The sequence below is a fragment of the Balaenoptera musculus genome, chromosome 9, assembly GCF_009873245.2.
Source record: "Balaenoptera musculus isolate JJ_BM4_2016_0621 chromosome 9, mBalMus1.pri.v3, whole genome shotgun sequence".
In the NCBI taxonomy this organism is placed as follows: Eukaryota; Metazoa; Chordata; class Mammalia; order Artiodactyla; family Balaenopteridae; genus Balaenoptera; species Balaenoptera musculus.
In genome coordinates this window covers 104,440,958-104,986,272 of record NC_045793.1, presented here as the reverse complement: position 1 = coordinate 104,986,272, position 545,315 = coordinate 104,440,958, and the positions used below count along the sequence as shown (strand labels likewise).

Sequence of the window (545,315 nt, the reverse complement as noted above, 5' to 3'; positions counted from 1 at the left end):
TCCTAGTTCTAAAATCTACCTTGTTGAATATAAATATAGTTACTTCAGCTTCCTCATGATCAGTGTATGCATGGCATATCATTTTACATCCTTTTCACTTTTAATGTATCTGTGTCTTTGTATTTAAAATTGGTTTCTTGTGAATAACATAGTTAAATATTGATTTTTTAATGCAGTCTGACATCCTTGATTTGTTGGAAACAGAAATTATTGGGGCATACCCTAGACCTACTAAACTAAAAACTTCACATAATTCTGGTTTATGCTAAAGATTGAGAACCACATCTCTAGGTTTAACAATATACATGTATATCTTATCACAGTCAACTTTTAAATAATATTATATAATGTAAGAGTCTTATAGCAGTATAATCTTTTACCCTCTTCCTGTTTTTTATGCTAAGTTATTTTATTCTACATGTATTATAAATCCCAAGAGATATTGCTATAATTTTTCCTTTAAATGGTCAATTTACTTTTAAAAAATTTTAAATAAGAAAAAAAATTGAAATGAAAAAATAAAATTTCTAACAGTTTCTTTCTTTGTATAGATCTATATTTCCATCTAGTATCATTTTCATTTTGTCTGAAGAATGTCCTTTAAACTGTCTCAGATTTTATTTACCTGCAAAAGTATTTCACTTTTAGTTTAGAAATGTATTTTCACTGAGTATGGTATTCTAGAATGATGGATTGTTTTTCTTTTAAGCATTTTAAAGATGCCATTACATCATCTTCTGACTTGAATAGATTCTGATAGGAAATTTGTAATAATTCTTATTTTTTCTACATATATTTTTTTCTGGATGTATTAAGATTTTTATGTCAATAATTTTATCAGTTTAATTATGGTGTACTTGGTGTGTGTGTGTGTGTATGTATGTATGTATGTGTGTTTAATTTGGGGTTGATTGAGCTTCTTGGATCTATGGAATATAGTTTTCATCAAAGTTTGAAAAGTTTTCAAATATTTTTTGTTCCTTTCTTTCTCTTCTTTCTTTCTGGAACTCCAGTGACACATATTTTACACCATTTGCTGTTGTTCCAAAGATCACATAAGCTTTTTTCTCTTATCCTTTTCTGTCATCTTTTTTCCTTTGTTTTAGTTTCAGTAGTTTATGTTGCTATTTCAAGTTTATTGATCTTTATTTCTTCAGTGTTTAATTTGCTTTTAATCTCAGCTAGTGATTTTTTTATTATTTTTTTTCTATAGATGTTCCATTTAATTCTTTTGTATGTCATCTATTTTTCTTAATTGTGTTCATGTTTTTCTTTACATCTTTGAGCATATTTGAAATTTTTCAATAGATATTTTAGGGTTCTTGTCTGCTAATTCCATAACTTTTTGGTCATTTCTGGTTCTGTTTCTATAGGCAGGTTATAGTTCATGGCTTTCTGCTTCTCTGTGTGTCTAGTCAGTTATTATTAGATTCTGGACATGTGAAACTTTGTTCTACTTCTATGTCATGAATCTTTCAGAGTCACTACTGAATGTTCCATGTATTCATCAAGGTCTCTGCTCTGGCTGATGGGAATCAAGCACAGTGTGGATTTTGAGAGTTGTTTGGTGTATAGCTACCCACTTCTTTCCCCAGTGGTGGTTCTTTGCCAGTCTTTTGAAGTTTATGCATACTTGAATTTGTATTATGACAAAGACTTAACTCCTTAACTCTACATTACTGGATTCTTTCTCTGTTTAACTCACCTCTTTCTTGAACTGTGCCCTGCAGATTGTAGCTGCTTTAGCCTCATTGAACTTTAATTTGTTTCATCTGCTCAGTGAGACTCCCAGGCACTGTTTAAGTTCTGCCTCTGTTTGCTACAATCTAATCATTCCCTCCACAGAGAAAAACAGGGTAATCATAGGATCTGTCTTATTTCTCCCCTTCTCTCAGGGACCATAATTCTGTGCCACTTGTTGCCCAATGTCCAAAAAATTGCTTCATATATTTTGTCCAGTTTTCTAATTGTTTATAATAAAAGGGTAGTCAGGTACTTCTTCAGGTGATGAAGTAGAAACCATACTATGTTTTTGCCAGTGTTAATAAATGGATATTATTGGTTAACATGATTCAGACCTGTTTTAAAAAAAAATCTACCATCAATGTATTCTCAACGGACAATTCAAGGGCCATATCCTTCTAGGTTAAAATTTGCTGTGTGTTGCAATGACTCTTTGACCCAAGATTTTCAGGAAATATTTCTGAGGTTCACTCGACTGTTGGCTTAGATGGTGCACTTATCTCTAAAAGAATCACTGTGGCTACAGCACTGCAATACTTTGCTTGCCTTGGGGTCGGTTCCATGCTCCACTCCTCGTGCGGACTCAGAGCTTTTTCTAGAGCACAGGGCATATGTGCTAAGGAACTGAACAAAAAATATCCACTGCCAGTGGTGAAGGCACATCAGCAGCTCTTGTGCTGGGCCTTCCTACTTCTATCAAAAGCCCTCTCCACCATTAAAAAAAAAAAAAAAAGGACCACTTTCTCCCTGGTCACTGCTTTCCAATCATCATGGCCATCTTTGGGGCTCTAAGAGGCATAACAGCCTTGCACTCCAGGTTCTTGTGCATACGCCCCTATGTCCAGACACCCTTCCATTACCTCTTTACCTGTTTCACTAAGGTCAGGTTTCAGGTGAAGTGTCGTTTGTTCAGGAACTCTCCCCTGAAAGCCGGTCCTGGTTGTGGGATTCTCTTAAGGCGCTACAGTGGGCTCCTACTGTATTTAATAATTTCTGTAGCTGTCAGGTTGAATGTTGGCACATTTGATAGACCTTAATCTCCATGACAGAAGGGATCTGTGTGTTCTGTTCACCATGGTGTAACCAGGACCTAGCAGAGTGCATTGTATATGCTGGATGTTCCATAGATATTTAACTCCTGAATGGATTCCTGAAGCAGTTACAAAGTGTATGCACAGCTGTTTCAAATTTCAGCATTGCTATTTAATAGCTGTGTGACTTGGATGAATTACTTAGCTCCCCTGTGACTTTGTTTCCTCATCTGGTATAATAAGAGAACCTACCCATAGGGTTGCTGTGGGTGTTAAATCAGTGTCTAGGGGCTGAGAACATGCCTGTCTGCTGTGAACTGTCATCAGGTGGTTCAGGCCACTAAAAAGGGTCACTGAACGTGGACAAAGACAGCTGGATAAAACCCTGATGGTCTCTAGTGTCTCATGGCTCTAGCTTTACATTTCATAAATCAGGGACTCTGCATGTTAATGATGACCCGTGACAGGTGCAGGGGTGGCCCAAGTGGATCTAGAACCTCAGACCTCTGACTTTCCTCTTACCCCAGTGCTCATCCCTGAGCTGGGCCAACAGCCTGGAATGGGATAGTCTCACCCTCCAGGGTGAGGTGGGGGCCAGATGGGTAAGTGAGCCTTTTCCTCTCCATCACTTGTACCTGAACTGAGCAGGTGAATATGTATTCTCAGGAAGGCCTGGGACATGCCCCAGGGGCCACTGCATTTTAGCCTGGGCAAAGAGCCCTCTCAAACCATTTTTTAAATATTAAAAGTATTTGAATGTATAGCCTTTCCAAATGTGTTAAATAGCACGGGTATAATTAGTTATTTCCCAGCTACGTGTGGCTTCTCTAATTTGATGGTGCGTTCATCCTTTCACACACACTCAGTAACCTGAAAGGTTCAGGCTTTCTCATCTCCTTCCTAATTATTGGGGAGGATTATCATGATTTGACAGGAATATCTGATTTTATGCATCTTGCCTGTAACAGCTGCCAAAAGTTTCTAGTTCACATTCAACCACATGCCTCAAAGATGAATTTCGATAATACAATCATTCAATTACATTCGCCTTAAGATCCACGGCATGGCTTGGGCTGTGATTTGGGAGTGACTGTTAATATGAATCCACTTTGGAGAGAGATCCAAGTACAAATTACAGAATGTCAGGGTGCGATTTGATTTTTGAAGGATTTTTTTTCAGCTGTTATAAATAATGAAGGATGCTGAAGATGCATATTTGATTGGATGTAATTAAAATTCCCAAGGTTGTGGTTTTTAAAAGCTGCATCTGCCTGTTGTCTGCTGAGATTTTGAGGTGACTGGGATACTTAGAGGATGTGCTTTATTCTGTTTTCTCTCTTTCCTATTTCTGCCCTCCTTCCCACCACCTTCATCCTGCCCACCTCGCAATCAATTCCTAAACCCTTAAACTCTGATATCAAACACAGTCCTGGGTGCTGGGGAGAAGGGACCCACGAGAGAATTGACAGAATCAAATATGATAAGAGGCTGTCACAAGGCAGAGGGCACCTAACCCTGCAGGGGGTGGAGGTCAGGAAGGCTTTCTGAGGGTTCACCTGAGCCACAGGGGAGGGTCAAGTCTGCATGTCCAGATGTTGATGCCAAAACTAGCCTCTGTACCCTGACACCGAATTAAATCTCAAGAGACAGAGTTTTGGGTGAAGTAGAAAAGAATAGCTTTATTGCTTTGCCAGGCAAAGGGAGCCACCAGGTTAATGCCCTCAAAACTGTGTGTCCCGACCTGGAGGGGGTAGTGAGGAGTTTTATAGGAATGGTTCAAAGAGGGTGTGCTCAGCTCATGGACATTCTTCTGATGGGTTGGTGGGGAGGTAAGTGGCAGTCAGCATCATCAACCTTCTGGTTCCAATCGGTCTGGGGTCTACATGCTTGTGATCAGCACACAGTTAACTTCTCCCCCCTGGTGGGAGTTTCAGTATCTGCAAAACAGCTCAGAGATATGGCTCTGTGTATCCCTTGAGGGGGAGCCAGGACCCTGCCCCAAGGCTGCACTATTGTTTCTTGACTGCCCCTCCCTTGTCTCTGCATCCCCTCCCTTCCCTGATTAGCAACTGTTTGAACCTGCCCATTGGAACTCAGGGAAGGGCATGGAGGCTGAAAGAAGTCTATTTCCTGTAATCAAGAAATGGGGGACACAGAAAGTCTTTTGTGCCAGGAGCCCACAGGGTCCTGCTTGGTTTCAATGGGACACTTTGCCCACTCATACTATCATTCCAGGACCTCAAAATATTTGCAGATTGGCAATAGACGTGCTGGGGCTCATATGATTTAGATAAAACCAAGGATAATGGAAACAAAGCATCATTCAGTGTCTCTCTCTCTCTCTCTCTCTAATTTGCAAAGAAATAAAGTTTGTCCTGTGATTCCAGCAATGCCCTCAATATTCTCTTTCCCCCTTAGGTGTCCCTCTGCTTTTTTCTCTTCACACTGCAAACATCCACTTACTCTTTTCCTGGTCCCCTATTCAGGACCAGGTATTAGGAATAGCTCAAGCCAACTAATTCTTACTCATGTGTAAATGACTGGTAAGAATCAGTCACTCGTAGGGTATTTTTACAGGTGCATAGAATCCTTAAGGCAGATAAAAGCATGTCTCCTTATGTGAGTGCTGGACCAAAGGTTCGGAGAGTCTTTCCGGACAGGGGAAAGAGGCTCCAGGAGAACATAAACGTGCCAAGGCCCCAAGTCTCCTGCACAGATATCAGAGGCCCCCAGAGGTCTGCAGGCAGTGAAGTTGATTTGATGAACTCCCGAGTCTAGAACAACTAGCATCAAAGTGATGTTTAGTGGGTTGAGGAGGGTGAGGTTTATGGCCCTAGTTTGGGGTCTATTTGAAATGCAGGGAGAGCCTGTGGTCCTGAGAGATGATGAGGGATAGTTCATCCCTGGGGAGGGAGTGCAGTTAACTCCTGTCTGAAGGAGGCCCAGACTAAGCCCTGGTTTCAGACAGTTGTTATTCTACGCTTTTATCACTTTGCTTTACATCGTTCTTTGTTTCTAACAACACATTGCAAGTGATCATTGATTACAGATAGCATCAACAATTTCGCTAACATCTTTTTGTTTTTTTCTTATTGGGGAGATAACTTGATCTTTTTTTTTTTTTTTTTTTTTTTTTGCCACGCGGCATGGCTTGCAGGATCTTAGTTCCCCAACCAGAGGCTGAACCCGGGCCCTCAGCAGTGAAAGCTCAGAGTCCTAACCACTGGACCACCAAGGAATTCCCAATAACTTGATTTAAAAACAAAACAGGGCTTCCCTGGTGGTGCAGTGGTTAAGAATCTGCCTGCCAATGCAGGGGACAGGGGTTAGAGCCCTGGTCCGGGAAGATCCCACATGCCACGGAGCAACTGAGCCTGTGAGCCACAACTACTGAGCCTGAGCTCTAGAGCCCATGAGCCACAACTACTGAGCCCGCGTGCCTAGAGCCCATGCTTCAAAACAAGAGAAGCCACCGCAATGAGAAGCCTGCACACCGCAAGGAAAGAGTGGCCCCCGCTCGCCGCAACTAGAGAAAGCCCGCACACAGCAACAAAGACCCAACGAAGCCATAAATAAATAAATAAATAAATTTAAAAACAAAAAGAAAAACATGCATCAAGGAATGAGTCTCCAGAAGTGGTTTTGTTCTAAATGTTGGAATTTAATTGAACTTCCCCTTCTAAGGCATCTTACCTTGAATTTTTCCCTCTCATTTTTAAAGAAATGATTAACCATCCCATTTCAGAAGGTATACAAGGGAAAAAGTGAGTATGAGGGACTGAGAAATGAGTTTGTCTTCCCACAGGTGGTATCTGTCGCTGGGAACCAGAAGGAGAAAGAAAGTTTACCCTCAGCTTGTATTTTGTAAAACCCAAAACTGTTGTTTTAGAGGATAAGGTAAGATTTAATTTAGAAAGAAAACACCACTCCATTGAGCCCCCACATTTATAAAAACGAGCCCGTGTATAGCAAGGGCCCCAGGATTTGAAACTCCACTCTTCCTGGGTCTGCCAGAGGCCCATGGCTTGGGAAGCGCCCCGCTGGTTTGGGGTTGGCTGGGTTCTCCCCAGGAGGCGCAGAGGTTGAATCTCATCGCTTGAAAGGCACCTTCGTTCGTGTCACAAGATCCGGTGTTTTAAGGCATCAGCGCTCATGTGCAACTATTTTCACGTTTCCGCGGCTGCCTGACCCTGAGCCCCGCCGCGCAGCTGCTTTCCGGACCGCAGACGTGAAATCTGACTCTGCGTGGAGGCGTGTCAGCCGGTCGTAGCAGCTGTGGAGCATCATGGGTACGCCTTGACCCTGGAGGTGGTGAAGGCCAAGGGGAGCCTTGCTTAGAAGCCTTGGAGGAGACGGTCTGGCCCGGGAGCTCGTGGGGCGGGGCGGGGGGGGGGTCTGTCCTGGAGGCTGGTGTCCGCAGGGACTGCTGCTGTAGATGGAGACCCCTGGAGAGCGGGGGGTCAGGCGGAGGCGGGGCGGATGCCTAGGAGAGTCCCCAGGGATACTTAAAGACGTGTCATAAATGCGCTCGTTTCATCCAAAATGTTTCCAAACAGTTGCAGGTAAATCACACTGTTACAGAGGAAAGAAGCCTAATAATTCTTGATGAAGCTGCCATTTTTAAAGAAAACGTTTCGCAAAATCACCCTGAATTCGCCCTCCGTGTATTCGAATCTGCTTCAGGATATGATCCCAGGGCACAGGGCAGCTGAGTGGGAGTGGAAGTTCAAAGTCTCCTGTCCTTCGACTCTCCTGTGTGATTTCTGTTTCTGCAGGTGCTGTTTGCACAGGGAGTGGTCACTTTTCCAGCCTCTCGGAGACCCTTTTCTCTCTTCCCACCTAGAGAGTAAATTGGGTCAGGAGCAAGGGGGGTGCACAGAGGAGCCTGAGGCAGATGGGTGGGGGGAACAGCTGGGGCACGAGGGAGCTTTGGACCTCTGGTGCTGAAGGGTCCTTTCTTAGGGGGTGAGGGAGGTGGAAGGGTGCATGGGGCTCTCTGCTTCCCAGGGCTTCCTCTGGGCTGCATGTAATGGAATCTTGTTCTCAGAAAACCTGCTGATTCTTACGACCCCCAGGCCACTTTATTTCCAGATCCTCTGGTTCCTTTCCCCTTGTTATTTTATGGCCATCACGCCTTCAGATCAGTAACGATTTCAGGGGATCCCTGCTCCCGCTCCTAACAGAGAAACGCCTTCAGGGCATTTGCAGCCTTCGAAATAGCAAAGGCACAAAATCCTCGCCTGTTATTTTGTCTTCAGAGTCGAGAATGTGGCCACGTGTTGGGCAACTGTGAACCCCGGCACAGGCTTCTGGGGAGGAGACTTGGATCAGGGCGATCCCAGCTCGCTGTCTTCAATAAGGGGCTGCAGGGGGGGTGGACACAGGCCTGAACCTTCCAGCTCTGTTGTGTGTAGTCTTGAGTTCTTACAAATATCTACTGTAGTCATGGGCCCTCCCCAGTCCTCTTCCCGGACCCAACATGGGGCCAGGATGGTCTCGGATCACAGGAAAGTGCACTGGGTACCATGGGAGGGGACCTCTCTCTCGTGGCTCTTTTCCTCCCTCTTTTCTCAGCCGCGGGGGCCCAGATTGGAGAACAAGAGGCTTCTTTACCAGTGAAGGAGAGAGATGGATGCTACGGCCTTTGCTCTGCAGTGACAGACATAGCAAAACGCAAAGGCGGTGGTGGTAGTGGGGATGCTGAGCCCCGGCTTAGCAAGACGCAGCTCCCCTGGAGACTGGCAGGATGGTATGAGGGTTAAATGAGATAGCGGGGGATGCAAACTCTTGGCAAGTGACTGGCAAGTGGAGGAGAGAGCTGGCTGTGGGCTCGTATGCACTTGTTCATCCAGCAAAGATAGAGCGCTTGTCCTGTGTCCGGCACCAGGAATGCCGCAGCAAGCAAAACAAATCCCTGACCCTCGTGGAGGAGGGCAGACAATGAACAAACAGGCCAGTGAGACATTTCAGATAGTGAGTCGTACACAAGGCAGGTGGATAGACGGAGAGCGCCGGGCTGGGGTGTGCGATCCCGGGGGGCAGGGAGAGGCCCTGGGGTGCATCCCATTTGCACCCGCATCCAACTCACAGAGGGAGCACAAGTTCTGAAGGGTCTTCTCTCGGGCAGAGTGCTGAGCCCAGCCCTGCAGAGTCCAGCGGACCTTCCAGCCCCTTCCCGGGGCCTCGGGGACCTGCCTACTCGTCTCTCCTCACCTCCTCTATCATCCCTGCTTATTCCTCTACATGTACATTCGCTCACCTTGACTGTCCACGTGGTGAAGTCTGCACCCAGCTGGGATGTGAGGGCAGCTAAGAGGAATTTCAGGAAAGCTGCCTGCTATCATTGCCTGCTGGAAGAAATTTTTGAGGACATAATCCAGGACAAAATGCCAAGATTCTAGACTGCCAGCTGGGGTGTGGTCTTTTGACCAGGGGTCTTGTACTCCTGATGGGAATTTGACCATCAAGAGAGGGATGCAAAGACCCAGAAGCAGTCAGGAAACTGGGTTTCAAAGCGGCAGGAGCCCCAGCCAGCTCTCCATCCTTCTAGATGCCACAGGAGCTGCCCCGTGGCTTTGGCTTGGATTAGCCAGAGTTGTTGTGGCTGGTTTTTTATTTTGGCAACTCACAACATGATACAAAATTATTTAGAAAGTATTCTTAAGGAAAAAGAGATATAATGCAGAAAAATGTGAACACTGAAATTGTAGAAAATTTCAACAAGACAGTGGAGCCCAGGGTGGAGGAAAAGGGAAAGCTTACTGAGGTTCTTATGTTGCTTGGAGGGTGAAGGAAGTGATCGATTATGATTGATTCTCAACGTTGAACATAAAGTATGGTCTTAAATAGGTTTGTTAAAAATGTTGGAAGTAAGCATAAAACAAGACACAAAACTCACAAATTTGGTTTGAAAACACTCTAATGATGTTCTCGTATAAAATAAATACCCAAATTAAGTTACACAGAAGGGTTGAAAATGGGGTCGGGCAAAGAGATAAGAGCAAATGTCAAACAAATAAAGCTTTAAGAGTTATATGACTATGAAAAGTAGGATTCAGCCAAAAACATTACATGGGACAATGAGAGACCTTTTCTATTGATGAAATCAACACTCCAGCACATGAATAAGACTTTAATCACTTAATACAATGGCACTGAAGTCTATATAACTCCAAAACTGTGAGTTCATAAAATAAGTGGATACAGAATATAAAATATTATATTTACATCACACATATTTCCAGAGCACAATACAACAGAGAAAGAATACGCCCTTGGACTATTTATAAAAACTTAAGTCACTAAGAAAAGCTCAATAAACTCCAGAAAGCAGAAATCAAAACAGTTACATTCTCCGTCGACATTGCAATGAAACTGGAAATTAAGGAACAAAAGGAAAACAAATAAACAAAATCTGTCCACTTAGAGTTTTTGAGAGCAGAGTTCTGAAAATTTATTGGAATAAAGAGGGAATAAAGGGGTATCAAGACCATTTAGAAGCACGGAAGTGACAATGAAGCACTACATGTAAGTGAAAGTCATACATAAAAAGATGGAGCCAAGGGGGGATGGGAGAGAGTAATAGAGCCTTATTTATCCGACAGTTGTAAAAGACTGAAGGCAAGTTAGCAAATGACTCAAGGGGCAATGAAATGAACAAAAAGATAAAACAAAGTCACAAGTACACACGTAATGAAAGAAAAGAGTAAATATACATTAGACTTGATCAAGAAAGTTGTAAGTGGATTCTTTGAAAAGATCAATAAAATAGGAAAACCCCTGGCAAGTCTGATAATAAAACTGAAGAAAGGAGGGAAAGACAAAGGGAAGGAGGGAGGGGGAGAGAGAGAGAGAGAGAGAACCACAAATGATTAAGTGTTGGGTGCAAGAAGGGAGTTTTAGCTCCAATAAACCTTTATCTATAAAAACAGACAATCTGCTGGATTTCTTGCATGGACCACACTTTGCTGATGGTTTTTTTTCTGGGGGGGGGGGGAGGGATGCAGGACATTCATTCATGCTGACCCAATAAGTACATCCCATGACCCAACCCATTATGTTCCAAACACGTAAAAATGGTCAATGAAATATAGAAAGAAGAAACTGGGAATTCCCTGGTGGTCCAGTGGTTAGGACTTGGCACTTTCACTGCTGGGACCATGGGTTCAATCCCTGGTCAGGGAACTAAGATCCCGCAAGCCACGTGGTGTGGTCAAAAATAAAAATTAATTAATTAATTAATTTAGAAAACAAAAAGAAAAAAAAGAAATGGGAAACTAAGGTACCCAAATTCAAAACCAGGATAAACATTTTCATGAACCAGAAAAGAGAACAAAAGCAGCGACGCAAAGCAGTGCAGAGTGGAGCGGGGTTGAGGGGCTGGGTACTGCTCTCTGGGTTTGCAAAGGTCTGGCCAACCTGGCTGGGGGCATCCGCTCCTGCGGGGACTGGGGGTTCCTCCACCAGACAGGAGCGACCAGATGGTGGTCTGAAGGGAGTTCCTTTCGCATTAAAGGAGCGTGAAAAATCAGCTGCACGCAGACTGCCGTCGCTTCTCAGAGACTGCCACACCCCAGTGGGCCTCCTGGAAAAATGGGGCTCTTTCAGTTGCCACTATGACTGGGGAGAATTCTGGCCTTTCAGCAGAGAGGGCAGAGATATTAGGCCTCCTGCCACTCTCAATTCTCTCCCGCACAACGCAGAACTGGCCTGCTTCGAATGTCCCGAAGGACATTAGGACTGTCTCCTAGATCAATGGTACTTTAGACTATGTTAATACCGAAAAGTCTTTACAGAGTACTGTGCAAGATGCCGGTCAGTGTTGCCGATGATGGTTATGGAAGGAGAATCTCAAGTGGATCAAAGCTATTGCGAATTCTGTTTTTGTTTTTGTTGTTTAAACCGGCTTAAAATGCATCCTCGTTGCCTCCCAGTTTCTGTGGGTCACAGAGCCAAGCCCGGCGTGGCTGGGTCTTCTGCTGAGTCTCTTCGGGTAGCCCTCCAGGTGTCGGCAAGGTTGCCTGACTTTCTGGAGCCTTTCTTTCTGGTCCTCTCCCTGGCTCACTCGGTTGTTGGCAAACTTCAAATCCAGTCTCCCACTGTCATAGGGCTGAGGTTTTCTTGCTGGTTTGTAGGCAGGGGCTGTTCTCAACCTTGTGAGGTTCCTGGTGTCTCCTCCTTGTGGCCTCGGCACTTGGCTGCTAAGCAATTCAAGACCAGCAAGAGAATCTCTCCATGGTGTACTTTACAAAATCCGTTCTCTGTTTGCTTTCACCTGTGGAAACCTGTGGTCTCTAAGACAGTCTGTGTGTGCAACTCAACACGTGGTGAGACTGGCCACGGACTCTGCAGAACTTCATTCCTGTGTTGTGGCCCCGTCATCACGTGGAGGATGGTTTTGACGCTGCTCTTATAAAAGGCCCGCCTCCTTTGTGAGGATATCGTGATATTTCCTGTCCTTTTCACTTTGGCCATCTGAGTTTGTCTTCGTATATTCTCGATACTACAATAAAGTCATTACCTCTTTTTTCTTTCTATCCAAATAAATGTGATCTGTTATTATTTATTTCGCCAATCATCTTTGTTCTGTGTTCCTCATATCCCCATGCTTTTCTAGGCAAAATGAGTGTAGAGGGAATTACAATAATAGAATAGTCTGATAAAAACGTTAAAATGAGTTGCTATTGCTTAGAGTTATAAATATAGCTATAATAGCCATAAGAATCCAAACTATACATCAAACCAGGTAGAAATAATTTTAAAAACAGCATATGCAAAAAAAGAACTCGTATGATCTCTTGTCTAAGTGCAAAATGTGGTCCTTGCTATGACGTCTGTGCTAACAAGAAACACACGTCCTGCCACATCTTCTGAGCTGTTTCTGCAGCTTCTCTGTCTTTTCCCAAGTTCCGCCTGGTGAGTGCAGACAGAGGTAAAGAGACGGAAGAAGAGCAACCTCTTCAAAGGCTCTCTTGTCTAATTTTCCAGAACTATCTACTAAAAAGAGAGCCTGTGAAATTCTCATCCCCATAATGAATGTATTCCTTGGTGCGACTATTTAGCACCTCTATGGCAGCAAATGATTTTCCCCAGTTAGGAAATCAGTTCTGAGGGCAAACAGTCCTTTTCTGGAAGAGAAAGCTCAGCCTCGTGGGCAGGTGTGACATCTGACCAGCGTCCTTACAATGAAAATACAGGCTTTGGAGCTGGGTGGGCGGGGGTCGCCGCCAGCTTTGCCTCTAACCTGGAGGGAAGTTGTGGGCAGTATTTACTTTCTCCATGTTTCCGCATCTGTGAAATGGGAACAGTATCTACCCCTGCTTATCTCGTAGAGAACAAAGGGGCGAGGAAGCCTCTCTCGCACCAAGATATTTTCAGTGCAGGTAGTAAGCCTGTCCTGCAGGGGATTGAACTGGGATGCCTTGGGCATAACTACCTGTTGGAGCCTTTGGTGTGGCAGGAATTCAGGCCAGCATTGTTGTTTGTCCCTTTGCTTCCTCCTTCACCTGTCTGCCAAGGACTCCCCATGTGCCCACAGCCAAGCCCGCCTGAGAAGTTTCCAGCTGAATAAAGTCTCACCACTCCCTTCGCTGTTCCCTATTGTTTGTACTCTGATAATCCCGAAAGCCCAGGGCAGACTTTCGCTATTAAAAAGGGCCTCTTTATGTAGTGAGCAGTCACGGGCTCTTCCATGGGGGCCTTCCTGGTGGAGGCAAGGCTGTCACCTGCTCCCAGCTGGGAAACTCTGTGCAGCTCTTCACAACACAGTCGAGGAGTCCTTGGTGAGAGGTGTCATCCTATGTTAATTACTGCCGAGCTCATTTGGCAACGCATCCTTTCCTGGCAGCATGGGAAAAAAAAACATTCTTGCAAATTGGAAGGCAGACTGGTAGTTTAATTTTTCTTGTAAAAATCATGTCTGTGATGCCAGCGGGAAGGGGGTGCTGCAGGCTTCCCGCGATGCACGGTACAGCCCAGAGGACAGGCATCTCCCCACACTGCCCAGGGCGCTGGGTGAGGACACAGGGTTTCCTCAGGCACAATTAAGAAACCTTTACAGAGAGGGAGTCATTTGGGGAGAGACCCACGAAGGAAGCCCCTGAGGACACCCTGGTTTCCACCAGTTCCCTCTGCCAGGCTCACTGGCTGGCAGAAGGGACGGTCCCCTCCTGTCCTCCGCCCGCTGCCCAGCCCAAGTGTCCAGCCTCAGCCTCCTTGCACCACCAGGACAGTACGGACCCCCAGAGTGTGTGAGGGCCTTGCCTCTTGCCTTGCACAGATGACATAAATAAAAAGTTGTCCAAAGCGGTGGGCACTTGGGCAATTCTCTGGGAACATTAAGCCCGTGATGCTCCAGTGCATTGTTGCCTCAGTGGGAAGAAGGGGGCAGGGTACCAGCAAGAACGTGATGACCACATATGCGGCCGTGACCTTGGCAGGTTAACATAGGGCAGGTGGCCTCGCTCAGACGACGATGGCGGGGGGCGTGGTGAGCCTGCATGGAGGCCCGTCGGGGGGACCCCAGTCCTGCCTGTGATGCCCCCCAGTGACAGGATGGAAGCTGGTCATGGTCACACGATGGCTGTAGGGTGGCAGAGGCCACTCCATGGGCAGGTGGCAGTGGATCCTCTAAGGTCTGGAGGAGCCAGCTGGGTACTGGGAAAGATGGTTTTGTAAACTTCGGGAGCAAACTTAAAATCCTACCCTTTGGTCCTAAGCAATGGCACAGGGGGTGGGAGGGTGTGCTTAGCAGGGGGCACTCTGAGGGTTCCTCTGAGTCCCCATGGGTCACACAGTTAGACCGAATTAACACTCAGCAAGCGAGGAGTGGCTGTTGCAGGTCAGGAAACTGGTCTCGTGGCTTCCGTGGCTTGTCCCAGGCCCTGTTTGGTGAGGGATGGAGACCAAGTTGGGCTGGACCCCAGCTCCTTGCCCTTCCACCCACAGGGCTGATGTGGCCCTGGACCTCAGGCCAGCCGCTTCACCCTCTCCTGCTTTCCTGTCCCTGCAGAGTAGACAGCGACCCCTGATGGGAAAGGAAGGTCTTCCCTGACCCTTTCCTGGTAAATGTTGTGCTGGGGTTAAAGGAGCGTATTTGAGCCATCCCTTTGAAGAAGACCTTAGTCCGTGAGTTTTATTTTGACATTAGGTAGAAAAGGATTTCTTGCTTTCTTCGTGGAAAGAAACAGGTGAATAAGGAAAGAATACTTAAACCTAAAAATCTCAGAACCCCTTTGGGTAGTCCTGGTGGTCACCACACGCCCATTAGGTGAGTGTCACAGGCAGCCTGTAGGACAACCAAGTGGCAGGGGCGTTTACATGCCAGCCTTGGGGCCATGCCTTCCACGTCTGCGTGCCAGCTCCCCTCACGCTGAGCAGACTGCGGGATGGGGCCTGATCTCTCTAAGTCTCCTCTGTAAAATGTGAGTTGTTCCGAGGTTCAGTGGCCTCAGTCCTCAGCCAGTGCCGAGCGTCGGCTCTCTTATTAGTGCTGGTAATATTGTTTGCACTGCCGAGGTATTCTACAACACTAAACCCCCAATTCTGAGAAGAAGGCCAGCCAGGAACCTTTTGTGGGGATCCATCTAATGGCGACAGGAGGACGAAGGTCTGGTCCAGGGGCAGGACAGAGATGTAACAAGAAAGGCCAAATGCCCAGTTTTGTCCACGCCAGCACCAGGGCAGCAGGAAGTTCTCTGAGTCTGCTCTCCGACTGATGCCATGTGTGCCTGTAAGACCGACCAAGACGGCCAGGATGGTGGGCAAACCCAACCAATGCGCAAACCCCAAAGGAGTCCAGGGTGAGGCAAGAGCGGGCCACTCCGGCCTGTGGCCTGTGCTCTGAACAGGAAGGCAGGGCTCACGCTGGTGCAGGGTGAGCAGAAGAGCTTTTAGTAAGGAGGAGGCGATAGGAAGATCAAGCTGGTGGTTGCACACACGTGGTGCAGGGGACCTGGGTCACCATTCACACTTACGACTGAAGGAAAGATTGAGCCCTGCACAGTCTGAAACGGCAAAAAGCAATCCACCCTGATCTCAGAGTGATGAAGGGGATTCAATTCACATGTACTAGAAGTTTGGCAGACAAAGCACACTCTTTTTCTGTGAAAAATAAATGAGAATTTAAAATTCTTTCAGCACATTGTTGAAAGTTATTCTTTCCGTATGTCCAAGTGGTTTGGATTATACACGGATTTTTAATGTTTTTTTTAATAGATCTTTATTGGAGTATAATTGCTTTACAATGGTGTGTTAGTTTCTGCTTTATAGCAAAGTGAATCAGCTATACATATACATATATCCCCATATCTCCTCCCTCTTGCGTCTCCCTCCCACCCTCCCTATCCCACCCCTCTAGGTGGTCACAAAGCACCGAGCTGATCTCCCTGTGCTATGCGGCTGCTTCCCACTAGCTATCTATGTTACATTTGGTAGTGTATATATGTCCATGTCACTCTCTCACTTCGTCCCAGCTTACCCTTCCCCCTCCCCGTGTCCTCAAGTCCATTCTCTATGTCTGTGTCGTTATTCCTGTCCTGCCCCTAGGTTCATCAGAACCTTTTTTTAAGATTCCATATATATGTGTGCGTGGCACATATATACAATGGAATATTACTCAGCCATAAAAAGAAATGAAATGGAGCTTTTAATCACATGCTCTTTCAGAATCCTAGCACAAATTCTGGGCCTTTCCATCCCCCATGAGTTTGGGAGACTCTGAAGAGGCAACAAAATTCTGACGAAAAAAATGAAGGTATGGTAAATATTAACCAGACGGGATGAGAGTAGGAAATGTTTCTGAGTAAAGAATAGTGTGAGTTCTGGGTATTGGGGTCCGGTAAGACTTTCACCAGGTACCCCCGCATGAGTGTGGATGCATCTGGGTTTTTATTCTGAGGTTCACGTCCATCCAGATTTCTTTTGCTCACATGTGTGAGTGACTGTGCCCCTCTAGGTGGAGAGCTACAAGTGAGGACCTGAATGTCTACGACAGGATGGGATTTCAGGGAAAGGTGGCTAAGGGGAGTTTGCTGCCAGCAGGGTCCCTTTGTGTTGTGGTGGTCCCTCAGCGCTGGGCACCGGGCACGAGTGTGCAGGGAGCGTGTTGTCTGTGGGAGGTGCCTTGGTTGCAAGCCAGAGTGACAAGGCAGACAGTGCCTGGCACGGGGACACCAGTGGGGGAACGAGGCTCAGAGTGTGGGTAGGAATCGAGATGGTCTTGGGGCCTGAGAGCAAGACCGCTGTCTTCTACCAAGGGCGGAAAGCAGGGGGTGGGGAAGGATGGATGGCTCCTGGCTGCAGGGGTGCTGGGTGGTGGCCGCGGGGGTGCTGGGTGGTGGCCGCGGGGGTGCTGGGTGGTGGCCGCGGGGGTGCTGGGTGGTGGCCGCGGGGGTGCTGGGTGGTGGCCGCGGGGGTGCTGGGTGGTGGCCGCGGGGGTGCTGGGTGGTGGCAGCGGGGGAGCTGGGTGGTGGCCGCGGGGGTGCTGGGTGGTGGCCGCGGGGGTGCTGGGTGGTGGCAGCGGCAGTCCAGGAAGGCACTCCCCTCCTGGCTCCAGGCTGCAAGCCCGCAGGCCTGTGTGGGTGGGGTGGGACGGGTCCTTTGGCCTGAGCTTGGGTCAGGCATCCGTCCCGAAGCAGGAGATGGAGGAGGAGGGAAGGAGAGCTCCGCCTTGGATTTCAGGGTGTGCCCAACACCACAGGAGATGGAAAATTCCCCAAAGAGGAAGATCAGAGGAGATCAGAAGCTAGAGAGAGAGGAAAGAAATCAACACAGAATCACTGATTCAGTGACTCCAGAGCAAGCGAAGAGTACAAGCCACAGGTCGCTGCTGCTGCACCAGGACCCCAGTGCAACCTGTGGATCTACCTTTCTCAGTACTTTGAAACCCTGAGCCCCCAAACTTGAGCTTTCACATCTGAGCAGTGCGAGGAGACAGAAGGGGCAGGAGGTGGGACACTTCTACTGTGTTATCATCACACCACCGGGTCTGAGGGTGGGTGGGTGGGGTGCTCTTTGTTCTGGAAGTGATGTTAGAACCATTTTGTTAGAAGTGACGTTGTAGTGAGTTTGCCCGGCCCTGTGTTCTGCGGATGAGGAGACAGACTCCAAAAGTGTACGGGATCACAGGGTGGGGACCACCCTCCCCCGTCACCACATTCCAGGCAGTTTTTTCACCTCAGATCAGTGAAAAACTTGGAACACATTTTAGCTGTATGTTTCCAATCATGCTGTATGCATCTGCAAAAACTTTACACTTGATTTGATCATTTCTGACCTCTTTCTCATGCTTCTAAGACACTTTATCTTTGGCTTTCTCTATGACTTGTCTAAACGTGGACCTCCTTGATTTTCCTGCTGGGGATTCAGTGGGCTCTGGAGTGGGTGGATTAATGCTTATACTGGGTACAATTGTATCCCCCCCCCCATCAAATTCATGTTCTCCTGGAACTTCAGAATATGACCTTACTTGAAAATAGGGGGTTTTCCCTAGTATCATTAGTTAGGAAGAGCTCATCTTATGTTGACTATATCTTCCGTGGAAAGTAGAACTTGGTGATCAACTTGGATATTTAGCTGAGGAGATTTCCAAGCCATGTGTTGTGGGCATATCTTTAGAGTAAAATGTGAGAGGAAGGAGATAAACTAAGGAAGAAATTTAGGTAAATGGAATGTCATGGACCCCCAGGAGCCACCAGGAGCTGGAAGAGGCAGGAAGGACCCTCCCTCGAGGCTCCAGAGGGAGTGAGCCCTGCCGACACCTGCATTTCAGGCTTCCAGCCTCCAGACTGTGAGAGGATACTTTTCTGTTGTTTGAAGCCACCAAGTTTGTGGTGCTTTGTGTGCAGCCCCAGGAAACAAATACAGTGTCTCTTGGTGATTCAGGAAAATGTTCAGCGGTTATCTCTTTAAAAATGAATCCAGCCTCACTGCCTCTCCCTTCCTGCGGGACCTCTAATTACACCTGGTCCTTCTCACCTACCCCAGGGGCTCTTCCTCTCTCTTGTGTTGTTCATCTTTTGTCTCCTGTGCTGCTCAGAATGATTTCCCTCTTACCAGGTTGTCAATTCTATCTTTAGCTGTGTCTAATCTGCTGTGAAAACTATCCATGGAGTTTTCCATTTTGGTTATTGTATTTTTTATTTTGAGAGTTCTGGGCTTGTTTTTGCCAAATCTGCCCTGGCACTTCCTTACTGTTTCCTTTTCCCTGCTCACATCCTTCAATCTGTCTTAAAGCTTTAGCACAGTCAGCAGAAGCTTTTATAATCTCTGTCCAATAATCCAATCCCACCCATCTTTGCACGTGTTTCTGTTACACCTGTTGTGGTTTGCTCTCCCTCATGGAGTCCAGTCTCCACATCTGCATGGTTAGCTTTGTGTGCTGCTCACTCTGTTTGCAAAAGTATTTGCTGAATTAATAGGAAGAAAGGGTAAAGCAGCTCCCTCAGAAAGGACTGGTGTTTAAGGGTGTTTGGGGAGCCTCCTAATCTAAGACCACATTGCACCAAGGTCAAATCTTTAAAGAAACCAGGTCCACAAACTGACCCAAACCTATACTCTGGTTCCCCCAGGTTCTGCCCCCCGGCTCACTGTGGCTCACAGGAGGTAGCCCTCTGGGGTCCCATCTTATTGTGGGGATCTCCTGTGAGACCCACCCACCCACCCACCCCAGGTGATGTTGGTGCTGCTGGTCTGGGTACTCGCTTTGAGAAGCGTTTGCGAGTGACAGGCAAGGTCACTGAGACAGCCCCAGAGTGGGCTGGGAAAGGACTGAGAGGCCACCAGCAGGAGGGGAAGGGCTGCTACGTGGTCACCTGGCCTGCGCCCGGCAGAGGGACAGACGCCAGCCGCAGGGCCGGCAGAGGTCGAAGACACGGAGCCAGGTGTCAGGTAGACGTGTGCGAACCCCGGCTTCATCTTCTCTTCGCTCCACAGCCTTGGGAAATTATTAAAGGACCTGAGTCTCATTTCAACACGGGAACATCACGTCCCCATCGTCCACGCGAGGCTGCGGGCAGAACGTAAAGCTGGTAAAGAGTGTCAGCATTTATTAGCAGGAGCAGAGATGATCCACTAAGGGGAGATTTAAAAACTGGCTTCGGGGCTTCCCTGGTGGCGCAGTGGTTGAGAGTCTGCCTGCCTATGCAGGGGACACGGGTTCGAGCCCTGGTCTGGGAAGATCCCACATGCCGCGGAGCAGCTGGGCCCGTGAGCCACAACTACTGAGCCTGCGCGTCTGGAGCCTGTGCTCCGCAACAAGAGAGGCCGCGACAGTGAGAGGCCCGCACACTGCAATGAAGAGTGGTCCCCGCTCGCCGCAACTAGAGAAAGCCCTCGCACAGAAACGAAGACCCAACACAGCCATAAATAAATAAATAAATAAAAATTAAAAAAAAAAAAACTGGCTTCTATGGAGGAGAGCTTTCAATCGTGTTACATGGGTCTTTCCCCGGTCCCTGCAGCCCCTCCAGTCTGCCCTCATCCCGATGCCCTGCCCCCCTCCCCCGCCCCGGCGGGGGCCAGCAGGGAGAGGTGCCCGTCCTGAGCTGTGCTGAGTCATCTCCCGGACCTACCGAGATGCCCGCCCCCGGGGCCCAGGTCCAGCTGAGTTTTAATTGCTTCTCAGCTCTGGGGTCTCGCTGTCTCTGGCCGGTGTCCACTCTTTGCCCCCGGGGATCTGCTCTCTGCAGGGAGCCCCCAGCTGCCTCTTTGTCACCACAGTCCCTCCGGGTGCCTCCTTCCCACTGCAGCTGACAGCGGGGTCGGGGTGGGCGTTGTGTCTCTGCAGACAAGGGGTGCTGAGACCCAGACTGTGGACGCTCTCCTAAAACCTCATGACTGATCTTAGAGGACAGGCCACTGAGGCAGCTCAAGGGGGCAGGGGAGTCACAGCCCCGGGCTCGGGTCCACGGTGACGCATCTCCACGCATGGAGGGGACCAGTCCTGGGCCAGGCACGTGGGAGGACCGCGGGTGATGGGTGGGAAGCCTGGAGCACACAGGCTGACCTGATCACACTCTTCTAAGCAAGTTTTGTTTGGAAATAATGTCCAAGCTAGAGAAGTTACAGAACTAAGAACACTGCAAGGGTCACCCCTTCTTTATCCAGATTCCCCCATTGTTAGCAGAAAAAGGAACCTTTTAAAATGGAGATTTGAAAATGTTTACACTATTATATTGCAGAAAACTGTGAGTCTGGGCATAGCTCCAAGCCTCTCTCTCCACCTCTGTGAGGTGGGAATAGAGTTACAGTTTCCACACTGACAGACTGAGCAGGAAAGGTGCAAAACGCCTGGTGTCAGAGTTGGACCAACACTGGCCACGGCCGTGGCTTTCCTACCCCGTGGACGTCAGCCTGAGGGAAGGTTCCAAAACCCCGAGAGCAAAGGTCAGGGGAGGAGCCCGCAGGGAAGGCCGCAAGCCTGGATTCCAGACAAACCAGCATTTCTGCTCAGAACCTGGGCTATGCACTCACACCCACCAACTGAGGAACAAAACTTAACCTCCCGTGGACTCAGCTGTGTCCCCCCGGAAGTCATAGGTTGAAGCCCAAAGCTCCGAGGTGACGGTGCTAGGAGGTGGGGCTTCTGGGGGGTGATGAGGGCGAGGTCAGGGAGGTCAGAGGGCAAGGGCCCAGCATGGGGTGAGTGACTTTATCAGACCAAGGAGGAGAGAGACCACCGTCTGTCCACCACCCAGGGACACAGCGTGAGGGCTCTGGGGAGAGGCTGTCGACATCTCTGATCTGGGGCTCCAGCCTCCAGAACCCTGGGAGGGAAATCGCTACCGTTTCAGCTGCCCGGACTGTGGTCTTTTATGGTCAGCCGCCCGCCCCGTGGCTCACAGGCCCCAGCGACGCTGGGTTTGGGTTCATTCTAGAACACATCACCTTTCTTCCCACCTCCCAGCCCTTTCCTGCCTGAACGTCACCTCCTGAAGGGGCTGGCACCCCCGAGCACCTGTGGTGATGCCCCAGCGCCGCTGTGCCTGCTCAGAGGTCCCTGCAGTCACACATGGAAATGTGTGTCGTGCGGGCCCTTAACTCACTTTCCATCTCCTCCTTTACCCTCGCCTCCCCCTTGGGGGGGGGGTCCGCCTCCCCGACGATGCCTTAGCCACCCCTGGGAAGGTGCCTCCCAGACCACGGACAGGTGAGGGAAGTTTGGGGAAGGATGGGAGAAAGGGTTTCTTTCCCCAGGAGGCTGGGGCCCCATGGTGGTCTGCTCCCTGGATAGGCTGCAGGTGGGGTGTCAGGAGGCGCTCAGAGCCTGGGGCCCTGCAGCGGACGGAATCCTAACTGGGGTTTGCCCCTGCACCACCCACGCCCACCATCTCTGAGAGTGTCTGTCCGGAGGAGTGTTTTTCTGTCCCTCCCTCCCCACAGAGCAGCTGGCACCTGCAGACCCCTCCTCTCCTCCTGCCCCTCAACCTTCTCCCTCCCAACAAAATGCAGATTCCCACACCTGCTCCTGCAAACCCCCCTGGCTCCCCATCACCTTCCTGAAAACCGGGTTCAGGCCTGTCCTTGGGAATCCAAGACCGCACTGGGCTCTTAGCCGCACACAGGCCCGGAAGGGAAAGGATAGCAGGCTTAAAGGAAAAAGCACCGGATTTATCACAGATTATATTACCGAGTCCAGGCTCGCTCTGCTTGCTGCGCGACAGGCCACTGAATCGGAGACGAGGTGTTGAGGCAGGGAACACGACTTTATTCGTGAAGCCGGCAGACCGAGGAGATGGCAGACTAGTGTCTCTGAAAAACCATCTTACGGGGTTTGGATGCCAGTTTCTTTGATAACGCAGAGGGGGAGGAGATGAGGAAGTAAAGTAAAAACGCCATAAGTTTTGCCAATATCCCGTGGAATGGCCAGCCTCGGGGAGGGGATGTGTTAATTTCTTCTCTTCTGCCGCCATCCACAGGTGGGCAGGGTCAGATTGTCTCCCTGTGAGCTGAACAGAGGCACTTTAGTTTAACATTCAGGCAGAGGGGCAGGGTTCCCAGAGGCAGGCCATTCTGTATGTTTATAATAACAAAAGCAATGAAAAGCAAAGGTTAAAGTCAAAGACACAGATCGAATATGCGATTTAGCTCTTCCTTGTTACAATTACTCCCGGATTGAGGCAGGAGATAGATGGGCCCCAGGCTGAGAAGCTGGAGTTTGTCCCCTGTGGACAAATACTCCAAGACAAAGGTAGTAGCAGGAGGATAATAGGAGAGGCTGAGCCTGCCCAGATAAGAGACAAAGAGACCACATATTCCTATTCTTGAGGTCAAGGAGACCTTCCCGACTGCTCATGCGCAGAGAGGCATGAGGGGTCAAAAGGGGGAGTGATGTCAATCTACCCACCGGCCTCTTCGCTGGAATCCATCTTGGCTAAGAGATGCACGCCCACTGGGGAAGATCCTGAGATAAACCAAATATGGACTCAGAACCAGGCAAAGCAAGATGATTGGCCAGAGGAAACCTGGAAGAAATGCCCCATGGAAGTGATTCAAACTACCACGAGGGCATGACTCTCTCTCTGAGCCCTCCTGCATGTCTATCCTCACGTACTCTTTTTCTTCCTAATAAATTATTTATTTCACAACTTTCTGTCTTTGTGGGAATTCATTTCTACAGGGCCAGGGTCTTGTCACTTGTCTCTGTCCCTGGTGGTTTAGTGGCTTGGATTCAGTGCTGTCACGGTCTCGGACTGACTTCAATCTCTGGTCAGGAACCGAAACGTTGCTTCCAACCGCTGCAGGCTGAGGTCACCTGAGATCAGGATCACAGGATGATGAGTCGTTATTTTTCCCTATACATTTTTGTATTTCCCACGTTTTCCCCAATGAGTCTGTATAATGTTTTCAATCACACTAAAAGCAAGGTTATTCTGTACAAAGGCCCTGAAGTTGGAGATGTTGTGTCTCCTAATAGCAGAATTGAGTTAAGGAACATTGTTGGCAGTAAAAACACAACTTTTGAAGAGAAGTTGCTGGAATGTTCCCGGCGGGAGCAAGCAGCCCATAAAACAAGGACAAACACAACTGAAGGGCACTTGTCACCTCCACAGTAGGATTCAAACAGCCCAGGAAGGGTCCCAGGCCCCCATGAGGCCCCAGGACTTGGAAATCCCACACTGGAGGTGACATTCTTCAGGATAAAGCATTTTTGCTTCAAGGGGTCCCGAAAGAATGGAGGATACAATGAGTTTCCTTCAGTTATTGAAGTCTTAGTGTCCATGAAACTATCAGGTTTTTTTCCTTGAATAAGATTCCACCAATGTGAATTTTGTCAGGGGTTGAAGGATCCTGAATCCAGGTCTTTTGAACAAGCTGGGAGCACAGGCCTTTCTCGTGCATGAGCAAAGGCCTCTCCACTCACCGTGACAGCCCTCTGCAGTGTATGTAACACCCGTGTACCAGAAGCCAATTCAGTAGGCGAAGCAGAAGGACTTAGGAAGAGAAATGGGGAAATCATTAATTTCAAACTTAAAGGAAAGTTGGGAAAGTAAAACAGCATGAAGAACACATGTGTGGCTTCACCCGAGGTCACCTACCGCTGGCCTGGTCCCCCTCCTTCTACTTTGTGAGCCTGTGGAGAGTTGGTCACATGCATATCACGGCCCTAAACACCACCTGTGCATGTCCCAGGACGAGGGGTGCTCCCATCCTAAACCACAGCCTAGGGTCCACCTCAATACCGGTAAATGGATACAACACATCTGTGGCTTGTGGTCCATTTCGTCATCTCACCCAGCACATCTGTTTCAGCATTTCCCCTCCAACAGCGTCTGGGGTCAGGCATCACATTTTCTTGTCTTGTCTCTTTAGCCTGGTTTCATCTGGAACATTTCCGGTCTCCCCCCGCCTCCACCCCGTCTCCTCTTTTATTAGGACACCCCTCATTTGGGCTTCACCTGATGTTTCCCTGTGATGACACTGACATCAGGCGTCTCCCAGCACTTACTGCCGGTCCTAGGCCTACTCCACCGTGGATGAGGTGATTAATCAATGTACTGATTGTTGGTATGGAATCCTCTGGGCCCCATCTTCCCCCAGGTTCGTAGTTCATTGCTGCCCCTGGTTGCTGTGGCGCTCCCATCAGGGACTCGGGCCTGGCTGGCGGGTGCCCTTCGAGCGGGCCCCATGTCCTTGTGACACTCCCCGTCCTTTGCTGGAGCCGAATAAGCTGCTCTAGGCTCATCCTACTTTGCTCCAACCTGGAATCCACCATTTCTCCAGGAGCCCCAGTTCCCTTAGAGACCGAGATTGGGCCCTAAGTGTGTCAATACTGCTGGGGCGGGGTGGGGGAAGGGCAGGTTCTTCTTGATCTCCTTGTGGACAGAGCTGGGCCCTCCAAGTCCAGTCCACCGTCTTTCTCCCCATCCCCATTTCGTAGGTGTGCGACCTGTCCTCCACAACGGGACCCTAGCTCTATCCACGCTCAGTCACCCGCTCTCTCAGTCCTATTATACATCAAATGTAATTTCAGGATGGTTCACCTGCACAACAAAAGCCAACAAGAGTCAGGATCCCTTTGCAATTCTCCCCCTGCCACTGCTACACACCCCACATAGACAGGGAGAAATTAAACAACAAAATAAATAGTTACAGTACGAAATACGGTGCATAAATTACAGATCAGGGGCAGCTGTGTGCAGAAAAGTGCATCCACATCAGCATCACATCCAGTGTCTCCTAGACCGCCAGGCACTCTCCCCTTCTCCCTCTCTGGGTTGCCTCCAATCATATTTTTAATGAGATTTTCATTGAGTTTCAAATCAATGTGACAACTTAGAGAGCAGAGGATAAAAAAATGAATAGAACGGAATTACGCAGTGGGAAGTACAATAGCCACTGGCCGCTGAAGTCAGATTTTAGTACTATGTTGATTTTTTTTCAGGATGCGGAAAATATGGTGTATGTCCTTATTTTGCAATTAATGTAAAATATTAACAAATTGCCAGGGGGTAGGGTAGAGGGGCATTTTTCTGTTAATGTCCTCATGCCCAATAAACCTTATCTTTTCCTTTGGACAATTTAAAAAAAAAGAAATATGATACAACTGAAATACGTACATTGTTCCAAAATTATTACTAGTTTGATACTAATTCGCAAAGAATTGAAGCAACCAAGTTGGAGAACCACAGGGAAGTGCAGGTGTGGTGTGACGATGGGCCTGCTCCCCTGGCGGTCATAGACCCACAGAGAGGTTCTTTGTGGAGAAGGCACTTTGTTATCCGATAGAAAACCTGGTGCTCGGAATGAACTACTGTCGCTGGCTTTGTCCTGAAATATTACAGTCATGAGGGGCACGGCCGCTGGATCTGTTTCCCGTTGAGATCGATGCTGTCACACGGGTCTGTTTCCTTGCTGGCACCACCAGTGCACAGTTCTCAGGGTTGGGAGGTGACCTTATGTTTGCTGTTCTCTCGGTGTGCCCGATATCACCTGCCTACCCCGAGTCTATCAAACATTCTAGAAGGTTGTCAGGTCCAGTCATAACAGCACGATCAGAGTTCTTCTAGAATCACTCAGATTTGTCAAATAAGCTGTCATGGCATAGAACAGAGCTTGTTTTGCCCATATTCATAAACCTTATTTGTCTCCAATGAGCCAATTTTCCAATTTGTGGCCCTGATTTCAGTTGAGAGGTGATATCTTGTCATCACATACTGACCACAAGCATGGAATTCTGCATCAAACCCACAGGAGGCTTTTGAACAGGAAATGCTCCAGCTGATTTTTCTAACAGGAAGGTGTGAAGCTCAGTCCACCACCCATCTCTCCACCTATTTATTCTGCTATCTCGTAGCAGCCACACCATATCACATTCCCACCAGCAGTGCACAAGGATTCCAAATTCTCCACATGAAAGACTTTTTAAAATACAAAATTATGTCTACATCCATAAGATAATTTTATCCTTCTCTCTTTTTCAACAATAGGCATATTAAAAGCACATATATTAATATCTGTTTTGCCTTGCCATCCTGGCATATCAGTTTCTTAGAATATTCAGTGAAGACTAAATAAAAATTTCAAATGATTCGGTTAGCCCATGTTGATAAAGTTTCAACAAAGCTGACGGTAGACACAAGTCATGAAGTGATGTGTATACAAGCCAGAGGGTCTGGCTCACTCCCATACGGGATTCTCTGAGGGACCTGAGATGTTGTACGTGACCCAACACGGTGCCTCCCTCTCGAGCCTGGAAACAAAGTTAAATAATTAATAACTCACATCCTTTATTACCCTGTCACTGATTTTCAAAACTTTTATGAATTGATGAATGTCATTTTTCACATAATATTGTAAATGGATCCTCAATGTATAAACAGAGGAAACAGGGGCTGCCCTGACTCCCTAAGAGGTGCAGTGAGGAGGGTGGGAGATACCCACCCCCCATTCTTCGTCCTCCCTGAGGAATTTTTTCAGAATGTAAGTTGAAAATGAATACTCTAAACCCAGGGTTGGCAAAGTATGGCCCATAAGCCAAACTTGGCCCACTGCCCGCTTTTGTAAATAAAGTTTTATTGGAACACAGACATGCCTAGAGGTTGACATTGTCTATGGCTTTCTTGGTACAATGGCAGCGCTGAGTCATCACAACAGAGACCACTTTGCCCACAAAGCCTAAAATATTTACCATTTGGCCCTTTAGAGAAAAAGTTTGCCAAGCTCCTTTCTAAAGTTTAGCTCAACTGACAGAGAGACTGAGGAATTCCTGTGCTCAGGCCACAGCCTGTCCTTGGACAGGGCTCTCAGACTGACCAGCTGGGGCATGTGTGGCCTTCTGTGGGAGGGGGGCACGGGATGTCACAGCCCACACCTCAGGTAGGAGACTGGTGGTTTCTTAAAGGAAAAAGGGCACTGTTAGCAGAAAGAGGAAAGGATACAGGCCAAGAAGAGCAAAATAGGGACATTGCCATGTATGTATTTAAAATAACAGTGGAAATCTAAAAAAATGAATAATCAAACAAGTCCTTTTTAAAAATTTTTTTTTACTGAAGTGTAGTTGATTTACAAAAAACGAGTCTTTCAGCATAGGGCACAAATATTTTCTTAACAGAAAGTATATTATCAACTTGACCCAGTCTTTAAATGGAATCAGGAGGAAGCAGGATGGTCCTGGCCTAGATGCTGGCAAACACACAGCTTTCGATCGCGGCTGCCTGCTCTTTCGGACATCATAGTTGAATCTGTGAGAAACCCCAGGGTCCCACAGCACTCCTGAGTCCATTGAGAGCAGCTGGAAAGTCAGAGGGTCTTTCTGCTTCTTCCTAGCAGTTCAACAAGCCATAGCAGACGAGGCCAAAGTTTAAAGATATGATATTATTAGAAATCTGAGCTCCATCTCCACCTCATCTTAAAGTCAATGACACTGACAAGTATTTGATTAATACAGTTTGACTAAGTGTTCTGCACCCTTCCGGTAAGAGAAATATCAGCTCTCCCACTCCATGACCACTCCTGGTGTTTTCTGAGGCTGACGAGGCTTTCTGAAGCTTCGGCCTCAGAAGCCTGCTGAGATCGAGATACTGTCAAAGGAACCCAGACACGCTGGTGACACTGCCATGTGTGCTCACCCTTGCTCTTTGCATGCTCTAATAATCTAGGCCCTCTATACTTTATTCCAGGGTCCCACAGAGTTATGTTTTTTGGAGAGAAAGAGAAATTTGAAAAGGAATCTGTTGGGAATGCCCTCCTCAACTGTGTTCATGTTTTCTCCAGTACTGTGTAATTAGCAGTTGCAATTTGTTAGCCAAGTAAGAATTAGGAGGAGGGACTTCAATGTCACGCAGTGACAGCATGAACCATTTGTTCTTCCCAGCATGTTCATGTTCAAATATTTATGGGATTTTACCTACAGTATTGTTAAGGTGGCCCAATGTCGTAATAAAATATGACATTCAGTTTGCTGACGCTGTCTCCAGGTTTTAAAGAAAATCCAGGCAGATGGAATTTCTTTGGAAGTGGATTGCTTCCACTGGGTTACAGGCCGTGGTCAGCACTACTGGAACTTTCCATTCACAAGGGACCCCATGGGCTGGGAGTTCCAATGTGGACCATTGGCTGCATAGACTTGACGTCAGCAATGTCCCGTGTTCAACCCACTCATTGTCAACTGAAAGCAGAGTGAAAACAAAGTAAAGAAAAAGGAAAGGTCAGAACAGACACGAGGGTGTGGGGATCTGTGTGCAGGACCACATCCTAAATCATCTCCTGGAACCCGGAGGGGCACAGCCGCCAGCACTGTCATCTCCTCATCCTTCGAATGACACTGAAGGGCCTTGTGGTGTCACTTGCGGATTCTGCAAGATTCTGAGTGTTGTCACCATCTTTGCTACCCTGTTGAAGACCTCAGTCTATAGCAGACATGAATGTCATACTTAGCTATTGCTAATTGGTTTGAATAAATTTACTGAGGGAAATATTTTGCTCAGATAGATATAACATAACATATAACGTTTTCTAATTTCCTTTTTCACTTATTATTTTTAATAGCATCCATTTAAATAACATATTTTTTTAAATTTTTTTTAATAACATATTTAAACAACACCATTTTCAGTGGCTACAGATTTTTCTTTTGTAGAGCAAAACCATAATTTATTTTACTTACTCTGTTATTGAAGATTTTCTTGTCCATTTCTTCACTTACACTGAATTCTGAGAATAAGGAATTCTGAATTAAAAGTATACCCAGGTTAAGGTTGCAATAGATTTTCATATCATCCCATGGGAGCATTGTAACAATTTCTATTCTCACCTGTAGCTATATGAGATGGTGTCCATCTCTCTACACCTGTAATTATTTTTCTTAACTTACTTTCCCATCACAGTGAAAACATTTCTTTTAAGGGGTGTAAAATTGTCTATTTAGGCTTTACCACAGCTTTAGTTAACTGATTATTGTTGCATGACTCTGAGATCATTCTGATATTTTGAGGTTATAAGTAATACTTTGAGGGATGTCTTGGAAAGGACATACAATTTATGGAGCACTTATCATGTAGTTTAGCTCACTTATGTTTCATGTCTTATTTAATTCCAAACACCCTCCGAGTCAGGTACTGTTATTGTTCTCATCTTACAGATGAAGAACTAGCGGCTTGGAGAGGTTAAATTCTGTACCCTCCACAGCCCACAAGTGGTGCAGCCAGGAAGCTACAGCAGGCCTTTACAACTCCAGATGCTGAACCCTTAGTCACAGAATTACCCAGCTGCATGACATGCTTGATTCCTAAGATAGATTCCAGAAGTAAAAACTGACTCAACAGGTATGAATGTTTTCTTAATTAAGACTATATATGTATGTCTGTATCTCCACATCATTTCTGAAAGCACTGTAATAATTTTATTTTCACCAGTAGCTGCATGAGAGAGTTCATTGTCCAACACCTTCTTTAGGATATATATTTTTGCCTTTGATAATTTTAAAGATGACAATATTTGCTCACTGTTGTCTTTTTAAATTTATTTCTATTGAAGTATAGTTGATTTAAAATGTTGTGTTAGTTTCAGGTGTACAGCAAACTGATTCAGTAATACATATACATGTATTCATTCTCTCTCAGATTCTTTTCCATTATAGGTTATTACAAGATATTGAGTAGAGTTCCCTGTGCTATACAGTAGGTCCTTGTTGATTATCCATTTTATCTATTAAAATAGTAGTGTGTATCTATTAATCCCAAACTCCTAATTTATCCCTCCCCCATCTTTCCCTTTGGCAACCACAAGTTTGTTTTCTATGTCTGTGATTCTGTTTCTATTTCATAGATAAGTTCATTTGTGTCATAGTTTAGATTCCACATATAAATGACATATGATATTTGTCTTTCTCTGTCTGACTTACTTCACTTAATATGATAATCTCTAGGTCCATCCATGTTGCTGCAAATGGCATCATTTCATTCTTTTTTATGGCTTACTGGTATTCCATGGTATATATGTACCACATCTTCTTTATCCATTCATCCATTCAATGTTGATGGACATTTAGGTTGTGTCCCTGTCCGGGCTGCTGTAGATAGTGCTGCTATGACACTTACTGTTGTTTTGCTTTGCATTTTCTTCAGGCTCCAGAGAACCAATTGTTACAACCTGCAGTCTTTGGCCACCTAGAATTCCCTCAAACAGCTCTTGAGTTCCAGCAGCTGTCACCCGCTCTTCTCAGCTGTCCTGCTTCCTGTCCGGGTGATACCGTAATGCTTGCACACCTTTGGTCATCCCAGATCCCTGACCCATCCCGGGACCTGGCTTCCCTCCTGATGGCTGTCACCACTTAGTGTTGACATCTTGGTGGAGCTCCACGTCTGGGTGAAGGACGCACGCCTGAGCTGACTCCCCAGGCCCCCCACCACGCATCTCTGCCTGCTGTCACTCCACCGAACTCCCCACCGTCACATCTGTCAACACAGCTGTCATCCCCAGAATCCACCTCATTTCCAGCACTTGCCAGAAACGGGCCTCATCTTTTGACCGTTGAGCAGTGTTCCTTTAAATTCTAACAAATAGTTCCTATCATTCTGCAGATTTTCTATGCAATTAAATTCTAATTTTGTTGAATTCTAAAGACGACATTCCAGGCATCTGAACAGGGCCTGCACCTCTGTTCTCATGAGTCTCGGATTCCCACAGGAAAGGATGAGATTTGGAGTGTAGACAATCCAAACTTGTGCTCTGTCTTTACTATTTAGTGGCTGTGTCACAGTGTCACTTAGCTTCCCTGTGCCCCAGTTTCCTCATCTGTAAAAGACAAGTACTAGTGCTTACTGCTCTGGATTTTTCTGAGCATCAAAGGTGGAAACTGCATGAAGACACCCTGTATACGGTTATAATATTATCAACAATAGTAGCAAAGAATCACGGTGACCATCTGCTGCCTTCTTTTTCTCCTGTTCTTAAAGCAAACTATCCTATGCACAGGGCTGGGTCCATTTCCTTCCCCAGGAGCGAGGAGTGTGGACTGAAGGTCTGAATGTATGGTGTCTGCTCCCCTCCCCCTCCCCCAAAGCTTTACCTGGGCCAGAACCCCTCCAGTGCTCATGGCCTCTGCAGTTTCCAGAACGGCAGGTGTGGACACATCTGCCTTACAGGGCCTGAGGAGATGGCAAGAAGGCGAGCCCCTCAGGCCCTGCTCAAAAGATGCAGACTGTGGTGAGACTGGGGGTATCCACTCATAGGCTCAAATCCCATCCACTGCAGCTCCCTCTGCCTCTGTCCCTACCCCCAAATCCACAAGCAGCAGGTGATACATAAACATAGGGAGACACGAGCAGAAGGAGCCCGCACATGATTCTGATGCCCCCAGGGTGCGATGCTGAGTAACAAAGATCCCATTTGGTGACTGTGACAGTTTACGTGTCAACTTGCCTGGGTCATGGGGCACACAGATATTTGGTTACACTTTGTTCTGGGTGTGTCTGTTTGGGTGTTTCTGGATGAAATTAACATTTGAATTGAGTAAAGCTGATGGTCCTCCCCAGTGTGAGTAGGCCTCATCCAATCCACTGAAAGCCTGAATAGAATGGAAGACCGAGTAAGAGAGAATCCCTTCTCTCTGCCTCACTGTCTTTAAAGCTGGGACATCCATCTTCTCCTGCTTTTGGACTTGGATTCAGACTGGAACTTACACCATCAGCTCTCCTGCTTCCCAGGTCTTTGGACTTGGCATGAAATTACACTCTACTCTACTCTGCTGGTTCTGGACTTCTCCATAATCACGTGAGTCAGTTTCTTTTCTTTTTTTAGTTTTTGTTCACGCCGTGTGGCATGCAAGATCTTAGTTCCCTGACCAGGGATCAAACCTGTGCACCCTGCCTTGGAAGTGCAGAGTCTTATCCACTGGACCACCAGGGAAGTCCCCAGTTTCTTAAAATAAATTAGTACACACACACACACCATGTTGATTCTGTTTCTCTGGAGAACCCTTGACTACTACAATGACTTCTCTCTGTAGTAATGGAACATCTATGTGATCCTGACAGAATTATTTATCCTCCTTAAGCCTTGGTTTCCTCTTCTGTACAGTGGGGGTCATAATATTGACCTCATATGTAAAAATGTTGGAAGGATTAGGGAACACTTAGCACTTGGCATTGGACTCATGCTAAGGATCAACAGACCAAGGCTTTGGTAGGTTTACAAAGCACTGTGTTTTCAAAGGCACCACTTCACTGGGTATTTACTACAGGGAATCTTTTACATCCCCCTTGACAGGCTTGTCTAGGCCACACTGATGGGCAGCTGTGGAGATGTCTCTACCACGAAGGTCTCTTCTGCCTTCAAATTCGGTTTCTATTAGACAAGTGTTTCTCAACATGGCCTCACAGACAAACGCACTAGATTTACCTGTAGGTTGACCTGTAGACAAACATGCAGATTCTTGAACCCCACCCAGACCCACTGATCTGGACAAGAAACAGGGAATTTGCATTTTGAACCAGCTCCCTAGGTGATTCTCTGCCCCAGGTCCTGCTGAGGCCCCTGACTCCACACAGACATAATTAAGCCTCTGAATTACACTTTGTGCAAGAATTAACAGTCTTAATCATCTGCAAACACTGATTGACAATAAAATGGCATGAGAGAGTTTGGTTTTTATAGAAAATGATGCAGTAGCCATCTCCTGGTGTAACCAACTGGGGCTTCAGTGTGAGAATGCGGTGCCTTTGAGGACCGCTCCCCCCAACTCCGTGGTTCCATCTGGTTGGTGAATGGGGTCACGCTGACGATTCTGCAGACCTCCAAGCCTCCAGTGACATCGTGAGCAGATAAACTCCTGAGTGAAAGAGGAAATTTGTCCATGAGATGGTGTCCTTGGGCATCTGCAGAGGTCACTCAGTCATATGGTTATCCTCGAACACTGCTACACCTAGTTAGCCTGCTATGTGTGTAGGAAATGCCCCAACCCATGAGTAAGGCCAGTGTTATGGAAAGTTGAACTGACAGTGGAATAGGGTCAAGCCTGAAGTCCAGCTTTTGACTGTGACTGCAGAGCCAACGAGGCTCTGTTCCTCCTTAATCTCTTTTAATCTCAAATATCTGTTCAGATTCACTTAAGTCTTTAGTCTTTGAAGCATGGTTCGTCAAGAAAGGCAGAAAAAGGGCAGACAACTGGGTTCCTTGGGTCCTGCTGTAAAAATGTACAGATACAGAGATCTGGTCTTTAAGTGAAATAACTAGTTATTTCTGCAGACTTACCAGCTCCAGCCACTCCCCATTCCACCATCCCACTGCCATCATCCCATCGTGAGCTGGGTGCTGTGGACCTTGAGAAGCCTGCTGAGTTTCCTGGGAGGCAGAACACCACAGTCTCTTCTGTCCCACTACTTGCTTTGCACATTTCAGTTCATCTTTTTGTTGAATAAATAAATCACATGTGAGCCTTTTAAAGAGTGGGACAGAGCTGGTTCATTTCGATGAGAGTTGGAAAGAGAGAGAAAGACCCTGAGCCTTCTGACGTGTGAGTGTGTGCTGTTTGTAGGCTCGTGCTGGGGTAAGTAGTACAGAAAGGGGTTGGAAAGGAAGCATAGGAAAGATGGAAACGCGGGCTCTACATCTAATGATTCTCTGACAGCTGCCTCCATTGTTGCTGATACCTTGCATTCTCCTTCCCGAAGCTGAACAACCTTGCGGTCATTATGATGGTGGGAATCACCGAGTTTGAGACCCTCTTATTCCTGGGTTATTGGATTATTGGATTAAAGGTTTCAACCTTTACAATTTCTTCCCCTCAAATCCTTGGTTACCCTGTTGTTGTTTGTTAAAATAGTATCTGGGACTTGCATTTCTTTCCAGGATAAACAAAAAGAGACTGGATTTGACCTCCTCCCTGAAACTACCAAAACAAGGCAAAATAGATGAAATATTGGTTTTCAAGACACTGGAAACCTGGCAATGAAGGGTAGTAACCCCTGAAAGTTGGAAACAAACAACGTGAGACTTACAATGTCCCCAACTTACTGCCTTGAGAGTATTTCCAAGCCCCAGTGCATGGAGGGGAGTTCAGGGAGATCTCAGAAGACACCCTGACATGAGAAAGTTGAGAAGAGAGTGAGATTGGACCCAGAAGCTAGAGTTACTAATTGCTGGGTGCCATAGGTTAGAAAGCTGAAGAGAGAGAGAGAGAGAGAGATCCAAGATCTGCAGAGGGTCCAATTCGAGTATTCAGCTGAGTACCATGTATGAGGAAATTATCTGAGGCTAGGGAAAGAACCACCCAAAAGGGTTAAAGGGAGCAGCTCCCACCACTCACACAGGTCAGGGATTATTACCTGTTCCCACCTGTAGACTAGAAACTCCAATATCCATGGGCAATTAGGTAAACAAGCAGAAGGGTCTTGCCCAGGTAGGAGAAAATCATTAATGCTAGACTGAGTACTGCTCCAGTCCCATCTAACCAATTTTAAAAGAAAGACCTGAAAGGAACCATCCAACAGTGTCCAAGTAACTAAACTTTATCTCACAAAAATGATATAAGTCAGTGGATCAAAACTAACCCAGACTGGCACAGATGCTAGAATGAGCAGACAGGCATCTTAAATAGTAACTAAAACTGTACTTTATATGTTGGAAAGTTAAGTAGAAACATGGAAAATAGAGAAAATATTCAAATAAAAATTCTAGAGATAAAAATTAGAGTGTGTAAGATGAGAACTTTATGGGTAGGGTGACAAACTGGACATTGCAGAAGGAAATTTTAGTAAACTTGAAGACAGAGTGATAGAAACTACCCACAATGAAATACAGAAAGAAATACACAGAGAAAAGTGAATGAATACAATGAACATAGTGAATTGTGAGACAACTTCAAGAAGCATAATATATGTGCAATTGGAGTCCTGAGAAAGGAGAGAGTGGAGACAGAAAAGATCTTTGAAGAAATAATGCCTGGATTTTTCCCATTATTGCAGGCTTTTTTTAATTGTGACTATGATAAGGGAGATTTTTCTGCATTCCCCACATTCCAAAGGTGACTAGGAATGGACACTAGGCAATGCAACTACCTGTGTTACCTTTTGCTACCCACCCACCTGTTAATCCACAGATTCAAAAAGCTCCGGGAACACCAACTTCACAATAGTTTCCATGAAGAAAACTATATCAAGGCAGATCAAAACCAGTGATAAAAGAAAGCCTAAAAGCAACCAGGGGAAAAAGACATTTGTATAGAGAAACAAATATACAGATAACAGCAGATTTCTCATCACAAACTATGGGAACAAGAAGATAGTGTAAGGGAGTATTGAGAGGAAAAAAAAAACAAAACTATGAACTTTTATTCCCAGTGAAAATATCTTTCAAAGACTAAAGCAAAATGAAATCTTTCTCAAACATAAGAAAACTGAAAGAATTCACCACCAGAAGACATGCATTATGAGAAATTTTAAAGGAAGTTCATTAGGCAAAAGGAAGTTAATACCAGAAGGAAAAGCAGATCTATATAACTGAATGAAAAGTTCTGGAAGTGGCAACTAAATAAACACAATTTTTTGTATATGTATATATTGTCACCTTGATGTACATTTTAAGTATTTTACAATTTTATTTGTCAATTATACCTAAAAAGTATTTTTTCCCTTATGATTCAAGTCTCTTGAAAAGATAATTAACTGTTTAAAAAATAATAACAATGCAGTGTGGGGTTGATAGCATGTGCAAGACTGAACTATATGACAAGAATAAGAAAAAGGATGGGCAGGAAAAGATGGAAGTAGCCTAAAGAACTTCCTTTTAGGAATCTAGATTTACTAATTCCTGGGTGCCATAGATTAGAAAGCTTCAGAGAGAGAAAGAGCGAATTCCAAGGAAAGAAATTGCAATTGAGTTTCTCTCTCAAAAATTGATAGAACAAATGGAAAAAATTGAGAAAGGACCTAGAATATTTAATGACCTATTTGATGTTTATAAAACATTCCACATAATGACAGTAGCATACACATTCTTTTCAAGTGCACATGGAACATTTACCAAGATAGACAATATTCTGGGTCAGAAGACAAGCCTCAATAAGTTTAAAAGGATTCAAATCATACAACTTATGTTCTCTGTCCATAATGGAATTAACTTAGAAATTTATGAAAGGAAAATTACCAAATATTTAAAAATGATGTAACACACTTCTAAATAAAACCTAGGACAAAGAAATCAAAAGGGAAATTAAAAAGTATTTTGAGCTAAACAAAAATAAAAACACAACATAAAAATTTTGGATGCTTCTAGAGGAAATTTTATAGCACTAAAGAACTATATTAAAAATTAAAATCAATGACCTCAGCTTCCACCTAAGGTGGAACTAGTAAAGTAAACCAAACATAAAAAGAAAACAAAAAATAATAAACATTTGAGTGAAAAAATGAAATAGAAAAACAATAGAGGAAATTAATGAACCCCAAAATGGCTGCTTTTAGACAGATACAGAAAGAGAGAACACAAATTACAAATCTCAGATATGAGTGTAGTGTCATCACTACAGATTCTATAGATATTAAAAGAATACTAAGGGAATGTTGTGAACAACTTTATGCTGATAAATTTGACAACGTAAGTAAAATTCACCAATCTTTGAAACATATAAAGTTATCAAAGTTTATAGAAAATATCTAATCTAAATAGCCCTATATGTATTAAAAATCAAATTTACAGATAAAACACATCCCCAAAAGAAAACTATGGAGACAGATGACTTCACTTCCAATCATTTAAGGAAGAAATAATACCAATACTACCATAACTCTTACAGAAAATTCAAAAAGAGGGAAAATTTCCGACCCACGCCATGAGTGTTTCCTTGATACCAAAACCAAAGACATTACAAGAAGACAGACCAGTATCAGTCACGAACACAGACATAACAATTCTAAAGCCAGTTTTAACACATCAAATTCAGCAATATATAAAAAGGCTAATACACCATAACCAAGCAGGCTTTATCCCAGGAATGTAAGACTGCTTTAACATTTGCAAAGTAATCAATATAATGCATCCTATTAACAAGTTAAGAAAGAAACACCATGTGGTCATTGCGATAGATATAGACATGTAACCTGATAAATTCTATCATTAATGTGGGAATAGAGGGGAATACCCTCAACTTGATGAAGGGCATCTATGACAAACCTACTGCTAACATCACACTTATTATTTTAAGACTGAATGTTTGAATGCTTGTCCCTAAGATAAGGAACAAGTATATCCATTCACAGTCCTTTGATTCAACTCTGAACTGAAGGAAGAGTCAGTAAAATAAGCAAGATATAGAAATAAAAAACATCCAGATTGGAATGAGAGAAATAAAACTGTCTTTATTCATGGATATCATGATCACCTATGTAAAAACCAGGAGAATCTACAAAAAGAGCCACCAGACCTGATAAGTGAGTTAGCAATCTTGCAGGAAACAAGAGTGATATGCAACAACCAACTGTATTTCTGTACACTAGCAATGAATAATCAGACATAGAAATTTTAAAATATTATTTATAATAGTTTCAAAAATATGAAATATTTGGGGACAAATCCAACAAAAGACTTAATGACCTATACGTTGAAACCCACAAAAAAATTGCTGAAACTCACACAAACAAAGATTACCCAAATTGAGAAATACACTGTGCTCATAGTTTGGGGCACTCGATATTGCAAAGATTGATCAATAGTTTCAAAATAATACTAATAATAATCTCAGCAGATATTTTTGTAGAAATTGACAAGCTCACTCTAAAATTTATACAGCAAATCAAAGGACTTAAAATAACCGAAACAAAAAACAGTTTTTTGAAAGAGAAAAAAGTTGGAGGAATAACACTCTCTGAACTCGATTCATCATAAACCTACTATAATCAATACAGTATGATAGACAAATAGATCAATGGAACAGAATGGAGTATCCAGAAATAGATACACACATGTTTGGAGACTAATTTTTGATGAAGGTGCAAAGGCAATGCAGTGGAGAAAGAATAGTCTTCTCAATAAGTGGTGCTGGAATAATTGGATATCACTATGTTTAAAAAAGAAAAAAGAAAAAAAGAACATCAAGCCATATCTTTATTCAAATGCAGCAATTAACATGAAATGGGTCATAGACTTAAATGTACCACCTAACGCTGTAAAACTTCTAGATGAAAAGCAGGAGAAAATTTTTGTGATTTGGATCAGTCAAAGATCTCTTAGATATAATAACACCAAAGCATAATCTAAAAAATGAAAAATTGATAAAATTGGATTTCATCAAAATTTAAAACTTCTGCTGTTCCAAAGAGACGAGAATGAAAAGACAAGACACAGATTGGGAAAAATATCTGCAAATCCTCTATGTGGTAAAGGATTTATATCCAGAATATATAAATAATTCTCAAACTCACTAATAAGAAAATTCAGTTAAAATTGGGCAAAAAACAAAACAAAACATATTTCACCGAAGAAGATGTACAGGTGGCAAATATAAAAACTATTCAATATTATTAGTTATTATGAAAATGTAAATTAAAACCACAATGAAATACCACTACATACTTATTTAATGGCTAAAATATAAAAGACTGAGATGGTTAATTTTATGTGTCAACTTGGCTGGGCCATCTTTCTCAGATATGTAGTCAAACATTATTCTGGATGTTTCTGTGAGAGTGTTTTGGGGTGAGATTAACACCCAAGTGAATGAATGAATGAAAATTTTATTTGCTCTGGGGTCTCTCTCAACAAACCATTTCTACAAATTCATTCTCTCCAGGAGCAAAGAATCCATTTGGGGAATAGATACGGACACCCAAATCAGCACACCTTTATAATGCACCTGTCGCTCACCACTTTGGGATGCTTGGGGGCACAGAGATGGCAATCCTGTCCACGAAACGTTTGTGGTCTAAGAGGGGAAGGGAAGAGACACATACTGAAATAGAGACCTCGGTCTCTGTCCTGCCATCTGCCACTGCCCCCATGGAGGCTCCCCTATATCCACCCTCCTAAGACCACCTGCCCTCTGCCACCTGACCCCTCTGCCAGCCAGCCTTCTGCAGCCCCTCCCCCCCTTCAGTGGGGCCCGTAACTGCCTTTCACATCCTTTCTCAGAGTCCAGCTTCTCTTTTTCTCAGTTGAGGACACTTTTTCCCCCAGAACCACTGGCATCCCCTTGGTTACAGCTGTTTATTCGCGTAGCCAGTATTTAACTGGGCTCTGGATGGAGCCCCATCCGGAAGATGTAAAATGATGACTTTGTCCTTCAGACTCTCTGTCAGGTGCTTCCGGGGGCAGCTTGCTCTGGGTCAGCGGAAGATCAGAACTCCGGGATCCCACGGGGGGGAACAGAGCTTCGCCTGGTGCCTGAACTCCAGGGCCCACGACTGGCCTTGGTTCTCTGCTCCAGTGAAGCAAAGCACATGCTCACTCTGTTGGTTGACTAAATAGACAATGTGAAAGATGAGCTGGGGAAAATGCCCATAATTTGGGTTTGGCAGCCCTTCAGGATTTACCACTATTTCATAGGTTTGTGATGGGGGCCTTTTGTACACTTGTTCCTTTTTAATCTGAATATTATGTGCTGTGTTGTATATTTTTATCACTACTGTTGGGCAGAGAATGAGCTTTGCTACAACCTTGCAGCACAGCAAAGATGGCACATTCATCACTAAAGCCAGAGCACTGGTCTCATGTATTTAAAAGCCTCTGCTTGGTTTTCCATAGTCAACATCCCATGGTTTTTACTTTACTTTAAAATGCTGCATGACAGAGGAAAAAAATTTGCCAAAAAGAAAAAAAAAAGAAAAAAATCTAATCCTTTCCCTCTAAGGGCAAAAATGGAATATGCTATGGCAACATTTGAAGCAGATCTTACTTAATAAACAATTATATTTCCATTTTAATCCTCTTCTTGATGTAGTTTCTCAGGTTGAAAATATATTTCATCCATGAGTGGATTCTTGGTGGCAGTCAACTGAAATGACATTTTAAATATAGGTAACATTTAGGAAATAAATATAGCCTGCTGTATGTGCTCAGAATAACAGCAACATAAAAAAACTAATCACTTTATTGATTTCCATTAAGTATCACTTCCTTAATTTTCACTTTCAGGAAAAATTGTCTGCCAGTGTTAGCCTTTCTGTTCAATTATTTTTAGCTGAGTCAGACATCCATAACTGTATTAAAAAGACAGGATTTTTTCTTATATTACTTAATTTGGAATCCACAGATGTAATTAGAGGTTTCAAATGAAATATTTCATACGACATAACAGTTGCTCACAGGAGATCCAGAGGGAAAGATTCTGGGTAAAAATGAACATTTCTGACATTTGTGAGCAAAGAGAAAGGCCTCATTTTGGTAACGAATATGATACTGAACAGTCTTCCATGAGAATTCAGACATATGCTCTCATTTTTTCTTCTTCTAATCAAATTATAGAGTTTTGTAAATGTGGTGCTGTAATTTATTGATAAAATGAGAAATACATAGTTGGTCTTCATCCACTGTTCCTGCACAGAGCTCCTAAAACCCTTGTAATTTCCTCTACAAGAGCAGAGGGGGATCTTTTGTTGTAATATTTAGTTTTGTTCCCAGTTCCTGAGATAGCTTCAGAGTGATAAGGGTGAAATGGGTGTCTTTCATCTTTGACAGAAGAAGCTCCTTTCAACCACACCTCAGTTTATGTTAATGAGATAACTTTGGGAAAGCCCCTAAGGATGGGGGACTTGTTGCCAGGCAACCAACCAAGTGATTAGAGGGTTGGAGCTTTCAACCCCACCCCCACCTCCAGGGAGGGGAGAGCAGCTGGAGATTGAGTCCTGTCACCATTGGCTAATAATTTAATCAACCATGCCTGTGTAGTGAAGCCTTATAAAAACCCCAGAAGGATGGGGATCAGACAGCTTCTGGGTTTGGTGAACATGTGGAAGTGCTGGGAGAGTGACACATCTGGAGGGCATGGAAGCTCTGTGCTCTTTCCCCATACTTTGCCTGTGCATCTCTTCCGTCTGGCTGTTCCTGAGTTATATATTTTTTTATAATAAACTGGTGATCTAGTAAATAAAATGTTTCTTTGAGTTCCGTGATCTACTCTAGCAAATTAATTGAACCTGAGCAGGGGGTCATGAGAACCTCAGATTCATGGCCATTTGGTCAGAAGCACAGGTGACAACCTGGATTTGTGACTGGCATCTGAAGTGGGGGCAGTCTTGTGGGATCTGACACTATAGTGTCAAAATTAAATTGTAGGATATCCGGTTGGTGTCACAAAATCCTGAGGAATTAAGTTGAGAATGAGGTTGAGATAATCAAGAAATCATTGAAACATCAACAAAGTCCTGGTGGCAAGCATTTATTTAACTACAGGATAAGATAAAATGATAGTGAAAAATAGGACAGAATAGTATTTAGATATATTTTGTATTCTGACTCATTGAATGTATTACAGCTACAAAGACGGGCCAAAAAGGGCAGAGAATTTATGAAAAGTAGAATGATTGCTGATTGGTGCATAGTGATAAACTGGGAAAGAAAGGTTTGCATGTTCAATTAGATGCTGAGAGGAAAAACAATAAAAAACAACAAACTATTTATACATGTTACATCATAGATGAGTATTGTTAAAAAAGAGACAACAGGCTCAAAATGGAGTCACTTGTGCTAAGCCCTACATTCAGAAACCAAGAATTACGTTTCAACCTCTCCCAGGAGTGGAGTCTTAAACCAGTCAATTTAGAATCATGTGGTCGACACTAGTGAGGTAACCTCCCTGATATAACCCTGTCGTCCCCTAAAGGAAGGCCACAAACTTCATTCTTTGCTAGTATAGCTTCCTTGTCCTGTCCCTTTCTGCCTTATAAAAGTCCTTTATTTTGTACATCTCCTTGGAGCTCCTTTCTATTTGCTAGACGGGATGTTGCTCAATTCATGAATCATTAAAGTCAATAAGATCTTTAAAATGTGCTCAGTTGAATTTTGTTGTTTAATGTATTGGTGACAGCAGCAGGATCTGAAGATTTCTGACAACTTTGGGGACAATGAGAAACACAGGTGTGGCACCTGCGACCACTTTGAGTTCTCTGTCTTTCTCGCCATTTACAAGGACTGTGGGCAAGTTCCTCTTGGTTCTGGGCTCTACTCTCTTTGCACCCAGCTCTGGACCTAATCGGCTTTCCAGTCCAGGGCAGGTCAGCTTGAGCCAGTGGACAGTTCCACCTGGAACCCCAGTCCTTAGCCCGTGGTTAATCCACAGCTCCCGTTTGTTGGTGTCTGCTGGCTCAGTCCATAGTTCCATGTCAAGACCTCTTTTTTTGGGGGGGGGGCCAGGCTGCAGTATCATCTCTTTGGTTATGTGGGTGTCCACAGCCCTGTTTCTTTGGTTACTGTTGGTTTCTGTTAATGTGCACATGAGGTAAGGCAATTGCTAATGGGACTCTTGGAAGCCCCCAAAACCACAAAGTTGGTGAGCCAAGGCTGGGCACATAAAAACTATTACCATACTCTCCACCTAACTATAAGACTCCCATGTTACCATAAGTTAGTCACAGAAAGTTATGTTGACACTAGGGCACACACCAACTTCAAGAAAATTTCAGTGCAGTGAGGTACATTGTAAATCACCACACAATCCCCAACCCAACAGCACATCTTTCTTAGATATTAATTTGATTCCAAGGGACCCAAGGCTTAGCTAAAGAAATGGAATCCTTAAGTTCTAAGGAACTGAGCATGTCACATTCCAGCTCACCTGTTAATTTTATGTCTAAGAACTCTAATCCCCAAAGCCGTAGATATCTACAAAAATGTCAAAGTTTTACTAACATCAACCAAGGATGACAATGACCATTATGGGGACTGTTCTAATAAGACAAGATCAGTCAGTGAAGAAGTGCACTTGAAAGCAAGGGTTCTGCAATCAAACACACGGAATGGGACACCAGTTTTAATTGGTATGCAGAAGCCTGCAAAAGTCTTCATGATTTCAAAATATCTTCACTGAAAAATTCATTGCAAAAGGTTAATGAAAAGTGAAAGACACAAGAGGTACCTAAAACAAAAGATGGTAAGACTGACATGACTTCTACTGCTCCCCACTACCCTCCTCTACCTGAGTACTCACGTCCTACTAATTCTCTATCCGAACTGCCTTTCCACTCTGAAGGGACTATTAAACACCTTTTAATAAAACCACCTGAGGCTGCAGGAGTTCCTCCTCAAGTATCTTTCACTCCTTGGCCAAAGACAGGCCATAGTCAAAGAATTTTCTGAGCCCAAGGAGGATCTACAGAAGTTTTCTGAAGGATTTAGAATTCTTATCAGGGCCTATGATCCCGGGCTGCCTTTATCAGCTTGTGCCAAAGCTGCTAAGCCCTGAGGAAACCCAAAAATGAATGCAAGAAGCAGAATGGCATAATCCTGAGGATGATATTGGAGAACCTCAGTCTTCAACACGATCCCTTTTATGGACCAGAAAAAGCTCACAAAATAGCAACCAATCTTTTCAAAGACATTCTTCATTTTCCCTGCCTGCCATGATTGGTCTATGACTCAAACATGCCAACAAAATAAAGACGAATCTGTGCTAGACTTAAAGGTCCACCTGGAAGGGCTCTTCCTATGGCTTTCTGGGTCCCATACAATAAATGATGTCACGTAACTTACTCCAGTGACCCTATTTGTAAATGGATTATCACCTGAGATTCATGGATTTATAAAAAGGCAGAAAATAGGATGGGAAGCCACCAGTCTGACTGAGCACTTTGAAAGGACTTCGGAATGAGACTATAAACAAAAGCCTGCCAAGTTATTAACTTCACAGCTGCAACAGCTTAGACGCCAGGAACCTAAAATGACACTTGGGAGCATTATACCCTCCAAGGGGTCCATCATCAAAGTGCTGGTCCAGAGGTTGATGTCTCATTTGTAATCCATTGGGACACTGGAAAAACGATTGTCCTCAAAGGTCTTATGTAGATCTCTCAACACCAACTCGAATACCCTATATCTGCCCCCGAAAGAGGCCCCATATGGGTCACTCTCAGAACTGTCGAGACTCTGAGGGCTTGTCCTGTAAGCAGCTACCAGAGATGCCCTTAACCAGTCAAGGGGAAACTAAAATTAAAATCAACGGAAAATCTTGCCAAATTCTGGTAGATACCAGAGCTACACTCTTTACTTTAAAACTCACTCTCTTAGAACAAATCCCTCGGAGTGAAAAAGAAGTTTCCATAGTGGGGTAATAAAATTCAGAGGGAGTTTCCATCTCAACCAGTACAAATGGCTCAGGGACCTTCCACTGAAAAGCATTCTCTTTTGCTGTGTAACACAGCACCAATCAATCTATGAAGCAGAGATGTCCTTTCTAAACTAAGAGGGTGAATATGCTTTACCTCCAAGGGAGACCTCACCTTAGAATATCCTGACCAACCTGAACTTGATCTTTTATGTGCTTTACAATCTGTTCTTGATATAGGAGAGGAGGAACTCCAGGCAAAGATCCCTAATTTAACCACAGGGCCTGAAACTTTTTGGGCTACTGACATTGAGAGAATAAAAAGTGCAGAACCTATTAAAATCCTGATAGACATAACTTAACCTTTTTCAAACTGCCTCAATATCCATTAAAACCCATGGCCTCACACCAATCGTAGAAGCCCTAGTCACCCAGGGGCTCATCTTTCCTTGTATTAGTCCCTGTAACACGCTGACCTTGCCAGTCTGGACACCTAATGGGTGGGGATTTGAGAGCAATTAACAAGATAGTTGTTCCCCATTTTCCAGTTGTTCCAAACCAAACCGCCCTTTGTCACCATTTCCACCAGCATCAGAGTGGTTCCCAGCTTTAGGCCTTTGTTCAGTCTTGCTGAGCAGCCCTGTGGTTCCCAACAGCCTAGATCTGTTTGCCTTTACTTGGAACAATCAACAATGTACATGGCCAGTCACGCCTCAAAGGTTCACCGAGGCCCCTTCTCATTTCTCCCAAGAGCTCCACCAAGATGTAAGCACCCTCCAGACCCTGGGAAATCAACCCTCCTACAGCACGTGGATGCCCTCTGCTATGCTCAGTTACCAAAGAGATGCGCCCATTTACGGATTTCACTTATTTGCTGACACAGCTGAAAAAGGACATAAAGTCCCTAAGGAAAAATTACAATGATCTCTAGACGGTGTTCATTAGCTAGGTCGTCATCTAAGTGCTGAAGGAATCCAGCCGTCTCCAAAAAGAATTAAGCTAATCCAAGAAGTCTGTATGCCCACAACTCAGTGACAGCTTCATGGCTTCTTAGGCCTGTCTGGCTCTTGGAGACTGTGGGTTCCTAATTTTCCCTATGAACTTTCCTTGGGAAGATACACACGAGCTGGTCTTTATAAGACCAAGAGGCACAACAAGAACTGCCTGCCCTAGGGCTACCCAGCTATTCACAACTGTTCACCTTTTTAGGGCATAAAAGAGATAACCAAGCCCTGGGGATGCTCACACAGGAACGTGGTGATAAACACAAACCCTTCACCTATTATAGCACACAACTGGATTCAGGTCCTCGTGCCTGTCCAGCTGCACTCTGTTGTGGTGCCAGAGCAGAGTTAATGGCAGCCTCAGTGGGTTGGACCTTAGGAAATGACATTGATTTACAAACTCCACACGCTGCCCAAAGTCTTCTTAATAATGAACTGAATCAACTTTTCTCTGCCAGCAGATCAACCTCCTCTGAGATCCTTCTGCTTTCACAACCTAAAATCTGCATCTGAAACGTTGCAGAATTCTTTTTTTTTTTTTTAAACATATTTACTGGAGTATAATTGCTTTACAATGGTGTGTTAGTTTCTGCTTTATAACAAAGTGAATCAGTTATACATATACATATGTTCCCATATCTCTTCCCTCTTGCGTCTCCCTCCCTCCCACTCTCCCTATCCCACCCCTCTAGGTGGTCACAAAGCACTGAGCTGATGTCCCTGTGGTATGCGGCTGCTTCCCACTAGCTATCTATTTTACATTTATTTGGTAGTGTATATATGTTTATGCCACTCTCTCACCCTGTCACATCTTACCCCTCCCCCTCCCCCTATCCTCAAGTCCATTCTCTAGTAGGTCTGTGTCTTTATTCCCGTCTTGCCACTAGGTTCTTCATAACCTTTATTTTCCCTTAGATTCCATATATATGTGTTAGCATACTGTATTTGTTTTTCTCTTTCTGACTTACTTCACTCTGTATGACAGACTCTAACTCCATCCACCTCACTACAAATACCTCCATTTCATTTCTTTTTATGGCTGAGTAATATTCCATTGTATATATGTGCCACATCTTCTTTATCCATTCATCTGATGATGGACACTACAACCCAGCAATCCCACTACTGGGCATATACCCTGAGAAAACCATAATTCAAAAAGAGTCATGTACCAAAATGTTCATTGCAGCTCTATTTACAATAGCCAGGACATGGAAGCAACCTAAGTGTCCATCTGCAGCATTCTTAATCCTGCTACGTTACTACATCTTCCTGACAAAGGCAAGCCCCTGGGTTGTGAAGCAATAATGTCCCATTTCGTGACACCGTGTCCTGATTTATGAGACTAACCCTGATCTAATTTTGTCTGTTGATGGGTCATACTGTAAAAATGAACAAGGGAATTTCCAAGCTGGTTAGGCTGTTATTACCCAATATGAACTGTATGAGAGGGGAAATCTCCCACAAGCTCAATTAGCCCAACAAGCAGAGCTGCACGCCCTTCACTGAGCCCACCTGTTTGCAGAAGGACACGCTGTCCATGTTTATACTGACAGCCTGTATGCCTTTGGGATCAGCCATGATTTGGGGATGTTATGGAAATAAAGGGCTTTTCTTTCATCCTCTTGGACCCCAGTCAAAAATAGGCAGCAGGCAAAAAACCTTCTTACTACTGTTCTTTTGTTTTCTGAAATTGCTGTCACCAAAATTGAGGCTCACATTAAGAAGACCTGAACTTGACTATGAGGGCATCACCCTGGCTGACCTTCATGCAAAGGCAGTAGCAACATAATCTATAAATCTATAAATTATAAATCTATAAATCTACAAAAATTGACCCCTTTTTGCTAGACTTTTGCCATCTTTATGTCTACAGTCTACTCCCAAATCGGGGCAACAGTCTACTCCCAAATCGGGGAAGCCAAGATGGGCAAACAACGGTTGTAAATTCAATGAACAGTCGGGACCACTTGATTCTTCCTGGCTCCCTGGCAAACCCCATTTTTTTGGTTTTTGTTTTTGCCTTCCTTCACCCACCATGGTACAATTGAGATGACTCAAATTATGAATAAACATTGGTGGGGAGACTTCTATAAAATTGCAAAAGTAATTTATGACCAATATCTGACCTGTCTGGTCCATAATCCTGGAAAACCTATTTTTGTCCCCAGAGGCCTCAGATCTCCTCCCTCTGGACCCTCAGAGCATCTGCAGCTGGATTCATTCGAATGTCACTCAGGACAGGTTATCAATATGTTCTTGTTATTGTGTGTAAGTCTCCTGGATGGGTTGAAGCCTTCCCCTGCTGCAAGGCTGATGCTCTCACAGTGGCAGAGAAATAGTTAGAAAACGTGCTTTCCACTTGGGGTGTCCCTTCCACAATCTCCAGTGATCAAGACACCCGCTTCACTGGGCAAATCATACAAGTCTGAGCAAATTCTTTGCACACTTCTTGGAACTACCACTGTCCCTATCACCCACAGTCATCAGGCAAGGTCACGAGAACTAATGGGATCCTCAAACAATATCTCTAAACCTGCTAAAACTCCCAGACTCCCTTGGCCTAAGTACTGCCTGTGGTCTTGCTGACTGTTCACAGTACCCTCTTTAGGAAGCATAAACTCACTCCACACGAGGTTGTCACCAGCAGACTGTGTCTGTCGGTGTACAACCTGCTGATCTCTTGCTGTCTCATGCTAGGATGACCAGCCACTGTAAGTCTTTAATGTTTTATGCTAAAGCTTATCATCAACAAGTTAAAAACACTTTTCCAGATCCCAATTCAAAGTATCTTGTTAGTCACAATCTGGAGCCCGGTGACGAGATATCCTGGAAACATCATCAGAGGAAGACAGCCCTCAAACCTCACTGGAAAGGACCTTACCAAGTGGTCCTGACCCCTGACGTTGCTGTGAAACTAGAGGGCATTGAGCCTTGGTACATATCTCACAGCTAAATAAGGCTCCACCTGACACCTGTGCAGATGCTAGAGATTTCTGAGTCATATTTACTTGAAGAGAAGCAGCCAATATCGAGGTAGACTGCTTTGAGCCAAATGCCAAATCAGGGTTTCATACCTTAACTAACCATGAAACCCTTTCTTCTTCTCTTTCTTTCCTTTACTCTGTCATTAGCCTGGAAAAATAACACCCTCATCTATATCTCCTGGCCATCGCTAAGGGGGGAAACCTTTCAGACTGCTGGATTTGTCATCAAAGAGTCTGATCTGTCCATAATGCTAAGGACTTCCTGGTCCTCCCTGTGATCAATTTCTCTTCTATTCCCAATGTTGCTGTATATCTATATATCTATAAGTCACTCACAGAGTCCGACTTTTATGGCCAGAACATCTAGTGCCTTGTTTCTACCTCTGTTTTATTTTAACAGCACTTGCCCAAATACCCACGTAAATACCTACACACATACCTACGTAATCTTAGTACATTTACACTCCCATGTCCTCATGATTCTCTAAATCAAATCTTTCCCCAATTATGGAAAGATCTCACCAGTAGCTCCCAACTTTTCAAGGAACTTAGAACAGCTCTTTAATTCAGGTTAGGAGATTTACCTTTTGGATGCACTGAAGACATAACTGATCCCTGGCTTGAACGGGCAAATGCAACAATCCCTGCAAATGAATCCAGAGCCACCTTAGTGGGAGTGATTTGTGTCCAGACAGGATTTATCCTTACCTGTGTGGTGATCACTCTCCTTGGACCTATGAATGCCTAAGTGCTGGCACACGATCAGGCCGTGACTCTTAGGTGATCTAACCATGCCCCTAACTGTCGATCATCAAAGTGAGAGCCCTCATTGGTCAACTCCCTTGGATCTACATTGTCCAGTTAGAAAGGACTTACCTGGAAGCCTTCATGATTCAGAATTTGCTTCCTCTGGCAGGTCCCCCTTCCCTGGCTGCGAGTAAGTGCGAATGAGGCTGTGATCCGGAATCTCTCCTTAACTCTTGAAGATATTTCAGAATCTGCCAACGAAGATGCTTAGACTCCCTGGGCAAGGTTGTTCTGACACTAGGACAGCCCTTGTTAGATTTTAGCTGAAGAAGGAGGTGTCTGTGCTGTGGCCATCACCACCTGCTGCACTTGGACTGACATTTCTGGGGAAGTTGAGACTCAGCTACGTAAGACCACTGAACAGGTCATTTGGCTTAAGAAAGTGACTCCTTCAATGGGTCTTTTTTGACTTATATGCTTTGATTGGTTTGGGTCCTGGGGCCATGGCTCCAAAGTGTACTCCAGACATTGGGAATTATCCTGCTTATAATAATCATAATAGTCTCCCTGGTGCGCTGTATTCTCTCAAAGGCTTCAAAACTTGTTTGCAGCCACGAGCCACTAAAGAAATAATCTCCTAGGTCTGGAACATCAGAAAATGAATGAACAGAATGACCAATTAAAAAAAAAATGTAAACCTGTAGTTGGGATTTATCAAAACAACAATGATTCAGCAAAAATATCATGACCTGTGACTACCACACAAGGATCGGCAAAAGTTGCGAGAACTTCAGAACAGTATCTGGGAGTGACACTAAGGTCTTAAATTTTGATCACATCTCTCAGTTAAGCTGAGAGTCTCATCAAAAGGGGGAATTGTTAAAGAAGAGACAACAGGCCCCAAATGGAGTCATTTGTGCTAAGCCCACATCAACAAACTGAGACTTAATACCTATATTTAATTACAGTTTCAGCCTCCCCCAGGAGTGGAATCTTAAACCAGTCCATCTGGAATCACCCGGTCAGCACCGGTGAGGTCATCCACCTGCCAGACCCCTGAGGTCCCCTAGAGGAAGGTGACCTTGTCACAAAGGATTCACTCTTTGCTAGTCACTTCCTTGTCCTGCCCCCTTCTGCCTATCAAAGTCTTTCATTCCGTACAGCTCCTTGGAGCTCCTTTCATCTGCTTGAAGGGATGCTGCCTGACTCATGAATCATTGAATAAAGCCAATAAGACCTTTAAAATTTACTCAGTTGAATTTTGTTTTTTAACAGCATCAAAGTTGTTTGCAGCATGAAAGTTTCCATCAGGATCTCACATTTAGGTTGATGATCCATTTCAAGTGAGTTTGTTTGACATTCCTAGGCTAGTGATTCCACACAGCTGAAGCGAGACCCTCTGTGTACTTGACCCAATGCCCCACGAGACAGGAGGTCCAGTCTACAGTGGGACGGGTACTGTTCCCAGCCTTGTATGAGTGTCAGCTATAGCTCCCTCCAGCCCTTTGGGATGGTGTGTGCTCCTGCCTCTGCTAATTTCCTACACACATTCACTGATCAGCGCTCAGCTGAATATTCAAGGGGGACCCTCTGCAGACTGGCACTTCCCTGTGCAGCACTTCTTCCCAAGTTCCCTTTCTGTTGACTCTCTCTGCCATGTTCTCCTTGACTCCTGGCTGCATCTGCTCTGCTCAAAGGAGACCACAGGCTCTGCCTGGGCTCCCACTCCTGCACCTCCCCCTGGAAACTCTCCCGAAGCCAGAAGCCCAGCTGTTGTAGGGCTCACGTCTTTGTTTTCTTTCTCTGATGGGTCACCTAATTGCCAGATGTTCTTTTTTTTTGGTTATTTCAGGTATGAGGGTAAATCGATTTCCTATAGCTTCATTTTGACGACATGTAAAACACTTACATATTGAAATATAGCATAAGTGATATCATGGGCCAGACATTTTGGCTAATTTAATAAAAGTACCTTGGCTTAACTCACACAATAACAGCAAAAGATTATTGGATGGACTAACAGAGCAAAATCCAACTCTCTGCTGTTTATAAGACATAAGCTGGAATAAAGAGATTCAGAAAATTCAGAATTGAGGTTATAGACAAAGATATGCCAGGTCAGTACAAATAGCAAGAAAGCAGGATTTAAGGTCTTGATGGTGGGAACAGACATGGCGGGTCCTGTTCCCATCTCTCATTCTTTCTACTTCACTGCTCACCAGCCACAGTTCCAGTGCATCATTTCTTTGCATGGTGGCTTTCTCTGGATTCAGGGTTTTTGTTACCTGTGTGGCAGGCCAGAGTGCTGGAGGATTAATACCCTTTGGGATCGGTCCTCAATGGATCAGTGATGGAGGTTGGTATACATGTATATTTACCAGCACCCTCTCCCCTTGGACAGGATAACCCTGAGGCACTGACAGCTAGGATTGCCAAGGGGAATAAAGCTCTGGAGGCAGGGCAGTAAATGGCTTTATAACCACCACTTATGGGCTGTTCACCCACCCCTGACACCCTTCCCACCCTCACCAGTGTTTTCTTCACTTCCCAAATAAACCACTTCCATCTGAACCCTCATCTCAGGATTTACATAAGGCAACCCAAATGAAGAGATGATCAGAAAAGGCAGAATCCAAGCCCTCCAAGCAAATTAAAACACAACAAATCCAAACATCAATAATATGACGATAAAAAATTTGTAAAGAAAATGGAAGAATTATGGATGCCTATGCATTCAACATCAGAGCAATAACTTTTATGAAGCAGAAACCAGAGGAGAAAGAGACCACGACACATTCATAACAGGAAAGTTCTTCTCAGTTGAAGACAGGTCAAGCAGACAAAACAGTTAATAAGAACACAAAATGTCTAGGCAGCAAAATCAGTAGGTTAAGTTTTATAGAGACACATAGGGTTGTAAAACCTGGCTATAGAGAATACACCTGCTTTTCAAGTGTGAGTGGAACTTAAAAACTGACTATATTTTAAGGTACGTGAAAACATCTTCAGTAGCTCCCCAAAATAAAATAATGTGAACAGGATTTATGACTGTAATGCAATAATATAAAAATTAACAACACATTTTAAAGAGCCCTCCAACAATTTGGAAACCAGCTTAAGGCAGTAAGCCAGGGCCACTGCAGGACTTCTGTACTTGTTTTCTTTCTGTCGGGGATCATTTCTCTAAGCAGCCATTGGCTATTAAGCAACTCTTGGCTCAAAGGGGAAATACAAAACTAAGTTTCAGAACGTCTAGAAAATCACAGTAATAGAAACACAATACATCAGAGTCTAAAATTCATAGCAGTGAATACTCTACAAGAAATGAATCTGTACAGATGATTTGACAAGTCAAAAAACTGGAGAGGGCAGCAAAGTAAGTGGAAAGAAAGAAGCAAGCGATGACAGTAAAGCAGAAATTAAAGATTTGGAAATAAAATCCACAGCAGAATTTCATAAGAAAATATAAAGCTTGCTCTTTGAAAAGAATAGCAACAAAATTGACAAGCCATTAGCCAGCTTAATAAAATAAATGAAGAATGAGAGAAAGCACAAGTACACAAAATAAAAGATGACTACAGGAAAACAGTCATCAAAAGAGGAAATAAAAAGAAATCATACATTTAGCAGAATGTTCTGCAAATAAGTTTGACAACTTAGATGGATAACTTTTTAGGAAATATAATTTACCAAAGCTGACTCCCATAGGCATAGAAAGGATAATCAGACCAATTCCCATAGAAGAAACAGAAAAAGTAGTGAAAATTCTTCCTTACAAATAAGCACCATGACTAGATGGTTTATTAGGAAAATCCTGCAAAATCATTAAAAATCAGATAATTGCAGTGTTACTTAAAAGATTCCAGAGCTTTAAAACAGAAGGACATGAAGCAAGTATGATATGGATACCAAACCTGGACAAATACAATATGAAAAAGTAATTACAGCCCAATCTCACACATGAATTTCAATGCAAAAATATTAAATAAAATAATGGTAAATAGAATCCAATAGCTCATGTAAATATGGATTCACTGTGACCAAATGGTGCATATTTCAGAAATGCAAAAGTGATTCAATACTAGGGAATCTATTAATATAACTCAGTATGTTAATAAATCTAAGCAGAAAAATTCTATTCTCTTGATAGATGCCAAAAAGGTGTTAACACAATTCAGTACCCATTTGTTAAAAAAACTTAAGATGGATTAATAACCCATATCAAAAGGCAGCTTCTTACAGAAAGATGGCCAGTAGGCACATGAAAAGATGCTCAAGATCACTAATTATTAGAGAAATGCAAATCAAAACTACAATGAGGTACCACCTCACACCAGTCAGAATGGCTATCATCAAAAAGTCTGCAAATAACAAGTGTTGGAGAGGATGTGGAGAAAAGGGAACCCTCCTACACTGTTGGTGAAATGTAAATTGGTGCAGCCACTATGGAGAACAGTATGAAGTTTCCTCAGAAAACTAAAAATAGAATTACCATTTGACCCAGCAATCCCACGCCTGGGCATATACCCAGACAAAACCATACTTCAAAAAGATACATGCACCCCTATGTTCATAGCAGCACCATTCACAATAGCCAAGACATGGAAACAACCTAAATGTCCACCAACAGATGAATGGATCAAGAAGATGTGATACATGTGGTCACCTTATCTTTGATAAAGGAGGCAAGCATATACAGTGGAGAAAAGACAGCCTCTTCAATAAGTGGTGCTGGGAAAACTGGACAGGTACATGTAAAAGTATGAAATTAGAACACTCCCTAACACCATACATAAAAATAAACTCAAAATGGATTAAAGACGTAAATGTAAGGCCAGACACTATCCAACTCTTAGAGGAAAACATAGGCAGAACACTTTATGACATAAATCACAGCAAGATCCTTTTTGACCCAGCTCCTAGAGAAATGGAAATAAAAACAAAAATAAACAAATGGGACCTAATGAAACTTAAAAGCTTTTGCACAGCAAAGGAAACCATAAACAAGATGAAAAGACAACCCTCAGAATGGGAGAAAATATTTGCAAATGAAGCAACTGACAAAGGATTAATCTCCAAGATTTACAAGCAGCTCATGCAGTGCAATAACAAAAAAACAAACAACCCAATCCAAAACTGGGCAGAAGACCTAAACAAACATTTCTCCAAAGAAGATATACAGATTGCCAACAGACACATGAAAGAATGCTCAACATCATTAATCATTAGAGAAATGCAAATCAAAACTACAATGAGATATCATCTCACACCGGTCAGAATGGCCATCATCAAAAAATCTAGAAACAATAAATGCTGGAGAGGTTGTGGAGAAAAGGGAACACTCTTGCACTGTTGGTGGGAATGTAAATTGATACAGCCACTATGGAGAACAGTATGGAGGTTCCTTAAAAAACTACAAATAGAACTACCATATGACCCAGCAATCCCACTACTGGGCATATACCCTGAGAAAACCATAGGTCAAAAAGAGTCAGGTACCAAAATGTTCATTGCAGCTCTATTTACAATAGCCAGGACATGGAAGCAACCTAAATGTCCATCATCGGATGAATGGATAAAGAAGATGTGGCACATATATACAATGGAATATTACTCAGCCATAAAAAGAAACGAAATGGAGTTATTTGTAGTGAGGTGGATGGAGTTAGAGTCTGTCATACAGAGTGAAGTAAGTCAGAAAGAGAAAAACAAATACAGTACACTAACACATATATATGGAATCTAAGGGGGAAAAAAAAATTCATGAAGAACCTAGTGGCAAGACGGGAATAAAGACACAGACCTACTAGAGAATGGACTTGAGGATATGGGGAGGGGGAAGGGTAAGATGTGACAAAGTGAGAAAGTGGCATGGACATATATACACTACCAAACGTAAAATAGATAGCTAGTGGGAAGCAACCGCATAGCACAGGGAGATCAGGTCTGTGCTTTGTGACCACCTAGAGGGGTGGGATAGGGAGGGTGGGAGGGAGGGAGATGCAAGAGGGAAGAGATATGGGAACATATGTATATGTATAACTGATTCACTTTGTTATAAAGCAGAAACTAACACACCATTGTAAAAATGCAATATATCCTGGAAAGGAACAAAGGACATTAAGTAAAAACCAAGGGAATCTGAATAAATTATGGGCTTTACTTAACAACAACAACAAAAAAGATGTGATACATATATACAATGGAAATACTACTCAGCCATAAAATAGAATGAAATGATGCCATTTGCAGCAACATGAATGTACCTAGAGATTATCATACTAAGTGAATAAGTCAGACAGAGAAAGACAAATACCATATGATATCGCTTATACGTGGAATCTAAAATATGGCACAAATGAACTTATCTACAAAACAGAAACATACTCACAGACATAGAGAACAGACTTGTGGTTGCCAAGGGTCGGCGGGGGAGGGACTGGGAGTTTGGGATTAGCAGATGCAAACTAGTATATGTAGGATGGATAAACAACAAGCTTCTACTGTAGAGCACAGGGAACTCTATTCAATATCCTATGATAAACCATAATGGAAAAGAATACAAAAAAGGATGTATATATGTGTATAACTGAGTCACTTTGCTGTACAGCAGAAATTAACACAACATTGTAAATCAACTATACTTCAGTTAAAAAAAAAAGCCACTTCTTATTTCATGGGGAAACTTTAGATGCATTTCCACCAAGGATGCCTACTATCTCCACTACTGTTTAGCATTGCATTGGAGGCATTAAAACAAAGCAGTTAGAAGCACAAAAAATTGGAAAGGGGTTTACGAGTGACATCATGTATGTCTACAAAACAAAAGCAATTGTTGGAAAATACTACTACAAACCATGGAACGATTTATATGGTAGGAATATAATAATAATCAATAATCAATAATCTTCATATATACAAACTAGTCTTTTAGCAGATATGATGAAATAGCAAATATATGTAATTACAACATCAAAATTTTAATAAAATAGCTGGGAATAAACCTATCCAAAAAGTGCAAAACCCACATGAGGAAAACCATAAAACAAAACTGGACAAATAAATATCCACGTATATATATATATATATATATACACACACACACACATATGTGTATTATGTTGACTTTCTCAGTTTTAATTTATAATTCATTTGTATCGCAATAAAAATACCATTTTTTTTCTGAGGTTAAGTTGATTTTAAATTTGATTTGGAAGAATAAACAATCTAGAATGAAGACCTAAATAAATGACGTTAAATGAAGAGCAATTTTGGAGGGCTAGCCCTTTTATACATTAAAACATAATGATCATTAGTAAGACTCCATGATGAAAACTGTGCTATTCATGCATGGGTAGACAGACAAGAAAACAGAAGAAGAAATTCAGAAACAGAGCCAATCGCATATGGATATTTAGGGAGCTGGCAGTAGAGGAGAAAAAGATGGACAGAACAAAGTTATTCTTGGTTTCAATGAAGCAAAGTGGACCACTGTCCTGATGGGTTGGCTCTAGGGATGGGGGAGAGAATGCCTCTTGGGTTTCTGGTTTGTGTGATGGGTGGGTGGCAAAAAGTAACACAGGTAATTATAGTGCATAGTGTTCATTACTAGTTACCTATGGAATACTGGGAATGCAGAAAAAGCTCTCTTATCATTATTACCATTAAAAAAACCCCTGCAATAACAGAAAGCACAATGTACCTATCATTGTGCTAATTGTGTTGATTTCATATGAATGATGGGAAACCTTGTGGGTCCTCAGTTTATCACATTTTATTCACCACACCTACGGTTACGGACATGTTTAATTTCTGAGTCAGGTATGGGGTGTCTTGGCAAGCATTTGCCTGTTTTCAGCTTCTGACACTTTCTGGAACTCTCTGCTTGATCTTGTGGGTAGTCAGGAAAAGCCCCTTAACTCCCCCTCTCTCCTCGCTGGCGTGGATTGCTAATCAAAATAGGAGACCCTATCTTTTTATCTTCACATTCAGAAAAGCTTATTAATTGCAAGGTAAACTTGGAGCAGCTTTGGACTTTTTGGCCACCTGCATTATTTAGGAAGGGAAATGAATGAATGGTTACTTTTGGTAAATGAGAGAAATGAAGACACATTTCCTCTTAATAATAACGTAAGAGGAAAAAGGAGGTGGCAGACTTCCAATTGGTATAGAGAAAAATTAAACCCTGTTTCCCTTGGAAGAAGTACAAATTCCAACTGAATTCAGATATTTATTGGTGTTGTTAGCTCAAAGCCATATTCTACATTTTCTTTAAAACATCACTGTTCTGGTGATGTACTGAGATTTTGTTTTGAATTTTCCTCACTAGGAATTGGGATGGATATTCCATTTGCCTTTCCAGAACTTCTTTCTATTCTTCCCCACCTTACTGTCTACTCCTGGAGGCTGAGTAGACATGGATTGCATCAACAAGTTCTCTTGCCTGTGAGTTTTGGTTGGATTTGGACAGTGGGATGCACTGGAAGAGGCAGGAGGGCAGAAGAGAGAGTCCGGGGTATTTATTATTTCTGCCCGGCCACAGTTTGGCAGTAGCTGTGTTTCTCTCTCTAAGGTCACATCTCCTGTCCAGCCACCTTCAGCTACACCTAGAACTCCTGCCAGCTTGCAGTAACTGCCCCTTCCCTTGCCTTTACAGACTGAGGAATGGTAAGGACCCTCCCTGTTGCTTGCCCTGGGTTTATTACTTTCCTTAAACCCTGCCCTCACTTTGGTTAATAACCTTTGCTTTAAAATTTCCTTAAATCATTCGAGTAAGACTTTGTTTCCCGAGACACTGGCTGACACGAGCAACAGAAATTTTTTGGCTGAGAAGCATAATTCCAGGACACCAGGTGCCCAGAAATCATTTACTCCAAGTCCTTTGCTTTACAAGAGTCTGCAGATCAGAGAGAAAGGGTGACTTGCTTGATGCCACACAGCCATGCATGACATAGCCTGAAACTAGAATCCATGGATCTTGTCTTTTCAGACCAACACTCTCTTCAGACCTCCTCAGCATGGATTAAACAGGGACGCTGCAAGAAAAAAAATTATAGGCCAACACCCCTGACGAACATAGATGCAAAAGCCCTGAACAAAATATTAGCAAAATTAATTCAACAATATATTAAAAGGATGATACACCATGATCAAGTGGGATTTATTCCAGGGGTGCAAGGATGGTTCAATATCTGCAAATTAGTAAATGTGATATATCACATTAACAAAGGAAGGATAAAAATATTATGATCATCTCAATAGATGCAGAAAAAGCTTTTGACAAACTTCAACATCCATTTGTACACTAATATGTATAAAATGGATAACTAATAAGAACCTGCTGTATAAAAAAATAAATAAAATAAAATTAAAAAAATCTATTTATGATAAAAACTCTCAACAAAATGGGTATAGAGGGACCATACATCATAATAATAAAGCCCATATATGACCAACCCACAGCTAACATCATACTCAGCAGTGAAAAGCTGAAAGCATTTCCTCTAAGATCAGGAACAAGACAAGGATGTCCACTCTCATCACTTTCATTCAACATATAGTTTTAAAAAAAGTCCTACCCACAGCAATCAGACAAGAAAAAGAAATAAAAGGAATCCAAATTGGAACAGAAAAGTAAAACTGTCACTGTTTGCAGATGACATGATACAATATGTAGAAAATCCTAAAGACTCCATCAAAAAATTGTTAGAACTAATAAATGAACTTGTTTATTAATAAGGAGTATCTCCACTACCTTATTAATTAGCTTTTACTGAGGGCTCCCTGTGTGCCGGGCTCTGTGCTCCGCACACACATTTATCATCGTTAGCGATCAAAATGACTTTTGCTGATGCTGTAGGTGAGGAAACTCAGAGGTTAAATCGCTTGTCCCCATCATGTGGCCTGGGCGGGTGTGTGACAGAGCTGAGATTCACGTCTGGGGCTTTCTGACTCCAGAGTCACATCCTAACCACCCTGTAACATGCCTCTTACCACTGCCTGCTTACCAGTACCTGTGTGGGTTGGATCTGAAACCAGAGCAATGTCTCAAAGGCCAGGCCAAATGCCAAGGCTGCTTAATCCAGAGAGCTGCTGTGAGGGCAGCAAGGGCGTGAATCATTCTTTCTGCAGGCCGGTGTGCAGTTCCCACCGATAGCACCATTCAGTGGTTCACCAAAGTTGAAAGAGTGTTCTGATGGGATAGATCATCCCAGAAAGGTTGCCCTTCTCTGGCAGGAGCCCACAGAAAACAGGGGCTGTGGGCTGACAGCCACAGCTGCGATGGGGAAGTCACTGGGAGATGCTCAGAGGGTGGCCCCTAGGGTTGGGAGCCAGGCTGGAGTCCAGAGTCAGAATTGGGGAAATTTCAGATCATGGGAACCAGGGACCGGGGAAACCAGGAGCACTTAGACGTGACTCAGCCAACAGCCTTATCCGTCTCCCAGGCAGCCCCAGTGTCGCATCCAGCGACTGTCCATGCCTAATTCTGAAACAATCAAATGAGTACTTGCTTAAGAAAGAAAATCTGGTAAAAGCGAGCAAGTGGAGAAGAGAAAATAAATCCTCTCAGCTCAGGACTGGGTGCCACGTTCGCCCCAGGAGCCTGTGGTCTGGGAAACCTGTGTCGGGGTAGATGTTCCACCTGGGGCCCACCCGGCGTCCACTGCTGCGTCCCCTTGGGGCCACGCTGGGTCCTGCTGACTGTGGGCCACCGGGCACCCCGAGAGCAGCAGGAGAGAGCAGAGACCTCCAGCACACACACTCAGCTCTTGCTCAGACCCTCGCCTGCTGTGTCATCTCGGCAAATGCCTTTTTTTTCCCCCTGTGCTCCAGTTTCCTCCTCTGGACGAGGGGCATAATAAATTTGCCCGACGGGTCTAAGCATTTCACAGTGCCCGGTCTCACTACAGCTGGATTTCTCCTGGGCACAAGCCAGGCACCTGAGCTCCTCTCTCTCCTCTTCTTCACCCTGCAGAGTCTCTCATCAGAGTCTCTCATCAGAGCATGGTCCGGTGACAGGTGACTCAGAGCCACAATCTCCAGGGCTGCAGAGAAAGCACCCCCCCACGTGGGAAGCCCCAGCTCAGACAGGCCCAGTGGCACCCGGGAACCCCCAAGGGTTACCTTCTGGAGCCAGGTTCCCGCCCTGACTTCCCATGAGTTTTTCTGTGGCTCGATTTCTGTGGGAGCCCTCGTGCGCTAATCCTTGGTGCCAGGAAATGTTTTGATGAGGTCATGCGATTGCTCACCAGCAAATTACATCTGTCATTCCTGGTTCTCTGAGTTCTGCTTACTGCTCACAGGCTGCCCAAAGAAGCAAGAAGGATGACATCACCCACAGGCCCCGAGCTGTCCTTGGTAGACGCTGGTGTGACACCAGGTCACAGGACAGGGGCTGGTTCCCCTGCTCAGACCTGCCGCAAAACACAGGCCGGCCGCAGGCCCGTGCAGATGTTCTTGTGTGTCCTAAAATATCATCGGTTTTTAAGTTCCACTGGCACGTGAAAATCAGGCGTGTTCTCTATAGGGCGGCCAGGGGCTCTCAGCTCACGCTGCCTTGCTTCTGAGCTGCTCGTCACGCCACGTTCTGAGTCCCTTTTCAGCGGACTCCTGATCTCCCAAATGCCACCACCTTGCTCATCTCCTGCCCTCAGGCCTGGGCTCGGCCGCCCGTGCCCTCTGGCTGCAGACCGGTCCCTGAGGATAATTCCACTCTCCCTCCCTGCCCTCCCCTTCACTGCAATTCAGAGGCTTTCCAGCTGCTCACAGCCGTCTGTCTCCTAGGAAATCTCCCTTCCACCCCACAGTTGGGCATTTGCCCATCAGGCATTGACTAGGCAGGTCCTTCTGGAATTTTCTCCCTGGGGTGACCTGTTTCACTGCATCAAGGCTGAGCAGGGCAGAGGGAGGGCCACGAGCAGCAGACCAGATCCAGAAACGCAGGCTCCACCCAGATTTGGTCACTAGGTCGAGCCCACAGTCCTCACCATCCATCATGGGGTCCCCCTGGAGGCAGTGGGGCTGCCGCATGATCACCCAGCCTGGCCTGAACCCCTTTTACGGATGGACTTCTTAGTAAGTAGGTTGCTGCTCTAAAGATACACAAGAGGCAGAGCTGCCACTTCTCTGCCCCTAGGCCTGCTGCAGGGATGAGGAAATGACGTGGCCCAGGAAGATGGGGAAAGCGGCCCTGGGCTCTGAGCACCGAAGAAATCAGCTGATTCCAGGGCCCGACCCGAGGCTGAGGCCAGAGCAGGGGCGGGAAGGCTTCCCTGAAGGCCCTTCTCTCAGCTCCTTCTGAGATCCTCTCAGCCTCCCGGAACCATGGGGGTCGTCCTCCTGGTCTCTCCGGTCCTTCCTCTGAGTTCCTTCCGACAGAAGGCAGAGCGAAAGCGGGGAAAAGCCTGGACTGGACACAGGACACCTGGGCTGCAGTCTCACTTCCCAGGATGCTCATTCTCTCATCGAGCACTCATCTGGACCTGACAACGAGGGAGACCATTGAGTGTAGTGTCTACACTGGGACCTTTGGGGAGAAAGAAGAGACACGATTAGTGATCACGCCGTGTAAACCAGGCCTTTTCCTGGCGCACAGGGCCATGTGTTGTGGGCCCGGAAAGCTCCTTCAGACCTGCTTCCTGCCCTAAGGCTGACGCACTGCGGGCAGAAAGGCAGGTGAGGGGCTGGCTTGAGGCGTGACGTGGGGGAGGGTGGCTTTGACGGCGGAAGTGAGCTCACAGGGGCAGCGAGGAGGCCTGGCCGCAGGAGCACGCGGGGCGGGGTGGGGGGGGCAGCTTCGTGGGCACAGGGCTGGGTTTCCCAGCTAGTGGGGTGGGCGGTGAGGGGAGCTGCACACTGCCGGCAGGGGAAGTGCGCGAGGGGTGAGGGGCGTGCCGTGCGCCCTCGGGGTGCATCAGTGCCGCGGTGGCGGTTCCATGTGGACGAGAGCTAAGGTTGAGGCCATGGCTTGGTGAGGGGGGCTTACGGGCTTAGGAGTTCAGATTTAATTCTGTAGGAACAGGGATCATAGAACCACTGATTTAAGAACGAGGATAACGCGATGAAGCTGCTTCATCAGTTGCGTAATCTTCCTGGACTCAGGATCCTCGTCTGGAAAACGGTGCCTCACCCCCCCCCGGACCTGAGAACCACCAAGCGCAACTGGGAAACACTCTGCAAAAAGGCGAAAGCACAATGCAGAAGGCTGTCCCATCCCTCAGGCACAGCCCAAACCCAGTGTGGGGTGCAGAACATAACATAACGCAACAAGGTATAAATTTAGTATCAGGTTGGTCTCTCCCCTTGTGAGCAATAGGAGGTGGGTGTGCACTCAAGGGACCGCCTTTCCCGTCCTCAGGGCCCGCTTCTTCTACCCTCACGTCTGCTGCTCTCCTGGTCTGCTGGGGAACAAGGCTGCTCTGGGAAATGGGGCACCAAGTCGTGCGTGAGGACCAGGGGTCAGAGGCCAGGGAAACTGTATGGACCCCACTCACTCACCCACACACACTTCTACACTATCCTCCTCTCATTCCTCCAACACTCCAGGCAAAATCCTGCCTCAGGACCTTTGTACCTGCTCTTTTCCCTGCCAGCTAGGCGTCCACCCATGCTTGGCCCTCTCCTTTCCTCCAGGTTTTTAGTAAAATGTCACTGTAGTAAGAGGCTTTTCTTCATCCCCCTATTTATGCTTCATCCCTTTTCATGCTTTTCTCTTAATCACTTACCAGCACCTAAGTATACTCAGTATATTGTTCACTTATCTCGCTTATGGTCTGTCTCCTCCACTGTGATTTAAATGCCACGAAGGCAGGGATTCCTGTCTGTTTTGGTATCTGCTGTAACGGGTGCCCAGGAGAGGGAAGCAAGCAGTCCTAACTACCGATTGAATAAACGAATGTCTCCTTTCTATTTTGGGCATAGGGTATCCAAACAAACCGTGGTATGAAGTCATGAAATCCACACGAAGGCTACACTTTCATTTTCTTTTATTTGTGGCACTAAAAGACCAACAGTAGAGACAGTGTGGTGTGAGAGCGATTGGCTGGATGCCCTGGCCGCCCTGGGGAAGGTGAGTGGCATTCATCAGACAACGCAGAGCAGTTTCCGTCCTACGTGACGCCCGGCTCTGGAATCGTGAAACATTCGAAGGATCCCGCCATATTTGTTGCTTCATTAAGACAGAAATTTTATTTCAGGAATTCCTCTTGATTTCTAGTAATCCCTTAAAGAGCTTTTTCTACAGCCGTAGTTGACCTCTAAGATAAATACCAGAGACTGGGTGCTGTGTGCTATGAAAAGGCTGCCACGTGATCCACAGAAGCCACTCACCTGCTGGGCAAAAGCACGGAGACCAAACCCACATTGTGAAATATCAGCACAATTTTGATCTGATCCGGGCAACACGCAGACACCCAGCATCCACGCTTCTGCCCCGCAGAGGATTTCTAAGGCTCCCAGGGCAGCCTCCGGGCTCCGTGCTCAGCCCTCAGTTGGGGAGGGCCGCGCTACATCACAGCCCGCTGGGGGACAGCAATCCAAGTGGGCACTGCCATCCACTCCAATGTCCTTCTGATCTCAGCCAACACCTCAGGAGAACTCAGACCTGCCATGTTCCTACATCACGTTTGATTGTTATTCTGGGTGATCATGGTTGATTTTTAATAGCTTTAGTTGGTCAGATCATGGTCTGCCACCCTCCATGAGGTTTTCACCCCAAATGTTTGAGGAATAAGGATCCAATACTTTCATGACTCCGTGAAGTCACCTTTGAAAAAGCCTCCCAACTCTTTTTTCTTACATCAAGTAGCATATGACATTCAGACTGTTTCAATTGATTTATATACTTTCCCTGGAATTCAGAAAGATTTTCAACAACTAAATGGTTTTAACCATCTACATGTGGTAGAAGTCTCCAAGGTCCAAAATCGGTCTAAGGCATGATTCTTTCCACTTTGTCTATCAATGTAATTAAGTGTGTTGGGCTCCAGCGTTTATAGTCCCATTAACCTGCCAACAAGAATATTTTATTGGCAACTTTAAATATTCAGAGGCAAATACATTTCCTTGGCACAAGCCGCGTGGCAGAGTGGCAGCCCCGTCCCTCTGAACCGTGATACAGACTGAAAGTTGACGAGGCGAGTTTTGGCCTGGAGACCAGGAAGCCGCCAGATCCCTGTGTCCCTTGCCGAGTGGTGCTCATGAGTGGTGAGCACCCTGCAGGGGGGTTTCTGCCACGATCGCATCTTGTTGCTGATTCACACGAGCAAGGGCACCTGCAGTGAAGAAAGAACCACAGTTAGTTACTCAGGGCATGCGGCGGAGCCCAGGGCGCGGGTATCCGGCTGCTGAGGACCTGTGTGCCAATCCCTCCTTGCAATATTCCTTTCCCAACACAGTGTTTACACTGTACCCATCAAACTTTTAGCCCCAAGGAGAAAACTCTCAGAAACACAAACAACATGCCTGAATGCTTTCAGTGACCGGCTACTGCCTTCAGGAAAGAACATCGGGAGCTGTTGGAGGGTCTAAGATGTGTCTGCAGGTCCCTGTGCTTCTCCCAGAGCCGTCAGCTGGCCCCAGCCCCGGCCCTCTCTGAGCTCCCTCCCAGTCTCTGAGTCGGTTAGGGGTCCCTCTTCTGGGCTGGTCTCTGCATGTGGGGGGTTTCTCCTTTGGGGATGCCCCTTTCCTGCTGGAAAACGAGGACTCCTTCTTCAAGAAGCGTTCAGACCATCTCTTGGCAAAAGGCATTCCTGCTCAGTCCTGTGTGGGCAGATCCACTCACCCCCTCGCGTTGTGGGTTACCTGGCCCGCCGTGGTCTCCCAGCAGCTCTGTCTCTCACTGCTGGTGTGGGGACTCTGGGGCTGGAACCACGGCATCAATCCCCATCCCGTCCCTGGGAGCAGGACTTGCTGGGTGCCAGTGAGTGGGGGTGGCTCCCAGGGGCGACTGCAAACCCACACGTTCCCAGCCCACTCGATGCGTGAGCTCACTCTGCCACTCTGAGTCCAGCCCTGCACGCTCCTGGGATGCCCAACTGCAGAAAGTGTGACTGCAGGTGGTTAAGAATCCGCCTGCCAATGCAGGGGACCCGGGTTCGAGCCCTGGCCCGGGAAGATGCCACATGCCGCGGAGCAACTCAGCCCGCGAGCCACACCTACTAAGCCTGTGTACCACAACTACTGGAGCCCACACACCTAGAGCCCGTGCTCCACAACAAGAGAAGCCACCGCAATGAGAAGCCCGTGCACCGCAACGAAGAGTAGCCCCCGCTCGCCGCAATGAGAAAGCTTGCACACAGCAACAAAGACCCAACTCAGCCAAAAATAAATAAATAAATTTATCTGCAATTCTTTTTAAAAAAAAAGAAGAAAAAGAAAATGTGACTGCAGAATCTTGAAGGAAACAGTTCCATGCCTCTGAAGGCCAAGGTGAACAGCATTTTTAAGAAAAGCGGCAGATTCACGTGAAACCATGTGAAAGGATCACTGGATTTCTCACCGTGGTTCCCCCGAGTTCAGCACATTCTAGATGGAACAGTACTGGGAGCTGGGCATCTAGTCCCACTTTTCACTGTGTTATCAGGGCGAACATCCAAGGACCCAAGCGGATTTCTTATAATGCCAACAACACACACCACCTGGAATATTTCCTGTGCACTTACAGTGTGTCAGGCACCATTTCAAGCCCTCCATGAGTCTCATCGCATTAAAACTTCAGCTCAACCCAATCACTGACGCATTATTGCCATTGTTATCACTGTGGGTACTGCCTCCAATATAAAGATGGGAGAACCGGGGTGTAGAGGGCTGTCTCGGCCTGGGCCAAATACTAGTAAGTAGCAATCCCCAGCGGGCTCATGTGAGAAGAGAACATGGCCCCAGGCCATGACCACGACGGCAGGGCTCCACCCGCTCGTTTCTTGTGAGCACACCGGCCCACCTCTTACGAGCACACCGGCCCATCTCTTACGAGCACACTGGCCCATCAGTGTCTCCTTGGCTGCAGGGGCGTCCACACCAGCTGAGAAATGTAACGGGACGAGATGTGGAGTTTGGGGGCGTGGAGGGAGGAGACTGGACCTGCTGATTTGGATGGAGCCCATGGGACACACACGGTGGACGTCAAGGAGGGCACGGAAGATTCGTGTCCGACGCACAGGGCAGCTTAGGATGGAGGTGGGATTGGGGGCCAGGGGTCTGGACGGTGAAGGGTCTGCCTGGGAGAGTGAGGAGATTTGGAAGACAAGAGGTCTTGTCTTGCCAAGACATGACTCTCTCCAGGGCCACATGCAGCCTTGGGCAGAGGAGGCTCAGAACGTGGCCGGAGGGGCAGGGGAAATGCGCAGCGCGCTTGCCGAGCCGCGGGGAGAGTGCGTCCACGAGGATGCACGTGGTGACAGCAAACAGTGCAACGGGAACCAGGGGGCCCCAAGGGTGGGAAACACAGATGAGCTTATTTTTAAACGTTATGTTAGTTGCGTTTTCAATGGGTTTTTCTTCAAACTCTAGACACCTTTAGAAGTGAGACACCTCTAACTTCAAAACAAAGATTTTAATTGTCAGTTTGGAAAAGCACAGTCAGTTTGCCGCAGAATGTCCAAGAAACAGGGAAAAGAGTGTGTGTTCTGGGCAGAGAAAAACAGATTGAGCCTGTTATTGGAAAATGCAGCGAGCATCCTGTTAACAGTACGTTTATCCCATTTCCTGCCCTTTGAAAAGGGTCAGGAGAGTAAAGGGCGCTATTCTTGCATCCAAGGGCAGTAGCAGCATTGTGACCTTGACCAGGGTGGTTCTGAGAGTGGCCAGGAGGAGGCCGGTGGGGAAATGGAGCTGCACGAGTAGGCAGGGCATCTAGAAGCTACAGTGAAGGGAAGCAAGGAGCTCGGCAGGGGTGGGGGCGGGTCCATGGCAGGGGGAGGGATTTTCAAAATGTATCTTTGCTGTTATTGTTTTAACAAATTAATTGATATGTGATAAACTGCACGCATTTAAAGTGTAAAACTTGATATGTTTTGACATATATTTATTTTTAGATAAATATTTATTTATTTTTTGGTCTGGCTTTATGTTTGGCCTGGCTTCTTTCACTCAGCATAATTATTTTGCGGTTCATTGATGTTGCTGCGTGGGTAGTAATTCATTGTACGGCTATACTGACTTTGCCTCTGGGCTGGGCGAGTCTCAGGGAGGGGGTGCCCCCTCCTTCCCCGGTAAACGGGGATGATGGGATTTGCACTACAGACCCGCCCGGTGAGGCTCGAGGTACACGTCATCGCGTTGTCACCAGCACCACCATCACTTCGTCTCATCCCAGCACCAGCGTCCTGGTGGCCGGGATGAGATGACAACTGAACGGAGGTTTGGGGGCGAGGCAGGAGACATCCTGCACGCCTCGGTCACCTAAAGCCTGGCCCGACTGCGAGAAGCCACTTTCAGGAGGCGGTCCCAAGTTGCTAAGGTAAACTTCCCAGGACACAGAGGGGTAGTGGGTGGGACCGTGGCCCAGCGAGGGGAGCTACAGGGCAGGCGAGTGAAGGAAGCAGGGGCTGGACATCACCTGCTCTCCTGGCAGCGAGCCTGCTTCACACCAGCCTGGCAACCTGAGTGTCGCTGGTGCAGAAGACCCGGGCTGGGGGTATTTGAATCCCTGGCTGGTTGAGACCTAGAAGGTGCTCTCATCACCACTCATAGCAACACGATGGCTGCATCCAGGTTGTAAAAGTTCTCAGTAAACCAAGAAAATATCTAGGAAGGAAAAGGAGAACTCCTAAACTTTGGTGTCAAGAAGGAAACTGAAGAAGGACAGCCTTAAAAAGCTCTGACTTGGACAATTCAACAAAGACAGCTTGGTGATGGAACTGGCCACAAGGTAGCATAAACCACACTGATGGCCATGAGTGTCAACCCAAGTTTAAAGCCACACTGGTAAGTGATCGCTACTTAGGTTGGGGCAGGGGAGCGTTCTGCTGCCCAGCGCCCACTCACATGACCAGTGGACCTGCCCCGGGATGGGTGTGACCAAATTCAGGTGGGCAAGGAGGACAGAGGGCACCCCCCAGGGGAGGAGGGCGTGCTGCAAGGCACAGCTTGGAAGAAAAACACTGGAAGGGTTCCTGGCATCCCAAAGGTTTCAAGCTTCCTGAAAGATTCTTTCTTATTTTGGTTGGACAAGAAGAAAATCAATGAAGGGACAGAGCTTGCAGTTTGAGGCCAAGTCAGAAAGCTGTAAAAATATCCAAGTTTAATTTTGCTTCCTCACCTGCCAAGGAAAATGATGTTTATACGGAAAAAGGTAAAATGAACAGTGGTGACAGAGGGCTGGTGTCCAGGGGAAGGAAAGAAGTTGTCAGGGAGCAGCAGGGTTCTCTGTTTCAGGTCCCTTCTTTCCACCCAGACAGATGAGTTCCTGGGGTGCTAAGGGACTCCCAAGGGTCCCAGCCATGCGTCTGTCAGCCAGCTTTGCAGAACGGGAGTGGGACCGTTGGCAGAAGACTGGAGATGTCCAGAACTTATTCTCCAAAGGAAAAGAAGGTGGTTTCTTCCAGTGTGAAACAGATTCTTGGCAAGTTTATCACGATTATGAAATAGACGAGTTCTGAGCCCGGGGACCCCGAGTTGCACTCGGCCACTGGTCTGGAGAGCCAGGCGATATGGTCGCAAAGAATGGGCACCCTCGCTCCCTTCCCCCAGAAGATAGTTACTGAGCACCCACTCTGTGTCTGGGGCTGTGCAAGGCGCTGGGACCTGCCGGAGCTCACCGTGTGGCAGGAGGACAAGCATCGCACAGGAGTTACACCGATCACTACTGAGATGAGGCTGCGATGTGGTTATGAGGGGAAATGAGGTGATGCTCTGGTGGGGAACCTCCTCCAGCCTGGGGGCCGGGGGAGACTTTCTGGGGGCTTGAGGTTAAACCAGGAACACGCAGGACGACTGGGAATTAGCTGGGAAGACTAGGAGGTGAAACGTTTTCCTTCCAGGCATAGGGAACCGCACCCATGCGGGCCCTGAGGGGGGTCACTGCAGCGGTGACAGGCATCCCTGGGTTCCACCTGCAGGAGAAACAGGTCACCTGGAAGGTCTGTATAGGCAGGAGGGTCACAGGGCAGCAAAGACAGAGCTAACCTGTCTGTGCCTCTGAACTCTCCCAACTTCACTGAAACACATCAGAGGTCTACACGGTGCGCTGCCGAGCCCAGCACGGCCTAGAGTCGCTGCTGCTGGCTGACGGCTCTCACGAGCTAACCCCCAGCCACAGAACTCGGGCTTCTCTCGCCCACAAGGGAAGGTGCTCAGGCGTAGGGGAACAGACACTCACTGCTGCTGCTGCTTTTCTGTCCTGGCTCAGGGGCTCGCTCCCTGGGCTTTGACGGTGACGGTGTCACACGTCTGACCACTTCTCACAGGGTCTCCTGCCAAGGCCAAGCGCCAGGACACACGTGTGATCTGAATCAGTTCATTCCTGGGGTGGGAAAACGCACACCTGGGAGGGCCCAGCCGCGGCGTGCCCACCATGGGGCTTAATGAGGCATTTCCCAGAGGCGTCCGCCCGTGCCGGGCTGACGCGGAGGCTGGCTGGGCAGGGGCACTGACCTAGTTAAGGCCGGGACGAGGCCCTCAGGACATCTGTGCCCCACTTTCCCGTCTGTGGAACGGAAGCTGCAGGCTCTCCGTCCAGGGAGGTCTGGACAGAGCAGATGCTCGCCCTCTGCCCTCCTTGGAGGAAAGCTAGGACACACGAGGAAAAGGTCTGGGGGCTTTCACCAGGTCTCTAACTTTGTGAGATGTCCCTAAGGCCAAGGACAAGCCCCCAACCCCTTCTTTCTCTCCTGGCTGAGAGTCCCCCGGGGGGCACAGACAATGCTTCATTCATCTCTCCACCTCAAGCAGCTACTACAGTCCCTGGACCCTGGTGGGTTCTCAGGAAATGCTTGCGAAATGAATGGCTGGACGTGTGAATGTGTTAAATATAAACACGGATTAGAAGGGCACTTGGTGTCCATTCCAGGCCCTCTGAAACAATGCATTTAAAACAGACCAACAATGGCTGTCCAACACACACAGTTTCACCATGAATAAGAATGCAGGATGTTTCCATATCTCTTCCCTCTTGCATCTGTATAACTGATTTACTTTGTTATAAAGCAGAAACTAACACACCATTGTAAAGCAATTATACTCCAATAAAGATGTTAAATACATTAAAAAAAAAAAGAATGCAGGATGGAGTGGAAGGCAGAAGCGGATTCTGGGGTCCATTTGAGCCCTGCCCCCAGGAAGGGAGGGCAGTGCCCACTGCGGAAGGAACAGCAGGCAGAGCAGAGCTGAGGATGCCGTTATCTGGGGCTGGAGGGAAGACACAGAGCGGGCAACGTCCCTGACAACCGCAAACACAGAGGCGGGGCGTTCAATTCACACCGTGGAGGGAGGCAAACAGACTTCCAATCGCCTTGAAAAACGGCCAACTCACTTTTAAGGTGATGATTCCTCCTACATCAAATCGACCCTTCTGTCTTTTATCATAAGCGGCATCGTCACCGACGCAAAACGCGTGTTCAGGGAAGGGTGAGTAACTGTGCCCGCCTTAGCGGTGAGAGCCCCTCACCTCTGCCAGCGCTCCCGGGACGGCCGGACGCCCTACTTCTCCGGGAGGAGGACGCCTGGAGGACTCAGGCCCTGCAGCCCCTCACACCACCCGGGAGAGCCGGGAACAGCCCTCAGTCCAGGATGCTATCCTGGCTACAAGCATCCTGGAGCGTCACTGAACACCAAGGAGGAAGGAGCCGCTGCTCGTACTGAGAACCCACAGACAGTGCGGCCCACGCTGCTTGGATCCAGGAGTCCCGCACTTCGCTCACCTTCCTTGAGGTTACACAACTTTAAAAGCCCAAAAGGTGAAAGAAAGCTAAAGAGGCAGAGCTCAAATGACTCGAGGTGTAAATGCCGCAACACACCCCAAACTGCATCAGCTGCGAAGCCACAGAGACCTCCGTGGCCAGCGCCCCGCAGACAAGTGCCACCTAACTAGACTCCTCAGAGAAGGTACAGTTAGCCCTGGTCACCTGGATCGCACGTGTGTCCCCTGGTGTCACAGGTCTGCTGTGCCACACCAACAGGGAGGGCAAGGCAGTCGAAAAGGAGGTCAGGTGCACACCTCCAGGAGGACAACCGCTGGTTCCAGGTGAGGCTGGCCCAGCGCACCTGGGTGTCCCTGATGGGGGCTGAGCTGAGGCTTCTGGGTGGACGGACTGTCCAGGTCCTGGCCTCCGAGGTCACATGTCCTTCGGCAGGTTTTACGTGGCCCTGAGATGCAGAGTGTGAGCAGGGGGAGAGGGGAGGGGGTCTGGGTCGCTGTGCAGAGCCGTGACACAGCCCTGTCACTCAGCCCTTAGGCCGCTAGGTAAGATGTGGTGCACTGGGGAGACAGAGGGACAGGGTCTCCCAGGTCACCCTCATCGTGCTCACTCAGGCCCGGCTCGCAGCCCAAGGGCACCAAAACCTCCGACGCGCCAGACTCACTGCCTCACCCTTCCCAGGATGGGCAATGCAGGCCCCAACACCTAGATTAATCCAAGAAACAGTCCAAACGTGGGCTTTTTTTTTTTTTTTTAAACTTTGGGTTTATTTATTTATTTATTTATTTATTTATTTATGGCTGTGTTGGGTCTTCGTTTCTGTGCGAGGGCTTTCTCTAGTTGCGGCGAGTGGGGGCCACTCTTCATCGCGGTGCGCGGGCCTCTCACTATCGCGGCCTCTCTTGTTGCGGAGCACAGGCTCCAGACGCGCAGGCTCAGCAATTGTGGCTCACGGGCCCAGTTGCTCCGCGGCATGTGGGATCTTCCCAGACCAGGGCTCGAACCCGTGTGCCCTGCATTAGCAGGCGGATTCTCAACCACTGCGCCACCAGGGAAGCCCAAACGTGGGCTTTTGACGGCCATGTGAAGCTGCTGCCACAAAGCTGAGATCAGGATGAGCAACGGCCTGGCCTCAGCACCCCCGGACCTTTCCTGTGGGCACTGCCAGGGCCGAGCTGCTCGCTGGGTGGATACACCCCCCACCCCCGTCTGTGTCCCCACCCACTGGCCAGCAGGACCCGCCTGGTCCCGGCCCTTCCTACCGCTGCCCTTGTGTTTCTCCCCACTTTCTTTCTCGTGGCACAGCTTCCTATGCTCTTTTGGACAGTTCCCAAACTTGTTTTGTAAAATTCTTTTCTGGAAGGCATGGGCACACGTTCTAAGAGAGAGAAAGCCTGAGGTTCAAGGTTGCAGTGGTGGCCCCTTCCCCGCTGTGCAAGCCCAGGCAGGCTTTGGTCTCTGGGCCCCTGCTCCACATGACCCCTGGGAGGTGGAGAGAGCAACAACTATTTGAAATGATCCAAAACCAGTCAATGAGATGATGTATGTGAGAAATGAGTACAGCCTTCATATAATTACAGTCAGCATTACTCAAACTGTATCAAAAGCTCAAATGACATGGATAATTATCTCAAACCTCAATGTAAAGTGACTTGATAAATACTAGAAAATTGCAGATTAGTAGGCTCAAACCCCTGAAAAATCTGACTCAGGATGTAGATGTCCTGTGGATCTCACTTCGAAACAGTGTTTTAGAGACTCAAAATCGTTCCCTCAGACCAGCCAGACCATCACGGTTGATAATCAGCTGTGTTGCTTTGGATTCTCTGAGAACGACCGGCACTTCCTTTCTTTCTCTTTTTCTTTTTTTTTAACTGAACTATAGTTGATTTACAATATTGTGTTAGTTTCAGGAGTACAGCAAAGTGATTCAGTTATATATGGATGTATGTATATCTATACTATACAGGTATTCTTTTTCAGATTCTTTTCCCCTATAGGGTATTACAAGATATTGAGTAGAGTTCCCTGGGCTATACAGTAGGTCCTTGTTGATTATCTATTTTATATATAGTAGTGTGTGTCTGTTAATCTCAAATTCCTAATTTATCCTCCCCCCGACCTTTCCCCTTTGGTAACCATAAGTTTGTTTTCTATGTCAAGAGTCTGTTTCTGTTTCATAAATAAGTTCATTTGTATCATTTTTTCAGATTCCACATATAGATGATATCATATGATATTTGTCTTTGTCTGTCTGATTTACTTCACTTAGTATGATCATCTCTAGGTCCATCCATGTTGCTGCAAATGGCATTATTTTGTTCTTTTTTATGGCTGAGTAATATTCCATTGTATATATGTACCACATCTTCTTTATCCATTCATCTGTCAGTGGACATTTAGGTTGTTTCCATGTCTTGGCTATTGTAAATAGTGTTGCAATGAACATTGGGGTGCATGTATCTTCTCGAATTAGAGTTTTCTCCAGATATATGCCCAGGAGAGGGATTGCAGGATTACATGGTAACTCTATTTTTAGTTTTTTAAGGAAACTCCATACTGTTCCCCATAGTGGCTGCACCAATTTACATTCCCACCAACAGTGTAGGAGGCTTCCCTTTTCTTCACACCTTCTCCAGCTTTTATTATTTGTAGACTTTTGGATGATGGCCATTCTGACCGGTGGACAGGCACTTACTTTCAATTGATATTGCAATGTGCTTGGAGGAGAGAGGTTGTCTCAGGGTTGAATTCCAGAGTTCTCTTCATCAGAATCCACATGGTCCATTTATCAGGACACTTATTTAGCCATTCACCCCAATTTCTTCACCTTTCCCTCATTCTATGTAATAAAAGTTCTAAGTTCATAAATATATAAATTCTATAGAAATGAAAAAAAAGTAAAGAAAACCCAAAAGCCCTCAATAATTTTTAACTGCCCTCCCCCCCCACCCCATCCAGAGGAGAGAGTGTGAAACTGGCTGCCATCCAGTGCCATGTGGTTAAGCACATTCTCTTTTTCCAGCATCCTGAGGCTGGGCTGTGCTTTCAGTGGTGAATTGCCCTCAGCATCCTCCTTACGTGATGTCTTGGGTCCCTGTCGGGGCCACAGCACACAGCACAGTTGCCTCTGCATCACACGGACACGCTCTGGGGCTGACCCGGGGGCCGTGGCTGTGGCCCCAGGAACGCTCCCAGTCAGTGGTGTTCAGACCGCTCCTGCCCAGGGTGGCACCACTGGGCGTCCCGGCTTCAGTGAGGACTACCTTCAGCCCCTAGGCTCCTGGGTGGGAAACCTTTTCAGCAAAGCCTGCCGCCCTCTGTGGAAGTGGCTCACCGGTCTCATGGGCCACCTGCTCTCTTTCAGAGCAGTGCAGAGTGGGCATTCTGTGCCCAGACTGTCCCCTGTCTGGGTCCAGCCCTATGTGAACAAGGGCAAGTTACTCAGGTTTTCTGAGCCTCATTCACTTTCTGCGTAAAATGAGGATAATCTTAGTACTGACCTCTTCAGGTACGTGTGAGAACTTAAGCTTAGGATCTGGACATAATCTCTCAGAAAATAATACCTGTCACCACCTCCCTGTTATTAGCCTAACTCCTCCACTCACTAGAAACAGGCAGGGAGAGGGGGTCAGTCCATGCACAGAATCGTTTTGGAGTTAAAGGAGATCTCAAAATCCATCTGGCCCAAAGGTCCTTTCAATTTGGGAATCCTACTTTGGACGCCACCAATTCCACTGCTTTCAGGGAGTAGGGGGGCATAAATGTACAGACCAGCGTAAGACCAGATAGAGGAGAAGCTTTAGAAAAACCAGAAACGTGTGCTCTGCCCAAGGGACGTCAAATGCAATAATTTTCAAAACGTATGCTGGCAAAAGAAAAAAAAATTACGAAAGAAAGAAGGAAAGGGAGAAAGATGAATTAGTCAACCAATTACGCTGTCGCCTGGAACCCCGCCCAAGGCCGTGAGCGTGGTGCAGGCCCTTCAGGATGCATCACAGGTGGCCGTCCCGGGTCAGAGGCAGCCGCGGGTGGTGGAAACGCGCTCAGGGGTTAGGAGTGCACTGGAGCCCTCCCTGCATCCCGGGAGCGAGCTCGGCAGCGACTTCCCACCACGCTGAGCGCGCGTCTGCCCAGGGGCAGTCTTCTCCCCTCCTCCTCTCGCCCACAGGAGCGCGCACGCGCAGTCACGCATCCTCACCTTTCTCAACTTCGCGGCCCCTGTGCCTGAGCGGATGGCGTCCATCAAGGCCTGCCTGGCGTCCACTGGGTTGCTGAGGGGGCCCGCGCTGGACCTGGACGCCGTCCGGGATGCGGTGGGAGCCTGGGTGACTGGAGGGGGCGGGGGCGGCGCCGGCGGCAGGGCAGGTGCCGACTGGATCCCAAGGTCTTCCAGCCCCGGGGGTTCTGCCCCATGTGCAGACACCACGGCACCGCGGAGGCTCTGGAGCTCCTCAGAGGCGGAGGACGTCACCTAGCAACGAGACGGTTAAATGACAGTGTCCCAAAGGCCCTTTCCAAGAGGTGGCACAGGGTATCTGACCGTGCAGCCAGCCCAGGGGGCGTGTCTGCTCCCCATCCCTGGGCTTTCCTGGGGGCTGGGGGGGGGTGGCAGGGAGCAGGGCTGTCAGTCTGGCCCTACTGAGACCCCTACCCTCCTGCCTCATCGTGGCGTGTCTGGACAGACCCCAAGGCCACACACCAACGACCAACCGATGGGGATGACCCCTCCTCCAAACACGGAAGGGAAGGTGTCCGTTCCGCTTTCCCTTGGATTCTGGCTCTGGAAGCTGGATGACCCTCTGTCCCCGAGCTCCAGTACAGGTGGTCCTGCAGCTGTGCCAGACCAGCAACTCCATCCCTGAGCTGAGACGCTGCCGCCTCCCACTGCTCGGTGATCTAAGCCCTGAAGCCAGGCTCAGGGTCCCCGGAATTTGGGGAAGTGCACAGATATGCAGGGAGGACTTACACGTTTGGGAGAGGGAGGGAGAGTTTCTGTGCAGGGGCTGCCCCTCAGTGCCTCTCCTGCGGTTGCTGTTGCAGCATCCCCGGGACCACTGGGGTGGGGGGCAGCTGTGGAGGCCCCTCTTACCTTCCTCAGGCTGCAGGTGCCACTGTGCCCACGGATGGCTGCCAGCAGGGCTGAGCGCTCACTGTCTGCCTCTGTGTAGGATGGTTTCTTCGGACCTCCCTCTGAGCCGGGTTCTGGAGTCTAGAATATTTATTAACGATGTCAACACATGTCACTCAGGAGATGGGGGAACGCTGACTATAAGGGAGTGCAAGAGAAAACCCATAGTTATCAGTTCAGACCTACAGGGTCAGTTTCACAGTCTCTGTCTGTTAGAAGGTAAAATTATCAGGTTGGGATTCTGGAGTGACCTTACACTGTACAAAACTCAAAGGTTATATATTTGGGGTAGCACAGGATGATCGCCCCTGAATGTCATATCCCTCCTGTTACTGGTCCTAGCTTTCCTGAGCAGATATGTGTCTTTAAGTCCTGCAGCCCTGGATGAGAGGCCTGGGTCCCCACTAGCTGGCAGGGTGACCCCCAGTTTTCTCAATGGCAAAATGGAGGACACAGTTGCCAATCATCAGTGTTGGTGTAGCTATTAAATAACATTTGCAAGATGATAAATGCCTATATGGGGGCAGGTGTGGTAAAACTGTCCCCTAGGTTACTGGAGAATGACAGCCCACCACTGCTGAAAATGCAGGGCGATCGGGAGCAGGGGCCCAGCCTGACCCTCCGTCTACACCTCCAGGCTCAAGGACCAGTTATGGATGATCCCCTCCTGCCCCACCCCCCCTCCTCTCCACTCCCCTGCGACCAGGTAAGGACTATGTATTGGCGACATCTTTCCCCAGGGCAGTCAAGAGCCTTAAAGGCAGTGTGGACAAGCCCAAACCCATCAGTTTTGGCCCCTTAATGGTTCTATTCAAACAACTCTGTAGGCAAGGAGACAGAAATCCAGGTAAAATTAAACCTGTGCCTTCACCCGCATCCCTAGCCCGGCTCTCCTTCCTCCGATGCCACCTTAAAGTCTGTGTCTGGGTGGGTGTGGGGAAGGGCCCATCCCTGAGGCAGGAGCCCGCTGATGACTTCACCTTGCGAAGCCTGTCCTTCCCTCCCGCCGAGTGGATGGCCTCCATCAGGGCGCTGTGCAGGGATGTGTCTTTCGGGGCTGGCCTCTGGACCACAGGTCTGAATTTCTTCTTTGGCCCAAAGATACTGGCTGGCAGGGTACCATCGGCTTCAGGTACATCTGTGCTTAACAAACCCGGCTTCTCCTCCCATTCTGGGGGCTCCCGTCCAGCGTGGCTGTTTGTTTCAGACACTCTCGGAGAGTGAGGAGGCTCTGTGTGGACGGAGACCCACCTGGAGCCATTCACCAGGGCACTGCCCGTAGTGTGACCGCCTCCTGAGCGGGGGGGAGGGGGACTCGTGCCGGCCGGCTGGCACTTGGGATCAGATGCCGAGCTGGTCCTGTGGTTCCTTGGGCTTTGCTTTCCGCTGAGACCACAGCTCTGTCCCACAGAAGCCTGACCCGTCTGGGCAGCTGTGATTAGTGGTCCATGGGAAGTTCTGTGGATGCCAGTGGGACCGTCTTGAGTACATAGCTTCCCATAAGGGCTGCTGATTTGCCCTCCGGGATGGGCTCCTGCTGCAGATTCGTCCCCATGGTGACGCACGCCTGTCTCTGGGTACAGGCTGGGGGTGGTACCATCCTTCGTCATGGGAGGTCGTCCAGTTGGCTCTGGCGCTCTGCCTTCACATGTCTTCTGGGCATTATCAGGCTTCCTCCCCACGTCAGTGTGGACTTTCGGGGTCCCTATCCGCTTGGCAATGGCAGAGGCCACGTACTGGCTGGATGTTCTTCTCTGAGGTTTGAGAAACGGGACTTCTGCGGGGTTAGCTGCTGGCACTTTCAGGGGACAAGCAGCTGCTGGGAGTGGCCAGCTTCTGCCCTCCTCCAGAGGTCTCCCATCTTCTGGGTGGGGGGACAGGGGCCGGGGCAATGTCGCTTTGGGGTCTGGGGAAGTGGGCTCTGCTCTGAGTCTGCTTTCTTGAGGTTGCGGATTCGTGGGCGTGGTGGGGGTAGAGGTCCTCTTGGCCCCCTCTGTGGGCCGGCCAGAGTGTTTTTCTATAGAGTTGGTCCTCCAGAATTCTTTGACTTTTCCAATGGGCGGGGCTTCTGCTTCCAGAGTGGGCGACGTCGGGACCATGGTCCTGCCGGCATTCGTGTGGGGACTCACCAGGTTCCCTAGCTCATCGATCTTGATGGCACCCATGGAGAGAGATGCTCCCCGGTCGTAACATTTCATCTCTGACTTTGGAGGGACGATTTTGTACGTTGTGAGGCCATATTTAAGCCCGTAACTCCCCCCTGGGTGTTGGCCTCGATACCATGGAGGTGGGGTCCAGACGTCATTTTTATCATCTCCTTCCTCTTCCTTCCCTGGCTGCGTGCTCACCCGCCTGCTGCCCAGGGTCCTCCCGCCATGAGCAGAGCCGGGCGCCTTGCCTTCCTCCTTCGCGTTCAGGTCGTGTGTGTGAAGCGTTGAAGCAGAAGTTGCCTTGGGCGCCATTTTACTGGGAGTCACATCCTTCCAGGTGTTGGTCGAGGCCACTCTGATTTCTCTCCCAGGGTCCTGGGAAGGAGCGGGTGAGCCAGGCCCCGCCGCCCTGCTCTGCCCGTGCTGCTGGCTGTGCTCGGCCTGGCACGGCGGCAGCCGGGCCTTCTTGCTGGCGGTGCTCCCAGCGTCGAAAGAGCCAGCGTTGTTGTTTCTGTTGGAAAATGCCCCCGAGTCCACGGGATCGTCGAGAACCTCCCCTATGAATGTCACCGGGATTGCCTCGGTATCGGCGTCGGGGATGACGGTGCCTTGCGGGCAGCGACCGGACATGCTGTGTACGCAGTTGGTGAGGAAGCTCGAGTCGGTTTCATAGCTTTCTTCGGTTTCTGCAAAGAAGCACAACACAGGTCACAGGTGGGCACCGCTCGGACGACTCCTACGCCCCTTATTCAGTGAAATTGCACCCCGACTTTGATTTCTCTGGGGTGCCTTTGGTGTAAGCTATTTAAAGTGTCATTTTGGGTTGTCATCTACACATGCCTGGAACCAGTCTAAGCTTGCATGACTCAACAGAGGACCTGTCTGCCTATCTGTGACGCCTTGAGGTATCATACAACATTTTGCCGGTATCTTCACTTACAAATTGATCTCTAAGTCCAAGCCCTCAATATAGACCACCTCAGGGCGGGGTGGGAAGGTGGATTTGGGATTTTTTACTTTCATCTTGCTCTTGTTCACCAGGAGCACCATAAAATCTATGGGACAACTTGCTCTTGCTTTGCTTATTGATGACTAAGCCTCGAGCCTGTCAGAATTAGCCCTAAAGGATGCAGTGAGCCCTGTGGGCAGAGCCAGAGGACACACTAAGCTTCATTAAGGTTTCTCAGCTCTATCAGCCCCATCTGAGGATGGAACACTGAAAACCAAGTCAGACAAAACTCCGGGTCAGCTCTGGAGTCTGTCTCCTTCTTCTTGTTTTGTTTTCTTTGAAGGCACAGCCAATATCTACTTTCTAGTTGATTTTCACTCTGTGCCTTCGTTTGAAAGATTTCCAGTTTTTACTGAGCTGATTTGCATCTGCGTTGGCCTTACACTTTTATTTCTCCGATATATGCACAGAATCGCAGTGCTGTGAGATGCCCCACTCTAAGAGGGGTCCCCGTCAACACACTGTGTTCTGCGTTTCCCTTTGAAAGTAAGGCCACATGTTAGCAAGTAACAGGGTTCGAGGTTTAATAAACAGCCCTGTTTGCCTGTGTGGCACCCAGTGTTTCCCGAACTCATATGAGGACTGGAGAACTTTTTTTCTGTTCACGTGTATGGAAGACTTTTTAATGCGCAAAATCAGTATTACTCAGAGGAGGTTTTAAGCAGCTGCTCAGACGTTTCCTCGGGACTGTTCAGCAGCCCAGACGCAAGGTCCCCTCCAGGGAGCCGTGCTCACCTGTGTGCTCAGCCCCCAGTCCGGGCCTTCCTCACATGGAGCTGCGTCCCCTCCGCAGACATCTTCCCCATGTGGTGACATAAAGTTCAGTCAGAGAAGATAACCCTCAGAGCGCCGGCCACATGGGCTAAGGTCCAAGCAGGAGCAGGTAGGTGGTGCTTACCTTCCAGCTCTTCGTCCAGTTCTGCAAGGGTTTTCTGGAACTGGCCAGTCATGAATAGGTCTTCATCCTCATGTGAGGCTGGAGCAACTTTTCCATTTCTAGGGAAGACCAAGGAGAAGGGGAGGGCATTCGTTCATCTCATTATTTACGTAATTCACTCTTTTCTGGAAATATCCGAAGAAGGTACAACTCATAGTCAAATTCATGCAGTTCCAAAGGCATTGGACCACTGCTGCCCTTGGACCTACTGGGGCGCAGATGGTGTGTGTGTGTGTGTGTGTGTGTGTGTGGTACACAGTGATCACCACCACCACAGCAAACCTCAGGGCAGCAGTGACACTGGTGACAGCCTCCCCAGCACATCCCCCTCCCCAGGCCCCCCGGGGTTTTAACTGGATGGGGGAAATGCCCACAGCGGGGGGCTGCACAGTGCCCTCTGTGCCTCATGCAGCCTTCCCACGCGGGGACCTACTTGGGGCTTTTTTGCCCGGATCATCCTGTGATGAACCTCACAAGCAGATGTAAGGCAGGTAAGGTGCTTATTGCTGCTTCACAGAGAGGCAACCGCGTGAGCTAAGGATGGAGCAGCCCAAGCTCACAGGGGTTCCAGAACTGGGGGGGGCTGGCCACGTCTGTATCCAGAGGTGCCGCGTGGCGCTGCCACCCGGGCATCCAGGGAGATGTCCTCCCCCCCCTCCCCCCCCCACCCCCCGCCAAGGAGAGCTGGACCTTCCTTATCTGCGTCCCTGGACAGCGGCATCCACAAGACAACGGCTGCCAAAGCAATTTGAAAGCAGCCTTTGCAAAGGCTCTTGTCTCTGTTTTCTTGCTGTGCCAAGAACAGAGACACATATGGCGTGATTGTCCCTCTTCAGTGAAAGCTGAAGGTCTTTCCCGCTGACCGTTAAAATCGAGGACCGATTTCCATCATTACTAATCAGGCCGAGATAATGATGCTTGAAATATGCTTTGTACCATCCTCACTTATGTAGCAAAGTTTGTGTTCTGATAAATGAGTCTTTCTTACTTGGTGATCGTGTCCCTTTGGAGCCAGGAAGTGGCTTCCAGACCCGTCTCAGCTAATGTCCTCTGACACGGCAAACAAAGAGCGTTGGCCGAGATCTGTGTGGCTGTGGACCAACTAACAACGACCACGGGAGGCTCAAGGCTGCCTTTCCTGTTGCTTTTGCCCCAAGACTTAATTGAATGCATTTACTAAACTAGTGTTTTTCTCTTTCATGGAATGTGGTGGTTTAAGTAAATCTCATTTAAGTATTCAATAAAGTATATGGCAGAGAAAAAAATGGAAAGGGCTCTATAAAACAGTGTTTGAAATGGAAAACAGAGCACTTTTCAAATGCTGGCTCCTACTTTAAGTTGTTTAAAGTCCAGCCAAACAAAATTATATCTATACTTTTCCTTCAAAGTATTTGCCTTTCCTTCAAAGTATGCAAAATCACACTGCTCCATGGGAACAGAATGATATTAATAAGAATTAAAAACTATAGCACAGGGAACTATACTCAGTATTTTGTAACAACCAATAAGGGAAAAGAATCTGAAAAAGAATATATATATACACACATGTATATATGTATATGCATATATATATATATTCACTTAGTTGTATACCTGAAACTAATACAACATGGTAAATCAACTATACTTCAATAAAAACTAAACTAAACTAAAATAATGCACCCTTTGAAGAAAAAGAATCAAAAAGTAATTTAGAAGTTCCACTGATGATATCATTTCATAAAGCTTAAACTGGAGAAAGAAGATCACGCCAAACTGATGACAACTCAGTGAATCTGAGACTCTCACACTTGTTGCTCCTGGTGTTAACCGGAAAGCAATGGGCATGTGTACATCAAGAAGCAAAAGCATAGCTGTAATTATGTAGCTGTAGGAACTTTGGTTCATTAGCCTCTCTTTTGATAATTTGCCTTAAGAAAATAATGCTATGGAAGGAAAAACATAAACACCACCATGTTCATCATATTCATGGGGAGGTCTCTACAGCTTCCGGCAGCAGGAAGTCCCCTCCGTCACTGCATCCATATGACGACCATGACATGCAGGTGGAAACACAGATCACTGCTGAAGCCGGCACGTCACGTGAAGAAATCAAGACATACAACTCCATACAGGATGGTCATGATGATCGAAAAGTAACCTGTGTCTGTGGACAAGGGTGAGGCAGAAATCTAGGCACCATCGCCAACCAGTGTGATTTGTTGAAATGGATGGATTACGGCAAATATTTTCTACTTTTTTTTTTTTGAAGTAGGCTCATTTTGGTACAAAGCAGCTTGACTGATAAGGCAATGTTTAAAATGGGCAACACTTAAAATGATCCTTTGGTCCTCTAATGAGTACTAATTCTTTTATGAAAAGCAGTTTACATGTTCGTGATACCATGCCCTATACACATGGCATGCTGTGTTTATAATTTTATTTTGTTACTGAGTACCTAGCAATCCCTGTCATGATCCTAAACCAGTGTGTGACAATCCTAAATCCTCAAGGAGGCACTGCAGCAAGGCCTGAGCCAGCCCTTCCCCTCGCTCCTCCCACCCAGGCTCCGGCCTGAGCTGCCTGGTCTAACCATCAGTGGCCAAGCCCCAAGCTCAGGGCTTCAGACCTGTTCTCTGCCTGCCCATCTCACCTCCCGTGCGGGCCCTCTTGTGAAGTCTGGGGTCCCTATACCGACTCCTCTGCCCTCCACCTGGCTCAGCCTTCCTGCCCGCCCCTTTCCTCCCCGTCTGCCTCTTGTACACGTCCCAGGTTTGCCCCAGATGCTCAGCTCCACACTCTGCTGACACACCCCACCCACCTCTCACCTGACCTTGCTCTTGACGCCCCAGTGTGGACCTGGTTCCCCGGGGCCTTGCTTGTCCAGGAGGAGAGAGTGGACACATGATAGAAGCCACCGGCCTTGGGAGCGCTGTGGAGGGAGGGAGCCCAGGTCCTTGGCCGGTGCTTCTCCCAAGGCTGCCGAGCACCTTCGGGGCGGGGCAAGGCCAGGCCTGTGGACCCCTTGGCGTCTGCAGCCGGTGCCGCCCCTGATGCGGGATAGGACCTGCCACACTCTGGATTCTGGGCTTCTGGGTGAGTGGGTCATCTGGCAAAAGCCCAAACCGGTGTGATGTATCTATTATGCTTTCCGATGTACAGCTTCAGGAGGAGGAGATTTAGCAGAACTTGCTTTTCCTTCCTCACCCACCCCATCCACTTCTCCTCAAAGGGTTGCCGATGGATTACAGCTTTTCCTCTCTCCCTGTAACAGCCAGTTGGAAGCACTTGGTCCCTGGGCTGGGAGGGCAGATTCTGTGGGCTCAGCAGGAGGGCCCTCGTGCGTGCCCCTGAAGCATCACAGTTGGCCAGAAGCGCCAGCAACTCTTTTTAGCTGAGAGTCAACTGCGCAGATGTTCCTTTCCCAGGCATCATTCCTCATGCCCCACACACACCCCAGTCTAAGATAGACAGTTTCTTATGGACAGTTTGTTTTGGTTTAAGACCAAGGAAATGAAGGGCAAACAAGCAGCACAGGCATTCCGATACCAGCTGCACGTGTTGGATAAACATTACCGGGAGCCTTCCCTCCCACGGAGGGTCACACTGCCAAGGACACAGCCACGGACAAGCCACTGCTGCCTAACGTCTGAGGCTCTGCCGGCCTCAAGCGGGAGTCTCCCCAGGAAGTGGAGCAGCCTCGGGGGCGGGGGCTGGCGATGGCCTCACCCACTCCCACGGGAGAACTAACAGCAGTCACGAGAAATCAGTACCCAGGCAAACAGGTGCTTTTTCATTAAAAAAAAAAAAATTTATATGAGAAAGAAAAAAGCACGGGCTGATTCTGCCCCATTCCAGCACATCAAGTCATTTTTCTTTTTGATGTGGCTAGGAAAGTTTCTTTAGGTAATTTACCCAATTGCAGAAAACAAGCAAAGTCTGAGAGGAAAAAGATGTCCTTTTCAGGCAGCAGTTCAACTGCTGACAACAACCAAACCAACCCATGCGATTTCAAAACAGTTACTTGATAAACCAAAGGTAAGAAGCCTGGGGAAATAGACGGCTGATGACAGTAATATGTGCTTAACTTCCCCATTCCGTGTACAAATGGTCCTGTATTTATAAAGCTTCGGAGTTCTAGAACAACAGGGTCCAATAGAAATGTAATATGAGCTACACATGTAATTTAAAATCTTCTTGTAGTCACATTAAAAAGGTAAAAAGTAAGCAAGATTATTTTTCATTAAATACTTTAATGTTAATTTTCCTTAACTTTAATTAGTATACTGTAACTCAACATTTAACCCAAATTATTATCATCATTTCCGTATAATTAATATAAAAAAGTTCATTTTTTCATATGTTTGGTGCAATTGCACTCTCACAGCACATCTCAATTTGGGCTACCCATCTGGCGGGCTCAGTAGCCAAAGCTAGCTGGTGGCTACGGTACCTATAGCATAATTCTCCAAGATCTTAATGTTTGTAAATACTCCTTTGTTAGCGCAGTTACAAAGTTTCAGGGTTCTGAAAGGTATGAAATGTTTCTAAATGCTCTTGTGGGCACAAAGTTCCTGTAGTTACAAAATTGCAGGGTTCTAGAAGACATAAACTATTTCTAAATGTTTCTGTGGTCACAAAGTTCTCATACTTACAAAGTTTCAGGATCTAGAATATATAAAATGTTTCCAAATGATGCTAGAGTCACAAAGTTCCTTCCTATAACTACAAAGCTGCAGAGGTCTAGAAGGTATAAAACATCTCTAAACCCTCCTAGGTCAAAGAGCTCCTCTAGTTTCAAAGTTCCAGGGCTGAAAAGCCAGGACCGGAGCCCAGCTCCCCCACCCATGACCTGCGTATTCTCAGTTCCGTAAGCGTCGTGAAATCATCAGCCCTGCAGATAACAGCGGCACAGCTTCTCACTTCCACAGCCCTCACGTCCACCATTCACGGACAGGTGGGGGCTGAGAACGAGCTTACGGATTGCCAGGCGGAAGGTGGGCAGGCAGCGGACAATACAGGGAGACGCCCTTCCCCTGGAGAAGTTACAGTTTCTGTCTTTTGAGGCTCTACACATGATTTCAGTGTGGTTCTACTGTTAAAAAAAACAGAGCCTGTAACCCACTTACCCAATCTGTCTCATTGACTCCTTACAGCGTTTCTGCGGAACTAGTGTCCCCCAAAGGGATCCCAGGACTGAGAGCTTCACAGTATTGATACACAGATAGATAAGTTGCCTGATTACAACAAGATTGCCTTCAGGATTCGAGAGTTTAGAAATAGTGCTAGTCTCTCCCCCATCTATCTATCGGTACACAAATATGAGCATATGTTCTTTTCAAACAAAGATGTTATAAATAGTTTAATGAGGCAGATGGTCAGAGGTAGACACAGGTTATAAGGATTTCCAACAAATCAAGTTTCTACCCTTCCTCAGGCAGTTTTAAATAAACAACATCAACAACAACAATAATACCAGCCATCAATTTCTGAAGGCTGGCAATATGTTAGGCACTATTCTAAGGGGTGGTATTGCAGACCTCGATTGTACTGACAAGAAAATAGAAGTGAGAGGTCAATCCCCCAAACTACAATGAGGTATCACCTCACACTAGTCAGAATGGACATCATCAAAAATTCTACAAATAACAAGTGCCGGAGAGGGTGTGGAGAAAAGGGAACCTTCCTACCCTGTTAGTGAGAATGTAAATTGGTGCAGCCATTGTGGAAAACAGTATGGAGGTTCCTTAAAAAACTAAAAATAGAATTACCATATAATCCTGCAATCCCACTCCTGGGCATGTACCCGGAGAAAAACATAATTTGAAAAGATACATGCACCCCAGTGTTCATAGCAGCACTATCTGCAATAGCTAAGACTTGGAAGCAGCCTAAATGTCTGTTGACAGATGAATGGATAAAGAAGATGTGGTACATACATACCATGGAATACTACTCAGCCACAAAAAAGAATGAAATAATGCCATTTGTAGCAACATGGATGGACCTAGAGATTATCATGCTAAGTGAAGTTAGCCAGACAAAAACATGATATAAATGAACTTATATGCAAAACAGAAATAGACCCAAAGATATAGAAAACAAACTTGTGGTTACCAAGACGGTAAAGGGGGGAGGGATAAATTAGGAGTTTGGGATTAACAGATACACTACTATATTTAAAACAGATAACCAACAAGGACCTACTATACAGAACAGGGAACTACACTCAATATTTTGTAATAACCTATAAGGGAAAAGACTATGAAAAAGAATATATATATATATATATATGTATATATGGACTTCCCTTGTGGTGCAGCAGTTAAGAATCCCCCAGCCAATGCAGGCGACATGGGTTCGATCCCTGGTCTGGGAAGATACCACATGCTGTGGAGCAGCTAAGCCTGAGTGCCACAACTACTGAGCCTGTGCTCTAGAGCCCACGAGCCACAACTACTGAGCCCACGTGCCACAGCTACTGAAGCCCGCGTGTCTAGAGCCCATGCTCCGCAACAAGAGAAGCCACAACAAGGAGAAGTGCGCGCACTGAAACGAAGAGTAGCCCCTGCTCACTGCAACTAGAGAAAGCCCACGTGCAGCAACAAAGACCCAACACAGCCAAAAATAAAATAAATTAATTAAATAAATTTAGAAAAAAAGAATATATATATATATATGAATCACTTTGCTATGCACCTGAAACTAACACAACATTGTAAATCAACTATACTTCAATTTAAAAAAAAGAAGTGAGAGGTCAAGTCATTGGCCCAGGGCACCGTCACCAGCAATAGGCAGGGCAGATATGATGCCAGGCACTCTTCACATCGTGTTGCTCTTTAAGTATTAGGAGAGCTGGCCTGGGTCATACACGAAGGAAAGATGCAGCTGGAAGGAGATCGTTCATGGGTGACACAACTCCCACCCAGGGCAGGACTGTGCGGAAGCCACTCCTAGGTGTCCCCACCATGAGGGGCAATCACCACATGGGCTGAATTCTTCCTGAAGGAGATTATTTACTGGCTGTGCTAAATTTAGAGGAAGACTCTTGGAATTTGATGTCCCACTTACAGGGTCAAGTTTGAATTGAGGGCATAGATTTATTTTTCAGTGCAAACTATAATTGGATTTAATCGAATGACTGGATAGAAAACATACCATTTTCAGATCACAGCACACAAAGCGCACTCTAATTATTCCCAAGCCTTCACCCTTGCTCTCCTTAGAAGGCTGGTATTTATCCTTGAGACTTTTCAATTCAAGATCTTGGCTGTCAGGGCATTCGATGGAGCTCAGCCAGCGCTGCCCTTGAGGAAGCTGGAGCCGTGGCAGCAAGGAGCAGAGCCTCCAAATTAAGTGCATGAGCAGAAGCCGTGCGCTTTGCCACTAGACCGAATAGTTTAAGAAAAATGCTTTCAGCTGAAGCCAACCCCACAGACGCTCTTTGGACAGGCTGCAGGAGCTCTGGAGCAAACAGTCCTTGCCTCCAATTTGTCAAAGTGGGACCCCAGGCAATCCCAGCCAAAGAAGTCTGGATGAATTTGCTATCTGCAAAATAGCAGATGGCAGAGAGAGGAGAAACAGCCCAGCAAACTAAAACTTTACAGACCTTACAAACTGGGGTCTTTGCAGGTCACAAAGGTTCTTCCACTGTTCCCTCCAATACTTAATGAATTTCCGAGTATCAGAGGGGTGGCGATAGTATAGGGCACCCTGGCAAAGTTGAAAACCACAAACACTCCTTATTTCCCCTGGGAACTGGCACCCCAGTGGAGATTCTGCAAGCTGAGGGTGTCTGAGACTGTTGGGGACAGCTTCACCATCCATCAGAACCCATGTCCCATTTGGAGAGACCTAGCCATGCCCATCATGGCAAAGGGTAACTTCTGCTCCTGAGCCTCTGGCGGAGAGGCCTCACTGTCACAGCCAGGTCCTGGATCATCACAGGAAGAACACCCTTCCTGGGAACACAAATGCCACCTTAGGATGAGCTGCAGAATCCAGGTATCAGAATCTATGCTGGGCAGAGCCAGGAGGTGGATTCAGGACCCAGCAGTAGGCACCAAGATCAGGGTACCAGCCCCTTCAAGCGGCCTCCCTTTCTAAATGTGGTCCAGGGGCATCCATCTCAGGGCACAGGAAGGGAAGAGCTGGCCGGCTGACTGAGTACACATCTGCCCTTGTCGCCAGGCCTGTCCTCTCCTGGGAGAGCAGGGGGTCAGAAACCACGTTCTTTGTGACTGTTTCTCTCAATCACTGAACACGTGTGCCCCCGGGGAAGTGTTCCGCTACAGGGCCCTTTCCAGGTGGCCGAGGTCAAGACCACACCTCCATGAACAATGGTGGGCTCTGCTCTCAGGCCATTTCAGCTTGATTCTGGGCTACCAACCCCCAAGCACGGGTTGTCATCTCATTGAACTTGACCCCGGGCCAGTCTGGACACCTGCCATCATCTGCTCCATTGTGGATCACACAAATTTTGCAGACTTGCTCCCTGGGCCAGGACCGGTCGGCCCCTGAAGTCTGACCCAACCCTCCCCTCTCCCTTCAGGCTTCAGTGCCTTTTTGCTGTCCCAACTCTCAAGGCCCTATTCTCAGACAGGACCTCAGAGCACATCACTGGAATGCACCATGTTCACCAGAAGCAGTGTATTCTCTGTCTCTCTATCCATGTATCTGAGGTGCGTATTTGTAAATGCCGTAAGTGTGACAGTGCACAAGGGGGATGCCCTAGGACGGCATCTCCCAAATGGTGCTCAGCGGAACACTCATTCTAAAGGATATTAAGAGGCAGGCAGAGGGGAAAACTTACACAGGTTGCTTTGCTGCAGAATTTGTAAGAGACTTTATCCTCTCCTCTTCCAAGAGAAGAATGTGGAACTTCCCAAATATATTGTGAAGCGATATTTTTCAAGAGATATATCCCAGGAAATACCTGAGTAATTGTAGCGTTTCCAAAGTTGGCAAATGAGCGAGCAGAGGAGGACGGACCAAGGCCTCCAGCGGTCAGCGGAGTGCGCATCTGGGACCGGCCTGCCCAGCATGCAGATGTGTTTTGTTTGGCCCTGAAAGTCTGAATTGGTTGCCAAGATTTAAAATCTGGGAGACCTAAATCTCTCAGATGGGGAGGGGACTGGATTCTAGATGGCAGGTGGGTCACAGCCCTTGAGGAACCACCCGTCCTCCCGGCTACGATACAAGGGCCGTCTCCACGTGGGGACCTTGTCCATCTTTTCGTCTTTCCAGCTCCTGTCCCATCCTAGGCCCAGTGCCCACCGCTGTGCATCAGTACCATTTGTATCCAAGGAGGGAAGTGAAATCAGCCTCCGGGGGACAATCTCCGGGTCTGCCACCTGCTTTCTAGTCCCCATCTTCATTTCTTGCATCTGAATATTTTTCAAGTTCTAACTTTAAGGCTATTCCTCCCATAACCAGAGTCTTTACAAAAGTGGAAATGTTACCTGGTTGACAAACATATGGGGAAAGCTCAGCTTCCATGGGAATCAGAGAAAAAGAAATGAAAGCAATTAACATTTATAGCCTTAAAAAAAAAAAAATTGGGGAGACCTCACATAAAAATCTAGATGTCTGTCTTCTCTTCCAACGCCGGCCACACTGGGTCTGTAATCCCTCAGGGTGACAACTGTAAGGAAGCTGTGGGGCTGCCCTCTTTAGAGAAGACTTGTGCTTTCCCCCATGCTCTGTGGCCTCTGAGTTTGTAACCCCAGCTTTCCACAGTAGGCACGGATTTTAAGTAATCCTGAAATTTATTGAAAGTTATGCATTTGGACATAAAGACGTGATACACCATGCTGAAGCCTCTGAGTATGTCTAATTTGTCAATGGAGACAACTCTTGTTTAAAAAGAAAAACCTACAGATATTCCATGAAAAATCATGGGCGGAGAGTTGATCCCAATTCTGAGGCACATAATGGAACAGCACAGACAGGACTGAGGGGCCCAGCGATCATCTTCATCTTCATTTGACTCCAAAGCCCAAAAAAGGCAAGTGGATGTGCCACGAAAATTCATGGTGCTCTGGTCCCTAAACTAACCGTGTGATTTAGTCAATGGGTCCCACCCAATGGCTATTCAAGAGGCACTGAGCATGTGCACAGGTGCCCAGTGGCTCCCACACCTGTGACACGTAGGGGGCATTATCTGCACAGATATAAGCAAAACTCGAGGCTCAGCAAAGTTAGGAGGGCCCTCGAAGGCCAAGCAACTAGTTAGTGGTGGTGGGATTCTGCATGGGTCGGTCAGGGTCCAGAGTCCCCTCCCTCCCCTCCACACTACTCTCAAATTCAGCAGCACCCCAGAGACGAGGGCAGAAAAACATGACCTGCTCCCTGTTTGGATAAAGCGTTAGATTCCAAGACCCCGTGATTATCCTGGCTGTGGCTGCAGACAACAGTACCATATTTGAACAGAAATCAGCAAGATTTTACATCTGGTCAACACCAGCAAAATCCACTGGGACTTTTGTAGGAGCATCCCTGGGGCACCGAGGTAACGTGTCTGATTAGTTTCAGATGTAGAGCTCAGGGTGTGCAATCCCAATGCAAACCGACTGAACAGATCTGAGGATTGCTGTGAAGCTCCTTTCATTTATGTTTAGGTGGCCTGTGAAGGAAATGCCGTATTTTTTCTCTGCAAACAGGCCAACCTCAACTCAATGCACCCTGTTTGGGGCAGAGGCGAAATGGGCCAATTGTCACCTTCTAATTTCCTGTCTAATAGAATATGAACTTGGTCTTGGAATTGTCCTTAAGATTGAAGAGCTATACTTGAACATTATTAGAGGGTGTATACAACCACCTGGGGAAATGCTCGTGATAAACTGTTAGCTAAAAATAAACCAAACTCAAATAGTATTGACACTACAATTACATTAACCAGACAGAGACTTGTGTGTTCATTTAGACAAAGCTGAAAAAAACATGAAAAATACAAAGGCATTCATTCATTTTGGTGATCAACTTATGCTTTTTTTTAAAAAAAAATCTACTCTATTTCTATTAACGTTTCTAAAACATTGTGTGACTGGTTCTTAAAATTACCTAAAAGGTAAAAAAAAGGAGATTATCATACTAAGTGAGGTAAGCCAGACAGAGAAAGACAAATATCACATGATATCGCTTATATGTGGAATCTAAAAGAAGAAAAAAGGTACAAATAAACTTATTTCCAAAACAGAAAGAGACTTACAGACATAGAAGACAAACTTATGTTTACCAAAGGGGAAAGGGAGGTTGGGATTAACATATACAGACTACTGTGTATAAAAGAGATAAACAAGGACTTACTGTATAGTACAGGGAACTCTACTCAATATTTTGTAATAACCTATAAGGGAAAAGAATCTGAAAAAGAATAGATATATGTATAAATGAATTATTGTGCTATACACCTGAAACTAACATGATATTGTAAGTCAACTATACTTCCACAGTAACAAAAAAAAGAAGGATGAGTTGCCAAGAATTAACCTGCCTTTCTAACTAAGGATGAAGAAAGGAATTATGACAGACTGGTTCTGGTGCAGAGACAGATTAACCAGTCTATGGAATGAGTGCAAGAAACAGACTGATGTGTATACAGAAACTTGATAGAGGACCAACATGGAACTAGGAACCAGTGGGAAAAATAGATCCCTTCTTCACACCACACCCAAAAATAAACTCCAGGTAGACAAGAAGCCCAAATGTGAGAAAGCAACGCTAAAACTTTTACAAGAAATTCAGATAACCTTTAGTCCTTTGTGGTATGAAAAGGATCTCTCAAATATTCAAATATCATATACATTCAGGAGAAAAAGGACAAATTCAACAATATTCAAATCAAAAAGCAATTTTCATACAACAAAATAAAACAGTTAAATTCAAGCCACCGTCTTAGAGATTCTCTGTGTGTAAATAACTGTCTAAAGAGAAATTAACGATTAAAAAAAAAAGTAATGTCCCAATTTAAAAAAAAGAGAAGGCTATGAAAAGACAATTCATAGAAGAGGAAACTGAATTGGTAATACACACATGACAAGATGCTCATCCTTACTAATCAGAGTATTATATCTTAAAGCCACACGAAATGCCATTTGGCACCTATATGACTACAACACTTAAGACGCCCATTAATCCCCGTATCGGTGTGGATGTGGAGTGGCAGGCCACTATAGACGGCTGGAGGACGTGGATACCAGATCATCATTTTGGAGAGCAATCTGCCAATATTCCAAAAAGTTGCAGGTGAGTTTTCTCTGAAGGTCTAATAATTTCTCTTCTAGAAAAACTCTATGTATAAATGGAGACCTATGTATGACTTGCTCATTGATTCCAGTGGTGAAAACCCAGAATAACCTTAGTGTCCATTCATTAAGAAATGGATACATAAGTGAACTAACAACACATACGTTATCAGGGATAAATCTTAAACACATGATGTTGAGTGGAAAACTACACTCAGAGTATGGTACCATCTATATCAAAGGTATAAACAAACAAGCCAATACTATGTATTATTGGTAAATACCTGCATAGCTAGAAAGAGCATGAAGACAGAACTATGGATAACAAGTCCCCAGTCAGGGTGCGGTGACCTAACAAGTACTGGTTGGGTCACCAGGACGAAAGACCTCCCTCCGTCCATGACTCACCTCGGATGCCAGTTCCCAGAGCCACTCCTCTCCCACGAGGGGCTCTTCTGGGGGCCCGGTTCTGGGGTCCCAGCCAGGTCCTGGTCGCTGCAGTCTTCCTGGTCTGTGGCCCACTTGTCTTTGGATTTCGTGCTGTCGTGTTGGGAATCCAGGGACACGATGTCCGAGGGGGAACTCATCACTCCCGAGTCCTCTGTTGTGTCCTCTGAGGCAAAGCAGCTGCCCATAGACACAGTCTCCTCGGCCTCCGATGGCAGTGGCGGGACCCCATCCACACCGCAGGGACCGCCAGGCCCCAGGGGCAGGCTCACTGGACGAGACACACAAGGGCAGGTCAGGCAATGCTCCAGTGAGTTCCCCACTGCCTGACTCATTTGAAATCTGGAATTTGGGGTGTGAGGGAGGACCCCTCAAACACACCACTTCCCTCTGGACACGCTTTAACTTGGAAGGCGTTACGTGCATATGTGATTGAGAGCAACATTTTCCCTAAAAAAATCAGCCTATTTTGAATTAACCTTTGGAATTGTTATCCTCTATGTGTCTACGAGCAAACAACATTAAAAAATTCAAACTAATGACATGATGAATGCAATTGTTTCTAGTCTAACCCTTGGTTTAACAGAAGTTGTTTGAAATTGAGTTCTCTGGAGAAACTAGGGGTTTTCAAAATAGAAACAAACTTTGAAAAAACTCATCTTGTTCGGGAACTTCTAACTTCCCAGGAACATGTATAATTTGGCTTTAAATATTAATGACAGTCATTGCCAGCCTCTGGCTTTCTCTTTATTTTTACATGTGAGAGTAAGATCTGGTTTAAGTAAGAGATGCTCGTAGAAGAGAACCCGCAAGTAAAATGTAAAAAAATGAGAATAAAAGTGTTCTTGGTTGAGGTCTCTGTCTCCTGAGCACTGAACGTGGTTTAGGGCAGCAGAGGGAATAAGGTGCACCGAGTTGTAACTTACTGCGGAGGCCCGAGTTCATTCCATCAGACTGTAATTGTGATGGTGGGGCACTGCGGCCACGCGTCACATCTGTCCAGCTATTCCGAGGGACGGTAAGTGTTAGGAGAGTGTGGGTACCAATTTTCCCCTTACTGAGCTTTGAGGTTGAAAGCTCCATGCTTGGAGAAGAATCCGCCTAATATTGAGGTGGTAGGACAGGAGTATAGAACTCTGGACCAGCCTCAGACCAGAGGTGTTTTTTTAAATTGAATGTAGATATAGATTTTAAACCTCAAGGCATATGATCTAAGCACTGCTTATGGTCATCCAGGAAATAAGGACTGTGTCGTGCTGTAGTGTCAGTGTGTTTTGTTTGAAAAGCGTTCCTTCAATAAGTAAATTGCTGGATGCCTAAAATGAATAAAGGCTACACATATGCCGAGTGCAAACTCCAGAGACTCATGCCTTGATAGACAAGTGACATCATAACACCATCAATACACACTCAACACCGTCAATATTTTAACTAGACAGCAGACTAGAGACACAGAATTAACAAAACCAAAAGAGCACCAAGGAGAAAATTCCTGGAGGTGTTGGATTCTTGGAGATCCCAAACAGTAAAATAAAAGAACAAGATTAAAAAAAAAAACAAAAAAACAAAAACCAAAAAACCAAAAAAAACAGACATTTCACAAAAGAGCTCACAAATAAAGATCAGAAACAAGGGAGGAATTGTTTAGAGAAGCAAAGGCACAAGGCAATGTGTCTGAACGCAGTGAATGCTTCTGAACAATGACCTCTTTCTTCTAGCTTTCTTCCTGGCTTTTGTTCCAAGACTCTTAATTAGAGGGCAAATCCGGAGAAGAAACACTGCCTATGGATTAATACCACCCAAGCCTTTTCTGCCGTGGGTCTGCTGAGAAGCTGTCACACCTCGGATGTTGTGTGCTGGCTACTCTGTCCACACAACCAGCGACTCTGCCGGAGATGTCACTCCTGGACCCTCCTGCCAACTCCACTCAGAGCTGCTCCCCTGCCCAGCCTTCAGGGGCAGCCCCGATGGCCCAGCAGACTCTGGTTTCCTGCCTTCTTTTTTGTCACCTTCACTGAGCAAGTAGGTTAATTAAACTAACACTTTTTCTTCTCTGTAGTGTAAACAGCATGAACATTGAAAGAGCATATAGGATTTAGGTCACAGAGACCTGAGTTCAAATCCCAGCAGAGCAGCCTGGGGCAGGTCCCTGGACCCTCTGTCTCAGTTTCCTCTGGGACGTGAGGTGATACACAGCCTGTGGGACTGCGGTGAGGACTAAATGTGATGCCAGCCCACAGTGCGATGCCCCCGGCGTGTCTCCACTGCAGGGTGTGTGCCAGGATGGGAAGGGCCCCGTGACTGGACCTGGGGACGCAGGTCTCCAATCCAAGAGTCACCCAGCTCTCTGGTGACTCACGGTTCACGAGGGGACAGACAAGTACACAAAGACCGACAATGCCACGTGGTGATGCCAATGCCAAGTGTGTTTGCACAGGCAGAGGGGGTAGGCTGGTTGGAGGGAGGTCTTAGCACAGAGCAGGCACTGAATAAGTGCTCGGTCCAGCCCTGCCCCCTCGCCACTGCAGTGGGCATCACTCCCTGAAGGAAGACTCTCAGCTGGCCCCTCAGGGAGACACTAGGACCATCATCTGTGAACAGCCTTCCCGGCACTCACGTGCCCTGGAAACTGACAAGGCATCCGTGGTAGAGGGGGCGCTCCAAGCCCACCCTTTTCGATCATGTTATAAGCTCGAGGATGCTTGTCTGGGCTTGTTCTACATCCCTCAGAAGTTTTGAGGCAAAAAAAGTTGCGAGTCACTGCTCTAAATCCAGCCAACGGCAAATACTTAGTCAGCAAGGGGTGAGAAGTCTCTCTCCATTGTGGATGTGTTAAACCGCTTAAAAATGCACAGTGAGGAGTATGAATGCCAGAGCTCCCCTCTTGCCCAGGACTTTCCCCAGGGCCCAGGGTGCTCCATCCTCAAACCCGATGGACAGATGTCCAGTGAGGGTCCACCCGCGTGCCTGCTTCAGGGCCCGGAGCCGGTGCTGGGCAGCAGGCGAGGGGGGCCCTGCTCTCAGGGAGCCTGCTGGTGTGCAGTGAGATGTTCACACAGGATGGGAAGGGCAGCCGCATAAACGTCCGAGGGAGAAGGAACAGGGGCGCAATGCCATCAGCATCCCGAGGGCGTGGTAAGTACCAGAGAGGGCAGGAGGGAGGGAGGATGGAAGGCTGCTTGGAGCACCGGGCAGGTCTGCCAGCTAGCAGGAGAGGTGAGCTTGTGCAAAGGCTCAAGCCTCCTGCAAACCACTTCCGAGAGCGCTGTGAAATCCGGCACGGATTTGAAGATGGGAATGGACATCCCCGTGAGGCTCTGTACCTGGGTCAGTGTTAGTGTGTTAGTTTTCAGGCCGTTTCTGATTCTCTCCGCAGTCTGCGCTGCCAGCCTGAGACTCTTTTGCTTGGAATCAGACATCCCCATCTGCTCCCTTATTATCTTTTCTCTTTTCCACTGGTTCCTATTATTAACCTCATGAACTATAACATGTTTTGACAATTTCTGTTTGACATGATGGAGCAGGAGATTGCTTTTTCTTTATTGATTCTAAACAGAAGCTTAAGAGACAAAAGGAAAACTTGGAGCTGCTTGGCCTCAGGTCCTGTCCTGTAGGGACCCAGCCTGAATCCCACAGCCCGGTCCAATTTCTACTCAGAACTTTGAACAACCCTTTCCCCTTTCTGTAAAATAAGTATGACATCCCTTCTAGATCTAGAATTCTATCCTTCTTTGAAATTCCAAATCCAAAGGGAGGATGTAAACATTTTTGACAGTTGACTGGCGACTAATTAGGAATCTTAAAAGAAAAAAAGCATGGCCTTTTTTCCTCTCTGCTATTTTCCGTCACCCCTAAGAGTAAGTCACTTTTTGAGTTGATTAATGCGTTGGCAAGTTTGCTCTTCTCTTAAGGCGTGAACAACCTTTTTGAACTAAAGAGTTATTATTGCAGGATTTTTGCAAATGTGGAAAAACACAATTTGTTTTTAGCAGATGCCAAATATAAATTCACGATTAAATTCTCTTCCAAATAAACAGCCACAGAGCCCGAGTCCAGAATATTAACACTTCCATTGTTCTCCACCTGAATTACATAATCCCATGGCTCAAATGCCATTACAGCCACATGAGAGCAAAAATTCTCGAGCTCAGGCGTAAAGCAGAAAGAAGAAGAAAGTGCTAACTCAAGGCTACTAATTCCTCAGGTTGCACACGATCATTTCAGTTTGGCATGAGTTCCACTGAGTTTTTCTTTTACAAAGTCACCAAAGAAAATTTCTAACACCAAATGTAAATATCTTCTGGGTATTTGGGTAATGGATTCATTTTTATTATTTTATTAAATGCAAATGAATGACCTTGTATGATATGATATTGTTTATTTGCTGGTCATTATGAAGGGAGATTTGTCAAGAGTCAGTTTCCCCAGGCTTATCCGCCCAGAGAAAATGTCTCATCGAAAGACTAACCTCTTCCTCCTCTCGTCCTGATGCCGGTTCACAAGCCAACGAGCCAAGCTCACGTCCCCCATCTCAACCCACCTTGGTTTAGTTCCCTTTGGTCTATGCACTGGGAATAAAGGGGAAAGAAAGGTAGCCACAGGTAAGGCGCTTCTGAACTGACAAGATGTATGTCAGTAAATTTTGTCGTATACACCCCTCCTACCTCTTAACTGACATCTGAACCTTTCCATCACGAGTTCAATTAGTTACCACAGATGCAATTTCATTGTAATTATTAATATTTAAAATAAATCTGTTCCATCATTTTACAAAATGTAATAAAGGAATCTGAACATGATGGTATTCAAGGTATTGATGTCCAGAACCCTGCATGAGGAAAGGAATGAGAAAGTTCTCCTTTGAACAGGCAGCATTCTAGAACATGGCTCTTCTTTCTTGAAATTATTACTCACCCCCGACGCCGTCGCAGACTCTCATCTCATCCTAACTGAATGTACTTTGTGCTTGAGAGCTTTTCTACTGATTAAATCTCTTGGTATAAAAAATACATATAAATTAAAATTTAATTTTTATTTTCTCTCACCATAACTAGATAGTGTTAATTTTTTTTCTATACAAGACGTTATCATCATGATAATGAATAGGAAAGATCCAATAACAATTGCATAAATATTTTAGAAATGTTGACATTTCTTAAACAAAAAAGTAAAATGTCATTAGACATGCATCTCATAATGACTCAGATAAGGCTTTTTTCAAAGAATTCTCAAAAATGACTGGATTACTGATCACTAGAGCAGGGCAGGGTTTGGCATTAATGCAGTTCACATTTTTCATTCTTATCACTATTAAGCAACTGGGAAGCCTTGTTTGCGTGAGTAAGTGGAGGTGAATTAAGAGTTTGTCTATAGTGACATCACTCCACTCAGTTTTTAAAACTCTTCCTCTGTTACACATCACTTGATTGATCGGTCATAAAATTTATGCTTAATGATGTATTAACTGACAACGGGATTAGATCCGTTGTCCATTTAGTTGGAAAGAAAACATGGAAACCACCTGATGTTCAAAAGGGCTTATCTGCCAGCTCAGCCCACTACCAGAAATGCTGTGTGTGTTTTTGTCAGGCATCAGGATAAGGTCTGCTCGCCTCAGGGAACCGCATCCAAGTGAAATTCCTGATGGCTGGGGACTATGTCTGTCTTCTTCGAGGAGGGGAGACAGGCATGCAGCAAAGGGGAGTCGGGGCGACCCCTGAACGGATGTTGCCTGCCTGTGAGCCCTCAGGCACCTTGGTTCTAGGAAACAATACATGTGGACACATAGCATCTGGATGTAGATCCCCTTGGAAAGTCTTGGGGTCTCCCAGGGAACACATCCCTGGGTTAAACACACCAACACACACAGTACAGGTGAGCCACTTCACAGGTGGGAGGGGAACACAGGGAGCCTGCCACAGGGAGACAGACGTGGGGCCATCCTCCTACCTAGAGGAGACAGAAAGTGGCCACTGACCTGGGTCCTGAAACAAGTGCGGTTGGATCAAAAGATGGGCAAAAGCACAGATACACAGGCTGAATGGGAAACGGCACGTACTGCCGAGTGGCTGGGCTGTACGAAGTCTCATGTGCTGTATATGACTGTGTCAGCGTGTGCACACGTGTGCACACGTCAAGAGGAAGAGGGGTGGGAGGCTGGGTTCAGAACTGCTCTTCAGGAGAACCTCTGTCACCAGCATAGTAGGCTTCTGCCCTGACTGGTGCCTCCAGTCCTGGCCACCTTCTTTTCCTGTTATTGATTCTTTAGTTACAGTTTCCTCAAAGTGAAGTTTATATATTTAGTCCTCTTCAAAATGACAGTCTCTTTAGCTGGAAGGGCACCATTTAACACTTTATATTTGGAAAAGGATATTAAAAAATAATGTATATATATATGTATGTATAACTGAATCACTTTGCTGTAGAGCAGAAATGAACACAACATTATAAATCAACTATACTTCAATGAAAAAAAAACCTATTATATAAAAAAATCCACATTTGACATTAATGTTCTTGTCCAAAAGCCCCACAGACCTGGGATCCTCAAAGATACTGCATGATGAAGATAGCAGTGTAGCCAGTTCACTACAGAGAAGTACCACATACCTGAACACATATTTTATTTTTTTCAAGAAGGCAGGATAATAAAGACCTTGAAAGCATTTATGGATCTAAAATAGACCTGAATTCTTTTAAGAGCCAAGTAATGTACTCTTGGCCTCAATCAATCTATATTTCTCCAAAGCCTGAACCATAACCCTAATTGTTAGAGACACAGAGAAAATCCCAGTTTCACCCGTGTGAGGACAAGCCTGCTCTCCGCTTGCTGTTCTTTGAAAACATATATAGAAAACAGCTGCTGCTTCTATCTGTCTGCACTGCCCCCTCCCTGTTTGTGCTACGTGAGTTCCTCCTTCCGGTAGCTAACCTCGTTCTCAACAGCTGGGCGAGTCTAACTGCCCCCTCACTACTCCCAGCCGCAGGGCATGGATGTGAGATGAACCCAAACCTGGTCAGTTGGAACCGTGGTCCAAAGGTGGGCACGTGTCCTAAGCTGGACCAATCAAGGCCTTTCTCGGGGCTTTCTGGCCAGAGATACTGGGCAGGTGGTCTCCTTGGGCCGGAATCCATGGAGTGGGAAGGGTCCTGGATAAATTGACAGTCATCTGGACCAGCACATGGAGAGGGCTTGTCCACAGACAGAGAGGAGCACAGACCTAAGACAGCACTTGGGTTTGGGGACCCCACCATGTCCGTAATAAGGGTTCATCTCTTAAAATTCCCAGGTATGTGAGCAAAAAAAAATCCCACAAAACCCATTTTTTTGTAACTAGTTCAATACATGTTTCTTGGAATTAGATAGTCTTATCTAACAGATGTCTAAATTGCCCTGATTTTTGCATGAAGTACACACACACACAGAGTTTCATATGATGGTGTTTCCATTATGGGAACTTTTATTTTAAAAAATATACTAAATGTGACAGCTGCATATCATGTTTCCCTTTCCTGGATTTATCTTCCATTATTCAGATTACACATTTGAGTAATTCTATTTTGGGAATAATCTAGTTTAGGATCTAGTTTACTCTCTAAGCCCTCTTGTGTCTTCACAAGGTTGTCTGCACTTAATCCTTCACTATCAGTATGGATAAAATGGAGCCAGATTCAGATCAAAATCCTTCTTCCTCAAGATTGAATTCTCAGCACCACTGTTGTCTGGCATCCCGCCTCACAGATGAGAACCCAAACGCTAGCATGATTCTTTCCAACTATATATAACCTTATCTCTAGAAGCTAGTAAGATTTTCCTCTTTATCCATGGATATCAAAAATTTCACCAAAATGTGTCTAATTGTGTATGTCTCTAAGGATGTGTATTCATTTCCAAGAGCTTCTGGAAGTTCTTTTTTTCATGTGTTTTTCAATACCAGCTTGCTCTTGTTTTATATATGTCATAATCTGTTAAAATTTTCTGAAGCAATAACAACAAATATTTAAAGTTCTGCTCTGTTGCCTAAATTAGCCCTACTTCCTTTGGAGTTAGTTCCTCTGATCAGTTTGTGGTCCTTCCTCCACACACTGAAAACAAATTTTGTTAAGTGATTCTTGACTGTTTTCCTGTGCTAAATGATGGTGTCAGTAATGTCAGGAACTAGATTTCTTTTGTACACGTGACCATCACTGTTGCCTTAGGAGAGAGCAGAAAGCCTTACGGCAGATTGGGCTGAGCAGATTCCCACAGGGCAGAGAGGAAAGCTGCTTTCTGGGGAAGACTACACCTGGATGGGGTGGCCAGTTTCTCTCAGCAGCCGCAATGCTGACTTCGGTTGACGGTTCTTAGACTCAGTTCCGCCGTATTGAAACTGAAGTTTCATATTATTTTCATGCGCCTATTTTATTTAGCAAATAGCTAAAAGAATTCCTCCTCCACGCTGATGTCATGGCTTTAAGAGTCGCCTAAGATGTTAGACCACTGGCTGACAACTATCAGATATACAGTGCAACATCAATGTTTGAAACCATATAATGGTAGTTAGGTTTTTGATATTCTGCAATGTCCAGATAACTCCTTATTTATCCAATGTCCTCTGCAGTATGAAAATAATTATTCCTATTTTTCAAATTATAAAAGGAGCCCCAGCCAACAAATGATTTCATCTATCCCTGAGAGTACGTGTTACAGAAACATACTTTGCCAGGCCCATAAACAGGACACGACTATTCAAAATCACACAAAAACATGTACTAAGCAAAAGTCAAATCGAGGTTCTTGCACCAAGAAAATGTGAAATGAACCTTGCTGAGAATACCTACATTTAAATTTTTCTACACCAAAAGATTTTCTTCCATGTCCTATGGAACAAATCTTGGTTCCATTTGTCCAGAGATTTCAATATATTCTAAAATATTTTTGAGAAAAAGATCCAGCCCTCTCTTACATATGTATTTCTGGGGCCTCACCTCTGGGGATCAGGATGGTAGTTTCTGTTGTAAGGAACAAAGCTGATGCTTCAGTTTGCTTCATCAAAATAGAAACCCTGGCTCCAGGTTGTCTAGTATATTAAAGCATGGGAACTGTATTTAATCAACAGCTCAGAAAAGGTGACATTCAGGGACTTGCCAAGTTACTAAATTGAATGAACTACGATTCAGGTCTGGCATGAAGTACAGGTGAGCCACCTGCCTTCTGAGACAGGCAATCCAGGAAAAATATCGTCTGTTTCTCTGCTAGATTCTCTCAAGTTCTATCCCTTTATCATTAGAACTCTAGAGAACAAAGTATGTGGCCCACTTTTGCTTGGTTTTCTGTAATGCACTGTTCAGCCATTGCTACTGACCTAAAATTGACATGAAAATGACCAAATGAAGAACATTTTTGTATCTGATGTAGAACTGCTGTTGGAGATATTATCTATCATAGTACTCAGTGTCTTTTATAAAAGCATCCACTTTAATGTGTCCTAACATTTAGATCTTCCTTTCCCCCCCTTTTGATGAAATGAATGCCTGCTATTTGGCTGAGTGTCTGCCCACCTCGCTTTTTTGCCTTGGTGCCCAGGAAGGTCAGAAACAAAGTTAGTCTTTATTAGGACTTTCGCATGGATTCTACCCACCCCACATCCTGCTCTTCCCATCACATATATCTCTAAGCTCTCTTGGTATTTATTCTTAACCACTTTAGGAAATAAGGATTTTTAAAATAGCATATATATATATATGTATATATATATATACACACAGACACACACGTACATATGTATATGTATGTTATACGCACATATAATTATATAATATAAAATAGACAATATATTTTTATTATTTTGAGTTATTTAAAATAAGAAGCATTGGGGAGGTGGCCAAGATGCCGGACTCTGAAGACCCTGAGTTCACCTCTCTCCACAGGCACCCCAAAACTGCAATTACCTATAGAGCAAGTATTTGTGAGAACAACCTGCAGACTAGCAGAAAAAACTTTCCACAACCAAAGATACAAAGGAGGCACCACAATGAGATGGGCAGAAGGGGTGGAGATGTAGTAAAGTCAGAACCCACACCCCTGGGTTGGCGACCCACAAATGGGAAGAATACCACAGCTCAAAGATGGTGGGGTCCGAGCCCCACACTGGGCTCCCCAGCCCGGGGGTCCTGCACCCAGACAACCACCAGAATGTCTGGCTCTGTTCAGATGGCTTGCCCAGTGACCCCTCTCCCCAAGGAGTTTCTGATTCAGTGGTTCGGGCTTGGGGCTGAGAAGGGCATTTCTCACATGTCCCCAGGTGATGCTGAAGCCACCGGTATAGGTCTGCACTGGGGGAAGCCCTTCCCTGAACACCTCGCCAGGGCTGCCTGGCCAGCTGAGGACCATCTGCGCTCAAGCCTGTGTATCACCCCATCCTCCTCGGACCAAAGCCCCTTCATTGCTTCGCTCCAAAGACAGCGACTTCTCCAACAAGGGCCCTGGAGTTACTGAACAGACCACTTTTCAAAACAGACATTCAGTGCCTGCATTTTGAGTGTTCTTCTCTTTCTAAACTGTTAGACTCTACTTTCTGTCTCAATGCCCTTCCTGTGTCTCCCGTTTCATGGGAAGGCACCACAGGATGCCCTCAGCAGAGTTAAACGTGACACTTTCCTCAAGACAGCAGAGCAAACATAACTACTTGTGGAAACTGTATTAGAACAGTTTCAGAAAGGCAGAGTGAGGAAGTGACACAAAACATCCCTAATGGTTGTAAAATACGCCCAAGGCGAGAAGGAAAGGGCTAACTTTGGGGGCGGGGGAGCGGGCAGGACTCCCGGTGTCCTGCTTTGAGGCAGGAGGCATCTCGCACGCAGAGCACAAGGAGACGGGGTCTGGAGATGCCGGGGAACACAGATGCAAGGCGGCAACGAGACCCACAGGTCACTGTGTCCAAAGGCTGTCACAGAGCTAGTGGGAGGCACCTCCAAAAGTCCCCTGGGGAGCAGAGGCCCTCGTAATGATGGAGCAAAAGTCTGAGTCTACAGGGCTGTGGTCCCTGCATCTGCACATCTTCCCCACACCTCAGCCCTGCCAGCTTAGCCAGACGATGCGGTTATTTTTGCCTCATTAATTATTTGTATAAGTTGCCTGATGTTTGGGACCGATTGAATAGCGTAGATGTGAAGATGGCATCTTCAAAATGTCACCTGGGTCTGGACTAATGTAGCAAACATATATTTATTTATTTATTTATTTTTAGTTTTATTTATTTATTATTGAAGTATAGTTGATTTACAATGTTGTGTTAGTTTCAGGTGTACAGCAAAGTCATTCAGTTATACATATGTGTACACATATATATGTGTATATATATATATATTCTTTTTCATATTATTTTCCATTATGGCTTAAAGTAGGGTAATGAGTATAGGTCCCTGTGCTATATAGCAGGCCCCTGTTGGTTATCTGTTTTAGACACAGTAGGGTGTATCTGTTAATCCCATATGCCTGACTTATCCCTTACCCTCACCCTTCCTTTTAGGTAACCATAAGTTTGTTTTCCATGCCTGTGAGTCTGTTTCTGTCTTGTAAATATGTTCATTTGTATCATTTTTTTCCGATTCCACCTATAAGTGATATCATATGATATTTGTTTTTATCTTTCTTCACTTAGCATGATAGTCTCTAGGTCCATCCATGTTGCTGCAAATGGTATTATTTCATTCTTTTTAATGGCTGAGTAATAGTCCGTTGTATGTAAGTACCACACCTTTTTTATCCATTTGTCTGTCGATGGACATTTAGGTTGCTTGCATGTCCTGGCTATTGTAAATAGTGCTGCAATAAACGTTGTGGTGCACGTATCTTTTTGAATTGTGGTTTTCTCCAGATATATGCCCAGGAGTGGGATTGCTGGATCATATGGTAGCTCTATTTTTAGTTTGCTAAGGAACCTCCATACTGTTCTCCATAGTGGCTGTACCAACATTTTTAAATATTGAAGAGACTCTAATAGGTGCTGGTTTCAAGATATATTCTGTATAAAAATTTTAGAAATCATAAAATGCTAATATGCCAGCAAAAGTGAGTAAGGAAAAGCTAAGTGTCTAATAACAATGCTTGTGTACTGTGCTCCTCTGGACACTTATACACACATGTAGCAAAATTGCTACCTCAAAGCCACTCAGACACAGTACAGAGCAGTGAGCATACAGGTAATGACAAGTGACACCGTGATTTCCCCCCAAGCCTCCTCGCCAGAGTCCCGCCTGCCTTGGAAATGGCATCTTCTCGTAACAAAAGTGAGATCAGTGTCAGAGCCCATCATTTTAGGAAACTTGTACAGAATTGTTTCCAGCCTTGTCCACAGCCAACAGACTATAGCCAGTAAATGAAACTTTTCACACGCAGACCACCTGTCTAACTCACAATTACAGTGGCCCCCAAAGAATTTGGCTTTATGGGCCAGAAAACATTCACCTCAGCAAAACCTGCCAGTACCCAGAATAACCTCCTAGGAGATGCTGGGCTCCAGCCTCAGTTTTACTCACCTGCTGCAGAGTCCAAGCGGGGGGCTGCCCCCTGGGAAGTAAAGCATCCCCTCATCTCCACTCCTAGAAGCACCTCCACACCCTTCTCTTCCACCCCACTTGGTCTTGGAGACGTCCCCCCAACAGCTGCACTTTACCCGAGTTTTTCTATTAGGATTCTTTTGAGTTTTATTTATTTATTTATTTATTTATTTATTTTAAAGGTTAGACTTTATTTTATTGCCTAGATTCTATTTTTTTTTTTTTTTTTTTTTTTTTGGCTGTGTTGGGTCTTCGTTTCTGTGCGAGGGCTTTCTCTAGTTGCGGCGAGCGGGGGCCACTCTTCAACGCAGTGCGCGGGCCTCTCACTATCGCAGCCTCTCTTGTTGCGGAGCACAGGCTCCAGACGCGCAGGCTCAGTAGCTGCGGCTCACGGGCCTAGTTGCTCCGCGGCATGTGGGATCCTCCCAGACCAGGGCTCGAACCCGTGTCCCCTGCACCGGCAGGCAGATTCTCAACCACTGCGCCACCAGGGAAGCCCTTGAGTTTTAAAATAAAGTTTATTTTCTTTTTCTTTAGTATAGCAAGTCCGGAAAACACAGGCAATGGTTAGGAAGTAATCACTCATCCCCAAGATTCCTCGTCTTTATTTTTCAGAAGCTTTTAGGATAAATGTATAACAAAACTTCTTAAATATGGGAAGAGAATCAGATGCACACTCCGCTATCACGTTTGTGTCCTCATCTTGCGCTTGCACAATTTTTCTCCTATATCTTTGTACCAGTTTAAACAATTAGGGGGCTGATTCACCCGTGGCCTTGAGAAAATTAGTCCAATTAGGGGGCTGATTCAACCGTGGCCTTGAGAAAATTAGTCCCTACAGGCCTTGACCTTCTCACCTGTAAATGGGGCTGAGAACCATCATCCCTTACACAGGGAGCCACCAGGAGCCTGCATGCAAGTCACGTCTGAGGACAGGCCTGGCACACACTCAAGCCTCAGCAGACGTAGCTCTTATGACGAGGTTGTGTTATTTTGACCCGTAGTCAGTCTCCAGGCAGACGTAATCATTCACGGGCGTGGTCTCGCCAAAGCTGGCAGGTCTAAGTACAGCCTCCATCGCGTGGGGGTTTCAGCAAGTGCAGCCTGAAGACTTTCCCCGAGGATGGCATGTCTCCCAGCCCCAGGCCCAGAAGTGCAGGAGGAGTGAGGGGGTCCCTGACAAGGGGGCTCCCAGAGGGGACACCCAGGAAGCAGAGGATGTGGAAATTATTTGCTGATCAAAAAAGCTGCTGGGGGTGGAGGGGTGGGAGGACTGGGGGGATGGGGGGTCACTGATCCAGCCAAATGGTCCCCAGGTGCCCCTGCATCAGGCTCAGTGGCACCAGCTGCCTGGGGTCCCCGTTTGGAACTTCTCTCTTCTCCGAGTGATGTGACCGTGGGGACAGCCCGCCCTTGGTGTCTCAGTCCCTAAGTGGAGGGCAGGACACTGGCCCTTCCAGCTGACAGGTGAAGGCGTTCCTGAGATTCTAGCAGGAAATTTTAGCATGTCTGAGCCCACAATCTAACATCCCCTTTGGCCCATTTCCCTCCTCATTGGTTCACTGGTTTCCCGACGACAGGATTCCCTAAGGTGTCAAACAGATCCCCCTCAGCGCATTTTCCGGGCTGACCCTCTCTGGCGTTGGTGAAAAGTGGAGAGCTAATTCTTTTCCCTGTAAGGCACGAGTTCTTCCAGCTTTTTAATCCCTCCAGACCGGGTGACTCTGTTCTGCTGGTGCCGGGCACATATTAGGTGATCAGTACGTGCGTTTTCATTCTGAACTGCTGTTTTCCACCAGGCTAAGACAGACACGTTTACATTATAGCTTGAAGGATCTATGTTCCATCAGGGCTAAACAGTAAAGAGGACTGAAATAGTCCTGATTTTAGAAAAAGCTTCATTACTTTTCTCATGCTTTGAAATTGTTCTGAAAAGTAAAACACACATTTAGCAACTGCCTAATCCATTACTTTAAGTCTGTACGAGTAGCTTTCCCAGTGAGCAGCTCTGCTGGACGGATACAACTGCACCAGCCAGCCAGTGTGGATGTCTGGAGCCGCTCACCCGGCTGTCTTTCTGCCTGAGTGCCCCTGTGCCCGTGAGAAGGGGTGGGCAGATGAATGCAGGGACACGGGTGTGAAGGCACCGCTGCCTCTCTGATGCCTCCTTGAGCCCTCGCTTTGGAATCCTGAGTCACAGGGAAACCGAGGGGCAAAGGCTTAAGTCAGAGTCCTGGTGTCCAGGCCCCAGGGCTGCCGGCCGAGACTCAGAGGGAGGCGTCCGGTTAGCCCAGTGGTTACTACACCACACGGTGGTTGCCACCGTCACAGCTGGTGGCACTTGGGCCGCCATTCCAAGAGCCTCCACTCAACTAGGCCGGTGTGAGACCGGCTCAAGTGAACCCAGATGACACCACAGCCTGTTTACTTCTGGGTTTCACCACCACATGGAAACATGATCTTTTGCCTGTCAGCTTCAGGCACAGCTCAGTATGTCCTGGGAGGCAGCCCTGAGCCTGGCCGGCACCGGGGCCTCTGTCCTGGGGAGGTGGGGCTTTGGTGTCCCAGCTCGGCCATCCTGAGGGGCCCAAGCCCAGCCTTACCTCCTAGGGAGCCCTGCATGCCAGTGGAGAGCTGTGGGCACACGCAGAAGTAACTCCAGTGCTGTTCTCACCCACCCCCATCTGCCCAGGCTGTGAGTCACCCAGCAGCTGTTTAAAGACAAGTGGAGAGGACGTGCCCACCTGCAGAGCCCCCTGACAGGGCAGGGCACTCCACTCATGCGCTGTGAAAGGGCACACTGTAAGAAGCCTCTTCATTAAACTTCAAAGCTTTTGCACAGCAAAGGAAACCACTGACAAAATGAAAAGACAACCTACTGAATGGGAGAAGGTATTTGCAAATGATGTGATGAATAAGGGATTAATATCCACCATATGTAAACAGCTCATATGACTCAATGTCAGAAAAACCAAACAACCCAATTAAAAAATGGGCAGAAAAACCGAATAGACATTTTTCCAAAGAGGAAATGTAGCTGGCCAATAGGCACATGAAAAGATGTTCAACATCGTTAATCATCAGAGAAATGCAAATTAAAACCACAATGAGACATCACCTCACACCTGTCAGAATGGCCATCATCAAAAAGAACACAAATAACAAACGTTGGCAAGGATGTGGGGAAAAGGAAACCCTCATACACTGTTGGTGGGAATGTAAATTGGTGCAGCCACTGTGGAAAACAGTATGGAGGTTTCTCAAAAAACTAAAAATAGAGTTACCTTATGACCCAGCAATTTCACTACTGGGTATATATCTGAAAGAAACAGAAACACTAATTTGAAAAGATACATGCACTCCAATATTCATTGCAGCACTATTCACAATAGCCAAGACACGGAAACAACCTAAGTGTCCATCAACAGATGAATGGATAAAAAGAGATGTGGTACATATATACAATGGAATACCACACAGCCATAAAAAAGAATGAAATTTTGCCATTTGCAGCAACATGGATGGATTTGGAGGGCATTATGCTTAGTGAAATAAGTCAGATAAAGACAAATACTGTATGACATCATTTATAAGTGAAATCTAAAAAATACAACAAACTAGTGAATATAACATAAGAGAAGCAGACTCACAGATATAGAGAACAAACTAGTGGTTACCAGTGGGGAGAGGGGAGGGGCAGGAGAGGGGTGGGGAGTGGGAAGTACAAACTACTGGGTGTAAGGCTACAAGGATGTGTTGTACAACATGGGGAATATAGCCAATATTTTGTAATAACTGTAAATGGAAAGTAACCTTTAAAAATTGTACAAAAATTAAAACGTAAAAAGTGAAAAAAATAAGTCTCTTCAAAGACAGTTTGTATAGTCATTTAATAGCCTAAGACAAAGGACGAAGACGGAAAGAGCCCTGCATCATTTGTGTGAGCATATGAAGAAGAAAATTAAACACTTAATTTGAGGTTTATGTGACAACAGAATCTTTACATTTTTCTAATTTTTAAAACCGAGGGCTTAAGTTACTTCATCTCTCCAGTTTGACCCAAACTGACGTGTCTACAAGGGCCAAGGGACATCTGTGAGAGATGGAGTGAGGCCAGGTGTGGGGGGCAGGGCACAGGGGACAGTCTATGTCCCTCTAAAATGGGCATCTACTGCTGAGTCTGACAGTTTCTTTCATGATGAACACTGGTGCTGCTGCCTCTAATTTTTTTGAAAAAGCGGAAATCAAGATTTTAAGGCACAATCTCCTGCATTTAAATGCTGGCCACTTCTTCCATAATAATTAAAATTTGTGGAGAGCTGGCCATTGTTCTAAGTGCTTTATAGGTACTTACATGTATAATTGTCAAAACCAACTTTGCTATCAAAATAGAGAAACTCAGGCAAAGAGAAATGGATAAGTGGTCCGAGGTCACCGGCTCTGTTCTGTGCTCCTAACCCCAGTGCTTGACTTTAGGGGACCAGGTCGGATTTCCTCTGCATCCAGGTTTCCTGGGAGATGGCCCCTGACCGTCCAGTCAAACTTGGTGACCCCATCCTCCTTGCTGGCCATTGGTCTGTGCCTTCTAGCTGCAGCCAATGGGTGCGTGGCTCTCCCTGGGCCACAGTGATTGGTTCAGAACTGTCATGTGACTGAGTGTGGGTTAAGAGCCTGCCCAACCTCTAGACTTGCAGGAACCTATACATTTCCTTGTGGATTACACCAGTTTGAGTCGCTTTGTCTGCAAGGCAAAGCATACTAAATGAGTCACCAACAATGCCCTTCTGGGATTACATCCAAAAGAAGAGAAAGCAGGACCTCAAGGTGATCTGTGCACTGCAGCAGCAGTCACAGTAGCCAAGAGGTAGAAGCAACACAAACGCCTATCGACAGATGAATGGATAAACAAAATATGGTATATACGTATAATGGAATATTATTCAGCCTTAAAAAAGGGGAAGGAGATCCTGTTGCGTGCTACAAAGTGGATGAACCTTGAGGACGTTTTGCTAAATGAAATAAGTCAGTCACAAAAAGACAAATAGTGTATGATTCTGCTTATATGCATTCCTAGAGTAGTCAAATTCACAGAGATAGAAAGTAGAATGGTGGGTGCCAGGAGCTGGGGGAGGGGGCAGGGGGAGCTGATGCGGAATGGGTATAGTTTTGGATTCGCATGACGATGAAGTTCTGGAGATCTATTTCACAGCAATACAAATGTACTTAACGTCACTGAACTGTACAGTTCAGTTAAAACCATTAAAGATGGTTACGATCATGTTAAATGTTGTTGTAGTTTTTTTTTTTTTTAATCAGCGTTAAAAAAGAAAAAGCCTACTTACTGATTCAGCAGCTGATTCAAACAGTTGAAGAAGCCCTGCATAGGCTGATCAAAACCTGTCAAAGCAAAGCACAGAGGCTGCCAGGCCTTAGAGCAGAGCCTGGTCCTTCTGCCAGGAAAGCCTGCAGCCCACGCTATAACCTCCCTGGTTAACACGTGGGCCCTACAGAAGCCATTGACAACAGGGTAAATTTTGGGATTGACAGAATTCACATTAGAACCACGTGAATTAACACTCATTTCAGGAGCAACCTTTAGAAGGCGGCACACATACGATGTCTTCACAGCAGGCTAACACACACACAGAAAACAAGAGGGATGCGTTCAGTTTATCATGAATCCTCTGCAAAGCCCTGATGTTTCCGAGGTGGCTAAGAGACAAGACGGGTGGTGTGTGTGCGTGCGCGTGCACTTGACAAATGCTCTCAAGAGCTAGGTGAGGGCTGAGAGGAGTGCAGGGCAGCAGGAAGAGGAAAGGGAACAGGGACGTTTGACACTGGGATAGCGGGGAAGACTGCAGGCCAGCCCTTATGTGGTGGAAGGTCTCACCAGGACTCTGGGCCTGGCCCTGCCTCTGTGCAGACGCTCAGAGTCAAGTGTCTGATCTGAGCTGCAGATACTCTGCCAACTGCGGGGGGATGGAATTCAAAGTCAGGGCAGTGACAGGACACACATGCAAAGGCAGCGTCAGGACAGTGTGGGCAAAATTAACCACAGCTGGACAGGGAGGCAGTGGGGTCCAGCCTGGAGTCGGAGCCTGGGTGCTCCCCGAGCTCCTGCTGCCGGCCCAGCGTGGGCTCTGACGCCCCTGTCGTCCCATCAGAAAATGGGGGTAATAAACACCAGCTGTTGCGGGCTGAGTGGTGACCCCCAAATTCATATGTTGAAGTCCTGACCCCCCATCCATACCTCAGAATGCGACTGAATCTGGATAAAGTCTCTAAAGAAGTGATTAAGTTAAAATGAGGCCGTCAGGATGGGTCTGAACCCAATGTGACGGGCGTCCCTCTAGGACGAGGAAGAGACACGAGGATGGATGCACACAGAGGAGACCACGTGAGGACTGAGCGGGCAGGCGGCCTTCTGCAAGCCGAGGAGCGAGGCCTCACAGGGAGCCAGCCCTGCCGCCACCTGGATCTCAGACATCCAGCCTCCAGGACCCTGAGAAATAAATGCCTCGCATGCATTTAGGCCCCGAGGGCTGCAGGGGTTGGTGATGCAGCCTGAGTGGAATGATAGGCCAGAGCACCTTCCTGGGGAAAAAAGCACTGAAGCAATGGCACCGCCAGGGCTGTCTCTGGGCCCAAGAGCCGTTAACACGAGCCCACCATGCACTCTGCCCTCCAGTCTCCTGGGTTTTGTGCAGCCTCACCCAGGCTCACAGCTGAGGTTTTATCAAGTGGCTCAGCTCAGAGCCGTTGGCCCTTTGGGGTGGGCTTCTAGAAACAGAGAAGCCCACCCCAGGGCAAACAGCAGGTCCTGCTGGCCTTTGTGGATGTGCAGCCCTGACCACCAGGCTTCAAGTCCTGCCTTAATGTTGACTCGCTCCTGCCTTTGGCCTCAGAAGAACATCTTCTTTCTGTGCCTTGGTTTTCTCGTCATAAAATGAGGGTGGTAGCAACAGCACTGACCTCACCGAGTGGCAGTGAAGGCAAAAGCGTTCATCCACAGACCGTGCAGGGGGTTGTTCAGGCTGCCCCTTCCTCGGTGGGGGATCAGCGAAGACTGAGCCCCCTGCGTGGGCGACCCCTCCTGCATCGGCACCCCTGGGTGGAGCCAGCCCGCTCCGCAGCCAGACGGGCACCAGTGTGAGAGCAGGACAGGCAGGGGCTGCCACTCACTCGAGCTGTGTCACCCACATGGGATGACTGCGACTTTTAACGACAGATGCAGCGGGCTCCCCTTAACTGTGTGCTCAGTTAGGCACTGAGGAGGGGGCCTGACAATCATTTCTGGGAGGGCTAGAGGTCAGGTTCACAGCCCTGCCAGAGCGTGCCAAGGGGCCAGGCACCAGGGCCAGGAACACGTTGTGTGAGTGTGGACCGACCCGCAGGGCAGTGACCGTCACTGCAAACTGTCTGACCTCAGACCTATGGACGCCAGACAGATTGACAGAGATAGAGACAGAGATACGCTGCTATGGAGATGCACTGATATATAGATAGAGTCACACACACACACACACACACACACACCCCCGTACTGCACCTGCTTTCCTTTTTAGATCTCTGGTTACACCGGCAACAGTGGATGGAGAGTCTGCCCATCTGAGCACAGGCCTCTCGAGCTGTGTGGCCTTAGACAGAAGGCACTCTACTTTTCTGGCCTCACTTTCCCTCCTTTGTAAACAGAGGGGGCTCGACCCTAGGAATGCAGTCGCTCGAGCCAGCTGTTTGTGTGACCGGCTGCAACATAATATTGGCATACACTCAAAGCCCTGATGTTTATTTTCTGTACTTTTGCACAGAAAAATTCTCCTTGAGATGGTCCACCAGTGGGATAATCAGGGCTTCCTGGTGGTTGGAAGGAGTGGGGAGTGGGAGGAGACACTGTTTATCCTGGCACCTCCAGCCCTGTTAATAAGCCGCCTCTTCAGCTGCTAGACGATCCAGCAGGGAGGGGAGGGCAGAGGGCGCTGCCCCTGCAGACGGGCCCAGTGCTGCCCTGGCGCCCCGACCCCGCCCTCCAGGTGGCAGCCAGGATCCTGCCTGGACCAGCGGGTCCGGAGTTGGTGAGAGCGGAGGAGGCGGCTGACCTCCTTTCAGTGAACTTTGTAGCAAACTCAGCTTTCTGCAGCCACTCACGCCTCTTTGGCAGGAGAAAATGATGCCATGGAGAGCAATCTTTCCTTCCCTCTTGAAAACCTGGATAGAGGAGAGGTGGCTCCGTGGCCCGCGCGTGGCTGCGTTTCACCGATACCGCGTCGAAGGTACCGCTCTGGCTGAAAATGTTGTGACTGGTTTTCCCTCCCCGCAGATCAACGTTCAACTTTATCATTACAGTCATCACGTCCAACACTTTCCTAATTAGTTGCAACAGAGCTTTACTTCTCAATTAATTTAGAATTTTGGTTATTAAAAATTGTTTTTCTAGCTTTCCCCATTCGATTTACAGTACTGTCATAAGGTAACCTATATAGCTACGTGTATAATGTTTCATGTGTTCATACATACACACACACACACACACACACAGGTTAAAAATGATTACAGAGAGATGAGGGAACCTTTGAAGGTGCTATATATGTTTACTATCTTGATGGTGTGGTGATGGTTTCATGGGTGTGTACAAGTATCAACACTTATTGAAGGATATACTTTCTTTACACACATGTAGGGCTTCTGTGTGCCAATTATACATCAGTAATACTCTTAAAAGATAAAAACTGCTAATTCCCATCAATTTGATTCCCATATTTCAATTTGCAATAGTAAAAGGAAACTTACAATCCACTACTAGATACGAAAAATCTCAATTTAAAACCATTCGCTATTATTTGATATTCACGGGACTTCATGAACACCGTCTTCACGTACACTATTTCTGTCCTCTAGCCCCAGGGCCCTAATGCAGGCCATTTGTCCAGGGAGTGGCTGTTCAGGCCTGGCCCACGCTGCCCTCAGCAGGGTCACACTCTACCTTATTTGTGTGACAGCTGTGATGGGACGGGGGTGGAAAGGCAGATGCACAAGGCAGGTCCCCCCTATCCCGGGCATCCCCTTCCTGGCTCTGTCAGTAACCCTCTGTGGGTGCAGATTTGGGGTGTGCCTGCCACTGGGGGGTGGGAAGAAAAGATTGAGAGAGAGGTCGTACATCAAAGGCTCCCAGGATTAGGCAGAAACGTCCATGAGAGAAACCAGCCAGAGGTGCGAATACTCCCTACTTCCAACCTGAGCTTTATCCCCCTTTCTTTGAAACTGCAGCCCTATAGGTTCATGCTTCATTTTCCCACTTTTGTCCACTACAGTCAGGAGCCTGATGGCAAGACTTCATCACTTTCCCCTCCATTCTCTGACTGGAAAAACCATAGCTCAAGAATAACCATAGCAAAGGAATTTCTGGCTGGGCCGTGGAGAGGGTGGGGGGCATGGTGCCCATTGAGTTCTGGGCCCCGAAGGCATGAGCGTTCTTTCTTACACATTCCAGAGAAGACAGAATTTCAAGGCCAATATGACTTAATATTGGCAACTTTACCTGGCAAAGAGGACACATCTGTGGGCCAGACATGGCCATCTGCCACCTGGCTTAGGATTTGTGCTATTAGGAAGTCTTTATATCCCTCATTACCACGTCTTATTCATACGAAAGATATGAGGATCTATTTTCTCTTTAACCCTAGTTCCTTACACACCAAAGAAAAACGTATGAGATACACTGGCTGTTGCGTTCTGATTTCGGTCACACGTTTGGTCACTTTCCCCCTCATTTTCCTCCCCGAAAACCGGAGGGTAGATTTATCACCCTGGAAACAATGTAGCCAGCCTAAATAGTCTCAATAGTTCTCACCTCTTTGGTTTTTCTTTTTTTTTTTTTAATTGCATTTTTTTTCTTTTTACTGAAGAACATTTTTTCTTTGCTGGAGGCAAATACAGCCTTCTGAGGTTTACACAACTCTGCTCACAGTAATACAAAGTTTATTATTTTCTTAAGAAGAAGGAAAAAGAAGGATTATAGAAAGCATCTAAGGGCAGAATAAACACAGAAAGTGATGATACATTTAATCTCACAGTTTCCTGTGAAGAGTTTTTTGACAGAAGTGTTCTGTGTTGCTATTGGTGACAAGTAAAGCATGGGGACTCAGCCCGCGGGCAACTCCAAGTCTCATTTCATTTCACACTTGGACTTTCATTTTCACCGGTGTTTGAAGTTTGCTTCGTGTTGCTTTACCATGGCAACTAATAAGGAGCAAAACTATTCTGAGTTTTTCTCCTGCTCTACATTCCTTGGGTTTGAAGGATGAAATTGTTAAAAACACCCACGTGTGCTCGCATGCACACACACAATTCAGAGGGGAGAGAAGAAGTAAGTACTCTGTGAGTGGATTAATTCCTAGACAATCGGTCGTGCCTTCAATACTTGTGTGGAGGGGCTCTTACTCCCTGCATAATATTTGGAAGATGTAATCCTATCTCTGTTACAGAAAAGTTTGTTTTGCCGTGGAAAATGTCAGTCTGCATATGGGCATGTTTTGGATCAGACTACATGAATTATGAGAGTTGTGAACAAACAGTATCATATGATGGACCCAAATGAACATGGAAACTGAAAATTAGCAGTCGATAAGCATTGCAAACACAGATGTAATGCGTGGTTGATTATAATGGGTGAGAAAATACAATACCAGTGAGGAAACTGGAGTAAGAGTCTCCAAATTCTTTCATCTGTAGTACTAGGAGTATTTATTCACCACAAAATAATCTCTGAATTTTCATAGGAAAAGGTCAAAAGTACCGGTGAAGTGAGATGGCAAACATTCTCAACTAATGCGGTTTAGAAATTACAGCGTGTTCCACTGCCCACTGCTGACGCTGTCTCTACGGTGAAAATGCAAGAGTTTAAGCCAATTGCTGTTGAAAATTAATATGATTTCTGTGTGCCTTGGCACTTGTTATAGGGCTGGTGCTCCCGAGGGCGTCCCTGGGAACCTGCATGGCTAGTCAAGGCTCGTCAGTCACTAGGGCTGCTTGATTTGTGTCTCTCTGGCTAGAAAATGTGAACCCTCACAAATCTGTTTTTCTTTTAGTTCGACTCTTGATAGTATGTGTAACATGATGGAGACAAGAAACAGACGGTTCTCCTATTGGCTTATAAGGAGAAGAGATGACCCACAAAGAGGGATGGATTCTGGGCTGAGCCAGAAATGGAAACCTCTCAGAAATGCAAGTGCCTCGAGAAAAAAATATTTAACCAAATTATTTTGTCTGGTTCCTAGAAGATTCTGATGCTGGGTAAGCACAGTGTCATGACACACGTGGATCTCTAAAACTTGTTCATCGAATTGCCCTGAATTTTACCCAGCTGTGTGAGAGACCACCTTGGTGATAGAGAACCCTGAGGTGTTGTCAAAAATCTGTGTCTTTGGCTAACTTCGTGATCCAGGACGTCAGGGGTGCCCTGGTCGCATTCCATTTGTCACATAATTCGATCGATCTCCATTGAGTTTGTTCCTTCCCACCCCCAACATCTGTGTCCTCTGTTTTTCATAGAGTTTGATACATTTTTTGTATTACATTTTCTGTCCCCCAACCAATAAATCAATGAACAATATCACTTTCTCCTGTTCTTCTCCTAACTTTTTGCCTTAAGACTTCCTACCGCCATCTTTCTTCAGCGTAATAGCGACTTCTTACACAAATGCTTCTTGCTGTAATTATATACAATCTTCTACAATCTTTAATGTCTGGGCCATAAATCCTGACGCTTTCCCCAACATTTAGGTAAACATTACCTTTTCTTGTTTAGACTTTCCCCACTTAATGATTTAAGGTCAAATGACTGCTACTTATCAGACAATAGTTCTTTATTTCAATGCAAAAGAAAAGCACTTTCTAACTTGTTCTATGTTTCCTCCTGAGTAATTTGTTTTTTTCACCAACACATGGCACTAGATTGGTTATACACAGCTCTAGCCATATATTTCTAGAAGTTCTAGCTTATATTTACTAGTAATACCAATATCAGCTGCGATATTTCCTACATCAGTTATTGCTACCATTCTCATTGTGATCAAGCAGACAACAGTCATACAAGTAAAAAACACTCATTTTTTTTCTCACTTTGAGCAATTAACATTTAAAAAACCTTTTGGAGAGAAACATGATAAGCCTCTCCAATTCAAATGTATCTTTGCACAATAATAAAAATTTATCAAAGCAAGCAAGTCTTTTTTCCTAAGCCCTGAATCTTCACATGAGTATTTTCACCTGCTCTGTCTTAGGACTGCTGCGGTGACCAGTTCTCAGTGACTGCGTGGGTTTTCTCAAGATGGGAGAAGGACCTTAGTCTCTAGGAAGAGCAGGCAACACCCCTACGTGGACATGGTAGCTACACCCTCGGGCATATGCTCCACTCGTACAAACCTCCGGACTAGCATTTATCAAATGGACCCATCGCTACTTCTTTTCTCAAGCGAGTCATGGTAAGTAGAAGCCATGGGCAGAGGTCATGTGCTACTCACTCTAACGGCCCCCAAAGCCCCCTAGCATCAAGCAAGTACCCCGTGTTTGGTGAATCAACGAAGTGAGACACATGCTTCTCTTCCTCTGTTTTCTTCTCATAAACCCTCTAAATGGCAGGGGACACAGTAATAGGAAAACCTGGAAAACATCTACAAAAATGTTATATCCTACCTATCCCGAATGGATACCTATAAGATCATGAGTTGTGGGTCCTTACAGGTTATATTTATAGTTCCTGGGCTTAGGCACTTAGTTTTACCAGGAAGATAGACTATTTCAGTTCTATCCACATTGCCCTTGCTGGTCAATTTATGGACACCATCTAGTTGAAAGGAAAATGGAGAAGAAATTCTGTATCCGAATATCAAACAAGAAAAATATGAATTAATAATGAATTCAAATAAAGCAAGGTTCTTAATAAAAACATATCCACGTATCAATGAAAGGGGAATTTCAGACAGGTCAATATAATCAACCTAGAATTTACATATAGAAGTCTTTACCTCCTACAAGGAAATATGAACCTCGGTCAGACAAATCTCTGTTGTTTATGCATTTATATGTAAATTCTAAAGAAAGTAAGTTGCGGGTGTACAAATGAGCTCTTTTATGCTGACAGATGGAAGATCAACAGGAGAATCAGAGTCAGGACAGCAGAGGCACAGGGAAAAGTCAGAGGTACGGAGCTCCAGGAAGGGGCCGTCCGTCAGAAGCGCTTGGCATGGGTAGGGAATGATGCACAGCAATAAACTGCGGGGGGGAAAATAAACAGTAAAATATGAACGCAAACTCTGGCAAAATAAATGTCACCCTTCTCATCATCATCAAGGCCCTGGGGATTCAGCACTGCATAGAGAGTGAGGTGTTGGCCAAATCATCATATTATTAATGCTTCCTCTACTTCCTTTCTTTTTTTAAAACTTTAATTTATTGTTTTTAACTGAAGTATAGTTGATTTACAATGCTGTGTCAGTTTCAGGTGTACAGCAAAGTGGTTTAGATATATATATATGTGTGTATGTATGTATATATACATATATATATATATGTTCTTTTTCAGATTCTTTTCTCGTATAGGTTATTACAAAATACTGAGTGGAGTTCCCTGTACTATACAGTAGGTTCCTGTTGTTTACCTATTTTATATATAGTAGTGGGTATATGTTGATCTCAAACTCCTGATTTATCCCTCCCCCCCCCCTTCCCCTTTGTTTTCTCTGTCTGCGGGTCTCTTTCTGTTTTGTATATAAGTTCACTTGTATCTCCCACTTCCTTTCAGTCTTTGACTATGTCCGTTATCCAAAGGGCCTGTTGATCCAACATACACAATTCTGTCCTTGGAAGAGTTATATCATCAGCGTCACTGCACTCACTGTTGTCTTGGAGGTTTTCTAATAAAATGATATGGATTTGATACAAAACCTTAAAGTCCTTGCAGGCAGAGACAGTGACCAGCTGGTAGGAAAGCTCCTGGAAAGAAGTCTAAGTTGCTTTCAGAGCTCTAGGGAAAAATAGATAACATTGCTTCCCAATGCCCTCAGCTGCAGATCAATCAATCCAGCCACGACAATGTGGATACTAAGCAGGGCTCAAGCATAAACTCAGAAAATACCGATTGACTTACTGAGTTGGAGACAGGCATCAACTGCATATGCATGTTGACCTGGGCCTTGCTCTTTTCCGCAGTGAGAGACTGACCATCTGATGAAAGGCCATTGATTGCATGGAGTGGCTTAAGGCCCTGAAGGCCTCAAGGGTTAGGGATTAAAACAAAGGACAGCCATGCCTAAATTCATAGAAATTTATTTATCTCATAAAAATCCTTAAGACAACAGGTTAGAAGACTATTGTCAGTAAAGAAATGATGGGTTTATAATCCCTATTCACTTTTTAACTAATAAAATAAAATAATGATATTTATTAAGAATCTCGAACCATTCTTGAAAAATCAAGCTGTCCATTCCTTACTTCCAGGAAGAACTTAAATTTATGTGAACCCAGAAAGAAGTTCTTATAACTCTTGATGTAAAAAAGTTGGTTTTTACGCCAAACCTGAACTTAGCCTGCAAATTAAAACTCTGAGAGACACAGAAACCTGTTTGATTATTTGTGTCAACTCACAGCTTGAGCAGTGAATTAGGAAAATAAAAAATAATATCGCCATCTGTTTTCTTAACTAAATAATTTTACTCCCTTTCAGCATTCCTATTTATATGTTATTCCTTTGCAGTGGGAGGCTGGTAAATGGTTAGTCACCAGCTCTCTGGAAAAAGTAAAAGGGATAAACAGACAGATAAAGTTTTACTGATACAAAGGATGGGTAGCACAAAATTTACAAGTAATAATAAAATATACAATAGTCTTTGTTGTAAATTCTATATGACCAATTGATTCTCACAGAACCCTTTTATTAATTTTTATCAAATTATTTTATCTGTAGTCAGCCTATTATTACCACTGACAAACACGTGTCTTTTTGACACAAATGTGGATTGATAGTTTTATGTTAAGGAGTAAGATGAACATGAAACCATGAAGACAGATGTTGGAATTTGGCCTCTTTGTCAATCACATGAATGACCTTGCTGAACTGAATAGTGGTTTTTGGAAAATGGAAGAACTATTCTTCAACTTTGGCGGGATGGGGTGGGGTGATGCTTTTCACAATGCACTGGCTATTGATAATATGCTTTTATAATTAATCTGCATTATTAACATTTCCCAATGTTACATCCTACACCTGGACAATTAGCACACAATAAATCCAGCCCTGATTGTATAGCCTTTGCCAATGTCCATGGTGTAAATGCTCCTTCCTTGGTTGATTTCCAGGTCTCATCGCCACTGAATGTGGTGCTGGGAAGAAGTGTGCTGTTATATAGCATTTTCACTGTTACATATTATTGAATCATATTGATTCAACGTACATAACCTCAAGAACACAGAAATAGTAAAATGTAGTAAAATAATTAGAAAGCGGTGTGTTTTTAATATCTGTTACCTTTGTTTTTAATATTATTTAATTGTAAGCTTACATACTTTACTTTTTAATAGTGGTTCCACTTAGCAACTGGCTTGCAAAGTTCCTAAAATTTCAACAACCTGCTCTCACCAGCTGGCGTGAGCCAGGTGCAGTGCATACGGTCTCCCTGAGTTGTCACTAAGTTCTTCAATTCTCTCTCAAGTCAGGGACATGGTAGCTTGTAAATAAAGGGCTAAAAGATAATTAGCAAAAGGAAATATGTTCATAGGATTTTTAAAAAATACTGTACATAACTCTAGCATGATTCTCATTGCTTTGCTTCTAAGTAGTATTCAATCTTTAGTTCATATTGGGTAGATTGAATGGTTTCAATGGTTTTCAACCATAATAACAGGCTAAAAATTCAGTCCATTTTCAAAATGTATTCTGAGCAGGGACAGACTCTGCTTCCATAGTCACCGACTTCCTTCCTTTTATGAGACGGGCCATTTGCTCACCACGCAGTTCCTGTTTTCCTGGATACCGTGCCCTTTCCCATGGCAGCAGGAGCAGCTGCGTGGCTGGTTCTCTTGCCACAGAAGGAAAGCGGCAAGTAAACCCAAGACAAGGGCAAGAGTGCTTCCCTGGGCTTGCCCTGAAGTCCACACACCTGTAGGGTTTCAAGGGTGCTTCCAGGACAAACGAGACTCCCAGAACTGTATTTGTGTCACAAGCTTCAGGATTAACTACTTTGTTTGGAAAGGGGCCAAGTGTTAGTTCCAATTGTAAAGTAAGACGTTAGGTGACTTTGAAGACTATTGGTCGTGATATAAGGAGCATCAGCGAAGCTCCTGTACTGTCCTCTGTAAGCTCTCTGCTCAGGGCAGCTCATGGCAGGGGAACTGAGATCCTGCATGCCACGTGGCACAGCCATTAGTGAGGCTCTGGTCTGGGAGCGTGGGGAGCTGATTATAGCCATTTTGCCAGTAAACCACAGAGCTGGGCCCAAAATATTTCTAGATTTTCAGATCCTCTGCTGAGTCACGCTGCCTAAAATGTGAATTATTGTTATTATTAATTTTACATTGAGCAAATTACTATCTTCTAATTGAGAATGGATAGTTTATTTCTCTCATTTTATTCCCCTAGTTTAGAATTTCCTTAAAGTTCTTTAGAATGGGACACTTGTTCACAAATTGAAAACCAATCAGCTAGAAACATCACAATGGTTGTCACAGTGGGGCTTTAACCTTACATGTCATTTAGAACAGGAGACAATGGCCCTGTTTCCCTCTCTGCCTTTAAAATCCTTTGTCAATTATCTTAGAAAAGTATACCCAAGGAAAGGCTGATTTCCTCAAGCCTGGTGTAGGAAAATGTATAAGAAAATGACAGTCATTGGACAGTTTAATTTAAAAAATATAAGACAAATTAAGGATCTGTAATTTGAGCTCTCTGTGCATTGATTTTTAAAATCCCCAGGGTCTTGTCATTAAAATAAGTAGCTAATAACTTAATAACTTAATCATAACTAGTACTGCAAATTTTGTAAACAAACAATTCAGTGCAACTAATGGGATAGACTCTACCATCATGATCCACAATGAAGGTTCAACTAAAACTGAAATTAGAGAGCGAGCTGGTTAGAAAGTTATGGGGGGAAATCCATATGCACAATTATACTGGTTTAGACATGCACCTATGTCCTTGATTAGATATCTAAAGGTTAATATGAAAGCTTATTAATAAGAAACAAAAAGATTGAAGAGCATAGGCCAAGGAACTACTATTTACTGTTGTTACAATTATGCAACAAAAGCTCAAACACATCACCAAAGCCCCATTCACGGTGACCTTTGTGCCATGAGGCTGAGACATCACCCAGCTTAACCGTTCTTCTCCCACGTGTGCACCAAGCATTCACCACCTCAGACTCCACAGGCTGGGCTGGCCGTGGCTGCCAGGGAGAGAGTGACAGCCTGGACCAGGTCAAGGGACCTCAGTCCTGCACCGGGCGATGCAGAGGCCAAGTTCACCCAGCTTCACACTTGCCCTAACCAACTCTGAAGAGGCTGCATTTTGTCTATCCTAAGCTAAGCTCACCTTGGAAGAGAGAAAATGATGCTTCTTAGAGCAGAAAGTGATTTTAAAATGAGATACAGGATTCCAAAGACTGACTGGTTGAACACCCAACTTCACTAACCCTATTCTGTTATCCTCTTGGCTACTAAGATGATCAAGAAACCAAACCCTTTAGTCTCTGGGCTCTAAGTGAGCACCTTCTAATTTCAGGAGCATTTCTAGTAGTTCCTTTGGTTTGTCAAAGCAGGAAATGGGAAATGTAGGTGGGGGCCAGGCCTGAACTGAAACTGTCCCCGAAGGAGGACGGTGCCCTGGTGATTTCTGCCTTTCAGGTGTGTGGTCACACTGCTTTGAGCCACGCGCCTGGCCTTCACTGCCGGCACACAATCCTCCCTCTGCACTTGCTCACGACACATCTTATGTTCTCCAGACACAGGACAGAAACCTCAGGCTACAACCCGTGTGTGGTGAACACTGCTGGCTATTGATGCAGTGTGCAACCTCCACATTTCCCAGCGAGCAAAATTCCTGTACTGACCAGCTACTCCCACACACGCAGGGAAAGCTGACCCCACCCCAGCTGTCAGGAGGCACCTGACTCACCTCCGGGGATTCCGTCCTCACCCAGGGACTGGGTCAGCACCAGACCCAACCCTGGTCCATGAGACACGAGAGGAACTCTGCAGCTGGGCGTTTCTGGGAAAGGTTCCCTTTTCCTATGAAACTATTAGAAAAGATAGTCTCTCTTCCTCCTCTGAGACGTCCGGTGTCTGGATGGGATGCAGGGAACAGCCACGGCGCCCTGGGTACCAGCCTGAGGAGGAAGCCAACCCCAAAGATGATCTAGGGAAAGCCTTGATGGCAACTCTAGGCCTCAGATTCAGCACTGAAGTCTGTCCCACCGGGATTCCTAATGGATAAGAGATTCCCTAACTGAGTAGGTTTGAGATGGGAGTTTTGCAATCTGTATTGATTATCTATTGCCACAGATCAAATGACCTCAAGACTTAGAGTCTTCAAAGCATAAGGATTTACCTCACAGTTTGTGTGGGTCTGGAAGCCGGGATGGCTCAGCTGTGTGCAATCAAGGTGTGGACCAGAGCTGTGGTCTCACCTGCAGGCTCTACTGGGGAAGCTTCGCTTCCAGTGTCACTCAGTGGCCACGGCAGGACTCAGCTCTCATGGTCAGTGGACTGAGGGCCGCTGGCTGGAGACTCCCTCGGTCCTTGCCCGTGGACTCTCCGTAGAGCAGATCTCAGCACGGCAGTTGGCTTTCCGCAGGGTGAGCAGGTGAGAGGCTCCAGATGGAACCCACAGACTGTTTCCACCTAGTCTCAGAGGTGACAAGTGACTTCCACTACTGCTGCCACATTCTACTCATTAGACACGAGTCCATGTTCAAGGGAGGGCTACATAAGAGGGTGAACACAGGAGGTGGGGGTCATCGGGATCCAGGGTACCACAGGGCGTCTTGACAGACGGACCTGACCAGGAGACAACTGAGGAACGGAAGCCCGGGCTGGGATGCTGAAGGTGTGACTGCCAAGGTCTCCGATGCAGTGCTGACGCTATGGAGAACATCCTATAGACAGACCTCAGTGCTGGCCCTGGATGCCCTTTAAGACCGTTACAGCCTCCGAGTAGCTTCAACTAGTGGGGTGCCCCACACAGGCCTGTGTAACAAGTACGGTGAGAAATGGATGAACACCTAGAGGACAACAGGAGGGAGGGGTGGCCGTGCCAAAGACCAAAGGGCTCCTGGGTTGGAGCAGGGCGAGCACAGAGGAGACCCCCACCCCTGACTGTGCGAGAGTACGCAGGGCTCACATCAATCTGACATCCAGGCTGGGTCCCCCCAGAGCTGGCGGAGGGGCCGGCCGTGGAAGGTGGCCTCTTGGAGCTGAACAGATGCACGAGGGGATGGTCATTCTACCTCTTCTGACTACAAACTGTACATTGGTTCAAAAAGAGCACAGGAGATGCAGAGAGATGTGGCACTGACCTGGAACACACATCTCCTCCTGTTTGCTTCTGTTCCAGGTCAACATGGTCTTAATGACCATGAGTCAAGTGCTGCTAACACTTAAGGCATAAAAATAGGAAAGAGGATTTGTCCTTGGGTCAGGGCCTGGGGCCCACCTGGTGCCCAGGTCAGCTGGCAGAAGGCTGGGGACAGAAAGGAGGGTTGGCAGCCGTAACAGGAACCCCAGCAAAGCCACCAGGATGGGAACCAAGATTCTGCAGAGGCAAGGCGCAGGGACAGGGGGATGGCTGGAACAGAAGGTTCTGGAATGGGAGAGATCAAAATAGAAGGTGTGGTATGAGGACCTGTTTCACGTCTTCCTTGCCACCTTCTCACATCTGCGTACAAATCCAGTTACTATTAATTCATTGCTACTTAAGTCTTTCTATCTTATCTTTGGCTGTGCTGACTGGTTTTCAAGAAAATGTATCTTACCTCTTTGTAATGACCTAAGTGGGATATGCCACCTGTGGTACAAATCACAAAGAAGGTGCGCAGCCAAAGGTGTCCAGTGGGAGTCTGTGGCACAGTGGGAGGAACGTTCGGGGTGGGGGCAGGCAGAGGCTGAAGGTCAAAGACGCCATAATGTCGATTCCTGCTGGACCCATTCCACAGTGAGACCAGGGGCCAGTGATGTAGCTGCTTCTGGCTCAGCTTCCTCCTTACAGAGCCTCCCCAGAGAGGGTGGAGCGAGAACTCGCCCGGCCTCCAGGTACTCAGGTCTGATTTCCACCACTAACACATCGTTTCTTAGACAGAGAACACAGGTCTAACTCCTGCTGAACTCACGAGGAGACACACAAGAGCTTACGGCTGGCATATGAAAGTGCCTACTGAGCTCCCATGGCTACAAACAGATGCAAGTTCGATGGGCATGCAGGTGAGATGCACATGCCCACAAGGGGCGGAAATCACACCTGACACTTTACATGCCAACAATCCATAGCTCCCCAGAGACGAGGGAGAGCAGTACCCAGATTTCAACGTGGTGTAAAAAAATAAAACAAATGACAACAAAGGAGTCGTTTTCCCTCACTTTTTTAAAGACCTGAATCAAAGCAGGTGAATTGCTTTCTGCCTGGCTGGGCAGGCGATCCTAGTTTTTCATGCTGTAAACAATGTTCGGGACAGTCCTGCTAAATAAAAGCTCCAAGCTGGATGCATTAACCCCTGGTGCACACGTGGTCAGGAGGACAGGGCTAGGGGACAGGAGGGGTCCTGCTATGCCTGGGCCAGGCTCTGCGTGGTCCTAACACTCACGGGGCCCCGCTCTGTTCCCCCTGTGCTTCTGTGCTCTCTTCCTGGCATTTCTGTGGGTGTGTGAGAGGGGATGAGAAGGGAAGGAGGGCAGGTTAGCTATGTCCAGGGCAGGGGAAGGTCCTTGGACATGCACGTGGGGAGAGGAGGACATGGAGAGAAGTGTCCCGGGGCAGGAGAAGGAGACGGAGCCTCCGGGCAAGAAGACAGGGGGCCTCCTCCTCTGTCTGAGGCTTGTTCATTCTCTATGCAGACCTTTGTTGGAAAGGCTCCCAAGGGCGGGGATGGGATGTATTTCCTCAGCGCTGGAGAGACTCAGGGGGAAGCTCTTCTTCTCCAGGCCGATGCGGGCCTTTAAAAGCTGAGGACCTTCCTGGTGGTCCAGTGGTTAGGACTCTGAGCGTCCACTGCAGGGGGTGCAGGTTCCATCCCTGGTTGGGGAGCTAAGATCCCGCATGGCGCGCAGCGCGGCCAAAAAAAAAAAGAAAATAGCAGCTGCTAAATCTTGTCCTTGGTCTCCCCAGCAGACACCACACGCTGACACTGTCCCCCCAAACCCAGGCAGGGGCCCGGGGGAAGCTGGGGTCTGAGGGTTTACATAAGGTCAAGTATAGGGCAGTCCGTGGGCCTGGCTGTTCCATCCTGTTAGGCCCCCCGAGCTCCTGGGCTGTGGCCACTCCTCACTGCCGAGGGCCACCCTCTCCCCTCAGCCCTTCCTCCCTCACGGGCTCCCCAGGGGGGACAATCCATGGTGAGGACCACCGGAGTGGCCACTGAAAGCTCACGGCCTTGGCCTGTGGGGCTTCAAACCCACTCTCTTCAGAGATGACACAGCCCCAGAGCTGTCTAAGCCTCGGTGTCATCTTTCCGACTAATCTGTCTAATCCTCCATTTCTGAATCCCCTACAAATTTCATTTGCATTTGGAAGCATGTCCAACGTCAGGATGATCAAACAGATTTTGAGGATGGAAAAGAAGTCTTTGTGGAAAGAGATAAAATGAATCAGGATTATTTTGCCTAGAGAAAGTTGGTAAGTAATCCAATGATTATCTTCTTTCCCCAGAAGCTGGCAGGGAGCTAGCTGTCATTTCCAAAGAAGACAGAAAAAGATCAAGTGGTTCGATGGTGGAAAAGGATGAACTTCCTAACCAGAGGGCTGCATATCTCATGTGGGCGCCAGCCGCTCCCTGGGCTGAATGCATAGAGACTTTTCACCCCTGGGAAAATGTAGCCCTGGACGGTACCTGCTTTATAAGGCAATGCCCCTGCACAGCTCAGGCATCCTGACGGAGGGATGCACCCAGGCTCGATGTCGTGTGTGTGTGTGTGTGTGTGTGTGTCTGTGTGTGTGTGTGTGTGTACAGTGAAATATATAGAGCTAATATCCAACTGGAGGTGGGAATGCTATACATGGTGCTTATTAAAGTCCAAAAGAAATCCCAGGAAACAACGAAGAAAGCCTGATCTCAGACAGGGTGTGACAAGAAACAGAAACAAAATGAGCCTTTAATTCTGGCTGTTGCTAGACTCAAATTAAGTTGTTTCCCCTTCTGGTGCCTCAGTCTCCCCTTCTGTGGGACTAATGCTTGGCCACTGGCTGTAGGGTTCAAAGATTCTAATCCGTTAAGTCCCCCCAGCTCTGGGGCACAGCCCCCTTGGCATTCACGGCTGGCCTGAGCGAGCTTAGCAATACAGCCTATACGATCGCATCATTGCTGTGCTGTGCTGTGCCGAGTGGGCCACCTGCGGGCACTGAGAGGACAGTTCTAATTTGAGGGACATTTACTTGCTCTTAGCTGGCTGTCTCCACCCACACGATGCAATTCTGGCTGAAGTCGAACCACAACATGAATGATTAATGGGTTAAATCGTTCTTCACGGGTACCTGCCTGGCATTCGGAGTGCATTCACTGTTAACTGGACACACTGCATTGAGCGTTGAGAGAGAAAAGCTGGAGGGAAGAGGCACACACATCCCCAGGCAAGAATGGAAAGTCTGGAAACCCAGCGCCGACACCAGAGACCAGAGAGGTGAGGCGTCGACACAGATGACACGAGAGGCACGTACGTGTGGGTCTCAGGTTGGAGGCCTCGGAAACAGCGCCTTCCCCAGGAAAGCCGAGAGGCTCTGCCACGTCTGTGTCAGGAGGAGGGTAGGGCGGGGGCGGGGGGAGCACTAACTGGGGGGGGCCCCGAGCAGTGCCTCTGGGAGGCTTCTGTGGCACCTGCCGTCCGACACCTACGTGGAATCAACAGGGATTACTTCAGGAGGTTAAGCCCAGAGGCCCTCTGTCTCCAGTGGAGGGTACGTCACCATCACTCAACCACACCGAGAGCTCCAGATGCAGACACACCTGGGACCAAGGGCAACCACACTCAGCACTAAGCCCAACCTCACCCGACATCAAATCCAACCTCATCCGTCACCAAATGCAGCCACACCGGGAACCAAATCCAAACACACCCAGCACCGCATCCAACCTCACTCAGCACACCAAATCCAACCTCTCTAACGTTTTAACATTTTATATACGTAGGGTCCTATCCTTGGGTTATTTTGAATATACTGCGCAGTTGCCATTTGTTTCTGAAAGGCACAGGTATTTTTAAAGGCTGAAATTATTATGAAAAGGTCCCTAAACAGCTCTGTCAAGTTAAAAGGAACCCTTTTTCTTCACATTAGTCTTTTTCAGGTTCACAGGTTTGTGTTTTAGCTTATTCTTGCTGCTTACATCTATTACCTATTACAGATCCAATAACCCCTAGTTTGATTTACCTCTTTAAGCCCATTTATACTATCAACCTCTTCCATTGTTTGCGGTAACAGTTTTTAAACTTTGTTTTGAAAAGGATCCTGGGCTGGAGAAAGGGTGGGGATCTCCCCCAGGCCAGTCTACCTCTCAGACCAGCCGAGCAGCCCTCTTTGATCTGTTCACATTGGGAATCTATTTACAATTTTCTATAGAAATGGTTATCTTCCGCTAATAAAGTTTTTGAAAGTTAATGACAATATAACAAATGATAGGAGTTACTAGTATCATAAATTGTGTTCATGATTATTTCTTTAAAAAATACTGGCTTCAACCTCTAAAGTTTAGAATCTTCTAGTAATTAATAGAGTCTACACTTCATGCCCTTCATCAGACTATTAATACAAATATTAAGACATCATTTCTTCATCAAGAAATATATCCATTATTCTTTCTCTTGCTTATAGTTCTCTAGACTTGGAAAAATATTAATTTCCTCATATATACATATCATTTCCTCCCTCAAAGTGCAAATAAGCAAGGTGTCTGAATGAGTGTGGTTTGCTTGGCCCAGGTAAGCACCTGACATGACAAGCCAACCCCAAGGGCAAGGCAGGTAGAAGAATATCCTCTCTGCTGGAAGGCTTCTTTTTGTTTACCAAGAAATTTGGGTCGAGACCCAAATCCAGCCAGCTGCAATACTACTTTAGTGCAAGTTCCAAAAAATTTTTAAATTTCTATCTCCAGCCATCTGAATACAAAAAGAAGTTCAGCATATTTTGTTGTGGTTTGAGCTACTTTTTCAAAATTATTATCTTTTAACCTAAAGCCAAGACTTTGGTTAAAAGTTCTGCTCTGGTGCCATTATTGTACTTTTAATTCATGGGGATTTCTGATGGGGATGGAAGTCTGCTTTGAAATGGCCACCAAGACCGCTGACCTCAAAAAATATTCAAAGTTATTGACAGAAGGAAGGGAGCTTCTGGCCTCCTCCTCAATCCACAAAACAGAAGTCTGTGGACCAGAGAGAGACTCATAGCAGTTACTACCATCCATACCTCCTCTTTGTACATGTTCCTTAGAGAGGGAACTGTCCCTACCATTTTCACTTTAAAATGCCCATCTCCCTTTTTCTGAGACCCCTGTGAGTACCAGCTGCCCAACCCCAGGCCAGGCTCTCCAAACTCGTTGGACACAGACCTTGGTCCTTCAAGGCTGAATCGGGAGGTCCTTCCAGGGGTTAAAATGGGCTGTCTGGCCTGGAGGTTGGCAGGATTCACCACATCTACACTACCCTAACCACGGATGCTTCTTAGAATTTCAACAAGGACTCTCAATCTGAGTTCATCATCCACTTATGAAAAGAGTGGGGAGAAAGCTTGGAAGGCAGAATGGGAGTCTCATTATGAAAAAAAAAAAAAAGAAAAACAGGTTTATTTGAAGGAGCTTCTGATCACATTTCCTTCAAATCAGATAGATAGTTTCTCCTTTGGGAAAGACGATGGACTGACATGAAATATTGGCTGTATCTCCTTAGCAAAATCGATTCCCAGGCTGTGAAATGCTAAGACATTAAAATCGAGGTATTGGCCAGGGGGAAAATGCTGACCAACAGCCAAGTAGCTCTTATGAAAGGTTTAGGGACCAACAATGTGACCACTTATCCTTGGGCGTCTTTTCCCTTTGGGGGCTGCAGCCAATGAGATCAACGGCAAAATGTGAGGCTGCCCGGGGGGAGACTGAATGGCACTCCTGTAATGACTGAAGCACTTGCGTCAGGGGCTTATCTCGGTCCCTACATAAATGAAACAACAAACACTGAATGATTTTAGAATAAAATTGGCCATCCCTGGCTGGTGGACCTAGAGACCCCCATCTCTTCTCTCCCTTGTAACATGAGGGGCTAGGATATCATGGTCGAATACGTCTCTGCTCACAGATACCAGGATTGCACCCTCTTTACCCTGGCTTCTCTTTTTCTCAGAGAATACCATACAGGAAAGCTCTGTAAGTGGAGATCAATTTCAAAAAGGGTGCTCAAAAAATGACTGAACTGTTGTCACATGATCTAGTGTATAAACGCCCTGGGGCCGAGATGTCTTTCACACCAGCATCCACGGGCGCCATCCTAGGACTCGTCCCCTTCCGTCCGGGAGAAGCCCACCAGCTCTCCATCACTCGCACTCTCCGAGCCTCCTCGACCACCCACGCCTTTCCCACCTTCTAAACGCCCGCGTCACCCCCAGGAACTATGCCTGTAGGATATCCTTGGCTCACAACCGTTTATTTCCAGACTTTCTTTCTTTCGCCTAAATATTTGCCGAGTTAATGCCATCACGGGGGAAGCCACGGCAGCGGTGAGTAGCAGCGCTAAGATGCAGGCCAAGAACCCGGAGGCGCGCGGACGCCATCACTCACCCGTCCTGCCTTTCCTGTCCTCCTCCCTGTCCTCCGTGCGGGGGGGCACCAGCGGGCTGGACGGCGGGGGCTGGGGTGGCGGGGGAGCTGGTGCACGCCTCTTCTTCTTCTGTAAGTCCATCTGTGACCCCAGAGACACCTGTGAAGCACAAGGGAGGACAGACAGTCAGTGTGAGGGTGGCTGGGCACGTGAGGGAGCTGGCCGGCGTGACGGGTACCCCGAGGAGGGCTGGCAGGTTGCCGGTCCCCTTCCTGGGGCTCCTGGGCAGGCGGTGCAGGCATGGGTGTGAGGGCTTGCTGGTTGCCCGGGAGTGGCCCTGAGGGGGTCCAGGGATGCTCAGAGATGCCCCCCAAGACCCCTAGGTGGCAGGGGGCGGGGGCTCTGCCCCGTATTTCCTAGGGGCTCCAGGCAAATCAGAAGACTTGGAAATCTCTCCTCAGCATAAATATGAGAAAGGGGATCCTGAGCTCTCACTTAAATGCAAAGACGAACTATTCCTTCTGGAAGCTTCACCAAGGGCCCCATGATGTGCCCCTGCAGAGGAAGGACAGAGGGCATCTCTGGCCTTACCCTTGGCCTTTCTCTCGCTCTCCTGCCGCTGCAGCCAGGGTAGCAACTGTCCACAGGCCGACCGCCCCGCACCCAGAACCGCAATGGATTTGTCAGCCCATGGGACACCGGCATATGGGACACCACGCTCCCAGCCAGCACGGAAACCCAGCTCCTCTGGGAGACTCAACAATGACAAATGCACAGCTTCTAAAGGCGGCTTGTTAGGATCGAGCAGATCTCATTGTTGAAGGGGAAATCCGTTTTGTCTGCAAGGCTGGATTCACTGATTCCAGGTCTCTGTTCCTGAAAGGGTGCAAATGGTTCCTCTCCTCTGCACTACAGACAAAGCTTTCCTGCATCCACCGTCACTGATGAAACCGCATGTAAAGAGCACTGCACCGCCCGCAGAGGATGTGCAAGGCACGACAGATGCCTGTGCTTGGTTCCTGCCCTGGGGGGCTCACAGCAGCCCCGGGCCTCCAAGTCCAAGGAGGCCCTGGTCCTCCAAGTGCTCGTCCTGGGAGGGGTGCTGCCAGCACCCCCTGCTGGGCCTCGAGTCCTGCTCCCGGAGCCCCTTGGTGTACCAGCTCAGGCTCCCGGTGGGTGGAGTGCGTGTCTCCTCCTCCCAGGGAGGGCGACCTCCTCTTCCGGGCCGGACCTGGTGCTCTGTGTGTGTGTGTGTGTGTGTGTGTGTATGTATGTGTGTGTGTATGTGTGTGTGTGTATGTGTGTGTATGTCTGTGTGTATGTGTATGTGTGTGTGTGTACGTGTGTGTATGTCTGTGTGTATATGTGTGTATGTGTGTGTATGTGTGTATATGTGTGTGTATGTGTGTGTATGCATATGTGTGTGTATGTGTGTGTACATGTGTGTATGTCTGTGTGTGTCTGTGTGTGTATGTCTGTGTATGTGTGTGTCTGTGTATATGTGTGTGTATGTGTGTGTGTATGTGTATGTGTGTGTATGTGTGTGTGTATGTGTGTGTATGTGTGTGTGTATGTGTGTGTATGTCTGTGTGTGTGTACGTGTGTGTATGTCTGTGTGTGTATGTCTGTGTGTATGTCTGTGTGTGTATGTGTGTGTGTATGTGTGTATGTGTATATGTGTGTGTATGTGTATTGTGTATGTATGTGTGTGTACGTGTGTATGTGTGTGTATGTGTGTATGTGTGTGTATGTGTATGTGTGTGTGTATGTGTGTGTACGTGTGTGTATGTGTGTATGTCTGTGTGTATGTGTGTATGTGTGTGTATGTGTATGTGTGTATATGTGTGTGTGTATATGCGTGTGTATGTGTGTGTATGTGTGTATATGTGTGTGTGTATATGCGTGTGTATGTGTGTGCGTGTGTATGTGTGTGCATGTGTATGTGTGTGTACGTGTGTATGTGTGTGTACGTGTGTATGTGTGTGTGTATGTGTGTGTGTATGTGTGTGTGTGTAAAAGGTCTTTTACAACTTCATCAGTAATACATATCTATTGCAATTTTTTTTAATTATAAAAGGGAGAAAAAAAATCCCTTAATTGACACTCGGATTAACTACTAACAATTGGCATACATTTTTCTGGTCTTTCTGTTTTCTTTTAAAGTCATATTTTTTCTATCCTTCTACCACAATACATTATAACCACCTCCTATACCTTTAAAATTCCATGTTTTATGAAAAACATGGACATGAAAAGGCAAACAGTTCCACAAGGCTTAGAGTCAAACCCGCAGCTCCTAGCCCACTCCAGCAGCAGCCACTTCAAACTACTTTTCGTCTAGCATTTACTCTGTTTTTCTACATAATGAGCTTATTCTGCTGTTTCTTAACTTTTTCCATGTTAGATTTTGGCTTCCTACTCCAGAAGTTCTTTGAGACACAGGCTCACACACAGACACACGACCCCACACATACTTTTCCTCCCCAGTCTTTGAAAAAAAGTTAGAGCACAATATTCAAATTAACATTCACTATTTAGTTATCCATATAGAGTTATAATAGATATTATAATTATGAAAACAGAAATTTTCTTCAAGAGCAACTTTCTGCGGCCGAGACATATAATGTGTATGTTGACTACATTTTCTTTCTAGATGAACTTTTGTTTTCTCTGAACTTGATAACTGATTTGTTTTCTTACTTTTTCTTCTCACTGAGTTGTTTCCTGGAAATTCCTTTACCCAGATTTTTTATCCTTTGCTTCCTGGATCCTATGCCTTTTTACAATTCACTTCTTCATTTTAGGGGGGCACTTTCTATCAGCTTTCTGAGACAAGATGGGTATGGGGTAAAATTCTGAGATCTTGAAAACCTAAAAATGTTTGTGTTCTCTTACACTGAGCAGTCAGCATGGTACCTGTGAGGTCTACACCGGAAAGCTCTCTCAGGATTCTCAGCTCTCACGCCACTGTCTTCCAGCCTGCAACCCTGCAGTGGGGACACCCCACCCCCATCCCAACCCCAGGCTGGCTTGCTATCTTCCTTCCTTCCACAGGCTTGAGCATCTTCTCACTACTTGAGCCCTGGACCATCCTGGCATGCCCTGGGTGAAGCTGCTTTCACCCTCTGCTGGGTCATCCACGGTCCCCAGCCATCTGTACATCCTGTGATTCTGCAGAATGTTCTAGTGCTCTTCCTCAAAGATTTTTTTCTTCCTTCTCTTTTCTCCTTTCTTTCTGGATTCCAATTAGTTGAACGCTGCAAGTTCTAAATCAATTTTCTAATTTTTCTTGAATATTCTTTTTTTTTAATTGAAATATAGTTGATTTACAATGTTGTGTTGATTTCTGCTGGACAGCAAAGTGATTCAGTTATAGATACATTCTTTTTTATATTCTTTTTCCATTATGGTTTGTCAGAGGATACTGAATATATTTCCCCGTGCTATATAGTAGGACCTTGTTGTTTATCCATCCTATATATAATAGTTTGCATCTGCTGATCCCAAACTCCCAGACCATCCCTCTCCCTGCCTATCCCCTTGGCTACCACAAGTCTGTTCTCTATGTCTCTGAGTCTGTTTCTGTTTCATAGATAGGTTCATTTGTGTCATATTTGAATATTCTTGACTAATTAACATTTTTCCCTCCTCTCTTAGAAATGCCCTTTATTTCATTATCCAACTCTTCTGGCTTTTAAATTTTCAGTTACTATATTTTAAATTTCCAAGTGCTCTTTCTTGTTATATCTTTTTGAAATAGCTTCATGTATGTTTCCTGGATACATTCTCTTCTCTTTTCTCTCTGAGGCTGTTAATTTATATCTTTAAAAATATGTCTTTCTACTCAGCCATAAAAAAGAATGAAATAATGCCATTTGCAGCAACATGGATGGACCTAGAGATTGTAATACTAAGTGAAGTAAGTTAGAGAAAGACAAATATCATATGATATTGCTTATATGTGGAATCTAAGAAAATGATACAAATGAACTTATTTACGAAACAGAAATAGACTCACAGACATAGAAAAGAAACTTACAGTTACCAAAGGGGAAAGGTGGTGGGGAGGGATAAATTAGGAATTTGGGAGTAACGTACACACACTACCATATATAAAATAGATAAACAAGGGAACTATACTCAATATTTTGTAATAACTTATATAGGAAAAGAATCTGGAAAAATATATATATAACTGAATCACTTTGCTGTACACCTGAAACTAACACAACATTGTAAATCAACTATAATTCAATAGAAAGTGTCTTTATTTTCATTTTCTTTTGTCATACGCACTTTTTCTCCAAGTTCCTTTTTGCTCTCTTTGTCTTGGCCTCTTGTCTGTCACATCCTGACCTTGCCTCAATTTCTGGTGATACTTGGCCCACTGATCCTAATTAAGCGTGCTTCTGTGGACAGGGTCTGTGGACCCTCATGGGATTCCGTGCGGGTACCTGGGAAGAAATCTGGTGAGCTCACTGGGGGATCCCCAAACATCCATATCAGTAGGATCCTCTCTTCCGACCTCCTGCCTGCAGGCGGCAGCTGGCCTTGCAGAGTAGGGTCCAGTGGGAAGGCCTGGCTTCTCATGCAATACTGGGCTTCCCCGCTCCCTGACGTCCTAGAGTCAGTCTCTCTCCTTCTTTCTCGTCTGGAGTTCATGGGCAGACCTGCGGCTGTCCATGGCAGGGTGGGGCCTGGAGGCCTTGCTGCTTCACAGCCAGACAGCCCGTCCTTGGTCAGCAGCTCCCCTGCCCACTGCTGTGCAGAGGACTCGCATCCCACTGTCCTGAGTCTCGTGGAGGCCAGGCCCCTTCTGATGGCCTCTCCACCCGGCCTGCACCTCTCAACTTCTTCTGCTTTGCCAGGAATTTAGCACCATCAACTCATTCTAGTTCCAAGTGTCTACTGACAACTGTCCTTGTTCCTTCTCCCCATCTCTTTGCTGTCGTGGACTAATAATGCTTTTTATTCATTTTAATGGGGTTTTGAGAGGAGAGAGCTAGACTAGCTCGTTCCATCAGCCACGTTTTCCCATATCTTTTAAAGGCTGCCCCGTACTGCATGGATTCCTGAAGCCACAGTTCATTCAATTCACTCCCTCTTTCTTTGGTGGAATATTAAGACTGTGGTTTTGGCTATGACACATTAAACTTTGTAGACCTCCTTTATCTTTCCCATATGTCTTTTTCTTTCTGTTCTTTTCCTTTTTTGAGTTTCCAATACATTTCTTGACTGCAGCCTCTGAGGTAAGGAACATGTAAGACTGGAGGAAAATCAGATTCAAACACTGTTTCCCAATGTTAAGAACCCTTGTCACGTGGTTACCTCGCACTGAGCTCGGGATTAAAGCCACCAGGACTTTCTGAAATAAATGGTTGTCAAAGCTTTCCACTTTTCTGTTAGTATCTGCGCACTACTCTGGTCCTTGGTTCTCACTGGGGCCTGGGTGCCCGGGGTGGGTGTGTGGCTGGGCTCTTGGGATACCCTGCTCGGGGGGGACCCTGGTCAGGGGTGGGCTGCCTGCTCTTATCTCCACCTGTCATAATTCCGTCTCCCCCTTTTGTCCAGATGCGGATGATGATGTTGAAAGGCAGAGAGCCTTGGCTCTGGTACCCGGGTTTCTTCCTTCAGGGCTGACATCCATCCATTCGTTCGTCATGACGCTCAAATGCTGTGGATCTGCCTACCTGTACCATGTTCTTGTACACATTTCTCAATCTCGTCTTAAAAGATGGCGAGAGACTTCGTCATTTGTTCACTTGCTCTTTCCATTAACCAACAAGCCACTGTTGATTCCTTATGCTGTGACAGGAATGACAGCGGATTCAAAGACAGATAAAGCTCCTGACCTCACACGGATGCCCACCATCGAATGAAGGAGAGAGAATTCTATAACATTACGTGATCTTCGTTTGGCTGGAAACACTGCCAAGAGCTGTAATTTGGGGCTGACTTGGGGACATGGTTTCCTCTGTGAGTTCACGCTGGTTGATCAGCGCCCGCTAAGCTCCCACTGACGTCTGTATAATAATGACGTGCTCCGGATTCTGCCGAGTGCCAACATCAAGTGGGAGAGAATTAAAAAAACAAATGGATCAGGGAAGCAATTCTGGCTCACCAGCTTGGAAAAGCAGTTTTACCCGTTGAAAGAAAGTTCTGGCTCACTCCTTGTTACAAGATTTGGAGAAGCATCAAGACCCTCAAGCCTTTGCCAAGATGGCCCAGCTTTGCCCCTGGCTGTCCTTTTCCCAGAGATAATCACAGCCACTCGACAAACAATGGCTGGTGACGATGTGTTTTCCCGGCACACGGCTACTCCCGATCAATTAAGGTAATGTCTTTGCAAAGTGTTTTGGCAAAGTCTGAGACTCCAATCAACAAGATCTAATGGGCAAAAGGTTTTTTCTGCAGCTTTTGTTAGTTTAAGGTGTTTAAACAAAAGTGTTCTGGTAGATGTATTTACAGACTTCTAGAAAATATGGTTAACATTGGCAGCAACGGAGATTTATTAAACATTTACTAGGGGTGCCAACAGTGTCTCATACGACTACCTCAGAGAGGTAATTTCACTACCTCTGTTTTACAAAGGAAGAAATTAAAGCTTGTAAAAGATTACTTGCCCAACGTCAGACAGCTAACAAGTGGGCGGAGTGGAGATTTGACATTGGTTTAAACCATTTTCCTCAGGTCTGGAAGAAATAACTCCTTCAGTTTTGAGTAGAAATGTCCATTCCTATGATTCCATAAGCAACTAAAACCCAAGGAGTCCTCATTGTTCCACGTGGTACAGTATCCACCTGCTGGATACATCAGAAACCAACCTATGCTTTGCTTTAGAAAACAGTGTTAAGGCCCAAGGCCTATCTTTAGCACATTCTTTGAGGAGCACTTGAAATCTAGTCCTGCTCACTTTCTAGAACTTGTACCTACCACTGTTTTCCTTCTTAGAACCAGGACATGCCGTGGCCACTTTTAGTTGGGCAGGGCTAATTTTACCCTGCATCCCCTCTGGTGACCAGTAGCCAGGAAACGTTCCCCGATGGCAGAATCAGAGCCCTGGATTTCTTGGTTTTTTTAGAAAGCATCCGTTCCACTGTGGCTGCTTTGGTCTCTGAATCTCATTGTGTCAGTCATGTGTAATGTGACTAGACTCAGAAAATTGTTTAAGAGGGAAGGGAAGTTCTGATGTAAAGAGATTGAGTAGGACTCTCACCATGAAACCCAGGGCCCCTGTCCCCACCTTGGCTTCTGCACCTTGCTCAGGGCGAAGCACTTGGTAGGAACATAATCAAAAGTGACTGAATGACTGTGTGTGTGTGTGTGTGTGTGTGTGTGTGTGTGTGTGTGTGTTTATTTTCTACACTCCTTTATAGTTCTCATCTACACCCATACACATTTTCACATTATTCTTGGAGGAAGTGGACATATTCCTCTAGGTTTCAGGTGTCTAGCTACAGGAGACACATCACTAGATTTGAGGGTCTATGTTATGGAATAAAATTAGTATGGTTTTCAGCACTTTGCATCGACCTATGTGTTCATTTGTTCTTTAGTTCATTCTTTCTTCCATGCATTCCTCCATCCATCCATTTGTCCATCCATCCATCCGTCCATCCATCCATCCATCCATCCTTCCATCCATCCATCCATCCATCCAAGCACATGGGTACTTGGTACCAAGCTCCATGCTAGGCACCAGGCACACAGAAGTGAAAGAAGGAAAACCAGGGGCATTTCTTTCAGCCCCATTGAACGGACGGCTCATGTGGGCTTGACTGTGCTTTACTGGGTCCCTGCTTCCTTGCCTTTTCTCAAGCTGTTCTTTCGGCCTGGAATGCCCTTCCTTTCCCAACGCTTCTATCAATCTTCTGCCCCTGCTGAAATCTCCCTCACTCTTTACTGCTACTTCTCAGAGAAGACCCCAGAAGTCCCCTGGGTGGCAGTTAGTCAGCCCCTCTTCCTGCCCAGATGCAGGAGGGGAACATTACTCAGAGGACAATCCTTAGCTCCCTGTGCCTTGGTTTTTGCTCACTGCTGCCATGCCCAGCTCCCCTGTTTGCCTCTGAGTTCTGCACAGTAAACGGCATGATTTATTAGTCTCTGAATTTCCACAATTCCTAGCCTAGTGCTTTTGCGCTTTAGGAATCAAATGTTTGTTGAATACAAGAAAGAATGAAGCAGGCATTTTATATAAATGGAGCATGTTATAGAAGGAATTTACAAATATGAGAGCCTGTAAGCACAACACAGCCCTGGCCCTGTATTCTCATTTCTGTGTTGTGCAAAATGAAAATACTCTATTGCTTTTACTCTGACAAATCAAAGTCATATATGTGCACTAAATACAGTTCATATAATAAAGGGGCATATAAAGTACTAAGTAAAACTCCTACCTCACCTCTAGCCCCAAAAGATAACCTCTGTTCAGCCTGATGTGTGTCCCCTCAGTCTGTTTTCTGTGTATCTATGTATGTGAATATTTACAAAAATGAGGACATGCTCTCTTGATGACAACTGCTTTTTTCTCCTGTAATGCTGTCCATTGTTGGGTGCGGATCTCTCCAAAGTCCTGAGGACGGGAAGGGCCCACCCCTGCATGGACCACCCATATTTACCTGTCCTCAAGGTTTGGCATTTCTGTTATTTCCAATTCATTGCTCTTTCAAATACATTTGCAAAGAGGATCCTTACATATTTATCTGTTTCCACTTTGTTCCCTTCTGATACGGCTCCATAAAATCACTGGCTCACAAGCAAAGCATTTTTAAACGAATTGAAATCAGGATCTCGAAGTGATATCCGTGCTCCCATGTTCACTGCAGCATTATTCACAATAGCCAGCATGTGGAAATAACCTAAATGTCCATCGACAGAAGAACAGGTAAAGAAAGTGTGGTACATTCACACAACAGAAGAGCATTCAGCCATGAAAAAAGAAGGAAATTCTTCAATATACCACGAGGCGGATGAAACTTGAAGACGTGGTGCTAAGTGAAATAAGTCAGACACAGAAAGACAAACACTGTATGATTCTATTTACATAGGGATCTAATAAAAGAGGCGAATTTATCGAAACAAAAATCTACAAACCTGTAGATTTTTTGATGATGCCCATTCTGGCTGGTGTGAGGGGATACCTCATTGTAGTTTTGATTTGCATTTATCGAAACAAAGAGTAGAATGGTGGTTGCCAGGCGCTGGAGGAGGGGGTCAGGGAGCCACTAACCAATAGGCGTTTCAGTCAAGCAAGGTGGCTGAGCTCCGGGGGTCTGCTGTACAACCTTGCACCCAGGGTCAACAGCAGTGTATCGTTCACTTAAAGATTTAAGAGGGTGGGTCTCATGCTAAGTGTTCTTACAACAATAAAGTAAAATTTAAACCAAAAACATGAGACATGTTGCCCAACAGACCTTCAGAGAGGCTGTATTAGTTTAAACCCTCATCAACACCCTCTTAACTGCATTCAACAATAGAGCAGAGACAACCGTTCCGGTTTTTTATCAGAGTCAATGAAAAGTGTCCTAATAACTTTTTATTATTTATTTATTTATTTATTTTTATTATTTTTTTAAACATCTTTATAGGAGTATAATTGCTTTACAATGGTGTGTTAGTTTCTGCTGTATAACAAAGTGAATCAGCTGTATGTATACATATATCCCCATATCTCCTCCCTCTTGCATCTCCCTCCCTCCCACCCTCCCTATCCCACCCCTTTAGGTGGTCACAAAGCACGAGGTGATCTCCCTGTGCTATGCAGCTGCTTCCCACTAGCTATCTATTTTACATTTGGTAGTGTATATATGTCCATGCCACTGTCTCACTTCATCCCAGCTTACTCTTCCCCCTCCCCGTGTCCTCAAGTCCATTCTCTAGGTCTGCATCTTTATTCCTGTCCTGCCCCTAGGTTCTTCAGAACCATTTTTGTTTTTTAGATTCCATACATATGTGTTAGCATACGGTATTTGTTTTTCTCTTTCTGACTTACTTCACTCTATATGACAGACTCTAGGTCCATCCACCTCACTACAAATAACTCAATTTCATTTCTTTTTATGGCTGAGTAATATTCCATTGTATATATGTGCCATATCTTCTTTATCCATTCATCTGTCAATGGACACTTAGGTTGCTTCCATGACCTGGCTATTGTAAATAGAGCTGCAATGAACATTGTCGTACATGACTCTTTTTGAATTATGGTTTTCTCAGGGTATATGCCCAGTAGTGGGATTGCTGGGTCATACGGTAGTTCTATTTTTAGTTCTTTAAGGAACCTCCATACTGTTCTCCCTAGTGGCTGTATCAATTTACATTCCCACCAACAGTGCAAGAGGGTTCCGTTTTCTTCACACCCTCTCCAGCATTTATTGTTTGTAGATTTTCTGATGATGCCCATTCTGACTGGTGTGAGGTGATACCTCATTGTAGTTTTGATTTGCATTTCTCTAATGCCTAGTAACTTTTTAAATTGACATTCTTTAAATGCTAGGATTAGCATTTCTTAATGATTAAAATAATTTTTTAATGTTTACTTGTGTCTGTGTGAGAGAAAGAATTTGTAGTTCTAACCATTAAGCTTTTTCTGTCTACTGTGGTGTTAGCCTTTTCTTAATAATATCAATATGTATGTGAATTACAAATATGTTGTGAATATTTTCCCTAGTTTCTTATGGCCTTTTAATTTTCTGCTTTTTTTTTTTTTTTTACTTTTTTGGAATGTGAAAGTTTATCTAATTCAATCTCTCAGGTGCCCCCTTCTTTTTTTTTGTTTCTAACCCTGTGTCATACTAAGAAAGGGCTTCTTGATTTCAAAATCTAAAAGTCCCTATTATTTTAATGTAGTTTCCTGGCTTACTTTTTCACACTTTTATTTTAAATCAACCTGGGCATAATTTTTTACATGCTCTTCATTTCCCCCAAAGTGATTAAACGAGCTTACAGCACAAATGACAGCTATTTTACAAATCTGCAGCCACCTATATTATCGTAAAACGAAATTCAATAATATCACACACAGAATGAGGTGTGAAAAACTGGTGTTGTGACTGACGTGTCCTTTCGTCCCCAAAGCATCTCATGCGGCAAGAATCTGGCCTGCTGGGAATCTCACCTCTTCAGAACCCAGACCAGAACCATGAAGAACAGGGCTGCCAGCTCACGTCTATGATTAGTTTCAGGAGGCCCCTGCCCTGCCGCCCCTGCCAGGCTTCTGCCTGAGCTCTGTCCCTGAAGCCATCTGATTTTACCTCCACGAAACAATAAACCCAGAGTTTCCTGGGGACACTCAGAGTCAGATCCGAGAATTCAGAAAAATTGGTGATGCAGTCTAGAAAGACTTCCCTCTGTACTGCTTAAATGACTTCTACAAAAAAAGAGACTTGTACTTTAAGGGATAAATCCTTAGTCATCTAAGGCAGTTATTTCTTTATCATGTTCTCATTCTCCAGGGACACCAGGATGCCAACTTTAGAGTATAATGAGGTTGCTCTGGATTAAAATGTAAACCTACATTTTCAACTATTCCTTTTACATGGTGATTATTCCATATAATTTTCCTTTAAATACACTTGTACTTTTAAGAGGAGGAGCAAAAGGATTATGAACAAGAACAGCCTAGAAAAATGCATCAGCAAGATGAGAGCGTAGCACGGTGGTCGTGCTTGGACCCTGGAGGCAGAAAGCCAGGTTAGAGTTTCGCTTCCACCATGAGCTGTGCAATATTGGATAAGTTGCTTGACCTCTCTGTGCCTCAATTTCTCCACTGGTGAAACAGGGATGAAAACAGTTACTGTCTCTTTTGGTGACTGGGAAGATCAAGTGAGTCATATCATGCAAAGTACAGAGGATGCTGTCCTCACTGGTGGGCAGCTTCTACTAACATCTTTCACCTTATCCTCCTCATCACCCTCCGAGTCAACAGCAGACAAGGCAGTGGGTCCCTGGACGGCTGAAGGTCACCCCCAGAACCAGACCTGGCTGGACCCAAGTCTTGGATTCAGCTCTTACAGGGAATGGCGGGGTCCTCGGAGAACGTAGTCAAGCTCTGCCTTCCTAGTTAGGTTTCTGGAGGTTACATGCGCTGACAATACCACCCTGCAGAAAAATGTGGCCACCCTGGGAGCTGTGAGCAGCACTAAATCTAAGCCAGTTGCACACGCTTGCTCAGATACCAACGTCTCTGTGCCTCACTTTCCGCTTTTAAATGGAACAATAGTAGTGCCCACCCCACAGGGCACCATAAGGCATCATGTAAGCATTAAATGTGTGCCCAGAAATATCCCCAGCTGCTAGAAAGTGATATAGATCTGTTTGCTAAAGAAACAGGAATCAAGTTGAATAACATCAAAGAACACAAAATCTTAGAGCTGGAATTCCAACTCTTTTATTTTACACATGAGAAAGCAGAGGACCAGAAGTTGCATGATGTTTTCAAGACCAACTCCACCTGACTCACCTTGATTAGTGAAAGAGAGAACGATGATGATTCCCAGCTTACGTGCTGAGAGGAAGATGCCGTGCCGAGGGTTTCCTACGCAGCCCCGTTGTCTTGTTTAATGATCAAAACCACCTCTCACTGTCCAGAAAAGGGAAGTGAGCTCGGAGGGGCTGAGCCACCTGCTGAAGGCCGCAGAACTGACTGCTCTCTGACACTTCTCTGTGCCACCTGCTTACACAAGGGGAGACTGGGGGACACATACTGGCCCATGGTCCCCCGCATAACACTCTGCCTTGAAGGCGGACTGTTTGCTTGATTTGCTGCTGTCTCATCAGCACTGGGAAATGTCCTCGGCATATTTTCGGTACTCACTGAATATCCATTAACTGAGTCAATGCTGTTACCAAAAGCATCCATATGATGAAACCAGCATCTGTTTTTCCCTTAGGACGGGTACACTCATTGGGTGACTTTCTAAGTGCCTATTATGTGTCAGATACTGACTTGGCACTGAGAATAAGAGGTGAGCAAGGCAGACAGGACCTCGGGGCTGGTTTTAGTGGAAGGGACGTGGGTGATGACCAGACGTCTCGTGGACAGTGTGCTGCTCCTTGCCACATGGGACACCCCTGGAGAACCAGTTTAGGGGGAAGACAAGGCTTCTGGTTTTGGCCACGCCTGTGGAGCTTTCTGGTGGGCAGGCTGGAGCTATCCCACCGAGACACTCGCACGGCAGTGGCACCGAAGCTAAGCACGAATGGGACTGCCCAGGAAGAACGTCGGGCAAGAAAGGAAAATACAACCCTAAGACGGTCTCACTTTCATGGGGCTGCTTTAGAATGGAAGATTCTGGAAGGCCGCTGGAGAGTTGGAGGCAAGCCGAGGGGCGCAGCGACGTGGCGCAGGAAGTGAGCGGGAGGGTCAGAGGCTGCCGAGCTCGGGCAGGGTAAGGGTGTAGAACGCCATCGTGCAGGGGGGCGCCGGCCCTGGGGAGAACGGGGCACCCAGAGCAGCGCAGCATGGGAGAGCCAGATGGGCTGGGCGGGCAGCCCGGGGTGGTGTGCAGCGGCAGGGGGTGTGACAAGGGTGAGATGGAGCGGCAGGGGGACAGGCGAGGGGCTGGGGGCTCACTTAGGGGGCCTTTTGCCTGCACATTCCTCCTCGGGCTCCTGGGATCTGAGCCAGCCCCAGGGGCAGTCCTTGGGCCACTTCCTTTTATCCCAGAGAATTTTCAAGGCGATTCCTTCCAGATTCAATGCCTTTAATGCCAGCTTTGTGCAGAGACTCCCAGATTCACAGCTCGGCCTGAATTTCTCCCCTGAGCTCCAGGGCCACACACCTAAATGCTTGTTGACAACAGCACCTGGACATGGGCATCTCCGCATGTCCCAAACCAGCCCCTTGCTTCCCTCCCCAGACGGGCTCCTCCCCCAGGCTCCTCCACCTCAGGGTAACGGTCACTCCCTGTTTCTAGGGTTCAGGGCCGGATGCCCCAGGCGTTCTGGAGGAGCCCATACCCCTTCAACAGGCGGGTGTTTCTCCGTGTCCCTGTCACCACTCGCTTGAAGCCACGCTCATCTCTCACCTGAACAAGTGTGACAGTCCCTCCCTGGCCTCCCTGCGCCCACCCCAGACCCTTCCCCACGGAAAGCCGGCCACGCTCTGCTCAAAGTCTGCAAATGCCTCCAGTCCCATGTCCTGCCTGCAATTAACATGCGAGGGCAAATATATTTGTAGTGAGGTGGATGGAGTTAGAGTCTGTCATACAGAGTGAAGTAAGTCAGAAAGAGAAAAACAAATACACTATGCTAACACATATATATGGAATCTAAGGAAAAAAAAAAAAAAGGTCATGAAGAACCTAGTGGTAAGACAGGAATAAAGACACAGACCTACTAGAGAATGGACTTGAGGATATGGGGAGGGGGAAGGGTAAGCTGGGACAAAGTGAGAGAGTGGCATGGACATATATACACTACCAAACGTAAAATAGATAGCTAGTGGGAAGCAACCGCATACCACACGGAGATCAGCTCAGTGCTTTGTGACCACCTAGAGGGGTGGGATAGAGAGGGTGGGAGGGAGGGAGATGCAAGAGGAGTTGATATGGGAACATATGTATATGTATAACTGATTCACTTTGTTATAAAGCAGAAACTAACACACCATTGTAAAGCAATTATACTCCAATAAAGATGTTAAAAAAAAAAAAAGATACTGATTTCATTTCCTTTGGGAATATACCCGGAAGTGGAACTGCTGGGTCATACCATAGCTCTATTTTTAATATTTTGAGTAATCTCCATATTGTTTTCCGTAGTGGCTGCACCAATTTACATTCCCACCAACAGTGCAGGAGGGTTCCCTTTTCTCCACACCCTGGCCAACATTTGTTATTTCCTGTCTTTTTGATAAAAGCCGTTCTGACAGGTGTGAGGTGATAACTCATTGTGGTTTTGATTTGCATTTCCCTGATGATGACTGACGTGGAGCATCTTTTCATGTATCTGTTGGCCGTCTGGATGCCACTTGTGACAACACGGGTGGACCTTGAGGGCATTATGCTAGGTGAGATAAATCAGACAGAGAATATAAGGAATCTAAAAAAGCCAAACTTGTGAAAACAGTAAAATGGTAGTTACCAGGGGCTGAGAAGTGAGGAGACAGGAAAGAGGTAGTTTCAGGGAACAAACTTGCAGAGCGTAGATGAATAAGCCCTGGAGACCTAGTACCCAGTGCGGCGATCATAGACAACAATATTGTACGATAATCATCAAACTTGCTAAGACACTAGATCTTGCTTATTCCCACAAGAAAAAGAGAAATGATAATTATGTGATGGGACGGAAGTGCTGACTGTGGCTACAATCAGATTACAGTGTATAAATGTATCAAATCGGCACGTGGGGCACCTTAAATGTGCACAATGTTATATGTCAAATAGATTTCGATGAAAATAAAAGTAAAATCCTCTGGCAGAAGCAGCCGAGGTAACGGGATGGGAGTGGAGAGTGAGCTCTGGGGAGAGGGAACCTCTGCCGTGAAATCTGCCATGGAGCAGACCTGCGGGTCGGTGTGGACCAGGCTGGCACCTGGGGTGGCTCCAACCTGCTGGCCAGGTGATGGGGAGCCCAGCTCTGTTCTGGGCACCGACAGAGACTGTGCAAGAACCCAGACAGATGGCAATGATGCTGGCCACGGCCAGTGCCTTTAAGGGGAGGAAGGGGAGGTAGCATCCAAGGAGGAAGCAGAGTTCCAAGTCTGGGGCTTTAGGTCAAAGAGCGTCACTCGAGGAGTGAGCAAGTCCCAGAGCTGGCCGTGGCCGGCCCCTGAGAGTGGAGAAATGTTGCTGCCATATCAGTACACAAAGGATGTTGCAGCCATCAGGCCGTCACTTTACAGCCTCCTGGACGGTGAGCCCTGAGGGCACTCAGGATGGAAACAGGGTGCCCGCCATCCAGCCGTCAGCCACTGCAGTCCACCCCACCAATGGTGCACCCTGAGGAGCCTCGGGATGAGAAAGCACAGGACACTGGTCCCAGACGGCTGAGGTGCAGATCAAAGGGATGATTTCAGGGAGCCCAGACTCCTGCATCTTCCCATACATAGAAAAGCGCTGAATTCCTTAACTTGAGATGTCTGGTTTTCTTTAATTAACAGTAATCTTTTGATGTTCCCACTACCTGGTCCTTGTTGCAAAAATTCCTATATATCCTGGCTCCCCCCTTACGTCTTTGGAACAGTCTCTCAGAGCAATCTGAGAGGCTGCGCCCTGGGTTTAAGTCCTTATTTTGTCTGCCAAATATAACATAATTCTCAAATTTTAGGCTGTGTGCTATTTTTCAGTTGACACCCCAAGGGCATGTTTCCGTTGGGATTTGCTTGTTTCTGCTTGTTTACTCATTTATTTAGCCGTGCTTTTCTCAAGGATGCTTCCCTTCCAATGCACCCGGAGACACAGCCCTCAGCTCCAGTCTGCTCAGCTGATCTGTCCTCCAGGGGTGTCTAAACACCTGCCCTCTAGACCCCTCCCCAGGTGAGAGAGCCCTTGGGGAACCAGGGCTCAGGTATTAGTACTAACGTGTGACTTTCCTTCTGGGAATTTGGGGAGGGGCTTCAAGGAGATGGTGACATCATATCCCGATTTTACAGGGGTCCCTAAATCCCACCACAAAGAGTACATCCACCCCGTCACCAATGACATAAAATGTGGGGACTCTGAATCTTAGATTTCCCTGTACAGTCTTAATTTCAAAAGTTTATCTTGCTGTCAGAGGATATGCCACCATTTAATTTTGGTCACTCTAAATAAAGTAGCATTGATTCTGTGTGAGCGAACACCATACTTGATGAAAGCAGTATCCTGGCTGGGTGTTATCTGGGCAGACGGTTGGCACAAATTCTAATTGAACTGATATGTAACCCTTTCACCCCTGAAATTAAAAAAAAAAATGAGTCCTTCTAGGAACTATACAAGCCATACATCATAGACCTATGCCCAAGGTGTGGGGAATTTTTATCAGTTATTTGCTACCATTAGATGACTAAGGTCACCATATTTTTGGCCATGGAAATTCCGGTATCCATCCAATGTTTTGGGATTCTGCTTTATTCTTAGGCTACTAAGAAAGGCTGAGATCTCAAAAGCGAACATTTGGAAACAGCCTGCCTCAGGGTCCACCACATGGAACTGGCTAAGTGATTTATGGTAGACTGGTTGGCTTTTACACAGCCCTTAAAATGGGGACTGTATTTATGAACTCCTGTGGAAAAGAGCACCAAGATACACTGTTAAGTGAGAAGGTATAAAACAGTCTGCATGGTATGTTTCCATTTGTGTACAACGAGGAAGCCATTGCTTACGCACAGACACACACACACACACACACACACACTATATCTGAAGGGTACAAAGTGACCATACATATTACTATACTACTTGCTCTTGGGGAGGAGAAGTGAGGGGGAAACGGATGAGGAATAATTGTCACTCCATATCTTTTGATATTTTTGGAATTTTGAAACATGTAAAAGTATTACCAGTTCAAAAAATAAATTTAAACAAAACCTTAAGAAAAAACAAAAAGAAAGAAAGAAAGGCTGAAAAGACTCCACCCAAACTCTGATGCCTCAGGTCAACTAAATGACTCCCTTTGGTTGTTTATATTCCATCAGCTAAAATTAAAGCCCTCTTCACAGGTGGGAGCGGGCAAGCTGCCAGGGAAAACAATTTCTATCATCACCATCTTTGGTAATTCCAGAAAGAAAAACACTGGGCATGCTTCATGGAAAGTTATGAGAAAAAACAAAAGTTGCTATTCCAGCACTTTCTTTCTACCTCAGTTAGAACAAAATGCCCTAAAACAGAATACTGATTATGTGCTTTTGGTTTTTAAATAGAGATTTTTAACATGGAATCCTCAAGTCTGATTTTCCTTCCTATTTCCCAATGTGTACCAAAGAATCTTATACCACTTCAACAGATGTTTATGAAGGGTTAATTTTTCTTCTAAAATTGCATTAGCCAGAAATCTGTGCAGAGATAGTTCTCTGTAGGTTTACATTTTTTTTGTTTTTATTTTAATTTTGTTTTTTTCTGGCTTGCTTTTCTTTTTGTAATTTTTAATTTTATTAGAGTATACTTGATTTACAATGTCATGTTAGTTTCAGTTGTACAGCACAGTGATTCAGTTATACATATGTACATATATATATTATTTTTCATTCTTTTCCCTTATACGTTATTACAAAATATTGAGTATAGTTCTCTGTGCTATACAATAGGTCCTTGTTGATTATCTATTTTATATTGGGTTGGCCAAAAAGTTCGTTCGGGTTTTCTGTAACATCTTTCGTAAAAACCGAAATGAACCTTTTGGCCGACCAGATATATAGCCATGTGTATCTGTTAGTCCCAAACTCCTAATTTATCTCTCTTCCCCTTTCCCCTTTCCCCTTTGGTAACCACAAGTTTGTTTTCTATGTCTGTGGGTCTAATTCTGTTTTGTAAAAAAGTTAATTCCTATCATTTTGTTTTAGATTCCACATGTAAGTGATATCATATGATATTTGCCTTTCTCTGTCTGGTTTACTTCACTCAGCAGGACAATCTCTAGGTCCATCCATGTTGTTGGAAATGGCATTATTTCATTCTTTTTTTCATGGCTGAGTAATAATCCATTGTAGGTATGTACCACATCTTCTTTATCCATTAATCTTTCAGTGGACACTTAGGTTGCTTTCACGTCTTGGCTGTTGTGAATAGCGCATGTATCTTTTCAAATATAATCTTTTTTATGTTTAAAGTACTGGCAGAAAAATGTCTTCCTTTACAATTTCACACTCAGGCACGCAGGGAAGTTGCCACTCACTGGCATCGGCACGCCACGGGCAACCCCTCACCCCTGCCAATGCTTCCTGTGTTCTCAGCAGAGCCCGGGACTCTGGCAGAGGAACAGAACAGGAGTCCAGCCCACTGACGACCCGCAGATAGGACAGGAGACGGGGGGTGTCAGAATTAGAAAGAGGCGCCGGTAGGTAACACAGGATGCAGGCCCAGCAGGGGCTCCTGTAACAAGCAGAGGTGACGACAGGCAGACTAAGCAGGTGACAGCCTCAACCCTCGAGCACATGACGCCCCTGTCCTCGGGATGCACCCCCGCCAACAAACATCACATCATTTCTTCTTCCTTTGCCAGCATTAGTGCCATGGTCCACCACCCCACTTTGGCCAGCTGGGCCCTCGGCCAAAACCGAGATCGTGTCTTCAGAGCAAAATTAAGAGTCTCCTTTAACCATGGCCTCTCTGAGTCTCTAAAACCTCGGCTCCCTCCCCAGCTTCCCCTGAATCCAGGCAGCACCCGCCTCCTCTCCCCACCTTCCCACAGCCCCGCGGTCCTGGAAGGAGGCTCCGCTTTCTACCCCAGCGGCTCTCCTTCCTCTGCTGATGTTCTTCCGAGTTCCTCTGTCCTTTTCCCCTTTTGCGTCTTACCCACTCCTCTCTTCCCAGCCATTCCCTACACGTGGATAATTCTCAGACTGCCCACTGTGACCACCCGCCTCTCCCCACCTCGGAGCTCCAGGGACAATCAATCACCAAGTGACTTCCCCTGTGCGTCTCCTGAAGACACAGGTCCCAAATCATCACCTGAACCTACAGCCCCCTCCGACCTGTCCCTTCCCCATATCTTTGGATGCTGGGTGCGTCCCAGGTGCTGGGACCCCTCCCGCTGGCACACTTCCTTCGCGTTGCTCCTGAAGGACTTCGGGTCTTTTCCCGAGTCTCTCAGAACCGTGTCTCCCTCTCTTCTGCTGCTGCCGAGTCTCAGGCCCAGAGCATCCCTGCCTGGATTACTTTAAAGGTCTCTCACCTCACGGTCTGGCCTCCCTTTCTCCCTTCCCTGAGTCAGTTTCCACAGCGCTCCCAGGTGCACTGGGACCACTTATTTACTCAAAACCTCCCTAAATACCCACTAAGCGCCAGGCACTGTCCCCCATGAGTGGAGAGAGCCTCAAAGAAGACAAATTCCTTCCCTCAACTCACAAGCTCACCTCCTGGTGAGGGGACAACAGGAAGAAACACCTGGGTAATTTTAGGTGGTGACCCATCTTATTTAAGACAGAAACATGCTTTTGTGGGCTGAGGATGGAGGGCTCACGTGAGCAGTTAAAAGGAGGGTCAAGAAAGACCTCTCTGAGGAGGCGGACATCTGCCTTGAATGATGAGAAGCAGCAGGAGAATATTCCAAGCAGAGGACAGGAGAGGGTGGGAGCCGCCCGGCTTTGTCGCCACTACAAGAGGACAGGGAGGCCCCTGTGGCCAGAGGCCCTGCATGGCGCTCCTGGCCTCGGAAAGCAGCTTGGCTTTATTCGGTGTCACTCCCTCCTTAAACCTGTAAGTAGGATCAAACCCAAATGGTGTCTGCAGCAGCCAACTGGCTCCTCGGGGAGCGGGGGACAATTCTTCCTGTCTCATCTCACCCCCGCTGTGGGCCTCACACACCTCAGCCTCCAACACCACCACGGGGTCCCCTCTACCTGCGTCATCCTGTCTTGCATCTAGCAGACTCCTATCCACCCTTCAAGACCCCAGTGCAATGTGCCATCCCCACCAAACATAAACATCCGCCTCTCGCACACCCCAGGACACTTGCACCTGCTGTGGCCACCCTGTCATGCATGCCTGACTTCCCCCTGGACTGCGGCCTCCTCGAAACCAGGGGTAAAGCTTGTCTACCTGTGTTGCTCAGCACCTGGGTCTGGCTCCAGGCAGGACAGGCAACAGCCCCCAACACGTTTTGGCAGGTGGGAAACTAAGCAGGTGCATTTCTGAATGGTAAAGACCCTGCCTACATAACGCCGTGTATTTATACCACTCTCTTCCCACTTATCCACAGGGACACAGAGCAAGCACGTCCCAGGAAGATGTGAGGTCATGGCCATATCCTGTTCACCTGCACTGGGACCATTCTGAACAGGCTCAGGTGGATTAGCCAGCATCCCACAGAGATTTCCAGGTGAGCATCCATTGCCATTTTCGCCAAATACTCTCTCTCTCACACACACACATATACACATGCATAGGCTTGGATACAACTTAAGTAAAGCTTGCAAAAGCATTAGAGAGAAAGACAGAAATGCTATAGGGTGGGTTTAAAAAGTATATTCTGAAATAGATTCCACAAATACAGTCAACTGATCTTTGACAGAGGAGCAAAGGACAAAGGAGCAATGGAGAAAATAGTCTTTCAGCAAATGGCTCTGGAACAACTGGACATCCACATGCAAAAAAATGAATCTAGACACAGTCCCTACACCCTTTTCAAAGAGTAACTCAAAGTGGATCACAGACCAAAAATATAAAATGTAAAGCTATACAACTCCTGGAAGATAATACTGGAGAAAATCTAAATGACCTTGGGTTTGGTGATGACTTCTGAGATACAACACCAAATACATGATCCATAAAAGAAATAGTTGATAAGCTGAACTTCATTAAAGTTAAAAACCTGCTCTGCAAAAGACGCTGTCAAAAAATGAGAAGACAAGCCATGGACTGGGAGAAAACATCTGCAAAAGATACATCTGATAAAATTCTGTCATCCAAAACATACAAAAACTCTTAAAACTCAACAATAGAAAACAACCCGATTAAAAATGGGCCACAGACTTTAACAGACCCCTCCCCAGAGAAAATATCCAGAGGGCAAATAAGCATATGGAAAGGTGCCCCATATCATATGTCATTAGGGAAATGCAAGTTAAAATAATGAGATACCACAACACCATAGTGTCTATGCTTCATCACTAGTTTTGTTGATTTTAGGGCTAGGATTCCAGCAGTATTCTGAAGCTACAAACAAATGCACCAAGTGCAAACCAATACTCAGAATATGTAACAAAAATAAAATATAAAGCACATAAATAATGAAGACTTAATCAGGCTTTATTATTCTATCGGCTATTAGAACTACGCAATGAAAAGTCAGGCTTTTATGAACTACCATTGCTATTGTGTCTAAAGTTTCCATTAAGAAACCACGGTCCTAGTTTGGTCTCTTCTCCCTCCAATAACTGTATCTCCCCTTACAAAACACTCTTTGTTAAAAGGTTTTTAGTGACTGGAAGATTTGACTGTCACCACCTCCTGGGTCTAAAATGGCTAACATGCTTCTTTAATGTTCTGTCCCTTGGCAAACATGGAAAGCTAAATAGAAAGACACAAAGAACAACACAAAAGATAGTGTGCTTGTTTTGTGGTAATTATCTACTGAAACAATAGATTTTGGAAAAAAAAAAACAACACTTGCTATGGTTGAATGAGTCCTTTATATAGCAATCAGTCCTTTTTCAATACTATTCAAAGTAATTTCTCTCCCCTATCAGAAATGTGTTATTTGCTGCTCTCAGCACTTAATCATATTAGTTTGCTGGAAATATGAAACAAACTTGAACTTGATGAAATTAAGCGTGGCTCTCTTCATATAACCTAAGATTGCTTATTTTATATTGTCTAAAAATAATCAAGGGCCGTTGACTTCCACACGACCTAAATCCCCACACACACATCACTCTTTACCCTCCTGGCCACTGTGCACATCTTCCGGGTTATTCTGTCCAATCCTCCCACCCCCGCAAATTAGATGGATTCAGAGTGTGGCCACACTCCAAACGGCTGTGAAACTCGTCCAGACCAAGACTATGGGTCCCCATGGGACACCTCCAGCTCGCCATCCACAGGGAGCTAGTTGGCAAGACGGGAATAGAGGGTCTGGGTTTACCACATGTTGCAAGGGACATGCTCAGCAAGCACTGCCGTGCTCAGGGCAGTCACAGCCGCAGGGGGTGACCTGTCACAAAACAGCAACCCCCACGGGGCCAGCTTTCCTCAGAGTGAGCTGGTTCCCATCTCCCCGTAGCTGTCCTCTTCTCACTGGTACATAGAATTAAGGCCCAACCGCTGTTCCTGTGTGTTCCAAATGTAGAAAGAAGAAGTATTTTGAATTGGGCATTCAACATAAAAAAAAAAATCATAGCATCACTACTCACAATAGCCAAGACATGGAAGCAACCTAAGTGTCCATCAACAGACGAATGGATAAAGAAGATGTGGCACATATATACAATGGAATATTACTCAGCCATAAAAAAGAATGAAATGATGCCATTTGCACCAACATGGATGGACCTAGAGATTATCATGCTAAGCGAAGTAAGTCAGAGAGAGAAGTGACATCACTTATATGTGGAATACTGCTTCTACAAAGCTGGTGAATGTGGGCAATGATGCACATGGCATTCACTGAAGTACCATGAGGATCTGTATTCTGTCTGCACCCCTGTGGTACCATCACCTGCCCAGAAGTTCTTCTGCAGGGACCCTGAGCACACACGCAGCAAGACCGTTTAGTTTTAATAAATTTTCCTACTTGAAGGAAATCAATACAGTCATGAGCGAAGTTGCCATGTGATCCAGCAATGCCACTCCTGGGCATATATCTGGACAAACCTATAATTAAAAAAGATACGTGGGATTTGGCAGGTGGATTCTTGAACCACTGCTCCAGCAGGGGACACGGGTTCAAGCCCTGGTCTGGGAAGATCCCACATGCCGCGGAGCAACTAAGCCCGCAAGCCACAACTACTGAAGCCCGCACACCTAGAGCCTGTGCTCCACAACGAAGAGAAGCCACCACGATGAGAAGCCCACACACCACAACAAAGGGCAGCCCCTGCTTGCTGCAACTAGAGAAAGCCCGTGCGCAGCAATGAAGACCCAAGGCAGCCAAAAATAAATAAATTAATTAATGAAAAAAAAAGATACGTGCACCCCAATATCCATAGCAGCACTATTTACAACAGCCAAGACGTGCAAGCAAACTAAATGTCCATCGATAGATGAATGGATAAAGAAGTGGTTCACATCTACAATGGAATATTACTCAGCCACAAAAAAGAAGGAAATAATGCCATTTGCAGCAACATGGATGGACCTAGAGATTACACTAAATGAAGCAATTCAGAAAGGGAAAGACAAATACTATATGATATCACTTACATGTGGAATCTAAAATGTGACACATTGTTGCTTATAGTAATTGCTCATGATCCTTTGTATTTCTGCAGTGTTAGTAAACTTATCTACGAAACAGAAACAGACTCACAGACATAAAGAACAGACTTGTGGTTGCCAAAAGGGAGGGAGTTGGGGGAGGGATGGATTGGGAGGTTGGGGTTAGCAGATGTAAGCTTTTGTTAATAGGATGGATAAACAGCAAGTTTCTACTGTAGAACACAGGGAACTATATTCAATATCCTATGATAAACCATAATAGAAGAGAATATTTTAAAAAGACAGAAATTAACACAACATTGTAAATCAACTATATTTCAAAAAAAAATACTACTAATGCATCTAAAAAAAAAAAAAAAAAGAGCACAATGGACCAGGGCTTAACTTGTCCCATCTCCCTAAAGAACAATTCCTGGACCCAAGTCTGTATTAGTGACATCGACAGTCACTAAAGATCACCAGAATGAGCTTTCCAGGTAGCCCTCCTCTTGCTACAGCATTAAGTGTGTGTGAAGTTCATTTTTATTAGAGATGGGGGAGAAAAAAGTGTCAGTAAAGTGTGTGCTGACTCAGAGCCTTTGCAATAGACATCCTTGTGCCTGGAATTTGGGTCTCCTAGACTGTTACACGGCTGGTTCCTTTTAAGCATTTGGTACAGACAGCAGTTCCCCAACTTCTGAATCTGATTAATCACCCTGTCACATCAATCTTTATCATGTCGCTAACGTCCTCATTGTACTCACTTATAGCTTTTTGTGTATTTGTTTACCAATTTTTTTATCTCCCAACATGAGCTCCATTGGAGTATTCTGCTGTCTCTGTAAGCACACAGCAGGCTCTCAGAATATGAGGCTGGATGAAGGTGTACCCTATAATGATCAATATTTACTGCAGTTGCCATTACTAGAATACTCTGTGCTGTTTTAGCATGTGTCAATTTTGGTAAGTTGTAGTTCTCAACAAATTTGCCTATTTCAGTTTTCAAAATTGTTGGGATAAAGTTGACACCATTTTCTTACTATCTTTTTAATGTTGGTAAGAGTGATACATCTTGCATTATTTTTTAAATTAATTTTTATTGGAATATAGTTGATTTACAATGTTGTGTCAGTTTCTGCTGTACAGCAAAGTGTCATCATCTTTCATTCTTGGTACCAGTGATTTATGTTTTCTTTTTTTCTTAGATCAATCTAGATATGAGTTGATCATTCCACTGATTATTTCAAGGAAAGCTTTGGTTTCATTGATTTTTTTTCTATTATCTTTCTGCTTTTGGTTTCTTTGACTTCTGCTTTTTCATATCTCTCTTTTTTCTTTGGATTTGTTTTGTTCTACTTTTTCTAGCAGCTTAAGAGAGAACCTTAAATCTTTGATTTTTAACCTTTCTTCTTTTCTAATATAAACATTCAACGTTATAAAGTTCCCTATAAGGATTGCTTAGCTGCATGCCACAAATTTTAATATGCTGTATTTTTGATTTTATTCAGTTCAAAATTTCCTTTGTTGCTTCTTCGTTGACTTAGATCATTATTTTTTCTATATTATTGAGATATAATTGATATATAACATTGTATAAGTTAAGCTATACAATATGATGATTGGATATGCATATATATTGTGAAATGATTGCCACAATAAGGTTCAGTAACACATCCTACACTTCACATAGTTTCCATTTTTTTTCTTTTTTGGCAAGAACATTTAAGTTCTACTCTCAGCGACTTTCAAGTATATAATACAGTATCGTTAACTGTAGTCACCTTGCTGTACTTTAGAATCCGGAACTTATTCATCTTATAACTGGAATTTTTTACCATTTGTCCAACTTCACCCATTTCCCATACCCTCACACCCTCACCCCTGGCAACCACCAATCTACTGTTTTTGTGAGTTTGGTGGGTTTTTTTTTTTTAGATTCCACATGTAAGTGAGATCCTACAGTATCTGTCTTTCTCTGTCTGGTATTTTACCTAACATAATGCCCTCCAGTTTCATCATGTTGGCCCAAATGGCAGGATTTCCTTCTTTTTTTATGGCTGAAAAATATTTCATTGTATATACATATACCACATTTTCTTCATCCATTCCATCGATGGACACTTACCTTGTTTCTATGTCTTGGTCATTGTAACTAATGTTGCGATGATCATGGGGGTGCAGATACTTTTTTGAAATCTTGATTTCATTTTTTTTTCAGATATGTACCCAGAAGTGGGATTGCTGGATCATATGGTAGTTCTCTTTTTAATTATTTGAAGAAACTGCATACTGTTTTCCATAGTAGCTGCACCAATTTACATTCCCACCAACAATGTAGAAGGGTTCCATCTTCACATGCCTGCCAGCACTTTTAATCTCTTGTCTTTTTGATAACAGCTTTTTCTAGCAGATGTGAGGTAGTATCTCATTGCTGTTTTCATTTTTACTTCACTGATAATTAGTGATGTTGAGCACTTTTAATAAACCTGTTGGCCATTCGTATATCTTCTTAGGATTAATGTCTATGCAAGTCCTTTGCCCATTTTTTAGCTGGATTATTATTATTATTATTTTGCTATTGAGTTGTATGAATTCCTTATGTATTTTAGATATTAACCCCCATTAGATATATTATTTGAAAATATTTACTCCCATTCTGTATGTTGCCTTTTCACTCTGTTGATTGTTTCCTTTGCTGTGTGGAAGCTTTTTAGTTTGATGAAATCCCACTTATTTATGTTTGCTTTTGTCACCTGTGCTTTTGGTGTCATAACAAACAAAATCTTTGCCCAGACCAATGCTAAGGAGCCTGTTTTCTTTTAGCAGTTTTATGGTTCCAGGTCTTATCAACATAAGTCTTTAATACATTTTTAGTTCATTCTTGTGTATGGTATTAGATAAAGGTCCAATTTCATTCTTCTGTATGTGGACACCCTGTTTTCCCAACACCATTTATTGAAGAGACTATCTTTTCCCCACTGTGTGTTCTTGGCACCTTTGTCGAAGGTCAGTTGACAGCAGATACAGGATTTACCTCAGGGCTCTCCATTCTGTTCCACTGGTCTACATGTCTGTTTTTATGCCATTACTATACTGTTTTGATTACTGTTGCTTTGTAATATATCTTGAAATCAGGAAGTGTGACACCTCCAGATTTTTCCTTTTTTTCTCAAGATTGCTTTGGCTCTTCAGTCTTTTGTGATTCCATATGAATTTTAGTACTTTTTTCCTATTTCTACAAAGAATGACACTGGGATTTTGATCAGGTTTGCAATACATTTACCTCTAGCTCATTTGGGTAGTATGGACATTTAACAATATTAATTTTTCCAATCCATGAACACAGGGTGTCTTTCCATATACCTGTGTCTTCTTTCTTTCATCAGTATGATAATTTTCAGTGTGCAAGTCTTTCATTTCTTTGATGAAGTTTATCCCTAAGTATGTTATTATTTTTGGTGCTATTATGAATGGGATTGTTTCCTTAATTTCCATTTTGGATAGTTCATTGTGTATAGAAACATGACTGACTTTGTATGTTGATTTTGCATCCTGCAGCTTTACTAAATTCATTTATTAGTTCTAACAGTTTTTTGTTGAGTCTTGAGTTTCATACATATATGATCACATCATTTGCAAAAAGAAAATTTTGCTTCTTCCTTTTTGATCTGGATGCCTTTCATTTCTTTTTCTTGTCTGATTTCTTTGGCTAGAACTTCCTTGTTGAATAGAAGTGGTAAAATCTAGCATCCTTGCCTTGAACTGGATCTTAGAGGGAAAGTTTTCAGATTTCCTATGCTGACTCGGATGTTAGTTGTGGGCTTTTCATACATGGCCTTTATTATGTTGACCTAAGTTCCTTCTTCACCTATTTTGCTGAGAGTTTCAATCATGAATGGCTGTTAAACCTTGTCAAATGTGTTTTCTACATCTATAGGGAGAATCATGTGCTTTTTTCCTTTCATTTTGTTAATGTAATGTATCATATTGATTGATTTGCATATGTTGAACTATCCTTGTACCCCAGGGATAAATTCCACTTAGATATGATTTATAAACTTTTTAACGTGCTTTTGAATTCTATTTGCTAGTATTTTATTGAGGAATTTTGCATCTATATTCATCAAGGATATGGGCCTGTAGTTTTCTCTTCTGTAGTGTCTTTGTCTGGCTTTGGTATCAGGATGATGCTAGCCTCAGAAAATAAGTCTGAAAGCGTTCTCTATTCTATTTTTTTGTAAGAGTTTAAGAAGTATTGGTATTCTTCTTTGAATGTTTGGTAGAATTCACCCATGGAACCATCTGGTCCTGGGTGGTTTGTTGGGAGGTTTTTTTTTTTTTTTTTTTTTTTTTTTTTTGGGAGGTTTTTTTGATTACTGGTTTAATCTCCCTATTTATTATTGGAGTGAACACATTTTAAAATTCAAAGTAAAGTAGGAACAAAAAATAGAAGGAACAACCATAAAATAAGTAATAAATTGTACAATGAAACCTGGCCATATCAATAATTATATTAAATGTTAACAGACTGAACATTACAGTTAAAGGACAATCTCTAGATTGTCAGAATAGATAAAATGCTGTCTGTTTTAAATATGTTTTTAACCAACTATAGGTTTATTAAAAGAGAATGTATAAAAAAGATATCATGTAAACAGTGAGCATAAGAAAGCTGGCATGGCTACATGAAGAGCAAATAAAATAGACTTTAAGAAAGAGAATTTCCAGAGTTAAAGGTGTATGTTTCATAATGAAAAAGGAGTCAATGGATCAGGAAAGTCTAATAATCGTATATGTCTATGTATGTGCCTAACAACAGAGCTTCAAAATGCACAAAGCAAAAATTGACAGAATTAGAGGGAGAAACAGACAAATCCACAATCTTATTGGAAAACAGCACAACTCGGTGGGGGGGGGGGAATTTATCCATTGGGTTTTTAGCTGTACTCTTTGCATTATTTGTTTTTAATGGCTGTCCTGAGGATTAAAATACATATCCCTAACTTTTTCAGTACACTTAGATTAAGTATTATAATACGTTACATAAAATGTAGATACCTTGCAATCAAACAGGTCCCTTTTATGCTTTACTTGTCATATGTGTAAGATTTACCTATGTTATAAATCTCAGAGACAATATTGTAATTGTTGCTTTAAATAATCGTATATATTTAGAAGAAATTAAGAGCAAAACCAGTCTTTTATATTTACTCAGATATTTACCATTTCCCTGCCAATATTCCAGGCTTCCATCTGGTATTACTTCCCTTCAGTCTGAAATGTTTCCTCTGTGTAAGTCTGATGACAATACATTTTTTATCTTTTATCTGAAAATACCTTTCTTTTGCCTTCATTCTTAAAGGATATAGAATTCTGAATTGACATGGTTATGTATCTCATCACTTTAAAATGTTGCTACACTCTTACCCGGCTTCCATTGCTTTTGACGATAAACTGAGCAGTTTTCAAAACACTGTTACCCTGTTCAAAACACTGTTACCCAAACACTGTTTCAAAACATATGTTATTTTTCTCTAGTTGTTTATAACATTTTTCTCATGAAGTCTGTTTTCAAGCATTTTCTTTATAATGTACTTAGGCATAGTTTTGTTTTTATTTATTTTGGTTTGGATTCACTGAACTTTTAAAACCTGAAAATGTGTGTCTTTTACAAAATTTGGGAAACATTTGGCCCTTGTTACTTAAACAATTTTTTTCTCTTTTCTTTTGGGATTCTATTGACACTGACATTTTGGTAGTATTCCACCTGTCTTTGAAGTTCTATTTTTATTCCAAAGTTTTTTCTTGAAATTGGATAGTTTCTATTGATCTGTCTTCAACTTCACTGCCTTTTTCTTTTGTTACCTTCATTATGTTGTTAAGCCCATCCAGTGAAATTTTTATTTAAGATATTATGTTTTTCTATTTTAGAATTTCCATTTGGTTCTTTTTTTATATTTCTTATTAATCTTCTGAGATTTTCTCCATTTTTTCATTCACTATAAGCACCTTTTCCACTCTGTCATTAAGCATATTGAATAGCTGCAGTAAATTTTTTGTCCACTAATTCCAACATCCAGGTCATCTCCTGGTTGGTTTCTGTTGATTGACTTTTTTTCTTGGGAACAGGTCACATTTCCCTGGTTCATCATATGTTGAATAATTTTGGCTTGTTTCTTGGACATTGTGAATGTTTTGCTTACAAGATGCTGGATTCTCTTATATTCCTACAAAGAGTGTTAATTCTTTTGTTTTAAGAGATAATAAGCTGAATGGACTCACAATGAAAATTCTGAAAACTGGCCATTCAAGTTCTTTTACCCATAGCTAGGCTGCTTGGTCCTTATCTCTTGTATTCATGATTCCGTCAGCCAGAGACTTGAGCAGAATTAGTGCACAGAATTTATGGCTCTCTGGCTTTCTCCTTTCTGGTGTTCTTCCCTCAATTTCCAGTGGCTGATGGATGCCCTGAATTTCGGTCCTGGTTTTTCAGGCCAGGAAGACTGGGGATCATGGATTACTTTCTTGAGTCTACATCTAATTTTCTATTGCTGCATAAGAAATTAACCTAGACCTAGGAGTTTAGACACACTTGTTTGTTATTCCACAGTTTCTTTTGGTCAGCAGCCTAAGCACAGCTACGCTGGGTCCTCCATTCAGGGTTTCACAAGGTGTCATCAGGCTGTATTCCCACCTGGAATATCTACTTTCAAGCTCATTGAGGTTGTTGGACAAGTTCCTTCCCTTGCAGCTGTATGCCTGAAGGACCTGGCCACTTACTATGGACTGGGGGCCATCTTTAGGTCCTAGAGGCCACCTACACTTCCCTGTCATGTGGTTCCCTTCAAAGGCAGTTCATGTCATGCGTGTTTGCTTCTTTGAGGTCAGCAGAGGAATCTCCCCGTTCTGCTAAGACAGAATCTTACATAACAAAATGTATCCAAGGGAGAGACATTCCATCATCTTTACCATATAATGTAACCTAGTCAAGGAAGTGATAGTCCATCACCTTTGCCATATACTCTATAGGTGAGAAGCAAGTTGTAGGTTCCAGTGAACCCAAGGAGAGGGGTTCATCCAAGTATGTGAATCTCTGGGAAACACGTTAGGATACGTTGGCCACCAGGGCCAAAAGTATATTTTACAGTCTTATAATCTGGGCCCTTGAACGTAACATAACTTCTCCAAAGTTGCAAAGGTCAGTGCTGGTAGAGCCTCACATTCAAATCCAGGCAAAGCCTACATCCTCCTGGCATGCTGCATACATCAAACAAGCAAAACTATGCTCTACATTGTGGGAGCAGTCTGGATTCAGCTCAGAGAGGCATCAATAAAAGAAATATGCCATCTGCAAATCAATGCTATCCAGTCTTTCTGGAGTCATGTGAAATCTCAGCTATATCTGCAACTCAGAACTCTCAAACACAAAAGTAGTTTCCTAAGTCCCAGAGTTGCTGAAAGTGTTTTATTTTCTCTTCTATAATTAAGGTCACCAGAGATTACATTACCAGAAAGTCCAACAGATGACACAATTTGATTCAGAGAAACCAAAATGTTAAAATACACCTATCAGTTATAGGAACATTATCTGGCAAAGACTGATTCTCTTAGTTTTGTTATCCATTAAGTTTCTCTGGTGATTTTACTACCTCTCTTAAATTACCATGGTATTCAGGCTCTGTAGTCTTGGATCTGTTGTAATCCTAATGATACGTATGGTAACACATTTCTAATAGTTTATATCAAGAAGTAGCTCAATACCAATGGAAATATTTGTTTCATAAATAGCAGTTGTAAAAGCATCAATCTGAGAACCATGAGAACCAAGGTCTTTTGGAGAAACTGAAACTCACCAGCTGGCTGGCATGGGCAAGTCTATTAACCGTGGGCCTTTGTTTATAAAGTAAAAGAGGGAGAGAGCTAAGCTGTGCTCTTGACCTGAAAGGTCCTCTCACCTCTAAAATTAGAAACTGCACCTTAAGCCTCTCTATGTTAATATGAAAACTGGGAATTAAGAAAAGTTTCTAAGGGAAAAATTAAGATTTTGTAGCACCAATAGAGGTCAACTGTCTGTTGAACTAAAGTCTTTGCAGTAAATGCCATGTGACCCCCACATAAACAGGGGTAATGGCAACAGTCAGGTTTTATTTAGATGTTTCCTAAAGATTGTTCACTTGAAATGAATATTCATCCACATAGGGCTTTAAATACTTGAAAATCCTTGCTGATCTTGTAAGCACTCTTACAAGTCCTATGAATATATTAGCCTTTCAAAACAGCCTTGGTTATGCAGACAGGCACAGGAGTTATTCTTATTTTATTTCTCAGGAAACATAAATCAGAAAGGTTGATTGGCAACTCCTTCTGAGATATTGGTCCAAAGCTGTACAGACAGTAAGCGGATGAGAAAGGCCACATGATCTCTAAATGTCTGGATCTCACTTAAGTACAAGCTGTTGCTGTTTCACTGCTTGCTGTCTCTGCAAAGGCATGCTACATGCTTTCAGATTTCCTGCTGGAGTCCTGTTTTGGTGGCGTTAAGATATGAGAGGAAGTAAATACTGTAAATAAGTACAGTCATATAAAAAAGAAAGAGAAAACCACAGAGCCCTTTATAACGCCAGCCTGAGCAGCTCAGAGGGACAAGATAGTGTTGTCAAAATGCTGTGACATGTAGGAGAGAGAAAGTGCATGAGGGGAAAATGAAGGACTAAAACCCAAGTTATTTCGCTGTCAAATAAATCTACCCGGGCTTCCCTGGTGGTGCAGTGGTTGAGAATCTGCCTGCCAATGCAGGGGACACGGGTTCGAGCCCTGGTCTGAGAGGATCCCACATGCCGCGGAGCAACTAGGCCCGTGAGCCACAACTACTGAGCCTGCGCATCTGGAGCCTGTGCTCCGCAACAAGAGAGACCGCGACAGTGAGAGGCCCGCGCACCGCGATGAAGAGTAGCCCCTGCTTGCCACAACTAGAGAAAGTCCTCGCACAGAAACGAAGACCCAACACAGCCATAAATAAATAAATAAATATTTAAATAAATAAATAAATAAATAAATAAATCTACCCACTAAAAATGTTTACGGCATCAGTGAACTTTCTTAGGGTCATGAAAAATATTTTACCCAAAAATATGCTACAAGTAAGGCATTTGGGGAAAGTATATTTTCCGTATTTAAGTAAAAATATTTCACTTAAGATTTTACCTTTTGAAGGAAATGGTGAATCACTTATTCATTAATAAGTGGCGAATCATTATTTTTATTTGCAATAAAATACACACAACATAAAACTTACCATCTTCACCATTTTTAACAGTCTACAGTTCAGTAGTAAGTGCATTCGAATAGTTTTACAATCTCCAGAAATCTGTTTATCTTGCAAAACTGAACCTCTACACCCCTTAAACAACTCCCCTCCCCCCCTCCCCCCAGTTGCTGACGGTTCTAGGTATTTTTTGCCCTAGGAAGCTTTGCCACAAGCAGTTTTGCTGCACAACTAATTGACCATAAGACAATTTTGCCATGAAAGATAAAATAACAAAATAAAATAAAAATCTAGATTAAAAAAATAAAATTAACAAAGACATAATGCAACATGAACAGCAAAATTTTAAAAAGATTTTATTGTGAAAATGAAAATAAAAAAAATATTGGAATACATTTAAAATATGTGTAGATTCATGGTTATAGTTGTATTCAGGCATGGCTTAGACAAAGCAATGAGACTTCCTTTCTCAAAGTTGATCATTAAGGATTCAGGATTTAATATTGGACATAAGCTATTCACAATATAAAAAAATGTGCTCTGAATCTCTTCTTATTTCCCTGGAAATAAAATGAACAAACGAGGGAGGCTTTTATTTCTTGTCAATATATGCAATGTACATACCTGGTAGCCCATATCCACGCTACATTTAAAATGTTCCATCACAAGCTCGGTCCTTATATTTCACCAAATCATCTAAGCCAGATTCTGTGCCAAATACCAAAATTCTGTCTGCATCATGTTCTCCACTAATAAATAGCAAAAAATTTTCACCATTTTCAAGAAACTTATACTCATCAGGAATCACGTAACCATTTCTTTTTGGGGGGACAGCACGAGCTTGATTCTTCTTTTGCCTCCAACTTCTAATATTGTGTGATAAATGTGATAAAGATGGCAAGAGGGAACAAGATGTTGTGCCTAAATTAGCCAAAGGGTCAATCGATCATTAATGCTCTTGAAGACTGTTGTGAATTACAGGCGTTTTAATTTTTATGGCAAAACTGCCTTACGGCCGATTTATTGTGCAAGCGAAACTGCTTGGTACAAAGATGTTTGTGGCGAAATTACCAACAGGGCTTCTGCAACCACCATTCTGCTCTCTGTCTCTGTGAATCTGACTACTCAATGTACTCACAGAGGTGGAATCAGACAGTGTTTGTCTTTTCGTTACGGGCATAATGTCCTTCCGTTACAAGCATAAGGTTCACCCATGTTATAGCATGTGTCACAATTTCCTTCCTTTTTAAGGCTGTTAATATTCCAGGGTATGTATAGACCACATTTTGTTGTCCATTTATCCACTGACAGACACTTGGTTTGCTTCAGCCTTTGTAAATAATGCTGCCACTAACATGGATATGTAAATATCTTGAGACTCTGCTGTCAGTTCTGTTGGTTATACACCCAGAAGTGGAACTGCTAGATCATGCAGTAATTCTATTTTTAACTTTTTGAAAAACTGCCATACTGTTCTCCATAGTGGCTGTACCATTTTACATTCCCACCAACAGTGCACAAAAGTTCCAATTTCTCACATCCTTGACCACATTTGTTATTTTCTGGGTTTTGTCGTTATTGTTGTTTTGAGAAGGACTCACTCTAACGGGTGTGAGGTGGTATCTCATTTTGGTTTTGACTTGCATTTCCCTAATGTTAAGTGATGTCGAACATCTTTTCGTGTGCTAACTGGCTCTTTGTGTATTTTCTTCAGAGAAATCACCATTCAAGTCCTTTGCCCTTTTTTAATCAGGTTGTTTATTTTTTGCTGTTGAGTTATAGGAGTTCTTTATATATACTGGATATTAACCCTTTATCAGATATATGGTTTGCAAGTATTTTCTCCCATTTTATATGTTGTCTTTTACTCCGTTGGTTGTCTCTTTTGAGGCACAGAAGTAAAAGCTTCATGGAGACTAAAACCGTGAACGTGGCTGGGCAGTAAATCAAATGTTTCTAAACATGAAGGTCAATTAACCCCAGTGAACCCAGATCAGGCGAGGCTGAGGTGGGGATGGAGGTTCAAGACAAGATGGGGCTTGGGTAGAAGGTCTAAACTGGTCCAGGGTTCTGAAGGCTGAATGATGCCTCAAAGAAAGGAATTAGGGTCTTTTCCATTTTAAATTTGAAATATTGATTTCTATTCTAAAACCCACTTTTCTGATTGTTGATTACCAAAGTGACTGGAAAGAATCATGAAAATGCTTGGATAGAAAGAAGCAAAATGTAAAGGTAGGAAAAATAATGAAGTCACAATTTTAGCAAACCCCCTTTATAATGAGAAACATATGAACTGTTGACATGATTGATAGGCAAAACCAAAGTGACGAAAGGACAAAGAATGAGGTAAGAACGGCATATTTAAACAGTGGATATTTAACCGTGTGACTCTGTAACACAAAGCCTAGCTTTTAATTTCCTGTGTCACTAAAATGTCAACGTGTAGAATAGCCAGCTCGCTTCTCATTTTGATTTTTATCAAAGACGCCTCCCTAAAACGTCACACTCTAACGACAGCTAAAAATACGCAAGAATCGAATCTTCTTCCAACAAACACTGGTTTCTTTAGCTGGAAGTGTCAGGGAGGAAACGATCCAGAACAAAAGGTAGGCACGAAACAGCAAAAATAGCTCCTGGTTCCTTTCTTTGCAAACTCTTGTCATGGAGGACCTGCCATATCCACCCAAGGAAGTTCCTTGGCCGCACGACTGTTTTCACAGCCTCTGCAATGCATCCCCCAGTCTCACAGGGATGTGTGTTCTGGCGAAGGAGCTGGGCGTCCTCTAAACACACTGCAGCCCTCATCTTCTTCACTGCTTCCAGGGGAAAAGGAAACATCCCGACACCAGAGGTGACATCCTCAGCCTTTCCACTTCCCCCAACACTTTTTAATGTTTTTTATTGTGGTAAAAGTCACAGAATATAAAACATACTATTTTAACCCGATATAACTATACAGTTCAGTGGCACTAAGTACGTTCATGTTGTTGTGCAACTCTCACCACCATCCCTCTCCTGAATTTGTCACCTTCCTAAACTGAAACTCTGTCCCCATACATGACGGAATATTACCCCCAACATTTTTAAAAAGATCATTCTGTACCGTAATACATTTTGTGTTTGCTTTCCCATATTTTAGGATATAAACAAAACCTATACTTGGCTGTTTATTACAAAAACAATTAGTGTAAATCCATTATTTAGTTTTGCCGTAGTTCTGTGTATGCACTAAACAGGCAGATATACTTTATATTCGGAACATTTGAAGGCTAAGCAAACATTATTTTTTAAAATATAGACTCAAAGGCAGTTTGGCTAGGTCCAAAAGAACTTTACACAGCCCCATTCGTTTTATTCTTCATTCCTGTCAAGACCTTTGAAGTCCCATAACATATTGTATGAGCAGATAAACAGACTTTTGTTAATTGTGGGGAACCAACAAATAGAGGAGGCATCTCAGAAAATCAGCAGATATCCACCTTTGAGCCGTATTGGTTGATCTATTTTCAGGGTTTGGCCATGGCTTCAGTAAAGGCTTCACACATCATCTCTTTTACTATGAGTTTAATATGGGTTTCAGACTTATATATGGGTCAGGTTTATATACTTCTGGCCCTGGTGGGTCAGGTGAAATTAACCCCATTTATCCAGAAGTTTCTACCCAGAGAACAGGATTACACAAGGACAGGAGCCCAGGCTTTCCCATCAGTCGCTTGCCAGCTTGGCTTAATTTCCTTGCCAAAGGGCACGTATGGAGGTGAACTGATTCTATCCTGATGCTGGCAGATATTTCAACTGTAGCATCACTTCCATGACAAGCAGAGTGGGCCACTGAGAAAGGGTCCTGGGAACTCCGAGCACTCGGAAACCGCTTCGCTGAAGCATCCGGAGAGTGCAGTACGCAATGGAGCATGACACATGCTCCCTTCAAGAAGATCTTTAGAATGGCTTTCATCTTTGAGGTTTGGTTCTCCAACAGCAAACACGTGACTTCCCCGCCGATGATGAGTAAATAAGTGAGCTCTTGCATTTCAAACGCTCCATCCATTTGAGAATCTCTGCATCAGAGGTGACCGCGTAGCACAGGAGGAAGATACCCCAGCACCTGCTGCCCCCCCCCGCCCCCGCTACTCCGCACTGCAGAGCCTGCAGGGTGGGATTCCAGTCTGCACATCCCACTCCGGCACAGTGCCCCCTGAGGGCCGCACGGTTCCCTCTGACCCCACTCAGCGCCCATGCAGGAGAGCTCCTGCAGGAGAGATGCCCGAGGGCCCTGGGATACACTCTGACCTCACTTCCCCTCGGTGAACCTTGGTGTCCTCACTGTCCAACGAAGATAAGAACAGCGCCGACTTCACGAGACGTTGTAAAGATGAAGTTAAATGAGATGATGTACGTAAGGTCTGAGCATTGCAGCTGAAACACAACAAGCGCCGAACCGGTGTTGGTCATTATAATTGTTTCATGCTGACCTTGGGACCAGTTGGCTGAGGACGGGATGAGGCGCCCTCTCTGCCCAGGAGCCACGGAAAGGCTTTGTGCCGGTGAGCGGACCGCTGCATGTGATCGGTACGGCACCACGGCCTTTCGCCCTCAGCTGGTTTAACATTAAACGCTCCTAGCCGGGGTGGACAATGTTTCTCCGCTAGGACTTGACCCGTGGTCCAACGTACCACCCACCAGGAAGGACGTTAGACGTGACGCCTTCACCCAGTCTAGCCGCTGGCCCCCGATAGGATCAATGCTGACCATTTTCCGGGGATGGGGATCAGGTGGAATCGTTGAAAGCCGCAGTGCACGTGGGAGCTTCCCGTGGGATTGGCTGCTGTCGCTGTATTGCACCCCATGCCACGATCTCCGCAGACAAGGGCTGTTTTCTGGTATTTCGGGGGCACAAAATTTCTGCACCAATTAAATAGTAAGAGCTTTGAAAAGACTGTGTGTTATTTGTCCTCGAGCTCCTTATGGCCAAGAAAACTGCTTTGCACATAAACAGAAACTCAGTATCCCTTTGTTATGGACTGAATTCTGTCTCCACAAAATCCGTATGTTGAAGTCCTAACCCTTAGGGCCTCGGAATGTGTCTGTATTTGGAGATGGGGCTTTAAAGAGGAGATCAAGTTAAAATGAGGCCATCAGAGTGTCTCCTAACCCAATATGACTGGTGTCCTTAGAGAAGAGGAAGAGACAGTGAGAACACACACACACACACACACACGGAGGGAAGGCCACGTGCGGACACAGCAGGAAGACGGCCATCTACAGGCCACGAGAGAGGCCTCAGGAGAACCGACCCTGCAGACACCTTGATCTCAGACTTGAGCCTCTGGGACTGTGGGAAACCAAGGTCTGGTGTTCAAGCCCCATGGTGGCGTTTTGTCAGGGCAGCCTGAGCAGACTGGTCACCTTTTAAACTTAGCTGGTCGGCAGGCACTATTCGAGGTAAAAATTCAGACTTTGGAGCCCACCAGGCTGTGCTCAGACAGTGCTTCAGCCTTACTCTTTAACTGTTCTCGCTGCCGTGACCTTGAGCAAGTCACTTACGCTTCGTGGGCCCCGAGAGCCGTAAGAGGAGACCCTGTCCCCACGAGAGCGGGTGAGACAGTGTAAGATCATGCAGCAGCAAAGTGTTACAAGACAATGTCAGCAGACACTAAATCTAACTGCCACGAGGTATTTTGCCCACATACGCACCGCTCCCTCCCCTGACTGCCCCACAGAAAATTTCTTTCCTCTGTTCCACTGAGCGAAGCGTTTCTAGAGGGTCCACTTGCTGCTTCCCAACCTGTCCTCGGGGGCCTCAGGATCGGGACTCAAATATCTGAATGGAGTTGTCATGTCCCAGTCGGCCTTTCCTTCTCTCAATATTCTAATAGTTTAAAATATTCTCACTTCTGCTATTTTTAAAAAAAGGGATGGCAATTTCCAGACTCATCAGTTCCCAGAAGGTTCTCCTCTGGGCATCTTTAGTTTTCGTCTCTTACGATGTGGCCCGGACACACGGCCGCCCAGGCGCAGGCGCAATCGGCACCAGCCCCTCCCTCCATCGCACCGGGGTCGGTGGAGCTCAGGATGCTGGAAACTCCGCACAGCCTCACCTGGCTGCCCATACCACCCAAACGCCAGCGCCCTTCCCTCGGGTGTTCTGGCCCTGGAAGCCTGGGGGCCCCGGGTCAGCCTTGGATTGGGGAAAAAGGAGGGGCTGAATGGGACCTGGGGACCCTCTTGTCCAGGATCTGCAACACAGGGATCACAGGAGTGACTCATCTTGGGGCCACTAGAGCCCCAGCTCAGCCCGAATGCCCCCACCCTGAATGCCACCCCACTGAAGACCTGCTCAGCCTACCGGTCGCTCGGGGTCCCGACAGACCCTCCTGCCCACCTGCCTTCATCCACCTGAACCTCCAGCGGAATCGCTCATTTGAGTCAATGATTAAAACAAGGCCCGCCCTCCCTGGACTTGTCGCCCGAGAGCTCCGCCCAGACAGACGACTCATCCACCCCGATGCGAGACAAGGTTATGTAGTCTCCCCCGAGTCTCCTTAGCTCACACGTCTCTCTTCAGTAACGCTCGCAGGGCGTCTGCTGCCTGCCAGGTACTGTGCGTGGAGCCTGGGACCTAATGCGGAACACGGCACTGTCCCAGGCCGGGAAGCGGTCCAGGGCACAGCAGTTCCAAGCTGTGTGCTGAGACGGTGGGACCGAGACGGTGCTATGGGCCTGTCTGGACTCTGTTACCAGTGGTCCCTCTACCTAGTGGCCCATAACCGAGCTCTGCTGAGGATTTCTCGGAGTAGAGCTGACAGAAAGGGTTGTCCTACAAAGACACTGAACCGGAAAATCAGGCACGCTGCAAAACGCATTCCGTGTCACAATGTCTTGGACCAACTCCTCCTCCAAGGGACAGGGACAGAGCCACACAGAGCGCGACGCACTGCACCCAACAAATCAGGGAGATTTTGCACTCTGCTCATGGGGTGGATGCAGTGGGGAAAAGCGCTATGACTTCTGGCAGGAAGTCACTTGCTGCATCCTGCTTGGGACCAAAAATCCAGAGCGAGGCCCTGCTGTGGGAAGAGAGTGCCAGGCACATCTTGGTTGGGGTAAGGCTTTTCAAAAGCAAGAAACGTTCCCCAAAGGCCCAGAGACAACACACAGAAAAAGCCAAAAGGTCTGCCTGCGTGAGACGCTGGGATGGAGGCCTCCCTTCCTGCCCATCCACGCAGGGAGCAAGGGTGGGCGGGGGCTGGAGCACGCGGAGGGAGGGGACTTACGGGCTGGGTCCTGGGAGGCCAGAGGAGGGACCCGGGTCCGCTCAGCTCCTCTGGGGAAGCCGTGCTGTTAGGTGCTGACCTCCAGCCGGACACAAAATGTACTACCTGCCCTGCTCTTGACCTTCCCCAGAGGGATGGGCACTGCGAAACGGAAAGGAAACAGCCCTCCCGGGGATCTGCGGATGGCCGCTCAAGGGTGCGGTCAGGTTCGCTGGGGGATGGGAGGACTTCTGCCACATCTCAGGGGAAGTCCCCGCCGCTGGCCCCGGCGTGCGGTGGGGGGTCTATTCCAGTTCCAGGACCAGCCCCTGGAGACAGAGGACCCCTCCTTCACGCTGACACCCTCTTCCTCTCCCAGCTCCGGTTCATCTCTTACAAACTCACTGGCAGAGGGGAAGCGTCTGCAGGTGAAGGAGGGCCAGGTCCTCCTCTGGTTAAGGGGCCAACCCGCAGGGGGGACGCCCAGCGATGCCGCAGGAGGCGAAGCGGGGCTGAGTCAGCTCCACCGTTCTGGGCTGCGTGGCCGCCAGGTTTCCTCCATTCACCTGAAGAAGGGCCTTCACAGTCAGCAAACCTGCCGGGACCGCTGTGAGGGTGAAATCCGACCGTTTATGGGGAAGCGTACTTTCCAAATGTTGAAAACAGTGTCTCACACACACACACATATACGTTATCATTCTGAAGAAACATGGTTGAGAGGCTTTGGAAGACCAAACGGACTGAAGGGAATTTAACAGGATATACGGATCAAAAGGGAGAAAAACCTGGGTTGCAGAAAAAGACTGACCAGAAGAAGAGGAGAGAGAAGGGGGGAAGAGATGGAGGGTGGGGGGAAGGGAGAGAAGAAACCCAGAGCTCTGCTGTGCTGGCGATCCATCCGCATCCTCTCGGTGTGTCTCTGCACCCACAGAACAGACGGGCAGGGGATGCACCGGGGGGCGGGCCCAGCGCCGGCCACACCCCTGCCGGCCCCGCCCACCGCTCCCCGTCAGCCGGCTGCTGCTCTCCAGGCTCCTTTGGGCCGTGATGTCTGCGCCACGTGCGGCGTTCTGCTCTAACTCCGATGGACCCTTCGCATCTCAGAGGGCCGCCCATTCCTCAAGGACCCCTCGCAGCAGCTGCTCTGGTCTCACCCCGCCCACCTGCCGCCCGCCCCTCACGGTCCCTGCACCTGGTCCCGTCCACAGCACGGGGTCATGTCCAGCTCCGCATCTACTCTTAGCTCCTGTCCCTCAGCGATAAGCAAATCCTGCAGGCATGGTCCAGAGGGGCTGCCCTTTCTACACTGGCTCTGGAGCAAAGCAGTTCTTTAGCTATTTCCACATAAATTCTGAAACCGGTGTTTTCACTTCGACAGGATCCATCAGTAGGTGCTTGATACATGAATGACGCACATATGAACTAATTTAATATAAACGTTTACTGATGGAACGGCTTGATGGGAGACGCTGGGGAGAGGTTAGTGAATAAAGAAACAAAACCTCCTTCCCCGGGCGGACGGGTGAGCAGCTACAAGAAAAACGGAACAGGGGAAGGACGCAGAGAGTGACAGAGGGCAGAGGGCGTCAGAAGGGGCACGGAGCAGGGTCGGGGCAGGGAGCACGGGGGGGCCTGTGGGGAGGGCTGAGAGCACAGGCTGCGACTGGCCCAGAGCGCGGCGGCCCGGGGGAGGTGAAGCCCCCGAGGCTTTAAGACAGGATGTTCCTTCTATTGTGTGGAGTACGGCATAAAGAGGAGGCCGAGGGGGAGGGACGGAAGCAGATGCAGGGACCAGTGAGGAGTTACGTCCTGGGACTGCACCAGGGCACTGGGGGGCGGGGAGGGCACGGTGGGAGGACCTGGATTCGGATCAGGATTCCCCGACAGGTGGGATGTAAAGTGTGAGAGAGAGTGCGCCCTGTGGATCCGAGACCCTGTCCCCTTCATCCCTCACGTGGGGTGGAGTCCAGGGGGGGCCTCCCCCCACCCAGCGTCGTCTGATGCACAAGGCGAATTGAAGGACCACTCCTCTCTGCTGAGCCCCGTCCACCTTGGCTCCTCCCTGCTCAGCCTAGCACTGCAGGAAGCCGACATGCCAGCCGTAGCCAGAAGTCTTGCATTATTATGAAAAATAAATTCTAAAAAGTCTCCAAGCATCAACCACCTTTCCAGAAACAAAAGAACCACCACCAAGAGGCGTGTGATAGGAAACGGAGTGGACCTCACCCCAGGAGGCCCAGGGGTGACAAGCAATGACTGCAAAGTCAGAATCACTTCGACCTCAGCATCTTCTGGATGTTCGTTCCAATAAGCAAAAAATATCAGTCCTAATGGGAGAGGAGACAGGATCTGGTCCCGCTGGCCGCGTGGCCTGATCGCCCCTGGTCCATGGTCCTGCTCCCTGCAGATTCCCTGGAACCAGGGCCACCAGGGCTGCCGCACCGCCTTCCCTCTGCTCTGGCCCGGGAAGCAGAGCGGGTCAGGAACAGGCCAGCAGGACCAGAGACACGGCCATAGAAGTCCACCCTGACCAGGGCCACGTGCAAACCCCCGTTCTTGATGAAACGTGTCTTTGGGAGTCCGGACAGCAGAGTTTTATGATTTCCTGTAATATTCTAATTACCTAACTCTCGTGATGATCCAGAAAATGGAACTTGCAAGTAGTAGTGCTTTCCGCTAAATTCCCAACATTCCCAAATTATCCTACTTATTTACACAGTAGGAGATACTGTGTTCTTATGTGTACATTGTACTGAGATATTACAGTAATGAATGTCAATTCGTGTTTTCAAGTGCAGGGCCTTGCGTATAGCAGCTGTTCAAAAATATCTGTTGACTACACAAGCATATATTTCATAGAAAGTTCCATTTTGGCTTATACTAATAACTGATCATAACACGCCTCCGTCATCTCTCATTTTAATAGCTGACATCACGAGCTATTTTCGTCTCAATGCAATAAACTGGACATAATGTACAAATGCACTGTCATGTTGGAATTATATGGAGCTGAACGTAACGAACACAATAATTCAAATAAAATAGGACAAAAGAACGCCTCAATAACTAAAATATTTTTTGAATTACTTCTACTTACAATAAAAAAAGATGCACAGCTGTAACTGCCACAAAAGCAGGTGTATAACAACTGGATATTGACTGAATAAATTAATGGCTAGCTGTTTATTCCATATTTGTGGATGATGACAGCTAAAATTAGACACAGCATTGTCTAGCAGACTTCCACAAGTTACTTTTAATCAGTGGACAGAGATAAAAAGTGAAATGAGCTGCTCAGTTAACCTGACAGGGGCCGTACAAATGCGATGTCGGCCGATGCGGTTCACGGGATTTTCTGTCTTTAATGGGTGAATTGAGTCCCCTGAGGAAGGATGACTTGACAGTATTCTAGTCTCTTCGTCTCAAACAGGGGCTCCAAAGGGATGACCAACTGCCTTCTCCTCCACAATCCTCCGAAGGTGTGGACTAGTGAGTAGGCTGTTCGAGCTTTGTGCCCAGAGGGGAAAATGCCACCAAGATGAGGAGGCATCCTTTAACAGAATAAGCCTGCCCCAGGGGCTTGGCAACTTTTCATTATACATTTGGTGTTTCTAGCAATGAAGAGTTTGATCTTTAAATACAATCTTCCACTTGGTTAATGCAGGACCCTGGCCGGGCCCCCTGCACCCTGGCTCCTCCACTCCCCAGGGCTCTGGGGCCAGCTCTCACCTCCACTCCACAGTACAGTCTGCACACCTAAGAAAACAAGTCTCAGAAGTGGAGCAACTTGCCAAGATCATATTCCCAGGAATGACAGAGCTGCTGGCATCTGAATCCAGGAAGCGGCTCCAGGGGCCTTGCTCTGATCTCTACCCTGTGTACCTGGGGAGACTGCTTTGATCGTTCCCATTTTGTAGAGGAGGAAACGGAGGACCAGCAAGTGAGTGGAGGGCTGTCCACCCGGGCACCTGTGTCCTCAGCCCCTATTCATGATCTGAATGCTGACCCGTGCTGATCCAAGAGCAGCCCCAGGAGGAGAAATGTGTGCAAATGACAGGAAGGCAAGTCTCCTTGGGGTCCGTTGTAAGACTTGTTGTATAAAGGGGGCTCTGACACAAACACAGATGCAGCAAGCCCTTGTGCAGGGCTAAGGACAAGGCAAGGGGTCATCTCAGCATGGAGCAAGACGGGGAGAGGACAGTGTGGCCCCGCCAAGATGAAAGAGGGAGAAAGATCCCGTCTGGAACAGGCAATTCCTCTGTCCTTTTTCCCAGGTCCCAGTGAGAAGAAGTGGGACCTACTCATTTATCTTAATATATAGCTTTAGGCCTCAGCTAATGGTGCACGATGGTGGTAACTTTTGTGCCGAAGAATCTCTCCAGATCTGTTAAAAGTATTTATACTGAGTAGACCTGCTTCTCTCACAACTGATTAGTCCAAATTCTGGGCGGGCAGATGGGGCAGGTAGAGGTCTGTGGGGTGGTGGTTCTCAAAGTGGGGTTTGTCTGGGAACTTGCTGAACCCCGAGTTCTCAGGCCTGGCCCCAGACCTCCTGAATCAGAAACCCTCAGTGTGGAGCCAAGGTAAATGTGTTTTCACAAGCCCTTTGGGGGGATTCTGATGCTCACTGAAGCTTGAAAAATAGTGACTTAGCACATGGTGCCCTAATGTATAGATCATTCCTGTCTGAACGTTCCACGTAATTAAAACTTCATTCAAGGCACTGGGACGAGAGGTGAAGGTCTGAGGCAGAGAGCAGTTCCACCTTTTTCTGAAAATGGCACGTGGCTTCCCTCATCTCACTGACCCCTCTGTCGAAGGGCTGGTACAAGGATGCCACCCATCTCTCTCACTGGCTCAAATGCCTCTGGAAAAATCTCCTTGAAAAGTACTTTTAGAAATAACAAATACTCAAATCATGAGTATATAAGCAGGTTGCAAATTCTGAGACAAAGATTACAGTTTTTAAAAGTTTCAGATGACCTGGAAGATGGCTGAAATTATTTTGCCTTTAAGACCTGAAAAAGTAAATAGAGTCGCCCCTCAGTCTCAGTGGGAGATGTTTCCAGGACCCCTTCAGATACCAAAATCCTCAGATGCTGAGGCCCTTCTATAAAATGGGGCAGTATTTGCACATAATCTACCCATGTTCTCCTGTGTACTTTAAATCATCTCTAGGTGACTTACAATACTTAATACAGTGTAAATGCTATGTAGATAGTTGCCAGCAAACAGCAAATTCAAGTTTTGCTTTCTGAAATTTTCTGGAATTTTTTTTTTCTGACTCTTTTTGATCCATGATTGGTTGAATCCGAGGATGGGGAAACCCATAGACAGGAAGGGGCTACTGTACTGAATTTTTAATACTAGTTGATAAGAAAAAAGTCTTTTAAAAGAAGAAAATCTAAGCATTCCCATTTTCCTATAAACTAGTCACAGCCTTGAAAATAATCCTTTCCTCCTGATTCAGGATATTCGTGTTAGTAACAGTTGCATATAAATAAGGCTTTCCAAACAAACATCTTATCTTTATATGGGAGGAAGTTCAGGAAGAAGGAATTGACGTTCTTCCCCAACGACGACAATACATTTTTGGGTTCCTTTCCCAGAAATTAGTAAATAACAAAATACCTTTCATTTAGAAAGAAAAAAAAAAAAAGCATGGCCATAGCAAATGCTTAAATCTAATCCATATGCCATTCATATTCTTAAAAAAGGAGATGGCTGCTGTGAGTCAATTTCTCCACTCATTCTGTGCCAAATAAAACGGATTTCAGTAAAGAAGCTTTTACTGCCTCAGAGGGAGCTCTATTCATTCTGCAGTGTATACAGTACTATTTATTTTTCATTCCGAATTCCCTATTCTCTACTTAATATACATTTTCCCACTCAAGCCGACTTTATCCACTCTGGATAAGCACATAAAAATCTGAAAAACATAACTTCTCTGGATAGAAGGAATTTTTAAAGTGCTGATGCAGCACAGCAAAGGACACCATAAACGACATGAAAAGACAACCTATGAACTGGGAGAAAATATTTGCAAATGGTGCGACTGACAAGGGCTTAATTTCTAAAATATACAAACAGCTCCTACAATTCAATACAAAAAAACAAACAACCCAATCGAAAAATGGGCAGAAGACCTAAATAGACATTTCTCCAAAGAAGACGTACAGATGACCAATAGGCACATGAAAAGATGCTCAATATCTCTAACTATTAGAGAAATGCAAATCAAAACTACAATGAGCTATCACCTCACACCGGTCAGAATGGCCATCATTAAAAAGTCTACAAACAATAGATGCTAGAGAGGGTGTGGAGAAAAGGGGGGAACCCTCTTGCACTGTTGGTGGGAATGTAAATTGGTGCAGCCACTATGGAGAACAGCATGGAGGGTCCTTAAAAAACTAAAAATAGACCTACCATATGATCCAGCAATCCCACTTTGGGGCATATGTCAGGAGAAAAACAAGGTTCGAAAGGATACACGCACCCCAATGTTCATTGCAGCACTGTTTACAATAGCCAAGACATGGAAGCAACCTAAATGTCCATCGACAGATGAACAGATAAGGATGTGGTATATATATACAATGGAATACTATTCAGCATAAAAAAGAATGAAATAATGCCATTTGCAGCAACATGGATGGACCTAGAGATGATCATACTAAGCAAAGTAAGTCAGAAAGAGAAAGACAAATACCATATGATATCACTTATATGTGAAATCTAAAATAGGACACAAATGAACTTATCTACAAAATAAAAACAGACTCACAGACATAGAGAACAGACTTGTGGTTGCCAAGGGGGTGGGGGGTCAGGAAGGGATGGATGGGGAGTTTGGGATCAGCAGACGCAAACTATTATACATAGAATGGACATACGACAAGGTCCTCCTGTAGAGCACAGAGAACTACAGTCAATATCCTGTGATAAACCATAATGGAAATGAATATGAAAAAGAATATATATATATATATATATATATATATATATATATATATAAAGCTGAGTCACTGCTATACAGCAGAAATTAAACACAACATTGTAAATCAACTATACTTCAATAAAATTTTTAAAAATACCGATGCAGTGTAGCATCTACATTCTATAACATTAGGCAAATGCAATTCTTATTGAAATAAAGCTTAAATTATACTGATATTGGAACTCACACTTGTCACCACTAAAGAAATACCCCTCCCCATCAAAAGCAACAAGACACCCCCCAGAGGTAGGTGGTTGAAGATTGCTAAATGCTGTAAGAATGCTCTGTGTCATGAGAAAGTTCAAAATCTAACTCCCCACAAAATAAGGGGTGAAACGCACTGCAGACCCCCACGGGAAGCAGCTCTGTGTTCATGAGTCTGAGCTGTTTAGTTGGGCATGCGTACGGCAGAACAATGCCAGTTTGGTGTGTGCCTACATTTCTTTTATCAAAAGACAGTGAAAATATGATGGAAAACTCAAAATAAATTAGTAGTATTAGAAACTGTTTAAAAAACATAAAAATCAAAAGTTTTCTTGTAAAATGTGTTGCATTACAGGCTTTTCAGAGAGACTGCAAGGACTGTGGATGGAAAGACCGTTAGATGGAAACAGGGGTGTCTCTAGACCAGGGATAAGGAACACCCCTGAAGGTATTGAGAAAGGTGACTGACGAACAGACAGACTGATACACGGACAGACAGATGACCAGGCCGGAAAGGAAAGGAAGTGAGGTGTCATGACACTGCCACGGAGCCACTAACGTGACTGCTGACCACGATACAGGGGCCAAGCCTCCCGTCTGAAAGGTACAGACGTGGTTTCTAATTTATTTTAAGGAAAGTCAGTTTATGAATAAGCACAAAAGGGCCGGGCCTCAAGACCAGCAGGGTGTGATGCTACGGACCCCGTGAAGCAGACCCGGGCCAGCCAAGCAACACCACAGCAGGAGAAAAGTGTCAGGAGAGTCAGCTCCTGCTGGAGGAGAGCTGGGCTGAAAGGGGCTCCACATAGATGTTGCTATTTGTGGGGCGGTATCTGCCCAGGAAGCTGCCAGACAAGTCGTTGGGAACCATCTCAGCTCAGTGAGGAACAGTGGGTCCTTCTCCTTACACTGCAGGCCGATCCGCATCTCAGGGTCTCTGCGGAGCACTCCTGTTGCTGCCCAGGAGAGCTTGGCTTCTAAAAGCACCCAGAGCACATCGTCCGTCCTGGCCACCCTTGGGTGTCATCCCTGTCACATCCCACTCAAATAATGTTTTTCAGTGTCACATTTTAAGCTAGAAAAACTGTCAAAGAGTGTCCTGGCCTCTGGAAAATGAGGGCCTGGTATGTCAAATAGTGTTTCAAGGCCAATCATCAGGTGGATGAAGGAAGAAGCCCAGAGTAAGAGGCCAGCCGCTAGGGACGCGGGCTCTGCCCGGTCACCACGGGACAGTCACGTGCAAAGCCATTCCTCTGCTCCGAAGGCTCCGCAGATACAAGGCCTCCCTAAATAGATGTTATGTCACATAGAAACCAACTTCACGTGCAAACACCTTCTCAGCTGTCCTGAGAACGCGGTTTATTTGGCACCTATATCATATTATGTGTCATCCCCATCTTATATTCACCCCAGATTTCTTACAGTGCCTGCAATTTTCTCATTAAGCAACGGTGCCCCACATTTCAAAGCTAAAGATAAAATAAATGTTAATCAACAAGCCTAAGCCTTTAAGGGCTGAAGGCATAAAAATAGTTTCCGATCTTCCCTAAATGAAGCGACGCGGAATCTCACTTTGACTTCTGAATAAAGCGTAACTTTTCACCCTGAACCATCTCGTTGCTAAAGCCACAAGCTTGAAGGATGACAGGGCGCACAGGCGCCTTCCAGAGAATTCATGGGTTCATTTAGCAGGCGCCCTGGTCCTGAGCGGCGCCCTCTCCCTACCTTTTCCGACGTCTTGTCTTGCACGGGTGGTCCCGCGCGGGGCAGGGACGGAGGGGGAGGCGCTCGGCGCTTCTTCAGGTCTGACTTGACCGACACCCCTGAGATGTTGCCAAGGGAGCGCGATGGACCCAGTGTAGTGGAACGGGGGTTCACGGACGGGGAGTTCGGGGTCGTCAAGTAGCCCTGTCGGGGGAAGAGGCGAACATAAAACCTGATCACTCTGAGATGCTTTTCGGCATATGAATGCTCAGACACGAAAGCCGAGTGCCCACCACCCACCTGAACTTCTCCCATCATCATTTCCATGGACAGCTTGAATGGCTGGAACAAAACTCTTATTTTCACTCTCCTAGGAATATGATCACAGACCCCACGGCAGGACACACCTCCTGGCGTGAGGTTTATTTTCCTAATCATGAAGGAAACAGCAGACTTTTTAAACCTCTAAGAGGAATTCTTACCAGCTAGAATCATGGAAGATCCTCAACCCACCTGCAGTGGTGAATTAACCTCCTTAAATTTTTAACCTGTCGTCAGAGTGAGCACTTAGATGCTGAAAAGAGGAAGGAACAGATCAAGAAGTATATTTCTGCTGGAGAAGAAGCCCGTCTTTGCCATCTTGAGAAGTACTTCACCCACTGCCAGGGAGGGGCTTAGGTTTCTTCTAACTTTGAGAAGTTTCAAACAAGTGGCCAGGTAGTATAAACAGCCTGCTGTGAAGACTTTATGTGACCACCAAATGCAGTACTTCATGACAGATCCCTAATCAACTGAAAATAAATTCAACCTAACACACTAATTAATTGTTCTCAAGGAGCAAGGTCTATATCCAGGGAGCAGACTAAAGGCACATATATATTTTTCCAGTTTTTCCTCCTAGGTCCTGCTTAATAGAATCATATGAGTGTTAGTGCAGGAAGGGCATTTAGAGAACTAGCAGTCTAATTCCAAATTAAAACTGAAATGGAGGCCACCCCCTGCCCTGCTGTGCCCTCCGCCCTGCCCCGTCCCTCCCCAGCACTGGTGTCCCAACCGGTGTAGTCCACACCGAGGCCAGTGCAGTGTAGTGGTCAGCCCACAGATGAGGGGGACACACTGCCTGAACTCAAATCCTGGCTTTGCCGCTGATAAGCTGGGTGACCTTGGACAGGTTTCTTAACTTCTCTCTGCCTCAGTTTATCTCCTGTAAAATTGAGGTCAATAACAGCACCTCCATCACAAAGAAATCGTGAGAACTGAATGGGTTACGACAGATGAAAGAGCCTTAGAGAGTGCTAGGCACAAAGTAAGCATCTGATATGTGCTATTATAGTTATCATGTAAATGTGAGCCCCATGAGGACAATGATTATTCCCTGTTTGCACCCATGGCCGTGTCCCTGGCTCCTAGCATCTCCCGGTACCCGGAGGGCCCTTGAGTTCACATTTGCAGAAATAAGTGGGTGGGCAACTCTACCCTCACATTTCACACAGTGAACTTGTGGGTGAGCTTTCATCTGAACCATTGGTTCACCATATTTGAAACAAATACAGACAGGAAACTCATCGCATTCAGCAACAGCCCCACATTACCTGCCCTCAGCCTCAAATTCTATTCTGTTCTGCCAATTATACTATCATTCAGTTTCCTGAGAAGATTTCTGAGACTCAGATTTTCTTTTTTTTTTTTTTTTTTTACGTGGTTTTTATTTTTTAACATCATTATTGGAAAATAATTGCTTTACAATGGTGTCTTAGTTTCTGCTTTATAACACAGTGAATCAGCTATACATATATATATATCTCCCCATATCTCCTCCCTCTTGTGTCTCCCTCCCACCGTCCCTATCCCACCCCTCTAGGTGGTCACAAAGCACCGAGCCGATCTCCCTGTGCTGTGCGGCTGCTTCCCACTAGCTATCTATTTTACAGTTGGTAGTGTATATAGGTCCATGCCACTCTCTCACTCCATCCCAGCTTACCCTTCCCCCTCCCCGTGTCCTCAAGTCCATTCTCTACATCTGCATCTTTATTCCTGTCCTGCCCCTAGGTTCTTCATAACCATTTTTTTTTTTTTAGATTCCATGTATATGTGTTAGCATATGGTATTTTTCTCTTTCTGACTTACTTTACTCTGTATGACAAACTCTAGGTCCAACCACCTCACTACAAATAACTCAATTTCGTTTCTTTTTATGGCTGAGTAATATTGCATTGTATATATGTGCCACATCTTCTTTATCCATGAGACTCAGATTTTCCTGTACTTAAATATTAACATCAAAGGAAAACCCAATCCCTGAAGGTTGCTTTTTATGCCAATTCATGCTTCCTTGTGAGACACTGACCATCAAATGCCCTGCTCATCAAATGCAGAATCCCCATAAGGAATAGGTGAGGGATCCACAGGAAATAGCCCAACACCCAGAAAACCCATCGACCCCTACCGAGGCTCCCATAGAAAAATGTAAAGAAAAAATGTCAATGTTTCTCCCAATCCTTGAGTTCTGCAGACATTAGACTCACTGCTAAGCAAATAAGCCAATGCAAAATGAACTCTTAAATACTTTTCTCTGCCTTACATCTACCTCCATAGCAACCATGAACACGCAAGGAGACACGAGAACTTAAATTCACTCAGAGATGCAGGGTCCAGATGATAAAATGAAGCAAATGAAGCAAACCAGAGCAAGGGCTTGACTGGTCCCAGTCTGGAGCTGGGGAGGTGTTGCACTGGGTGGCTGGACCGCTCAAATGCCCCCCCCCCCGCATTCAAGGGGGTACAAACTCATGCCATGGAGGTTTGTTAAAACTTGTGAAATACAACGGAGAGCTCCACCCACTGCCCGCATCTCTGGAGTGTGCCTGGACCCATTTGGCATCCCATAAACAAGATGTTTGTGACAATGCATATTACACCCGATACTAATTGCTTTTCCTCCCTCCACCCTGTCTAGACTGGGAACTTCCAATCCCACTTGCTTTAGTCCTCACCAAGACGGTGCGAGCCTGGAGGACCCCTCTGCACCACTCTGAACTCACCTCAGTCCTTTAAGTGCCCTGAGCATTTTCCCAGCTCTGTGCGGACACTCCCTTAAAAGCACTTCACAGCTCACCCATTTTGTACCTATTTCAGGTTCTACCTCTGTCATCCTGTAGCCCTCAGAGCACTGTGACATCTGAGATTGTCAACTCCTTCTTGAGGTGAGGGGCTGACCCAGTACCCACCATGCACACACAGGCAGGAATGTCTCCATCTTTAAAATTGGGGGCATTCCATTTACTTCAAAGTTGTGGTCAGCACTTAGCATGTTTCTGTCACATTAGGGATGTCCCCCCTATGTGGTTTCCTTCTCCTCTGATAAGTATTTTTGGTAAGAATGACCTCATCAGGGCCACAGTGAGATGGCCTTGGGCAGCAGAAAGTTGGACCCCAGAGCCACCCATCCAGGTCCCCCTGCAAGTCCTGGCACCTGTTATCCCGGGCAATGGGCTGCACTCAATCCATTATCTGTGTCTCTGGAACAGAAGTGAATTTTGACACAACAGGTTTTTTAGCCAGATCTGCTCTAGAGAACACACAAACATCTCTCCCCACCCCTAACCCCGCCCCCTACCCCCTCACAATGTCAGGGGTCCCCTAGATCTTGGTCCACCAGCCCCTCTCAATTCTGAAACACAAGAGTGTTTCTCAACCTTCAACCCATGGGAAGCCAAAACATTTCGGCTGCCCAGAGAATATTTGTGGTTTAACTCCTGTTTCCTTCTTTCCCCACTCCTGGAATTTGTACACAGAATGTAGAAAAAAAAAACCCACAGAGTAATTTGGATGAAAACACTGCTAAGTATCGGATGTCCTTTAAGATGCTCATTCACAACAACATAAAACAAAATGGTAAACCAAGAGTGCGGTCCATGTAGCCTGGGGTCTAGACAAGCTAGTCCACGCCCTCCTGTTCCAGTTTCAGGGTTCTCCCCTGCTACAGAGCGGCCAGGCTCCCTGGGGGACAGACCACGGCTTATCTGCGGGAGGGATCTCATTTCCTGCTCCTGTCCAAACTGGTCAATAACATTTTTTTAAATATCAAGCCCTTTTCTGGTAGGGGAGTGAGTCATGCCTTTCTACAAAGGTTGGCAACAAGATCCACAGATTCTGGCTCTTACAGTCGCACCAGATTTTCTCAGGAGTTTTTCTCCTGCGAGTGAAGCCCAATAAATCATTAAGAAAAAGCAATGGATAATGAAAAGGGGAAAAAGCAAACCCAACCTTTTCCACCCAGAGCTCGTGGGACTTCAGACTGCGGGGTGTACACCTCCTCTGCTGTCCCCGGAGGGCTAGTGAGATGGGAAACAGGACTAAACTCGGTGTATCTGTATCACTGCTGACAGCCCAGGAATTTATTACATTCAGTATAAAATGATAACTTGATCCCATCTCACACACACAGCTGGGAGTGGGGAGCTAGGAAACAATTTCAGGATCCGGGTGCCAGCCTGAGAGGAGACCAACATCTCCTGCGACGGTTGATTTTGCCAGAGATCTCAAATTTTAAATGAAAAAATGTATAATTGATTGTTTCCATTTGAAATGCACTCGTTATCTCAGCAAGACCTGATCTCCTTCTGTCTGGTTGTCACCGCAGCCACTTTGCAAATGTCGACTGAAAAAAAAATGCACAAGCTAAAAGTTGAGAATTATGTTATATTCAGCGGACAACACTGAGGACTTAAACCCGGGACGCAGCCTCTCGGATTGCTCTGAGGGACTGCTCGAAGAGGCAAGGGGGGAACCAGGATGTATAGGAGTTTTTGCAATAAAGACCAGGTAGTCAGAACATCAAAAGATTACTGTTAATGAAAGAAAACCAGACATCTCAAGTTAAGGAATTTAGCTGTTATCAATGTACGGGAAGATGCAAGAATCTGGGCTCACTGAAACCATCCCTTTGATGCGCACCTCACCTATCTGGGGCCAGTGTCCTGTGCTTTCTCGTCCTGAATCCCCTCAGGGTGCACCTTCAGTGCAGGGGGCAGGGGGTTGGCGGCTGCAGTGGCTGATGGTGTGATGGCAGGCACCCTGTTTCCATCCTGAGTTCCCTCAGGGCTCACCGTCAGGGCAGCTGTAATGTGATGGCTTGATGGTTGCAACACCATTTGTTACAGCAGCAACAATGTTTTCATTGACACAAACGACCTGAGCTTCTCTGTGGGGAGATGCACAGACCCCGGGGGCTTCCCAAGGAGCTGAGCTGGGAAGTGGGCTGGGTGGGTGACCGTGGGCTTGGCCTTTGGATTAGCTCTGACTCTAACCCGTTGGGAACGTCACCGCAGGCACAGTGGTCTCTGCGGGGCCAGCACTACGGGCAGAGGGCACAGCTGTTACAGCTCCTCATAACCCCAGGGAAAGCTCCGGGAGCGCTGGGTCTCCCTAGAATGATTCTGGGGTGCACAGGCGCTGCAAAGAGCAGCTGCTCTCCTTGACTCATTTGCTTGTCATCGATCAGAGATCAGTACCAGGCAGGACACCGAGTGCGCCCAAGGTGGGTATCACTCCTTCCACGTGAGCCCAGCTGCCCCGTGTGTGTCCTCTGCTGGGGCTCCTGACGCTGTCTGCACCAGGCGGCTCTACCAGCATCCACGTCACAGCCGAAGGGGAGCCATCGGTCCCTGTAAACAGCAAGGCAGCTGTGAACACTGGCTAGAATAGGCTTCCGGAGACAAATGGGTCAATGCGTACTTGCAACCTTTCTGTTTACACTGATTCCAAAAAAGAGTAAGGGTGAAGAGTTATGTTGTTCCCATTTCTCAAAACTGTTCATTCTGCCAAAAAAAAAAAAAGACTATTTATCTTGTGAGAACCAATCACGTGATCAAGTGGACCTTTTCACATGGCTGGTGAGGAATTCAGGTAGAGGTTTTGGTCTAAATACTGAGGAAAATATTTTGGTTACAGTAAGTACAGTCTAAAATAGCCATCAACCATCCTTTCAGCATCAGAGGCTTCTAAATTAGACCAGATGTTTTTAGGATGGCATGGTTTCAGAGTTTTAACAGTGAGAAAAACTGAGGCCCAAGGAAATGAGCTGAGCTCCTCAGGATGCCTGAGCCCCTGGGGATAGGATTCAACTAGTCAGTTCCCAAGCTGCCCTGCATCCCTCCTCTCCTTCCATCACACTGCCCCCTTCTCAAAGGATTTCATACAGCTTCGCTTTTTCCTTTCTGTCCTTCCTTCCTTCCTTTCTTCTTCCCTCTCTCCCTCCCTCCCTTCCCTCCTCCCTCTCTTTCTTCCTTTTCTCCCTTCCTTCCTCCCTCCCTCCCTCTCTCCTTCCTCCCTTCCTCCCTTCCTCCTTTCCTTCCTTCCTTCCTTCCTTCTTGGTCAAAGAATCAAGTGGGAGAGAAGCTGCAGTCAGACCTGTTACCCACATCGCCTTTTCTTCGGACCCAGGCTTTGGCAGGGATCTAAGGCAGGACCACACGACAGAAACCAGGCGGCATGGATGGACCCCGCTGTCCTGCCCACACTCACAGGGATCCGCTGGGCACAGCAGCCCAGATCTAGCAAAAGTCCTCTGATGTGAAAGCAGAGAACTTCGCTTCCCATCCCGCGGCTGCTGGCACCTTCCTGGACACTGGGCCAGGCAAAGTTCCCTTCCTCAAGGGTGTGCTCTGCCTGCTTTTTCTTATCCTAGGAGAACAGCCTTCCTGATGGACACACCCATGGCTGCATCCCTCGGCCAGAGGGCACCAAGTCTTCCCACGCCCTGGAAATCTGGCATCAATTCAGAGTAAAGGGCAAACCAAGAGGCTGAAGCCCACCAGCTTCATGAGAACGAACCCCCGTGATGGGCAGAGAAACGGAACTTATGAATCTAGTTTCTACTCTGCGAAGTGAGTGGGAAACGGCCATTCTCCGCGCCAAATGCCTCGAGGGGATGCCTGAGGAAAGGCATTTCTATAGAAGATAAGTTGCAGAAGCTATCTGGCCAACAAAATACTGTGTCATAGAAGCTCTCTGATGGTTACAAGCATCAGAACAATTTCAGATCATTTCTCCACTGGCAGGATTTTCCCTGAACTTACAGGAAAATGTAAGTGTGCCAGGGCATCCAACTGGTAGTATCTTTCTTGTAACAAAACTCAGGGAAGAAACTGAAGGTGAGCTGGATTAGTCCGAACCTTCTGCTGTAGGACCTTCTGAAAACCAAAACCTGTTAGCGAAGATGGGAATGCTTGGGATATACTGATTATTCGTAATTGGCCACTTTCACCAGGACCATTTTAGAAAGCCAGAAATTTCTGAAAAGCTTGTGAATGAAAAGGAAACAAGTCTTGGTGTAATTCAAAGATGTAGAACACGCGATGCCCGGCCCCAGGAAGGCCATGGTCCTGACGGGGAGGGTGCAGGGGCCCCAGGGGTCAGTGTGCAGGCTCCGCAGGGGGTGTGGAGGAGGAGAGGAGAGGAAGAGCACTGAGGGAGGTGGTGTGATGGTGAGTGGGGGGGTGGTGAGCATAACGCATGGGGAGCAGGAGAATGAGGGGGGCCAGGGCTCCACACATTTGTGTGTGTGTGTGTGTGTGTGTGTGTGTGTGTGTGTGTCTGTGATGGATTGCTGTGGTTCTATGTGAGATTTCAACGGAGGCAAACTCAATTAAGCACAATTTTGGCGGCGGGGCGGGCAGGGGGAGGAGATGGTGCTAATTCACACGAACAATAAAACCTTCATAACAAAGGTTTCCCTTTAAAATGTGCGAAATTTCCCAAAATTTGTACCGTAGCAGGTTTTGAATATTGATCTGTAAGTTGTTTACTAAAATTCATCAGGAGTAAGATTTCCTACATAGCCACAGTTGAGATCAATGGATTCCTCCAAAGGACATCAGGCCTCGCATGTCAAGCGGCTCCTGTGCATTTCATCGATACCTGGGCTGGATGAGGGAAGGAAATGGGGGCCTGGCTGCCGGTTGGTACTGCCCGGGTTTCAGGGCTGCCGGAAAAGATGCCTCATCCCCTTATAGAAACAAAACTAGAATGAGAACGAATCTCTCTGCCAGAAACCAGATGATTTCTAACTCTTGGATCAGATCAGGAAGGCTTCTCCCTAACTCTAGGTAACCGAGTCATTAGGTGGAGGAAACTAAACTGATTAGATTTCTCTTCCAGCAAATTCATCTTCAAGTAAAATAGGAGGGTTTTTTAAGAAGCAGGAAGTGTAGGTGTGATTCAATCGTCTCTCAGCTGAGGAGACCAGCTCTCACCTGTCCAAGCACCCCCCTCTCACCTGCAAAGACATCCATCATCCTTTGCTATCTACAGGCATCGTGCTGTAGAACAGCAATCACAAATTCCAGTATCCAAAATGGGACCCTTATCCAAGTGGCCCAGGAAAAAGGCCCAATTGGAAAGAACATGGGGCAACAGCATTGTTTTTCAAAGATTTTTTTGATAGGGACCAGTTTTAAAGTCTTTACTGAATTTGTTACAATATTGCTTCTGTTTTTTAAGTTTTGGTTTTTTGGCCACGAGGCGTGTGGGATATTAGCTCCCTGACCAGGGATTGAACCCGCACCCCCTGCATTGGAAGGCGAAGTTTTAACCACTGGATCACCAGGGAAGCCCAGGGCAAAAGCATTTTGAAGATTGTCCTGGACAAACAGAGAAGGGTGGTCCCCCTTCCAGAAGGGAGTCTGATTGGACACTGGCCGAGAGCAGAGAACCAGAGCTGCCAGTGAAGAAGGGGGTTTCGTCCCCAGACTCAGGGGGTCTCGCCCCCAACAGATACGTGAGGGGGCCTTGAGCTTCCACACATCAACCCATCTGATCGTGTGACAGCTCTCTGAGGTAGGTAATCGCAGGACCCCCTTTCACAGGGAAGGAAACTGAGGCAGAGAGAGCGGGTGCCTGGGGCCACATCCAGACAGTGGAAGAGCCAGGCAGGCTGGCACTGGAACAGAGGTTCTAGAACTTAGTCGCACATCAGGACTCCCCCGCACCCCGGAGCTTTTAAAGATGGGAAAGGCCAGCCACTCCCCAGACCAACTTCAGCAGAAACTCTGGGATGGGACCAGGCATCTGCTGTTTTTCTCTAAAAAGAAAAATTATTGTGTCAAAATACGTGTAACATAAGATTTACCATTTCAACCATTTTAAAGTGTACAGTTCAGAGGCATGAAGTACCCTCCCCGTGTTGTCCAGCCACCAGCATCTAGTTCCGGAACTTCTTATCCCCCTGAAAGGAAACCCTGGGTCCATTCAGTAGCCACTGCTCATCCCATCTCCCCTGGCAACCACCCACCTGCTTTCTGACTCTGGATGGACTGTCCTGGTTCCTTCGCATGCACGGAGTCAAACGACACGTGGTTTCCAGGCCTGGCTTCTTTCTCTCGGCGTGAAGATGTCAAGGTTCCTCCGTGCTTGGCCTGTGTCAGAGCATCCTTTCTCCTCATGGCTGAATAGTCCTTCCTCCCATGGAGAGTCCACATTCTGTTCGCCCATTCATCTGGGGACGGACATGTGGGTTGTTTTCGCCTTTTGGCTTTTGTGACTAGAGCTGCTGTGAACATCTGCCTACAGGTGTTGGCTTGAAACTCTGCCCTCAAGTTTTGTGGGCACCTAGGAGCAGACTTGCCGGGTCTATGCTTCACTCTCCCCGGCAGCTGCACCGTTTTACCTTTCCACTAGCAATGAAGGAAGGTTCCGATTTCTCCACGTCCTTGCCAACACTTATTTGTTATTTTCCTTTCATAAAAAATGATAGCCATCTTAGCGGGTGCGAAGCGGCACCTCACTGAGGTTTGGGTTTGCATATTTCTAGCTCATCGTGACCCGGGCGTCCTTTCATGGGCTCGCTGGTTGTTAGGCGTCTGCTTTGAAAGTCAAGGTGAAGAGCCACTGCTGCAGATTCCTCCCCGAAAGCATCACACCACTCACGCTGCCCGGGGCAGAGGTGGCTCATTTTTCCTTCTCTCTCAGGAGAGACCTTACAGCATCAGCCTCCGACATTTTTTTCTGGTCCGCAGCCCCACGGTGGCAGGGGTTCCCACGCATGACAAACCTCCACAGGGAGCATCTGTACGAGATCTCTGCCCCTCACACTTTCCCTCAGAAAAGCGTTATTAGGAAGTGAAGGACAATGTTTTTCCAGGGGACCCTTGAACAGCCAGCCTCCTTCTGTTTTAAGTAAATCGTTCATAAATTTTGCAACTTCACTATTAACTAACAAAGCACCCCACCCCTGACCCCTCTCTGGGGCTCCACTGCCCCACAAGACACACAGCTGATCCAGTGCACGCCAGCCTGGCCACAGAGAGGGGACCTCAGGGCACACACGCCCCAGGTCACCTGTGATGTTCACATGTAAAGCCTTGCAGGTTTCTTCGGGTTTTCCTGTGACCTGCTCATGGAGCCCCACGCTTGCCTGTGAGCCTGATTTTTAGGGACAAGATTCTGCAGTTCTTCTGACCTGTGCCCGCTCTGCATTCTCCCTTTAAGACGTTAACTCTTGTTGGAAATAAAACGAGGGGATAGGAAAATGGTGACTGCAGGGGTGGGGCCAGCCCAGAGGCCCGGCAAAGAGGAGGGTTAGAAGAGGGGCCCTGGGAGGGAGATGCAAGTTTTCCCACCTGAAAGCAGGTGACAGAGAGGGGACACCAAGGGATACCCGAGGGATTCCGTCCAATCTCTCCAGTCCCAGGCGAACAAGCCAGGAGGAACACCGGACCACCACAACAGTTACTGAACTTGGTTGCTACAACCCATCAGGAAACTGGGAAGCAGATCTCGCTGTTGCTATGTTTGCAACCCTGGGAGAGGTGCAACGTTCTCCTCTTTCTGGTGGCATGTGGGGAGTTAGCAGGATGCCTGTTCAATAAACCAGCAGGGCAGGCCTTCTGTCCAGGCCTGACAGCGGGAGGTACTCGGAAGGGGAGGAGATAGGCCGTCCCACTCAGAGCAGAGTCCCAACCGCAGCCCGGGGCAGCCCCGCCTCTGGGGCCACCTCACCTAGGGGCTGACAGGCCAGTGGGCACGGCTGCCTCTCTCTATCCCGGGTCGTGTGGGGCGGGGCAGGGGGGAGGGCAGCAGGAGTGATGGGGGGCCCAGAAGGGAAGGGAGAGAGCCCCCTTCCCTCCTCTTTTCTTCTCTCAGGACTCAGAGCCCGCCTTGGGCCCCTGTTAGCATCCGTCTCCCCAGCTGGATTCGAAGAGGCAACTCCACCGGCTTTAAGCAGAAGTCTGGGTGCTCTTCCCAAGCGGACGTACCCTCCTGACCTGCCTGCCGGAGCCCCACTGCCCTTCATCTTCTCTCTCAGATGCAGCTGCTCCTGAGGCCGGAGACACTGTCACCTGTGAGGCTGTGTTCAGCCTCTCTCCTCTCGGGCCCCCATCAGCACCCCGGCTCTGAAGAGCATCTACCCCGGGAGCCCTGCCCTCCTCCCCAGCTGTCCTCTTTGGTTCTGGCCCACAGCTGCCTGGGATCTGCTCCCCTAGCAGTGCCTCAGGAACAGGCCCACAGGAGGCCAAGGGGTGAGTGCGGAGAGTGGGCTTTCCAGAGCCCAGCACAGGACGCCCTGGGTGACTGGTGCTCCCGCCGGGACCACCCGCGGCGCCCCATCCTGCAGGGAACCATAGCTCCAGTGGGTCTCCACCCAACGGCACCCCATCGCCCATTCAGGGTGTGTGTGCATGTGTGTGTGAATATGTACACACACTCACACACATATATGATACATAATATATAATGTGTTATTATATTATAATACTTATATATATTGTAGCATATTGTATATCATATAATATACTATAATATATAATACACATCAACATATATAACATAATATGTACTAATATAATACACTAATATATGATAATGTATTATATAATGTACATTATATAATAATATAATTAAAAATCTATTTATTATCACGTAAATACTCAAGCCCTCATTTCTGATTTTAACACAGAAACCTCAGCCTCTGTTTCTGGATTATTTTCCAACTCCCTGAGACAAGCCTTACTTTCCCCGTGCCAGGTCCCCTGGCCGGGGCTGCGCAGGGCTGGCCATCCCGCTTTATCGAACAGGCACCTGCAAGCCCCCGCATCCCATGCCCTGTATCCGAGCCTGAGGGCCGGCCATCGTCCAGAGGGCTCCCTGCCTGGGGCGCACTGTTTCCTTCATCCTCTGTGACTCAGTGTGAAACGCCAGGGTCTGCACCTCTCTGGAAGATTGTCGGCAAGGTCGCAAGTGCCCGGGTTCTGAACGCCACCATGGGCGGGGGACAATTCCCCCCACTAATGTCAGTCACAGGCAGCTCCCCTGGCACCTTCCCCTCCTCAGGGTCACAAGCTGGTGTGTCCAGGCTGCCGGGTCCTTCGTGAATCCCACTTCCTTCAAAAGCCCCATGTTCCAGTAAGGATCTCACCTCACAGGCAATACCCTCCCACACTCTGGCTACGTTTTAGCTCTCACTTTATGAGTAAATATATATATTTTTAACATCATTATTGGAGTATAATTGCTTTACAATGGTGTGTTAGTTTCTGCTGTATAATGAACTGAATCAGCTATACAAATACATATATCCCCATATCTCCTCCCTCTTGCGTCTCCCTCCCACCCTCCCTATCCCACCCCTCTAGGTGGTCACAAAGCACCGAGCTGATCTCCCTGTGCTATACGGCTGCTTCCCACTAGCTATCTATTTTGCATTTGGTAGTGTATATATGTCCATGCCACTCTCTCACTTCGTCCCAGCTTACCCTTCCCCCTCCCCATGTCCTCAAGTCCATTCTCTACGTCTGCGTCTCTACTCCTGTCCTGCCCCTAGGTTTTTCAGAACCATTTTTTTTCTTTAGATTCTATATATATGTGTTAGCATATGGTATTTGTTTTTCTCTTTCTGACTTACTTCACTCTGTATGACAGACTCTAGGTCCATCCACCTCACTGCAAATAACTCAATTTCGTTTCTTTTTATGGCTGAGTAATATTCCATTGTATATATGTGCCACATCTTCTGTATCCATTCATCTGTCAGTGGACACTTAGGTTGCTTCCATGTCCTGGCTATTGTAAATAGAGCTGCAATAAACATTGTGGTACATGACTCTTTTTGAATTATGGTTTTCTCAAGGTATATGCCCAGTAGTGGCATTGCTGGGTCATATGGTAGTTCTATTTTTAGTTTTTTAAGGAACCTCCATACTGTTCTCCATAGTGGCTGTATCAATTTACATTCCCAGCAACAGTGCAAGACGGTTCCCTTTTCTCCACACCTTCTCCAGCATTTATTGTTTGTAGATTTTTTGATGATGGCCATTCTGACTGGTGTGAGGTGATACCTCATTGTAGTTTGATTTGCATTTCTCTAATGATTAGTGATGTTGAGCATCCTTTCATGTGTTTGTTGGCAATCTGTATAGCTTCTTTGGATAAATGTCTGTTTAGGTCTTCTGCCCATTTTTGGATTGGGTTGTTTGTGTTTTTTGATATTGAGCTGCATGAGCTGCTTGTAAATTTTGGAGATTAATCCTTTGTCAGTTGCTTCATTTGCAAATATTTTCTCCCATTCTGAGGGTTGTCTTTTGGTCTTGTTTATGGTTTCCTTTGCTGTGCAAAAGCTTTTAAGTTTCATTAGGTCCCATTTGTTTATTTTTGTTTTTATTTCCATTTCTCTAGGAGCTGGGTCAAAAAGGATCTTGCTGTGATTTATGTCATAGAGTGTTCTGCCTATGTTTTCCTCTAAGAGTTTTCTAGTGTCTAGCCTTACATTTAGGTCTTTAATCCATTTTGAATTTATTTCTGTGTATGGTGTCAGGGAGTGTTCTAATTTCATTCTTTTATGTGTAGCTGTCCAGTTTTCCCAGCACCACTTATTGAAGAGGCTGTCTTTCCTCCATTGTATATTCTTGCCTCCTTTATCAAAAATAAGGTAACCATATGTGTATAGATTTATCTCTGGGCTTTCTATCCTGTTCCATTGATCTGTATTTCTGTTTTTGTGCCAGTACCATACTGTCTTGATTACTGTAGCTCTGTAGTATAGTCTGAAGTCAGGGAGCCTGATTCCTCCAGCTCCGTTTTTTTTCCTCAAGATTGCTTTGGCTATTCGGGATCTTTTGTGTTTCCATACAAATTGTGAAATTTTTCTTATAGTTCTGTGAAAAATGCCATTGGTAGTGTGATAGGGTTTGCATTGAATCTGTAGATTACTTTGGGTAGTATAGTCATTTTCACAATGTTGATTCTTCAAATCCAAGAACATGGTGTGTCTCTCCATCTGTTTGTATCATCTTTAATTTCTTTCATCGGTGTCTTATAGTTTTTCGCATACAGGTCTTTTCTGTCCTTAGGTAGGTTGATTCCTAGGTATTTTATTCTTTTGGTTGCAATGGTAAATGGGAGTGTTTCCTTAGTTTCTCTTTCAGATATTTCATCATTAGTGTATAGGAATGCAAGAGATTTCTGTGCATTAATTTTGTATCCTGCTACTTTACCAAATTCATTGATTAGCTCTAGCAGTTTTCTGGTAGCGTCTTTAGGATTCTCTATGTATAGTATCATGTCATCTGCAAACAGTGACAGCTTTACTTTTTCTTCTCCGATTTGGATTCCTTTTATTTCTTTTTCTTCTCTGATTGCTGTGGCTATAACTTCCAAAGTTATGTTGCATAATAGTGGTGAGAGTGGGCAACCTTGTCTTGTTCCTGATCTTAGTGGAAATGGTTTCAGTTTTTCACCATTGAGAACGAAGTTGGCTGTGGGTCTGTCATACATGGCCTTTATTATGTTGAGGTAAGTTCCCTCTATGCCTACTTTCTGGAGGGTTTTTATCATAACTCGGTGTGGAATTTTGTCGAAAGGTTTTTCTGCATCTATTGAGATGATCATGTTTTTTCTCCTTCAATTTGTTAATATGGTGTATCACATTGCTTGATTTGTGTATATTGAAGAATCCTTGCATTCCTGGGATAAACGCCACTTGATCATGGTGTATGACCCTTTTAATGTGCTGCTGGATTCTGTTTGCTAGTATTTTGTTAAGGACTTTTGCATCTATGTTCATCAGTGATATTGGCCTGCAGTTTTCTTCCTTTGTGACATCTTTGTCTGGTTTTGGTCTCAGGGTGATGGTGGCCTCATAGAATGAGTTTGGGAGCATTCCTCCTTCTGCTATATTTTGGAAGAGTTTGAGAAGGATAGGTGTTAACTCTTCTCTAAATGTTTGATAGAATTCGTCTGTGAAGCCATCTAGTTCCAGGCTTTTGTTTGTTGGAAGATTTTTAATCACAGTCTCAATTTCAGTGCTTGTGATTGGTTTGTTTATATTTTCTATTTCTTCCTGGTTCTGTCTCGGAAGGTTGTGCTTTCCTAAGAATTTGTCCATTTCTTCCAGGTTGTCCATTTTATTGGCATATAGTTACTTTTAGTAATCTCTCATGATCCTTTGTATTTCTGCAGTGTCAGTTGTTACTTCTCCTTTTTCATTTCTAATTCTATTGATTTGAGTGTTTTCCCTTTTTTCTTGATGAGTCTGGCTAATGGTTTATCAATTTTGTTTATCTTCTCAAAGAAACAGCTTTTAGTTTTATTGATCTTTGCTATCATTTCCTTCATTTCTTTTTCATTTATTTCTGACCTGATCTTTATGATTTCTTTCCTTCTGCTAACTTTGGGGTTTTTTTGTTCTTCTTTCTCTAATTGCTTTAGGTGTAAGGTTACGTTGTTTCTTTGAGATGTTTCTTGTTTCTTGAGGTAGGATTGTATTGCTATAAACTTCCCTCTTAGAACTGCTTTTGCTGAATCCCATAGGTTTTGGGTTGTCGTGATTTCATTGTCATTTGTTTCTAAATATTTTTTATTTCCTCTTTGATTTCTTCAGTGATCTCTTGGTTATTTAATAGTGTATTGTTTAGCCTCCATGTGTTTGTATTTTTTACAGATTTTTCCCTGTAATTGATATCTAGTCTCATAGCATTGTGGTCGGAAAAGATACTCGATATGATTTCAATTTTCTTAAATTTACCAAGGCTTGATTTGTGACCCAAGATTTGATCTATACTGGAGAATGTTCCATGAGCACTTGAGAAGAAAGTGTAGTCTATTATTTTTGGATGGAATGTCCTATAAATATCAATTAAGTCCATCTTGCTTAATGGATCATTTAAAGCTTGTGTTTCCTTACTTATTTTCATTTTGGATGATCTGTTCATTGGTGAAAGTGGGGTGTTAAAGTCCTGTACTGTGATTGTGTTACTGTCGATTTCCTCTTTTATGGCTGTTAGCATTTGCCTTATGTATTGAGGTGCTCCTATGTTGGGTGCAGAAATATTGACAATTGTTATATCTTCTTCTTGGATTGATCCCTTGATCATTATGTAGTGTCCTTCTTTGTCTCTTGTAATAGCCTTTATTTTAAAGTCTATTTTGTCTGATATGAGAATTGCTACTCCAGCTTTCCTTTGATTTCCATTTGCATGGAATATCTTTTTCCATCCCCTCACTTTCAGTCTGTATGTGTCCCTAGGTCAGAAGTGGGTCTCTTGTAGACAGCATATATATGGGTCTTGTTTTTGTATCCATTCAGCCAGTCTATGTCTTTCGGTGGGAGCATTCAATCCATCTACATTTAACGTAATTATCGATATGTATTTTCCTATTACCATTTTCTTAATTGTTTTGGGTTTGTTATTGTAGGTCTTTTCCTTCTCTTGTTTTTCCTGCTTAGAGAAGTGCCTTTAGTATTTGTTGTAAAATGTAAAAGCATTCTCTTAGCTTTTGCTTGTCTGTAAAGGTTTTAATTTCTCCGTCAAATCTGAATGAGATCCTTGCTGGGTAGAGTAATCTTGGTTGTAGGTTTTTACCTTTCATCACTTTAAATATGTCTTGCCACTCCCTTCTGGCTTGCAGAGTTTCTGCTGAAAGATCAGCTGTTAACCTTATGGGGATTCCCTTGTGTGTTATTTGTTGTTTTTCCCTTGCTACTTTTAATATTTTTTCTTTGTATTTTATTTTTGATAGTTTGATTAATATGTATCTTGGCATATTTCTCCTTGGATTTATCCTGTATGGGACTCTCTGTGCTTCCTGTACTTGATTGACTATTTCCTTTCCCATATTAGGGAAATTTTCAACTATAATCTCTTCAAATATTTTCTCAGTCCCTTTCTTTTTCTTTTCCTCTTCTGGGACCCCTATAATTCGAATGTTGGTGTGTTTAATGGTGTCCCAGAGGTCTCTGAGACTGTCCTCAATTCTTTTCATTCTTTTTTCTTTATTTTGCTCTGTGGTAGTTATTTCCACTATTTTATCTTCCAGGTCACTTATCCATTCTTCTGCCTCAGTTATTCTGCTATTGATTCCTTCTAGAGAATTTTTAATTTCATTTATCGTGTTGTTCATCATTGTTTATTTGCTCTTTAGTTCTTCTAGGTCCTTGTTAAACGTGTCTTGTATTTTCTCCATTCTATTTCCAAGATTTTGGATCATCTTTACTATCATTACTCTGAATTCTTTTTCATGTAGCCTGCCTATTTCCTCTTCATTTGTTCGGTCTGGTGGGTTTTTGCCTTCTTCCTTCATCTGCTGTGTGTTTCTCTGTCTTCTCATTTTGCTTAACTTACTGTGTTTGGGGTCTCCTTTTCACAGGCTGCAGGTTCGTAGTTCCCGTTGTTTTTTGGTGTCTGCCCCCAGTGGCTAAGGTTGGTTCAGTGTGTTGTGTAGGCTTCCTTGTGGAGGGGACTGGTGCCTGTGTTCTGGTGGATAAGGCTGGATCTTGTCTTTCTGGTGGGCAGGACCATGTCCGGTGGTGTGTTTTGGGGTGTATATGACCTTATTATGATTTTAGGCAGCCTCTCTGCTAATGGGTGGGGTTGTGGTCCTGTCTCGCTAGTTGTTTGGCATAGGGTGTCCAGCACTGTAGCTTGCTGGTCGTTGAGTTGAGCTGCATGTTTGCATTGAGATGGAGATCTCTGGGAGAGCTTTCGCTGTCTGATGTTACATGGAGCCGGGAGGTCTCTGGTGGACCAATGTACTGAACTCGGCTCTCCCACCTCAGAGGCACAGGCCTGTTACCCGGCCGGAGCACCAAGACCCTGTCAGCCACACGGCTTTTGGGAAGTCTGAGGTCTTCTGCCAGCGTTCAGTAGGTGTTCTGTAGGAGTTGTTCCACATGTAGATGTATTTCTGATGTATTTGTTGAAGGAAGGTGATGTCCTCGTCTTAACTCCTCTGTCATCTTGAAGGTCTCCCCTATGAGTAATTTTTAAACTGGCTGGTCCATTTTCTGAAATGAGTGAATCAACCGATTTTTCTTGTTTCTAGGGTGTTGGTGGATTTGCTGGTTCACAGATGTGAGTCTCTGACAAATGTGTTTCACTGTTTTCCTTGGAACGTCTGGGATACGGATACAAAAGTCATCATTTACTTTAGACCTTCTCACATTCCTCTCTTTCCATTTAAAAAGCTGGCAGTTGGCATTTCTCTAGAGAGGCACTTCTATGCATGTGTGTGCATGCCGTGCACGGCTGTGCACACACACACACACAACCATGGAACAAAGTACTTATTGCTTCCACAGAAGCCACAAGCTTGGAAGTACAGAGAAGGAGCCAAGCCCTGCCAGAGTGCAGAAGGGTCATGCTTTGGCCCAGGCATCAGCCAAGTGGCCCATGTGCCCAGTGATGCTACAGCAGTGAAACCCAGCCTTCTGGTCAACCAGGAACAGGCAAGGCACACAGCGAGTCTCTCCTGCTCAGCCCACACGAAGCCCAGCCTCAGTGGTCAACCACAGAAACCTTGAGTCAGCATTCCAGGGAACACCCCCAATACACAGAGCTGACACCGATTATTAAAATTCTTTTTAAATGGTCACATCTTTCTTTTTGTATTTTGATTGTCCTCAGCATAAATGTTCACATTTCCTGGAGAAACTGCAGAGGACAGGTAATTCTCCAGTCCTACAGGAGAAAGCAGGCCTCCTTTCAGCCTGGATGATGAGATCAGGGTGACAGAACATGTGGCCACTTGCAGAAGATGATTCTGGTTGATGTCATTATCCAGATGAAGGCCACCTGTGGCTACTCAAGGCTGGACAGAGACAGCAAGCTCCACAACTCAAAGGGTTAAGTGTCTCCTTCTGGCTTTTTGGAGAAAGTGCTCTATTTTTTCCAATGCAAAATTACAGGGTCTTAGGGTTGGGATGGCAACCTTTCACCCAGATATGAGTCCATCTGTAAACTTAGAGATGCTCAGTCAGCTTTTGGGTGGGAAACAAAGCCCCCACCTTAGGGGTGAGAGTCACCCACCCCCAGCTCTGAACCGTGGCCACCAACAACTCCTCCCAGGATTGACCTGATTATATCACAGCAAAACCAAATGAGTCTAGGAAGGACCAGTGCTCAGAGAAGTAGACAAAAACAATGCAGATCTCTCAGAATGTTGACCTTGCAAACAACTAAAATCTTCAGCTCCTTCTCACATGAACTACAATAGAATCTGGTCTCACCTAGGTTGCGATACGCATGCAAAATTTTTCAACCTAAATTCATTCATTTATGTTTAAGTTCTGCAGCCCTGCATGACGGATAACCAAGCTCTGTACGAATTTCACTTGCCAGCCGTTATGCCACCCAGTTCTGTGTTACCTACAGTCTGAAAAGTCTTCTTCTGAGTGGCAGTTAAGTACGTAAGTTCCTGTGCCTGGGATGCCATGGATACCTCACCTACAGACACCAGAGGTCAGAAACCCAGTGCCTAATAGGGACAGCTGTCACCTACTGGGCCCTGCCTGCCCTTCTCAGAGTCTCCATAGGATGCTGACCCATGACTGATGTGGGTGAGGAAGGAGAAACAAGTGAGAAATAAATGTGCTGATTTTTTAACAGAGACTTAAGCCTTAAGAGCTCAGAGTATCTTGTTCATGCTAGGATATGCTTATGAAATGATACAGGAGAGAAAGGCCAATACCTATATTGCAGCAACGGGTAATTTCTCAGCCAAGAGGAGTCACAAGCCTGGAAACAAGCTGAAAGGCAATCAGACCAGCAAAATATGGTGGGGCGATTTCCCAGCTCACTCATCAGCACAGCACAGTGCTCTGAAATGTGGCTTCAAGAGTGGAAAGGGGTCCAAGGGCTCAGCCTAGCAGCACCCTGGGAGGCCCCCAGTGGACACCCTAGCATAACTTCACCACTTGCTCCCCAACGGCCTGTGGCCATTCCTTACCTCAGGTGTGGAAGGGCCTTAATGGTCTGACTGTTTAACAGCCACTTGTAACTCATATATTGTGTGATCTCAGGACAAAATACATTCTTATTTAAAAGATGTATACCATGGAATATTGCTCAGCCATAAAAAAGAATGAAAAAATGCCATTTGCAGCAACATGGATGGACCTAGAGATTGTCATACTAAATGAAGCAAGTCAGACAGAGAAAAACATATGGTATCACTTAGATGAGGAATCTAAAAAAAATGATAGAAATGAACTTATTTATAAAACAGAAATAGACTCACAGACATAGAAAACAATCTATGATTACCAGAGGGGAAAGGGGGGGGATGGGATAAATTAGGAGATTGGGATTAATGTATACACACTACTGTGTATAAAATAGATAACCAACAAGGACCTACTGTACAGCACTGGGAACTCTACTCAATATGATGTAATAATCCATAAGGGAAAAGAATCTGAAAAAAAAATATATATATATATAACTGAATCACTGTGCTGTACACCTGAAACATACACGATGTTGTAAATCAACGGTACTTCAAATAAAAAAAATTCAAGTCATTTTTAATGCACACACTATATGATATCATAAAGATGTGAGTAGGATTAAAGGGGATGCTGAAATATCACAGCTCTCAAAGGCTACAAGAGAAACATGAAAGGAAGGGCTGTCAGAGCCCCAGACAAACCCCAAGCAGACATAAGTGATCCCTGTTTAATGCTGATTTGAGAAAGAATTGAAGAACACAGGACCGAGTTACTTGTAAGTCAAATAAGAGCAATCACTTGGCCTTGCCGGGAAAGTCCTTGTACCTGTAGCTTGTTGCCAAGCACGGACTCCCACTCCAGTGCCCGTCCTGTGGAGCTGGGACCACACCTCACTCTTCTCCCCACCTCCAGGGCCGCAGGAAGCCCGCACACCAGCCCATCCAGCATTCACGCTTGCAGGGCTGTCTGCATGTTTATAGACACAGTCTTGGCCCAGCATCTCTTGTTAGCACATTTACCAGACCAAATGCAAGAGAAAGAACTTGGAATAAACTACTAATTAATACTGTCTAAGGTTCCCAGGTAGCCCCTCCCTTTTTGGAAATCCATCACCGTGAGTGTTTTCACAGGGCCCTACCTACACTTTCTATCGCTAAGGAGGAGTTGGCAAAGGCAGACATCATTCCAAAATCAAAAGCAGTTTGCTACACAAAGTCATCGGCAGTACAAGTCTGCTTGGAAATGGCATCTCCTCTCATCCTTGTCGGGTGATTTGCAAAGGTCTCTGCGGCGTTTCTATTTCTCAGGCCTGAGACGGGGATGCTCTGACTGCTCCAGTGTGGGCATCCTCTAACTCAGACCAGGCTCAGGGATCCACAGTGATGGACCGAATGGAACCAGAACCGTAGGCCTGCTTTCAGGTACCAAGACTCTTAGGCACACAATTGGCTGAGGACCACTACCCGCCTGCCAGGGAGCTACCGCTATTTTGTTTTATAAGATTAAACTCCAACATTGCTACAGTTGACCCTAGGTCCCAGTTCTGTCCTCTTGGGTGGGTCCTGGCTGCCACGGGGGACTGTCAAGTTCTTCTCAAATACACGCTGTCTCCGGTGAGAAGCCCACAGAAGCAGGATGCCCTTTTATGAGCACATCACTTAAGCTAAACGTAAGTGGATTAGGCTTTCAAATGTTGCCATTCTTGCTCCTTGATAATATTTCACTGTTAATTTTGCTTTATTGCTGCCAATTATTATAGCTGATATTTAAATATATACAGTCACAAGATATGTAGCAAATCATTTTCAAATAACTAGAATAACAAGAAAGAAGGAATTGGGCTTCCCTGGTAGTGCAGTGTTTGAGAATCCGCCTGCCAATACAGGGGACACGGGTTCGAGCCCTGGTCTGGGAAGATCCCACATGCTGCAGAGCAACTGGGCCCGTGAGCCACAATTACTGAGCCTGCGCGTCTGGAGCCTGTGCTCCACAATGAGAGAGGCCACGATAGTGAGAGGTCCATGCACCGCGATGAAGAGTGGCCCCCGCTTGCCTCAACTAGAGAAAGCCCTGGCACAGAAACGAAGACCCAACACAGCCAAAAATAAATAAATTAATTAATTAATTTAAAAAAAAAAAAGAAAGAAGGAATCATCCATAAACTTCTGCTAAAACAAATGTAAACATAATCCCCCCACCCAAACTTACTTGTATAGTATTATTTCACCACTGAATGAATTTTATTTAATTAATATTAAGTATTATTTCCACTTAGTAAATGAAAATCAGAAATTGAATTGAAAAATAATATAAGTAATATTAATATCTTATTACTGAAATATAATTAACTTCAGGAACTTCATTACTGAAATTGTATTAATTAAAAATGAACACACTTAACATGTGTCACCAAATTTAAATTGATAAAGGTTTTGCTGTTGCTTCTGTTTTTGGTTTACAGCATTTTCAATAACCTAAAATCTCATATAGACGCTTACATTCTCTTACAAAGTAAATGAGTAAAGTGCTGCAAACAGCAAGTTAACTTGAACTCAGACCATTTGCTGAGAGCTCCCCCCCTTCGTCTTGTCAAGGGAAAGAGCAGAGAGCGAGGCAGCCTTGGGAGGAAGGCCAAATTCTTGGTCCCACTTCAGGGGTAACATCAGGGACAACCAGCTTCCAGCAAAACCCAGTCTCCCTTCTTTGATTTCAAGCCAAGTGCTGTCACACGGTAGCCAGCCAAGACCTATTTCCCAGGCTCCTTGCCGCTGTCCGTGGCCTCGTCATTACATTTTCACCAATAAAACGTGAGTAGGGGCTTCCCTAGTGGCACAGCGGTTGAGTCTGCCTGCCAATGCAGGGGACACGGGTTCGAGCCCTGGTCTGGGAAGATCCCACATGCCGCAGAGCAACTGGGCCCGTGAGCCACAATTACTGAGCCTGCGCGTCTGGAGCCTGTGCGCCGCAATGGGAGGGGCCGCGATATGTGAAAGGCCCGCGCACTGCGATGAAGAGTGGCCCCCGCTTGCCACAACTAGAGAAAGCCCTCGCACAGAAACGAAGACCCAACACAGCCATAAATAAATAAATAAATAAATAAAAATTAAAAAACAAAAAAACAGAAACGTGAGTGGACGTGATGTCCAAGCAACCTCCAGACTGGCCAGTGGAAACCTCTTTTCACCATCATTCCTTCAAACGGATGGACAGGGAGATGATGGTGGGCATATGGACTCTTGTGTCCTTGACAGGTTAGGGTCTCCATCCCTGGACAACTCCAATCCTGGAAGGGCTATGGGCAGAATCGGGAACTTCTGATCCAAGCCTCTGAATCTGGGGAACTCACTTGTTACAGCACCTCAGCCTACCCTTATAATTTGGTGGCTGTCCTCAAAAGATTTGCGTGCCATTGATCCTAGAGAGTAAAAGCCCTGAATTTGTGCAGACAGATGGGAAAATATGCTACTGTTTTATTTATTTTTTTCAATTGATCCAACATTTGTATATATTGTAAAATGATCACAGTAAATCTAATTAACATCTGTCACCACACACAGTTACAGAATGTTTTTCTTGTGGTGAGAACGTTTAAGATCTGCTCTCTTAGCAAATTTCAAATATACATTACAGCATTATTAACTATAGTTCCCATGCTGTACGTGACATCCCCAGGACATTAATTTTATAACTTTTATAACTGTTAGTTTGTACCTTTTGACTCCCTTTACCCATTTCATTCACTCCCCACCCCATGCTCTGGTAACCATCAATCCATTCCCTGAATCTATGAGCTCATTTGTATGTTTACTTATTTACTTAGATTCCACATATAAGTGAGATCATATGGTATTTGTCTTTTTTGTCTGACTTATGTCACTTAGCATAATGCCCTCAAAGTCCGTCATCCATGTTCTTGCAAATGGCAAGATTTCATTCTTTTTCATGGCTGAATAATGTTCCATTGAATATATGTACCACATATTCTTTATCCATCTATCCACTGATGGACACTTAGGTTGTTTCCATATTTTGGCTATTATAAGCAATACTGCAATGAACATGGAAGCACATATATCTTTCCAAGTTAGTATTTTTGTTTTCTTTGGATAAATACCAAGAAGTGGTATTTCTGGGTCATATGGTAGTTCTACTTTTAATTTTTTGAGAAACCTCCATGCTGTTTTCCATAGTGGCTGCACCAATTTACATTCCCACTGACAGTACATGAGGGTTCCCTTTTCTCCATATCCTCATCAGCACTTGTTATCTCTTATTTTCTTGATAAAAGCCATCCTATCAGGTGTGACATGGTATCTCATTGTGGTTTTGATTTTCATTTCCCTGATGATTAGTGATGTAGAGCATCTTTTCATGTGTCTTTTGGTGATTTCTATGTCTTCTTTGAAGAAATGTCTATTCAGATCCTGTTCCCACTTTTTAATGGAATTGTTTGGGGTTTTTTTGCTATCAAGTTGTATGAGCTCTTTATGTATTTTGGATATTAACCCATTATTGAACATATGATTTGCAAAAATTTTCTCTCATTCAGTAGGTTGCCTTTTCATTTTGTTGATGGTTTCCTTTGCTGCGCAGAAGCTTTTTAGCTTGATGTAGTCCCACTTATTTATTTTTGCTTTTGTCACCTATGTTTTTGGTGTCAAATCCAAAAAGTCATCACCAAGACTGGTGTCAAGGAGCTTACCACCCATTTTTCTTCCAGGAGTTTCATGGTTTCAGGTCTTACATTCAAGTCTTTAATCCATTTTGAGTTCATTTTTATACATGGTGTAAGATAGTGGGTCCAGTTTCATTCTTTTGCATGTGGCTCTGCAGTTTTCCCAACACCATTTATTGAAGAGACTATTCTTTCTGTATATTTTTGACTCTTTAGTCATAAATTAATTGACCACATATGTGTGGGTTTACTTCTAGGCTCTCTGTTCTATTCCATTGCTCTGTTTGTTTTTATGCCAATGCTATAACATTTTGATTACTATAGCTTTGTGATATGGTTTGAAATCACGGAGCATGACGCTTTCAGCTTTGTTCTTCTTTCCCAGGATTGCTTTGGCTATTTGGGGTCCTTTGTGGTCACATACAAATTTTAGGATTGCTTTTTCCATTTCTATGGGAAATGCCAATTGGAATTTTGATAAGGATTGCAATAAATCCGTCTATTGCTTTGGGCAGTATGGATATTTTAACCATATTAATTCTTCTAGTCCACAAGCATGGGACATCTTTCCATTTATTTTGTCTTCTTCAATTTCTCTCTTCAATGTCTGACAGTTTTCAGTGTACAGATCCTTCACATCCTTGGTTAAATTTATTCCTAGGTATTTTATTCTTTAACACGCACTTAGTAAATGGGTTTTCTTAATTTCTCTTCCGGATAGTTTGCTATTAGTACTATATAGAAATACAACAGATTTCTGTATGTTGACTTTGTATCCTGCAAATTTACTGAATTCATTTATTCTCTCAGTTCCTTGGTGGAGTTTCTACAGTTTTCTATATATCATATCATGTCATCTGCAAATAGTGACAGTTTTACTTCTTCCTTCCTTATTTGGGTGCCTTTCATTTCTTTTTCTTGCCAAACTGCTCTGACAAGGACTTCCAATAATATGTTGAATAAGAGTAGTGAGGGGGACATCCTTGTCTTATTCCTGATCTTAGAAGAAAAGCTTTCAGTTTTACCCTTGAGTTTGATGTTAGCTGTGGGCTTGTCATATATGGCCTTTTTTTATATTGAGGTACGTTCCCTCTATACCCACTTTGTTGAGAGTTTTTAATCATAAATGGATGTTGAATTTTGTCAAATGCCTTTTCTGCATCTATTATGATGATCATATGATTTGTATCCTTCATTTTGTTAATCTGGTGTATCACATTGATTGATTTGCTGATGCTGAACCCTCCTTGCATCCCTGGAATAAATCCCACTTGATCATGGTACATGACCCTTTTAATGTATTGTTGCTAATATTTTGTCGAGGATTTTTGCATCTATGTTCATCACGGATATTGGCCTGTAATTTTCTTTTCTTGTTGGTGTCTTTGTCTGAATCAGGGTAATGCTGGTCTTGTAAAATGAGTTTGGAAGTGTTCCCTCCTCTTTTATTTTTTGGAACAATCTGAGAAGGATTGGTGTAATTCTTCTTTGAATGTTTGATAGAATTCCCCAGTGAAGCCGATTGGTCCTAGACTTTTGTTTGTTGGACTCCCTACCGTTTTAAACAGTAGTCTTAAATAGAAAATCTGAGAAGGTGACTGTTTGGATCTAACAATGTAGAACAAGCATAGACCAATGTGTTATGCCCCACATTGCAACAGACCCTTCCCCTTAATGGGAGTGGCCATAGCTAGCCTTTCAGACCTCTTAACCCTTGACCCCTGGTCATAACCTGCCTCCACATCCAGCTCAGAAATGGCTCTATAGCTTTATTCTACTCTGGAACAAGGCTCTAGACTCAGCCTCCCTCAACTCACCTGACTCATGGGTCCTGCTGACTTTGCATCATCCAGAGTATGATTTCCAAGAATTATCTGACAGCAAATAGATATGCATATGGTCTGCATCTTCTCATCTGTAACCAAAGCACCCTAAGTTCTAGTCTCAGTTTCTCAAGAGTAAAGTAAATCCCCCCAATACTATTTCTACCTCGCTCCTCAGACATCAGCCTGGGTAGAGCATGACATCCTCATGACGGCAGGGGATGCCGGTCTCAGCACAGCACCTGACAGCACAGCAAAGTTCTCCTCCCCTCTGGGGACCTGCAGGGGCCACTGCTGCTCCGTGGGTAGCATCACGGGGGCCAAGATAGGAAGGGGCTTTGAGAGCGTCAGGTGACAGGTACCACACAGCTAACGTCATTCGCAGTTCCCGTGGAGCAGGTGCTATTCCACAGGAGGAAGCAAGACCTCAGCACAACGTTGTTTAACCAAACAGCCATATTGTTGTGACCCATCAGCAACACTAAAGTGAAGCTTCTCTCTCACCTCTGCCTTAGGGACTCCCATGGGCTGCGGAGCACCGGCCCTCCTCTCCGACCGAGTGTGTCCTAGAACAGGCTGGGCCAGGCGGTAGCATTGGTGTCTGGCAGGTGTTTGGAAAGGTGGCCATGGGCATGCCTGCCAGGTCCTCCCAATGCCTGACCTACACGTGCAGGTCAAGGAGAGGAGGGGGCAGCAACAATTTTCCAAAACTGTCAAGAGAAGTGTGGGACACCATCTCCTACTCTGAAATTCTTTCTACTCTCCTCTCTCCAGGGAGGGAATCATTCAAAATCTTTGCATAAAACTTATAGCGCTGGGCAACTTGGGATATAAACTTCATCATTAATAACTTTCTTTTTTCTGTGTGTAATCTGACTCTGCTTATACTAAATGATTGTCTCTAGTAACAAAATGAACCAGAAATCAGTTTTCTTTGGCTGTGCTCTGAACATGTCATGCACACGCTCAGCGGGCACATATGAGGTCCCTCCTCTTGGTTCCAGGCACCGCCCTCGTTGCTAGGGATAGAGTCATGAAAATATAATAATAATAATAATAATGATAATAATAATAATAGTAATAATAAATGGCTCTTGCCCTCATAGAGCTTAAAGACAGCTCTCCTTGGTAATGAAAAGACTGCACGGTTCATATGTACTCTCAGCTTCATTTGTACAGATTTCAACCTCTTTCCCCATAAATTAATACTCAGAGCCAGATACCTAAGACGTAGTGTGTGCTGGACAGACTGGCAACTAAAGCCAGTAAACGCCTGACTTAAGGGAGCCTGAATGGAGGAACGTGACATCTGCTTGGTACTATTTAAGTTCTACTCCATGAGTTGTTTAGAATCTGTTCTAGGTCCCATTATGGTGACTTACATGGAGGAGGGCCTGTGTCACCTGTAATGAAGATGCTAGCATCCACTCTGCCCCCTCCACTCAACCACATGGCATTCACCTCACACCAAGACAGAGATGGCAAGGAAATTCAGATGCAGGTGAAAATCACATTTTTTTTTTCTGTAAATCATGGTATTTTCAAAGAAGCAACCTGCATAACCATCTGCATTTATGATTTGCTTGTATTTTTGTTATAAAGCTAGAAAATCATCCAGACAATATATGACAGAAATCCATCATGCTAAAGGAAACAAATAGCAAAGACAAACCACTTAGGAAATATCACTAAATATGTATTTTTATAGTTTAACCAAATACTCTGATCAAATATCTATCAATATCTATGTCATATATTTTATGCGAGCCAGAGAGGCAAAACATTCCTTTCTCACCTTTTTACTTTTCTTAGTTTTTCTCCCCTTTGTATCTCCCATATCCAATCAGTGGGTACTGTCCAAGTTTATCAAATTATCTCAGTCTGAAGCTCGGTGCTGAAATTCCTGAACGGTGCCTCCGGAAAGCTGATCTCAGCGTCTCCTCCAAAAGGAGATGCCAGGCTCACTAGGGTCACCCAGCAGGAAACGTCACGAGCAAGCCTTAGGCTTCATTGGAGGCTGTCCTTCAAGGGTTACGCTTATGATGTAATTATAGATGCACACTGAGTCATCTGGGGCAGCAAACGTTCTTCACCAGGTAAATATGGGCATCATTCCGACCGCAAGATGAGAAGAAAGCTCTGGTCCTTCTCACCCCAGACTGAGGGTCGGACACTGAGAAGCAGGAAGTCATATATTCAGTGTGTTTCCAATCTAGAGTCGTTGCAAACTGCCCTTGACATGCGCACACCTGCACACGCACACGTCCGGGAGCACCCGGCCCGTCCCCTCTGTGGGCAGCACAACCTCCCCACGTCCCCTGTGGACCAGCTCACAGACTTGGTCCCAGCGCAGACCCTACTTGCCCCTCCGCTCCGTGTGCTTCTCTCTAAGCCCGACTCCACCTCTCCACCCAGGAGCCAGGGCTCGGGGCCTCGGTTCTCAGCGCAGAGCTTCACTTGGGAGCTCATTAGAAATGCCAAATCGCAGGCCCCATCCCTGGCCCCCCTAAGTCAGAATTCTCACAAGACCCCTCGATGCCCTTGCGCTTGGAGTCTGAGCAGCGCGGGGTGGGGGGCACCCCTGTGTGTGTCTCTCCTGAACGCAGGGCGTAGCCTGGCTCCTCGCTGTAGCCCAAGTGTCCGGTGGCCCCCTGGTCTCCTACAGCAGAGCCTTGGTGAAATCTGCCCAGAGAGGGGCTCGGGCAGGGGCGGAGGGGAGAGGGATCACTTGTGAGGCACCCTGCATCTTCTTCCTTTGCTTTTCTCCCCCCAACTCCCTTCTGTCCTTCCTTGTCTGTGTTTTTCTCAACATTAACTTTTCTTATTCTATGAGTGAAGATTCAGACTTTGCTAAGGTGTCGTACATATAGACAATGGAATACTACTCAGCCATAAACAGAATGAAATAATGCCATTTGCAGCAACATGGATGGACCTAGAGATGATCATACTAAGTGAAGTCAGTCAGAAGGAGAAAGACAAATACCATATGATATCACTTATATGTGGAATCTAAAATATGACACAAATAAACTTATTTACAGAACAGAAATAGATGCACAGACATAGAGAACAGACTTGTGGCTGCCAAGGGGGAGGAGTGGGGAGGGATGGAGTGGGAGTTTGGGATTAGCAGAGACAAACTAGTATATACAGGATGGATAAAAAACAAGGTCCTACTGTAGAGCACAGGGAACTATATTCAATATCCTGTGATAAACCATAATGGAAAAGAATATGAAAAAGAATAGATAATATGTGTAACTGAGTCACTTTGCTGTACAGCAGAAATTAAACACAACATTGAGAATCAACTATACTTCAATACAATTTTAAAAAAGATTCAGACTTTGGAAAATCATTACATACGTCGCTAAAACAGACAGACATACTGTGCACCGTTTATGAACATATAACCATTTACTGTACTTTTAAAATATAAAAGCTTCGAAAGGGCTGTTATCCCTGGGGAAGGAAAAGGGAAAGGGGTCTGCTATGGTTCTAGAGGCAGTTGTGTCTCCATTTGCCGTATTTCTTAGAAATTCTCAAAAAGACATGAGACAAATTGGGCTAAATGTGAACATCTGTTAATCGTGGGTGGATGACTCATGACTATTTATTTTATTTTGCAACTTTCTATAAATTGGAACTATACCAACATTTTGCAAAGGGGAGAGGCCCTGACAGCGGGGTCTGTGTCTAAGGGGGGAGCCTTGACCGGTAGAGCAGAGGGACGTTAGGGCCTCCCCACGACCACTAGGAGTGCAGACCTGTAATCAGCCCCGCAGGAAGTAAAGGAAGGCATCGAGGTCAACCTGGGACACATTTAAGATGGAGAAATCAAGAAAATATGACAAGATGGGAAGAGGCAGCAAAGGCCACAGTGAAGGGAGAAATCCAGCCCAAACCACACCAGGAGAGGAGGAGGAGGCCGGGGTGTGGGGGGCTTCAGGAGGTCCCCAGGCTCCAGGGTGGGCGAACCAGGCCAGGGGGCATCCGATACAGGTCACCTTGGGGGCAGGGCCTCGAACACACGTGCAGTGGTTGGAGGACGCTCGGCGAACAGATGGGGAGAGGCAAGCGGCCTCCTGTGTTTGGAACAGAGGGGGCGTGGCAGGTGGCAGCCCCAGCTGCACTGCCATCCCGCCTGTAAGAACTGGGAGAAGCTGGAAGAGAAAAGCATGGAGCTCAGGGGCCAAGACATGCTCAGGAAGAAAACGAAGCACAGCGCTGGGGCGGGTGCAATGAAGCAGGTGGGCAAGGATTTGAGAGAAGCTGAATGCACACGCCCGGAGAGGCTCCAGGCTCACCACTTGTCAGTCTGGACTGAGACTCCAGAACAGCCTGTCCAGAATCCCGGGGGGATGTTCCCCGGATGAGAGGAGGTGGGGAGAGTGTCTGCGGGTGGCAGGTTGTGGAGGACGGTCTTAGGCTGAGTGAGACGAGGCCACCACCGCAGTGGTCATCAGGCGTCTGGCCAGGATCCCCCTTCACAAAGCCTCGCTCCGCCTGCTAAGTGCACAAGGCTGCACCCAAAGCAGTGAGGCCAGAAGGGGGGCCATGGACGAGGCTGGGAGAGAGGCCACGGGGAGGCCAGCAGGAGCGGTGACCACGGGGAAGAGCAAGGCAGTGGGATTCGGGATGTATTCTGAAGGCAGCAGGTGGGCTTTGAGCTGGATGGCAGATGGAGCGTGGAGAATGGAGGAAGCAAAGGGGGCCTCCAAGGTTTGGGGCTAAGCCACCGGGATGACAAGCTGCCTTTTCCCCAAGTGGAGAGGGCATGGAGGGGCCAGGGGTCTGCTTCTCTCTGCCACCTAGTTTGAGAAGCAACTTGAATGCCATTCACTCAACCAAGCCGTGTGCAGGCAACTGCAATTCTACAGATCTCTGCTTGTCCATCCAAGGGCAGGAGAAGGTCACAAAAGAAATACAGACATTAGGAAAAAATAGATACTCATGTTTTAAGGAAAATGAGGAAAATCAGTATTTTGAAATAGACATTTTTTACCGCTCATTCCCTACAAACATTGAATCCTCAGCCGAGAGGTTAAACATCTACATTTCTTGTTTTCACTTTGAGAACTAAGTATTGGCATGAGGCCCTTCAATCAACCTTTTAGGCTCTAGTTAGAAAATATTATTCCCATTCTAAGAATCCAGTGTTTTGGAAAAAAATTCCTTGAGGCTTTAAAAACAAAACCTTCCTCTGACAGTTTCCAGATTTGCATTGGAGAGCATGTGACATGAAAACTTTAAAAACTACTGTGAATGGGCAAATAGGTATGCAAATAAGTTTAGGATCATTTTTCTAAATTACATTTTTGGGTCTGCATCCTTTCCACTCTTTGATAGAAGTTTCATAACCAAGACACTGGATCTGAAATGAAAAACTGAGTGGCTATAAGTACTGTTATTTGTTGCTGGTGGCACCACCCTTTCGGGAAGCAACGTGAAAACATGTGTTGTCTTGAAAGCCATAAGACTGTCTCACCCTCTGATTCCCTAATACCTTTGCAAGTCTCTATTATAAGGAAAATTCCCCAAATGAATATGGGCTTTGGGGACGAAGATGGCCCTCTCATTATTTATAGTTCCAGAGGAAAAAAGCAACAAGTAACGGGGCAGAGTGATGCAGCTTAGCAAGCGCCAGCTACAAGCCCCTCCCAGTGCCAGGAGCCCTGGGAGTGATGACAAACCCATTGCACACACGGGGGAGGGGAGGCTGTAAAGGTCACAGAGTTGTACGTGCTAAAGTCAGAATCCAGATTCAAGCAAACAGAAACAAAAGCCACACTTTTCCCTCTTCCTGGATGATCACACAACCTTTAAAACATTAAGAGACCATTGTTGTACCAGAGCGAATTGTAAATGACATGACGCTAAAGGAAAAAAGCACAACTCTGTGTACATCACAGTTGGCCTTAGGCACCAGAAAGGCTCAAGAGAACATACAAAGTGACGAGAAAATGTGTTGGGCTGTTGGCATGCCACGTGACTCCCTCACTCCCCATTTAAAACTTTCCATATGGTACTTATTTTATAATCTTGAATATAAAACATTTTTGAAAGGTATACACTAGATTTTTAAAATATCTCTTCAAAATGGATGTATAACAAAAATTAGTTCTACATCCCAAACGTGGCTCAGCCCTCGATTTTGTGAATGCTCAAAAAACAGCAAATTTTAGCTTTTTCAGGCCAGGAGTTTCAGCAGGACTTGCTGTGTCTGGAAAAACACTGCCCCCTTGTGGCGGATCTGACTCAACACTCATTTTGGGGGGCCAGCTCTTTAATCATCCGCTTGGGACAGGATTCTTTTTTTTTTTTTTTCTTTAAACATCTTTATTGAAGTATAATTGCCTTACAATAGTGTGTTAGCTTCTGCTTTATAACAAAGTGAATCAGTTATACATATACAATAGGTTCCCATTACTCTTCCCTCTTGCATCTCCCTCCCTCCCACCCTCCCCATCCCACCCCTCTAGGTGGTCACAAAGCACCGAGCTGATCTCCCTGTGCTATGCGGCTGCTTCCCACTAGCTATCTATTTTACATTTGGTAGAGTATATATGTCCATGACACTCTCTTACCCTGGGACAGGATTCTTAACAGACCCGTGCAAGCCGGGGAGAAATACAGGCTCTCTGATGAGCATGGGACTCAGGGCACTCAATTATGGAACTTGCTTTACAACTTAGTTTTTAATAACCTTTTCTGAAAGTGTCATGTTACTGATGGGCATGCCTCTCAACTTCTTGGGCTCCTAAGGGCAGGACTTCAATACAGCAGCTGCCTCCGTCCGGGCCAGATGACTCTGCGGGGACATTTCAACCTGGACCCCAAAAGCTTATTCAGGCTTTGGATTGAGAATCACTTCAGAACATGGTGAGCAACTCCTAGGATGATGGAAACCTTCCATAATTGCCTGAACAGGGGGAAACATGGCCCCAGATGATTTTTTAAAATTGAGGCAATGCTTTTTAAAAATCATTCACCAGAAGATTTTATAACAATGGTAATAAGCAACACAATGGTATCTGGTATGGCTCACACTGATAAATTTTTAGGTTGGTCAAATTTATAGCATTTAAATGAAGGCCAGGGGCCTATAAAAGGTCAGTCACTACAGGTTCATTTTACAATTTGCCCAAAATCCCAGAGTTAATAACAGAAGCAGGATTAAGAACTCGGGTCCTTCTCCTCCTACACCAGAGCATTATTTACCACCTTACCAGATGCTGCGGTATTCTGCGCGTGTGGCATTCCTGTGCGCTGGATTACAAATGAGCTCAGGTGTCTTGTTCCATCAAGGTGCAGAGTTCATACTGCTGTCTATGTGACTTAGGAAGACAGCAGAGGATGGAGACCGAGGCCTGAGGACCGTTCCCACCTCGCCGCTAATCACATCCAGTGGACCCTGACCACATTCCCTCCATGTGTCTCAGGGTCCAGATCTGTGGGACGCCACGCATGCACAGAGAAGGGACAGTTTCCCGGAAAATGCCGAATTCTAGGAAAACTGCTTGAAATTATTCGTGAGGTGATTATATTCACTCTGATTCAAGGGTCCTTTGATTAAGAAAATGAAAATGTATCTTGGAATAGACTAAACGTTAGTTTACATAAAATTAATCTTTCCAGGAAAGATCTGACTACTTTGGCTATCTACATACCTTAGGATAATTTTTTTTAAAAAAAACCTATTTTTTTTTTTTTTAAATCTATTCTCTTCCGACTCTTCAGGTTACAAATATAAGAAACTAGCTGCATTTTCTCAAGGAAAAATAACAATACTATCTGGAAGGTTCCTAGTGAAGCTCTGATGCAGTTTACTCACCATTTCAGAATGCTTCCTAAAGTTATTAGCCGAGCTCTATACTTGTTAATCCTTACAAGGATGCTGCAGGGTGGATGGCGTTGTGCCCGTCACACAGATGAAAAAAGGGGAGACAGAGAGGTCCCCTCTGCTGCTTGGGAATAAAAGCTCAGCTCTACACCCCAAGGGCAGGTGCTTGCACTCAGCTAGGAGTCAAGGGCTTGGGGAAATGTATAAAAACAGGAGCAGCGCTCTTAAGAAATGTTACATCACCAGCTTGCTTGATAAAGGAAAGCATAATCTCAAACACAGATAAGACATCACAGACATGAAGAAATATAAACATGAACATAAAACATTGCGAAACAAAAGCAGACATCAACGGATTTGACCAGCCACTTGGCCTCCGGAAGCTGGGAATTTCTGCGTCTGCGTAAGGAAGGCTGCACCTACTTTACAGTGATGTGGGAAGGATGAAACGAGATTATGTAACTAAGCACGGGCCTGGCACAGGCAGGCAGGTGGTGGCAGCCGTGGGCGTCATCCTCTTTGGCCAGCAGTATTTTATTAAGTGCTATCCTGCCCTAGGACTTCAAACCCAGTAAACTCTTATTTCCAGGTGAAGAGTTAATCTACCACATTGCAGATTCCTTTATTGACTTTGATTTCTAGTAAAAGTCACACATGATTTTAAAAAATGAAAAAAAAAAAATCCTAGAGACCACTCCATATCTGTATTGAATGTTCTTCCTGCTTCCCTTAAACTGCTCTGTGTAATCAGTTCACTTAGCTCTACAACAAACCTGATGACATAATGATGTTGAGTCTTCATATCTAAGAATATGGCCCGTCTTTCCATTTGCACAAAATTGTAGAATTTTATGATTTTCCTCATAAATGCTTTGGATATTTCCTATGAACTTTTTGCCTAGGTTTATCTATCTATCATCTGTCTATCATGTCATGAATGTGTTCTTAGGCTACATTAGTAAGAAAAAAAATCTCACACAAATTAGCAACGCCCACTGCAAAACTTATGCTACCATCCATTGCTGTAGAAAAAGTAGTAACTCCTGGCATGCTGTAATAACCAAAGAGGTGTGAGCAGTCAAGCCCTACAGGGTAGTTTAACAGATCCTCTACTCAAACACAAAGTTTGCTGGCAGAGTGTGTGAAATATTAGAAGACATTTTCCAACAATCTGTGGCCAAAATTGAGGCTGACAAAAGATAAGCCTTACGGACTAATTGAGTGCACGGACATTTTAAACCATTCTCAGTGGATTTAAGTCTGTTTTATAGCAAAGAAGCACATTGCTGATGTGGTTATGGCAAGGAAAGACTTGCTTAAGATTATACAGCTGAAGAAGAGACCTTCTCATTATGTAATTGTACTCAGGTTAATTTGGGGTCGGATGAGAATACTGGTCACATGCGTTTCTATGGACGAGCTGCGGCCACCCCAGGCTCCAGCCCGGCCTGAGTTCCCACCACGAGTTAAATCCTTCTTATTGGAAACCAGCAAGATTTGGTTGTCAGGAAAGTTGAGAGCTGATTTTCAAAGAGCATTAAAATATGGGAATCAAAAGGGAAAACAGCATCAAGTCCAGGGCATTAAACTCCTATGTTTTTAAAGTGATGGATGAGAAACTGAGACTCTATAGTTAGCTACCTTTAGATTCAGAACTGAGATTGATAATTGTCAGGAGGATACATATTAACACACTTACTCAAATTAAAAATATGACTTGACTTTTTGTTTTTAACCAAAAGTAAATGTGATTTGGCTTTTTGATTGGACAATAAGGGCCCATTTTGCTAATTAATTTATATGGCAGACATTCTCCATAAATTGAATGGGCTAAATCTATAAACCTAAGATCCTGACAAAAATAGACTTAAAAGTTTGGGATGAGATTTTTAACATTCACTAAAAAACACTATTTTGGCAAAAGTGAGTGAAAACTGACAACATGTCAATTTCCTGAGTGAAAACTGACAATATGTCATTTTCCTCAAAACTTACTGATGATATATTAGGTTTAGAAAGTGCCTGTGACATCCATCAGCACACACAGTCACAATTTTTTTTTTGGGTGGATGGATGTTAATTAAACTTAATTGTGGTAATCCTTTTGCAATATATACATACATCAAATCATTATGTTGTATGCCTAAAACTAATACAATGTTGTATGTTGATTACATCTCAATTTTTAAAAATGGTCAGCTTTGCTATCCCTTAGCTCATATAAACATGTTAGTAAAATCAGTAGCTGGGACACATGTAATTCTAACTTGAGACTTCTGAAAAATATAACATGAATGAAAAGAAGAGTATAATGTCAAATTGCTCATTTTGATTTACTTTAATTATCTAGAAACAATTTATACAATTTCAGAAACTATATCACACTTAATGATAATACTCCTTTATATGTATATAATACTTTATGAATAAAAATTTTTTTTCACAACATATATTATTTGATTTCTACTGTATTTGTTCCTTTGGGGGAGATGTCTTCAAACATTATTTTAAAAAAAGAGAAAGTGCCTCTGAGTAATGAGTGTAATTATTATCCGAGAAATCTTGATAAAGTGTTTTTCTTATACCTCCCAGAAGTCAATAACTTTAGTGTGATTGAGTAACAACACCCCTGGCAAGTCAAATGGCTTCCAAATCTTGGCTATTGACCAATTAAACGAGAACCTAGTCAGGTACAGATAAAAGATCAATCAAAATAATATTTGATAATAGATCACTATGTGATTGACCAGAAGGACTTCAAAGAATTGAAAGGCACTTTTATAGCAGTAAACTTTTTCATCCTCTTGTACTTATTTATGTAAAATATTTCCTCAGGGTTTAAACCAATAAAAACGCAGAGTCACACGATTAATGTTGAAGCTTTTCTGGTTTTATCCATAAATTATGTTCATTAATGGGTATATGGAATAAATTTTAAAATTACCTTTCATCTTATTAAAAGATGTCTTTTCAAGAAAGATTTCCTTTTCATGCTTAACAATTATATATCAGCAGTTGTAATATATTTATATTGTTTTTATTTATTTGCAATTGTAATAACTCAATCTAGAAGAATATTTTCCTACCCACAGTTTTATGATCACATGAAATTTAAAAATCTAATTTAGATAGACATTCTTGTTTTGTATCACATTTCATTTCAACTATTTAAAACAGACTTTTGAAAACAAAATATATATTGAATAGAATACAATTTTACATGGGACCAGTATGGAAATGTGAAATGAAGAAAAAGAATAATAATGCAAAATGTTTTACTGTTATAGAAGAGTTTGTCTATGTGATTTGTCTATGTATCTATGTGATTTTGGTATAAAACTTTATTAGATACATTTAAAATGTCAATATTTAGAAGACGCTATGAAATATTTTCTTTCAAGTATTTAAAATTATGAAGAAGCTTTTTGTATGCCAACTTTGAAATGCGAGGGCACAGAAAGTTTTAAAAAAATTCTTTCAACGTATGGCTGCAGAATTTAGGAAACAGGCTGTGTGGCTCCAAAACCATCAGCTGCTCCTGAGAATTCAGGGAAGTGGCTTCGGACGCTGTAACTCAGTTACTCTAATGAAGGGCCCTCCGGAACACGCCGGCTGGGGCTGGAGAACTGGAAGCTAACACATTCGGAAAGTGACATACTTGCTCATCCTCTGAATGTACCATGGGCAACTAAAAAAGAAGCCACATGACGCTTTGTGCATCTATCTAGTTTTTAGAAACCCACAAAAACAAAAAACAAGTAAACTAATCTATAATTTCATTTCCCGGAAGGTGGTGCAAAGCCGCCATAAGCCCCACGAGGTTAGCGCGAAGCCCCTGCGGTGTTAGTACTCACGTTCGAGTCCCTTCCCAGTGCGGACTTGGTGGTGTCCTCATCGCTCTCCGCCCCCGGCTGCCTGAGTTGCTCTGCCTGGAACAGAAGCAGGACCCCCGTCACCTCCAGGTGAGAGCAGGGTCACACAGAACAGTTGTCCTTAGCAAGTATTAAAGCAAACCACGCCAGGCTGGCCGTCCCTCAGGGCAGCAGCGTCTGCATAAACAGCTGTAATCCACGGCCTCGATTCCTCAGTTTAGGAACCTGAAAGCTGCTCTATAAGAGCCCCTAAGCAGTGCTCACAGATCTGACAACCACAGTTTTGAAATTCATGACTCACGGAGTATGAGCTTTCATTTTGTCTTTTTCCCCAGAGCATTTCTTTTGCTTAGAAGAGATGCAATATGAAAACAGCAGCGGGTCTGAGCTGATCAATTAGCTCCGGAAACCAATTAATTCAGTAGGTTTTGAGGATTTCTAGGTTTTAAATTCAGTTTACCACTGCATTGCTGATTGATTGGATACACATCAAAGTAACTCACCAAATACCTCACTCCCTACCCACAAAAGGTGAACAATAATGACATCTCACTTCATTGTTTAAAAGAAGGTTTCCCTTGATGGTGTGGTGACCTCCAGACAGAGAACCACCAGGTGCCCTGGAAAATACAGCTCTGGGCCACACCCTGCCCTCCCAAATGAGGATCTTTGGGGATGTGACCCAAGAATCCAAATGTTACACTAGATCTTAAGGTGATTCTAAGGTATTTTCAGAACTACTTGGTTAGGAGAATAAGTAATGTCAAAATGAAAGTTATCACGTTGAAAGAACATTAAAATACCAAAGTTTTAAAACAAGGAAGGATATTTGCCCTCATTGACTTCAGCCAAAATGATATCTTTTTAAGCATATTCTCTATTGAGATTTTACACACACATATGCATGTTTTTTCCTTTAAGTAGATAACAAAGACTCACTTTAATTTTAAATGTCTCCATTCTTAGTATTTTGCTCTCAGACATGTGTAGACTATCTGGCATCATAGGATTTTAGAAATCATTTAAAAAATGATTTACTCAGGACTTCCCTGGTGGCCTGCCAGGGAAGGAATCCACCTGCCAATGCAGGGGACACGGGTTCGAGCCCTGGTCTGGGATGATCCCACATGCCGCGGAGCAACTAAGCCCGCGAGCCACAACTACTGAAGCCCGCGTGCCTAGAGCCCGTGCTCCGCAACAAGAGAAGCCACCACAGTGAGAAGCCCGTGCACCGCAACAAAGAGTAGCCCCCGCTCGCCACAACTAGAGAAAGCCTGCACGCAGCAACGAAGACCCAACGCAGCCAAAAACAAACAAATAAATAAATTTATAAAAATTTTAAAAATAAAAAATAATTTCCTCCAAACCCTCCTGCTATTAATGAAGAAAACCTGAGACCCAGGCTTGCCAGGCAGTGTACAGTGTGTGGACGGTGAGAGCCATGGCTCTGGAAAGACAGGCGGGTCCGAATTCCGGCAACACTAGCCCTGGGATTTGCTCAGAGTGTGCAGCCTGGGCTTCTTCACCTGTAAAATGGGCTTGATAATGCCTCTCTCACCAGGTTTATAGATGATTAAAGGAGGGTGCATTTAGCACAGCATCTCAAACAATAAAAACAGAGAGAAGCAAGGAAGGAAAAGGTTAATGCCCAAAACAACAAATAATCCAGTAAGGTTACGACTGTATAAGGGCAGTTGAGCGCAAAATAAAATAAAATAAATGAGAGGGAAAGATGAGGTGTACGAGAAAGGAAAAACAGTTCTAGCCAGTCTAAGACCGAAGAAAGATGGGGTACGGCAGAGGGAAAGCCCCTGGGACCCACAGACCAGGCTTCCTCGCCATCGGTGGCATTTTCACAGGTGTTTCAGACTCTCATGGAGAACGCTGCCAAACCACCACACGCATTAGGCTCTTATTCTGCTTAAAACAAAGGCACTTCTAGATTTTCTACTGACTTCGCTGGCAGTTTCATGTCTCAAAAGCAGGAAGATACAAGAAGAAGGGCTCTTGAGCTCTTGGTGTGAGGAATGGGTAGATTTTCTGTGAATTAGAATTGTGAGAACCAAAGAGGCCAGCGGTGCCTGCAGTCCCAGCCAACTGACCTCAAAGCGTCAGAAGCCATATTACTCAGCCATCAAAAAGAATGAAATCATGCCATTTGCAGCAACATGGATGGACCTAGAGATTATCATACTAAGTGAAGTAAGTCAGACAAAGACAAATATCATATGATATCGCTTATGTGTGGCATCTAAAGTATGATACAATCCAACCTATCTATGAAACAGGAACAGACTCACAGACATAGAGAACAGACTTGTAGTTGCCAAGGGGTGGGGGGAGGATGCAGTGGGAGTTTGGGATTAGCAGATGCAAACTATTATATATAGGATGGATAAATAACAAGGTCCTACTATACAGCACAGAGAACTCTATTCAATATCCTGTGATAAACCATAATGGAAAAGAATATGAAACAGAATATATGTATATATAACTGAGTCACTTTGCTGTACAGCAGAAATTAACACAACACTGTAAATCAACTATACTTCAATAAAATTTTTTTAAAAAGATGACAGGAACCAGAAACCCAACATTAAGAGAGTGAAGGGAAATTCAAATGTGAAACTGAATCTGTAATTTCAAGTAATTCTGGCAGGAGAGGAAAGGATGGGGGAGGAGGGAAGAGGAGGGGGACAGGATAGTGGGGTGAGGGCACAGAAGATCTTAAGTAGAGACACACACGGAGCAGAGATTTTCAAAGGACACACGGAAACGGGGGGGAAACACACACAATCAGTAATAAGACAGAGAATCAAGAATCCACAGTCAAAGCATCAGGCAGTCAAGAGCACTGTACCGGAGTGTGGCAGAAACTCCTGAGGGCAGGGACCCCTCACTAGTTCAGGTGATGGCTTCTCTCTGGGCTGCCAGCTTCCACCCAGCCTGCACACTGACCTCTCACCTCCGAACCACAAGCTGACCTGGGATCTAACCCCAGGACCCTGAGCAAGTTTATTTCTTTGGGCCCCAGCGTCCTCATCAGGAACATGGGGTGGATGGTAATTCTGACCCCATGGGCTCCGGAAGGTCAGGACACGTGCAGGCTGGTGCACAGATGCAAGGGCCATGTGATGGGCAGAGAGGGCTCTGGACCAACGTGCGTCCACCCTACTCACGCCTCCTCTAACGCTACGGGGATGGCGGACGCTTCCAAACCCAGCTGGCGGATTAAAGACTAACGTTCCCCACAACGGTTCTGTCTTTTTTAGTGCCATCTACTAGTTAAGAGAAAACACTTGACCCAGCAAAATAAACCTTTTTTAAACCAACACAATAGGGCTCACAAGCATTTTCCTTTCTTGGTAGTTAGAAGGCATGTATAGCTTGAGAATTTCAAAGATGATTTTAAATGTGTTCATTTTTACTCTCTGTACTATGACTTTATAACACTGTACCCAAATTACGGTTTTAGGATTTATTAACTAAGACCAACCAGATCGATAAAATTAACTTATTCAGCATGTTCCCATTTCGTATGGGGAGGAGCAGGGAACGTCTAAAATTTACTGGCAAATGGACCCACTCAACAACTGATGTTCTTCTCCACAAAGTGGCCCCTGGGCAGCTCCTTGAGGCTGCACCAGGTTGTACAAGTTCTGAAGATTTGGTTCATTTGGTCGGGATATTGGGTATTTATATAAACTTAACCATACCATGCATTCACTTATCCATCCATCCAGATGTTGTTTACTGAGCTTCAACCTCCTTCCAGGACTGTGCAGGTACCAGCAGAGAGGGTGCATGGCTTCGTGTTCTGCTGGTGAATTAAACACCATCACCCAAGACCACTGTTTTAGCAACCAAGTGTGGGATATGAGAGGCATTTGTGCATACTGACACAACACACACCCTACTCTCTGAAGGACTGAGGACTCCTACGTGTATTTAGATAAATTCCAAGATAGGCTGAGGACAAACATCTCAAGAAACTATTTGTATAGAATGCAGAATCAGATATCAATTTGATTGATATTTGATACTGAATCAATTACCTTACTATCGCTTCTTTTATTAACTTTGAAAAATCCCAGAATTTTTTTCTTCTCTTTATCTGTCTCACCGTAGCCAAGTGATGATTTTCTAAAGGTTTCTGGGGAAAAAAAAAAAAAAAAGTACTAAGTTATTTTTCAGCATATGAAACATGAAACACTTTAAAAATATCAACAAATGCTTTTTTTACTCTAGTCTTAAACTTTAGTTCTTAGAAGAGAGCAAAACCATCAACTATTTCTCTCAAAGCATTTGAGTCACCTCAAAGCCTCCAGCTGGGTTTATGAAACCTCTAAAGGTTCTTATAATCTTTAGTATTGTAAAAACAAAACAAAACAAAACAAAAAAACCCCGAATAAATCCAGAAGTTCCAGGGCAGTATTGTGCAACAAAAAATAATGGGACTATATACCTAATTTTGCATTTTCCAACAGCTGCACCAAAAAGAACCAGGTGAAATTAATTTGAATAATGTTTTATTTAACCCAATAGATCTAAAATATTAGTATTCCATCACATAGTCCATATGAAATGATCGATGAGGTGTTTTACATTCGTTTTGGTACTAAGCCTTCAAAATGCAGTATGCACATCACAGCACATCACAGCGTGCACTGGCCACATGCCTCGTGCCTGATGGCCATGCCTGGCTTGTGACCATCAGACCGGACAGCACAGCTCTCAGGACTGCGACCTCTGTGCTAAACATCTGCTTTAAGAATTATGAGGTTGGCGGTAAAAACATAAACTACATCAACGGCTTCCCGGCTTGAGGAGCCCACTCGTTTCCAGAACGTGGAGTAACAGCGATGGTTTACCCAGGGGACATCTGAAAGAACCACGTCGGCTGCTCCATGACCCATGTCCCCAGATTTTTCTTCCTCTACCTCAAACAGGATGTTTTCCTTTCTCATTACATTCTCTAGGGGACCTGTTTTTTCTTCTATTGTTTTTTTTTTTACTCTTGACTTCTAAATCCCCAATCTTCTCCATTTCCTGGAGTTTTTTCTTCAGCGGGATTTTCGAGCTCGAATGGAAGCTCTGGAGTTCCAGATGGGGCACCGAAGCCCAGATGGGCCAGGCTGCTGGCGACACAGCCAAGGGCCATGGTGTCCAGGGCAAGGCAGGACGGGAGGCAGCAGCATCCCTGGGACCCTGGGCCACACCAGATGCCCACATGGGAGACTCTGGGGATGGGGCCCAGCACTCCCCACTCAACACGCAACCCCCCCCAACCCCGGGATGCTTAAGCTGTGGGGACCACACTTGACAGCCAGCGGAGCAGAGCTTAAGGACGCCGTCGTGCGGGCGTACTGGGCCTCAGTTTCCCCATCTGCAGATTGAGGATGACTCAGATGCCCAAGCCTGGCACCCTCAGTGCCACCACAACCATTGTGACCATTATTCATTGATCGATGACACTCCGGAGGCCACTCGAGGCCTTTGTCATCCGCTCATCCTGTTCTTCCCTTCCAAGGCACACAGATACGGCCAGAGGAAAAGATGTTTAGGTGTTGCTGAAGGACTGAAAAATTAATTTCCCCACACCGCTGCCAATTGCTGGACCGCCAAACCACTGGTGGAAAAATGTGGACTGGATTTTACAAACTCTGCCACCAAGATACCAACCCAAACCAGGTAAATATCGGTGAACTTCTCATCTGCTAACCAAGAATTGCATATTCCAACTCGAGAAGGCAGACGTGGAAGCCGGAGCCTTTGTGACATGCATTAACATAATACTGTCCTCCCAATGAAGCAAAAACCAAGCCCCTGAATCCCTGCATTCTGTCAGTGGCAAAGGCTCCGGTTTTAGTCCCAGGAACCAGGCCTCTCAGCTTCATGCAGGTGGCTCCAGCCGGGCCAATCAGCGGTCCCCACATCACATGACATCCAAACCAGTGAGGGGACCGGCTTCAGAGGTGAGGCATGCATCCCCCTGGAAACGCACGTGCACGTAGGGTTCACAGTTAATTGCACCAAAACCCTCTGTTAGGCCCAGAGCCTGTAGCAGAATATTCTGTGCTGCAGAGTAAAGCTATATGTGGACAACAGTATGCACCAACATGTATGTTTGTACCTCTGATGTTTCTAGAATTGACTGCTATGTGACACAGATGTAGACAGTGCAGGATATGACAGTGCCGGAGAGATGAGGGACAGAGGACACGTCACTGGCACACAGGCTGTTACGCCAGCCACACAACGGTGAGACTGGATCACAAATTCAGCCTCTTGTTTCTCTTTCTGGACAGGGGGAGTGGCTGGTCTCCAGCCCCAGGACTGAGGCTTGGGCTCAGGGCACAGAGCCGCCCCATGGGGACCGAGAGGCCACAGCCCACAGCTGCCTGGCTCTGAGCTGGACCCCAACCAGACGGTCTAATCTCAAAGGTGAGGCTCGGAGATTCTGGACTGATGGGGCCTCCTGTGAGCTTTGCGACTGGCAGGCACTGCGGAAGGACAGGCTGGAGGGCAGAGCAAGAGCTCTTGGTTTTCCTGACAGTGTTCCCATCAGCCAAGACCCGCAAGGTGCCCCGCCGGGTCCGCAGCCAGGCCTGGAGAAAATACGCAAGACCTAGAAGCCATGGTTCTAAATGGATGGCAATTTGAGTGTGGAATTTATTTTGTTTCAATTTACTCTCATTTACTAAGACTTAGATATGAATAAAAACGCAGGGGAGGTTGTGTCTCATCCGTTTGGAAGTTTCAAAGTGATTTGGAAGGCGATGCGGATGAACTGAGGGGTGTGGACGGATAGAGGATGCCGCAGGGGCCCTTGAGGACTGGCTCATTGAAAACGTCCACTTTTCCAGATGCAGAAATGGACCAAGCCGTTGGGGGCCAGATCCGCGTCACCAAGCTTGTAAATGCAAGAGGGGAACTGGGTCTGCATCGCAGGGAAATGTGCACATTTGTAAGTGACCGTCCCCATCATGGGGGTCGTAAAAGAATAGTCAAAATAGCTCTGATTCACCTTCCCCACTGCCCTCAGCCTTACAGTATCCCCAAATCAGATCACTCAGAACTGATCAAGCCTTCATATGTATGAGTTTTCTGCTGAAACCAACTATCTATTCATGGTGCTTCTTTTTTTAATTGAAGTATAGCTGATTTAAAACGTTCTGTTAGTTTCAGTTAGCTAGCTAGCTAGCTAGCTAGATTGATAGATATAGATATATAGATAGAGTGATATATTCTTTTCCAGATTCTTTTCCATTATAGGTTATTACAAGATATTGAGTATAGTTCCCTGTGCTATACAGCAGGTCATCTATTTTATATATAGTAGTATGTGTATCTGTTAGTCCCAAACTCCTAATTTATCCCCTCCCCCCTTCCCCTTTGGTAACCTTGAGTTTGTTTTCTGTGTCTGTGAGTCTCTTTCTGTTTTGTAAATAAGTTCATTTGTATCATTTTTTTAAAAATTCCACATATAAGTGATATATCACATGGTATTTGTCTTTGACTTACTTCACTTAGTATGATAATCTCTAGGTCCATCCATGTTGCTACAAATGGCATTATTTCATTCCTTTTTATGGCTGAGTAATATTCCTTTGTATATATGTACCTCATCTTTACCCATTTGTCTGTCATGGACACTTAGGTTGCTTCTGTGTCTTAGCTGTTGCAAATAGTGCTGCTATGAACATAGGGGTGCATGTATCTTCTCAAATTAGAGTTTTCTCCAGATATATGCCTAGGAGTGGGATTGCTGGATCATATGGTAATTCTATTTTTAGCTTTTTAAGGGACCCCCCATACTGTTCTCTATAGTCGCTGCACCAATCCCACCGATAGTGTAAGAGGGTTCCTTTTTCTCCACATCCTCTCCAGCATTTGTTGTTATTTGCAGACTTTTTAATGATGACCATTCTGACTGGTGTGGGGTGGTACCTCATCATAGTTTTGATAGGCATTTCATAGGCATTTCTCTACTAATTAGTGATACTGAGCATCTTTTCATGTGCCTGTTGGCCATCTGTATGTCTTCTTTGGAGAAGTTTCTATGGTGCTTCTTAAAAGAGAGGCCCTCTCTTTGTAGCATCCATCTGCCCTGTATGACGGAGGAGGTAACAGGTGAGGAATATGAAGGGAGACCACTGTCAGACACGACACGTAGACTGTGGCTCCAGAACAAAGCCCAGGTTTTCTGCATTATTTTTCCTTCTAGAAACAGAGTCTAATGTTAAACACTTTACCAAACATGGACAGAAATTTCTATAAAATCCAAACACTCATTGGGATTTTAATGACCCTCTTGGAGTGTGTGTGTGTGTTATGTGTGTGTGTGTAGTCCAAAAGATTTATATAAGTCCCAATACATATGTGTGTGCATACACGCCTATGTACATATGTGCATGCATATGTATGTATGTATTATACATAATACATACATATATACAAAATTTATAAGAAATGAATGCAAAATTTGGACCAGCCATTTACATACTTGTCTATGACAGAAAAGGTCAGATTTCACAATCCACACTGCCCCAGATTCTGCAGCAGGCAGGATGGACCCTGAGGGCAGGTAAGCACAGGTGAGAAGGGCACGGGGCCTCTCCTGCATGGACCACTTCTGCTCTTCCCTGAAGTTCTGTGTTCATAAAGGTCCATTCTCTACAATCAGCTCCCTCACTGCTCACCAATCAGAACCACAGAACGAACCCTCGCCCTAGGGACGTTCTCCTCTTAGTCAACCAGGGAGTCAAGAAACCAAGCCACAACCTCAGGTCAGCCTGGCCAGACGCCCCCAGAGGTGCTGCCCTGCATCCCCTCAGGTCACCCCGTGCATCGTCCTAGCCCAGAGCCATGCAAGGTGCAGCTGGCGGGGCAACGCTGGGCTCACGGTACCTCGGCAGCTCAGGGAAGGCTCCGACTGTGTTTTGGTCAGAAGAACTGGAAAAGGCAGGCAACAGAGAGTGAAGACAGGCTTCTTGACCCACGGCAGCACCTGACAAGGCCCTGGCCCCGTGTCAGCCTGGGCTGAGGCTGCTGCGTCCCGCAGGAGAAGGCCAAGTGCAAAGCAGGCCTGCATCCCTGGCCTGGATCACCTAGAATCCCGCAGCTGTCTGACTGCTAAGCGCCATCCCGGAAGCAGGTGGCAGCAAAGCCTTCTGCTTTCTCCAGCTGCCGCCGCCAGGAATTCCAGAACAGGGAGGGCTTCTGCCTACAACACATCTCCTGCCAGTGGCCTTTACCCTTCCCCAGGCAGCTGCCAGCTGGGAGGGGGCGCAACCCAAGAGGGGCAAAGAAGAGAGCGCCTCACGGACAGAAATGTTCTCTTCTCCACTCAAATGTCTGACCGTCAGTAGGATGGGATGGAGGCGTTTGGCAAGGATGATAATCAAATATTTCGCAGCCCACATGGCACATTATGGTCCAGACGAAAAGGATGTCGGCCACAGGCAGAGCACATCCTCGCCATGCCAGGTGATGCTCCTTTATTGGTCTGGGGAGGCTGCCGGGGTCCCAGGGCGAGGGTCCCCAGGAGGGTGCCCGAGGCAGTGCAGAGGAGGACTCAGGGGCTGGGGACAGCTGTTTCTCCGCGTGCAACAGCGTGTCCTGCCCTGCGCGGGGATCAGAGGAGGGAGCTCCAGACTTAGGGCAGTTTCCACTCTCTCCGCCTCACCCGTGTCCCCAGAAGACCACACACGGGCTTGCTGGGCCCACTCCTTAATGCAGAGACTGGTTTCCTGTGCTTTTCCCAGGTATAAGATTCTACAGCTACCTGTCAAGATATTCCGAGCGATTAGCACATAACAGAAATACTTGTTTGCGGAAGCCTTTTCCTTTCACATGCTTAAATGTGGGGCAATTTTTCTTTTCTTGTCTTTCCTTCTCTTTTTCTGTCTTGCCAAATGAAAGCTCTGTTTCCAAAGATTCCCAGAAACCAAATTTAAATAGGGCTGATATAACGAGACAGACACACCGGCAACATCCAGGCCCGTGCAGCAGGTGCTGAGAATCGTCTTCTCTGTGTTTTAAAAAGATACTGGATAAAACACAAGATGCATTACTCTCAAATGCCAGAACACTTTTTTCTGAAGGAATAAATAGTCTATGATCTTATACATGATTGAGCTAAATCCCTTTCTTGAATGTCAAATGAGACCCAGGGCCCAGAACCTTCAGGAGGAGATCTGGGGGAAGGGGAGGTTCCACTATGACCATTACAGTTTGGTAATAAGAAAATATAGATTTTTTTAATTGGGAAAAATTTTTTTAAACTGTAGAAAAACATGAAAACTTGAACATGTGTGTATTTTAAAAGCCCAACCTGGTCAATATTTGTGAAATAAAAGCCAACGGATATCAAGTGAGCTCATTAAAATAGACACTTCTGTGAAGTCCATTTTAATAATTCTAAAGTCAAGGAATATTAACAATATATATATATATTTTTTTGGTCTCACAGTTGTTCAAATACAGTCAGCCCCTGTGTCAATCAGGGAAATCTGCTTACACAACAGCCTTTGTACCAACATTGGCCTCAAGCTGTCACTCAAGCCAGAGCCTCTTACTAACTGTGATCTCAGGCTGGTACCACATTCACGGGAGGAGAAGGATGGAGAGGAAGCATCATGTGTTGTCTCCAGGGACTGAACTGCATTTGGGCAGGTTTAGGGAATAGCTAACTGCATTTTGCCACTGGTTTCGATTACGAGCAACGTTTGAGACTTGGGAGTATTTAATGGCAACTGAAAAGGAAATCCAGGAGAATACGGTTCACACGTGGCTTCTGAGAAGTTCTTTTAGAGCAGAAGCTCCAGTGTTCTCACCTTTCCCCTTTTTACGTATCTCATGGAAGCTCCAGTATTCTCACCTTTCCCCTTTTTACGTATCTCAGGGAAGCTCCAGTATTCTCCCCTTTCCCCTTTTTACGTACCTCATGGAAGCTCCAGTATTCTCCCCTTTCCCCTTTTTACGTATCTCATGGAAGCTCCAGTATTCTCACCTTTCCCCTTTTTACGTATCTCAGAGAAGCTCCTGTATTCTCACCTTTCCCCTTTTTACGTATCTCAGAGAAGCTCCAGTATTCTCCCCTTTCCCCTTTTTACGTATCTCAGGGAAGCTCCAGTATTCTCCCCTTTCCCCTTTTTACGTACCTCATGGAAGCTCCAGTATTCTCCCCTTTCCCCTTTTTACGTATCTCATGGAAGCTCCAGTATTCTCACCTTTCCCCTTTTTACGTATCTCAGAGAAGCTCCAGTATTCTCACCTTTCCCCTTTTTACGTATCTCAGAGAAGCTCCAGTATTCTCACCTTTCCCCTTTTTACGTATCTCAGAGAAGCTCCAGTATTCTCACCTTTCCCCTTTTTACGTATCTCATGGAAGGTCACAGGAGACAAGGGGAAACGAGCATGCTCAGGACTGGGGGAAAGAGGTACAGCTACAGTCCATGTATTTTATTTCCCGCCCACTCCCGTTCTGGTTTGGACAGAATCGGAGAGGCCTGCAAATGCCCATCCCCACCGCTCTGCGCTACGACGCACTTGCGGAGAGCCAGCGGCGCCGCGCCGGGGACCCCGGGTGGCCTCACCTCTCTTGTTGTCCCAGGCGTAGAGCTCCTTTATCCCCAGCTCGTTGAGGGACTTGGAGAGCTCCAGCTCCTCGCCGGCCACGTTGTCCCTGAGGAGCACCACGTGCTCGGGGCTGACGTCGCACTTGGCGCAGATGACGGGGAGGACACTCTGCAGGGGCACCTCGGGGCTCACGCGCACCACCGCTTTCTGCGTGCGCAGGTAGTTCACCACCAGGCGCACCGTCTTCTGCAAGACATGGCGGGCAGAATTCCGTGAGCGCATCTTCCCACGGCTGGGTGTATACTAGAATGGAGCAGGGCACGATTTTGTGTGCACTGGGTCTTTCTTCCAAAATTCAGTGGGTCGTGGGGGAAAGGGGCACACTGAACAGGAACGGCAAATGCCTGGAAAAATAAATTTACCTTCCAATCTCTTTTGCTAATGAACAAACTGCCACCAACATGGGGAAATGGACAGCAGTGAGGGTCTCAATTTGGAATCTAATATACACACTGTCTTTCAAGGATTGTAAACAGACCTGAACACAAGGCACTAATATATTTTTTAAAGGGAAGTGGTTTGGAACTCTTGTGAACTATCCAATTTAAAGGAAAAAGAAAAACCTCACAAAACAGGACAACAAATTTTTGTTTAAGAAGCCAAAATACTCACATAAATATATTAATATCTAGTATCATAGATTTATATGAATATTGACATATATACACTACACACATGTATTTTAAGCTAGAAAAATATAACATACACTAGACATACAAATATAATAGGCATATAATAATAGATATCATAATCAGAAAAAAAAAACAATCAGTTTGACTAAAGCTGATTATACATGTCTACAGATAAAGTGACCCATCAAAAATGTAATAGACTGAAGTTTCATGCAGTCAACTTCTGTTTGATCTTTACTGATCACCCACATTGTTCTAAGATCCTGGGGAGTGGACACAGTAAATGTGTATTGAATAAAAAAAAACTGACTGAGATTTATCTCATCCCTTTCCAGTCTGAGTGCCAGGGTTTGATGAATTTTAGGAGGAAAAATGGAACCATGGATCTTTTCCATGTTTCTTAAACTGGAGTCATATATTAACTTGGGCTCACCTGCCCCTGGGATTTGCAGCTGGGGTTCAAGATGGCAAGAAAAGCCACAGAATATAAAAAGAGTTTATTTCCTTAAACAGTGATTTTAATTGAAGAATTAGGGAAAACTCAAAGTATAGACAGCACCCATGAAAAGTTATTAACCACTTAAACCTAGAGGACATGACCCGTTGGCCTAACTACCATGTTTAAAAATGGGGAAATTTAGTAGGCACTACAATAATCTAAAAGAATGAAATAGCATTGCTTTCAACTGGAGAGGAAAGATCCACCACAAAGCCTTATTAAAAAGTACAATAAGCTGCTGGAGTTACCTTTAATCAACACTCAAAAGCCTGGAATCTATGCATAAAATAGTATCCAAATTGCAGTGAGTATTTCTGACATTAGTATTTCAAAAGGGAACCCCTTTCTGTTTCCTCTCTCTAGGAAGACGTTTACATCGTCTACATACTCCAACCTCTGCCGTGGATAGGAAGGCCTCCAGAACTCAGCTAGAACCTTCAGGACTAGTCCAAGAGGGTAGACATTGGCTACCTGTGGTTATTTCAATGAAAATTAAGAAATGAAAAGTTGTTTTTCCATCACACTAGCTGCATTTCACATGCTCAGCAGCTACACGTAATCAGTGGCTGTCACCTTGCCGAGGGCAGAATTATAGACCATTTCCATCTTTGCAGAAAGTTCTGGTGGATGGCTCTGCTCTAGACTGGTTCCTCTTCTTTGGTATCTAAAGGAGCAATGCTACACAACAAACATTATTCAATGCGGTGAACTTCGGTCTCCTAAAGTAAATTCAGTTTAGGGTCTAACTTAGCCCACCACGCAAGTGGAAACCTCAACTGCAGCGTGAGTTACTTATACAGCAGGGGCTCCGCCAGCCCCTCCTCAGCACCTCCAGCACCCTGGGTCACAGGGAACTGCGTATGGCCTTCTGTGACAAAGGGTCCCTCGTGCTACTGACCTCAGGCACCTTAGTGGGGCCAGCCTTAACCTTCGCTTCAGGAACTTTTTCTTTCAGAAATACGGTATGCGCATTCAGGGTCCCAACCAAAGTATTTGGCTTAAAATTCAAAGGCTGTTGAGTTTCTGAAGACCGGATCTCCAAGGCATGGTTGGACGGATTCAGGTGGTTCTGAAGGCAAAGTTCAACCAGTAGGTCCATCATCGCGTGACTGAAAGAGAGAAACAAATCACGGTCATGGGGAATGTTTGCACTCTCCCTTCTGCTAGCTGAGTGGGTTAAGACAAATGAACCAGTGGGTGAATAAGCAAATTGGCCATCCGTAGGAAGAAAGAAAACAGCTTCTCGTTAATTCCTCAAGCATGACTGCACAGTGATATCTTAACACTTTCAATACTAATAAACGCTACTGAAAGCACCATCAAAATCAGAATAGCTGGGAAAATATTTACATTTCTAGTTAAACCCATGGATACGTTGACCTGAATCCTATAAGGTCAGCACAAATGATATTAACGTATGGGCATAAGGCATTACATTTTCAGTTATTCACAAATATAGTGTATCTTAAACACTGACATTTTAAGTTGAAGAAGACAATAGCTTTCTTTTTAGCTAAAAAGTATGCTTTTTCAAGACAAAAAATGAAGAAAATTACCTTATTTGAATTTTTATAATTTCTAAATTTTAAAATTTTTAATAATTTTTATAATGTCTCCCATCACAGATCATTATTTACTAAGGGAGCCAAATAACAATTCAGATTGTCCCAAAGCATGAAATAATCTCATTTCCATCATTTATATTCACCTGGCAGAATGTCTGTATATTTCAAGCTGGCCTCGCTTTTCCTACACATTTCCTGAGCAGTAGTGCATAAACACCTCACGAAAGCATACGTCCTTTCCTGTGATCTATTTCTTAATCAGGAACTGGCACGGCAATAATTTCAGGTCATAGTGATGCTTTCCAGGTGTCTGGCGCTCAGGGGTGTGTAGACCTGGGACTCATGGTGCACCTGTAAAGGCACAGGTGCCAGCTTCCGCCCACCATTTGGTCATCACTCATCTTGAGGGCTGTGAGCTGCGGGGGCCCTGACACTGAACTGTGAAACCACAGGCAAAGGTGCAAAGTACCCTATTTCCCATTCACTTGCTAAAAATATCAATAATGAACTAGTGGATACAAAACATTTCCCAGCCATCTCCATGACAATACTTCCTCCCACCCGATATCCAGGAAGTAATTAGGTAACAGCCTATGTCTTAACCAGGGGACCCTGGAATCACCTGGGACGTTTAGGGGGCTCATCACCCCCCTGGCTCCCGGGGACTCTGAAAGGACACGTGGGGGGGACAGGGCAGCGCTAGCCCTCACATGGGCCACGCGGGTGGGCGTGCTGGCTAATGACGCTGTCAGCTCTGATTCCCTCGGCTCCGGGATAAAGATCATCTTTCTCTCAACGACAAGCATAATGCATCAGAACAGGCAGTGACATCACTAAAGACTCCAAGACACGAAACTCCATGGAAAAGCCTCAGCACAGAAAACAGACTTCTAACGATGCTAAAATAACGACCTCTTCCTTGTTACCACGTACTATGTTTCCTCCACAGCCCAGAGCCATTCTGTGCAGGTCACACTGTTCCCACTTACCCTCACCAAGCCTGGGGGGTGGGGACTGCTATCCCCCAGTTCCCATGAGGGGGTGGAGCTGGGGTTGGGACCCTGGTCCCATATGATGTTGACTGTCACTTCCCCTCTCTTACCTCCACCCACAGTCTATTGCCACCAAGTAAACCAATAAGGATAAATTCTCAAACAAAGATTTGAATTAATCTCAGAATGTTAAACCAGGAAGAACACCAAAGCTACTGATGTAAACTTCTGTTCTTCTGATTCAATAATTGGTAACATGTTTGAAACATCAAATTTGACCTTCTGAAAGGGAGCAGGCCAGCTCTGGGGCTGGAGGGGTTTTCCTGCATCACAGAGAATAAACTCTCCTCGCCATTAACAGAAGCTGGGACTTATTCTCGCACGGACTAGCCGAGGAGTGATGTAGTATTTGGTTCCTGTCCGGATAAAGAATTGGGCGCCCAAACCTCTACCCTGTGTATCGAGTGGATCTCCTCCACAACTGGCCGATCGGTACCCACCCTGCTGCCCTCACTCTTCCGTGACCCTAACGTAGGACTCGGCTCTGCGCAGCGAAAGCTCTTTAATGATGAAGCTGCAGTGACGTTTTCAACACCTGAGGGTGGAAACGTTTCTCAACAAAATGTTTGGTGGGAGTAGGGGAGGGAAGGAATTCCCAAGCAGAAAATTCTATGATGCTGGAGGCCTATTTCCTCAAATTTGCTATTTGGTGAAGGGGGAAGCACAAACAAAACCAAACCACTGTAAGACCATGATAATAAAACTCAACGCCATACCCGTCACGGTACGTGCTTAAATTGTTCAAAGGGCACAGAGGCCATTACCACTTCAGCCAAGGGGACAGCATCTCTTCCCGGGGCTGGAACCCGAGCCACGACAGAGGGCTTCTGCAGGAAAGGAAGGAGGTTTAGGACGTGAGGAGAACTCAGGCTTTGAAAGCTGTCTGTTCTGCAGGCCTCTCCCTGTGGCTACAGAGAGCGACAGACACCATATCCTAATGCAGACTGACCCGGGCCGCGTTGAAGAAGCTGGACACACAGCGCAAGGCCAAACGTGAGGACCTGGGTCCCAAAGCATGAGCTCATTTCGCGTTTCCTGCAGGGCCTTCCACTCCAGTGATTCCTCCCCAGGCCCATTTAAAGCATGATCTGAGGACCTACTTTCCAGCACAAGCTTTTCTGGACGGTGTCCTCAGAAAATGGGGTGAGAGTTGGCTGGCCTTTCTGCCACTTCCATCGCACCATGGAAGTGGCTATTGGCTGGCATTTTAAGCCACCAAACTCCAAAAGAGCCAGCCAGTTCTGTCCTTGATGCTACTGGAAAAAGCCACCCAGAAGGAAGAGGAAACCACAGCACAGTGGCAGCACCCGATGGCAGTCATGGAGGATCCGAGCTGCTGTGTGGTCCCCGGGGGTTTGGATTCACCGGACCTCAGCCTGCAGAGGATGAGAACTTCTAGCCAGGAATCCCTGCGTGCCCTCCACAGGGCCTCAGCAGGTCCCGGGGCCCCTGGGCCACAGGAGAGGACTTTCCGGAGACGGGAGGTGGCTGCCTGGTTATTCCTGCACCCCGTCATCACCTCGGGAGCCGGACTCCCCTCCATGACTCCCACCTGCCCCCAGGACGACCAGCACCGCCTCTGATGCGCTGGCCCTTTGAAGAGGGGTCGGGCGTCTTTCCCCCTGAAGCTGGTTCGATTAAGGGACTCCAGAGGCATCCTAGGACCACCCTCACCACTGCTCAGACCTGCCTCTCTGCCCCGGTCTCCTCCTCGGTGAGGGCAAAAGGATTGTCCATCCACCAGTGAGTCTTACGTCACCCCTAAGTCACTGAGCACAGCGCCAGGCACATGGTGAGTGAGAAGTGTTTGCTGAATAAATGAGTGAATTGGATCCTGTCTTTGCTGTTTGCGGTTGTATGTGGTGAGACGTTTTCCCTGGCTCAGCGCAGAGCATCTCTGCCTGGATGTGGCTGGACCCCATCCGGCTCCCAGCAAGTACCAAGATATACTCGTTTAAAGCAGTACCCTCAGGGGATTGCCCCAGAAAGTTTCTGCAGTCTTACAAAGAAGAACACTAGGCAATCAGACACTCTCAGAGTGTCAAGGAAGACTCAGGTGAATTAAAGAAACTGACCACACCATCATTGCTAAGGACCCCAAGCACGCCCTCTGGTCTCAGTGGTCCCCCTGTATGCATGATGCTATGGACAAAATCATCTCCCCCCACATTCACACTGATCCCCCAACTCCCAGTGTGACTGTATCTGGACATGGGGCCTCTAAGGACACAATTAGGGTTAAATGAGGTCATAAGGGTGGGTGCTAATCTGATCGGATTTGTGTCCTTAGAAGAAGGGACACTGAGAGCTCGCTCTCCCTACAACCCCACCGAGAGGAGGTCGTGTGAGCACAGAGCAGGACAGTGGCCGCCTATGACCAGGAAGAGGTCTCAGCATGAAATCACCTGCCGTCACCTTGACCTTGGGCTTCCAGCCTCCAGATCGTGGGGAGTAAATGTCTGTGTTCAGGCTGCCCCGTCTGTGGCATTTGTAAGACCGCCTGAACTAAGACAAAGACAGACACCATTATCAGGGTCTCTGCCTCCCTCTCTGTAATCCCAAGTCCCAAGTTCAAGGGAAGAGTAAAAGGTAGTAACAAAGAGGACTGGTTACCCCAAAGCACAGTAACAGGGGTGGTGGGTGGGTAATGACACAGATCTTTGGGGTTTCTCTCCATTGCTCCTCAAATATCCTTTTCCTTCCAACTTTTTAATCTCTGTTTCCCGAATGAATCTTAAGTGCTCCCAATGTAAGGATGAAATTTATTTTTTGGCATTTTTTTTTTTTTAGGCACAGAAAAGTCTTTTATACAGTATATAAGCTTCTTTTGTTCATTCATTCACCCATTCACTTAGACATTAGGTCCTACTGTGTGCCCAGCTGTGGGGATTCAAAGGAAATAAAATACAGCTCTAATTCTCATTTGGTCTATCAGAAAGATTTCACATTTTTAAGGGTGATTAAAAGAACATGCAGATTGCAGCCTTCCTTGAGCGTTACACATTCAAAAATTCAATACTGAACACATCTACAGGCAATTTCTGCCCATCTTGAGCATCTTCGGTATTATTCCTGCAGTACTTGACATCAACAGCACAAAGAAAACAGGTGGGAATAATTTCAAATTTTATCCTTTACTTTGGATATTTATCAATTACGTTGTATTGATACTTCAAACTTAAAGAGAAAGATCACTTGGGTTTAAATCTAAACAAAACACTATTCTTACAGCAGAAAAAGGGATTTCCCTCCTCTATTAAGTTATTAAATTTATTTTTAAATTTAGAAAGTGAGTAGAATTTTTCTAATTTTTTTTCTTTAAAAAATATTACTTTACAAATATGTAGAGATTTCCAAAAAATGGTTTGCGTGAGTCGGTGGTTTCAATAAGAAAAACCTGGTCTTCTTTCAGGTGTGGTTCTTTTTGAAATCCTGGCAGAGAGCTGGACAGGGCAAGGAACAGCCCATGCCAATCCTGCGCTCCCTAAATGCAGAGGGCACGTGGGGACCAGGCTGTTTGGGAACCACATGGGAGTCAGAGAGGTCAAGTCCCATTTCCATCAAGCTGGGCGGATAGATGGACCTCTTCCTTCTCCGAGGTAGGGCGCTTCCATCTAAATCACAAAGCTTGCCTTGGCCAGGCTGCTGGGGTTCACTGAGATGCTTACACTAATCTACAACTCCCTCTTGCTGCCATCATGCCGGCGAGACCCTGGGCTCACTCTCGGGGATCCCGGGCTCATCCGGATACGCTGACATCTGGCAGAGCCATGGCACGCACGGCAGCAGGGGTTCTCAAAGTCTAACATGTGTTCCGAAAGTTCAAGCGTGTTAAAGCCCAGATCGCTGGTCCCACCCCGGGGTTTCTGATTCACTAGGCCTGGGCAGGAAATTTGCATTTCTCACAAGTTCCCAGGTGATGCAGCGGCTCTTGGTCTGGGGCCACACTGAAAAACTACTGCACTCTCGGTACTCATGAAATGAGCATTGAGTACCTAGCAATGACTGGATTAAAAGGTGCCACAGTGTCAAGTGTACAAATCACGTTAAGGTCGCTACTTCCAGATATAACGTTAAAACAAACAATCTGCGTGCACTGTCAAATCACAGACTGGTTGAACAAGCCTAGTTTCTTGTGTGGGATCAAGGCCAGCAGGTGGGCCGAGCCCTGGGTAAGGCAGACTCTGGTGTTACAGAGTCAGAGCAAGTCCAGTCTGGCAGCTTCACCTGGCAACACAGAAGCGGGACATGGCAAGATGCTAGCAGGGCCTGCCCAGAGTGGGTCTATCGCCCAGAGGCTGGGCTCTGGGTATGAGGCCAGGGTCAATGGCAAAAATTCAGTCTTATGGCCGCTTAGGTCCTGAGCCCATCAACGAGGCACGAGAGAACAAGCCGCAGCAAAATGACCAGGGTTGCCTGCATCTCAGGCACACGTCAGAAGCCCGGTCATCAGGACGACGGCACCAAATCAGAGAGTTGGTCACATCCTCACAAAACCTAAATGTCACCGGGGGCCAGGCAGCTGCCCCAGCCTGCAGGGGGTCTGAGTATGTGACCAGAGGGAGAGAGGGTGTTTTGCCGATTGGAGGGACGTGCCTTCTCCAAAGCCATTCAACTTGTAAAACTGTTTAAAACACACTGCTAGTTGGAACACCTTGACCTGGAGAGAGGGATTTCAGAGGCTGCAGCCTGACCGTTATCCTGGCTGCATGGGATGCCGTGAGCGGTTACCTGGACAGGTGTGGACGGGCCATCTCAAAAAGCGGTGCCTTCTGTTTAGGTTCTGACCACAGAAACTTGTGTTTTTCTTAACTCCAACCTCAGCATCTTTGACCGCTATCTTGGAGGTCATCTGACTTGAGAATCTAGAGCCTCCTGTATCCAGGTCATACAGGAGCAGGTTTTTCTATGTGCTTCTCACTTGGCAGGTAAGTCAACCAGCCCCCTGGGGGACCTGGGACACAGCCCGGATATCTTTAAAGTTCCCTGTCTGTGCTTATTTTTAAAACGCACGTGAAATTTGCATGCTACCTTTAATGTAGAACTATTGTTCACTATGTGTAAGTTAAATTAATGTTCAGATGCACCAGCTTTCTCCTGACTTGCCTAGCGCTGGGGTGGAACCTTGCATCCCCAGTGGCACGTGCAGTCTTGTTAGCGGCAAGTGGAGCTGTAGGATGGCTTCCAGGATACACGCTGGGACCCAGCCAGCCCTCGTGTCCAGGCCGCGCATCTCCCCTTCTCAATCCGGGTTCCAGCAGCACTGCACTTCCGCCTTCTTGCACAAACTGGTCCTTTTGCAAATGCTATTTATTTCCTTCTATTTGCTGGGATGTCCTCCTCCTGGTGTCTCATGAAAGCTAAGTGTTCAATATGTATTTTGCTCAATGAATAAATGATCATTTTCATTTTTTTAGTCTATCGGGATCTCACAAAATGAGACTGCCTCTCAGGACGATTGGTTTAGCACCAAATCCAAAACCATAACAGCACCTTTTCACAGGATAAGCAAGGAATTGATAATCTATGGTCTGCCCCTTAACCAGGCTATTTCCTCATAGGAAAGATTCTCATAAAGAAACTTAGTAACTGGAGGCTGTTGATGACATTCTGCATGTGACAGTAATTTTTTTAGCTTCTCTTAGATTTAGCCCAAACAAACAAAGCCTCAACAAGGCAGAAACATTTGGGAGGTAGTCACTAGAAATGGTGAATTAGGACCAGTGAATGATGTTCAACGAGATTCACCTCTAGTTAATGTCACCAATAAGGGCTTGTGTCCCAGGAATTTTCTCTCGGAGGATTTTTAAGGCAGTGAAAATACTCTGCATGATACTATACTGGTGGATACATGTCATGATACATCTGTCCAGACCCAGAGAATGTACAACACCGAGACTGAACCCTGATGTAAGCCATGGACTTTGGGTGATGATGGCTTGTCAGTGTAGGTGCATCAGTTAGAACAGAGGTACCACTCTGGCAGGGGATGTGGATAACGGGGCAGGTTGGGTGCATATAGGGGCAGGGGGTATATGGGAAATATTGCTGCTTTCCTCTCAATTTTGCTGTGAACTTAAAACTGCTCTGAAATATAAAGTCTTTTAAAAAACGGTATTCTTTAAGTGGAAATGTAAATCAAGTTAAACCAAGCCTGTTATTTGGAGAATGGTCCTCTTCTGGCAGCATCCCCAGCATCAAAACTGCCCTTTCCAGCTTCACCCCCTTCACACACTGGTGCTGGAGAAGAGCCAGCTTCCTTCAGGCCCTGGAGCCATGAGCTCACAGGAGCAGGGTTCAGGCCACGGGGCCTTGCTGAAGCTGCAAGCCAACCACACACCTGCTTTCTCTGTAGGGAGCGTGGCCAGCACCTTGATGGGCAGGTGATGGAGGAGAGACCAGGGTTGGGCTCGCTCACCCCTCCCCTCCCCTTCATCTCGGAACAGGTGAACTCTCTCCAGAAGGGATTCGGAGGACGAAACCTGTGCCATGGGAGTCCTGTGCTGTTTTACCAGGCCGGGAACCTGCAAATCCATGCGCGGTTGTAAACTTGGCTATTATAAATGGGGTCTGACAGCCCACAGAGGCAGAATCGCAGGACTGAACATTGAGAGAGATTTCCTCTATCCTGCGAAGGAGATGCTTGCCTTCTCCTGTCCTGGGTCCCTTGGGCTTGCATGCCAACTGGACATGAGTTAATTTACCACATCAGAATGACACAGACCCAAATCTCGATTGCTTGACACCATTTATGAAGCTCCCTTTTGGCAAAGGGCATTTTCTCTTCAAAGACCTTCTCTTGACTTGTCCCCGAGTTAGAGTGATGGGACCAGCAGTCTCCTTTCAGTGGCCCTGAGCAGTGCTGGTAGCACCCATCCTAAAAGGGCACCAGAGCATCTTCCTTAAGAAAGTTCCAGAACACCCATTCCCATGTCTCATCGAAGAACATACTGAGACTTTTACTTATGTTTCTAAATCCAAAGGAAACTTTAAAAAAAGAGAGAAAGAAAAATCACTGTCATATGCAGAATGGAATCATCAGACTCCAAGTACTAATGTGTTTTCCTTGTGAGAATCTTTCACGTTTGGAAAGGTGGTTAAGGTGCCGACTGTAAATTATAAACGACTTGCTTATCCTGCGAAAAGGTGGACATGTTCTCTGATAAAATGGAAGAGAGAAACCACACTGATAAACGATTAGTAGATCTGGTTTCAGCAAGGGTCAGGAATGTGACTTCGGCCCACTCTTGTATTATTGAAGAGTAAGACACATAAAACCAATTCCCAAAGCAAGAAGCTGCAGCGTCAGCAAGTTACAAGCCGCTAAGGGAGCCCACAGGCTGCTGCAGGAAACCCTTGGGGAAGGGATGAGTATTTACTACTTAGAAAAGAGAAAAGTATTTTAATACTTAATCTCTACAGCTGAACCTATTCTCACAGCCGCATTGCAAAATGGCACAGTGATAACTTCTACTTTGAAAGAAAAAGAAAATTAAAGATAAAATCGGAAGAATGTGTTCAGTTTGAAAACATTTTTCAAAATAATATTTTTAATTTACAAGTGGGCATTCTGTCTCTCCTCACGCACCTGTAAGATCGGACCTGTGTATTATTTAAGACATGACCCGTGAGTCCATTTTCTTAAAAGATATGTAACTAGACAAAGAAGTCATGGTTTCACAGGTGTACACTTAGCCACAAACTCAAGTTGTACACATGAAATATGGACAGTTTATATATGTTAATCACACTTCACTAAAGTGTTTTTTTTATAACTGTAACTAGAAATTGGGCCAAAAATATAAGAATGGTGAGTCAACTGTAATACAGTCACTAATAAAATTACACTCGTCTATTAAAGTAGTTTGTAAACCTATGATAATATGGCCTGCTTCTCAAGTTAAAGTTAAGTGGGAAAAGCGTATTTAGAACAAAGATCCCTCTGGAAAACAAGAAACACAGACACTTTAGAAACCTGAATATCTCTTGCGTGAACCCTGCCCACAGACGCTACTGCCTTCTGCGGGTCTAGGCCACAGGGATCACGGTAAGTCCTAACTTTGGCTCCAGAGTCTTCTGCTGGTGGGGTGGTGGCCACAGGGAGGAGCCCCACCAGAGCCCCACACCCCGGTGCTCCCTGCTGGTAACACTCTGGAAAGCTGCTTTGCATCCCCTTTTAGAGTTCAAGATGTTGTACCCCAGGTACATATCAATGCCTGGAGAAACATTCCTTAAATTTTTGTACACAGAGCCCACAAAATAATTTTAAAAACCTATGTACCCCTTTGCCAGTAAATTGTCACCTGGAATTTTCCTTATAAAATTTAATAGTTGCAAAGGATGTAATATCGGGTAGAATCAGAATACTAAGATTTTAACATAAAACTGTTGTATCACTATTTTCGATTTACCCACAAGAATAAAAACACCCAGAGTGATGTGATTTCCACCATTATCCATTTTTAAAATACTCGAGCAAACGGTTTTTTAAGATTTAAATATCTCATATCATTTCTTACCTTCCTTGGCTTCCTAGAAATACGACTCCGATTCACTCCTGCCTCAGAATTATACAAAACTATTTTTAAGCTTGAATGTTTTTATAATTGATCACTCTATCATATTCTGCACAATAAAATGTCTAAACATGTAAATGGAATTGTTTCCTGTGATTTTGTTAAATTTTTTTATTATGGATTGAGTTAATAACTGTAGTGCAGAATTGCTCAAACAGTATAATTACGATCTATTTTGATAAATATCAAACATCAAGTTAGAAATTCTATGGGTAATAACACCCTTCATACTCTTAGTGGAGTATTACCAATGCTTCCGTCCTGCCTCTTACGACTGGGAAGCGACGGAAAGAAGAACCAGCCTGTGAGCTCGGCCACAGGCACCTTCGCAGGGAGATCAGCTCCCAATGAGAGTGTGGGGTGGGAATCGAGGGTCAGTGTCAACTCCACGGGTCGGATTTTATTCCTTCATCTAAACCTGCACTGTTTCCATTTGGAAAATTGATAACTGACGGTACTCATACTTCCGAGAGTCAGTCCGTAAGTGGACCTGAGGATGGTCACTCGGGGGGGCTGCCCCCCCGCTGTGCAACTTCAGGGCCAAGGATGCCGGCCCCACCTGTGGTGGCGGTCACCTCCTTGGAGGTGCTTATGGGCCTGAGAGCCCCCTTCCTTCTGAGCCCACCTCTAACAGGAGTGAGCTGCAGTCCCAAGGATGAGGGTGCATGTGGTGGCCCAGCTGGCACGCAGCCGGGCCGCCTGCGACACTGCAGGCTGTCACTAGGCCCAGATTTACACCCCGAGGCCCTGGTCCAGCCCAACGCGGGGGGATGCGCCCACGCCTCAGGTCTCGGTGGATCTGCAAACTGGGCGGCAGAGCCCTCCTCGCCGCGCCCGGGCCCTTACCTGCCGTTGACCACACTCGTCTTCTCCAGCCCGCTAGGCAGCACCACGGTCATGGCCACCACCCTGCCGTCCAGCGTCTCCGTCCTGCCGAGCGGGTTCCGTGGGGGGCTGGGGGACGCATCGCGGGGAGGTCTCTGTCCTCTGTGCACGCTGGGGGTGGTGGGCCTCCCGGGAGGGGGGGGAGCACGAGCCTTCATCTTCCTCCTTGAAAGGCGAGAACAGGAGGGACTGAATGAGGTGGCAGCTTCCAGCCCAAAGTTAACAAGTCACCTGTCAATGGCCAGCAGCTCCTAAGGACCTTTCCTCTTAATTGTCCAGTCTTCTAAGTGCTTAAGGCCTTCTGAGTTGCACAAACTTTTAAAAATCAATATATTACAACAAGGACCTACTGTATAGCACTGCAAACTATATTCAGTATCTTGTAATAACCTAAAATGGAAAAGAATCTGAAAAAGAATGTATACATATATATACATATACATGTATGTGTGTGTGTATAACTGAATCACTTTGCTGTACACCTGAAACACTGTAAATCAACTCTACTTCAATTTTAAAAAATCAATATATTAGCGCTCTTCAACATAGAGAAAATGGACAACTAAGAAAAGTAGAGGATGCATCATTTTTTTAATTGAAGTAGAGTTGATTTACAATGTTGTGTTAATTTCTGCTGTACAGCAAAGTGATTCAGTGATATGTATATATACATTCTTTTTTTATACTCTTTCCATTATGGTTTATCCCAGGATATTGAATATCGTTCCCTGTGCTATGCACTAGGACCTTGTGGTTGATCCATTCTATACATAAAAGCTTACATCTGCTAATCCCAAATTCCTGCTCCATCCCTCCCCCACCCCCCTCCCCCTCGGCAACCGCCAGTCTATGGTCTATGGAGGACGCATTTTTGAAAGTAAGTGTTCCTGGAAAGAAACAGCCTAAAATGTGTTCCCCTCCTGGGAGTGGGCTGGGGTGGCAGACTTTGCTTGGACCAGTCCTTTCTGAACCATTGACTGGGTTACAAATCCCAGCTAATTAAGGGGTCTGCATTGCTCTAGCTGAAACCACTGCCCCAGCTCTGGATCCACAACCAGCTGAGGATCTGGAGTCCATGGGTCCACGCTATTGAGGATGTGATAGGACTACATGAGGAGGTACTAAATTAGCCAGAAAATCCACCAAACCAACACCCACAGACACGGGCACTGTGGACGGAGGTGGCAGTTTAGTGGCAGGGGCTATGACTGATGGTATTTTAACACGCCACCTGCTCCTCCTCTGTTTTCACCTTATTTCTGCCTGTGCTTTGAATTCTCAATTCACCTTGTAGATTCCTAAACACCTGTCAATAAATCACCCACTCTGACAAACATTTTTAGAAATTCTTGTCTCCTCCACATTACTCAGGGGAGGCAACTGACCTTACTTTGTGTAGGTGTTTTATTTTATATTTAGGTACACAGGTGTTGTATGTACAAGTACATATATGTATATGTATGTGCATGTGCATATGCATGTGTATGTTTATGTGTATGCATATACATGCACACATTTATTTATATGTTCCTTACTTATATATAAGAATCTTATTTTACAGAGGCCCTGGGCATTATATAATAAGAACTGGCATTTACTCAGCATCAGGACCTATGCTAATAATACGCCTAGGAAGCTCACTTCATTCAATATATTTTGCAGTTGAGAACACTGAGTGTCAGGAAGATCCTAGCTCCCCCGAAGCCCGGAGCGGGGATGCGGAGCACGTGTGTCTGGCTCCCAGGGCCTTGCCCCTCTCCACCTCGCTCTGCTCCCGCCTGCCCTCTTCCAGAGAGAGGAGCCACAGAGAGGCCACGTGAGCCCTCAACGTTTAACTTCTCCTGCAGAGCAATGTGCTGGGGCACTCAGGCCCAAAGCATCAGACATCAGAATTCCATTTCTAGGAATTTATCCTAAAGAAACAATCCCACAGGAATGCATTGTGGGAGGTTCAAAGATACTCAGTACAACGCAATTTATAATGGCAAACGTATGTAAGATATTCTAACCACAGGTCAAAAATAGAGAATTTCAATAAATGATGGTACTAAAACAATGTTATACCAGTACTGGTTAAATATACTTTTTAAAAGCAATTTTTATTTTATATTTGACTATAGTTGATTTACAATGCTGTATTGGTTTCAGGTATACAGCAAAGTGTTTCAGTTATACATACATACATATATATATATATTCTTTTTCAAATTTTTTTTCCCATTTAGGTTATTAAGAAGAATCAATATTGTCAAAATGATTATACTACCCAAGGCAACCTACAGATTCAATGCAATCCCTATCAAATTACCAATGGCATTTTTCACAGAACTAGAACAAATAATTTTAAAATTTGTATGGAGACACAAAAGACCCCAAATAGCCAAAGCAATCTTGAGAAAGAAAAACAGACCTGGAGGAATCAGGTTCTTTGACCTCAGACTATACTACAAAGCTCAGTAATCAAAACAATATGGTACTGGCACAAAAAACAGAAATATAGACCAATGGAACAGGATAGAAAGCCCAGAAATAAACCCACACACCTATGGTCAATTAATCTACAACAAAGGAGGCAAGACTATACAATGGAGAAAAGATGGTCTCTTCAATAAATGGTGCTGGAAAAACTGGACAGCTACATGTAAAAGAATAAATATATTTTAAATGTATATAAGTTGATGTTCCAAAATGCTCAATATAGACATTTTAAGAAAACAAGCTTTGAAATATTATTTGTTTTGAGAAATACCGTTTATAAGAGAAGTATGCATTATAGCAATAGATCACAAAACAGTCTAGAAAGACAAGGCAAAGAATTAGTAACAATGATCTCTGGGTGATGGGTACCATGACATTTGTTTTGCTATTTTCACTTCTGTGCACTTCCTAATTTTTTCTATAATATCACCTCTCTATGCATTAGTTGTAAAATGAAAGAGGTCATTTAAAGTGGGGAAAAACAGCTAATAGGGTTCAGATGAGGCCTCAAACCATCACTGTTCACTTCACTGGCCAACACAAGACTTAGGAATGACACCTGGGTTTCATCCTCTACCCTGATAAGTAGATATAAATTAATTCTCTTTTTTTCTTGTTAAAAACCTTATACCTACATCATATTTTTTATAATTTTTATGCTTTATTCTCATTCATTACATATTTTTTCCTTTAAACTTATAGAAATAAAGATGAAGTAGGAAACATATATTGCACTGGTCTAAGGACTGTGTAGTATTAATTCATTTATTCCTCACAATAACACTGTGAGGAGGTACTGCCATTCCTGTTTTATAGATAAGGAGTCTGGGCACACCTTTCTCAGATTACAGACAATTTGTTTCCAGAGCCTGAAGTTTTAACCAGTGCATCCTTCAACCTCTATTAGGAAGACCAGATATCAGCCCATTATACAGATGGAAAAGTCAAGGCAGAGAGACTGGTTATGGGGTCCTTCATTAATCAACCATAGGTCTCGGCTAGAAGCCCAGTCTCTGAGCAGTCCACCTGCCATTAGCATTACCTCCCAGAAGTACTTTCAGGAAAAAATCATTTTTATCATTTTTAAGAAATAAATATACTTTCTAAGTAAATGACATTTTTATTTCTGGGTACTAATAAAGCTGGCTTTACAATGGACTATTACTCAGCCATAAAAAAGAATGAAATAATGCCATTTGCAGCAACATGGATGAACCTAGAAATTATCATACTAAGTGAATTAAGTCAGACAGAGAAAGACAAATATCATATGATATCACTTCTATGTGGAATCTAAAATATGATGCAAACGAACTTATCTACGAAACAGAAACAGACTGACAGACAGAGAACAGACTTGTGGTTACCAAAGGGGAAAGGTGAGGGGGAGGGGTAAATTAGGAGGTTGGGATTAACATATACACACTAATATATATAAATAGATAAACAACAAGGATTTACTGTATAGCACAGGGAGCTATACTCAGTACTCTGTAATAATCTAAATGAGAAAAGAATCTGAAAAAGAATAGATATATGTATATATATAACTGAATCACTTTGCTGTACACCTGAAACTAACACAAGATTGTAAATCAACTATACCCCAATAAAAAAAGAAAAAAAGCTGGCTTAAAGACTTGAACTCCTTCAGAACACGCTGAATAGAAAAGGAGGCATTTGTTCATTCAGCCAGCACTGCGATGGGGGCAAAGGAGGCAGAAGAAATGTCTACTGCCCCAGATTTTTCCAAATAAATGCTGTCCCCACCACTCAGAGTCAGCTTTGGGATACTGTTTCCATCCCCACCTCCTCCCCACGCCTCCCGCTGCACCCCCAAGCCCTCATCCCTAACGTCTGCACAAATGCAGTCTCTTCCTACACCCCAGCCTCCTGCCACCCAATCCTACTGTGACCCCCTCATTCCACAAACGCACTCAGTGCGACCATGGATGCCCTTCATCTTCTCATGCTTTGCTCTGCACACAGCACCCCCGGCCACACAGAGACCAAGACGCTCCCTGCGGCCACACAGAAACCAAGATGCTCCCTGTGGGCTGCATGGATGCTCAGGGAGGCTTCTGTGGGTCCAGTGCTGTGTCATGTGCACATGTGTGAGCGCACATGTGGTCCAGTGCTGTGTCATGTGCACATGTGTGAGCGCACATGTGTGCATGTGTAAGTTGGCCAACATTGAAAAAACTAGAATGTTTCACAAGAACACAATGAATTTCTGGCTCTTTTTAAAAAAAGTAAAAATCAAAGATCTGATCGGGCTCTGAACACCTTCACAGCAAAACCTAGCTGCGTGTGTCCATCTGGACCCGTAGACTCCGGGCCATCACACACCTGTACCCTGTGGAGCTGTCACAACATCCAAACCACAGCGGTGTTTGAAAATCAGGGCTCTCCAAGGACCCTCAGTCCTGGCCCCTCTTGGATCTCCCCCACTTGGCTGGTAACAGGACACTGGTCCCTGATCCTGGAAGCACGAAAGTCCCCCCTTGCCTTTGCCTCACCATCTGCCTTGGAGGTTTTGATCCCTTGAAGACACAGCTCAAAACCATGTCTCCTGAGAATCCTCCAGGGGCTTCTGGCCTCCAGACACACACAGCTGAGCTCAGGGGTCTCTACCTGCATGCAGAAGCACCTGGGAAGCTTAAAAAGTGTTTACCTGCCACCACGAACCAATCAAATCTGAGTCTCTGGGAGCTGGTTTACATTAACGATCACATCTCTTTAGAACAGAGGCTCTTAACATGGAAATGGCATATGGTTTTAGCTGTGATTTTGTATCATTTGATAAAAGCAACTGATAGAAAAATATACAGTTAATATATATATTCATAACTTCATGAATCTTTTTATTTCACAGAATAACATTTGCAGATTTTCAGAAGTGCTCATGGAAAATTTCACACCAAAGTGATGCCTGGGGTGCGGATGGATTTGTGGACCTGAAACCAAGCAGGACCCTGTGGGGCTCCTGGGCAGGGAAGCCTTGTTTTTAGGGGACAGACTCCAGCCTCCATGACCTTCCCTGAGTTCCAAAGGGCAGAATCAAACAGTTGCTAATCAGGGAAGGGAGGGGATGCAGAGACAAGGGAGGGGCAGTCAAGAAACAACAGTGCAGCCTTAGGGCAAGGTCCTGGTTCCCCCTCAAGGGATACACATAACAATATCTTTAAGCTCTCTATAGAACTAAAACCCCCAACAAATGGAAGATATTAGCATTCTTCATTCCACAGAAGATCTCATCAAGAGACCACCTGAGACCAGATTAAAGTAACCAGAGAAGCACGTTAGGAGGAGCCAACCTGAAGCCAGGTTAAAGGAATGAAGGCCCCCCCCCCCACCACACACACACCCTGATCTTTATCAGAAACCCTGCCCTTGACCCATCACTATAAAACTCCTCACCAAATCCCCTCGGGTTGGGACACACAGTTTTGAGGGGTACCAGCCTGCTGTGTCCCCCTGTGCCTGGCAAAGCAATAAATCTATTCTTTTCTACTTCACCCAAAACTCTGTCTCTAAGATTTGATTCGGCACCAGTGCATAGAGGCTGAGTTTTCAGCATCAGACCCACATCAGAAGCTTTGCGTCTGTCCGCGAATGTACAGACCCCAGGCTGGGAAAGCTGCTTGTTGCCAGCCTAAGATCCCGGACACAGAGGTTCCACCTCCACTGTGATTAATCTCTTTATGAGGCAAATGAGAACCTCATTTCTTCCACTATTATTTAATATCTCCAGAAGGCAGCAGATGCTGTACTAAGGCTGTCTGTACGCTCAATATTTAGCACACTGCTCTTCATATTTGTAGGTTCTTAAAAACACTCATCGATCTTCATGTTGGCCACAGTGAAATTATATCAGCTTCAGCCTACAAGGAACTCAGCAGACTTATAAAATCTTGAGACAACAATGAAATTGAAGAACTCTGCATGGACCGCAGTGGTGGGGTGCCCACCTACAGAGGAGGCTGTGAGCAGCCCTGAGAATGTGTAGACTTTGGAGATGAGGGGGGGAAAAACGTGTATGGCGGGGGAGGAAAAAATACTGTAATGCACATCATAGAAGGAGATGTCAAACAGCACCATGGGCTGACTATACTGCCCGACAGTGTACCAGAGGGCTGTGGTTTTTCCAAATATGCTTTGTCTCTTACTCAACCATAAAAAAGAATGAAATAGCCATTTGCAGCTACATGGATGGACCTAAAGATGATCATACTAAGTGAAGTAAGTCAGACAGAGAAAGACAAACATCATATCACTTACATGTGGAATCTAAAAAGAAAAAAAGAAAAAAGATACACATGAATTTATTTCCAAAACAGAAAGAGACTCACAGACACAGAAAACAAACTTATGGTTACCAGTGAAGAAAGGGTGGGAGGGATAAATTAGGAGTTTGGGATTAACATACACACACTGCTATATATAAAATAGATAACCGAAAAGGACCTACTGTATAGCACAGAGAACTAAACTTAATATTTTGTAATAACCTATGTATAAGGGAAAAGAATCTGAAAAAGAATATATATATGTGTGTTTGTGTATATATATATATATATGACACTGAATCACTATACTGTACACCCGAAACTAACATGATATTGTATATCAACTATACTTCAACAGCAAAAAATAAATAAATAAATGCATACTTTGTCTCATCTGACCCTCATAGTCTAAAGGATAAGATCTCCAACTCTCATTTTACAGTTGGGGGAACTGTGCGCAGGTGGGTTCTAAATAAACAGGTATCCCACAGATACTTGGGGAGTGCCTAAATTACTTCTTTCAAGGTCACCAAGAAAGAGGTCGGGACCGGAGGGTGGTTTTGCGTCCGTTTTGTCTGGAGGAGGGGCCCAGCTGCTGCGGGAAGAAGTTCCCAGGTGGGACGTCGCTGAGGACCTGGAGGACCCTGTGGCCAGCGGGGTCCCTGAGGCCTCGGCAGGGGAAGTCAGGAGTTGGGTGAGGGAGGCGGTGTCCGGGGAAACAGTTGGAGAAGCAAGGCTGGAGAGGCAGCTGGTACAGCCCCAGGTCCACAGCACGAGGGCTGAAGTGGAGGACAGGTGGGGTGGAGAGAGGGTGCCCGGACACAGACGCCGCGAGGGAGGGGATGGGCTGGGGGCGTGGGGAGGACACTGCACGTCACCCAGACTCCTGCACGAGGCTCCACAAAGCCCCACAGAGGATGCATCCTGGGGGACGGCCAGCAATCGGCTTTCCATGGATGGAGTTCGAGATGATAGTGACACTCCCAGTGTAAGTGGAGTGAGTACGGGCAGAGGGAAAGGAGCGACTGAAGACATCTCTCAGGACATTCTGGGGTCCTTGCTCTCAGACCAGGCACCTCTGTGGTGCCAGCCACTGAAAACCCCTGGAAGCGGTGTTAGTACATGCAATCTGCGGGGTGACGGGTCTGTAGATTTAGGACGGGGCTCCCAGGAGGGACAAGGGCACTGAGAACGCGGTTGTGGCCTGAACCTGGGTGCCTCCTGGTCTCAGGTGGGCAGGCCAATCCCCATCCTCCGTTTCCCCTCAGTCCAGTGTGACGGGCCCTCACACCTGGACAGGGGCTGACCTGGCTCTGAGGCCACACCTGGCCGCAGCAGAAAAGAGCATCTCTTAGGTGGTCACGTGTGTCCACCTGTGTTATCTCAGGGGAGTTTCCTTCCTGGACCTCAGTTTCCAGGTCGGTGAAACTGGGAGCTTCCAGTTCTAATAGACTAAATGACAGAAAAATATAAACCCAAACTACCACCATTATATTACATTAAATTAAGCTGTAGTCAGGACTGGGGTGGCCACTATCAAAAAAATCAGAAAATAACAAATGATGGCGAAGACATGGAGAGATCAGCACCCTTGCGCACTGCTGGTGGGAATGTGAATTGGTGCAGCCGCTACGGAAAACAGTATGGAGGGGCCTCAAAAAATTAAAAATAGAACTACCATACGACCCAGCAATTCCACTCCTGGGTATATAACCCAAAGAATTGAAAGTAAAGACTCGAAAAGATATTTGTACGCGCATGTTCAGAGCAGCATTATTCACAATAGCCAAAAGGTGGAAACAACCCGAGTCTATCAACAGATGAAAGGATAAACAAAATAGGGTCCAATACACACTGTGGAATATTACTCAGCCTTAGAAAGGAAGCAAATTCTGACACCTGCTAAAAGATGGATGAACCTTGAGGACATTAAGCCAAGTGAACAAGCCAGTCACAGAAGGACCCCTATCGCCTGATTCCGCTTACAGGAGGTTCGGAGGGCAGCCAAGTTCATACGGAGGCAGGAAATAGAAGGGTGGTTACCAGCGGCTGGGGGAGGGGGGAGACGGGTAGTTTTGTTTGATGGGTTGGTTTAACAGAGTTTTTGTTTAACAGAGTTCCAGTTTGCTGAATGGTTCCAGATGAAAAAAAAGTTCTGGAGATGGTTGCACAACAATGTGAATGTGCTTAACATCACCGAACTGTAGGCTTAAACACAGTTCAAAAATGGTAAATTTTACGTCATGTGATTTTTATCACAATTTAATCATTGCCTCCTAATAAAATTAAGTTTTCATCCTAATAAAATCAGACTTCATTCTAATAAAATCGTTTCATCCTAGTAATGTGATCAGCTGGTACTGTGAGTCTTACTGCCAGGGCTCTCTCCTTCTTTGGGGCCCCTCAGCCTCTGTCCCACCACCCACGAGAAGCTTCTCTGGCTGGGGGACAAGGCGGAAGATGCAGGACCTGACAGGGGTGGAGGCTCACGGGCCCCCTCAGAGGAAAGGGAAGGAAGGGGTGAGGCTGCATCCGCCCAGGGGAGGGAGTCCTGAAGGGAGCAGGGCCCGAGGGCAGCGAGACATCTCTGCTGCCCCCCGCATCCTCCTCCACCCCAGAAGCATCACAACACCTCAGGCTGTGTGTTCAAGGGTGTGATCGTGGGCCGGTTCCCAGGTGCACGGACCCCCCAGGCCCCTCCGATTATGAGCAGCACCTCCACACAACATGGTCACAGCACCACTGGCCTCCTCTGCCCGGGAGGGACCACTTCGGACCACCTTCACTCGGTCCAGGGAAGCCGAGATGCTGACCTTGGAAGGTCTGCGCGGGTGTTGGGCATTTGGGGTCACCTGAGTCTGGGAGCGCATGGCCGTCAAAGGGCCATGTTTCTGCCCCAGTCTGAGGACCCACCGGGCAGGGACCCAGGGCCTGGCCCTTCCTGGGCACACCCTGGGAGGCTCTTCAGGGCATGAGTTGCTGAGCAAGCAACTCACCTGCCCTCTGCTCCCTCCAGGAAAGCAGCTGGGAGTGCCCCGGCAGGAAGGACTTAGCAGAGGAAAACAAGGGTAAGCTGGGACGAAGTGAGAGAGTGGCATGGACATATACACACTACCAAACCTAAAACAGATAGCTAGTGGGAAGCAGCCGCATAGCACAGGGAGATCAGCTCGGTGCTTTGTGACCACCTAGAGGGGTGGGATAGGGAGGGTGGGAGGGAGGCTCAAGAGGAAGGAGATATGGGGATGTATGTATACATACAGCTGATTCACTTTGTTATACAGCAGACACTAACACACCATTTTAAAGCAATTATACTACAATAAAGATGTTAAAAAAAATAAAAAAGAATGATTTTTAATCAACAAAAAAAATAAAAATAAAGATGCTATGATGATCCATGTAAAAAAAATTTTTTTTAAATAAACAAAAACATTCCTGGCATCTCAAAGGTAATCCATCTTAAAACCATCACGTAAAAACATTCCCGGCATCTCAAACATCATCGATCAGAGCTCCAAAGGGTTTTATCTTAAAACCATCACATCGGCATGACCTAAATGTCAGGGCCACGTCTGCTGGTTCCCACATCGGCGGGGGCACTGCCAGACGGCTTTTTCGCCCAGAGCCCTTCAGCGTGAAGCAGGAGGCGGAGGTGCTTCCCCAACGAAAGCCAGCCAATCCAAGACGGTGTGGGCTGTGCGTCTGACACCGTCTGGGCTCAGGGAGTGCAAATCCCAGGCCCGGGTCCAGGCAGCTGCATTGAAACCTCACTCCAGGCCATGGCGGGCACCCAGCCCGGGCAGGCAGGGCTGCAGCCTGAGCAGAGAAAGTCCACACAGCCCTCTGCTTCCCAGAGCAGAGTCCAAAGGGTGCTCTGCTCTCTGCGTGTCACTACCCATGGATGCTGGGGCTGATGTCAGCTCCGCCGAACGACAAGCCTGCAGGATCTCCGCCCATTTAGCACGCTGGCGGCCCGGGCAGGAAGCAGGGTGAACAGCATCTCCTGAAAGGGAATTTCAAAGTTCAAAGAAATTTGAACCCCGCCCAAATTTCAAAGAAAATCCAGACCACGCTACTCCTGGTCCCGATCCGCCCGTGAAGCAAGCTCTGGCTCAGTGGGTCTGTTTGCGCTGCAGGCAGAGGGGGTCACCATTCTCTCCTAAGAGTCTTCCCAAGCACAAGTTTGCTTCCTCTCCGAAGAGTCAGAAAACTGGACACGAGCTGCCCTGGTTCTCAGGGTCAGGTCACTTCCAGGGTCACCTGGATCCTCCTCCAGCTGTTGGACGCAAGGCCTCTGCTCATCCCCAGGGAGGGAGCAGCCCAGAGGCTGCCAGGCATTTCCAGTGAGAGTCAGTGCAGGAGGCCTGGGGTTCTGGGCAAACGGCCCCGTCCGGCCGGCCTCCCGAATCTGACTCTGAATTGAGTCACCTCCTTGTGAGTCGTGGGTGCAGCAAAGAAGTCAGTGATCTGGGAATCACTGGTTTGGAGGAAGCCTCAGAGAAAGGCGGGCAGGAATAACAGGATTTTAACCATACCATCAAACATTATCCTTCACACTTAAAGACTTAACTTCTCCTATGAGCAATGTCATGCGTGTCTGGGAAGCCAGTCATCCGCTAAACAAATATGTGGTGGCCCCATCACATCCCAGGACCATCCTAAGATCGATGACCACAGCTGTAAGTCACCCTCCACAGGACCATGGTCCCCAAGGGTGGACAACAGCTCAGGTGACGCAGGAGGAAGAATGGTACCACCACGAGGCCAAGGAAGGCAAGAGGGTTCCACAGGGATTGGTAAGGGCTCTTGATTTAGGCTGAGTTCACAAAGTTTCAGGAGATGACTTGTGAGCGGTGACATGAAAGATCAGATGGAGGTGGTAAGGACAAGCGTGGGTCTGAGGCTGTCCCCAGCAAGGACGGTCGTTCTGGCGGCACCGAGGTGGGGAGGGGCTTGGGAGGTGGGGACATTTCAGGAAGGCTGGCACGTGGCGAGGCGGGGGATGTGCACAGACTGGGTTAGGGAGGGACCCTGGGCGTGCGGAGGGGGGGACTTCGGGAATTTCCTATGAACGATGAGGAACAAAATAGGCCCTTCTCGCAAGGTACGTGATTCCCACGTGCACACACACACACACCCACACGTGCACACAGGTACACACACACATGCACAGCTCTGGAAGGCAAGCTCACAAACAGGTGCAAATTTAAGGCGGCTGACCATCAGACCCAAAGGAGAAATCCCACCATCATGAGAACACGAGACGGGCAGGGGTTCGACGGAATCAGGGGCAGAACGATCTACGAAAGCAGGACTGCGGGAAGGTCAGAGTCTTTCTGAGAATACCTCCACCTGGGTGAGGATTCCGTGTGCCTGACGTCAGCAGCCTGGCCCAGATGAGAACTAGGGTGCTGGCCTCCCTGGTGGAAACACACCTAGAGGGTGAGGTGTGCAGACAGCCCCAGAGGACATACACTCCCCTACATCCCACCCTAAAGGGAAGCCCGTCCCGTCCCCAGCAGTCCCCAGTGGGGTCTGAGGGCGGACACTTTATTTCCCTTTGTGCCCATGTGTCTGTGAGCCGGGCTGGCGGGGGTGAAGGTGAGGGCGTGCGGGCAGGTGTGGGCAGGGGCAGGATGTGCATCTGTGACTGCCAGGACCTCAGGGTCTACACCTGCAGCTAGCTACCCATGCAGCAAGGACTCTGAGTCAGCACATACTTAGCATGAAAGGGAACCAAGTCAAGGGCTTCTGCCCTGCTCTCCGGCAGAAAACACCTGATTTCATGACGCTGACGGTGCTGGTTTCAGAGCTGCCCGCTCGTGTACACAGCAGGCTAGGAAGTGTGAACGCATAAGCCAAGGCTTTTCCAACGAAGGCAATAAACACTCACAAGGTGTGGGCCTAGCAAACACTCCGGGATCTGCCCGGGAGGCTGGAACTAGTCGCAGATTTTGTGATCTCGCTGTTGCGAGGCTTGAACTAGGTAACATACATAAGATGACTGGCCCAGGACCCGGTGAGGGGCAGGTGCCCCCAAGAGGTCACGTGTCTGTATAGGCTTTCACGCCCCGAAGAGGGTATTTGACTGATGAAGAAATCTGCAACGGACTTAGTACTGTGCTAAGTTCATTTCTAGCCAGAAGGCACACAATGGCTGCACAGAAACGAGATGAGGGCAGAATGTGCTTGAGGATGCTTGTTTATTTCTTCTTAAATAGACACTTTACAGATTTTTGAGGTAATTATCGAATTTTTAAGTAAAACTTTTGTGCAAGAAAATTTGTCTCTATAACACTTTTTTTAAAAACTAAAGTTTACCAGTCCCTAAAGATCTACAAAGGGATTCATTGGCAGCCCAAAATGCAAAATATTTTTTTTTTTGATACGTGCAATCATTTCAATTTTTTTAAAATTAGTAGTAGCCTACATGAGGTCATCTGCCTTCTACTCACTGCCACACTGCTCCCCACCAGGGCCGGGTGGGGTTGGGGACATGCCAGCAACAGAGAATGAAGGACTTCTGTCCCCTGTTCCATGAGAGGTAAGGGACCAAGCCCTGCATCGTTTCAGTACAAACTAGCTTTTTCTTTGCTGTCTGAGAACGACATGAAGACCTTGGCCTTTTAATTAGCTGTGTGCACTGTTAAACAGGCAATGAAGACTATTTCATTTAACTGCTTTTTAGTTTCATGTTTGGATGCATTATGATATTTATCCATCAAATTAACGGCATCTGGTTAAGTTATTTGCATTAAAAATAAAAGCAATGAGTCAGACAGACAAAGGCAAATATCACGTGATATCACTTATACGTGGAATCTAAAAACAGGCTACAAATGAACTTATCTACAAAATAGAAACAGAGTTACAGATACAGAAAATAAACTTATGGTTACCAGGGTGCAGGAGGGGGAAGGGATAAATTGGGAGATTGGGATTGACATATACACATGACTATATATAAAGTAGATAAACAACAAGGACCTACAGTACAGCACAGGGAACTCTACTCAATACTCTGTAATGGCCTATATGGGAAAAGAATCTGAAAAAAAGACTGGATATATGTATACGTATAACTGATTCGCTTTGCTGTACAGCGGAAAGTAACACAATATTGTCAATCAACTCTACTCCAATAAAAATTTTAAATAAATGAAAGCACTCATGAAGATGGTGTCAATGTAAAGGATGGTCATCCTCTTAAAGTCAGAAGATTGATGTGCACCATAAGAAACCGAAATACGAAGGTTTAACTTTTCACATTTACATGGGATGTTGGCGATTTCAGCCGGATTTCAGCCGCAGAATGGGAGTGAGAACCGTGATTCAGAGCGAGGGCTACAGGGCGAACAGCCTTGTTCCAAGCCTGGCTCCCCAGCACCCCATGTCCCGCAGCGCCGGTCCCTGTCCCGGGGGTGTCCCTGGCGCTCTTCCTTCCTCTGTGTGACCCCTGTCAGCCTCAACCACTCAGGAACCGGATTTAAGAGAGGGGCCTGGGTCACACCCGGGAAAGAGCCTTGAAGGGGGTCAGCATGAGCCAAGCGATGGGCTGGTTCCCTTTTGTAAACGTTTTCACCCAGTGGGTAGAGTTTCCCTTCCGCAAGATATATTCTACAGTTTTCTCAGGAAATTCAGTGAAAGTTTAAACACGTCAAGTGCCTGCGTTTGCGGAGCCCAGGTGAGCTCTGGGCATCAGTAAGAAGTAGGGCCTTCCGCTGCTACTGACAACGTCCTTCTGTTTATCCTTTCATGGGTCAGGAGATGCCAGGAGAAAGTGGAACCCAGACATCAGACCCCAAAGATGACGCCAAATATAGGCTAATAGGGTTGTTAGAAATGAGGGGAAAAAATACCGTGGAGGCCACAAGGGCAGGAAAGAGTGGTCTTCACAACGGTCCTCAATACCTGAAGCAACAGGGCACAGAGCAAGGGCGTGTCCCCCCTGCCACCCTGGCCAGGGGCAAGGGACAGAGACACCACTGCTAACAAGACCCGCCTTCTGGCTGGGACACAAAGAGAGCAGTTCCAGAAAGCTTGGGGTGGTCTGGATGGAATCCCAATTGGGCAAAATCCCCCTCCACGTGATTCCCATGGGCCCCTTCCCACCCCTCACCCCTTCTCCCTCTGCTAGATTCTGCACTCAAGCCATCGTTTAAATCACAGATCGTAGTAGCTACCAAGTCCTCACCTACATCCCCCCAGCACTGCGGCGCCAGCACACCCACCTTGACTGTCCCAGTCTCCTCGGTCCCTCCACGCCTCCTCCTTTGCTACCTTGAATCAGCAAGCTCTCCCTCGTCGAGGGCTTCACACACGCTGTTCCCTGCCGGAAACGCTGTTGCCTCTCCTCCTGACTCACCCTGGAAGGCGCGCTCCTCAGAAACTTCTCTCCCCCATCCCTACTGCGACCCCGTAGAATGTTCTCCAGCGCAGCATCTGGCCAGTGTCCCTCACAGCGCTTCTCCCAGTCGCCCAGACCATGTAGGACCAGCCACGGCTCTAGACTCTGACCCCACGACTCTCCTGGTCCCAGCAGAGACGGTAACTCGGAGACTACTTGCTGTACAAGTGAGTCAGCTCCCCTCTGCTGTGAGTCAGCTGCGTGCCACTGCCCAGTTGTGCGAGCACCTAAGAGAAGGTGGACGTCCCAAAACCCAGGCCAACACCCGGACACAGCACGGCACTGCGGAGGGCGGGCAGGATGGGTGCCAGGGGGTGGCGAGCCCTCCCCACCCTCCAGGAACAGCTCCCACGGCTCTGAGCCCAGCAGTAACCGGGGTTTTTAGCTCTCAGTTTCTGGACGTACAAGCCAGCCAAGTCCCAAGCACTTGGCATACATACGTTCAGTCCTCACCACAAGGGCACATGCAGGGTTACTCTCCCAACTGACTGAGGATCCGACAGGCATGGGACTCTCTCGGGTTCACACTGCCAGGGGTCCTCCTGAGCCACTATGCGCCCCCGGCCCTCTCCCTAGTTACTTCCTGAAAACAAAGAACCCCAGGGTATCCAGCAGCCAATGTTGAACCGTCCAGGCTCTGTGCCACGTGCTAGAGGGTGGGCATCCTGCAGGGGCCACTGAGTTGAGGGGGTGGGTCGGCAGGCCCCCGCTGGGAAAGGTTTCTGGCACAGTCTGCTGTGATGTGGGGTCCGGACAAGCCTTGTCTAATAGAGCCCCCAAGGATGTCCTTCAGTGCTGAGGACACACGAATCACAGGCTGTGTTCAACATCCTCAGGGAACAGAGGAAGAGGCAGAGTCCCGGAGAGATGGGCAGACTGGACCCTGGCTGACGGCGGGAAGGTTCCGGGTCAGTCCTCAGGGCTCTCCGAGCCTTTAGGTTCAGGACTCCTCTGAGGCTCTGATGAGGGCACGATGCACCGAGACACCTTCACGTACGTGCACGCGATTCCTGCAGACCACTGTGAGTCACGGGGACCCCGGGTTCGAACCCCGGTGATGCCTTCTCTCAGGGTTCAGTAAGTACCTCGCACCATCAGGGTACTATTCCTTCCTAGACAAGAATCCCTTCTAATGAAGGAGGAATGAGGCCAGTCCCCCTGATGCTTTCCCTACCATGTTTGCCTTTAAAAACAAAACTTAGGACAAGAGAAACAGTCAACGAAAGATCCAGATACATGCACCCATGGAATTCTCAAATTAAGAGGCCATCTTCAAGCGGCAGCCTGAAGGAGAAACACTGCATCAAGAGAGGAACACCGGAGTCCCAGTAAACCAGGGGGAAAAGGGCTTCCCATAAAAACACTGCTTTTCAGGGCAACGGAGAGACACCGTCCTTTGGAATTCTGCCCCAGGACACCCTTTCATAGCTGCAGAGCGTCTGCCAGCCCCGTGATACACTCTGGTGCATTCGGATCTGGCGAAGATATTGCCAGCTGTGTGTCCTACAGCAGACGACTCTGTCTGGGCAAGTAATGCCACTTGTCAGCCTCAGTTTCCCCAAGAGCCAAACGGAGAATGATTTCAGTGTTTATTATGGGGTTCACGTGAGGATTAAACAAGATGACTCATGAAGTTTCTTGCAGGGCACTCAGGGACTATAGCTGTTAAAACGGCTTTTACTGTTATTAGCAGGTTTACTCTTTGGGACAAAGAAACAAGCCTCTTGCCTCTAACAAGGGCAGAGGAGAAGCTGACTCCTCTAGGTGCCCAATGAAAACTCATTTGTGCAGCAAACGCATTCAAAACCAACCAAGAAACCCTACTCACAAGAGACTTTCACCGTTGTGACCTCGGGTTGGAGAAGCTTTCAGTAATCCAAAATGAAATGATTAGCTTTCTTGATGGGGTTCTCAAAGACACAATAGCAAAAGCTATCCATAACACTCAGCAAACTTGAAACGCGGGCCCGTGTACCTGGGAACATGGCTATCTCGGTACACATCAAGTACATATTCAAAGCGGAGCATTTGAGAGCTGAATCCCACAGCGGTTACCCAACCCCCAGTAAGTTAAGAAAGAGCCCGTGGGTGTGGATCACTTAGCCGGCGGCCAGGACTCCACAATGAAGCGGAGCAGAGCAGCTCACGCCCCAAGAATCAGATAAAACCACGAGTTACTGCATTGCTAAACGTTATAGAAAAAGGATCTCTCCTTCCAAAAAATAGGCTGCACTAGTTCACTGAGGTTGGAACATTCTTATCAAAGGAAAGGAAACAGATCCGAGGAGAAAACTTACTGGTTCCCAAACCACCTGGCGATGTGTGCACACATCCCAAGCTGTGCTGGCCCCTCCTGGAGGCTTTGCTTTGCCCCTTTACAAGGAGCGGGGGGCACCTTATCTCACGGCCAGCGCGGTCCCAACAGCTCAAGGCAAGAGCCCATCCCTGGAGCTTCCCTGGAGGGGAGCGCAGAGGAGAAGCAGAGCTGGATGTGCAGAGGCCTCTGATCCAACCAGCCTGTGACTTATTCATAAAGGTGCCACCCAATGCAGGGCTTCCTCCCAAGCAAGCCCGCGGTGCCAACCTGTTCCACAGACGGGCTGCACATCCTCATCTTCATCATCGTTTTCTTCGTAAAAAATGGGAATGGGCCAAAAATGAGAAGGCAGGAGAGCAGTAAAAAAAAAAAAAAAAAAAGAAAGAAAGTAAAGAACCATCGTGAAGACCTAGTTTCTTCCTGGAGAGCAGAATTTGGAATTCGCCAACACCCACCTGAATGTGGTTCTGGAAGGATCGGGGAGGGGCCATACTGAGGGTCTGGACAGTTGAGCCCAGCAGCAACCCGGCACCGCCCAGCGCGTCCCCAAGGTCTGGTAGTGCGGCTATGCTTATTTCCCGAAGGATAAAACCAGCAGAGATTTTTATGACTTTCTCCTACACGTTTATTAAATTTCTTCCTGGGCTGTCTGGCCATTAGTAGTCATATCCCGTGAAACTACCAGGTAGGCTGTGTGCAAGTTCAGCGATCAAGGTGATACGTAACAGGTAATTACAGAGATGACCAGGATAAATTATACAACACGTCACTATGGAAACGGCAAATAGTCTATGACACAAGAGCTATCAGAGAATATAAATACAAACAGCAATTCCGTTACTGAATATGCAGAATAAACGATGACAAACATTAATTAAAACAAAACTCTTTATGGTTTAAGCACAGTTGGGGGGTTACAACAGACATCGAATTATCTGTAGTGACAGAAAACCCCTTGGTTTCATACCAGCCTCCAAAAGCACACGCTGGCCAAATTAGCACTGATTTTAGTTCAAAAGACCTATGGCAAAACCTACAGTTTTCCTCCCGATTCACTGACAGAGCTGGCAAGGGGCAAGAAATAGCAATACGCCACCCGTCACAAGTAGACAGTGATTGGCTTTCAACAAGCCATACGGTATGTTTTTTCCCTTCAGTGGGAAAAAAAGGAGCAGGACGGTATTAAGTTCCTGCCAGCAAAGTGTGAAAAAAAAAGAGCGAAACTGAGTAGGAATCCCGAGATAAAAAAGGCAGAGCAAGAAGCTAGCTGGGACGCCACACGCTGTGAAATGCATCCCTTGGCTTGCTGATACGTCTGCTCCGTTTCTACTTACTTTTGTAAATAACTGAAAAGCAGTGAAATCCGATGAGCCAGCTTTCAGCACAGCTACTAACTGATTGGGACGGAATAGAGCCCTGAGAATTTCTCAGGAAAACGAACCCGACCTCCCTTCACTGAAGTCCGCTAACTCACCCAACCATGGTCCCCGATGCACCTCGCCTGATGTCTGTCTCCCAGAGAACCTCTGATCTCTGGACCTGAGTCTTCACTCCTTCATTATCTTTGGGGAGGTTCCTGCAGACAAACTGCAGATGTGCTATAAAAACCCCTGAAGTGTGTACCTACTACCTCAAGTGTAATCACCTCGCGATCTTATGTCTGCCTCTGTTATAAATGGAATTTTCACTGCCCACAATACAAGGAAATGGCACTTTCTTTAGGTTGACATTATTTTATTTTCAAAGGCACCTTCAGTAAAGAGAGCAGAGAATGAAGACAGGAAAGCACAGGAAGACATAGAGGCCAGCTTCTTGATTTTTAACTGTGAGAGAGAGCGCAGTACAAAACCAAGAAGGTCCGCGGGGCGTTATCCATGTCAGTGACATAAGGGCATCATGCTCATACCAATGAAGACTGGTCTTAAATTTGGAAATTTAGGGGGTAAATGCTACCACAAAAACTGTTAACTTACAGTAAAAAAAAATAAAATACTTTTGGTAAAGTTTAAAAAGAAATAAGAGGCCAGGGGTCAGTTTGTTTCTTATAGGGACCTTTCCTGGGTTCAGAGCTAAGCGCTGGGTGCCTTTAAGTCTCCTTTGAAAGTATGACACTTGATAACCTCCTTGTGAACTGTTTCTCAAAATAGGGCCTGGGCCCCGCGGCCCGATCCCTGTGCTGGGAAACCTGAGCTGGGAGCCTCCATTCTCGGCTGGATCAACCACTCCCAGCCCGCACAACTGGCACCTTCAGACCTGCACCATCCGCTGGCGGGTGCAGAGCTGAGGGGCCAGGCCTGCTCCCTGACACCCAGGGTCCAGAGCAGGGACGGCGGGAAAACGCCATGCTTGTTAAACCCAGGGCTAATGAATGGTCCATCCACCCAGCACTGGACGGGGGCCTCTGGGGTCTCGTCCCCTTGTGGAAAGGAAGTGGGGAGGCAGTGTCCTCCTTTATGTCGCTGAACTAGCCCACCGGCCTCCTGCTCCTCCCGCCTCTGAGGGTATCTGTCTTGGTCCCGCCTTCAGCCTCCATCCACCTCAAACACCAGATCAGAAAGCTGGGGTGGACACCAGAATTTTTACTGCAAGTCTGTGATTTCCAGGGAGCAATCACATCCCCTCAAGTCAAAGCCAAGCACCTGAAAGGGAGTCTTTGATGTCTGACCTCGAAAAGCTGTCCCTCTGCCCACCACCTAGGACAGCTCCCAGCCTCCCAAACCACGAGCCTGGGGCAGAGCCTGGTTGGAGGGGCCACAGTCTGGGAGCCCCTCTTTAAGAAAGAGACCAGAGAGCACACTACAGAAGTCGGTCACGGCCAAACACGGGCAGCCCTGACGGTCTGGCCCCTGGGGCCTGCCAGGGTAGGGGGTCGGCCAGCCTTCCCGGCCCAGCTACCCCTGCTCTGGGCTCTTCCGGCCACCATCCCCACCCAGGCCCACCCCAAAGCCAGAACACGTCAGTCTGGCTGAACAAAAAGCCTTTGACTTTCTAAGCATCACAGGAGAAACTCAGCAGAAACCCGGGTGTCTCCCCAAACTAGGAACTGCCCTCTCCAGCAGGCGAGGACCTCCTTCAAGTAAGCAGGGCCTAGTCTGCTCGGTTCGTCTTCCGAGAGAAGAAAAGGGGTGCTTCCTGAAATCCAAACTTCCCACCTGCCAGGCCGTCCACAGAGACCAGTCAGGACTCACCCTCCTGCCCAGTGGGGTGCAGAGGCCCCACGGGGAGTGTGGGAAGGTGTCTACAAATGAGAAAACCCGGTTCCTGTTTGCAAAGGACTCAGAATACAACGGGGGGATTCAGACGTGGGGGGATTACAGACGGAGAAAGCAGGATCTTATGAGACGTGCAGAGGAAGAGACGATGAATTCTTCCGGCACAGAGAGCCTCAGCCGCTGGCTGCAGTCGGCAGGCAGATGGGGAGGAGCGGAGGGGCCCCCTCCAGGGAGGGGAGCTGTGGTGCTGGGTGAGGCCTGCCCTCCCGGCGGCGAGCGGGATTTGAAAGAACCTAGACACCTGTCCCCTTCCGAACAAAGCAGCTCGGGACTGACAGCTGACACCCGTGTCGCGTAGCAGATGCAAGCTCGCAGCCCCTCGGACGAGCCTCAGCTCAGACAGCGCCACACAAAGGAGTGTGGGCACTGGGGTGGGCGCCGCTTGGGTCCCGGGTCGGCTCCACACCAGCTGTCCCCCTGCAGCTCAGATGCCTCTCCTGGGAAGAGGACCAGGGGCAGCTCCCCCACCCCCGCAGTGAGGGGCACAGCACGTAAAATAAAGTGACCGAGGCATCTGGCACTCGGACGCACGCACTCGGGAGATACAAGCCCACCTCGCACCTGTCTCATCCTCCAGCCCCATGGCAACCAGCCCCGCCCCCCAACCCCAAGCCCCTCCCCAGCCTGGACGCACTTCCTTACTCAGGGTGGCAGCGGCTTCCTCTGGAAGTCTGAGCCCGCCAGGGATGTGCTGGGCTGGGGACCACCTCATTCTGTCCCGCACACTGGGTCGGCACCCGCGCTTTACCTGGCTGCCCACCTGGCCTCCGAGCTGGTCCAGGGAGGAGCCCCTCCCCCCAGTTCCTTGCCCTTTGCTCCTTTCAAATCAAAACCGAAATGAAGAAGCAAAAGGTCCAGCTGGGTGCCTGGAGCCTGAAGTCTTTTGTAACCTAAAGCTCGGCGGAGCTCTCCTTCCCTGGGGTCCAGAATCCCCCATCCAATCCCCGCGGCTTCGTCAGCGTTTACCCAGATCTCAGCGAAGCCGCTTGGCACTCGTTAATGACTCTTAAAAGTTAAAACTTAATATGCTTTTCAGCTTGATTCTAACCTGTTAATAGGAAAAACAAAGCTTTTAAACAAAGCTACACCCTTCTCTACATCCTCACAACGATTTGTCCACAGTGTTTCCCCACTATGTTCAACAGAAAGTTGCACTGAAAATTTACAAAAACCACTTAAAATGCAGCTAGCAATAACGTTGAAAAATGAACTCAGCTAAGATGTTTCAGCTGAGTTCACAGTTAAGCTTTGCTGAGGTCAATACACGTAAACTATATGGAGATCAATTAAGTCCCTTTATCATTTTTTTCACTTATAAAATAGAAAAGGCTATAGTAACAAATTATGCCGTATATCCACTCAGTTCTGTCACTAGCTTCTGAAATCTGAATGTGGTATTATCAAAACATATAGAATTATCATTGTATTTTGTCCATTCTGGGACACCCAGGGAAAAAAAATTAACTTTCAAGAGCTGCCGTTCTTTAAGAAACATTAACATGTTAGCAAAGAAAACAAAAGATGTATTAGAATAGGGCAATATTTACATGGTGCTTTAGGTAATGACCAGGTCCCCAAGGAGGATTCAAGTCCTAGAAGCTTGAGGGTCATCTCCTGTTTCAAAGCTGCGGGTAGTCTGCTGAGACCCCAACACGCAGCCCAGGGAGCAGGATGGCTGATGTCACAGGTGCCTTTGTTGACACCTCAGGCTGCCAGGACGCCTGCGGGACTCCCCTCCAGGACCACAGACACATGGGAGTGAGGCAGGAGGAAGAAACTCCACCCACCCAGGTGGTCACGAAGCTGACAGTGGACGGACTCCAGGCCCCGTTCCCTGCCCAGCTCGGGGGTCAGACTTCCCGGTGAGGGCAGAGTCCACACAGCCATGACCAGCCGGCTTTGAGTGCCTCCCTGGCTCCCCAGGTAGGTCACCTAACATTTACCCACATGAAAGCCCTGTGACTAATGTTCACGGTTGGCAAGTTTCGGGCAGTGAGGGTCCTTCCTCTGGAGCAGGGACAGCTGGACCTCTCCGTGGGCCTTTCCCTTTAGTCCCCTCCCAAGCCCGGCCCCATCAGGGCAAGACCCTGCCTTTGCTGGGTTTTCTCTAAGACGCCCTCAGCACATGCACCTTCCCGGGAAAGCCCCTCTAACAAGAGGGGGCAGATTTCTCACTTTCCACGTCAAAGCCCCTTTTCAGTCTCAAAGCAGCATCCCAGGGCAGATGAGCTGTGCCCTACACAGGGGTCATTCTTTGCCCTCCAGCTCTGAAAAAAGCACAGCATCCAACTCAGCTTTCCAGGAGCTTTCTTATCCTTGGGGGGGAAAAAAACGCTCGGTTTCTTCCAATTTTCCTAAGAGCAGGACACCAGCAAATGCTGGAGGCTGGCAGGCCGACATGGCCAGAGGATGAGAATCCATCAGCCCTGCCCCTCAGCTGCAGAGACAGAGCGAGAGGACCAGGGCACCCACTCGGGGTCACACTCACACCATATCTCTCCGCAAACGGAAATGCTCTATCTTGTTAAGTTAAAGCGAAGGAAAAGAATATGTCGGCTTTAAGTACACACCAGCCAGTCTTTTTTGTGTTTCCTACTCAAGCCTCCAGTTTGGGGAGCACCCAGCAGCCCCCAGCCCCCCAGCTGCCAGGCTCCAGTCCAGGACCCTGAATCCGTGGACCATCACCTACCACCACGCTCTCCTCTGCAGAGAACTCTCCCCTCTCATCCCCCGGCATCTCTGCCTTGTCCCTAGAGATCCACCTCGGTCCTGGAAATCCTTCTCCCACGAAGGATCTCAGGCAGTGGGAGCCACACCTCCACACGGCCTCCCTCCATCCTGGGGGCGCCCCTCCCCAAGGGTGCCCAGGGGCTGCCTCCAGCAGTTACTCATTATTAAACATTAAATTTTATCGCTCATGATTAAATGAACTATATTAGAAACAAGGGCAAGACACACGCAGCACTTATGGCCCCCTAATTGTTTTACTGTCTTCTCTGCCCTTGAGGTTGTTCACAGAACTGCAGCCACTGCGATGGTAGCTGCTGCCTGTCCTCCAGCTGTGCGTTCAGAAACAGCCCTGCTATCTTGTCTTCACCACGGAAATGGGCAACTGCTACAGATAAGCGTGCCCTTTGCTGCTCTGTTGATGGTCCAGACCCGGGATCGGCAAACATCCTCCATAAACAGCCACATAGTAAATATTTGGGTCTCTGTGGGCCGTTTGGTCTCTGCTGCAATTGCTTTACTCCACGGCTCTCACGGCTTGAGAACCACACGGAAATGAATAATTTGTGTTCCCATAAAACTTCCTTCATGGACACTGAACTTTGCATTTCATGTAGCTTTCGTGTGTCACAAAATATTACTCTCCTTCTGTTTTTTCAAAACTCATTAAAAAATTTAAAAGACATCCTTAGATTGCAGGCTGGCCCAAAATAGGATCCAGCCTCTTCATACACTCCATCCAATTCAACAAGGAAGTCTCACACCACTGAGGAAAGTGTGAAATTCCAGCATTCATTGTTTCATCTTTGTCTTTCTTGTTGGAAATGAAAATGTCCATCAACATTCACTCAGAACTACACTTGTCCATCAACGCAACCACGGAGTGCCCGTGTGGGTTCAAGGGTTCCACAAATTAACAAAACAACAAAAGCATCTGTGATCACCGAGTGACTTTATGTGCACAGCTTCTTGGCTATATTTCCATAACTTCTGATTGGCATTTTAAGTAATTGGTTCCTGCTCAAGGACGCAGAGAAATAAGCTAATTTCCTATTTAAAAAATAATAATGTTGCATAAAAATAAGTATGAAATTAGACGTCTTCTGAAATGGAAGTCTGGACACCTGACAAACTAAGATTATGACAAGGAGAGAAAGAAACAGGTTCAATAGTCTGGCAATCACACTGTCATGTATAAAATAAATATTTCCTCACTCCACGCATTTCGGAAAGATAACAATGAGGCCCAGAAGCCTCACTGCCCTCATTTGCTGGTTCTCATGAGGTTTCCCTGTCATGTCCTGTAGTCCTTCAGGGCCTGACTCCCTCTCATGGGATACCGCAGGCTGCCCTGCCTGAATTCCCCTCCACGATGAACAGTATAGAGAAGGTGCCAGAAAGTTCTAGAGTGGCCGTGAACTGGGCAGCTGCGTTCACGTGCAGGCTGGTGCAGGCTGGCCACGGCCCCTCTGCACCTCCTGTGAAATCACACAGTGATGTTTCAGAGCCACCCCCTTGCTGCTATTTAATTTTATGATCTTAGGGTTCCTGAGATCCAGAAACAAACAAAAAACATCAACTTGGGGTTTGAACATGGCTGAAACCCTGCCAGGACCTAAGCCAGTGCATTTTGTAGCTACTGGTGACTGGATTTCACGGCGCAGGTGCACAGAGGTGACACCCGCAGTTGACACCCTTGACGGCAGGGAGAGGGCTGTGCCCTGACCCTGGGTCCTGACCCTGCACCCGGGGTCTTTCCGAGGCACCTCCTCTCCAGGAGGCCTCGTCTGAGGCCAACATTCACACCTCTGCGTGGACCGATTCATCCAACAGGACGCCCAGCACAGAGGATGCCCTGGCGATGGCTACAAAGGGGAGTCCGGAGCCCAGGAAGCGGTCCAAGTTCACCAGGCACCAGGAGTGAGCGACAGGAAAGCACGGGACCAGGGCTGCCCAGGTCAAGTGTGGACGGCTGTGCCCGGGGAGACGCCGCTGCCAGGGTGCACGGACAGTTCGCTTGGTCCCACTGAGGACAGATGGGCAAAGCATGGCTGAAACTGATGTCAGCGCAAGGCCAGCAGAGTGCAGAGGAGCCAGCGGGAAGCTGTCCCCAAGGTAAATGGTTTTGACCCTTTGTGGTACAAACCCCGAGAAGCAGCAGAGTGATGGGGGCCCTGGAGCCAACGGCTCTGGCTTTGCCCCTCCCCCTCCTGCCCACTGGCTCGGTGGCCTGTGAGTCACTCCACCTCCACCACCCTGGGCCTCGGGCTCCCAGAGGCTATGTAGGGGTGACGGGGGTGGCGGGAGTCACCCCTCTCCCAGGGTCAGGAGCATTACACACGTGAACTGCAAACCACCCAAAATACGTAGGGGCTGCAATCATCGGATCTCTTGGAAGTTTAACTACGTGCTCGTCATACAAATGTAAATAGTATGAAAGAGAACACAGCACACACACACCAAAACTGTCCTATTCTCACTGTCCCCCATCCACTTCCTCAGAAAGAACCAGATGTTTGCCCTCCTTCCAGGCTCTTCCCTAGGACTCTACCTGTGTGTGTGCGTGCACGCGCGCGGGTGTGTTTCCACAGAGTGTGAGAGGACACACCCCCGGAAAGGGCTGCTGGACCAAATTCTCCCAGGGCTGGGCACAGGGCAGCCTCTGCTGGACGCCCAGCCCCACAGGCTCCCTTCTTGGGGGAGCTGACCCACTGGAAGCAGGGCCACAGCACAAGCCTAAAGACACTCCATCCTTTGTGTGAGTGATTCACGGGCTTGTTCAAAGCTCAGCGCACGTTTCACACACAGCTTTTGCTTATTTCCTGGCAGACGCACCAGTTTCTTTGGGAATCATTTTAATCCCAGCACAGCACTGACACTCCCACTGGTAAAGGAAAAGTTCTCCTCCCTCCTCCGACCGCCAGTTCACTGGCCCAGGGGACCTCGTGTTCCCCACTCCTGCACCCGGCACCCGGCGAGGCTGCTGCAGGCCTGGTCCCTTCCTGGCCGGGCACCTGCCTTGGTTCCTCTTCCCCAAGTGGACAGCTAACCGTCCCAAGAGCTGTGCCTGCCCGGCCCAGGCGGGCGAGCAGGGTGCATGCAGGCACCACCAAAGTCGCGGGAAGCTGGGCGTGCTTCAGATACCATCCACCTCCCATCAGGGTCCTCAACACCAAGCGAAACACCGCCAAAAAACACCACCATGGTTCCGGATGCTGTCTTTAACTGATGACACCAAGAATACCACCTCCGAACAGAGCAAACTGCAACCCGTGTTCTATATAAGATGGATACAGATGTTGAAGAAGCTTGCACTGTGTGAATTCACTTGCTGAGTAAATCGGGCCAAAACCAAAGGAGCTTGGGTTTTGACGTGGCCTACGGCCCAGCGTCAGGGCCGTCCAGGAAGGTGACACAGAATGCTTAACATACAATGCTGAAATGTAAGAGCTACGGAAGGTAGCCACTCACACGTGCTCGAACTTGGCAATTCCATTTCCTGCCAGCAGAGTCCTGCGTGTGCTTCTCGGGGACCAGACGCGAGGCACCCCAGCATCTTCCTTGGGCCCACGCCGGCCTGCAGCCACTTCCCGTCCTGCTGCCTTCACCCAGGTGCAGGGCAAGCCTGGGATGAGGGCTCCTCCCACACCTGGCCTCCCCCCAGGTCCCTGTCAAGTCAGGTCACCCTGGGGATCCCACCCCCAAAAGGTCTAGCTCCATCTCCTCAGGGCTTTGCGCCCTTCCCCCTCCTACCCTCATCTCACCCACCCCGCCCGGCCCTGGCTCACTGGCTGGGACTGTCCTATCCTTCTCTCCACACCTGCTGCCATTCCAAAGGGGGAACTTCCCAAAGAGCGGCCGACACTCACTGCCCCAGCGTCCTCAGGACCCACGCCTACAAAGTCAGGTTTCCAGTCCCCTTCCCTGGGGCCCCTCCCACCCTACTCCCCCTCCCCCGCCCCATGCCTCCACAATGCCCTGCTTCACACCCACACCCTCTTGTGGACCAGGTTCTTCTGTTCCCCCAACAGAAAACTTAGCTCCTCCTAGAAGCCCCCTCGAGCCCTCCTCATCCCCCCTCCCCCAATGCTTGCCAAACTGAGAATTGCTGCCACTCTGAATTATGAATCCAATTTTAGGGTGCTAACACTTCCTCCATAGCTCTGCAGCTATTCGTGCCAACTGCGTTCCCCTCTGGAACGGAAGCTTTGTCCTTACTAAGCTCTGGAACCTCCAGGAGCTTCTAGCACCTTGCTGAAAATGAGAGCTCAGTGAAACCCCTGTCGAGTGAACGAATTACATCCATAGAAGGAATATGACCTATAAAGCATATAAGATTCTAAATAAAGCATCAGGCATTCCATCAACAGGTATTAGGAGCTTGCCATATACAAGGCATTTTCTAGGCAATCTGTGACATAAATCATCCTATAATTCATGGTCCCAGATCTCAAGAAGCTTATAGTCTATTAGAGGTGATAAGATAGACGCTTAACTATGGTACGATAAAGGAAAACATGGGATTAAGTGATGTGAAATATGCAAGACTATATTTCATAAACAAGTAGACCATAAAGCACAATGTCGGTATTTTTAAACTATTATTGTTGACATTATTAAATTAGGAAAACGGAGTTAGATAAGAGACAAGTCCCGCCTGCAGATTACAAGTTTGTAAGGGAGTTATTATAGTATAAGTAGCACATTATTCAAAGACTTAATTTGCAATCTGACAAACACCTCTGCCAATGCCAAATAAGACATCTACGAATCATACCACGTGGCATGTGTGTGTCATTTATTTTTAAGCACAAAGGACTCAGACTATCATCTAGCAGCATTTGAAAAATACTTCACACTTCTCTTTATCACTCCATGAATTTAAAACTGAAAACACAAAAAACTGAGCATCTTAGTCTTAATGAAGACAAGCAAGTTAAGCATCTAAATGTTCTACTTCAAATAAAAAGAACATATTAAGAAGACAGCAGTTGACTATATGCTTGGACCAGGAAGACACATGGCCACAGCCCGTCTCTCCAGGGAGAAGCAGCACCTGCTGGGCCACCCTCCTCTGTCCCCAGCAGCTCGGGAGTCAGGCAGCCCTGCCCAGACTGAGTGTCCTGGGCAGCCATTGTAAATGTCACCCACTGGCAGCAGGACACGTGTCCCGAACAACTCGCAGCCCGCTAGCATTTCTGTCTGTCCCCGAGCTTCCTGCCAGACCCCTCCTTCCGCCCTGCTGTGTGCATCACTCCCTAAAGCTCCACGGATGAACCTTGCCCCTGGCACGCAGCTCAGCCCCAGCTGCCGGCTGTCAGCAACTGTGAGCCCCCCAGCCTGGCACGGGGGCGTGGCTTTAGATCACGGCCATAGAACACCTCAACCACCCTCATAAAATGCATTAAATGCTGACCGATGGAGCCATCAAATGTTTAAGAAGGAAAAGACCATCTCCTATGGCTGTTATTCTACGACATCCTTGATCTGAATGCCGCTGCGATCACTCAGAAACAGACCTCCTTACTTGCAGATTTCTTCCAAAGCTTGGAACAAGCCAGTGGGCTTATTTCTGCAGATGGCTCGTTTCCACTTACAATGATCCTTTTGAAATGACATGAGACATAGCTGACTACGCCGGGAAATTGTTAAAAGACAAAGTGGAGTGTACTCCCCAAATAGCGGGCAGGCGGGGAAGGTGGCTTTGGGATTGTCAAGGTTTTCGCGTCATAAAACTTGAACCAAAGGGCACAGGAGGTCACTGTGCCCATGACCAGGGAGGCTGGCAGGGCTGGGCTGTGACGCAGGCTCCCCTCCCACACTGACTCTGTGCCTAAGATACTCCAGGCTCTTCCTCTGGTGTCCTCATTAAGCCTTCCTCCAGGGCTCTGAGCATGTATTTGGAAAGCGAGAGTCAGTCAAGCTAAGGAACTCGCCCCAAATATTACGTTAACTGAGCACATCAGGGAACCCTGCTGTCTCTCCTCCGAGGCCATCAGAGCAAGGGGACCAATTCTGGACTCCAGGGCAGTTTCAGCCCCTGAACGGGTACCACGTGGCCAGTGGGTATCTGTGGTCCTAGCAGAACAGCCCAAAAACCCATTCCCTCCCATAGAAACGCTTCATCTATACCTTCAAAAGCAGCCATTTCCCGCAGACAGACTAGTTCATCCATCGTACAAGAATTTTCCTTCATTTCAATGAAAAAGGGCATCCTTTATCCCTCTGTGCTCACCATCCATTTATCCTACCTGGTGGGCTACATCCCACTGAGAAGCCCTCCTAGGGCAGCCTGGATACTGACCACTCATGCAAACGGAGGGAGAGAATCGTTCATTTCAAATGCGACACAGACAGAGGCAAGCCGAGCAGAGGTCCCAGCCACACAGAGACAAAAGAGCACATCTGGGGGTTCAGCAAGGTCCTGGAGCCTGGAGCCTGGGCTCACATCCCGGATCTAGGCGGCCAGCAGCACAGTCTCAGTGAGATGTCCGACGTCTCTCTGCATGGAGTGCTGGGTACCAACTGCACAGAGGTAATGACACATGGAAGGGACCCTGCTCCACAGCACATAACACCCCCCATAGGCACCAGCTATCACTGTTGGTTAATAAGGATAAGATAATCAAGGTTTGTTAAAGGTTGTTTTTCTAAATTGCGGTAAAATACACATAACATGAAATTTACCACGTTAACCATTTTTAAGGGTACAATCAGTAGTGTCAAGTCTATCCACGTTATTGGGCAACCGACCTTCAGAACTCTGTCATCTTTCCCAGTTGAAACTCTGTCCCCACTAAACACTAACAAACACCCCATTCCCCCCGACCCCCAGCCCCAGGCCCACTGCATTCTCCTTTCCATCTCTGTGAATCTGACTCCTCTGGAGACCTCCTATAAGTGGACTCGTACAGCATTTGTCCTTCTGTGATTGGCTACCATCATGTCCTCAAGGTTCACCCATGTCGTAGCCGAGGCCAGAATTCCCTTCCTTTTTAAGGTAGAATAACACTCCACGGCAGGCACGGGCTACATTTTATTCACCCATTCATCCCCGACGGACACTTGTGTCGTTCCACCTCTCGGCTGGTGTGAGTTAAAGGTTGGTTTTTAACACGACAGAAGTGGGGAGCTCTCTGAAGGCCCGGATATCTGGGGCAGGGACGTAACCGCAGGAACAGGCAGAGTCCAGTCCCCCAAACCAGACCCCCCGAGCCGATACAAACCCAACCCCGGGCGGTCACACTCGGGAGCCGAGAGGAAGGTGATCTGAAAGCGCCCAGGGCCACGAGCTGCAGGTGAGGATGCTGGTAGCAAAGTGCAGGGAGGCCTCAGGAACGGGAGGAGATAGGCCACTCCAGTGCAGGCTCAGGTGTCCCTGGAGCTAAGCGGGATGCTCACCTCACCTCTGCCCTGGGAAGGTGCGGCCGTCTCCCCAGGGTCAGCACAGCTGGCCTTTCAGATCCAGCGGAGCCCCCAGCGGGAGGGGGAGGAGCGCTAGGACCAGGGCCGGGCGGCACACCAACACCCCAATGGCCAGCCACCTCTACTCACTGGGCCTTGAGGAGGTGGGCAAAGGCGTCCGGGGAGGGGTGGGTGTGGGGGACACAATGGATCACACACCCCTGACTCAGAGAGATCGCACTTGCTGGCTCTCAGGGAACTGCACTCTTGAGTACATAGTTTCTTTGATAAGGTAGGTTCTTATGGGAGCTTGAGAGCCTTTTCAAGCACCGACTCCTCATACTGACCAGTGGATTACCTGGCAAAAGAAAGTAAGTACTTTTCCAGAAAGCAGGGACAAAACAGAAACAACTGGAGACTTAGCTGGCAGGACAAGCTCTTGGCCAGTTACTTGCAGGGGATAAACGTTTTTCTCTTAACCCTTGACCTGGCGCTATCAATAGGCAACGGTAGTTCATCAGTGGCAGTGGCTGCTGCTTGAGGACAAAGTGGCAACTTATTAAACTGAAATGGTGTGTAGAAGTCAGACTTTAGGATTAGCTTCAAGTCACGTGGGGAAAGCTGAGTGCTTTGATCAATGCGGTGGTCTAGTCCTCTATTCAAGCCCCAGAGGAGACACCCGCTGAGTCCCAAGCTTTAGGGCCCAGACAGTTCACCTCCCTCAAGCCTGGGCCAGCATCTCTGCCAGCACCAAGCGCTTCACGCCTCTGGACTCAGCACCTTTGTGACCAGCTGAAACTCTGAACACCTTCTGAGTTTTGTGGTAGGGGTGCCCCCCCTTCCTGAGGCTGAAGCATCCCCTCCTTCTAACCAGCCACGCTAACCCACAAACCTCACACCTGAAAGACAGAGGCCACCGATGCAGGCGAGGCTTCAGAACGCCTGGGCCTCAGCTCCTGCAGGGTGAACTTGGCTCCTGCAGGACGTCCCTGTCGTTTCAGGGCCCCTGCCTTCACCGTGGTGCACGTCTTCCTCTTATCCAGACCCGGTGGGATCAGGTTCTCCCCGCCTTCTCAACTATCAAAACCTGCCTTTGGTCTGAGACCTCCCTGGTTCTTTCTAGCAAGGTGTAAATGACAGATACGATTATACCTCCCTTGGGAGGGCTGCAAAGTGGAAAGGAAATAGGAATTCAGTTTTTAAATTCTAAACCTTGAGACAGAATGAGTTGGCTGGATGGAAGAGATGGTAGATTTTTTTTTTTTGAGGAAAGTATATGAAAGTGCACAGCTGGACAGTTAGGGGCCAGTGGTCTTGGGGAGCATCCGTGAATCTTGCCATGGACGAGGCTTGTTCTCCTCCGTCTTCTAAAGGATGAGGGCATTTCTGGGACTGTGTATGTCTTCCTCCTTGACGTGTTCAGAGTGGATCTCTAAAAGTTCTGTGTTGCTCTGGTAAATAACTGGCTAGGTTGGTTCTGGTACTGTAATGGACCCTACTGAAATTATTTCAGTACTGACTGGTCACTTGAATTACTACTGAAATAAGACCAAAAGGGTTGTTTTAAGTTTCTTTTAAGGCTTTGCACACAGAATGGTAACCCTGAATCAAACAGACAAGAGTTTAATGTAAAGAAAAATGAATACACTCCTACAATACGCCTTCTGTTTATGACATGGTTACGTTTCCCCAAACATACGTGTCGAGAAATATTGCTCTATCCCCTTGATTTGTAATAGAAACAGGGCCCCTCATTTTACGGGAAAATTCTGCTCAATTAGCATCCTTATGCATAAGGAGGTGAGAACAGCAGTGTGCCCCAGACCCAGGGATGAGTCCTCCACAAACACGCCCAGGCCCTGCGGGAGGCCTGGCCTGGCAAGGTTCTCTCAGGGGGGCTGTAGGTCAGCTGTCCACTCTTTTTACTCACCTCACATTCAGCTGATGACACAAGATGGAGAGGGGAGTCTAGAAATGCGTATTTTGAAAGCGTGTAACGCCCATGGTAAACTGTCATCTGTTTTACCAATAGGGAATATCTCCCCTTCAGTTTATACCCATTTTAAGACTCCTCAACTTAGCCAAGTCTCTACACATATCTAAGTAAGAGTTTAAATTTAGAAGAATTAGAAAAATAGTTTTAACTGCAGGAAGGTTTTTACATACAAGTACAATAAGCCTCAGACAGAATAATGGCCATAGACGCAAAAATGCTGCCTAGTGAGTAGGTTCGCTTTTAAGGAGAAAATCATTCGATTCATGCCAAAGGCTACAGAAGTATCTTAAATAAAAATTTAATTAAGAGAAATTTTACAACCTTTACCTCCTTGAACAGCTCACTTTTCCAAGCTGATTTCAGTAATACCCTCAGTGGTCTAAGATTTGCAAGATATACTGGGATAAACTGAGTTGATTCAGACTCATTCTGAATGGGTCCTTTTCTAAAATAGTATTTATTTACCCAAGTCTGCTTTTGTACCTATCTAATACATTGAAATGATGCAACTTTCCAACCATTTATCTCTTATCTCTAATGGATGTCCCGTATCAGATTCAGATACAGGACGATGTTCAGTCTACTTCTGACAGGTGACGAGGCAGGGAGGTGGTGACAGAAACACCTGTCCATCGGGAGACGTGGGACCTGCAAACCGAAAAGCAGGTTTTGCGGTGTCCCAGGAGACAGCCTTTGATAGGGAAGGGAGTGAGGTGAAAACAACAAACAAGAAAAGTACAAGGCATCCTGGAAATTCCGTCATCACCCTTCTAGCAGGACAGATGCCCAAAAAGCTGAATGTGAATTCAGTGTAAATATTATGTAAATTCCTGAAATTTAAGTTTGACAACAAAAACAGTTGATGTTCCCATGCAAACTTTGTAAAATATTGCAGACAAATTTGAAATGTTATTATCTTTATTTTAGAGATAGTCTCAACTTAGGTGTGGGCAACAATGGAAATGCATTTTTACACAAAGAATCATGCTTTAACAGAGGGTGGAGTGAGGGCTCCTGAGATGAATTTTTCTTAAATTCTTCAATGGCAGATCATCTGAATTACATCATACAGGATTCCAATGCCACTCCTTTTACACTGTTTTCCTAAAGTAATAAAGTTGGTAACTTCCTGCTGAAAGCAGAGCACATTTCTTCACCACCTTATTTGCTCTGATTCTCCCTTTCTATGCTCTGACTTTTGCCCTCAGTAAGAGCTTTAATCTATTGTCCCCTTGTCGCCGCCCTGATGAGGCTCCTTCACTCATCAGAAAGCCAATGACGGGGCTCCCAGGGATCACTGCCCGGTCACCGGACCTGCACCCTGCCCCCCACCAGCCAGGAGAGGAACATCAGGTAAAATGCAGAACTGCTGCTAAGACAGTAGATCCTAAACGTTCTCGTCACAAGAAAAAAAACGATAATGACATGCAGTGATGGAAGTTAACTAGACTCATTAATGTGATCATTTCACAATATGTATACATATACCAAATCACTATGTTGTACACCTAAAACTAATACAATGTTGCATGTCAATCATAGCTCAAATAAAATGGTATAACATAAAGTAAGTCATTACATTAAATTTTTTAATTAAAATAAAATAGTAAAGTAAATAAGTAAAGTAACATAAAGTAAAACAGGGGCTTCCCTGGTGGCGCAGTGGTTGAGAATCTGCCTGCCAATGCGGGGGACACGGGTTCGAGCCCTGGTCTGGGAAGATCCCACATGCCGCAGAGCAACTAGGCCCGTGAGCCACAACTACTGAGCCTGCGCGTCTGGAGCCTGTGCTCCGCAACAAGAGAGGCCGCGACAGTGAGAGGCCCGCGCACCGCGATGAAGAGTGGCCCCCGCTCTCCGCAACTAGAGAAAGCCCTCGCACAGAAACGAAGACCCAACACAGTCAAAAATAAAATAAAATAAATAAATAAATAAAATAAAGGAATTCCTTTAAAAAAAAAGTAAAGCAGAATAGAATAGAGTAAAACAAAACAAAATTAAATTAAAATAAAATGAAATGCAGGATCGACACTCCCTTCCTAAGCCTCCACGGACCGGCAGGCGGATGCACAAAGCTCTCCCCTCTCCAAAGAGCACCAGCCTGTATCCAGCCAGCAGGTGACAGGGGGATACACACTCAGAGAACTTCTCCCCCCGGGTAGCTTTCACGATGACCAGAGCAAAGCCGTTTGTGCCTACAAATTTATCACTGCTCCTTTTTGATTATGATGAATAATGCTGCCATGAACATTTGCGTACATTTTTTCGCGTGGACATATGGTTTCCTATGTTCCCACCTAGGACTGGAATTGCTGTGTCAGATGCTCAATCCATGCTTAACATTTTGAAGAACTGCCAAACCATCTTTCGATGTGGCTGCAACATTTTACACCCCTATCAGCAATGTCTGAAGGTTCCAATTTCTCCATGTCTTTAACACTTGTTGTTGTCTGTCTTTACTACAGCCATCCCAGGGAATGTGAAGTGGTTATCTCATTGTGGTTTTGGTTTGCATTTTCCTAATAGCTCATGACACTGAGCATATTTTCATGTGCTTATTGGCCATTTGGACATCTTTTCTGGAGAAATGTCTGCAGATATTCTCTGGCCATTTTTCAACTGGGTTATTTATCTTTTTATAGTTGAGTTGTAAGATTTCTCCATATATTTTGGATTCAAGTCCTTCTCAACTGTATGATTTGCAAATATTTTCCCCTATTCTGTGGGTTGTCATCTCACTTTCTTGATGGTAGTCTTTGAAGCACAAATTTTAAAAATTTTTATGAAACCTAATTTATCTAATTTTTTTTTTTTTGCTTGTGCTTTTGGTGTCATTTCTAAAAAGGCTTTACCTAACCCAAGACCAATAACGATTTACTCTATGTTTTCTTCTAAGAGTTTAATAGTTTTAGCTCTTTCATTTGGGTGTATGATCCACTTAGACTTAATTTTTGTGTGTCATGTAAGTAAGGGATCCCCCTTTGTTCTTTTGCATGTTATCCAGTTATTCCAATACCATGTGTTGAAAAACTATTCTTTCCTCATTGAATGGACTTGGCACCCTTTTCAAAAATCAACTGACCATAAATGTAAGGGTTTACTTCTGGACTCTCAATTCTGTTCCATTGTTCTAAGTCTATCCATATGGCTGACTACACTGGCTTGATTACTGGAGCTTTGTGGTAGGTTTTGAAATTGGAAAGTGTGAGTCCTCCAACTTTGTTCTTCTTTTTCAAGATTGTTTTGCCTATTCTGGTTCCCTTGCATTTCCACATGACTTTTAGAATTATGACATTGAATTCTGTGGAGGACTTCACTGCAGTTGTTTGAAGAATGTTCTCAGTATGTCCTATTGTTTCTTCATCATGAGATTCAGATGAAAAACTGTCCTGGCAAAAATGCTACAGAGGAGTATTGATCATTTCCCATGGCATTACACGAGGAGGCACATGACGTCAGGTTGTCCCAGTACTGGAGGAGTTGGGTTATGAGCACTAGGTTAAGGGCCTCATCCCCAGACTGCTCCATTGCAAAGTGACGCTTTTCCCTTTGTAAGTAGCAGGCGATTTGCGGGGCCATGCGGAGGATGTGTGCACGCCCAATTGTTCCACAAACTTTCACCCAGCAATTTTATCATCCCCTCGTGATCCTTACCTGCTTCAAAGTGGCAAAACGGAGATGTTTTAAATGAATTGTTTCTTCTGAATTTATTCAGCTGACATTTCTCCCTTCTCTCTTCTTCGACTAACACTATGAACTTAGGAATTTTTAAAATTGAATACACTGTAATCTATTACTATAATTATTCTTGTCAGTAGAAGGTCCGTCAAGCCAACTGTGGGGTCTTCTTTTTATAAATTTATTTATTTATTTATTTTTGGCTGTGTTGGGTCTTCGTTTCTGTGTGAGGGCTTTCTCTAGTTGCGGCAAGCGGGGGCCACTCTTCATCGCGGTGCGCGGGCCTCTCACTATCACGGCCTCTCTTGTAGTGGAGCACAGGCTCCAGACGCGCAGGCTCAGTAGTTGTGGCTCACGGGCCCAGCTGCTCCGCGGCATGTGGGATCTTCCCAGACCAGGGCTCGAACCCGTATCCCCTGCATTGGCAGGCGTATTCTTAACCACTGCGCCACCAGGGAAGCCCTCTGGGGTCTTTTTTGACATAGTTCCATATGTCTTTGACTACTTTCTTGCTTTCTGGCACAAGATTATCCTGCTTAACATCTGTAATAATTTGTTGCTCCAAGGATCTCTGCAGGAAAGTACAGTGTAACTGTTGGAAAGTATAGTTAGTGTAACTGTTACATATACCTATGCATATAAATACATATGTATTTGTATATGTAAAAACAGTGATGTATACATGTATGTATATACATATATATTCTCTCTTTCTCTCTCTCTCTCTCTCTCTCTCTCTCTATATATATATATATATATAGAGAGAGAGAGAGAGAGAATATTCATACCACATGTAGCCCTCTTCTCCTTCACCTACAACCTCAGTGCCCAATAACATCAATACATTTGATTTTTCTGCGCTGTCCTGCAATAGCTACAAAATCATTTCAGAATTACAAAAGCAACACCACTATCAACTATAATTGAACTAGCTAAAGCCCCAAGTTTTTTGCCACTTCTTTTGTTCTTAATATATATATTTCACTAAAGACATATAGTCAGAATACTCTGTTCAAAAATTATCAGAATAAAGTCTTTATTCTGGGTGGTTGTGTTACCAAATTTATGGAGTTCGGCTCATTCGTTTCTGTTTCTATTTGACTTTATGATTTCCTTCTTTCCTCTTTGATACTAGTTTGTTCTCTGAATACATAAAACACTCTGTGGTTCATAATCAAAACCACATAAAAAGGAACATTCACAAAGTCTCACTCCTGCTTTTATGTTACCCACTTCATCCCCACATACCTCCATCCTTCCTGCTATTTTAATTTTTTGCAAAGAAAGCAAATGTATGTGTACCCTCATTTCCCCTTATTTCTTACACAAAAAGTAGGACACCATGAATGGTTTCCATGGGTTTTTTTCATTTCACTATGATTACTGGGAATTGCTCCATGTCAGTTCATAATGATTTTTCCCTTTCCTTTTTTTTGGGGTGGGCGGGTGCTGATACAAAGTAATTTCAATAGATGATGTGAGACTGTGAATAACTTTTTTGTACAAAAGGGCAGGATGGGAGGCATATAATTTCTGGTGATTAAACTGTAATCCTTCCATTGTGGAATTAAGTACCATTTGTGTTAAATTGGGAACTAAACGCAAACTTGTATATAAGAGAAAATACACTGTTAATTTATGTAAATGGAGACACAAACAAAACAATAACTTCAACATCTAATGTGCAACTTGAATTAAGTCAAATCAAAACAAACTAACTGTCCAAGCTTCAAAGAGAATCCTAATAATACCACGTGTAACCCTGGGTCTCCTGCCATTTTCCCTCCATCCCCCTTTTCCCTTCTTTGAGGAATCAAGTGGAAATTATCGTCTCCATGACTCTTCCACATTAGATGTTAGAAACTCCGACTGCCTACAATTCTCCAGAAAGTGGCCTACTGAGTTCTCATGAGTCTGTCAGCCAGACGGAGTCATCTCTGTGACCCTGTTCCATTCACAAACATCAAAGCCACCATCTGACCTCATGGGGGGGGGAGGTGGTGTATGTAAGGTGAAAACACCAAGCAGCCCTTGGGAGGCTGACCTCAATTTGTTTTACACTTTCTAATGACTGTCCTCAGACCTCGGTAAAGGTGGCTGGTCTAATACTTTCTCTGTCCTTGAGTAATGTTTAAAAGCTCTAACCATATTTAAAAGGCTACTACTTGTAACTGACTTCAATCTCTCTACATACCTCTCACCCCGCCCCGAATTAAAAAGTACCTTGTGGATAGTTCTAGCTGTTAGCCAAACATATATTTCTTAAAACGAATAAGAAACTAAAGTGCTGCCTACATGTGAAGCCTGAATCAATCTGAATATTTTATTCTATTTCTGACCCTGCTATTTAGCATATGCCAGATTCTTTGGCTTTAAAATAAATGTTTAAGATGCAAGATGTAATTAAAAGAGGGATCATCCTAGCTACCTCGTACTACAGTCAGGGCTAGGGGAGAAAATGTCTGTAAGATTGCCCGGGACACCGCTGGGTGTACAGCAAACATTCAGCCAGTTCGAGTGGAGTTCCACACATCATTCTCTGGGGAAAGAGTCACACAGCCATGCTGTGGCCTTTCCTGCATCTCCTCTTCACCACGTGATTACCAACCAGACAGACGACAGAAAACAGTAATAAGTGGCACTGTCCAGGGATGCACTGATTTGAGGGTAGACCAGTTGCCTGTCATCCTTATGAGAGGTTGACCCATGGAGTAACATGCCAGAGCTTTGGTGGGGCCCGGGCTCAGCCATGGAAGAGAACAGACAAGAATTCTGAGCCTGTTCTGGCGATGGCGGGGGCTGGACCAGGGAACCCCACCCCCGCTGAGATCTCCTCCCTGCTGCAAGGACACATGGCCCGCAGGTTCCAGGGTGGGCCGGAGGGGCTCACAGCACACCTGGCAGCCGGGAGCCAGGCACTCGGCGGATGTCATCTGGTGAAATTTACCCCACGTGAAGGTGGGCACGATTGTCCCTACACCAACTGGGGAACAACGCTGGCCTGGGAGGTTTCCTCACTCAGCTGGCCAGCCCCGATCATGGCTCAGTCCCTGCTCTGTCCCCTGAGCTCCTGCAGAGCAGGACGGCCCACGCTGTGTAGACACTGCAGCATCAAGGCGGCCAGTGGCCTGGACCCCAGGGCCGGCACGTAGCCATCTCCACCCCCAGGGTCTGGCAGCTATTTTTACTCCTCGTTCTGACACACCCGCAGCGAAAAGGATCTCTGAAATGCGCTCTGGAGGGCTGCACGGCTTAGCTGAGACCCCGGGATTTCATGGCAGTGGTCCAGCGGGTCCAAGCACAAAGGCGGGAGTGTTCCCAGGCAGCGCACCCAGGACTCCAGCCATTCAAACTGACTCCCGCTCCAGATCGCCCTGGGTATGACTTTCCAGGACTCAAACAAATGAGCATTCTCGATCTGTATATACTGGAGGGAACCAAAGGGCTGACGCTGAGGCACAAAAGGTCTTGCCATGAAATTCCCTGCAGGAGCCCCCTCCAGCCATGCTTTCCTCAGGACCTCTGAAAGCCAGCTCTCTGTGCCACAAGCAAGGCTTTGTGTGTCCGAAAAGCCCACTCTTTGGGCCTTTCAGCACACACAATGTCTCGCAGGCAGCAGCCAATTTTAGAGCATGATGGAAAGGCAGTGACCACACCAACAGGGTTCTGCGTGTTTCTGGAGAAGCTAGAATCCCCCGGAAAAGGAAGCAGGGGTGCTGGCCCCCTAGTAGCAGCATCACCTGGATCAGACTCACCTTCATCTCCCCAGGGAGCCCTTCTGTGTGCACCCTCCCCAGCACACAGATGGTTTCCAGTGTCTTCCGCGCTCAGGACGACCCCAGGAGGAGTGGGGACCATCCCCACAGACTAGCAGGGAAGGGAAAGCTCAGAGGCGTTATGGGACTGGAGGAAGGTCCCCAACTGCTAAAAAGACAACAGGTGCTCTAACGAGCAGCTGTATTACTTCACTGCCTTGTTTAACTCAGAAATATTTCCTTCCTGACATCCTGTTTCCCTGCGTTATTGTGTAAAGTGAAGGATCACTGCTTTCCATCAACCTGGGACTCCACATACAGGACCTTAGCAGAGATAAGGTTTCCTTCACTGACTCTCCTGGTTCATTCACTATATTGTACATAACACACACAGGATTTTAAGAGGGGATGAGGAAGGCCAGAAGAACAGAACCTAAACAAGGATGAGGATGCCGTGTCCCTTGCAGCTCTCTACAGTAGCCAGCCAAGGCTCTGAGCTTCCCCGTGGGCACAGTAAAGATGGCAAGCACAGCCAGATTCAAAGTTCCATGTCCCAAATCAGGTGGACCTGGAAGACCACTTTTCTGCAGGACCTCATGGTGAGAATACAGTGTTGAAAGTGAATTGTGTCCCTAACGACACGCTGAAAAAAACACCCTAACAGTTTTCCAGCAACTGCTCCTCCCCTCACTAAAGCATATACCTTGACACCAAGCAAGGTCCAATTCCATTCAGAGTCCAAACAAGGCAGTCTCATATGCACCTGCCTCCTGGGTTGGCTTGATCGAGGGTAAAAGATGGCACATCTAAAGCACCACCAATGTTTTATGAAATAGGGAATTAATTTGGTAAATCCAGAATACTTCTAAGCAATATGCAAAGGTTTATTCCTTACAGGAAAGGCAGGCTTATAAACTTGATATTTTGGTTGAATATGCTTTCAACCAATTATTTATTATGGGATTACTATAGATAGATCTATAATGTACACACATGTATAAAACGTATAGATAACACATATTTCAGTTAAAATTATGTCTTCAAAAAATGTTGCTAATATTTGGCATTAATTATACAAAATATGAAAGCAAAGGAATGGAAGCCATTTTAGTGTTTAGCAAAATAACTTGATCTAAAGAAAAATATATACATTAACAAAAGTACTAAGAATCCACTCATATCTGATCAAATCTCCCCCTCTCTATTCCTATAAGAAAAGCTTTTCAGTTAGGCATCAATAATCAATGAGAAACATGTTGATTAATGAAATTAAACTTTAAAACTAATCCTTCAGGACACTGTGTATTTGATATAACAAAGGAAATGCATTATTTATTTACCTCTAATATAATGTACTTATTTGCTAATTTTGAAATTACTTTTCCTGGAAATAAGATAGCTCTCTTTGAGATGTATTTTTATAACGAGAAACAACATTTTCAGTCACTGCTTTTACTCAATAAAAATAGTTAGAATTTATTATCCTAAACAAATGAAGATAGTATGTTATATTTAAAAGAGTATAATTCTTTAACAGTTAAAAACCAATATAGTATTTTCAAACATCTAAAAGAAATGGCTCTTGTATATCTTATTTATAGAACTGTGTAATATCTAAAATTTGCATGAAATGAAAAGGGAGAGAGGTGCCTGATTTTTCTTAATTCCCTTACTCCAATGACATTCACTACTTCTCTTCCATGGGTCGGTCTCTGGGGTAGAATCTGGGTAATGCCAACCAAGGATGACGTGGTCCCTTCTTGGTGCAATTTGCCTGCTAATGGGACACAGACAGACAGACACTTACTAGAGCAACAGGCTTGTGCCATGACCAAGGGTCACACCAAGTGCCCTTGGAGCTCCAGATGTAAATTTGGTGCAGCCACTATGTAGAACAGTCTGGAGGTTCCTCAAAAAATTAACAATAGAGCTACCATATGATCCAGCAATCCCACTCCTGGGCATATATCCAGAAAAAACTATAATTCAAACAGATACATGCACCCCAATGTTCATTGCAGAACTATTCACAATAGCGAAGACATGAAAGCAACCTAAGTGTCCATAGACAGATGAATGGATAAAGAAGAGGTGGTACATATAGACAAAGGAATACCACTCAGCCATTAAAAGGAATGAAATAATGCCATTTGCAGCAACATGGATGGACCTAGAGATGATCATACTAAGTGAAGTAAGACAAAGAGAAAGACATGTACCATATGATATCACTTATATGTGGAATCTAAAAAAATCATAGAGATGAACTCATTTCCAAAACAGAAACAGACTCACAGACAGAGAAAACAAACTTATGGTTAACAATGGGGAAAGGGTGGGAGGGATAAATTAGGAGTTTGGGATTAATATATACACACCACTCTATATAAAAAGATAAACAACAAGGACCTCCTGTATAGCCCAGGGAATTATACTCAATATCTTATAATAACCTATAATGGAAAAGCGTCTGAAAAAGAATAGGTTTTTATATGTATGTATAATCGAATCACGTTGCTGTATACCTGAAACTAAAACAACATCGTAAGTCAACTCTGCTTCACTTAAAAATAAATAAAGGGGGGAAAGGTAATAAATACAACTTGACATTTTTTTAGAAAAGAGTATCAGCTCCTTCTGCCTAAGGAGGGAGGGTGGCTGCAGGGGCCGTGCAGGAGGTGCTGGCGGAGCAGGTGTTAAGAGCCGGGTAGAGAAGCACCCAGCCCACGGGAGGGACAGGCTGGGAGGAGAAGACAAGCACGGCCGGACGTGGGGAGAGCTGCGGTTGCAGGGAGATGTGGCCGGGCGCCAACACTGCGCACCCAGGCGCAGGGACCCCGTACACGACCCTGGACGTCATCCCACAGAGGACACCGCCCCACGGAGGCCTCCAGGCAGGGCGGTACCTAGGTGGCGCTCACCTCTGGCTGTGACTTCCCTGGAGGTGTGAGCAGGGTGGGCTTAGAGCACATCCCGCCTTTGCTCAGCACCCTCTGAGGGCATCCCATAAACTCTAGAAAAGATCCACAGCCAGGTCCACACCACCCAGCTCTCCCCCCTCCCCTCCTGCCCTTCTCCCCAAAGCCTGGCTCCCCCCAGCCGCACCCACTGCCTTCCTGCGCCTGCACAGGAAACCCTAGGACAGCCCCGCCCCAGGACATCTGCACGTGCTGCCCCGACCCTGGCGTGGCTCACTGCTCCCTCACTGAGCTCTGTGTGCGAGGGAACCTCCTCAAAGACGCTTGCCTGCCAGCTCATCCAAACAGCAGCCCTTGACAACTCTCTGTGACACGTCAGTTATCACTCCCGAAGGACGTAGGCTTAACGTATTTACCCTCTATCTCCCCAACTGGAACATAACACGTCGGCGTTGCCTACCACGTTCACGGCTGTATCCCAGGTATAAGACACCAGGGACTACCATGTCCACAATAAATAGCTATTAAATGCATGCATGAAGGTGAGACCAGAATTAGGAAAGTGCTACAGACGTCCATAAACACCAGGGCTGATTTTGTCTGAACTAAGGATGTGTCAATGTGACAAAATATTTAGGAAGAAAAGCTGACGTGGTAAGAAGTGATTAGAGGAATTCATGGTGACTTACACACCACCCCCCCCTTGCTTGACAGGGAGGATGGCCCCGCGGGTCACGCCGACTGCACATGAGGAGGACAGAGTAAATGGAAGAGGAGGGCGGGGGCGGGGGGTGGTGAGGAGAACCGGGGGTGGGGAGGCCAAGGAAGGATCCAGGGAATCAGGGCATCTGGGGTCCGCAGTGGGGACCAGCTCCTTCTCACCATCACACAAGGAGCAGAGTGACTGAAGCATAAACGTGCGTTCAGATGCTAACGAGTGATGGGGGGGTCCGTCCTGGGACCTGGATGAAGAGAAGCCGACCCTCGCTCGGGGAGGACCGAGAGAGCCCCTACCAGGGCCTCCGGGACACGTACAGACCTGACGCCGTGGGGCTTTTGCACTCGGGGGAACACTGATGGAAACGGGAGGCTAAAGGATGGGATAAGGGTGGTTGAAATATTATTTTTGGCCACGGCGCACATGGGAGAGTGCCCAGGAAACGCCTGAGGCTCGAGGCAAGGCCAGGACTGAGCTGTCGAGGGCCTGGGCCAGAACGGACGCCCCACGGACCACGGAGAGGCCTGGGCCACGCAGCGAGCATGCGGCGTGTCCACACGGGGTGGGTGCCGAGGGGCAGCCCGCAGGGCATCCGCGAGCTCCCTTAGACCCGTCCACTCCTGCCTCTCCCAGCACCACGTGGTACGTGGCCTCACAGCCCGTCCCCAGGAGCCGGCTGCCCTCTATGCTGGGCCACGTCCACTAAGTCACGCTTCCATCTGGGCCACAGAAGAAGGGGGCAGAGTTGATCTGCACACCCCCATCTCTAGACCCCGGCTTAGATTCCTGTCTGCTGCAGGTCTACACTGCACGGGGGACCCGTCCCCATGAGACAGGCCCACGTCACCACCCAAGAGCATCTTGAAGGAGTCATGCAGTCAAGACTTCAGCATGTTTTCCAACTACTTGGAGGTTTAAGGATTAAGGGTAACAGGGGCTGATGCTGGAAATGAGTTGGGAAAAATTGTTCATAATGGCAAGAAGAAACATTTTTTTTTTTTTAAGGTAAACTGGTCTAAGCGTCTTTCCACACAGCAGCTAGAGGTTCCCGCTCTCCCGGTAAATTGTGCGTTCAGGTGAAACCCCAGCACTGTGAGGAGGAAGGCATCCCCAGGTGTAACAGGTCTCAGCTCCTGGCCTGCCTGCAGGTTTAAGGGCCAGGAGAGGACCAGGCAGACCAGTTTGGCTGGATCGCACTGCTGCCGGTGACACAGTCCCACTGTCACTGAGCGCCTTTTTGGCAACCACCAGACATCTGTAAGGACTCCCTGCGCAGAGCCCTCGGACACAGCAAGCGCCGTCCTGTTCCAGACCAGGGGAGGGGAGGGGAGGGGAGGAGCGGTGTTTCGGGGATGCTGAGCCGTGTGACATGGGCCCCGGCACCCAGCTCCGCGTTTCACCCTCGTAGCAGCCCACAGGGAGGTGCACTACTCCCATTTCTGTAAAAGATGAGCCTGAGGTGAGCTGCTGTCCAGCGACAACGTGACTAGTCAAGGACGGAACTGGGGTCCCCATGCGGGGCTGTCTGAGCCCAACCGCCCTAAGATGCTTTGTGGGTCTAAATGACACCTTCCCCAGGTTCTCGGATTCTCAGAATCAAAGTGCGGGGCAGGAGGGGACGTGCACACAGGCAGTTCTGTGGGGACCGGCTCATGACAGTGACAGCAGGAACACTCAACGTCCATCCCTAGGAGGCAGTTTACACAGACCATGATAGGGTCTCGCAGTGGAGGAACTCTGCAGCCGGACCAAGACCGAGGGCACTCTCTGTGAAGGCAGCTGTTTCACATAATCGTGAAAGGAAATACAGTTTAAAAAAGCTGTTCCTAAAACTTGAAGCAAAATGAACCAAATGCTTTTAACTGTACATTGAGGTGGTAACATCAAAACACTGCAGATGGGGTGCATGGGGCATAGGATGAAACAAAATACGCTGTGTTGAAGGGGACGTGATGGGTCCATTACACTGTTCCCTCTGATAGACAGACGACAGAAGGATAGACAGACATAGATAGATGATACACAGAAGAAAGATATAGACAGACAGACAGACAGATAGACAGACATAGATAGATGATAAAAAAATAAAAGATCTATAGATAGATAAATAGACAGACAGACAGACGTTTTCCAACGGTGGGGCTGGAATGGCCTGAGGCCTCTCCTATCTCCTTCCAGGCCCAGGGTGCACGGAAGGGCTCTCCATCACTGGCAGGTCATCCCAGCTTTTGTGCCTAACTTGAAGTTGCCCGGAAAGGCACATGACATTGGTCAGGTGCCTGACAACCACGGCAGCACTCAGGAAACCCAGGCGCGGTCCATCTACAGCAGGGTGCCTCAGAGGAACATCTTACCCTTCCCTTTACTTTCCTGGGTCTGACAGTCACAGGCTCCTGTTCCAGCTTCCGACGCCAGCAGCGTCTGCAATCCCACCCCCACGTCAAAGACAAGGCACGAGGGGTCACAGATTAGGCAGCCCTGTGAAGGCAGAGGAGACCTACGGAATGGGCGCTCGGAGAGCAGGGCCACTCTCCCAAACCCTGCGCCGGCCCAACAGGGAAAGGGCAGGCAGGGCGGCCGAGAGGTGAAGGCAGGAGGAACCCCAGGCGGCAGCTGGACAGCGAGGTCCAGGCAGAGCCCCTGGGCTCCGTGCAGGTGGAGGGGAGACGTCCTGCTTGCCAGCCCCGGGAACAGGACTCAACTCGGTGCAAAGACCCAAGATGCACGTGCAGAACCCTGGCATCCTTGAGGTGCCCAGGAAAGGAGGAGGGTGCAGGGCTCCCTGACAGCTGGCTGCGCCGGGCGGCCTGCCTGTGACCCTCCCTCCACGGCCCAGGCTCCCTGCTTCCAACCAGGAGTTCAGAGTCACACGGGTCGACGGTCCACGCGGATTCACACGAGAGTGGATTCGCAGGTGCATGTACACCCACACATCCCAAAGCAGCAGCCATCCCCGCGATGTCCCCTCCATGTGAGGACACAGCTCTGAACTCACAACAAAACGTAGGGCCAGATGTGACCCAAAGGATGCACGTTTCCCAGCATTTTATTTGACTCACAATCCTCTTTCACAGTCATATACAATATGACAAGTTCCCTTGGGGATCATTGAAAATGATACTTAACAAATATTCATTACACATAAAGATAAATCTTGACTTGTTATGGAACTAGTGGTGCATACTGTTAGCATGTTTTCATTTTGTGGGAAACAACTTAGATGTGGGCAAATGAGTAACAAAGTGATTAATTATTTCATTCTCTGTGTATTATTTCATTCTCTGTATGGAAACAAAATGTTCGGTAAAATGCAGACTGAAACTTAACTACGTATTCTAGGCAAAACTGCTCTTGTGAACTGGATGTTTGACATTTTCCCTTTTTTTAAGATCAAATGGCTCTTATTTTAAATGACAAAGGGAGGAATGGATTTTCGGCTGCAACTTGCAAGCACTTCTGCACAAACAGTGCAGTATGTGTAAGGCCAGTCCCTACTCCCCAGGGAAGAAAAAAATGAAGAGGCTTTAGGACAGCAGCAGCATATATGTATTTTCTCACTAGCAGTTTTACGGACACTTAGACCAAGAGACGTACCATTTTTACTTGGATCCACAGCTTAGCCGTCTCGGGAGGAGTATCACAGGGCGAATTTGTATAAGGAGCCCCTTTTTTATCTTCCCCATTAACTCACATCTCAACATCAGGGCGAATTTGTATAATGAGCCCCTTTTTTATCTTCCCCATTAACTCACATCTCAACATCAGGGCCCCTTCTGCTTCTTACTTTTAACCCATGGTTTATTATAAAGCTAAACTGAATAACATGATTAAAAATTTAAAATATATATTTGTATATTAATATATATTAATTATATATTATAATTAATTATAATATATTAATATATATTTATATATTATATATAAATATTAATATATATATATATATATATACACACACACACACATAAAATGGCACAATGGTCAGGATTTCCATAGGTGCTTAGAATAAGCCCCAAAGGTGGCCAAGACACCTTCTTGCTTTTTAAAAATCTCCGTCTGCCACTATTTCTCCTTCCACAGGAAGCTGGAGGCCACACAGAGGTCAATGTTTGAAGGAAAACCTCCAACGTAAAGAGTTATTTTATTTACTTAAGTAGGATTTTTCGGAAAACAATTTTGAAACCATTGCTATTTCTACCTCTTTAACGATGCCAAGCCTGGTACGCTTTCCCAGTCCCCTGCTGTAAATCCCTGCATAAAGGACCTTCTCCCGGCCCCTGTCTGGGTGTCCACCCGGCCTGAGGCGTGGCCGGGCTCTCCTGATGCGCACATGCAAGGGGGGCGCAAGACAGCCACAAGGGTGAAGCCACTCAGGCTGGGAGCACGGGCTCCATTTTTCTGTATGTATTTATTATAAATAGAGACACATTACTAGTGTACTGTGAACATTACAGAAGTTGCACGGACATAAAACTTTGGAAAGGATAAGACAAAAATTAAATACTTCCTTCCCCAAACCCAATGGATCATGAGGCAGGCACGCTGGGACATACACGGGTCCTCTGCTCCTCTAAGAATGAGCAAGTGATATCGGCGGCAGCGACACGATGACCTGGACAGCTCGCTTCCCTCCCCAGAGGGCAGGGTGTCTACTGTGTGGCATCTGGGACATCATTCCTGCCCATCCTCAGTAAGGAAACTTTTCCTTCATCCCCCCAGGATGCAACCAGGGGTTTTATTCCAATCAAGGGGTACAGAGCCAGGAATGGAAGAAAGCAGCGCCAATGTCCCTAGCAATCTGTCCAAAAGGAGAATTCACCAAGTACAGCCTACAGCATGGTAACCATTCCCTGTAGGAAACAGCACCTCTGCCCAAGCAGTGTCCTCTGAATTTACCAATGACAGCAGAGTATGGACGGAACTTTCAGTCTTCCTCAAGAATAGCCTTTCCTATCACACTTTCACAAAATGATAAGAAATATTAATAATAATAGCTCCAAGTTAAGTATTCACTGTGTGTGAGGTGCCGTATACATTTAAATTACGGGCTCTTCTTTGTTGCAAAACTCCTATATATCCTGGCTCCCCCCTCGTCTCCTCAGAGCAGTTCTCTCAGGGTTACTTGAGATTCTGCCTCCCGGGCTTGAAGTCCTAAAAATCCCTGCTGAATAAAACATAACTCTCAAAAAAAAAAAAAAAAAAATTACGGGCTCTTCACAACTCTAGAAGCAGGTGTATCATAACCCCTTTTTCCAGATGAGGAATTAAGAACACGGGGTGTCTTAGGTTCCCCTCAAAATAGAGCTTGAGTTTAGGTGCAAATCCCAAGGAAGCAAGAGCAAGGGGGGATCGGAGTGAGGTGGGGGGAGGGGCACAGACACGAGATAGCAGGGGGTACCCGGCTGCCCGTGGCTTGGTGACAAGCTAATTGCTCAGTGTCACTTCAGGCTGGTCCTGTGTCTCCAAGCAACCCAGGGGGGCAGGAGGAAGGAAGTTTTATCCTCACAGCAAGTGGATCCTAAGTCACGTCCTACATCAGTGACCCCAGGGAAGGAGGAGAGAGATGCTCATTATGGGAGGGAGCCAGGGCTTGTCATGTGCTCGTGACATGGGGGACAAGATGCTGTCACACACAGAGTCCCTTGTCTGAGCAGTTGGGCCAGGAAGGGGAGCAGGCGTGCAGATCTGGAGGGGGTCAGGGCCTGTCCAGGCAGCTCGCCATGCAGGGCAGGATGGGAGTTCAGGGTCAGGAGACCTGGCTAGACCTTCCCCAGAGCTCCACGCGCCTCTGTTTCATGGTTTCCTCCAGGCGAACAGACAAGACTTCACTTAAACCACAGTAAATGCAATTGTGACTCTGGCTCGCCATAATAATCTTTGACTTTGTGATAGCCAGAGTCAGAAAAGGGAGAGTATTTTTATAGTTTCTTTATAGACACTGTCTATTAGTTTGTTTCGAGATGCAGTTAGAATATAGATGTTCACAGTTCTACCAGCCCTCCTCATCAAAGAATCTTGGGTCAAGAAACAAGGTATGCTCTGTCGCCCCCGAATGAAAATGTGGTAGGAAAAAGCCCCAGAGAAAACCCTAAGCTAGTGGACAGCTGTACCCACACAGGACAGAAGGAGTTCCTCAGAAGCCCCCTTGGTGTGCAGCTTCTCTTTCCCCCCATCTGGATTTAATCAAGTCAGCAAATCAGGAAAATAGACAGGAACCAAAATATCTCCAACACGCACACTTCCATCTGAAGTCTATTTATACGCCCTCCGAGATGGACTTAGGTTTGGAAGCACCTGTGTTGTCTTAGAAACACTGTTGCCAAGCATAACCTGTGGATGGTAGCTCCCCCTGGACACCCGTCTGAGCACATGCGGCTTCCTTGGAGCAAAATAAAATGCACCCTTTTAAGAAGAGAGGAAGAGAAAACATTTCCTCTAGAAAGGCTTCTTTATACAGCCCCAGTGTTGCAAAGCTCAGAGCCAGCACTGGCCCTGAGGTGGTGAATAGCAGTAGTTCCGTTCCAGAAAGACTTCAAAACAAGATCTCCTCCAAAGACGCACATTCTTGGTTAGAGTACTGAATTTCCTCAATATGCTCATTCATTCAGACATGTATGATGCGCCTACTATGTGCCAGTACTGTTCTCCAGAGTCTCGTGGGGAAAAGAGGGTCAGGGAACGCAGGGTGCATTTTTGGCAGCGTACAGAAACATCTGGCTTGCTTGCACTTGGCTTACTTCTGAAAGAGACAGTGTTTGTCGTTGGATAAATAGAGATAATAATGCAAACGCAAATATTCTGGGGAGAAATAACATACCAATGTAAAGTTAATAACCGTTGTCAGATCCTGTCGTGAGACTGGAGTTTACTGGGAGAGTATTTTTAGAGAAAATAGGGTGCTGAAAGGGGAAAAAATAAATAGAGAAAAAGAAAGATACACAAACGGAGATCTGAGCCCCAAAGGTCTTCCTCAGTATTAACTGATGGCAATTTACTCAATACTTACTATGTGCCTACCATGCATTTTATTGTTCAACTTAAGAAAAAAAACCAAAACACAGAAGACTAGCAGATTTGAGAAATCTGCGAGTGTGTATATGTGTGATCCCAAGATTTAAGTCTTATTAATTTTTGGTAAAATTTAATTATTTCAGTAGAGATACTATGGGAGCTCATTAGCTATAGACAGGCCTCCTTGGCACCAACCTAAATCCCATTTATCTTTATGGGATTCATTTATCCATGGGACGTCCTCGTCCCAGAAATCCTCATGGGATGACCCAACAGGTCTGGTTCATGGCCGTGCAGGGGGTTCAGTGCATTGGTCCACAAGCTTTGGTGTATAAATTATGAACCACCTAGAGGGCATCTGATAAATGTGGATTCCCTAGTAGAGTCTGATTCCTGAATATTTAAAAGGCATCCTGGTTGACGCTGAGCAGACTTTGAGAACCTCTTGCATGAGCCAATAATGGCGAAGAAAGTAGCAAGAAGATGGAAAGACAGCTCTGTGTTGTGATCTGATCAACTTCATGAACCTCAGCCTACCTTCTGTGAGACTTATATCCAGGTCCTTAAAAAGGATGGACCACAATGAAGACGTCCAGGAGCAGGTACACTAACAATGGGCGTCAACAGTGGACTTGGCCTGGCTTCCTCTGGTTCAACTCCGGCCGCAGACGGCAGCGACAGACCATCTCAGGGGTCGGCAAATTCCTGTCCCGTGTTTTCCTGTGGTCAGCAAGCTAAGAATATTTTCTACAATTTTTAAATGGTTGAGGGAAAAAAGCAAGATAAGAATAATATTCCACGGCATGTGAAATTACATGAAATTCAAATTTTAGTGTCCATTATTTATCGGATAATAAGTCTTTAGTGGATCCCAGCCACACCTGTTTTTTTACATACTGAACACTTATGTATGTAAGCTCAGTGCTGAGTGGGCCCCTGCAGAGATATACAGTCCAAAAACCTGAAAACATGTGCTACCTGGCCCTTTTACAGAAAAGTGTGCCAACTCCCGACCTGTGGGATACAATCCAAAAGGCTTTCAAGGGCACACAGCCCTCGGGATCTGGACGTGCCAGCCTTATAACCTCAGTCTCCCGGTGCCTCTTCATCCAGTTTCTTTAGCACTTTCTCAAAAACACACGACTGTCCTTGGAGCTGGTGGGCTGCCCTCTGGTGAGCAGCTCACTGCGGTTCTGCCAGCTCGGGAATACTCTACCCAAGAGGTGATTCTGGTATTCCGAAACTGCTCATCTCCCCAGGACCTAACTATTTTGATCATGTTGTTTAAAGAATAGCAAAAATATTTATAAATCTTATAATTTAGAATACCTTTTAGCCCTGGCTTCTCTGGAGTCGGAATCACAGAGTGGTTGAGAATGCTATTTCCCAGAGTCGGGCTGCCTGGGGCTGGACATAAACGTACCACATCTCAGCTATGAGACCCGGGCAAGTGACCGAAAGCCAAGCACAGCTCCCTTAGCTGTAGGACGGGGACAGAATTGACCCTGTTGGGAGAAGTTGTCCATGAAACAGCGGGGAGTGTAGGGAACTGCAGGCCTGTGGTAGTGGAAACCAGTGATCTGACCTGAGTGGGATTATGATTCATCGCTTAAATGAATGAGTGAGTTGAAACTATGAAATGTTCTAAAAATATGTATTTACATGTATTTTGCAATCTTTAGATAGAGGATCACACCCAGAACTCATTGCTTATGGTTTTCAGCTTCGGACTCTCCAAAATCAGCTAAGAACTTAAAAAGAATTTCGATCAAATCTGAGTGCAGTGAAATTGCGCTCAGACATCTGAACGCTCAAGCCCAGGGCCAGAGGAATCCACTCAAGTGATGGTTTTCTGATGTTTTCACCCCAAAGCCTGCACTTTGGGAGTCTCCACAGGGCAAGCAGGGGGGGAGGGTGCTAACAGGGATCTCAGTGGCCCCACTGCCTGCAGTTAGAGGAAGAAACTGTACAACTTGGTCTGGCAGTTGGGGAGCCCCCTCTCTGTACCTCTGCGTCTGAGCATGCATCTATGGGACACACAGCAAACACTGCCACAAACAACAGCATTCCCTTTTCTGGGAACAAAAGTTAAATCATACGCAACTGTAAAGCAACCTCAAAACATAAAGCTAACCTATGTTGTGAATTTTTAATGTATACTCTAGCTTGTCACAAAAGCGTTTGGGGCAATATGGCAGGCACCACTATTCAAAATCCCCTCTTTACCAAAACAATAAGCCCATGTCTGCAGAGACAGCCCTAACCAGGTACTGAGGCCGACTTACCTTCCAACACTCACTTCTGCTTTTAGAAGGGAAATTACCACCCACAGGCAGCTCTTGCATCCTGAGCAAATGGGCATATTTATAGTGAATGGATTCACCTGGCATTTAACATCAGAATGAGAAGTTTCAGCAGAGAGGCAAACTAATTTTACGTATTGGAAAATAGTTCACTCACTTAATTCAATAACCAAATACAGGGAGTTCCCTGGTGGCCTAGTGGTTAGGATTCCAGGCTTTCACTGCCATGGCCAGGGTTCAAATCCCTGGTCGGGGAACTGAGATCCTGCAAGCTGCACAATGCAGCCAAAAATAAATAAATAAATATGTGAAGTTTAAAAAAATAATCAAATCCAAATCCAAAAATACTTAAACACTTCAGTGGTTCTGGAATTCCAACACCTCACAAAAACTATTTTAGGTATTTCTATTTAAAGGGTCACTGAATCACCCCAGTTTGTGGACCCAGCCCTCTTGTCTCTAGGACACCAGCTCCACCTGTAGCAACTGGACGTCCATCACCATGAAGTGCCATCTTACCCAGACAGTGATTCTGGCTGGACCCTCTTCTCCTTCCTCACCTGTCCCCTCTGTGTGTCACATCATGTCCCGGCCTCAACACTGCCTCCTTCGCAGTTACGCCCAGCCTGTGCCCCTCCTGTTCAGGGCCCCCTCTCCCGCTGAGCACCTCCATCAGCTGTCACACTCTAAGCCCCCTCACACACCAGGGTCTCACACTGACACCACCCTCATTTCAGCATCTCACCTCCCACACACGCTCCTCCTGCCATGTCACCACCCTCCTCACCATCCTCCAGGCAAACAGCACCACTCACTCCACTCCAAAGGTCCCTCCCAGTACCCACATCCAAAAGCCAGCCCGCTGACCACACCTTTGCAAGAATCTCCAACAGTCCCCTTCTTGTCCGTGGTCACTGCTGCCTCTCCAAAGTCCGGTTTTTAAGGGACCTCTGAGATAATTTTATTGAAAAGAATTCTTCTCTGACGCAGACAACTGGACTTGATTTTCAGGTCTGCATTTTTGTATGCACTGGTTTTGTCTGATATGGGAAACACCAATACTAACAAATTAAATAAAAATCATCTGGCTGCACTTCAACTCTTTAATGCCTGAAGCTTTGATTCCCGAGCGACAGAACAGTGAGAAGTGATGTGGGCAGAGGGTCCAGGGCGGGGGGAGAGTGGAGGCTAGGTGTGTGCTCCCCTCCAGGTGCGTGACGGCATCGACCGAAAACACCTGCACAACCTAAAAGTTATCTTTTATTCAGCGGACAACACGGAGGACTTAAGCCTGGGACACAGGCTCTCAGGTAGCTCTGAGGGACTGCTCTGAAGAGGTAAGGGGGGAGCCAGGATATACAGGGGTTTTGGCAACAAAGACCAGGTAGTAGGAACATCAAGAGATTACCGTTAATTAAAGAAAACCAGACATCTCAGGTTAAGGAATTTAGCGCTTTTCTATGCATCTATGGGAAGATGCATGGGTCTGGGCTCACTGAAATCATCCCTTTGATGTGCACCTCAGCTACCTGGGGCCACAGTGTCCTGTCTCTTCCCAACCTGAGCCTCTTCAGTGATGAGGAGGAGGATGTAATGTGATAGCTTGGTGGCTGCAACACCCTTTGTTTACTGATATGGCGGCAATGTTTTCTTTTTCACTGATAACAGCAACTGGGCGATGCCAGTCCTCGGCCACGGGAGGGGCCAGAGGGCTGGCTGCCCCGGGAGGCCGGTCCACCCCAGGACCCAGGCCACTCCCAGCTGCAGGAAAGGCCTGGTGGCACATCCGGGAGATGCCAGAACAAGGCTGCATTTGTATCAACTCTGTTTATTTGCCTCTGCAGTAACACTGTGTGAAGCTAAAGGACATTCTCAACATCTAGGTACAGGACTCCCTTTGCACAATGAGAATTTTTAAGACTGTCGGGGGACCTCCCCCCACTTCCAGATCTATCTGACGGAGCCACATCCAACAGGACTGGGCTGACCCCCGGGGTCCTGGCCCGTGTGGCTCCCACGCCCATTGCCCTCCCCACTTTGCAGAGCAGATCTGTGGGGAGGGCTGGGGAGTGAGGCTCTACCAGAGAAAGGGAGTCGAGCCTCTTCTCGAGGGAAGGTCAGAGAAAAACAAACCACTACCCCACCATCCGGGAGTAGATTGGCAAGCAGAGACCTGGGAGATGCAGGGGCACAGGCAGAGGGGCCCATGGGAGTCATGTGGGAAACTTGCAAAACTCCAGGAGCCCAGGCTGCTGGGACCCAAGTCCCTTTGGGAGGGGGCCCTTGTCCAGCTGCGAGGCACCTAGTCAGCTGGGAGCTCCCTGAGTTCTGCATGCATCCCTCCCCCCCAGCCCCGCAGGCATCTCCCCCACTACCCCAACCCCAGGCCAGGACAAAGTTATTCAAAAACAGTCATCCAGCGGTTAGAAATTCCAGCTGTCACCTCACCGTGGAAAATAAAAGCAACTGTCTCCTTGTCCTCCGAGAATGTTCGTGGACCCTGATGACCCGCTGTAGCCCAACATGCCCCGCCCCCCAGTTGTACTTTCTTTTTCCTCTCATCTGTCCCCTCCCCACGGCAGAGGGATTTGTGGGTTTCTCTGTTTCAACAAAGAAGCCCTTATCATCTTCTTATGTACTCTTCAACAGCAGTAAGCGCCCTTCCTTTTCCTAGGAAATGCCCTTTGTTTCTACAAATAAGACACTGGGATAAACACAGGACAAAGTGTCCTGCGAAAAAGCAAATGCCCAGCAGCTCAGCTGGTGAAGCTCATAATGGAGGACGTGCACACAGACTCCGGACAGCGCCTCCTTTTGGTGACAAGAACGCGAGAATTCTAAGGAATCCGTTTGAATTAGAACTCAGGATCTGGGCTGGACAGCCAACAGCCGGGAGTGGCACATTCAAACCTGTGATAAGATGTCCTTTACTCACTCGGGTCACTGTGATAGGCAGGCTGGAATGTCCCCCGCAGTAGTGCCCACGTGTCCCCATGGGAAAGGGCACCTGCGGGAAGGGGGTCCCAGGTCGGGGGGGCCTGCCCTTGCCCCTCAGGCCTCACCCCCCTGCCTTCTGTGAATCTGCAGGGAAGCAGGGGCCGGACACGGTATGGACCATTCCCTGAAGTGCCTGGGGCCAGAGCAGGGGTGGAGGTCCCCAGCCCTAGAAAGAGTGTGGCCTTCAGCACACAGGGCAGAGGGGGTCATCGGAGCTCAGGAGTAAAGAGGAAGATGGGCCAGATAAGAACAGTAAAGTGGGGCAGGGGGTGCTGCGGAGGGTGAAAGGCTGGTGCGGCCCCTGGGGCAGGGACACGTCTAGAAGCGCTGACCCACCCCCCCAGATGGTGAAGGGCCCCCATCCTGGCTCCAGCAGGGCCCCATCACCAGCCTCTGCAAAGGCAGCAATGGGGCCGCACCACAGGCCCAGCAGGATGGGGATCCCCGGGTGAGGCTTCCCTGCTGCCATGACAACCATGGATGCTCTGGTCCAAGCAAACGCTGCGCTGAGTCACAAACTGCCAGGTCTGCGCTTGCGAAGGTCTGGACCAGTCATTCAGCCTGAGCAAGGCCGTGACCCCTGCTCACAGCCTGCAGGGTGCGACTGCACCTGAAGTCCGCAGCTGGGCCTCTGCACCTCACTGGCCAGGTTCACTGTCAGCAGGCAGGCAGCGTTCAGGTCCACGCACGCGTGCCTGGACTGGTTTCCCCAGACAAGGTCACTGATAAGACCCCCACAAGAAGTGCATATTGAACCTTCTCCCCCGCAAGGACGCTGAGGCAGGAAGCGAGCCAGTAACTGAGCTCACAAAGTCGTGCCTCTGCCTGAAATCGCTGGGGCTTCTTGGACGGCCAACAATTCACAGAAATAAACGGGCGAACTGTATGGTATGTAAATTATACCTCAATAAAGCTGTTGTTTTTCAAATTATGGAAACAGAATGTTTATTTCAATGTAAAGTCTCTACGCACTAAAACTCTAAAGTCCCAAAGTAAATTTCTAAAATCTCTTGAACCTTCCTTGATGTGTCCAACCTTCGTCGTTTCACTGGAAAATAAGACTTTTTAAAAGGTGCTCTTCCCTTCCTTTCCCTGCTTTTATTTTCTTGAAAAGGTATTGATTTAGATGGCCAAGGAGGCGGCTGGCGTGGGGAAGGAGTGGGTCACATGCAGGGCATTAAAGGGGTAAATACGTCCATCTACGGACGGTTCTGGAAACCAGGCTCTTGGTGTCAGAGCTGGGAGTCAGCCCTGCGGCGAGCGGGAGCCTGGGAGATACAGCGTGTGCGTGTGTGAAGATGTGCACGTGGGTAGGAGGAGGGGAAGGGGGAGAGTGTCAGAGCAAATGCAAGTATCAATAACCGGGGAATCGGGATGAGTGTTGAAGGGGATTCTTTGTAGTACGTGTGCAACTTTCCTGTAAACTTGACATCCTTCCAAAATAACCAGTTAAAAAATATAGTGGTAGAAAATGGAGAAAGGACTATCGAACCGCACAAGGATACTGGGGGTAATTTCCATCTGATTCTTCAGCCAGCACGAGAGCCAGCACCCGCCCCTCCTATCTCAGTCTCTCCAATACCCCGACCTCCCACCCCCTCCCCCCGTCTCTTGGCCCCTGGCTTTTCTGTCTCTGCTTCTCTGCGTTTCTCCTTCTTCCTGCCTTCCACAGACTGACCCTCTTTCTTTCTCCTTCCTGCCCCCTCCCCACCTACCCAATAGAGAACTCAATTCCAAAAGGAGTTAGAGTGTATCTTTTATTATTTAGGATGTATAAGATATAAACATTTACAAAGAATTTGAGAAACTTTATAATAATTTGTTATTTTCTTCTCAAATAACAGTTATGGTCACTTTCTAAATTTTAGAAGTATAATGAGTAAAGAGTATTTTTAAATTTTTCTCTCTGGATAAAAAAATGTAATTATTTTTTTTACTCTCTATATAGTCTTTTGTTCTCCCTATGGGTCAGTCATCCTTAATTTTAAAAAAAGTTTCTGTGATCCTAACTTGCCTCTGGGACCTATGTGGATATAACTAATAACTAATAACAGATGGACAGACAATGGACAGGTGAACAGAGAGAGGATGCATCATTCTTTCTCCACTGCAGTTCCTGTGCCATCAAACGCAGGTGACAACAAGGCCACCCTCCCAGGCAGCCACAAGAACTCAGTATGGTCATGTCCTGCAAACACACGCAGCACAGAGCTGCCATGTAAGAAGCCATCAGGAGAGGATCGCGGATGGGCCATCTCCCTTCTCCAACATGCTTTTTGAACTCCTGGCCACACACCAGAGCAGATCAGTTTCATGTTATTTACGGACCTCCTTCCTGCGCCTACATGCTAGGCATGTACAAAACAAGAAGCGCAGCCCCTGGGGACGCCTAAAGGACAATCTTATCTCTGGACCAGAAACACAGTGGCCGCAAACACTAGCACATAAATACCCATATCAAATGATAAATAAATTTAGAAGCTTCACATTCACAGAAACTCACACACACACACACACACACACACACGCGTGCGCACACTGAACAGGGTGAACTTGATCCGGAGCTTAGCCGACCTGAGAACCAGCCCCAGGGAGAGCACTCCCATTTATGGCCACCCGTCCCCTCCTTCAGCTCCACAGGAGACAACGGTGCTATATTTAGACGGGTCCGTGATTCCAGACACCGAAGCCAGGGAGCACGGATCAGCCTCTTCCAAGCACTCCTCTTCCAAAAGCCAAGTGACCACGAAAATAATAAAACGATAGCTGTAATCTGTAGAACCGGGGGTGGGAGGATACCTCCACAGGGCATGTGTTTTCCTTGCCGATTTCAGCGTGGGGATGATTGGCGATCTCAGCGCCATCTGGGCTGCTGACTCTTCACATGCTTCCCTGCACCAAGCCCTGCGCCCACGCAGCATGCCGCCTGCGGGAACACTCCTTTCCCAGACACTCGGGCCTGTGAGCAATGGTACAGCTGTTGTCACTCTCAGGTTACCAGCAGACCCCGCCCTGAGTACCAGCCCAGCACACGGAGACTAATAATCATAGGGCTTGGCTTTCTAAAATCCCAGTGATTTCCTGAGAGGCCGCACAACAAATTTACGGGAAAGGCATTGCACACGTTTTACATTCTTAGTGAAATCATAAAGTTTTAGTGTTTGAAAAATTACTTACTAAAACCCAGGTAATTCTAATAAGGGATAGAGCCCAGAAACCGTACGGGAGAAACGAATGAATAGCCATGCCCTAACTACAAAAAACGAAATGAAATGTGTGGCGTTACTGGGTGTACTTCCAAGGGTGCATTATACTTTCTTTGATAATTTTATTTCCTCTCTGTTTTCAAATAAACTGCCTGAAATTTCAACTATATTTACTAGGCCCTACAATTATTATTTTGATAGGAGATGCTTTGACACATGACTTTTTCGATAGACTTTATTTTTAGTTTCGCAGCAAAATTCTACAGAAGGTACAGAGATTTCCCAAGTAACCCCGTCCCCACACATGCCTAGTCTCCCCCACTATCAACGGCCCAAAACAGAGTGGTTCCTTTGTTATAACTGATGAACCTGCATTAGCATCATTATCACTGAGAAACCCTAGTCTACACTAGGGTTCACTCTTGGTGTTAAAGATTTTATGGGTTTAGACAAATGTATAATGATGTATCCACAGTTGTAGTATCATACAGAGGAGTGACACTGCACTAAAAATCCTTTGTGCTCCACCTATTCAACCCTCCTCTCCTCCCCGACTCCCTAACTAGGCAACCACTGATCTCTTCATTTTCTCCATAGTTCTGTCTTTTCCAGAATGTCCCATATTTAGCATCATACAGTGTGTAGCCTTTTCAAATTAACTTCTTTCACTTAGTAATGCATGTAAGGTTCTTCCATGTCTCTTCATGGTCTCATAGCTCATTTCCTTTTAGTGCTGAATAGGATTACACTGTCTGGATGTACCAGGCACGTAAATTTTAAAAGAAAAAGGAAATGGTTCCGAAGGAATAAACACTCTAGGCCCTGTCTCTCCCACTCAGTGCAGCTATAACACCTGGCCGGAAGGCATGGAGCAGCGATTTGAGAACTCTGGGAAGTAAACTATAACAGGCGAACTGGGGATGAAGACTGGAATTCACAATACCACCAAACTGGTGCTAAGTTTACCATTTTTTCCAGTCCTGACTCAATGCAGTATGAACTCTACAGAGGGCAAAGGCATGGACAGAGTGCTGGCTCCAAGAGCAGGGGAGGGGGACCTAGTGCTCCGAGAGAATGGGGGAGGCCCCTGTACGCTCACCCCTGCTCTCATGAGCCCAGTCCCAAGCAGTCTCGTGGTGGCAGGGCTGCTGGCACAGTGGGGGCCAAAGGACCCTGGAACTCTGAGGAGTTGTGCTTCTAAGAGGGTAGAGTAAACCCCACTGCTTTTTCCACTCTCTGTTCTTCTGCTGCTTTGCTCCAGAAGTGGGCAGTCCCAGGAAGTGCACCTCGGATCTGGGTAAATAAAGCCCCAGTTTTCTGGCTAGAGGACCAAAAGGGGAAGCCCAGAGAAGCAGACAGCCCTGGGGAGACTGCAGAAAAGGAGGAGCCCACGAAACTCCATGAAGTCGTATGAACTGCCCGTGGCATCTCCGAACCACACCAACGTGGATCTGACCCTTAAGCAGCAATCACAGCCTTTGAGAACTGGACTGTAAGACAGACCATCCCCCGGGTCCCAGACTAGCCAGTGGTGGCACAAATGTGGGGAAGATCTGAAAGCATCGTAAAGGCTTTGTAAGCAGAACTGACACTGAAACAATAATCACGGAAAGCTTGGCAGAAATTTAAACTGAACTCAACTGAGTCAACTGCCTGATAAAACAAAAACATCAACATTCTCATAAGACTTAAATAAAAGCCAGAATATCAAAACATAATATTCAACAAGTCTATCCAAACTTACTCATCTCAATTCACATGGGGAAAGACAACCATCAGACGCCACAGCAAGATGATCCGTAGAGTGGAGCTGTTTCACAGAGACTTTAAAGCAAACATTATAAAAGCACTGCAAGAAGTAAGAGCAAATACACTTGAAATCAATGGAAACATAGGACGTCTCAGCAAAGGAACAGAAGATACAAAGAAAACCAAAAGGAAATTTTAGATTTGAAAATACAATAACTGAAATTAAAAACACCTTGGATGGGCTCAATAGCAGAGTCACTGATTTCAAGTATCTGTCCATATAAATTCTCCAATCTGAATAACATAAAGAGAAATGATTGACAAAAAGTACACACAGACTCAGGAACCGCTTAGACAACACCAAAAGGTCTAATATGCGTGTCAACAGACTCCTAGGAGGAGAGAAGAAAGAATGCATTGCAGAAGAAAATATTTTAAGAAATAATGGCAGAAAACTCCCCAAATGTGGTAAAAGACATAGCCTACAGATTCAAGAAGTTCAGTAAACCCCACATAGGACAAATATAAAGAAAGCTACCCACGAGGATGTTACAACCAAACTATTCAAAACTAAGGATACGGAAAAAAATCATGAGAGCAACAAGATAGATCCTCATTTCGTATATGAGAATGATCTGAACAACTACAGAAACTATAATAGCTAGAAGGAAGTGGGGAAAAGCGCTTTAAAGTACTGAAAGAAAAGAATTATAAGCCCAGATTTCTATACCTAGCAAATATATGCTTCTCGCATGAAGGTGAAATAAAGACATTCTCAAATGAAGGCAAAGAGAATTCACTGCCAGCAGAAATGGTCTAAAAAAATGGCTAAAGTAAGTTCTTCAGATTAAATGAAAACAATGAGAAGGAAACTTGGAACATGAGGGGCAACAGAAATGATAAACATGTAGGCAAACATTAAGAGGCTGTTCTTCTCTTCTTGAGTTTTTTGGGGTTTTTTTTGTTTTTTTTGTTTTTTTTTCTTCTTGAGTTCTTTACAATACAGATGTAACACATAACTATGGAGAATACCTATATTCCACATGAAATGATACAGTACTGATTCTAGGGAGACTGTGAAACGTTTGCATATTTCAATCCATACAATTTCAATCCCCTACAATTAAATGAAAGTTATACTCAAAAACCACAGTAGAAAAATTAAAATGAGACACTAAATTTTTTCAAATAACTCAAAAGAAGTCAGGAAAGGGGATATAGGAATGCAAAACAGGCAAGAAAGAAAAAAAATAACTAAATTGTTGACCTAAATTTTAAAAAATCAATAAAAACTACAGATCAATGTTTTTCATTCATATAAATAGTTTAATGGAATTTAATGGTTTGATATTACGATTTAATGTGAATGGTCTAAACACTTCAACTGAAAGATGGATTATTCAAATATATACTGTCTTCAAGAAACTTACTTTAAATATAATGAAATAGGTAGTTAAAGTAAAATTATGGAAAAAATATACCATGCAAATGTTAACCAAAAAAAAGCTGGAAAGGTTATGTCAATATGAGATAGAGATAATATGTCAGAAAATTCAAGAAAATTACCAGGGATAAAAAGGGATATTACATAATAATAAAGGGATCAATTCATCAAGAAGACATAATAATCCTAAACTTCAGTGCACCAAACAAAGACGCTTTGAAATACATGGAACAAAAACTAACAAAACTCATCAGAGAGATAGACAAATCCACAACTAAATTTTGAGACAACCGTCCTCTCTTGGTAATCAATGTAACTAACACACAGTCAACAGGATACAGAAGAACTGAATGACACTATCAACCAACCAGATCCAATTGACATTTCTACAACTCCATTCAACTGTAGCAGAAAACAGCTGTCTAGTGCACATAGAACATTCACCAAGATAAAACATCTCCTGGGTCACAAAACAAACCTCACCAGATGCAAAAAGAATTGAAGGCATATAAAATATGTTCTCTAACCATACTGGAATCTGACTAGAAATCAATAACAGAAAGATAACCGTAACATTTCTAAGCACTTGGAAATTGCTTGTATTATAAATAATATACTTCTAAATAATCCATGGGATAAAAAGGAAGTTTCAAGGACTTGAACATAAATGAATAAATAAATTAAAATTGATGGGATGATAACAAGGAAGTGCTCAGAAGAAAACGTATTATAGTATAAAATGCTTATTTTAGAAAAGAAATGTCTCTAATCAATAATCTGAGTTCCACCTAATTAAATTTAAAAAAGAGAAAATAAACGGAATCATGCAGAAGTCAGATAACAATACAGATTAGAGCAGAGAAAACACAAAGCAATAGAGAAAATGACAACAAAAGTTGGTTCTTTGTAAATAAAATAAAATAAATTTGTAAAGCAAACAAAGTTGATAAATATATCACAAGAATGAGAGAAAAGAGAGAAGATACCACTTAGTAATATGAAGAATTAAAAAGAAGATATCACTATAGAAACCACAGACATTAAAAAGAATAGTAAGGGAATGCCCTTCACAGATGCATGCACACAATTAAAGAACTTACGTGAAATGGACCAGTTCCTCAAAACCACAAACTACCAAAATCTCACTGAAGATAAAATAGATAATCCTAATATACTTATTTAAAAATTTGAATTTGTAGTTAAGAACATGTAAAAGGAATCTTCAGGCCCGTATTGTTTCACTGGCAAATTCTACTAAACGTTTAAGGAAAAAAAAATTATACCAATTCTACCAAACATTTTCCAGAAAATGGAAAAGGAGGAAACACATCTCAAATCATTGTATGAGGCCAATATTACACTAATGCCAAAACCAGACAAATACATCACAAGAAAAGAAAACTAAGTACCAATACCCCTCATGAACACAGGTACAAAAATCCTCAAAAAATATTAGCAAACATAATCAGGGATATATAAGAAGAATAATACAGCACAATGACGTGGATTTTATCTCAGGAATACAAGGCTGGTTCACCATTTTAAAATCAATAAACGTAACTCACCATATTGACCATCTACAGAAGAAAAACCACATTAACATATCAATTAAAAAAAAGAAAAGCATTTGGCCTAACTCAACATCAACAACTCTCAGCGAACTAGGAGTAAAGGGAGCTTCCTCTACAAAAAGCCTCCAGTTGTATCATACTAAATAATACTAAAGGCTGAATGCTTGCTCCCTAAGGTCAGGAGCAAGGCAAGGATGTAGACTCTCAGTTCTCCTATTCAACCTCAAACCAGAAGTCTACACTGTGCAATAAGAAGAGAAAAAATAAATAAATAAAAGCCATAAAGATTGGAAAGAAAGGAATAAAAATATATGTATTTTCTAGGCATACATAGTCAATCCTGAAGAATCTGCAAAAAATCAAACCAAAACAGAAACCTCATACAATTAATAAATGAGTTCAGCAAGGTCACAGGAGACAAGGTCAACACACAAATCGATTCTATTTCTACACAACAATGAAAATTGGAAACTGAAATTTCAAATTCCACTTATGATGGCTCCAAAAATGGAAAATATTTAGGTATAAATTGAGCCAACATAGATAAGATCTATCAATATATGCTGAAAATGACAAGAAACTCATCAAAGAAATTTAAGAAGACCTAGATAAATGAAGAGATATCTCATGTTCATGGATTAGAAGACTCAAATTGACTTGCGGATTTAACAACATTTCAGGCATGATTTATTTTGTAGACATAGATAAACTGATTCCAGAATTTTTATGGAAAGGCAAAGAAATGAGACTAGCCCAAATAGTTCTGTAAAAGAAGAAAGTTGGAAGAATCACATTACCCTGTTTTAAGGCTAAATATAAAGCTACAATATTCAATAGTACTGGTGAAGGAATAGATATAAATCAATTAAAAAAGATAAAGAATCAAGTAATAGATCAACAATGATACAAATGAACTTATTTACAAAACAGAAACAGACTCACAGACTTAGAAAACAAACTTATGGTTACCAAAGGGGAAAGGAGGGGAGAGGGATAAATTAGGAGTTTGGGATTAACATATACACACTACTATATATAAAATAGATAACCAACAAGGACCTACTGTATAGCACAGGACACTATACTCAATATCTTATAATAAACTATAATGGAAAAGAATCTGAAAAAGAATATATATACACATATATATGTTTATATGTACATATATATATAGTATAATTGAATCACTTTGCTGTATACCTGAAACTAACACAACATTGTAAATCAACTATATTTCAATAAAAATTTTAAAAAAAGAAATGGATCCACACAAATATGGGCAACTGATTTTTGAAGAAGGAGCAAATGAGTCTTTTCAACAACTTTGTTGGAACAACTGGATGCCCTATGCCAGAGAAAGAAGAGAGCACGACAGGAGGGGAAGAAGAACTTTGATCTAAATCTAACACCTTACATAAAAATTAACTCAAAATGAATCACAGAGCTAAACGGAAAAGTAAAAACATGGGAGGAAATCTTCATGACCTGGGGTTAGGCAACAGTTCTCAGACATGGCACCCAAAGCATGCCTAAAGCATGTAAAAAAAAAAACCCAAAAAACAAAAAAATGGTTTTCCTCACAATTAAAAACATCTAATCTTCTAAAACACTGCTAAAAGAACAAAAAAACAAACCACAGACTGGGAGAAAAATACCTGCAAATCACATATTTGAGCAAGGATTTGTATCACCTTAAATGACAAGTCTTCAAAATACAGTAAAAGAAAATGAATAATCCAATTAAAAATAGTCAAAAGACTGGGACAGAGATTTCACCAAAGAAGATATATGGATGGCAAATAAACACACGAAAAGTGCTCAACATCATTAGCCATTAGGCAAATGGGAGTTAAAACCATGATGTAGTACCACTCCACACCTATGAGAATGGCTACAGGAAAAATGTCTTGAAAATACCAAGAGATGGTGAGAATACAAAGCAAGTGGACGTCTCATATCTTGCTGGTGGGAATGCAAAATGGTACAGCCACCCTGGAAAACAGTTTGGCCGTTTCTTACAAAGTTAAACATACACCATCTGACCCAGCAATCCCACTGCTGGGCATTTACCCTAGAGAAAAGAAGATTTAAGTTCACAAAAACACCAGTCCAGGAACGTTTATTGCAGCTCAATACACAATCACAAAGCAGTGGAAACAACCCTGATGTCCTTCAATGGATGGATGGGTAAACAAACTGGGTTGGAGCCACACAATGGACCACGACTCAGCGATGAAAGTTAAATGAGCTGCTGAGACATGCAAGAAGTTGAATCTCAGAGATGGTTGCTGAGCGAGAGAAGTGACTCTCAAAAGGACACTCACTGCATGAGGACATTTAGACGGCATCCTCGAAAGACAGAATGGTAGTGATGGACAACAGATCAGTGGTTGCCAGGGAGACTACGAGGGAGGCTGGGGGAGTCCTGGGGGTGACGGGACTGTCCTGTGTATCCTCGTTGCAGAGCTGGTTGAGCAGATCTACACGTGTGGTTAAAATTCAAGGACCTGCACACCAAAGAAGTCAAGCTGACTCTGCATTAATTTAAAAAATAAAATTTAGAAAACACAAAGAGAAAGTAAGAGCTGGATTCAGGCGCCGGTCTTCACAATAGATGTCCATGGAAAGTCCTTCCCCCCCCACCCCGCCCCCAGAACCTTCCAGGCCAGCGTCAGGTGTCGGTGCCCCGTCTGCCCTCACTTCACACACACACACACACACTCACTCACTCTCAGGGCTGCGGTGATAGCAGCACCACGTGACAGCAGAAAACCAATCGGTTTGGTTTTACAGACTGTAATCCTGGTTCTCTGACGCTGGGAGGATAACAGAGAAAAATGCCAGATGCCTGTTACAGGTGGGCATCAGATAAACAGTGATGATGTGGGACTTACTTACACTAAAATACATCCCTTGTTTATCTGAAAAATCACACGACGGGCATCCTGTATTTAACTTGACAACCCTAGATCGCAGAGGTTGTCGGTGCCCCCAGGCCGTGGTGTCCTCGGGACCGCCCAGACAGGTGGGTATGATGTGAAGCGGTCGGCCCGTGGGGACGCCCTCCTTGCCTGGCCTCAGCAGGATCAGGTCACAGAGGTGGGCTCTACAGGCAGCCTCCCCGCCAGGTGCAGAGCCCAGGGCTCCTCAGCCCCTTCATCTCACCCCTACCCCAAGTGAGAGCTGCTGTTTTGCGTCTTGCTCCAAAGCGATGGCTCCAGACCGTGCTTTGCCCACCACCCCAGGCTCACGGTCAGACACCCAGCCTGAGGCTGTGTGATTCTGAACAACTCTCTGCATCTCCCTGAGCCACATGTAAACGAGGCTAGTAGGACCCGTCCTGACCTCCCCACAGGCCTCCGCGGACAATGGAAACTCGGTGCCGGCCAGAGGGATTGGCAAAGGGCCCCTCAAATGTCCACTGTTCTCTTCCTCACTGTTGACAAGTCACCCCACCTGCTCACCAGTCCATCCATTCTATCTCGGACACGCGTCTCCATCCGCGCCAACAGCCTGTCCGTGGCTCCGACCACAACCTCTTCCTCTACCTGGGCCTCCACGGCAGCTCCCACCTCAGCCCCCTGCCCCAGCCGCGCCCTCCCCACGGCACCAGGGCCGTCTGCTGACGGAGCTGATGAGCTTCCACCCCTCCTCCGCAGCCTAACAGGTGGACGGGCTCTAGTGGGCAGCACGAAGGCACCTCTGGTCCAGCCCAGCATCCTTCCTCCCTGGAGAACCAGCTCTCTCGTCCTTCCAGAAACAGGCCGTGCTCTCGGACGCCTCCGTGCCTCGCTCCTGCCATCCGCTGTCCCCTGGCGCGGAAGGGCTGATCGTCCGTTTCCCACCCATGGCCTCCCGGGCGCACAGACACAGCCCCCGTCAGCACGTGCCTGGAACGTGGTACCCACGACATGGTGCCCACACGGACCCAGCTCCATGACAGGCTGCTCCGCTCTGCCAGCCACCGACCTCACACTCCACACACAGCAGGTGTGCTAACAACGTGTGTCAGGTGGAAGCGAGCATTTCCAGCCAGCCACGGAAGGTAGGTGGGCAGCAGTGACCACAGCTAACCCCTGCGAGTAATTAATGATCTCTCGGTGCCAGGAAAAATGACGCCTCCTCTGAGGAAGAGCTTGCCTTCCTTTCAGGGATGAGAACTACGGCCACCAGTGCTTCCCTTTCTGCCCAGCTCGTCAGAAACACAAAGCCAGTGCCCCCTCACTGCACGCAGACTTGCTTTCATGCATGGCATCCCCTGCCCCGCTCTGCATTCCCTGGCCTGGTTTTCTCTTCCGGTTTTCATTAACCTTCCTGCATACAGGCCCTAGGCCGAGGCCGCAGGGAAACTGATGAGACACAGAGGAAATGCACATGGCAGGGCAGGAAGACGGTCAGGGCAACCGTAGAAAGTGCGGGGGAGGGATCGTCCCACTGAGCAGCAGCCGGAACCTGGGACGGACCACGTTTTCAAGCCGAACCAGAGGGGCAGCACTTGTGCCAGGCCAACTCGTGCACCTGAGCAAACACGACGGGATCGCACACGGCATCGAGGAGCGGTGGTGGCACTGGCCAGTCCCCTGCTCCGAGTCACTCCAGGACACCCAGGGCCACCAGCACGGCTCACGGATCTTTCTCGGTTGTTAGTCGATGGGGAACGTGGGTTCTGAAGCGACAGGCAAAGCAGACGGATTGATGGCCAGAGTCCTTCCCGGCAGAGGTTCCCTGAAACCCGAGAGGGCCCAGCTCGGGCCATCAGCTAGAGAAAACCGTGCGTGCGTCAGTCACAGAGTGACCTGTGCTTGTCCTCCCAGCCTGCCTCAGCCCAGCAGCCAGCACACCCCAAATCCTGGAAGGATGGGCGTCACCTTTTCTAAAACTCCGAGGTGACGGGTCAGACGTCACAGCCCTGGGTGTCCAGCCGTCCCTACTACTTCTTTCCTGGAAACCTCGGCTTCCCCCCATCTCTCAGATTAAATGATTCAAATGATAACACCAAATGCTAAACCACACTTCCCCGAAGACGCCTGGCAGCTCCCGTTCAGCCGTTCCGCACCCCTCCGTCCACGTGAACACCTGGCCTCCCGTCCATGCGCCCTGGAGCACGTGCTCCATCACCCCTTGCTGCTCTCTGCCAGGCCGGGGTCCCTCACCTGCACAAGTGGGCACACAGCGCATACCCCCCGAGGACAGCTGTGAGGCTGGGACCCTGACACACACAGAGGGAGCTGGAGGGGCGAGAAGAGGCAGGAAGGGCAGGAAGATGCTGCCGTGAAGGAACCAGGGGAAATGAGAAGGAACACAGTTGCAGCCGAACTCTTTGTCTGACCTGTTGTCCTAACCAGTAGGTTCAGCTTAAGAATCACTTTTGTAACTGTTCCAAGTTACCTTGAAGACAATCTGGGCAGCTGAAGTAAGGACAGGAAATTCACGGCGAGTAGGGAATTACTGTTAGTTTTGTTAGACATGATAATGAGATAATGGCCCTGAGCAAGTCAGCCTGTCTATTAGTCGGTGATGCCCGCAGAAGGATTTGCAAACGAAAGGACAGCGTGAGGGCTTTACCCATAAAACAATCGAGCCAAATAATACAGAAGTTTAAAATTTTTAAAGCATGATAATGGGCACAAATGGGCACCTGAGTATAGCCCCACCCCCTGCGCCCACCCCTTATGCTGTTCTCTACTTTTATGTATGTTTGAAATCTGCCATCATATTTTTTAAAAGGAGAAATACTCCATTTTTGTCATTTCAAGTCATCCACTGAATGGAATTAGCTGAATCTTCAAATGGATTGCTGTTCATTACTGAATTTAGGGCAGTCCCCTGAAAAGTGATCTCTTCTAAAATCCTCTTTTTCTATTTTTAAGGTGGATACTATTTAAAAATGAACGATGATCATGTGAAAACATTGCTGAATCAGAAGCTAGGAAAGCATTATTCAGCTACTTCCCAGCACCCTGTGGTTTGCTCAGGGCCAACTCGTCACACTCTCTGCAAGCCACCCCACCTCCACCCCCGTAAAGAGGACCTGGACCCCACAGGGATGCCTCGTACCCCAGGCCCAGGGCACCCCTGCAGGTGAGGCTAGTGATCCTGGCTGGACGGATTCCATTTCCCGCTGAGTTAAGACAATTACTGAAGAAATAGCTGCTAACACATTTGATGCTCCCAGTAAGAAATTTACATTTAAAATTTAATGAACTTCGCACACACTAGAACAGTGAAGATTGAAGACGGACCCAGCGACTGTAATTCTCCTCCGCTGCTGGTGGAACGCAGAACAGTTCAGCAGCTTGGAAAACAGCTGGGGGCTTCTTAAATGGTAACCACACACCTACCACTCAACCCAGCCGTTCCACCCCTAGGTAGTTACTCAGGAGAAAAGGGACCGATGTCCACACCAAGACCATAAATGAATGCTCACAGCAGCTTTATCCGTAGCGGCCAAAACTTGGAAACAGCCCAAATGTCCATCAACAGGAGAACAGACCCACAAATTGTTGTCAATTAATAAGTGGAAACAACCCTCCTGTCAACAGAGGAACAAACCACAGAAATACCAAGATATAAATGAACGTCAAAACCATTATGCTGAGTGAAGAAACTAGACAAAAAAGAGTATGTACCACTCAGTGCCATGTAAAGAAGATTCCAGAAAATGCAAACTAACCTATAGTGACAGAAAGCCGACCAGGTACGGGTAGAGGGAGAGATGGGTTGCAAAGAGGCAGAAGGAAACTTTTGAAAGTGATAGAAAAACCCTGCATCTGGATTGTGGTGATGGTTTTCCAGGGTGTAAACATATACCAAAATTCATCAAACCATACATATGCTTTAATTACGTGCAGTTGATTGTACATAAATATACCTCAACCAGTAGTTATAAAACTCAGTACATCTTCTCAACCGCACAGAAGAAAAAAGAATAAACTCCCGAAAAAGAACCCATCTTCAAAATACTGAGAGGAATAGCGTGAGTGAGATAATTCATAACTGAGGTCCAGCAGGCCACTGGCTACAGCGCTAGTTACTCCCCACTGAGTTCAGGGTCTGAGGTCAGGACAGTGTTCTCTGCAAATAAAATACAGCGCCTCCACCTGGAGCAATCTGCCTACGTTTTCCATCAGTGAGGATCTACCTTAGTCCTAACTTTGTCTAAGTAAAGGCTTGCTATTTTTTCTGTATCTGATCGTACTAGCCCAGGGTATATGCATACTCTTATATCCCCTGCAGACCTAGCACTGTCCTTGCACGTGGTCTGTGCTCAATTTCTGTAGAATTAATTTTCACCTGTATCCCTTATTCAGTTAAAGTTATCAAAATTGTCCCTTTAAAAAAAATACAGCCCAAGTAAATGGGGCCAGAGAAATACTCTGATGAGCGCCCGCCCTCGCAGGCCTGCCCTGTCACCACATACATGACTGCCAGGGGTTTCTGTGCAAGGTCAGGGCCCACCCAGCAAAACAAACATGACAGCTTGGTGGCAAGGTGCCTGCACACTCCTGGGGTCCTCAGGCCCGAGTCCTCCTCAGCTACCACGTGCCCCGCGCTTCCTGCAGGGCCGCCTGGACGACGTGTCCAAGAACTGCCACCGAAGCCAGATAATTTGCAGTTCAAACTGATATCCTCGACTCTGGTGTTGACTTTTCTGAATAGTGTCCAGTCCTGACAGCCTCCCAGATGTCTGCACGTCTCCACCCCTCTTTATCCTCCTTTTTGATCATTAGAGACAGAGAACTCCCCATTGAATAAACCTCTGGGTGTCTATTTACGTGAACTAATCTTGGTGTGATATTTACAGCTCCTTCCTCCTGGCTGCTGATGCGTCTAGAGGCGTGTTCTATTTAAGAACTGCTTCAGCAGAACCATTTTCTGAGAAGGCCTTTCATAAAAATAAACCTGCCTGATCTCTGCCCCGCCCTGCAAGCGGGACTAATTGCTCCTTCTTTTCTGGGTGTTCCTGCAGCACTCTGTACACACCCCTGTCCCAGCGTGTGTCATCATGACTCCTTTAGAGACCTGTCCTTCCTTCTACTCTGTGGGCTCTGTCAGGTCAGGGACAAACTGTCCACACCCCAGAGGCCAGCCCATGGATGAATGAGTTTTCATGAATTCTTGTTCTTAGAAAATCATAGCTGATTAAATGAATAAATCTTTAAAAGGGTCCTGTATCAGTAAAACTGGACCATTTCATTTTAAACACCCATTGTAGGGAGGGAAATAGAACACAAACTTAACAGAGTAGATCATACACATATGATTTTCACCCAGCGTGTGGGCAGGGAATGTCGTCTGCCATTCCAGTTCCACGGGAATCAGCCCACTGTGGCAGCCCCCATGGTCCACCCTGAGGGGATTCAGGACGGAGAAAAACAAGATACTGGTTCCTAGACAGTAAAGATGTGAACCTAAGGAATAACTGCAATGAGCCCAAACTCTTGCATCTTCCCATACATGGAAAGACACTAAAATCATTAACTGGTGATGTCTGGTTTTTGTTGATTAGCATTAGTCTGTTGATGTTTGACTACATGTTTTTTTTCCAGCAAAAGCTCCAATACATCCTGGCTTCTCCTTGGAGCAGTTCCTCAGAGCGAACTGAGAGGCTGTCTCCTGGGTTAGAGTCCTCAGTAAAATCCCCGAATAAGACGTAACTCACGACTTTCAGGTCTTACGTTTTTCTTCAGTCAACAAGACAAACAAGAGTTTGTCCTAAGATGCTGGAAGATGTTTGATTAAAAAGATGTTCGATGAAAAAAATTTTTTAAATGAAGCTTGTCTTTACTTCGTTTTTGGTTTTGTACCAAAGAATCTTTTTACGCCATTTAAATATTTCATGTCTTTTTTGATCAACAATTTATGTTTCAGACCAGTAATTCTGCAGGAAAACCACTAGATAAATGACCCCACAAGTATTTTACAGAGCTTTCTGTTTCATGGGGGATGCTTGTGAAGGCTTTATAACCATCTCCATGTTGCGATGTTGCCCATGACTCACAGCTAGAGGCTAAGTATAGCAGGAGCGCTTGCCTGCAATCTGGGCTTGACTGGCGTTTTCCAAGGCAACTGGGTTAAACCATGTGAAGTGTATTAAAACGTACACAGAAAGGCCTCTGAAGAGGAAATTATGTAACAACAATTAGAACAATTGTGCACTAATGTATGTGGTTCTTTCAGACTAAACAAAACTTTAGCTCCTTGAGAGCTTGAAACAGTGTCTTTATTCAGGCGATTCACTTTCAGACTGGATGGGAGGATGAACAATGGGATGGAGGAAGGGATGGATAATCTTTACCCAGGATTGGACACCTCAGCCACCTGGGAGCTCCTTCAAAACCTACTGATTGAGCCAGGAGCCTGGCTGCCTGGGGCTGGGGGGCAGAGTTGGCAGTTAAGAAAGTCCTATATTCCAAAGAACTTTTGCAAATCCCTAGCCTTGACAATGCGGTGAGGCAGGAAAGAGGTAAATCAATGAGGATTACAGGAATTCAGATTTTGCTGATTTTCTCCTCTCTCTCTTTCTTCCTAAGGTCACAAGTTTCCAACTGGGTGCAGGAGGAATAACCCCCCTGCCCATGGGCCCAGGTTCCAGGGGGGACTGGCCAGCAGCATGCCTGGAACCTCTCCAACCCAGCTGGAGGGTTTCAAGGAGCACCAGCATGTGGGCCCGGGTCCTGCTGATGGTGGGGTGATGGGCTGGGGACAGCAGGAGGGTGGCAGTCCTGCTCCGAGAATGACAGAACACGTCCACAGCTAAAGGCGCCCAGGGAGCGGACATTGCATTGCTTCCTGGCCATAGGCCTGGGGTCTGTGACCCCGAGCAGGTGGGTTAACCTCTCTGGGATTCAGCGTCCTCATCCCCGAAATGATGACAATAAGGGTACCTACGTACGTGTCTATTGAGAGGGATAAATGACACAAGGCACAGAAAGCCTGCGGATACCCTCACACCACATCCACAGACCAGAGCTGCCGGTCTGTGGCCAGGTTTGGCCAGGCCACTTCTGTGATGTCCCAGCAGGTCAAACTGCTGTGAAAGCTTCTGGACACCATCTTGGCTGCATACTTATCTCGCTGCAGACAGGTCCACGGACCACGCTCTGAGTAGCACTGGTCTCAGGCCTGCTGCAAACACAGGATATGTATCTCTGGCCCTCAAACCCCGGTTCACTGGCCTTGCTTCTTTCTTACTTTGTTATTACAAGAGTTAATATTTGCCTTCGAGTCAGACTTAAAGTCGTGGATACTGAAGCACAGACAGCTGACACGCTGGCCTGGTCCTGATGCTAAGCGAGACAGAGAAACACGTGCTCGGCAGGCCTGACTCCCCGAATCCTGTTACCACCACCTGTGTGATGTGGGATGCAGGCTGGGGCCACTGCCTCAAGGATGAAATGGGTGCTCGCCTTCTCCCGGAGGCCCTGGAAATGAAGTGAAGTGACAAACCGCCAGCGCAGCACCCCCATAGGCCCTGGCTCCAGCCCACCCTCGGCCAAGGCTCCCTTTCTCCTGAAGCACCTGCATCTTCTCAGGAGCCTGACGTCCCCCAGCTGCTCACACCTCCTAGAAAACCGCCCCACATCTTCCCCTGAGACCTACAACTTTCTTCAGGGCCCACAGCGACCTTTCCACAAACATCTGAGCCGCGCACTGCGGGGTAAAGAACTGCACTAGGCCCTGTGTCCCTGGGTTCAGATCTGGGTCACCCATGCCACCCAGCTGACCCTGGGTCACCCATGCCACCCAGCTGACCCTGCGTTACCCGTGCCACCCAGCTGACCCTGCGTTACCCATGCCACCCAGCTGACCCTGCGTTACCCGTGCCACCCAGCTGACCCTGGGTTACCCGTGTCACCCAGCTGGTCACACTCCTTAACCTCTCTGTGTCTCACCTTCCTCATGAAAACTGGCGGAAAGAGCAGGCCCTCTTCCGGGCTGTTGGAAGGATGAAGTGGGGTGACACATAGCGGCACTGTAAACGGTGCCTGGTAAGCACCCCACCGCCCGTGCCCTCCCTGAACTGTTGTCACTCTCTCCATGCGGCCACTGCCCCCTCTCCTGCCCAGACAGTAGGGTCTGGAGGACAGAGGCTTGGGTCACCCTCTAGCCTCACCCACAGGCAATACTAGCATCTGAGTGAGTGAGTGAGTGAGAGACTTTCTGCCCAGCTCTGCCGCCTCTGCCCACGCCCGGCGCCCCAGGTCTCGGGGTTCAGAGCCTCCCGGGGCACCCAGAGTCGAGCCTTCCTTTCCACTCACAGGGCTGGAGGCGAGGTCCACCTGGTCCCTCTGGCTGCCCCAGCCGGTTCCCAGACGTTCCCCTTTCCTCTCTGGCTTCTCTGCCATGCTGGCTTCGGTGGAATCTTCTAAGAACAAGCTCTGTCCATGGGGATGGAGCTCTTCCTCTCACATCCCTTTGACCGATTCCCCCAGTTCTTCAAGATGAAGTCCAGACCCCCGGGCTGGCCCTGCAGACCACACGCTGTGGTCCCAACCCATGGTTCAGGCATCTCAACGCGCCACCCTCAGTGCTCCCTTCCATCCTCCGGGGTGTGTCCGCCTGTCAGTTAGCCCCACGGGGGTGGGGACGGGCCCCTCACTCACTCCTGGCAGCCCCTCCCCTGGCACACGGCCCTCATCTTCCACCACCCAGACACACTTGGTCCACCTTTCCACCCAGCTCCAAATCTGACCGGCTTTTCCTCATCTCCTGGCTTCAAACAGGGGCCCTCCTGCAGTCAGGGCTGCAAGGCCTTCCTTTATGTTGGTTTTAGCTGCTCTCCAATGTCTTGGCTTGGCCTGGTCCCCTCTGAGTCCTCATCCCTGTGCCCAGAGATGTTTATGAAATAATTGTGGGCAGTTTGCTATGTAGAAGGGCCAAGATCTGGCCTCTTCGCCAGCATAATAAACAAGGAGGGGTTATATAAATAAAGCAAGGATGCCGTGATTTCCAGCCGTCAACTGGGATGAGAAATGCTACTCTAAGATGTTCTACTGCTAATGGGAAATGAGAAGACCATTCTTTTTTTTCCTGAAGAGCCCCAATTCTGGTGATAACCGTGCTTTCAAAACTAGGAACCTAACTGAGTTCATTTTCACTCCAGTTCTCTGGTCATGAACTGCTGCTACTGTTTTTACTACTATTTTAAGTGAAGACCTGACACAGGAGCCAGAGCACGGCTGTCACAGTGGGTCACAGACAGCTGAGGCCATCACGGTGACTCATTTTCTGGCATGTGCCTAATCATTGGCTCGATGTTCCCAATGCAATGCTGAAACTATGACAACAATACACCACTCAGAGGCTGCATTCTTCGAAATAAGCTATTGTTTCCACTGCTGTGATACAACCCTGTACTTCACAAACGAGAGCGTTTGAAACTACAGTCATAAGTGGAGGTTTTCCCAAGCCTCATTACAAAGTTAACACAATGGACCATAATTTCAGGTTTAGGCTTTTACGTTCACTTGCAGGAAGCAGAGATGTAAAAACTTTTTATGCCCTTTTATAGAATCTGGAGACAGGAGATGCGGCTGAACGTGGGCTGGAAAGCCCGTCATCCAAATCCAACAGGGAGGTCAAGGTCACTGCTTTTGTGTACACAGCGAGGGCCCAGTGGGCAGTGGGAGGTGGTGGGGGGCATCCCCCCGACCCCGGGCTGGAGGAGCAGCAGACAGAGGCAGGTTAGACCTCCCAATTACCATTACTTTCCTGTAGCAAAAAAACAGAGTCAAGAGGAAGTTTGTCAAAACAACAAATATTGTTGAACACCTATTTATCTCAAGTTAATGAGCTTGGAGTGGCAGTTGACTAAGCTCTGAGATGTTTCCTGTGACAGACATAGACAGACTTATCAAAATTTAGATTGTCTACGGATCTGACTCTACCGGGGAATGTGTAAATCCTCTGGGGTTTTCCGTTTGGATCAGCAAAGTGTCTTCCTTTCCTGACACTTTCCCCAGTGGATCTACAGACTTGCTCGGTATTTTACCTCATTTCCAAACACATGTTTTTCAGGAAATCATCCTATGGTGCTATTTCGCAGAGAGGAGTCTACAGAGCAGCTGATCAAACACATGTGAGACATCGCTGACTGTGTCCACGCTGAACCTAGATTATTTACTTTATATTCTCTTTAATGGGTAAAGGATGTCGTGCAATGATGTTGGACACAGCTTAGGTTTGGAGCAAAGATCTCCTCCAAAATCCTTCACTGGACCAACAGTCAGGAGACCCCCAATCCAATCACAGGCTGTTCCACCATCTCCATATCAGTCAAGACAAGACCAAGGATGAAGGGGTGCCCAGGTCCAAGTGGCACCAAGGGTGCATTGGAAGACCTTGTTGTCCCATCTGCCATTCTTTACATCCACACCCTCATCAAGGAGGTGACCAGACAGCAGCCAACCACTCGCTCCTCCCTCAACATCCCCAGCCTGCAACATCAGGACCTCCTGCAGAGCAACAGGTGGTCACTACCACACGTTGACAAAAGAAAAGGGACATAAGTGAAACCTGGTGCAAAGCTTTTTCTCCCAATGATATACCACTTCTGCACGTAGCAAATAAATGAAAACATGTTTCAATGCCAATGCCTATTTAGCATTATAAAAACACTCCCTACCTAGTCTACATATAATAAATGCTGGAGAGGGCGTGGAAAAAAAGGGAACCCTCCTGCACTGTTGGTGGGAATGTAAATTGGTGCAGCCACTATGGAAAACAGTCTGAAGATTCCTTAAAAAATTAAAAATAGAGCTACCATATGATCCAGCAATCCCACTCCTGGACATGTATCCGGAGAAAACTCTCATTCGAAAAGATACATGCACCCCAATGTTCATTGCAGCACTATTTACAATAGCCAGGACATGGAAGCAACCTAAATGTCCATCAACAGAGGAATGGATAAAGAAGATGTGGTACATATACACAGTGGAATATTACTCAGCCATAAAAAAGAATGAAATAATGCCATTTGCAGCAACATGGATGGACCTAGAGATTATCATGCTAAGTGAAGTAAGTCAGACAAAGACAAATGTCATATCGTTTATATGTGGAACCTAAAAAAAAAAAAAACAAGATGCAAATGAACTTATTTGCAAAACAAAAAGAGACCCACAGACATAAAAAACAAACTTACGGTTACCAAAGGGGAAGTGGTGGGGAGGGATAAATTAGGAGTATGGGATTAACATACACACACTATTATATATAAAATATGGAAACAACAAGGACCCACTGGATAGCACAGGGAACTCTACTCAATATTTTATAATAACCTATAAGGGAAAAGAATCTGAAAAAAATATGTATATGTATAACTGGATCACTTTGCTGTATACCTGAAACTAACACAACATTGTAAATCAACTATACTTCAGTTAAAAAAAAAAAAAAACTCCCTACTTACATAAAAATGTTATGAGAATGAAGTGTGCACCCCTCCCGCATACGAGTGTATTATTAAAACCAGCCCAGTTTAAAAACAAGTCATCCATTACTTCCCATTAACCTCGCCAGGTAAAGTCTAAATGCTGACATACAAATACCTATCATTTTCAACTCAGAAAATGAGAAGTAAACAGCAAGAAAACATTCCAAACATATAATTTCCCCCTGGGGTTGCCATTCAGATGCCTTGTCTAAAAAGCAATGTTTTCCACAGACCAACAGTGAAAATAAAGAGAGAAAGGACATATTCTTCCAACTTCGGATGTGTCATTTATCAGTTATAACTGACAGATGGAAAGGATTCCACACAGGTTAAGTAAAGCTTCATAAAGCAGGATAAGTTATTTTTGTGAGTGTGACTAAAAACAAGCTTAAAAAGAAGAAGAAAACACACCGAGGAATGATGGGCTGGCACAGACCCTGGGGGGCTAAGAGCACCTGTACAGGGACCTTCATGACACTAAGGTGCCCCCAGGTGGGTGCTCAATCAATTCCACCTGATGATGATGGCGATCCTTTCCACCTATGAGGCCCCCTTGGCCTCAGCTGCAGGACAGAGCAGCATCAGTGCCGCCCTGAGGACCACCCGGGATATCCTGCCTCCTAGCTCCTCCGTGCTGGGAGGCCAGAGATGGGGGACATTCACCCCAGGAGCCCCCATCTCTGACGCCCACCCACCTGCAGGAGGTGGGCGGTGAAGGCTTCCCGGCTTACTGTGACACTCACAGCATGACCCACGGTCCGGCCAAGGCCGCCCACAACAAATCACACCCCCAGTCCTGTGAGTCTGGGTCTGCGTAGCTTCTACTTGGAGGGCAGCCCGTCTGTGGGGCAGAGCAGAGCCCTGCGCTTTCCCGAAACCTACAGGCACAAGACGCAGTGAACTGGGTCAACATCCTGGGCCAAGGGAGGGGCTGAAACGTCTATTAATTCCTAAGCCAGGATCGGCAGAATGTCTTGCTGGGGGAGAAGTCTGCATTCGAGGCGTCACGTCAATTCACAAGCACGTTGTCTGTGCTCCACAAGAGCTGGGATCCCACCCCACTTACCTCTCCCAAAACAACACCCCACCCGGGTGACTCAGGGTTGCACATCTGGAGACCTATCAACACCGCTACCATCAGGGTAACATCATGGGTCCCACACACAAGCAAGAAGCCACTTGGATGCCGACAAGGGGACTGTTTCTTCAGAAAAATGCCCTTGAGAAACGCAGGTGGTTCGGAAACAGCCCAGGGACATCACCTGCGGAAACCAGATGGTGGCTTTAGCCAATGGGACTTTGGAAACTATGTCCCAGGCTTCTACTCTGTGTGGTGGGTGACCTCAGGGTGAGGAGCAGGACACCAGCCTGGCGTCTTCAGCCATGTGACAATCCCACCCATAAGCTGTAGACAGAATTACATCCACCAACTTTGGAGCACCGATAGGGTTCCAACCTCCTGGGGCGGGGCTGGTGACGCCCGTCCCGTCAGCTGGAAAACATGAGTATCACAGATGACTACAAGGCAGAAATGAGGCAGGTCCTCGCGAAAAGCATTTCTGTTTCCTCCTTTGAGAAAAATGTCCAACCCCAAAGGCAGCATTCCATAAACGTGAAACATGATGGTCAGTGAAAAAAGAATTGACGAATAACAAGGAAATACTTTACACTGAAATCTTTTTCAATTTAAATTCATCTCGTTCCCAAACTAGTTTTCATTACTTTTCTGAATGTGGTAAAACTCCCCCCCAACCTCATTCGGGACACTCTTCATCTGTGGATCACTGCATGGAAACCAGGCAACGGCACCTGAGAAGTGGTGGGGGAGGGCAGAGGGAGTGATGTAGGGAGGGCAGGGGGAGTGATGTAGGGCGGGTAGGGCATGAAAGACACTCAGTTTCGTGACCCCCAGGAACACCTCTTTTTAAAAGCTTTTTTTTTTTAATTGAAGTATAGTTGATTTTCAATGTTGTGTTAATTTCTGCCGTACAGCAAAGTGACTCAGTTATACATATATATATATATATATATATATATATACATTCTTTTTCATATTCTTTTCCATTATGGTTTATCACAGGATACTGAATACAGTTCCCTGTGCTCTACAGTAGGACCCTGTTGTTTATCCAACCTATATATAATCGTTTGTATCTGCTAATCCCAAACTCCCAATCCATCCCTTCCCCCTCCCCCTCCCCCTCCCCCTCGGCAACCACCACCTTTTAAATCCGCTGACAGGTATGCAGACCACGCCTCCTGTGTGTGATGCTGTCCAGACACTCTTAACCACTGGGATGTAAGAAGGGGTTCAGACACAGCATCAGAGGGAGAAAGTTTTCAAGCCAACTCCATGTGATAATTATAGGCAGCAAGACAGACGGGCAGGCAGACGGGTGGGGAATTCTGGCAGGGAGCTACTCTCAGTGGCAAATGTCTAGATTCTGGCCACAGGGAATCAGTCTCTTTCCAACCTAATGGCTTGTTTATTGAACATTAGTGGATTTTGCTCTTTTTTTTTTTTTTTTAATTTATTTATTTATTTATTTTTGGCTGTGTTGGGTCTTCGTTTCTGTGCGAGGGCTTTCTCTAGTTGCGACAAGCGGGGGCCACTCTTCATCGCGGTGTGCAGGCCTCTCACTGTCGCGGCCTCTCTTGTTGCGGAGCACAGGCTCTAGAGCGCAGGCTCAGTAATTGTGGCTCACGGGCCTAGTTGCTCCGCGGCATGTGGGATCCTCCCAGACCAGGGCTCGAACCTGTGTCCCCTGCATTAGCAGGCAGATTCTCAACCACTGCGCCACCAGGGAAGCCCTGGATTTTGCTCTTAATTAATAGGGCTCCAGCCAACACAACTATCAATATGTTTTAAGTCTCAGGAATTAGCCATGGGAACACAAGTCTACACTTTTGCTGTATTATCACTCCCACCTGAGCTATTTTTAAATTCAACTCCCTAAACATCAGGTTTGCAAAAACTGCCAGAATCTGATTTGGGAGTCTGCTGCTTTGCCCATTGCTGGGAGTGAGCTTAAACATCACGTCACCGCCACCTGCACACACACACGCGCATGCACACGCACTCGCGTTCACAGCCCATTTTCCCAAGTCTCCTAACTCAGTTTGCTACCTAAGCATTTAATCAATCAAGCCACTTCCACGTACCTGGAAGGTCAACACATCTGGTACACTCCCTGAGCTGAAGGCCGAATGGAGCACAGATGCTGAGACAAATGCTTTGCAGGGGCTCCTCATCCTTTCTGCCATCCCTTTCCCAACCCACCCAACTTCCCAGGCGGGAACCCTGATTCTCCTGCGGCGGCCACCCCAGGGGCCCAGGCTTGGAAATCTTCCTCCCCCTCCCCGCCCCTTTTCAGGCTGGTGCCCATTCTGAACAAGACAGAGTGGGCAGGGCACCCATAACAGGAACAGAGACATCGTAAAAAGCAAACTGTTGGTGCCCTGATCTGTTCCAAATGAAGCCGTGGGGTCAGGGCCAGGCTGGTGCGTGGGGCTCTCCTGGATGGCCTGGGAGGGTGTCACTGCCATCCAGAGATGCCAGCTGCCCAGCAGGTGCTGTCACAGACCCATAGCCACACTGTGGAGGAAGCCCTGCACCACGGCTGTGAGTGATGCTGAGAGCAAACTAAGGCCATGTTTCCAGCAGAGGCCCAGGAGCTGCCAGGGGCCCCCAGTCTGAAGAAACTGGGGGTCCCCCAGGACCCTGGAGGAGGAGGAGCAGGGATACCTGCCTGGTCTGCCCACTTTCACCAGAGCTCCTCCCAGCCCCCACAGAGAGTCAGAGACTCGAGCACACTAGCGACGATGCCGGGAAGCTCCCTGGTCCCGTCCCCTCTTCCTCCAAGACTGTAAAGGACCAGGTGATGAGGACGCAGCCAGCGGAGAGCATGCTGGAAACAGGAGCTCTTGGGCACCGCTGGTGGGAATGCCACACGGCGCAGCTGTTGTGTAAAGCAGGACGGCGATTCCCAAAAAGTTAAACACAGAACTGCCTACAGTCCAGCAATCCCACTCCTGGGAGGATACGGGGGAGGGAGTCAAAGCAGAGACGGGTATCTGCAGTCTCACGTCCAGAGGAACATCATTCACAGCAGCCAGTGGTGGAGGCCAAAGTGTCCACTGACAAGTGCTGTGAGTACACTTTCAGCCTTGAAAAGGAAGGAAATTCCGACACCTGCTACCACATGGATGAACCTTGAGGACATTCTGCTAGGTTACATAAGCCGGTTACAGAAAGAGAAATACTGTATGAGTCCACCTATATGAGGTCCCTAGAGGAGTCAAATCCACGGAGACAGAAAGTAGGATGGTGGGTGCCAAGAGCTGGGGGAAGGGGATGGGGAGTGAGTGTTTAATGGATACAGAGTTTCGGTTCCGGCAGGAAAAAAGTCGTGGAGCTGGAGGTGGTGACGCCTGCACAACAACGTGAATGGACTTAATGGCATGGAGCTGTACCAATGGTAAATGCTATATCATGTAAAGTTTACAACGATAAAAGCAAAGACTGGGTCAACAGACATGAGCAAAGGGAAAGGGCAACTCAAAGTAAAGGGCATGTCCCCTTCCTCCCCCCGCCTCAGGCTGGGTTGGAGCAGATGGAGTCTGTCCACGGGCCCCGGCAGAGCCCCCAGACGGGAGAAGCAGGTCCCCTGTGACTTGGCATCCTGTCTCAGCCTGTTCGGGCAGCTATGACGAAACACCACAGACCGGGTGGCTTCCAAGCAACAGTCATGTATTGCTCACAGCTCTGGAGGACGGAAGGCCAAAGCCGGGGTGCTGGCGTGGTCCGGGGGGGCCCTATCCCGGGCCGCAGACTTCTCACTGTACCTCCACACGGTGTAAGGGCCAAGGGAGTGCTCAGGGTGTCCTTTATAAGGGCGCTAATCCTAATCCCAATGATGAGGGCCCCACCCCAGAGGCCCACCTCCTGATATCACCACCTTGGAGGTTAGGAACTCAACATGTTAATCTGGGAGGGACACAGACATTCAGACCACAGCAAGACTTCCACAGACTTCCATCTCCTCTCTCAGCCACCATCACTTTGCATCATCTAATACTGTCACTCTAGTTCGACAAAATCAGACATCCAACACATCCCAAGTCTGCAAAGGCAGGATGGCACAGCTGGCAAGGCCAGTTGGAGTGGATCAGGCTGAATGGTGTAGTAACAACTGATCTTTCTGTTGTCCTATAGTCTGGCAAAAGCAAGATGAAGCAGTCAGTTTTTACAAAAGAAGGGTCTATCATTTCTGGGAACACTTCTGATCCTATGATTTTAGATGTCATATGAGTCTTGAGCTCATCTTATCCAATACCCTCCACCAATCACGGGGAAGCAGGGCTCATCTACAGAACTGCAGCTGTGCATCGTGTCCTGTGCCACGAAGTTATGACACAATTTATCACCAGGTAGCATCCCTGCCCCCCAGGAGCCCGTAAGTCAGAGGGTCAGAGACAAGTAAATGGAAACCCACATGAGGGTTTCCAACAGGGGAATCACCACCGCCACAAGAGGCGAAGGTCAGGGCTCTCATCCGAGACCGGAGGAGGGGTCTCGAAGGCCTTCAATGGAGCCCCCAGCTGCAGCTGGGTGAGGGCGCAGGAACCACCTAGGAAAGGAGAAGAAAAGCCCACGGGCCACGGGGAGAGAGAAAGTCTGAGAAAGCAGGGCACAGACTGGTTCGGGAAGGATAAGGGGGCAGGGAAGAAAGAAGAGACTGAACTGCATGCCCTCTAGGGCGCCACCGGCCACACCTGGCTGTTGACATGTAAATGAATGAAAATTGAAGAAAGTGCAAAATTCAGCTGCACATTCCAAGTGCTCAGGGGCTCCTGGACTGGACACAGATACAGAGCACCCTTATCCTCACAGAGTTTCGTGGGGCCGCACTGGGCTAGGAAACAGGCAGGAGCCCCCCCAGGACAGGCCAGCAGGCTCAGCTCAGAAGGTCAGTTTAATCCCGCACAACTGACACCGGGACCCAAGTCTTCTTCTTCCTGAGTCCGTTTTCCTTCCACCAAGCCTGCCTGTCTGCCTTTGATAGGAGAAAGTGAAACAGGATTAATGACCAAGCACAAGGCATTCTAGATTAGGGGGACACAGGTCTGGCCCAGTTGGGTGAGAGCACGTCCACGTGTGTCCACGTGTGTCCAGGGAGAAAGACAGCCTGCTGCCCTCGCCTGGGGGGAGTGGAGAGTGTCCCCGAGACAACGGTTCCTCATCTGAGATCTTGGACAACACAGCGAGAAGGAAGGGGGAGAGCAACGAACCGGGCCTCCTGGTCTATCTGGCTCATCTTTGGGAATTTGTGTCCGTTTTTTCCAAAAAGGATAAGGACTTCAATGATCTTTCTAAAGCAATCAGTGTCTCTTAAAAAGGTAACATTTGGTTTGGCAGAGGTGGGGATTGGCTCTACAACAGGGTTTGTGAGAAAGTGTTTGTGGTCTGGGAACCCGTCTCATCAAATGTACCTCAATAAAATACATCTTAGCCGTCGCTTGAAAAGCTTTTCCTTTAATTTTTAAATAGAAATGTTTTTGGCTGTGGAATTTATTCTAATTGAACTTGACCTGTAGAAGACACGGTCCTGGCAAGCAACAGCTCAGCACCTAATCAGGGGACAAATGGAAGCCTGTGAAAACCCTCAAGGCTGCAGTGTGCCCCCAGCCGGGGAAGTGAGCGTCCTCGTTTCTGAAGCGGGGGACCATCCCTGAGACGGACGGGAGGAAACGCAGATGCTGCCGAAGACCCACCAGAGTACGTAGCCAAATCTACTTTAGAATAAACACCGTTAGGCCTTGAAAACAATGACCATCATTAGCTGTGTATAAAAAGCAAATGAAACCATATAAAGTATTGATATAAGTCAGAAAAGAAGCTGAATACTACGACTGGAAGAGACAGGTAGAAAATAAAGAACTATGGGAACATGAAGGAAAAGTGATAAAAGACACTGCCATCAACTCAGGGGCTGAAAGCCAGTAAGTGGTCCTGGACAGCGAACCCTGCAGTGACAAGGTGCAAGTGAGGAAGCAAAGGTGTAAACTGGTGGGGGGCAGGGGAGAGATTCAAAATTCGCTTAAAAGAAAATCATAAAAGAGTAAAAAGGCATATTATCCCTATGTCAGTAACATACATCAATATTAAATGGCTTAAATCAAGAAAAAAATACAAAGATGAAGATATATAAAAGCCTTCAGTGGATCATGAGATTTCAAATCTATATTCTGTTATAGTATAAAGCAACTGAAAAAATGTACAACTAAAATTACCCAAAACATACAATCCACAGACCCCACAATTATATGCAGATGGGGAGAGAATAAAGGGGTGCAGGAAACACGTACTAAATACACTACCTCTCCACTGAACGTTTTTATTTAGTTCAAGTCCAGATCACAACCAACTGTTCCTATGTTTTAAATTTGCACATCCCCAGTCTAAACATTACTTTGGTGTCAAATATCTCAGCTCACTTTTTAAAACTGATGACCAATTAAAAATGTAAATTTAATGATAAATTTAATAACAAAGCACAAAAGGCCTAGAAACCTAAACTGCTCATTGGTGTGCAGACAGCCTATAATCACTGTTTTCTTAATAATTATGGAAGCATTCTTGGGTGTTCAGAAATTACTTCACTTCCCAGGTCCCAAATTAAAGAGGCCCCTGGACCCAGACCTGCATGCACGTGGGGGTGTCACTTGCCTGCACCTACCCAATAATAATCCACTCTGCTGGCGCCAGAAAAGTCAGGCAGGGAGGGACAGAGGAGGGGCTGCAGGCTGCCGTGCCCAGAGTCAGGAGAACCCAGCACAGTACAAATGTCATTACACCAAATTTAATCGTATATTAGCTTCACCTTCATTATACAACCACTGAGAAATACTTACAGCGCTCTGAGATGATTTGCTATTGTAACAGGGAAATGTCCAACTCCTCTTACGTGTTAAGAAAATTTTAAGAAAAACTATAATTACAAAAGAATAAAATTCCTAGGCTTCCTTTCCACTTTATATCAAACAATAACTTTGACATTCTTAAATGAATTGCCAACATAACATCTAAAAAATACAGCTCAAATTAAATGGGAAAAGTTTAATGCAGCCAATAATTAGACACACTGTCATTTTTAAGAATGTAAATACATTTTCTAACACATTAGCCAAAAACCCAGAAACCTTAAAAAAAAAAAAAAAAGGCCTAGAAGCCTAAACCTGTTATTATGGGGCACACCTGTTAATATTTTATTATCTCTGTATGCTCGTGAGAGGTGAGGTAGGAAATGCTGAGTTGGCCACTCAAGTTTACTGTCGGCAGTAGCGGCCTCCTATACTGAACGCTACGTTGGGTGTTGAAAGGACTCAAGGAGCTCAAGTTACCCACTTGAATTAATATTTTAAAAATTATTTCTTGTTCTAATAACTTGATTAAATAAAGACGAATTTATGCAGAAAAAGGATTACCAGCTATGTCTCCAGGAAGCACACTTTTTGATGAGACTGACCAGCAAACTTCCACTGATTTTTACATAAGCACACTGCCTGAATGCAGTCAGTGGTCAAAGGCACCAGCTGTTTAGACATTTCATGTCACTGGAGACTATTTTATTCTACAGAAATACGTGTTTCCGCCATAGAAAAAAAAAATTAACCAGTATCCTACCAAACTCACCAATGTTCTGTCTCTTACTCATATAGGGTCCAGTGGGACAGGTAACCCTGTGTCCATCACCAACTACTGGGACAGATCTCACACATACTCAAGCTAAAAGTAAGCCAATAAACTTTGTCTTAAATGGACTTAAAGATATTTTAAAACCTCACCCAAAGGTAATTTACCTTTACTTGCATTCTAGAATATTCCATCAATTATTATACCTCAACTGAGCTCTGAAATTCCTAAAAAGTCACATCAAGTCTGACTGTTAGTTTTTGCATATGTCTTCTTTCCTAAAAGAATACTTTCCCCAGACAGTTTTAAGTTAGTCTTAAGTTATGATTTTAATGAAATTACCAGTAAAAACCTATAATTTCAATCCAACTAAAATGTATACTTGCGTTCTCAACAAAGATAACTAATAACTCTGCATTAATAATTTAGGCAGACATACGATGGGTGAGTTTACATTCACTAAGTCCTCTGGCCCTTCAGTAATCCTCAAGAAGGGCTGTCATACACCGTATTTTATAATGTGAAATCTCCTTAATTCATTGTCCCCCATCCAGCCCATTACAAGGAAAAGTGCCAGTTTCAGTGAAGGACAACAAATTCGTTACATCAGTTATCTGCTATCGTGCAGAGAAGTGATAACTTACCGAAAGTGGGATTGGATAACCAATCATGGCAGTATCAGAGAAAAAACAAATTCCCCGGAGTACGTGGCAAGTACTGCCTTATTCTCAGGCAATGTAGGAACCAGTCAGAGAGACGAGACTGTAATTTCGGTGAAGAACCAAGAGAAGCTGACTACCACCAATCATGTACCAAAGCCAAAATTTTCACATCTGTATCTTTCCTTTCTGGTAGGCAACCAATACACCTAAATCACATAAAACATTCAAAAAAACCCAAGACCATTTCTTTCCTCTCATTTTAAGCACGTTGATATTTGCTTGACTTCACTAAAATGTACTAAAACAAATGACAAATGATACAATAATTGGGAAAAATAGACTTAAAAGCACTATGTCTACATTTCTTGGACAAAGATGTTCAAACAAGCAGATCGGAGGTTCTGGATGTGAGTGTGGGGACAGAACCAAATGCATCAATAATAACAATCTCAGGGCTTCCCTGGTGGCGCAGTGGTTGAGAATCTGCCTGCCAATGCAGGGGACATGGGTTCGAGCCCTGGTCTGGGAAGATCCCACATGCCACGGAGCAACTGGGCCCGTGAGCCACAACTACTGAGCCTGCGCGTCTGGAGCTTGTGCTCTGCTGCAAGAGAGGCCACGACAGTGAGAGGCCCGCACACCGCGATGAAGAGTAGCCCCCGCTTGCTGCAACTAGAGAAAGCCCTCACACAGAAACGAAGACCCAACACAGCCAAAAATAAATAAATAAACAAATAAAATAATTTTAAAAAACAAAACGAAAAACAAATAATAACAATCTCAGTTTTGTTACCATATCCACACAAAAGTCCTTAGTCTCCCTGGGGAACTTGGACGTGAAGGCCAACCAGAGCTCTGCAAAGCACTGTGAACCAGACCCAGGGTGACTGCCCTCTTGCTTACACAGTACCAGCCTGGAAAGAGGGCCCCATTCTTAGGGCTCCTCGTTTCACTTCTACGATCAGATTCCTTTAAAGGATCTCACAGATAGTTTTTGGATACCGTTTCGCTGGCCTCTTAAACGTTCTCTCCTTCAAATATATTTATAAGGTAGTTTTGCCAAAAAACGATTCCGTCTCCTTAAACAGGCTCATTAAATAAGCTCCGAAGACGGCAGATTTAGAGGCAATTCTGTTTCACATTTCTCTAAGTCATTTTGCAATGACCACTACCATGAAAAAGGATTTCCCACGTGTATTTTCTTTGCGGGAGATTTGTTTATTCAAACGTAATTACATAACCACTAAGCGCCCTGCAAAAAAAAAAAGTTCTTTTTAACATTCCTCAGCCTCAGGATTATTTGATTTGCTAACCTGGCTCACTTTTTCCTGGCATTAAAGGGAGTGTTTTAAAAAAAAAGCCAGTTTTTGAAAACCTTTTGCGCACTTGGGCAGCACCGCGGCCTATGGGCACACGCGGGCAGGATGAGTCAGTGGGATACACTGCAAAGAAATGAGATTAGTTGTCCCCAAAGCTGCCTCGCTGGAGACCAGTTGCTAGAGGGGAACGTGGGCCCCTTCGGTAAGCAGGTGCAGGGCCCACCCCAGGCACTCATTCCATTTGCAGGACTCATCACACATTTGCTCCAGGCCCGTAAGACAGTTCGCAGGTCCTGGGTGCGCCCCGCGGAGACGCAAGGCAGCCGCAAGCAGAGCGCGCGACGTCGCAGCGCAGCGGCCGCCAGGCCCCGTGGGGTCGTGCAAGGTTCAAATTCCGCCTCAGGATCCGGTTAAAGATCAGCCTTGTTTTTCTCGTATTAGGGAAGTTACTCTTTCTGCGAGTAAAATATGAACGTGACATGCAATCCACACACGCGAGGTGTGGGCATGGAAAACAGACCCCGCGAAGGTTTGGGCAGGGGCACGACCACGCCAGCCGGGATGGGAGCCCCGACTATACTCCCTGACGCGGGCCCGGTCCGCCCCGCCTGTGCAGGGGAGCCCCGAAAAGCCAGCCGGGGCGGGGGAGCAGCGGTCAGGAGGACCTCCAGGGCAGTGCCCTCTACACAGCCCTCCCGAGACCGCCGCACCCAGGCGCCTCCGGCGGCCCGGAACCTGTTCCCCTTCCTTTTGGGGGGAAGGTAGAGCGGACGGTGGGGCGGGGTGCCGTGCCAGGTGCAGGGTGACCAGACTGGAACGCGGGCGGGCACCGGGCAAGTCAGCGATAGGGCTGGGGGCCGGGGCCGAGTCTCCACCGCCTTCCCACCCCCCCGCCCCCGGGGAGCCCTCGCGGGTGGCAGAGGAAGGCTCGGGGCTCGGTGGGGCTCTGCCCGCGGGGACCCCCCAGAGGGAGCGCGCCCACAAACGCACCCACGCGAAAAGCGCCCGGGCCTCGGCCTGACACTGTTACCCGGGCAACGACCCGGGAGCACAAAGTACACAACCCCCTTCCCTCGCGGGGCGCGGGCCCGCGGGCCGGAGAGGGGCGCCCCCGCCCCGAGTGCGCGCCGTGCGGGCGCGGGCGTCCGAGCAGAGCGGAGCCCGGAGCCGCTTACCCGGTCGGGGGCTTGGCCGCCGAGGCGCGCGGCGCGTCCATGGAGCTGGCGGGCGGGGGGCGCGGGCGGCGCTCGGGCCCCGCGAGTCAGGCGCTCGCAGCCGCCGCCGCCGCCCTCATTCACTTTTTCCGCGCTGACCCATCGTCCTCCCTCGCGGGCCGGCGGAGGACAGCGGCGGGGCCGGGACGACGGAAGGGGCTGGAACCGACCCGCGCGGGCGGGAGCGCGGGCCGCGCGGGGAGGGGCTGGCGCGGGGCGGGGGCGCCGGGAGTAAGGTGCGCCGCGCCCCCGGGAGCGCCGCCCCCGCCGCCGCCGCGCGCCTCCCGAGCGGCGGACCCGGCCCGCGGCGCGCGTCCGGGACACGGGCCCGGCGGCACCGGCGCCCGGGGGCGATTCCCGGCCCGCCGCCGCGCCGCCGCCCGCTTCCCCCGGACCTCCGGACCCCGGGAGCGCGCCGCGCCGCGGCGGGGAGGAGCTGCGGAGGGGGAAGCACCTGGCAGCGGCGGGGCCCGGCGAGGGCGAGGTGGGCGGACGGGCGGGAGGACTGAGGTTGGCGATCGAAGAGTGAGTGAGCGGTGCCAGGCTCGCTGCCCTGGAACCCAAAAGAACCTCCATCCGGGCAACGGAGCTCTGGTGCGGTGGGTCTCAAAGTGGGTGCCTGACCTACAGCATCTGGGAGCCGGCTAGAAATGCAGATTCGGGCCCCGCCCCGGCGTCCGGAGCCGGAAGCTGCGGGCGCTGGAGCCGGCCCGGAGGTGCTCCCGGAGCTCGGGTGGACGCGCGCTCGACTTTGCCTAGTTGTTCTCGAGGCGCCGCGGTCGCGCTGCCCCGCGGTGGGTCCGAGTGCTGGCCGCGGGCAGAAATGCCAGCAGAGGTAGCCCGCGGGGGGCCCAGAGCAAGCCAGCCAGAGGCCCCCGATATGGCGAGCTTCACCCCACACGCCTCCTAACCCACCCCAAAGCCACAAAAGGGATCTGGGCTAGTGCGAAAGTCTAACAGAAATGACTCTTTGCTGTGGTTCCAACGACTAGACTAAAAGGCGTGTAAGTGAGCCTGCAGGGATCGGTGTCGGAGGAGGTGCGCCTTCGGATCTTAAACTTGGATGAGGAATCCCGAGGCCAGCCTGAGCCGTCCTCCCTCTACCCTCCAGCTTTCCTATTAACGAAGCGGGGGCGTTGGGGGGGGGGGCCGGTCTAGACACAGAATGTTAAGTTCTTGCCCGGACCTGAAAGGCCTTAAGTGCTGAGGCCGGGGCGCCCACCCAGAAGCCTGTTCCTACCTCTGCGCTCGGCCTCGGAGCCCAGCGCCCTGCGGCTCAGCACCCCCGGCTCTGCCCACCTCCGGTCTCTGCCTGGGAAGCTCTGCCACGGGATTGCCCGCCTGCACCGTCCCACCCTGCGGTGCCTGCTCAGATACTATACCACCTCCCCAGGGAAGCCCTCCCGGAGCCCTCTGTGTGAAAGCACAGACTTAGTATTGCTCTGCTTGTCCTGAGTTACTTTTCTTCCAAACATTTATCCTTCTGTTTGTATATATATCAATAGTATATATATTTTAGTATATATTTGTTGTTTGCATGTATTTAAATGTTTGTTTATATTTATAAAGAACTGTTTATGTTTGCATTATAAACAAAATGTTGCTTATATATGAATGTATATATAAATTTTGTTTATATTTATATAAGTGTATAAACAATTATGGGTGCATACATTATAAATCAATGCAATATAAATATATAAGTACATCTCATATTCAGCATGTTTCTGGCCATCTGTCTCCTCCCCGAGAATTTGATCTCAGTGAGTGTTGGGCCTTTGTCTGTTTCATGCATCACTGGACCCCCAGCATCTAGGAGAGTGCCTGGCAGGTGGAGGGGGGGTTCCATAAAGTAACCAGTGCACTGAATGAATGAGTCTCCACGACTCCTTCCCCCTCTAGGTTTGGGGGTCTGGGGCTCCTCCCCAGGATCTCAGGAGTCCCTCCTTGCTCTGGACGCCACATGGGAAAGGGCAGCCTGGGAGGGGCCAGAGCCGGGAGGTGGACCAGGGATTGTGGCCTGGAGCCTGCTGAGGATACAGGAGGAAGTGCCGCTCATGGTTCACAGGGGATTGGAGGGCCTGGGACTGTGGCAGAAGGAGTGGGGGTGAGGAATAGTCCAGTGTCCCAGTGGAGAAGGGGGTCACAGCAGGTAGCTGTTTCTCAGCCAGACAGTCAACGTCCTAGAAGAATTAATAGGTGGAGGCAGTCTCCCACCTCCAGGCTGAGGTTCAAGTTGCTCTCATGGGATAGAGGCCCGGAAGGACCCAGAGGCCTGGACACCTCTGATTCCAGGAGGGCCACTAGGCATCTCAGACCCCGAAAACCAACAGGCACCTCTGTCCAGGAGTGGGGTGGAGGGCAAGGACTGGGAAGAAATGTCACAAGGAGGCGGGGGGGGGGGGGGCAGGATCAGACCTGCCACGGGAATGGTGGGCTGAGCTCCCAAGGCCCTCAGGGGAGAGTTCCAGTGGCAGGCCTGGCAGTCTCCTGGGTCAGCTGTGAAGGAGGGGCACAGAGCCTGGGAGGCAGGAAACTAGTTTCTCTGTTTGCAACCCAAACTTCCCTTACCGTGAGGATCCCTGCAGACCCACCTGTGTAGAGGTGTGGTCCAAAATTGTGCAGTTAGATGGATACTTTCTGGTATCTGCTATGTGCCAGCCATTGTGTGCAGGCTGGAAACAGCTGACCACCTCCCAGATGGAGCCACACCAGGGAAACAGAAGTACCAGGCAGGGGCTTAGCGTTTCCGGCCACAGGGTACCAGCAATAGGGAACCAGCAATAGATAGCTGAGAGCCTGAGGGGGGGGGCTCTGCCCCTTGTGGAGTCCTGAGCAGGGCGCTCTCCTGGGTTTGCTTACCGACCTTCTACAGCAAATGCACACCTGCATGCAGGGGCCTGAATTCTGGGGGACAGGGGTTCCCAGCTGCTCCTTACCGACACACTCTTTTAAGTTTCCCTGACTAACTAGCACCTTTGCAGATATTAACTATCATTAAATGTTCAGTTTTGGGTGTTGTAAATACCCAGAGACGTGCTGATACATCTTTTAAAATGGCTCAAACAAACAAACAAAAAAGCCCCAGTTTGCAGACTTTGTCAATTTTTATTGTGTGAATGCTCCCACCCTGGCCTGTCTCAAGCTACCATCACCCATCACGAGGTCACTGAAGGCAGGTCCCACACACACTGGCAGCTGCCTGTCTCACCTTCCTAAGTGTTGCAGGAAAGCTGAAGCTTTGCCCCTTTTCAGCACCCGCTCTGAGGCCTGGGCACCATGCTTGGTGTCCCTGTGCCAACTGTCACTGGCCCGTCCTGGCTACGGCTCTGGACGGCCGTCATGCAGCTCCTGGCCGAAGGAGTGGGCGCTGTCACTGCTGCTGAGAATCAGAGTGTGAGGCCACCTCAGGGGCTCCCTTCCCTTGCCCTGACCCCAACGCCCCGCTTTGCTGCTCCCTCTCTGCCCACATCTCCCCTTTCTGCTGGGCAGCAAAGGCCCTCAGCACCCCCACTCCGCCTGTGCACTCAGCCCCCGCCTCCAGGTGGGGTCCCTGCAATGCCCAGAGTCCCTCCAGCTACCTGGCACGCATCCGAGGAAAAGGAGGGGAGGAATGTACATGGCACACACCCACCCCCCGGGCAGATCAGCTGAGAGCAGGGCTTCCCAAACTTGAACACACACAAGACACTCTGGGGATCTTGTTAAAATGCAGCTCTTCGTCCAGTGGCTCCCGGGCTGTGGGACCCGAGAGTCTGCATTTCTAACAGGATCCCAGTGAGGCAGGGAAGCTAGGGTTTAGGCTCACACTAGCCTCAGGCCTGATTCTCCACTCGCTAACAGAGCTACTAAGAGTGAGTTCTTCTCCTTTCTAAGATTTAGTTTCCTCCTCTGAAGTATAAGAATCATCAGAGGCAAATCCAGGTTTTTCCGGGGCCTGATTATGCAATTTTAATTACCTAAAAAAAAAAAAAAGCATACCATCACAGGGAACTATATTCAATATCTTGTAATAACCTAACTAAACTTCAATATAAAATTAAATTATACAAACTTACAATTAAGTAAATTACATTAAAAATTAGGGTAATAAATACTAAAAAAAATAAAAAGCATACCATATGATCAATACCAATTTAGATACCAAAATGGATATTTATTTTGAATGTACTATGGACTGAATTGTGTGTGCCCCCCCACCCCCCATACCCCCCCACACCCCCCCACCCCCACCCCCACCCCCCCACCACACCAAATTCCTAAGTTGAAGCCTTAACCCCCAGTGGGACTGAATTTGGAAATAGAGCCTTTCAGAGGGTAATTTAGGTTCCATGAGGTCATAAGGGTGGGGTCCCAGCTCTACAGGACTAGGGTCCTTATAAGAAGACAAGGCACCAGAGCTCACTCTCTCCCCACAAGTTCTCAAGTTTGCTTTAGACTAGGATTTAATAACTTTTTTTAGGTTGGTAAGTTACTAAAACCAGACTGCATTTCATGTGAGATTATTAATTGATGATAGTAACTCAAAAAAAAATTAATGTAGAGTCCTTGATTTTTATTGAGATATTCACATGCCATAAGAGTCCCCTCTTCCAAGTGTCCACTCCAGTGGTCATCCAGTTGTCTGATTATACATAGAGGTGCCCAGCCATCACCACTATCTAAATTCAGAGTATGGCTATCACCTCCGAAATAAACCTTATGTCTGTAAGCATTTTCTCCCTATTCCTCCGTCTCCCCACCCCCTCAGGATCACTCACCTTTAGGTCTCCATGGATCCACCTGTTCAGGACATTTCATAGAAATGCACCCATACAATAATGTGGCTTTTTGTGTCTGGCTTCTTTGACTGACAATGTTTTCAAGGTTCACCCATGTTGTAGCATATGACAGGACTTATTTCCTTTTTATGGCCAAATAACATTCCCTTGCATGGATAGACCACATTTTGTTTATAGAGTCATCAGCTGATGAACATGTTAAGTGGTTTTCAATTTTTGCCTATTATGAATAATACTGCTATGAACATTCACATACAGTTGACCCTTGAACAACACATGATGCGGGGCTTAGGGGCACCAACCCTTCTCACGGTGGAAAGTCTGAGTATAATTTATAGTTGACCCTCCACAAGGTTGCTCTGTATATGAGTCTCTGCATATGTGGATTCAACAAACTGTGGATCATGTAGTACTGTAGTATTTACTATCGGAAAAAATCCCAAAGAGTTCAAATTCATGTTGTTCAAAGATCAGCTGTACAAGTTGTTGTGTGAACATGTTTTCATTCCTCTTTTGTATATTCCTAAGAGTAGAATTGCTGGGTCATATGGTAACTCCGTGTTTAACCCTATGAGAAACTGCCAAACAGTTTTTACAAAGTGGCTGCACCATTTTCCAGCCCCGCCAGCAGTGAATGAGGGTTCCAGTTTCTCCACACCCTCGGAAACGCTTGTTAATGTCTGTCTTTGATCATAGCCATCCTAGTGGGTATGAAGTGGTATCTCATTGTGTTTGGGTTTTTTTAATAAATTTATTTATTTATTTTTGGCTGTGTTGGGTCTTCATTGCTGTGCATGGACTTTCTCTAGTTGTGGCGAGTGGGGGCTTCTCTTGTTGCGGAGCACAGGCTCTAGGCACGCGGGCTTCAGTAGTTGTGGCACACGGGCTCAGTAGTTGTGGCCCATGGGCTCTAGAGTGCAGGCTCAGTAGTTGTGGCACACGGGCTTAGTTGCTCCGTGGCATGTGGGATTTTCCCAGACCAGGGCTTGAACCTGTGTCCCCTGCATTGGCAGGCAGATTCTTAACCACTGCACCACCAGGGAAGTCCCTCTCATTGTGGTTTTGATTTACGTTTCCCTAATGACATGATGTTAAGCAACTTTTCATGTGCTTTTTGGCTATTTGTATGTCTCCTTTGGAGAAATGTGATTCAAGTTCTTTGTGCATTTTGAAAATTAGATTGTTTATATTTTCAAGTTGTGAGAGTTCTTTTTATATTCTACATACAAATCCCTATCATATATGATTTGCAAATATTTTATCCTTTTGTGGGTTATTCTTACACACTCTTTTCTTTTTAAATTGAAGTATAGTTGATTTACAATGTTGTGTTAATTTCTGCTGTACAACAAAGTGATTCAGTTATACATATACATACATTTTTTCATATTCTTTTCCATTATGGTTTATCACAGGATATTGAATATAGTTCCCTGTGCTGGTCAGTAGGACCTTGTTGTTTATTTTATATCTAGTAGTTTGTATCTGCTAATCTCAAACTCCTAACTTATCTCTCCTCTACCCTCTTTCCCCTTTGGTAACTGTAAGTTTGTTTTCTATGTCTGTTCTTTCACACACTTGTTGGTATTTTTTGAAGCACAGAATATTTTATTTTTGATGAAGTTCAATTAATTTATTTTTTCCTCTTGTTGCTTGTGCCGTATCTAAGAAATCATTGCCTAATCTAAGGTCTGTTTGTAGAGTGTTAATCCTCCTTTAAAACAATGGCAGTATATTTTTTCCAAAGTAGTAGTTTATGGGTAAGACCAAGCACAGGAAAGATTGGGAAGCAGCTCTAGTTATGTCTTCCGAGACTTCGGTCCTCTCCTTCTGCAGCCTGTTCTTTAATTAGGAGCTCTTGAAAATAGCTCTTTGTAGGCTAGTCTGTTGCTCCTTGTCAGGGCTAATTCCATCTGAAGAGCTACCAGACATTCATCTAAGGCATGGAATCCACAAAGTGCTGTCAGGTATTAGCAATTAAGGAGTTCATGCAGGGTAGGGCTCTGATTCCCAGGAATCCTGAAACCACCCTCAAGGGGTGGAAGGGATTTGGGGGTCATACTGCCTCTGAACCGAGAGTCCCTTGGTGGAATAGGAGCCGGAATAGGAACCGAGAGAGATGGGATGGGACCACGATTGGATTAGGCATGAGGTGGTTGGTTCTGGGCTGTTCTTGGTTGAGGTCTCTGGGAGAGGTTCATATACACTGAGCCTCAAATTCACAAGTCTGGAAGCTGACTCAGCTCTGTCCTCATCCCTGGTTTGTTTCTCTTGGACCAGCCTCCGGCACCTACCAGAAGACACACATCTTTCTGTCTTCTCTCTCTTCTAATAATAATTAGACAACAAGTATGTGTTGACTGAATTATTAACCATATTCATAGTTAACATTTAACGACAGCTACTAGGGGCAAAGCACTGTGTTCAATTCATTAACAACACTAATTATATAATGTTTAAAGTGACCCAAAAGATACGTACTATTGCTGTCCCCATTTTAGGGATGAAAAAACTAAGAATTTGGGGAGTTAACTAAGTTGCTGAAGGTCGCACAGAACAAGGATTCAAGCCCAGGAAACTTTACCAAAGACCCTGTGTCCTCTGCTGTTATGCGAAGACAATTCTTCTAATCTATGCCCAACACCCAATTGCCCTGTGACCCATTCAACACAGAAGCAGTTGCCGCCCTTCATATTTGTCAGCAAATGTGTTCAGAACTCACTGCCAAGCAGCAAATGGAGAGAATGTGTAGGTCTGGCTCTCCTGCCACTTTGTCACGAAGCTTTTATTTTAGCTGCCAGCTGTCGTAATTTTTCTCCTGGTGAGATCATATTAAGAGCTGTGCTTTCCCCTCGTGCCTTGTCAAGAGGAAGCATCTCTGAGTCTCTTGGATGAGATATTCAGCCCCTGAATTTATGTAACATTACACCTACACCCGCAACCCACACAAGGATTATGCAATTGGGTTTAGGATTCCTTGCAGTATTTTCTAGAAATATGAGCCTCTTCAGGACACACATCTTTGGAGTTTTGACTAAAGAGGATTTTCTGACCTAGGCCTATGTCTGTTCTGTCATTATACATGATTTTGCCTTCAAGAACTTGCCAGGTTTTAACTCAGCTGAAGGTTCAGAACATACTAGTTTACAAGTAAGACTATCTCCTTCACATTTGTTCAGTATCATTCATTCTGATGTCATTCCAAAAACCAAAGCTGGGATGAACAGCATTCCATATTCTTTCATACTTTTCTGTGTATTAAAAACTCTGGGGCTTCCCTGGTGGCGCAGTGGTTGAGAATCTGCCTGCGAATGCAGGGGACATGGGTTCAAGCCCTGGTCTGGGAGGATCCCACATGCCGCGGAGCAACTAGGCCCGTGAGCCACAACTACTGAGCCTGCGTGTCTGGAGCCTGTGCTCCGCAACAAGAGAGGCCGCGCTAGTGAGAGGCCCGCGCACCGCGATGAAGAGTGGCCCCCGCTCGCCCCAACTAGAGAAAGACCTAGCACAGAAACGAAGACCCAACACAGCCATAAAAATAAATTAATTAATTAATTAATTTTTTTAAAAAAATTAAGAACTCTGTTATCTAACATAGTTCGAGAGTGGAGGGATCCAGCCAAAGAAATATAATGACATTTCTAAATTTCTGATTTTTGGTTTCGAATATTAGCAGTTTGTTGGGCCAACCCATAGCCTCCTTCCCAAAGGGATAGCTTCATCTTTTTCGCGCGTCTATGGGCTACATTTATCAAGGAGAAGAAAGAGAACGGAATGCGTTCTGTATTCGTGTATTCCCAAACATTTAGTACGTAGGACGGCTCCAATCCAGCACCTGCACTGGGTTTACCTCCAGCAGCGGGCCAGTCTGGATACGAGGACGGACGAGGGTAACCACCGGGGATCACAGCTGATGAGGAGCTGAGGGGCCTCCTCGCAGGGGCTCATCCTGAGGGGCCGAGGAAGCACAGGAGTGACCAAGGAGGGGCAGCTCTGTCATCGTCGGGGGGAGGGGCTCTGAGCCTCACGCAGCGTCAGGATCCAGACTGTGACTGGGTCCAGACCTCGGGTCGCCTGTGACTCTAGCAGGCCTAAGAGGCAGCAGTGTCCAAGCCATAGCGCTTTATGGTACACAGTCAAGGAAGGCCCAGCAGCAGGGTGACTGTCGCAGCAGCACTGAGGAGGGACAGAGCTGCAGGAGAGGGACCAGGGCGGGGGCACCACATGTGCAGAGGTACCGATCTGTACAGTACAAGAGCACTCTTCGGTAAGCTCCAGAGCTATAGATGGCTTGGAGTTTTTTAGGGGTAATGGGATACAGGCAGGAACATTTTCACTTGCTACTAAACTTGGGCATTGTTTCTTTCCAGCTTCATTGAGGTATAATTGATATACAATGTTGTGTAAGTTTAAGGTGTACAATGCAATGACTTGATGTATGTATATGTTGCAAAATAACTACCACAGTGAGGTTAGTTAACATTACCTTATATTGTTACAATTTTTTGTGCCTGTGATGAGAATTTTTGAGATCTACTCTCTCAGTAATTTTCAGATATACAGTTCAGTATCATTAACTATAGTCACCATGCTGTATGGTACATGCTCAGAAACTATTCGTCTAATAACTCAAAGTTTGGACCCTCTGACTGCCCTTTGACTGTTTATTTCTCCTTTTAGTTCTGATAGTATCTGCTTTACATATTTAGGTAGTTCAATGTTGGTTGCTAGTTGGACACTATTTTTGTTTTCAGGCTATTGTAGCTTAAGAAACTTCAGTTACATATACACACTACTATATTTAAAATAGATAACCAACAAGGACCTACTGTATAGCACAGGGAACTCTACTAAATATTTTATAATAACCTATCTATAAGGGAAAAGAATCTGAAAAGGAATATATCTATATATATCTATATCTATCCATATATATATATGAATCACTCAGCTGTACCCCTGAAACTAACATGACATTGTAAATCAACTATACTTCAATTTAAAAAAAAATAGAAAAGAACAAAAAAAGATTGCCTCACCCATAAATAAGCACTCAATAAAGTTTGCTATCATTATTTGTATCAAAAAAAAAAAAAGAAACCTCAATTAAATAACAAATCTTGAGATTCATAATGATGAATATGTTGGCACAGGGTTCTGGCTTTCTATAGAATGACATTTCAGGAGAGGGGCCCCTGCTTCCTGTGCCTGTCTTCACAACAGAAGTTCACTATTTAACTGGCAATTGTTCACACACAAACAGATATGAATCAAACTTTCATTACCCCCAAGAGCAGCTGCATCCTGCCTACTGAGTCAGAAACACCACAGCTGAATTGAGGTGCAGCAGCCTAGGGGCAACCTTGGCTGCCAGGGGATTCTCTTGTGTGCTTCTCACTTGCGCACAGCAGAATCACACCTCTGGGCTTTTTTAAAATGAAAAAGCAGAATGGAGTATCAGACCAGTGAATGCTGCAGGGCTACTGTGTTCCATTTTACAATCCCATTTTTTCTTTTGTTTTACTCCTGGAAAGAAAAGCAAAGATGGGGAGAGGGCTCTCAGAGAGGCCAGGTGCCAACACAAACAGGCTGAAATCGTGCAGAAATAGAAATTTGTCTGAGTTAACGAATCTCTCACCTGCAGGTCACCTCTGGAATGTTTCCTACTCTGTACACATTACTTTCATTTTTTTCCCATCCATCACTTGAGGATCACATGCCTCTGTGGCGGTAAGTCAACCTTCTCCATCTTCGGGCCGCCACCTCTGTTGAATCGTCCAGGAATCCCTTGGGGTAAACGGGGGTGGGTGATCAGTGATCTCTTAGCATCAACCTCAGAGAAAGCTGGCGCCCACCCGTGCCGTGATTGGTTGCTGCCAGCCTGTACACGTCGGGGGGCTCTGCGGCACATGGATGTGGGCCTCTGAGCCAGGCTGATTCCCGCTGGGCTGCAAGGATTCTCTGCAAGATGCTTGATCACAATGTTGGCATTTGCACTTCCCAGGTTGCAGCTCTTTCTAGTAACCTTCAGGGCCTCTTCTCAGGCACGTCCCAGACCCCAGCGCATGGGGGGGACCGCGTGGAGTCCTGGATTCTAGGGCAAAGGGGCTCCACGCATCCTCAGCTCCATTCCAACCACGGCAAGACGAGGGATCGAAGACACAGGAAGAACAGCCGTTCCACTGTGGTCATCCTTCTGGGCGCGAAGGGACCAGCTTGTCCCACATTTGCATAACGAATGAAAGCGCCGAGTGACTCTGCGTGGAGTGAGGGGACCTGGCTCTGAGGAGCTCTGTGCCACCGCCAACATTGCTACAGTCATTCTTTCTCTAAAGAGGAGAAAACAACACACCCACTCGGGGTCGAGGCAGCCCGGCGTGCTTGGCCACACCAAGCCGGGTGACCTACTGCCCTGACAGTGGTAGAGACGTGTGCAAGCAGCTTGGGGGCCGCCTGGTCTGATGAGCTTCATCCGGGGTGATGGGAGAAAGCTGGGCCACAAGGCACCAAAACCTGAGCAGAGAGGCAGTGAGAGTGAGAACACGGTGACTTCCACCAGAAAGCATCACCCCGCCCCCAGGGGCCAGCAGCATGCCGCCCAGTGGAAAATCAGAGTGCCGGGCCTTTTGTATAAAATCCAGGGGAAAATGTGCTTAAAGGTACTAAAATGGAAAACTTTTTCCTTTTCTGGAATCTCTTTCTCAACATGTCATGGTGTTTTTCACTTGTTACTTACTGTCATTCTAAGTAAAGAAAAACGATAAATTTAAAATCATTAGCACGGATCTGACCATTCATCTTTATGTTGTGCAATGCCAGTTTTAAACGGGAGTATAGGAGAACTTAGCTCATATGCAGGTCCAGTGGCACAATCTGTATTCCATAACTGTACATGCATATGTATTTCTTTCATATGAGAGCCGTGGAAATGTTGAACAAAACTAATGCTGCTGTTTTTATTTTGCTTCCTGACACACACACTTTCTACCAATAAATGAGTAAGGAAGGACCCAATGGAAAAGAAACTATGGTTGTCCTATTTTTCTATTTCCTTCTATGACATAATTTTCAGTGGAAGTGGCTGGCTGGGACATAGCTAACCAGCACGTATAAATCAGCAGATGCTTCAGAAAAGAAGAAAAACTCATGACTTCTCTACTCATCAAAGGAGTGTTGGACCTTTTGGATCAGTGCAGTTTCTGGCAGGGAGTGTGTGTGTGTGTGTGTGTATTGCACAAGAGTGTATGTAGTTAAGTTGAAAGAAGAATGAGAGATGGATTACCCCTTTCCAAAATATAACTGCTCTATAGTTTTAAGGGATTGCAAGGAAAGCTCCCTAGGCAATGTCTTCAGTCCTAGAACCAGGAGGAATGCAAGCACATTTCCCAGATGGAGAAATGGCCTCTCTGTCTGTAGTCTAGGCTCTAAGTGGCTAAGAACAAAGCCACTGGCTGTGGGGACTCTAAATGACTGGTCTGGAACCACTCCCAAAGCACACACATACACACAACATGTATGTTTAAATGTTTGTCATCTCAGAGTATGTTTAGGAAATACATTGGCATATTTCATGGTGGTTACTATATAAAGAAAAGAGAGCCAATAACTGGGAAAATCCTAACCTCCCAGCAGCGAGTGATCAATTGTGAACCTTTCTGGAGGTGGTCCACTTGTGTTTCTTGGTCCTATAAGTTGAGAGAAGAGCGTCAGTGTAGTCAGCCCCTAAATTTGGAATTTAATCTTTATTCTTTCTTCATCGCTTTGTTCACTTAGCACTCTAGTTGATAAGAATAAACAGAGGAATGATGCTTTTAGAGGCAAATAAAAAACCCAGAGGCTATTGGGAATCAGCCCAGTTTAACCTGCCAGACCTAACACCTAAGAGGCAGCTGACATGATGTGTCCCCCACTCTTTCCATGAGCCAGGCCAGAAAATGACCCAGCCGTTTCGTGATGTTCAGACCAAGGCTTTAGGGCTCAAAATTTCTCCAATAACCTCTCTACCTCCCTTCCAATGATCTGACCAGACACATGTCCTACCTCAAGTTACCGACCAGCATCACTCTCCCTTACTACTCTTCCATGCCTAAAAAATGCCAAGTCTAATCATTGTGTGTAACACGCAAGGCCCATTATATTATAAACCTGGCCTCCACTTTTCCCTTTTGCTTTTCATTGGGATTGGATATGCCAGACAGGGGATTCTGCTAACATGGTGGGTCGGGGTTGGAATCCCAGGAGCTAGAATTTTGGCAGAGAATCCACTCTAATTTTTAAATATGAAAATGATTTAGATATTTTTAAAGTGCTGTCTGGACTATACCAAACACACTGGCAGGGCAAATACAGCAGATGATAGATGGTCAGTTTTCACCCAGGAGGGGATAAAAATGTGCTACTTTACCTTTCTTCTCATCACAAGTCAAAGACAGGACTCTCCCTCAAAACAGTAGGATCGCATTCTTTCCAAGTGGACATGAGATATTTATCAAGATGAAAAATAGTCTGGATCATAAAAGAAGTCTCAAAAGACATAAAAGCTTTCAATCATACAAAGTATGTTCTCTGAGGGCATAGAAGGCAATTGGAAATCAATGACAAAGTCAGTATCTGGGAAACCCCAAATTTTGGAAACGAAATGCCACACATCTAAAGAAGCCAAAAGGGAAATGAGAAACCGTTTTGAATTGAATGAGAATAAAGATACACTGTATAGATTCTGTGGGGTGCTGTTAAATCAGTCTTCAGGACAAAAGCAGAAAAGACCTGGGTCAGATAAGAAACAAAGTCTCGAAACAGTGACCTCAGTTTCCACCTTGAGAAACTAGGAAATCAAATTAAATGTAAACTAAGCAGTTGAAATAATAAAGGTCAAAGTAGAAATTAACAAAAGAGAACACAAAACTAGAGAAAAATCAATGAGATCAGATGCTGATTCTCTGAGGTCAATAAAATTGGCAACCTCTAGACAGACCAATCAGGAAAAAAAAAAAGAAAAGATACAAATTCTTGATATCAGGAGTGAGAGAGGTCACATCACTACAGATTCGACAGATACTAAGAGATAAACACTAAGGACAACCTTACCCGAATAGAATTGACAACTTAGATAAAGTGGGCAAATTTCACGAAAGACACAAATTGCCAAAGCACATTCAGAAAGAAAGAGCCTAAAACTCCGTCTATGAAAGACATTCAATTTGTAGCTAAAAATTTTCCCACAAAGAAAATTCCAGGCCCAAATAGTTTCACTGGCGAGTTTCAGAAAACATTTAAGAAAGAAATAATATCAATTCTGCAGAAACTCCTCTGGAAAATTGAAGAGGAGAAAATATTTCCCAACTCATTCACTGAGGCCAGCATGAGCCTAATAGCAAAACTAGAGAAAGATATTACAAGGGAATTTAAAAGAAAGAAAGAAAACTACAACCATTACCCTTCATGAACACAGATGTAAAAAGTCATAGCCAAATTTTAGCAAGTTGAATTCAATAATATGTTAAAAAACTATGTAATATGATAAAACATAGCTACCAAAGAGATTTGTCCTAGGAATGAAAAGTTGGTTTAATTTTTAAAAAAATCAATCAGTATATTTCACTGTATTAATAAAATAAAAAATAAAAACCATATGATCATCTCAATTAGTACAGCATGTGGTCACATTCAAACATCCATTCATTTAGAGATTAAAAAAAAAAAAGCTACTCAGTAAATGAGGAATAGATGAGACCTTAACTGATAAAAGGTCTCTGTGAAAAACATGCAGTGACATTACACTTAATCATGAAAGAATGAATACTTTCCTCCTAGAATCATGAGCAAAGCAAGAACATTTGCTCTATCTCCCTCCACGCAATCGCGTACTGGAGACTATAACACTCTAATAAGGCAGAAAAGGATAAAAAAGCTATCCAGGTTGAAAAGGAAAAAAGAAAACTGTCTCTATTCGTAGACATGATTATCTTAAAAAAATCTGATGGACTCTATATAAGAAAAGCCACTAGTCAAGTGCTCTTAGCAAGGTTGCAGGATACAAGATTAATATAAAAATTAAATGTCTTTCTATATTCTAGCAAGAAACAATATAAAACATTGAAATTAGTAAAACAATATCATTTAAAATAGCATAAAATAAAAAATATTTAGACAGAAATCTGACAAAAGAGGTACAAGACCCGAACACTGAAATCTAAAAAAAGTTAGAGAATTTAAGGAAGAACTAAATAAATGGAGAGCTATACATCCCATGGTTAGAGGTCAGAAGGCTAGGATTTTGAGATGTCAATTTTCCCCAAACTGATCTATAAGTTCAGTGAAATCCCAATGGAAATTCCAATGGCTTTCTTGTAGAATTTGACAAGCTGATTCTAAAATTCATATGGAAATGTCCAGAACCCAGTATAGCCAAAAAACCTTTGAAAAATAAGAACAAAGTTGAAGAACTAACACTATCCGATTTCATCAAGACATTCTAGTTGACACACTGCTAAAACATTTGCATTAGTATAAAGCTAGACAAACAAACCAATAGAACAGAATAGAGAACTCAGAAGTATACCCACACGTATATGGACGACTGATTTTCAACAACTGGGCAATTCAGTACAGAAAGGATAGACTTTTCAACACATGTGCTGGAGCAAGTGGATATGCATATGCAAAAGGGTTGACTTTGATTCAAACGTGTGCAATATATAAAAGTTAACTCAAAGGAGATCATAGGCCCAAAATCATAACTTCTGAAAGAATACATAGAAAAAAATCTTTGTGACCTTGAGTTAGACAAAGATTTTGTAGATATGACACCAAAAGCACAATCCATAAAAGAAAAATATATAAATTGGACTTTTAAAAAAACTTCTGCTTATTCAAAGACGTTGGAGAATGAAATGACACACCGCAGACTGGGACAAAAGACTGGCAATGCACATATCTGATAAAAAAAAAAAGCTGGTATGCAGTATATTTTATATATATGTATATCAAAACACATTAATAGCAAAATAAACAACCCCATTAAAATATAGTCAAAAGATTCGAATAGACATTGCACAAAAGAAGATACATGGATTGACAATAAGCAGTGAAAAGATGCTCAAAATCCATGTTAGTCATTAGAACCACAATACAAATTAAAACCACCATGAAATGCCATTACACTCCTATTATTAGAACAGCAAAGCTTAGACAGACTGACCATACCAAGTATTGGGAAAGATGTGGAGAAACTAGAACTTTCATCCACTTCCTGTGGGAATGTAAAATGATACAGTTACCAGAACGGCAGTTTGGAAGTTACTTATAAGTTAAAGATCTGTACGATCCAGGCTTTCCACACCTAGGTATTTACCCAAGAGAAATAAATGCATATGCCGACACAAAGACTTACAGACCAGTGTTTAAAACTGCCTTATGGTTTTCTCAGGGTATATGCCCAGTAGTGGGATTGCTGGGTCGTATGGTAATTCTATTTTTAGATTTTAAGGAACCTCCATATTGTTCTCCATAGTGGCTGTATCAATTTACATTCCCACCGACAGTGCAAGAGGGTTCCCTTTTCTCCACACCCTCTCCAGCATTTATTTTTTGTAGACTTTTTGATGATGGCCACTCTGACTGGTGTGAGGTGATACCTCATTGTAGGTTTGATTTTCCTTTCTCTAATGATTAGTGATGTTGAGCATCCTTTCATGTGTTTGTTCGCAATTTGTATATCTTCTTTGGAGAAATGTCTGTTTAGGTCTTCTGCCCATTTTTGGATTGGGTTGTTTGTTTTTTTGATATTGAGTTGCATGAACTGCTTGTAAATTTTGGAGATTAATCCTTTGTCAGTTGCTTCATTTGCAAATATTTTTTCCCATTCTGAGGGTTGTCTTTTCATCTTGTTTATGGTTTCTTTTGCTGTGCCAAAGCTTTTAAGTTTCATTAGGTCCCATTTGTTTATTTTTGTTTTTATTTCCATTTCTCTAGGAGGTGGGTCAAAAAGGATCTTGCTGTGATTTATGTCATGGAGTGTTCTGCCTATGTTTTCCTCTAAGAGTTGGATAGTGTCTGGCCGTACATTTAGATCTTTAATCCATTTTAAGTTTATTTTTGTGTATGGTGTTAGGGAGTGTTCTAATTTCATTCTTTTACATGCAGCTGTCCAGTTTTCCCAGCACCACTTATTGAAGAGACTCTCTTTTCCCCATTGTATATTCTTGCCTCCTTTATCAAAGATAAGGTGACCATATGTGCCACAATGTTCATTGTAGCTCTATTTACAATAACCAGGATATGGAAGCAACCTAAGTGTCCAATGACAGATGAATGGATAAAGAAGATGTGGCACATATATACAATGGAATATTACTCAGCCATGAAAAGAAACGAAATTGAGTTATCTGTAGTGAGGTGGATGGACCTAGAGTCTGTCATACAGAGTGAAGTAAGTCAGAAAGAGAAAAACAAATACCGTATGCTAACACATATACATGGAATCTAAAAAGAAAAAAAAAAAAGGTTCTGGAAAACCTAGGGGCAGGACAGGAATAAAGATGCAGACGTAAAGAATGGACTTGAGGACACGGGGAGTGGGAAGGGTCAGCTGGGGCAAAGTGAGAGAGTGGCATGGACATATATACACTACCAAATGTAAAATAGATAGCTAGTGGGAAGCAGCTGCATAGCACAGGGAGATCAGCTCGGTGGTTTGTGACCACCTAGAGGGGTGGGATAGGGAGGGTGGGAGGGAGGGAGACACAAGAGGGAGGAGATATGGGGATATATGTATATGTATAGCTGATTCACTTTGTTATACAGCAGAAACTAACACACCATTGTAAAGCAATTATACTCCAATAAGGATGTTAAAAAAAAAACAAAAAACTGCCTTATGTGTAACAACCCCAACCTAGAAACAACCCAAGTGCACCATGGATAAATGGAAAAACAGATTACAGTATATTCACACAATGGAATACTACTTATCAATAAGAAGGAATTTACCATTTATATATGCAACAACATGGAAAAAACTCTCAAAAGAATTATGCTGTGTGAAGGAAGACAGAACCCCCCCCCCAAAAAAAACCCAGCACACATTGAATGAGCCCATTTACATAGAAATCTAGAAAATGCAAATTAATCTGTACTAATAGAAAGAAGAGTGGTAGCCTGGACATAGCAGGTGAGGTGGGAGAGGTAAAGGGGAAGGGGCCGGAGGAAACCTTTAGGGGTGATGGGCTCGATCCGCATCTTGATCACGGTAATGGTTTCATGGGTGTATATATACATCAAAACGTGTCAAAGTGTGCATTTGAGACACATGCGGTTTATTGTGTGTCAATTACCCTCCAGTAAAGCTGTTTAAGAAAACATTCTATGGACTAAACCAAACCCACCTGTAAGCTGAAAATATCCCAAGCTGCCGGTTTTAATCTCTGAGACAGCAGAATGCTGTAGACAAAAGTGTTCGCCCTTAGAGGTTCCTGTGACCACGCCTACGTCAAGGGCAATCACGTGGCCCCAGTGAAAGAGCACCCAGGAAGACAGGCACCGAGCAAACACTCCATCCACCCCTTACTTCAGGTTCTGGGACTCACTTGAGCAACGATCTCCTTTAAAGGGCTGATATCCAGCTAATTATAAATGTAGCTTTAAACTACTTCTAAAAGAAAATCTGCTGTTAGCAAGGAAAGAAAAAGGAGATTCTTATCAAAGTCCAGACAGCCTTCCCGGGCCCTCACAACTCCTGAGAGCTCAAAGATTTCCTGCCCTTATCTCTGAGTTGGCACCAAATCTCATACTCACTTTTGAAGTTTCATGTGTACTTTGCTTAACGTATTCTCAGGCTCTGCTTTTCTTGTTTGCTGGACTGAGAACAGACAGGCCTGGGGCTCTGTCCGGGTGGGCGTCTTAGTGGTCCCGAGCCTCAGCCTCCTGATGGATAAATGAGGATGGGGTCCACGTACTGCGCACAAAATGCGACCTGGGCGAGGGGCCCCAGGGTGGGTGTGAGATGCTTGCCGGCATTTTCGAATCCCGACATGGTCACAGTTTCCACATGAATTTAAGGAAAAATGAGAGAACCAAGTTCCTGCGCCTCGGCGCCCAGGGAAGACAGCAACTTGGTGGTCTGGCTTAGCTCACACGTGGCCCGCCTCATTCCCTGGAGGGTCTCAGCCAGCCTGCCACAGCTTCCCACCCCTCTGCTTCTGTCACCCTGTGCGGCTGGGGCTCAACCTCAACTCAGGACCACGTGTGCCCGTTCCCAGCAGCGTGGCGGCTCGCTCCATGGGCTGCCCCCTCCCAGCTGCTCTCCCTGTGATATCTGGGGATCACCTGCCTACCTGTGTCTCCAGAAGGATGGCAGCGAGCTAGGCGGCATCACCCATGCGTCCCTCGAGGAAACACTTGGCAGGTTTCTTTGCGGAGGCTTACGTGACGTGCCCGTCTCCTGGTCTCAGGAGGATGTTTTGTGGGTGATGCTCATGGCTGAAGTGTCTGTTTAGGTCTCTCCCTGGCTGTGTCCTTACTACTGACACATGGCCCTTTGGTGTGCCCTGTGCCTCAGCCCTCAGCCCTGTGGGGTGTTGGTACACTCCCTATGTCCCATCGAAGTCTAGCTGAGTGCGGCTGTGCAAGCACGCGGCCCAGAGGGAAGGCCACCCTACACATGCTTTCAGATCTCCTGCATCCCTGGTCCTCCCCGGGAGATAGGGAAGACATCTGGAGGCGGTCAGGTCTGGAGACACCAGAATGAAGGTTCTGAATTAAGAGGATGGAGGCATCACCACTGACCTCTCAGTGTTTCCATGGGAACACAGGGAAAGTGCTTTAAGGAGCAGAGACGTGAAATGCTTTGGACACAAACCGAGGGGGTATGCCTGCTTTTCTGCGGGATGCCTGTTGTTGCCTCTAAGAACTTGGGCCTTGTTCTGCAGAGGGTTTATCCCAAGTGGCTCTAGAAGTCGGAGCTCAGAAACTGTGCATGGGGTAAGCACAGCTGTGGGGAACCCCAGGCTGACAGTGACATCCACTCCAGTGGCTCTGAGTGGACCTTAGTGGCAACGTGGAGGCTGGAGAGACAGAAGTGGAAGCGTCCAACCCTAACTCTAACTCCAACCTGCCAAGGGAGGGGGCCTGTGAGCTTGAGGTCCGGGGGTGATTCTGGGGCAGGGACGTAGAAACGATGGCCACGTTCTCTGCCCTGTGATTGTCCCAGCCGTCTCTGATGGACGGAGCTAAGCAAGAGGACACTTGGGGGAAAATGTTTCCACTCCAACTCAGGAGACTCGATTGGCTTTTACCACAGCCTCCTTCTGGAATTCCTGAAATCTGTGTCCTGCTCTGGTACTCCTTCACATTTTCTTTGCAGAAGCCCCAGGCTTTATACCTGACTTAATCGTCCAGAGACATCCCATGTTCACTGCCCTTTGTAGGAACCAGCACATTTGTGCTGCCTGGCCATGGGCTCAAACAATACATTCAGGAGCTCTTTTCTGGCATCTTCTCTGCTCATTCAATAAAAATGTACCACAAATGCCATTACAAGTCAGGGACTGTGGAAAGCAAGGGGAGACAAAGGAAAGTATCCACATCCTGCTGCCCTAACGCAAAGAAAGCCGTTTTTAGGAATTCTAATGGTCACGTAGGGCTACAGGCCCCAAAACAGCCTGGGGCATCTTGACTGGATGATTTCTTGACCAAAGGTTAGTCTCACACTGAGGCACACATTCATAACGGATTTTAGATCTGGAGCTAAATGCAACCTTAGGAGTCCACGCTGCATTGTAGGACAAATCTAAAAGTTGCTTTTTAATTTTGCCACAGAGGACAGAAAGAAAGTAAGCTTCTGTCTGGCCTCCCTAAGAAATGGAAAATGCTCTGGCAGAGCTGGGCCCTGGAGGGCTGTGAAGCGGGCGGGGCTGCCCCAAGGAGGACAGTGAAAGGGGCGGGGGGCAGGAGCCAGGGCAGTGGGTGAGTCACCCAGCATATCAGACGCCCAGGACCCACCAGTGGAGCCAAGAGTAGGTTCCGGAAGCTGGTTTCTAGAGGAAAAAAGCCCAAGTTGTGTAAACCTCTGGAAAATGGAATTGTGAGGCCAAGGAATTGTCAGAGAAGTAGAATCGAGGTGACCAAGATGATGGAGCTAAAAAGCCACGTCTCCAGAGCCAGGGATGAGGTGGAAGAGGGGGAGCGCAGCCCGAGGCGGGGAGTGAGTGAAGAGATGCGAGCCAAGTGGGCTGGCCGCCCCACCTCCATCCCCCGATGACCCACCTGATGCCTCGGTGCTGCCTCGTCTCCATCTACCTGGTCTCCCTGTTCTGAGACTTGCAGGTGTAGGATGCTCGGTGTAACTCACATGGCCAGTGAGAAGTGGGGGGCGGGGGTGGGAAGGGGAAGCAAGCCCAATGTCTGCAGCTAAAAAGGAGCAGGCTCTCCGCTCCAGGCCGCGTGTCCTCTGAACCCTGGACACCCTGGCCAGCCTCCGTTTTGCGCTCAGCTAACTCCATAGGCGCCGGAGTCATTCCTGCCCTGGGCTGCATCCCTGGCCTTGCCCGCCCACCTCAGGGGCTCTGGCTCTGTGTCTCCTCCACTCAAGAAATGGAGAGTGGCTGGAGAAAACCCTCCACCAGGGAGAATGAACTCCTTTGAATTTAGGGCCACGCACCGTAGGGGAGCCCTGGGCCCCGGGTGCTGATGCTGTGTGTCCCTGGTGGATGCGTTGCCCACCCTCTGTGGACCATTTCACCCTCCGTGGACCATTTCGCATCCTTCTGAATCTCCCGAGACTCCCCCAACCCCCCCTGCTCCTCTCCTCACTGATGACCTTGCTCACCATTTCATGAGGAAACATGTGAAATCAGAAAAGCATTTTCTCATCTCCCGCAGTCTCTCAATTGGCCGCCTCTGTGTCTATGAGCCTGTTAAAGAGGACGCTTGGGCTCCCAAGGCCCACCTCTCTCCTACCCAGGGCTCTGCTCCTGCCCCTCTCCACTTTTTCCCTCTATCATCCCATTTTCTCTTTGTCCTGTATCATTCCAATCAGCAGGCCTACAGGCCAGGATGTGGTCCATTCAACACTGCACCCATCCTGCTCCGGCCCTTTCGCTCGGCTCTCCCTTGGAGCCACCCTCCTTGAACAGGTTGTCCCCGCTGGCTGCCCCAGACGCTCACCCTGCTTCCCCACGCAGCTCCCGGACCCCAAGACAGCTGCCCCCGCCCGGGCCACGGTGACCTGCTCTGGGCAAAGCGAGCTCAGCAACCCAGGCCTCCTCTCCCATGCAGCCCTCTCTCAAAATGTTTGTGCTTAAAATGATGAAGATGTAAAAGAAGGTCTCAAGAACAATAAGGGCGAATAAGTTACACTAAAAAATAAATGCAGATTACAAAAACTGATTAGAACGTTAAGATTATTTTACGTTGAAAAATAACATTTTGAAATGTTTTCAAATAATTTAAAACGTCGAGGAACAAAACAAAAACAGCACAGAGTTTCGTGTGGTGAACATGTAATATCAAAATGGCACCATTATCAAAACCGGGAAACTGACACTGGCGCAATCTAGCAACTCAACTGCAGACTTTAGTTGAAATTCACCATTCTTCCACTGATGTCCTTTTCCTACCGCAGGAGCCAATCCGCTTCCCACACTGCATCTGTCACTGTAGCCTCCTCCAATGGGGCAGCTCTTCAGTATCATTATAATTTTTTTTTGGTAGAATGTTTCTCAGTTCAGGTTTGTCTGATGTTTTCTCATAACTAGGTGAAGGCATTTTTCGCAAGAATACCACACACTTCTGGGATTTTTAAGCTGACTGATGAATACGTGACAGATGACATTCTAAGCGTTTTTGAAATCATATTAACTTTACTCAAGATCCTCAACTCCTTTCCAGGAAGTAATGATTTACTCGCTTTTTACAGATGAGAAAACCGGGGTGTTGAATCACTGTTGGAGTTCACACTGTTAGCAGGGATGCTGTTGGGACCTGAGCCCAAGCCTGGCCGACTGGGCAGCTCTGGGTGAAGGAGGTGGCACTGCTGATGGGCTTTTCCGTGGGGAGGGCTCCTGGGGAGTGTGTGAGCCTTCTCGGCACTGGACGTCTCCAAGAAAGCGTGAATCGACCACGGGCAGAGCTCATCCCACTATGTGACTCAGAGTCAATCATAGAGTAAAAGTCAAACTCTGGCTGACATTGTTTAGACGACCCTTACTCCCAGGACCTAACTCTCTCCACCGAGCCTTGTGTTCTGTTGGCATCTGGTGTTATTTTAAGGTGGAGTTAAAATGGGAAAGATGCCACTGAGCCAGGCAATTTGAATTATGAGCGGCTTGATGGTGAGCAGTACCAACTACAAAAACTGCTGTAAAGTGAAGGATCTGTGAGTGAAAGCTGTCAGTTCCGCCCTGGACTTCAAAGTCACAATGTGCGTGTCGCAAATAGCTGGTGACTAAGCCTGGGATTGTTCATAGCGCAGAGGAAAGATTGGGCTGTTTGGCACTCCACCCTTGCTGGGCAATTAATGGCCATATTTTCTCTTATGTGTAAGACACATGAATGAAAGCTTATGGTTCTTTTCTTTCACGTGGCAAATTATTGAATGTTCTGTTAAATATTGACCTATATCACACTTGTGCTTGGATCTCACTTCTGAAATCCCTTGAACAAGCAGTTCTTTCCAGATAGCCATGTCGGGTCGCAAGGGGAAAAAAATGCATTGCAAGCATTACAGTACAACTGGTCGCAGTGTACCCGGAGTGGCTATCAACGGATCAGTGATGCCTGGAGCACAGAACAGCTGTTCTTCCGAGGTTGGGTCTGGGCCCAGTATTGATTAACATCTTTATCAATGACCTGGGTGAGATGGAATGGAAAAACATGCTTTGTACCTGTGTAGCTGATACAGAGCTGGCGGGGACAAACGGGGCCCCAGAAGAGAGGGTTATAATTTAAACTGACCTTGGCAAATTGTGGCCACATTCATTGATTAGATTCCATGGGTAGAGGAGAGTCTTAGAGAAAGAGAGAACTATAAAGAAAGTAAAAAATACAACCTGTTCTTCAGCAGTTTGTCAACTGACTGGGACAAAGACCAGAGCACAGCAAAGATGGGGGCCCAGGAGAGCTGGTGCTGCGTGCCCAGCATCCCAGACGTGATGGCTCTTCACAGCTGTGCCCAGGTGCTCGGACTTTGGGACGTGATGGGGCTGAACGGAGGGGGATGGGGCAAGGTGTGGCGACTTGACAGAGGACAGCATGCCTCTCAAGATTAGTCCAGGAGGGGTACAGACTGAGCTGCCCTTCTTGTGAGTGGTTACATAACCAAGAGGTACTGAGCACGAGGGCACGATTTTGTATCAATAATACTGACACAGAGCAGGATCCCGTGAGGCCCTCCTGGGTGCAAGAGCCTTTCTGTGTCCCCTGTTTTTTGTTTGCAGGAAAAAGGCTTTGACCTCCTAGACCTTCCCTGAATTCCAAAGGGCAGATTCAAACAGTTGCTAATCAGGGAAGGGAGGGGATGTAGAAACAAAGGAAAGACAGAGGAGAAACAATTATGCAGTGATTAAAGCAGGGTCCTGGTTCCTCCTCAAGGAATATACATGACAATATCTTTGAGTTCTTTTACAGACACTAGAACCCCCAGGAAATGGAAGAAATCAACTACTTGATGACCACAAAGGTGTAGCCCTAGACCTACCAGAGACTGAGGACTGATCATGTTAACTCCCGTGACCCTGCCCTGTTACCCCACCATCAACCAGTCAGAGAATTGTGCACAAGCCGATCACTTACTTCCCTCCCTCACCTGGCCTTTAAAATGCCTCCCTGAAACTAATCAGGGAGTTCGGGCCTTTGAAGCACTAGCTGCCCTGGACTCTTTGCTGGGCGCCTGCAATGAACCCTGCACTTTCCTTCACCACAACCCGGGGTCAGTATCTTGGCTTTACTGCATGCAGGCAAGCAGACCCAAGTTTGTTTGGATAACAGTACCGTGGAAGATAAATACCAGAAGCGAACAAAATAAATCAGTGAATTCTTTAGCGTTATGGAAAGTAAATGCCAATATAAATAAAAAGTGAATTATAAATACAGAACATGCAGAACTCAGGCAGGGTAAGTAGAGAGAGCTACAGATGGGAGTTATGACATGTAAGAGAACAAAAAGTCTTGTCATGGCTATGAGGCCATCTTTATTATATTCATTATATTTCCTTTGAAAGCCAAATAAACTAGAAAACAAGGAAGTAAATAAGTAGTGTGTGTGTATAGAGGAGATTTTATATATTTACATATTTATATAAATACATATTTTCCTATGTATGAATTAGGTGTGTGTACAGGGGGGATTCCTCTTCTGTACTTTTTTATTGTGCTCTAATTCACAGAGCACAAAGTTCACCCTTTCAAAAATCCTTCTTAGCCAATGGTTAGACTAAAGCACTTCTTAGCCTATGAATGAGGTAGCAGAAAACCACCAAAATCATTAACCAACTGGATTTGGTTAGCTTAGAGACCAGAAAAGCTTTGACTCAGAACACAGTGGAGAATTTTCATTGTGGAACAACTGATTTCCCAACTGTAAAAGTTGCTAGGAAGAATCAATATTGTGAAAATGTCTATACTACACAAAGCAATCTACAGATTCAATGCAATCCCTATCAAATTACCAGTGGCATTTTTTACAGAACTAGAACAAAAAGTCTTAAAATTTATATGGAGATACAAAAGACCCTGAATAGCCAAAACAGTCTTGAGGGAAAAAAACAGAGCTGTAGGAATCAGACTCCCTGACTTCAGACTATACTACAAAGCTACAGTAATCAAGACAGTATGGTATTGGCACAAAAACAGAAATATAGATCAATGGAACAGGATAGAAAGGCCAGAGATAAACCCACGCACCTATGGTCAACTAATCTATGACAAAGGAGGCAAGGATATACAATGGAGGAAAGAGAGTGTCTTCAATAAGTGGTGCTGGGAAAATGGGACAGCTACATGTAAAAGAATGAAATTAGAACACTCCCTAGCACCATACACAAAAACAAACTCAAAATGGATTAAAAACCTAAATGTAAGACCAGAAACTATAAAACTCTTAGAGGAAAACATAGGAAGAACACACTTTGACATAAATCACAGCAAGATCGTTTTTGATCTACCTCCTAGAGTAATGGATATAATAACAAATGGGACCTAATGAGACTTAAAAGCTTTTGCAAAGCAAAGGAAACTACAAACAAGACGAAAAGACAACCCTCAGAATGGGAGAAAATATTTGCAAATGCATCAACGGACAAAGGATTAATCTCCAAAATATATAAACAGCTCATGCAGCTCAATATTAAAAAAACAAACAACGCAATGCAAAAATGGGCAGAAGACCTAAATAGACATTTCTCCAAAGAAGACCTACAGATGGCCAAGAAGCACATGAAAAGCTGCTCAACATCACTAATTATTAGAGAAATGCAAATCAAAACTACAATGAGGTATCACTTCACATCAGTTAGAATGGGCATCATCAGAAAATCTACAAACAACAAACACTGGAGAGGGTGTGGGGAAAAGGGAACCCTCTTGCACTGTTGGTGGGAATGTAAATTGATACAGCCACTATGGAGAACAGTATGGAGGTTCCTTAAAAAACGAAAAATAGAACTACCATATGACCCAGCAATCCCCCTACTGGGCATATACCCAGAGGAAACCATAATTCAAAAAGACACATGCACCCCAAAGTTCATTGCAGCACTATTTACAATAGCTAAGTCATGGAAGCAACCTAAATGCCCATCGACAGAGGAATGGATAAAGAAGTAGTGGTACATATATACAATGGAATATTACTCAGCCATAAAAAGGAACGAAATTGGGTCATTTGTAGAGACGTGGATGGATTTAGAGACTGTCATACAGAGTGAAGTAAGTCAGAAAGAGAAAATCAAATATCGTATATTAATGCATATATGTGGAACCTAGAAAAGTGGTACAGATGAACCGGTTTGCAGGGCAGAAATAGAGACACAGATGTAGAGAACAAACATATAGACACTAAGAGGGGAAAGCGGTGGGGGTGGTGCTGGGGTGAATTGGGAGATTGGGATTGACATGTATACACTGATGTGCATAAAATGGATGACTAATAAGAACCTGCTGTATAAAAAAATAAATAAAATAAAATTTTTAAAAAACGTTGCTAAAGTAGGGAATGAAGGTTCCCCCAGAAAGACTTTGGAAATGAAGATCAATTCTGACCTTGCTGGCAAGGCAGAAATGCGGTCTGACATGGCCCGAAGATTACACCCTAAGATCGTAGGCCTTTGTGCGTGTGTGATTTGGTTCTGTTGTCAGTTCTCTGAAGGTGTAATGCTGACCCATGTAAACTCGTAGAGAGGAACAATCCAGAAGCAGGAAAACAAAGCGTCATTGGCTTTTCGGGCCAGTGTAAAATGTAAATGTTTTCTCAGAGTCTGGCAGGATAGTCAGATCAGCAGCTGACTTCTGTACTTCATTGAACAGCAGCGTCTGAGGTCAGAGCTACCAGATGTCATCTGGGAACCAGTTGGTACAAACGGGCCTGATGCTAAACATCACCGCTCCCACTGACAGGGCAGAGGGCGCGGCTGTCAAGCTCCAGTCAACCAGGTGGAAGAAAGAAACCTCCCTGATGGTCTTCCTCCCCAAGCCTCTGCCCTGGGCTCGCCATCTGGTGACGTGTCCTGCCCTTGCTGGCCGTGGAGATGCTGCCCTCTCACCTTGAAAAGAAACCCTTTGCCTGGTTGTATGATCACATCTGAGCGTCCCCTTCTCTCCTGCTTTCTGTTGGGGGAAATGACAGGATGTGGATGGCAGCTGTGGGGCAGGGCCCACCTACAAAAGCTACTTGTTTCCAGGTACCCTGCCATCTGACAGGTGTTGATGGTCCAGGGGACTCCAGACCTGCAAGCCGGTTACCATCCTCGGTGCCGTTCACCGGGTGGGATGGGGAATCAGTACTGTCTCAAGGGAGAAGAGTCTCAAGTGAGGAGGCGGGGCTCCAACCCCGGGGCTAAAGCAGTGGTCCCTGTGCTGTGCACCTGAGGCGCTCAGAACCCACAGTTCTCTTGTATCTGTTTCACATGTAAAGTCCATTCCCCAAGTTTCCATCTATTTGGATGGAAATACAAAAAAGGTGCCAACTGTCATTAGGTTGACAAAGGAGCTGTCCATAATTGGCATTTCCATATTTTGCAATAATTCCATAGTTTGCAATCTCCAGCCCTCCCTATCCCTCTTCCTGACCTCCCGAGCTGGAAGAATGCAAAAAAAAATGTGCCAGATTCCCTCTCCATATAGTCTTCACTGAAAAGAGTGGAAATTAATTAAAATAAAAACAAAGTTTTCCTACTCTTAATAAAAGGAGAGAAAAACTAGAAAAGGTAGTCAGGAGGCTTCATGTAGGACATAGGCTGCCTCTACTTCTAAAAGAAAGCTTTCTTGCTATGAAATATCAGTACGGATGAAACAAGGCATACTTGGAGCCTGAGGTGGACCTTTCATGAACAGCAAAGGCTGGTATTTTAAACTCATTAACACTAGTCAGTTATGCTATTTGGATGTTTTTAGAGAATATTAGGTCATTCCTTTTAAGTTTAACATCTGCACTTTGATAAATCTTTAATATCTCATATAACTTCCAACCAACTTCAAACAGGCAGCTGCAGATTGGAATGGTTGTATTATGTTATTATGGCCTTAGCAATAGATTTCCATTAGAGAGTTTGCACATGCCATTAGAATCCAAGGTGAAATAATCTGTTAGCATTGAAATATGATCACTACCTGGCCATTTAATAAGGCTTTTTGCATACAGAATTCTTTCATTGAACTTTTTTAATGATATTATATTACAATATTATATCTATTATGCCTCTCTAGTAACTTGGAAGAGCATTGTCGCCTTAAAATAATGTACAAGGTGAGAGCTGTGAGTTAAGTTTTATTTGGGGCAAAATGAGGACTATAGCCCGGGAGATAGCATCTCAGATAGCTCTGAGAAACTGCTCCAAAGAGGCAGGGGAGAAGGTCAGTAAACATGTGATTTTGGTGAAGGGGGAGTACCTTCAATCAAGCACATATTTTTTGCCGAAGGTTTCTGCTAGTCTCGTGAAGGTCACTGCTAGTCACGAGGAGCAGAACGTCACCATGAAGGATTTGAGTGCTTTTCTAGATATGAGGAGGTGCAAGAATTGGGCTCATAAAATCAGCTCCTGAAAATATCTATCTGAAGATGTGTTCTGCCAGTTTTCCCCAGAGCACAGTGCCTCATTTCTGCTCTCCACCCTGACCTCCTTTCAGGGGGTGTTGAAAGTCAGCATCTGTACCAGCACAGGATTTAATCCTTGTAGAGGTAGATGGCAAGTGCCAGTTTATAGTTGACAGCATGATCCTATTTGTGTAACTTTATATATACATTTACCTACCTACCTACGTGTGTATACACACACACACACACACACACACACACACACACAGATTTAAAAGAGTTAATGTTGAGAGTGCTTACTTCTGACAGTGAGATTTGTGGTGATTTTAAACTTTTAAAAATTATTGTCCTGTTGGATATCTATATTATGCCTATGTATCTTTTTTTTTTTTTTTTTTTTACAAAATTAAAGTTATTTAAAAATTACTTGAACATATCAACGAAGATTCAGCCTTCTTCATTTCTCAGTGAAGGAACAAAGGTGGTGAGTGTATTTTAGAGACATTTTCCAGTGATCACACTGAAGAAACAAGCATGATTCCTTTCCCATCTCTGCTTCAATTATTTGGAAGTTCATTCATTCCATCGTTCACAGGGGTGCGTGCTTCGTGGCAGAGAAGGTGACTGTAGCTGGAGATACTTGTCAATGATGCAGAATCCCCAAATTAATAGTTTTCCTCTAAAATATTAATCTTAGAACGATTGCACAGTTGAGTGTAACTTCCAGGGTGAGGCTGTACCCAGCCGGGGGCACGTGTGTGCAGGTGGTGGGTGTGAATAAAAGGCTCCCATCACCTGAACGCCTGAGCAAGGCACTGTAAAATGGGCTAATAAAAACATCGCTTTCAGGGACTCACCCTGGGATTACATGTATTGTTCATACTGATGATTATGTTGGTAAATTAAGGTACCTGCAATAAAAGACACAAAAAATTCCTTGTTTTATGCTACATATATCAGAGACAGACATTTTGGCTTCCTTCACATAGCTGGTCAATCAGATGCAAAGACTCTTGATGGGCAGCATAATTTGAAAAATAAAGTTATAATAGAGACTTGGTTAGAACATATGTATTCTTTGTTCTCCTATACATGAATTACTATGTGAATATAATATTTTCCTAAGAAATATGAATAACTGAAAATATAAGCAGATATTCTGACTTGGAAGCAAAAGGTAAAAAGTCATACAGGTGACAGTCACTGACCTCTGTCTCGTTTCCCAGCTTCTGTCCTCAGCTCCTTACAGACGTTGGAAGATTTTCCCGCTTCAGCCCCACTAATTCCTGACGTGGGCAATCACTTCCCATTACAGAATAAGAAGTTGTGTCTTGCGGTTGTTACCAGTGGGGTCTTGTGATTGCATATTCTATTCAAAGTACAGTCTTAAGGAAATATGTGTTTCTTGCAGTTATTTCACTAAAAGGATGCTCCATCACAAATGCCTACATTTAGTTTTTATTTTAAACACGTATTTGTGAATGGGCACATTTATAAGCTGTCTCCCTCTTCCTTTTGGTGGAAGGCAATTGGAGAAGATAAGGGGACATAGGATCTCTGGCTTCTCTGGTCAAAGATATGGTCATTAAACTCCATTCCTCTTACGCATGTGCGTTTAGGCACATTTCCAAAGAAAAGAGGAATAGATTTGATTGGATGGAGGTAGTTATTAATTAACCAGTTGGTTTACATCGATGTTAAAAGGAAAAAGAGAAAAACATGTCCTCTCGTGCTTCCTGAATGATTCAGCTATAACAGCTTTGCAACACCACCCGTTCCCTGTTCCCATGACCACAAATGTGGACCCTGAAACTCCACCAGGTCGGCAGCCTCCCGTCAGAGTTTCCCACTGAGCCCACAGAACAGCGGGCATACAGCACGGAGGGTCGCTTTCTGGATCTGATGTTCCCATGACACACAATACAGCCTGCCCAGTGGCCACGTGCTCACGTTTCAGCCTGAGCTGTGATAGCGCCTCCCAAATAAGGAAAAGGATCGTGGGGTGTGGGTGGTGAGACAGGCGTTGGGTTTCAATCCACGGGGAAGAACGGATGGGATCCCCGGTGTTAGGTTTGCCCTGGTATCCTTTCCCTTCCGGAAACTTGTGATGCTTGGAGACCTGGGCAGGAATTCCTTGTCCAGGAGCAAACCTCTCCCGAGGACAGGGCAGCCCCACTTGTGTGTTACACATGCAGAATGTACACTAAGCTGCAATTCATATCTTTTGGTGTTTAAATGGTGTTGCTGTACCTACCATTAATACGATTTAAGGCAGACTGGTACCTGAATGCATTGGGCTTCATCGCCTGTAAATTGTGACCAGGCAACTAGAACTTAAGGACAGGCACTCTGATTACCAGGCAAAAGCACTGGCTGGAGGTCTGAATTCTCCTGGTTTGACACACAGCTTGTAATTATCAGAGACAGAAACTAGGGCACATCACTCCAACTTCTGAGGTTCCTTTTTCTCCCAGTGTATGAAATGGAAATCAATACTAATGAATTCCATATATAACCGTTAGGAAGCAGTAAGTTTTGTAAACTGTGAATTGCCAAACTGCTCTAAGGAACCTTTGTGGGGCAAGATATATATGTCCTCATGTGCAATGTACCTGAGCTGAGGTGCGTCTGAGCCGAACGCTCACAGGGAGTTGTCTGAAGAAGAGGATCGGCCACAATTCCAGGGGTCTCCACGCAGACCTCAGCTCCACTGTACCTGAATGCACAAGGTTTAGGCTCCTTTCTTCTTGAAATCACTGATCGCAGGTAAGCTCAGAAAACATGGTATACAAGTCTCGCCTATATGCTAAAAGTTTATAGATTCCATAGCTTTGGTCCAAAAAAGGTAAATCGACTTGTCCGAGGTCACCTAGCAAGTTAGTGGCAGCCTAGACCAGAAATAGTGGGCAGTAAAGAGGGTGCTGTTTGTGAGATGCTCGTGAAAGCATGCACATTAGATCCTGATGGTTCAGCAAGTAAAACCAACGCATAGCGTTGAACCCAAGTGTCTGCCGAAACTGCCCGCAGGACTGGACACGTCTGAATGTGCCAGACTCTGGGGCCTCTCCCACCTGTGTGGAAAGGGTTAATACAAGCAGCATGCATGCACTTCATAGGGTCTAGAAAAGGAATGTCACAGGTCAGATTTGGCCAGATTTCTCCAGCTCCACGTGGAGATGGCAAGGGTCCTGACCAGTGGGCTCAAGATTCCAGGAGAAATGGTGGCCTCAGGCCATGTGAACGCCATGGCCTTTGCTCACAGAACCATCAACTGCCTCTGACTCCATTTTTCTGGTTGTGGTTTGTTTTGTATGGAAGCTTTCTAACAGGAGCAAAATACTTCATCGTTTAAGGAATCATTTCCTGAAACAAATCAGGGCTGAGTTCACACACATACAACTTTCCACTCAGAGGGTGATCATAAGACCCTGAACTGAGATGAGTGTAGGGTGGAGAAAGAACCTGGTGAGGCCACACACCTGCCCACCCACCTCCCTCATCTGAGCCATGATGCTACCTGAGTCTAGGCCGGTCCTCTTGCACTAGCGGTGGTGTCCTTAGCCCTGCCGCTCCTGTGGAGAGCACCCGCCCACTGCGCAAAGATTTGCTCTGAGCCTGGGGGTGTCCACTTCAGGCAGCCACTAAAAGATGCTCATGCTTCTCTCCTGCTAGTCCCGTGAGACAAGACCCATCTGTAACCCTACTTCCCTGCCTTGTATGATGGTGTCCCTGTTATTCCTGAGTGGACTGGATAGGTGAGTTCCCTACGTTTTTACAATTGGAATCTGAAGCCAAAGGAGATAAAAAATGAAGATAAAATGTAGAAATGGCTTTTGCCTATGGCAGGGCAGTAGTTCAGTTCATAAAGCAACACTTCACAGCCTACTGGATTGCACTGTCATTGGATGAGATGTTTTTCCCCCAAGTAGCAGCATGTGGGAAAACTCACGTTGGAATCTGTTCCACCTCTACTGGCTTCAATAACCATTTTCTGTAACAGCCTGAAACTGGCAACTTGCAAGTGTTTGCCATCCAAGTTTCCACCCTTTACCTGTTAGGCAGGTTTCACTAAGGTGGAGACGTTTGACAAAGCAGCCTTTATCCATCAGGCACAGTAGTTTCAGTTTACCAGTGTTCATTTTGGAATTGCCAATTTTGGCAAAAGTCCAGGAATTTCCTAATTGAATTAAAACTCAGTTTGCAAGGTTTCCCAAACGTATCAGATTTATAAAAATTAAAACAAATTGTATGAGCCTCAATTCTACCACAAAGAGTAGAGTCATTAAAAAATAGGGGGCAGGGATAAATCAGGAGCTTGCTATGAACATACATATATTGCTATATATAAGATAGATAACCGGGCTTCCCTGGTGGCGCAGTGGTTGAGAATCTGCCTGCTGGTGCAGGGGACACGGGTTCGAGCCCTGGTCTGGGAGGATCCCACATGCCGTGGAGCGGCTGGGCCCGTGAGCCACAACTACTGAGCCTGCGCGTCTGGAGCATGTGCTCCACAACAAGAGAGGCCGCGATAGTGAGAGGCCCGCGCACCGCGATGAAGAGTGGACCCCGCTTGCCGCAACTAGAGAAAGCCCTCGCACAGAAACGAAGACCCAACACAGCCAAAAGTAAATATAAAAATAAATAAATAAATAAAATATTAAAAAAAAAAAAAAAAAAAAAAAGATAGATAACCAAGAAGGATCTACTGTATAGCACAGGGAACTCTACCCAATATTCTGTGATAACCTATATGAGAAAAGAATCTAAAAAAGTATGAATATGTGTATATGTATAACTGAATCACTTTGCTGTACACCTGAAACTAACACAGCATTGTAAATCAACTATACTCCAATAAAATTAAAATATTAAAAAAGTAAAGAAACATATAAAGAGAGAAGGAGAGAGTGAGAGACAGCTACCAAGGCACTATTTTGCTGCTGTTTCTACTGTTGGTTTCAGCTAACGTCTTAATCTCGAAGTGCTGGTCCTTTGAGTTTCTCCTTTCTACTATCCGCTTTGGTTTATTAATTCTGTTTATTAATTACCGACATATTTACTGAGTGCCTGCTATGTTCCAGAAACCCTTCTGGGCACTGGGAACATCAGACTAGATCAGAAATAGCTTCTCCTAAAAGGAGCTTCTGATGTAGTAGAGAGTTTTCACCTTCATCTCTTCAGGGCTCTGTTATTCTGTTTCCAAAGAGAATATCCATCTCATTCATCTAATGAGATCTTTGTTTCACTCTACAAATTCTACTTACCATATGATTAAGTGCTTTTCTTTTTTTCTTTTAATTTTTATTATGTGGCATGCGTGTTGTCAAGTGCACAATTCTTAGATATACAGCTTCGTGAGTTTTTGTAAATGTGTGTACCTATGGTAGCATACTGTAGGCCAAGATACAGAACAGATACATTTCTAGAATTGTGGAAGTCTCTCCATGTTCCTTCCCTGTCAATATTCCAGAGGAAACACTATGTATTCTTTGTGTGTGGCTTCTTCCTGCTGTGAGATTCAACCACAGAACTGTGTGTTGTCTCATCCACAGAGTTGTAAGTAACAGCCCTTTATTCTTTGTACTGCTCTGCAGTATTCAGACGTGTGAATACACCACAGTTTGCTTATCTAGTCTATGCTTGATTCACATTTGACTTGACTTTAGTTTTTGGCTACTATGAATGAAGCTCCTGTGCCCAGTCCGGGGCATGTGTTTGGGGAGACATGAGCTTGCATTTATCTCAGTGTTACATCTGGGAACAGAACTGCTGGGTCACAGAGGCGGCATATGTTCAGCTATGACGCTGACAGTTTTCCAAGAAGCTGTACCAATTTACCTTCCCACCAGCAGAATCTGAGAGATCCACATTCTCGCCCGTACATGGTACTGTTAGTCTTCTAAATTTCAACCATCCTGATGTGTTTATAGAGGAATCTCACTGTGGATTTAGTTGCTCTTTCCTGATGATTCACACTCATCATAACTGCATGAATGGATACCTTGATTTCTACATCTGGCTCTTGAGAATTTAGTGAATCTGAAATTGTCCTTGATCAAATCGGTGCTGGGCTCCCAGAAAACATTGAGCTTCTACTTGAAAAGCTGAGGATGAAACCCAGAATGAGAAGACACTCTGATAGCAAGGTAACCCAGAGAGGCTGCTCACACGTGGCCGGCCATGCACAGCCGTGCAGGTGTAACACTCTTTCTCTTCCAGGACGCTGCTTGGCTGTTGGACATCCATCCTCTGAGCGCCTTCCTGTTGTTGCTTGACATCTTTAACATGTGGTCCCCAGACACTGACTAGTTATCTCTGTGCATCCTTCCCTTCTCCAAGCCCTCCCTGCCACGTAGCCCTCTCTGTTCTACTGAAAATTCACACGTGAAACAAAAACTGGAGAGCCATGTGGCCCTGGGGCTTTTGTTTCCAATTCTCAGTGTCCTTCACCTCCCTGGCCATCAGACAGTGATGACGCTTCTTGCCCTTTGCTCTGCTCCCACCGTCTACAAAACCGGGTCCCGCATCTCCCCGCTCTCCAGCCCCCTCTTCATTAATTTCCTCACAGGCATTTGATTCACTGCTGGTTCTCTGACCATGGACCCCAGGGTTCAGTCTTTGGCCCCGTTTACTCCACACCTATACTCACAGAAGCTGAGCGCTTGTGTTTGGGTTGATAAACCCTGAGCTCTGTGCTGTAGCTTAGATCCGGGGTGATTCTGCAAACATCCCATCTGATGAGATAAAATTTAACTTCTTTGACGTGATGCATTTCATATGTCATGTATCTCTGGCTTGTGGAATGCTGGAAGTTTCTGCCCTTAGAAGGGATGCTTTGGTGTGGTTCCATGCAGGCTGGAGGGTTTTAATTGGGTCTAGACACTGAGGAAGCTGATGGAAATTTGGTACCAGGGGAAGATCTGAAGCCGAGAGACAATTAGAGAGCCACGTCCCCCGGGTCGTGGGAGCAGCTCACATTTTTCTGAGGCCTGAGAACACCCCGGTCCCTCTCAACAGATCCCTCCAGGCAGGCTCCAGCAATGCACTGCATTGTATGGACACTTTTCTGTGCTCCATCACCTTCCTTCTGGACCCGTTTGTCCCCCATAGTGGCTGAATCCTGCTTAGGTTCCTCATTTCTATTCTTAGTACCAGCCTGCCACACCAGCTCTGAGGTGCAGGCTCAGTGTTAAGCCTCTCTTCTCCCTTTCCCTCTCTGGCCTCCTTCTTTAGTTTCCATTGTCTGCCCTTGGAGCTGGTTCCCTGTGTTTTTTTGCCCTCCGTGACCTTGGCCCCTTGAGGAGACTTTCAGAGACCCATGTTCCTTCCTGCAATCCCGTATGACTGAGTAACACTTCTCTTGGTCCAGTCCAGCCTGGGGACACCCCTCCTCCTTTTCTCTGGCTTTGAAACATTGCTGACCTTCCACCTGGGCTGATGTGTCTAAATAAACAGGAGGGCCCTTCGTGAGACCTCAGAGTGGCCGGGCAATGTGATTGACAGCCTGGTCCACGGACAGAGGAGTTTGGACCCTACCCTGGAGAAGGCAGGTACTCTGAAGACGTCTGGGCAAGGGAGCATCTTGATAGGGACCATGTTTCAGGATTGATGGGGATGTGGGTAGGATGAACCCAGCGAGGGGCAGCTGAGCCCCGTTGTGAGGGGCTATAGAAGGGCAGGCAGGCTGATGCTGGCGGGAAGTGAACAGATTTGGGAAAGAAGGATGGGTTGTTCATTTATAACCTTAGCGACTGGTATGCAGAACTGAAATGAGGCATCTGAGTGGAATGCTGGGTGTGGCTTTTAGGTGCTAGCTTGCGATACGTTGGCTGAGCCACGGCTATGAAGTAGAATTCTTGACATCCCTGTCTGTTTATGGAAACAGAAAGACTTCTCATTTACTCCCAGGCTCTGATGGTTTGGACTATGAAATAATCTGTATATTTTTCAAGATTAAACTTGAATTTAAAAAAATTATGCAGGCATTAAGAAAATTTGTTTTTTAGCCAAAATATACATGCTGTGTCTAAGGAAAAAAAAGTTTGCAAGCTGGAGCCTCAGCAATAGCCAGGTGGGCTGGGGGATGGGTGACAACCAGATGAACACAAGAGACTCGGGCCCCTCCCTGGTCCTGTCCAAGCAGCGTCACCTTTTATGAATTCATACATGGGGGTTCCGGGCAAGATTTCACTTGAGAATATATTTTTCTGCTACGAAAAACGTTTTTTAAACAATTAGACTAGTTTGTTATTACACAAGCTGTAAACCCTAAAACAATGAATAATATGCTTTTCTGCTCCTTCCATTCTGCTGTATATGCCTGCACATAGATACCACCTTCACCACCTCTTAAATGTTTTACTTACAGCAATCTGTACCTTCTTCTATCTTGAGAAAAAATATTCAAGCATACAAACTTTTGTTTCTTCCAGAGCACAACAGAAGCCTTAGTGTCTTTGATTGTTTGTGAAAACCAAACAAACAAACATTGTGTTTGTCTAATAGTATTGCTGGGACCTTTCAAGGATTTGAGAAAAATGAAGAGACATATCTTCTCTCTATAAAGATGCGTATATCTTTTGCTGTTAGCATCTTCTATGAGGAATAACTAAATACCATTGTGTAAGCACAGGCATTGGGTCCCAGGCACAGAGACCCCCAGATTGGATGGAGGGCATCACTGTGTGTTTTTCCCCCTTGTTCCCCAAGAAAACTATCCCTTCCAGGTCACCGAGGGGGTGTGCTAGTGTCTGGGCTGCACAGCTGGGAGAACCAGTTCTCTTTCCCCTTCATCACAAGGGTGGTCCCAGGGCACCAGGGGGCGTGGTGATGACTGTGGTTGCTGCTTGCAGCCGGAGGTGGCAGGGCCTGCCTTTCAGGGTTTCTCTCTTCCAGGACATTGGCCCTCACCCCGGATCTTGGCCAAATCAATCTCATCCTTTAGTTCTCCCACACATGATAATCACGCTGTAATTGTAAGACTTCCTCCCCTCATTGCTTCCTTTCCTCATTCATGCTTAACTTTCTTTTTTTTGATTGAGTATAGTTGATTTACAATATAGTGATAATTTCAGGTGTACAGCATAGTGATTCAGTATTTTTGCAGATTATACTCCATTATAAGTTATTGCAAGATAGTGGCTGTAATTCCCTGTGCTGTACAATAAATCCTTGTTGCTTATCTATTTATACCTAGGAGCTTGTATCTGTTGACCCTACACCCCTAACTTGTCCTCCCCTCCCATCCCTCTCCCGTTTGGTGATGTGACCTGGTATTCGTCCCCTGCATGTGGCCTCTGAGCTGACAGCTCTCCTGGAAAAAACGTCACCTCTCCTCCGCCCTTTCTGTCCTTTCCAGAAACCTGTAACCAGGCGGGAAGAGCTCCAAAGGTGAGTTAGGGCCTCAGTAATGCCAGGACCTCGCCCCGCCCCATGTCAAGGACACAGGGACTGTGCTTGCCTTGAGCTCCTTAGCATTTACAGACACGCACATTAACTCACGAAGAAATAGGGACTATTTTGCTTACCATTTAGGCAAATACAGTGAGTAAACAGTGGGTCTAACTCAAGTAAAGAATGACCTTTCCTCTTATTTTAAACATGTCGGTTTTCAAATCTCCCTCCTTGTGGTGGCCGGACATCAATGACCCCATGATGTAGAGTGCCAGGGTCACCTGACACAGCCTCTGATGGGAAAAGCTGGTCTGCATTAGAACACCTGACTCTGTAGCCTAATATTCTTTCTTTTCTTCTAGATTTTTAAAAATTTATTTTATTTATTTATTTTTGGCTGTGTTGGGTCTCCGTTGCTGCGTGCGGGCTTTCTCTAGTTACGGCGAGCGGGGGCTACTCGTCATTGCGGTGCGTGGGCTTCTCATTGTGGTGGCTTCTCTTGTTGCGGAGCACGGGCTCTAGGAGTGGGGGCTTCAGTAGTTGTGGCACGTGGGCTTCAGTAGTTGTGGCTTGCGGGCTCTAGAGTGCAGGCTCAGTAGTTGTGGCGCACTGGCTTAGTTGCTCCGCAGCATGTGGGATCCTCCTGGACCAGGGCTCAAACCCGTGACCCCTGCATTGGCAGGCGAGTTCTTAACCACTGCGTCACCAGGGAAGCCCTGTAGCCTAATAATCTTCACCATTTTATCAGATTTGCTTCAAATAGGAAAATATTGCTTTATACTGCCCTCTAGTGATGGATGGTTGCAAACACAACCACCAAAGCATGTCCTGATCTTGATTTATATTAAAAGTCCCATTGTTTTATTCTGCATTTAAAGGCAATGCATCTTGTGATTGAAATAGAGTGTATCCGGACCTCTCTTCTAAAATTCGGGAGTATTTATCCAAACGCCCATCTCACACCTCCCGTTACCCCCAGGAAGCTGCTCTTCTCCCGAGAGGGCTCTGATACGCTCCTGCTGGCAGCTCCAGACTAAAGCCTCCAAGTCGCCCCTGGCTCCTCTTGCTCCCTATCTTGCATCTTCTGCCGGTGGCCCTGGGGTCCAAAGATGTCCCCTGGAGTCAGGCCTCTTCTCCACACCTCCCTCTCTCCACCGCTCACCCAAGGCATCCTCAGCTCTGGCCTGCGTTTGGCGGCAGCCTCCTTGCTGGTCTGGTCTGCTTCCAGCTCTGCCCACCGGAAGTCCGTTTCCCCTACGGCTGCAGAGCCATCCTTTTCAAACCAAAGCTCAGTCCTGTCCCCTTTCCCCTCATATCCTTCCAGAGACCCTTCATCTCACGCAGAATAAAAGCCCACGTCCTTGCCATGCTTTTCAGCCCTCGGCACCTCCTTCCAGCCCTTTCTCTGGCATCACCTCTCACCAGGCTCGCCTTATCCACAGTTGTGCTGTGAATGTTTTACACCTGGTTCCCCAGGTAGGGGGGTGGGGAGCCCAGCTACCAAGGCGTGTCAAGTTGCACACAAAATTCCTAACACATTTACTGATGGGCTCTCGCTTGCTGGTGCAGGCAGACTGCAGCCCGTGACTGTCACCTACTCCAGGAGCTCAGCTCAGCCAGCGGGGTCCTCCCTCTTCCCTGAAAGCCGCAGGGGTACCCTCACCTCCTGCCTTTGCATCGCTAGTCCTTCTGCAAGTCTATGGTGTGTTCCTATTCTTTTCTCCAGTCGCCTTATCGGAGAGATCTTCTCTTGCTGGCATATTAAAAATTGCACTTCAATCTCCTTCCCCAGTTTCACTTTCTGCTTGGTATATATCATCATCTGATATATTATTAATACATTTACTCATCTTTATGGGCTGTGTCCACCCTCCCCTCAAATTCATATGTTGAGGTCAGAAGGTGATTGTATATGGAGATAGGGTCTTTACAGAGACGATTAGGTTAAAAATCAGGTCTCAAGGCTGGGCCCTAATCCAATATGACCGGTGTCCTTACAGGAAGGAGACATTTGACACACACAGAGGGCACAGGGAGAGGATGGCCACGTGTACGCTGAGGAGAGAGGCCTCAGGAGAAACCAGCCCTGCCCATACGTTGATTTCTGACTTTTGGTGTCCAGAATTCTGAGACAATCAGTTTCGGTTCTTTAAGCCTCCCACTCTGTGACACTTTGTTATGCCAGCCCTAGCAAACTAATACACTTATTTATTGTTTTTCTCTCCCTCGTAAAATGTAAGGCGGAAGAGGGCAGAGACTGAGTTGCTTTAGATCAGCACTGTATCCCCAGTGCTTAGAGCTGGCTGAGATGACAGTAAATACTCCATCAAGGGGAGGGGGGATAAGTTAAAATATCTTCAGATTGTTTGATTTTCATCTCTTTGGCAGATGGAGAGAGTTCCTGTCTCTTACATGATTATTTAACTTTGCTTTCTTTAGCTGTTTATTCTACAGGAGTCATATCTCATTTGTCGAAGGGGGACCAGGACCGGGTCCTTAGGGCAAATCTACCCCGGTCCTCCCTTGGGTTAAGGATCTTCCAGGTCAAGGGCCCAGTGAGGGTGGCCACCAGCATCTGAGCATGAAAACCCTGGAGGGCAGCGTGGACGCTGGGTTCCCTCCCGGTCACAGAAGTGCGTGGTTCTGGGCCCTGGGAGAGAGGAAGCACCTAATGTTCCCAGGATCGTGAAGCCACATTAATCACCGGCGGAGTGGTGGAGAAGCAATAGCAAACAATGAACAAAGAGACCATGAGAGACTTTCAATCTATTTTGGATGACGCAATAAGCGAGTCGTAAATAATACAACTAAACCTATTTGATAACATGATCAGTCTTAACCTCAGTCCTTCCCTGACTCTGCAAACACACAGACGTCCCATGTTTGGTCAGGAGGAGGTTTCAGTAGTTTGTAGGGCTTCCCTGGTGGCACAGTGGTTTAGAGTCTGCCTGCCAATGCAGGGGACACGGGTTCGAGCCCTGGGCTGGGAGGATCCCACATGCCACAGACCGACTAGGCCCGTGGGCCACAACTGCTGAGCCAGCGCGTCTGGAGCCTGTGCTCCGCAACAAGAGAGGCCGCGATAGTGAGAGGCCCGCGCACCGCGATGAAGAGTGGTCCCCGCTTGCCGCAACTGGAGAGAGCCCTCGCACAGAAACGAAGACCCAACACAGCCATAAATAAATAAATAAATAAATAAAGTTAAAAAAAAAAAGTAGTTTGTGTATTTGAGTAGAAGTCGTTCTACCACCTTGGTATTGATGACGGGAAGATTCCTAAGCACCAGCAGTATATTTCTCACCCTCTTTCCCGGCCCAGCCTCATGAGGCTGCAGGGACATCCTCAGCTACACTCAGCGAGACTTCAGGGTGCCCCCACCCCCTTCCGTGCACTGCAGGGCAGGGCTGTGGGCTGAACACTTGATTTTCTTTTGCCTCTTTATCTCTCCTACGACCATACGTTCTCCACTTTCCCTTCTCTTTTCTGAACTTCCCATTTTCCAATCACCAAAATCTATCCCCCTCCCCAGTTATCCCCAGTTACAATGGCCATTTTGCAACCACTGTAGCCTGGAGCCTCCCGTACATCTGGGTCCCTACTCTTTTTTTTTCTTTAATTTATTTTATTGAAGTATAGTTGATTTACAATGTTGTGTTAATTACTACTGTATGGCAAAGTGATTCAGTTATACATACAGAGATATATAAATATATTCTTTTTCATATTCTTTTCCATTGTGGTTTATCACAGGATATTGACTATAGTTCCCTGTGCTGTACAGTAGGACCTTGTTGTCCATCCATTCTATATATAACAGTTTGCACCTGCTAATACCAAACTCCCACTGTCTCCCTCCACCACCTCCTCTCCCCCTTGGCAACCACAAGTCTGTTCTCTATGTCTGTGAGTCTGTTTTGTAGATAAGTTCATTTGTGTCATTTTTTTTAGATTCCACATGTAAGTGATATCGTATGCTATTTGTCTTTGTCTGACTTACTTCACTTAGTATGAGGATCTCTAGGTCCATCCCTGTTGCTGCAAATGGCATGATTTCATTCCTTTTTACGGCTCAGTAATATTCCATCGGGTATATGTGCCACCTCTTCTTTATCCACTCCTCTGTGGATGCAGGTCCCTACCCTGAACAAAACAATGAGTCCCTTTTGCAACCTCACTACAGGAGACACCCCAGCTAGACCCATGGTTTTAACTATTATAACATCATTTACTCGATAGAGACACGACTTGTGGTAGAACACCTATCCACTCATGCGTATGAAACTTCTTTCTGTTAGCTCTGTCCTAGCACTCGAGGGTGTTTTGCCGAAAGCCTGCTTTCCGTTTTAAGGTTCGTGGGATTCGCTGGCAAAATAACCACTCGTCTCACACAAATAAACAGTTTTAATCAAATCTTTAATAGAAGGTGATTTAACTTAATTTCAACCTACAATCATTAAAAGGAAAGGAATAAGAATACTAATAGGGTACATAAATTTCAATATACAATTATTAAAGGGAAAGGAATAAGAATATTAGCAGAGTATATAACAGAGCACACATCACCTAGTTGGGCCGACACCTACTTCCAGATCCAAGCAGCAGCTGGGAAGTCCCTTGAACAGCAATCTGGAGTCCCAGTTGGGAAGGTCCCAGGCGGTGCGTCCACCCCACAGGTGACACTTCAGAGTGCCGCCGAAAGGAGTCCTGCTTTTAATGCCAAGCCGCAAACTGATAATCATCAGCTTGTGTGCAAATATGCAGCTCTGGCTATTATTGTAAATGCTTTGATACTTTAGTTGTAAGTCTCAGAATGTTGACTGATCCCCAGAACTGGCCAGATTCCCAAGGCCCAGGAAGCTTCATGACTTACTCCCTTCTTTATCTTTTGATTCCCAAGACTTCCTTGCACCGTTTCTGCTGAACCGCATGGAGTCTAGCAGTTTGGCATGTAGCTCTTTCAGGGTCTTTGTTTAGTCAAAGGCCCATTGTTGCCTCTGAAGTCTGAACAAGACTATTTTACTAGCTTCCCCAACAAAGGGTTAACATGGTGAGGCCTTCTTTGACCAGTTGACCTACATTAGTTTCCTCTGGTCACTGCCCACTATTGTGCCCTGCTTCTATTCCATCTCCATCCAGCACTGAGCTGTACCCAACAGTTAATTCAACTCTGAACACCCTCTTCTTTCACTCTGTAATCAGTCTTCTATAATAAGTCTAATCCTTCGTACAAATGAGATTTCTTTAAAACTCTTAAAACAACTGTCGCAAACAACCTCTATTTTTTTTCTATGTTTTTAAATAGCTGATGTAGCTTCTAAGTCTCTTGATAATTTGCATCTTCCTCTGTGCTTCCATAGAAGTCCATGCAGACCTCTCCATGGTGTGATGGAATGGAATTTCTTGTTAGGAGCTGGTGGTCTTTCTCTGTGCTCTGCTTTTCCACAGCGTGATGGATACTCCTGTTTCTTGCCGAATATCCACATATTTCCCCGTGTCCCCCAGATCCTGGGCAGTCAGGCAGGGCCATGTGACTAGTTGTGGCCAGTGGGCTGTTACCAGAATGGTGTGTCTTTTCCAGGTCAAATCCTTTAAGAGCTGGTGTGTTTCCCCCTGGATCCATCTTCCTCTGTGCTGGTGACCTCAGAGGCTACGTGTTGAAAGTTGATGGCCAGTGGTGTGCTGGTAAATGTTGAACAACCAGCCCTCTGGCGAACACAATCAAAATGATTGGTGACATTTGCTAATTTCATGGTGTCAACACTCCCAGCAAGGCCAGTTTCCAGCTACTCATGAGTTGTCTCTGAATATGGAGTTGGGAGGAGATGCTAATAGTTGGCTTTTGTAAGCTGGAGCGAGCTGGCTCCTGTGAGGCGCTGGGGATGGTGAGGCCGCCTGTATGCTGAGTCACGACACTGAGCAACCAGGGCGATTGGATTAATGTCTAACAGCAGACGTCACATCAGTGAGAGACACGCTGCTGTATGCTGAGCCGCTGCATTTTGTTTGTTGCTGAAGAACAAACCTAGCCGATGGACTTCTATCCCGGTGCTGAGCACTACACTTGTGACCATCTGTGCCCCTCCAGCTGGTGGGCCAGACAATATATACATCACATTCTTTGTCCTTAAAGTCCCAATGTTATGGTCTAGTGTAAAGCTACAAACACTTTTTGAGCAAGTTATTTTTTCCCTTCTGTACTTATAAAGGGATCAACATTACTCTCTTGACTGAGGAAGACAAGAGACCTGAAGAGGAACAGAGAGGATTAGCAGGTCAAGAAAGGCTTTGCCTCCTACTCACAGGGCGTTCATTCCCAAAGGATGCATGGGTAGCTGGGCAGTGTGCCTGGGGAGGGGACCCAAGGGGCCTGCAATGCCCGGGGGCAGTGGGCACAGGTGGTTGATGGTGTGGCGGGCAGAGCAGGCCTGGGCTGTGCTCTGCGGCCGCAGATGAAGGTCCACTCTTCCCATATGTGAACCTCGGCGCAGAGATTCAGGGGTGCTGTCAGAGAGGCAGGGTGGGCGGTGTGCCTAGACATCCCACGGAGAAGAGGACACCCCCAGGGGATGCCATCAGGGGGAAGTGGGCACATCTGGGTCCACGTGTGATTGGATATCAGGACCAGACACATACAGGACACCCCCCCTCCCCATTGCCCCTCCATCTATGACGCTTCCTCAGTCCCTGAAAATATCAGGGTGCTCTGGGGTGAAATTGGGGGATCTAGGGTGCCCGAGTTTTCCTTTGAAAATGATGAAGAAAGTCCAGATATTCATTTCCCTTCATCGGGCAAGATGGGTGCTTGAAGGAGGGGCTGAATTGTGAACGGTGCACTGTTGCACACGTGAGTTTGTGATGTTAAAGTATTGTTCTCACTGTAATGGTATGGAGCCGCTCAGCACTCTTGCATTAGTTCTCCGTTGTTAGCTGACAAATTACCACAGGGTAGCCGCTTCAACCACACACGTTGACTAGCTGGTAGTGTCCATGGATCGGAAGTTGAGATGGCTTAGCTGCTCCTCCGCTCAGGACCTCGGAAGCTATGACCACGGTGTTGGCAGGGCTGGGGTCTCGCCTGAGGCTGGGCTTCTCCTCCAAGCCCACTGGTGGTTGACAGAATCATTTCCTTGCTGCTATGGCACTCCCGGGGGCTTGCTTCTTCAAGTCCACCAGGAGAGGTCATCCAACTGCTCAGTCTCTGACCCCCAAGGTGACCTCTTGATTAACTCAAAGCCATCTGATTAGGGACCTTAATTATACCTGCAAAATACCTTCACCTTTGCCACAAGACGTAATCCCAGGAGTGACCTCTGTGTGCTGTATTCTATGATTAGAGAGAGGTTACAAGTCCTGCCCATGATCTGAGGGAGGAAATTCCAGAGGGGTGTGGTCACTGGGGACCAGTTCAGAGCTCTGGTCACCACACCTCTTTATGTCCGGACTTTTATATCACTTGCAGGTCATCCCTGGTCACTTTGTTCACCAATGGGTGAAGTTCAGAGTCTTTATTACCTGTGTTTCTATAGCTGTAGTTACCAAAGTCCTACTTTGTGAGCGCAAAATATAAGTGAATCACGCAAAGGCAGCCACATGGGCGGAGGCTGCTGGGTGGGATGGGGTGGAAGTGGAAAGCATATGGCCCTTTGAACCATAATTTCTACTGAAAATTAGTTCTAGAGTCTTTGAGGAATCTTTGACTCCTTTATAGGGAGGAAAGATACCAGAAAAACAAAGTACAGTTTCAAAGTTTTATGTAGTTCTTCATGTGAAAAATTAAATTCCCAATTCATTCCCTTTGGAAATTACCATTTTCATTCACTGATTCATTCATTCATTCATTCATTCTATAATGTTTGTTAAACAATTACTATATGCAAGCTACTGTTTTATGCTTGGGAATCAAAGATAGCTGAGATCTCTTATCTCATGGAACTCCTAGAGGGGAGAATGAAAATCAGCAGATAAATAAGCAAAGAGGATAACTTTAAACACTGCTAGGTGCTCAGAGGAGACCAAGCAAGAGGCTGCTACAGAAGGTGGCTGGAGGGTGTCTGCTAATTTACTCTGAGATCAAAGTGAGAACTCGACTGGCGAGAAAGCCAAGGGACAGAAGAGCGGGCTGCGGTTTGCTTCTATGGGTGTCCATCTCAAAATGGGATGTGGCTGGTGCTTTTGAGATCAGGAAAAGGACCAGCTGGGCTGGTATTTAGTGAGTGAGGGTAGAGAGGTGGGAGACCTCTTGGGAGTCTCAGAGTTTGGGTCATACCAGCCTTACAGACCCAGGTAAGGCTCTCAGATGAAATCCAAACTCCCGGAAACAATATGCACAATTCCAGGCATACTAGGAAGACACGGCTGGTTTGAATCAAGGGACTGATGAGTGTAGGGGTCTCTGGGATTGCAGGGGATCAGACAGCGCTGGCAGGCTGAAAACAGAGCTTTTAATTATGCAGATGAACAAGGTGATATACGTCATAGAGGTGTATGGTACAAAATAAGGATTTGGGGAAACTTAGTCCTTCTGAGGAACGGGGGTGGGGAAATGGGGTGTTCTGGCCCGTGTAGGGGGGGTCCAATTAGACTTAGTGGAAGCGGTGATGAAGCTGTATGGTTCTTTGTGGTGGCTCAGATGTCCTTCAAGTGGGTCTGAGCCTGTTCATCCCATGTTTGCTGTAACCCCTAAAAGGCAGGGCAGTCTGTTATATGAACGTGTGCTTTTGTTTATTTGCTTGTTTTTTTTTTTATTGTTGCTACTGCTGCAAATCAAAACTACAATGATCCCACTTCACATGCACTAGGATGGCTAAAATATAAAAGACAGATAATAAGAAATGTTGACGAAGGTGTGAAAAAAATTGGAAACTTTGTGCAGCTACTTTGGAAAATACTTAGGCAGTTCATCAAAATATTAAGAGTTAGCATATGGCCCAGAAATTCCACTCCTAGATATATACTCAAGAGAAATGAAAACATATGATGTCCACACAAAAAACTTGTTCATGAATGATCATAGCAGTTTGATTCATAATAGCCAAAATGTGAAAACAACTGAAACGTCTATCAACTGATAAATGCATAAACAAAGTGGGCATATCCATGCAATGGAATATAATCTGGCAGTGAAAAAGACGGAAGTGCTGCAGCATTCATGATGATTGAAAACATTATACTGAATAATATAAAACATTGTGCTAAAGAGGCCAGTCCCAAAAGACAACATATTATGTAGTTCCATGTATACAAAATGTCCAGAATAGGTAAATCTACAGACAGAAAGATTAGGGGTTGCCAGGGGTTGGTGTGGGGATGGGGTACAGGCAGAAAGAGGATGGTATTAGTTTGCTAGGGCTGCTATAACAAAGTACCAGAAACTGAGTGTCTTAGAAGAAACAGAAATTTATTGTCTCATGGTTCTGGAGACTAGAAGTCTGACTTCAAGTTGTTGGCAGAGTTTCTACCTTCTGAGGGCTGTGAGGGAACGTCTGTCTCATGCCCTTGACCTAGTCTCTGGTGGTTTGCTGGCAATCTTTGGCATCCCTTTGCCTGTGGAAGCATCACACCCATCTCTGCCTTCATCTTCACGTGGTTCTCTGTGTGTGTGTGCCTGGGTCCAAATTTCCCCTTTGTATAAGAACACCAGTCATGTTGGATTAGGGCTCAGACATACGACAATATCTCAGTTTAATTAATTACAACTGCAAAGACCCTATTTCCAAATAAGGTCACGTTCTGAAGTACTGGGGATTAGGGCTTCCACACATGATTTTTGGGGGACACGGTTTAACCTATAACAGGGAGTGAATGCTAATGGGTCTCATTTTGGGGTGAATGAAATGTTCTAAAGTCAGATTGTGGTGATGGTTGCATAACTGTGGATATACTAAGGACCGTTGAACTGTACACTTTAAATGGGGACGTTTATGACATGTGAATTATATATCAATAAAGCTGTTAACAGTTATTTTTATTACTGCCCCAGGGTGCTTCTACATCTGTTGTGTAATAAAACTCAAAAAGGATTTTAAAGATGGACAAGTTCTTCAATGGAGAATATTGACGTTTATTGGAAATGAACACAACTTTCCTTGTGTTAATTGTGCTACTAAATAAGTTTTGAACTTTGAGAAACATGAAAGGTGAATCTTGGAATGAGTCATTTCTTCTTCCAGAATTAGCTTTTAAGAACAGTTTCGTTCGTGGTCCTGATTTCTAAGAATTTGCGATGCTGTCTTAATTCTAAGAATATACTACAAGCCAGAACAAAATATCAAGGCTATTCAGTGGTTTAAACACAAGGTTGTAACTTCTGTGTCAAAGGAAAACAACTTATAAATTCTGAATATGGTAACATTACCAACTTTATACCGTTTATACAAGAATATAATGTTCATTAAAACTGTTTTTTGTTGTTGTTTGTTTTTTGCAAGCAGGACCAACAAAATGTTCCCTCTTTAGCCCTGGCATGCACATCTGAGCTGTCTGCTATTTTTGAAAAGCTCATTTAAGCTCCCATGTCTGTGGATTCCATCGCCTGCTAACACATAGGATTGCAGACACTGTATGGGGGTATGGCAGGGTGGTGCAAAGTAAAAAGGGTTAGAGATGAGAAATCTGCAAGGAATTTGCCTGGTGAGAAACTTGGCTCCCACAGTGGTACTTTGTTCTCTCCACTTTTAGCCAAGCTACTCATCCGCCAGAAGCTGGTCATCATGCAGGACCCCTGATTCCATGTGGGTTCACACATATATACTAAATGTCACTGTGCCGGGGTCTCTGTGGGACACAGAGGTGGAGGTGGAATGGATAGGCAGGAAATTAACTTCTTATTACGCATACCTTCTGCTACACATTCTGCTTGTTTTCTCATTGAAGGCTTTATACTTGTTCCCTTATCTTTCCCAGTTTACAGGTGAAGAAACAGAGGCTCGGAGAATTTGAGTACCTTGCTGAAGGTCAAACAAATCCGGGAGGATCCAGGACTTGAGCCGTGTCTATCTGAATTCAAAGTTTCAAGTCTTAGAGGAGGGAGAAAAAAATGAGACAGAAGAAAGCTGTCACAGAGAATAGGAGATTTCAAGAGCGGGTGAGATTTGAAGAACCTCATGCGTTTCAGGGAAGGGTTGGTGGACCTTGTGCGATGTGACAGGCAGGTCAGAAAAATCAGGACTGGAGGGGACTCCTGGCCACTGAAGACCCTTGAAAGAGCAGTTATGGGGTCTCCATCAAGGGGTTGGGTGGAAGCCAGACAGCAAAGGGTTAAGGAGGCAACCAACAGAAGTAGCTGCTTGGAGGGTATTTCTCGGAACTTATTCACGGGGACAATGAAGAAAAGCGAGTCAGAAACTTGAGGGAAAATAAGGATCCAGAGGAGATAGTTTCTCCTCAGGATGCAAAGATGTTGATAAGTTTGTGTGTCCCGAGGAAGAGCCAATAGGAAGAGGAAAGAGGAGACAGAGGGAAGTGCAGTGTCCCATCCAGGAGGGGTTGATGGCTGGAACCAGCACCCCCCATCCCCCTAGAGCCATCGGGAGGTGCTTGAAGTCCTGCCCTGTGCCCACCCCAGGAGGGCAAGTTGGGGCTGGGGAGGCCGCACACGTCTTCACTGCAAATCCTATAGCACCCTGCTCCTTGCCAGCTGGGGACAGGCCCGCGACCCCTAGATGCAAAGGGGGAGAAAAATGTAGTCTAGGTGAGGCCCAGGAGGAGGAATCAGGTTTGCGGGACCAGCCTGCCAAGGCAGAGATGGGCAGAGGTTAGGGCGGGGTGGGCGAGCAGAAGGGCAGAGAGATGGCGGGTTGTTGGGTGGCATGGTGCTGAAGGGAGCTGATGGGAGCCTGGCGGGAGGAGGTGGGTGCAGTGTGCTGGCCGGCAGGGCCCGGGCTCACAAGGAGCCCCTTCCAGGGCTGAGGAAAAGGGAGAGTAGATAAAATTATCAAGAAACTTTAAGGGAGAAAGCAGGGACTTTGAGCCCTAACAAAGGAGGTAATTTTATTATAATAGTTGCAGAATACTTTGCACATGAAAAATACGATGTACAGAGGAAGAAGTGGAGCAAAGTATGTTTAAGGATGGTAATACCTCGTGGGAAAAAGACAACACGGTTGGGAGCTGAAGTAAAGAAGTGCCTGGGGCCCTTCTGCGGGCTGCGGGGTTTAGAGAGATCTGTTCCCACTCAGCCTGGGCTTTCTTACTGTCGGGGAGTTGGGGCTGCAGATGTGTCCCCAGGCATCAGGAGGCCTCAGGACCCCTGGCTGGAGGAGCCTCCTGGGGCTCCGTTTCCTCATCTGCGAGGTGGGCGCTGACCCCCCTCCTGGGCTGCAGGTACCATGAGATGCCACCCCTGTCCTGGTCCTTGCTGAGGAGAGACCAGGAAATCTGGCCAACTTCCCAGAGGAATCCACACCGTCACGAGCTGCAGTGAAAATCACAGTGAGAGAGGTTTTCCGCAAGAGCGGAAGAAAACTCTCACCTTTCCAAAGATTTCTGCCCTAAACCCGACATATTCCATTTGTCTACCCCTGAATCTGTTTGTTCCCTGTCTTCATTAATGAACTGTCGGAGTTGGAAGGGTTTGATGAGGGCCAGTGGTCCTCACCGCTCCCTGTTCGTTCAAATTATTATTTGACTTGATGTTGTATATTTAATTACGGCGATCTTTAGTATGTGCATCTTGTCAGCCCAAGGAATCAAAGTAATTTCAACATTATTGACTGTGTTAAGGTAAGCTCATCGCTTGCTGCAAGCAATTAGGGTTTTTATCCATCAGTGAAAGGGGACTTGTGCTGAGATGTGTCTCCCCCAGGGCTTTGGATGAACAAGCTAGTTTGAATGGACTTCAGTTTCAACAGACTTACTCTCTAAGAAGGCTTGGGCAAGATGATTCCAATATGTAATACATCATCACCTGATGAATTTTATAAGTAGAAGAATATAAGAACCTCGTTCCTGTGTGTTACTGTTATGTGTCAAAGCACCTCGGGAAATCGTCTCTTTTTAATACCCCAACTGTGGTGCGAGCCTCCAGTGTGACTAGTCCCACACTTTGCAAAGTTCTCACCATCGTCTGTCACACGGATTCTCCTCCTTAACATTCCCTCCCGAATGTGGTTGTGTCTGCTGTGAACATATCAGGGGAAGGGGAGGCAACAGACTGAAGGGGAAAAGATGCTACTCACACTGGTAGTGACCATTGACAGGCCTTCTACATCCGAGCCAGCACTGGCCGCTCCGTAGATTCTCTCTGCTCTAGTTCTTCAAGTTCTGTCCTCCGCAGTCATGCAGCCGGCTACTGACATGACCTTTTCTTGGTTTCCAAAACTCTGCAAACTTTATTACAAATTTAGGGAGTGTTGCATTGGCCCCTAGGACCTTCCTGCTCTAAATTATTCTTCAGGGTTTTTTGGAGGTGGCTCTCCAGTCCAGAAGCAGTTTCTCAGCCCTTCGCATCCCTTTGTCAGTTCAAACTGGAATTTGAGAGCCAGGATGAAGAGGTAGTTTGCAGGCCACCATCTGGTACCGATGCTGGCAGTTAGTTGTGATGCTTCGGCGAAGATCTTTTCTTTCATCCCTGTTAAACATCGACAGCTTTTGGCCACTGATTCTGTAGCTAGAGTTCTATAATCAGCTCTTGGATTTGTGTCACCGGCAGCTTTGATCAACACATCTACGCACCCCACCTGAAACTGACCAAAGAGACCCAGGGGTAACCAGGGGCCTGGTCTCAGGGGTACCTCATATGTTAATCAGCCTCATTTGTGGATTTCTTGGTTCCCCTTAATTTACCTGTTTAGAAATGCCGTCCCTAAATACAGGTGCTATTCATCGTTGTTGGCCCCTTGCTCCTAACAGACGTGTGCTTTGTGAGTACGGAGTGGAAGCCTGATAATCCTAAGGCTGGTGGATCACAGTGGAGGGTGTGGAGCGACATCATGGGCTGCTGCTGCCATCTTGTGGTGAGAATTTTCACTGCTGGTGCAAAATGATTCTTGGGTTGATTGTTCCAAATGTATTTTGTCATTTTATTGATGCAACGTTTCTTAGAAACCAAGATGCAAACAGTAATGAAGAATGCATAGATTTGGGGATAAAACCCTTTGACTCTTTGTTATTATATGAAAGTCACCTGGAAATGAGGTCTTTAGTTATGTGACCCAGGTTCTGGATCGCTTTGGGTCAGTTTTGGATGGGAGCAAGCCTAATGTATGGCCAAGAAAATGAGAAGAGCAGTTGCATCTTGAAGGCGGGTCAGGGATTTACTGGAATGCGTCATGAGGGAATCTTCTGGGGTGATGGTAATATTCCATATCATGACTGGGGCTTGGGCTCAGGGGGTGAGCATTTATTAGAACCCATTAAATGATATACTTAGGATTCGTGCATTTCACTGTGTGTGAACTTTACCTCCAAAGAATAAAATGGGGCCACAGACAAATATTGCACACTAATGAATGACATTTGGAAATGGACTGAAGTCTGCTTCTTTTAAATGCATCAAAAAATAATAAGATGGATTGGTGTGTGGGTAGAGGAGTGATCAATGGAGAGGTAAGTGATAAAGCAAGCACAGTGAAATGTGAATTGTAGACTCTAGATGATGATCAATATGGGTGTTCACTGTGAAACGCTTTCAGCTTTTCCATATGTTTGAAAAGTTTTGTAATAAAATGTCAGAATAAAGATAATTCTGTATTAAGTGCTGGGCATTTTAAATTTGCTTATATCATTAGGTGTAGCATCACTCTTTGAGGTAAGTATTATTATCTTAAAATATATATTAGGAAACTGGGTTTCAGAAGGTTTGAGGGAGTTGACTGAACTTACACAATTAATAGGCAGTAGAACTCACATCGACACCCCCTGCAATGCCTCGCCTTTTACAGATTAAAAAATCAGGCCATCTTTTGAAAGTTAAGAGGAGGTGTGGAGCGGTGAACAGGTCCTGGGGCTGGAGCAGAGACTCCTCGCTCCTGACTCTGAGTCAGGGGTCCATCTTCCCGAGGAAGAACAGCTTATCCTCAAATAGCAGCTGCTGTTGAGCATTCCCAGAGCCCCCCGAGCGTTTGCCCTAAATGTCAGGCCTCTACCCTCACTTTAGTGTAGGAACAAACCATTCCTTGCACTTGATTTTATCTCCAAGTTGTTGCGATTTACAGGTAGGACTGCGCTAGTTCTCGGTGTGAAGTATTTCAATATTAGTTTAAAAATCCCATAAAGATCGGCGCAAGCTCTTACGTCTTCCCACACACTCCTTCATCTTCCCTCCAATTTACTGTCATGTGTTTGATGTCATGGAGAGAAACGACTGGCCTAGGAGACCTGTGTTTCTGTGCCAGCTCCATGGAATCGTTGACTGAGTCGGTGTGTGTGTCACGTGACCTCACTTTGCCTTGGTGACGCGGCGGTTTGGTCCAGCACTGACAACCTGCCACTGTCCCATCTATACCCAGTTGGCAAGCATCATTCCTGTGGCCCCACGCTCTCCGGTTCTTGCTGGGGAAGTTGGCAATGGGATGGACCAAGCCCACGCCAGTGTCCTCAGGCCAGAGTGTCCCTACGCCCCCCCACGTTGCTACCTGTCCTGCAGTTGTCACCTTCTTTCCCATGGAGTCTTTGATCCTCACCCTTCGTGATTCCTCTCACTAATATGGGGTAAAGGAGAGATTCCTGCAGCCTACATGTGACTCTAGCCACTGGGTGTCACTGCTGGACCACAGAAATCCTGAAAAGGCTTCCCCAAACCTGGACACGGCACAATTATGTTTTCAAGAAGTGTTTCACTTGGAAATACTTAATCGCTTGTTCAACAAAAATATCTTTTCCTAAACCACAAGGATTGGAAGTCTGATTGTATGAGGGATGTTTGGTGAAATTTGTGTTCGTCCCTGGGTGAGGCTCGACGGGGCTGCAGATCTTCACACGGAGGCCGTTATTCGGACATAACCTTAAAAAGGATTAGTGTTTTCTTTTCTTTCCTTCTCTGGAGTGGGTAAACAGATTGAGCATTAAAGTGATTTCTGCTTCTCTATTTTTCAGGCTTATTCTCTTTAGTAGATGCCCTATTGGACCTACTTAACTCTGGGGGCTAAAAAGTTAATGTACATAAGAAGCAAAAAATAAAGGAAAATGATTCTAAGTGATACCTACTAATAATCTTTAATTCATTAATTCCTTCAATTATGTATTATCTGGTTTCTGGAAACCTGCCATGAGTACCATAACCCCATTCCAGGTGTGGATTGTGTATACGTATTACAATATGGGGGTTGAGTTATCCAAAGGAAGCATGAGGGAATTAGAAGAAAATAGCACTGAAGCTTTGGAGATGCATCATCCTGAAAGAATCTATTTAAATAAAGACCCAAACATGTACAGATCCACGTTTAACATGCAGGTTCTTAGAGGGCATATTTTATCTCTTGGGTTCCATTATTTCCCCTTTACAGTGTATTTTACTGAAATAATGTATGAGGAAAATGCCCACACGCATCAGAAATAAGAGAACATCTTGCTTACAAAGCGTAAATCCTGAAAGCCTCCTCATCAAAAGCCCAATGCATTCGTTGTCTAGACTGAACTTAGGCTCAACCTGAAAAGATATGTCCTGGGAAGTACATTTTGAAAAATCTACTTTTAGGTTAAAACCTGGAATTTTAGAAAAAGAGGTATATGGAATTATGCAGGGAGCAGAGAAAAGAAAAACCACTCCCTTTGTTATTGTCATTTTAATATTTTCAGATAAGAGTGTGAAAGAGCATAAATCAGTAACTGGGAGGTGAAGGCACAGGACAGGCAGGAGGGTGAACTATTTTGCACGGTGTTCTCTCACCAGAGCCACAGAGGGGATTCTCCGGGGTCTGATGTCAGCATCTGACAGGCCCTGGCAATCCTATCACTGTACCCCTCCTCACGCCGGGCATTTGCAGGACATGAGGACCAGGTACTTTGGCTGCTCACAGCCACAGATGCCACTGGGTGTGCAACTGCTTCAACTCCAGCCTACTGTCTTACTGTTCCTTCTATCCTACTCTTTGCACCTAATTTCTAACCTGTATTTTCTTGTTTATTATGGAAATCGTTGTAAGCTGTGTCAGATCCTTCCTGAACCAAGGTGAGGCGGATAAATGAAACAGGATCCCTGAGAACGAGGGGCGTGGTCCACACAAAGCAGTTCATAAGCGCTGACTGTTTTCTCATCCACAGGTCTCAGAGCCGAGTGGCAGCTTTGGGGAGAGGTTGACTTTCCTGAGTGTCGAGAGGGCTGGGGGGGGGGGGTCTAGATGGCCTCCAACAAGGCAGTACTGACTGAGCCCCGAGGGAAGACAAAGAATGTGCAGGGTGAGGCGAGGAGATTTATCAGAACTGTGGTTTGAGCCTCAAATGTCAGCATTGCGGAAAGAACTTGCTCAAATCAAGACTTCTACGCCCAGACCCCAGGCTTCTGTTTCTGTTGTTCGGAGCTGGGCCCCTGGAATTACTGTTTCTGGCAAGTTTCCAGGTGATGCCGGGGGTCTGGGGAGCGCAGGTAGGACCCAGGGATTCTGCCCGAGGGAGGAGCCCTGCGTGGCTCTGGGAAAGCAGCCCTGCTTACAAGGCACCTACGCTCCTGGCTGAAATGCAGCTGGACTTGGCTAGAGGATTCCACCCCTCAACGCTTTCCTAGGAAGGTCACCCCTAGGACGGCTGGAGATCGCAGGGCTCAGGAGATCACAGGCATGAAGCTAGCTCACTAGGAGGAAGGCAAAGGGGCTATGATGCTTGCTAATATCCCGTTTAACCGACGGGAAACAGCCTGAGAGAAGTTATGGAGCTTTCTTTCTCACAACCGTGGGACTGCTGGTAAGAGTCTTCTTGAAAATTCCCTAGCAGCCAGGGTCTTCCCGAAGAGCCCTGGGCTCTGTCCCCAGACTTCTCTACCTCTTGGCTGGGTCAGCAGATGTTTATTGAGTCTCGTGCTCACCCTTTATTTTCTGCACGGGCAATGCACAGCCCAGGGCCTGGAACGTTCCTGGTATTCAGTAATATCAGATTCTAGAAAAATGCGTATGCGCACACACACACACACACACATACCCGAGGTTGTACACACCTTCAGGGTCCCAAGCTCCCCGAGGCTCTTTGGTGGAGCACCTCCTGGGTCCACGTGCTGTAGGATCAGTGCTCCTTACTGAAATTGCTGTGCCTGCCGTGGCAGGGGCCACTTAAGGGCTTTTTAAAAAAAAATTTCTTCTCCCATTTAACTTTATCGATCTATCTATCTAATCTATCTGTCTATATCTATCTATCTATCTATCTACTTACTGACTTACACAAGAGTTGAATTGGGCTCTTCACCAACGGTGTGTCTGTCTCAACCATGGATGGCGAGAGTTAGGACAGGGCCATGTGGAGGGCTGTCCGCACACCTCGGGCTCCTGGACAGGACTCCTGAGAGATGCAAAGGAAACAGAAATAGTGCAGGCCGCTCTGGACACAGAGAACACAGCACAGGGAACTCTGGAGGAAACAAGGGTACCACCGTGAAGTCCGCACACTCACGTGGAGGTGCCCTAGGAGGAACCTGAGAAGTCCGTGGAATAAAAGTTTGCTGTGACTCACTCTGAACTGGGCTCTGAAAAGAAAAGGAACTTCAGAGACGGCTGAATCCTGCCCAGTGGCCAGGATCCCTGTGTCTCCCGCCCCTCCTATTTCACTCCCTGATGCGTCTTGCTGACCAGGGCAGGGACAGGAGAAGGACACAGTGGTGGGTGGGGGAGAGGGAGGATGGAGACCTTCTGAGCCTGAAGAGAGCAAAGCTGTAAGGGAGCTCAGGTTTAAAATGGTGTTTTAGAGAGACGTACACTTTCAAGGAGGAGGATGTAAAATTACAGTTGAATGGCGGGCACTGCCCAAAGGCTGTGTAGGTGTTTGTAAAGAGAGACCAACGTCACAAGGCAGTTTCTGCAGGTGGAACCTGGGCCCTAATTTTTGGGCCAGTGCAGAATGTAAATGTGGGTCCTGCTCAAAAGGAAGGGCTAAGTGCAGTGAAATGGTCAGACATAGAAGCCTGTTCCTTTCTCATATCTTCTCTGCTCATGAGCTTATTTAATCCCCCAGCGGACTTCACCTACAAAAAACAGGTTCGAAGGTAAAGTTATTCAGTTTCAAGATGGTGCCAACAGAACATGGGCCCTTCTGAGCGCCGGCCGTGAGGCTGGCCCAGGCTGTGTAAATGAATGAAGGAAGGAGTTAATGATCCTCAGACATGGGTGGAGCCACGCCCAGGGGGCGGTCAGCAAAACTGAACCCAAGAGGGTGGGTCTGCTCAGAGTCTACGTTTTCATCCGTGTGACAATATGAGGTGGACCATTCTTGTAGGCTGGGGCTGCAGGGGTCCCATCTGGCTTTGGATACTTTTGCCTCCCGTGGAGGTTCTGTGCCCTTTGCATTTCTATAGTGGAGCAGAGTTGTCGAGATGTTTGTAGTAAACCATCGAGCTGGAGCCAGCTTGGCCCGAGCCAGGGGGCTGAACTAAAGCACCAGGTAAAGGAAGTATATTCATCTGAGCCATTGAGGCTCCTCTTCTGCGTGGTTCTCCCACCCCAGCACTCAGGGCAGAGACCACCTGGGACGGTGATGCCCACTGAAATCCAGGTGGCAGTGTGGCAGGTGACATGGCCTCGTCATGGAGCCAGCTCTCCGGTCCCACCTCATGCCACATGAGGGGGGCCCATCGCTCCCTTTACCAGAGTCTGATTCTAGAACAAAACCACCACCTTGACAAGCCTCAGTGTCGGAGCTGGACGTTGATCTAACACAGAGTCGGCAAGCTGGGCGCCCCATGAGATTCCTCCTGCAGGCGTGTTCCATTTAGCCCGCACTGAACTTTTTAGTGAACTGAAAAGGAATTGAAATTGTTGATAGCATTTACAAACTTAGAGATTTCAGGTAGTAATTCTAAATTCCTCCCTTTTTTCTCTCTCAAAAAATGGGCGGATCTGACCACATCGGATCTGAAGGCACACGTTCAGCCAAGGTTGGTCTGAAGTCGCAGCCGGCTGTCTTGCCCGGGCCAGGCTCAAGCTGCTGATGCCTCGGGGGGGACCATCCTCTCTCCCTCGGCCCTGTCATTACCAGGGACTCTTAATGCAGACAAGAGCCCATCTCCTGGCTTCCTGCCAAATAAGATGTCAATGAGAACAGTTGCTTTTTGAATTGGGGACCTACTTCTTTCAGGCATGTCACAATCAGTGTTTCTCTATGGTGTTGGTCTATCACTTCAAGGAAATTCTGGAATGTAGAGAACTGTGATTGATAAGGAAATAAAACGACCTGATTAATATAAAATATGAATACTTATCTAGATTGGAAGAAAACAGAAATATGTATTTTAAATGGCTAGTGAAAGATTGGTTTCCAACTAAAGACCGTTTCATTTTGTTTGTTTTGGATTCAAAATCCCACTTCTGTAGACATTTACGTCCTGTGTTGCTGAGTTAGAGGCCGTTTAATGATACCAGCCCTTTCGCATTATGCATTTTCCATCTGCAAAACAGACTTGAAACTTCCCTTCCTGCCTTATTTCACTGATAAATTAGACCACGTGGGCAAGTGCTCCGAGCTCTGGGAAGAGAGGCAGGTACACGTTAGAAAGTCTGAGGTTATTGTTTCCTTGGTGATAGAATGACCGTTTTAACCAAGTGCCTCCTTTCTTGTGAGGCTGGAAAAGAATGGAATGACTTCCTTTCATCTGCTACCGATGCATATTTTTAAGTGTTTATAATGCCTTGCTAGCTTGCGTGTCACCTTGAATAGCGGTAGTCATAATGTAACAAAACGCCGGATATAGGGTCTTCTTTGCAAAACCTTCGAAAAAGATAAAGGAACGCAGAAGGAATGAGGGGCTCTTAAGACTGAAATAGGACTAGGTTGTCTTTTGATTTGCCAAATATTTGCTGTTTTTGTTTCCTTTCTATTTGCTCGGTTGGCATCTATTGGAAATGTACCTGGAGAGAGTTTATCTTCACTGTCACAAATTCGAATGTTTTGGCCTTAAGATCTTTCCTTGTTGCTTTTGTGTATTTTTTTGCATTTAGGGTAGAAATGCTCTTGAGGTCACGGAGTGACCTGTGCCTTGGTCCATCGCTTCCAAAAGGGTTGGTGGGCTCAGCACCTGCGGCCACCCCCTCCATCTTCCTGAGCGGGTTACCCACAGCCCATTCCGTCCTGAGGGGAGGGCTTCAAGCCTCTTCTGTGTCACACCTCCAGCCAGTCCTCACTCAACAAGAAAATAAAATCAGCTGGAAGAGGGCTCTTCACCTGCTCACCACGGGGTCTGTCCCTCTGCCTGTGGCCCCTTTTCCCTCGGGTCACAGTGTTACCGACCAGCGCTCTGGGCCTCCTTAAGCAATAGAAATTGACCAGAGGCCAGACAAGAAACTCAGGCAAGGTTTACTGGGGCCCCTGCTGCCGCAGGGGGGAGTGAGAACAGACAACAGGTTCCCAATTGTTCCCTATATGGGGTGAGGGTAGAGGTGTGTCCAGGGCTCTGGCCAGAGGGGTGGCTTAGGTGTGTTGCCCACCCCTTAGGTGGTGTTGTGTGCAGGGGGCATGCGCAGTGCCCTGCTTTTGCTCCCCACACCCTGGTTTTGCTCCCAGCTTTTCAGAAGCAGCAGTTGAGTTTTTTTTGGTCTTTTTGTATCTTTTGTCCATAACTGGCCCCAACTGTGCATGCATGCAGTTATTTTATTTTATTTTTTTAAAGCAAGGAACATGACTTTTTTTTTTTAATGGGAATTATTAATTAATTAATTTCTTTATTTTTGGCTGTGTTGGGTCTTCGCCTCTGTGCGAGGGCTTTCTCTAGTTGCGGCAAGTGGGGGCCACTCTTCATCGCGGTGCACGGGCCTCTCACTATCACGGCCTCTCTTGTTGCAGAGCACAGGCTCCAGACGCACAGGCTCAGTAATTGTGGCTCACGGGCTCAGCTGCTCCGCGGCATGTGGGATCCTCCCAGACCAGGACTCGAACCCGTGTCCCCCGCACTGGCAGGCAGATTCTCAACCACTGTGCCACCAGGGAAGCCCCATGCAGTTATTTTTAATCCCTTAGAGTTTCTTTGTATTTTGTTGCTCAAGGAGATGTCTGTTCAGGTGCAAGCACTGCAGCAAAGGGTCCCAGGTCCCAGGCTCCAGGCTGTCTCAACAGTGACCACATGGGTCCCCTCCCTATGGAAAGCCCACCACGGCCCCGATGCTCTGGGTACCAAATTCCTGGCCTATGAGAGCATGAGTCTGCTAATGACCCCACTCTGGCTCCCGCATGGACACATGCCCCCACCCCCCAACCCCAGAAAGGCGCACAGACAGCTGTGAACTCCCTGCCTTTCTGTTTCCCTTCAGTTTCGGCAGTTCCCAGGAAAACTTTTTCTGTATTTTCCTCCTCAACGCCCATTCTCTCTTGACTCCACTGGGCTCCTGCTTTGTCCCCGTCACTATCGACGAGGAATCGGATGACCCGCTCAGCGCTGCTCATTCCCCTCCCCTGGATCCCCCGCCCCGGGCTCTCTCCTGGCAGCTCGCCCGGTCCGTCTCAGGCGCCTGGAGTGGCTCCTTATTCTCCCATCACCTGTCAGTTGCTGAGAACGTGCACTTCTCGGGTTCACGTCTCACCTGTCAGCTCTCTCCTTCATCCTCCATCTCTCCCTGCACCACAGTGGCCAGTCCCCAGGATGCCTTTCCCATGGAACCTCCAAATTCTGTCTCTAGCCCTGACTTAATTTCTCTTCTGAACTGGGATTGTTAAAAACGAGACAGCGGGCCCCAAATGGAGTCACTTATACTAAGCCCCAAGTCACCAGACTGAGACTTACTGAAGTTCGGCTCTCCCAGAAACAGAACCTTAAACCGGCCAATCAGGAATCACCCCATCAGCACAGGTGAGGTCACCTGCTTCACAGGCCCCTGCCATCCCCTAAAGGAAGAACCATCCCCTTGCCAGAACCCACCCCCCAGCTTTTTGTCAAGTATAATTCCTTGTCCCTGCCCCCTTCTGTCTATAAAATCAACAGCAGCTCGGACCTCCCTCCTATCTGCTAGATTGGATGCTGTCTGATTCGAATCCACTTTTGCTCAAATAAACTCTTAAAATTTTGACTATGCCTCAGGTTATCTTTTAGCAGCTTGAGTGTGCCCCGCATTTTCTCCTGGACGTCTAGTCCTCTCTGAGCCCTGGATCCCCAGCCCCTCCTGGCTGGACTTTCCTGGCTTGAGGTGTGGCAGCATCACCCATCCATTCATCCTTCCCCGTCGTAAGTTCTGACTCCAGGACCCTCGCGGTTTTCCTGGATCCGAAGGCCTCTCGTCACCCGCCTTGCTCCAGCTCCCGTCCTCCTGCCTGGACTCCTGCGGCCTCTCCTCACTCAGGCCTTCTGTCCATGCCAGAAAAAGTGATCTTTCGAAAACATCACATCTTTTCACTGCTCAAAACACCGGCTCCATAAAATAGCCCATCCATCCTGGTCACTCTCTGCCCTCACCCAGCATGGTTTTCCTTTCCAGCTCATGTTGTATGTTAATTCATAAGAGCAGACACTTGGTCCTGGCCTCTGCCCCGCCTGCCCCACCCCTGCTCCAATGATCGGTGCTGAGACAGAGGAGCCACTCAGCATTTGTTAAAGGAGAGACTAGCTCTGGGTACCTTGTTCACTGAACAGATGAGTGGATTTTTTATTGGCAGGCACCAGGTTTGTTTTTGCAGTTGAGTCAGGAAATAGGGAAACAGCTTATCCTGGAGGAAGTGGAAAGAAGATTTAGTTGGGCAGGAGGACACAATAACTGGAGAGTGCAGTGATTAACTACATGGACAAGCTCTTGATCTCTGACATCCTTGAGTCCATGATGGTCGGTCCAGCTAATAGGAGAGTATGGCTGAAGAAATCTGGGGTGAGCGATTGCAGGCTGGTCACTGGTGTGAAGTCCTCGAGCTGGGTCTCAGCTCTGATGTCTGGGCAGGGTTCCTGGAAAGGGCAAGACTGAGCACCCTTTCCGTAAGAATTTGGGGTTCTGGACCAGCCGTCAGTACAGGATCCACTCCAGGCTCTGAGGCCAGAGCCCTGTCCCTGGTACCTGCGTACAAAAGCCCAGTTGTCACAACTGGGAAGCAAGTCCAAGGCCAGGCCAGCATCTCCAACTTGGTGATGAGCCCTTGTGTGACTCTAGTGTTTCCTGGTTCTCTGGTCTGTCTTAGGAGGAGGCAAGTGAGCCAGAAGTGAGCCTGTTATTTATGGGGTGGCCAAGATGCTATCCAGGGGTCCCGGTTTTGTGAGTGGAAGGATTGAGGGCCCAGGAACCAGGCCTGATCTGGTACTGCGTGGTTCTGTGGCAAATCCTCATGTCTGAAAAATTTGCAAAATTGACTCATGGGCCATGAAAATACTGTGGTAGAGAGAAGGGAGAACTTTTGGATGTAGAAACCCTGAGTTCCAACCTTGAATCCAAGCAGCATTTCTTAGGTGACATTGAGTTTGGTCAAGTGGCTTCTCTGAGCCTTAATTTTCTCATCTGTAAAATGGGCATACGGATGGCTTAATCTCCTCCATCTCAGGGTAGCATTTTTGATGTTCTGTGAAACAATGGGTCTGCTGGTTGCTAATAGATGGTATGTGAAAAATGGTTTTGAACATCAAAGAAGCCTGGGAGAGTCTGTGTCAAACAAAGTTCAAAAGGCTTATATCCTTCTCTGCTTTGGCTTCTTAGAGACTGTCATTGGCTAATGTGCTTTTTGAATTTTCATGATGGGGGTTTCATCTCTGGCGTTTCTCAAATTTTTGATTGAGAAATCCCTTTTTTACTGCCACACTTACTAACCTTTCCCAGCAAAGTACTTTCCCAGGAGGGGCAGTTTGGGAAACGTTGCCAAAGAGTACTGAACCAACTCACTAATTACATGTGTGCCTCCAAGTTTCCTTCTTTGATAATATTAACGTTGCAAAAGGTGTGCTGGTTTCTAATGGAGCTTGGAAGCAAGCCGGCAGGGGGGCGCCTTAGGTAAAATACAAAGATAAGTTCCTCATAAAATGATGTGTGCAGAAAAGCATTATCATCTTGGCCTGGGGACCTAGCACACTAGGTCAAGAGCTGACCTGGGAAGGGTTCCCGCTCCTCACAGAGCCGCCGAGCTACGTGGACAGGTCAGGGAGGAAGATGGGGGCCTCGTGGTTATAGACGAGCCCAGCTTTCCGGAGATACACTGGACACTTCGATAGGAAGGTCTTTTGGTACTTTGAAAAGCTGGGGGAAAGAACTTAAAACCAAAACTAAACAGCTATGTTTTAACAATTAGGCAAAACAAATAGTTGTATTAAGCTGTTTTGTCCTAGGTGATGTGCTTGAGGGGCAGTGGGAGAGCTCCCTCTCCTCTGGAGGGGGTTGGGAGGCTGCATGGTGTGGAAGGAGCTGTCCCTTACCTGACTTCAACTCCAGAATTCACCAGTGATGGAGTCCTGGGTGAAATAAATAATTTCATTGAGTCTTAGTTCCTTTATGTGTGAAATGGGGATGATGCCTCAGTTTACATAAGTCTTGAGCTCAGAAGGGAATCTAGGGTCCAGGGCAGGGTTCCTCAACTTCAAGCATCATTGATACCGTGGACTGAGCAAGTCTATGCTGTGGGAGATGGTGTGTACATTGTAGGATGTCTAACATCATCCCTGGATCCTAGGTCCCAGGGATACCTGCTCCCCAGTGGTGACAACTCAATGTGTCTCTAAACATTGTCAACTGTCCCCTAGGGAACTGAGGTAGCCACTGGTTGAGAACCACTGCTCTAGGTAAAGATGGGAGCCATGGCATTTATCAAAACTCATACTTCGAAAACAACTTGTTTGATGAGAAAAGACAATTTGGCGTTGGGGCTTTTAAGAATGCAAGGACAAATATTCCTACTAGAGAGATTTCTTTAATAAGGGTACTTTCAGTTGTCACATGTATAGCGATGTAAAATGGAATATCCTTGAATAAACAGCCTTTGGTCACATCTAGTTTTTTTTTTTTTTTTTTTAACATCTTTTTTGCAGTATAATTGCTTTACAATGGTGTGTTAGTTTCTGCTTTATAACATAGTGAATCAGCTATAAATTTACATATATCCCCATATCTCCTCCCTCTTGCATCTCCCTCCCATCCTCCCTCTCCCACCCCTCTAGGTGGTCACAAAGCACCAAGCTGATCTGCCTGTGCTATGCGGCTGCTTCCCACTAGCTATCTATCTTACATTTGGTAGTATATATAAGTCCATGCCACTCTCTCACTTCGTCCCAGCTTACCTTCCCCCTCCCCGTGTCCTCAAGTCCATTCTCTATGTCTTCATCTTTATTCCTGTCCTGCCCCTAGGTTCTTCATAACCATGTTTTGTTTTTTTTAGATTCCGTATATATGTGTTAGCATATGGTGTTTGTTTTTCTCTTTCTGACTTACTTCACTCTGTATGACAGATTCTAGGTCCATCCACCTCACTACAAATAACTCAGTTTCATTTCTTTTTATGACTGAGTAATATTCCACTGTATGTATGTGTCACATCTTCTTTATCCATTCATCTGTCGACGGACACTTAGGTTGCTTCCATATCCTGGCTATTGCACATAGAGCTGCAATGAACATTGTGGTACATGACTCTTTTTGAATTACGGTTTTCTCAGGGTATACAAGGCCAACATCACCCTGATACCAAAACCAGACAAACGTGTCACAAAGAAAGAAAACTACAGACCAATATCACTGATGAACATAGATGCAAAAATCCTCAATAAAATACTAGCAAACAGAATCCAACAACACATTAAAGGATCATACACCATGATCAAGTGGGGTTTATCCCAGGAATGCAAGGATTCTTCAGTATATGCAAATCAATCAACGTGATACACCATATTAACAAATTGAAGGAGAAAAACCATATGATCATCTCAATAGATGCAGAAAAAGCTTTTGACAAAATTCAACACCTATTTATGATAAAAACCCTCCAGAAAGTAGGCATAGAGGGAACTTTCCTCAACATAATGAAGGCCATATATGACAAACCCACAGCCAACATCGTTCTCAATGGTGAAAAACTGAAACCATTTCCACTAAGATCAGGAACAAGACAAGGTTGCCCATTCTTACTGCTATCATTCAACATAATTTTGGAAGTTTTAGCCACAGCAATCAGAAAAGAAAAAGAAATAAATGGAATCCAAATGGGAAAAGAAGAAGTAAAGCTGTCACTGTTTGCAGATGACATGATACTGTATAGAGAGAATCCTAAAGATGCTACCAGAAAACTACTAGAGCTAATCAATGAATTTGGTAAGGTAGCAGGATACAAAATTAATGCACAGAAATCTCTTGCATTCCTATACACTAATGATGAAAAATCTGAAAGAGAAATTAAGGAGACACTCCCATTTACCATTGCAACAAAAAGAACAAAATATCTAGGAATAAACCTACCTAAGGAGACAAAAGACCTGTATGCAGAAAACTATAAGACACTGATTAAAGAAATGAAAGATGATACAAACAGATGGAGAGATATACCATGTTCTTGGATTGGAAGAATCAACATTGTGAAAATGACTACACATCTAGTTTTGAGCAAGAGGACGCCTTCTGTTTTCCTGACACCACCAGCATCATCGTCAGCATAGGCTTCTTAACTCACGCTCATCAGGGTGAAAGAAGAACAGCGCCACTCAAAGAAAGCAGCATGGGGCTGGTGCAGAAGGCTTTTTCTTAGAGTGTCGCCTTTTGTTTCTTACAGAGTTGCTTCCTCTTGTTCGTTGACGCTGTAACCGGCAGCTATCTGTGTAACATTAATTCTCTTCTCTAATTCATTTGTCATCGTAGAGCTGACTCAAGGGATGAACACCTGTGAGCTGTACAGCATTCCTGTGGGTCCTGTGTTTCCATTTAGCTGCATCTTCCTCCTGTGACCTGGCCACCATCACCGCCCGCCAAGGTCACTCACCTGCACAGCTTCCATGCTCTCCCCTGGCGTCAGCCGCCACCCCAGGCTGTCCGTTGCCCACACTTCATCAAAAATGATCTTTCTTAGGTGTGATTCTTTGCTCTCCCCCTGATGACAAACCTTCCTCAACTGTGCATTGTTGTCTCTATAAAATTCACATTTTGGGGGAATGACATGGAAAATCTTTTATAGTTTATATTCAACCTTGATTTTTATCACTTTCCACCTCAAAATAGATGACCCAGCTACCCCGAGCTGCTTTCCATCGGGCACATCTCTCCAGACCCTCCTCCCTCATTCCTGTCCTGATGAACTCTTGTTCACCTTTAAGGTGTTATATTACTCGTCACCCTTTCAGAAACCTTCCTCTGATTTCCCAGCAATGTAGACAGGCTCAGTGCCACAGCACTGTGGTCACCAAGATCTCTGTGCTGTCACAGAGGGTGTCTGACATCTGCCAAGGGTCTCTTACTGCCCAAGTCTTGTGTGGTCTCCTCTGGCCCACTTTGTGTAGCCCCAGATGTCCACCTGTCCATTGTGCACATGAGAAAACTGTTCTTATCCAGTGTCCCAAGAGAAGGAATATCCAAGTGGCACAGTGCCCTGCCCCTCCTAACCAGCGTGGGCACCTCCCAGTGTCTGAGATGGTAAGAAAAGTGCCCATGTGTGATTTTGCCCTTTATCTTAAACCCCTGCCTTGAAGGCCTTGGCCAGAAGTCCAGGGTCTCGGCCAGAAGACAATGTCAGTGAGAGACACATTTCCCTCTGAGGCTGTCTTTTCTGTTTTTTTTTTTTTTAATTTTAATTTTTGGCGGATTTTTAATGATACCCAGCAGCAACCATTACCATTTTTGTTTCAGATATCCTCAATTTTTTTTTTTGCTAGAAAATCCCAGAGGTATCTCATCAATCTCACCAATCAATATCTTACTAGAAATCTGTAGTAGACAGAAATCTTCTTTCTTTCAGTGTATTCTCAGCACCTCCTAAAGTTCTTCATGACAATTTCTTAATATAATTTTACATCCACACCGTGTTCAGTTTTCTCTCATGTCACAACAATCTCTGTGCATTTGGTTTGCTTGGGTCAGGATCCAGCCCAGTTCCCCCCGTCTTAGGCAAAATGCCCTTTGGAGCCTTGTTTCCCATAAAGGTGCAGTGAGGGTTACAGGTGTGTGTAGATGCTGATTCTTCCAGCGACAGAGTCATCGGCAGGGCTGTGTCCTCATTGCACTGGAGGCACAGGCTCTGCTTGTCCCTTTGGTGATGTTGGGAAGGGTCAGTGGGTTCAGTTGTCACTCTGATTTGCAGTATGAGGGTCCTGACCATCCTCTCCATCAGAGTTGAGCAGCTCTGGATGACTGTGGCCCCAGATCGTTTACATCACTAGGGGTTTCACAGGGGTGACGTTTCAAATTCTAAATTTCATCCTGGATGACCATGTGGCATCCTTCCATACAGAATGACTTTTCCTCCACAATTATCTGGTTACCCTGAACTACAATTTGTCTGGGACAGACAATATACTTGCTTGACTCTCTTTACCAGTTTTGTAATGATGAACTGTTGACCTAGCAGCCTCTGGTCAGAAACAAATGAGGTGTATATATAAGCATGTGTGTGTGTGTGTGTGTGTGTGTGTGTGTGTGTGTGTTGAATATGAGTTTTACCTAATTGATGTGTTCCAATTCATTGCAGGTATTATCCCTTTTGATGGTTCACATTGTCTCTTAGTGGAGCCCCTCCAGGAAAACGTCTCTGTCTTTTGACATGACCCTACTTATCTGATAACATCTTTGTTTTCTGATGCAATGAGATCACTCAGGCTTTTTTCATACATTTCCTGCATCACCCATTTCTTTCTCCCAGGTCCCTGGGTTTCCTATGGGTGAGAATTGTATTTCTAGATGACCATCTGGGCACCCAAAGGGCTCATGAATGCTGAGTTGTCACCGCTTCCAGGCTTTTCACACAGAGCCAGGAAATACGCAAAGAAGGAGAAAAAAACTCAGGAGTTCTTCCTGATATTTCCAACTCAAACCCAACATCACAAGGATTTCATTTTACTTCTTTGATTTTATAATTGAATCTGTTTCACTTGAATTTTGGTTTTTAATGATATTGATATAATTTCTTAATTGTTTTCTCCTACTACATAATATATACAGTTATGAATATAAAATATAAAAATATCAACATTTCTACTAACAGTAAAGTTGGTGAATGTTGTTTAAGCTGTTTTTTGTAGTTCTTCTTATTCTTATGCTGTAACCCACTGAGGCTGCAAAAATAATGTGTTTTCTAGTCATTTGAAATAATTCTTCTCAGTATAGTTATGCCACCAATCACAATTACAGTTAGTTTCCATTTGTTTGGGGTGGTTTTCCAATTTTCAGAGATTGCTTTCTTTATATTTAGTTTTGTTTTCTGGTTTTGTAAAATATTTGCATGATTCCAAAGTTAAAACTCTAAGGAGGCGTGCTCAGAATCTGTCTTCTGTGCTCCTCTTCCCTTAAGGATGCTCTGCGCTGGACCTGAGTTTGGCTTCTCTTCCATTGCTTTTGAGTAAGTGCAGCATGTGCGAGGGTGTGTCCCTGTAACATACAATGCCTAGTGTGTGCACACATGTATGTGTGGGTGTTCACACCCCTCTCTCACACAAAAGGGTGTGATTCTTTGACTTGATGGCCATCTTGGGCAGACACTGCGCATCCAGAGGGACTCTTCCTTTGGTGGGTGCGCCGCATCCTTGGGCTGGACCCAGGCCATCCTCTCGGGCCCCTGATGCTGGCTGTTGTCATCCGAGCCATGTGCACTCTCCCATCACCCTCTGCTCCCATGTGACTGAGGCATCTCCCTAGCGGAGGGTGGCCAGGTCCAAGGTGGATGCCTGTGACATTGTGCTGCTGTGGGGCCTGTCACCTTTGGGTCATCCCAGCCCACGGTGTCTCCTTCCTTCTGTTGGGGAGCTCTTCCCAGGAGGCTTCTTAGGCTGTAAGTTTATCTTTCCATTGTTTTTAAGCAAGTGTATATTCCATTTTTACGATATGTGCATTCATACCCTATACGTAACATATACGTACCTGTATGCTATCTATGTGTCTATATGTATATACACACATGTATACCTATATATCTTCCTGTTGTATGTGTTTCTCTGTGTGTGTATATGTGTGTATATATATATATATATATATATATATATATATATAAATATATATATATATATATATATATATATATATATATATATATATATATAAAATCTCCCTGTAAGTAGCCTGGTGATTGTGCCCTAATTAGACAGGCACTTGGGCTCAGTTTGAACACTAGTGACACTTGTTTTCTTAATGAGGAAGGTCAAGAACGTGACAATCAAATTTTTTTTTAAATTGAAGTATAGTTCATTTACAAAGTTGTATTTGTTTCAGGTGTACAGCAAAGTGATTTTATATATATATATATATATATATATATATATATACACACACACACATATATGTATGTGTATATATACGTATATATATATATATACATTCTTTTTCAGATTCTTTTCCATTATAGGTTATTACAAGATATTGAATATATTCCCCTGTGCTATACAGTAGGACCTTGTTTATCCATCCTATATATAATAGTTTGCATCTTCTAATCCCAAACTCCCAATCCACCCCTCTTCCACACCCCTTCCCCCTTGGCAAGCACAAGCCTGTTCACTATGTCTGTGTGTCTGTTTCTGTTTCATAGAAGTATATTTGTGTTGTGTTTTAAATTCTACATATAAGTGATGTCATATGGTATTTGTCTTTCTCCTTTCTGACTTACTTCACTTAGTATGATCAGCTCTAGGTCCATCCATGTAGCTGCAAATGGCATCATTTCATTCTTTTTATGGCTGAGTAATATTCCATTGTATATATGTACTACATCTTCTTTATCCATTCATCTGTCGATGGACACTTAGGTTGTTTCCATGTCCTAGTTTTTGTAAATAGTGCTGCAGTGAACATTGGGATGACAATCAATTCTTGTAAAAACATCTTTTCCTTCTCTGATTTGTGAAGAGTGGCCGAGTGTAACACCCTGGCAACGTGGGGACCAGGCACAGAGCTGCGGCTGGTGGAGGGTCCTACCACCCCACCCTCCCACCACCCCGCTCCCACCTCCAGGCCCTCATGCCTCCCGCCCAGGCACACGAGTAGGGGTGAGGATGGAGATGGGGGAGGGGTGCTGCACTAGGGGAGCATGCACAGGACTGGGTACCTGTCTGTGCAGCCTTCAACCGCCACCTTGGATGCTGCCTCGGCCCCGACTGACGTGGAGAAAGGAGCTCTTCTGCGCCCTGGGTTCCCCGTGAGCCCACCAGGGCGCCTTCCCCGGGGTGACGTGACCATCACCTTGCTGTCCACTGGCTTTGCTCTGCCCTGGACAATGGGTCTGTCCCTCTGGCACAGCCCCTGCCCTGGTTTACCAGGAGAACCACCCGTTTCACAACCAAAGATGATACACTTAAGAGTTTCTATCTCCAACCCCCCAGACTCCGAGTTCTTCAAAACCATTCTTTTATTCTAGCTAGAAACTGACGACTGTGGAGTCTATGGGACAAGAGTGATAAAGATCTGTTTGGGGCAGTTTGGGCCACATGTCTTGTCTAGGATGCCAGCAACACTGCGTCCACCCAGATTGATCTCATCAACACCGAGCACGGGCCGTGAGCTGCACATTGTCCCCTGGATGGGGAGGGGGATGCAGCCCCTTCACGAGAGCGTTGGGGTCCACCCATCGGACAGGTGTGTGAACCAGTGACTATACACTTGGGGGTGGTACTGTAGAGTCCAGAAGACTGTGGGAACGGGTGGGCACCCAAGAAAAGAGGTCACATTACCTGGAGAGGAAAAGGCCTTCACCAAGCAACATTGGCACCAGCACAGTGCATGGAGGGCAAGGCAGGAAGCCACCAGGAGTCAGGCACGGAGTCAGGGGAAGGAAGGATGTGTTGGACGCCTCTGAATCCTGCTGAGGCTGACAGAGGCTCAACCTGAGACTCGGTGACACTTGTCATAAATAGGGACAGTCAGGAACATGGCAGGCAGGTCTGATACAAAAACAGTCCTTAGCCTAGGAAAGGAGGCCGTTGTGCTGGGGATGACCTCAGGCCTTACTGGGTAGTGACATTTGTAAGACCAGAGACAAAAAAATGGAGCAGAAGGGTGGAGATGCCATGTAGTCTTGGTTTGAACTTTTTCTCCCATTCTGATAACAGCAATAATAGGAATTAAAATATCTCTAAATTTGGGTCAGTCTTTGATTCTGAGAGAAGGCCTCATTGTCCCTTTCAGCCTCTTACCAACATCCGTCTTCTCGGGTAATCCAGAGTGACCATGCTGGGTCTCACTGGCAGGGTTATCTAAGAAGTTGTTTTCTCCCTTAGCATTGGTTCAATGTATCCCGCCCCCCTCCATGCACCCCTCCCCCACCATGTCCTAAGTAACTTTGTCACCAGTCCACAGAAAAGCACACAGAATCTAACAGGAATGCAGTGGGGTGTTCTTAGTTCTCACTGCTTTTTCATCTCTCCTTGTATGTGTCAAGATTTGTCCAAAAGACAGGTGATGAGGATGGGCTCCAGCAAGGTACCAAAGAGCCTCCCTGATCAGAGCTCGGGGGACACGGGGTGGGCACTGGTTTGGAGACCAGGGAATAGGGAGACTCTGAGCATAGACAGTCCTTCTCCCCAGCGCCAGTGCACAGGCCTGAGGCCAGAGCAGGCCGCTGAAGCTCGAGGAAACCCTGAAAAAGATGTGTGGTAAAACCTCCAGGAGAGGACAGGTAGGGTTGTGTGATGACCTGGGTGAGAAATACGTCCATCAGCTCAGCTGTACTAACAACCCCACAGATGGGGGCTTAAACCCCAGACATCCTTCTGGTTCTGGAGGCTGCAAGTCCAAGATCAAGGTGCTGGCAGATCTGGCCTGGTGAAGCCCTGCCTCCTGGTTCTCTGTGTCCTTACGGGGCAGGGAGAAAGAGCTCCAGTCTCTCCGTCTCCTTCTAAGGGCACGAATCCCATCATGGGGCCCACCCTCACGGCCTCATCTAAACCTGATCACCTCCCAAAGACCCCGCCTGCAAATGCCATCACGTTGGGATTAGGGCTTCACCATAAGAATTTGGGAAGGGTTGGGAGGCCATTCGGGGGCTGGAGGGAGCTGCCTCCAGAGCCTTCACTCTTTCCCAGCTCCTTTGTGATATGGTCCCGCGTCCTGCTGGCAGCTGTCAGCCCCTCCCAGAGGTGGTTTCTTCCCTGAGCCCCCTCCTCCCTCTTATCAGATCAGGAAGACCCACCTCCTTCACTTCCATCCTCCTTCCTGGGAGACTTGGGCTTGTCTCTTTGTCTCTGGGCCCCACTTTTTGTGTTGGTCAGAGTGTCACTGGGGCCCTAGACAGAGCTGCACTAGTGTCCTGAGGCTGCCGTAAGAAATAGCACAGACGGGGCGGCTTGAAAAACAGAGGCACACTTCTTCACAGTCCTGGGGCTGGAAGCCTGAGATCCAGGTGTGGGCAGGGCTGGTTTCTTCCTAGGCCTCTCTCCCCAACGTGTAGACAGCCATCTCCTCCCTGTGTCCCCATGTGGTTGTCCCTCTGTGTGTGTCTGTGTCCTTAGCTCCTCTTCTTATAGAATCACCAGACAGATTGGACTAGGACCCAACGTAAAGAGCTCAGTCTAACTGAATTACCTCGATAAAGGCCCTAAATCCACAGCTGCATTTTGAGATACGGGGGGTAGGACTTTAACCTATGAATTTGGGGACACATCGGGCCCATAGCAGTGATGTACTCGGTTGAGAAGTTCATGCTCACTAGACAGCAGTCCCCACTCCGGAGGGGGACGTGGAAGATATTTGTGCCTGAGGAGTTGTATGCAAACACCCCATGTTTTCCTTACCCCTGACCAGAAGGAAGGTGACTGAAGCAGAAACCGGGTGTCTTCCTGGGCTTTGCATTGTACTGCAAATATTGCAAACTAGCAGGTGTAAGAGAACGCCTCTGCGCTGTGGGCTGAGTGCTCTGGTCAAGTCCCTGGGGTCCCACAGGATTGGGGATGGTGGGCTCCCATTTCTGCTGTGCTTTCTTTGAGGAGCAAAAGTGGAGAACCACATTCAGGACAACAGATCAAAGCAGGATTTAGTAGAAGTGAAAAAATCTTCCGGCTCCAAAGCCGGGTCTCCAAAACAGAAGCAATAAATTCTGGTTGGAGCATTAGGAAATCCTCATGGGGAAAAAAGAACTGCATTTGTGATGGGTGTTGAACGATGCATAGTACAGTCAGAATAGAACAGGGGCTGCGTAGTTCTTTTAGATGCAAGGAAATAATGACTATTAGTTGAGCCTCTGTTACATGCAGTGAGCTTTGCTTGTATTAGTTTGATGACTGTCCATGTAACCCCACTAGGGATTGACTTTTGCAGCAGAGGAACCGGCTATCAGAGAGGGGAGACACCCCAAAGTCCCTGAGCAGGAAGTTGGGGGAGCCGCCATCTGGGGGAAGGCTCACAAGTTGTCTCCACCGTGAACTGCCCCTCTGGGGAGCAGCCAAATTCTGGAGGGGGAGCATTCTGGGATCGGGGTGTGGTGCTGAGACCCAGGATGGAGGGGTGAGGGCGGGTTTTCCTGGAGCAGGACTTCCCTGGGCAGATGATCTGAACCGCCTGGAGGACAGTTAGAACACCAATTTGCGTGCCAGCCCCCAGTGTTCCTGATTCCGTAGGTCTAGGATGAGGCTGGAGAATTTGCGTTTCTAACAGGTGGTGGTCTGGGGACTGCACACGGAGTACCATCCCACCAGAGAGAAGCAGGAGACCAGGGAAGACACACGGTCTCAACACCCCGAGGAGAAAAGTAGGAAGAAAGTTTCTGCTCAAGAGGTCAAAAGGTTAGAGAGATGGTGTTAACATTTAACTTAGCGATTCATTAAAATCCAGGGATATTCCTGTAAAGGTGACTGTAATTGGGTGTCTTTCTCATTTATCCTCTGTTATACTTTAAAACTCCAAAGACCGTGTGTCTTTCGGCCAGGCCAGAGGCCACGTCTTGGGTGGAATCCCGGCTTGAGGTTGGCTGAGGACGCTTGTGTCAGGCAGTGCTGGCAGCCAGAGGACACATGTCTGCTGGCCTCTCTCGGGAGCTCGAACCAGGTCGAGGTCTCCACGGGGCCTAGAATCTGTGTGTGTGTCCTTCTGGAGCCCCCAGAAGAACGGGGGCCCTCTGACTTTCCCCGTGGTTATTTTAAGCCCTGATTCATGAGGGGCCCTTTCTAAAATGCTTCCCCAGAGACCAGAATTGACATTCACACCACTGTCTGGGTCCATTAGTACTCAGGCCCCAGCGCGCCTGCCGAGGATTGAACCAGATCATGGAATTTAGTGGTGCCGCACCGAGGCTTTTAGTGAAAAGTGTTCTTAGTTAGCTAGGTTCTTCTTTAAAGGTCAGTTAATACAAATTTTCAGTTTAGTGCTTTGGCACTAAAGGAGTTTGCCCTCCTTTCTGTATATTCTCATTGGTGGCCCAGCCTCAGCTAGTTGGACCTTACTTTCTGGGATGAAACACTTGCCTTCCGATGGTTCTTACAAGCAGAGTAAACTCTCTCTGTTGGTGTCCCCAGAATCACCACTGGTTTATTTAAGTATCTTCTTGAAGAACTCTTAGCTTATCCATAGAATATTTTAAAAAGAGAACTGGCTTTTTCAAAGATTATGAGTATTTATACCAGACCAATTTGAACAAAACTCTTGAGGCAAATTATAAGAAGGAAGTCATTGCCTCAGGGAGAAAAGAAGTAAGAGTGCATTTGAAAGGAGAGCCTGGGAGAGAGACCTCTGCCTGAAATTCCACCCGAGGAAGAGCTACTTGATGCAATGGGCACTTAACTCTATGTTTCCTGCGTTTATGTAAAGATGGAGACATAAGGATGGGGCAGCTCTCATGTTTTATTAAACGAACCTCTAAAGGATGTCAGAAGTGTCAATTTTCCCTGCTTGAGCTCAGAGCAGTTTTTCTCTCTTAAAGACTTTAGACAGGTCACACTGAGCCTCAGAGTAATCAATATTTTAAGAGAATTTTGTTTTTTTAATACAAGCTTTTTTCACATAGTCTTTAACCTTAAAAAGAATTGACTTCTGTTTTATGGTCTGGCATGTAAGCGGCTTAGAAGTCACCACTCCATTTCAACAACAAATAAAAAGCTGAGCAAATGGAAAAAATAACCACTCTTCTTAGATCTGTCAGAGAAGTGAGGTCACAGGGCAAACGGCTGCCCCCAAAGCTGGAGAGACCTGACAGGTGGGTGAAACCGCAGGACATGTTTCAGGACTCAGTAGAGCATGGGTTCTTCTGTCTTGGCGCAGAAAGTATTCAGCAAGAGGCAGAGTGACAGGTAAGGGAAAAGTTTATTAGCGTAGGAGGTTTGTGAGAGATACAAGTGGGCAGACAAGATGGGTGCCGCCCTGAGAACTTAGTGGGCTACATTTTTATAATCAAAGGAAAAGTGGGGAGGGGGAGAAGACTACCTTCTTCCTCGTTCTTCAGGTCTTCCATCATTAACTCCTCATTAACTCCTCCTACACGTTGGGCGGGGGGGGGGGGTTTGACTTTATATGGTCCAACCGGGACTGTCATGGTGCTGTGGAAATTAGCAAAACGCAGTAACATATACTAGAATATGGTAAATCATCTCAGGTTTCAGTATCATGTCACCTATTCCCTATATTTTTGTTTTTAGTGTGTGCAGAAGAGCGTGTCCTAGGAATCATTAACTTACTGACCTCACGGGGCAGGATGTGGGTCTCATGCCATCATGGTTTTATTGTTTTGGGGCATGTCTCATGCTTTGGTTGCTTGGTTTTATTGCCAACCAAGCCTGCTTTTTTTTTTCTTTTTTCTTTATTTTTGGCTGTGCCACGCAGCATGTGGGACCTTAGTTCCCTGACCAGGGATCGAACCCATACCCCATGCAGTAGAAGCATGGAGTCTTAACCATTGGACTGACAGGGGAGTCCCCAAGCCTGCTTTCTTGAGTGATCATTAACTTACAGGGAGCTCCCATACTTTCCTCTCTACTTACAATCCCCTAGTGGGATTAACTATTTAATCACCTACTTTGTCCCTTTACTCTGTCCCTATCATGGGGACAGAGAATCACAACTTACCAAAGCTAAAACCTCCGTGAACACCAGGGACGGGGCAGAAACATGTGAACTGTAAGTGATGAATTGCCGGAGGACCAGTGGGGGCAACTTGAGAGTTCAAAACTCCAGGGGGCCCTAGTCACGGGGGTTCCCACGATTGTATGATTGCTACTGCCAGGAGCTCTACCACGTCCTCATAGTAAAATAAAAATTCTCTTGTGCTCCCAGCAGAGAAAGAGGGAAAGGAATCATTCTGAAATACATCAGAGCATTCTGATTTTCTGAACAAGGTCTGCCCTCAAAAGAAACTATTTTATCACAACCTAAGGTGCCGGGGTTTTATCAGAGCTTAGCTTACCTGGGAGAAGGGAAACACCCAACTCCAGTCCCCATTCTGTCCCACCTAAGGCGGGAAGCAAAAGACCTGAGAAGCCCTGGTGAATTTCACAGTCCAGGGACTAAGGGTCACCAAGAGACTTAGACTTAATCAGATTACTGAAGGCCTATTTACTGCAGTTGCTTTTATTTGGTATGTCATATCCCCTTTTCAACAGAAAATGACAAAGCATACTAAAAGGCAGGATACACACACAGTCTCTACAGTTTGAAGAGACAAAGCAAACATCAGAACCAGAGACAGATATGGCAGGACTGTTGGAATTATCAGAGTACAATTTAAAAACACTATGATTAATATGTTAAGGGATTTAATGGAAAAATAAGACAGCATACAGGAATAAATGGGTAATGTAAGCAGAGAGATAGAACTTCTAAGAAACAATAAAAAAGAAAAGCTAGAGACCAAAAACACTGGAATAGAAAAGAAAAATGCCTTTGATGGACTGGAAATTAGTAGACTCATTAGTGAACTGGAAATGGCTAAAGAGAGAATCTCTGAATTTGAGGGTAATGACAATAGAAACATGCAAAACTGAAAAGCAAAGAGAAAAAAGACTGGAAAGCAACAACAGCAACAAGAATAGAATGTCTAAGAACTGTGGGACAATTACAAAAAGTGTAACAAAATCATAATAGGAATATCTGGGAGGTAGAAGAAAGAGAGAAACAAACAGAAGCAATATTTGAAGCAATAATGATTGAGAATTTCCCCCAGTTAATATCAGACATCAAACCACAGACCCAGGAAACTCAGAAAACACCAGACAGGATACATACAACAAAACAAAACAAAACAAAACACAACCCCAAAACTGCACCTAGGCATATCACATTCAAGCTTCAGAAAATCAATGATAAAGAAAAAATCTTGAAAGAAGCCAGAGGGAAGAACACACCTTACTTATAGAAGAGAAAGATAAGAATTACATCTGATGTCTCCCCAGAAACTATGCAGCATAAAGAGAGCAGTGTGAAATATTTAATGTGTTGAGAGAAAATAACCTCAACAACGTAGAATTCTGTATCCTGTGAAATTATGCTTCAAATATTGAGGGAAATGAAGACTATCTAAGAAAAACAAAAATTGGGGGAATCTGTTTGCAGTAGAACTTCCTTACAAGAAATGTTAAAAGCAGTTCTTCAGAGAGAAGGGAAACGAATAGGTCAGAAACTTGGATCTACTTAAATAAAGGAAAAGCATCAGAGAATGAATAAGTGAAAGTAAAATAAACACTTATTTTTCTTATTTTAACAGATCAAAATTATAGCAACAATGTATAATCTATACATGTATACACACACATATAGATACATACAGTCATATATACACACATAAGCATATAGACATTTACTTATGTATGCATATATATAAGTTAAATGAATGACAGCAATTATACAAGGCATAGGAGGGAGGAACTAGGAATATTCTGTTATTATAAGGTACTTGCACTACTAATGAAGCAGTATAGTGCTATTTGAAAGTGGACTTGTATTAATTGTAAATATATATTGCAAAATCTAGGGCAACTACTACAAAAAATAAAAACAAGAAGTATAAATGATATGCTAAAAAAGGAGAGAAAATAAAAATTATAGAAAATACTCAATTAAAACCATAAAAGGCAGAGAGTGGAAGAAAAAAAATAAGAACAGAGAACAAGGGTTACAATAGAAAACAGTAACAAATAAGGTGACTATTAACCCAACAATACCAATGATCACTTTAAACATCAGTGGTCTCAATCACCAATTAAAAGACAGAGATTGTCAGAGTGGATTAAAAACAAGACCTAACTATATGCTGTCTACAAGAAATCCAATATAAATACTAAGATACTTATATTGATAGATTAAAAGTAAAGGTATGCAGAAAGATATACCATGCTAGCATTAACTAAAAGAAAGTGAGTGTAGAAATGTTAATATCAGACAGAGCAGATTTCAGAGCAAGGAAAGTTATCAAGGATAAGGAGGGGCATTACATAATATTAAAGGGATCAGTACTCGAAGAAGACATTATAATCCTTAATGTGTATGCATTTAATAGTATAGTGTCAAAACATGTGAGGCAAAAACTAATAGAATTGCAAGGAGAAAAAGATGACTCCACTACTACAGTTGGAATGTTCCACACTCTTTTATCAGAAATGGACAGATCTAGCTGACAGAAAATCAGTAAGGACATAGTTGATCTCAACAGCACCATCAATCAACTGGTTATAAATTACACCTATTGACTACTTCAACCAACTAAAGAAGATTACACATTTTTGTCAAGTCACATGGAACAATCACCAAGATAGATTGCATTCTGGGCCAAAAAACACACCTTAACAAATTAAAAAGAATAGAAATCATACAATGTCTGCTCTCAGACCACAGTGGAATTAAACTAGAAAATCAATAACAGAAAAATACCTGGAAAATTCCAAAATACTTAGAGATTAAACAGCACATTTCTAAATGGGACAAAAAAGAAATCACAAGAGAAATTTTAAAATATTTTGAACAAAACGAAAATATCAATAAAAAATGAAAATACAGCATATAATTTGTGGGATGCAGAGGAAGCACTGCTTAGAGGAAAATTTACAGAATTGACTGCCTGTATTAGAAGGAAAAAATAATCTAAAATCAATAATCTAAGCTTCCACCATAGGAAACTAGAAAAACAAGAGCAAATTAAACCAAAATAAGCAGAACAAAAGAAATAATAAAAATCAGAACAGAAAACAATGAATTTGAAAATAATAGAGAAAATCAATGAAACCAAAAGCTGATCTTTGAAAAAGTCAATGAAATAAGCCTCTAACCATACTAAAAACTACGAATAATACAGAAATGATACAAATTACTAATGCCAAAAATGAAAGAGGGAACATCACTATGGATCTCACGGACATTAAAAGGACAATAAAATTATACTGAACAACTGTATGCTCATAAATTTGATAACCTAGATGAAATGGACTGATTTTTTGAAAGACACAATCTGCAAAAAGTCACACAAGAAGAAATAAAACATCTGAATAGGCACTGTATCAATATTAATAACCTTCCAAATCAGAAAGCACCAGACAGGTGAGTTAACTGGTGAATTCTACCAAAGATTTAAGGAAAAAACAATGTTAATCCTCTATAATACCTTCCAGAAAATAGAAACAGAAAGACTACTCTTAACTCATTCTGAGGCCAGCATTACCTTAATACTAGGATCAGACAAAGACATTACAAGAAAACTACAGACCAATATTTCTCATGAACACAGATGAAAAAATCTTCAACAAAATATTAGGAAATCAAATCCAGTAAATGTAGAAATAGAGTTATACTCCAAGACCAAGTGGAAATTATCCCAAATATGCAAGGTTGTTTCAACATTTGAAAATCAGTTAATGTAATCCATGATATCAACAGTCTAAAGAGTAAAAATCACATGATTATATCAGTAGATGTATTGGGTTGGCCAAAAGTTTTGTTCATTTTTTTCCATAAGATGGCTCTAGTAGCACTCAGTTGTCTTTAACGCCATTTGAAACAATTTTGTTAGATTGTATGTGACAGCTGTCCTATCAGTGTGCATTTAAAAAAAGACATCAAAATTGGTGAGTTTTTGTGTAGCCATTTTAATATTGAAGATGGAAGAAAAACAGCAACATTTCTGGCATATTATGCTTTATTATTTCAAGAAAGATAAAAAAGCAACTGACACGCAAAAAAGATTTGTGCAGTTTATGGAGAAGGTGCTGTGACTGACTGAACATGTCGAAAGTGGTTTGTGAAGTTTCATGCTGGAGATTTGCTGGCTGATGCTCTATGGTCAGGTAGACCAGTTGAAGTTGATAGCAATCAAATCGAGACATTAATTGAGAACAATCAACATTATACCACGTGAGAGATAGCTGACATACTCAAAATATCCAAATCAAGCATTGAAAATCTTTTGCATCAGCTTGCTTATGTGAATCGCTTTGATGTTCGGGTTCCACATAAGTTAAGCGAAAAAAAAAAACCTTCTTGACCATATTTCTGCATGCGATTCTCTACTGAAATGTAAAGAAAATGTTTGTTTTTAAAACAAATTGTGACAGGCGATGAAAAGTGGATACTGTACATAACGGGGAATGGAAGAGATCGTGGGGCAAGCAAAAGGAACCACCACCAACCACACCAGAGGCCAGTCTTCATCCAAAGAAGGTGATGTTGTGTATATGGTGGGATTGGAAGGGAGTCCTCTATTATGAGCTCCTTCCAGAAAACCAAACAATTAATTCCAACAAGTACTGCTCCCAAATAGACCAACTGAAAGCAGCACTCGATGAAGTGTCCAGAGTTAGTCAACAGAAAATGCATAACTTTCCATCAGGATAATGCAAGACCACATGTTTTTGATGACCAGGCTAAAACTGTTACAGCTTTGCTGGGAAGTTCTGATTCATCTGCCATATTCACCAGACATTGCACCTTCAGGTTTCCACTTATTTAGGTCTTTATAAAATTTTCTTAATGGAAAAAATTTCAATTCCCTGGAAGACTGTAAAAGGCATGTGGAACAGTTCTTTGCTCAAAAAGATAAAAAGTCTTGGGAAGATGGAATTATGAAGTTGCCTCAAAAATGGCAGAAGGTAGTGGAACAAAAGGGTGAATTCAGTGTTCAGTATAATTCTTGGTGAAAATGAAAAATGTGTCTTTTATTTTTACTTAAAAACTGAAGGTAGGGCTTCCCTGGTGGCACAGTGGTTAAGAATCCACCTGCCAGTGCAGGGGACATGGGTTCGAGCCCTGGTCTGGGAAAATCCCACATGCTGCGGAGCAACAAAGCCCGTGCACCACAAGTACTGAGTCTGTGCTCTAGAGCCCATGAGCCACAACTACTGAAGCCCACATGCTTAGAGTCTGTGCTCCACAACAAGAGAAGCCACCGCAATGAGAAGCTCATGCACTGCAACAAAGAGTAGTCCCCGCTCATCACAACTAGAGAAAGCCCATGCAAAGCAACGAAGACCCAATGCAGCCAAAAATAAATAAATAAAATAAATAAATTAAAAAAAAAAAAACCCAAAAAAGTGAAGGCACTTTTGGCCAACACAATAGAAGAAGTATTTGGCTAAATCCAACAGCTATTCATGATAAAAATTCTCAGCAGACTAGGAATAAATAGGAACTTCCTCAATTTGTTAAAGAACATCTACAAAAAACGTATATCTAACATCTTACTTAATGGTGATAAACTCAAAGCTTTCCTATAAATATTAGGAACAAGGCAAGAATGAGTCCTCTCACCAATGATTTTGAACAACATACTAAAGTTTTAATTAATACAATAAGACAAGAAAAGTAAATAAAGGGTATATATGTTGGGAAGGAAGAAATAAAGCTGTCTTTGTTCACAGATGACAATCATCTATGTAGAAAATCTGTAAGAATAGAAAAACTCTTGGAAATAATCAGTGATTATACAAGGTTGCAGGATACAGGGTTAATATGCAAAAGTCAATTGCCTTTTTTATATGTCATGAATGAACATGTGGAATTTGTAATTGAAAAAAGCACACTACCATTTACATTAGTAAGCAAAAAAAAAAAAAAAAAAAAAAAACTGAAGAGAGAGCTGAGAAAAAGAGCCCCATAAATATAGTCAACTGATGTTTGTGTGTGTGTTTTATTTATTTTAAAAAATTTTATTTTATATTGGAGTAGAGTTGATTAACAATGTTGTGATAGTTTCAGTGAAGACAGAGAAAGAGAAATATCGTATGATATCACTTATATGTGGAATCTAAAAAGAAATGATACAAATGAACTTATTTATAGTCAACTGATCTTTGACAAAGGAACAAAGATAATCTTTTCAGCAAATGGTGCTGGAACAACCGAACATCCACATGCAAAAGAATGAATCCAGACACAGACTTTACACCCTTCACAAAAATTAACTCAAAATGGTTTATAGACCTAAATGTATAACTCAAAAATATAAAACTCCTAGAAGGTAGCACAGGAGAAAACCTAGATGAACTTGGTTATATATGGCAATGACTTTTCAGATACAGCACTGAAGGCAATATTAATGAAAGAAAGAATTGATAAGCTGGACTTCATCATAATTAAAAACTTTTGCCCTGTGAAAGATGACGTGAAGAGAATGAAAATACAAATCACAGACTGGGAGAAAATGAGAGAGTAGCATTGACATATATACACTACCAAATGTAAAATAGATAGCTAGTGGGAAGCAGCTGCATAGCACAGGGAGATCATCTTGGTGCTTTGTGACTACCTAGAGGGGTGGGATAGGGAGGGTGGGAGGGAGGGAGACACAAGAGGGAAGAGATATGGGGATATATGTATACATATAGCTAATTCATTTCATTATACAGCAGAAACTAACACAACATTGTAAAACAATTATACTCCAATAAAGATGTTAAAAAAAATTTGCAAAAGACAAATCTGATAAAGGATTGTTATCTAAAATATACAAAGAACTTTTAAAATTCAACAATAAGAAAATGAAGAACCATTTTTAAAAATAGGCAAAAGACACTTCACTGAAGAAGATATAGAAATGGCAAATAAGCTCATGAAAAGATGTGCAACAACAGATGTCATTAGGGAATTGCAAATAAATTTTAAAATGAGCTGTTTATGACTCATAAAAGTGCTAACAAAAGATCAAGATAAAAAAAATTAATTACATGGGACTGAGTGAACTGATGAGGATGATTATAATTTTTGTGACTTTCTGTTTGAATTAAAAAAAAATCCCGCAAGGACTCAGAGGCAAAGAATATAGAAATCAATTTTCACTGCAAAGTAAAGGAGCTGTTACAGTGGAGGATTACTGGATTGAATGTCAATATTATGACACAGTATGAGTGTGTTTCTTGTTTGGTAATTGCTATCATTGTTGCTTTTGTTGTGGTCATCCATTTACAATGCTTGGTGTCAGTCTATTTATCTCTTGTAAAAATAAAATACAGTGTGCATGTGTGAAAAAAAAATGAGCTGTTTATGTATGTTGGATACTATTCCCTTATCAGTCATGTCATTTGCAAATGTTTTCTCCCATTCAGTAGGTTGTCTTTTTGTTTTGTCGATGGTTTCCTTTGCTGTGCAAAGCTTTTAAGTTTAATTAGGTCCAGTTTGTTTACTTTTGCTTTTATTTCCTTTACTTTAGGAAACAGATCCAAAAACTATTGCTTTGATTTATGCCAAAGAGTGTTCTGCCTATGTTTTTCTCTAGGACTCTTATAGTATCTGGTCTTACATTTAGGTCTTCAATCCATTTTGAGTTCATTTTTGTGTTTGGGGTTAGAGAATGTTCTAATTTCATTCTCTTCCATGTAGCTATCCAGTTTTCCAGCACCACTTACTGAAGAGACTGTCTTTTCTCCATTGTATAATCTTGCCTCCTTTGTCATAGATTAATTGACCATAAGTGCGTAGGTTTATTTCTGAGCTCTCTAACCTGTTCCATTGATCTATTTGTCTGTTTTTGTGCCATTGCCATATTGTTTTGATTACTGTAGCTTTGTAGTACAGTCTGAAGTCAGGGAGCATGATTCCTCCAGCTCAGTTCTTCTTTTTCAAGATTGTTTTAGCTATTCAGGGTCTTTTGTGTTTCCATACAAATTTTTAAATTATTTGCTTTAATTCTGTGAAAAATGCCCTTGGTATTTTGTTATGGATTGCATTGAATCTGTAGATTGCCTTGGGTAGTATGGTCATTTGAACAATATTGATTCTTCCAATCCAAGAACACAGTATATCTTTCCATCCGTTTGTGTCTTCTTCAATTTCTTTCATCAGTGTCTTATAGTTTTCTGAGTACAGGTCTCTTGCCTCCTTTGGTAGGTTTATTCCTAGGTATTTTATTCTTTTTGATGTGATGGTAAATGGGATTTTTTCCTTAATTTCTCTTTCTGCTAGTTTGTTGTTAGTGTATAGAAATACAACAGATTTACAACTCAACATCAAAAAGCAAACGACTCAATTAAAAAATGGGCAGAAGAACTGAATAGACATTTTTCCAAAGAGGAGACACAGATGGCCAATAGTCACATGGAAAGATGCTCGACATTGCTAACCATCAGGGAAATGCAAATCAAAACTACAATGAGACATCACCTTACACCTGTCAGAATGTTTGTCATCAAAAATAATATAAATAAGAAATGTAGGAGAAAAGGGAACTCTCGTGCACTGTTGGTGGGAATGTAAATTGGTGCAGCCACTGTGGAAATCAGTATAGAGTTTTCTTAAAAAACTAAAAATAGAACCACCGTATGACCCAGCAATTCCACTCCTGGGTATATATCCAAAAAAACCAAAAACATTAATTCTAAAAGATACATGCACCCCAATGTTCAGAGCAGCACTATTCACAATGGCCAAGATATGGAAGCAACCTAAGTGTCCATCAACAGATGAATGCATAAAGAAGGTGTGGTATAAATATACAATGGAATATTACTCAGCCATAAAAAAAGAATGGAATTTTGCTATTTGCAGCAACATGAATGGACTTGGAGAGCATTATGTTAAGTGAAATAAGTCAGACAGAGAGAGACAAATACTGTGTGATATCACTTATGTGTGGAATCTAAAAAATACAACAAACTAGTGAATATAACAAAAAAGAAGCAGACTCACAGATATAGAGAGCAAACCAGTGGTTACCAGTGGGGAGAGGGAAGAGGGGAGGGGAAATATAGGGTAGGGAAGTAAGAGGTACAAACTATTAAGTATAAAATAAGCTACAAGGATATATTACACAACACTAGGAAAAAGGCCAATATTTTATATATAATAATTATAAATGGAGTATAAGTATAATGGAGCATAATTATTATATATAATAATTATAAATGGAGTAAAATTGTGAATCACCATATTGTACACCTGTAACCTGTAACTTATATAATATTGTACAGCAACTATACTTCAATAAAAAATGAAATACCACTAAGAGTTAGAATGGCCAAAATCTAAAACACTGACAACACCAAATGCTGATAAGCATACAGGGCAACAGGAACTCTCGTTCATTGCTGGTGGGAGTTCCAAATAGTGCAGCCACTTTGCAAGAAAATTTGACAGATTCTTACAAAACAAACCATATTCTTACCATACAATCCAGCAATCATGCACCTTTGTATTTGCCCAAATGAATCGAAAACTATGTCCACCCTAAAACCTGCACATGGATTTTTGTAACAGCTTTATGAGTGGTTGCCAAAACTTGGAAGCCACCAAGATGCCCTTCAGTAGGTGAATGGATAAATAAACTGTAGTGGATCCAGACAATAATATTATTCAGCATCCAAAAGAAATGAGCTTGTCAAGTCATGACAAGACTTAACCTTAAATGCATATTTCTAAGTGAAAGAAGCCAGTGTGAAAAGGCTACATACTCTATGCTTCCAAGTATATGATATGCTGTAAAAGGAAAATGATGGAGACAGTAAAAAAAAAATCAGTGGTTGCCAGGAGTTAGGAGGAAGGGATGGTGCAAACTATAAACTCTGGGTGACAAAGACAAGTCAGTGTAGGTTCATCCATTGTAACAAATGCACCATTCTAGTGGGGATGTTGGTAGTATAGGGAGGTCTTGACGGGACTGGGCATGTATAAGAACTTTCCGTACTTCCTGCTCAGTCTTGCTGTGAACCTGAAACTTCTCTAAAATAGAAAGGTCATTAATTTAAAAAAATGGAGTTGAGGACCCAATGCTATCTACGTCGTGATACTACCAGGATAATCCTGTGTGTGTGTGTGTGTGTGTGCACGTGTACATGTGTTTGCTCTGGAAGGAGCAGGAGCCAGTGCACATAGAATTTGCAGCTTTCTCTTGCCCTCAGTGGTTCAAACACAAAGCACAGAGGATTTTCAGAATAGAGTGGTTGGTTAGGTTAGACTTTCCCTCAGAATCTGTTGTCTCTGCTAAGCTTCCTTTTTTTTTTTTTAAGAGAGAATTTAAGATTTGATGTTTGAAATGGAGCTCCTTGGCTTGAATATGAAGGGGACAAAAGATAGATAGGGGTGTGCTTGCAATTTGCAAGTCCTTCAGGCATCATCCCAGAGCATCAGGCACCTGAGGCTGGCAGTCATCCACACGAACCTTTTGGGGCCCTCCAATTGGGTGTCAAATCTGAAAACGTTGGTGAAGAGCACATCTGAAGATGCATCACCATGACTGCTAGCTATGCATGGCTCACGTTTGCAGATACGCTGGTGTAGCTCCTGACAGGTAGATGGCAGAGCTGTCACGGCCAGGTTAGTGCTGAGGGAACCAGGTCTCCAGGTGGGGGGGAGGTGTATGTTCTTCGTGTCCAAAATCTTCACCATGGAATAGGATTCCCACATGAAAAACAGTGTGCGATGCTGCCGCCCATCACTGTGTGTTTACACTTAGCTTCATGAATATTTAGTACAAACTTATACTGGCAAAGTGTGTGTACAGAAATTAACATTTACCTGGAAAACAGTATGGAGGTTCTTTAAAAAACTAAAAATAGAGTCACCATATGGTTCAGCAATCCTACTCCAGGGCATATATCTGGAAAAGATGAAAGCTCTAATTTGAAAAGATACATGCACCCTAATGTTCATAGCAGCACTATTTATAATAGAAAAGACATGGAAATAACCCAATCACCCATCAACAGATGATTTGTTTGAAAAGGTGTGGTATATATACACAGTGGAATATTACTCAGCCATAAAAAATGAAATAATGCCATTTGCAGCAACATGGATGGACCTAGAGATGATCATACTAAGTGAAGTAAGTCAGACAAAGACAAATATTATATGATATTATTTATATGTGGAATCTAAAAAAGAGTACAAATGAATTTATATACAAAACAGAAACAGACATGCATAGAAAACAAACATGGTTACCAAGGGTAAGTGGGGGAGGGTTATATATGGGATTAACAGATGCACATTACCATATATAAAATAAACAGCAAGGATTTACTGTATAGCACAGGGAACTATATTCAATACCTTGTAACAAACTATAATGGAAAAGAACATAAAAAAGAATATAGATATATACATATAAATATTGAACTGAATCACTTTACTGTACACCTAAAACTAACACAATATTGTAAACCAACTATACTTCAATAAAAAATCAATTGAAGATAAAATAAGGGTTTATTTTAAATTCTCAAAAAAATTTTATCTGGACATCCTGTGTTTTTATTTGCTACATCTGATAATTTTACCTTGGAACCATCCTAACTCTGATTCTCTGGGAACCCTGCAGGCTGTTTCCATGATTCTTAAAGTTTAGACTTCTAGGAATAATGGATCCTGCGAATTCTCTCTACAGTTTTGTTGGGTGCTGCCCTATTTGTGGCAACTAAGTAAGGACCACCTTCTGCAGCAGCCCTGCAGTGGCCTCAGTGGACTGATCATCCAAGAGGCAGGAGTACACCTTCCCATGAATGTGTGTTTGCAGTATAAATGTACTTCTTTGTCATTCAGTGAGGCCAAGTATAAACCCACAGTGATCAACATAGCCATTCAGACACCCATACAAGAGAAAGATTTCGATTAAACAATCACATGGTCCTTTGATCTTCAGCGGACAGGCAGCATGTAAGACGTGACCCGCCCAGGACCAGGAGGGCGTGACTGTCCCGGAGGGAGAAGGTGAATGCTCAGGCAGTGCTGAGCTTCATCCCGAGGGCAGTGGTGCCCGGTGACCACAACAGATGATGCTGTCCCATCACCGTGTGACCACACTGAACATATGTTCACCTCTGGGCCCTCCAACCTCCCTTGAGTTTCAAACCCTTAGTTTCTTGCAGCTCCATCTCCCTGCTCTGCCCTCACCTGCACCCTCTCCTGAGACTTGTGTGCAGAGGCTTCACATGGCATGTTTGATGTTCATCTTTCTGGTGAGATATTTACAATTGCAGTCCTGCCGCTCTGCCTCCCTAGACTGAGGTAGTGCTAACTGCACCCGTGATGCTGGCAGAAGTTTCTAGTCTATTTCTTGACATTTCCTATCAGTGTCATGAACAAAGCTTTTGACTATAATGGAGATGTCTGTCCAAATAGCATTTTATAATCCCCAGCTAACTACTGCAGGACACCAGAATGAAAGTCTCTGTTCAACGGACTTCACTTCTCTCTTGCTGCCTACGTTGCACCCCCATCTTACCTTTATGCAGGTACGAGAAATATCCCAAAGCCTCAGAGGGAGCAGGATCCAGGATTCGTTTGCCCCAAACTCACAATCCCTCCTGATTCAAGATTTTCAAATCATCTTGATCTAAAGAAATTGAGAAAGATTACCAATTGTCTTCTCATAGTTGCAGGAGGAAGTGGATATTTTCATATAGAAAGTCTTCAAATGCCTTTTCTCTTTTACCAGCTAAAAGTTTGTGAACATTTCCAGCTATAAAATATACCAAATGACAAAGAAAGGCTGTGGTCCATACATAGATGACAAGCTATTATTTCTATTATTTGTTCCAACTGTGAGTTAATGCAGGCAAGAAGAGGCAAATGCAGGGATCCTGGCACACATTGATTTTATGTGATGATGTGACATTGTCTTCTGAACAGATGACCAGCTGTTTCAGATTATTTTGTGAATTACAGTAATTTTGGTAATTAGGGAAAAAATATTCTGGTGTTTTTTTTCTTGGCAAAACCTCTAAACGTCTGACACTCTGTGACCTCAGAGGGAAGCTCTTTTCTCCCATCTGCAGAGAACCCAGAGGGGGATTAACTAAGCCTAATTAATACAGTCATTTCTAAAACAGCTACTAGCACTGCTCAATATGGATATTGTTAAAAAGAGGGTACAATTTTCCATCCTGTTTCTCCACCAAAATGAGAGAGTGTGGTGGAGGACGTGTTATCCTAGGGGCCCAGGAGGTAGAAAAGGTGGGCTTGCTGTTGGATCCATTTCCAGTCCTAGACTTGAGATCCATCTGGGAGGTTTCCTACAAGCAGCCAATCCCATGTGTGGAGAGAGAATGCTGATGTCAGCTGTAGTTGCAAAGGGCTCTGTCAACATCTGGGCTCTTTTATTCTCATCTCATCACTGAGTCTCAAGCAGCTCTTCTTCCAAACAACAGGATTCAGCTTGCTCCAGGTCTGCATTCCTTGGTTCACTGCTTCTAGTAACCTTGGATATGCTGTTTAACTTCCTAGAGACACATTTTGCCCATCTGTGCAATAGAAGTGAAGGCTCCACCTACTTCACACACTAAGACATGTACATGCTTGGTGGGGTTTAAAACACAGGCTCCACAGCAGCTGTGGGAAGTTCTGACCTCCTGTCCAGTGCCAGCATTAGAAGTAATTGCCCTTCAACTGCAGCTCTGTCTTCTCCTTGATGATAGGCAGATAATATATACAGCTCTAGTGGTGAGAAAAAGATGAATTATTTGTATGCCAGAGGAGGCTGCAGCTATGGGTTTCTAAGCCAGGTTTCTCAAGATGAATTGAAGCTAATGGATAAGAATCTTGTCGCTATATCTCAATTTAAATTCAGTCATCAAGGGCCTAATTTCTAAAAGTTTATTTGCATCTTTCCGATAGCATGCTATTGGGAAAGGCAGGAGACTGGAGTGAATCTATTCCTATGAGGTAAAACCTCCTACTTTGGAATTTTAGGTAAACCCATGCATTATCCCAATGGCTGACCATTCCCCAAGTGCTGAGGGCTCAGCAAGTCCAAAAAAATTACCCCAGGGGCTTTGATTTATCATTTCTTTTTTTGTTTCTGACTTGTAGCAGTCATAAGCTCATGTATTCTGACCGACACTTGATTGCAATTCTAGCTTGGTCATTCAGAGTATTTACAGTGCCTTGCATCCTGGAAACTGCAGTGGCCACTCTGTTGCCAGACACATTTGTGTCCATTTGACTTTATTTTGTACCACATGCTTGCCAAAAGAAAATATGAGTCATATTGGTGGGATGATGACCACAGAGCAGTCTGCAAAAAAATATTTTACATATATTGAAATTAATTGCATTGTTTTTGAGTGCCTGATTGAGAGTTATAAAGAATAACTTAAAAAAAAATTTTTTTAAAAAGTCATTTTGTAAAACAGAAACTACCTCAATTTCAATGAATTGGTTTCTCCAGGTCGTTCAGCTAAATTCTCTGGCCTAGAATGAATACAGTAAATAATCATTCTAACTATTTTAAACGTACTTGACATGCATTATAAGTAACTTTTGTAAGACTTCTGTAGAAAATACCATTCCTATTTTATAGGTGGGTAAACTGAGACCAGCATGCCTTAAGTCAAATACCCAGAGTTAAAATTAGTTTATCTTTCAGAAAGAGTTCAAATCAAGGGCTGTCCGAACTCAAAATTGTATACCAGCCTCAGAACCATTCAGCAGCTCTGCTTAGTAGCCTGCCCTGTTCCAGGTCTCAGGCATTGTACTGCAGATGGACAGCTGGACAACTCTTGACCTTATAATGCCCAGAAGCAGCAGAGTGAAGCTATGAACATCTGAAGACCAGTCTAGAAGAGCTAAAATTGCACAGCAATTTATAGAGCTGAATCCCCCATCCCATTATTTTACATCTTGGTTCCAGTTCAGCGAGTCTCCCATTACTCTGATAGCACTCAGCCTGTCATGAGTGGCTGGCCACTTTTATGAGAAATGGGAAGTCTATGACTAAAATATGACCCTGCATTCACTGGAAATTTACACGTCCTCAGGAATCTCAGTGGGTTATCTTGTGGGTCCTTGACATCTTACAGTAGGTAAGACATAGCAGCTGCCCATTAACACTGGGACTGTCTGGAGTGTCTGGGTTTCCTATAAGTCATCCTATGAAGGCTATTGATTAGGTGAGATTTCTAATCAGTAGTACACGTTAGACTCGCTTGAGGAGATCTCTGTGGAGACACATCCACAATGTGTCTTTGTGAATATCCAACATGTTTTCAAGATGACATCAATCTTAAGCATCCACTGAGGACTCATTAGAGCCCAATCACAAGTAGAATATGGGAAGAGCATGAAACATATTCAGAAGCAAAATTACAAGAGCCAGGAGACCCAAAGGCAAGAATATAGTTCAACAAGGGATGACTGAAGACTCTCTCCTTTAAGTCAACTGCCTAGAACAGCTTCTCTAGATTGTATTTGAGTCTCTCACTTCAGAATTTCCTGGTGTTTCTCACTACCCTGCACTCTACTGGCAGGAGTCTGAGTAGATCTCAGGCTTATTGGAAGATGCCAGTCTTGAATCTGGGGTTCAGAAAAGCCTAACCCATTTCCAGATCTAAACCTCAGTGACTACTAATGGTGCCTCGCTCTAAATAAAAAGGACTATTGTTTATTGTCAAGATGAGAACCCACTCTTGAAACATTATTATCCAAGGTCAGGTTGACCTAAGCAGTAATGTAATGAGTGATTCTGCAAGGAATGACAAACAATTCATTAGGTCACTGAGGATCAAAGCAAGTTGCATAATAAAAATTTGTTTTGATTCTTAATTTTCTCATTTACCATGCTGAAGGGCATTTTTAAAAGACCAAATTTCCCCCTACGTCTGAGTCAGAAACTGACATTTTAACATACTTTTCATGTGGTGCCAGCAAAATGCAGCCAAAAGACTGAGGCTCAGGGGACTGAGGTGTCCCCTTTGTTTCTTTTATCCATCACAGGTCGCTTTCAGCCTATTCCCTCATTTGTGAAGCATCTGGGTTCTCTGGTCAATAGTGTTTTTCTGTCCCCTGGCCAATGGCAATTTTTCTGTCCCCTGCTTTATTTAATCCTCCACCAAGGTGCCAGGTACATCAGAATAAAACCCAGATCAAATCTTGATTTAAAAATCTTCACTATCTCTTTGTTTGTTTGTTTGTTATAAAGCAGAAACTAACACATCATTGTAAAGCAATTATACGCCAATAAAGATGTTTAAAAAATCTTCACTAGCCCACTTCTGCTTAAGGAGTAAATTCCTTAGGAGGGCATAGAAGCCCCTCAAAGATACAGCCCAGACTTACCTTTCCCACCTCATCTTGCTCTACCCCTCATCACATGTTTCATCCTCCACAGTGTTCTCAGAATTCATCATTTGTGGAGATCACTTGCATATGCTTTTTGTGAAATGACCTTCCCTTCCATCTTCACCAGGCAAAATCCATCATCCTTTATGACCCAGTTTGAATGTTATCTTAGTCAGCTCAAGCTGCTATAACAGAGTACCATAGACTGGGTGGCTTAAATGGCAGAAATTCATTTCTCACAGGTCTGAAGGCTGGGAAGTCCAGATCAGGGACCAGCAGATTCAGGGTCTGGTGAGGGACTACTTCCTGGCTTGTAGATGGTGGTCTTCTTGCTGTGTATTCACACTGTCTTTCCTCAGTGTACGCCCATGGGGGGAGGGGAGGGAGGGTGGGAGAGAGAGAGAGAAGAAGAAGAAGAGGAAGAAGAAGAAGAAGAAGAAGAAGAAGAAGAAGAAGAAGAAGAAGAAGAAGAAGAAGAAGAAGAAGAAGAAGAAGAAGAAGAAGAAGAAGAAGAAGAAGAAGAAGAAGAAGAAGAAGAAGAAGAAGAAGAAGAAGAAGAAGAAGAAGGAGGAGGAGGAGGAGGAGGAGGAGGAGGAGGAGGAGGAGGAGGAGGAAAAAGGAGAAAGAGAGAGAGAGAAAGAGAGAGGAGAGGAGAAGAGGGGAGGGTAGGGAAAGGAAGGGAAGGGAAGAGAGGAGAGGAGAGGAGAGGAGAAGAGAAGAGAAGAGAAAAGAGAAGAGAAGAGAAGAAGGAGGGAGGGGAGGGGAAGGGAAAGGAGGAGAGAGAGAGAATACTCCTCTTCTTATAAGGGCACCAATCCCATCATGAAGGTCTGACCCTCATGACCTCATCTAACCCTAATCTCTTCTCAAAGACCCATCTCCAAATACCATCATCTTGAGTGTTAGGACTTCACTTATGAATTTTGAGTGGACACAAACATTCAGCTCATAACACTGTCATCTCCTTTGTGAGACCTTTTCTAATGACTTCCCTCCATGAGATGGAGTTATTTACGTATCTTTCTGTCCACTTTACTACATCACAGCCTCGTAAGGCACATCCTAATGCTTACCTAAGTGCTTGGAATTCAGTGGACACTTAAAAAATTATTTTTTAACTAATGGAGACTGGAGGAAAGGGGTTAGATGAACATGACTGTGACTCATCTTAACTGCCTCGATCCTGCCCTCTAGATTCGAACAATCGCTGAAGGGCAGGTCAGCTCCAGGAAAGGGCCTTCCCATGTTTTGTATTCTTCCAAGTCTTTGATTCTGTAGGAATTGCTGGGGTAGCAGAAACTGTACAAGTTTCTTCTGACACTTGCATATTTGTCTAGGACAGGTTCCTCCATTCGAGGTAACCCCTTCTCCTAAGATGGCCAAGTAACCAGACTGAGTCTCCACTACAGGCTCCTTCCTGAAGTGACTGAGAATTGGAAGCACCTGCATTCACATAATTTAACTCTCAGGACTGAGCACCATGACCACCATGTGTGACCACAGGGCTTAACAATTTGCACCAGGAAATTCTTGGGAATGTTGGAAAGATAAGGTTGTAAGCCAATCAATAATTCAGATTGCTTTGAGAATTTCCTGTAAACCAATTCTTATGGGAAAAGAACTTGCTCATCTGGGCAAAAAGCTATTCTCTCAAGACTGTTTAGCAAGCAGTTTACTTATCACCTAATAGTTTACTTATCAAGATGGGCTGAAGATCCTGCCTCACTGTGTTCACCCATCCTAGCATATAACAATCCATGTATTTACATAAAGGGTATGTGGATATTAATTGTATTATTCTTTCAACTTTTATGTATGTTTGGAAATGTTAAAACTAAAAGTTTGGAAAAAAGTGGAAAAAAAAAATCCTAAAGCATGAACCACATCCATTTACAGCTAATTCCTCACTTTGAAAGACCTACCTTAGCCACTTGAGACCAATCCCCAAACCCTGTAAGTATCCTCTCCTGATCACTTCCTTCTCATATACCTTTAAGGCTCTGGAAAAGTGGTATCCTCCCTCACCTTAACAGAGCTAATAAACTTTCCTTTGCTTGATGAATGAATACTAATTCTGGTGGACTTTTTGGAGAGTCAGCCATGCACATGGTTTTGACAAAGCCAGCATTATAAAGAATAAAAATTGTGTTCAAAATACTGGAGTCTGAAGCTCTAACCTCGGCTGTGCTTCTGCCTCTGACCCTGGGTAAGTCATTTGCTCTTTTAACCTCAATTTCATTGTATGACTAATGAGAGAGGTTGAAATAAACTACTTTTGCCCTCCAATTGTGCATATGTACTTATGCCTGTGTTGACCTTCTCTTGTTCCCAATTTTTTTTTTTCTAGAGAGTAAAAGTAATAACAAATATAGAAGGAAAAAACTTATTTGTTAGTCCTTACTAATTTCATCTATACTGGATACTGTGCAGTAAAATGTTCCTAACGCTCCTTGACATTTTTTTTGAATGAGGCAGTTCATTTAAGTGACATTTCCAAGTAAATGAATACAGCTCACCCTACTTCAAACATCTTTAAAAGTATTACCCATTTAAAATCATAACTGTTCTAATTCTTTCATAAACTCTTTCCAAATAACCAATTCCATGCCGCCCACTGTGGAGCGTATTGACAGTGTTTTGGTGTACTGTGATGTGGAGTGTTGGGTAATCCTAGGAGATGTTGCTTCCATGAAAGGAGACATTGAAATATTTCAGCTTTATTCGTCATGATGAAATATCTGAAACATAATAAATTTCCATGTAGAGGGATTCGTTATATACGTTTTGGCATATACAGAAGATGGGATCTATATGGTCAGTAGAAGCTGTGTGGTAGGAGAAAAAACACAGGAAATGTTCATTGTATGGTAAGCACACACAGCAGGACCCCAATTTAATTAAAACATAGATAATAATTACTGGAAAGTTAGGTAATATTAACTGTGGCTATCTCTGGAGGGGATTGAAAATCTTCTTTGTGTTTCTCTATACGTGGCAGCCTTTCAAAAATGACAATATGTTACTTTTATAATAAGAAATAAGCAAAAATGTTAAAATGAAAGCATTAGCTTGAAATTTGGCCAGTCAGCTAAGAGATGTTTGAACAAGGCAGGGTTCCCCACCCAGGTGCAACAAAAGTGAAGATGCCCTGGAAACGAGATTCTGGGCAGCAGGGGGAAGCTATGCCTTGATCCAGGGCTGCTTAGCGACTGTGTCCGGTGCTCAGTGGAATTTTGGCTTAATTTTGGCTCTGGAGGTACATCCAGGAAGGCTGGAATTGAGAAACAGGAAGAGTCACAGAAAGTTTTAGTATATTAGTAGAAGAAAACTTAAAGACAATTTGGTCAACCTGGTGATGGTGCTCAGCGACAAGAATGTTGTTACTGCCTTCTGGGGGCAGGATGCTTTGGAGCAGCTCAGAGATCCTGTGCCCCTGGGAGTAGAGTTTGACAACCACTTTTTGTTTTTTTTTAAGACTTTTTTTCTTTCTTTCTTTTTTTTAATTTTATTTTATTTATTTATTTATTTATTTATTTATTTATTTATGGCTGTGTTGGGTCTTCGTTTCTGTGCAAGGGCTTTCTCTAGTTGCGGCAAGCGGGGGCCACTCTTCATCACGGTGCGTGGGCCTCTCATTATCGCAGCCTCTCTTGTTGCGGAGCACAGGCTCCAGATGCGCAGGCTCAGTAATTGTGGCTCACGGGCCTAGTCGCTCCACAGCATGTGGGATCTTCCCAGACCAGGGCTCGAACCCGTTTCCCCTGCATTAGCAGGCAGATTCTCAAGCACTGCGCCATGAGAGAAGCCCGACAACCACTTTTATAATTGGTTGTTTTCTGAACATTTAAGATGTTGTGCCATGTGTTCTCCGTCTATCCTTCCTAAATCTCTGTCTCATTTTTCTCAATTAGAAGCATGGATTCCTCTTGGTGTTTTTGAGTCCAAAGGCTTTTTGGAGTCTTCTGCACCTGCTTGTCCAACTTTATAAACTTACTCCTATGACGAAGATAAACTTAGAAACTCAGAAACTCTCAGAACTCAGCCCAGAGGAAGCTCTCAAGAGCAATCAAGCTGCAGTGTCATTTCAGTTTAATGACCATAAACAGAATTCTAAAAAGGTGTATAATTTTCACACAAAACTTGATTTTCTTAAGTTTATCTGTTCTGGAATGTTCACAGTGTGCCAAGTGAAAATCTATAGGAAATAATGTGATATTCCCAGAATGTGAAAATCATCAATGCCTAGGGTTACAAAGAACCAAAGTCTCTACCACTCCCATTTCCCTGTAGAGATTAAAGAATTCCTCTCCTGAAAAACTGATCAACCAATGAGAAAACCCTGCAGACACTGACACATGGAGGTCACCCACCAAAACAGTCAAGTCTGGTCTTCTTTGGTGAACCCACTAAGATAAATGCCATCCACAGAGAGGGCACTTTCGATGAGATTTTTACCCTCACCAATAAGTATGAACAGGCAGTCAAGAAGACACAGATATTTGCAGAAAACCTCTAACTCGAAAGACATAAAAAAAAGACAAATAGCAAACAAAAGACAATTTGGAGTAAACAAAAAATATGTAGGAAATTGAAAACCTGAAAAAAATCTAAAATATTCTCAGAGAGGAGAAAATATGACATCTCTGACATACAAACAGGAGGTTATTAAAAAATTCAGAGAACAACAAAAAAATCTCCAGGAAATGAAAAACTATATCAGTAATGAAAAATTAAGTAGAAGAGTTGGAAGATAGAGTCAAAGGTAGACTTTTGTCCGCAAAAGTAGAACTAAAACGGAAAAGGTAAGAACAACTGGAGCTTAAGTCCTGCAGGTCCAATATCCAAACAATAGACGTTCCAAAGAGAAAGCGGAGAGAAAATGAAAAGAACTCATTTTTAAGAAATGATTCAATGCACTTTCCAGACTGAAAGACATAGGTCTTCAGGTTGAATGCCCAGCAAAAGGGGTGAAGATAGACCTGCACCAAGTCACAGGGTGGTGACAGTTCAGAGCACTGGAGACAAGTGACTGTGGAAAGTCCCAGACACACACATCCACACCCTCACTAGCCCACGTACAGCTCACGTTCACAGACTCAGGTAGATGTGGGACCAGACTTCCCAACAATGTTTGGAAACTAGCAGAAGTATTTGTTGGAAACAGTGAGAAATGGCATATAAATTTTGAAGGAAATGACTTCCAAATCAGAAATTTTAGATCCAGGTGTTCAGCCAGGTGTGGGAGGAGATTAAAGATGTATCCAGGCATATAAATCTCAAAAATGTTAGCTTTCATGTCTTCTCAGGAAGCTGGTGGAGATGTGTTCTACAACATTATCGAGGACATAAGCCGTAATGAGGGCAGCAGAGGCTCCAAGAAACACATGGGGACTGCTCACAGGGGAGGTGAAGGGAATCCTCAAAGTGACTGTGAGGGATTCCCAGGGTTGATGCACATAGAAGGATGCTTGGATACTGAGAAGGGACTAGTCCTCCTGTGTGAGATTTGGGGGATACCTTAATGATGCACAAAGAAGACTAAGAAATTTCCTTTTCTCAAGTGAGAGAAAAGGAGAGAAAGAAGCAGAGGAGTAGAGTAGAAGAAAGAGAGAAAATTACTCTTGGGAGACACAAGTTGTACCAGAAAAGGCACATAATCATACTCTTACTCCATGGCTCAGCTGCGACTAATGACATATTCATTAAAAAGTAAACAGGTACTGAGCTAACCACAATTTTTGCTATAACTACATTGGGGGACTAGTGGAAGGAGAGCTCTGTGAGTGTTTCTGGGGCAGAAAAATAGGGATTTAAATCCTCTTCTTCACAGTAGAATAATATTTAAAACAGAAGCATCAAAAATAACAGTATATATTGGGTTGGCCAAAAAGTTCTTTTGGGTTTTTCTGTAACATCTTACGGACAAACATTTGGCCAACCCAATACATTTAAAGAACCCTGAATTATAATTGTAACAACACCAAAAAATGTAAGTGATCACCTTTGGACTTCAACAATAGGGGCAGGAGCCTGTTTGACATATAAATACATACACACACACCCACACACTCCTTTGTTAAAAGTAAGTGATCTGAAAAAGATGAAAACTTTAATTCGAAAAGATTCATGAATTCCAATGTTCATTGCAGCACTATTTACAATAGCCAAGATGACGAAGCAACCTAAATGTCCATCGACAGATGAATGAATAAAGATATATACACACATACAATGGAAAATTACTCAGCCATAAAAAAGAATGAAATAATGCCATTTGCAGCGACATGGATGGACCTAGAGATTACCATACTAAGTGAAGTAAGTCAGACAGAGAAAGACAAATATCATATGATATTGGTTACATGTGGAATTTAAAATATGATACAAATGAACTTATTTACAAAACAGAAACAGACTCACAGACATAAAAAAAAAAAACAAAAACTTATGGTTACCAAAGGGGAAAGAGGGAGGGAGGGATATATTGGGAGTTTGGGATTAACATATATACACTACTATGTATAAAATAGATAAACAACAAGAACCTACTGTATAGCACAGGGAATTACACTCAATATTCTGTGATAACCTATAAGGGAAAAGAATCTGAAAAAGGATAGATATAGATATATATGTATAATTGAATCACTTTGCTGTACACCTGAAATATTGTAAATCAACTATACTTCAGTTAAAGAAAAAAAAAGTAGGTGAATGAACAAAGAATTATAAAAGGAGTGGCCAGTGTCTCTCACTGCAGGCGCCATCCCTCTGCCCCCTTGTCCTTGCCCTTGAGCTTCCGATAGTGCCCTCTATGTTACCCCCACCCTGTGTGATGACGAGGAGGGGACTAGGGAGGGGAGGGGACTAGTATGAAACTTCAAACTCATTCACCCTTTAATTTATAACTATCCTCCCAAAAGAGTAACTGGTAGTTCACATTTACTGGAACAGAAATTCTTGCAGATGCCAGAAGTGTATCCAGAATCACAATGTCTACAACAGGGAAGCCTGTGATGGATACTTGTAGTGAGTCGCCTTCTCCTCAGGATCCCCACATACAACATAAAACGTACCCAGTGGATGTCATGTTGTCCACCAGGCTCAGAGCTGCCTTCAGGAGAGGGGTGTGAGTCTTTGTTTATTTGGGGCCCATGGGCGGGGCAGCCAACCTCTGATGGTTATGAGGGCATCAGCCTATTGCAAATGCACCACCCTGTCCCCTTTTTCTGAAAGGAAACTAGGGTTCCTATGGGACTGTGCTTTGCCTCCCCTGATCGTTTAATTCCTTCTGGCTCAGGATCTGTCATATGGGAAGAGAGGTTTGATAAAATTCCTTTAATTAAAAATTACCTTCCGGACTCATGCCCTGTCCTTGGATTTGGTTAATAGGAGTTTTCTATCAAACTAACATGCAAGGTCTTGCCATCCGTACTTCAAACCTGCTGGTGTGTTTGTGTTCTCAGTGAATTGTGAATACTTTAGAGACCTTCCCTCTTCTCGGTTTGTCATTCTCATTATTATTTTATGAACAAGATGAAAAGAAGAGGCTGTGCAGCAGAGCAGGCTAGGGGGCTGACTGTGAGGGGTGAGGACAAAGGAGGAGGGAGAGAGTGAGGAGATGATGCCCAAGGAGGATGAGGGAGCAGGAGGGAGAAGAGGGGGGAGGAGAAACAGGGAGGAAGCAGGAGGAGAGGCGTGGAAGCGAAAACAAAATACCCAGGAGAGAAAAAATTCCAGCCTGGGGAGGTAGGTCTAAACGAGGTGATGGTAGCTTCCAGATCCATGAAACCACTCTCCCTGTTACAGAATCTGTCATGTCTGAGATCTATCGCCACCCAAGGCAGCTGGTTTCATGCAGATCTCCATGATTTGAATACCCTGCTTAGCTCTATGCTGAGATCCACTCTGTGGCTCCTGGCTCCCAGGGTATATGGTAAAGTCGGGTAACATCTCTCTCACTGACTTATGTCCTCATTCATTCTCAGCACCTTCCAGGGACAGGTCCTCTTGGGCTCCAGTTGGTGCCCTCTGACTGGGCTAAGGTACCAAAGGGTGAGGGACATGAAGAGGTAATAGTGGCAGCAAAACAGTCTCTGCTCTGAAACTGAGCCACAGGTGAACATCATGCTCTGGGAAAACAGGTAGTGAAGCTGCATAGATCACTTCTATCCAGGTAAGAACAGTGGCAGGGGAGACCTGGGATTCTCTCCTGACAATGTCAACTCATTGTAAAAGCATTTTGTTTCTGCTGCCCTCATTTTTGTTGCCAGGAAAGTACAAATATTCTAGATGTTCTTCCTATTTCTCTTCTTGTTTTATTTTCAAAATTTTATTATAAAGAAGTTTAAACATACAGAAAAGATCAAATAATTGTACAGCACATTCACATGTCCAGTACTTGTTTTCCTCAATTAGCATTTTACCCCACTGGCTTTGTCATAATCCAGTTCTTGATTCATCCATCAATCTCCTTGTTTATTTGTTTTTCTTCCTCTCATCATATACAGGTCTGGCTGATATGTGCTTTTTTTCTCCTTAATTTACTAATAACTTATTTTGCTTCCATTAACAATCATGGTGCATTTCCCTCCTCCTGTACTGGAGATTCTCCCTTTGATCATTGTTGCTGTCTTGCATTTGTCTTTCTTGAGAAAGAGAACAGAGCTGGAAGTATCATGCTCCCTGACTTCAGACTATACTGTAAAGCTACAGTAATCAAACCAGCATGGTACTGGAACAAAAACAAACACATAGATCAATAGAAAAGAATAGAGAGCCCCCAAATAAACCCATACACCTATGGTCAGTTAATCTATGACAAAGGAGGCAAGAATGTACAATGGGGAAAAGACAGTCTCTTCAATAGCGGTCCTGGGAAAACTGGACAGCTACACATAAAACAATAAGATTAGAACATTTCCTAACACCATATACAAAAATAAACTCAAAGCAGATTAAAGATGTAAATCTAAGACCTGAAACCATAAAGCTCCTAGAAGAGACCATAGGCAGAACACTCTTTGACATAAACTATAGAAATATTTTTTGGATCTGTCTCCCAAGGAAAAAGAAACAAAGGCAAAAATAAACAAATGGGCCCTAACTAAACTTAAAAGCTTTTGCACAGGGGCTTCCCTGGTGGTGCAGTGGTTAGGAATCCACCGGCCAATGCAGGGGACATGGGTTCGAGCCCTGGTCCGGGAAGATCCCACATGCTGCGGAGCACCTAAACCCATGCGCCACAGCTACTGAGCCCACGTGCCACAACTACTGAAGCCTGTGCCTAGAGCCCGTGCTCTGCAACAAGAGAAGCCACTGCAATGAGAAGCCTGTGCACCGCAACAAAGAGTAGCCCCCGCTTGCTGCAACTAGAGAAAGCTCGTGTGCAGCAGTGAAGACCCAGTGCAGCCAACAATAAATAAATAAATAAGTTAATTAATTAATTAAAAAAAAAAGCTTTTGCACAGCAAAGGAAACCACTGACAAAATGAAAAGACAACCTATGGAATGGGAGAAAATATTTTCTTTTTTTTTTTTGAGAAAATATTTTCAAATGATATGACTGATAAGGGGTTAATATCCAAAATACACAAAGAGCTCATACAACTCAATATCAAAAGACAAACAAAAAAATCACTAACCATCAGAGAAATGCAAATCAAAATCACAAGTGAGATATCACCTTACACCAGACAGAATGTCCATCATTAAAATGTCTACAAATGACAAATGTTGGCAAGGATGTGGAGAAAGGGAACACTTGTACACTGTTGGTGGGAATGTAAATTGTTGCTGTCACTGTGGAAAACAATATAGAGGTTTCTCAGAAAACTAAAAATAGGAGTACCATATGACCCAGCAATTCCACTCCTGGGTATATATCCAAAGAAAATAAAAACACTAATTCAAAAAGATACATCCACCCCAATGTTCAATGCAGCATTATTTATAATACCCAAGATATGAAGGCAACCTAAATGTTCATTGACAGATTAACGGATAAAGAAAATGTGGTGCATATATGTACAATGAAATATTACTCAACCATAAAAAAGAGTGAAATTTTGCCATTTGCAACAACATGGATGGACTTGGAAGATATTAGGCTAAGTGAAGTAAGTCAAACAGAGAAAGACAAATACTCTTATGTTATCACTTGTATGTGGAATCTAGAAAATAAAACAAATGAATGAATAAAACAAAAAAGACTCTCAGATATAAAGAACAAACTAGTGATTACCAGTGGGGAGAGGAAAGTGGGGAGAGGCAAGATGGGAGTAGGGGGTTAAGAGATACAAACTAGTATGTATAAAATAATTAAACAACCAGGATATATTGTGCAGCACAGGGAAATATAGTCATTATATTGTAATAACTTTAAATGGAGCATACTCTATAAAAAATGAATAGTATGTTGTATACCTGAAACTAATATAAGATTGTAAATCAACTATACTTGGATTAAAAAAATAAAATAGTATTCTTCATACTGCCTTGAGCATACAGGTAAAAGTTATTTGGGAATAAATACTGGAAGTGGAATTATAAACTAAAAGTCATATGCATATTCCTTTGTTATATCACTCCAAACTGGCTCCAAAATGATACATTGATTTACTTTCCCACCAGCATCCTTTCTTCACATCCTCTCCAAGATATTACCAGGCTTTTTGAATTTTTGCCAAATTCATGGGTGTAAAATGGTACATTATTATTTTATTTGTTATTTATATTACTTGCATCTTTTCATGTTTATTGGCTATTTGGATTTCCTCCTTTGTTGATTAACTCTTAATATCATTTGTTCAATTTTTCATTGGGTTGTTTGTCTTTTGGATATAATTTGTATGCAACATGTAGTTATTTACGTATTTTGTACATTAGATCTTCTCAATATATATGATTTTTAAACTTTTTAACCTTGTTTGCAACTTATTTTTAAAACTTTGCTTACTTTGTCTTTTGCTGAACAGAGATTTTAAAATTTAATATAATATATTTACTCATCTTTTCTTTGTGGTTTGTGCCTTTTGCGTCTTTTTAAAGAAATTGTTCTCTGCTTGAAGTCACAATGGTATTGTTTTCTCCTGACAATTTGGAGGTTTTGTTTGTCAGGTGTAGGACTTTATGGAATTTTCTTTCTGTATGTTGTGAGTTATTATATATATTTTCTTATTTGAATATCAATTTCCCAGCATAATTTCTTGAATTATCCTTATCCTATTTACTTGTAAGGTCACCTTTACCATGACTCAATACTTTATATCTATGGTGTTTCTGGTGGTGTTGTTTTTCTATTGATTTATTCCACACTTTTTTTTACTGTAATAATGAGATGATAGTTTATAAGGAAAGTCCTACAGCCTTATGCTTTTTCTTCAAATCATCTTAGCTAATCCTGGCTCTTTACTTACTATAAATTTTAGTTTGTCAAATTCCATAAATTAACTTATTGGATTTTGGCCACAATGGTAATTAATTTATAGATAAATTGGGGGAAGAATTGCTATCTTCATTGTTTTTAGTGTTTCCCTTAATTATATCTATCTACACGTGTAATTACATATACATCTGTATCTATACCCACATCTGCATCTGTATCTATCTCTCTGCACATCTGTACTGCCTTTGTCCTGTGTCTGCTCTGCGTCTGTATCCACCTCTTTGTCTACCTCTATAATTATACTGACAGCTATAAAGATATAAGTATATTTTTACAAGTTTTCTTTTTTATTCAGAAAAGATTTATAATTTTTAAATTAAATTTCTAAATATCTTTAAAATATTTATTCCAAATGCCTTATACTTCCTGTTGCTCCTGTGAATGAAGTTGTATTTTAGAATTTTATAGTGTTTTAACTTTTGCTTGGTGTACTGGGCCACTACTATTGCTTGTATGTTGATCTTATATTGGCTAAAGAAAAAAATATTTGATGCCACTTGTTGATAATGCATGGCAAGGCAGACTTGATTCAAAGGGCAGTTATCACGATGGGTGTAGGGACCACCAAAATAGGGTATTGCAGTGAGATAAAGAAATTGGACTCCACTCTGAATACAGCATGGGTAAATGGGAATTTATAGCCAAGGAGCAGAGTGGGGGTCAGTGGATGGAAAATTACTAAAAGGAAACACCAGGGCAAGCGGGATTCTGGCTAAAACGACCTAATAGGATTCTTGCTGAAGACAGGCGACGGTGATCAGACGTCCCCTGGAGTAAAGTGGAGGATTGGGACTCATCAGACATGCAGGTTGGTCAGATGTGGAGGATGAGGGATGCTGGTTAAAGGGGCTTATGAGGACTCTTGCTAAAATTGGAGGACACGAAGAGGAAATTGGAAATAGACCTAGCTGAAAAGGTTCAGGAATACTACGAAGAGTTTGGTCAAGGAGAGAATCTTTGTCAAATCCAGGTATATTGCTATTTTATTTTTAACTAGTTTTAATACATTCTTTGTTGACTCTCTTGGAGATGCCATATTATTTACAAATAAGGATACGCTATTTGCAAATAAAGACAGTTTGATTTATCTCTAATTCTTACTTCTTTTATTTAAAAAAATTGTCATTGCATTGACTAGGATCTCCACTACAATGTTGAATAGAAGTGGTGAGAATTTGCATCCTTTTTTTGTTTAGTCTCTAAACAGAATACATCTAATGTTTTCCCATTAGTATTTGCTCTGGGTTTCTGTTAGCTATCATTTACCAGGCTAAGGAAATCTCTTTTATTTCCAGCTTGCTTGCAAAGTGCATTTTTAATTATAAATAAACATTAAATGTCACCAGTTTTTGCATCATTTGAAACAATCATAGATTTTTCTCCCCTGATCTGCAATTAGAGAGTATTGTTGAAATTGATTTTGGATGTTGAAGCATCTTTGTGCTCTTGAGAGAGACCCTACTTGGTCAGCATGGTTTTTTAATATAATTAATTGTATTGCAGAAACTAATTTGTGAATTTTATTTTAGGGTTTTTGCCTATTTGCTCCTAATGAGATTGACCTCTAATTATGTTCTCTTGCGCTATCTTTTTAAATTCTGTATTAAGCTCATAATAGCTGAATAATGATAATAGTTGAATAATAATTATAGCTGAGTTGGGTGTTTTTTAGCCTTTTAAAATTCTCATTTCAGTTTGTATAAGAAACGAATCAACACTTTCCTGACTCCTTGTATGTGTTTGTATGAGTGTATATGAGTGTATATATAGGCTGGTGAATATCATTTCAATTTCTTTAATAATTAACTTATTTTGTCCATCTGCTTTTTCTCAGATAAGTTGTATTGACTTACATTACTACAAAAATTGTCCATTACACTTAAGTTTTAGAATTTATTAGCAGAAGGTTTCATCGTGTATTCTAATACAAATGTAATCCCTGTGGTATCTCTGGTTCTTTGTATAATACTTTATCCATTCTCCACGTCCCGTGCAAAGCATTAATCTATTCTGCCATCACTCAGTCCTCCTTCATCTCTTAACAGGATTCTTATCTCTTTTCTTCAGACGGAGAACAGAGATAAAGAGATGCTGATCAAGGTCTCTCAGCTGGCAAAAACTGAGACGAGTATTCAAACCCACATTTGTTCTTTCTAATCTGGACCTCTGCAGCCCCTTTATGGAGTAGCGGAGGTTTCTTACTCATCCTGTGCTTTTGACAGGGATCTCTCCCTGTTTATGACTTTTTTCTCCTTCATGCTTCTTCATTTTGGCTTGAGTATCAGTTACATTTGAAAGTTAGAAATTCTGTAGGTTGCTACCCACGCCTTCTTCATCTCATCATAAGCATCATAAGCATTAGATGCTTATGGCTTGAAGGTAGTTGAATTAAGGGAGCTGGGCTCCTTCAGGCGCTTAGAGAATCTGAAAGGGATTCATTCATTTTGCACGGCACTGATGATTTCATCTCTGACAGAAGGAAACATTGTAAACAGAGAAATATCCAAGGGGATGCTGCCGTCTTCTGCATTCACATGAAGACATTCCATCTCAGCTCTCCTATGACTCTTTAGACCTTGATGAGGTTCTATTTGCATTAATGGAAGAGATGAAATTCAAATGTTTAGGCCAGTACCCAGGGTGCTGGAAGCGTAATGAGATGGATTCAGGAAAGAAACATTTAGTCTGATCTGGTAAATCTCTTAATGAGCTCTCCCAGACAGTGAAATTAGGAGAGAAAAATGAGTCTGGGCTGGACGAATAGGAGTCCACAGAGATGGGAATGAAGTATTGTGTACTTAACTCAAGGTTATGTGATCCATCACGACTTCCCGCATTAACCTGCTTTGCTCCTGAAATCGTTACAACTTGCTGTTGTTTATAAGTTCTCTCCACATACACGGGAAGCTGTTTAGTTTATTAAAAATAACAAGCATTTTCTGTGCTAGGTGCTTCGTCATGTCATGTCATTTAAGTATCATGATTTCTGACATCAAAATTAAGCTGAATTGTGATTCATACTTTGTTTTTTTAAATTTTTTTAACTTTTTATTTTATATTGGAGTATAGTTGATTAAAAATGTTGTGATAGTTTCAGGTGTACAGCAAAGTGATTCAGTTATACATATACATGTATCTATTCTTTTTTCAACTCTTTTCCCATTTAGGTTGTTACATAATATTGGGCAGAGTTCCCTGTGCTCTACAGTAGGTGCTTGTTGGTTATCCATTTTAAGTACAGCAGTGTGTACATGTCAGTCCCAAACTCCCTAACTATCCCTTCCTTCATACCTTGTTTTAATTGTTTGTTTAATTGTCTACCTTCTCGACTAGAGTCTAAGGCCCACAAGGCAGAAGCAGGGTCTTTCCTCCATTCACTGTGTCCCCGGTACAGGGCTGAGTTGGCTTGGAGGGCTCCCAGGCTCCGGCTAAAGCCTGTTGAATGAATGAAGGACCCCAGCTCTCCAACACCCAGTGTCCTCTTCAGGCCCATGCTTTGCTGTCCGTCACCTTTACCACTGCATTATAAAGCTTCCCAACATCTTTATTTTGTGCCCTCATGTATTCCAATGCCTACAACAATATTTGACTCCGTGATATTGATTACATGTATGATTGAATACTGTTTCCCTTCTTTGATCACTGATTTCCTTGAAGGCATTTTTAGTTCCTGGCACACACCTGTCACATACAAAGTGCCACGTCTGTGCTACTGGGGAGGAAGTCGGGGCCCAGGGGTGCTGGGTGAGGCTCCGGTCCCCACCTCTAGTAGGTACCAGAACTAGATGGGAACAATGGTCCTCACTTCTCCCCAAGTTTCAGTCCAGTTTTTAGAAACCCAACCAGGATAAGCTACATTTCCATTATGTCACTTTCCTTATGAGTACCTGTTTGTGATTTGGACTGAAGTTTGACTACAGTTTTATTCAAACCCTGTGCTATTTCAAGGGTCTGCAGTATTTTCTCTGAGCTTTTGTGAATTATCATATTCTTTTATAAAGAAATAGCTCTTGTACTCCTCGTGGGTGCTTGAACCTGTGTCGCTGTTCTCCACCTCCAGTCCCATCGAGAGGAAGGTTGCAGCAAAGGGACAGAGGACCTACTTTTCTTACACCATCTCCAGCTCTGCATCTTAAATCTCAAGTATTGGTGGAAATGGCCCCTGATCACCAGCAGGAAAGCACACACTTCCAAGTTGCAGGCGACCCGCAAGGCAATCTAATCATGTCAGATGTTCAAGCGCCCTCACTTCCCTTAGACATTAGGGAAAGACTGGAATCCTTTATAGCTGTTCAAAGGCAAATTGTGAATAAAAGAAAAATAAAAGATCTCCCTTCAAGTCTGATCTTTCAGCAAAGCGTGTATTTTTTTTTTTTATCATTTGAATAATTGCTATAGCCACAGACACACATTTGTTCTAAATTTTTCAGGTGGTCATCACAGGACAGCCTCTGGGTTCACAAGAAGGGCAATGGTGACAGAAGAAAGGGTATTGCAGATTTCAACCCAACCAACCACAGGAAAAGGGCTTCATACACAAAGAGCTCACTCACGGCTCTGACTCTAGGTATGAATGTCACCCCTGTATGATGGCGGCATCAGTTTCAAAAGTCAGCTTGTAAGGACAGGGATGGAGAGACTGTCGTCCCTTCCTGGGCTCTCCCCCTCACTGGGCAAGGTCACAGAGAGCAGCTCTGTCCCCGAGGGGACTTGTAGCTGGATGTTAAGACACTGGCTGGGGGTTCTCTCCCGCAATATGCTGCCTGCTCACTGGGCCGCCCGTCCCTCACCAAACAGTGAGGCAGGCACATCAGGGGCACAGAATAGGGGTCGAATTGTGTCCCCTCAAACTCCTGTGTCCAAGTCCCGCCCACCCCAAAACCTGAGGACGTGACTGTCTTTGGAGATCAAGTTAAATGAGGTCACTAGAGGTGCTTAATCTAAGATGACTTCTAGGAAGGGAAAACTTGGACACAGGTGGCACAGAGGGAAGACGACATGAGGACAAGGGACAGGAAAGCCATCTACACACCAAGGAGAGAGGCTCTTCTGTCAGTCTCCCGAGGGACCAACCCTGCTCATGCCTCAGTCTTGAATTTCTGGCCTCCAGACCATGAGACAGTGCATTGCTGTGGTCTAAGCCACCCCCTCTGTGCTGCTTTGTCACTGCAGCCCCAGGGAGCTGACCCACGAGGCGTCATCCCCTTATATGGGCCCCTCCGGCCCCATAGGGAACGCCTTTAAGATGCACTGCATCTACTTGCTTGACCCCCCTGCCAACCTCAGGGGGACATTCCCACGGGCAGAGCCGTCAGCACACCGTCCCAGGGACTGGTTGTCTATTGCCTTGCAACACATCCACCCAGACCTTAGAACTGACAGCCTAATTTACCACTGGATCTGGAATTTGGAAGCTGTGTTTGGGAACCAGGGTCACCTAACTGCTTCAGAAAGTTTATTTTGCCTATCTTGAGAAGACTGCAGGAACGTTTAGAAACAGACCCTAAGTGGCGCCAGCAGGTGGATTGTTGATTGCTTATTTTTAGAGAAGATCTGTAGAGTCCGTCATTTGCATGTCTGTAACCACCTGTCACTGCCTCTGTGTAATAACACAGCCCTGTGTCATGATTACCATTTTGACAACAAGATGGATACTTCAAAGATGCGCTTCTGCATTCAATCAAATTTGAGAAACACAGTAAACTCAGTCTTTTGCATGGGGCTGTTTTCTCCTGCTCGTGGCTAATTAGTCAAGATGAATGAACGAATGGGAGCTGCTGCCCTCCTAGCCCATCACTGGCTGCTACTTTATTCTGAAAAGGGCAATTATTGTCAGTTAAAAAATATTTGATGCCACAGAGGATTTAAATGAATGGGGGGAAGAGGAGTAATCAGTTTTTCTACATGCGGCTGTCATGGGGTGGAGGTAAGACAAGGTTTCTCAAACAGAAGTGGCCAACCTCTTCCAGAAGGGACAGACTGGGGGGCACAGGGTGACAGCATCCTGCCCTGAGTGTCGAAAATGCAACCAAGGTGTGTTTTGATTTAACATAAAGACAGCAATGGGGGCAAATTATCTTGGAACAAAGCTGAAGTTTTACTTAGTCAAAGCTTCTTTCAAGAGATCCAGGAAGTAAGGAAGAGTGGAGAAAGAAATGGACACAGAAAACTGGCTTTGGCTGGCCAGCTGAGCGCCTCTGAGCCTGATCTACTAACCCGAGTTTTCTCATAAAAGGAAGTCATTTCTACCTGTGGGAGTAACAAGTGAGCTGATGTTTAATCAAACTCTTGGAATCCTGCAAAACACCGTGTGGATTAATTCTGTCCTGAAAAACAGCTGTGCATTGACTATGTTCTTAGCCTTCCTGAATGTTTTGGAAGATTTTTTTGCCACTCTAAAAATGAATTAACATTGCATATTAGAAAAGTAAAACTATTCAAAGTCACATTTCCAATTGGATAACTTCCCATTCTTCGTCTGTTTTACCCACCAGCCCTCATTCTCCACTGCTGAGAACTCTACCATCTCAGGAGAAAGAGTGTCACTCAGGTGACTGGGAAACCTTCAGTGGCTTGACGTTGGGCTCTAGAATTCTGGTCTGTCTCATGGTCATGTGGTCCAGAACCACTTTGTTTTTGCTTTTTCTCAGCTCTCAGAGGGTTTCTCAGGACTAGGTATTTGGGGGGAATTTGGAGTGATGTCACCCCTTAGCAGTTCTGAGATACAAGTGTTAAATGACTACATGACCGAATTCTTCAACATTGTAGGATAACAAAGTCAGCAATGGTACATAAGCTGGGGCCAATAACTCAAATCTCCCAAATCCATCGAAGTTTTATTTTCTCTATATTTGGTTCTTACCTCCAGGAATACTTGTTGGAGGCAAATAAAGCAACCTGGATGAGATAGGTCCCTAATTCTTCCCAAGCGCTACCTTCTGTTTGGGAGCAGAAACAGATCAGCAATACAGTACTGAGGAGGGGTAAGGGATGCAGGGGGAAGTGAGCTCAGAGCGCAAACTAGAGCACACATGGATTTCAGCGGCCTCACCTGGACATCAGAAAAAGAAAACTGCCCTGCAAGTTAGGAGACCTCTGCTTAAGTGAACATCGTGGCTTGAGCAAAGATGTAACACTGAATATAATTTCCTCACCTAGAAAATGAGGAACTGGCATCACCTTGCAGGTGGGTGTGCCGCGTACCTCCCAGGTATCAGGCTCAGAAATGGTCCTTCCTTTCCGAGGGCTGGACTCAGAAATCTCTATGTAATTGTCACTTCCGCTTTTCTGCCTGCCTATCTCGGCTCCCGGTAATGCTGGTCCTTGCTGCACTTTATCTCCTTCATATTTGAGAAATATATCTTGTTCTCTATTTCATTGTCTAAAACCTCCCAGGCAGAATGTATTCTCCAAACATCGGTACTGTTTCTGGCAAGGACACGGGCGTTTGGATTGCTGTTGCATCTTCTATGCAGCTGTGATTCGACATCAAGCTCGGCACATTTGTGTTTTGTTGTTTTTTAATTTTAATTTAGAGGCTGCTCACATGTTGAACACTTCTTGAAGTCAGCATTGGGCACGAACACATATTTGTACATAGAATAAAACTGAGCCAAGATAGGAAACGTCTTAGCCAAGGGAAAGCAAATACAACCTCTCTCACCTGGACCAGCAAAGTCAGAGTGCACAGTACTCTTTTTTTTTTTTTAGTAACTAAGGTTGAGCTGCATGGAATCCTCCAGTTTTCCTTTATTTATGTTGTGGGGATAATTACTCAACATTTTACAGTCAACTTGCATCCACTGAATGCTCATTATTATGTGTGAGACCCTGTAATTTTTGTTCTCACGTTGCAGCTAAAGCCCCTCACCAGCCCAGGAGAGGCGTGCTATTATTTTCCCACTGTGCTCGTGGGAGCAACGGAGACTCAGAGAGAGAAAAAAATACTGTTTCATAAGAACCTGTTCCATGATGTTTGACATGTAGTCTTTCATTCCTTCCCTTTTATTTACTTACTTTTTATTAATTAATTAATTTATTTTTGGCTGCGTTGGGTCTTCGTTGCTGCACGTTGGCTTTCTCTAGTTGTGGTGAGTGGGGGCTACTCTTCTTTGCAGTGTGCGGGCTTCTCACTGCGGTGGGTTCTCTCGTTGTGGAGCGTGGGCTTCAGTAGTTGTGGTGCACAGACTTAGTTGCTCCTCGGCATGTGGGATCTTCCCGGACCAGGGCTCGAATCCGGGTCCCCTGCACTGGCAGGTGGATTCTTAACCACTGTGCCATCAGGGAAGTCCCACATTCCTTCCCTTTTAAATTATAGAACAATTTCACTTATAGACAAGTGGCAATAGTAGAATAATGAACACCTGTGTGCCTTTTATACAGATTCGCCATTGTAAGTATCTTGCATTATCTATCTATATCTATCTATCTATCTATCTATCTATCTATCTATCTATCTATCTATCTATCTATCTATCCTCTATGTATCTATCATCTATGTATCTATTATCTATGTATCTATTATCTATCTATCATCTGTCTATCTAATCTATCTATCATCTATCTACGTATTTACCTATCTATCATCTGTCTCTCTATCTAGTCTATCTAATTTTCCTAAACCATTTGAGTGTAAGTTGCATGTATTATTGCAAGTATTATCCTTTAATACTTCAGTGTGTTTCCCAAGAAGAAGGACATTTTCTAACATGACCACAATACAGTTATTAAATTTAGGGATTTTAACACTGACACAATGTTACTATCAAAAGTATAGCCCATGTTCCAGTTTTGCAATTGTTCCAAAATGTCTTTTACAGCAATTTAACTGCTAGCCCAGGATCCACCAGATGCATGCAGTGCTGTGAGTTGCCGTGTCTCTTTAGATGCCTGTAACCTGGAAGAGACCATCAGCCTTTGTGTTTTACATCACTGACATTTTTGGTTACAGGCCAGTTATTTCTAGAATACCCTCTCAGTGTGTGTTTGCCTGGTGTTTAGATAGTGTGTGTTTGGGTGGGATTATCTCACAAGTGATGTTGTATCCTTCTCGGTGTATCATATCACAGGGTTCATGAAGTCGGTTTGTCCCAACATTGGTGATGTTAATTTTGATCCTGTTTCTCCACTCAAAGGTACTATTTATTGTTTTTTGTTTAAGTAATTTGTTAAAAATATTTTGAGGCTATATAAATTCCCTATTCCTTTATTGAAATTGCACCCACTAATCTTATTTTAGTTTTCAATCACAGTATTTGCCTAAATCAATTATTACCATGATGATTAAAATATGGTGATTTTCAGGAATTCCCTGGCGGTCCAGTGGTGGGGACTCCACACTTCCACTGCAGGGGGCACAGGTTCAATCCCTGGTCAGAGAACTAAGATCCTGCATGCTGCACGGTGCAGCCAAAAAAAAAATATGGTGATTTTCTTTCCTTTTACATAACTTGAGAATCTATTGTCAGGACTTATTGACTGTTTATGGCAGCTTTGAGAATTAGGAGTTATTATTGTCCATTCTGAGACATAACATGATAGTCACAGCCATTAGTGGAGAAGCCAGCCTTTGAATTTAGGACTTTTAACCAAAATGAGCTATACCTCTCACTCTACAGAGGTTATTTGTAATTAATTTTAACTGTGACACTTTATTTTATCTTTGGCTTTAGGTTTCTTTGTTCAATAAGTTATCACCAGATGGACCACCATAGAGTTTAGCTTTGGTGGCCTAAGACGTGAACCCACTTCACACTCTTACCATTTGCCTGTGGGGCAGGTCGGAGTCATTCTCACTGCTGGGTGCCCAGAGTCTGCTGCCAGTAGGCACAGAATAAGTATTCACTGCATAAATTGAATGGGTCAACATTGGTTTGAAGTCAACTTTTCTCTTTGAACGCAGCCCAGCAGAAAGCTTTTAAGAAGCTAAGGCAGGGAATTCCCTGGCAGTTCAGTGGTTAGGACTTGGTGCTTTCACTGCCGGGGCCCCAGGTTTAATACCTTGTCAGGGAACTAAGATCCTGCAAGCTGCGTGGCATGGTCAAACAACAAAAATAATAACAAACAACAACAACAAAAACAAAACTAAAGCAGTGAAAATGCATAACATTAAATTCCAGCTCATGGGAAAGTCTTCCTACCAAATTGGACTAGGGTTTTGGTCTAATCTCACTCCAGACATGGGCTTCCTACTACTACCGTGTGCTGTAGTGTCTTTGGTCCACGCATGTGGGGTGCCCGTGGGGTCAGTTCATGGGGAACCAATGTTCCACTTTTTGAGGGAAGAAGGCGGCTTTTTGTTTGCGTGTTTGTGTGTTTCTTCTTATATGGCAGAGCCATCTAGGGGTGGAGGTGACGTGTCTTTTCTGTTGAGAGGCAGAGTCAAAGTCTGATATCCAGGGGCAAGAGAGACCAGGGTGGAGGGAGAGCAGGACATGAGGAGTATTCACTGAAGACAGGATGCTCCAGGGCTGAGGCCACAAGCATCGCACTGATCTCAGGATTCTGCAGGGCTGAGACGGAGAGGCCCCAGGGGGTAGCTTCAAGCCAGAACCCTGTGGGGAGGCTGACATGATGACAGCAGTGCCAGACTTATGATGGAAATGTGTCATCTCCAGACGCTGGACATTCCACTGGCTTTGTAATTGGCAGAGATGAGGTAATCACTGCCCTTTTTTTTTTTGCCAGAGGGGAGAAGCCAGGGGAAAAAAGAGAGAGTGTGTGAGAAGGGCAGAAGGAAGTATTGTGGGGCCACTTGTGTCCTTGTAATGACCTTGAGTTTCTAAGACTAAGTAGAGGAAAACGATCTTTATATCCTCTCCCACTTCCCTAAGGACCCTGGTGCTAACTCTAAGTGTGTAATAGGTGAGTCTGTGAGGTGTTTCCCAAAGCATTTTCCTTGGGACTCCAGTACCTTGGGATGTTACCTGACACGTAAACCAAGCACCAGCCTCCACGAGGCTCTGGGCTCTTTGTCACCTCCTCCTTCCCTCCCCAGTCACTCCTCACTGTGACGTCTTCACTTGCTCTCAGCCCTAACTGGCCCAGAGTCCACATGGCACGGCCCCCAGACCAGGGCTCCTGGGTTCTGATCTCCCCCTCTCAGAGGTTGTTCCCTTATGTGACCATCAGAAGGGGGTAAACTGCAGCAGGTCCTGCCCCACTTTACCTTCCTACTCTACACCCTTCACAGCACCATCATACGGTTTGATGTGATGGGTATATGGGTTCCCTGGAGAGAAGAGTTTGAGTAAAAGGAATGATAGTGTAAAAGAAAAAACGAACAAACAGTTGAATTGTTTCTTCATATGGGTTCCAAGTTAAACCCTTAGAAGGAAACTTGACTGAACACCTTAATTCTTGTTCCTCTATTTGAAGGTCTAGGTTCTTCCTAGAGACCATTTCCTTCTTCAGAGGCCTGTGCTGAATAATCTTCCTCCTACTTATTGGGGATATTCTAACCTAAGTATTCAGTCTTCTCACGTCCAGGCCTTGGTGGGACCAGAGATCACAGGAAGTATTTATACCACATTATTCAGTCCTGAATTGCACTGGCCAATGAAGAGTGCAGTCAGTAACTACATGTAACTATTTGAATTTCAATTAATTAAAAGTAAATAAAATTAAAAATTCAACTCCTCAGCTGATCAATAGTTAAGGTCGCTAGTGACTACCGCATTGGACAGGGCAGATAGAAAAGATTTCCATCATTACAGAAAATTTTAGTGGACCACTCTGGTCTACCACAGGTGGGGGGCAAACGATGGCCAGCAGACCAAATCTGATCCATTACCTGTTTTGTAAATAAAGTTTTATTGAAACAAAACCATGCTCTTTCATTTGTGTATGATTTTCTTTAGTGCTACACCATCACAGTCGAGTAGTTGCAACAGAAACCGCATGGCTTGCAAAGCCATATGTACTAATTGGTTCTTTGTTTAAACAGTTTGCTGAGCCCCAGTTGACAATAATGCACTACATGGGTGTTGGTACCTTGTTCAAGGTGGGCATTTTTGAGGTTCCCTGACTTTAGGAGGTGCATATATGGCTCCCCAACCTTCCAAACCACCTGATGGCTAACTTTTGAATCAAACACCACTACCCCAAACACACATACGCACACCCCTCACCCAGGGACAACTATATGTAGGGTTTGAGTGGAACCATTATATCATTTTCCTAACTGCAACACTCACAAAAGAGATGATCTCTTACATTCATCTGATTTTCGGACTGTGTCCTGGGTCTAGCGGTACAGAAGCAACAGACTCATTAGAGAATCTCTTTGGTACCCACAGAGAGCTATAAAGACCCAGCAGAAGTTTTGTTCTTTTTAGTATTTTCAGCTCAGTTTCTGCAAAATTCTGATGGTTTTCTCCTCTGTGTAAGGATAGGTGAGTGCATATTACCCTCAAATGCCAGTGAACTCTTGGTTTTAATTGGTCTGTGATTGTTCTTCTATTTGTAAGTGTTATGCAAGCAGAAAGCGGCATCTTTTCTTTTTAAATAAACAATTGTTTTATTTTTAAGCATCTTTGTTGGAGTATAATTGCTTTACAACGGTGTGTTAGTTTCTGCTGTATAGCAAAGTGTATCAGCTATACGTATACATATATCCCCATATCCCCTCCCTCTTGCGCCTCCCTCCCACCCTCCCTATCCCACCCCTCTAGGTGGTCACAAAGCACTGAGAGCTGATGATCTCCCTGTGCTATGCGGCTTGTAAACTCTTAACAGATTTCTTTAGCACAGGGTTTTTAGTGCTTCTACCTTGCAAATGTAGAAGTGTGAATCTCTAGTCTCTAAGAGACAGGGTATTTAGTTAACAGTAAAATCCCTTTTTATAAAACAGTCCTCCTCCTGTTTCCTCCCTCCCTGTCTTTCTCTTAAAGCATCTATTGACACTAATATTCCCAGGAACACAGATTCGGAACAGCTGATGTAGACATTGAAGGTAAAATTATTTAAAGACGGGGAAGTGATGTTCTTAAACTCATCCAGCATGTATGGACATCCCAACACTGCTACGCCCAATTAAAGATGTCTAGAGAACATGAGATTTGCCAAACAAATGCCTTAGAAAGCAAACGTGGACGTGGATGATTGGAGGTGGAGGTGAGGGCTGGGGACAGCTGGTGGCCAAGGCGGCGGGGCTGGTCTACGTCCAGGTCTAACTGGGCTGGCCATCCTGCATCAAGAGAGGAAGAAGGCTCATTGCCTTGTTTCTCTCCTGACGGACTCTTCCATGGAAACATACTTGAAGTCAAGGGCACCTGGGAGACTGATAATGTTGTGGTGCAAAATGGAAAGAATTAAATACTGAAATTTGAGCCCCAATTATTTCTCATCCTATATCTTTGTGCCGGAGCTTAGTGGAGCTGTGGCTGTCCAGTGCATCCTTGGACATGGCTCCTCGGTGGTCCTGGCTCTGCCCTCCCCGCCTCCCTCCCACCTCCCTTCTTGGACTCATGAGATGCAGTCTTTTCCTGGCATCCGAGACCTAGTACAGGAATGAGAACAGCTTCTCTTTTCCTTTGACTCCACTTCTAAAACAGGTGAGCTTGATTTGGTCATGCCAGGCAGGTATACTTTTCCCTCTCATGTGTTTATTGAAGATTTGTGCCTGTAAATGTTGTCTCATCAGGGACTGGCATGTGGCTTTCCTTTGAAATCAGGCTTTCATGACAAGTGGAACTTTTGCAAAAAGGAATTATCTTGCTGTGGACTCAGCTGCTTCTGCTGAGATGACCAGAGAGGGAGAGAGAGATCAGGCGAATGCCCACTGAAATGGCAGGTGTGCTAGAGGCGGCCCCAGAGCTGACTTCCTGATGCCAAGCAAACCCAGTCAGCTACGGTGGGTTCCCCAGTGTCCAGGAGGCCAAAGCCAGCTGCTGGCATCCCGGGGGTCTGTTGTGTTTGTCTGGACACTTTGCTGCAGTCTCTGAAATACCTGTGACTGTACGTGGCTTTTCCTGATAAAATACAAGTTATTGTGAAAAAGCAACAACAACAACAACAAATCGAGGGGCACTCCCTTTGTGCTTGGTTCACCAGGCAGACAACTATCTAAGGGGCGTGTCATGTCCAGTCCCATCCCAGGGTGGGCACTGAGGATTGAGGGACACCAGGCCTGGAGAACTGGCGGTGGTGAGGCTTCCACAGTGCCTAGTGAGGAAGGAGGGAGGAGGAGAGGGTGGAGGAGGGAGAGGAGGGGAAGAGGGGGAGGGGAAAGGAAGAGGAGGGGGGAGGGGGGACAGGGAGGGAGGAGGAGGAAGGAAAGGAAGGGGAGGGGGAGGAGGAGGAGACAACAGAGAAGAAATAGGGGGTGTCCCAGAGTCCCTCCATGATGCCCAAGAAGCCCTGGGGAGACACAGAGGACAGGTGGGTGACCCGGGCACGTAATGGGTGCTCTTGGGCAGAGCAGCAGTGATGCCTCAGGTTTAGTCTGGATAGCACTGACAACTGCACCCAGGCATATTATCGAGATTAGGAAACTAGGATAAAGTTTTGCGGAGTTCCCAGAACAAGGCTGATAGGAATGATATGCAAATGAGAGGAGCTGGAAGCCAGAGGCTGGGCTTTCCAATTTTCTGCTTGTGAAGCAGGCAATTCTGCATTGCAACCAAGTCCAGTGACGGGGGTACAGTGCTGCTGAAGGGCGACCAGGTCTAAGGACGTCCAGCAGTCCTGAAGACAAGCGTCATCCGTCAACTGTGTGGGTGCAGGAGTTACACAGGGTTGGGGGGAGAGAGGGAGGGTAGGAGCTCAAGCCCTGGGAAAGGTGAGTGCAATTCCACAAGGAAGGGATGCACGGTGCCGGAGGAGGGGAGGGGTTAGGAAACAATGTGGTGTCCTGGGCACATTCGATTTTTTACTTCCCTTTTTCAAATTCCTTGTGCCTGGTAGGGCTTTGAGTCTTAGTAACTCTCTCTATTCTTACACCTCAAGGATGGACATAAGTCCCAGGACTGGCCAATCACAGCATCCTTAGCAAGGGACTGGTCCATTGGCCAGGGAGCATTTGAAACACTCTCCAGAATCCTAATCTAACACATACTGTGTTTGGCCCCAAGGTCCTTCACTGGCTTTGCTTTAACTTTCTTTTTTGTCCTTCTTGGTGCAATGTTTTTAATTCTTGGAGCTGTTAAAAAGATTCAATAAAGCTAAGGATATAAAAATTAAAAACAAAACAAACAAGGCCAATGTGTCTCATCCCATGAAATTTAGTTTTATTGTTTGCCCTTTTCTTCTTTACTGACATAGTCCAAGCACCTGGAACAGAGGTTTTCAGTGACTGTTTGTTAAATAAATGGATACAGATATTGAAGGATGATTAGAAGGGGCTGCTAATCTGGAATAAAATGATGCAGAAGCTGCTAGGGACCATTTGACCACCACATGGAGAGAGTTTTTTTTTTTTTTATGGAATGGCACCACGCAGAGAAAATCAGAGAAGAGAGGTGGGGAGAGCAAGGGAGGGAGGGGAGGGGACAGACCTGGCAGCCACAATCCCATTTCCAGCTGTGGCTCCTTCAGAGCTTCCGTCAGCTCTGACTCAGCATCCTTTCCGAGTGGGCAAGCACAAGTCCCTATTGGTTGTTTAGTTCACTTTCTATTTCACAGTTGAAAGAGGTGAGACAAGGGTCCCAGGGATTTGCTGGCCACATTGAGGAGAGGATGATTCATGCTGGAAAAGTGCCACCTCCACCTGTGACTCAGGTGTGACTATCACCAGCCCATGAGATGCCCAAAGATTGCCACTTCCCAGCCCCTGGGACCTTATATTGTACTGTTTTAAATACAAATACGAGTATTGGGAAAAGGCTTTCCATTTTATCAGGATTAGTTTAATTAAGAGCCAGAGGGACCACCAGGATTTAGTCTAAAGATCGTGTTTTATGTCTCAAAAAAACACAGGTGAATGGCCGGTTCACTCCCTAGATCAGCCCACGGTCTGGCCAAGGCGACTACGACCGGTGCATTTACTGAGGGATGCACGAGTTCTCCTGAAATGAAGATCGATGGCTGAAAGCCAGGGACAGGACATTCGCCAGCGATTGGCTGGGCCTGATGACTGCTTGGTGGGGAGGAACTCTGAGCCCCGCTGAGCAGACCCGGGAGGGCAGTGGTGCAGGGGTCAGAGGTGAAGGCCAATCCTCTCCCCGGCCTGGCCTGTGCCACACAAGGTCGCATTAGAGGCAAAAATTCTCCCTTTTATTAACGGTGGACATTTTGTTCTTTTGTTCATTGTTCATCCTTAATGCATATTTATTAAGAGCCAACCAAGTGGGGAGCACATAGGAGCTCCCCCAGGGGCCGTGGAGATGGAGCCCCCAAATCAAATCATTCACAGTAGAAACAGGAGGTTGAATAGATGGTCTCAAAGTAATGCACACCCCACAGCTGCCTGCTGGCTCTTTTCCCTCGGCTTTGGCTCCCCGGTCCGTGCAGGCGTGTCAGCTAGGGGTCTGCACCTCAGTCCCTGAGGGATTTGTGCTAAGGGTGACACTAACTGAAATATTGAGTGAATTTACCAGGCCAGCGCACTTGTATATAATTATAACGTTGGAGAATTAGGACGGAATCCCAGGAAAATCAGGATGAAGGAGGATGAAATGGGCTTTACCAAATTTCACAGCTGAAACCAAGCCCCGATTGTGGTCATCCAGCCAGAGGAAAGCAGAGGAGAAAGCCCAGAGCGTTTCTTTGTAGCATTTTTTCTGCCTCAGTGATTTCCACACCGACCGCAGAAGGATAAACACAACCTTAGATATTCTAGAAATGAGCCTCTTGCTTGAGGGCTATCTGAATGTCTTTGTTTCTCTTTTCAATGAAATGTCTTTCCCAGATATATCATCTGGCTTTATTGCTTGGCTGTGAAAGAAACAGATACTGCTATCTGCAATGGTTTGAAAAGACACTTTTTGCAAATAAGCAGATCGGCAGAGAATGTGAATGTGAATGTCTTCTAATGGGAGGGGAGGAGAATAGCTTCTGTTCTCTGCAAGCATAATTCTGTGCTCACACTTGGCACAAAGAGGTGGAGGCAAGGTGCACTCAGCCTCCAGATGGTGATTCAACAGATGGAGAGTATCAATTTCTTCTTCCCTAGGGTTAATGTCTTTCATAACCCATTCAAGGGCTTAGACTATATTTCAAATGAAGAAGACTTTTTTCTTCTTATTTCAAATTACAGTTGGAAGAGTTCCTTGGCAATACATTTTAGAAATATAGAGGAAAAATAACAGAGGAGTTAGGAGACACTCATCAGCTGTATGACTGTGGAAAATAAGACAGTTTTCTTACCTGTAAAATGGGGAGACTCAGACCCACATCATGGGGTTATTGTGGGGTCACCTGAACAGTGAAGTGTTGAGACATAATTGTGAGGTTCGGTAAATGGGGGCTGTCATTGTTCTATTGATATAAAGGTACTGCCAATTTTAGCAATTCTGAAAGGCAGACTGTCTTAGGAAAAAACATAAAGGTGTTTGGATTCATAGTCTGTGTATAAGGTGGTTGTATCTATGTCTCTATGGTAAAAGGCAGGGAAAAGTTGTGATTATTATGATTTCTGTCCATACTAAGTTTGAACTCTGGAAGTTTCCTTTGTAACATGAATCTTCACTCATCAACTGCTCAACTCTGCTGTAAGATGTCGCTCAGCCATCCCTGCAGGGGGAGAAGCCCAGGGAGAAAGGAGCTGTCAGACTGAGAAGTAACATGTCCTGACTCTACCAGCCAAAATGATCTCCACCATTTAAACTTTCAGTGAACTTAAAATAGACCCTGAGTCCTTCTCCTCCATGGCAGTAGACAGGGTGCTGTGGTTACAATTCCCTGTGATGGGCACCAGCCCTACCTGTCTGGGGTGGAGCTCAGAGCCTGTGGATAACATGTTAGCCCTTCAGCCCTCGGATCTTTGGAAGATTCTGCACATGCAATTTCCTTTGCTCTTCAATCCTCTTTGTCCCCTTATTTCCATACACTTCCAGACTTCTTCCATGTGATGCATGCTGTCACAGCTGACCTTGCCACTGTGCATGACAACAATGCTCTTCTCTCTTCATCTTGGTCCCTGTGTTACTGAACCAAACTTGGGTCAGCTCACTGCTGAGCAGTAAAGCCAATCTACTGATCCCGGGTTGTGGTGAAGGAAAGTGCAACGTTTACTGCAGGCACCAAGTAAGGAGTCCGGGTGGCTGGTGCTCAAAAGACCTGAACTCCCTGCTGGATTTCTGGGAAAGGTTTTTAAAGATAGGATGGGCAAGGAGGGTTGTGGGTGCATGATCAGCTCATGGACATTCTTCTGATTGGTTGGTGGTGAGGTAATCAGAAGTCAGCATCATCAACCTTCTGGTACCAACCAGTCTGGGGTCTACGTGCTTGCGGGCAGCATGCAGTTAACATTTCCCACCCGGTAGGGGTTTCAGTAGCTGAAAAACAACTCAAAGGATATGGCTCAGGATATTATCTATAGCCTTTGAGGAGGAACTAAAGGTCCTTGACTTTGTTTAATGTCTCAAGTACTATTATTATGTCTTGCTTGACTGTTTTCCTTTGTTTCTGCATTTTCTCACTTTGATTAAATTTATTCTTTGGACCCAGGGAAGGTCTAGGAGGCTAAAGTTTTTCTACAAACAAGGTGCAGGTGGAGGAGGATGGCATGGTGGGGGTGGGGAGGTCTATCTCTGGAAGGGCCCCTTCCAGAGGGTCCTGCTGGGTTACACCTGCACGCTTCTCCCAGCGCTTGTCTTGATGGAAACTGCACTGCTTTTGAGGACCCCACTTCCTTGGTGGTCCTTTGGAGATGCCTGACCATTTCTCTACACCCCATCTACACACAGCCTGGTAGGAATCATGGTGTCCTCCTAGCTTCCCCTTGCAATCTCTAGGGTGCTTCCTGCCCCTGCAAAGACCCTTTCTTCCCATTTCAGAGACTCTGGCATCCCTTCCTCCTCCCTGCCACCGAACACCCTTAAAGTCACTTGCCTACATTTATTAAGGAGTCTGGAAAGGACCCCTATCTTCTCACCCTGCACCATTAATGTCTATGGGAATGCATGTTCTTCACCTACTTAAACTCAGTAATTTTCACCTCTATTTTACTTCTGCCTGCAGGACCATGGTTATCTTTGACCAGGTCATGGTCTAGAATTGCTCTGGGTCAACAAACTTAATGTCAAGGAGCCCTTTCAACTAGCTCTGCTCTCCAGATGGAACCCGGCTGGGTTATGAGTGCTCTTCCAAGCTCCCTCCTGCTGCCCTGTCCTCTCCACTCCTGCCCAGGTTGACCTCGGTCTCCACGCCGATTGATGTTAGCACAAATTCCCTCGGAGCACAAAGCACTACTTTTCCTCCTCCCTGAGGCACTATTCCAAGCTTCTGGCACTTTCCTAGTGTGTTGTCTCAGCCTCTTTTCCTTCTGCATTCAGCCAAAGATGTCCTGAGAAAGGTGATGAGGACACTTCTTAGTTCCTGATCCAGAATCACCTGCATATTGAACAAGCAGAACCTGGCAGGGTGACATATGAAAACCCTTTGTCTTTGCTGTCAGAGTTGCCAGCACCCTCCCCTGCTCATCCAGGCAGGTCCTCCTGCTTTCCAGCCACCTCAGTCTAATCTTACCCATTTAAAACTTGGATTGCAGATCCAACATAATCCTGAATTATTTCCTTCCCTTGCAGTACTGGGTGAGTTCTAAGGGACTTGGTGTGGGGAGAGGACGTGGTCTGGATGAGGTCATATCACACAACAGCAGTGGTCTCCTCCAGGGCATCCTGTCTCCACACCCCTCTCCAGCTCTGGTGATCGCTGGGCCTCCGGGTCCCTCCCTGGAGAGCAGCCCTTCTGCTGGGAGTGGGGGGCAGTCCGGCAAGCCTGCTGCTAAGGAGGAAAACTGTCATATGAGCCAAACCACGGGGTCACCTGCCCTCTCTCCACCTCACCTGCATGCCAACTCCATCCCTCCTGCAGGGCTATGGTGGTGGTGGGTTTCTTGCAGTGCTATTCTTCCCTTAAACCCTCCTTTTGCTTTCAGGTCTAGATATTTGTTTCCCTTCTAGGTTTTATGTTATGGATACCCCAAGATGAAAAATATGAAGTCATTAATTTCTGGGTCTACCAAAAACAATCACCATCCAAACCAATCCCGTCGCCTCTGCCCTGACTTTCCTGAGACAGAAACGCTCACTGGCAGTCACTCCACCTCCTGGGGTCCCATGGAGGGCTTAATTATCATTCACCTCGGGACCTGATCTCTCTTTTCTGCTGGATTCCTGTCGACGGCCCTCAGGCAGCCACATCCTGCCCATCTCTGGTTCTTAAACAGCATGGCCGTCGGTTGGAGGGGTTCTGCTTCCTCCTTCCCTGGAGGCATGGAGCTTGCCCTGAATTCATAGCCCTTCTCTCCATGGGGCTCCTCTTTTTCCTACAGTTTAATCAGACCCTCTCCTTTCATACGTGACTGCCTCTTTTCTGACACCAATGACAAAATCAAGTTTCAACCCAACCCAGCCTCTCATGGTTTCCTGGGGAAGCAGAATTCCTGGAGAAGATGTGTGAGTTACACTCTCTCCCCAGAGCTCCTTTAGCTTTTGGTAATTACTTCACTTTATTAAAAAACAAATCATACTCCTGTATAATCCAGCCTTTGTGTCATTATCAGCTCCATGACAACATTTATCACTCCTTGATGGCTGAGCTGTCTGAGTCCTTAAAACCCAAAGACTGGTCCAAAGAATACTATTTATTTGTTTTTTCTTTAAAAAACAATCCAATCCTACTGAGCCCTTGTAGGCCAGCATGACTTTAAGTGTCTGTGGAGAAACCCAAGGATGGGTGCGGGTAGGGGAGGCTGCATCCTCCTTAGACACGAAGACATTTTAGAAGTGATGAAGGCGTTTGGGGCTCACCTGTGGAATTGACATTGGGGATGTGGCGATTTGAAGGCCAGAGCTGGGTCTCTGCAGACCTTCTGACAATGAACCACCACCTCTGTTTAAAGCCTGAGCCTGCAGCCCTGGCTGAAAAACACATTCAAGAGAGCAAAAATAGTTCCCATGCCAATGGCTCAAAAGCCTGTTGTCTGTTTTGAGTCCAGCTTTAATCTAATTTTTGTCTTACCTCATAGGCTCAGTCTTGGTAGAAATTGTTTGTCCAGTGTTTTAAAAGTTTGCACATTTTAAAAACAGGCAGGTGCCTCTTACAGGTATACCCAGGGACCTGGGCTGCTGGTCCCATCAGGCTGCTGGAGCCCCTGCAGGAGGGCAAAGCTCCCTGAGCTCTATGTGAAGGCTGTCCTTCCAGGCCCCTGAAGAATCAGGCCTGTACCTCCCCACGTATGTCCTCATCCAGCTCGGGGTATGGACATGGATACTTACCAGTTTCCAGTCAAAAACCCCTGGGTTGAATCTTACAGGGACCACTACCCCTCTTGCCCCTGTTCCTGCCTGAGTTCAGAAACTCACGGGAGATCTGCTGACATTGGAAGAGGTGGGGACGTGAGCTCACGGTGGGAGGACTGGGCCGACAGGAGCCGAGCTGGGCTCTGGGTCAGGTGGGTTCCTCCTCGTCCCACCCAAGTTGACAGAGGTGGGGGGGACACAAACCCTCGGGATGGGTGGTACCTGCAGAGCATGGCATCACCTCCACTTGGGCCAGAGGAGAGCTGATGCCTTACACCATGGAGACCAGGAAGCAGCAGAGGGAGGCCGGCCTCAGAAGCTGGCGGATTCTAACCCACCAGCCCCACCCAGTAGAGAAAAGTGGATGTTTGGATGCCGCACTTGTTCACAGGGCAGCTCTATCCTCCTGTCTTTGGGGAGGGTGAGTAGGGAACTGAAGGAAGAGCCTAAAGTTACCCTCTTGGGTTCTTCCTCACTAGTCAGTGTGTACCAGCAGTGCCAGCATCCCTTGGGAGCTGGTCAGAAATGCAAAACTTGTGTCCCAGCCAGACCTACTGAACCAGAAATTCTAGTATGGGGTCCAGCAGCCTTGCTTTAATAGTCCTGCCAGGTGAAGCCAATGCACAGTCTAGGACAGAGGGTCTCAACCTTGGCACCGTTGATATTTGGCCCAGATAAACCCTTGGTCTGTATGCATGCACACGCATGTGTGTGTGTGCACGTGTGTGTTCTGTAGGATGTTCAGCTGCATCCCTGGCCTCTACCCAGTTCAGCTGCATCCCTGACCTCTACCCAGTGAATGCCAGCAACAACCTTGACATCCCCAAATCTCTCCAGCCATGACAAGTGTCGCCAGGGCAGGTAAAACTGCCACCAGAAATTTCCTAGCTGAAACAGCAGTCCAGCGGAAAACCTTTCCCCTCACAGAGAAGAAGAAAGAGAGGGAGGGGGAGAGGGAGGGAGGGGGAGGCGGGAGGGGATGGGGAAGGGGGTGGGGAGAGGAAGGGAGAGGAGGAAGGGAGATGAGGGGGAGGAGGAGGAGGAGGAAACACACTGAGAAGAAATGTAGAATTTAACAGTGGTTATTTCTAGGTGGTGGGTCACATTTGGTCTTTGCATTTTTAAAAACACTTTTCTGTATTTTCCAAAGGTACTAAAAAGTTGTATGTTACTTTCATACTCCTAAGAAATGCAAATTTGAAACGGTATTCGGATAGCCTCCATAGACTTCCAAACCCCCCCTTTGTGGATGTGCTGCTTTGAACCCTAAGCCCAGTTTCCTGCTCCTCCTTGTGACCCTGCACCCTGTCAGGGGGCGCCCACGACCCCAGGTTCTGAGACCCACCAGGATGCTGTGCTGTCCTACCTCCCCCGGGAATGCTCCGGGCACTGGGTCATCCTCCAGCCTAAAGCTCAGCAGAGAGAGATGTGAGCTTCAGGATGGCTGTTCTCCAAGGTCCTTCTGAAGGAGACACCACAAAAAACCTAAGATCCTAATGACAAAGCCACATCTGCTCAGAACACACAAAAGCTGAATATAGGACTTAAATCGCAAGTGTGAACGATCCTTCTAACCATCCTCCTGGAGATACCCGGCTCTCCCCTTCTGGCACCGCCAGCCTGGCCTGGATTCCCACCAGATCCTTGGAACCTACAGGGGAGCTGACAGTCACATGAGTTCCCAGGTGTGCCCTTAGGGTTTTTGACATCTTAAAAACAGGAATTTTTCATCTTTTGATTCTTTCAAGAATTAAAGAACTTAAATCATTTTGAGAGGTTCCTGAGTATAAAACTGACATCATGACAGGGGTGACCAGAGTGTTAACTTCTGTTTTGAAACAGGAACTGAGGAATATCATGTCCAGCCGAGGTATTGAGGGTCTACTACATGCCATACATGGGACTGAGTGATTTAACATCAATGTACATAATCTTTACAGGGATCCTGAAAAGGAGGTATCCTAATTCCCATTCTACAGATTAGAAAAGTTAAGGTCAGAGACTTCAAGACATTCCCACAAGACCACACAGCTAATCATGGAAAAGCTGGCTTGAGAGAAGTGCCTGTGATTTACAGTTGGGAAATGGAGCAACACAGAAGAATGTATAAAAAGCCAGGGTTTGTAGTACATTGAGAAGTAACAGTGTGGTGAGCTTGTTAAGGAAATCCAAAATGCTGCACACTGCATGATGAGAGAAGGGCATTTCGGGAGGGAGGTGAGGGGGACAGACCCCTTGGTGAGTAAGTGCGTGGGGCGGGTCACTGGACGTTCTCCAAGTCACCTGCCAGTGTCTAAGTCAGCTCGGGCTGCTGTAACAAAGTACCACAGGCTGGGCAGCTTAAACAGCAAACACTCATTTCTCACAGTTCTGGAGGCTGGAAGCCCCAAGTCTAGTCTAGATGACATATCCCATGTCTGGTGAGAGCCTGCTTCTTGGTTTGCAAATGGCTGCCTTCTTGGGGAGGAGAGAGGGGAAGCAAACACTCTTGTGTCTCTTTTGTAAGGGCACTGATCCCATTCCTGAGGGCTCCACACTCATGACCCAAGCACCTCCCGAAAGCCCCCTTCCTAACACCATCACCTTGGGCTTTAGGATTGCAACACTGGATTTGGGGAGGACACAAACATTCAGTCTATAACAACCAGGAAATGGCAGAGCTGGAAATTGGACACCAGGAATCTGAGCTCAGAGCTGGGACTGGTGAGGAAGGTGAGTGAGCAGGTGTGAGGATGGAACACGGACCCAGGCACTGAGCCAGCTACCCCACCAAGCCCAGCCCTGGGTGATGGTCAATCGGTGTCTGGACTGGACCTTGCAAAACCCTACAAATCAGTAGGGCACAGAGCTGCATCAAGTGGGCAATCATTTCCATACCTCATTTCTTACAATTCCCTTGATGATTCTCTGAAGAAAACAATCAGGAATGTTGCCTAAGCCCAGATTGGCAAAACCCTACCTAGGACACCATCAGAGACCCCCAGCCATGTTCCCAGCCACTTGGATGACTCCTGTCAAACCTAGACATCTTACAGATCCTCCATTCCTGCCCAGCTTAATAAAAGTGGAGATAGGAAAGTGCTCTTTGGCCAGTGGACAGAAGTTTGTATTGTTTCTTTTCTTTAAAAAAAATTTATTTTATTGAATTGTAGTTGATATACAATGTTGTGTTTATTTTCTCTATACAGCAAAGTGATTCAGTTATATGTCTATACACATTCTTTTTTTAATATTCTTTTCCATTATGTTTTTTTAAACTTTTATTTTATTATTTTTACATCTTTATTGGAGTATAATTGCTTTACAATGGTGTGTTAGTTTCTGCTTTATAACAAATTGAATCAGTTATACATATACATATGTTCCCATATCTCTTCCCTCTTGCGTCTGCCTCCCTCCCACCCTCCCTATCCCACCCCTCTAGGTGGTCACAAAGCACAGAGCTGATCTCCCTGTGCTATGTGGCTGCTTCCCACTAGCTATCTATTTTAAGTTTGGTAGTGTATATATGTCCGTGCCACTCTCTCACTTCGTCCCAGCTTACCCTTCCCCCTCCCCATGTCCTCAAGTCCATTCTCTAGGAGGTATGCATCTTTATTCCCGTCTTGCCTCTAGGTTCTTCATGACCATTTTTTTCCCTCAGATTCCATATATGTGTGTTAGCATACAGTATTTGTTTTTCTCTTTCTGACTAACTTCACTCTGTATGACAGACTCTAGGTCCATCCACCTCACTACAAACAACTCAATTTCGTTCCATTTTATGGCTGAGTAATATTCCATTGTATATATGTGCCACACCTTCTTTATCCATTCATCTGTTGATGGACACTTAGGTTGATTCCATGTCCTGGCTATTGTAAATAGAGCTGCAATGAACATTTTGGTACGTGACTCTTTTTGAATTATGGTTTTCTCGGGGTATATGCCCAGTAGTGGGATTGCTGGGTCGTGTGGTAGTTCTATTTTTATTTTTTAAGGAACCTCCATACTGTTCTCCATAGTGACTGTATCAATTTACATTCCCACCAACAGTGCAAGAGGGTTTCCTTTTCTCCACACCCTCTCCAGCATTTATTGTTTGTAGATTTTTGATGATGGTCATTCTGACCGGTGTGAGATGATATCTCATTTTAGTTTTGATTTGCATTTCTCTAATGATTAATGATGTTGAGCATTCTTTCATGTGTTTGTTGGCAATCTGTATATCTTCTTTGGAGAAACATTTAGGTCTTCTCCACATTTTGGGATTGGGTTGTTTGTTTTTTTGATATTGAGCTGCATGAGCTGCTTGTAAATTTTGGAGATTAATCCTTTGTCAGTTGCTTCATTTGCAAATATTTTCTCCCATTCTAAGGGTTGTCTTTTCATCTGTTTATGGTTTCCTTTGCTGTGCAAAAGCTTTTAAGTCTCATTAGGTCCCATTTGTTTATTTTTGTTTTTAATTTCCATTTCTCTAAGAGGTGGGTCCAAAAGGATCTCGCTGTGATTTATGTCATAGAGGGTTCTGCCTATGTTTTCCTCTAAGAGTTTGATAGTGTCTGGCCTTACACTTAGGTCTTTAATCCATTTTAAGTTTATTTTTGTGTATGGTGTTATGGAATGTTCTAATTTCATACTTTTACATGTACCTGTCCAGTTTTCCCACCACCACTTATTGAAGAGGCTGTCTTTTCTCCACTGTATATTCTTGCTTCCTTTATCAAAGATAAGGTGACCATATGTGCGTGGGTTTATCTCTGGGCTCTATCCTGTTCCATTGATGTAGATTTCTGTTTCTGTGCCAGTACCATACTGTCTTGATTACTGTAGCTTTGTAGTATAGTCTGAAGTCAGGGAGCCTGATTCCTCCAGCTCCATTTTTCATTATCAAGATTGCTTTGGCTATTCGGGGTCTTTTGTGTTTCCATACAAATTGTGAAATTTTTTGTTCTAGTTCTGTGAAAAATGCCAGTGGTAGTTTGATAGGGATTGCATTGAAACTGTAGATTGCTTTGGGTTGTAGAGTCATTTTCACAATGTTGATTCTTCCAATCCAAGAACGTGGTATATCTCTCCATCTATTTGTATCATCTTTAATTTCTTTCATCAGTGTCTTATAAATTTCTGCATACAGGTCTTTTGTCTCCTTAGGTAGGTTTACTCCTAGGTATTTTATTCTTTTTGTTGCAATGGTAAATGGGAGTGTTTTCTTAATTTCACTTTCAGATTTTTCATCATTAGTGTATAGGAATGCCAGAGGTTTCTGTGAATTAATTTTGTATCCTGCTACTTTACCAAATTCATTGATTAGCTCTAGTAGTTTTCTGGTAACCTCTTTAGGATTCTCTACGTATAGTATCATGTCATCTGCAAACAGTGACAGCTTTACTTCTTCTTTTCCGATTTGGATTCCTTTTATTTCTTTTTCTTCTCTGATTGCTGTGGCTAACACTTCCAAAACTATGTTGAATAATAGTGGTGACAGTGGGCAACCTTGTCTTACTCCTGATCTTAGTGGAAATGGTTTCAGTTTTTCACCATTGAGTATGATGTTGGCTGTGGGTTTGTCATATATGGCCTTTATTATGTTGAAGAAAGTTCCCTCTATGCCTACTTTCTGGAGGGTTTTTACAATAAATGGGTGTTGAATTTTGTCGAAAGCTTTCTCTGCATCTATTGAGATCATCATATGGTTTTTCTCCTTCAGTTTGTTAATATGGTGTATCACATTGATTGATTTGCATATATTGAAGAACCCTTGCATTCCTGGGATAAACCCCACTTGATCATGGTGTATGATCCTTTTAATGTGCTGCTGGATTCTGTTTGCTAGTATTTTGTTGAGGATTTTTGCATCTATGTTCATCAGTGATATTGGCCTGTAGTTTTCTTTCTTTGTGACATCTTTGTCTGGTTTTGGTATCAGGGTGATGGTGGCCTCGTAGAATGAGTTGGGGAGTGTTCCTCCCTCTGTTATATTTTGGAAGAGTTTGAGAAGGATAGGTGTTAGCTCTTCTCTAAATATTTGATAGAATTCGCCTGTGAAGCCATCTAGTCCTGGGCTTTTGTTTGTTGGAAGATTTTAATCACAGTTTCAATTTTAGTGCTTGTGATTGGTCTGTTTATATTTTCTATTTCTTCCTGGTTCAGTCTTGGCAGGTTGTGCATTTCTAAGAATTTGTACATTTCTTCTAGGTTGTCCATTTTATTGGTATAGAGTTGCTTGTAGTAATCTCTCATGATCCTTTGTATTTCTGCAGTGTCAGTTGTTACTTCTCCTTTTTCATTTCTAATTCTATTGATTTGAGTGTTCTCCCTTTTTTTCTTGATGAGACTGGTTAATGGTTTATCAATTTTGTTTATCTTCTCAAAGAACCAGATTTTAGTTTTATTGATCTTTGCTATCATTTCCTTCATTTCTTTTTCATTTATTTTTGAGCTGATCTTTATGATTTCTTTCCTTCTGCTAACTTTGGGGATTTTTTGTTCTTTTTTCTCTAATTGTTTTAGGTGTAATGTTAGGTTGTTTATTTGAGATGTTTCTTGTTTCTTAAAGTAGGATTGTATTGCTATAAACTTCCCTCTTAGAACTGCTTTTGCTGCATCCCATAGGTTCTGGGTCATCGTGTTTTCATTGTCATTTGTTTCTAGCTATTTTTTGATTTCCTCTTTGATTTCTTCAGTGATCTCTTGGTTATTAAGTAGTGTATTGTTTAGCCTCCATATGTTTGTATGTTTTACAGATTTTTTCCTGAAATTGATATCTAGTCTCATAGCGTTGTGGTTGGAAAAGATACTTGATATGATTTCAATTTTATTAAATTTACCAAGGCTTGATTTGTGACCCAAGATATGATCTATTCTGGAGAATGTTCCATGAGCACTTGAGAAGTAAGTGTATTCTATTATTTTTAGATGGAATGTCCTATAAATATCAATTATGTCCATCTTGTTTAATGTATCTTTTAAAGCTTGTGTTTTCTTATTTATTTTCATTTTGGATGATCTGTCCATTGGTGAAAGCGGGGTGTTAAAGTCCCCTACTATGACTGTGTTACTGTTGATTTCTGCATTTATGGCTGTTAGTATTTGCCTAATGTATTGAGGTGCTCCTATTTTAGGTGCATAAATATTTACAATTGTTATATTTTCTTCTTGGAGCAATCCCTTGATCATTATGTAGTGTCCTTCTTTGTCTCTTGTAATAGTCTTTATTTTAAAGTCTATTTTGTCTGATATGAGAATTGCTACTCCAGCTTTCTTTTGATTTCCATTTGCATGGAATATCTTTTTCCATCCCCTCACTTTCAGTCTGTATGTGTCCCTAGGTCTGAAGTGGGTCTCTTGTAGACAGCATATATACGGGTCTTGTTTCTGTATCCATTCAGCCAGTCTATGTCTTTTGGTTGGAGCATTTAATCCATTTACCTTTAAGGTAATTATCGGTATGTATGTTCCTATTACCATGTTCTTAATTGTTTTGGGTTTGTTATTGTAGTTCTTTCCCTTCTCTAGTGTTTCCTGCTTAGAGAAGTTCCTTTAGCATTTTTTGTAAAGCTAGTTTGGTGGTGCTGAATTCTTTTAGCTTTTGCTTGTCTGTAAAAGTTTTAATTTCTCCATCAAATCTGAATGAGATCCTTGCCAGGTAGAGTAATCTTGGTTGTAGGTTTTTCTCCTTCATCACTTTAAATATGTCCTGCCACTCTCTTCTGGCTTGCAGAGTTTCCTCTGAAATATCAGCTCTTAACCTTATGGGGATTCCCTTGTGTGTTACTTGCTGTTTTTCCCTTGCTGCTTTTAATATTTTTTCTTTGTAGTTAATTTTTGATAGTTTGTTCAATATATGTCTTGGTGTGTTTCTCCTTGGATTTATCCTGTATGGGACTCTCTGTGCTTCCTGGACTTGATTAACTATTTCCTTTTGCATATTAGGGAAGTTTTCAACTATAATCTCTTCAAATATTTTCTCAGTCCTTTCTTTTTCTCTTCTTCTTCTGGGACCCCTATAATTCGAATGTTGGTGCATTTAATGTTGTCCCAGAGTTCTCTGAGACTGTCCTCAATTCTTTTCATTCTTTTTTCTTTATTCTGTTCTGCAGTAGTAATTTCCACTATTATACTTTCCAGGTCAGTTATCTGTTCTTCTGCCTCAGTTATTCTGCTATTGATCCCTTCTAGAGAATTTTAAATTTCATTTGTTGTGTTGTTCATCATTGTTTGCTCTTTAGTTCTTCTAGGTCCTTGTTGAACGTTTCTTCCATTTTCTCCATTCTATTTCTAAGATTTTAGTTCATCTTTACTATCATTATTCTGAATTCTTTTTCAGGTAGACTGCCTATTTCCTCTTCATTTGTTAGGTCTGGTGGGTTTTTACCATGCTCCTTCATGTGCTGTGTGTTTTTCTGTCTTCTCATTTTACTTAACTTACTGTGCTTAGGGTCTCCTTTTCACAGGCTTCAGGTTCATAGTTCCCTTTGTTTTTGGTGTCTGCCCCCAGTGGCTAAGGTTGGTCCAGTGGACTGTGTAGGCTTCCTGGTGGAGGGGTCTAGTGCCTGTGCTCTGGTGGATGAGGCTGGATCTTGTGGGCAGGTCCACGTCTGGTGGTGTGTTTTGGGGTGTCTGTGGCCTTATTATGATTTTAGGCAGCCTCTCTGCTAATGGATGGGGTTGTGTTTCTGTCTTGCTAGTTGTTTGGCATAGGGTGTCCAGCACTGTAGCTTGCTGGTCATTGAGTGAAGCTGGGTCTTGGCGTTGAGGTGGAGATCTCTGGGAGATTTTTGCCATTTGATATTACGTGGAGCTGGGAGGTCTCTTGTGGACCAGTGTCCTGAACTTTGCTCTCCCACCTCAGAGGCACAGGTCTGATGCCTGGCTGGAGCACCAAGAGCCTTTCATCCACAGGGCTCAAAATAAAAGGGAGGAAAAAAAAGGAATTAAGAAAGTAAGAAGATAAAATAAAATAAAATAAAATAAAATAAAGTTATTAAAATAAAAAATAAAAATAATTATTAAGAAAAAATTTTTAAAAAGTAATAAAAAAACCAAAAACAAACAGACAAAAAAAACGGACAGAGAGAACCCTAGTACAAATGGTAAGAACAAAGTTATACAGACAAAATCACACACAGAAGCATACACATACACACTAACAAAAAGAGAAAAAGGGAAGGAAAAAATATGTCTTTGCTCCCAAGATCCACCTCCTCAATTTGGGATGATTCATTGTCTATTCAGGTATTCCACAGATGTAGGGTACATCAAGTTGATTGTGGAGACTTAATCCACTGCTCCTGAGGCTGCTGGGAGAGATTTCCCTTTCCCTTCTTTGTTCGCACAGCTCCTGGGCTTCAGCTTTGGATGTGGACCCGCCTCTGCCTGTAGGTCGCCTGAGGGCGTCTGTTCTTCGCTCAGACAGGACGGGGTTAAAGGAGCAGCTGACTCGGGGGCCCTCGCTCACTCAGGCGGGGGGGAGGGAGGGTACAGATGTGGGGTGAGCCTGCAGTGGCAGAGGCTGGCGTGACTTTGCACCAGCCTGAGGCACGCTGTGCATTCTCCCGGGGAAGTTGTCCCTGGATCATGGGACCCTGGCAGTGGTGGGCTGCACAGGCTCCCGGGAGGGGAGGTGTGGAGAGTGAACTGTGCTTGCACACAGGCTTCTCGGTGGTTGCAGCAGCAGCCTTAGTGTTTCATGACTGTCTCTGGTGTCCACGCTGATAGCCGTGGCTCGCGCCCTTCTCTGGATCTCGTTTAGGCAGTGCTCTGAATCCCCTCTCCTCATGCACCCTGAAAAAATGGTCTCTTGACTCTTAGGCAGTTCCAGACATTTTCCCAGACTCTCTCCCTGCTAGCTGTGGTGCACTAGCCCCCTTCAAGCTGTGTTCACACAGCCAACCCCAGTCCTCTCCCTGAGATCTGCCCTCTGAAGCCCGAGCCTCAGCTTCCAGCCCACACCTGCCCCAGCAGGTGAGCAGACAGCCTCTTTCAGGCTGGTGAGTGCTGGTTGGCACCGATCCTCTGTGCGGGAATCTCTCCGCTTTTCCCTCCACACCCCTGTGGCTGCGCTCTCCTCCGTGGCTCCAAAGCTTCCCTCCTCCGTCACCTGCAGTCTCCGCCCGTGAAGGGGCTTTCCAGTGTGTGGAAACCTTTCATCCTTCACAGCTCCCTCCCACTGGTGCAGGTCCCGTCCCTATTCTTTTGTCCCTGTTTTTTCTTTTTTCTTTTGCCCTACCCAGGTACGTGGGGAGATTCTTGCCTTTTGGGAAGTCTGAGGTCTTCTACCAGCGTTCAGTAGGTGTTCTGTAGGAGTTGTTCCACATGTAGATGTTATTTCTGATATATTTGTGGGGAGGAAGGTGATCTCCGCCTCTTACTCTTCTGCCATCTTGAAGCTCCTCCCAACTTTTTATTTTATATTGGAGTATAATTGATTAACAATGTTGTGATAGTTTCAGGTGTACAGCAAAGTGATTCAGTTATACCTATACACATATCTATTCTTTTTCAAATTCTTTTCCCATTTAGGTTGTTACATAATATTGAGCAGAGTTCCCTGTGCTATACAGTAGGTCCTTGTTGGTTATCCATTTTAAATATAGCAGTGTGTTCATGTCAGTCCCAACTCCCTAACTTTCATTTCCCCCACTCTTCCTCCCATAACCATGTTTGTTCTCTAAGTCTGTGAGTCTGTTTCTGTTTTGTAAATAAGTTCATTTGTATCATTTTTTTTAGATTCCACATATAAGTGATATCATACAATATTTCTATTTCTCTGTCTGACTTATTTCACTTAATATGACAATCTCTAGGTCCATCCATGTTGCTGCAAATGGCATTATTTCATTCTTTTTAATGGCTGAGTAATATTCCATTGTATATACGTACCACATCTTCTTTATCCATTCATCTGTCTATGGGCACTTAGATTGCCTCCATGTCTTGGCTATTGTAATTAGTGCTGCAATGAACACTGGAGTGCATGTATCCTTTCGGACCATGTTTTTCTCTGGATATATGCCCAGGAGTGGAATTGCAGGATCATATGGTAGCTCTATTTTTATTTTTTTAAAGAACCTCCATACTGTCCTCCACAGTGGCTGTACCAATGTACATTCCCACCAACAGTGTAGGAAGTTTCACTTTTCTCCACACCCTCTCCAGCATTTATTGTTTGTGGATTTTTTGATGATAGCCATTCTGACTGGTGTAAGGTGATATCTCATTGTAGTTTCGATTTGCATTTCTCTAATAAAAATGCAATCCCTATCAAATTACCAATGGAATTTTTTACAGAACTAGAACAAAAAGTCTTAAAATTTATATGGAGACACAAAAGATCCCAAATAGCCAAAGCAATCTTGAGAAAGAAAAACGGAGCTGGAGGAATCAGGCTCCCTGACTTCAGACTATACTACAAAGCCATAGTCATCAAAATAGTATGGTACTGGCACAAAAATAGAAATATAGATCGATGGAACAGGATAGAAAGCCCAGAGATAAACCCATGCACCTATGGTCAACTAATCTATGACAAAGGAGGTAAGACTATACAATGGAGAAAAGACAGTCTCTTCAATAAGTGGTGCTTGGAAAATGGGACAGCTACATGTAAAAGAATGAAATTAGAACACTTCCTAACACCATACACAAAAATAAACTCAAAATAAGCTAAAGACCTAAATGTGAGACTGAACACTGTAAAACTCTTAGAGGAAAACATAGGCAGAACACTCTCTGACATAAATCACAGCAATATCTTTTTCAATCCATCTCCCAGAGTAATGGAAATAAAAACAAAAATAAACAAATAGGACCTAATTAAACTCAAAACCTTTTGCACAGCAAAGGAAACCATTAACAAAACAAAGGGACAAGGGATTGACCGACAAGGGATTAGTTTCCAAAATTTACAAACATCTCATGTGGCTTAATATCATCAAAACAAACAATCAAAAAATGAGCAGAAGATCTTAACAGACATTTCTCCAAAGAAGACATACAGATTCCCAAGAGGCACATGTAAAGATGTTCAACATAGCTAGTTATTAGAGAAATGCAAATCCATTATGGTTTATCATAGAATATTGAATGTAGTTCCCTGTGCTATACAGTAGGATCTTGTTTATCCATCCTATATATAAAAGCTTACATCTGCTAACCCCAACTCCTGCTCCATGCCCTAATCCCCTCCCCCTTAGCAACCACCAGTCTGTTCTCTATGTCTGTGAGTCTGTTTCTGTTCCATAGATATGTTCATTTGTGTAATATTTTAGTTTCCACATATAAGTGATATCATATGGTATTTGTCTTTCTCTTTCTGACTTACTTCACTTAGTATGATAATCTCTAGTTGCATCCATGTTGCTGCAAAAGGCATTATTTTGTTCTTTTTTTAATGGCTGAGTAATATTCCATTGTATATGTATGTATATATGTATGTATGTATATATATATATATATACACACACACTCACACCCCCCCCACATCTTCTTTATCCATTCATTTGTCGATGGATACTTGCTTGGTTGCTTCCATGTCTTGGGTATTGTGAATAGTGCTGCTATGAACATTGGGGCACATGTGTCTTTTTGAATTATAGTTTTGTCTGGATATATGCCTAGGAGTGGGATTGCTGGATCATTTGGTAGTTCTATTTTTAGTTTTCTGAGGACCATCCATACAGTTTTCCATAGTGGCTGCACCAACTTACATTCTCACCAACTGTGCAGGAGGGCGTTCCATTTTCTCCACACCCTCTCCAGAGTTTGCTGTTTGTAGACACTTTAATGATGGCCATTCTGACTGGTGTGAGGTGGTATCTCATTGTAGTTTTGATTTGCATTTCTCTAATAATTAGCAATGTTGAGCATAAACTTGTATTGTTTCTGTGCAATGCTAGTGTAAGGATTCTTTCAGGACTATTACCTGACCACAATGCCTTTAGAATCCTGGGAGAAAAATGAGAGCCTGCACACATTCTAGAAAACTCCATCTTGCTCGTTTCTGACCAGAAAAACTCTCCAGTCCTTAAATGAGGGCCATTTTATCAGAGACAGATCCAGCACTCAGAACCTCTCTCCATGAGCCTACATGTCCAGGAACACTGGAGCTGGCTCTGGTTCCCTTGGCAAAGCCAGTGGTTTGAGGTGTGGTCATCTGGGCTGCTTGGCCTGGAGGTGTCATCCTGAGTTAGCCACATCCTGGGTGGAACACTGATTTCTGCAAATTAAAGCAATTGGGAACTCATATCACATCAAATATGTGACGTACCCTCCAATCAGAACAAGACACATTTTCCCTCCCAGCTTTGACCCCACCAAAAACTGAATCAACAGGGCCAGATCCCCAGTAATGGTGTCTTTGTTGTTGGAGGATAATTTGACAAATAGGACCAATGGTAAGTGCCCTTGTCTGTTCAGTCTGTATAACAAGATACCATAACCTGGGTGTCTTAAGGAACAGGAACTTAGTTCTCACAGCTCTGGAGGCTTCAAGTCCAAGAGCAAGGGTACAGGTCAATTCAGTTCCTGGTGAGACTCTCTTACTTGTTTGCAGACTGTGGGCTTCTGGCTGTGTCCTCACATAACTGAGAGAGAGAGAGAGAGAGCTCCAGTCTGTCTCTCATCTTCCAAGGTCACTAATCCCATCATGGGGGCTCCACCCTCATGACCTCATCTAAATCTAATCACTTCCCAAAGGCCCCACCTCCTAGTACCATCTCATTGGGGGTTGGGGCTTTAATGTATGGATTTGGGGGGACACAGACATGCAGTCCATAGCAGTAAGAATTGAAGAGGAAGTAGTTTCCAGCTCAATATAAGAATCAACTTTCAAAAGATGACATTACCTAGTCATTCATTTCATTCAACAGATATTAAGTGAACACAGGATGCAAAGCATTGTGCTCAGACCTGGGCACACAGTGGTGGTTAAGATCGACCAAAATGATCAACCAAGTTCACATGTTGTATTGGTTTTCTTCTGTGGTAAATCTGTGAAGTGGGAGCACAGAGAGCTCTGAGAGTTTGATGGAGACTCCTGACCTGCCTACAAGGTCAGGAAAGTCTTCCCTGAACAAGTCGCCTTTGAGAGGAGTCATGGGGAGAAGGATGTCTCAGGCCTAGGAGGCATCCCTGCAAAGTAGGAAGGTGTGCAGGGCATTCTAAGAGCTGAAAAAAGCCAGAGTTACTTAAAAAATAGAATAAGTTGCCCCATGGGATGGAGAGTAGCCCATCCTTGGAAATTCTCAGACAAATTGAGAGGTTTTATAAAGGAATTTATACATAGGGCCTGTACAGTACATTTCAGTTTTAAGACTCATGAATTCCTTCATCTGAATAAGTCATATTCCAAATTATAAATTTCAAGATAATGCTACTGTTCCAAGAAGATCTCATCAGTGATAAGAGGTTGGAATGATCTCTTCATTCACTTCTTCCAAAAATATTACTCTATTTCCACTACACGTCACATTTTGATGAAAAAGAAATGGCCTAGGTCCAGAGGTTCTGAGCCCATGTAACCCAAGGTGACAGAGGTGGTCCCGATTGTGGGGGACACAAGCCAAGCACGGGAGAAGGTCAGCTACAGCTTTGGAGGGGTCACTGAAGGGTTACAGGAAAGCTCAAGTTTGACCTGGGCCTTGAAAGGAGTTTTCTGGGCAGAGAAGGAGCCTGGATGCATCTGGAGGGGAGCAAGGGCGCTCAATGGCACTCGGGTCCCAGACAGCACAGGTGATGGATGGTGTGATGGCTGCCAAGGGCACAGGTGTGGCTGCAGGATGGGACAGCCCCACTCCTTCTATCTGCGTGAACCTGCCTGTCATGTGGGACAGTTTGTCTGGGAAGATGAAAGGCCTTTCGCGTGGTGCCTGGCGGGGGTCAGTGAATGACTGGCCAGCTGCAGAGCTGCAAGAGGCTTCCTCAAGACAGCGTCTCGAGGGGGCCCAACGGGGATGCCAAGAGCAAGAGCTTCACCTGTGGTGTAGACATAATCTTGTGGGTTATGGACACCATTCCTTTTAGGCAGATGTCTCTCGAGGTTGTAAGAATGTTACCGACCAGCGCTCTTGGCCTCCTTAATCAATAGAAATTGATCAGAGGCCAGACAAGAAATTCAGGCAAGGCTTTATTGGGGCCCCTGCTGCAGCAGGGGGGAGCGAGAACAAATAACAGGTTCCCTTGCTTGCTTGCTCGCTGAGGGGCTCAAGCTGGTTCCTTATATGGGGTGAGGGTAGGGCTGTGTCCAGGGGTCAGGCTGGAGGGGTGGCTTATGTGTTTTGCCCACCCCTTAGGTGGTGTTGTGTGCAGGGGGCATGCGCAGTGCCCTGCTTTTGCTCCCGACATGCTGTTTTTGCTCTTGGTTCTTCAGAAGTGGCTTTTTGGTCTCCTTGTATCTTGTTGTCCAGAATTTGCCCCAACTGCATATGCACACAGTTATTTTTAGTCCCTTATTTTGTTTCTCAAGGAGATGTTTTCCCAGGTGCAAGCACTGCAGCAAAGGGTCCCAGGTCCCAGCCTGTCTCAAGAAGACCAGCGTCAGGGTTACAAATGCAGGCGGGGGGTCAATTACCAGGTTTCCACAGTCTGGGTGAGGGCTGACGGAGGGCCGGGCTGAGGCAGTAAGTGGTCCAGGGAAGCAGGGTGGGAGGCAGAGATGTTTCTGAGTTGGGATCCAGGGCATTTGTTTTGCATATTATATTTCTATTTTTAGATCCTAGTATGATGCCGGCTTCCTTGCAGAAAGCACTGTGTTGTTTACTAACTGTCAGCTTCTGGTTCATTCTGCCTTATCTGAACTGCTGAGTAAACACACACCCTTTCAGGTAATATAATGGTCTCCTTGTCAGGCTAGAAAGAACTGCCGAGTCTAATCTGACGCAACGTAATCGGCCTGGTCTTCCTGCATATTCTTCGCAGACACACATGCCCACAGCACTAAAGCGGCTGTGGTGTTATACCTATTGGCATTCCCACGCTTAAAAAATAGACCTGCTCATTGTTTGAATGATAAATACTCAGTGACCGTGACATGACCTTCCTTAAAACTTCAAGTCAAAGCCCTCATGTAACGAGACGGCCAAGGCCAAGGCTCTGACTCCAGTCCCACGTTCAAACCCCGCTGTCCACATGCAGGTGCAGGTACAAACCTGACTGTGCTGTGACAGCTCCGCAGAGCAAACCTTGGCAGTGGCTGATGGCAGACGTGAGTTCCAAGGTAACCAGGATACAGCAAGACTCACTGATTTAACTGGAAGTCTTCCCGTTTACTTAAACCTTTAATTTTTTCAACAATGTTTGTAATTTTCAGTGTACAAGTTTTGCACTTAAAAATATTTATTTCTAATTTTATTCTTTTTGATGCTATTACAAATACAATCTTCTTAACTCTTTTCAGGTTATTCTTTTATAGTGCATAAAAATAGAATTGGCTTTTGCATATTCCTGTATTCTATTTTTGTATACTGATCTATCTGACAATCATGCTGAACACATTTATTAGTTATATAGTTTTTTAAATTTTGTAAATGTGGATTTCTTAGTGTTTTCTGAGTACAAGATTATGCCAGCTGTGAATAGAGAGAGTTTGACTTCCTTTGTAATCTGAATGCCTTTTATTTCTTTTTCTTGCCTAATTTTCCTGGCTGGTACAGTCTTGAATAGAAGTGGTGAAATCTTAGGGGAAAGCATTCAGCCTTTCACCACTAATTGTGATATTAATTTTTAATAGATAGATGAACTTATGGGGTTGAAAAAATTCCTTTATATTCCTAAATTGTTGAAACCTTTTATTGTGGAAGGGTGTTGGGATTTTTCAAAGGCTGTTTCTGTGTCTGTTGACATAATGCTTTTGTTCTTTTTTACATTAATTACTATGTTGGATTTTTGAATGTTAAATTTTCTTGGATTTCTGGGATAGATCCCAGCTAGTCATGTTGTAAAATCCTTTCTGTATATTGCTGGATGCAAGTGGATAGTATTTTGGTGAAGATATTTGCATTTATATTCATAAAGAATATTGTTCTGCAGTTTCCTTGTCTTGTGATGTCTTTGCCTAGTTTTTGTATCTGCAATAGTGACCTCATAAAATGAGTGGAGAATTGCTTCTGCCTTTTCTATTTCTTTGGGAAGAATTTGTGAAAAGATTTATGTTAATTCTTTAAACATCTAGTAGAATTCACCAGTAAAGACATTTTGTTCTGGACCTTTCTTTGTGGTTAGTTTTTCCAGTTACTAATTTAATCACTTTACTTACTGTAGATCTCTTCAAATTTCCTTTTTCTTTTAAAAAATTTTTTTAAAATTAATTTTTATTGGAGTATAGTTGATTTACAAGGTTATGTTAGTTTCAGGTGTACAGCAAAGTGAATCAGTTATACATATACATATATCCACTCTTTTTTAGATTATTTTCCCATATAGGTCATTACAGAGTATTGAGCAGAGTTCCCTGTGCTATACAGCACGTCCTTATTAGTTACCTATTTTATATATAAAATATATATACCTGTGTATATATATATATATGTATGTGTATATGTCAATCCCAATCTCCCAATTTTATCCCTCCCCCCCACTACCTGGTAACGATAAGTTTGTTTTCTACATCTGTAAATCTACTTCTCTTTTGTAGATAAGTTCATTTGTACCCTTTTTTAGATTCCACATGTAAGCGATATCATATGATATTTGTCTTTTTCCGTCTGACTTATTTCACTCAGTATGAGAATCTGTAAGTCCATCTATGTCACTGCAAATGGCATTATTATGTTCTTTTATATGGCTGAGTAATATTCCATTTTATATATGAACCACATCTTCTTTTTCAGGCTGTTTCAGTAGTTTCTGTCTTTAAGGAATTTATTTCACCTAGATTACCTAATTTGTTGGCATACAATTGCTCACAGTATTCTCTTATGATCCTTTTTATTTATGTATGGTCAGTAGTGATGGCTCGTATTTTATTTATGACATTAGAAATACATGTCTTCTCTTTAGTTCCAGTCTAGCTAAAAGTTGTTTAATTTTGTTGATCATTTCCAAAAAAATTTTTGGTTTCAATAAGTATATCTGCTTGTTTACTTCTATGTATTTTATTTATTTCCTCTCCAACCTTCATTATTTTCTTTCTTCTGCTTGCTTGGAGTTTAATTTGTTTTTCCTTTTCAGTTTTCTTAAGATAGGTGGTTAGATTATTGACTTGAGATCTTTCTTCTTTTTTAATACTAGTGTTTACAGCCATAAGTTTCCCTTTAAGGACAGCTTTAGTTAAGTCTGATAAATATTCCTATGTTTTATTTTGTTTTCACTTACTTCAAAGTATTTTCTAATTTTCCTTGTGATTTCTTCTTTGACTCATTGATTTTCACAAGTTTTTAAATTTCCCACATTTTCTTATGTTGCTAATTTCTAATTTAATTCCACTGTCATCAGAGGATATGCATTTTATGGGTTCAATCATTTTAAATTTATTGAGGCTTGTTTTATGTCCTAACATATGGTCTATCCAGGAGTATGTTGTATGTACTCTTGAGAGGAACATGTATTTTGCTGTTCTATAGATATCTGTTGGGTAGTTTGTGTTGTTCAAATATTTTATTGCCTTGTAATCTTCTACCTAGTTGTTGTATATATTATTGAAAGCAGAGTATTGGAGTCTCCAATTATTGATGAATTGTTTATTTCTCCCTTCTTTTCTGTCAGTTTTGTTGCATGTATTTTGAAGATATGTAGTTAGGTGCATATATGTGTAAAATCATTATGTCCAACTGATGGATTGACCCTGTTATCCTCTGCAGCCCAGGTCAGGCAGTCAGAGGCAAACATAATTCAGGTCCAGGGATACTTGCTTTCTGCCCTTCTCTGCTCCATATAGCTCATAATTGCTTTCAACTGCTCATCAGTAGCCATAACCACACCTTATTAGAGGAAAAGCCAGTGCAGATGTGGGGGAAGAGGAACTGAGTCTTGAAAGATGAAAAGAGCTTAACCCCTTAGGAGGAGAGCTACAATAAAGATGAGGCTACAGAGAATCTCAGGACAAGATCTTGAAGGTTCTAAGATGTCAGACAAAGGATGTCAAATTTTATTCTGAAGGCTCTGGGGCTCCAGAGGAGGATTTTAAATAAGGGTGTACTAGTAGATCTGCAAGATAGTAAATGCACCATTCTGGTAATTTGGAGAGCTCAATGCTGTAAAAGAGCAGAAATGTTAAAAGTCTGTTGGAGTTAACAAAGGAGAAATGATGAAAAGTTGAACTAGGGCAGTTTAAGTAGACCAAAGAAGTGCAGAGCTTTGAGAGATGTATAATTTACAAGATTTTGGTAATCGTGGGAGGTAGAGAAAAGGAGGAGAGAACAATGACTCCAGATTTCCACCTTTAGTAAAGTGGGTACAATTCAATAAAGTGGACCGGACAGAAACAAGGTCATGGCTTTTCAAGGGAAAGTGTTGAGACTGCAAAGCCTATGGAGCATCCAAAGAGAGATGTCCGCTAAGCTGTTGCATGTGAGGGTTGGGAGCTCAAGAGACAGCTCTGGAGTGCGTCTGTTTATTTAGGATGTACTTTCATACAAAGTATCGGTATATGAAGTCATGGAAGAAATGAGATTAGCTAGGGAGAGCATCTAAATGGAGAAGAAGGTGTGTCTGGGAGATAGCTTTGGTGGAAAAACAGTGTTTGAAACAGGGCAGAGGAAGGAAACCCAAGAAGGACCCTGCAAAATCACAATCAATAGAGGTACCTCTGCTTTCCCCTCTGGCTGTGCAGCACAGGACACGTACCATACAATGTTGTGCTGGTCATCACTGTCCAATGAGGGCCCACAGGAGCTCATTAAATCCCAGGACAGCTGCTGCAGTGTTTGGAATCAGTCTTCTTTTTTTTAAAAACAATTATTTATTTATTTATTTGTTTGTTTATTTATTATTTATTTATTTTTGGCTGTGTTGGGTCTTTGTTGCTCCACATGGGCTTCCTCTAGTTGTGGCGAGCAGGGGTTACTTCTTGTTGCAGTGCGCGGGCTTCTCGTGGTGGCTTCTCTTGTTGCAGAGCACGGGCTCTAGGCACGTGGGCTTCAGTAGTTGTGGCACACAGGCTCAGTAGTTGTGGCTCGTGGGCTCTAGAGCACAGGCTCGGTAGTTGTGGTGCATGGGCATAGTAGCTCCACGGTATGTGGGATCTTCCCGGACAAAGGCCCGAACCTGTGTCCCCTGCCTTGGCAGGCGGATTCTTAACCACTGCACCACCAGGGAAGTCCCAAACTCTTGCTTTTAACAGATGTTCTGGATTAACTGGCTTAAAAACTCTTGGAATATGCATCGTGGTTGTTATTTAAACACATATTTAGTAAGATAATATTGTTTTGAAATTAATACAACATCCCTCAGCCCTCCTAAAATTGGGACTATTGACCGCACCAGCCTAGGCTTGGAATCAGTATCTTTTCCACCTTTAGGAATCCTCCTTAGGGTCCTTTAAGATTTACCCCTACCCCCTCTCCCCAGGAATAAACTTTAGTAATTTTATGTTTAAGTAATCTTCATCTAATTCCTACTGTGTTTTATTTTCTTATTTATTTATTTTTAATAGATCTTTATTGGAGTATAATTGCTTCACAATACTGTGTTAGTTTCTGTTGTACAACAAAGTGAATCAGCCATATGCATACACATATCCCCATATCCCCTCCCTCTTGAGCCTCCCTCCCACCCTCCCTATCCCATCCCTCTAGGTCATTACAAAGCACCGAGCTGATCTCCCTGTGCTATGCGGCTGCTTCCCACTAGCTATTTTACATTTGGTAGTGTATGTATGTCGATGCCTCTCTCACTTTGCCCCAGCTTCCCCTTCCCCTGCCCCGTATCCTCAAGTCCATTCTCTATGTCTACGTCTTTATTCCTGCCCTGCCACTAGGTTCATCAGTACAATTTTTTTTTTTTTTAGATTCCATATATATGTGTTAGCATATGGTATTTGTTTTTCTCTTTCTGACTTACTTCAGTCTGTATGACAGGCTCTAGGTCCATCCACCTCGCTACAAATAACCCAATTTCGTTTCTTTTTATGGCTGAGTAATATTCCATTGTATATATGTGCTACATAATAAACACTCAAGATATAAATGAAAGTATGAAAAATATTAGGAACAGTAACTACACCAAAGTAGCAGTTAATAAACAGCAACTATTTTATCATTGTATCTGCTATTATATAGCGGAGGCTCACTAAGCCTTGAGAAGCAGAGAGTTTGGGTGGCATGAACTTATGGGGTTACTGCACACTCTGCCTCTTCTGCTAAAACACCCACGGCTTGTGTTTCCCTGTCAAGCACAAAATGGGCCAACAGACCCAACTGAGGGACCACTGCAGGGTCTGAGGAGTCATGGGGTGAGGGTCACGTTGCAGAGTTGCAGGGCTAAGACTTCCCAGGAAATGGCAAAGGTAGTGATGTGCAATCCTTCTCAAGGAGGCCTGTTTGGATGGACCAGACATTGGGTATTTTGCTTACCTGGGGTCAGCTCTGGCTCTCTAAGTGGGTGCTGGTTTCCTGGAGTATGGCACCACATCCAGGCGCGTGGGGGTCCTGCCCTCAGCAGAGTGGCATTCCTCTCTTTTGAAGCTTTTTGTCTCAAGTCAAGAACACTTGCAATGTATCCAAAACCCTCAGGTGATATGTCCTGGCCGGTGGGTGTGGTTATATACACACAGTGAACACATCTTGGCTGGAGGGCAGCCCTGTGTTTTAGCAAAGAATTCAGCAGTCATGGGTAAGGAGCTATTTTTCCAAAATTTACCCATCCTCCTCACTCCAAGCAATGTGAAAAAGGAAAAGAAAGTTCAAAGTGGGTTGGCAGATTTAAAACACACGAATTGTGCTTATTTGGGCAGAAGAACAACTGTGTGAATGGGTTTAGTACTGGCTGGAACTGAAGTGGCTTCTTAGATTTCATCCAGTTGTAGACTCTGTTTTTCTGCTCTGTGGCCCTAGGGGAGCTCCTGTTCGCCCACAGACTCAGTATTTCCTGTCTGACCACTCTCTGGGGTTCAGCCTAGGTGGTGGGGATCCCTCATCTAATTGGGGCTACAACATGAGCATTTGCCAGAATGGCCAGGACCCCCACGGCCCCAGCCTTGGGGGCTGGGAGCACTCAGGACCTAGCCTCACTCTGGCCACCAGCCCACGAGTGACAGCCAACTGATTGGGGAAACTGTCGAAGAAGATCTCCAGCCAACTTTGCCCCGTGCTCATTAAGTGAGAGATAAAACTTAACAAGGGTTGACAGATGGTTAGCTTACAGTGTGAGACAATTCCCAGGAAATAAACGGCTCTTAACGGAAATCGGTTTCCAGAGAAAACCAGAAGACAGTCCAAGCATTGATGCGTTCATAAACTTGCAGATTTCTGTAAGTCTTGGGACCTAACCTTTGTGAATGTCAAAGAATTATCATAGTCACAGAGAAGTTAACGTACCCTGAACCGCCTGGTTTTCTTATCCAATTGTGTGGGTTTAGCAATTTTCAACAAATCCTCCTGTATCGTCATAAATCCTGAGTTAAAGAGCTCCCTCAGGGCTGGTGTAAGGGCTACGGGGGTGGGCTGGCCGTGCTCACGTCTGCTGCAGGGTGGACACACAGGCGCCTCTGCTGATGGGTGCTGTCTGCACAGGTGTCTGTGTGTCTGGCTTGCAGCCTGCCCTCCAGGGTGCAAAGGAAGTGCAGTGTTGTTGAAGGCCCAGCTGGGCCCAGGGACTTGGTCCAGCCTAAAGTGCTTACCATCCTGACCATCCATTTTCATAAGTACCCAACCCTGTAGCCCAGCCTACTCTCTCAGGGCCCTACTCTAACTTTCCCAAGCCAGTTCCTGACACCTTCCCTCACCCATGCTTTTCTCTGACAATGGCCTCAGGACCTGGCCACATCCAGATGTGGCCTCTTGTGACAGGGCCTCAGCCAGGTCCTGGCTCCCTCATGTTCAGTGTTCTTACACTGGCTTCCCAGTTATGTGCGGGCTTTGTTCCCAGGACCAACAAAATCCTCCAGTTAAAGCATTTTATTCTCTGTCACTGCATTTCTCAACTTAGCAAAACTCCATTTCGAAAATAGTATAAATATTCAGTAACCTGGGTTTAGATAAGTAAATTATAGCACATTATATAGTCATTAAAATGCTAAATGTAATAACTGGGTCAGAACCTGTAAAGGGGTGAAATAAAACAAAAGTAATTGAGTATGCCTTAAGGAAAAACTACATGTACATGTGGAGACACTTACAAAGGCAAGTATAAAAATTATCTCTTGTGCTAATCAGTGGAACTACAGGTGAACTTCTAAATTTCATTTTTAAATATTATGATTAGAAAAAGTATGAGAAAGAAAATTATTGTGGGTAATAGAGTTCTGTTCATTCTTGTTCAGTGTCATTGGCACAATATTGTGACCTAGGCTGTCTGTCCACTCCTTTCCTGCTGACTTTCTTTGTCCAGCCACAGAGATGCTTTGCATCATGAGGATGGACCCAGCTCCCAAAGCACCAAGTCAGATTCCCAGAATCAGTCAGAAAACTGGGGTCAGGCCCATTATCAGCTGAATGCTTCTTAAGATTGCTTTCCTCCAAAGCAAGGTGAAGGTTGCTGGGAACCCATGTTGTGAAGAGACCTCAGTTCTCCTTCACCATCATACTCAGTTAAATCGAAGACAAGATATTAGTGTATAGAAATACAACATACTTCTGTGTATTAATTTTGTATCCTGCAACTTTACCAAATTCTTTGATGAGCTCTAGTAGTTTTCTGGTAGCATCTTTAGGATTTTCTATGCATAGTATCATGTCCTCTGCAAACAGTGACGGTTTTACTTTTCTTTTTCAATTTGGATTCCTTTTATTTCTTTTTCTTCTCTGATTGCTGTGGCTAGGACTTACAAAACTATGTGGAATAAACATGGCAAGAGTGGACATCCTTGTCTTGTTCCTGATCTTAGAGGGAATGTTTTCAGCTTTTCACTGTTGACTATGATGTTAGCTGTGGGTTGGTCATATATGGGCTTTATTATATTGAGGTAGGTTCCATCTATGCCTATTTGCTGGAGAGCTTTTTATCATAAGTGGATGTTGAATTCTATCGAAAGCTTTTTCTGCATCTATTGAGATGATAAAGCAGAGGGTGGAAGGTCATGCTGCATCAGGGAGTGAGTCTCTGAAAGAGTCAACATCAAACTCCTAAAGAGACAAGCCCTCTGATTTTCTGGGCCTGACCATGGACTTCCCTCTGTTACTGAGTGAGCCACACTGCTTCTCCTCAAGGTGCCAATTGAAAACCTATCACTTCTATGTGGAATCTAAAAAAATGGTACAAATGAACTCATCTACAAAACAGAAGTAGAGTCAGAGATGTAGAAAACAAACTTATGGTTACCAAGGGGGGAAAGGGGGGAAGGGATAAATTGGGAGATTGGGATTGACATATACACACTATTGTATATAAAATAGATAATAGATAATAGGGAACTCTACTCAGTACTCCGTAATGGCCTATATGGGAAAGGAATCTAAAAATGAGTGGATATATGTATATGCATAACTGATTCACTTTGCTGTACACTTGAAACTAACACAACATTGTAGATCAACTATACTCCAATAAAAATTAATTAAAAATAAAATAAAATAAAAACCTGACACCCCTTCCCATCTTCACCTACCCCCTTTGTTTCACCTTCTCTCTGAAATACGAAGTGTAATTTTCTTCATTTAACTATTGACTGCCTACAATAAGCCAGGTCATTATGACTTTCTGTTTAAAATTCATTATTTTTTTAAAGCTCGCTGCTTTTTCTGGTTTCTTTTGCTTTGAGTTTCTTGTTCTGAATGAATATTATTCCCTGGGCTGAGTACTTCCACAGGAAGTTTCCCTAGAAAATGAGCAGCCCCTTCTTTCTGAATCCTTGCCAGGCTGCAGCATTTCTCTTGAAGGAGGACGTTTGGATGATGAAGGTTTCTTCCCAGGTCCCCAGGTGTGTTCCACCAGCTCTGTGATGACAGTGTCAGCTTTGGTGGCCTGTCAGCATTCCACGCCAGCCTCTTGCTTTTTACTTTGTAAGCAGTCCAGTCACTCTGGACGCTGGTGGGGACACTCATTTTCCTTAATCCTTGGATTAATTGAAAATAGTCTTTTCAATTAAAAATTCAAGTCTATTTTCAGCTCGGGGACATTTCCTTCTATTACTTCTTTTACAATTCTTTGTCTCTTTTCTGTTCTGTTCTCTGAACCACTGTTATTCACAAATTATGCGTCTCTTTGTTCCCTCTGGAGCAGCACCAGGGAGCTTGTGAGAGACGACGAATCCCAGGCGCCAGCCCCACCTCCTGAATCAGAATCTGCTTTATAGCAAGACCCCAGGGCCCTGGGTGCCCATTAAAGATTGAGGTGCAGCTCTCCACAGTATCAGCTTTTCCTTCACGTTGTTTGGATGTTTGAATTAGGTTGAACTATTTAGATGTTCTTTACCCAATACCAACAGCCGTTCATTAGTCTATCAAAGGCAGATAATAGTAGGACCAACCTCCATAGGCTCATTTCGAGTGTAATCAAGTGAATATTTGTAAAGCACTCATAACAGTGCCTTACGCGTTAAGTGCTAGATAAGCGTTTACTAAATAAGTGAAAATGATTTGTGGTTCTCAATATTCTTTGTTCTGTTGTGAGGGAGTAACCCCTTTGGCCCTCCTGATTACAAATTCCTGATTCACTGCTGTTGATTCTGTTTTCCAGTTCCTTTATTACATTAAAAAAGTCAGAAATAATGTTTTGCAATATCTTCCTATATATTTGCTTCTCAACTTGGCCTAAACATCGGAGTCCTGGGGGGACGCCCAGGCTGCAGTCATACCACTGAGTCAGAACCCCTGAGGGTGTGACCTGGCATCCTGTGTTCTCAGATGCCTCACGGGACAGCGGTGGGAGTGGGTGGGGCTCTGCATCTCTGGTAGCAACGTCCTCCTTGTGTCCTGCTCCAATCTCTTGGGCGTCCGGCTCCCTTCAGTTTAATGAGCTCCATATGATGTGGGTTTTCTCCTTCTTTCTGCATCTTTGCTCAGGCTACTGGGACCTTTGGGGCAGGGGTGGGTTTAAGGGGGAAGAAAAGTTAATTTTTGTTTGTTTTCTTCCTAGGCTTGAAGGAAAATGGCAGGCTCTTATGGGCTGATTGGCTGCCTTTTTGGTTCATTTTTGCTTTCTGATTCAGAGGTTTGGGGGCACTCCAGCTGTGACTGATGGCAGGGGAGAGTCCTTTCCCAGTGGCAGGATCAGGGGCAGGATCTATTTCAGAAATACCCTGCAGTGGCCCCGTGGCAGAGGCTGTGGTTGGCGTCAAGTTTCTCCTGGTCTGTGTAGTATAAGAGAGGACATTTCCTGGGATGTTCAGGAAGCCTGGGGCTGGCCCTAGACTGGCTCTGCTGAGCCGCTTCCTCCTGGGTGCTGAGCCCTTGGTCTCTCCAGACCCTGTGACAGTGGGGAAGGCAGCGTCCTTCCCTGCCCTACAAATCTTCACAAGAACCTTAAGCTTCAAAAGTGCTGGAGATCCTTGCAGGGGAGGGCTCCAGCCACCTCTCCAGTTTATGACATTGTGAGAGTCCTCTTGGGAGGGGTTTGGGAGAGAGAGCAAGGGTCTATGTCTGGGTACATCTTCCAGAATCCACACAACATTATTGTTTTTAAAGAAAACACCCTTGGTGCATTTCAGGTACCAAGAACGGGAAATGAAACAGGTTCTTCACTGGGCACCTTAGATGAACAGGCTAGGCCTGCTTTGGTCATCAGCTCTTTGCATTTGGTCACTACCATCAGCACCGGTCCTCCCTCCTTACCTGGTAGAAGGGCCCCCGGTGACACTCGCCAGTCACGCTTGCAGGTGTTAAATGTGGGCCAGCCACCCTGTGAGTATTAATCATGTCTTTTATTTTCAAAATTCTGTTGCTTTGACATCTGGGGCCTTGCTGACCCTGGAGGGACTGCTCCATCCCCACGCCCCAGGGATATTCAAGCCCTAGAGATACAAGCCTTCCATATGCAAATCAACCAGTGCAGAACCCACACCCCCACCACCTCTTCCCCTGGGCTCTCATCCTCTGGGCCACCATCCCCTGTCTTAATCACCCCAGGGCCAAGTACCAGACAACTAGGGACAACCCCCATGCCTTAGAACCCGCTGAAATGATTTGAACTAGACAATCCTAAGCTTGCTCACCCTGCCTCGCCCCATTCTTTTCTGGAGAAACCACAGTTGCCCCCAGTTGTCCTCACTCCCTCTGTGTCCTGAATGACCCTGGTGCTTCCCTGGGTGGCCCCCCGTGGTGTGGCATGCCCCCTTCTCTTAGGATTTGTGAGTAACAAACTATCTTACCAATAGATGTCATTTCCTGCTTTGTTGGCCTCACCAACCCTAAATAATCATAAAACCTGTATTAAAACATCGAGCATGGGGGCTTCCCTGGTGGCGCAGTGGTTGAGAGTCTGCCTGCCAATGCAGGGGACACGGGTTCGAGCCCTGGTCTGGGAAGATCCCACATGCCGCGGAGCAACTAGGCCCGTGAGCCACAACTACTGAGCCTGCGCGTCTGGAGCCTGTGCTCCGCAACAAGAGAGGCCGCGATAGTGAGAGGCTTGCGCACCACGATGAAGAGTGGCCCCCGCTCGCCGCAACTAGAGAAAGCCCTCGCACAGAAACGAAGACCCAACACAGCCAAAAATAAATAAATAAATTAAAACAAACAAACAAACAAACAAACAAACAAACAAAAAAAACATCGAGCGTGCCCGGCAATGTATCAGCAGGAGGCTGGACTCAGGCATCTCAGATTTAGAGATGCTCAAGGATGCTTTTCTATCAACACTCACCCCGTAGAACCAGGTATGCAGCTTCCTTGTCCTGATTACTTTCCACTTGACAGTGATGTACAACCCCTGTGCTAGGCCCTTAAGTACAATCCTCTAAATCTATATTTCTTACTGAGCCAGATTATTTGTTTTTCTGACAATATTAGGCCCTGGAAATGTAATTTTTTAAATTAAAGAACTTTATAATGTGATTCCCCAGAAGAGCTCCATCCAGCCCAGGTGAGGACATTTATCTCTAGTTCTGTCCCCTCGGTGATATTTTAATATTGCATAATTCACTTAACAATGTGCCTATTAATTATAGCAGAATCTCACCATCATCTTCTTGTGCTGCTACAAATTGGATAGTTTGAGGAAAGTTTTCCTGTGTTAAAATGCTTGCCAGTTTTCAGAAATAACTTGCTTGGCATTATTACCAAATTAAGATTGTTTCAAAAGATTTTCACAATTTAAACTACACTCTATGAAGAAATGTATGATCCATAGGACGTAAGCTCCATTGAAATACTATACATAGTTTGGCTTCTGGATTGGAAAGGATGCTGGGGAAAAGAGGCCAGTTGCCATGCTGGCTGAATTCAGGGCTCAGAAGATGTCTTCAGCCTGCAGTTTCTCGGTTTCTATCTCCTGTCTCTCTGTCTTATGCTCCTGTTCTCCGTCAGGCTTTATTTGTCCTCACGGATACAGCATGCAGCTGCAGACCTGGCCTGAGCCCTTCTGAGGGCAAGTTGAAGGGTTAGACTGAAGTTGTCAGTGACCCCAATTGGTTCTGATCATCAGATAGGCCATCTTTGAAAGCACACCTGTGCCAGCTGAATGGGATCTTCTGATTGGCCTCCCAAAGGACAGGAGATGTGGATCCCAGGAGAAAACCAGGAAATTGGTACTGGAAGAAGGGAATAGAAGCGATGACAAAACACACACATATCCAGTATTTATTCTGAGCAAGATGACAACCAATCACAGAGTTGAAATAATTTCTGTTATAAACCAGTATTCTCCAATTCCATGTTTTGGAAAAGAAAGTGTTTGTAGAAATTTTAAGAATTCCTACATATAACCTAGGTTACTAAGATGTACCATGTTATGCTCCAAATAGAAACCTCAGCTAAAACAGCTAGGAATAAACCTACCTAAGGAGGCAAAAGACCTGTGCTTGGAAAACTATAGGACACTGTTGATAGAAATTGAAGACAACACAGATGGAAAGATGTACTGTGTTCTTGGATTGGAAGAATCAATATTGCTCAAATGACCATACTACCCAAGGCAATCTACAGATTCAGTGCAATTCCTATCAAATTACCAATGGCATTTTTCACAGAACTAGAAAAAATAATTTAAAAATTTTTATGGAAACACAAAAGACCCTCAATAGCCAAAACAATCTTGAGAAAGAGGAATGAAACTGGAGGAATCAGGGTCTCTGACTTCAGACTATACTCTAAATCTACAGTAATTAAAACAGTATGGTGCTGGCACAAAAACAGACACATAGATCAATGGAACAGGATAGAAATCCCAGAAATAAACCCATGCACCTATGGTCAATTAATCTATGACAAAGGAGGCAAGAATAGACAATGGATAAAAGACAGTCTCTTTAATAAGAGGGGCTGGGAAAACTGGACAGCTACATGTAAAAGAATGAAATGACAACATTCTCTAACATCATATATACAAATAAACTTAAAATGATTAAAGGCCTAAATATAAGGCTGAATACTGTAAAACTCCTAGAGGAAAACATAGGCAGAACACTCTTTGACATAAATCATAGCAATATCTTTTTGGATCTGTCTCTTAAAGCAAAGGAAATAAAAGCGCAAATAAACATATGGGACCTAGTTAAATTTAAAAGCTTTTGCACAGGAAAGGAAACCATCTGCAAAATGAAAAGGCAACCTACTGAATGGGAGAAAATACCTGCAAGTGATATGACTGATAAGGGTTTACTATCCAACATATATAAACAGCTCAACAACTCAATATAAAAAAAACCAAACAACCCAATTAAAAAGTGGGCAGAAGACCTGAATAGACATTTTTCCAAAGAAGACATACAGATGGCCAACAGGTGCATGAAAAAATGTGCAACATTGTTAATCATTGGAGAAATGCAAATTAAAAACACAATGAGGTATCACCTCATGCCTGTCAGAATGGCCATCATCCAAAAAAACTACAAATAACAAATGTTGGCAGGGCTTCCCTGGTGGCACAGTGGTTAAGAATCCACCTGCCAATGCAGGGGACATGGGTTCAAGCCCTGGCCCAGGAAGATCCCACATGCCACAGAGCAACTAAGCCCATGCGTCACAACTACTGAGCCTGCGTGCCGCAACTACTGAAGCCAAGGCACCTAGAGCCTGTGCTCCGCAACAAGAGAAGCCACCGCAATGAGAAACCTGCGCACCGCATTGAAGAGTAGCCCCTACTCACCTCAACTAGAGAAAACCTGCGTGCAGCAACAAAGACCCAAGGCAGCCATAAATAAATAAATAAATAAATAAATTTCTAAAAAACAAAAACAAAAACAAAAAACAAATGTCGGCGAGGATATGGAGAAAAGCGAACCCTCCTACACTGTTGGTGGGAATGTAAATTGGTGCAGCCACTGTGGAAAATGGTATGATATTTTCTCTAAAAACAAAAAAATTGAACTACCATATGACCCAGCAATTCCATTCCTGAGTATATATCTGAAAAAACCCCAAAACACCAACTTGAAAAGGTACATGCACCCCAATGTTCATAGCAGCATCATTTACAATTGTCAAGGTATGGAAGTACCCTAAATGTCTATCAACAGATGAATGGATAAAGGAGATGTGGTGTATATATATACACACACACACACACATATATACATACAGTGGAATACTACTCAGCCATAAAAAAGAATGAAATGCTGCCATTTGCAACAACATAGATGGACTTGGAGGGTATTATGCTAAGTGAAATAAGTCAGACAGAGAAAGACAAATACTGTATGATATCACTTATATGTGGAAATATATGTGGAATCTAAAAAATAAAGCAAAGTACTGAATATAACAAAGAAGAAACAGACTCACAGATATAGAGAATGTACTAGTGGTTACCAGTTAGGAGAGGGAAGGGGGTAGGGGCAATATAGGGTAGGTGACTAAGAGGTACAAACTATTACGTATGAAATAAGCTACAAGGATATATTGTACAGCAGGGAATATAGCAAATATTTTACAATAACTATAAATGGAGCACAATGTTTAAAAACTGTGAATCACTCTATTGTACACCTGTAACATGTTTTACAGCAACTATACTTCAGTGAAAAAAAATAAAAAGAAAACCTCAACTAAAGGAGTAGGAAGGGAATCTTTCAAAGGAATAAAATCAAGCAGAAATAGTACTGGTGGTCATGGAGAAATAATCATCCACTCATTCTTTTTCTTTGTGAATTAACCTTTTCTAGAAAGAGGAGTCAAAAGGAAAAAAAAAATCTCCTTAATGAGAAAGCTAAAAAGGCTTACAAAAAACAATGTTTTCAATTGAATCACATTTAAAAAAAGGGACTGTAAGAGACTGAAATAAGAAATAAAAGTGAATTCCAGGAAAATAGAGGATGAATTGTGATGGGGATTCTTCCTCCCCAGTTTACAAACCTACTTATAGAAGATGTAAATGTAAGCATGTAAATAAGCTTAATGCTTCAAGTTAGGAAATATCGATAAGGGTACAAATTCTTCACTGGATTTCTTGCTTTACCGAGTCTAAGTCTGACCTACCCTTTCCCAATTTTAGTTGATCTTAGAGCTTTTTTGGTGAGAGTGCTTGGTGTTCCTCCAAAGACAATAAGGCATTGCTCAAGTATGCCATAAGTTATAATCTTCCCAGCCCTCCATGACCTACAGTAGAATTCTGATAGTGTTGTTAACACACAAAGAATGTTTCAATGTTGGTTTTGCTCTCTAAGCTGAAACTGAAAAGGAATTTCATGGTGTCAGGAATGGTCAGTCTGGACCAGCGCTGTCCAATAGAACTTTTTATGATGATGGAAATGGTCTAGACCTCCACTGTTCCTTATTGTATCCACCGATCACACGTGGCTATTGGATGCTTGAAATGTGGCTGGTGCTACTGAGGAAATGAATTAAAAATTCCATCTAATATTAATCAATTCACATTTAAACTTAAATAGGCACACATGACTAGTGGCTAAATCGGGCACTGCCATGTGTAGAGTGTTGACAGTATGAATGTGTGAGACACTTGCCGTTTGGCTGTGTTAATTGATAACTTCTATGTCATGTCAGAAAAGAGCTGACTCCAGCAGAGAAAAATTGTACATCTCAGTGCATTTTAAACACTACAACACTTTGTATCATGTCTCTTTGCGACAATAATCCAGCACCAAGTTGGAGCTAGACAGTGAAGGTGGAAGACACAGCACGTGTCCCTGGGTTCTCACATGTTCGGCAAGCATGCCACGTGACCTGGGAATCCCTCTTCAATGTGGTTTCCAGCAAAAGGGGTTTAAGCTTGGCTACCATCTAAACCCCATAGCCCCCAGCTTTCTGTTGATCAAGCTCAAGGGTGAGATGCTCAGGGGTTAGATGCTCATGGCATGTCAGATTCTGTTGCTGGAAACAGATGGATCTGCCAAAGCAATGATTAAAAGAAAAAAAACAAAACTTCTTAGTGCTTAGCAATTTTGAAAATTATTTTATCCTCCCGAATTAAATCTCATAAATGTGCCTTAGAAGGCTGCAGAGTTGACGCTAAGTTAGTGTTAGTAAAACAGGAGAATTTTCCAACTGGAAGGGACTGCAGAGTTCATCCACCTCCTCCAGAGATTTCACTTAGTAGATAAGAGAACAGAGCTCAGAGAAATTGACTTGCCTCCAGCCACTCAGTTAATTAGCAACAGAGGTGAAACTAAAATTCAAGTCTCTGGTTCCTAGTTTTTTTTTCCTGTCAAACCAACAATAACTTATTTTTTAACTTTTTATTTTATACTGGAGTACAGTTGATTAACAATGTTGTGTTAGTTTCAGGTACAGCAAAGTGATTCAGTTATACCTATACATATATCTATTCTTTTTCAAATTCTTTTCCCATTTAGGTTGTTACATAATATTGAGCAGAGCTCCCTGTGCTCTACAGTAGGTCCTTGTTGGTTATTCATTTTAAATATAGCAGTGGGTACATGTCAATCCCAAACTCCCTAACTATCCCTCCTCCTGATCCTTCCCCCCGGTTACCATAAGTTTGTTCTTAGTTTCTTTTTTACTACAGACTGTGGCTTACCTGTGTTTTGTCTGGAATGCACATCACATTTTGACAACGTTTCAATGTTAGAGACATGCTACTTTATGAATCTTTTTCTCCTCAATCTTCATTCTCTTCAAATATCTCCTGCACAGATAAAGCCCATTTTTGAGGAAGAACTTTAACTTAAAGAATGTACTTTACTGCATTCAAATAAGTCCCTTAAACATTCTGCACTTTAAGCTTTTATTCTAGATTCCATTGTGAGGTGATAATGAGGTGCTGAAAACTAATTAGCTCATCAGACAAAACTGTCTGGTCTGCCATCTGCTGAGTCTGGAGTGATAGTCCTTGGTTGAACTGAGAAATGGGACTAAAAATATCCATATTCTCCTGTTCCTTGCCCTGCTCTTGCCTCGGTGCGTGATGCAGAAGGGATTATGTAAGATTCCGGGCTGGTTTGTTTGGCCAGCCCAACCCGTGGTCAGCACGGATCATTCCCACCCACATAGCATCGCAAAACCAAGCAATGATGTTCTCATCGACTTGGGTCCCCCTCCAAAGCGCACACCCTGTTACATTGTCTATTTGAGGGGAGTGAAAATGGTTTGCGACTCCAAGTATGGTATTCTCACTAACCAAGTTGCCAGGACTCCAAGGTATCCATCAACAGAGTGCCCAACACTTGCATTTTGCCATGAATTCTTGTACCTTTTCTGCAGGCAACCTCTATTATCACGGATTCCAATGGCCCATGTTTCTGGAATAAGGCAACTTTTCTTTGTTCGCTCAAGCATCTTGTTCTTTTATTTTACTTAAAGCAAAGGACTAAGCTTGATAACCAAGTTTGCTTCCCCAGGATGACTGTTTTCTTTCACAAGCCCACTACTCACCCAGTAGGTGTTGCTGGTCCAGGACAGCTGGGGTTTCTCTTTTTTGATCTAAGTGCCCTTCTACTTTTAGAGCTCTCTGGAGGAAACGCCTGGGCTTTTGGACGTCTACTTCAGATGACAGCTGTGAAGTGTAGGCAAGGGCCTATTTTGTCAAAGTATCTGGGCTGTCATTTTCCTATTAACATTCAAAATAGAAAAGTCAGATTCCTTTTGAAAATTAGTCAACCTATTTGCTCATATGTAAGTCAAACAGTAAGGGAAAAAAAAATTCCAAACTGGAATTCAAAATTCCAAATCCTCAGTAGGATGTACACCAGAAAAAAGTCATATTTGCATGAATGCTAAATAAATAATGACATTTTGGGTGCTGGGGTAAGGTTGTACGTTAGAGGGTAATTTTTCTCTTCTATGTGACCGATAGTATGAACTCTCTATCTTCTGAAAAATCCAAATGACTTGTATTTACACAGCACTTTCATATCAACTCTTTCAGTTGAAACAGATTTCTATTAGCCCTTAAACAACATCAATCTCAATGTGCTAATTGACATGTCCAAAGTCCTCTGTGGTTGACAGTAAACCTACAGAAACCTAAACAGCAACAGCCATGGAGACAGATGACCAACAGGCTACGGAAGTGGACAAACCGACTCCCAGTGGTACTGGAAGTGAAGTGTGTTCAAGTGGTCCTAATAGTCTGGGTTTCTTTTTTTTTTTTTTTCATGCCCATACTATTATTTATTTATTTATTTATTTATGGCTGTGTTGGGTCTTCGTTTCTGTACGAGGGCTTTCTCTAGTTGCGGCAAGTGGGGGCCACTCTTCATCACGGTGCGCGGGCCTCTCACTGTCGCGGCCTCTCTTGTTGCGGAGCACAGGCTCCAGACGCGCAGGCTCAGTAGCTGTGGCGCACGGGCTTAGTTGCTCCGCAGCATGTGGGATCTTCCCAGACCAGGGCTCGAACCCGGTCCCCTGCATCGGCAGGCAGACTCTCAACCACTGCGCCACCAGGGAAGCCCCTAGTCTGGGTTTCTTGATGAGGCCTGAATCACTGACTTTCCAGTAATGGCTCCATCGCCATTTTTTGTGGGTTGATTGTTTTAACTGAGAGCACTGAGTGGCCGTCCACCGCATCCTTAAAGGCTACTTTAAAAAAAAAAAAAAAAAAAAAAGGCTACTTTAATCTGACTGACCTGCCCACCTCTCAGCTCAGAGAGGAATGACGTCACAGTTCACGCACCGTGAACAGGGCACCCTTCTGACCCTCCCTGCTTCGTTGCTGTCTTTGTTCATTTGCGTGTCCTACCCCCTGACCTTCAGGCTTTCCTCCCATTCTAGGCACCTCACACATACTGTGTACCTTACACGTTTGATCCTTGCTAGGCCCTTGCTACTTAAAATGTGGTTTGGCATCACCTATGAGTTTGTGAGAAATGCAGACCCTCAGGCCCCATAACCAGCTTTTAAGGAGATCCCTCCCCAGAGGGTCTGTGCACACCACGGTTCTGACCACCTGCTTGGGTCCCCCGGCTGTTCCTCTCTCCTTGGTTCCAGGTCCTGATTCTCTCCCCACTCCCCGCCCCCTCCCCAGCCCCCGCCCAGACTCCCACTGGGGATTATTGGACAATGGCCTTCACCAGCGATGGTGGGCAGAGAACTTCTCAGCGGCTTCTCCTCTGATAGGGATGCCCTGATGTATTGGTTTTAATTATGATACGTGTGTTTCACTCCCTCTAATAATTTATAAATTCCCTTAAGAGCAGAGTGCATTTCTGATTCATCTCTTTCTGATTCATCCCCTGGATGGTCCTCGGTGAGCAGATTTAATGTATTAAATTAACAAGAGCAGGTACATGATGTGGAGTGGCTGAGACCTGGGATTTGCATTGAAAAGTCACTGAGATCTGTGACAATCAAACAGTAAAGTTTGGGAGAGGAACAGGCACTAATTAGAAATATAAAGGACCTGACACTAACAGAGAATCTTTCAACCCCTCAAAGGGCTGCTTACCGGTCCTCTGGCCCCATCTGCACTGAATCCCATTTCCCCTGCATTTGTAAATTGGGAGATTAGTGCCAAAGTTACGATATTATCAGGAGACATACTTTACATAATGTGTGTAAAGCACATAACAAATTGACACATGCTAAGTGCTAAGTAAGTATGTCTCCCTGTCCCCATTCTAATGCAGCTGAACTGAGAATTACAACATAGATGCTTTGTTTGTAGGGAATACAGACCCATGACATTTACATTTAATAATTTCTCTCCCTCTTTTCTAAAAAAAAGAATTTGAAGTAATTTAAAATACGAGTCTTGGTCCAAAAGAAAAAAAAAAAGATAAGTAGTTCATCCATAGTTGTAGACACAAAACTCACCAATGCACAGAAGCCTGTCTATAAAATGTTTGGAGTTCAAGGTGAGTAGGGAAATGCCTAAGAAATGTCTTATGAAACCAGAGTTAGAGGAAGGATAAAAATGCCACTTTTGTTCTGCCGAGCAAAGAGGAAACTCTGAAAGAAGTTTCTTTCGAGACTCCTTTAGCAGGGTTACTGAGTCATACTGGGGAAGATGTTTATTTCATAAATAGAATCCTGTCTCATAGCGATGGTCCTGAATAAACATTGAAGGCATGACAATGAAATTCAATTCATTGAAGGTCATTTTTCCTAATTCCCTCCCTCATTTAAAAACATCTCCTCCTCTAAATAAACTTCCTATCTCTTTACGCGTGGGTTGTCCCCTGATTTATTAGTGATTTATTTATGCATCGTTCTCTGTAGATGGTGAGGCAAGGCTCCCCTTGCCGACGTCTGTCACTGTCATTCTCAGCGGAGCCTGGCACATAGTAGGCAGCTGTAAATGAGGAAACAGAGCCTCTCCGCTCTGGCTGTACTCCAGACTTCTCTGGGGACCTGTATATCGTACTGATGCCTGCAAGCTTCCCCTGGAGGTTCTGCTTTAATTGGCTCAGGGAGAAGAGCTGTCACAGGGACTTTTATAAGCTGCTCGAGTAATTCAAATGTACAGTTGGAACTGAGAACTGATAAGACAGATTATATACATGTACTGTTCGATTTAATTATATGATTGCATCATTTTCACCAATTACTACATTAAACTAGGTTGGATGATAGGTATCAAAATGAGGAAGACACGTCCTTGTCCTTGAAGAACCAACAGTGTGGTAGCAAGAGATAGGAGAGTCATTCAATGACCACACTGCACCACGATGATGACAGAAACACATTCCAACAAACGTGAGCCGTGTGTCAGCCACTGAGCCCCTGACACGCCAGTCTCCATCTCTACGACCACCCCTGAGCAACACATAATGATGATTGATCTCATGTACACGATGAGGAAATTGAGGCTGAGTAAATGGACTTGAGAGTTTGGATTCGATTTAAAATCTTCTTAACATCTGTCCTTTTAATTTTGGAGGGGATAGGCTTCCGAGTTTCCTTTTTTAAAATATGTTTCTTAATTAAAAATTAATTTTATTGAAGTATAGTTGATTTACGATATTGTGTTAATTTCTGCTGTACAGCAAATTGACTCAGTTATACACACGCACATATATATACATATTCTTTTTCATATTGTTTTCCATTATGGTTTATCCCAGGATATTGAATATACTTCCCTGAGCTATACAGTAGGACCTAGTTGTTTATCCATTCTATGTATAATAGCTTGCATCTGCTGACCCCAAACTCCCAATCCATCCCTCCCCCACCTCTCCTCCCCCTTGGCGACCACAAGTCTGTTCTCTATGTCTGTGAGTCTGTTTCTGTTTTGCAGAAAATTTCATTTGTGTCATATTTTAGATTCCACATATAAGCGATATCATATGGTATTTGTCTTTCTCTTTCTGACTTCACTTCACTTAGTATGATAATCTCTAGGTCCATCCATGTTGCTGCCAATGGCATTATTTCATTCTCTTTTATGGCTGAGTAACATTCCATTGTCCATATGTACCACATCTTCTTTACCCATTCATCTGTCGATGGACATTTAGGTTGTTTCCATGTCTTGGCCATTGTGAATATGAACATTCACATATGAACATTAGGGTGCATGCATCTTTTTGAAGTATGGTTTCCTCTGGATATATGCCCAGGAGTGGCATTTTTGGATCATACGGTAGCTCTATGTTTAGTTTTTTTAAGGAACCTCCATACTGTTCTCCATAGTGGCTGTATCAATTTACATTCCCACCAACAGTGCAGGAGGGTGCCCTTTTCTCCACACCCTCGCCAGCTTTTGTTATTTGTAGACTTTTTACTGATGGCCATTCAGGCCGATGTGAGGTGATACCTCATTGTAGTTTTGGTTTGCATTTCCGAGTTTCCTTTTTAGATTCCACCAAAAATGGAAAAGAACTGAGCTAAGGAGCTGTCACTCTGGGGACTGCTGCCCGTGTGGGTGAGTTTGCCTTGGATGGGGGAGTGGGGCAGCCGTGTCCGGCTGGCAGTACGGTGGGTGGTGGTGGGTGGGGCTAGAAGGCGGGAGCGGATCTTGGCTGGGACCCTGAGCTGGAACTGACCTCAGTTTACAAATGTGGGATGTGGGGGTCAGAGTTTGAGAACTTTGGTCTAAGATGCGCGGCTGACAGAGGGCTGACTCCGCTGAGGGCTTTCTGCGTGCTATGCCCCATTTTAAGCGTTTTATGAGTATTGACTCAATCCTTGTAAAACCCTGGGAGGAATGGACCATTATCTCCATTTTACTGTTGACCGAACTCAAGCGACGGAGTGAAGTAAGTCGCCCAAGTCATAAATCAGTGAGCAGCCGGCTGTGCGTCCAGGCGGCTCTCTCCTTGCTCACCTGGCTGGATGCCCTTAGCGGCAGGTGGTCAAGGCAGGAGACACCGCAGTCTGGCACATCCTGAATGTAGCCCCGGGCCACATTCTGATATTTGGTGACTCCCATTTGATATTTGGTGATATTATTACAATTAAGATGACTCCTTTTAAGTTTGGGGTTAACATGTACACACTGCTATGTATAAAGTAGATAAACAACAAGGTCTTACTGTGAAGCACAGGGAACTGCACTCAGTACTCTGTAATAACCTATATGGGAAAAGAATCTGTAAAAGAAAGGCTCTATGTGTATATGTATGTATAACTGAATGACTGTGCTCTACACCTGAAACTAACACGACATTGTACATCAACTGTATTCCGATAAAAATAATTTACTCCTTTTAACCCAGGCCTAGCCTCAGAGCCTGGGAGGTCCACTTTAAGGGGTGGGGAGCAAGATCTTGTGGCCCTCAGCTCGCGAAGGAGCCTCATTCCTCAGAAGTGGATTTTAGAGTCACAAAAGATTTTAAAAGACAGACATTTTATAAACTGCCAAACTAACAGAGTTCCCTGTTTTAGTTTGTTTTGCTCCTACGCAGAACTCCCGCTGCTTCACTCCTTACATGACCTCACCTCCGCATGGAACTTAAAAGGATCGCAGCTTCAGCTTCTTGTGCTTCTTTGACCGCATGTAGGTGTGAACCATTGCCCTCTTCAAGTATTCACCGGCGTTTATAGAAAAGTGGATCTGGGAAACATTTGGTCTCGAGGTCCAGCATAGGAGGGACTCAGGGGTGGCTAGTTGGTTCCTATCACCCAGCAGATGGTTGAAGGACGCGTGTCGTGCATGGCCACCAGTGCTGCGTTTGGAGCCATGCTCTGATCCTCCTTCCCTGTTTGTCTTTATTAGGGGCTGCCATGTCCCAGGCACTGGTCTAGAGGTTTGAGGTAAAAAGAACTGCAGCTCTCTAAGGGTTTATAGCCTAGCAAGGGAGAGCTTTTAAGAGGCAGAGATCTGCAAATGCAATTTCCTGACACTTTTCTACTTTAAGATGCCGGGAACCAGCCTTGTGGAAGATCATCCAGAGGATGCTCAAACAAACCAAATGGAAGGCATGTGTTCCTGGACACCCCACACGGGGAAGGTGCAAAGGGGATGTCAGGGAGCCCTGTCCCATTCAGTGTACCCCACCCAGCAGGTGTAAGGGTGACTCTACCCCCACTCTGCCTCGAGACTTGGCCGAGTGTGAATTCCAGAGGCCTAAGCTCAAGCTGGGACCAACCTTGAAAGTGAAGGTGATGTGCTCATAGTCACTAATGGGAAACTAGGGAGGTTAGTGGTGAATTCAGAAGTCTGCATGGGCTGCCTCTCACCTCCATGTCCTTTGGGCTGAGGTGCCATGGCTGTGGCCTGGGGTGCTAGATTAAGTTCTGCTGCTGCCTTCAGGATCTTCCCAGGGCAGCCCATCCTCAGAAGGCCTTGTGGGTATCCCTCCATCACCTAGAGCCTCCTACTACAGTGGGATCTTCTTTGACTCTTTGTGACAGCTATCTGCTCAGTGACTTACTTCCTCAGAGCCATTCTTCCTGAACCTTCCAAGGTAAAATAGCTAACTTAGTTAATGGTAACTAGAGTAGTCTGCAAGTTTCCGATCTCTCTCTTCTCTGGGGCACCTCACGACTTCCATTTGGTCAGTTAGTTGTCTATTTGTGCTTCCTCCCTAGTTTGTTCCAGGGTGAACTTAGGACAGTTTTCACAAAGAAGAAGAACTAAAAATGAAATTAGGAAATGACGCTATGAAGGCCAAGTGCAAACCAGAGTGGGAGACATAAGACATTGGCCTGGAAATGGAAGCATGCATCCCTGCTGGTTTGATAGAAGGAGCCCCGGAATGGGCGCTGAGCTCCCCGGGAGCCGAGCTTCTACGGCTCTGTCTGAATAGTTGGTGGAAGCAGAGCGCTGAGCCCTTCTAACTCCACAGGATGGTGATGGGGATGCAGTACAGATGCCCTTGCCTACACTTCTTCATCACAATAGCCTTCCCCTTGCTGGAGATCATCACCATCCTAATATTCATGTTCATCAATCCCTGGTTTTATTTACAGTTTATCAGCGGCCCATGCAGGCCCCTAACAATGCACTGTTCTCAGCGATTTCACACTGCAGAAGTAGAATTGTCTTGTAGATTCTTTTCTTCTCGAAGTTACTTCTGTTAGATTAATTCATGGTATTGTGTGTTGTTTATTTATTGTCATTGCTCTTTATTATTTCATTGTATGAATATAACACAATTTATTTATCTATATTAATGCAGATAAATATATGGGCTACTTTCCATTTGCGGATGCTTTGCATATTACCTTACATATGTTTGTCCCTAACTCCCAGGGGTGCTCCAGCCCCCTCACCACATTGTATTAGGGTCTGTGAGCTCCTGGGACAGGGAGGAAACTCCTATTTATCTTTGAATTCCAGCACATATGTCAGGGATTGGCACATAGTACGCACTCAATAAACTCTTGCTGAAATATCAAAGTTGTGGGGACAATATGATATAGTGGGGAATAACGTTAAACTTGGATGCTAGAGCTATGAGTTGAAGGCCAGGCTCTGGCACTTTGTAGCCAAGTAGCCTCAGACAAGTCATATCTAAGGGGAAATGAATTTTTTTCTTCAAGATTTTCACAAAGCTCCTTTCTGGTGAGGATTGCATTATCTAGATCTTGGAAGAATTTCCTAGGATGCTCACAGAACCTCATCTGCAAAAATCTAACAAAGAGAAAAAGAGAAGGGGAGATTCTGTGACCACTGGGAGGTGCTGTCTTGTCTAAGTGCAGTTCAGATACGCTTCCTCCTTTGGTTGTAGAGTTACTAAATATTGCTTCTCTGTGTCAGATAAAACAGATAAATCAATAAGAAATGGGAAACTGCTTCTATCCAGTTAGTGTTAGTTGAGAAAATATCCATTGGGAGGAAACCTCAGCTTTGAATTTGTAGGAGGAGAAGCCTGGGGTCAAGGTTAGAGGTGGGATAGACAAGGTGTTGTATAATCAGTGAGTGAGGGAGTGAGGATGTGAAACAGACACTGTTAAAGAAAAAATTATTTTTGTACATCTCTCAGAGTTTTGCTTTCCTATCATTTCTTCCTAAGGCTCTTTCCTGTGTCTTGACAACATTGGACATGCAGCTATCTTGCTTTGATACCTGGCTAACTTTGTTTTCTTTTAAATTTTTTGTCTTTTTTATTTTTGGCCATGCCGTGGGGCCTGTAAGATCTTAGTTCCCTGACCAGGGATCGAACCCACACCCCCTGCATTGGAAGCGCAGAGTCTTAACCACTGGACTGCCATGGAAGTCCCTTGGCTAACTTTCTTGACTTTTCCTCCTGCAAAGCAGCCCGAGCTTGGTGGTCTAGCATCCGTTGTCATCACTCTAGGGGAAACCTGATCAGGAGAGCCACCAGATCCACGTGCAGGGCAGGGAGTGGGACCCTGGCAAGTACTGGTGGTTTGTGCTATCGCGTAAATCTGTCCACTTCATAACCGAGCATGTCTGCTTTAAGAGTCTGGTGTTGTGCGTGTTGAATTCTATTGGCTATTGTGGGTGAATTAGGAAGAATTAAAAGGAGTACTTCCCTGCATTTCATATTCTTCTGGATAACCTAGTGGCCACCTACAGAGGGAGGCTGGACCAGATGATCTGTGGGTCTTCACGAGCTCCTTCACTCCTCTAGCCTAAGACCACTTCCATCACGAGCTCCTTCACTCCTCTAGCCTAAGACCACTTCCATCACGATGAATTCTGAATATCAGAGTACACATTTGTCGGTGCTGGTCAGCCGAGTGACACATAGCCATGGTTCAGAGCCTGGCATAGCACCTTGTTTTCTGGTCCCAGGGAACCACTCACAAAGAGAGCTGAAGCCCAGGGAGACAGATCCTTCTCAGTTTGTTTATACACTTCCAGAAGAGAGGAATCAATCTCCCCAGCTCAGTATCGTTGGGCCAGTTGAAGGGAAACCAAGGATTGTCTGCTTATCTCAATAATTAAGGCACAAAGACTTATGCAATTTAGCTGCGTTGGCTTCCAAATCTGGGACATGATCATCTCAGCTGATAAGTGTGGACTGGGTTTTTGGTTCATCATGGATTGTCTAGTCATTTCTGAGACATTGTTGTATGGCTGAAGCATAGCTCAGAAAACCTTCATGCACGGAGCAGCATTACAGCTTGTGTTTTGCTTCATGTTTATTTTTAAAGCCTGACTTCATTTGTGATGGTCATGCTGGTGGATTCAAATAGAAGGCTAGCATGTTTACTCTAAAAAATTAAGGTGATGAAATGTGGAAATACCTATTTTTCTTTGTCTCCAAAATTTGCACAAAGCTCCTTTCTGGTGAGGACCAATCTCTGGGGATTTTCCCAGAATGCAGTGCTACTCGGCCCTTTCTGGATGGGGCACAAAGGCTATGTCCTTGTGTCTGGCATTCCTGGTGAGCAGCACTTGTGCCTGGGCACAGAGGAGGCATACTGTTAATGATACTCCTTCTACAGAAAAACTGAGTGCTGCTTTTTCCTGCCAAAAATCCAAGATTCATAAATAAAAAATAGAGAGCAGTCCGTTATCCTTGGTGTATTATTCATGATGCTAGAAAAGAACCTCAGCAATCATGAACCATATCAGTTGGAAAAACAAAAAAGAAATTCACAGGTGGGTAGACTTTTCCAAAAAGCTTCTGACCTTGTTTAATAGCTACAGAAATTGACCATAAATGCCAGGCTTGGAAAGTCTTGCCTCTTGTCAAGAGCTTTCATTGTACCCAAATATAAACAGCAGAGAAATGATTCATTTACTGTGCTCAGCACTCTGCAAAGCTTTTAAAAGGCACCTTGTGAGGTACATGGAAAACTTGGGGAAGAAATGTCAAAAGGCTTCACTCACATAAGCCTTGAATTAAACTCCAATAATACAGGAAAAAAAAATAAAACAGGTAGAGGCACATCTATTTGACCATGGAGGATCTGTAACCAAAGGAGGACAAGTTTTGCTGTCTACAGAAAGCAGGGCAGCTGGAAATGTATAAATAAAAAGAGGGGGAAGCCGAGGCCAGATGCTGGGAAGGCTGCCTGGTGAGCCGCCCCCCCCCGCCCCCCGGAAGGCCGAGGTGGGACTTGTGTGAAGGTTGGCTTTCTTTAGAGCTATTGGGCTTCTAATAGGCAGATCCATGAGTAGACTGGAGGCAGCACAGGGCAGCATTTTAGCCTCCTTGGTGGCGGCCATTCATTTTTAGTGACGTGCTTATATTTTGAGGCTCTGAGATGCCTGCCAGTATGAAGGGGGCCTCCATGACGCTGGGGATGGCAGAAGTCCCCAAACATGGAAATGCATCTTTTCCACCTGCTGCATCTCTTCCAGTGTATCCACAATCCAGCAGTCATGGCCGAGATCCTGTAGGAATATGGGGGAGGGAGGACCAGAGTGGGCTGGCTTCATGACTCTTGCTTTGATTTTTTTGTAAGAGACTATCCAACATGATACCCTTGGAATGTTCTCTCCCGGCATCTCAGTTTGTTTTTGGGTCACCAGGTACCTCCTTATAGTGTGTGCTGTAGGTAGGTGTTGATATTAGGTATCTGTAGAAAATTGCTGTATCAGATATACACATCCTTTGTCCAAAAAACAAAAAGCCATGGTGGGAGAGCCTCAGACAGCTTGACTTGGATTCCTGGGGGTCTTCCCTTCTGCAGAAGTGGAGAACAGTGGAAATGTTCTATGATGAAAGAAACTGGGTATTTCTGTTCACATCCTGACATCTGCTTTTGGTTGAACTTCTAGATATTTTCTTGGGTAAGGTTTTCCAGCCACTAGAGGTGGGCTCCATGCTGTGGGTGCTTTCCTGGGGGAGAGGACAGTGAATCGTGGAGTCTTGCAGAGAGCACCGCGAAGAAGCCAGCAGCTAGCGGGTGATGGCACAGCGCAGGCTCATGCTGGGATGAGAGGTATGTCTTGTCACCCCAGCGTGTCCCTGGTGAGGGTGCCAGGGACGGTCTTGGGTTCTCCTTCAAGTGGTCGGCACAGCACCCTTCTCCCCCTTCTCTGTGATGGGAATCACTGAGCCATCACCCTCAGTTTAGCCCCTGCAGGTGGGTCTGGGAGGTTGAACTCTGCAGGTAAAGGTGTATGGCAGGTGCGTGGCAGTAGGCAGGCAGTGCTGTTTGAATGTCTGTCCTGCAGGCTGGATGCCCCCATAGATGATGGCTACAGACCGGTAAGTGGAATTCCTTGGTGCTGGTTCCACAGGTAAGAGATGGAAGCCTTGGGGGAGCAGCACCCTTCCCCAAGGTCGGGAGATGACTGTCAGGGTCCCCCAGCCGGAGACCTGGGCAGACGTTCAGTCCATGCTGGAGAGAGATGTCATTTCACAGAGACAGGCTTGTTTCCTAGAGAGGTGGGATAGGGAGGGTGGGAGAGAGGCTTAAGAGGGAGGGAGTATGAGGATATATGTGTACGTATAGCTGATTCACTTTGTTATACAGCAAAAACTAACACACCATTGTAAAGCCGTTATACTCCAATAAAGATGTTAAAAAAAAAAGAGCCCTGAAAATCAAGGTGAAATGACATTGTGTAGACATGGGTGACCCAGGTAGTGAAGCATATTAGAAGGGCTTCCTCTGCGCTGGTGACAGAGGCAAGGAAGTGCCTTGGGGACAGGTGACTAAGGAGGGGCAGCCTGGGAGCACAAGGTTATTTGCACACCATCCTGGGCTCACAGTGGGGTGTCTGACAGGGTTTTAAATCAGCTTAGTGCCTGTTCTTCCACCAAGGCAGGACAGGACCAACATCCCCAAGTGGGGGCCTGCCCTCCCACCCTGTCTGAGCTGCCTGCTTGTGTCAGGGGATCCGGGCTCCTCCTGGTGCTGGATGCCCTCTGCCCCCCTCCATGGGGCTCCTGCCCCGCTGTCTTAGGCAGCCCTGGAGGCATGTCCCAGGGGCTCCCGAGCAAAGCCCTGCCCCTCCATCACCTGCTCCCTGTCGTCTCCCAGGGACCCGCACAGGCGGGCAGTGTGACCCATGCTCGGTGGATCTCTCTGCTGGTGGGACCTCTCAGGAGCAGAGTGAGTGCCAGTCTAGCCTGTGACACATGCCGGCCCTGGGACTGTCACAGACCCACCCTCTAGCCTTCCTCCTCTGTCCAGTCTGCAGTGGGCTCAGACCTGGACTGCGGGTGGCACTGGGCACTCCAGAGTGGGGGCCCCATCTTCCCCCTAAGCCCCTGCTTCTCTGCCTTCCCCTCCCAACAGGCACGGTGGGCTTGCCCACCTGCGTGTCAGTCCCTGTAGGGCTCACGTCCCTCCACCCCCTTCCTCATTTGGTGACATGCTAGTGGCAGGAATGTGGAAGGCAGTGGTGCAAAGTAGGATTGAAATCATCAAGTAGGGGAGAGGGGTTCACTCAGCCAGTGAGGCCACCAATGTTGTAAGAAGACACTTGGTTAAAAAATTTATTTAATTGAAGTATAGTTGATTTACAATGTTTTGTTTATTTCTGCTGTACAGCAAAGTGACTCAGTTATACACATATATACATTCTTTTTCAAATTCTTTTCCAGTGTGGTTTATCACAGGATATTGAATATAGTTCCCTGTGCTATACAGTAGGACCTTGTTATTTATCCATCCTATGTATAATAGTTTTCATCTGCTAATCCCAAACTCCCACTCCATCCCTCCCACACCCCACTCCTCCTTGGCAACTACAAATCTGTTCTCTATGTCTGTGAGTCTGTTTCTATTTCAAAGATAAGTTCATTTGTGTCATATTTTAGATTCCACATATAGGTGATATCGTATGGTATTTGTCTTTCTCTGTCTGACTTACTTAACTTAGCATGATAATCTCTTGGTTCATCTTTGTTGCTGCAAATGGCATTATTTCATTCTTTTTTATGGCTGAGTAATATTCCATTGTATATATATGTGCCACATCTTCTTTACTCATTCATTTGTCGATGGACACCTAGGTTGCTTCCATGTCTTGGGTATTGTGAATAGTGCTGCTGTGGACACTGGGGTGCATGTATCTTTTCAAATTATACTTTGGGAAGACACTTTTTAAAAAGTTCATTGAACAGCAGACCAGACTCTAAGGGGACACTAGAGATGGGAGGGCAAGATGCTCGTGGGATGAGAAGATCCTCAGAGGGAGTTTTACTGCCAATCTACATGGAGAGCAAGAACCAGGGTCTTCCAAGTGCAGGGTCTGCACGGGGTACTCGCCTCAGACCCGCTGCTCCCTTCCAGCCCTCTGCCACTTGGGGGCCTTCCCACACCCCTGGTCTGTGGGAGGGAAAGTCACTGACCCTCTCAAGGTCACACCCTTGGTTCCTGCGTTCTGGTAATTTCTCTCTCCATCGTCCTTCCCAGGCTGGGGACAGTGAGGGCTCTGCAGCTGCCCCATAACCCCCTATTACACACCCATACGCTCACGATTAGTCTTGCTTGTAAAGAAACCTTCCTCGAATAATCCAGTTTCCTGTTGGGACCCAGCCTGATACAGAAACTATCTATTAACCTCTGATTTTAAAAGGAAACATGAAGAATGAAGATAACATAACCAAGAAGTCTTCTGAGAGGTTGGAGGGACCCCATGGTAAGACGTCAAAAGAGGAGTCTTTGATCTGGGTTAGCAAGTGCTAAACGCTTTGGCAGGCTTTTAAAAACTAATTATAAAAAATTCATGAGAGAAAAAAGAAGAGATTCAGGTTATGCAAAAAATGGTTCACTCTGAGAGTGTTTTCAGGTCAATACGAGGGAGCACATCTTCATAAAGTGACCTCAGGAGAGCTCATGGGGAGAGGATGGGTGTGGTGGGTCTGAGCTCTGGAGCTGGAGAGACAATTCCAAGACGAGGATGAGACGCCTGGTGGTTCTTTCAAATTCTCAGAATCTACACCTCCACAAGGCGTAGAATCTCTTGATTCTTCAAGAGAAGGAAGGTCATTCGACCTGCTGTAACCATGTCAAAACAACATTCTTTGATGCTAGTCCTGAAACTGAAACAGGGCTTTGATTTTCCAGGTGACCCATTTTTGTGGATCATTTGTGACCCCCCTGCTGGTGTGTGTTGGCCTGGCTAGGGTGATGCGGGAGTCCTGGTGGTGGATGGGTGGCATTCTGTGTGTCGGGGAGATGGGGGTGTTGCCTGTCACCCATCCTTCCCAGGAAAGGTTGGCCTTTTTCAGATTCCTCCATCCACATGGGGGAGGTTGGTGCATGTTCAAATTGACCTGCTTTGCACTAATTCCCTTGCTGGCTGAGAGCACCATTCTGTTGGTTGGATTGTTAAATGAACCTGTTTAATTTGACTGAGCTGCCTTTCACTGCCAAGCACGCCTCCAGCCAGCAGCTACATTTCACAGGCTAACTGAGTCCCATGTTAGCAGGAACCAGGGGAGCTAGGAGAACATCTGAAAAGAGAATTGCTTCTTTCCCTTGGCAACCCTTAATGGATGTCATCTTTCTTCAGCATCAGTTTCCCTGAACTAGAAACTCTGCTCCCTCCCGCTTCCCTCCTGGGAATTGAAAACCCCACTTGGGAAGACAACTTCCTTTGCTTTGGAGATTTATGTAGAGGGTATTTCTCAAGTTCTTATTATTATAGAAGACTTTCTGCTTTTGCTTGGGGGAAAGGTGAAACATATTTAACTTGTGTTAGGGGATTTATGGTGCAGGATATCCTGGGTCCTTCTCAGCATCCAGGTAGACAAGTTGGTGGTAAAAATCCCACTATCTGACCAGAAAAGGATTTGATTTTTAAATTGCCAACCCTAAGTGAGTTAAGGCATTAGGACCGTGAACAGATATGTACCCGCCCTGAATCATCCGTACTTATTAAGTAGCTGTTTTGGGAGATAGAGGCTGAGGGGGAACTTGCTTTCTGGCTGGGAGGTGGGTGCAGCGCTGGACAACTGACAGGTTGTCCAGGTGGTAGAAATTTCACTTGTTCAGGTGATGCCTCGAGGCCAGTGTTGACCCACGGAGCAAAGAGCCAATTCTTAGTCAAGAGGATCAGTATCATAGGATCTCCAGCCAAATTCACTCTTAATAAATAAGAGTAAATATTTTTTACACTTAAGGACTAGGTAGGATTAGGGTAAGGGCAATAGGTGCTAGATCTACCATTCCATTTTGGAAGCTCTTCCAATAACTTGGAGCTCTCCCCCATTCTGTTCACAGGGTCGGGCATGTACAGTACTTGATGCATGGAATCAAGCTGGTGGGCTGTGGAGAGATGCAATAGGACTTAAGTGTGTTTATCCCAAAAGGTAGTATCCCATAATAGGCACACCCCTGAAGACATGCTGTTCAAAACACACCATTTTTGTGAGAAGTTAAGGTTGATGATGTATGACATTGCCCTTCATGGGTATGGTATGATCACTTAGAAACTGTTGTAAAAAAATAAAATGATGATACTCCATTAATTATTTCAATAAGTAAAGTGCTAATAAATCGAAGTTGCATGAACATTTTCATGATGGTCCTCGGGCCCTTATCTGCCTCTAGTAAGGCCAAAAAGGAAATACGATAAAAGATGCCAGTTTTCTTCAAAATAGTCCTGAACTTTATATAAACTCTTTAAACTGTAGACCTAAGGACTTGTATAAATTGCAAAACTTTAGAAAAATGACAAAAGGAAGGTTTTTTAGCATGCTAACATAAAAAAAGCTGCAAAGTGGAAAATTCCAGCTGACTGATCCCGTTCAAACTGCCCCTGTGATTGCCTTAGTATTTTTCTTTTTCTCTTTCCTTAAATGAAGGCAACAAATGCCTGCACTTTATGATACTTTATCCATAGGAAAGTGTCTATTTGTATCTTATTTCACTGGATATATTCATAAATTCCAAGGGAATGATATCAGGAGAGGGGTTATTAGAATATCCATGGGGCTGATGATTGAGTCAAGATCCAGAAGTGTTAGGGAGATTGCCAAGGTGAAATATGCAGCTGGTGGAAAGGTCTGGACCATCACCTGATGAGAGAGGCTGACAAGATACTGGTGACAAGAAAGCAGGTGCTAGGAGACACAGGGAGAGGGCATTCACTTTGAGAGGGGCTGTGTGTCCATCCGGGGTGTGTGGTTGCAAGTCCTATAAATGGGCTCTAGTTTTGTTTTTAAAAATCACTGGAAGGATACCGAGTAGCCCGCAAAATTGAGTAAAGAGCTGGGTAACTTGGCCACACAAAGGACAAACCTTTTGCAGTCTAGGCAGGTAATCGCAAATTATCTCCAGCTACCTTCGGCTCTCTCTCCTTCTCTGCCTTCTCGCGGTGTTTATTGAGAACATACATCATTCCAGGTGCCGCTGTTGGTGCTGGGGACCAGACAAAGAACAATAAAGTGCCCTGCTTTCAGGGAGTATATGTGTCAGGTGGTGGCAAGTGCTAAGACAGAGACCCATCTTCACTACAGTAGGAATGGAGAGAGTTACAGGGTGTGGGAGGTGGCCCTTGGGTGAAGGGAAAGGGAAAGGCTCTCTGATAAGCTTTGAACAGAAAGCAGCAAGGGAACAGCCATGTGAGTGAGTCTTGGGGAGAGGCGGCCCGTGTCCAGACCTTCCGGCAGGGCGGATGCTGTTTTGTGTGAAGCATTGCAAGGCCAGTGCAGCTGGGACACAGGAAGCAAGGGGCTCACTGGAGACAGAAGAACCCTGTGGGGTCTTGGGAAAGGCAGATTCTGCAGAACCTCGAGGGCAAGGGAGGGGCTTTTTTTTTTGCTCTAAGTTAGATGGAAAGCCAAAGGAAGATTTGAGCAGATGAGTGACATGATCTGGGCTATATCTCTAAGTGGTATTCCTGCCTGCAGTGTGGATAACCCTTCCGGCACTATTTAAATAGTCTGGGTGAGAGAAGATGAGGGCTGCTGCTTCAGTGGTGGGGATGCAGATGGTGATCATCAGTGGTGGGGATGCAGATGGTGATCATCATTGGTGGGGATGCAGATGGTGATCATCAGTGGTGGGGATGCAGATGGTGATCATCATTGGTGGGGATGCAGATGGTGATGGTGATTGGATTAGGGAGGACACTTTTTGAAGGAAATAAAAAGTTTCTGGAAACAAAAAGACAACTCAGTTGTAGCTCTTGCTGCCCACTCTTCCCTGAAACGATGCCAAGCACAATTCCTGTAATGCACAGACACCTTCCAGTCTGGTGCCTAGGGTGGGAAATTTTTGCACAGCCAAGCTCTGTCCTGTTTGTTGGCTGAAGGGCTGGACACCAAGAGTTGGGTCTTCTGCCCCTTTGAGCTCTGTGAGCAGAACTGGAACCCAGTGTGAGAGGGTTGGGGGAGGTGCTCTGACACCCTGTGTCTTTCTCCTTCAGGCAGATTGGGGGAGCTCGTGGGTGACGCTTTGTACTACTCCCTGTCCTCATTTGGTGCAAGGTTCTTTTTCTCATCTAGTCTAGAAGAAGCACAGCAAACACACTGTTACAGCTTCGGAGGGGCTTTGACAAGAGATCCTCCTGTGTTACAGCTTCTTTTTCCTCAGTGTAAGTCTATTTTATGAAAAAGGGCCTCATAGCTCTGGATGTCACTTACTTAAACAGAATAAAAATAGTTACAGTTTGTATAATTCAATCTACTTCCAAAGGGATAGGAACAAAATTATGTGGTGTTACTCAAGATTCTCATGAATTTTCCGGGGGTTTTCATGACTGGGGAGAACTGGGAGATCGTAGACCAGTGAGCTGGATGTCGACAAAAGAAAAATGTACACACCCAGAGGAAGACATGCTCACGAGGAGATAATCACCAGTCAGACCATAGATTGGCTTAGAGTTCCTTTTTTCTACTGTGTTATGTACTATTTTCACAAAGCATAGAGGAAACTTATGGTGTTGGACTTTGTAAGCGCGTGACGACTTATTCATTTGCTCACACGGTGCATCCAGGTCCTCCTCTGTGCCGGGCCCTGTGTAGGAGCTTGGTTTAGAGACCACACCATGCTGGGGGCTGCTCAGATGACACTTCTGGGGCATTTGCATGATGATTTATTTGAACATATTTGTCGTGTGAGTTTAAGTTATAAAATGCATAGACTTTTAGTAGCTTTGTGACAAAATCAAAACCCAAGGTGGGCAAGTAACTATTTAATTTCCTCCACATGCCTGGGCTTCTTGGCAGTGTCCCAAACCTCCAGCTGTGATCTCTGCTCAGACTTGGCTTGTTCTTTGACTCCGCCCCAGGCTGGCTGGAGGTCACAGCATTTCTGCTCTTCTGCTCCTCGCTTCCAGTCACTCCATTGCCCACAAGGGCCTCCCACCATGTCATACAAGTCCACCCCACTTTGTGTCTCCTTCTGAGCGATTCTCCTGCCTAGCTGCCAGGTAGGGGGTCACTGTGGGACACATGGGGCTCTTCTGCCTACTTCCACCTGAGCAATGCTGTGATTGGCTTATGTGGGTTTGGGCAATGGATGGAAAGGGCAGGTGAGGCTGACCTCTCAGGGTGAGGATGGAGAAAATGAGGACACAGAACTATGTCCCATGGACCATTGCCTTAGTCCAGGCTGCCATAACAAGGCACCATGTACTGGGTGGCTTAAACAAGGAAATGTATTTCTCATAGTTCTGGAGGATGGGAAGTCTGAGATCAAGGTGCTGATAGATTTGGTTCTTTGGGAGAGCGCTCTTCCTGGCTTATAGAGAGCTGCCTTGTTGCTGCCGTGTCCTCACCTGGTGGGGAGAGAAAGAGAGAGAGAGAGAGGGAGAGGGAGAGTGAAAGCTATCTTGTCTCTCTTCTTATAAAGACACTAATCCCCTTCATGAGGGCTCCAGTGTCATGACCTAATTATGTCCCAAAGACCCCACCTCCTTGTACCATCACTTTGGAGTGGTGGGTTTCAACATATGAATTTAGAGGGAACACAAACATTCGGCCCATAGCCACCACCAACCAACTCATTAGCAGAGCCACCCAGTACAAGCACTGCAAATCAGAGTCAGGGGTGATTTGGATGGATCTGATCAAGTGTTTGGATGCATCCCTGAGCAGGTGAGGAAGAGAGGGAGAGTGGCTCCTCTGTACCTGCCCTAAACCACTGAAATGTGTTGGAAGCCTAGCCCATCGGATGAGAGGTATATTTCTTGAAACTTCTTTTGGGGCTGATGTTAATCTTGATATTATTACTTAGTTCTTATGTGGCCATCTTGTTTTGGAGGAAGTTATGTGACCAACATCTACGCAGTGAGTTTCAGGATGATGGCACACGGTGCAAGCAGGCCCCACTGCAGTTTGCGAAGGAGTTCAGGCCCTCATTTCAGTCGGTATAAACCCAGATAGTTATTCACTATGGAATGAACTTGACATAATGTGTGCTGTCAGCTTTCCCAATTAAACTGTCCATCTGCCTTTGTTTTTGAATTAAACTTTGCCTGCGGTAACACATGTACAGTGAATGTCCCTTTCTGGCCTCTTCTGTTTTCTTTGATTGATGGTGTTTTTAGTTCAGTATATGCATAATGAGTATGAGAAATAAAGAGATGTCTGTTGATGCTTAACGAGGGAGACTTTGAGAGTTATTTTGATGGTTCCCTGAACTCTGTAAGTTGTGTAAATCAAAACAATAAATAGGAAAAAAAGAAAAAAGAAAAAAGAAAGGAAAAGAAAAAAGAAATGGCTGAGTGCCTGATGCTACAGAGACCCTGTACTGTATTAGGGGTTTCCTTCCATTTTCTCATGGAAATCTCCTCACAGCCCCATGAGCATGCATTTCCATCTATGTTTACTAGAGAAGGGGATTGAATCAGATCAAAGAGCATCACACCCTCAGAAGTGTTGGTCTCTGTGAGTACAGGTGGTTGTGCATGTGTGTGTGTGTTCACATGTGTGTACAATGCACCCGTGGTGTGTCTAGGGGAGTGTATGGGCATATAGGTGTGCATGTATGTGCCCATGTGTAAGTGTGTGTGTCTGCATGTGTGCATATATACTGAGAAGATGATGGTGACAATGAACTTGTTGGCATTTTCCAATAAGTATATTTATCCCACCCTGTTAAAAGAAAAAAGAGAAAAATATTTGGTTGAACCCATATTGGGCTAAACCTTTAACTACATTTCAGCACTTAACAATGTCAGGACCCTGGTCAAAACCCAGAAAAGTTAAAAGTCAGTGTGTTTTTCACCCTGTTATCTCACTACCAACCAATCAGAAGAAAGCACACACCTTGCAGTCCTCACCCCAAATTTCACCTTTAAAAACTCTTCACTAAAAACCATCGGGTAGGTTGGGTTTTCTGAGCATAAGCCACCCATTCTTCTTGCTTGGCCCTGCAATAAACCTTTGTCTGCTATGAAGAAAAAACATCAGAATGTTTGGAAGGAGACTGGAGACAGAACGTTTTCTTTAGTTAAGGAACGTCTGCCGTATAGGCCTGTCCTGGTTACCTAGTACATGTATGAAGGGTTGCTGGGGGAGCTCCTTGGTCAGAGTCTGCTCATTTCCGCCCACTCGGGTCGGACCTGCCCTCCTCTACTTGCATCGCCCTGGAGAGACAGCCATCTCCCAAAGCAGGCTGGCGATAACCCCTTTATGCACTGTTGTATTGGGAGGTAGAGCGACTCACGGTAACATGTCACACAGAGCACACGTGGACACAGTCAGTGACCCTTCTACTTCTCTCTTGTCTTCCTTGAGGGTCTGTTTCTGCCAGGTCTCTAATGTTTGCCACCCAAGCCAACAAAACAAAGTCTCCTTGCTAATGTCCTGTCACTCTGGCCTCACCTTGCTCAGCCAGTGGTCACCACACCCATTCCTGCAAACTCAGGTCTTCCTTTCACGGAGACCCTGCATGACTGCGGCACCTCCCCTGTAAACTTCCTTCTGCATTAGTAAATTTCTCCATCACCTCCTTTCCTCCTTTTGAGGAGCTATGCCACCCTCCTCTGTGCCGTGGGGCCACCAGCACCCCCAGAGGGATGGACACGTGTGCAAGCAAGGCCAGTCCAGTCCCCCTTCCGGGAAGGTGACGGGTCAGAGGCGGAGGATGACGGGTCAACTTCTTTGTCGCCGGTGCCCTGGGTGCTCCCTTCGCTGCCTCTTCCAGGCGCCTTGACCTGGGAACATTGCTGCTCCAACCTTTCAGGTGTCTCCTGTCCTGCTGTTTCTATACAGGTATCCAGTATCCTTCAAGTTCCTTTTTTGCTTAAATAGCTAAGATGATTTGCGTTGTTAGAAACCAAAGAACATTAAGTGATGGAAACATCATGAGAATATTACTATAACATATGTTTTCCCAGATCTTTGCTTGTACCTATTAAATAAACTTTAATTTTCCCAACCGTCAAATAAATACCTGCTGTGAGAAGTACGGCCAGCAAGCTTCATGATGGATCCACGTTCCCAGTATAGTTCAGCATCTGCTCAAAACAAAGAGGGTGACTGGAAGACAAAGCAGTCTTACACACACACACACACACACACACACACACACACACACACAGACACACACAATCCTACTGTCACATGGCACCTCCACCCAGGGAGGCCGTGGGAGGCCAGGGCAGCCCTCACTGAAAACTCCTGTTGGAACTGTCAGGCCTGAAAGGACAGGACCTGTTTCCATGCATCTCTGTTACCTTCTTTGCATTGTTATATCCAACCTACCACAACTTCTGACAGACCCAACCAGGGTTCTGTCCAGGACTTTATTTTTGTTCTTGCCCAGTGTCCAAGACTCAGCCTCATCTGGCCTCATGCTGGTTCATCTGCTTCGGCCCAGACAACGCAGCCCCACCTTACATATGGTGATCAGCTTATCGGGCCCCTCCCCAGAAGCTCCACAAAGTCAGGTGCATTTCATATTGGAATGGGTATAAAGGATCCTGAGTCCGCTGGCTTGCATATTATATTCTGTTCCTCAACTTTCTTCCCCACATGTCTTTGCAAAAGCCTAAGGGGCTCCTTAGAGCTGTTGTCACTCCAAGGAACTCACCTTGGAGTCAGGGGTCCCTTTCGGCCTCCTTCCCTAAGATGTGAGGACACTGGTGACCAGAGGAGTGAGACGTCTGCTCAACATTGGCTGATAAGTTGGGGGCAGAGCCCAGATGAAAAATCAAGGTGTTTTTTTTTTTTTTCTACCATGTATTACACTTTTTATTAATTTAAAAATAATCTCTCAGCCTATAAAGATTGTCCATCTATATGGTTTTACAACCCAGTTCAGGATTGTGCAAAATCTTAGCATAACTGAGAAAAATTAATTTGATCTTTCAGGAGAGGGAAGCCAAGTGGGTGCTTTTACTGGTCCTCTTTGAGGTCACATCTAAGGATATTCTAGAAAGTAAAGAACAGAGGAAGAATGCAGTAGGAAATAGACAGATGGCATTTCGCATGTGATATGTGAAGCTGTGGGGATGAGACGCGATATTTTCCAGTAAAATTGCCCCCAGGGAGGGACCTGGAGGAGATGGGGGTCAGCAGGTTGAGAGGTTTCTGGAAATGTTGAGAGTTGGGGGCAGCAAAGGACAGAAGGCTTGACAGGTGTCAGAGGCGGTATTCAGTCCTATGTAGCACAGAAATGTAATGTTTGATAGTGGTTCTCACCCCAGAATACCTGACTTTATAGACATGGGGGTGGGGTCCAATAATTTATGTTTCTAACTAGGTTCTGGGTCATGTTGGTGCTGCTGGTCTCACTTGAGAACCTACTGCTTTGTCGCTTTCATTATTATATGTTCATCGTGATCCTTGCAATAGGTCTAATGTAAAAGTACTGTTTTGTTTTTACATAGTCCCAGAAACTCTGCAAGAATTCTGACAATATTCCATGAGATTATTTACTCAGAAATTTGCTACTAAAATGTACTGGGTATCATCAATAAATGGCAACCTTATTATTTTAATCATGATTATTATTTCTATATCCTATTGAATTTCAGAACTCAAAGAGATGCAAGAAAAAGACACACCAGTGTCAACTCACAGATACAAATTTGCTTGAAAACCTAATAAAAATGTAATTGGACTTGAGGTATAAAAAGAAGACATGCAAGAAGATAGAAGTTCAAAAATTTCAAAGTTCAAGTCTTCCTGACTTTTCCCGACCCGGTTTGTAGACGTGCCCTGCAGACATGGTGACTTTGCTTCTCTGACCACAAATCAGACCACAGCGTGCAGAATGATGTAGGGTGTTTCAACCTGCTCTTCGGAAACAATCAGCAGTATTGGTTAAACCCACTCCCTTTCTGGCAGCTGCCGGGACCTCCCAGCCTATTTCCCTTCCCTTTGTGGTGTTGGAGGTCTGGGATCTTGTCTGAGAGCCCCTCATGGGCCTTCAGCTGTCTGCTCCCTTACCCGTGGACCCAGCACCCCTCAGTGGAGGGAAGGAGCCTGGGGTAGAGGAGGGTCGTCTGCAGGGGTGCATGGGAAGGAAGAGGAGGGACCACCTCCCACCTGCCCAAAAGCAGAAACAGGATGAACACAGGGGTCTGGTTCCCGGGACCCAAAGAACCCTCAGCTCTTAGCTTTCTGAAGGGGCTCTTTCCTACCTCATCAGGAATAACAATGAATCCTGCATACCTGTGCAGATGGGAGAACCTCTGTGGGCAGTTTGGTGGCCCTGGAGCTGAGTCTCTTGCTACTGATTGGCTTTGGGTTACTCTCAATACACATTAGAATATCCTGAGATGCTTTAAACATCCTTGTCCTGGCCATGCCTTGTGTTCCAGTGCCAGAGATTTGGATTTGGTTGATCTGAGTGCGTGGGACATGGACACTTAAAAAAGAAAAAAAGAAACTTAATAGAGGATTCCAGTGTGTAGTGGGGAACTACTGCTGGTTCTTGAAACCTGGTCCCAGGACCATCAGGGCCAGCATCACCTGAGAAGTCGATAGAAATGTAGATTCCACTCCTCCCCATAGACACGCTGAACCAGAAACTCTGGGGGCAGTGGCCAGCCAGCTGTGGTTTCAGACACCCCAGTTCATTCTGATGGGCACAGCTGAGGACCACGATGCTGATGTGGATGGATAAGAGGCCTCATGGAAACAGAACATCATGAAGCCCAAGGAGATGTTGGAACAATACACGGAACCTTTGAGTGGAAACAATAATACTTTTGACACTAACATTCCCTGTTTATCTCAAATAGCGTCTCTCTGCTGTATCCTTATTGTCAGTAGAGACAATGGCTCCACACCTTCAACACATGAGGTCATGTGAGCCTTAGTGGGGTTAAATAACTGGTACAAGGTCAGACAGCCAACTGGTCTTGGAGCTCCGATTCAAGTCCAGACTTGTGTGATTAGCTAAACTCTTTAACCTCTGCTGCGCTTGCCCTGTCCGCCACCCTAAGAGTGCAGCTCCTGGGAGAGGGGTCCTTGTCTTGCTCATGGTGAGCCCTTCCTGCTCCCCGGCACCCTGGCTTCTAGAGTTGCCCTGTCCAGTAGGGTAGCCACTGGAAATGTGACCAGGCCAAACTGAGATGTGCTGTAAGGATAAAATACACACTGGATTTAGACTTAGTATAAAATAAAGACCATTAATATTATATATATATGTTTATATGTGTGTGAGTATATATATATATATGAAATGATCACATTTTGGACATGTTTGGCTAAAAATATGTTATTAGCTTGATCTGTTTCTTTTTACACTTTCGATGTTGCTACTGGAACGTCACATATGCGGTTCACATTGTACGGCTACTGGGTGGCACCCTTCTGGACAGGAGATGCTCAGAATAGGATTATTGGAGAATTGCTCGACTATAACAGTCCATGTGCACAAGGTGAGTCCTTGAGAATCCGAGTCACGAGACTGCACATTGGTGCAGCTGAGGGAGACGTCGGCAGGGAGGGCAGCTATGGAGAGAGTGTGATATGGTCGTGGGAAGGGGAGGTGGTGGCTCGGACTTGGCCCTGCTGCCTTGCTAAGTGACCCAGGGAGTCACAAGGAGCCGGGCAATGAGAGATGGGGAGGGATGGAGAGATGGACACCTGCTTCCCACCTGCCTCTCACGCGGACGGATGCCAGTTCCTGCAAGGTCATGGGCAGCCAGGGGCTCTCTTCCAACCCTCCCTCCCCCAGTTCACGGCCGTGCAGCCCCTTAGGCTCCATGCTACATCGCGATGGTTCTAGCTTCCCCTGCTGAAAGCGGTGAAGTCCTGATTTAGAAAGCAAGCTCCCTGGCAGTGTTAGGCAATTGGGTACCACACGTGAATCCAACTTAATCAACTCTCCTATGAGGCCCTGTGATAAGAATCTCGCCTGTCCCCTAGCCAGCTGTATTTCTGGGAAGTTGGTGTTAGCTGACACCCTTAGGAGCAGGAGTTTTCAGAAACTTCACAGATGGCTCTGAGTCCTCGTAAAACCCTGAGGAACCTTGGGGCTTTCTGTCAAATAAATATAAAAAAATATGTTTCTGCATGGCCAGGCAGCTTAGAAAAATGTTTGCCAGCCCTTCAACATGTCAGCAGCCATCCCCCTGCTTCCCAGTGTCTAAGGAACAATATGTCAGAGGCTTTCTGCCTCAGAGCTGGAGATGGGAACCACTCAGGGCTGGATGTTTGTTTTTTGTATATTTCTTTACTTCAATCTCCTTTCTTGCGTCAAGAGCACAGGCTTGTATCAAGTTGCCGGACTAACAGTTCTCTTTGGAGGCAGGGAGGCCTTAGTGGGATGTGAGCAGAGACCCTAGGACACAGAATGTCCAGATTGAAGCATTTGGACAGTTGCTTGGGGTGCCAGTGAGGGAAGGGGACCAAGATGGTGGACTGTCCCCCATCACATGCCAGCCTTGGGACAGGGCCCGTACTCTGATCATCGTCTCGAATCTCAGAGAGCCCGTAGGGTAAGTGTTATTTTCTCTGTCCTACAAACAGGAGACCACAGTTTCCTGTCCTTACATGACTCACCAGGACCACACATTGGCACAAAAGTCTGCTGAGCCCACAGCTGAGGTCACTGCAGGATGTGTGCTGGGCCCTGGGAAACGGGAAGAGAAGGTGAGTCCTGTCCTAAATGCCAACCCCTGTGCCCGGCAGATGGCCCACCTGCAGGAGGCACCTGCAGCGGATGCTGCAGGGCTGTGGGACCAGTGTGGACCAGACAGGGCAGGACAGGACACAGAGCAAATGTGTATTTTAGATCCCGAACTCCACAAACCAACACTCCCGAGGCCCAGTATGGCCCTCAGAGCCCCAGACGGAAAAAAAACCAGCTAAGAATGCAGTAAACTTACATTTATCTTGGGATCTAAGAGCGTGATCTGTTCTACAAAATAAGTTAGAAAAGGACAGAAATCCCCAGATACCTCATGTTACTCTGGGCCAACAGCCCATGAGGACGACCAGGCTAAGATAACTTCGGCAATACCTGCTTCAGCAAAATGCCACATTGGGCTGTTTCAGGCTGCTCCCCCTGTCTCAGTTCTCCCAGAAATCTTTCCAGCTCAGAGCAGGAAGGGCAGGGTTTGAGTATCAGAGGACAATGACCCTGACCCTAACCCCAATCCTAGCTCTGGCAGGGGGAAGTGAGATGCAGCATAAATTAAGACCAGTGAGAGCTGATTATTCAGGCTAAAAGTGACTGGAGACGGAACTGTGGCACTTTTTTCTTTGCTAAATAAAGTTAATGTATGTATTTTTTACTTGCTCTGTGGTTAATAGAGCAAACTACTTTTTCTATAACCTTTGCTCTACTTCCACTAACCACTCACCACTGAAAAATTTCTTAATGTGCTAACACATTAAAATACATCTCTACCCAACCCCGAGGGCAGACTGTGACAGTGCTGTTTTCCAGAAATGGCCCCGGCAATATTTCTGGTTCCACAGGCTCTTCTAGAGCCTTGCCCCTCCCCACCAGGATGTCAGGGAGGGCTGCTCTGTCCCACACCCCGGTGCCCCCTGCAGGGTCCACACAGGCCTCACACGCCCCTGCCCTGATCCAGACCCAGTCACGGAGCAGTCTTTGGAAATGCATTGGTCTGCTCTGGCTGCCATAACAAAACCACAGGCTGGGCGACTTACACATCACAGAGTTACTTACTCTCCTGGAGGCCAGAAGTCTGAGATCGCGGTAGGCAGGCCACACTCCCCCTGAAGGTGCTAGGGAAGAATCAGCTGCTGGCTGGCCTCTCTCTTAGCTTCTGATAATTGCCTGGCTTCTGACAGCATCCCTCCAGGCTTCGCGTGACAATTTCCTGTGTGTGTGTGTGTGTGTGTGTGTGTGTGTGTCTATCTCTAAATGTCCCCTTTTGTATAAGGACACCTGTCCTATTGGATTAGGACCTGCCCAGCTTCAGTATGGCCTCATCCTAATTACATCTGCAATGGCCCTTTCTCCAAATACAGTTGTATTCGGAGGAGCTGGGGGTTAAGGCTTTAATGTGTGAATCTGGGGGGGGACACAGTTCAGCCCATAACAGAAGCGCTGCCCCTTCCTATTAGGAACTGTGGTCCCCACCTCAGCCCTGGAGTCCCAGCCCCCATGTGGCCTCCACCTCCTCCACTTCCCTGCGCAAACGCTGAGGTGCCTGGTCCTGGCAGCTTGGCCTGGGGTCTTGGTTCCTGCACCTCTCCCGCTCCATCCCCTTCCTGCTGCATTTTCCAGTTTCCCCACAAGTTGAGTGCACCTGCCTGGGTCTGGAATCGGCTCAAGATTTCTCCAAAACTCTGCCTCCTGTGGACATTGGAAGGAATTGTCCCTCTGACTGGTCCCCTCTGGGTTGCACCCACTGTTGAACCCCCTGCCCCCTGATTCTGGACCAGACCTGAAGGCCGGGTGCTGCTCTCAGCTGCCCGCACAGGGGCCCCAGCCTCAGGGTTTGTGCCGTCCAGCTGGGCAAATCCAGGGCCAATTCTGCCCAGCTCAGTCTGCCAGGCTGGGACTAAGGCAGCCGAAGCCCCTGACAGATTCCGGGCCAGATGATGGATGTCTGGGGTCTCAAACTTTAAGGAAGCTAAATGGCTCTGGCACTCGGCAACCTTTTGTGTCTGTCCTGATGTAAGCGCCAGGGAAGGCACTTGAAGCACCTGAGGCCATCAGTAGTTTGAGTTGCTGTTCTTTACCAAGGGCTGGATGTCATTCCTGCCTGAACTCACTGACTCCTCTGGAAGGTGCCACAGTTGTCCACATACCCCAGGAGGGAATTCAGGATAGGGGAGGGTCGTCGTGGAGCCTGGGCTCAGCTACAGGTGAGCACAGAGCCAATATCTGGCCAGTACTCCCTCTGCTACACCTAGATCTTCCCTCAGCCCGAGCATCTGTCTGGGCCCTGCTCCCAGCAAAGAGGCCAGCATGAGACTCTCCAAACGTTTCAGCCCTGCTCCCCTCACACCCGCTGACGGCACCTCCCCTCGGGTAGGTCTGTTTATCCCAAGCGGCTGAGGAGGGGCGCACAGGACACAGCTCACCGGGCGAGGCCCTGCTCCTGGGCCGGCCACCCATCCCTGGTGGCGCCACACTGCTCTGCCTCCCTGCCTGGACCATTTTGGAGCAAATCTCCTTTCCCCACATCTCGAGGGCGTTTCCACCTTCACAGAGACAGGAGCGGCTCTGAGCACTCGGGATTGGATGCCTGTCAGCCTGCAGCAGAAATTCGTCTTCAGGTGGGGAGAGGAGCACAGCTTGTAACACTGCGGTGGGAAGAGGGATTGAGAGAACCCTTCTCACCCTGACAGGGAGGAAGGGCGGGTGATGGGGAGGGAAGGGAGAGAGGGGCCCAGAGCCCCAGGTGGGGGCCTGCATATCCCCATCCCTGCCCTGCGGCACCTGCCTCCCTGTCTCGTGGGCAAGTGGAGGGAACCGAGGCAGCACCACCAGCTGGCAAAGCAGGGGTGCCAGGGATCTGCCAGGCGAGAGCTGAGAGTCCTGGGCTCGTGCACTATCTCATGTCGTCCTCATCACGCCTCTGGGAAGCAGGTCTGTCACTACTCCAGTCCTAAGGATGAAGACACTGAATACCAGAGGTGTTCAATTGAGGGAACAGGTGGAGAGATCGTAGGTACAACTAGGGAACAAAAACCGTCTTCTTCAATGCAGTGATGTCCGTGCTTGTGTGAAGCCCGAGAGGCTCTGCACCCGTGAGGACCACCTCTCCAGAGACGCAGTCCTCCCCGCGCACAGGAGTTTCTCTTTTCCCTGGGATGCCGCCCCACGTGACCTCAAGGGAGTCTGAGAGGGTGGCTACTGTGAGTGTGCTTTGCTCTCAGCATCCCATCAGCTGCCTTCCATCAGGAAATGATCTTCCCGTGAGGATTTTGCAAACCAAACAGTCGTCACATTAGACAACAGAAGTAGGGAACTAAAATAGATAGCTAGTGGGAAGCAGCCGCATAGCACAGGGAGATCAGCTCAGTGCTTTGTGACCACCTAGAGGGGTGGGATGGGGAGGGTGGGAGGGAGACGCAAGAGGGAGGAGATATGGGGATATATGTATATGTATAGCTGATTCACTTTGTTATAAAGCAGACACTAACACACCATTGTAAAGCAATTATACTCCAATAAAGATGTTTAAAAAAAAAAAAAAAGGAAGTAGGGAACTAGGCTGACCTTGCTTCCATGAGGATTCTCTCGAGGATCAGATAGGAGAGGACCAAGGGCAAAGGATAACAGAAAAATCTAACGTATCTGAAACTCTGTACACAGCTAACAAGATAAGATTTTCTAGAAGACTCCCATTTAGTTAGCGTGGGATTCAGGGCATCAAGTGACTGCTGTGAACATAGGCACACTGAGCCCATCCTTGTCCCAAAGCACGGGCTCGATTGTGTCTGAAATTGCCACCAGTCAATCAGGAAGATATCCTTTCATTTGACCATCAGAGATGTGGACAGAAGCAAAATGCATCTATTCCTTTAAATCACATAAGGGAAGAGTGCGCATTCTGGGAACCCGGCTGCCAGTGGGGTTTGGTGTGGAGAACCGGGAGCTAGCTTACCAGCGCAGGGCAGCTGAAGGGCCTGGTGGTCAGACCACAAAGGAAGGCTGGCCGCCCTGCACACAGTTGGCAGAGGGTGGTCCCAGTGGGGCAAGTGGATGGTGGGATGCATGGGGTTGGGACCACTGGCCTCGGCTCCGACATCTCTGAATCACAGCAGGTGTGTGTGTGGGGGGGCATCCCCAAGTCCCAGAGCCTCTCTCTAGACCTCGACTCCCACTGCCCTGGTCTGATAAAGGGGCCCATCGCCTCCTTTTGCCTCCCTCCTCCTCCTCATCCAAGACTGCTGAGAACCTTAGTGCTTCTTTTTATGTTTCCTGTTATTTTCCTTGTCATCCTGGGTCCCTGGTAGTTTATTTTCCTTTGTTAGAACCTTTTGATTTTTCAGAGAACACTAGCCAAGTGTCTGGAGATGCTGTGAGCAGTGATTGCAGGGGAACAGCACTGCTTCGAGCCCGTTAGCTACAGTTGCTAGGCTGGCTTCTTCTACTGCCTGTCACACACACGTGCACATGCACACGCACACACACACACACACACACACACACACACACACACAGAGAAACACTGTGAAAGCCTGGGTAAACACTATTAGCCCTAAACAAATGATGATAGTGAAATCAGCCCTAAGCCGCAGGCTAATGGAATGATATATTCATCGTGCTGGGGAAGAACAAGGAAAAAGAGTGGGACCCGTGCCACATTTCATTAGCCAGTGGAGTTATGCAGAAATGGCACCAAGTACCAACTGGCTTTTTGTTTCCTAGAAGCTGTCTGCTGCTTCGGCAGGGCAGGGCTCAGGTCGTACTGCTGGCTCTTCTGAGAGCTGGTACCCACAGATGCAAGGTTGTAGGACAGCTGTCTTGGATTCCTCCTTCTGGCAGCTTCCTATGTCTGCCTCTGGCATTTGGAGGCTGTCAAAATGCTCATGGAGAGCAGAGGAAATTCATTTGGAAGTGGGCAAACTAGAGCCGGCACCGAGCGTCAGTAATGTCTGAATCCTCCCAATGGAGGTGGCATTCCGATGAGCAACACCCCAGCTCAAGGACAGTCACGGGCACTGTTTCCACCTCTTCAGTGTGGGAGGCACGGGCTGAACTTAAGATCTGTTGATATACTGATGCTTAAAGAAATAGAACAGTGTTTCAATTGGGCACAAAAGGAAAAACTTGCCTCACTTTCCCTGAATGAGCTTAGGGAGCATTTTAGAAAGTGTTGAGGACACAGGCTGAAGAGTCATCCAAAGGCATATACCCTACAGGCAGGGTCTTCCATTAAAGAAAGATACATCACTATTCTTTCATATTTTCCATTGACAATTGAAAACCTGGCCTGTCCAACGGCCTCCGTGACCCTTTCTTCATGACACCCTGTTGCTCCATCCTCTATAGGAGTTGTAATCTGGAGATAAATAAGAGAATAACGTTGAAAACTGCAATGAATTTTTCTCAGTGGGACACAAGTTCTGGAGGGCTGAAAAGATACATCTCAGCCTCCTTCTGGCTCAAAGTTCCTAGACCATGTAATTCGGGGAGTCAGTCTCTTTCCTGGGCCACACACTGATAATGACTTTCTGCTACATGGTTCCCATTGACGGCACGGATGCACACAACATGTAAAATTCCACACACCCCTGTAACCGGGGGCGTGTGCTGTAGGGGATCCCATTGGATTTGACCAATCAAATATTTCTGCAACACGTCATTCTGTGGTCCTCCCTTGCCGCCTGTTTTGAAGTTTCCTCCTTTGAGGTCCCTTCTTCAGAATTACGTGACTTCTCAGACTCATAGGGAAACCGCGTTTGCCCAGCTGGGGCACCTGAGGCCCTGGAGTGCTCTGGACCACGTTCCTGCTGCACAGATGCGTCGCTCTGGTTGCGGGCATCCAGTGATGAGCTCGCTTCCTACTTAGATCACTCAGCCTATGGTTTGTTCTATGTCTCTGTCTCCTTTTTTTTTAAAGAAATGATTGGGGAATACAACCGTTTTTCAGTGAGAATCAAACTTTTTATTTATTTATTTATTTTTGGCTGTGTTGGGTCTTCGTTTCTGTGCGAGGGCTTCCTCTAGTTGCGGCGAGCGGGGCCCACCCTTCATCGCCGTGCGCGGGCCTCTCATTATCGCGTCCTCTCTTGTTGCGGGGCACAGGCTCCAGACGCGAAGGCTCAGTAGTTGTGGCACACGGGCTTCAGTAGTTGTGGCTCACGGGCTCTAGAACGCAGGCTCAGTACTTGTGGCGCATGGGCTTAGTTGCTCCGCGGCATGTGGGATCCTCCCAGACCAGGGCTCGAACCTGTGTCCCCTGCATTAGCAGGCAGATTCTCAACCACTGCGCCACCAGGGAAGCCCCTCTGTCTCCTTTTTACACTGAGCATAACTGTTCTGTGCCTTGTACTAAAGGGTCCTCGTTCTAGCCCTTGAGATAATAGAAATCAAACTAAGATTATTCTTTATTCTGCATAAGAGATTTTTTTCCTCCTCAGTCCTTAGTCATTTAGAGGCCAAATAAAAATGATTCCGATCGAATTTGGATCAAAATCGTCACTCCTCTTTACAATCAGGTAATGGTGTAGCTTGAAGCCACAGGTTACAAATAATGTCAAGCCCACGGATTCCTGGGTGTGGCTGAGATTAGCCATCTTCCTTCAGTTCCATATCTGGTTCTTGGAGCCCCTAGATTTCAGGGGTCAGGGAGACAGCAGCTATACTTCTCTTGGGCCTGAAACTAAGCCGGTAGCTTCTGAAGCCATTGTGTGACTCAGTAATGCACTCTTACAGAACACAGACCCTATGTCCTAATGGAAAATTACTGAATATTGAATACCTGAAAATCCATCCCAGGTTATGGCCCCTGAAGGCAATGATCATATAGTCTCCTGACTCTTTCATCCTCTTGGCTCCTCAGCACAATTCCAGCAAATCTTTCCCTTGCAGCACAACTGTTTTCTTTCCCCCAAACTTGTCCCAGCCCGTCTAGGTATCTCTAACACGTGGAATTGAACGCGAACAGAATGATAGTCCAGGTGCAGCCTGCTGAGTCTGGAAATGATGCTTAAGCCTCCTTTCACTGGCATATTATTGCCAGGAAACATACTGAATTAGAATATTATCACCTCGCAAGGCACTGAGCACTGGATCCAAGGAGGCTAAGATATAAAGCTAGGGAGTTCACACCAGGGACTCCAATGTGGGTCATGGCGATAAGGAGACACTGCTGACAGCCACGTGGAGATCAGCGAGCCCAGCACAGGTGACACCAAAGAGGGGGATGTGTATCCATGTTTGTGAGTCATCGAGCAGGGCTGGCACCTTATGCCCCAAGGCCGTGTTTGTCCACAGCCGCGGCTGTGAGTGCGCTATTATCTCCAGTTTACAAAGCAGGAAACGAAGTTCAGAGAGGATAGGAACTGTCCCAAAGTCACAGCCCAGATTCAAACTCCGCTGGGCGTTGCTTTGAAAGCCTGCGTGAACACTTAAAGTACTTGGAGTTATTTTTGGTCGCTGGCCTGTATTTATAGAATGCTTAACATCCTAACATCGCGCTGCTGGAGACCACACGAGATCCCTCGGCGACTTTGCATATGGTACTGGCACAAAAACAGAAATATAGATCAATGGAACAGGATAGAAACCCCAGAGATAAACCCACGCACCTATGGTCACCTTATCTTTGATAAAGGAAGCAAGCATATACAGTGGAGAAAAGACAGCCTCTTCAATAAGTGGTTCTGGGAAAACTGGACAGATACATGTAAAAGTATGAAATTAGAACACTCCCTAACACCATACACAAAAATAAACTCAAAATGGATTAAAGACCTAAATGTAAGGCCAGACACTATCAAACTCTTAGAGGAAAACATAGGCAGAACACTCTGTGACATACATCACAGCAAGATCCTTTTTGACCCAGCTCCTAGAGAAATGGAAATAAAAACAAAAATAAACAAATGGGACCTAATGAAACTTAAAAGCTTTTGCACAGCAAAGGAAACCATAAACAAGACCAAAAGACAACTCTCAGAATGGGAGAAAATATTTGCAAATGAAGCAACTGACAAAGGATTAATCTCCAAGATTTACAAGCAGCTCATGCAGCTCAATAACAAAAAAACAAACAACCCAATCCAAAAATGGGCAGAAGACCTAAATAGACATTTCTCCAAAGAAGATATACAGATTGCCAACAAACACATGAAAGGATGCTCAACATCACTAATCATTAGAGAAATGCAAATCAGAACTACATTGTGGTATCACCTCACACCGGTCAGAATGGCCATCATCAGAAAATCTGCAAACAATAAATGCTGGAGAGGGTGTGGAGAAAAGGGAACACTCTTGCACTGTTGGTGGGAATGTAAATTGATACAGCCACTATGGAGAACAGTATGGAGGTTCCTTAAAAAACTAAAAATAGAACTACCATACGACCCAGCAATCCCACTACTGGGCATACAACCTGAGAAAACCATAATTCAAAAAGAGTCATGTACCAAAATGTTCATTGCAGCTCTATTTACACTAGCCAGGACATGGAAGCAACCTAAGTGTCCATCATCGGATGGGAAAAAAAAAAAAAAAAAGGTCATGAAGAACCTAGTGGTAAGATGGGAATAAAGACACAGACCTACTAGAGAATGGACTTGAACACGGGGAGGGGGAAGGGTAAGCTGGGACAAAGTGAGAGTGTGGCATGGACATATATACACTACCAAATGTAAAATAGATAGCTAGTGGGAAGCAACTGCATAGCACAGGGAGATCAGCTCGGTGCTTTGTGACCACCTAGAGGGGTGGGATAGGGAGGGTGGGAGGGAGGGAGATGCAAGAGGGAAGAGATATGGGAACATATGTATATGTATAACTGATTCAATTTGTTATAAAGCAGAAACTAACACACCATTGTAAAGCAATTATACTCCAATAAAGATGTTAAAAAAAAAAATCCTATACGTTTCTGGAGCCATCTTCCCCTGAGTGTTTTTGGAAATCTAAATGAGATACTACTCTTCTAGAGTAAGGAGCCATTGGCCTTTCCCCAAACCATTAAGGATCCTTTGAGGGTCTGTGGTTTTCTCAGTTACATTGAGTTTTCCACGGAATTTCCCACCTCCACTCTGCAACTTTGCTTTTGTGAGTGTGAAATTCCGTCCACTTGAATTCAGCTAAAAAGCTGATTACAATGCCGCTTTCACTTCCCTTCCAGCCAAAATGTCACTAACAGAAGGTATTGTAGAGAGAGATTTTGCTGAAGTTAGGGTGAAAATGGAGGTGGTTTGGGGATGTTGCATCATAAAAGCCAAAACTACACAACTTAGCATTGGCACCATCACTCCTAGAGGTTGCCCAGCTATTCCTGTTGCCAAGAATTTCTCCCTAGCTGTATTTCTTCTCAAGCCCTATCACCAGAGATGAAGCCTCTTTCTCGTCACTTTTGAATGTACGCACACACACACAAACACAAACATACTTCAGAAATAAAGATCCATCAGGAAAAAAAAATAATAAAGTACAATTGTTACATATCAGAGTAGTACAAATGTGGATTTCCATCATTCTTTTAGCTTCTCTATGCTTTATAATTCGTCTCTAATGAATATTTATTGCTTTCATTACAAGGAAAAGAGAAAAAGGAAGCATTATTTTTAGTTTAAAAAGAAATCATGTAAAAGAGTTCTTGTTTCAGGGGACGTGAGCCAGGAATAATCTTTCTTACCTCGCTGTTCATTGATGGCTCTTCTGACCTCAAAGCCTTCGTATTTCAATCTTCTTTCTTTTAATGCTTGAGGAGCGTAATCTAGCAGGGGGTCTGATAAAAGAATTTGAAAAATGGGCTTTTCTATGTGAAGCCTTACATACTCCTAGAACAGAATCATGCCCGTTCAGCTTGTAATTGCTCCAGACTTCAGGAAAGACAGGACTTCCCTGCTCCGGACAATGAAGGGCTTTGCAATTTTAGAACCCATTTCAATTACCGATTAGTGTTTAGAACTGCTACTTCTTTCCTCCTTCTCTCCAACCCACTCCTAGGAGGATTTATATCCCCTGGATACATGTTCAGGAGAAAACGACAGCAAGGGCTGATCTGTTTTTGGCTTTAAGATCTGATGCACAAGTCCCACATTTTTGGCCTTTCAATGTGGATTCTGAGTGAAGCCAAAAGATTCCTGGGCTGGAAACCCGAGGTTCAGAATGGCCCGTAGCAGGTATCACAGGCTCCTTGGCAGCAAATGGCCCGAGCCTTTCTTAAATGTTTCCTCTGAGCATTTGTGTCCTGTATGTACCCTCTGCTTGGTTTGCTTTGCAAACCTATTCTTCCCTTTCATATTTGGAGTTTGTGTTTGGCCTCTTCACCTCTGGATGAGAGAACTCACATCTGCAAACCAGAAAGATACCCACAGTGGCCGAGAGCCTGAGATTATCCAACTTTGGCTCATTTACCATATAACTAGTGGGTTCCAACCACTCAGAGCCTCAATACCCTCATATTAACATAATGTTATGGTTATTATGAAGATAGTACAGAACATTGCTTATACTTACAATAAAAAGCAGATGGTACTTATTGTCACTCAATCAAGCTTCCCTCAAGGACTTTGATATGAAATTGAGCTGTCGGATTTTCCTGCCTTGGACTAACTTTGGCATACCCGCTTTGCCTGGGGTGTTATTGCAGACACTCGCTTGAATCCTGTCTGCTGGCTTCTGCCTCAGCGTATGCAGCCTTTATAAGGGGGAGATGGATAAACAGCCATTTATTATTCCTCATAAGTTGACCCTGAGATTTTTGAGAACCCTCAAGGAAATCTCGAAGCATAATGCACTAAGGTCTAGAAATAAAAGGTTTTTTTTTTCTCTTTTCTTTGCAAGATTAAATTTACAAAGAAATACCATTGATTTCTTTGTGTGTGGAAGTGATAAAAATAATTTTAATTATTATAAAATGAAAAATACAACTGCCTACAGCGTCCAGCCAGTGAATTATCTCTCCCTAGGCAAAACCCCATGGAAAGTCATATCCTAGTTAGAAGGTATCATGGTAAGAATATCATTATTTCTTAATGCATTGACCTGGGCCAATTTTTGTCAGAAAATCATTATGAGAAAATATCTTCTTTATGAAATGAGGCTGGTTTTTATACAATGTGCTTTCTTGATTGCCTCTTCTTAATCATGCTAAGAAAGTCTTCAAACACTTTCATTTTCAAATATGAATTGTGCTATGTGGATTGTATGCAGTATTTATTTTTAATTTTAACCTCTTTTCTCTGGTAGCAGCAGCATTTTTAAAGTTTGTTCAACCAAAGTGGTTTAAAAGTGGATATTAAAACACTAATTTGATAAGATATATGCACCCCACTGTTCATAGCGGCATTATTTACAGCAATCAAGATATGGAAACAACCTAAGTGTCCATCAATAGATGAATGAATAAAGAAGAAGTGGTATATATATACAATGGAATACTACTCTGACATAAAAAAAAAATGAAATCTTGCCATTTGTGACAACACAGATGGACTTTGACGATATTTACTAAGTGAAATGTCAGAGAAACACAAATACCATATGATTTCACTTATATGTGAAATGTAAACAGAACAAAACAAAGAAATGGACAAAACAAAACAGAAACAGATTCATAAATAGAGAGCACAAATTGGTGGTTGCCAGAAGCAGGGGGTATGAAGTGGGAGTAATGGGTGAAGGGGGTCAAAATGTACAAACTTCCAGTTATAAAATAAATAAATCATGGGGATATAATGCACAGCATGGTGACTATAGTTAATAACACCATATTGCGTGTTTGAAAATCGCTAACAGGATAGATCTTAAAAGTCCTCATCACCAGAAAAAAAATGTTTTCTGACTATTATGTAAGGTGATGGACGTTAACTTGACATATTGCGGTAAGCCCTTTGCAGTATATAAAAGTACTGAATCTATATGCTGTATATCTGAAACTGATACAATGTTATGTATCAATTTTACCTCAGTAAAAAATATAGAAATGTATTGATTCAGACAGTTTCAAATGACTCAGTTTGATTTCATTCAGAGAAAGAGTAACAGATTGTTGAATATAAGATGAGGAAAGACTCTTAGACATCTTTTAGAATCATCTTCCCAATCCCTGTCTTAAGTCAACACACACGCTGTGTTTACAGGTGGGGGCCTGAGAACACTGGGGCCTGAGGGATGCAGACACCTTCCAAAGTCATCTAACTCTCCACCTGCCCTACTGCTGACCCAGGTGTGTCATCGCTGCTGGTCTGTGTTGTCCCTAGGTCTCCATCTGACTTGGTCTCCACCAACTCCTCCATTTATTTCACAGGGTTTTGGTTTAAACTTGAGGATACTTTTTTGCAGACCTTTGTAACAAAGGATCAGTGTGAGGGTCATAGGATTCATAAATAATCTGTTTGTCAAAAACGATATTTCCTATACGTGATAGGAAAATTAAAATAAAGGTTTCATTGATTTTTTCTGGGTGCCTCCAAACATTGCTCAGAACCACTGATGCCTCTTGGGTCCTGTTGCCTCAAAGATGGTTTCCTGCCAAGATGTTATTGCAGGTGGGGTCCCAAGCTGCTCAGGAGATATTTTCAGAGAGATGCACCTGATCTAAGCTGCTGTTTGGGCATTGGGGTTATCACCTCTGAAGAGTGAAGAACTTGGGAGAATGTCAGGAAACTGCATGCCATTTTCAAAGTCACAGCCAGAGGATGTAAAGCTTGAATTTTTTGCTCATTTATCCGCTTCTTCATTCAACAGTGATTGATTGCTGACCACTTGTCAGCTACTGGACTAAGGACTGGGAATTTAGTCAACAAGATAAACATAAGCCAAATTTTTTCCCATATTGGTCATAGGCAGAGCTGTGTAGGCTGGTGGGTATAACAGACAATTAGCCAGTAATTAGTAGTTTGTTAAGTAGGGTCAATGGGAAATTCAATGTCCATTGGGAATATTAGAAAGGGGTACCTAACCTGAGAATAGGATACGGTCACACTAAAGTCTGAAGGATGAGTGGGGATTAGGAAGGGGAAACATGGGAGGAAGAGTATGCCAGGGGCAGGGAGTCTGCCTTTGAAACAGCCCTGCAACAGCAACTCAAGGAATTCCAAAACTCTGGTGTGGCTGGAGTGTCAGAGCTAAAGAAAGAGTGGCACATGATAAGTTGACGGTTGAATTGGATCACCATCCCAGCCTTTTATGATACAAGTTAGTGCTTGTTTCTTGCTGGTACTCTGTGGACACTTCCAAAGTCAGCTGAACTCTTATTGGGAAGGCAAACTTGCCATCCATAAAACAGACCAGCACAAGGAAAATGATATAAAGTGACAAAAATGTATACAAGGAACAAAACAAGTTCTAATAAGATATCAGCAGGTAGAGGGAGAGAAAGCAGAGTGGCTCATCATAATTGGGAGGTGATTTCACGGATTACACTTGGCTGTAAATGGCAGGAAAATACCACAAAATGTGGTTTATTTTTCCCATTGAGTGAGAATTCTGTGAGAGGAGGGGGTTACTGCTGATACTGGCCCAACCTCTCGTGGCATCAGGGGGTGATCTGTGACCTTGCTATTCTTCAGCATTTCCTTAGATCTTTGCATGCAGCCGGGAGGACAGCTCCATTCAGGAATCGGCAGAGGCACTTTTTTTTTTTCTCCCTCCCTCCCTCCCTATCCCACCCCTCTAGGTGGTCACAGAGCACCGAGCTGATCTCCCTGTGCTATGCGGCTGCTTCCCACTAGCTATCTATTTTACATTTGGTAGTGTATATATGTCCATGCCACTCTCTCACTTCATCCCAGCTTACCTTTCCCCCTCCCCGTGTTCTCATGTCCATTCTCTAGTAGGTCTGCGTCTTTATTTCTGTCCTCCCCCTAGGTTCTTCAGAGCCATTTTTTAAAAAAAATTCCATATATATTTGTTAGCATACGGTATTTGTTTTTCTCTTTCTGACTTACTTCACTCTGTATGACAGACTCTAGGTCCATCCACCTCACTACAAATAACTCAATTTCGTTTCTTTTTTATGGCTGAGTAATATTCCCTTGTATATATGTGCCACATCTTCTTTATCCATTCACCTGTCGACGGACACTTAGGTTGCTTCCATGTCCTGGCTATTGTTAATAGTGCTGTGATGAACATTGGGGTACATGTCTCTCTTTTTTTTTTTTTAACATCTTTATTGGAGTATAATTGCTTTACAATGGTGTGTTAGTTTCTGCTTTATAACAAAGTGAATCAGTTATACGTATACATATATCCCCATATCTCTTCCCTCTTGTGTCTCCCTCCCTCCCACCCTCCTTATCCCACCCCTCTAGGTGGTCACAAAGCACCGAGCTGATCTCCCTGTGCTATGCGGCTGCTTCCCACTAGCTATCTACTTTACGTTTGGTAGTGTATATATGTCCATGCCTCTCTCTCACTTTGTCCCAGCTTACCCTTCCCCCTCCCCGTATCCTCAAGTCCATTCTCTAGTAGGTCTGCATCTTTATTCCCGTCTCTTTTTGAATTATGGTTTTCTCAGGGTATATGCCCAGTAGTGGGATTGCTGAGAGGCACTTTTGACAGCACAGCCTGAAGGACAGTGTCTCTATGGGTCTCCAGTGTTAGAATTACTTGGTGTACTTGTTAAAAATGCAAATACCTAAGCCCTAGGAAAATCCTACTGAATTAAAGGGAACAAGGCCCTGGAATCTGTATGTTCAAAAGCTCCCCAGTACTTCTTAGGTCCACACAATTTTGAGAAGTATTGATAGGGGTTTTAGTGTGCATGTGCTTATATATTTCCAGGGTGAGGAATAAAATAGGCTGTAATAACACCAGTTTTGGGGGTGACCAAGGAGCATTTCAGAGGTGAGGTAGTGAGGAAGGCTGTCTTGTCTGAGGCATTGGCACTCAGCATGTGTTCTGGGGACGGGCTGCCTGCAGGGATCTATTTGTTACCAGTATGCAATGTGAAAGGAACTTGTACTAAAATATAAATCAGTTACTTCACTAAAAACACATCTTAATACGGCTGGCTTTTTTTTTTAACTTACAGCAAAACTTTGTCAATGAAGGAAGCAGTATGTTTTTGTTTTGCTTTTTCCTTTTTTTTAAAAATTGAGGTAACATTGGTTTGTAACATTATATATGTTTCACGGGTACAACATTATATTTTGACTTCTGAATACACTCCAGTGTCCTCGGCACCAAAATCTAGGTTCCATCCCTTACCATTCAATTGACCCTCTTTATCCATTTCACCCTCACCCCCGCCTCTTTCCCTTGGTTGACCACTATGTTTTTTGTTTGGTTTCATTTGTTCATTTATTTTGAGGGTTGTTATTCCCATATGAGTGAAACCATACTGTAGTTTTTTCTCCACCTGACGTATTTCACTTAGTATAATACCCTCAAGGTCCATCCATGCTGTTGCAAGTGGCAAGATTTCATTCTTTCTGTAGCTGAGTAGTATTCCATCGTATGTATATGTATGTGTATACACCACGTCTTTTTCCATTCACCCATTGATGGGCACTTATGTGGTTTCCATGTCTTGGCTGTTGTAAATAATGCTGCAATGAACATCGGGGTGCATACTTCTTTCTGAATTAGTGTTTTCATTTTCTTCGGACACATATGCAGAAGTGGAATTGCTGGATCATATGATAGTTCTATTTTTATTTTTGGGGGGAACCTCCATACTGTTTTCCATGGTGCCTGCACCAAATTTACATTCCCACCAACAGTGCACAAGGGTTCCCTTTTCTCCACATCCTTGTCAACATTTATTTCTTGCTTTTTCAATAACAGCCATTTAAAACGGTGTGAGGTGATAAGTCATTGTAGTTTTGATTTGCATTTCCCTGGTGATTAGTGATGTTGAACATTTTTTCATGTTGCTGTTGACCACCTGCCTGTATGTATTCTTTGGAAAATGCCTATTCAGCTCCACTGCCAGATTTTTAATCAGGTTGTTTGCTTTTTGTTCTTGAGTTGTATGAGTTCTTTGTATATTTCGGTTATTGACCCCTTATCAGATATATGATTTGCAAATATCTTCTCCCATTCGGTTGGTTATTTTTCTGTTTGGTTGATGGTTTTCTTTGCTGTGCAGAAACCTTTTAGTCTGACGTAGTCCCATTGGTTTATTTTTGCTTTTGTTTCCCTTGCCTGAGGAGACAGATCCAGAATGATGTTGCTAAGATCGGGGTCAAGGCACAAGTTCTTTATGGCGTTGCAGATAGCCCCGCAATAGACACATGATCTTTTCAAAGACTTAAAGAACGTAAATACATCTGAAAAATGGCTCAAAACTATGAAAAGAAATTCCACAATCAAAATGAACAGATGCTTACCTGCCTATAAAATATAACAGTGGCTCACCTTGTTAACTGGAACTCAACTCTTATCACTCTGTATCACCTATGAGCTTGCTACGTGTTAGGTGAGGTGTCCAGAGTCAGAATGTCTCCAAGGGGCTTACGATGGCCCCATCCACAGTTCTCTTTCTCATTCAATAATGGAAGCCTCAGGGTGGGCAGCTACTTTGCTCTGACTGGCCACCTGGGAGAAGCTCTTGTTTTGCAATAAATAATGTGTCAAACATTAAACTTTTATTCTTAGGGCTTGTGTTCATGCTTCTCAGGGAAGCAGACATTCTGGAGAGGGGAAAGTTGTTTCAGATCTTGAAGAGCTGGGTGATCGCAGTGGCTAAGAGGCCCTTTGGAAAGGAACTGAGTAGCTACTGTCTGTGTGGATGTGCAAAATTCCATAAAGCAAGGGGAGGAGGGTGGGGAAAAGCAAAACCAACGTCATCATAGACCACAGCTCTGGGACTTGGTAGGTCTTATTGCCAGGGGATCCATGGCATACTGATGATTCTAGGCATAGCTACTGAGTATTGAGATTCTTTTTTTAACTTTCAGGCATTTTCCATGCAATATCTTGTTTTATCCTTGCAGCAACCTGGTGATGATGTATTTGTGCTTCATATTAACTCCATTTTATTGATAAGGGAGCTGTGGCTCAGAAATTAAGAAACTTGTCCAAGTTCACATGGGGGAGAGAAGAAATTGGAACCTAGGAACCTAGATCTGCCTCCCTGGGGGAGACTTGCTTTTAGCCAGTTTTCAGTTCTAAGGAGCAGTCAGGGCATTGACCTGATGGTGCCACAGACACTTGCGAATATTTGCCTGCAGGGTGGGGGAAGAATTTGTCCATGATGGGCTGTGCCTTCCCTTAAAGATCGGACATTGGGAGTTCTTAAGTGTCACATTTACAAATGTTTTATGCCATCCTGTTGAAAGTTTTACCTATATTTACAGGTTCACAGACTTTGCATGTGAAATTTTACAAGCAGACAAGTTATAAAAAACACTTTTTAAATATTAAGTTTCTGATTGAACTTGTATCTCCTTCATTGGATTTTTTTTAAGTGGGGATGAAGAGAGAATTTCATGTGTCATATACCCAGAGGCAGCCATCTAGATTCAGTTGAAGAAAGGCACAGAAACGTAATCACACATTTATTAGTTATTGTCTCCAGGTAAAGAATTTACTTTGAAAGCTGTTGTTACAACCTGACAGATGTTCCCGTCTTCCAAGCTATTAATCTCAAAACCTTAATAATTGGTATCAATCTCTAGACTTGCGGACTCTCATGCAGAAATGTAAGCTCACATCTTAATAACATGAGGCTTGAAATTTAGGTCAGAAAATGCCCATTGTTTTTGTAAGGATTTTCCCTCCCAGGAAGCTGGAACTTATAAAATGATAAGATTTAAGCTCACCTCTTATGCATGCTATGTAGTGACAACCAGTGAGTTTCAAAGATAGTGGGGCCTTCCACATCAATATTATTTAAAAGTTAAATTTAGAAGCCTGACAAAATGCAGCATTTCTCTTAGGTGTTGTATAGATTTCCATTCATTGGCAGCCATTTCTCTTAAGTCATGAAATGATAATATCCAAAATGTAAAATGGTTTGTCTGGTGTATGTAGATGGACACACATAAATGCCCTCTGGGAGTGCGGACTGTATGTAACTTTCCATTTGCATGAAACATAAAAATATATTTTATATTTGTGTGGTACGTTAAAGATACTTTTACACATTTCACATACATTGTTTCATAGATTCCAAAGCTTAGTCAACTGAGAATTAGAGAGAATACCTGTTCAAGCACCTCCACCTGGTGCCTAATAACTTAGGCATTGAGCCTGAGGTGGGCTTGGAACTCCCATGTGAGGGCCTCACTCCACAGCCACACTGGTAGCCCCCATGTAAATGCCCCCCTGCATTATACAGCACTGAGTCTCCATGCGCCGGGTCCATTGTGAGGCACTGGTACCCTCCTGTAAATTGTTAAGCTTACTCACAGACATGGAAAACAAACTTATGGTTACCAAAGGGAGAAGGTAGGGGGGAGAGATAAATTAGGAATTTGGGAGTAACATACACACACCACTATATGTAAAGTATATAAACAACGAGGACCTCCTGTATAGCACAGGGAACTATACTCAATATTTTGTAATAACCTATATGGGAAACACAACATTGTAAATCAACTATATTTCAATAAAAAAAGAAATTAACAAAATTAATTTTAAAAAATAAAAATAAAAATGCTTTGCTGAAAAATAATGTTGGCAAGCTCAGCCAAGGAGAATGCATCTCCTAGTGTTGTATATTGATGTTAAAACAGCTTGAATTTTAGGATGAAAATAGGTCGAAAACTTTGAACAAACACAAGAAACTACCAGAAAGCATGTGATAGGTGAGGATTAAGATGGGGAAAAAGAAAGAAAAAGGCTCTGTGACAGCTCATGGGGCAAGGGAAAGGTTTTACACCTGCTTAAGGCTAGAAAAGGTATTAAAAGAGAGAAATCATACTTTGTTATGTTAGAAGACCAAATGGCCACAGTGTATTTACTTAAGAGAGTGCTTTCTGAGCAAGAGTGAAAGATTATGGTGCAGAGGGACGACGGCCCCAGAACCTGGGGACAAACAGCTCCTGCCACGAGGGCAGGAAGACTTAAATACGGCACAGAGAACAGATTTTCACTGATGTGGAAACAAGCTCCCTGTTCTAACTGATCTATCCAGAAAAACATCTGATGTTATGGACCACTGTTCTTTTACAAAAGGACCATTTGCAGGTCAGATAGAGCTGAGCAAAAGGTATAAATTTTGGCAACGCTGAAGTTATTGTCTACTTGGAAGACCCAATAATACCTGGTATTACTAGAATCCCTCTGATGACAAGCTTGAATATACTCTATGAAGAAAAATGTTTTCTTGAACATGCCGTGATGAAAGACCACAGGTACTCAAGGCGATTTTGATTTATTGCTCTCTTTTACCATTTCGTTTAAGAGGAGCCTTTACACATCCACAGTTTATGTTCCTGTTCGAGGGAAACACATTTCATAAAAAATGTAACTACAGAGTATCAGTAGGAAAATCCTACCTTGACACTGAAATTCTCTTTCAGAAAAAGAGATCTACAAGAAATATTGTTGAGTTATGTTGTGGGAAGGGAATTCTTGATCCATTTCCAGGGTGAGATGGTGCTCGGAAGCCCAAAGGTTTAGGAACCAGAGCAAAACACTATTTCTTCTCACAGTTATTCAAATGTGCACCTGCATTTCTGTTAGGATTCAAATGTGTTCCCAAGAACAAGGCCACAGCTTACATTGGTTTTCTCAGGAACTGACGGTCCATTACTCCTTGAAAATCAGACTTCAGGGTCAGATTGCACAGCTGGACCCCGTACACAAGGCCCCCACATAGCCTTCCAGGGCATGGAGCTCTCACTTGCCCTGGCCTGTAAACTGTTAGGGAAAAAGAGGAATGGTTTTCCTAATGTCAAACAAATACAACAGAGAATGCTTGCAGGAAATTGAACTCTAGCTGGTGGTAATTTATGAAAGAAGCATAGTGATAAGTCATTTCTTCTCTGTACATTTCAGTAATGACATTTTAAGGTCATTTAAGTAGCAGGCAGAAAACACAGCCAGCCAAGTGCAATCTGGGCACACGAGGCCTGATGGAGGCCAGGCTGGGGAGGCAGCGGAGGCCAGAAGCCAAGGTATTGACAGGGTCTCAGTCCCCACGATCTCTGGGAAAATGATCACCAGTACAGTCGAGCAAAGCAGAGGCTGCGTTTCTAATTAAAGAAAGTTTTATATTCTTTTTCCAAAGGGAATAGTTTGAGTGGGATCGAAGGCATCTTAGGCTCTGGGGCATGTGCCGAGTTCAGGGCACACAGAGAAGCGTGGAGAGGGTTCTTTCTCAGGGGCTAGGACCCTCGCAAAGTCTCTCCCAGGAGGACACAGTCCTGGCGGGGGCTCCATAGAGGTGGGGCTGCTAACTGCCTAAGTGGTCCTGGTGGGCCGGGCTCCAGGCAAGGCACACAACTTAATCCTCAGAAGACGTTGTGATGAGGGCACCAGGCTGACCCCATTTTATACACGAGGAAACTGAGGCACAGAGGAGGTAAGGTATCAGCAGAGACAGTATGGAGCCAGGCCTGGATGCTAGAGTCTGTGTCCTTAACCCCTGCACCCTCCCCTCACTCCCCAGCACCCGGAAGAGTGAGAGGAGCTCCCCAGTGTCTCGGGAAGTGAGAGGAGGTGCCTGGGTGGAGGGTGGCCCCCGAGGTTGGGTCTGTCTGCCCGACCCTGCAGGCCTGTCCCTCCTCTGCCCAGGTTTTTAGTGTCACTTGCTCAAACTGCCCACCTGAAGCCCTTGGGGCTGTAACTGCTGCTGGTGGCCCAGAGCTGTCACATCTGCCTACAGTCTACTTGGTCCATGAGCAGCCCTGGGTCCCCATTCTCTTCCATGCTTTGCATGGAACATTTGAGTTTGTCCTTCCCAGGACTCCATGGGGAGTGGGAAGGCAGCCCTCAGTTCTTTCCCTGTTCTCCACTGATTGCCACGCTCTTGAAATATGTTCTTCAGTGACTTCTGCCATCAGAGAGTGAGCTAGGAGCAAGTATACAAATGTATACTCGCAGGGAAAAAGCATAGCAGACCAATGGTTTCAAGGAAGTGCTCTGGGTCTCTGGACACCTCACTTATCTTATTGATCTTCAATTCCTCACATCTTAAATGGGTATGAAAATAGATCTGTAGGTTTATCTTAAGGATTAGTTTCTTCATGTATTTAACATCTCTGGGGGAGGGATAAACTAGGAGTTTGGAGTTAACAGATACACACTATCATATATAACATAAACAACAATGTCCTTCCGTATAGCACAGGGAACTATATTCAATACCTTGAAATAACCTATAATGGAAAAGAATTTGGAAAATTATATCTACCTATATATATATCTGAATCAATTTGCTGTACACCTGAAACTAACACAACATTGTAAATCAACTATACTCCAATCAAAATCAATAAACAAATAAATAAATAGATAGGTAGATAGATAAAGTCTTTTGTGTGATACTGGTGTGTAACATTTTTTTTAAAATGACGAACAGCTGGCACCTTCCAAACAACAGAAATAATAAATGAGGGTCGGAATCTCTGTGATAGAGTAACCAGCAATGCCCCTTTGCTGGGGATGGGAAGTCAGAATATCTTCCCTACACAGAGCTTGCTATCTGAATGCAATCTGGCTCTGCCAGCTTGTCCTGAGCTGTGGGATTACATTGTTATACTTCACTATTATTGCTGGTATGGTTCTGCCCCTGGCTGCATCCTGCTGGAGTAGCAATGGATTTTATGAGAATGATGATAATGTAGAAAAGACAAGTGTGGCTTATATTACAACCTCTGAGAAGGAAACAGCAAAGAAGGATGTCAGAATGATGCCATCTGGGCAGAGATCTCTCGGAATATACAGCCCAGGAAAACTTTGTTCTTGTTTTTAAATCCCCCCCCCCACCTCTTATTTTCTCTCTGATACTTGTGAAGTGCAGCAGCACTAAAGAGATCTTTGATCATGTTGCCTATCTCAGACTTCTGGAGTGGATCTCAATTAGGGTGATCGTGTTGGGTTGCAAGGGCTGCTGTAACAAAGTACCACACACTGGGTGGCTTAAGCGACAAAAATGCATTGTCTCACAGTCTGGAGGCCAGAAGTTCAAGGTCAAGGCATCTTCAGGGTGGGTTCCTTCTGCAGCTGTGAGGGAGGGTCTGGTCCAGGCCCCTCTCCTTGTTTCTAGTAATTCCTTGGCTCATGGCAGCATCACTCTTCCCCTCACCTGTGTTCTCCCTGTGCGTGACTGCCTCCCAAGGTCCCCTTTGCATAAGGACACCTGTCACATTGGGTTGGGGACCCACCAGACCCCAAGATGACCTCATCTTAGCTACTTACCTCTGCAGCAAACACATCTTCAAGTGAGTTCACATTCTTGGGGGGTTTGGGCTTTGTCATGCGAATTTGCAGGGACACAATTCACCTGTAACTGTGACCTATTTATCCCATTTGGCCTGAGACCCTCCCAGTTTTGCACCAGAAGTCCTGCATCCTGGGCAACTCCTCAGGGGGTAGAAAGAGTTGGGTGGTTGTGAGGGCTGAAGACAGAGACAGAGAGAGCCTCCGTGTCCCAGAACCATTCCCGGAGGAATCAGGGGAAACAGGAAGCTGCATGCACTTGAACAATCTGTCAAGAAATGCTGTCTGAGGATGTCCTTAAGGCCCCTGGGATGATCTGGGGTTGGGGAGGGTAAAGATATTCTCACGTGTCTGGACAGTTCCGGTGTTTTAATATTTACTCTTTGTGTTATGAATACATGCTAACAATCATGCTAATTGATTCTAGCCTAAAAACATCTTGGTGGACAGCTGATTTCCTAGGCAGCAATGGCCATCTGTTCTGATTTTGCCTCCAGAGAAGTTCAGTTTGCAGAGGAATTACAGACACCAAAAACAGGGTTCACCTGGCCAGCTCTTTACACAGACTCTCTCCAAGGTCACACCGACCCAGGACAAAGAAACCCATGGTCCTTATTTTTAAGAGAGGAAGTCATGGCACAGAGCAGCTGTGTCTTGCTCAGAATTCTAACTCAATGACCTGCACTGTTGTCTTAGTTTGATAGGACTGCTGAAACAAAGTACCACACACTGGGTGGCTTAACCAACAGAAATTTATGCTCTCACAGTTCCAGAGCCTGGAAGTCTGAGATCAAGGTGTCAGCAGGGCTGGTTCCTTCTGAGGCCTCTGAAAATCTGCTCCAGGCCTCTCTCCTAGCTTCTGGTGGTTTGCTGGCAATCTTTGCATCCCTTGGCTTGTAGAAGCATTATCCTGATCTCTGCCTTTATCTTTACATGGTGATCTCCCTGTGTTTGTGGCTGTCTCCAATTTTTCCTCTTCTAAGGTCACCAGTCATATTGACTTAGGGACCCACCCTCCTCCAGGATGACCTCATCTTAACTAATTACATCTGCAAGTTCCAACCCTATTTCTAAATAAGTTCACATTCTTAGGTACTAGGGGTTAGGAGCTCATCATATGAATTTTTGAGGATCACGATTCACACATACCAACTGTTTCCACTGGAGTTAAATTGTATTAAGACCACCAGAATCTCACAGAGGGATGGCACCCCCTCCCACAATGTGCTGACCTAAACCAAACTCTGAGGTGCCCATGAATTGACTGGGATGTTCTTAAAATGCAGATCCTAACACAATGATTCAGGGGTGGGGTTGAGAGTCTGCATTTCTCTTTTTTGTAAATTTTATTTTATTGAAGTATCATTGGCTTCTAATGTGTTAATTTCTGCTGCACAGCAAAGGGATTCAGTTATATATATATATATATATATATATATATATATATATATATACACATTCTTTTTTGATATTCTTTTCCATTACGGTTTATCACAGGATATTGAATATAGTTCCCTGTGCTATACAGTAGGACCTTGTTGTTTATCCATCCTATATGTAATAGTTTGCATTTGCTAACCCCAAACTCCCACTCCATCCTTCCCCCACCACCCCTCCGCTCTGGCAACCACAAGTCTGTTCTCTATGTCTGTGAGTCTGTTTCTGTTTTGTAGATAAGTTCATTTGTGTCATATTTTAGATTCCACATGTAAGTGATATCATATGGTATTTGTCTTTCTCTGTCTGACTTACTTCACTTGGTATGATAATATCTAGGTCCATCCATGTTGCTACAAATGGCATTATTTCATTCTTTTTAATAGCTGGGTAATATTCCATTGTATATATGTACCACATCTTCTTTATCCATTCATCTGTCGATGGACATTTAGGTTGCTTCCATGTCTTGGCTTTTGTAAATAGTGCTGCTATGAATATTGGGATGCATGCATCATTTTGAATTATAGTTTTCTCCAAATATATGCCAAGGAATGGGATTGCTGGATCATATGGTAATTATATATTTT

The 545,315-nt window shown here is 45.3% G+C and overlaps 1 protein-coding gene across 5 annotated transcripts; it reads right to left on the bottom strand.

The window, feature by feature from the left end:
• Nucleotides 1–63,667: 63,667 nt before the first annotated feature.
• COBL (cordon-bleu WH2 repeat protein) lies at nucleotides 63,668–336,822 on the bottom strand. Of its 5 annotated transcripts, XM_036863042.1 has the most exons (17): nucleotides 335,232–335,512; nucleotides 305,273–305,466; nucleotides 303,767–303,926; nucleotides 244,656–244,859; nucleotides 233,515–233,725; nucleotides 231,443–231,671; nucleotides 223,898–223,995; nucleotides 219,822–219,896; nucleotides 181,427–181,609; nucleotides 132,007–132,145; nucleotides 128,907–129,077; nucleotides 93,416–93,725; nucleotides 80,742–80,839; nucleotides 77,665–79,520; nucleotides 76,646–76,765; nucleotides 75,755–76,027; nucleotides 63,668–64,971 (listed from the first exon to the last, which is right to left on the bottom strand). In XM_036863042.1, exons 1-17 carry the CDS (start codon nucleotides 335,270–335,272, stop codon nucleotides 64,954–64,956), a joined length of 4,380 nt encoding a protein of 1,459 aa, XP_036718937.1. In that variant the 5' UTR covers nucleotides 335,273–335,512; the 3' UTR covers nucleotides 63,668–64,953. The 5 variants fall into 5 exon arrangements, with proteins under 5 accessions (XP_036718937.1, XP_036718940.1, XP_036718939.1 ...); XM_036863045.1 differs by lacking the exons at nucleotides 303,767–303,926; nucleotides 305,273–305,466; nucleotides 335,232–335,512 and adding exons at nucleotides 228,753–228,797; nucleotides 335,725–336,822; XM_036863044.1 differs by lacking the exon at nucleotides 219,822–219,896.
• Between the last annotated feature and the right edge of the window lie 208,493 nt (nucleotides 336,823–545,315).

Excerpts from the sequence above, each read along its gene's own strand:
- COBL (XM_036863042.1), bottom strand. The coding sequence starts at position 335,272 with ATGGACGCGCCGCGCGCCTCGGCGGCCAAGCCCCCGACCGG. Across the intron at positions 129,078-132,006 it reads GGACAGGAAAGGCAGGACGG|GTGTCGGACGGCAGGTGCCA; the intron begins GTGAGTGATGGC and ends GATTCCACGTAG. Across the intron at positions 80,840-93,415 it reads TCTGGGAACTGGCATCCGAG|AAATGGAAAAGTTGCTCCAG; the intron begins GTGAGTCATGGA and ends GGTCTTCCCTAG.